This window comes from Prorops nasuta, unplaced genomic scaffold (assembly GCF_024137725.1).
Source record: "Prorops nasuta isolate Cenicafe-Biocafe unplaced genomic scaffold, Cenicafe_Pnas_1.2 PNAS00008, whole genome shotgun sequence".
NCBI lineage: Eukaryota > Metazoa > Arthropoda > Insecta > Hymenoptera > Bethylidae > Prorops > Prorops nasuta.
Window position 1 is genome coordinate 5,927,709 of NW_027116805.1, and position 484,566 is coordinate 6,412,274.

Consider the following 484,566-nt stretch of genomic DNA (forward strand, 5'->3'; position numbering starts at 1 on the left):
AACAATAATTAAATCTTCTGGGAAAACATTTTTTTCATACATTTTTGCATGTGTAATAGAACGTAAGATTTTTTTGTTTTCAATTGATTTAGATATTCTAAGCTACTTCATTTGTGCATTTCGCCACACGCACACACGCGCATCCTCCCTTTCACGCTGGAGCATCGTGTGGCGAATTTTCGTGGTGACGTTAGTGCTAGAGTATGTCCACCATGATGGCCATTAAATTTTTTTTTTACAATTCTTTTTAAATATTATTTCAAGGGGTGGTATAATTCTTCCATTAAAAAATATGTTTTTCGCATCGTTTAGATCTCTTTGAACGCGTATAAAGCACAACACTGAATACACGCAGGAATTAATGGTGTTATGCTTAAAATGGGTGAAAAAAGAGATTCGTATAGCGCATCTCTAAAAGCTACCACATTTATATTTACAAGCTTTTAATAGTGTAGGTAAAAATAAGTTGGAAAAAAGGTAAAAAGGAAGCAGCTGTTGGTTTCAATCTTGTCAGGCAGTATTCCATGGGAAATGAAAAGTCGATGTTTATTCGACTAGGGCTTAGGTTCCTAAAGGATAATGCGGATACTTGGGTAGAAATTTATGCGTTTTGATAATCGACTTATCCCAGCCTTGTATATCTCGCAGCGTTATCGAAGCTACACTAAACATACGTATACAGTATAGGTAAATGCTCCAAAAATCGAATTTGAAACTTGCATATTTTCTGTCAACGAAGGGAGCGACTCAGTTTGTCAAACTTTCAGCTGCTTAATAAGGTTGCTTATTCAAAGTTGTGGTAGTTAGCGAAATTCTTGAAATGAGTATCGATGAACGCGCAGCGAACTTTGCTTCGAAGCACTGCACCCTGCTGGTACAGGATTTTACAATCTTCATGCTAATTATACAATAACTGTAGAACCCCCATAACTTCTTAATTATAGAACTCCTAATTATACTTTATAATCATCCACTAATCATCGCCGAGATTGTTTTCTGTTTGATAAGAATAGCAAAGTTGCATTATCATTAGGCATGATAAATATAGCAAATACTGGTAGATATAAATATATACAGCACACACATACAGCTGTCCATTAATATTATATATATATATATATACATACCGTGTTTTTAGCCCTTAATTTGTCATTCGAGGAGAAAACCTGTTGTTATACATTTCTAACAATTGTTGCAGTGCAAAATTATACGAGTGGTACACGCGATATGCGAATTTCTTTAATAAAAAGATTTCTATCAACCGCGGTCATAATTAATCGACGTTCGTACCACGCGTGACTCGATAGCAATGAATCATTCGCCCTTCTCTATCTATTGTTATAAAAATGTTTAATGCAGCATTATCGAATGTTGACTCTTGCTCGAATTTCCAGCGTGAACCATTGTTTCAACATTTTTTCTCTCGCCTCGCTTTTATATATATCAAATGAGCGAGAATGTAAATTTAATCATTGTTTGCGAAAAGCTAGTAGGGAGAAAGGCTCTAATGCAAAAGAGACTGTGATAAGGGAATGCAGAAAAAAATTTGGCAAAAATTTGCCGATGCGCGTGCGTAGAAAGGAAGATGAAGAGAGGAGAGTACGTGCGATGCAAGAGGCCGCGAAGTTTACCAACAGCAGCGTGTGCTTTCTATTTGGGTCGAAAATAGAGTGCGTGCAGCGGAGCGCAATCCGCTCAGTACGTGCGTTCACCCTTGTTTGTTAGCCAAGAATATCGCACCGCTATACTGGAGGACACTGGGGGAATCTCCGCTGCGCGCGCGAGCCTGCAGAAACCATGCACTGCATTTCCAACTGCCGCTGCTAGATTTAAAGCGCTCCTCGCTTCTAGATGCGAGCCAGCTAAAACCCCCAGAAAAATTATGCCCACTTACGTGTCCTCGCTCTCTCGCCTAAAGGGCTAATGAACTTTCGTTTGCTTCGTAGCGTACGGCACCAACCTTGTCGCGATAAAACGCATGTCGAAGAAGCTTCCTTAAAAAACACATACCCTATTATTCGTAAAGGACAACTATCCAGGGATAAAAATAATTTCACTGTGTTAAAATTTTATTTCTCGGTTATAATTGTAGAGAAGAGACTCAATAATTATTTCGCTCTCCCGAAAGTGAATTCAAAAATAAAGAAACGTTATGGTTTGTAATACAGGCTACTACAGCGGCGTTAAATATGCAGTTCTCGGAACGAAGATATCTCGACCTCGACCCGCGCTCTCACCTACGAAGAACCGCAGCGAGAATGGAGAGGATCACCCATCATTATTCTATAATTGTGCAGTGTTGAAAATGTGAGCCCACGAGAGCGAGTGCCAAAACATTTTGATAAACTTTGGCACGCAAAGGATTCTAGCGCCGTCTTTTCGCCGAAGTACCTAACGAGCCAGCGATTCTTCCACGAAGCACGAGTGTCCGAATCGCGAGGGCGAACAATTGGCGAATCTCGCTATTATTGTTCAAATGAGTGAGAAGAGTGTCAAGTACGGTAGCGTCGAGCACTCGGATCGTTCGTGCATGGACAAAAGTTGAAATTGTGGAATCGCTCGAGTAAATTCTAAAAAGCTATCTCGGCTGTTCTCGGAATAATCCGAGGGAAATATTTAAAACGATTTTACGGTTTAATTATCGAGAGCCGAGTGAGAATTCGTTCTTCGAGGTGTGCCAACTTTTTCCATCTATTTTGATAAAAGCAATATAGCGGGGAAAAAAGTGTCGGCATTGATCGAGTCGAGTGTGCGTGTGTGTGTGTGTAGGAGAGAGTGAAGGGTGGGGGAGGGGGGTAGCTTTGGAGAAAATCAGCGGAACGGTCACGGGTCATCGATGGCGTCGAGTCGTCCGCTGCAGCATTGGTGGAAATAGAGGAGACGTCCCTCGATATATTTCAGACCGGAAAAGAAGTTCAGGTGAAATTCCTGGATTCTTCGGAGGCGCGAGGAGCGACGATCTTGCGACTGAAGGGGGTTGAGGAACGGCGGGGCAAATGTCCAAAATGTTGCGACTCGAGCTACTGGGTCTCTTGTTGTTGGCGTGCACTCAAATTCTCACGGAGCACCGGGATTTTCGTGATTCCCGCAATCAGTACGGGCATCATCATCGTTACCAGGTCCTTCCGGAAAGAGCGACGAGGGAAGTGCGCGTCAAACAGGGACGATTGCGCGGAATGGTCGTTCAACCAACCACCAATCACAACCTTCAGTTGGTCGACATTTTTCTCGGTAAGTTTCCGATAGCCATCTCCTTCTAACCCCCCACCTCCAACCATACCACTGTATACCTTTTCAAACCGTTTTCTACGGATGTCATTGAATTTCACATCGACTCTCAATACTCCCGAAATAGCCAGCTAAATATTACGCGGAAATCCAAAGCTCGACCTGTAAACGTTTCTCTCTTTGTCGAGCGTACACGTGTATATACCTATATATATATATATAGATAGGGAATAGCGATAGACGGGGAGAATCGATCGGTGAAAACGATAATTTCGTAAAGAAGAGAAAATGTAACCACCGTCTCGTCGCTCGTTGCATTTCAAAGAAGAAGCATTTACGTTAAAGAAAAGTATAATCGTACAAGTTTATCGGCGAGCATTGCACAGTGTATCGAGAGATTCGAGAACATTCACGGAATTCGTTTCCATAGCGCTAGGCAGGAATCCTCCATCGGTCCGCCCGTTTGCATAGTTCTTATAATGCCGATGAATATAATGACATTAAAATTGGGAATGCCGGGGCCGCGAGAGTGGCTTGGTGAAAATTCGATTTGGATGGACGAAACAGGATGCTGCGATCGAGTCGATTTGATTAAAACTCCTCGAGGATGGATTAAATTTGACTCTCTGCGCTAGTCGATTCGTGTTCGAGAACTTTGCTCGAGCTTTGTCGTTTGATTCCGTTCGAGCGACTGTCCATTCGTGTGACGTCACTAGTACGAGCCAAGTCCGACCGAACGCTTCCTCGGTCACTCGCTCGTCTTGCACAAATCACCTCTTTCTCTCCTCTCTCTCTCTCTCTCTCTGCTCTCGCGACTCGTCCTTTTCTACTTAGTCACTCGGTAAGCTGCAGGCTTTGAGAATCGCGATACGTCAAAGGCACCAAGCTCCGCGTGGCATATACTATTTCGGGAGTGCGCGCACTCTCTCTCTCTCTCTCTCTCTCTCTCTCTCTCCTACCCCCTCTCCCCTTTAGCGTCTCATCCCGGGAACCGTCTCGTGCCTGCTTCGGTGCTCGTGTGCACTGTGCACGTGCGTGAGTCGAGTGTTTCCCTCCCCCCCCCCCCCTCCCCCACCCTCCAACTAGCTCTTCCTCTCCGCACGCATACATGCACCATCCTTCTAGAACATCTCGCGCCCTTATACTCTCGCTAAAGGCCGGGTCGTCACCCCACTCCAGCTTTATCCTAACCCGCTCGCATTTTCTTGCATTCCTCTAGAGCCTCAGACCTGACATTCCCAAGCATCGACGCTTTCGTCCATCGCTGACGCTCAGCAATGCAGCCAGCTCTTTTTCCTTAAAACTACTCGAGGCACAAATTATTCCCGTAGCGTGGAAATCCCTTTGTCCCGTATTCCAATCTCTTCCCCATTTCTATAACATTCCTTCGATCGATCTTCGCTTTTTTGTGCAACGCGCGCTTATAATTTTGTCTATATATGTACAATCGTTTACCGAAGCAAAGCAGAAAAGCGATTCTGTGTGTGTAGGATGACGAGTCGCTGGCAAAACACCGCAACTGCGCGTTCCGACCACAGAAGTGACCGCGAGCCTCTCGAGGCTGACGACAATCAACGTTCATTAATTTTATAGATTCGCAACCAAGCGACCCAGAGCCCTTTACTACAATTCCTGTCGTAAACACTCCTGTCGCAACGCCAATCGGGCTACACGTGGAATACTTTTGAAAGTCAATACTCTCGAGCCACACAGACACGAATCTCGTTTAATTGCAGCTACATCCGTTATTCGTTACAAATTAATTATTCGACGTTCAATTACTCGCTATTTAATTATAGGAGTAGTTGGCGGAGACAGCTGAGCTAGGATTCACACAAGCGCACACGCGGGGCGCGCGCTGCACTTACTTCGATGATTTTTCATGATTCCGGGGAATGACACTGACGGAATGCCAACGAGTTAATTAAAAACGATAAAACATCGATATATTTGGTCGAGCGAGCGCGGGAGCGTTTTTACGAAACGAGCGACGTTCGATAAAATCTCGCGAATGGTTGCGGCGGTGAATGGGAAAAGGTCGGGGAAATGGGATTTGAAATATTGAATGTTCCGTGTTTCAGGAGTTCCTTACGCGGACCCTCCGATGGGTCCTTTTAGATTCTCACCGCCGAGATCACCGCAGCCGTGGAGAGGTCTTCGCCATTCGCAGGAATTCGCACCGGTCTGTCCGCAAGTGCTACCGAAACTCCGTGACGAGGTGAAGCCAGGACGCTATGAATATTTGGAGAGGCATCTGCCGTACCTGAGGAACCAAAGCGAGGACTGCCTGTATCTCAACATCTACGCTCCGCACCAGCCTGATGGTAAGCGACTGATCCCAATTAATCGGCACCGCGCCACGTCAGGCTATTAAAGTCCCCTCTGCGATCCTCCGACCCTGTAAAATCTCCGAGAACCGTCATTTCACGGCCAGTGGCCATCGACTTCATCGGCCGCTTAAAGTCCTCCGAGCTTTAAAAGATCTTCTCGTCTTTCCACTCCCACGAGGTGATTCCAAGTACTTATAAAGTGCCACGTAAAAAACTCGAGCTGTCTTAACGGAGGATGGTCCTGGCTCTCTCGGCGAAAATAAACCTTCGCTCGCTGCGACGCATGTCCCTACAATGCGCAATCAATGCCGCGGTGCCATTTATTCCCGGCTAAATTGAAGCTGTAGGGGACGAGGAATAAAAAAAATTCAACGCTCCCTCGTGAGCAGCGATGTAATTTTTAGAGAAAATTCTCGAGGTCACGCTGTGGCCAAATAACGTAAAAAATTTAAAGCTGGCTGTACGTCCGGGTTAACAAGGAGAATGCGCGAGTACACGGATATAGGAAACGTGTAAAATTCTCGCGAGGAAATTTATATTAGAAAGGTGTTGTAATTAAAATAATAAGGTGAGCTAAACTGTGTGTGTGTGTGTGTGTGTGTATGTATATATATATGAAGCTGCAGCGATGAAGCTATTCTCGTAAAAGCCCCTGTCTTTCACGACTAATCCGACAACGCGCGAGGTAATGGCGAAGCCATCGGTTTCCCGTTTCAGGATCCAAGATACGATCGTGAAGAGCGCTTTTTCCATTTTACGGTCGCCCGCTATCATGCAAGCAGCACTACTCTCTATTTTCGCAAGGAACCTCTCCTAATCGACCATTCTTATCACTCTCTAATCTAGCATCGACTGCTAATTCCATAAAAGTAAATTATTATTCGAGAAATATACTCCTCCACTCTGCGCAAGAACGAAAGTTCGTCGGAGCGTGAAAAAATCGCGAGTGATTCGCACAGGGAGTCTTTAAAATTCGTGAGATAATCGCACTGACGGAATACTCGAAAAGAAAAAAAAAAATAACGGATCTGCTCCATTATACATGTGCGGCTGCCAAGCCGTAAAGGGAGGCATTATTCCTATCGACAATAATAGCAATGCGTAATCCGGCAACTTGAAAACTATAGCTCCGCAGGAATATATCCTTGTTCGAGCTGAACAGATTTTTTTTTGTCGCGGGCGCCCATTGTAGATGCCAGGAAACGATGGCATTTCGAGGATTCTCATTTTTTTAACGACTCCCAGCTTGCTGGGAATAGTTCTCTCCTTTGACCCCTTTTTCCGCGTAAGCCAGCTAGTCCCAGACTTTTCTCCACGTCATGACAAGTATATTAAATTTCCGAGCCGCAAAAAGCAACGATAAATTCTTGACACTTTCGGCGCTGAGTACTTGCGCAAACACGCGCGCACATTCACATATACATGTGTGTATGTATACGCACCTTCACCGATTATGACGGTGCACTCGGCGGAATGAACGAGTTTTCCGCCCGGTCAACTGTATAAAACGCTCGTCATCGATATTCCCGAGAAAGGCACGGAAACCAAAAATTCATTCTGGCCATTTCATTGTCGCGACAAAACATCAGACTTTCAATGCTTTAATGGCTCGGTGTTTGCTCCCATTGTTGGCCCCAAACTACACGCTAAGCTCCGATCTCCCTCGGATTAACATTTCTTTCCTGATGGCTCGTATACCACACACACACACATAGAGACTGTATATTCGGGCTTCGCGATAAACCATACATCACCCAGGATTGAATTCCGAAAAGTAATGACCAATGATTCTAATGGACCAGAGGAACGTCGGATAATTCGGTCACCCCGAAGAACTTGATTATATTAGATCAACTGTATATATATAGTTGAGAGGAGAGACACAAGAGCGGGCATCCTTTTTCAACTTGTTAAAGCAAGCGACGCGTATATACGTATCGCGTATGTATAAGTGTGTTTCATGCATATTCAGAGTTGCCGCAACATAAATTCACGAGAAATATCGTTAACTGTACTGGTATTTCTCTTTTAACAGAAAAAGCATTAGGGAAATATGGTTGCAGTGCGTATCGATCAATTGTAACGTCATGGAAAAGCGTTCTGCATAGAAATATTCGAAATGCTGCTACATGCAAAATGGGCTTATATCGTCGCATTCGTATTCATATGAATAGCTGTGCAAAACCGCACGCAGTCACTTGCCTGCGTATACTCTTCTATTCCCTCGTTTAAAAGATGACTAAAATAAAATATTGCACTCAATTTTCTACATACGATCCATTTACAGCAGGCTACACTATATATATATATATATATATATATATATATGTATAGATATATCCTTATCGCTCGAAAGCAGCGAATCATTGAAAGTCTCAGCACGAATTTGAAATTATCGAAAATCTAAATCCCCCCCCCCCCTCCCGCGCCCGAGTTTTCCTTTTTAGGCAAAAAAAAATTGCGAGCCAACTAATATCCTTCGGCGTTGCGAGGGCTCGTTAATATTTCTTTTTGCTCCATTTCCATCCCATTCTTCTCCTTCCTCCTGTAGTAGTTTTTTTCAAAGTCCTAATTAAAACTAATTCACCGCACTAGAACGAAGCACTAATTAACCGAGAGAGAAATCACACCGGCAATGTCACTTATCCGTGCAGGTATGGATTACGTGGGATTTTATCTTTTGCTCTTATTTACACACAGCAGGAACAATCGTTCTTGTTTCTTCCGGACCGTTGGTAAGCCTGACTGATTCCAGGACTGACCCTTAATTATCGCATTTCACTGTCTAAGAAAGTGAAAATCGTTCGAGCGAATGAAACATAAATGGTCTAAGAAGGATGATAAATCTTGGGGAAGCCGAGACAGGGAAGAGAGAGAGAGAGAGAGAGAGAGAGAGAAAATATACGTCTTATTAGAGACTTCACTTGGCTTTTTCCTTGTATTTCCCACCATGAAATCTTCTTATAGCAGGAAGCTTCTTTCGCAGGATACAAAGGATCGCTTCCTTTTTACTATCAACCTTAAATTAACGTCTTTGCACGTTTGTAAACAAAAGCTCATGCCTCGGACGAGCATTTGGCGCGCTAACCTACGCTTCGGAAAATATCGAAGGCAGTCGCGATGAAAGATGCGGTTTCGTTGCAAATAAATTGGAAGCGTCCAGTAGCCTCGGTTAAAGGGGCTGTTCTCGGAAAATGTATACCCTCAGCAGTTTCCCTGCAGCAGTTTCAGCATGCTGCAAGCCCTGCTAAATCCCCCACGGTTCTGTAAAATATTGGGAAATTCATTAATGCCCGATCAGCCAGTACCTCTCGCATAAATCATGTTTGTGAAATGAAATTCGCAGCAGATGAGAAATGCGTTAATATGATGACCGCACGAACGATCGAGGCCTCGCGCGCTCTTATTTATTCAGCATTAATTTTTATACTGACCAGTCCCTCGCGATATGCCCCTCTCTTATTGTATATTACTATTATATCTATACTCGCTCGCATTTTCGTCGTACTCTTCAACATGACTATATATGCACACACACACACACACACACACACATTGTGCAAACTTGTGTAAAACGCCCGTTACGGAAAATAATAAAAACGAGATTCATTCCTCGAGCTAGAAACACGTCAATTAATCTTCCTATTATTTCACAGTATCTAATATTCAATTGTTTTCAATAATTGGACTATATCGCTATAACTTATTAGGATAGCGTAATACTTTAGCGGAGAAATTTACATGCTTCTCTTTTCTTTCATTTATAAATTCTTCTCTTTCGCGTAGCACAATAACATATTACGCGGTAGCCATATTCCAATAGAACAATATCTCATCGTCGTTGCACGTCTGTTGGTGGTGGTGTTATACAATGTCAATATCCCGTAACGTAGAGATATTTATTAATGCTCGATTTACGGTGCGTGGTTAAATAAATCTTGAAACAGACAATTTACAGCAATGACCGTTTCGCAATACGGTGCGGTGGGCACGGCACATCCAGGTGAACCACAGTGTGTGTTTCCTTCTTCCGAATCCCACACCCTCTCGCGCAACGCATCCCTTTCCTGTTTTTGCATTCGACAGTACACAGGTATTTTTCGCGTACGCGCTATACCTGTTCTTATCCCCCTTGCGCACCGATAAAAGATACCGCATGAGATTTTTAATAATTTCTTGGCAATAATTCCAAGTGCCGTCAAAGTTTACGGCCCTGGAGAATCATAAAGATTGCGAGCACCAAGTACGATTGCACTGTAGATTGTAGATTCTCAGCACGTGTTTACGTAGTCGCGAATAACGCGAAGCCACCAACTCCGACCTACATGCCGCATTTTTCTCGTTTCGACCCTTCTCCCTTTGCTCCGCTATCCAAAAAAAGAAATTCCTAATTCTGATGAATTATTTATCTCGCTATCCGTCAGCGCAATCCCGTAGTTTAAATTGCAACGTACCAACGGGCAATGCTAATAAGAATAATCCATTTTATAAAAGCCGCCTTTATTGCTTTATGAAAATGATAATAAATCGTGTTCGAAATTTCTTTGGTAATTATTTCGATCTAATGACTGTATAGCTTGCCTAACGAGGTCGGTATAGATGCTGTATAAAAATATCAGCTGAATGAAATCAATTAACGAGAGCTGGTTGCGGTGAGTAAGCTTTTTAAAAACTCACACGATGTTTCGCGTGTATTTTCCAGTGATTTAAACGAGTTAATTTGGACAGAGATAAATTTTTCGTTTTAATAGCGCACGGTTGCATTCAGCGGATACGGATTTGATCCGTTCGTTCTTAAAAAGGTGTATAGATACCTATATACATAAAGAATTTAAGTAAATCCAGCTATGAACGTGTCAGAATTATTTATCCAAACGTAACGGTGTATAATTCCACTGGAATAAGCGACCGATTGAAAACTACCGCCGTGTACCGTTCAGCGCTTTTCCCAACGCCTCGCCATTTGTATCATACATTGCATTTTCTCTACACGCGTCAATCCAGACGTTCGAGGCGGTTGTTTCTCGAGGTGGCAAAGAGCCACGAGCTGGTATACACGGAGAAACGTGGGCGCGCGGTTGCTGCCTGTCACTTTTCCTCCTGCAGCCGGAAGCACACTATATATATATATATATATATATGTATGTATATATAGACCATATAGCTATTATGACTACACAACATACGAACAATTCGGTTCATGGTGGCGGCGTTTTCGATTAAGCGATCGAACGACCATCAATCTTCGAGTGGTGACCGTAAAAGCAAGTCCGTCGACCGTCGTTCGAGTCGTCAGCATTGGCGTCGGCGTCGTTATTACGTCGGAAAAGCACCGGCGTAGAGCCACGGTTCGAATTCCCGAACGAAAACGGTGCGGCTCTCCGGAATGACTATCGTCTTCCTCGTCGAAAGCTAAGCAAGGATAAGAAGGAGCCTTAAGGGTGTTTCGCCGCTCGGGACGATCTCGTTTCCCCGATGCTTCAGCGAGAAAAGGAGAAGAGCGGAGCAGGGTCAAGAAGTTTGAAAGGAAAACGTACGCCGGAGTGGTATACTTAACCAACACGGCCGACGTATGGCGCATATCCTGCTCCCATCCGACAACCTCTTCTCTTCCACCACTTTTTATCCTCTCAGCCTGAATTTCATTTCTCCGCGACCCTTCGCCCGCACTACTCTGCCAACATCCATTTCTAACGCCACTATTGTTTAGCGCATCCCTCTGCTACGAGGACGCGCTTCTTCTTGTCTAAGAAAAACAATACCAATTACCTTCCGCTTCCAAGGATTAAAATTATTTAATGCCTGCAGCTCCGAAACAATTTTCATCCCCCTGATACATGTCCCAAAGCGCGCTCTTCATTTTTTCCACCCCGAACGCTTGCCAGCTCCACTTGGCACGCCGCACCTACTCTCGGAGTGCCATATTTGACCAAACGATTCTTCGAGGTAAATGATCCCAAACAGGAGCATTACGCTCCGATCGAAACACACAGCGGTTATTCTTAATCGTTGTAAGGATATATAGAGTGCTATATGCGTGCATTTGTTATTTATGCGTTAAAAGTTGCAATGAAATTCCTATGAAGAGGTAGAATTTCTTACACGTAAGAGCTATCGATTTAATAAAGAGCACGCTGACAATTGGCCACAAAGAAACTTGAGTTTCGAGTCGAGTATGACTCGAATGGAAAATGTGTGCTCGAGGTGCACTCGAGAAGGCTGGTCGGCCCACCGCAGGTTTTGTACCGCCTTGTCCCTGCGTTATACCTAGCGCGTTTCTTCCACTATATAGGATTTCTCTTATAGGCGCGTAGTAGCTGGTCCTCCACTCTCCCGTAAATTCTATATTCGAGCCACATTCGATGATTTCCATCGGAAAGCAGCACGGATCTAGGATGGAATCTACGGTACATCCAATTTGGCGAGTGTGCGGCACGCGAGTATTTTAATTAATGGACCTTCCAGTGGTAATAATCCAATGAGTTATATTCGAGAAGTTGCTCGATTCACGAGGGAACGAATACACACGCGCGAGACTTCCATTTTGCCAGTGAAACGGTAATTAATACTAAATTAGTAATCTAGAATGGATATATACGTAACGGATGACGTTTTGGCAATACATTTGCGCACGCATCGACGCACATCGGCGTGGCAGGAATAACAGACGTGGCATATGTCGGTCCGATAACGTCGTTATCGGAGCATATGGATTTCAGGCCCCATCTGCGTTTGTCACATTCACCAGCCAGCGCGGAGAATGTCCAAGCACACCCCCCCCCCCCCCCTAGAAAGTCTGAGATTTTCGACAAACAGACGCTCGTCCCGGTATTTAATTTTCAAGGAGAAGCTTCCAGCCTACCCCTCTACCTCCAACACAGACATTCCACGCCCTCTTCAAACTAGCAAAAATATTTGACTTGGATCTCCAACCTTTCGCACCAACACGACTGTAACAGCCGATTACGGTCGATGACACACGATGCCTTTCCCATCCCTTGTGTAACATGACTTATTTCCCATATCATCCTCAATTCCATTTTCAGAAAATTGTGCTTCTCCGCCATAAAACCTCCGTTCCACTCATTCCCACCTCTCGCGATTGTCTTCCTTCATCCCACATATTCGCCAAATCAATTTCAATTCTGATTCTAACCCAATTTGTTCTCCCAGCCTCTCGTACGCTTGCTATATTCCATAATTTTCTTGCGGATGGAGCTTTTTTTCATTCGAGCCCGTCCGCTCCTTTCCATTAATCAGTAGAGTTTTTAAAGAGCGCTGGTATAATTGCGAGTGAACGCGTTGGATTTAATATCTCATGAGGCCAGTGGTATATCCCGTAAAACCAGTACGTATATATAGATATATACGGTATACGGGGATAAAAGGGAAGCAAAAGGTCGGAAACAAAAAATACGAAAACTTTGTGTCAGTCGGTGTCACGAAGAATTTCCGATCGTCAGGAAGTTTGTTCCGTTAGTGGCGTTATGGGGCGCCCAGTGAAATTGGCTTTGTTACGTCAAGCAGAGGAATCGTGTGCACGTCGCGTTATCGAGTTTCGTAGAATACTTGCACGCGTCCCTCAAAGGGAGTGTCTAATGGTTCATGTCGAGAAACTTGTTTTCGTTATGACCTTTTCTTCCATACGACGGAAATTCTCACTCTTGTACTGCACCTACTTTCATATTTATTTAACAACTTTTCATAGCCAAACTTTTCTGCTGCTGGAAAAAATCCAGCGAATTTATCGATTCTTCAAATTCTAACGAACGAGAGCCACATACCTATATATATATATATATTAGGGTAGTGATTAAAAAAAATTTTTTTGGGCGGATCCTTAAAAAACACTAGTATTTGATGAGAAACTACAGTGGTTGAAACCTGTAGCCTGACAAATGATGGAAACACGTGCCTCATTGCGATCAAATACAATTTTCGAAGAATTTTACAGTTTTTCCCAGATAACTCATTAAATATTCGATTCTATGAAAAGATGCATATAACCTTTTCTCTGAAGAATTAAATTCTACATAATAAAGGTTCTATACATTTTTCTTCTAGAATGCATACTAATCGAGATATTGCTGAAAAATCGATCCTCCTTTTCGTTTATACACATTATATTGACATATGCTCATATGAGTAGTTATTCTTATTTCGCTGTAGCTACACATTTTATTTCTCTTAATTTAATAAAATATGTTAATTGTACGGTAAACTAAAAATAATTATTCATATAAACATATCAATATAATGTGAATAAACGAAAAAGAGGATTGATTTTTCAAGAATATCTCGATTAGTGTGCATTCTAGAAGAAAAATGTATAGAATCTTTATTATGTAGAATTTAATTCTTCAGAGAAAAGGTTATATGCATCTTTTCATAGAATCGAATATTTAATGAGTTATCTGCGAAAAACTGTAAAATTCTTCGAAAATTATATTTGATCGCATTGAGGCACGTGTTTCCATCATTTATCAGGCCACAGGTTTCAACCACTGTAGTTTCTCATCAAATACTAGTGGTTTTTGGGGATCCGTCAAAAATTTTTTTTTTAACGACCACCCTAATATATATATATATGAATTTTTAAATTATTCACCATTGACACGGTTTTTCCTTTTAAATAATACATCCGATTATCGCAGCTATACATACAAATGCACGAGGACCGAACTGGATGAAAACTGCTATGTTAAACGCAAACAGCTACTTGCGCAGCATCGAAGAGGCTGCAATAGCAGGAATCGAAGAGACGAGTGAAAAAAATTGCAGCGATACAAGAAAAGACGAATGGTTCTTCTGTCGTTATACTAGAAAATTTGTCTAATGGCCTGGACCGTGCACAATATTTTTCCCCTTCCTCTCTCAAAGCTTTTCTTTCCCAGCAGCAGCTTTCCTTCTTTCCTCTATTTTCAGTGCTGTACCTCCGCTCTTTCGCCCGTCAGCCCCGACCTTTCTTTCCTTTTCCTCTCTTTCTTTCTATCCCTCTCGTGTGCTCCAAGCCTCTCGCACCGCTTCCCTATCGTTCCTTTTTCGCCGAGTGCGGTGGAGAGTTTGAAAGAACTTCTTAAAATAAACGGCGCGCTCGCGATGGCCGCCACCTTTTCTCCCTGTACCGCGGCGTGCTTGGACATTACTTTTTCCTCGCTGTTGTTATTCGCAGTTCGGTGGCTTTATTTCACACGCAACCTTGTATAATACATTCTATTTACTTTTCAATGGCCTCTATACGTATATAATTCCAAAGCTTAACGGACCATTTCGAAGCTGCACGCTGCAATTTTAATCAACCTTACCATATATCACGATATAAATCTATCAAATTAATACGATTTATGGCACCTCTCCTCATACATAGTGTAGATACTTTGCTTCGCTCCGGAGCGTGGACGTGAAACAATTTATTTATCTCGCTCAAACTTTAAGGGATTTATCAATTTTTTGCATAATGCCTCTTCTTATCCAGATAGAAAAGGATTTCAAGAAGATCTCGTGCAGAAAATTGACGTATCTTATATATAGTTATGGAAGTAAATGAACTTTTACGTTCGCGAAGTGGGGCGAATTGAAGTATATACATCCCTTATTATGGCGGCGGATATAAAGGCGATCGAACGAACGAAATCAATCGAGAATGCCCCATTGAGGCTAATGCATATATTGCATTCCAGTTACGGCATGCATGGTGCGAGTCCATTATGACGAATACGTGCGTCTTGAGCGAGATCATTGCTGGGTACAGCACGCACTTGCCTTATCGATACATCTGATGGAGCCTTCGGTCGCATTTGCATATCGTAGCACGTCAATAGTTAATCGTCATTCGGCAAACAATCGTGTCCGCTGTGACCAACCTGCTCCACAGAGATTACTCCCCGTATTTATGGATGCCGAATGGATAACAACCGCAAAAATAACGCACAATCGTTAGAGAAATATTTGCTCGTGGCTGGAAAACATGGTGCGGTTGGAAACACGCAAATTTGAAATAGCTGAAAAGGATTCGCCGTACCGAAATATCTATAATAACAAAAGTATCTCCTACGCATCGACCGAACGGAAGATTTGTATGTTTCATCGTGTATTATCGTTCGTCGTTCGCGTTGCATGGAAAAGCTCGGTCCAGTAAAATGTTTCGGATTGATGGATATCGAAGGAAAATTATGTTTCGCGTTATTTGCTATAATAAAGAAGGATGATTGCGCGTGAAAGGGCGATAACATCAGGCCTGTACAAGAGTGGAGAAAATTTGGTTACAATGGGGATGAATGTGTGTATGGAATTACCTCTCGTCTATAGAAATTTGTCAAGGCACGCTTAATGTTATTAAGGGCCGGAACAGATCGCACAATAGCTTGCCTTAAGAATTAATTCCTTCTGTCAGCCTGATTTGGCCCGGATAAACGCGCGCGCTCCTACATTGAAATATCCTTATTAAAACATGGTCCACGCACGTTTAAGTTTTTCCCTCCGTGGAGTCATATTAATTATTTTTCATCATTTCCACGTTCCTTACTCGATAATAATAGAGACAAGAATTTATTATAACTCGGAGTGCAAAATATAGATATTATTGGTATATTATACATATCCACGGAAACTGAGAAAAAGTCGGATAAACGAGAAAAAGAGCTGAGTCCCTTTTTTGAATTTTCTGATGGAATTCGTTAAATTCGAGTCTGATTGATACCAATAAGTCGAGACGCGTATAACCATCAAGCATCGACTCCTTTACCCCAAGGCCTGAATCGATAGCCTTGAAGGAGCCACGTTCCTCGAGATGTACGTTACGTTATATATCCTGCACCGAGGCCAATTCAGGTTGCCTGATCAAGGAGAGGAAATCTCAGAACGTGCCTGAACCAACTAGAATCACAGTCTGAAAAATATTCCAGTGGCGTTGGCGAATATTAGGGACAATAATAATATAGTAAGGGTTGAGGGGCGTCTGGCAATAGATTTCCGATATTACCGTTGGTCGGTAATCGAGTGGAGACTCTATCTCTCTCTCTCTCTCTCTCTCTCTCTCTCATAGCAAAGTGAGATCTAGTCAGAGAGTGTTGCGGGTTGAATGGGTTGCTGCAGGTAGTCCGAAGGCCTATCGCTTAATATGGAAGGAAAGCAGTGCTCTATGCAGCATGCGGCCATACCCTATCGGACAGTAACATATTGGTCGAGCATGCTATGGATTTCGGCTCATCATTATGTAAGTCTCGCTCGGAGGCAGCCACGAAGAACCCTCCGATGCTCCAGATCTACGCGGATATCCGTCTATTCAGTCAGATATGTTTACACACGACTTCCGTGCCCGTTCCTGATGGCGTCCGGGTATACCAGCGGCAAAAAGCGACTTGCGACGCCAGGAGGATACTAATGAGCATCCCCATCTGATAATTGATGGAAAGCCATCGTTATGCCCTGCTGCGACCTACATGCATAGATCTACGACCTTAGATTGCCGCGCATAAAAAGAGATTGCAGCTCCCGAGCGAGACGGGGTGAAGAGAATCTCCATATTATCGGGAAGAATGAAAAATATCGATTGAATCTGGATTTAAGGGGGCTTTCCAATTGCCTTTCAATAACCCTAAATATTCCATTTAATATAAAAATCATTCTCTTCTTTCTCGCTTTCTTTCATAGCGTATATATATAGTTATATAGAAATCAAAGCCGTGCGCGCAGGGATCGACTTAACAATCGGTGAAGTCAAGTGCGTTAACAGGAACAAGATTCCCTGTGACGAGGTTGCAGTGTTTTCATTAGGACACCTCAGTGCACAGTCCAGCCTCACGAAATTCCAGTTATCCCAAGTGGTAGCTCAACCGTCCCACAGGAATTCGCTATCCGGCGTCTTTGATCGAGTTGAATCGACGCTTCATGAATTTACAGCGAGTTCATGGAAGGATAGAGAGCTACGAAATGGAAGCGAGAGAGGGAGATGGAGAGCATTACATGCAATAGCTATATATATATATATATATGTATATGTATATAGAATATCATCGATTTGTCCACGAGCAAATTCTTCCTTGAGAGCACTCTCTCCAGATCTGGGCTTGAATCGCAAAACGACGAACCTGTTGTCCCGCCAGATTTCGTGGGCGGGATGCGATTTTTCTTCCCTCTCGCGAAATGAATTACGCCGATGGCCCAGTTTAAAGTCCGAGAAAACCAGAGTTCGATCGGTCTCGAGCGGGATAAATAGCGTGATAAACGGTGGTTAACGCCACTTCCGTTCGTCTCAAAAACTCCCTTTCGCTCGGCTGGATTGTACGGGAAAAACAGGAAGCTCCATAATCTCGACAGATTAACGTGTAGCGCAAAAAAGACATTTGGACGTGTCAAAAAACTTATTAATATTTTCCGAATTACGTTGTTTCGCTGATGTTTTTCAATTTTAAGCCGATCCGCACACTCTTCGTTCTTTTAACGTACTGGAAATTATTTCAACGCACGAGTATGAATGAACGGTAGTGTTTTTAAACTTTCTGATATATTTGTAAATATATATATATGCACGTGTGATCGAGGGAATTTTTGTCGAGTTTGGATATTACGCTTCCCGCATGTTAGATATTATTAAGAATAATTGCTTGCACATTAATCGTCGTCTAGCCAGTTTGTTTTACAATTGGCAGGGAAGAACGATAAATCAATTTTTATACACGCTATCATGAATAACCAGTTTTCTATGTTCAGTGACTGACGAGATGCATAAAAAAAGTTGATATTTTATAATCAACGGTGTCTTCTCCAATAACGCCGTAACTGATTACGGCAAAAAGTAGCGTTATCAGTAGCTCGGCTTATTACATTGGAATATTATGTTACATCGAAAGAATAAATTGCACGGTGATAATCATTTCACCTGTAGTATATCTCTTTGAGGAATTGTAAAGTCTTTTGGAAGGGTATATAATATGTAAAAATGCAAATAATGAATTTCCTTTAAAGACAGAATGTAATTACGTCGCGTAAAACGGAGTTAATGACTTGGAAAGTAAATTATTTCCGGGTCATCATAATTTACCGTAAAGACAGAATTATTCAAGTTGAAAATTAAGGAACGATTATAAACAATAGGCAAAAATGTGTTCATCCGGTTGCAGTAGGGATCTGTAATAAGAATGTGGCATGTGAAATGAGTTTTTGATGAGTTTTTTTAACCTCGGGCATATAATCTTGTTTAACCGGTTGGTCGTTTCGGGTATTTTGAAGCGATGCTTTATTTAGCTGTCCTCCGTTTAGTTGTTGCGGCGGAAACGACAGTTTGCCGCGAGCTGGCCAAGATAGGAAAGACCAATGGGCTATACCTTTAGGATTATTGGTGTTGCGTGTGCAACGTGCATATAGTATATGGCGAGCTATAGGTCCGAGAGCTTTAAACCGAATTGAGCTTATACGTAAGCAGTATTCTCTGTTGAAATGGACATACCGATGAAGAAACTTTGCGGAGAAAACCATTTCCGTTTCACGGAATCTCGAGTATGTATACCGAATTGAAGTTTAACTAAGGCGGCTGAAAGTAGAAAATAAAATGAGACAGGCCGGAAAAGAGGGAACAACGAAGAGGGAAAGGTTTGGATCGGTAGAAAAAGTCGGAAAAAACACATTAAGTAGACGGGAAGGAGATGCTCCCAAGGGAAAAGTCATTAAATAAATCTCTTATTGGAAAAGAAGTAAGAAGGATTGAATTCGGAAAAAATAAGCTTTGCTAATCGATGTCTTTTTATTCCGACAAGCGCGGATATACCATTACCCCTCGCGCAGCTCTCCTATCGTCATCCTTTTTCAGACCCACCACTACTTTCTTCCTGATTGTAATCTATGAACGCCAAACTTCACCTTTCACAGAAAGTTTTCAATCTTGTTAGATAGGGCTTTAACAGGGATAGACGTAACAAGTTACAACTGACGTATGACGTAGCAGTTGGTTGAAAGACATGACGTGGACGTAGCGTAAGGAGGAGGAGTGGAATCGGAAGACGTAAGCAGTTTGACGGTTCGGATGGGACGCTGTAATTATCATGGACGGATATAAGAAAATATATGTTACCTCATCTCGAAACTTTTCTCACGAGCTGCCCAGCTTTTACACGTAGGAGCAAAAACAGCATACCTATACACATACCAAAAATGTGGTGTTGTTACAGCGTGTAAAAAGGCTGCAACTTGTACGGATGCGAAAGGGACACTTTCCTGCTACCATAGATACCACCGCCTACGGGAAAATGCCGTTGGTATAAACTCCCATTAAACATTTTCAAGCTGCGAGCGAGAACCAGACTAACTACGCTCCAGCCTTTTCCGACTTCTTACTTTCTAATGAATATAAATATCTCTCTCGCATTTTCTTTCTCGCTCCTTCTTTTGTTTCTCCCCCAACCAGCAGTAATTGTTTCCGAGCAAAACTCTCCCGGACTTTCAGATAAACTTCCCATTATTCTACCAACAGTAGCAGTGCTCATGCTTCTGGGCCTGACTCTCTCACCCCTTTCATATATACCCTATAGCTCCACTCTCAGATTCCAACTCGTCCATGCTGCACGCTCCATCTCCACCAACGCGCACTGTAAACCAAATTCGTATATATATATATATATATATATAAACTATATTCCTGGTGCTTTGAAATATTTCAAGAATAATTTCTATCCAGTGATTTTTTATCTCTCCCAACGCGCCTCTTTTTCGGGATATTTGCCAATGTCCATCGCGCGATACTTCCATATGTACCTGCAGCACATTTTGCGTTACCTTTGATGCCCCTTGCAAATACTCCGGCGTAACAGCTCTTGCTGTGCTATATGTAGTTTTCAAAGTATTATGGCGTTCTTTTTCCGCAGATAGAAAGTTCTGGTGCTCTTTTCAAGCAATATCATAACGATTTCCGTCCCTGTTGTAACTGGTATATTGCACACGCTCACTAGTCCGAATTCTCAAAGGAAACCTACTGGCTGCAACTTGAATACTATGTGGAGCCGTACATTCATCCAAGCGGAGCCCGAGGAAATTTCAGACTTTGGTATATTCAGAGAGGTGTTGAAAGATTCGGAGCAAGAAGTTTCAATTAATTTCCAAGTTCAGCTTCTAATCTTCATCCCCGAGATATCTCTGATTTTGTAGAATATTATAAGCGAGAGATGCGGGTAAGAACGCGCGACGAAGAGATTGATTGGCAGGGCTGACCGAGGATCTACAGGGGTTAAATCAGCTTCTACCTTCAAGGACAGACTGGAAAAATGAATCGGTGCTTTTTCAAACGACACAGCATTGTGTAGATTGCATAAGCAGCCGAAGAGACGATATTTCGTTCCCTCATGAATTTTTACGATGGAGATTAATAGTTACCCGGGAAACCGGGAATCTCGTTTAAAGTTATATTACCATGTCTCACCCCTTCAAGTGCCTTCAAAACGGATCGCGCCCAGTTTTCGCACAGCCACCACCCACTCGCTCTTCCTTCCTTGTCCGTAACACTCTTCTGCAACGCTCGTTCGATACCTGTCGACACTTCGGAGCCCTGTTCAATACTTTTGGTTACACACCGGTCCTTTACCAATACACTCGCTCTTGCATGTATGTATATATATATATATATATCGATGCACGATAGAATTTCCACATGAATTCGACTCTCCATTTCATTATACCGATCAAGCATTAAAACGTGCCAATAAGCTGAAGGCAGGGTCAATTTCCTTTCTCTAATATATTTCAGTCCTAAAATTCTATCATTCGTAACTTTCGTATCAACATATGCGTTAAACATGGGAATCGAGTTTCGAATCAATATTATTATTCCGCACACACTGAGAAAGCTGTCCTTTGATTCATAAATAAATCTTCATTTGAATAATATGATAATTAAATATGTATTTGGTTTTAATAAATAAATAATACTTAAATCGAATATATATCAATTTTAATTCATTTTATTACATTTCATTAGTATCGCGGGTAAATATTTAGCCGTGCTGAGGAATATTCGGAAAAAGAAATTTAATTCAATAAAATAGTGATTTTTTCAATTAGTATATACATATAGAACTATATTAAATTTATCATGTATAGCCATTCAAGCAGTCGTATATAAAATTACCATTACAGACAGACGCGGTTATATGCATTTAATCAACGCGACTGCTCAGATTTTAACCCAGACACTGCCAGCTTAATTGAAAGACAATGTGCGAGAATGTCAGTATATCCGACAGATCGAACTTGTATAAGATTTTACTCTAAAGCCAAAACTTGACTTTTCAAATGCTAAATTCAAATGAATATTTTGCTGTACGCGTCTCTACGTCGGAAGATTTATCGTTCAACCTGCACCATTTCACATTAGTTAATTAAACGATAGTACGACAGGCTGCTGCTTTTGGGTTTTACGCTTCGATTTTCATATAGCACATACTATAATTTCCCTAGTCTCGAATGTCACTCGTAAGTTCAAATTTGGGAATCCGACTGACAGCTTCCCGACATATGCATTTCGCTGAAAAGCCACCTTGATCAAGTGATGGGATCCCGCATAATTAACATAATTATCAGAATCGCTTAGGTAAAGTGGTACAAGTAGCGCGAGCATATATATAGCTGAAGTTTGCGCACTCGAAACGACGGGATAAGCCTGAGACTAATTAATGCGAGCGAGTGAAAAATAGAATGAGACGAATGAGGCGTGCGGAGAATGGTACATTACGATTCAACGAAAGTCTTTATAACAGAGGGTGGGGGGGGGGGGGGGGGTGGCACCGTGCGAAAGAAGACATTATAGAAGAGGAGGAACGATTGGGAATCAGGAATAATAACGCAAGAGGCGTTTTAGCATCCCGAGATTCGATCTGGACGCTTCGGAGCTGTTATCCAGAGTCACGAGAACGTATAGTTGGATGAGTACTTCTCGGGGGAGTTGTTAGCGAGGCTGAAAATGATAGGAGGTTCAACGCGAGAATCGACTAATCGCGTGCCAGGGTGCTTTATAACGTTCCTCCTTAAGGGGGGAAACGTAGAAAGGTGGCGGTTGAGGCACGAAGTGGCTCGTGCGTCGGATGCAGATAAGAGCCGGCCACTTATTGCCGAGAAATATATACGGGAGGCCATTAACTCCACGCCAAGAAGCTAACCTGTCCCGCAACGCGCTCCATGATTTACGCTGGCATGGCCAAGTCCGGTTTAAAACGGAAAAAAACTATGGCTTCCGTTCCGCTGTCGCCGGATGCCATTGCTGGTTGCTACAATGCTCCCTCCACCATTGTTCGACATGATCGTAAAATTACGATTGCGCAATCGCTGCCGTCACTCTTCGTGAAATTGCAGGCAGCCGCGCGGCAACCAATGACGCATGAATATACGCGCCGCGCACGAATATCAAAACCAAATTTGCATCGATTAAATCGCTATGGCGCATTTCCGGGGGAAAAATAAATATTTTAACGAGTCCTAGCTCCGCTCTGCCGTAACCCCGCGCCGCTCCTGATGAAATATGCAGAACGCAGTCCCGTGGCTCTTACACAAAAGAGAAGAATATCGCCCTAAATGACGCGCGCACACCCGCCAACCTCCTTTCGCCACGACAACTCTCCACTCTGCCCGTCCGTAATCGCGTTTTCATATTTAATGGTAGGCGAAATTATCGCCATCCCCCCCCCCTCCCCCCTCCCACTTTACTCCCCCGCTCCTCTCGACGACCCTCGTACTCTTACGTCGCGTCGCCTTCCAACCTTGGAGCAACAAGCGTGCGGTTTAACAACTCGCGTGACTTTTCCATCTTTCCTCCGAGAAATCACACAACTTTCACTACTTGCGACAATGTATTCTTTCGACTAAATTCTATAATCAGAGAGTCATTTCACTCGAGAAAGCGGAATAATGCAATCATCTTGAAATTTCAATCATTTCCAATTAAGCATTATTGCAGAAAATTATTAGCATTTTTATGAAAAAAAAAAATCTTTTCTGTTCTCGGGAAATTGCGTGTTTTCTCATTATTGGCGATTTCTGGAAAATGAGATATATTTAAGGTTTGTAAAGAGCTCTGTTGCTATGTTAAGTGATAGCGCAGCCTGGTATCTGGCAATCCACTTGAATTTCATTTCCATTTCGAAAATTTCTAAAGTCACTTCCGCAAGATTTTACTCGTGGAAATAAGCGAAGCTTGAACGCCTGATTTTCTTGCAGGTTCTGCGGCTGGCGGGGCTCGGAAAATCTTATGCTAACGTCGTGCTCCGAGGCAATCGTCCGAATGGAAAGCTCGTAATTTCGGATGATCGCGTACATTTTCCTTGTTTGTTTGAATATCTTTGTACGCGTTTGTGCTCATCCACAGGACTACCCACATGTGAGCTAAATGCGTACACGTAACTTCCTTTGCGTTTATTTGCGTTTGCTCGTGGGCTCACTTGTGTACCGTTACAACTATATACCTGTGTGTATATTTACGGCATGTTCATAACATAATGTAGATATATGTACGTGTCACAAAATAAGGAAAACACACCTTCGGGGAGCGTGTGTTCTCTGGAACGGCTATGGGTATTTGTGTAAGGGTCCCATAAGGGAAATGCTCATTGGACCGTAAATTCATGTACGTGGCATTATACTATCACCTATGGCTCAATTCGAATCATTCATATGGAAACTAACCTACCCTTTTCAAACAAAATTATACATTTTCTCTCACCAACATTCCAACAACTATTAGCACGGAACGATTGTTATAGATTTTGCGATGATAAAGTATGAAAGAGATACTGTTACTTCTCTACTATAATATACATAACACGAATAAGTTGTAAAATTTGTAGATAAGTTTTATGAAAAAAAGATGAAAGTTGCAGGGAGCTGGGACTGGACTTTGGTGGTGTGGGGAGTCTCGAAGATTCCTTGCATAATAGTTTGCTAAAGGAAAATAAATTGTCGGATAATCTTGAGGTTCATAAGTTGGTGGAGCACTGTTGGAGACAGGCACTCGGCGTTGGATCTACCGAAGACTCGTAAATCTCATTGAAAATTCCGTCATTTTCCAGTCGCGCCGAACAGAGAAGGGTGGGAGTTATTCATTCAAGGTGACTAATTGCCGCACTTCAGAGTCCTCTTATCGGCCTGACAACGGCAATAACGTCATTTCCGTAACCTGGTCAGGGCTCAAATAATACGATAGTGTGACATCGTAACCAACCAACGTGCGATGAATGTTGTATGCGTCCGCCACTCAGCAGATTACACTGTACTAAAGGCCATTGCTGCAAACCGTATATATACGGACACCCAGCATCGTAGGACCTTAGATATATGCGATGTACATCCTAGAATATACTATATACGTGCCGAGGACAGAAATCGTAAAAATTTTACGGCCCAATCTCACCGTACTTCATGAAATAGTTAAATAGACATAATGGAGCGAGCTGGAATTCTGTTCTGAATCGATGATCCGTCCAACCGAATTACTATTAAGAGAGATAAGGACGATCGACTTTTGGCCGATAATGAAACGACCCTCTGTGCGGAAGCTGACGTTGGCAGGCTCATGAAATTTCTCTCAGCTCCACATCCTCCGAACGTATTTCGCAAAATTTCGCCCTTCCAATGCGCGTTACCTATATATATATATATATATATATTTCCTCAAAATTATTTCTCCAAGAATGAATTTTTAACTAGACCCGACGTTTATTCCTATATACCTTTTTTTCCATTATCATCCTCGTTCTCCGCGCTAGAAAATACTTTCCGAATTATTTGGGTCGAACTTTTTCATGCTCCAATGCAAATCTGATTCGTCGGTTGATTTCTGGTGACATTGTTAGCGCGTCCAAAACTACTTCATAATGACAGCTTTAGTGTACCAGTCAAATGGCAGTTGCATATATGCGTTCATGTGCAAAGTGAAATGTGTTCGAAGGTAGATGCACGTAATTACTATGTACCTGCATATGCTGCAGAAAACCATAGTATACTGCACCCACTGGAAATTGATAACGACCATCAAAACGAATGATCATAATTTGAAAGTCTGAAAAACTCGGTTTCTCGTTTGTTCATTAATTACGATAAAAATGATACCTCTGAAATAATAAATATAAAATTAATTTAATATACTTTTATAGAAGGAAGAAATTGATTTCATGCTGTTCGCAGTCGATAATTACTTAATAATAGATTTCAAGCATAGAAACTATATATGATATATTTGATTAATTGCTTTATTAATGCACAACAGATTAATCAATGCGCAAAGAGCCGAAACAACGAACCGCCAAAGTTTTAAAATTTTCGAGCTGGTTATGCCACGAGTTCGACGATAATCGATCTCCTATCCTACGCATATTTGCAGTTAGTGTTGGTTTAATTATTATTAATGCATATACAACCGAATCGACGTTCTCTAATCGAGCGATAGAATAAAGTCCAACTAGAAATGTTTGGCTAGAATTATATACGAGAAGGCTGAATTCTTCATTTATCGTATCTATACTATTAATTTGTGCACCAGTTACAACAATTCGACAAGCATCTAACAAAAAAAAAAAAAAAATAAAAGAAAAAACTCGAACACGATAGATTCCAATTACGATATAAGAGCCTTGTTAAAAAATTACCGTCGAATTAAAAAAGAAAGAATTTTACATTTGGTTTCCAAGGGTCGCGTCATTAAGCAAAGAAAGAAAGAATGGATCTTTGGGGGAAAGTTAAAAATAAGAGAGGAGAGGTTACGATATTCAAGCTTTATAGCAGGTATAAATAAATTGTGAGCAATAAGGCTGGCACGTGGTTCGGTGGAGAGTTTTATCAACCAGCTGAAAGAGCAACGTGTCGGGAAGTTTTATCTGCAGCTTTTCATTGCGGGCTTTTCTCAGGTGACGGCGTGCTCTTCGAGTGACAAATCTTTTCCATTCATTAGCCGCTTTTCAGCGTCACCTATACGCGTGCTTGGGCAAACCCGAGCGGCCCACGTAGAAGGGACTGCATAAGAGCGCTCATTTTGCATCGTGCGAAAATGCTTGCAGTGGGTGGGGAGAAGAGGCAAGAGTTGCGAAGCGCGTTTTTCCTCCGCTAAGCTTTTTAAGCCGTGTTTTAAAGAGGGAAGCACTGGTTATCGTTGAACGCGTAAATAGAGCATGACACACCGAGTCCGTGAGCAGCTATAGAGTCGCAACCCTTGGCCTTCCGGATGTAAGCCGCGTGGAGACGCCTATAGCCAGAGCCACGCGAAGCCTCATGCATTTAAACGGGATCGCTAAAAATGTTATTTCTTTTAATAACCTTCGTCGTACACCGCCTATACCGACACACCACTTCCAGCCTAGCCTAGCATTTTCCTTGATTGGATTCTTGAGATGTCGACGCTTTTCGTTACCTGGCCCCGACAACGCTCCTGTGATTTACCGACCACCAGAGAGGCTAAATTTCCAACTACCAGAAATACACTGGGGGTATCGCGTGTATGACTTATTTCATAAATAAAACGCTACACGTACGTACCGTGGTGTACATTGCGAGAGCAGCTTGCAAGCTAAAAACCAAAATATGTTCGACCATAGAAATATCTGCAATTTTATAATAGGAGCACGCGAATTACATGTATATAAAAGGATAAGCTTTGGTTAATTATTTATTGTACCTTCAGGACACAATGTTCAACAAACAAATGAATTCAGTCGGTGAAAAGCTTTGTAAGGTAAAAATGAAAATTCGTTCGACTGTAAAAGTTTCTGATATTTTGCAAAATGGATATTTTAAATGCTAAAAAACAAAGCCTTCGTTAAATGTTTATTGCGCGGCTTCGAATCATTAAATTCGATAAACATAAATTATTTCACGAATATACATATATGCTCTTTTATTCTCGTTAATACAATATAATATTATAGCCGATTCACATAACGATATTTTTTCTCTTGTAATCTAATTTGAAAATAGACAAGATAATTTTATGGCTTTGATAAAACAATAGACTCGCGTGGAGCTCTAGGGGATCGGGCTGTTGATAGAGATAAACTAAACATCGACATAGAAAACATCTGTTCTGTGTTGTCTCCTCGAGACGCTCGCAATACGCCCATTGGGATACGTGTACCACGGATTGAATAGCATCGTCTAGTATAATGGAAGGCTTTGCTGGCTCATGTACCTACAGAATCATGTTCCCATCGAGCTGTGGAATCTCGTTATTCCACTTCCCATCGCCCAACAGGAATCGGAAGCTGGTTTCAAGCTTTTCCGACGTGTTTTGTTACGGTTAGTGAAAAGCTTACGGTATTCGTTAAGCGAAATTGATAGAGGATTTTCAAGTCCAAAAATCTTATCACAGTATTTATTTTTTGGCGAATAAATTTATGCGATTGTAGTAGAATTTATACGGTTGGAAATAATTGTGTATGTGTGCAGTGTGTAGGGGGTAATAAGGGGATATGGTTGGGTTCATTAAAGTAACGTGCATTGTAGCCAGTTGAGAGCGTATAGGGATACAAGGGGACTCGAAGGGGTTAGGGTAAAAGATTGTTGAAACGGACTGTGCATAGATCGAAAAGGAGCTAGAAAGGGAAGAAGTTATTAAAGAAAGAGGAAAGAGAGCAGGCAGTGGATTCTTTGGCTATCGTCATATCTCAGTCCATACGACATATTTTCTAGTGGAAAGCAATCCTCGGAGGAGGTGTGGCGAGGGAGAGCTGAATCCTCGTAAAAGGCGAGTTTCTTCCCTTTGTGACTTTATATTATATGCAAAAGATCCTAAGATCGATAGTTATATGAGCGTTGCACGTAGCTACATATAAAAGAGTTTCAGATCTCGAGTCAAGAAACAGCGGGTTTTTCAAGAACTTCAAAGTGAATGGCCGAGGCCTGCTCAAAAGGAGCATAATTCTTTGAAATGAAAGTATAAAAGCTGCTGTAATAATCGTACAATGACGAATTCACCAAGTTACAGTCGGTATAATCAAAAAGACTGTAATGCCTTCTTTTTTACCCTTTTAACTCATTTTTTTCAATTGCTGGATAAGTAAACAGAGATTCATACAACCCCGTCGTCACAGTTTTTAGTTTCTTTTGCAGAATTTTATCGTGAGGTTCGTTAGGACCCAGACAGAAGGGAGGGAGGAAGATCTCCCGTGTCGGAGAGACTCGTAATTATTTCGCTGACTATAAAATTAATTAGCGAAGCTGTTGCAACGAGTGGAGAAGCGTTTGCGAAATTGAGTCAGAGAGCCAGGGGACATTTCTGTTCGAGGCAATTTTGTTTTGAAATCAGTAGTGAACGGAACACAGGATTTCGAAGTGGAGTAACCTTTTATAGCCCTCTGAAACTACCAGTAACGGGCAGCAGCTACGAGATTTCCGGTTCTGCCTGCGCAATCGCTTCAGGGCGAATGCGAAATGCGGTATCCGTCCCAGCAGCGCTCCGCGTGCTCTGCGGTCTTGATTCTCGCGACTTGAATAGCTCGTAAAAAGGGAACGACAAGGCTTCGCACTTTACACGCGAAGCTTTCCAAGTCACGGATCCTTACAGAAATATGTGTCAACTGTCTGAGGGATAGAGTTCAATAAAAGAATACTCATAACCGTCACGCTTCTCTGATACCTCGTATAAAATACTCCTTGTAATTAAAATCTCCAAATTATCGTTCCTTCGTCACTTTTCTCGACACCAACGTACGATCAAACTCTATTCGTACTACTTTTTTCTTAAACACTGCTGGATTATACATAATTGCTCGTAGAAAAAATATCCTGCAGCCGAAGAATTTTTTTCTAATCGAAATGGGTAGAGAGGAACAAGCACCGTAAATGTAAAATTGCTCAACGACTTTGAAATGTTTTCTCGCAAAATGCCAAGTATAACTCTGCAACGTTACTCGCGAGAGCCAAGCAAACTTCAATTCCAACTGCGCGAAGCGTCAAAAACAAGTTTAACAGAAGTTTCGCGTCTTCTCCACCACGTCTTAACCACCTCGTCGTTGTAGAGCTGTCTTCCATCTGGGTCTATACCATAATACGCTCTTCATTTTACAATTTTTACAGTCCACGAATTTCATGGTAATTGAAAAAAATAATTACGATAATTCATCGAGCGAATCAGATCGATCGGGCGGCGAGAAAATCGAAATTGATGAGATTTTCGCGAGATAGGCAGACTGTGTTATCGATAAAAATTTAAAGGGTAGAAAAATGCTCGATGTCGCCATCTTCACGAGGGTGGCGCAAGCTCGGAAAGCTGGAAGGTTCGAGGCGTAGCAGTGGGATGGCGCCAGTCTGTGCGGATTCGAAGAGTTTTGGTTCTTTGACCTCCGCGCTGGCAAAAAGATGTTTTCCATTGTCTCGGACAACGCGAGACAGACGAAAGACGAAGAAGATGCCGTGCTTTCATAGTCGTACGATCTTTTGGGAGGAAGCCAAGCTCGCTTCCCCCGTGATTTATGCTACCATTATCTTACGATAGCTTGGTCATTCCCCAGGATATCAGTATACATGCTTACTTCGTGATAACTTCATTATTTATTCTCCATCCTCGACACTCTGACTTGCAGGAGAAAAGTCTACTTTTCAACGTCGGAAGTGGAAGGCACGGAAGAGTCGCGAGTGCACACGTGCACCAGCTTAGGCGCTCGCCTCGCAGGATGTCGATGCCGGTGATCATAAATATTTATTTCGCCTCGCGAGATGCGATACCCACCTATCGGCCGTCTGCCGATAAAATTTATTGCGTCGTGATAAAAGCTGCGAATATATGGCGAGCAAGAAGGCTCGATCGTAAATCGAAAATTGATCCGCTGCGAGCGCGGAGGCCGAGTTCAATGACCTTATCTTTCATATAGAGACTCCGCGCGATCTTCCTATATACGTGCTATGGCTATTCGACTCGTTGGATCCTCCTGCGCTCGCCTCGAATCAAACAGTTGCATTTTTTCAATCACCAATACACTATATATATATATATATATATATATATATATATCCATGCAAATGCCAGAGCCCGATGCATGCCGCTTGCAATTTTTTATATCATCGTCATCCGAACAATCGACCTTCGACGATTGCTCGATTCCCCTTAATCGTAATCATTCGGATTCAAGTGCCTTTTTCCAACAGTTTCTTCCCCGTGATTGAACGGAATTTCAATTTCTAGCATGCCAGGCATACTCTTTGGTGGGAAAATTGTTTGGCAAAGTTCGCGGTGGGCTGATCGGTCATCGGGGGATTATTTCCATATGCGGGAATCTAGAAATTATGAGCGAATAAGGTTTGTGTGGTCTTTTAGGGATGAAGTATTTTTGGTGGAAAGCTGTGCAAATGGCCAACGACGTCCATTCGATGCCTCTTCGTCGCTGCGCATCCTTGGTTCCACCTATCACTTTTATCGCTATACAGATTGCCGGGAAGCTTTTCCCTCCCTCGCTGCGCGTCAGATGAAAATATTCATCGGCATGATTTCCAATGCATCAATTTTACGCGAGATTCTATATCCACGCGTATAAACCTTTCAATTTTCATGGAAATTTCTCAATTTTTAGTACAACTGCGTGGTATTGTCTCCAGCCCGCTAATGCTCTTACTTTCCCTTTCATTTTCGTCATTCCATAACCGGAAAATATCTTATAATCTTTCTGTCTTTCGTGTGTTTACATTTTCCTTCTGCCCTTTCTGTACCCTTTTTTTGTTCTCAAGAACAACAAACGGCAATATAGGGAGGTAAAAAAAAATGCAAGCAGCGACGAGGGAACTATTTCTGGAAAATAACTGATGCTTTTTAGTCTCACTTTGAAACGGTATTCAGGTCGTGGAAATTCCTAAGTTCAAAAGCTCTCGTGGCCTTCCAACGGTGATAGCGAAAGTTTAAAACAGACTAAAATTCTTGAGAGAGGTTGAAAATGAAAAAAAAATTACACGACGGTTACTATATATTTGGAAAGGTTCGGACATTATTTCAAAATGAGGCACTATAAAGCTTCTCATAAGAAGGTTCTAGAAGTTGGGCCAAGTGCTCGAAGTTTCTTCTGAAATTTCAACGGTGAAATTCTCTTTCGCAGAGTTATATCTCGTATCGGAATATTATTTGTATGACTGGAAATCCTTAAAAAGAGGAGCGATGCGTATTTATCGAATCGATAGGTTTATAAATTCAATAGAGAACGAAAACATCTTTTTAAACAAGCATCCGGGGGTACGAAGGCATAAAGCACGAACTAGAGGGAAGAAAAAGGTAATGCCGATTCGATCGTCGAATGTGTTTGTTGAAACGGGAAAATACAGGATACGTTCGCTCTCGGCGTTGGCCGTCCTCGGTGATAATTGAAACCGTTAATTAAATCTTGGGATAAGCTTCCTGGGGGGGTAAATGAGTTTTTAGATCGTTTCCACTCTATGTTGGTCGGATTGAAATCTCGTCTCATCATGCTGCTTCTCTTTTATCCGTCGTACCTCCGAGCTTGTCCTAACTATATAGCTTTGACACGATTCTTCCTAATGCCATATTTTTTCACGCTCGATCAAATTAAAAGGGTACTTTTCTTTCTATTCTGCACACATTTTATTCGAGTCGCGAGAAATATACATATAGATGATAGTCGATATATATATATATATATACGCAATTTTCGCACCGGTGCTTTTAGCCAAGGTGGAAGGATCTGGAAATTTTAAATTGGTTTTCTCAATTTGGGCAAAGTGCTGCTATAGACATAGCCGAGAGTCAAAAGAATCAGTTCGCTCCGGTGTATAACGATCGAATCGATATTCAAATATCAGCAGAAATTTGGACGTGCGATTTGCAAACGATAGCTATCTATTATATTATACGGTGGAAGCTGCAATCGGGTAAAGCAGATTTACCAATAAATCTCAAAGGGGTTTCGGGCTAGTCTAATTTGTGGATCGGTATACCTAAAAGGAAACTACGTTGTCCGCGCGGTGGTAGTGCGGGAGAAGAATTTATAGATAGGCTAATATCGAAAACTCACAGTGAATAGTTGTGGAGAGGGAGGGGAGGGGGGGGGGGGGCGAGGGTGGATCATAAATTCCCGGACTGCTCTACACGCGCAGCACCGCGCGCGGTGGTATCCGCACGCCAACTCGGCGTATAATTTTTCGACTAACGTAAATCAGTCCTGTAAAAAGGCAGGTGCGATGCAAATGTTATAGATATACCATATGGTAGCTGCATGCACATATATATATATATATATATATACATAATATAGAAGAAAAGAAGAAATAAAGTTTCGACACTGGGCGTATAATTGCAGCGCGCAATCTGAAATATCACATCTGAGCAGAATTTTTCTCGCGTGTTTCAGGACACAGGAATTTAAAGAAGTATCCCGTTATGGTTTTTATCCATGGGGAAAGTTTCGAATGGAACAGCGGCAATCCTTACGACGGCACCATAATAGCGGCTTACGGAAACGTCGTATTCGTCACTATCAACTTTCGTCTTGGAATCCTGGGTAAGTTGATTGCAGAGGAATGACTTTGGTGTAGTAAGGTTGGTAACTGCGCATTGCGGCATTATATCCGGGAAATTTCAATGTACCACTCGAAACTTTTGTTCGTCCCCATTACTTCACGGTCACGAATTCGAATGGAGCAGGCGGTTTAGCGCGCTGGCACTAGCCAGCCATTTTGCTCCGAGATCAGAAATTCTGCATCGTCAGTATAGTCGAGATTCCCCCGCTGTGTATCGAGCTTCGACCCCAGAGCCACTTCCGCTTTTTATCTTAGCTCCGCGGCGTCGCTCGCTCGCGTTGCTTCATTTATCGGTTTTTGAAGGAAAACTGCATTGACTGCATAACGCAGCCGCTAGTTGATGGATTTTCATATCGGACCAAAATATTGCTTCGCCACGCCAGAATAAAATTTCACCACTCGATCGCCAACCGGCAGTATAAACATATGAAAAATACACAAACGTCGTTTTTAATACAGCCTTTGGCCATGGAGAGACGCATATGAAAAGCTGCGGGCTAGCTCGAATGAAATTGTTTGTGTACTTTGCGAACAAATATAAACCATTTGCAATTGTAGAAACGTCTAGGTTTTGTCCGAGATGAATTACATGGCACAAATTACGCATTATATATATATATACCCTATCCACCTGCACGGTATACTACTTTATTCCGCAAATGTGTATCCTTTTTCATTTAACGGAAAAAGATAACGCGTGAAACGAGTACACAATGCAAATGGAAAAGGGTCGCGCGCACATTGCCAAGTGTAGCTCGCGCCCGATACACCCGTAACGTCCGGTAAGTGAAGTGGTTAGAAAAAAGCCAGGCGCGAAACCATAATCATAAATTAGGTTAAAGTGCTGGGGAAGCGCTTAGTAACCCCGCTGCGCCGTTCTGCCTTTCCACGGACACGGCAAGACTGTGTTGTACGTGCACGAGGAGCTTGCGAATATAACTTCCCCTTGCAAACCAGGAGAAAAATATGTTTTCGCCTCTGTCGAGTTGCTAAAAAATCTACCAATTGCTCCGAATCGTCAAAGTGCTTTGCATTTACAAATGAAAAGCGCCTGGATTTATCATTCGGATATATACGAGCGTCTTTCTCATCGATTATTCAACCTAGCTTATTATTATTATCATATACTGTTTTCTTGAATAGATTTATTATACAATCGCAAGCAGTTTTCGTGTATGTAACTACTTGTTAGTGGAGATTATGGAAAATATTAGCTATGATGCAAAGAATCTGATTAAAATCTTAGGTTTTCTGAGGCCTGGAATTCGAGATGAGACAGCCAGCAATTTCGGATTATTGGACCAAATAGCGGCCCTTCTGTGGCTTCAACAAAATATCGTCGAGTTTGGTGGAGATCCTAACAGCGTGACCATAGTCGGGCATGGAACTGGCGCCATATTTGCCAATTTATTGTTAATCAGTCCCGTAGCCAACAGTAAAGGTAAGCAATTGGCGGCACAGCCGAGCTTGAAAATATTTCATTCGGAATGGTGAATATCGACAAACGCCGCATCTGTCACTTCATACTAATTTTATCTACTAATTTACGATATTTGGTATTTGAAATTGATTTCTATCTGCTGCAGCTAAAATTCACCAGCGGCATTATTCGTGTACATTGGCTTATATTTAATTGTAAAATATCAAGCTTTTGTTATTGAATCGTTCCAATATATATGTATATACAGTAATCATCAAATATTCAATCATTTTTATGCTCCAGAAATTTGTACACTCTGGGAAAACCGTGGAATATCTGTATATGTGGATACCCGAAACTATAACAAGCATTATTAGCAAATATATATATATATATATATATCGAAGTCCTGTGCAGCTGGAGCGTGCAGTGGCTCGATTTTATTATATAAATACCAAATGGTAGGCACATTATTTCGAAGAATCGTGGAAACACAAGCGTGCGTGCCTTGGCGCGTGTATACTAATACGCGAATGTAAAAAGTTGCAGCATTATTCGAGCATAGTTATAAGCCAGTAATTTTTCGTGCGCAAGAAAAACGTAGTGGACCAAAGTGGAAAGACGGCAGAGATGGAGGAAGAAAGACGCGCGCGCGGACCATTTTTCATAGACCGAGCTTCGGTTGTGCACTGAAATAGGAACTTTTCTCCTTCGCTCGGAAGCTCACAATGCTGCCGCGCGCGTCCGGCCAATAATTATATTACGTGCAATGAAAAATAACTCGAGCTGATATTTTTTTTCCACGTCAAGCCAGGTGCCAAGCAAACCTGCTCTCGGATAGAAGCTGCGAGAGCGAATTATTAATCGTGCTCCTTTTGTGTGTTTGTGCGTGTGTACACAGGTCTCTTCAAGCGAGCCATTCTTATGTCAGGCTCAGCCCTGAGCGCCGACGCCATTGGCAAAGCTCCCCTGCAAATTACAAAACAGGTGAATATCGCTCTATTGATGACGTCATTACTCCCGAAAATCTTCCTCGACTCGACAGCGTTGTTATACTCGCGCGCCAATGACTTAATTTATCGCGCTTCTGCAGTTTATCATTTTTCATTATGGGTCTGGCTGTTTCGCCGTTCATGAAATTCATGGATTGTTTTAGAAAACTCAAGTTTTATCGCGCCCTCTTCGTAATTATATTTATGAATAAACGTCAGACGCGTTCCATAAAAAGAAATTTATACGTCATAGGCCATGATTTGCTCATATTTCAGAGTCAGTTTTAAAGTCACATTTTTGCCACGTATCGCACACTTGCGCCACGTCAAATTTGATTCACGAGATAATAAATTTATTCCATGTCGTCGTGCCTGGCCTGTATCGATCGGGCATCGCGACGAGTCGAGAGTGAAAATCGCGAGATAAGCTCGCCGTAATTTTCAGCCTCCGAGCTTCCCGTCCTCCTATCCTCGCGCGATATACAAGTTCGCGTAAATAATTACACCACTTTCGCATCTCCTTCGTCGCGCGTTTGACGTGCTCCGACAGTTATCGTATTGGCTGCGCCCATATACGTATATGGGTCATCTATATATATATATAGTATACATGCATGTCGCCGCGCGCGCGAGAAATCGAAGCGTTTGGAAGGAAAATTGTTCGACGATGAAGCATCGCGCGGGCGAAAAATCTTATTGGGCGTGGACGCGAATTACGACTTTACCTTGTGGAAAGTCTGCAGCCTTCTGATTAATCGCGCTCGATCGGTTCCCATTCAACGTCGTTGTAACTCCGAGTCCGTATATATATAGCTGGAGGAAACGGGAACTCGGATTGTGATTTCGGATCGACCGAATCTAATGGAGGACGATTCCTCACCGGTTGGCTATACACAGGAGAATCGAAAGAGAAACGGCACGCCTTTATTTCCAGGTTGCTCACGCCCTTAACTGTCCAACCAAAACCGACAGCGATCTGGCGATGTGTCTGCGGAACCAGGACGTCGATGCTCTGCTAAACGTCAAGATACACAAACCCAAATACGTTCCAGCTTTCGCCCCTCTCATCGACAAAGCCGTGATACCTGATAAGCCCGAGAGATTGATGGAAAACGCTCAGCTTTTTGGCAGGTAACATTAAGAATTGTCGATTAATTACGATGGTTCGAGTACTTTTTACACCACTGTAATTCCCTTTAGAAATTACAAATAAAATGTTACTTCGGCTTGTATATATATACGTGTGTGTGTGTGTGTGTGTGTGTATTCGAGAGTTGATTGGGATTAATGAATCTGTTGATGCTGATGGATATAGGCTTTAAAAGGAAACTTTCGACAGGTTCGACTTGATGTATGGTGTGACGGAATCTGAAAAGTTTCACATTTTACCACCGGTGGCCTTGCTACACGGGATGCTCGACGGTCAACGGGACGAGATCCTTCGAGATCACGCCAAGGCAAGTACATAAAGCTGAAACACTTTCAATGGGAAAACATGGCAAAGGCAGAATTACGAGCCACACTGCAATCTTTAATCCGAGACCAGCTAGCACTCTTGCAAGTTCTACAATTTCAAAGTATGTCACGAAGAATTTATCTTCGTCCTTAGGCGACGCACGAATTGGAGCCGGAGCTGGTTCTGTCGAAAGTCCTCGAACACTACGGTGACTTTCGCGCTGGATTTTCCAACGAATACGCAACGAAAAATCGAGACTTGGTGCTGGAAGCGCTCTCCGACAGTGGCACTGCGGCTCCTTTGATAATGACTGCCAATTTACATTCAAAGGCAAATCCACGAAGCTATATGTATGTCTTCTCACATCCAAAAGCCATGCAAGATTATTCAGGAGTAAGTGAAAAAGCACAAGCTTCCAATTAAATTTTCCTGGAAATTGACGAACAGTCTCTCTCTCTCTCTCTCTCTCTCTCTCTCTCTCTGCAGCTCGATAAGCAACACCAATTTCATCAACGATTAATCACGAGAAGAAAACCAGAGCGATATTTTTAATTCTTTGTAAAATCTTACCGAGAGTCCTGAAAACCTTTGAAATTCGGAGAAACAAAGTTTGCTCGTTTTATGTTTTAGAGCTTTTTAACATCGGGATTCCTTGGATAGAAAAGGACTATCGTGTATATTCATTGTAGAGCGTGCGCGAAGAAAAATCTCAGCTACAAACCTATTTGGATTTTAGCCAGTGGTTTTTATCGTTCCGGCATTATCGTGTTCGCGAAGCCATAGCTGCCGGCAGTACAGCTAAATTCAATGTAGAACTGAACGCTTCAACGTATTAATTAACAGGAATATTTGATATTATAACCAATTACGAGTAATGCTCAATTATTAATTCGCTGCTTAATACAAAACGCCAGATCACAGTTAAATCCGTTACCGCGACGAGAATGGGATTAGATAAAATGGAAATGAAACTTGTTTTAATTGATTCGTCCGATTGATTAATTCGTTATCTACCATCCATGCCATTATTTTAATCAATTATTAATAATTAAAAAGCAAAATGCCATTTTCGCAAATCTTTGTACAACGTATAAGATAGTGATTTTTGGTTGATGCTGCGAGAGAGAGAGAGAGAGAAAGAAATTACAATAGACCACACCGCTCGAAATACGAGCGTTGCAGTCTATTTCTAATAAAAGTACAGAGGCTGATATCGCATCGTTATCTTTCAGCAACAACGGCAGCGCACTGTTCACGGTGAAGAACTGCCATATATACTGGGCGTTCCATTGGATGGGAGCAAGTACGACTTGCGTGGTCGCTACAACATCGGCGAGATCCTCTTTTCGGAAGCCATGATGAATTGGTGGAGCAGTTTCGCTTATATCGGGCAAGTAACTTTGGAAAGTCGATGCGGAAACCAGAACTGTATCAGGAAATTAATTGTGGTCATTGATAATCGATTATTTCACCAAATACACAGCGAGCACATGCGAGTATCAGTGTTGCGGAGTTTGTTGTTTAAGACCCGGCCCCCGAATACGGGAACTTATATATAATATGAATTGATTATAGCTTATAAATCTTAATATTGGGAAATTTCGGCTGAGGATGAGGTGGTAGTCGTTTATGAAAAATAATGATCGACGTGCGTAATTGTTATTTGAACAGGAAGCTCTAGGGGGGTGCATATATGTATATTATTTATGTAAGGGACACGAATGCATTTTCAAGAGTTTTCAAAGTATTTTCCTACTTTATCCATAATCGTATTGCGAGGCAACAAAAGTTATCATGTAATATTCATTTATTACTCGAATGTACGCAATCACTAGTTTCGGAAATAGTAAATAGAAATGTTTAAAAGCAATATCTTTTAAGCGTCGGTTTTACAGACTTTTCTGTTTCATTAGCGCCTTATCGGAAGAACGTCTTAATTCGAAGGGCACACCTTTTCTTGTTTCACAAAAGCTTTCAAACTAAAAAAGACAAATTACGATCACTGCATCCAGAAGTTTGCAGAAGCTTCTAGAAGTTTTTGCAGCATTTCACGATACAAATCAATGGGTGCATCCGCAGTCGACACTCAGCGATTTCAAACGCTAAGTAAAATACGCTTATGTTTGGCCAACTTTAACACTGAACAACCATGCAATCATAGGCGTATTTTACTTAGCGGTTGAGACCGCTGAGTGTCGGCTGAATGCATCCATTGATTTGCGACTTTAAAAGTTGTACTACTTAAATGTACCATTACTATCACCATTACTACTTCCGGAGGCCATTATAGTACATAACGATTAAATTTATTCCTTCGATCGATACTGAATTTTTTCACGAACAAAGTATAAAAATAGAAGAGTGACAATATGAAAAGTTGAAAGAAACGAGTGCTATATATGCTCGAAGGCAATATTCCTTCGTGAACGAGAACGTTCGATCCTCCGAATGATGGGAAAGTACACAACGCGTGCAATTTGACGCTTGTTACTTTGACGCCTCGTATCGTTAAATTAACGGTAGAATGAATCGTTCGTTTTAATTTTCCCGGTACAAGCAGATTACCTATAGCTATACAAATTACGTATTACCTTGCCGTTTCATCAACTGGAAAATTGGTCCACGCTTCGTCATTACAAGTTTCGTCCGAAAATACCTCGTTATTGCGACCTATATCGAACTTTCATATACGAATTTGATCATTTTTGAAAATCGATCCATATCCAAATCTAGCTGGAGTTTACATCGATAAATTGAGATATAAGAAGTTTGGAGCAGTTTTCAGTAAAAACGTATAATTATTTTAAGTAATTTATCATTTTTTATACTCGATATTTTCGCATACTTACAACAATATACGCGTAGTATATAAATACTGTGATGATACAAAGTGTCGACGCGTTTTCACCATTTAGCCACGTCTACTACGTTGTCGTGACTTCTGTTTGCCATTAGTATACGAGCAACTGCAGTTGTGAATGCTTATACTACACATTGGAATACGTTGAGGGATCAGTGAGAACTAGGTTAAACCAATTATGTGAAACAAAGCTATTTAGTGCCTGCGCTTGAAGCATATCCTATCACCTTGATGCATAAATGATACGTCCCCTGCGGTACTAACGAGCTGATTAATACTGAATACTAGGAAATATAAAAATGAAGATGTCGAACAGGGCAGATCCTGTACACGATGTGATATATAAGATTTGTACATGAGAAAATTGTAATGTTAACACAGGAATCCGAACGTGGCCAAGCGATATCCGTACCTGACGGATGGATTGAAGGAGTGGGGTCAGTACGACGTGGATTGGCCGGAATACGACCCTGATAACCAAACTTACTTCAATTTGAGTAAGCCAATTTATCAGTATAACGCCAGGGCCCTCTTGCAATTATGTAGAATAAATACGACGATTGCTAATTACTTTTACAGCTATACCGCCTAATTTAGGCTCGCACTATCGAGCGAAGGAGATGCAATTTTGGAACGAAGATCTACCCAATTTACTGAGGTACCCTAATCAAGAGATTCCGGTGGGTAGGATAAAGGGACCGCGCCCTGAGATTCTCAATATTGCGGACGGAATAGGAAAGTATGCAAATGGTACTTCGAACAAGAAGCACGAAACTTACATTGGCAGATACACAACGGAAAGACCATCTGGAGAAGACGAGGCGCCATTTCCATTTCTTGCCACTACCTTCTTTACAACGAGCAACCATCCAGATATCGAGTCTCCCACTGCAGATCCTAACGCTATTAAAAGTTCCTCCGTCATTAATATGGTTATTGGATTCGGCCTGGTTTTTCTTCTCATCAATATCACTGCGTTCTTCTACATGTATCGTAAACGACAGAATTCGAAAAATAAGGAGAGGGCCCTGAAGAGACGTATAAATCAAAAGGAGGAAATCGGCAAAAAGGCTAAAATAGATAAACACGGGAATCATTATGGTGAACTTGGCTATAAAAGCGACAGTAAACCTGATCTCAACGAGGTAATAAAGAACGATAAAGCCTATGATAACAATTCAAATTTTGGAAGGAAATCCAAGTTATCTCGTCAAAATTCTGGCTCGACTATCGACACTCACATTAAAGTCAGGGAATGGATACAGCAAGAAATTGTTCACAGGTCAGTTAAAGCTTACCGCTCGTAAGGTCATCTTTCTAGCGAATTGAACCGTTCGCTGCAGGGTAATCCTCGTAATTAGTGCAATTAGTAATTTCCCGTAATGTCTACTCATTAATTTTACACGCAATTGGAATAAAAAGCTTTCCAAACAACCATATTTACATCGGCTCTTGATTAATTTTATATTTAATCGACTGAAATTTTATTAGTCGCTCGAAAATTACTCTCGGCCAACTTTTAACTGATTTATTATTAATTCGATAAACTTATTATATTAAAGTTTGTGGATTGAGCGGAGCTAACTTTTTTCTAGATGCTCGCCAAGGTTCTTACGCAAGACTCGAGAAACGCTGCAAAAAGAGCACCAGGAAAAGTTGTCAAAGCAACAGCAGGAGGAGAGGAAGAAGCTCGAGCAGGAGAAGGCTCGGATGAAGAAAGAGGAGCCTATCTATGACGAGACTCCGAGAATAATCGTACGGCCGGGGAAAAAATCGAAGCTGCCGAAAGTTTCCGTAGCCGTTGACGCGACACCCGCCACCAGAACGGAATCGATCTTGAATCAAATACCGATCGAGTTAACGAAGAGCCCCGAGCGTCCCGACGACAAATCGGAAGACAGATTTGACTACGTATTACCCGATCCGAGCCAATTCCAGATAGCTCCTCAGGTGGTCGTGATAGAGCACCATCATTCCAGGAGCGATCCTCTGCCGATGGAGAACATTTTAAAAAGCGTTAAACCCAATTGTTCAATGCCGCGTATTTACGAGTCTGATTCGGGAAGTGCCAGCAGTCTCTACGCGAAGATCAATCCGAAGCTGAAATCGCGACTGCCTCGTCTTGGTCTGCCGACGAATTCCGAGGGATCCGTATCGAGCGACTCGAAATGCAAAGAGGAAGCTTCGATACCAGCCGAGGAGGATATCTACGCTAAGACAGGCTCAAAATTCACGACGTTCGGTGCAGTTGGACCTCCGAACGACGTTAACGTAACGTGCAGGGAACCCATCGTCGAAAGAGAATGCATCAGCCCCGAGGAAGCTTTAAGGACGATAAAACGACGAAACTATCCGAAGGTACAGTAAGATTTCTCTCCTTGTAAAATTTCTTCCTTATCGTTTCATTTCTTCTGCATGCTCGATGACGCACGCTATATCCATATCTATATATATATATATATATATATATATATCTTTTTCTGATTTAAGGTTTTACCGGATATAGAGAAGAGACGCTCTCTACCAGTCCCAAGTAGCATGTTCTTGCCAAAACAATATGGAAATTCGTTGAAAGACTATAAGCAGGGCTTCCAGAACTCACCGTTTGGACAGCCACCACTGCCACCCCCGAGAACATTCGGTACATCGAAGAGCTTGGATCTGGCAGAGGAGAACGAGCAGCAAAACGAGAACGAAGCTATCACGACTACTTTGCAAGTTGGTCCACTTCTGAAGAAGCAGGATTGCCCGAAGAATAATTCCGATCCTAGTATCATTGATTCGTGCGAGGGCAATATGAGTCAGCAGTTATCGGGGGGCAGCGCGGACACAATTTATTCAAATCCAAAGTGTCCCGTTCACGGAGCAGCATCCCCCTACTCCTCCCTTTCACCTAGCTTGCAAAGTATGGATAACAATTTCGGGAGTAAGGATCCATTGTTTGGCATGGGTTTGGGTAACCCAAATTGGTACAAGCCATATTCGGAGGAAAAAGGAATCTCATCAGCCATATCAGCTGCCTCTTCCGAGCCACGAATCGTAATCTCAGCCAAAGAGCCGGGACGCCAAGTGCATTTAGGCAGCGCAAACCCCATTTGGGATAGCAGAGGTGCTCTCCTGCCTGAGCCAAAGATTGTGATCACCCCGCGTGTAGGCAATCTCCTTGGTCAAGCTACTCAGCGCTTGAATCAGACCACGCCAAATTTGCTTACGGCCTCGTCAGGTGAGATGGCCGATCCGGAGCCAAGAATCGTCATTGCTCCTAATAAGTTTATCGCTGCTACCTCACCTACCGCGGACCTTGAACGTTCGTCCAATGCCGGATCGATGGATACGGTCGATTCGGTCCGATCGGAATCTGATTTGTACGCTACGTTAAATCCACCTCGTAGCTTCGATGATAGAAACATTAACAAGTCCACGGGAGAGATTAAAGAGATGGAGAGGAAAGAGCCTCGTATCATCATCACCCCGAGGGATCCGAAGCAGACTGGCTCATCCTGCAATATGAAGCAACCAAAGATTATTATCAAACCTACGACGTCGACTCTGCCTAGGAGCAGGGACCAAAGAAATATACCGAAAGTCTCTGCCATACCGTCTCCGGAGCGTCAGAACGTGCAAAATATTGAGAAGGACAAGGAGCAGAGGGGAGCTAGACCTCCCACGGAAAAGCCGCCCTTGAGGGAGAAACCTAAAGTCACTAGAATCCCATCATTCTCAAGGAGAAAAGAAGATTCTTTGGACGGAGCGGAGAAACCTACGCTCGTCTATGAAAAAAGCGAGATCGTGCAAAGAATAGAGGCAGTGCCTAATAAAGCGAGTACCGCGGGAACGATACCCGAGGGCAAATCGAGCATACCAACCTTATTCAAGAAAGAGAATGAGAAATCATCAAGCACAGACTCGTCCAATAGCAATGGTAATTCCAGCAATTCTAACACTGGAACGATTAAGAGGAAACCAGCTGTACCTAAAAAATAAGAATCTTGTATGCATATATATATATATATATATATATAATTCAAACGTAATTTCGAAGACAAGAAATTTGTAGATCTCTGGTAGATAATTTCACGCAAGATCGCCATGTATAAATTAATCACTTTGGATCCACGTTCTTCGATTCTCGTAGTCAGAATTCTACAAACATCTCTCGGCATGTATATATCATTTACTTAAGATCCTTCGACAAGGCGAATCGTTTGGGTTAGTTGATTGTCAAACACCACTAACCAGATTAACTATTTTTCTAAGCCTATAGAAGACTGTATTTAATAGTACCGTATATACATATATGTTACTTAACACTAGCGCATTTATAGTCTCAGTCGTAGTCACACCTAATAATTATTTAAGCGGTTGGTCTCTGCTAGTCGAAGCTTTTATACGATAGCATTAAGATATTTTTTCACATAAAAGCGGCAAGTTGTATTTTTAACGACGATCATCCCGGTAACTTATGTCCATTATCCTTTTGTAAGGCTTTGATCATTACGAAATAAAAACTTTCCTACTTTTGCAGCAGACGGATAGAAATAAAGATAATTCAAAATCTGTCCATAAAACTCCTAGCTCCACTCGCGCATTTATCATCTCAAGGTACCAGACAATTCCTAGCTTTGGCGGACTTTATTGTTAACTAAAACGATCGATATAAGTCATAGCGCGTTGGAGTTGGTTATATACTATATATATATATATATATATATGGCAGCGGCAGGTCGAGTTCAGCAGGAAAGTAAAGTGAGCCGCGAGCGACCGATTTCTCAAGTTCTCATTTGTATTGCAGGGAGGACCAATTGATTTCAAAAGTTCCAAATGGCTAATAGAATTTACCATATCGCGTGTGCTTCGAAATGAAAAGGGCAATTTTCACCTATCGCTATAAGAGAGGCTCGATTCTCGTTTTACGAGTCCTCGAAATATTTCATAAAGAGCCTTGTCAACGATCACCTCGTGACTTCGTTATCAATTTCAACCGCACATTCGCGCGCATGTCTATATATATGTGTGTGTGTATGTATAAAATACGCTAATGATTTTTGGCAGCGCGATTAAAGGTTGCGTTATTTTATTCGTTCCGTCGCGGCGGTCATAATAATAATACCATGCAAATCGGGCCTTAATCGACAAAAACAGAAGGTCCGTAAAAATGCAAGCATTATTACGATCAGCAGGCAGGCAGGCAGGCAGGCAGGCGGGAGAGTCGCAAACGTCAAGGTATAAACCGGAATTTATTGAAACTGCAGACAATGGGCTCTCGTTAGCTTACCGCGAGGCACGCAATGGCAGCCATAATAACGGAATCGGAAACGGAGCTTAATCGCCACGGTCACGAAACACTCGCTTTCCCGGCGCTGCTTGATTTACCTCGTGAATTCGTTCGGTTTTGTTGGCGAAACATCGTAAATGGTGCATACCACCGATGAATATTGGACTGTAAACCATGCGCGAGAGGTATAATTGGATACAAGCGAGTCAATGACGTTTACAGGGCCTTTTGCTGTTCAAAGAGCGCAAATGGCGGTTCTCCATCATGGCCCGTCATATAAGCTAGGAGGATCGTACATTTCCATATATATTGAGAGTACATATCCACGCGAAAAAATAGGTTTATGTTGTGTGCGCGCATCCGTGCGTCTTGCCTCCCTCCCTCCCTCCCCCCCCCCCCCCTCCACCCACTTTCCATCCCTTCAACCCCCATATTCGCCAGCTCTCGCAACGACGACATTTCGCACTCGCTCGACAACACAATACCTGTCTCGTCGTTGGTTATTCGAGTGCCTCTCGCCGCCTGAAATCGATACGCGAATGCTATCACAAAGGAGACATTCCCAGCCAGCAAAATACATTCGGAAGCCTCTAGAATAATTTCATCATGGCGAATTCTGAAAAAACTCCAGCCAATTGTTCGATCATATGGTAATCCTATAGAAACCCTGTCACTGCTGTGGCCCCCCTCATTCCGAAGAAAACTATTGTTGAATCTGAATATGAGAGAAAATCAAGTCATTGAATCCTACACCTTCGTCGTGATAGTGAGAAAATAAAAACTTTATTAGCAAAATGGTCTCGATATTGCTAATACAAAGAGAGACTTGAAATTCAAATGATGCAAATAAGAGCAGCGAGTCTGTGCACCACAGAGAACTGTTTACTTTATACCTTTCACGGTCGATTTATCGTTTTAACGGTTTAACAGCTTCCATTAGATTTTTATGACATTGCCGAAAGTAGAGTCCTTCGCGTAGGCTTGGAATTTCTCCACGAATAACAAACGGTATTTGGATAGAATTGGGCTGTTACGTGGTGGAGTGGACGATGTACGGATGCGGCAATTTTCGAGAACGTGTGAACACACGTTGCAGCTAAATCGACGTCTTACTACCGGACATTCCGGGCTGCTTAATTAAGGGAGCTATACACTACAGTGGGGCCATTTAGCCTGGGACAGCTCGGTCGTGAATAGTCCACGACAACTATTGGCTAAGTACCCTCTTGCTCCCTTCCTTCCAACTGACCCTATTAGCAAAAAACGAGTTCACCGACCAAATCGAAAATGTTTATGGTCTTGTCTCCTCCTCCGAGAGTATTTAATTTCCGCGAGACCTTTTCCCTGGCTGTAAACGCACTATTTAATCATACGAATTCCTCGTATAAACCTAGCTCGATTACCGAAAGAACAATCCGAGAGAATATTCAGAAGAACAAAGCTCCTTTAACGCGAAACAATTACTCCGCGCTTTGAAGAATAATATTCTTGATTAACGGAGTTTACTGTCCGGAAACTTACAGTGATTTAACGCAGTTACGGTCTGAAAGCCATTGTCAACATGATTGCGAGGTGTCTGCGCATCTCTGATGACAACTACTAGATTAGTGGATGCAGATCCGTGTTCGTGCGTCTGTACGTGTAACGACCATCGTCTTACAAAATAGATTTGGACAACACGTTTCAATGTATGTGCTATAATAATGGGTAAGTACGTCGTTCTAATAAACAAAATGCAGCAACGTTACAATTTATTTACATTTTTCTACTATACGTATAAGTACACAGAGAAAAATAATAAAATACACATTGTTCAATTCATTAATATCAGCTTGTCCGAAGCACTTTAACCAAACTTCAGCTGCACAGAAAGTTTTCGCATAATATATGCTTAGCACGGTAACCAGCAGGTCATCAGTCATTTCTTTTTTCTCGCTATCTCGTATATTCTCTGGCATATCTCTAGACAGGTCGCCATATTTTTCCAATTTTTATTTGCGACACGTTAAATCCATCAACATGCGTCAACATTGTGGTGCTTCGTACACTGCTACGGGTAATGCAGTGGTGTGAGTGCGTTACGCGTCGATGCTGTACACTTCGGAAGAGTCGACGCACTCGAATTCCCGAAGACTATAGCTAACGATACGAAAAATAATCAACGCGTGGTTTACCAGGACTAACCGCCCTCTGCTCGGAGGGTATTGTCTTTGCTGCACAACTGTGCTATAAATATTCTACCACTCTTTAACCAACGTAAACACAAGTGAAGTATACATAAATTATTCATACATGGTAAGAATTATTCATGAGAAAATGGCAATGATTTTCTTCTGATACTTGCAGACATTATAGCCGCTTATAGGGTGGCGTGGAAATCAGTCGTGCGTCAGCTTCATTATCCGAGAAATTAAATATCATGCCAGGACGTAGGGTACGTGATTCCGTGATTCTTTAATTACTCTTATCGTTAATTACATCATCCCTGCTTAAACCTGTTGCGAGGAAACCGTTGCTAGACGTATAATCCACAGTCTCCTTGATTTTTACCAATTAATAAATTTGTGTCGGGGCTGCTTGTTCTATGACAGAATTGCCCAGTCCATTCCAGGAGACACCCATTGTTTCCAAGACAATGCTGCTGCTTGGCGCTTAGGTTACATTGTATAGTAGTCCCTGCAGTACACCCAGACGCAAAGCCAGATTAATTAGTTCTCGAAGCAGATGTACCCATATATGGACTCAAATAAGAGACAGGGGAAAATTGAAAAAGCGATCGCTCTCATTTGCCTCTAACCCGACGCAAGGTCAAAGGCCTGAAAATCATTAAAGGCAAATTATTGCACACATAGAATATTATAAAATCTTTATTTCCCCTATAAAGATCCATTAATTTTCCACCGGATGTATAGCACTGAAATTGATTGACAGCAGTGTATTGTGCTGATCCAAGAAAATTAATAACGAAGGCGCGCGATAAGACGTGTCCAGAGTATCATCAATCAGACTCGGGAAAGGAGACAATGGCAGATACTTTGCAGGCATTACCAAAGTGCGAAGCGCTATGTCTCTTGGTCGATCCAGCGAATTGTCTCGTATCCACGACAGGCTTGGCGATGACACAAAGGTCGAAGCCAGGGCAATTGCGCGCAGCATAAATGTTACGCGCCGTATGGCAACTACGCGACTAACGAGCTCGTCCAACAAGCCTGAAGCCCTAGTACGTGTCAGACGAGCGACGACGCGTAATTAGAAGCGAAGTGTGCGACCTTCTATATATACTGACTTGGCCTTTCTTAAACCTGCACCTCCTCGTGCAGCTTCCCTTTGCTGCTTCTCTGCCTGCATCTTCCAACACACACACACACACCCGATTATTTTCTTTGCTCAACTTTCATTCGATACCCCTATAATTATACGCTAAATCTCTCTTCAAACTGCTCCAACTTTTCTTACATTTTTCTCATTCGTTCGTTGTGAAATACTTTTAAACGATAATTCCTATATTATTCCATCGTAATTAGCACATAGCTGGCTCCGTTTTATAAACGTTCGTGTAAATATATAGTAAATTAATATTTTCTCGATAAGCCATTGTTTATTCGTTAATTTATGGTTGGCCAATGCGAATTACAACGAGATAATTCTATTACACCGGAGGCTGCTATTGATAATCGCAATAAACACGAGCACGCGTATACTTTCTTGTTGGTTATATATGTAGCAGAGAGTACTGCGCCGAAAGTCGCTTTTGCTAAACAATCTCTATCAGTCATATTCGCATGTTGCGTTACACCAAATTGTTTATAGTACGGAAACAATTTATTAAAATATATATGAATTATTAATTACGTTTTGTAATCAATGGATTATTTATAATGAATTATAGTAACAGTTTATATATGTAATTATACGACCCACTGGTTAAATTGCAACGTATTTTCTCGCTTCCTTGCTACACGAGAGCTTTAATATCAGCTTTTAACGTAGCAATCAGCTATAGCGATTATGCTCAAACGAATTACGAGCGAAATGTAACAGAATTCGACGGATGCTGTCCTATAAGCGTATGTGCGTTACAAGTTTTATCTGCTTCTCTAACGATATACACGTACAATTGCCGAATAGATTACGCGTGGGATAAATTCGTCCTTATTTGGTAACCACATTCGCATTACGGAACATAACACCTACCGCTGATTTTCTATACAAGTCGAAAAATAAGCTTAATATAATCCAGTTAACAAAATAATAAAATTACCATAATACTGAATATAATACGTATATTTATTGCATTTATTTCAATGTTATTTCAACATGGATCGCGCAATTATATTTTCCAAATTTCACTCGTATACAAATAATCCGATTAAAACTCTCAATAGTTTCAGCAATTCGAAATGTGTTTAAATCGGGTAAATATCTTGCGGCGATCTCGTTATTACTTTTTTTATTCCTAAAAATTCTCTTTCCACTGTACAAACAACCTTATATTTGTCTCAATATTTGCTACTTTTTATGCGCAAATTTTATATAATTCACATCTTTGCGAGTTTTGTTTTTCACGAAAAAGGTAAAATAAAACTTGCCACCAACACAGGGAATATTATACCATAGGTTCTTTTGATATTCTATTCTTCGATTATTTCGACACGAACAGTCAACTCTACATCTTATCATTTTTCCACGTAATGGTCCGACATCTACTTTTCGTGCCATTCCTATCCACAATTTTCGCACTATCGACCAGCATTTCAGAGGCATGTCTATAGGCGAAAATCTGCTCTTCTGATTTCCTTCTGCGAAAGGCAGTAAAGTAAACTCTATGATAAAAATTTAGCAATATTTAACGAATTCCTACATATCGACCACCAAAAAAAGAACAAATACGTATTTGCACAAGGTAATTAAATGATGTCGAAATTAGAATCATGTTCTTCTCGCTGCAAGAGAGTATTTGACTTTAATTAAAAATTCCCCCGATTATTTGTTTAAGCTTATACGCGCATGATCTTCGAGGAAAAGACAAAAAAGAAATAGTTTTATTTCCTGAGGTATTTGATCATTAGCAAGGCAATCGCGAATTATCCAGACGAGGAACGGAAAATAAAAGTACAATAGCCGTACCGTGCAGACTGCAGTGTATTTTGGATCCGAAGAAAATGAAGATATAAATAAGTAAGCGAATCGATTCAAACAATACGTCAAAGCATCAATGCTGGATAAGCTATTATAATAGCTACCGCTTTGTCACGCAAACAGTTTTCACGAATAACATATCGATATATAGAAGCGCGAGTTCATTGGGGCAGCAAGAAAGCCCTGCTAGTTTCAAAGAGCGAAGCCTCTCCAATTATCCTAACTCCCATATCTTCATCCAGAAATCTCGACGAACGCAGCAAACCGGAGGAGATCCGACAGTGACCAATTACCAAGCACCACTCGAAAGTACCCTGTAAAAGGATTCAGCTTAATTCTGGGGGCGTAGACAGTTGGGGAATCCGGAATAAGGAAAAAATCTTGAGGAAAGAAAATATATAGGCCGAAGGATTTCCGAAGAGTTGCCACCAGGCCGGATAATTAATCGTGAGAAGAAAATCCCTTTAAGACGAGGTTATATAGTGGCGCATATAGGGTTGAAAAAAATAGGAGGTACGAATCGAAGCGAGGAGGAAGAAAGGAGACGGAGCGATTTGGTTCTTTGGCGTTGGAAAGGAAACTCCGAGGAATCCGGTTGTACGGTCGTCGCGCATCGTTTATCTATAATGAAATCTCGGGCAATATTTTCATCGCACCGAGATTTCTCGACTACGACGTTGAAACTGGGAGTTTCCCATGCGCCCTAAAATCGCTAAAGCTTCGCTTCTCGCAAGTTCCAGCGAGCTCACCGTTACCTACTGCCCGAGCATTTTTCTTTCTATCCGTTTTCTCCCGTTCGTCGCGGGCTTCCTCATTTTGTCTTACAAAATTGAATTTCGTTGCGCGTTTTCGCTCGTTCCACACACACACTCTCTCTCTCTCTCTCTCTCTCTCTCTCTGCTTTGAGACTCGTGTGGTGCACGTAGAGTCTGTGGGTGTATAGGAGGAGGAGAGGGAGGGAGGGGGGGGGAGAAGGGAAGAAAGAAGCTGCTCAACGACAGAAGTGCATCGGCCAATGCGGCAATAGTCCGAGAAAATAGCAGCTTCCGAGACCGAGTTTGTCGGTGATGGTGGTTGAGGTCGTGCTGGTGGGATGAAAGCGATGGTGTTGGTTGTTCCCGAAGGCAGCTTCCTTCTTTCATCTACCTTGGCTCCGTCTCACCATCAGCGTCGTCTGTAGCGTGTCCTGAGAGACAGCCAACAGGGTGATTCATCTTCCAGAGGGGATTATTGCGGCCTGGCGAGGCCCCGAAGGTAGAGGCACCTTCTTTCCTTGCTGCTACTCTCACGCCCATCTTTCTCCACGGAGAAAAGGGGGGAGGGGGTAAAAGTGAGTGGAGAGAAGAAAAGCGATGGAGAGGGAGAGAGAGAGAGAGAGAGAAAGGTCGCCTTTACCTTTCCTCCTATACACATCCCTCAGGATCTTCGTTAAACCTCGGATCGGTCAAACGGAAAAGCCCGACTTTGGCTCCGAATCGTCCAACTTCTTTTTCTTTCCATCCGACGCTCATCCTCTTTAGCTTTCTCAAATTCCTCGGAGAATTTCCAAGTAGTTATAGCGGCTAATGGCCGTTGATCTAAGAACACCTGTTCTATCAGACGAGTATTGGCTGCTCTCGGTTAATTTCGAAAGACGTGAATTTCTCACGCGTGCTACATTACGCTCCTCCATTGGTTAGCGGGAAATTATAGTGAAATGCCAAAAGGATTGGTGCGATGATACAAAGAGGGTGCGTTAAATTGGAGATGATAATTTGAGGTAGCGATAGAAACATCTCGGTGTCTAGACGCGTATGTACCTAGGATATCAAATCCGAGAGTAATATCTTTAATGCTGTGCATCGCTTCGCAACTACCTCGCCAGTCGAAATATCTCCGCTTCAAAGCGAAGTCAAATAGCAGCTGCTATAATCGCCGGGAAGAGCAGTAATAAAATGAGAAGCGTGTTACCTGCAGCAGACATTCACTCGCGAACAAAATAAAACTTTTAAAGGGGTAAGCGCGAACGAGTAATACTCTTCTTACGAAAACGTTTCCTACTACTTTATTCCATCCGCTTCAATCCTCCATGAAAAGAAAAAAACACTTATTTGAAATCACCGAACACTTCCAATATTAGAGAATCTGCTTATACATCGAACGGGTGAATAGTTATCAATTTTAATTGTGTCAGAGGATTTCACGTTTACCGGCAAATCTCTCATCGTACCAAACCATTAAGACCGATTCTGATACAAATAGCATCGACTATTGGAAAATTAATTCTCGTGGAAGCGCCGTTAATTAAAATCGAAATAAAACTTGGTGGAGAGAGGGGGAGAGGGCACCTACGAAATCCTTTAATACAAATGGACGGATATAATCTTATAATCAGTTTGTGTCAGAAACGGTACGGTTGGCAAGAGGTTAAAGTAATGAGGTTACCGTCCCAGAAAATAAGAGATTTCGTCTGTGTACCGCTTTTCCTCTCGGGGGGTACCTGCTGTCTTATTTAGCGCATTTCGTGATCAGAGTTCGAGTCATTATTTTTCCTAGCTATATATGTACGACTCGGAGAGTTTGGTGCTATATAGGGTGAGTTCTCTCAAATATTCTCCGACCACGCTTATCAGTCAACCAATTATAAGATTTACAGTAGGTGATTGTATTTTCGTATGTACTCTTTTTCCGAGTGCAGAATCAGCGATATATTCGACGAATAAATAACAAATTATTTTTTAAACGAATAAAAGGAACATATTCCAAATATACTATGCGTGAGAATAAAATGGAAATATTTTTGTTGAAGATAAAGATAAAAAGTGAATTCCCGATTGCAGAGCATTATATTCTGCTAGTATATATGGAAAACGAAAGGTAATATAGCTTTGATCGTTTTAATTTTGATATTTGGAGTTTTAACGGAAATTCAATGGATATACGAGTCAACCGAGCGAAAAAGGACAAGATTGACCCGATACTTTTTCAATCAGCCGTCGATTTTTTTTCTAACAGAGTTTACTTCTCCTGTTACGTATAGAGGTTCCAGGTAAATGATGTTAGCCCAGTGGAAAGAATCGTGGGATCTCGTAATTAGAGGATGGCACGGTGAAAGGATAAATCTGCTCTGCAGCTGTTACGACCCGATTTGCCGAGTCCTGCTAGGGTGCTTTAGGGCAGCTTTGGAGTTTCTCGTATCCAACAGGACTGTCGTTAAAAGCTCAAACGTGCGAATGTAACCGTTAGTGAATTCGTTTGCTTGCTATTCTTGAGAACGATGGAATTGCTTTTGTATAATTTGGAAACGAGAGACGTGTCTGTGATATTTCATGGACGTCTATTAAAAATTAACCTTTAATCATACCAGGCGACTCTCGTTCCACGTGTAACTCTATTCCGTGTGTGTTTCCGAGACTGAAAATCCAAGCAGATTATTCGCTAGAACCTACGAACGATATCGCATATTACAGCGAAGAGTGGAAAAATATTAGAGATATGACGCGTCGCATCGTAAATAGGAAAGAAATTTCCAGACAAATATTCCACCGAATTTCAAGCTGGCCAGGTCACAATAGAAACCAGAAAAAGGACGGTCGACAGGAAGCGCAATCCACACGAGTATATCGTCCAGTCTGCTTCGTTTGCTTCGTTTCGGCTCGCTGAATTATAGCGAATGAAGCACTTTGCGAAAGTGCGCGAATCGCTATATTTCTCACGTTGAAAAAGATGCCGGAAAAAACTATATTTTCAATTGGTTATTTTCCATCGGGCTGATCGATCGATCGAGAAGCTGCTCCGTCGAATCAAACATTTTCTTTCGGCAGGCCAAAAACATTCTCCCTCTTGTGCGAAACTCTAAAGACCATATATATATATATATATAGGTATATATAAAATGTTCGGTACGAGGTTCAAAATTTAAATCCAGAAGCATCAATTCCGCTCTGTGAATTTTGCCGGATGCAGCATTGCAATTGTACTGTCGATGCAGCAGCGTAGTCTTTTTTTTTCTAAGCATAATTAACCGCAAGACTGGAGTATAAAGCTCTCGGAAAACATTCAGTGCAATTGGACTACCCAATTAGTGGCCGTGGCTGCCGAGCTACTCTGTAGCCACTTGAATTTGAGAGTATCGCGCGCGAGTTCCGGCAGCGAATTTTCACGTTCTCGGGTGAACTGTTGTCGGAAGTTGGTAAGATGCGGGTAGGTTCATTGGGTTCATTGGTCTCGTTGTGGCATTGGCTGTTGGCATCTCCCTAGATGGAGCTAAAGAGTCCTTCTGTTGGTAGGCCTGAATCAATAGCGACTGTCCTTTTCTTCGCGGTCTCTACGCCTGCGCCAGCATCAACCACCAATGCTCCAGCCTTGTAGACGCTCCAACTGCCAAGGCCACCTTACACTAGATAAGGGCTGTACCGGAGCTTCCTCCCATCTATACATATATATATATATATACACCTCGAGACAACTCCGCAGATCTAACAAAATCCCCATTATAATTTCAACCCGGAAACTATGATCGATTTTCCAGCGCCATCATCCGGTTTTATCGCTCTCTGTATCAAATACCATCCATCATTTCGTTCGCTGGGCGGAAACTCGGTCGGTTTGAAACGAGGCACGAATTTGCGCAAAGATCGACAAAGAATGTCCTTCGCACCGACGCGGTGGAAGACGGTGGGGGAGGGGAAAAATTTTGAGGGAAGAATCGAGGGGAGGAAGGTTGCCGAGGAGGGAATGAAAAATGTTCTCGAAGACATCGAGGTTTGATGAGGAATTTCTAGGTGAAAGAGGGGGAGGGGGGAGATTCTGGATGAGAATCCGAAGCGTGTGCAAATGCGGTCGATGGGCCTGCTGCTGACAATAAAGTCTGGCCAAAGTTCATCGATGGTCCATTGGAGGACGCTGCTGGTACACGCGCGTAGCGAGTGGGAAGCTAGTAGAAAGTGTAAGCCGCAGCATCGACCGTGGCGCGTTAGGGGTGGTGGTGGCGCTAGGAGGGAGGTTAGTATAGCGAGAGTGGAGGCTCTGGCATCGTGAGAGCTTGCAGAGCTTTCCATTCCCGTACCGTAGTCTGCTTCGCGAGCTTCGAGGCGACGTGCGTGCCTCGTTCCTCTCCCGGAACGTACCACATCCGGCGCCCTTCGCGTTCACCGAGTAGCGGATTCCACGAATCACAAGGCAGCTTCGCACCCCCATTACCGTTCGCCAAAATCGACGGATCCGACAGAACTCGATCGTATCGAGCAATTCGGCATTTATCTTCCTTGTCGTCGAAGCTGCAACGATCGGAATTAACGCACGACTGTCGAGAACCGTTGCAAGATGAAACATAGCGATTTTCAGTTTCAGCCTCGTTGCTTGTACCTGGATCACCGATTTAATTATAATTTCGAGTTAACTGGGTAGAGGATAACGCTATTGAGATGCGAGGTCAATGGCCTTGCTCATCGGTGCGAGCAGAATTAATTACGTCTACGGATAAAGGATTTTCCGCATCATCGAGCACTTTCTCAAGGTCACAATTCACTTGGATTATAATGTCAAAAATATCGTAGCCTGGACATGCTTCCCATGGCACTGATCGCTCCGATGAGGCGGCTGCTTCTTACGAAATTGGATCCTGATGAATCGTGAAAATTTTGTCCGGTGCAAATCTCTACTTGTGTGATTCCTCGTTTGACGTTTGGAGAGTGAGCCGGCGCATTCAAAGGGGAATAATTTTTAATTTTTTAACGTAGTTTTTTAGTGTTTGATAAAGTTAGTTTTTTTTTTCAAATTTCGCGAGTGAGACTAGAGAGTTTCGGTGGAGCCGAGTAGAGGAAACTAGTGTTAATTTCGTTGCTGCTCTTCGCTCCCTTCGATCTTCAAAGATCGCACGAATTGACAGTGAGAGAAATTTTGCTAATCCTATACTCCTGTAGAAAAGTGTGCGAGAAGCTCGAGTGTCCTCTCTGTGTGGTATTTTGCACGAGGAAAAGAGTGATTTTATAGTTGATGTAGTGATTCTCGACTCCAGTGGATTCCTCGCTGTTTATCAACGGTGAGTTATGACGACGTTGTATATAGGAATATCGACTCTTTAAGAATTGCAGAAAAAAATTAATAAAGGCTTTGTACGGTAGGACGCGGCTTGGCAAAAACATTTGACATGCGTAGGCATGCGTAAATTATGATTTATAGATGCAACGGAAGAAAATGCCCGAATTTATTGCGGTACTATGTTTAATGCAACAAGACCACTGACAGTGATAGATACGACCTCTGAGGGTCGTTCCGAGTAAAAGTTTCAACGCGTCTGCGTGAAACTGATTTCGCCGTCGATCTAAAGCAACGTAGTCTTCTAATATTACGTTCACGATTATACTTTATCTCTCTCCGTAATTTCGCTCAAATTTTAATCTTCTTCCAAACGTTGTACTCTCTCATATAATCCTGCGAGATACGTGCCACGAGGGAGAAGCGGCTATCGATACGGTCATGCCCGTTTGGCGCTAATTAAATTTTCCTGAAATCGCATAATTTTTAACAAAACTTGGAGCGATTTCATTATAGATAGACACGCCCATGCCTCGTATGCCTCGCTGGAAATATATTAACTCCGATTCTACCAATAATTTGCATAAACTGGCAACAAATTCGACTGGTAGGTACGTATAGCAATGGCAACGTTGTTGCAGGGGCACTATAAGCAAACTTCAAAGTGGATTACAAGTTACTGCCACCCGATTTATGTACCTATTATGCTAGTGCTAAGATCTTAATACCGCATCGTAAATGCGTAGAGCTGCAAGAAGTTTTGAAACATTTAAATGAATAACTCTGGAGCCCAAGCTGTAGGCGAGCAAGCACAAGAATCATTCGATTCGTTGTTATTCCTGTCACGCGAGCAACTCTCTAAACACTCTAAGAATCGTCTCGAATTTACTCCTAAAACTTGATTTTACAAAATTTCGTTAATACATTTCGGGACGCCGAGCAGTTTTGCGGTTTTCACCGCGCTTGCCAAAATCCATCTTCCGTTTCCAGATACAATTAGTCGGACCAATCAGATTTGGCACGATTTAACCGATTGATCGTGTAAACTGTCTAAAGCGATCGAGGGCTCTTCTTCTTTTTTTTTTAATGGCAAACGTGCGATTCCAGCGGTTAATTCCAACCCCGTCAGTCGAGCTCGAGGACGGAATATGAAGTAAAGCAATATGCATGGAATAATATCTGAGAGTAGTGGTTGAATCAGTGAAAGGATAAAGTTGCTGGAACTATGATTATGGAGCGCGGAGAAGATGACTTTATAGTCGGAGGATGAAGTCGAAGGGTCGGCGCGAGGGTTCCTCGCTGCCTCCACTCTACTATACATATACCAGGAGGCCGCGCGATCCAACAGACGTTTCCTAAGGCTTCTTATTCGCTTCTTACCTTTACCATCACTCCCCTGCAGTCAGAATGCATTTCATCAAAAGTTGTGGCTTGCTTGTGAAACGTCTAGCCTTCCTACAGACTTCCAAGCTATTTAGCTTCGTCCTGAATATCGGCCAATTTCCAACACTACACAACGGAATGTTCGCTTCATGGATATCCGCTTCTGCTCATCTGGCTTTGTGATTAAACCGAGCTAACCAGAAAGAAGAAATTTTCATAACATTTTTAAGCTTTGCCAAGGCGATTCTCGAAATTAGGACATTCACCCTGAATTTCCGCAAATGGAGATATAGTATACTCGACTTTCTCAAGGTTTTCGTATATACATATATATATATATATATATATATATATATATATATATATATATAGTACCATTTTCGCGACCTTTTAATTATATCGTGGCTGCAATTATTCAAGAATTTCTAAGCAGACTTTTACGACTATCACGTATATAGAACCCAATCTCCAACTCGATAGACTCTTTATTGCGCTTTCAATGTTTCAGTTGTTCCAATCAACAAATTTTACTTTTTCCACTTAATTTACCAAAGACGCCATATGCCTGAAAAGTACTATTTCGCATGCATTAGCAAACTGGAATTTTCCTGCACCGACTGTATATCTGGACCAATATTCTATTGAATTCATGAATGCCAAATTACGGGAACCAACTAAATTGCCTGGCAAATACATTAGAATGATCAGCATCGATCAATAAGCATGCAATTTTCGTTTGGTTAAAAGCTGTCTTCAATTTTCACATTTGATGCACCATAATGTGTAATCTCGGCCTTCAAGATTATCACGTAGAGTCGACCGATGAACGAATGTACACACACACACACCCATACGCATGAAATATATATACGTACTATCGAATGTTCAAATTTATAAGTTTGTACGTGAAAGTGGTCAATCGCGAAGCAGGGAATTCACGTATCGCCGAAAAACGAATCGGACTGCGTTCAAGCAGTTTGAATAATTTGGTTGAATAGTCAAAGTTAGCCCCTCCCATATGGACCTATTCATCAGCTCTGTTTCATACTCGATAATCCTAATGCGGCCAACTAGTGAATGCATACACTACCATAAATACGACAGACTCTATTAAAGTATTTCAATTTAAATGGATACACATACCATAGATGGTTATGCTTATTAGAGTGCAATGTCATTATATAGGTCCGGGATTATAGAAATATTATACTCAGTATTAAGCAAATGATTCAGCTATGCCAAATTAATCAGATTGGTTAGAATTAGAAGCAATATTGATTATTCTCTACTGGCGCAAATCTTCGTTAATCATTAAACGTTGATTGATATTTTAGATATAATCATTATATCGAATCTAATTGACCGATCGTCAGAATAATACGGAATTGGAGTAACCGAAGGAATAACCTATAGCTTGCATGATAACCTGGTACCGTTAATTAATCCGGCACAAATGAGGGACGATTCTGCTCACGCCGGTGGATTTCAGTAAAATTTTCAATAAATCTCTCCGAGTCGTTTCAGTCTCACGATTTCTTTACACGGCACGTACAAATTGTTACACAGTGAAAAACTTGAAAATGTTGTTCGTTATTGTGTCCTCGGAGGAAAGTTTCTAATCCTTGGGGTTGATCGTTAGTCGAAGTTTATAATGCCTCGGTGCTTACGGTCGATCCGGTAAAATTCTCCAGCTGAACAATAAATTATTATATATATAGCCATGCGCGGGGATTCGCAGGAGCTAGACCAGCTGACTTTTCGGCAACAGTCTCTCCACGATACGTTATTTAAATGGCACAGCCGAAGAATGGAGAATACGGAAGGAGCATTTTTCACTTGACTCGGAAAGTGGCGCGTCATCGTATACACCGCTGCGCATTTGGCGATGTTCCATAGCTGGCGCACTTTTGTTGAACATTTTCCGAGTAATATACGACGCGCTGTTTAAGTTTCTCAGGAAATACATTCCAAGAGAGATAAAACCAATTTCGTTACGAGCTCGCAACTTCTTGTAAACTTTCTGCTAATCAGCTTAGCCCAACATCATTTGTAATCGTAGCGCAAGCGATGTAACAGAATTATGATTGGCACGTATATTTGAAAAAGTTCCGCTCATAATACTGTACCATGTATCTATACACATACATGGGGAAGAAAAATAGGCTAGCCGAGAGACGCGCAAGTTGGATTGGCTATATATATATATATATGTATACAGTGGCCGCGTAATATTTCGATCTGAAATCTGATAAGTTTGATGCAAAATTCAATAAAGTCTCCTTCCATAAGATCGGAATGGATTCGGTTGGTAAGGAGTCTTGACCCGTGGCTTTAGCCCGTGAAAAAGTTTACCGAAAGGGACTTCCCCGAGCTATACTACTGGAAGACTCTGCTGGGTGAAAGTATCGCGCAAGAAAAGCCTCCGCAACAAGCGAACACTGGCTGTGCAAAATAAGGTCGACAGTAGCATGAAGTTTTTCTATAAATCAGCGGTAGAAAATCTTATAAAGAGTCCGCTAAAGTAAAGCAGGTCGTTTAACCACCGATCGCGGCTTCGGCGCGTCGAGAATTGGATATTTCGAAAAAGATAAGGTAAAAAGAAAAACGTTTAGCTGTAACGCTTTCGCCACCCCCCCCCCCCCTCCTCCTCCTCTTTCCATCGACTATCATTAAGAAGCAAAATGGATGCATCCTTAACGGTCTTCTTAAAGCCAGCGCTATATAGCCTAATACGGCTAAAAGGCCGAAAGACTGTGGTAACACTTCCCGAGAGAGCATTAAGCTGTACGAAAATGACAAAAAACTACCTAATGCTCCCTCCCACTCTAAATTTCCTATTATCCATGGATATACTTCCTGTACCTCTTAAATAGCCCTTCTCCCTTTATTCGTCCGTCGACAAATTTCTCTTTTCACTCTCCCTTAAACGTTCTTAAAAATTTATACGCACGCCTCGAGAGTCTTCCCCCTTTTTTTACCTTTTTTATTTATTAGACTCTTCTCCTTTATACATTTAAGAGCAAAGTGCCCGCTGTAATTGGCAATACGCGGGCTAATCGAGTTCCCTATCTGCGTCACGATTAAATTTCTTTACCTACATTTTTTCAATCTCAACATAGCAAAGCTTTGCGCTGTTTGCCGAATGAGTAAGGTTGTTTCTCTCCAATGACAACCTTGCGAAGCACGAATTTATATCGATATAAGTATAATAATAACGCTTTTGCGCAGAAAAGAAGCTAAAGTTTAAAGATGTTGAAGCAAATTCTTGTATATAGCGGTATATGCGCACTTGAAGATAGGGATTTTGTTCTTGAAAACGTTTTCACGAGCAATGCAAGCGAGCTTACGCGCATGAAAACGAGCAGCAGCTTTTGCTGCGACGACTTCGGTTTACTCTAATACAGCGTGTTTAGCTCATATGCGAAACGCGTTACAAAACATATCTATATATATATATATATATATATATACACACAACTCGGTAATGTCCGAAAGAGAGGCGCTTGATATACTACATCCACGTCTGACGTTTCAAGGGAGCAGGTGTCGTATCAGAACATTAGCATCGCTTTCGCAAATGTAGTGATTTTAGCGAGCTTCTGGTAAATGCACCAATCTGATATTCCAAAAACTCCGACATGAATAACTCAAAGTGCTTGCGAGGTAGGAAACTAAATACGTGTTATATAAAGCGGCAAACCAATCATAATAGAAATTAAAGTTCAATATTAGCTTGTTGAATTTCTCGGTTAGCTATTTAATACGGAAGAAAATAAAACTATGCATGCACCAAACAATTAAAATAATTGCACGTTGTTTGTGCCAAACGCATTGACCGAAAGAAGTTTTGCACTGCTGCAGTTTACACTCGAGTTTTCTTACATTGAAAGTAGTATATTAATTTATGAAAAGGGCGTATAGAACAGCTCCGAAACTAGATGCAAAATTTCTCACTCGCGGTTTCCCTTGCTGCAGCTAGAAATATTCATGACAGCCATCGAGAGCGGAAAACAGAAGATTGTCGACCCTCGTTCATTAAAGAGACTCGCCCCTTTACCTATTTTCTTTTCGTATAAGCAACCATCGTATTATACTTTTCGCTTTAGACGAGGAAACGACCAGGGAGTAAGGATGATTGAAGTACGTTGATGGAAAAAAAAGAAAGAGAAAAGCTGCTGGTTTTTCGATCACAAAACATTACGCTCCAAGGAGAAACCTTATAATGCGGGTTGCAGTAAATTTTTAACACTCTAACGAAGTAGAATCGAGATATTTTTCATTTACAAAGACGATAGCATCGCACATGAAAAATTCTATTTGTACGAGCACTCTTGATCAATAAAATCTTGTTTTCTATATATATATATATATATAACAAGTCTGACTTATGCGCCAATATTTCCTAGATATCTGATGCTTGATTCTCTTACGATACATTTTATAGAAGCTTTAAAATTATGTGTAAATATATTCCACGTCAAGCGCAGAAATGAATGTATCGACACAAAAATTTGCCAAAATCAGATAGAGGGTCATAAATCACAAGGAATAGATATGCACTTGGAAAGAAATTTCTTATTCAGATTCTCCAGTTGTTAAGTCAGCGTCTCAATACGCTTTTATTCAAAGTTCGGAGAAAAACTTTTTCTTTGGGTTTGGAATGGGATATGGCGATGGGTGGATAGGAGGAGGAGGAGGAGGGGGGGGATAAGCCCGAGCAAAGAATATATATCTCCTCATAGATGAGTGGCCGTCGTCGCTTTTTATTTTAGAGTTTCCGCTATATAGTTCGAGAGAGATAGAGATAGATAAATGGAGACGGAGGAAGAGAGACAAACAGAAAACTCGAGAGAAAGAAGATAAAAGGGTACTTTGCTGAAGAATATACGGTCTCGTTTCACTTTTACGCATCCGTACACGATCTTGCGGAAGTTAAAGCCGAGGCCCCATTCTGGGCTGCGGCCAGTTCGATCGTTATATGAATTGGCCCAAAGTTCTCCGCCCTCCCTACGTTATAGGCACCTCTGTATTTCCAGACGGACTCCCCAGTCCTGAAAGGAGCTACTCCAAAAGTGTTTCAGTCGAGTTAGCTTTGGAGAAGGAGTATTAACATGGACGCTGCGAACGGTGGGTTTAATCGATCAGAATAACGTTCGATTCTATCGTGGCTAGCTATCGGGCCAAGATTAATGCTCGAGCGATGCCAGACATTGACGTTCACGAAGAAAAAGTCGATGCTTTCGGCGGTAGCTTCTTATCCGAGCCGTCAACGAAGGGACGATCGACACCGATATATCTTTACGTCAGGCCACATGGAACTTTCGCGCGCGCATCACCCTATACCATATATATATAGCTGTGCGTACCATAATACTCCTTCCTTCCTATATACCTTCTGCGCTCCTTGGATCCTTGCCAAATCCTTCCAGCATTTCTCCATACCGTGTCTATTTATAGAATTTCCGTACGATAAAAAGCCTTGGAAGCGAACGCGATCGGTAATAAATAAGACAATTAACGCTTCTGCGATAATTGGACGCTAATTTTTCCAGAAATGTATAGTAGATCTCCTGGATTGTCCATGCGACGCAGTCTCGAGATAACTTTTCTGCTCACTCTTCGTAATTCATCAGCAAAAATGAAGGATCTATGCGCCGTGCTCGATCCATATCCAATTATCGCTAATCTCATTGGCGAATCATATTAAAGCTCTGATGCGTAAATTGAAGTAGTTGTTGGATACATATAAAGTAGATCGATGTACATAACTAGGCAATTTACGCAGTTAGTGTTTTCCATATTACGTAGGACATACTCCGGCAGAAATTCAATTTAGGGGATAAACTTGCGAGAGTTTCAAAGATTAAAGAGGCGAGTGTGGAGGAGTGGCAGAGTCATATATTGTATAGCGTTTAATTCTTCGCGTCTATCGAAAAATCGTTGGTGGAGAAAGGAATGCGATGCTTATGATTAGAGAATTATTGAGGATTAAAAATTCGTTGGGGGGAAACTTTCAGTTGGAGTGTATAGCATAGGTATAGAACAATTCTGTAACCTTGTCTTATTGTCTAGGAATGGCTTTAATAAAAAAGTTTTATTACAATTTTCTCTTCAAAACCCCTTTCCGTATCTATATGCATTCAATAAAAATGAAGGTTACGGGGGATACTATAAACAGAAATTATTATGCAAATCCTGTCATTTCTCTTGCTAACCTGAAATACTGGATGTAAAAGTGACGTCTAAAAAATTTAACATTCCTGCACCGGAGTAAGACTTTTTACGTCCAAGTCTTCGTACGCCTTTTAACATATAAACTTAAGAGTTCTGCCTCGAAAGTATCAAGATTCTACGAAAAGGGTAATTTCTATAAAGCTAACAAATTGTGTGATTTTTTTTTTTTTCTTTTAGACCGCACGCTGCCTTATATCAGTTTCGGTCATAAAACTCTACCTGGCGAGTTTATTAGGCGCTGAGAAAAGTTCCACGCATAGTTTTCATACTGGATAGGCAATCAAAAAGTTATTAGAATATATTCGAAGCCCTTGGCGAATACTTTGCCCTCTATTACCGATTATGATCGAACAATAAACCGACACGACGTTCCGAACCTTATAAACTTTCCCGTTTAGTTTGCAGGGAAACATTTCACTTAACTCTTAATAGGTAATTTCTAGCCGCTTTCCGCATGACAGAAATTCTTGCATCGACAACTTTATAAAATATGTATTTCACTTTTCAAACTATAAGTAATACATTATAATGTCCAATTCGATTGGTTTGCGTGGAAAACCCTTGCGATACGATCATTTTAAAAAAATTCTGAAATTCAAGTAAATTATTAATTGGTCGCGGAGTTACAGTACGGCCGATACAAAGAATTAATTCTCTATGAAAGTTTGAGAGCTCAGGCTGAAGACTCGTGATATCGTTCTTAATCGACTGCAACAACGTGGTCTTTGCACTGATATTACAGTGGGTTAATCGTAGTTTAGCCATAATACGGACCATCAGAGTTTACATATCGACCTATATATCCCATGTCCCCGGCGAGATTATTTATGATGTGGGAAAGATGGGAGGGTGGGCTACTCCTGTGGGAAAATAATTCGTCCCTGAGGCGAGCGAATTTGTTCGGAGGGTCGCGCGTTCGCTGCACGGTCGGCGTGTTAGGTCGACAAAGAAACTTACATGCCAGTCGGACCCCCGAAAAGAGGATGTCGTTTTGCGGGAAATTCACTATTATTCCCTTCTCGTCACCGGAATGAACCTGTTATCCCGCAAGGAGTATCAAGGAACTTTGAGAAAGACTTACATTTTTTATTTATATACCCTCCTTCGCACATAGCTTATCGCTTCGGTGAGTCTCCTTGTAGAAAGTTGAAAGGAAAGAAAGAGTGAAATGAGGTACGTGCGATTCAAGAAGAAAAAGTAACAATATTCAGAGACAGTGGCAGATATTCGAATAACGTTCAAAGGAAACTGCGAGAGGCAGCGAAGTCAGATTTACACAGAACTTGGCGAAATGTACGTTTTTATTGGAATAATAGAGATATGGATTTCAAAGCACTGGGCGAGGAAAAATTCATTAAAAAATCCCTTTGACGTTCTAACGAGATTCATAAGCCAATTAACACATTCGCCCTTTCATATAGTATTTAATATCATGAATAAAAAGTCGAAGAGCATGGAAAGAAAGAGCGATGGAACGAGCCACAGAGCCAGAGGGAACAGGGTTTAATTTCTAATTCAAATTCTCACACGCTGATCTAAGCTTGTAAGGCAAATAAAGCACTTTGGATAGAGGGTTAGAGTTACGTGGGACCAGAGAGGAGAAAGAGACGCTGGCGGGGAGGACACAGAGGGTGTACCACTACCAGTTGCAAGTATGACATTCATCAAATTAAAGCATCGTTCAGTGAATTTTGAATTAGCGGAGAGTTTCGAGCAAGTTCCTCGGGGCTTTTACCTTGGAAGATAGGTTGGGTGATGGTGGTAAGAAGAGGGAAATCAAATCGGGGAGAAAATAGACAGGCCAATACGTTGGGAGAATGTTGGATCAGGGAAGGCTTCGTCTTGGACGACGGTGCAGTACCCACGGAGACTCCAACACCCCGACGTGCTCGACGATCCGTAGATTATGATGATAATGCGATCGAGACGATTCCCCTTATCAGTGCCGTGTGCGGCATCGGCGCTCGCTCGTTCGATTTGCGTCTGGCTCCTATTGGGGATGGAATCTCCGAGCCATTCGATCGAAACGTTATAATAGTCAAATTAGAGTTTCTGTGCCGTCACATCCCCTGCAGTGGCACGTATGTGTGCGCGCGGCTGTTTACGTGAATACATCCGCACACTGTGCAATGTTTGCCTGCCGAGGCTGCGTATATACCGGAGGCTCAAATTGCCAATTTGCCAGAGATTCTCCTAGCAACGTGCATCGAGTTAAAGGAGACTCGTCGGATGAAGGGACAGAAGGGGTGAGAATAGGGGAGGGGATAAATCTTCACAAAGCACACGGGACTTTGCTCCGACTAAACGAATTCGACCTGGACATGTTGCTGGAACGAGCATAATGCGCGTATATATACACGGCCCGTATGGAAATGTCGAGCCATGCAATTCGATATACGGCATTGGATATAATTTTGGATGAACGATCATGCTACATATATACGTGTGTGTGTGTGTGTGTATAGCTGTGGAGAAGAGAAACCTTATGGAAAGCACGCGGCTTTTAAATTGGATACGGTATATTTGTACACGCGTAAAATCTACTGTGACATGGCGCGAGAGACTGGCGGAAAAGCCGACGCGAAATAAAATTCTATGAGGGGAGAGAAGAGAACCGGAGCTCCTGAAAAGGCTGCAGCGGAGCCTGAAAGAGACGAGAACGATAAACTCGGAGAATTATCATGCCAATGTGGATAAGACTGGACAGTCTCCAAGCCGAGGGCTTTGCACGGACTCTGTCCGTCCGTCTGCTGGCCGATGTAACTGCGCAAAGTCACTCTAGCGCTGCACACATGCCGAAAATGGACTGGCGTATTCAACGGGACGTGAAATCAGGCATTTGCATAGAAAGTTATAGTATGGACGAGATACCCTCGGGTCAGAAGCGATGTCCCTTTTGCCATCAGTCTGATTAACGCATACATTTCTACAATTGTCCCGCAACTATCTCGCACAACTTTTGCACAAATACTCCTATTATTACCGCGCTTTCGAGGACTCTGAGCGTTGAAAACTTGATTTATCACTCGATTCGTCCATAAATATTCCGGGCCTTACTCGAATTTTGACAAAAGACAAGACAGCCTGCAAGGAGCGTTTAAAGATCAAATGGTGCGAATGTGCGGCGGAGCCTCGGGAAATCGGTACTTAATGCTGGCTGACATCTTTATTAAGATTTACGCGATTGCGGTTACAGCGAGGTCGCAAGATGAAGACCTTTCCTCTCGGTGTGCCCTTAAGCTTCACCTTGCACGACCATCCTTTGTGGCGGGCCGCTTAAATTGATTAGACGTACTCGAGCAAGCCTAACCAAATATTCTGTACCTTCGTAGCTATATATATTATTTGAATATTGAGTAAACGATTTTCCAGTCGAACAATTCCTCCAATTTCAAAAACATGTGCTTTTATAGAGATTCGATAGATTGATTTAATTCCTGCACCGATAGGCCCGAAAACATCGTGCATATACATTTAGCGAAATGTATCCGAATATAATCAAACTGATTAGTGGCATGGGAGCGAGCAAGCATTCCTTTCCAGATATTGGGCATGATGAATGGGAAATTGTGATCCCTCGAACCAGTCGGACATGCATGACGCTGCTTAATAAATCCAGGAGACGCAATGGCTACAACACAGTTCATGGCCTCGCTGGACACGTATAATCTAGCTTAACATAGGTATCCGCTCAATTTTCTCTCATGCTTCTTGTTTATTCGCTTCTCTCCGAGGTGCGTCAAGAGATACACACAATGTATTCGGCCATTGATCAACAATAAGGCGAATCTTGGTAGATACGTCGAGCTAAATAAACCCAAACGTCAGATAAGCCACTCGTGTCAAAGATATTCCCTGAAATCAGCGTTGGCCAATTCATGTAAGGGTCTCTAATTAATTTTATCAGTGGCCGTTTCAGGAGGACGAGCGGTAATTTTCAAAGTTAATCCTTGAAAATTCAAAATGGCGAAACGCTTTAAAACTACCGACAGGGCAAAATGGCACCGACGAAAGGGATTTCTCTGGCGGAGTCTGGATCCATAAACTTGCGGAATTTCCAACCGGAGAATTCTTCTTTACCACCATTAAACGAGCATGATTCGAAGGTCTTTCAAATAAGGTCGTAGCAGCATAGTTTTCGATTAACAATTTTATGTGGAAAAGTACCGGACTCGATTTGCAATTACCCGTTGCGGAAAGTGAATAATTTTACCCAAAGTAGAGAAGGTACAAGCGTAGTTCGACAAAGCCGATAAGCCATGCAATGTGACGTTTGCTTTAAGCCTGGGGACTCACCGAGACTCTAGTGACGTAGACTTTTCAGCTTTTCAACTTTTCTTCGCTCTCTTTTAGTTTTAACCTGCTGCTATCCCGCGCATCTTTTAGTTTACTGATTTTTATTCCACTGCTACCGATACGCCATTTGCCAACCAATTTTTCACCGTCACTGTCAGCTGCCAAATTGTTATTGAGTTTTGAAATATCGCAAGAAGCTTTTATAACATGTAGCCATGCATAGGATGTATAACTTTTTTTCGTCGGAGCTCCGGAATTTCCCAAATTTTACCATTTTTAAGTTGCGTTTAATATAAATCAGAATATAGTTTAAAAAATAAAAGTATCCATAAAGACCCTAGGTAAAATGCTTCTTGCGATTCTGGTTATTGAAGTCTGACCTATAAACTCTTATGAATATCCTATTAACGAATCCCTTTGTACGGTGGCAGTCAATTGTAAAAAGGGACAAAGGTTTACGTCGCTCTTACGTGTTTAATAGTGCATTTAACGTTGATTCCATAATGCCGACAATGCGCATGTATGGGTAAACAATGACAGATCCATGGACAAAGGGATCGTCTACAAAACGTTCAATGTAGCGTCATCCATTACACGATTAGAAATGTGACAGATGACATTGTAGCTATAAGTGATTTTTAACGGGCGAAAAGTCAACTAGAAACGACTTTAACATAATTCCGTTAAAAGCAGAGATAAAGCGACGACTTGATCTTTAATGGCAGGAATAAACTACTCCGCGAAGCGTGTACCATCGAAAATTTAATGTTTATACCGGTACACATCGAGTTAAGATTTCTGAATAAAATATCACTGTCATTCCGCGGCGCACCTCATACATTTTAAGTCCGATGGTTTTATGTAATTTACCAGCAAGAAATAGTATATCTGGCAATGTTATCTTTATATCGCTATGTAAATGATACGGAGGTACTAAAAGCCACCGAATGATGTCTCGTAAAATTTCCCGAGTCCGATGTAAATAGGAAAAGCATTATTAAACATAAATTCCGTTACAGCGAAGCTTCCCCGTCGGTACATATAGATTGAAAATGAATATTGGCTATCGTTTTCATTTGAGAATATTCCGCAAGACTCTCGATTCTTTGGAGACGTTTGAAAAATGACCGCGGTTGGTGGGAGAAGAGGCATGCAGCAGGGGTTGACTCGCCGAGACTCGAATCAGTGGAAGAGGAACGGTATTAAAGCTACGGAGGGAGGCGTTGGTTCTCGAAGGGTCGCGCGAGGCCAACGCGCGACTTCGCAGTTCCCATGTGCAAGGCCGCTGCATCACGCTTGGTTCTCGTCGCTGTAAATCTAAGCGTTATTGGAACGACCTTAAAACTTGCAAAAGGTATATATATAGTCTCTTATTGACTCGTACCGATGAGGTAGCTTGATTACACTCGAAGGTACGTCGTGCTTTTTCGTTTTATTCTCGTTCCGCCTCGAGTCCTTTCATTTCCACCGAATTCTCGATTCGTCATCCCCTGCAGAACTTCCCGCCGCGTTGACTTATACAATCGATCCCTCCGCGGGTCTCGGGTCTAAGCAGAATATGAATTTTTTATTTATACAGTTGTGTTTCGTTTTGATTCGTGCCAGTCAAATGGCACGTGGACGGTAACTCGAAAGCTCGCAAATATCCGTTTGGTATTCCGAAACGCGATCCAATTTCCGGCAGCTTCTTCTCGAGGGTTGCGGGAGAAATCAGAACGAGAGAGAAGCCGGCCGTACAAAAGGCAATGGCGCGAATCTAATTTGCGATAGCTGACCCGTGACGACGCGGAGTCCACGCGCGCGCGTCTGCAGCTCGACAGCCGTACGTTTTTGACAGAGCTCCTGGGCAATTACGAGCCACGACCTCCTATATTGAGATTCGCGCCGACCGGAAGAAGCCGAGCCAGTGCTCCACTCCGAAAACAGTTTCCGACTGCACTTGTCTCTTATGCGTCCTAGCCGGAAGTTCTCCAACGACCTCGGCAACGCGCACCACTCGCTTCTCGATGGAAACGCGTTTAAATTCAAATTGCAACCCACTTTCCAAAACTCTCCCCGAATTTCACTGCAGACGCTCTATGAAAGCAAAACTATATAGTATATGCGAAACTTGCTACGAATTTTTCAAAGCTTATTATTCTTAATCAGCTGTGGCTCTACCGTTCGAGGATATACGTCTGCAGGGTTTTTGGAATGCTAAATATATTATATCGATATATGTATATGAGAGACGACGACCAATCGACGAAATTAAAGCTCTTTACAACAAGAATGATACTATATATATATATAGAGTAGAGATGGGTTATAATTGGGAAATATTAGTCCATGCAGTGGTGTTTAAAAAGTGTCCATTACAGTTCCGAAAGACTATTTGTTATACGTAAAAAGTTAATGCAACGTTGAGGAAATGGACGAATCGGGAGCAATCAGAGTCATCGAGGAAGCAAATGAAGTTTGCAAAGGTAATCCCCGCGGAAAACAGATTACAAGCTAGCAATAATTTAATTTTGCACGTTCCTAGAACTTTTATCCCTTGATAGTACTTGGAGATTATAACACTGGATAAGCCGGCGTGTTTCGTCCAGTGCAACTGGACCAGTTGGAAAGCATTCCGACCTCGATAAACACGGCGTAATTTTGCGAGTTGGCAACTTTAGCCGTATTCGTATAGGAAGCGTGCATGTGTGGTAAGGTATAACTGTTAAGAAATATGTTTGCTAATGGGTATATCGAGAGAGAGAGAGAGAGAGAGAGAGAGAGAGAGAGAGTTGGGGCGCGCACGGATAATAAATTTCAATGGACGATTAATCGGGAGCGTTCGTGCATGGGAGTGACATCGCTCATTCAATAGCAATTGATCCAGAAAGAAGGTAGCGTAGAGGCAGAAACGTTCCAGTGACGGATTCGCCAAGAGTTCGAGTTCAATTTTCCAATTTCCCAAGCTGTCACTCTCCCCTTCGTAGTCAGTCATTCGGAATATTTCTGGATTCCACGACACCGCCGGCAGATTTCTCTACTACCGACACCCCTCCCCCCTCCCTCCACCCCCACCTCTTCGCTCCCACCCACCTCATCTATCCAGAGGTTATTTAAGATTGCCGCGAGCGTTCCGTCTTCTGTTTTAAAAATCACTTCGGCCGCTTAGTATGCCGAGGCGACTCGCGCTAGTCGACTGTGATATTGCCTTAGCGTTATTCTTACCTTATTCCAACCTACTCCGAGACCCTCCTCCACTTCAGCCACTGTGTCGATCAACGCGCACCGTCCTCTCCACCCCCTTTCCCCTCCAGCCACTCCACGTACCTTCCGTCAGCCACTTTTCTCATTTGATCTCACATTCCAGACTTTTATAGATTTTGCCAAGGATGCCTGCTGAATTGTCATGAGATTGTTCTCCAACTTTTCTATTCTCCCCCCTCCCCCTCCCTCGACCCCCTTTCGCTCACCTAGCTCGCGCTATTACATATACCGAACCAATTTTCTCTACAGATATCGCGAGCAGAGAGTTCGATTATTTTCTTACTCCACGGCGGGGCCCGCTGCATGCGAAGCCAGCAGGATCTCGCGAGCTCGTTCCTGAGAAAAGATTACTCGTATAGTTTACGCAAAAAATAATTCACGAGGCAAAACTGAATGGTAGTCTGCTTTTATCGGAGCACAGCAGTGCTACCTATTTGAAATTCAATGATGCAGCCGAGGCCCCCGTCGTATCTTAATGGCCGCAGAGCCCCCCCCCCTCCCCCCCACCAGCAGCAGCATCTGCTTCATCTGACACGGGAATAAAGTAATTTCGTTCATGCTAAAAGTTTCTCCCAAAGTCAATGCAATCTCCGGCGATAAATAATTATACCTCGTTATATAATATATTCTATATTAATTCTCGTCCGGTTCTGCCAGATATTCTTACATCCTATATATATATATACATAGTTATCCCTCCAAGTAACAGCGATGTATGGTCGAGGGGATATTACCGAATACCAGCAGCAGCAACGCTATACGCATAAACGCGAAGGATATCGCGTGTATATATGTATATATATAGCACACGGTGCTCGAAGCTACTTTATAAACCGTCCGGAGAAAGAAACTAATTGCGAGACAGAGAAGACGTACGCGCGGAAATCCATCCAGCTCCTTTTTCTCGGTAGCTCCAGTGACTAAAACATATAGGAAAGTTTTCTCACTTTAATTGGGCATGGGCGATCTGGAAGTTTCCAGCACCCAATGGGTTTAGCCCGCTTGCAGCAGCACAGCCCCAGCCAGCCCCGAGTCTCCTTTCGAACTCCTTGCTGACGCGAGCTCTGACGAAACGTGACCGGGTAAAATCCAATTAACGATAATTAAGGCTTCCTCGCGCGGTTTCAACCCGAGATGGCCGGCTCTCCCTCGGCGCCTCGAGCATGTAACTTGTACGAAACCCTTTGGGGATGGAAGTACGACAAAAAGTATTACCGCATCTCAAACTCGAGAATCGCTGACGATTAACTCCTACGGTGATCTTCCTACAATCTTAACAGTAATCAAGTGTAATTATACAGAGAAAGTTCGACCGTAATTCTAAAACCTTAGGATTTTCATTAAACCAACGGACTATGGAATACGAACGAGGTAATGTATACGGGTGCGAGTACCAGTCCCCTGTAATAACTTAGCTTATAAATAATTTAGGTCTTACCCCCCCCCCCCCCACACCCTCTCTCTCTCTCTCTCTCTCTCTCTCTCTCTCTATGAGAATTAAGTGCGGTAAGTATCGCGATGCGAATTTACGCGAAACTTTCTTAATCGTAATTACCGTATTTCACCTTTAATACAAAAACCGACAAAGTTTGCTCTCGCGAGCTTTTCGCGCGTCTCTGCAAATATACACGCGTCACTAGCAACCCACGCATACACATACACGCAGCAATCGATATCGATTACTCTTCTAAAAAGCCTATACGCTTCTGAATAATTTGTTATCAATCGCTATATGGTTCTGTTTCCATTTCGATGTGAGAGAATATTCTATGGTTAGCTGGAAAGCTTTATATATGCGCATGTGTTATATCTAGTATAAATAAATGACGTATTTAATAAAGAGCATTGTAAAATCCAAGTGAAAAACGTTTCGAGTTATGGCAGAAATCTCGTCGAAGCTTTTTGGAACAACACGATTTTCTTGGCCAGCCACCAAACTAAAAATAAAATCTTGAATTTAAGAAGATCTCCCTAGAGAGAGAGAGAGAGCGGCGCTGATATTACTGCGAGAAGCTATACAGGCAAGATTTCAAGGGAAAACGGACAATTCCGTTGCTCGAGGGTGGAGAGCCTTTACAGGCATTCGATTGGTTCCAGTTGTAAATCGAGTACGCCTCGAATTCTCCATTATTTCTGCCAAATTAAAGCTCGCTTTTTTCTTTAACAAACACGATTGAAATAAATACAAGGGATTAATAAAAATATGAAATTTGGCTCGTCTTTGATCAATCGAACTCTTCGATGGGTTTATTAATGACGATGATCGTGTTAACTGGAGAAGACGCAGCTTCTAGATAAAAGTAGAATAAAACGCGACAGCATCGACAGTACAGAAAATTATTGTCTCCTGGGACAATCAACTCGTCGTTAAATTCTCCTCACGTACCAACCAATAGAGAGGTCCTTTTATTAACCAACTTTCAAATGGCTGTGCTGCTCCCCCCTGCCATGTCCTTCCAGCCCCAGCCCCGTTATCGAGAAACTATTTATAATCTATTAAGCAACGTTCGTTACACTCTTCGACTGCTTCGAGACTAGTGAATTCAGTGTATCCTGAATTTTTAAACCTTTCAATAATGCCAAGGTCCCCGTGATAATTGGAGCGCAAACATCGTCTATTAAAGTATTTCCCCAACCGCCATGCATTCATCCGGTTGGCTGAATTTAGGCTAAGGTTTAACCTTTGAACTGACAAGAACTTACTGCACTTTTTGATAAATGCTTTGACGCAGCTTTTTAAATAATTCACTGACAGAAACACGTAATAATACATTTGTTATACGATATTTACGCTCGATTCACCCACAAACTCTCCGTCACAGAGCATACGAGATATATCCCATGCACTTTCTTCTTAAACGAACGATAGTCCACAGCAATAAGCAATCCCTTACCCTGACCCTCTTTTTTATCGTTTTTAATTTTTATAGCCCCTTCGTCATATCGAAATCTTTTGTTTGAAGTTTCCAGTTCAAATCATACATTACTTTTGAGTTATTCGCTCGCCCTCTGCAGAAGATTCGACGGCGATCTAGCGGAAAGGGCACAGGGTGATGCATCGGAGTGGGAAACTTTTTCCCCGGGCCGGAAAACGGCCGTATGTCGGAACTTTGGCTTGTTTGAATATTTATGGAACGGGCGGGCTGTCGGGGGATGGTGTTAAATTGGAGAAAAAAATTAGGAAATACAGGGACAAATCGCTGGACGCTGTAAGAGCGCGCAAGTGTTAAAGCAACGCCGTTGAATGCATCATTTTTCGCTTTTTTTGCAGGCCCGCCAGTCGAGCACGGATCTGAATAAAATTTATCGGCTTGAACTTGTTTGTTGCACCGAGGCTCGACAATGGGCCCGCGTCCCGGCTCGTTGCTGCTTTTCCTTTACGCGTGCACTACATCGACCAATGTTACACGACGACAATGGACGTTTTTCGCGCATTGGATTGTTCCTGCCATTCCGTGCAGTCAAAAAGAGCTTTTGCCGCACGTCACCGTTAACAGTGACGAGCACGAAACGTCGCGTGTCCGATCCAGCGAAGCCCGACGTCGTTATCCAACTTATACTGATAATTGGTACAGCAAAATCATAAAGGAAATTAATTTGTACGTATATATATACGTACATAGCAAAAGCGCCATTTCAAATCACCATTATTCCATTGCAATAAAAAGCCAGAAACGATTTATCCCAATCGAAAGAACCCCTCTTTCATGCTATTGTACCGTGCTTTCCATTTAACCGCTTTAATTTTGTTGCTGGAAATATCGCGTGTTTAAGTGTGAGTGCGTATGTGCGTCTAAATTTAAAAAATCAGCTAGAAATAAATTTCCCTTGTCTGATGCAAATGTTACATTGGGGGTTTTTTTTTGTTGCGGGAATACTGTACAAGGCTGGCTACGGGTAAAATGTTATTCAATTATACGACAGTTGCGATGTTCGTTTTCTACTCTGAAGCAGGGGAGTTGCCTTCCCCTCTCATCGATCGAGTTCGTTACAAGACCGCATGGGATTACGAACACGAGTTCAAGCGAATGTCGTTGGGGTACGATTGTACTTTAAGTTCGATTCTTTGACTAACTCTGAGCCCAACTAGAACGACTGTGTAAACAAGGACATTCGCTATATACCAGCAGGACTAATCTTTTTGATTTTCCCAGACGAGCCTTATACTCTAATAGGCTTTCAAACTTCAAAGAAACGCTATAGAGACGGATTAATTGGCTCTACGTAAGCTTAAGAATAGTCTTTGCCAAGAAATTTTGCGAACCACGATCCAAAGTCTAATTCTTTACTGCAAAATCAAATTCCATCTCCAGCGATAATGTCCAGAATTTTTACGTAAGCTAGTAGTCACGATTACACAGTCTGTTTGACAAGATCGAGTACAGTGGGACTTGCATGAAAATTATTTATTTGGGAAAAGGTACTGAAAAAAATATGCAAATGCTACGCGATATTAGCGTCGATTTTTTATCATATATGGATAAGTGATTTATTTACTTTTACTCTTTCAATAATTGCCTTAAATTTTTGGGTGATACTTTCTACTGTAATTTGTCGAGAAAGACCTCCATATGAGTCAAATCTGTGAGTATATATATATATATAATTACTTAACGTTTCAAACATTTTTCCTTCGGAGCTTCTACTTGAAGAGTATGATAGAAGATTTTTCAAAGAAATTCGCATCTTGCAATTTCGACGACCATTCTATTACACCAACGTCTTTTCCTCGTATCCAGGCAGTAGTAAAAGTGATAGTTTTTTTTCAATTTGTTTTTTGGACAGTAGCGCAACGCTTTATTCACTGTACTCTTCAATATTTTAAATTATAACCTTACGTATAGAATGCATCTTGAGCGAAAAATCTCGCTATCTGCTCACATTGAAATATACCTCGTAACAATTTTCAGGAAAATCTTTCGTCATACGAGCTTTTGTCAAACAGACTATAATTCCCAATTTTGCTGCGAGTATTACGTTTGAAAATAGATCTAACGAACGAGGGAATCGATCGAATATCACATAAACCATGTAATATACCAATCGAGAAGTGCTTTGAAAGTCAAAGTCGTTCCTGCGATTGAATAGTCGCTACGATCACTATTTAATGGACCATCGACCTCACTCTTTTCGTTCAGACACACCACGACTTCCACGGTGCATCCAAAGCATCGATCCAACTTTTTCGCGAACTTGTCTTTTCAGACGAGACAGAGTGCTCGAACCTCTCCGACCGAGCACCGATACAGGAGAATAATCGGTACTTGGCCGAGAGGTGCACAGAGTCATCTCCCTCGTTAATTTCCTGAAGAAAAAAGGTAAAGCTCACGCGTAAAACCCAAATGCATTATAAACTGCGTAATAAACGAAGCTGTTTGAAACGCAGTGAATCCTTTTAGAATTCGCTGGGAGCTCTTGCTTGGGGCAGGGATAAACGAGGAGTTGCTAGAAGCACGAGCATATGTATATATATATATATATATAGCTGTAGGAGGTAGAGCGTAGGTTTTTAGGTGAAATTCGGCGAGGGTTCGGGATGATGCGAGGCACGGGTCAAACAAAGAGCACAAAGAGCTTTCCGCGAGAATTGGTTATAGGTTTGGGGTGTGCTTTGATATAACAGGCTGGGCATAAACGTCATTGGTGTCGTCACGGAAGCCGCGTATTTGGTCGTGCGTGGAAATTTCGCGCGTGGCCAGCGGTCGGTAGGGTCTCGTATCGTTTGATGGTCGTTTAACGCTGATTGATCGATGTGGCCAGGCGTTCAAACGGTGTTACATGGCTGCACGACGGGACTCCGATTCTAGGTAGGTGCCCGCTGCGGGCGCAGCTGCATTATCTACAGTTCCACCGGAACGACCAATGAATGGTTTATGGAACTGCCAGGCTTGTGTTTCTATTCTACCGAGCGCTACAGCCGTCGGCAGAACGCTCGCCCACGTCGCAAAGGTCGCATAATTCATCAGCAACCAACGTCAAACGCGTTCGCGCGCGCGGTCTTCGCGAGTCCCTGTCCCTGCGTATTCCGATCCCTAGCGATTAGTGCGACGCTATAGCTTCGTCGATCCCTCGAGCGGTCCGCACTGTACAAACTGTATGCGCATGTGTACACTCTTCATTTTCCAGCTTTTCATTGTTGTTCTCTAGCTCCTTTACCCTCTCCCCCCCCCCCCCCCTACCTGTTTTTTATTTCTATACCTCTCGCTCTATATACGCAACCTCCATTACAATTTGTATCTCGTTATTCGCCAAGCTTTCCATTTTATCGATGTAAATTTCACTGGACGAATATCACTCTTTTTTCTCTATGCTGTACGAATTTCGTGGAATATCGAGCTCTTTTGTGGATTTAGCTGTTCGAAGATCCGTTACGTTGCATACATAATTATATGGTACACACATATTACACTGACGGATTGCTTCGCAATCTCAACTGGCTGAACATTAATATTATGCGGTAATCGATCAAGTTTCTTGAATATTCCATGCATAATCTCGAAACACATGAAATACGTCATAGAAAAAAATTTAAATTATTTGCGAAATTATACGATTTATCAGTCCGACGACAATGCTTTATTAATGCTCGATCATCCGTAATTGACGGCATTTATTCTATCAGTCGTAGGTGGTATATATATATATATATATTTGATAATTAAATAAAAGTGCCTTATCGTGCTCGACTCGAAAACTTTTGCCAGGCAAAGCTTGAAAATTGTCATTTAAAGGAAATATGAATTCCGTAAGCATTTGCGAGGCTGAGTAGCTTTTCGTGTAGTTATAGGTATACAGTAGAAAAGGAAAATTGTACACATTTCAAGCAGCTACTTATTCACGAAACGTTCCGCCTATTTCATTATTCAAGAAAGGAATGAAATTTCTTACATAGCCGTACAACTTGAGTTTATAGCGTATGGAGGTATGATGGGATTTTCAAAGATACCCTTGGTTAAAGATCACACGCGTATCTATAGTATATTTGAGAGATATGACTTGCCGCCACCAGTTTTCTCATGATGTACACCTATACTAACTTGGCAGGAGCGTAAAAGTGGCCTACTTCCGGTAAAAATATCCCTCTCACGATAGCGCAAAGTTATAGACCGTGATCTAAACGATATCACTTTGTCCGCTCCAGTGTCGCACTCGTATAAGCACGTTCAGAAATAAATTCGTGAAAGGTCCTCTCGAAGCAGCGGAATTTTTACAGCGCTACTGTAGTGCTAGATTATTGTTGTTAAAAACAGATTAAGCTCCTGTACAAAACCGATTGACGCTGACACAACGTAACGATAGTATATATTCAATTTAATCTGCTTTCTCGCGCAATAGTCGAATGCATAACCTGATACGAAGCTTTCAGGGCTATTGTTGGTTTTAACGATTGCTTCATCAATTGATTACCCAATGCTTATATGCTGTATTATATATTTTGTTATGAAAGCCGAGCATTGGCAGTCCGCAAAGTTTGACAGCATACCAATTTGCAGTTAAACCTCGCAAAGTTTGCGTGTTACATTACAGAAATGAGAATGCAACGTTGCAGGTAGGCGAGTATTGAAGTTGAACGTTATACCTTGTCTTACATGAGGCGTAGTATGGAAAGTTGCATCGGCGGCGACATCATTAAAATCGTTAAAGGAGCCTCGTGCAGCTATGTATTCCCAAGTGCACGCTTCCTCGATGGGAATTACGCCAGCAAGCCTGAAGCAAGTCTCGAGCAAACCCTGAAGCCGATTATCAATAATTTCAGTAATCCTCTGGGAAAATGATGTTACGCGGAAACGCTGAGCTGGACGATCTCTTAAATGAATTGATTTGCAATATAGTGATGCTAAGATCCGATTCGTGCTATACATATCCTATGTATGCAAATTGCTAAGCCATCCCTAAGTCGAATATATACTAAATATATACGGTATATGTTTAAGTAAAATGTGCTTCTGACTTTATATATGCAAATGTTACATTTTTGTAAAATTTCATATAGATTTTTAGCTAGGATAAATAATAAAATATATATAGGAAGATTCTTGTAAAATATTTCGCTGTATATGTTCTTTCTCGTTATATATGTGATCTCAACGACAAGCTACTGATCTGTTAAAAAGCCCACTGTCTATATCTCCTCTTGTTCCTCCGTCATGTACTCCTATAATAACTACTAGAGTCATTAAAAATTTTGCACGTCTCACAGATGTAATGTTACGGATAGTAATCTAGGTTACTCGAAACTAATTAAACCGGTCTAAATATTTACAAGGCTGTGTGTGTGTGTGTATGTTATTGTATGTATGTATACAAGAAAGTTAACATGGCTACCATAAGTACAGAGGTATATAGACGTACCTACATTTTTGTAAGAGCAAATTTTGTAAACGAACTGGCTCTGAAGAGAATTAAAACAAGCAGCAAAAAAGAAGCTTGGATAGCATACGTACTTTATACCATATAGAGCAAGTTGCTTTTAAAGGAGATCGCTCAGCATTAAAGCTCACATCTCAAAACCTCGCGTTTCATCCATCAGTCGACAGAGCAGTCTCGTAATTTCTCAAAATTGCCATCAGAATTTAAAATCATGCCCCAACAGTTTTTGAAAAACTTCGAATCGACTGAGAAACGAAATCTTGGTGAAAGAAACTAAAAAGTCTATCGATGGGTATCAAAGTGACCCCCTGAAAGCGAGATTAGGGAGGGGGAAAGGAGCGAGTTCTTAAAGAATCGGCCACTTTTGAAACCTTAACGCCTTGAGAGAAACTTCATTAAGTTTCGAAGTGGAACGTTTGTGAAAGAAGTTGACACTAACTCCGTTTTCTTTGGGCCACACGGTCTTCGCGTTCGTTTAATTAACGCTCTGTGACACCTTCGCTCCCCATTGAATAACTCGTGAAAATATTTTGAGGCGAAAGGCCCAACACTTTATCCGCGACTTATGAATTATAAACGGGTGCCTCGTTTATTCGGAATAATAGACTTCAAAAGCTACGACAACTACCAATGCCTCTTGTACGTGTCCTTCGGTGGTAGTAGCATTTACAGGTAATTTTATTTCCGAAATGCGCACAGCTCATCGTGCATCTCCCCTGTCAAATTCAATCTCCAAATTAAGAATTGTTCCAGCGTGCATATACCGATTAATTTGTATTGTAAAAAGCATAAGCAATATTGAAAACTCGGAATATTTTTTATTCGTTTACTCAGGATTTAGCGTCGTTGAGTACACACTGCTCATTGTTATTATATCCAGCGGGTAAAACTTAATTTACTCTTTTAGTTTCTCGCTATTTATTTAAAAAATTTATTGTGTTTTCGATATAATATTTACTTAGGTCATATCGTTATTTTAACGTTAACCGCATCATGCAGCTCTGATTTTTGTCGGTATAATCAATGTTAAATATTTAAAAGAATAATTGAAGCTTCGATCACGACAGAAGGAATCGAATAGGAGGCCTTCGACCTCAGAAATAATACCAGATTCAAGCTACCGCCCATAGAATTCCATACCGGAAACTTTCATAATTACCAAGTTTGACTTCGCTGCTAGCCGACATCTTCCTGTACATCTATACGATAACTCCCTCCTCTTGGAAATGCGGGGAACCTCCTTTTTGCTTAATATAGATAAACGAGTTAACCTCATTGAATATTTTCATAAAAAGTTTCTTAATTGCATTATTTAAAATGATAATCCTCTTTCTATATTTTAATAAAATAAAGCCTTCGGTTTTTTTTGTTATAAGAAGTTTTGAAGAAAATTATCAAAGTACATTGAAATTTACATGTCAAATAGAATGGCATAAGCTCCCGCTAAAGAAGAATTTGTTAACTGTATAGCGAAGCTTAAAAGTTAAAACAAATGTTGTTACTCTGTCTGGGATCAAAGCTTTCAACAGCCAACCTAGATGGATCTTATTTTCGTTTCATCAGCCCTTCCATCTTGGCGCATTTTACATGACAGGGAACATAATTTTGTGCACATGTTAACAGATGCAATATTTTTTTAAGTAGTCTCTATAACTCTCTACTCTTAAATATGTAAATAATATTCACATCGTTTTTTACGTAAGCGTCGAGGTTAAGAATGAGATGAAATAATGAAAATTTAAATGTAGAATTTAATTTTACTGAAGTACGTAAATTGCATACCTAATAAAACGGCTCGCTCTAATTAGTACTTAGTATTTGCCATTTCTCGTTAGTTAAAACAAATCTCCCTAGCCCTCTGACACGATTGTACCGTTTCAGAAATATACCGCAACGTTTAGCTTTTTGTAACACAACAGACAAAAAGTTTCTTCGCTAGCGTTGAAAACTACTTTGATATTTACGCCTCGTTTTATTCCATTCTGACCAAACTAGATCGAACTCTTGTAACGTATATATATATATATATATATATATATGTAAATATATATAGAGAGAGAGAGAGAGCTAGTGTTTGCTGTGCGAATCTGTAGAAATGTGCGTCATTCGTGACGTGAATTTAAAGGTAGGTGCAAACGTCCTTGCTTTTTACAATGCAATAGGATTTTTGCGAAGAATAGTTGTTAGCAAGGATCAGCTTTTGGAGAGGGCTACTGTCCTCAAGGAAAAACTCACACTAACGACCAACCGCCTAATGATTCTCTTTTCTTGCACGCTCCTCTGGCGATACTCAGTGGCGGAAGTGGAACGTTTCGCCCTCCTTCCTACCTCTCACCCTAACTATTCCTGAAAGCTCTGGGGCCGTGCTAAAAATTTCGATTTCTCCTGCAGTGTACTCAACTTTAATGGTATTTGACAATGAATATAGTACACACTGTGCCATTCACCATCGTTAAAATTGGCCAACAAATAACGAGTCTGCTCTCCCCATCAGCTTTCCTTTTTGTTTGGCAAAAACACTGCACAATTGCTCAGAGGATTGATAAAGAATGAAACTTTGAACATCATTCAATTTTAAAGAAAGAGAGTTGTTTCGTTTAATCGAGCGAGAAACTAATGTTTCTGCTGGAGCTTTTCATTATAAGTTCCAGAGCTGCGCATTTAACGAATCTGCTAATCCTTCTTATGAGCTTTAACGCGTCGGTGTTTATATACACACGTTTGCGTATATATACCTCTGCTTGTACGTGTGTGTGTGTATCGCATTTAGGAAGCTCCAGATGCCTTCTGTCGTTTCACACAGACGTCAGTTTGGCAGAGACTTTCGTGTATATATCAAAGTAAATTACTAAATCGCGCTGGTACGATAAGATCCCCATTTAGATGCCCGATAGCCAGAACTGTTTCAACTTCAACGTCGATATACTGATGGCTACGATTTCACCGATTTATTCATCTGGTATATACGCAGACCTTTACGATGATCGATCGTCGACTATATAGCACGGAGGCCCAGGATCATACATGAATTATTACGTTTTTTAGCCTCAAATACCAAGGAGCGAAGGTATTCGCAGCTAACTCGATTGAGAAACACACCCCAAGAGATCCCTAATGACATCACACACAGCAGCAAATTTCATCAATATTTCCAATAGCTTTTCTTCTCGATAAAGTACAGGCTGTATCGTAATTTAATAAATCTGAGAGAGAGGGAAGCTAGCGAGAAGTGTACGAGCAAATGTCCCGAGTAAAATTATCTTTGAGTATGATTAACATGGTGGTTTCCCGAGAGAGCCAGCTGAACTGGCAATTATCCGATATTGAAGAGCAGATCCACTGGCAAAGCAGATATTCGCAACAAAAATTCGCTTAGACTGTGCGAGAGGAACGGACGGAAAGGAATGAGAGAGACACGAGTCGAACTTCCATCCGGCGAGAATGTAATTTATTTATCTTATCACTGTTACTCATTTGCAATTCCAGAGATCTATCCACGGCCTCCATCTGCATGCTCGCTGAATAAATCTTGATAATTTCGAGCCTCGCCTCTCACTCTCTCTTGCCGGAAAAATACCACTGCAATTCACTGATCAACTACACGTACCTGCTTATTTTATCGCAGAAGCAATAATAATTCCATTGCCAGCTGATTAATTCAAACTTTTCTAATGAAATTATTCGATCCGCTAATTAAGGTAAACGTCGGCTCTTTTATACCGCGATTTCAATAGGACATAATTAATTCATCGTACACACTTATATCACAAAGCGGAATGATACAAAAAGAAACAATTCCCAACTTAATTTTTAACCCCACGCAAGCAGTCGTGGAAAGTAATGCAACAATGCTGCACAATGTTGTTTCCTGTTAAGGGTATTAGTGACAAAGTTGAATCACGTCCTCCAGACGTGTGAATTTCTGTGGTTTCACACATTGCGTAAAGGAACGATCCGCAGTTGGGCGCGGCGTATCGACTTTCAAAGCTTTGCCAAGCGAACACGCTACTTACACCAACGGCTGCGTTACAATTAATGGACCTGACTGAATGTTGAAGGATGTTAAGGCAGAGATGAAGCTCCGTGTGTGTGTGTGTGTGTGTGTGTAAAGAGAGCGAGGAGCAAGCGAGGAGAAAGAGAAATTGAGAGCGGTGCAAAGAAGGGCGGAGAAGTGTCTGCTGGGGGAGGGTGGGTGTACGTGTGCATGTGTGAGAGTAAATATGCGCACGTTTGTCACGCTAGAGACAAAGTCGTCGGATACATACGTCGTTATCGATTAGTCCGACAAACCAGCAGCTATACACGAATATGTGTGTTTGTGTAGGTTCGCAGTATGATCAGCCTTCTTGGACACCCCGAACCCTCTCCACGTTCCGGAAGCTGCACCGAGCTTGATCGAACGACGGACGTTACTGCTGACGCGCACGCGAACCCTCAGGTAGATTGATTAAATTGCAAACTCGCGTAACTTTACGACAGCGACCTATGTTACTTTCGAAATTATCGATACGCCACCCTAGTTCGTGTTAACGTCTTCGCATGCGACGCTCCGCAATTATTACACCGAAAGAAATTATTAATCGCACCACATTGAAGGTCCTTAAAATGTTTAATAGTATTATCGCAAATTTTTTATACACATGATATATTTTCCCCTTGTTTTTTATCAATGAGAAAGAACCATGGCGATCATCGTTATTATTTCGCAGGTACATTTCATGGCGAATAAATCATTCGAAGTATTTACCTCCCGAAATTAAAATTTCTGGTGCAATTGACATTTTGCATGGAAGCGAGCGAGTCTGCAGCGACGTACTACGTCAGCAATGTTGATTGTGTAGCAATGGCATTCATGATGCTGTCTGTGACGTGTTTACCAGGGAAATTATCGTCGAGCGAATGATCAAATAAGTGCTCCACTTGGAAAAGATAAAACCTACAAACGTCAACACACTCGAAAACATTTCTACAATTCTGCTTGCAAAACTTTTATTGTACGGCAGCTATACTGTACTTAGCAAATTGCAAATATTTTCATAGCAAATCCGCGTGTGTGTGTATGTGTGTGTGTGTGTGTGCTCGTGCAACAATTATGAAACGATAGATTTTCTTGCGAGCAAACATGTTGCGCGAGGCTCGTTTGCTTCTTATCGCGTCTGTCGACTCTTCGGTGTACAAGTATAGAAAAGGAGGATGAAAGAGAGACGCGACTCGGAGACGTTTCGAAGCAACGGAATTTATTATTTGCGACTTAAATGAAATTGAGGTTTTTTTCTCACTCGACATTTACGAGGGGAAAATCAACGGAAGACCGACTCATAAAGCTCGCTCGTTCGAGAATCTTCTCGATCTAACGATTCTCCCTCGTCCTCCTCGTCGTCTTGAAAATGGAGGAACGATAAATTTCGGGACGATTCCGTAACTCTGAGAGTTCTCGGCTGATTTCCACGCTCGCGAACGCTTTATAACCGTCTCCATCCCACGTATCCCGCTCGTGTGTGTTGGCCCCTTCAACTTTGTCCCCGTAAATTCGTTTGTGTATCATTGTTGCCACTATCGCCTCGTGGAAAAGTCAGCACAGCTCTCGCGTCGAACTTGCCCTCTCCACTCGTAAATCACGCGGTTTGTGGTCCGTAATTGATTTCTCGCGTAGGATTCATGGCTCGATACGGCTGGCCGCCACACGAGGGATGATCGACCGTCGACATCTTCGCTGGAATTTCAACGAAAATCCCACTCGACGCGCCGATCATCACTCGCGTAAACATTCCTATATATATATATATATGGGAGCACAACGATACGTCGCGTCACGCCTCATCATCATCCGCATCGGCGTTCCTGCAAAATTATATTTCTCGCGCTCGCCTCTTCCCTCCTCCACGCCACGCACCCTCCCCAAAATGTTTTCCATCCAGTCGCGCATTTATATTCCCGAGGAAGCAATGAATCGCGTAAAATTTTACGAGCCCACCTAATTGTATAATTCCGGGAAGAAGTTACGTTGATTTCATAACAGTGATACCTATCTTTATAGACTTCCAAAGAAAGTTTTCGAGGTAATCGTCAAAGTTGGTGGCTGAGAGAGAGAGAGAGAGAGAGAGAGAGAGAGAACAGCAGCGGAGAGGGCAGATTTGGAGCGATTCGTGAAATTGAGCATTGAAAATCGTGCCGTGTTCCAGAAAATTAGCCGGGCGATATCCAAAGACCGGAAGCCGCTGGGAGCATTATCGCGTAATGGATCTGCGCGGGTTCTGAATGGTTTTTGTGTGTGTGTGAAGCGCGTGCAGCGTGTGCGTGGGAAATTCAGCCGTGACTCGCGCAAAAACCGCACGGCCCCGCATGCTGCTCGCGCCGGATTTCAGACGAGACCTGATTTTTCTCACCGTCAGCTGCGGTCGTAATTGACGAAGCACGCGACGAGTGACATTCGGTTCGCCAACGAGCCGCTCTGCCAATATAGAGGCCACGGCCATCTGTTTCTGCCGAATTCACTTGAAACGAGCACGCGAAAAGCCATTTTCCTCTTCTCACTCGAGGCTACTGATCCGATGTTTAACTAACGCTGTACACTACTGACCGATACTTCCTGTGACGTTCCAACGGTTCGATATTTCCAACAACCGTCGCGTCACTCGCGATCGCTCCAAACACTGACATGTGCACTAGCGAAATATATATTATTTTCATTTTCGAGCGCAACGACACTAAAGTTGCTGACACGGTTATATTAATATATTCCGTGGGATATATTTAAAAAGATTTATAGAAAAAATAAGGAGAAAAATATAGAAAATACGCTCAAGCATAATTTAATAGAGGTTTTTTACATCGATGTAACAATACACGTGGTCAGCCACGAAGAATTGATCGGAGCGAGTCGATGATCCGGCCTGCTTACGCCGCGTGCTAAATTCGCGAGGAAAAAGTGTACAAAGGCTGCTCCTCGCAATATTGATCAGTGCCAGAGCGTACGACATAATTGTGAAGTATTCGGAAGAGCTTAATAGATGTATGTAACACGTTTTAGGGGTGTCGGCCCTAATCTCGAGCTTCGCGATTCTCTTTTTTCACTCATCGCAGTAGCATTTTTTTTACGAAAGAAACGACTCCGAGTGAAAAACCGATTAAGTGGCCGCGTGGTCAGGGATATTCGCAAAGTATGCGCGAAAGTGCAACTGCACCAGAATGTGCACTTAAAGCTGACACGAAAGAGCGCAAAAACAGGGAGGGGGGGGGGGAGCTCTTAGCGCAAAAAGCGGGCTAAATTAGAGCAGCTGCCAAGAGAATCACGCGTGGTGCACATTCTATTGGCAACCGCACCACTCACTGGTCTTCCCTTTTACACCCCCTCCCTATTATCAAATCATTTTTTCGTTCTAACCGTGCATGCATAAGCCCACACACTCTTACACATAGATCCTGCGTAACTTTTCCCGTTTAATCCTTGCAACTACAGTAAATTTAGATCGAGCAATATAATTGCTTCGACCAATCGTAATAGCTCGCATTCAAAATACAACACAGCACTGTCGAGTAAAATAAACACTCTGCTGCATTCGTGTATTTATTTATTAAAAACGAAACGTTTATGACGTATTATTAAGCATCGAAAGCTGCTCCGAGTTTACACAGCTGCTGCGTTTGCCTATGTTCATTTATGATTATTTGACGAGACGCCCCTATTCCATAATCCTTATCCTGACATGTAGCTATATATTTTCTTCGTACTGAAGAGCGTTGTATATGTATGTATATACCATAGAGAAGAAAGTTTGAAGTTTCGGCAGTGTGTCTGAGTAACAGAAGCCGAGACGTTTGCACGTGTTGCAGTACTCTTTAAACACTGCTTGATAATCGAGAAACTAACATGGATTTTCCATTTGCGTACGGCGCACATCCAGGAGGTGGTCGGGCAGGAACTTTCGATTAACACGGTTTATCCGTTAATTCCGTGAAAATTCATGCGAACGTTGACGCAAAGTCAACATAATTATGAAGGCTGACGGAGGAGACGCGATACGCAGATTTCGCAGTCGTACACGTAGAAACTGAATAATTCAGGAAGGTGTGTGATGCCGGTGGTAACTGATAATCGTATTAATAATATGGCGTCAAAGCCGGAGTTGTATACGTATATGCTTCCTAGAGTGGCACCGCTCGAAAGCAGCGCGGCGATTTAAATACTTAACATGTAAATCCCAGAGTGCTCGCGCTATTTCAGGCAGCGTTAATATTTGACCGCGATATTACCTGGACAAAACGCTAACTCAATCTGTTCGCGGCTACGGACACGCCGTATGTTTCACTGGATATAAATTATTCTCATTTACGACGGCCCATTACCACTCCCAGTCCTGTATTACCATCTTGGTCAGCAATTGCAATTGCGTCTAGCCCCTGCTATCGAAATATTGCACGTGTATTAATCTCCTCGCACTCTCAACCTCTACAAAACGCTCGCCCTTCGCACGTTCAACGTGCAATTTGCAAAAACACGGACGAATATAAACGGCGGTATACACACTTTTCATAAAAACAATCTACTTATATATATATATATATATATTATCACGTAAAAAGAAAAATAATGAGAGAACGAGGAATAATAAAATCATAGATTTCACGAATTACGCAAATATTGGCTCGAGTGTATAAAAGCTTCTCGTGGGACCGAGCTCCGAGTTACGTTGTTCCGATCGATGTTTGCAAAGGAGAAACTCAAGTTACAGATGCGAATTATAAATTCCGGCTGAGAGAGGGTTTTACTGTTGGTTTAGCATTTGCGAGTGCAGTGACGCGGAGCAATGGAATAAGTGATCGGATAGGATATAATGAATCGAACAAACGAGTACTACGGGATGTGTGCATGTATATACGGGACGCGCGATCGCGTTGTGCATCGGAACTTTCGCGAGTCAGGCAATGAAAAAATACATTTCAGCGTAGGAATAATAATACGATGTATATATGTGTACGGATATAATTTATCCGTGTCATTCTCCGTATATATAACGATAACTGTAATAATGCGTTTGTTACGGTAGACTGAACACTTTGAAGCGCATCCTTGCGCTTGCGTATCATTTCGCTTTGACATATTAAAGCCATTATGTAGCATGTACAGTATATATATACGGATGCATGTTAGCGTTGCTGCACTGTTACCGCGTCGGATAAATCGGATTTTAAATTGCTCAGCAGTGCGCTGCGCGCATTTTTCTTCACGTCGGATGCGATATTCGTCATGTCGCGAGAAAATTCGAGCCACTGGCAAAATAAAGCCACCCCCGAGGTCTGGCGAAGAAAGCGCGTTGACAATTATCCTAATTAATGGTGTGCAGGCCCATGGGGAGGAGGGTGAAAATAATATTGAAAATGAAACGCGAGGACGGATATCGTCTCGAGTTTCACTGCAGCTTCTCTCCCATTGATAAAGTATTGAACGTCGGTGGAGGAAATAAGGGACTGTATCCGCTTTCGTTTCGGACGCTAACGAAATCTAATGCCCCCCGGTATAAAATTTCTTTCCGACGGCCGGGAGACTGCTGGCTAATAAATTTATCTCTGGGAGAAGATTTTTCGTCCTGAAAACTCTTCAACCGATCTGGTCATGGAAATAACTTTCGACGTATTTTCGATAAACCGGATGGAAAAATCCAACTATACGCGATTTACATAAAGCATGTGCTCCGCGAATATTTATCAATGCTCAATCGACTCGGTAAAGCGTTTTCCTTGTACCCACTACTTATATCTTATCGTGTAATATTGAGGAATCGATATTATACCGGCACACAACATTACCGAGGAGGACCAGAAGAAGTATTTTACATGAGAAGCGCATTTCAAGTTGCGACCCTTCCAGCTAGTTAATAATGCCTCGTAAAAAGAGTAACAGGCTTGATAAAATCAATGCCCGAGACCAGGTATAATGCTACATATGCATACATAAATTTATAAATAGGTATAACGTAATATTATACTATATACACGGTCCACTATCTACATCTATATATATAAGAATCCAAATACGGAGAGAATTTTTTTACAAAGTTAATCCAAAATAAAGAGGGTATTGTAATTTTTCAATTAACTCGTACCGGTGGATGTCAAACAATTTGATCGTCTCTTGGTAATATCTTAGCATCGGCTTTTTAATACACGTCAGATCCAGCGGGAGAAGATGAAAGGGACGGAGAGTCAATGGGGGATAGAGGAGGTTGGGGCTTGTTCCGTAAATCTCCCAGCTAAAATCAGGATACAAACACTACACGAGGGGGAGATATGCAAAGTGGATGTGCTTTATGCGGAAGATCTTCTGCCACCAATTCACTTTCCTGCGAGGTTATCACTCCACCGTTACGCTAACGCGAGCGCGCAACTTTCACGCGATAACCTCGTTATTTATTTTACGAGGAACAACTGATGAAGATACGATTACGCGAAACAATCGCTCCCACAGCGCTTCCTATTTCCACTAATCGTTTGATGCTTTTCCAATCCCGTGAACAATCGCCTGGCTAAGGTTCCTTTGCCTATATATATATATATATATATATATATATATATATATACATATATACGCGCAGCGCCACACCCGATATTCGCTTCCTCAAGGATAAACGGTTACTCGAAGACTTTGCGTCTGGAATCTCGTTGGCCAAAGCTCGAATTTATTAAGCCCTTCTTCTCTCTCTCTCTAGACGCTGCAGTCCAAGCAAATACCGCCTCGTTATATTGTAAAATACTTTGCTTTATCGAACGGTCCAGTGACCTCTTTTTGCGGAAATATTTTATCCCAAGAAACTTATTAGCTGTATCACAACACTATTGTTTTTGCAGGCGGTGCGAGTCAGCCAAGCGAAAGCGAGAACATTTATAGCAACAAGAACTTAATTAAATTCGCCGGCAGAATGTAACCCGATTGGGATTAGCTGGACCAACAGTGCCCAGTGTGCACTGTACGCGCAAGATCATTATTAATTATTACGTTTTGTACGTACGCGTTCGTGGCCCTCGGCACACAACGTGTACAAACTGTACTACGTATGTGTGTGTATGTGTAATGTGTACATAACGTGCGTATGTTAACGTTACTATTATAATATTACTACTAAATTTGCCACATATATCTCCAAGGCTAACATATTGTATATATAATATTTTTCGTTATTTCCCTCGAAATCTTTTAAGGCGTAATCCATGCTGAATGGTGAGGCACTTTTTCAAACAAGGGAAGAATTTTTTAAACTTTTCTATCGAACGGATACAATTTTATTTTTAAAGTTAAAAATCGCCCCACGTAACAAAGAATTTAAGGATTCATTCCGACTGGTTTTGCAGAACGAAAATCCTGTGTGCTTAATTCCTTTTAGAGATGTAATGTTTTTTTGACAGGGATTTTCGTAGCCAGTTCATTTGAATGAGCAGCGTAGTACCGTATGAAAACTGGAGATATAAGTGTACCAGAAGCAGCGATCTGTAAACGTTCAACCGCGCAATATTTGATCCGATGTCCGTGTGTACTCTCTATATACATATATCACAATTGCAGAATCTAACAGTACCTCGTACGAGATAATAGCTGACAGTAGCACGCTGCATATCGACCTCAGGAATACAAGCTGCTGCCCAAAGCGTACATAACTCTAATATATGCGTCCATGAGCAACGAAACCCTTTATTTATTGCATTCCAAATAAATAAACACTTTGAAATCTCAGCACATTTGTTCCTTTCATCCCACTTGTTTACAAATACGTGAACAAATAACCTATATATATATATATATATATTTAGAAATTCTTAAAATCTAACAAAAATAAGGTTAAATTGGCAGAATGAAGTATCTTATGGTGAAAAGTTTAATTCGTAAATCTGCACTCTTCGTGGTCGCATGGAGTCGTAGAATAAATATGTCGGAAGAAACGAACGAAGGCAGGTACACACCAAACATGTCTGGATACTTTATATTTTCCGAGTAACAAGCTGTAGGTCGTTGAATTTAGAAAATTCTCCGTGGCTCATTAGGTGAAATATAAGCGTGTTCGCACGTCGCTAAGAGTCTTTTCCCTCGACAAAGAAGCTTCGCGAAACGGAACTTTGAGTCACGTACATCACGGAAGAGGAGCTGTGGAAAACAAGGAGTCCTCGGGGATGCGCAGCCAAAGTGCACGACACGTACGAACTTTTCCACGTCAGATGCACGATGACCGAACGCTGGAAGACGCTCGCCTCCATATGTGGTCGATGGCCAATGGATAAATATTTTCTTCCGATGCGAATTCCAGCTTCCACTTAAAATTTTCATCATTCTCGCAATTTTTATTAAAAGGGTAAACGTTAAATTAATAAGAAATAGATCGTTATATATATCTATACACGTGTGTATTATACTGATCGATAAAACAATAACGATCATATATAATATGTGTGTGTGTGTAGGTGCATCGGGGATACGTAATGAAAGGAGATTCTTTCGAAACAATGGAAATCGAACTGCTCGATAAATCATGTTTCGTTCGAATTGTGAAGTGTAGCGCAAACAAATCGGCACCTAAGAAAAGACTTTTCAGAGTTTGTTCAGCAGCTTTAATGAAAACAGCTAATTTTACGATCCGAGAGACGAAATCGATTTACAATGTCGAAGCAGGATTCGTCTTACCAATTTTCCTCGAGCGAGTCTTTGGATCGTATTTAAATTAAACGTAGGGCTTCCGTTCCTTTGAAATCGTCTTCTCAAAGACTGTTTCTGTGTCTTCCGCTTAACACGAAGCTGCAGAATATTATACATTTTCTATTTATTCGCGCTGGGTTCTCAGTGGTAGAAATCTCCACTAAAACAATTTGTGGAAAATTCTCGGCTAGTTTCGTTAAGCCGTACGCCACTTATTTAAAAGTATCGATTACGAATTCTGCTACATTGTGGCTTTGCCGCGTTAGAGAGAGAGAGAGAGAGAGAGAGGAAGGCAAAACAAAAAATCAAGAATAAATTGCAATCTTTCATCGAACAAGAGTTTCAAAGGGCTTGAAACTTTTCCGCGAATCAAAGAATGCAACTCTATCAAGAACAAAGTAATATTTCATTGCTGTTTTTGCTAACCAGTTCTGTGCAAGTAAAATTAAACACGATTGCTTACACGAGAGGCGTTTGAACGATTTAACTCGTAATTAAATTAAGTTTTGTAGAAATTGCATTATATATCCCACACAGTTTACTTTGTTGCGGTACTTATTTGTACCTACCAAGTGAAATGGATTGAAAAAATCCTCGTATCAAGGTGGTAACTGCGCGTGGATTCTTTATTCATCGTAATATTGCACGCAGCCACGATTTTATTCCCCGTCGTCGTAGACGCAAATAACGAGAGTATAGGTACCGCGAGGTCTGAAAAGAAGAGGGGTAGAGTGCGATTAGGGATTTCCGTAATAAGGAAGGGTCGTCAGAAAGAAAAAACAGGTTTTGCAGAAGCAAAATGCAAGTCAATTAATCATATATACGATTTATAACTTTTTTCTAGTCTCTTTTCATTTCAGCAAATTAACGGTCCGAGCTTTTGTTCGAAACAAAGCGGTTACTCTGTCTTTGTCCTTAGCCACTAACATTTTTTCCTTGCCACAGAAAGAGTTACATTGAAATAAATTAGATGCTTTTTCTACCCCATAGTACACATTTTATTCTGCTTACTTCGTTTAGGAAGTAAAGCTGCGAGTAAATAAGTGCTGCAGCAGAGCGTAAAGAAATTTTTCAGTAAAATAATACAAAGTTAACGGGTACTCCAATTATCACCTCTAATCCGGGGATATGTAGTTTTGGCAAAGTTAGTATCAGCGGTGATCGCAGCCGCATTTCGAGGGACCGATGGTGGTCGATCGCGTATACGCTTCAGGAGTTTTGCAGCGATTGTTCCGAAATCCACAGTAGCCTAGCGTTCTCCGGAGACCAACTAAATAAACGGCTTTGGCAAATCCCTTCCGATTCGTATCCCCATCAATACCCAAGGAGGATTCGGCAGTATGTGTTTCGAGTGCCAGCCTTCTGCGATCCAAAGTATATATCTGCAAGCAAGTAGCATTGTTACTCGCTACTCGATAGCTTTTGCGTCCACCCTGATCGGCCAATAATCCTCATCGCTACGTCAACTTTCTGGACAGCGACGGGACGTATGCAGTCGATCCTGCGTCGAGCGATCCTCCACCAGATCGATATCCTTGTACGTACCATGCATGCAATCCTGCACGTGCGAAGCATCCAGTTCATTTTAACGATCGAGCAACGAATATTCAATCCTATTTCATCATCGTCCCACGCGACAAATTTTCATTGGCTCGTTCTCCGGAAGCAGCTGACTCCTCGATCCTCCAATTGGCATTTGGGTCAGCAGCCCCACTGTTTTATCCTCCCTTTTATATGGAGAAAGGAATTTTCGGATAATCCTTTTACGGCTCGCAGGAGCGTTAAAGAAATGGCGGTGGTGGTCATAGAGCTCTAACAGCTGGAATAAAGAACATTTAGGTAGGATCCGAAGAATCAAATTAAATGTCTGAGTGAGCAGCGAGTGTTGTTGGCCAAGCGGAAGTGGCGCGGACTAAATGAGTCTCGAGATTTTCACAAGTATCTCTCGCGAGCCCACTGAATTCAATTCGCGGAACACAATAACGACAAAAGTTAGTCACTTTGTAGGTACCCATTCGACTTCCGCTTTTCACGAAACGCAGCACCAAATGGATACTGCCTGCGCGCTCGTGTTATAGTCCGAGTGAGAACGTTATCTTCCACCGTTGCGTGGCTATCAGCTCGCATTTGCTTTCTCCTTTCATGCCAACCCAAACCAATTCGATTGTTGCTCGCGAATGCCTTTATTTCGCGTTTAACCGTCCGAATCGTTCCATTTATTTTCGCTGGCCACCTAATTTTATAGCCCGCTCGAGCAGTCCCATATGATAAATTATATACACGGATGATATATATCCGTTGGGCAATCTCTGTCAACAGCTATCACACACCATACAAAAAACTCTGTGTGATTTCAACATAATTCATTCCCTTGTCCAGATGCACGCGCTCGGTGATCGTATTTAGAACGTTCTCGATTAAAACGTTTCGCGATATGAATCTGCCACCTGTTTGTATCTTTGTTTGCCAAAATATTTCCTCTTTACGAGCATCGTTATAGACATTATCTTCCTAAAAAAAGAAGCTTTCATGCCAAATTAAATAGTTTTTATTGTAAACGGAGGCACGAGTTATATCGCGTTTATGAAATAAAGTATGAGATAAAAATACGATATGTCGATGGATACAGAGGGAGAGTGCAACTTTCTGCCTTCATATTTGAATGGCGACTAGACGAATCTCTTGAAATCGCAATAGCAGTCAATGTCGATAGATAATTCAGGAAACCGGAGGGCCGCTGTACATGGAACTAATATTTCTACCCGATTAAATAAGTCTGCCATGTACCACACTGTATTGCGTCTGGCCAAAACTGTGCTACTCTACTGCATCCAATATCTATACACATTGAAACTCGAATGCGGATTAAAACAAAGCTTTTTGCTCCATTCGGTTGTAAATATAATAGCCTCTTTTGTGGAGAGAAAAGTTGAAAAAAATTTAGATTTTTTTCAACGTCGATTGGTATTATATCGCATTGACGCTTAGCCACGTGTTGTAAGGATTTCGAGGCTCCAGGGAACTTGGAAGTTTCCTCCCCGCTCATTTATCAGGTTACATATACTAATAGAGTTAAGGGAGTTATGGCTTATAGCTCAGATAAACGTATATCCAGTTATTTTATAAGGAACGTTTTCCCTGTATCATGGAAGAGCGTTATTCAGATCAGTCTATAATAAAGCCGATACTATAATGTATCTGGTGTAACGTGTAGAATACAGTAATGTACACTGCTGAATCAATTAATTTTTCAACATTTTGTTAATTTACTAGATATAAAAGAGCTCGTTAATGATCGAAACAGACTGAAATAATGCGAGGAAGCAAATCATTTCAAAAATAGCCTTTGACGTTTTGGTATTTCAGTGGCAAAGCTAAGGGAAACTTTAATACCAGGCGTGCGTATAAATTTATGTTGTAATTAAATGATTGTAGCGAGAGGACGAAATTAAAAGATAAATATTGAAATGAGCTTATACCGTGAATTTCGTTTGAAGGGTGGTGCAATTTATTTAACGAGGCAAAGTCTGGCTGCTGCATATGGGAGTGATTAGAAAAGTTACTAATTTAACGAAAACACATATCCCTAATATAATGCACGTGTACGAAATAGTCGAAGTGTCCCTGATGGTAGAGGCATTGATTAACTATATTGTCCCTGCAGCGGAGTCGGTAGTCAATCCTGTATTTTGGGGTTGTCGAATATCGCATCGCGCCTATGGTCGTTGTATTCCAATCTAGTTTCACCAGCCTCTATATAGCTATCAAAGTAGCAAATTATGGTTCTACTTATATTAAAAGCTGACTATTCAACCTTTGAATTAAATCGAATAACCACTCCCTCGTAACTTATTGTATTAAAAAATTATTTATTCAATAAACAAAAACCCTGATTAAATTTTACTAAAATATAAATTTCAATAATCGTCCAAAATAATTTATTCGCTGTATTTTCACTATATTAACGCCGATGGACTACGCGCTCTACCACTTCTATTCTCTTTCACGATCAAGTATATTAGTATTATTTCAAGTTATGCGATAACTATAGTATTATAGGGATCAGGTTATCGACTGGCCACGAGGAATGTGTCAAGGTTAGTTACGGTGTTTAGGCTGAAGTTGTTGCAAGAAGCCTGTGTGGCGACAATGTCCTTGATAGTAACGAGCTCGTAGCATTACCTAGCGATAGGGTGATAAGAGTGGTCGTTGGATAAAAACGGGTCATCATACATCTGTTCGCAGAAGCAATTTTTTACACTACGTTTCTTTTAAATCAGATACGAACGTTATTTACTTTGTTGATGACTGAATGTTTGATAAAGCGTAAACGTATATTTTTAATAATATTAATGAAGTATATATATAATTAACATAGATAAAACTTGTTGGACCAATGTTGAAACTCGGTCATTTTGATGAATTATGCTAAATATCACGTACAAACGAATATAATTGGTATCTTAAAGGAGATACTTGCTGCTTTTCACTGGAATGTCAGACCGATCCTCGTTACAAGTGAAAACGATTTAACGCTACATTATAATCGCGTGCCACACAATGCAACGATTACCCACGCTAGCTATCCTATCCCAGAGATTTCCTACCGCGCTTTCGTGCTGTGCCCGACGCTTTGAATAATCAAATAAGGTTATTAAAACTAAACGATGGCTCTATCTTGGCTTCCATCGTTATCGTAATAAAGCTAGGGCAAAAATCTATGACGCAACTCGAAGCTGTACATCGCGAGTGAAAATATGTTTCAATCTTATTGCGATACGAGGGCAGGAAGCTCTTTGATCGTCAGCATGTAGATGTTGGTGATCAAGAGACCGAATTACCGAGGGGTAATCCAGGCAGTTGTAGCTGGGATCAGGCTGGAATTAGTTCCGTTCGGATGTAATTACTATTTTGAGCCCTAGGATTCAGTTGACCGATTTTTGCAATGACCCGGATTATTCGTAGCGTAAATTCCCCGTGGTTTGCGGCTATCGAAACTTTTTTCATTAAATTCCTGTACGAGATTATATTCTATAACACGTACCACTCTGCGGTAAATAAATAAATAAACGGAAAATCGTCGATTGCGCAATCGCTTAGAAAGGAGGAAACTTTTTATTTCGAACAAAGTAATTATTTTCTTGGATACTTTTTGCCTTCATTGTATTCCTCTAATAGGACTCTCTCTTTGACGCTTCTCAAAGGTTAGAATCAGTCGGGTATTTTTTTATCTTTTTTCCTTTTTTTTCGGGGAATGCATTAGTGAAATGGAATCCTCCAAAGAAGCTAAGAGGTGAGCTTGAATAGGCACTGGCTGAAAGATACTGTTCTAGAAACTGATTGATATAAGGACTAAGCAAATATCGATTCGGTCATGGTAGAATCCTCTCGGTCACTGCGACAAAGGAAATAAAAAAAAACGCTAACTTGATCGACAAAGATGAGCAAGCCTTTTGTTCGCTTCATCATTACTGCTAGCTACAACCAATTCGTCCCTCGACTCCCAGCTATCGTAACATCTATATATATATATATATATATATATATATACGTCTTCCAGACCATTTTCCGACTCTCTTCGTTATCGACAAGATATATCTTTAATATCATTATGCCGTTACGTCGAGATCATTCGAAGCAGCCATAATAAACGTCGAAGCCTCGTTCATGTCGAAAATCAAATATCCAGTGCCCATTTTTTCATTCCGATGCAATTATTTAAACACACGTTGCTAATTAATATTATCGTTCCATATCATGATCAGAATCGAGACTACTGCTGTATTTCAATTGTGTAATATTGTCAATTAACACTGGCGATGTGGTAATTAACAGGGACCGTTGTAGAAAATACGGATTTCGATGTTTCGAACGCACACAGCTACTTTATTATTAACGCACCGTTGACGTCACAATATAATTGCACCGACTAGGCATGAAATCTATATTACACGCTATTCTGACGATGGACCCATTACGCGTGTGGCAATTTCAGAAGTAATGACCCTATCGAGTTGTATCGGTATGTGTCTAGTGCTATATCAATATATCGATTCGCTTCGGTGAAAATATTCACAGATGAGTTTCTTGCCTGATCTCGGTCTGTCTATCCGCAGTGGTGAAATCGACATGAAGAGGGAGAGAGAGAGAGAGAGAGAGAGAGAGAGAGAGAGAGAGAGAGAGACTCGTCGCAGGCACGGAGAGAGCTTGAATGAAAAAGCCCTTCACACCGAACTGAATTTTTCGATGTTGTCACTGGATTTTGACGCCTCGCTACAATGCGTGCTGTAGTTGCCAGGAAAATTGAAATCGCGTATGTACGTGTGTGAAGGAATAACTTTCTATACACGTATATACAATATAAGAAATGAATAATAGTAGTGGTTGGCAAAACACAGTGAGATCAACATTCAAATAGCAGAAAATTTACAAAACCCACTCGTCGAATCAGATATTCTAATCAAATGGAGAAAAACACTTAGTTTGAGTAAAAAATCGCAAATATAATTAATTCTTACGTCCCCTCCCTACATAGTCCAGATATGCAAATTGTGGGAAATTATAAAATCAATAAAAAAAATATAGCGGTGTTTTACACAGGTGGATTAGTTTCGAGTGAAGAGAGGACTTAACGTCACAGGCTGATATAAATCGACACTGGAATGGAATTGATGAAATTGAAAAAGAGAATGGATATACAGAAGCGAGAGAAATATCGTTGACCCTGCGTGCGTTGATACAAAGTCAGTGTTTCTTGGATATGTATATATGTGCGAATCGCAGTCACAGGATTGGCATATGGAACTTGTCAGTTTATGCATACAGGAAGAGATGTATCTCGACGATATCTCGCACAATGGAAAGAAAAGAAGTCTGTCTGGCGTAGTGTTAAGGGGCTCGGGGACTTCCGTGCCCGTTCTAGTTCCGATCGATTTCAGCGTCGATGCGCGCACAACACACGCATACTTAGGCAAGCACACAGCTGCATTTTTTCGCGTAAAAGACGTTGCCGCTTTATCGAAATTCGATCGACGTCCTGGCACGTCAGGAGAAGCTCCGGCAGTCCAATAATTTGTGGCCTAGTTCGCAATTTCTTTCACACCGTATATATATATATATATATATATATATATGGTGACGGCTTATCAAAACTTTCAGCGCGGATCGCAGCATCGTCTAAATGACTCGTACTTTGTAATTACACGCGACCCTCGCGTATATCCCTTAATGGAACATGCTTCAACGTGGCTTCTTCCTTTTATTTTCAAATTGTGTATTTCTATAGAGACAACTCAAGCTATACGTGCTTAACGAAATGTAACCTTGTTTGAGAATTAGGGTGAAAAAATTGCGAATAAAATTTGGTATCCGATTTGCTTTATAACGCAACGTTCAAAATATGTAGTTAAATTAGAAATTGTAGTTAAAAATTAACTAATCATTTTAGCGCAGGAAATATTATAAAGCTGGCGGTGCAATAAGACGTCTCTGTAAGGTAAATTAGAGGATACATTGTTAAAACCCTATTAAACAAAACCGGTATTAGTAAATACTGTAACATCCATCACACGGAATTAGGGATTTTAAGCTGTATCCTGAACACAGTGCTCAAAGGGCTGCACAGCTAATTCGTGCTTCGAGGATAACTTTATTATAACGAGATACGTGGATAGGAATACTTTATTAATTAATGAGTTTTTAGGAAATAGCGAATGCACTGATAAACCTCTATATTTTATTAATTTCCATAAAGTCTAGCAGCAAAAACAATTGGACTCTGCATTAGTCGAGTATATTGGCACTGAATGGAAAGTTGAATGAGTGATTTGGGGACAATCCGAGCAAAACTAAATTGGAGATGTATGGTTCGTCGTAGAAAGGAGTAAGAGAACTTGAATGTGCGTATATACATGGTCGTTAGAATTTGTGTGGATTAGCGCAATGCCGCTTGAATTCTAGTGGACAGTACGGAACAATTATTGCTACTTGGCGAAGTGAAACAGTTGCTGTGGATTTCGTGCACGACCAAGTTTAGCCTTGGTCGGCATGTGCGGGCGAAATATCTACGGGTCTATAAACATCATAACGTATGCTGGCAGTGCGCTGTGCATGAAGTCGTTTAGCTAACGGCATGTCGACTGCCGAGTGCCGACCAGCAACGCATTTACCGTCTAATTCGCCAAGTCTTTGGTCAGTTTGATAGGTCCCATAACACCAAAGTCGCAGAGTCGCTTGTTTATTAGTGAACTATCGCCTATAATCGGCTATACGTAGACACATTACCATTAGATACATTGATTAACATATATCTGTGAGCTGTCTGTATATATCGAATCCATGTTACGGATAATCCCACTTGGGAATACGGTTACTTTGAACGGGAACTGAAACAAAACCTTGGCCATTCCGTGTAGAAATATGCTATGTCATGGAATTCTCACTTGGAAGATTGGACTCCTTTTCATACACGTGAAAGATTCATTCTTAACCTCGTATACTTTTCTGTACACTCATCTGTGGTTACCTCGAAAAATATTACATCGCATGTACAAGCTTGATAGGTAACTAATACAAAATTAGTGTATCGAATTGTTCAGACACTGCCTATAAGTAATAGTTGTGTTAAAAACTAAAGAAAAAATATAGATTTGTGCCTAAGTATCCCGCAATCACTTTGATGATAAAAATAATGACGTTAGGAAGGGCATAAAAAAACAGATAATTTAAAAGATGACACAGTTCTTCATATGAAATAAATAAAAAAATGTCTTGCACGTAGAAACGCAGAATAATATGAATATCATTCTCGATTAGCTTTAAAACAGAGTGAACGTTTACTGACAAATATAAAATGTATTGTGAGTGAAAGCACAAGGACCTCGTGCAAACAGAGAATTCCTCTGAAACGCAATATCTACTTTGAAAAATGAGTCGAATTTTTCAAATACCTGTGCGTATATCGTCTATTTTCTACGATATAGAAAAATTTTCCAAGCATAGGCAGAACACTGATGGAAATAGATCCACATGGGCGAGTCCTGAAAAATATCCAGCTTTCAACGGAAGCGAAGATGCTACAGTGTTGGTCGTTTACGTAGTGTGGCTACAGTTAGGAAATCTCTCTACGTGTGTATATATATATATATTATCCAATATCTCTCTAGAGGAAGTGCCAGGTATTCGAATAGGCACTTGACCGATCTCGCACTCTACCCGATCGTCCGTCCCCTCCTGACTAAGCTTTTTATCTCAATTGGCTTATAAAGCGAGCTCGATTCAATCCGCCCCTTGGCCCCATCCACTTCACTATCTACCTTTTGTTACATCGTCCCATCAGCGCTACTCTTTTTTCAACATGGGTGCTTGTAAAACGATCAAGTTTCTTCTATCGTTCAATCTCCCTCACCATTAGTACGCCCTTCTCCCTCCCTCTTTCTCTCCAACACACACACACACACACACACACACACACACACTTTTTCTTAGTCCTAGCAGAAATCTGGCAAAAGGCTATTTTTCCAAGGCCTCGATTAGCGACACGAAAATTAATTACCATTTGGTTTCTTTGTGTTTCAGGAGCGGTAGGCGGAGGTGCCGGGTGCAAGGATTTCTTTGTGTCGATGAGGGAGAGCAACGGGTGTCACAGTGACATCCTGTCGAAGGCAAAAAAGGCAGTAGCGAGGCCAGGTTATTTGAATCGAAGCGACGCGAGCGAGCGACCAGTGTGGGATGGGACCTAGAGGCGATTAAAAAGTTGGCAAAGGGGCGAGTTTAGCAAAAGGAGGAGGCACGCGTTAATCGAGGAAACTGCTGATAGCGAGCCTAATTAAACGTATAAATGAGAGTGGGGAGGGGCGCGTACCGATGCTTTTGCGATCCACAGCCTCCTCGAGTACACGATGAGAACTGTGCATCTCCACGATAATGAAGAGCAATACTAGAAAATGAGTCTGGGTAACTAATTAGCACCAGTAATCTGAAGCTCTGAGAAAAAGCCTACAGACATCTCTAACTCTTTCAAAGATGCTCTAGATCTTCTTCTACCGAGTTTCTTAGACCCTCCGGATACTCAGCAAAGTCCGTCACAAAATTCCAGAAAGAACTTAATTAAACTCGATGATCGACTTCATAGGTAAGTTTTGCCAGCCTTTGTTCGCTTCTATATATATAGACAGAGTTTGAAAAATATTCATCGAAACTTTAGCTTTTATTGAAATTGGATAGTACCAAAATAGTAGGAGAAGAATTACTGGAGAATCTGTCGTTGTTCTTGCAACGTACAATTTTTATGGTGAAAGGAGGAAAATGGTAAACTTATATCGCTATTTACGTTTTCTTGTAATCTCTGAAATGAAAAGAAAGACAATTGCTCATAGTCGTGATTGTATAGCTTCGGTGTGTTTTTCAAAGTAAATAAAGCACGAGTGTAGTCGTCGGCCAAAAGGATCATGTTTGCACGAGAAGAATTTGCCACGCAATGTTATCAGAAAGCGAGCATTGAAGTGCACATTCACCGAGAGATATGTAAGAAAGCGAGCGTGGAGTGAAACCTCGTTGATAAGGAAGAGAAATTATCCAGTAAAGTGACGGCCTCGAAACATCTTATCTTCCGTCTTTCGGCCTTCCCGCTTGGATGACGAGAAGAACGTGATCCCGTTACGGGAAGCTGAATTTCTCTCCCTTCCAAGTCGATAAGTACTGATTTCCATAATGGCTCCACGTACGAGTGCACTCACTTATGCCTGGCCTCTCTCCTTCACCCTCTCTCTCTCTCTCTCTCTCTCTCTCTCTTTCTCCCTCGCCAACCAACCAACACCCCACCTCCCCCACACCCACCCCCGCCCCGCCCGACTGCACAGTATACTTTCGTGCGATGCAGCTTTTATCGCAGCGTGACTTTTGCTTTTCAAGCTCGGTCATTATACAAAGCTGTAATTACTATATCTTTATAGCTGCTATTCGTGCGATAATGAATAAATATTTTCACAATAGCCACCCAACTAGCTTTATTATTACGACTTCCAAGAAAATTCTATATACCGACTTTCGTTTCATGCTGGCTTTCCGATTATTTCCATTGATAGCTGAGATATGAATATTCTCCGCAGTCAAAGAGACCATTTATTCGTATGGCAGAAATTAATAATGAAGAAAAATCATTGTTCGTTCTTCATTTATATATTTTGTTATAAAAAATAATCACTCTTTACGTTAATAATATCGATATAGCGAACGAAGCTTTTGAGACCCAAGTTTTGTCAATTTAATTTAATTACGAAACTCTGTCTATATCGTAATACCATGGCAAGTATAATCTTATGGTATTAAAGTAGCTCCCTAAACCTCAATCTTCGAATCTACCGTAATAAAACTAGCTTGATTAAAAGTGGCAAGAAGATCAATGTAATTAAGAAGACTTTGCTATTTTACAGCGAGGGTAAAGAGGGTGTGTCGAGGTGATGCATCGATACATGCGACAGAAATTAGGAAGGCCTAAATGTCGGAGTGCGGAGGGACGCGGTGATAGAGCCGGAGTTTGATCGGCAGGATCCAAAGGGGTGTGAGAGAAAAGGGGATCGTAACTCGCGGTGTCGGGGAGCAAAATGGAAGTCCTGCTGATCCTCGTTTGTCTGATAGCTCCACCGACCTTCTCGCTCCAAGTCAAAAATAAGCTGAACCCACGAATCGTACCAACGCGTTACGGTGATGTGAAAGGACTCATCAGGACGTTCGAGAACACCAAGTTCCTGAAGCCGATCGACGTTTACCTCGGCATACCGTACGCCACTCCACCCATTGGCAACAACAGATTTTCACCCACCAAAGCACCCAGTCCGTGGGATGGAGTAAGGTTAGTGAAATTCTCCCTTTACATTTCAGACTTTGCCCTCCCCATCTCCTTTATTTGCATTTCGTACAATAGCGCTCGATGTGTCTTGCCAAATACCTACTGCAAATAAGTTTCCTTTCTTTTATTTATTTATTTATTTTTTTTGCAAAACTAAGCAGCACTAAGTCGACCTATTAAGGAAATACAATTATAAACATAGAGGTATATAGGAAATTATTTAAGTAAAGAGATGTGTGCAAAGGGATTAAGGAGGATTGAAAAATAATTGAATTGTTAAAGTACGGTAGGAGCAGCAAGGATTTTCCTAGAGCAATTAAAGCTTAGTCGTAGTACGGTAGCTTTATTTGATTCGAAATGCACGATACGTTTGGATATTCCACGTATGAATGATACAAAGTGAATTGTGCTTTGCAGATTATCGGATTCGGTTGGTCCGGTTTGCCCTCAAAAGCTTCCAAACATCTCAAACGAACAGGCGGCACTAGAGCGTATGCCGAAAGGAAGACTCGAGTACTTAAAAAGGTTATTGCCTCATCTGCAAAATCAAAGCGAGGATTGCCTGTACCTGAATATTTATGCACCTGCCATGGGTAAGTTTCAATCAGTTTTCATTATACCTCGACTGATTTTAAATGATAGAAAATTAAAGTAGCGAAGAAGAAACGTACATATGTATATGTATGTATATGGTAGAGGGGAAAGCTGCAGTAAAAGGTACACCGTGGTCTGGTTAATTGCAACGTTCAGTGCTAATAGCGTAATTACAATTTACCGAATACTTTAACACGAGTCATCCTGGATCTTTCGTGTTTTTGCGGTCGCGTTACGACCGCATAAGCCAACTATACAGACTTTCGTATGTTGCACAGAGAACTGCGTTTTTATTCCAACCACACGTGCGCATGATCGGAACATTTTCACGGTTCATTCTCCTCCTCGTTAGACCGCAAACTAATTTTAGGAGTCACTTTCGCTCGGCGTGCCATCGATTGCTGAATTACTAAACAGGTGTGGTAACTGAATAACCCATGAAAATACTCTTATTTTTCTCTTTCCACGATCGATATGGCGTAATGGTTATGATACAGCTTATTATAAATTTTAATAAAAGTTCTGGTAAATTATAATAGCTTCATTTATTACACGCCTCTATAATTATGTTTCCTTTTTTTTTTTTTTTTTTTAATGAAAAAATTAAAACTGCATGAAAGGCCGCAAAAGTTGAGTTTAGAAAATTCAATGGGTTACCGAATATTGGCTTTTAGTTGTTTTTGTCGAGCATAACGCGAGAGAAGTATAAGAAAGTAGTAATGGAAGGGCCGATAAATGACAGAGGTAGTTGATGACAGGGGAAATATGGTGGTAAATGTGACACGTAGCTGAGGATACGACAAGGACTGACGCAAAGGCGCCGAACGCTGTACATGCGCACACAATATATCTCTCCCTCGTGGCTCTATTCCTGTACAGGCGACACCCTCGCTTCTCACGTCCTGCTCCCCCAACCGAGAGATTCAGCTGCTTTTATTTCCTTCGCGGCACGTATGTTGAACAGGGAATAGTTTCAATAATCGTACATCATTGCATTTTCCCCGCGAAATAGAAAATTTTGCTTTTCCACGCCAGGATCCTATATGAACCTTTCACTGCTTTTCTTCCCATTCCTTCCAACCCCTCTCTCACCCTCCTTTGCCCACATCTTCCTTTTCGGGAGCCTTTCGATCTTCCTCCTCCTGCACGCCAGAAATTGAATGGCAGAGACGAGAAGAAGCATTTTTCGCTGGTAAGTGGCCAGCCCTCCGCGAGCGTATAGATTCCTCTGGCGAATAGAAAATTACCGAATGGCGTGCGGAGTAAACAAAATATTAACATCACCAATAGAAATCTATCGAGTTGCCGAATTTCTTTTAAAATTAGCCATTTGCATTCTCCTCTTTTCTTCCCTACAATTATGTCTCCCACAATAATCTTCGTGCTGCGATACTCGTTTAGTGTCGATTAATCAGAAATCGAATGTTATATTATATGCATTTTATCATTGAGACGTTCGATAGGATTTTCCTTGATTAAATCATCCCGATAGTCCCGGTTATTCCGAGAATGTTTGTTCATCCTCCTTTTTTCCGGATGCTGGAAACACCCTTTCGACGTTTAATTCGTACAATTAAAAGCAAAGTTTGGCGTTAAACGAAACTCCGAAGTGGTAATACGGGGGATTGTTAAAGTGGTTGGAGGAAAAAAATCGATAGCCGAGTTTTTTCTGGGAGGTTGGTGAGTGCTATGGAGCCCACTTTGGGCGAAGACGGAGCTAACGAAACGGTCGACACTTAACACTAGGGTTCTTTAACGACTACGCGAAACGAGAGATGGCCTGGAACAACGCCGTTTATAGGTAGGAAAACATTCGCCCTTTTCCACCGGCATCTGGGTCAGACCATTTTCATCTCTTTGTATCGCGTATGCACGTTCGCATTTCAACAATGAAACATCTCGACGTACATGTAAGCCGGAACCGGAAACCAGAACGCACACCCGACCGGTGCCGTCGCCTCGGCAAGTGTCCAGAATACAAAACTACTCTCTTATAGATGCAAACTCAACGAATTCTCCCTCTCATCCTACAACTTTTCTTCTTTTTTTTCTCTATCCACCGCGTTCCCCCTCCCCCTCCTTCCCCGGGTATCTGGGATCTTCTTAAAAATGTTTACGCCTTTCCTTTAGCCGTCCATCTTCCCTGCCTCCTCCTAACTCGTGATGGGAATTTACAGTCGCGACGATCTATCCTCTTCTCTCCTCGAAAGCTTTCGAATTCGATTATTAGTGTTCGATAGTGCCCCAAATATTTCCAATAATCCGCTAGAATAATACAAAAATCAAATCCCAACATTTCCTCGCGTAGTAAGTATACACATTATAAATTTGAGTATTTACCAAATACTTGTAAAGCACGACGCTGTTTGCAGTATATCAAAGTAGATGAGCGTTTCTTTGATTATGAATGTAGTTGCAGTACATGTCCTGGATGTAAATAGAAAATTCCGTTTTGCATGAAGGTACATATAACGTAAAGCGGCAAACGCCGAAGGTATTGGAAACGCCTTGTAATACTATATTGAAGAAAAAAAAACAACGAACCTTCGGTTAAATATTGACTATGGGACTTGTGATAGATCGTATTTGGTTTCCACGCATCATTGATGATACACTCGACATATGTATATTGAAACTATAATATCCTAGTTTGGGTCTGCGCGTTCCAACGGCGGGAGTGTAACAAGGATATAGCTGCTGCTGTATATATGCACGTAAATGCAGTCTCTTGTGAAATTTCGCATTTGAGTACACGTCCCAGTCGCTGTCCTCCACTGGGTCATCTGGTTGCCGTATGCCATTTGAAATTTGCCGACAAAGACGAGGCTTGCGAATTTCTGGGACTTGCGGAAGTTTCGGGAAACTATAAAGGCTGAGCAAGGTGGAGGAAGTCGAAGGTCGAAACACCGTCTATTTGAATAGTCACGAAACATACTAAAGTGTTGCAACCCTCGGAGAGCAGCCGAGTTGCAATTCTACACCGGTGTCATAAACCCAAAAGTATTGCGTTGCACGGAGTACATATATATATATATAGCACATGAGATGTAGCATGGGAGAGTAAATATAGCCATCAATTTGAAGGTCGTTCTTTATAAAAGGACCTATCGAGTCACACAATGGGAGTGATTAAGATAATGACAATAAAAATGAGTGTGTAAACGAAGAACTACGGTGCACACAGCACAGTAAAGTAAATAATTTGAGATAAAAGCGTCAAGGTATTTCTCGTCACGTTTTCAAAGCAATTGACTGTCAAATTGAACGTCGCGTCGCGTCGGTGTTAAGGATCGAGGGGGAAGACAAGTGTATGTGGGAAATACAAAGTGCCCTACCGTTGTGCCCTGATGCGAGACGGAGGATTTCTGTGAGTGCAGCAACAGCAGCACCTGCACCACCACCCGGCAGACACTGCACTGTGTCTGTTGCACCATGCCTAAATATCAGTCTTAGCGTATTACCCCTTGATAACGTTAAATCAGCTCAGGCACGCTCTCGACTGTCTATTTCGAGCAGTTAGTTGGCCTCAGAATTTAACGTAATCCCTTTCCGGATCAATCGAGATAAAAGCGGAGATTCGTCCAAGTCCTCGAAGCAAAGGAGGAGATTCATCTTGAAATTCTCACTGTTCCTCAATATTGTCGTAATTTCCGTATAAAGGCGAGCTACGCGCTTCTTCGGTTAATAGTCATTAATCAATTAACTTGGAATATCCAAGACGCCAATTAACGAGAGACAGCCGGAAACAAAGAGAAATCCAGAGTCTCGGAAAGCTTCGCATGTACTACGTGCAGTATATATGTATATAAAAGTCAAGAGAATCGGGAGAGCTCCTGCATTTTTTAAAGGACCTTTTACACTTTTCCCTGGACGCGCTTTTCCTTCTTTCGCTTACTTAAGATCTTTCCATCGAACGAATATCTCTGGAAAAAGCAAAATTTCATGACTTTGTCAAAAGCGCGTCTAGAGATAGGTATATACTCGCCCACCTAGCCTCCTTTCGTATATATACCTACCATCGATCTAATTCCAAACTATTGGGGCAAATTTATCAAATTCTACATGACAGCAATATGATGCAGATCGATGCGAAAGCTGACGAGAAGAAGCAGCTGCTTCGCGTGGAAAATACAACAATAGCTTCAAAATATTATTAAGCCTGCAACGCGCAGTTTGCCACAAAAGCTTTTAAACGATTAACGCTGATTAATTATGGGCTTTTACGTGCTTCGCTATACTCCAAGCAGTATATCCATACAAAACGTGCATTAGAAAAAGACGATTAGCTTTTATAATAGAAATGTTAAATAACTCGTTGGAATTAACGAATAATGCAGGAATATCTTGGTTGAGAAAATTAAGTTTTGAAAATTACTGTACGTGGCACACGCGCGTATAATTTAGAAAGTAAATAACTATTGGAAGATACTCTACTCTGTTTTTAGTGGATAATAAAGGTGGGAGCAGCAATTACACCGCGAGAGAAGTGGAAAGTGTGTGCGCACGCTCGATTTCCAGGTCGACGAGGCATTACTAATGTCTCTTGCCATCTCAAAATGACTAATAGCATTGGCGCAGTAGTTCGTTTAATCATTTTATTAATTATAAAGGATAACACGATAGTCGGTCCATTTGGGCAAAGGGTTTGCTTTGAATTATCCATAGTGCCGCTGCAACTATTCCCCCGCACGAACTGATTGAAAAAGAAAGTAAAGAGGCAGCAGGATACATCATCCTTGGACCAAAATTAATCAACGCAAGAATCCACTCAGACTAGCTCGCGGCGCTATACGGAAAGTAAGCCCCGACAAGCCGGCGATCGCCACTGCCCTCCTCATCCATCTGCGTCTGCAGACACTCGTTTCTCGTCTCTCCCCCCTTTTTTACAGCCCTCTCCCAGTCTTCCGCCCTTTCATTTACTCGCACTCTTTTTCCTTTAACCCTCAAGACCCTAGATTCATCGCTTCCAGCTATACAATCTTGCCCCTTTCCTTGTTTACAACTCCACATTTTTCCATTTTAATAATTAAATCCCACTAACTTGTACTTCTCATAAACTCATTTTATTAATTATAATTCGCGAACCTTCGTTTCAAGGAGAAGCTTAAGTTCATCCTGCTTGGGGAAATGACTTTTGTTCCGAGGTTATTGTTTATGGCGGTTCTTATTGAAAAAAGGAAGGGGAATTTTCAGAGAGAGAGAGAGAGAGAGAGAGAGAGAGAGAGGGCATCGATAGCGAGGCAGGTATAATTTTAGTGCATCTGCGCCAAAGACGCTAAATATGCCTCAACTTGTAATTAAGGTCGGCCAGATGTGCCGCCATCGTGGCTGCAGGGTGGCAATATCGCTCCGCGGAGCTAAAATGCAGCGCGGTTAATTGAGACCTGACACCTTGTTAACCTTATCCAGTTTATGTTCGGTACTCTCGTTTCTATCCTCGTCGGTTACCGATCAACCATCGACGATTTATCACACCGACTTTGCCATGATTTAATAAATAACGTTCGTTATTCCCTGCGACTCCCAAGAAATACAATTAATAACAATTAAGCGTTCTAGCCACGATAAATTCACGCTTCGCAACTCGCTACTCTAATTAAATCTGTTGAGACGCTCGACGGCTTATTGTTTTCTGTCGTCCTCGGCAAAGATACCACGCGCGGAAAGAAACCAAAAATAGAGGCGTCGAACGAAACGAGCTAAAAACCTCCTATCGCTCCGAGTACCGGCTTGCTTAATTATAATAAAAAGGAGCAGCCGATCTGCAACGTAATTTATTCGAAGAGTTGAAAAAAAGAAAAAGATTAGATAAACGCACTACCTACCGTCTTTCCTCGTTTAATACAACAGCCCATCCTCGTCCATCTTTCCCAAGCCACTGTTTTTCCATTCGTCCCCTCGAACCAATGCCAACCTATCCGCTTCTTTAATCCACGCTTTTATACTATATACCACCACTCTTATTCCATAACACTCGAACCGCGAATCGAGGAAAGAACGAAGAAGCGAGGGAAAATTCGTTGAAACGTGGATCGAGCTGAAATTCGCATTGATCGGGGAGAAATTTTAGTTGCAGAAATTAGATGCGAGCGAGGAAGACTGAGTTGCCTCGCGAATCGATGGAGGACAAAAAATGGTGGTTTATCGCGAAGCTGGCGAAAGGACAATACTTTTGCCGGGGAATACAAGCGCGTCTCTCGTCTGTCGATGGTTCGAGGGGGTTGAGGCGAGCGAGGGGATGGTTTGGGGAGGGTAGCCGAGAGTGGAAAAGGACCCATCCAAGTATGCCAGAAGCTGAAACAAATTCTGCAAAGTTGAGGATTCGATTATTAGTTCGCGCCTTGAAAACTCCTTCTTCCACTCTCAAACGTTCGACCCGGGCTTTTACCTATCGTCGTCGTCGTCGTCGTTGGGACGCGGTGAGTGCAGACGGCCGTGTGATTGCGAGTCTCTGGGGTTCCAGAACTTCTCAAGCAGTGCAAAAGTACAGCAAGAGCGATGTATTTCCACATTACTCGAAATTGGACTTTAGCTGAAAATTTGCTCTTGTATCGATAGCATCCTCGCGCGCGATTCTTTTTTTCTATTTCTTTCATTTTTTTCGAAAATTCCAGGGAAGCACGAATTAGGATCCGGCCGTAACTTTCAAACAATAATTCCGTCGCGCGTGCAAATTTCTCGTTTACGAGAGCTGATTCCTCTTGTTAATTATTTATTTTAAAGTGTTAGTTACGAGCAACCGGCGAGGAAAATTGAGAGTGACGTATACACGCGAAAAACATATCTCGTGAAACAGACGAATGGAAAAAAAACGCACTAATTTGGGATGTGCAACATCTCTCAGATACCAGTGTCACCCTCTCGTTGAAAAAAAATCAAGAGAATCTTGCTAATTGGACGATTAAAAGCAAAAATTGTGAAAAATAAATTTGGCGGTTTTAACGATTCTTTTTATATTTGTTGTTTGTTGAACGTGAGCAGTCAGGCATTTTTCCATAAAAATGTTTGATGGGAAAAAAATTCTCGCAGTATCTGTTTTTAAAAGTTAAGCTTGTCGGGGTCGAGCTTATCGACGATAACGGGGCGAGAATAATGGTCATTGGCTTTATTAAATAGAATAATATGTATTATCGAATATTATTGCTATGCTCCGAGTTATATTTTTAAAAAAAGCTCTAGCGTTCGGCACTTATTGGCACGAGGGTAGCATTTTCTCCCTTCTTGGGCTTACCGCATCAAACAATTCTTCGTTATTCGAAGCCGCAGAGATCGCCGTCACAATTCACACTTATTATCGAACATATATAGGAAAATATCTGCGAGCAAACCTATAAATATTTTTTCCAAGCTAAGCATAAATTGATAAATCGCTCTGTATAGCGAGCATTGTAAAAAAGAAGTAGGCAGTAAAAAAGGTAAAGTGGACTTGGTACATCCGTAAAGCAAACTCACATCCACGCGGCTATCTTTACGGAACGTGTAACGTTGGTGTGACGGATATATCGATACTAGTACGTTACGCTCGCAGGACACCAGGCGGACAGTAAAATTTCCCACCTTACGGGCAAGAAATAGGGAAAACCAGAATATCCGCTTGGCAAACTGGACGTTTTGCTCGCTACACGCTGCTCCGATTAAAAAACGATTTTAAAGATGATTTACTGTCGACCCAAATTGAATCGCTAATCTAAGTTTGAAAACTTTCCGTGGGAGCCGAGAGGTTCGTGAATTATGGCCACCGGAAATAAATGTCATCGACCCCGACGTGGAAACTCTCCAGTGCCTAAAAGCAAACTTTCTAGGGACCATACAAAGTTGTTACCATCGATAGCTGCATTTAGTTTGAACAATACCTTGAGGGAATCGATGCTTTGACCAAACTTCTGCCGAATCTCGAACGAAGCGGCTATCGGACAATTAATGTTTTAAAATGATCAGCTCTTAACGCAAATCCATATATCTATGTGTATATAAATAGTTATGTATAATATTATATAGATGAGAGGATAGCGTCTGTACTTCTCGTGCCGGATCAAGCCTCGTATTTTTTTCTATTTGCCTTTGGTAACAGTTCTGTTTCTGGATCTGGCTTTTCTCCCTCTGGACCTTTCACAATCCCATTTTAATTGACCCTGTTTCAGAAATCGGTCGAAGAATAGATGTTTGCCATACGAGCCACTAGCGACGCTAAAATAATCCATTTGTCCAGGAAAATCGTGCCGCGACTCTCAACTAGTTGTATTAATCAGTGATCCTGAACGCGCACGCGGCATATCACGTGAAATTGTTTTCTGGATCGTGTACGGACTCTCTCTCTCTCTCTCTCTCTCTCTCTCTCTCTCTCTCTTTCTATATATATATATTGCGCAAGAATCAACGTTGACACAAACGAATTGGCAACTTTTGAACAAAATGCCGATCTAAATTGGATTCCCAAGCTACCCTGTGCGAAAGAGAAATTCCAGACTGGTAAAACTTTTACTCCCGCAACTAAATTTGTCCGATAAGCTAATTCTTCTTATGACAGTTTGTGAAACTAAATTTTTAATATCCTATATAAACTTATGATTAGCTTTTTATAAAAAATTATTCCACAGAATTAAATATAAGGTGTCAGCACAGACAAAACTTAACCTTCGCCAAGAAAACTGCTTTGCTTTGGCAAAGATTCGTTTTTCCTAGGGTTTTCAGTAACGTGGAAAATTGAACAAACGCTTATCTCTCGGTGCAAAGCTCGTCGGATATGATTAAAATGTTTTTAGAAAATTTCAATTCTATTCCTAAGAAAAACTTGAAAATATTTCTAAAGCACTTTTTCCCCCGATATGGTCATAGAGAAGCATTTCCGCTTGATTTCCTTACGGACCACCAGAAAACCAGGTAATTCACGGCTTTTCCACGGATTAATTAAAAATAATTAAATGTGATCCGCGCGCAGCGATGGTTTGGTGTCTGAGATGGGGGCCCAGCTGCGTAGGAAAATTAATTTAGAGTTTTACAAACTCTTCTCACTCCGCGGTTACCTCAAGTACATAAAGGGTTTCAGCTTTTTCCACTTTACTCGGATATTCTTTTTTGGCGGTTTCTTGGTACCATGGAAAAATAATTGCTGAAGATCTTTCTCCTTTTAAGTATAACACCTTTGTCCTTCTTTTTTCCAACCTAAACTTTGTTGGATAATTTTCATCAAACTCTGTTTCCTTCGAGCTATATTTTTTCACAGGCGATCGAAAAAAATCTTTAATCCGTTAAAGATACGATCGAGTTACTAAAAGCGTCAGACAGTATTTTTCTATAAAACCGATGTCGAGTTTTTCGAAGAAGAGAAACTTCATCGCCAGCTGCCACGGTAAAGTTAAAAATTCATTAGTGGAAACCAGCTTACTTCGCTTCTTTACCGGGCGTTTATACATCTCAGAGCTACTATTTTATCATTATCCCGAGCCTCATTAGTAGGTAGTGTCAATCTAGTAAAATGGTTCCTGGATAGGGAAGTAGCAGAAACTTTGGAGTCAACTGCTGCTTCAGTGAATCCCTCTCTGATCTGTAAGTACGCAGTTTACAAAGTGTTCCTACTGGGCGCTCATCTTCATGCTTAATATTAAGAACAAAAAGAAACTTAACTCAGCCACGTTACGTAAGCATTATTTTTCAATGGGAGCTGCTGAATAAACGAGTTGGATCGATCGCTTAGTTTTCCGCGAGCTGTTCAATTTCTCATATCACAGTGAACCAACTATAAATGTGTACAACAGTGCGATTTCTTAGCGCCAAGAGTTAACTTTCGATATAGAAAATCAGTTCAATGACCTCGTCGAACATTTTCAATTTTATATGTTTATGTGTGTAGAAAAGAGTATATAATAAAATTTTGCTCGATGGGACTTTAAAATCCAATATCAAATCTAATTAATTTACAATAGGCAGTCGTATTTCAGGTATAGCTATATAAATTAAGCATAAACCTCGTTATTCCTTGCTAATAATTGGTCATCCCACCACTATATAGCTATAATCGACCAAGTAACGCTAATTTTTAGTTACTATCGGAATGTTGAAGCATAAATAGATTAAATAGCAATATAAGGGATTTTGTGTGCATAACTGTAATCCTTGCAAGAAACCTTATGACGTCGACTTAATGTTGATATTCCCAGCGATAGAGCATCTTCCTTAACCACCTACGGTTGTTATCTGCGGTTAAGTACTATTATTCGCTTAATGGGTACTCTCAGTGGCCAATTACAGATTAACTATATCAGATACGACTTAATAGTTATATATACGTTATATGCCCCTACGTGACATCTTACTTCCAAATTATGCCGTCATCTTTCAAGACTTCGTGATACATGACAATGTATCATAAGCGCAGCCGTTGCTCCCATATACAGCCCCTTATCACTACAAAGTTATGGCTCGTCCACGCTTCAGCTATGCTAATACATATAGCATAGCCAAGGTATAAGAATTCCCATAGGACTATTTTTTATTTTATTAGTTCACACCGTCGCGTGGAGCGATATTATCATCGTCTTGTATGATAAAGCCCCGCAATAACCGTGGTTTGTGATTAGCCAAAGTTACCCTAATCCTATTTAAACCCTTATCACTAATATATGGGCTACGGATACAGTAATCGTATTTACTACACAAATGCTAAAGCCCACGTTCTATGGATATATCGATATTTTCATGGATTTTGCATGATTCAGTGGTGGAGAGAGTAGTGTTAGTCAGACTTCATTCTAGCATTTGAGCTGCGATATAAATTTCGGTAGGGTCAGTCGACCGAGATAGTCAAGGCAAATCGATTTTCCGCGGTCGCCGGAGGCGGTTGAGGGAATGTGTCAATTTTCAGGGCGTTGGTGATTTCTTTGCGAAATTACGGGAATGCTCGGTCAATGATGGGGCCAGCAACCGCCGCCGGGTGCGGCACGACGAACGTAAGGTCAACCGAACGATATTCCGCGTCCCTTTGGTCAGCTCGCTTCTATTCTAATGGCACTTAGTCTCCCGACCTCGGAGCCAGCGTTTATTTGACGTCCCTGGAGAATGCAAATCTCTACGTGCGGCTGAAAGCGCCGCGTGCATAAAACAATTGCACCAGAGATTGCATTGGCTAAAAAAGAAAAGCTCGTCCCAGATGGAAACCACTTGTACCGCTACCACAAAACGAATTCGCTGCGCAGAAAATGTGGCTTAATGCGTATGTCCCGCGATAACAATGCAGAGTGTACACTTTAATAAGCGTACAATACGGGAAATGTAAGGGAAAATAATTTTTCCATTGCAAACATTTCTCTAATGGCATACGTGGAACTTGTTTACGATCTTACGAATGTGTTAGTCGTAATACAATTTTTTTTTCTCCATAATTTAGAGGGGAAAATGCCAAATGTCGTAATTTTTCTTGCGCACACTGCTCGATTCGCGTTATAGAAATTCTATGTAGTGTATATATATATATAGGTAATCCAGTAGTATTATATACGAGAGATGCTACTGGAAAAAAAGTGCAGTACTAGACTCTATGCGGGAATATTCATTTGACCTAAAAAAGAGGCTCTATACGAGTGGTCCTACTTTCTTTTGAAATAAATGAATGCATTTTATACGAATCTACGCGTGCTTACGCGAAACTCTCATACCACTTATATCAGAAACAATGAGAAATGTGGGAGAAAGCGAAATTAAACTCGAGTAGAAATTCAACTGCGCGAGAAGCAGTTTTGCACCAGAGTACTTAGCTAAGAAAATATGGCTGCTCGAAGGGACCAAAAATAATATATATATATATATATATATACAAGCGTTACATCCAGCAATGCATCTTGTTTTTTTACCTACCTTTCACTCTAGTCCGATACAGTTGAATAATGTCCAATGTTTTAATTTCTGAACAGTAATTAACAGTGCAGCATGGGAAAATAAGAATGAATAAAAGTTTTACGAAATGGGAAGTAGACACGTGTGTTTAATCTAGCGTTTAATAATCAGCAGAGTATAATAAGAGGTTGTGGGGGTGGGTGTGTATTGTGGATGTAGGAATGCTTAGACAGAAGAGGAGGGGAGGGGTGGTGCGTTTGCAAGCGACAGGTCGACGGACACGCTCTAGAGGATCGTTGTCGTAGAGAAAAGCTGGCACGCTAAGACCCGCGCGAAAATTGAAAAAAGAAGTGCGACGAGGCTGACGTGCAAAAGTGGTGGTGGTGGCAGTGGAAAACAGGGAGTGGGTGGAAGGTTGAACGCGTTTGCTAGTAGCCAGAGGAATGTGAAAATGCAAGAAAGACTCTCGCCAGCCTCGGGTTAGATATGCTCTTGCCGCCAGAATATCGTCCTGAACCGCCGGCTGCTGCTTTTTGGCTCCGAGTCCTTTGTTGTCGACGGAGAAATTATGTCCACGGCTTATACACAGCTTGTAGCTACTCTGCTACCGCTTCTCTACTGCCTCTACTAGCGGGTGCGTCGACCACGCACACGTCTACCTCGCTTGACTCAACCGTCGAGAATATTTTACCCTCCATCAGGCAACTTAATAAACAGACAAAGGCTAAGCGATTCTCCGGGAATACTATACGAAAGATAAAATAAGCATACCATACTCGCGCGAAATTCACTCCCGTATTCTCTCGAAGATCCTAAAGTTTACTAAAATTATCAAATTTAATTAATGAACGTATATAAATTACAAAAAATAATAGGTGGAGTTTATAATCGTTTTAATTTGCTGCTGTAGAATTTTGTTGGACCACCCTGACTGGATGTACTCATTATTCGCGATAAATGGGAGAGATATCGAAGACACGAGAGCTGTGAATATAGGGTTTGGAAATAGGTTGAGCCCGGAGATGGAGTATTTCTTATCGCTTATGGTAGACAGATGGTTATGCAAATAAATTCTCGTTTGACGACTTAAAGCAAAAATTTTCCCGCAAAAGCTCGATTGAAGGAACGCATCAAGTCCCATTCGCAAAGTATTCCCAGTGCGATTTATCGCACGGCTCCACATTGTATCGACGGAGACGAGGGCGATCGATCACGCGATGTTATATGTATTTGCGACGGTTGCGCATCTTCTTCTCAATCAATCAGACCAGAATCGCTCGGATGGATGTCGTTAGACGTCTCAAGGATTTCTCCAGATGGAACTTGAATTTCTTGTTCTTCGTCGTCTCGCTCATCAAGCCAATAGGCAATGTGCGGGTCTTGAAAGCAGAATTACTTCAACGACGATGGGAAATTCAAATTTAACCTTAATTTTGTATCATTTCATCGATCAGTGATTCGCGAGGGGATATAAGAGGATGCTTTTCTGCCCCGCAGTTATAAGTTGGCAGAAACGTCGTGGAAATCAAGCTCGATTTACGCGTGTTGCAAAGCTGTAAAGTTCATTAGTGGATCCGTTACTGAAGCAATGGGCATATCGCATGCACCACTTTCATCGAGGAATTTCTTGATGGGTATTTGCTACGAGTACAGAGAACTCCCCTCTACTCGGCTGGAAATCCGAGTAGACTGAAAGTTCCGTTATATCCCTTGGACTTCCTTGGACGAGCATCTCGTGAGGTTTCTCACTCCACCATGAAGGGATCGAAGCTATAATGCCGATATTTATTTACCGACTATACTCTGGCACAAAGAAGTCCCTCCCTGACCATGATCAACGGAAGTGGAAGCTCTTTATATGGGGTGCAACGCATGGTAACATCTCCTCCGGCTTCGCTGCCTCGCATCAACCGACCCATGAAAGCTGCAACATTTTGCCATCGAGTGACCTCAAGATGACCCTTACTCAACCCCATCCCTGTATCTCGTTCGACACTCCGAATGACACAAGAAGTTGCTCAACGATAAAATGAAGCTTGCATCTCCGTTAATGTGTTTTCATTCTTGTGCTACACGAAACTCCACTGGGCACGAAATATTGCGCGGACATTACATCTTTTTAGACTGGTTAACGTAGTTTAATTTTAATTTATTTAATTGTACTGCTGTTACATTCAAATGTATGTGTAAGAGACATTTTGAATATTACTTCATATGCAGCAACTGTAAATAACTGCAGCTCGTGCAACAGATTTTATGAGAGATTTTCTCTCCCGTTGTAGATATTTATAGTAATGGCTGAGAGAAGCTTCTTTAAAATTTACAACATTTTTTAAGATTAACGCGAAATAATCACGATTGCACAGGAGGAAAAAGGAAAGAGTGGAATGCTCTTCGGACACAAGGATTTATTACTTCGGAATTTTGATAATATTACGAAGAAAATTCCATCGGAGGGATGTTGATAAAATAGTAAATTTTGCAAGCTCCATTTGGACGATGTTTCTTTGGCATAGTCAATCGGTTCTTCTTGGCGTTTATCCAGAGCTTACATTAGAATCGTAAAAACTGCAAAAGTTTTGAAAACATGCATTATACCTTTTCATGTTATGTGTAGCTCGTGGCCGCACATATCGAGAAGTGTATTGGAATTGCTGAGAGCCCAAGGCTGGCCCAAAGTAGCACGAGACAAAGCTCCTACGAGTGTTGAATGATAGAGTATACAAGGTGTCCGGTTAGCTCGTGTCGAATCTATAAATTCATATAAAATGAATAATACGTTAGGAATGAGATACCTATAGGAAACCGGACACATTGTACATATCGGATTGATATCGAAGCTGTTATATCCATCAATAACCTACGATACAAGAGGTATTTATCACTGTGGAAAAAATGATACAACATTGTCCCTATGACAATTCAATTTGGCTAACTGATTGTAACGTGTTGAAAAAAAAATATTGCCAACAGAACACATCGTTGAAATTCGTCGAGTATCCAAACAGTTCGATCGAGACGCATGGGGGAGGGACAGCTGTTCCCGAAGGAATTGCGTGATATACGAGTGAATACGTGAGGCCCTGTAATTCAGGCTGATTCTGCGTCACTATTGAGATAATAGTACATTTTGGTCCGGATGGGGAGACGATCTTTAGATTTATACGAACGTTTGTCGAGGTGACGATAGGAGGACCATCGATTGATGAGTATAGCGATCCTTTATTGGTGACGACTTAGCATTATATATGAGAGGGAAGGGTGGAGAACAGGCTATTCTAGGACGATCGAGGTAAGGTGGGCAACAGGACGTTTTCATCAGGACACAAATTTGCACCGATATATATATATATAAAAACGCCCCCTTTTCCTAACGTTTATATCTGTATCTAGCTCTCCACCCTGTCTGGCCCTGCTCTCCTATGCTTTCTTCTCTTTCTGCACTCGTATCTCGCAAAATGTGCCATCGCGCTGTAGATCAGTCCAACCTGAGATGGTTTCGGCACTGGCCGACATCGCCCTACCTTGCTCTTGGCAACTGTTTCGAGCACTTAAGCAAGTAGAGCAAAAGTTTGGTCTCCCATTCCCATTTATCCACCACATCTCAGACCAAGCATTTCTTTGCTATACTATATTAAATATATACCATTTGGCGAACAATATTTCCCGAAGTTCAATAGGTAATTGAATCGATATGGTCCAAAGGTATAGGTGTGTTTTTCCGAGGAATCTTGGAGTTGCATCCAGAGTCCTGTGTGAAAGAGAACTATCGGTTGCTTGATTATCGAGACGTTTGGCAGGACCGAGTATAAAACATTAATTTCTATAGACAGTCTTTTGTCGAAAACTGTCAGTAAAGTGGATAGTCGAGTGGGCAAAAGTTCGATATATGCCGAAGGGACAATAGTTGTTCGTTGTGTAAGGAGGTGTGGCTGCTGCCCGTATTTCAGAGTCAGACGCAGGAGCAAGGAGAACAAGGCAGAGGCAGAGGCAGTGTCTGGCATTCGTACTCACCGAATCCTGGCGTGACCGCGTGCAACTCGATGGGGAAAGGGAAGAGGGGGGCGAGTGCGAGGTCAGACTGCTTGCCTAGACTCCTATGGGAACTGCTAATCCCCGGCGAGATCTGTCCAGGGGAAGAGTATGGGTCCGACCACGGGAGCAAAGCTTTCACCCGAATTTATCAAGTTATCGAAGCCCCGAGTCAAATGACTGTGATTCGAATTTTTGATGAATCGGCTCGACTCCCTGTCCCTGCAAACTTGTTTTACGCCTCTCATCGATCCCATTCCCCATCGAAATGTCCCCTTTATTATATGCAGAGCCCCGCTGCTTCCTTCGATATTCATTCAAACTGTGTAAAGCAATAAAAAAATTCTACTAATTAATCTTTAGCCGAGGGAGGATTTCGCTGGAGTGCAATTTGATCCTGAAAACTGAAGTAAAAAAAAAAAAGAGGGATTTGAAATACGTGTCTTATGATTTGCTTAGCAAGAAATAAAAGGTGAGCTTGCTGCGAGGAAATAAACGGATTATTTCGAGCAGCGCAATTAACACGGATCGATAGTATTATATATATATCGATATAGTATTCCATTGAGCGTTCATTAACGTTCGAAGGTAATCCCAAGCTCGAGGGAATCAAATGTATCCTTTACAACTGAGTGCCTACGGTTCCTTTTACCTTAGTCACAGAAAGTGTATTTGTAAAGGAGAAATAAAACGAAGCGCATTCTCTTAGGGATTAATACAAAACTACGATTTTCAGTTTAATCGCATGTTTTTTCATTGACATAACAGGCTTGATTCTCTCTTATTTCTCATGCTTTAATTGAAATATTTTGATATCAATTGTGGAATGATTGCAATAAGCTTTGTCACTTTTTTATTTTATATTTTTTGTACGGAATTAATTTATTCTTTATTAATTACCTTGTAGATGAGATTTAGAGATTTTATATGAAAAGTAGAGCAACAAAGTGAATGCACAATTAGATCAATTTTGGAAATTGCACGAAGACTAGCTTATCGATAAACACTATGCTGCTGAACTTATTTCCATAGATGGCTGTCATAATGGAAACGCTTCGTGCTCAGTGCATTATTTTAGGTTGATTCATCTTTAATTAAACAGTGCCTCTGTACACTCGAGTAAAGTGTTTGTCATGCCTCTTAGCAAAGGAATCCAATCCCACTATACCATGCAAAGTAAATTCAATAACCGAGTTGAATTTGTACGCCAAATATGAAATTAGCAGTATAATTTTATTTAATAAAGAAAATCAACATTTCCTCGTATTATCAAAGACATTCTGGCGTCTGTAAACAAAGGCTAGAAATTAAGCGGAAGTTAGATAGAAACTAGAAATTTACATACAAAAATACGTTCAAACAATTAGCACATGAAATGATTAAAATAACATATTACAAAAGACGTGTCTCTTCAACAACTGAATTAAATTCAATTTGTTAAACTAAAATTTTTACTTTGAGGGGAATTCAATGTTAAAAAAAATCGAATCAGTAAGTAATACGAAATTGTGACAAATCTTCAGTTGAAGTTTGTATGCGTCCTACGTAATTGTAAAAAATGCAGATAAATCGTAAAATTTTGAAAGAGTAATTCAATCGTTGTAAATATCTACATCTTTTTGAGATTAATTAACTGTAGATTACAGGGAAAAGAAGGATCTCTAGCAAATATTGGACCACACACACTATTCGTACGTTCGATAATTATAATTTAGAGGAAACAAAATAAGAACCAACATTACGATTCGTACATCTATATTAGTCTTAACATAAAAAATAACTATATCGATTTGAATGAAGCGAGAAGAAACTGTCCAAGTATTTCTAGAATGCGCAGGTATGCTATAACCTTAGTGAGTACAGATTGACGTTGGAAGGGTTAAAGACGAGTAGGGGTGGAGTTAAGAAAGACAATGCTGTTGTTTCAAGAAGGAAAAGAAAAGGAAAGGGTGGAAGAGGGAAACAGAGAGCTCTCCGGTGAGCAATACAGGATTTAAAGCCACCGTGTGCACATAGCGTCTCTCCTAACGATAGAGTATCGCAACTAATTTAAGTAGCAAGAATATTTCGAGTATACGATGGCGTAACAAGATGATACGATTCAGGAAAAAAAGGAGGAAAGAGCAAAAGTCACGCCGTGAATCTCCCTTGGGACCACAGGTGAGAGCAGGACAGTCTGAGCAAAGTCATGATTTTATTTCATGAAAGTGCTCGCAATATTGCCAACTTTATGTTTCCTATTTATATATACTCCTTCCACGCATCGAAGCATATTTTTCCCGTTGTACCGCCAACGCACACGAGCCACCTCGTATAGGTGCACTCATCACAGTAAGGATTTTACAGGATAACAATATATTTCGCTTCCCTACACGAAAAAGTCACAGGATACATTCTATATTCTCTCGGCATTTTACAACTTCTTACACACCAGGAATCATCTGCTTATCTGGCCACTAATCTGCATCCGGCTTAGCGTTTGATAAAGAGCTATCCAGTAAGCATAAAAAAGGGTATCCACATTCGAGGCGAATAAACGACGGGGTCAGCTGCTCTGTATAGATCCTTTGAAACTTGCCATTTTTTCAACACTTTGTTTTTCACCACTCCATCGCCTATACTCAGGAATGTTTATCTTCTCTCCTCCTAAGATGATATCCCTGGCGTCCTCTTACCCGCAATGTCTTTTTCTCCATCCTCGCGGACAGTCGACGATATTTATTTCTCACCCACTCCTTCCCTATCTCAACAGGCTCGTTTTTAACACTGCGGAGTTCCGGATATTTGACTCTCCGCAGCTCTTTCCCCAATTCTCGTGTTTTCTCACCATTTCGATACCTCGTATAAGACCCCCTCTTGATCTACGTTTAGTATTATTCCATTCGTTTCAATTATTCACTCGAGTGTGATAACCCCTTGGAGAGTTGATCCTCCGATATAAAGTCTCGAAGCCCTTTCTGCACGGCCTACGCTAAGAACTTAACAACCAATAAGCTATAAAAAATCACTACTCGAAGAAAAGTTTTTAAACATTTTTCTAGAAACTTTCACGCGGCGAATTTCAATCCAGGATCTTATTGACTGCCATTCGGTCTCCACGGTTACTTAAGTTTTTACTTTATGACGGGGATGAGGGTGAGAATCAGGCAAGGATTAAGGGTAAGTAGCCTAGTGGAAACAGAAGAACAAGTTTTTATCCCTTAAGCTATAAAGTCCATTATTTGAGCACTATAGCTTCCTTGAAGAAAAAAGCCTCATACTCGAACAAGCGAAGTGAGATGATTTGTGAAAAGGGATAAAATTAGAAACTCAATCGTGATTAAGGAGAATAAAGTATAGGAGAGTGTTGAGATCTCAGTGAGTGAGTAAGCAAAGCAATTATAATCGCGCGATAGATGAGCCTTTGCAAAATTGTTCGTTTAAAAATGATTGTCAAAGCATTTTAATTTAATGGCGTGAGAAAGTGACCACCGGTCGCTAACTTAATTCAGGAGTAACGCTAACAGCATTATTTGCAAAAATTTCCGGCCATTTATCCACCCCATACTATAGGGGCGCTAATGCTCCTCTCTCTCTCTCTCTCTCTCTTCAGGAACCTGAAACTTCCATCGAAAGGCGTGTCGGCAGGGTACGTACGTGCTCGCTTTTTTATTGCGCATGCATGGTAATTTACTTAAGATACCCTTAGTGAGATTAACGCTTCCATAAAATATTAAATAGTTCCGAAATAGGGATTTATTGTGAAATAAATATAAATAACGGGCTCGCGTGCCAGCAGGACAACGTAACTTATGCTCGGCAATAAAAACGAATGAAATTTCTAAGGAAAAATATAGGAGGGACTTGTTTTACATTTGTAAGCTCCTGGGCTAACTCAAAATTCTTTGCCGAGCATAAGTATGACAAATGTTACGGTGAGGTTGACGAAGAATGTCTAATCCGTTTGAATCTTCCAAGATAACGACGTTGGCGTCGAATCTTGCGAGACCTCGCCCTAACACCACAACGATATAATTCATTTTCATCTTTGTTCAAATACCTGTCAAATGTATAGTAATGAGAATGAATATTTTTTTCGTGATGTATGTGCTTCTCCTGAGAACGATATATCGAGATCTTTAGGGGAAAAATGGCAGTGCTATTATATTTATTTATATTTGGCAAATTCCTAAGGGTTTGCGTTATTTTTGTGGGATGCGTCGACGCGGCAGCTTAATAAGAGAAAAACGGGAAGACTTGCGGTGAATTTCCTAATGAAATTTCAAGGGAGGGGGCATAACACCCTAAGGAGGCCCGCAGTGTCGTTTCCGAGACATAACTGTCTTGAGCAGGTGCTCTGATTTTCCAGTACGTTGCGCGTAAAAGAAAAAAGGAAGTTAAAGAGTAGGAAAAAGTGCTCAACAAAGTGGCTGGTTCTGATTAACGGGTTAAAGGACTTTTGGAGGATAGTGAAAAGAAGAAGGATGCTGACTAATTGAGAGGAATATTTTAGCTCTGAGATAAAAGAATCTTTATTAATGAATAAAATAATGTACATATATATATATATATATATATATATAGACTTACGACCAGGCAATTGTACTTATTCTGACGGAATCTATTAAAATTATAAATCTTGCACCGCGAGTTTAAATATGAACGTGTTATGCAATATAGTGTATATAGTAACAAGTTATAAAGGTCCAAACAATTTGATGTTTTATCGCGAGCGAAAAAATGATTCAAAAATGAATAATGGAAATTGATGCATAGAACGAGCTGGATGTATAACTGCGAAACATTGAACGCTGTATAATATTTACCAATAGTGATAAATACGAGTTGCATGCAGAATAATAGAACAGAAGGAAAGGAAAATGATAGAGAAAGTTTGCATAATTCTAATTTCAAGGAATGATATACGTGCACTGTTTGGAGAAAAACTAATCGGACAGTTCGTTAGTCGGAATGCAATAATACCAGGAGCACTTGTTCCGCTATTTTGCTCATTTAACACTCAATCTGGCTTTTGAAATTAAATTCGGTACGAGGGGCTTCACGCACGGATAGCAATTTACGATCTGCTTAGGAAACTACTTTCCAACTGTTCAAATTACATTTGCAGCGAAAGCACAATAAAGTCCTTGCACACATTTCTAAATTAACAAAAGTATCCCAATGACCTTTAAATAACTATATAAGCCTGCTTAGCGAACGAATCCTCAATTTCCTCGTGGAGAGCTAAAAACTTTGAGAGAAGCGCGTCTCCGCAATATGCATGGTAAATAAATTTCGTAGATTGCAATTAATATGGTGAAAAAATGGTAAACAATCGAGTGAAACGTGGGAAGGGCCCGAGCACACACACGCCACACTTTGCTATTTAAATCAAGGAGAGTTTGATTGAAAAATCTATTTGCGGATCGTGGCAGTAGCTTTGGCGAAGGCGACAGGATCCACAGGGGGAGACACTTCCTATCCAAGAAAGTGACTTTCTGCGTCGGATAACGAGGTTATTCTCGAGGGAGTCGATTACAAGAGCGCGCGTGTAAATCCGTAGCGGTATATTTCTGTCTCGCAATTCCAGTGCCAGGCAGCAGCAGACCCGGCCAGAAGTACATCCTCCAAGTTCTGACGGGCTCATGGCCCTTGGGTACTCGATGCTGGCCCGATGCTCGGATACGTAGAGTTGGTCGTCGTTGCATGCATATACCCGCTGGTAGAGTCAGCGAGTCACACAAATGCAACTGCACTAAACATGGATTATGCTCGTATACAAAGTACCTCCTTCGTGGCTTGCATCCTGGTCGTTTGATATAACACACATCGATGTTGTTCCCCGGAAAAACATGCTATATATATATATATACAGGGTACACTGCACCCTCTGCAGGAACGGGCAACCCCGGTACCGAGGCAAACCACCTCGCGAGATGAGATTCTAACTAGGCAACCCGATTAAGGCGACAGCTTAATGAAAATGAGAAATGGCTCCATCTAATAATTCGGCTGGGACGAACATTTTGCTTAACGAACGATTCATCGGAGTTAACAAAGTCGCATTTACCATTTTACCTGGGCACTCGGTATTTCCTTACGGATGTTACGCACACCGACTCTCGGAATACGAAACACACACATATATATACGTGTGTCGACTACTTCCGCGTCCCGGACGACCGAATGTTGCCTGAATTGCAGGCGAGGTGAACCCCATTGAAAGGCACACCCGCGTATCCTCCCATCTGCTCTTTATTTTCCAGATGTTCCCACGTGCCAGTACGCCCTGTCACGTCTTCGCGTGGTACGTATCGTTCGAGAAATTCCTTGCTAAACGCATGGAACCAACCCAACAGCAAATGGAGGAAAAGCTTTTGCCAAGAAAATGGCATAACCACCAATTTCTTTCGCTATCACTCGCATCTTTTTTCTTTTTATCAAATTCAGCTTATTTTCCTGCACTCTATGGAAATTAAGAGAAAACTGCCATGTTTTTCCACGACCTCTTCAAGTATGCTTTAACCATTATACCAGGGGGATTTCGTACGCCAAAAGTGATTAGAAGTTTTCGTGCCAATTAGCGGCCAATAGGGCTACCTCAACGTATATAAATTGACGCTAAGCAATGCTTCTACAAAATACTTGAGCTTTGATGCAATCTGCTTTGATCACCGGTGTCTCCAACGCGATTAAGCACTTCGCATCGATCCAACCGAGGATAAGCCAATAATGATTCGCTATACTTATTGTACTATATATATGACCAGGGAGAAATTCGAACAGTGCAAAACGAAAGAATTAATAGTATACAGGGTCTTGCTAAAAGAATTAATTAAGGGAGAAAATTTAATCAAGCTTTCGTACGATGCTTGATACTCGGTTAACATCCGTTTTAACTAGTAGTTTCAGTGTGATTAAATGGTCTCTGTGCACTTAGAGAAAGATAAGCCACCAGTTGGTTACTGCAGCTATTACTATTGTTCTCGCGCTCGAATTAGCCACCCAACTTGCGCGCAGTGCAGGAGGCCTTCCAAATTTCATATGCACAATTCCATTTATTATCCTAAATTTATACCTTAATTTCGATCTTTGATTCCCACAATGAAAAAGATAGCTTTGCCGATCGCTCCTCTGCACGGAGATAAAATTACACTGAAATCTACCGGTGTATTCAAAGCTCTGCGAGTGTAGTTAAATGTTTATACATTTAGGCAAAAATGATGGTAGAATTACAGAAATATATAGTTATTCTGCATGGGAATGTGTAAATTATGTAACAACAGAACTGTGCAAATACATATATTAAATTTTACTGTCACACTGTTAGAATTCATCACTGTTCACTGGGATTCTTTTGCATCGGTCGACGTGGAGAGAAAAGTGAAAGTGCTTATATTGTTCGAAGATTGTATTTTGATAATATATAGACAATTTGGCGAAGAGAAAAAATATTCTAAAAATTTCAGCACGCGCATCGAAGGATCGACAGGATCTCAGCGTATTATTCCAGTTGTATTTTCAAGAAGTACCAATGTACCGCAAGAATTTTTATCCGTACCATTTACTTTACGTTCCATTAAATTTTCTTCTATATAGCGGTCGACCTTCGAAATGCAGTGTCATATAGACGATAAGGTGTCTCGCTAGACTCCGGCGAACCTGATAAAGCCGGATCACGCCAGCATACTGCACCTGACTGGCATTACCTTTCCTGCGACGAGTATAATAGTAAAATTATAGTTTTGTTCTCGACGCTGGAATCGACTGTATAATTTCGCAATAAACGGTCAAATGCAGAAGCCCATCGTAGATCCGAACTGCCGCGAATGTCCCTTCCGCCATATCGGATTGAGAGTTTATCCTTATTTCCATGCATATTTCGCCACACCCAAATAACGAAGCTCCGCTCCAACTGGATTACACAATCCTGGCAAAAGATTTACGATCGGAATATCTACAAATCTCTTTAGCTTCATTCGAGACTTTAATTCCACCATTAATTTCAAGGGCTTATATATAGATACATCGTTATAATAAATAATTTAAAGAAAAACAGCATATTGCACTACGTTGCGCGAATTTTGTAAAATTTCTTTAACGAGTTTATAAACCCGTGGTGCCTCGCATGGCTCATGCGAAATCGAGTCATTTTAAAAAGTGAGTGATTTGAGGATGAAATCGGAAGGCGATAACCATTCGGGAGCAATGTCGTTTGCTCTTATCGGTCAGGCCAGTCAATCGAGCAGATTTTGATATCTCTATTTAAGGCTTCCCGAGTCATGCTGATCACTGGCTGTAACGCATTGTGGATGGAACCATTCTAGGGTATCCTTTGTCCAGGTTGGAACTTTTGGACCTTTCAATGGCAGAGCTCAGTAACGACTTTCCTTACGACTCCCAAGCATTCTATGAAATTCGACCAATTTAAATTTTATCTGTGCAGATGCGTGTGTACGTGTGTTTTTCTAAAATCCTGATATCTTAGTTGGAGAATAATATACAATATACGTATATATAGGTATATAATGTAGAGAGAGAGAGAGAGAGAGAGAGAGAGAGAGAGAGAGAGAGAGAGAGAGAGAGAGAGAGAGGAAAGCTTTTATCAAAAGGCTAAATGTTCCTGGGTCAGGATTGCAACGCTGACCGAATGTAGGATATGTTAGATCATGAAGGTTTACACCGATCCGTGCAGCAACAGCACCCAGCTAATGCGAGTTTGTTCAATGGTCCGATCGAGATTGTAGTACCTCCGTTTTTCATCGCTCTCTTTCATAGATCGTTCGGGGTTTGCTTGGGATTTATTGTACGTATACGAAACGCTCGAATACCGCCAATATAATAAATTGATCGTTCTGAAATATTCAGGTCAGCCCGCGATGTGCCAACTTTTTCCTTCCTATCAAATTACTTAATTACCGAGACAAATTCTGTTTGGAAAAGCTAGAACAAACTCCCTTTTATAAATTTTATCTTCAACATCCATGGGCGAGCGTCTCTCGTTAATAATTATAATTAATAAAAGTTTTATGCTGCCAGGGAGGGGCAGTAAAAAGGCCATAAATGGCAATGCGCTGTAAATGAGAAGCCGAGGTAATTGATAACGAACGTGCTTAGGTATAATTTGGCTTTATCGATAAGCGCGAGATGCTCGTGAGAACGGTATTATGCCAATAGGTGGTAGCATAGTCCGGCTGCAGTTTATTGGCCATTTAGTCTCGTGCTAGTAAATCCCTAGCAAAGTTAGACACTTGTAGTCGTCGAGTCTCTGACCTCGCAAGTGCGCTTGGCGTAACGTCGCTGGATATACCATAAATTTTCTTAGAATTTACGGGACGCCAACGAGTCCGGCTTACCACTGTCTCGCTAGAGCTTTCTTCTCTCCGCGGCGACACCGTTGCATTTCTCGACACTTCGGTGTGCCATTGAGAATTAACACTGGCTTCGCAACATTCGAGATTATGGAGAACAATAATATATATATAGTACATTGGCGAGTATAATCCAATAAAGCATCTCGAATCTTTGCCAAAATCAATAAACTCTCCAACGTTCGATTGTATTTTATACTTGGATAAATAACAATTCTATATATATATATATATCGATCTGAATATTGGTGCAACGTTTAATAAGCTCTCGCGCTCGAGTTTATTTTTTAACGATACACACAGAGTTAAAAGAGTCTTATAGCACAACTAAGCCAATTACCCACGTTCGGTTATTTCTTGTCCCTGCACTCTGGCAAGGCAAATTCAGCAGACACTTATACACATCTGCGAATTTAGCCAAAGGCTGGCTTCAAAGGCGCACGGCTTTTGCCGCGTAGTAGTCAGACATTAGTAGAATCGTTAACTTGTGTTACACGAACAATGGAATACCGTGGTAAAGCCAGTGCATTCTAGCGTGGAGACTAGCGCCAGTAGTAATGCTTGGCATATCGTGCCTTTTGAAACAATCGATTTCGTACTTGGTCCCTGACACCCAAACGCGCATATACCAACATTTTCCATGTTTTCGCAAGGAGGTGACTCGTGGGAATATCGAGTCGCTCCGGAAAGAGCGGCAAGGAAGAAAGGGGCTAACTCTGCAGACTATATACATCGAACTGCGCAATGACTCGGGATAAATTTAGCAATCCGTATGCATGTCCAAGAGACGAGTCGCTGTTTAAGAGCGAGCCAACGGGAAATGCAAACACGGATTACCCCGCCTGTTATTCGGTTTGCTTTAAATTGAATGGTGGCACGAAACGTCTAGTCACCCCCCGGGAATCAGGTTAATCCGGGCGAACCGTTGAATACATTTTTATCATTTCAACGAAGATCGGCTTCTTTGCGAACGCTATCGCTAACGCTGAGAAGAGAATTACAGAATTCGAACGTACTTTCGACGAGTGCGAGTACTATACTTCTATTCAGTCTACCCACCCCCCTCTAAATCCGGATAGACTACAAACGAAATCACAAAGACCTCATAATCTTCCAACTTTTTTCCCCAGCTCACCTTGCCACTCGTTATTCCTCCATTCAATCTGTTTTTATATATCCTCGGAATATTCTCCCTCCTAAAATGTTTATTTTTAAGGATATCGAGACAATGGGGATTATCGATTGCGCAACGATTTTGCCTTTATTTTCGTCACGGTTCAAAGCTTTCGTTGGGCGTGATAGATAGAAGGTCAGTATTGAGAAAATAAAGTAGGCCAGCTATGAACGCTGTGTTTCTCTCAGCCCGTGTCGCGTTAATCACACGCCAGCTACACAGTATATATATATATATATACACGTAGAGTGTATCCTATATATACGAGCAGGGTGAGAGAGCGAGAAGGGGCTCGTCGTGAAAATTGACGCAATAAAATCCAAACGAATGCGCGCTACAGCCACGGACGCGCCCCTGAAATCCATTTTACTCGCGCAGACTTATCGATTAACGTTGCGAGTGGCCATCGCACACCTCTGGACCAACGAAAACCTCCCTCCGCATAACGCTCCAAGCTTTTCCACCGCATCGTCTCCAAACCTTTTCATCTCGAAATATTTTCATATCACTGTATAGATATATGTATCATTTTGCTTATACAACCCATCTACCCTTTGCATCTATATAGTTATGGTTGTAAAAGAGTACCAAACTCGTGTACAACGAAGATTCTCATCGAGCAATCGCTTAACTGCGACAGAGCATTGTAGGGAAAAATTATGCAGCGAATTAAAATAATTGTCAATTTATCACACACACACGGATATACCTGAGACGAAGGGCGAAGGTGAGCCGGTACGCGAAGAGGAAAAATATAGACCAAATTTCCCTCCTCTTTCCGCTGGCCTTGCATTTTTTGACGGCTGCCAAAGTTGGCGTCGCTTAGACCCAGACCGGCTGTTTCCAGTGACGTACTTGGGGGAGGAGGAAACAGCAGTCTCTCGACTACAGTCGCGACGAGGGTCCGAGATTTTTCGTAGGTATCGAACGACGAGGCGAGCCATCGATGTTTTCACGAGCGATTTTACCTCAACTTTCCATATTTATTCCGATATTTCACGATGGCAAACTCGAACGCGCTGTCGAGCTTTCAACAGCACGCGATAAGCTGTAGAGTTAATTTCGCGATCGCTGTCCAACCGATTTGAAAATCCCTTTGCTGATATTTATATCATTAAAATGTCACCATTTCACGAGGGATGAATAGCAGAAGAGCGAGGATCAGGGATTAATCCAACGCGTGATAAGGTTAAAGCGAGTGAGAAAGGAGGAAGGAGTCGTAGAGCTATGGATGAGCACCTCGTCTTACGCGGTCGTTGGCAATCAGTAATATTCCAGTCGTATACTAATTTCGAGCAATTTCTTACGTCGTGCAGGAGCGAAGTAATGTCATAGCGAGGGCATAAAAAAATGTTATTCTGTGGGGAAGACCGCGCGCGAGGAGGAGGAAGAGTCCCATAAACGCTGCGTGATGTTCTATTCGTTGGTTGAGGTGTGGGACAAACGCCAGCCACACCCGCAATGCATACGTCGTCTTCTAGTACGCTAGCTCAAGGCGTAATTTTTCTTCCAAGCAAGGATCATCCAGACATTTTTCATACTGGGCTTTTCTCCTTCCCTCTCTCTACATATTCACCGAAACCCTTCTTTTTACCATATTCTACCCCACCAACTTTGCACGCATTATTAAGTTTCCGCACCTCTCCAAATTGAAGAAAATGGAATCTCAAACGAAGAGAAGAATGCATCCAAAGCGAACGAGAAAAGTTAGCTACTCGTCTCTTCGCTCAATTTTCCGTTTAGAATATTTTTGTCGTAAATTATTCGCTCTTCTCCATTTTGCCTCGCCAATTATTATTCCACGATAGCTGCGTTATTTTTCTGATATCCCGAGGAAAGGGCAATACCATTTTTGGATTAACAGAGTCTTTTGTTAACGTCCCGTTGAAATTCAGCGGAACAGCGATATAGCTCCAAGACTCTCTTAATGCACAATTGCATTTGGCACTGCATCCAGCAAAATCCGTTATATATATCCGTATAGCAACGATTTTCTTCCTTTTCGCAACGTCTCGCTTCTCCACGCAAATTTAAATTCATTGGCTATGAGAATTTCAGAAGTAGAAAATTTCATGCTCTCCTAATATTCCGCGGGATGGAATATTCGGTGACATGGAACGCTAAAAGCAGTTAGAATCTGCACGGAGCTCCGCGCCGGGTCTCGATAAGGAGCAGATATCTTTTTTTATCGATCCGTAGAGACGATAAAAGTTCTCTCTCTCTCTCTCTCTCTCTCTCTCTCTCTCTCTCGTACATTGAAAGCGCCATCTCTCGAGAAAAAAGAATAAATGAAAAATTAAATGCTTAATTAACCGTGAGAAGCTCTATCGATACAAAAGATGCTTTTAATAAAGCAGTATTAATTTTCTGGATTGACGCAGTCCTCGCTACCGTTCAGCAGCTTCGGTCTAATTTCCAGTCTCCCGATCATTATCCAAGTCACTTTAAATATTCCCCTTCCCCGCGTGCTGCAGTGTCAAGTTATTTCCAAGCGATGAGACGCGTGGTAAAAAAAGGGTTCTAGCTGTTGGAAGGATGTAGAAAGAAATGGAAAAGGAAAGCTAGGCTACAGAAATCTTTACGAAAAAGCCCGTTTCAGTCTCCCACGCTCGACTATTATGTGCCATTATCTCGATCCAGCTCACACTCTCGTACCGTACGGCATACATGCAGAGTGGTATGGGTGGTATATACATGTACAAAACGTAGGCACCACGCACACACGGAGCAGCGATATATACGAGGCTGTGGGGGCTGCGGGATACCGTCAAGTGGCGACTGTCCGTTGTGAAAAGCCTTATAGTCACGAAGGAGAAGGAAAACGGATAAGAAAGGAGAAAGGGAAAAATAGAGATATAAAGCGCGACATTGAGAGAGAGAGAGAGAGAGAAACAGCTGCACCCGCGACACTCTCGACTCTTCCGCACACCTTCCTCCCCCTCCCAACTTCATCCCCCATCTCCTCTAGCTCCGACAGGATGCACCAGAAGGAGTAAAAGGGGAAATAAAACGGCAAATGAAAAAAGGTGAACGGCTGGATCCGAGCTACCGTAGAAAATTACCTCCGCCCGTTTGTCCGTCTTCCCCATCCGATCTTACGTATCTCTCCCAACTTTCTTCTTTTCTTACCGTCATATGACTCTTCCCAGGATTCTTGCAGATTGCTACTTTCTTATCATATAAATAATCGCATCGTATATATATATATATATATATATATGTATAATCATCGTAACTTTTGCGCAAAATTATACTTTGAAATACCGTGTAGACTCTTGTGTACCGGTAAAGCAGGGAATTTAACGAGATTTTTGTTTGGTCAAATTTTAAGGTGTATAATTAAAAGGTATAATTAAGGAGGATTCTCAGACATTGTTTGATTCGAGACTTTTCATGGATTCAATGTAACTCGAAGAATACGCTCCACTAACCACTGTTTAACTGATCGTCGAAACTATAAAGTTTATAAGAGCTTTCTTCTCGTTGTGAAACCTTACTTTTCCCATCCGAAGATATTGATCATGAATCGGACTAACGTTTAATTGTTCGGACGTAATATTTTGTTGGAACAAGTTCGAGCGACAAAAGTACGGGATCTATAGGCTGCATAGGAGTAATCGAAATGATTTTGAAAGGTATGATTGGACGAAATTGTGGAAATCTCCGGGGCACACGCATCCTGTGTGACGCGTGCATTGGCGAGTAAAAAGCTGCGGGCTACACACCGTCGATTTATAAAGCGAAATCTGGTTCGGTTTAACCATTTGTTCTCACGCGTCGTCTATTCCAAGTAGAATTGAGTTTTCCCGTACGAAATAGCGGCGATGTTCGCTGGTGTAAATGACAGAATACTATTTCGATCGGTCTATTGACGATATTGGTCCGTCGCGTTTTCTGATGCTGCTTGCTGCCTCAGCCTTTCTATCCGAATGACTTTCTGCTAAACCAAGCGATCATCGTGACATATCGATCGGTGATTATTGCTCTTTTAAGAATCAATGCAATTTTTGTCACCGATAAAAGGATACGTGTGAAAAACTGTACACTGCATCAGTCCACGTACTTACACCCTGTGTGTCTATAAATGCGACAAAAAAATAATACACGCTACTATAAAGCAAGCTTCGAGTCACAAAATCATTCGACTGGCTACAGTAAAGCTTTTATCACTCACAATTTCTCTCTCTCTCTTCCTTTTCTCTCCCTTTTATAGATGGAACAAAAAAGATATAACCGACCGAGGCATAAAACGCCATGGAATATTTTGTACGCGCGTTAATCTACCTGAACCGTTAGCCGATTTCGATTATTATTTCATTCGGGCGAAAAATCGAGCTTTAAGCTTTTTCGCTCGATTGAAAAATCATTCCTACTCGTTTTCGAGATGTCCCATTGACCAAGCTGTTACGGGTAAAAATGGCGCATGGCTCGGCAAATGGGCAGTAGAGTGAAATAAAAAAAACTTTGGTGATTCATGAGTTCGCGTGATTCACGCTGGTGAGTTCAAGTTAGATCCGCATAAGCGAGTCTATGGCCAAGGTGTCCGTATAAAAAAAGGAAAGGAAAAAATACCCAGTACTTCGGTTTACGATGCGAAGCCAGGTACGTACGACGAAAGACACTTTGGGAAAAGCCCTCATTCCAAATGCAACTGTCTTTAGCCATCACCTAGAAGACGCCACTTCAGCCCTTATGGAGCATCGTAAATTCGTCGGATTATTTTCCTGATCGACCTAAACATGAAACTGCTTAAAGCAAGATCCTTCCTGCTGATTGTAGAGTAGCTAAACCGTCTAGGCAAACATAGATAGGACCGTATAGTTAAGAGGAAAGGGAGATCGAGAGATGAAAAAGCAATAATGATTATGAGATGGATATGTTCGTAGGAAAATCAAATGAACAAGGAGGGGGGGGGGTGGGGGGAGAAAAGAATATATACATTGTGCTTGATATTAATCAGTCGAGCTCCAAGAATTGCTTTTACTTGTACCGGATTGGGAGGCTTCTTTGTAACGAGAGATCTCTTATGCACTTTCTTCGTGTATTCATCCACGATTGGAATCAGCGATACCCATCAATTTTATAGTGATTCTCATTTTCTCTTTTGAAATCAAGATCTTCTCCTAGAATTGTTTAAGTTATATCGTTATTATATTGCAGTAATAAAATAATTACCATTCGTGCAATGAATTTATTATATTATGATACGATCAAAGTTTTTTAATAAACCTATTACGTATATTTTCCTTTCGTGTTATCGTAACACAACTAATTTATCTCACATTATATTCCATAAATCGTGAAAAAAAAATTAAAATTTTCTCTTTGTTCTCCTGTATCCTTTTCATATTAAAATTTACATTTTTCCCACGTTAATGATGTGTTAATAAGTTTCGTCATAAACCACATAATAGGATTTTACGCTGCAGATGTATATGCTTCCTAAATCCTAATGATAGATCCAGAGCAAGCTTTTTTCATGAACGTTTATACCATTTATTCGCAAACTTGAGACATCGTTCCATTCACGTGCCTTCGCCAAAACACTGATCCGCACCTTGCAACACTCAACTCCAACATCAAGGTTATTACAGCAGCTATGCAAGATTATGACAGACAGTTACGAAGTCCGAACTTCTCAATTATCCAACTTTCGCGATAAAAATATCAAGCACCACCAGAAGCACGCAACTTTTTCTTCCGCTGTTCCGTACGTACGGTCTTCTCTCAACTTATACTCCTTACAGAAATAAATAGAATTTATATTGCAAGGGGGAATTGGAATCTGATACGGAAACGTAAAACTCATCGGAAATTCTACCGAGTTATTATATAGTGTATTCGGGAAATAATTTCGTTTTTATTCCGAAACGGAAGAAGGAAATTCTCGGTTATTCGGTCGTCACTTTTCCGCGTCTATGCTTTTTCCTCTTACACACACACACACACACACACACACCTATTTCATACTATATAGTTATAACGGAAACGCGCGTGTGCTCGCAAGTGATTTACGAGTGTCTTTTGTCGAGTATATTGATCGAAATGATATATATATATATATATAGGAGCAAGACGTTCGATCAAATCCAAAATATATATATTCCCCACCGTTGTTTCTAATTGTTCAGCGATGCGAAGGGAATAGTCGTCTCATTGAGAATTGTCTGCACGAACCTACGCGGATTAGCCGATCTAATTACTGCAAATTTTAGATCGAACGGGGAAGCCTTGATTCGATCAGGATGAAAACGGGAGGAACTTCCGTTACCACGTCAAATAAGCGAAATGACGTTAACGACTCACCGAGCGCTCAACTCCGAAATGATTTTTCCAACTCGGAGTAGGGCTTTAATAAATATGACAGATTGGCCATTTGGACATTTTTATGAAAATTCCAAATAGGGTGGTTCGCCCCAAAAGCTATTTCTCTCTGGTAAATTTGAAAAGGCATTCGGAGAGAGCGAGGAATAATTATTTCCGGGCAAAATGCTGCTCGTACTGCTGTGCGCATTGTTAAATTATTTTTAATTTTAAGCGAGCAACTTCAACGGGCCTGTTGACACAGGGCTTTATTAGACACAAGAGCTTGAACGCATCCCACGGGTGTATCGTTAACGCTAATGGCACTTGCCTATCGGAACAGCGTATATACATTGTTATGCTCTCTTGGTGCCTCTGCAATGTGGTTGAATAAATGCGTGAGAGGCAAAAGACTAAAAAACACTTCTTCTCTCTCTCTCTCTCTCTCTCTTTATTTCCACAACCTGCCCTATATATCTTATTCCTGCGTCTCTGCGACTTTTAAACCTCGTTGAGAGAGCTAACGAAGGACTTTGACGTCAGAACATGGGGTGATTCATCCGATGAATTTCTGCCATGAGAATGTAGGAGGGGGGAGAGAGAGGGAGAAGCCATTCGCGAAATTGGCCAAAAATCAAATTGAGATATCGAGCTTTCTGGCAGCGGAGGGCTTCCGCAGAGCGAGGAGGTGCGGTGAAGAAATAAACTCCGCTAACGGGAAGCAATTATAGGCAAAACGTTCAGCGGTTCTTCATCTAAGCCACTAACAGCAGGATAAATCCACAGATTAGAAAGTTTTCGCTCGGCGAATAAAAGGTTCAACAGGATTCGTTCGGAGCACGAAGAAAACATACTGGGATGCTTCACGGATCCAATTAGGTAAATGAAGCTGGGCCTTGTACCCCGTTACTGTGACGAACCATCGATCCCCCTACTTTATTCGTTTCCATTAAACTAATTGGATTTCGGCTTGCGCGCTGCGCGCCTAGTTAATTTGAAACAATATTGAGAACTCGACTTCGTGCTCCAAATGCCTCCGCGCTAATCATCACTCGAGATTAAATATCACCGTGCGTCGCATTTCCTCTTGAATATTTAGTACCGGAGATGACGGAGATGGGGAGAGAATTCAGGAAGCTAATAAAAAATGGCACATCTTCGATGATTACTATTCCACGTTCTTCAAACGTTAAATTCAATTTAGCAAACTCGATGTCTATCCCAATAATCTTTGTAGATTTCTGATTGTTCGATAAGAAATCTTTCAACGACTATCTTTGTATAATGCTAATGAATCTCGTTGATAAAAAAGTTCTTTGAAGCTGCAGTTTTAGCAGATAAGCTTATTCTTTCGAACTTTGTTCATACGGATGCTGATAGTTGTGTTAATGATGCTATATCGAGAGTTGACTGGGATATGAATTTTCTCCAAGATGGTCGATCGCTCTAAATTGCACGAGTCTATGACTCTTAAAATTTATGATTGCATTCTTTGCCTCTCCTACATTGATCGGGCATAAAGAAACAGATCGTTTCTTTGGAAAATTCAAAGACGTGCTAAGCCAAATAATTAGTGTTAAAGTAGTTTTTCGAGTAGATGAAATGAAACTAATGTATATGCTGTACAATACCTTGGTAACTCTGGTTTAAGCCCTGGGTGTGCTGGTGGGAATAGTGAAAGCCAACTAAAATGTTTGACCAGCCAATGGATAAACGTTTCACTAATTGCCAAGCCCTAACTAAGCTTCTTCAATTCAATTTACTTGGCTCGTGCAAGTCTCATCAGTAACACCATTATTTAGATCGGTCTATACTTGTCTTTGACCTTCGAGCGATTCTCTTTACTGAAATTCTAGCACGTCGTTAAAGATGCTTAATAAACTTGGATAAAAAAATAAATACCGATAAACATGTATCTATAGACATAATACACGATCAAACGTAAATTTTCAATGTTACACTACTACAGACTTGAACTTACAAAGATGTATGGACAACTACATAAGAGATTCCCTTGTGCATTTAAAATGAGAGAAAACGATTTTCAGCAAATTACCATGGGAGTCATTTGAAGTGAATGATCTCGGTAGTCAGAAAGAAATGCAAGCTCCTCTAGTAGAATTATATTCGTAAGCAGAGGAAGGATGTTACTTTTCAAGATGCTTTGGTTAATGAGACTCCTTTGTAGGATTTTCAATGTTTCTTGAAGGATCAGTCATCTCGTGTTCTGCTTTGTCTGCTCTTATTTTTCCCTTACTAAAGAGAATATCTTGCTACGAACTGTGCCAGTTCTTTGATGAACGTATAAATAAAATTAGCATGAATTATAAAGAGAAAACTATTCGCATAAAACTCTGTTGAATATAACCCAGCAGAATATTCGCGTGCAAAATGATAATACCCGGTTTGGCTAACTCGCTATCATAAAAATAATCCAAGCTGGGGACTGAATCCGTTCTTATAGATGATACTCGATGACAGGAGTCTGTTGAATGACATCCGCTCAAACCCCAGCTACGTAACAAGAGGGGCGTCGAGAAGAGCAAGGGGATGCAGTCTCCTCCACAGTGTACCAAAGCCAGCATTGCCAGTTCCTGACAAGTCCCTAAACAAGTTTCCCACAGACAAGGAGACGCGAGAGCCGATGGGGGAGCTTTTCAAGAGGAATTTTGAGACATCGTCGCGCACCCCCTTAAATTTATAAACCGAGTAAATCACGATATAGCACTGAGAAAGCCTGACCGGCGACCTCTTTCGGGATAATCCTTCGAGAATGCGAGGGGAGGTTATTACGAAGTCTCGAGGAGGGTCTGTTCAACCTCATTAACGCATCATTCATCAAACAGCGGATCAACAACGAAACTGTAAACCCGTGTCTTTCTCAACAACCATTCTCTCTCTCTCTCTCTCTCTCTCTCTCTCTCTCTCCTGTATACCATTGACTTAGAAGAAAATTCACAGACGAGCTACAGGGTCGTGGCAAGGTTTTCGCAGCAAAAAACCAATCAATGTTGTTTAAAACAGGGATAATCGCGTAGGGAAAAAAACGGCGACATTGAGTAAGGAGGGTGCGGGAGATTTCGCGTGGTAGACGGGAAAAGAAAGTAACCTATACTATATATATATATCCACGGGGTAGCTCCAAGGTAAAGCCCTGTTTATTTGACAAGGCCCTGACGTTCCACCGACGCAGGGTCAAACGAGATGTTTCAGGGAGGATTCGAGTCGACACGTACATCAACTTTCAGCCAGCCTTATCTTCCCAGCCACGTATACGAAGGAAATTAAGACCAATCAGCGTTGATGTGTGATTTACGATGTGGCCGGTATCGCTGGACCTGGAACGAACGATTCCTCTCGGCCGAGGGGCTATACCCCTTTTGAGTCACGAACCCAACCCTCCAGTCAAACACGCTTACTACGATTCTTCGAAATTCATGCCATGACCGTCCACACACTATGTCTCTATTACGAATCGCATCCTGTAAATCCTCAAGATTTCCAGGACTCTGCCTGTCTGCACGTTTTCCGGTACCGTCAGCCACCAAAGCTTCCTTTCCTACATCCCTCGCTTCCTCCCCTAAGTAGACGACATAACACGGGTGTTTACGAGAGAGATCCGAGACGCCATTAATGTTGCTGCGGAAGAAGGATAGAGTCTCCTGGCGTTTCAGCTTCGCGGTTTCCAATCGTCTCGCGCTAATTGCTAACCACGAGAATCCCCAATTCTATATATATATATATATATATGGCTGTAATTAACTTTTTGCTCGTTCGATGCACTTTGCTGCAAACGGCAATAGTCATTAATTATGTATGTTGGGAGGTGAGGGGGGGGGGGGAGGGGTGTATTTCTTTCGAGGGTACGTATACCCATCGAGAATAGGTGCGCTCGCACGCGGAAGATTATTTTTGCCAAGTGAAACGATGATGGATGTGGAAGGCTGATCGTTGTGTTTCGAGCGAGGTGGTGGATCGGCAGGATGGCAGAGACGCGTGGCTCAATTAGCAGAAAATAACGAGCATAATGTCAGCCTCGCGGAATAGCTTGTCAAGGCTTTGCGTGGCACGGCAGAAAGCTAAACAACGAGACATTAGTGCGTCACTCTCGTCAACATCCGGTCCTTTTGATGGTGAAACACCCATTTGCGACGACCGGTCGAGCAATTAGTCTCCATCGCAAAGCTTGATCAGCGGCTATAATACGCATTTACGCTTCTACGTTCTAGTTTCTACGTGGACAATCAACCTTTGAGTCTCGCTCATATTTAAGCGACCGTTATGGGACAGTGTGTGTGTGTGTGTGCGTGCTTCGTGACGCAGGATGAACGACGGGCAGGTACCTGAATGCTGGACAGGACTTTGGCGTTGGACGTTCTTCGCTTGTGGTACGCGCGATGGTGTTGGTAATGCCAGACACATTGGTTAATAGTATTGTAAGTGAGCGGAGAGTTGGGATAATGCTCTTCTCCAGCTCTGGGGCTGTACAGGCAAACTCTATATATACCGATACCGATGGAGGGATGATAAAATTTTATTGCGACTCAAAACGTTAAACTGTACGTAATACGGATCCTGTTTCATTAACCTAATGCGGCCTCGTCGTCTTCCATCGATTCCACCGCAAACGATGCAACTTCCACTTGACAAGGAATTTTCCAATCGACTAATCGGTGACTCTCAAATTTGTTCTTCGACAAATTCCTCGAAACCCAGGCAATTGCGTATACATAATTTTGAAGAATCTCGCGGTTTATTTTCAATGCACGAGGCATTTTGTGGTCGATATAAACTGAATTTATTGTTAATTGGCAATGCTGTTTTATAAGCGGCTTTAAACGAGTGCTCGCTCGTGACGAAATACCATAAAAGCTGGGAATTATTGATTTTAGAGAAACAATTGTGAGAAGTCGAATAAGCTTAGCGTGACGTTAAAAGAATTTGATTTCTTGAACATACTTGTTGAAATTGAAGCACGCAGGCGTGGAGAGAGACGAGTATAAAACTGATAATCCTGTGGAAAGTCGAAAAAGCTGTAACACGCATCGAGAAGCATTTTTCCAGGATTTTTTTATTCGACGCCTGGAGGTAAAGCGTAAAATTGCAAATTGTTTTATTAAATCATAATTTGAATACATATAGGTAGTATTTCAGCAGATAAATAGACGATTTTATTAAAAGGGGAAAAAGTTAGGCGAGCATTCCAACAAAATGAAATTGCCAGCTGGCGAATAAACGTAAATATACTCTCCTACCTTGCGCCCTGGAAGAGGGTCCTTCTCGAGCTCGATACGGTTTTCTCGCTACCACTCGAGATCGGTCAACACTAAGAACAAGCAAGCTCCGGCACTTCCAGACAGGAAGCAGCAGGAGGGTTTTGCTTTTCAACCGTTCAATCGTAAACTCGCTCCCATCTCCGTCATCATATATTTGTCACGTGGTCTCTGTTTGTATTTTAATAACATCCCAGCCGCGCAGGGGAGAAAATTCACGTGGGTGCAGCACACACGAGTATGTGCAAAGGGAATAGAGGAACTCTGCGGAAGAAGAAGAGGTTAACAGAAAATAGAAAGAAAAGGGTCCGCCCTAACGATGTTAATTCTTGATTCTAATTGAATTTTACGTTCAGTTACGATCCCAAAGAGTTTCTCATTCAACTATATATATATATATATATATATTCAAGGTTCTTTTATTTTTCTTGTATTTAAGTTGGAAAGTAGTAGTCGGGATGGTCTGGGTGGGCGTGGGACAAGGTTGTCTTCTGGGTCTTCTCAATGGTGTACGCTCGGCTCCATGGTGGCGCTGTATTTGCGGAGTTGTCTATTTGCCCGACGCGACGTCACGCTGCTGTAGGTTTCGCGCGAGGTAACGTCGCGCCAGCCACACAATTCCTTTCGTTATGGGCGCCGAAAATCGATTGGTGCGCGTGCTCCTCGTCGGGAACCGCAGATTTAGAGCTCTACCCACTCCAGCGAACGTATCACGGATCGTAAAAAGTCAGCGTATAAAAATCTCCAGCCGATAAGAGGAAAGAAGAGGGGAGCAAGCGTGCTTTTGCCCGACTTATCAGGTGATATCGGGCCAGGAGAAATCGCATAGCTCAGTCTAACAAACGGGTGGAGCTCGATTCTCTTGTCGATATCACCGCTCTGGGCCGTCGGTTTAGCTAAGAAGCCAAATCTCTTCATGGAAATCATTTCTCAAACTATTCGACGAGCTGCCTCCCCACACCTACACTATATGTATACCTATACCGATACGCAATCTGCCCTCGCTCTACTATATTATATATCTATATTACACTCGTTCCAAGCTTCTTATCTCTCCTCCTGTACTAAATTAGTGCATTAGTTGTACTCTCGTTGCATTTTATACTCCACCCTCTCCTATCTTTCGAGCTTTGAGTGTAAACAACTGGCGGAAATGCCCCATTCCTTCTTCAACTTTTCAAAGACATTCCGATGTACGTAACAAACTTGCAACTAAAAACTTTTCGACAAAATATATCGCTTTATTCGTATATAGTACAGCGATAAAAATAATTTCTTGCTAATAGAACAAAATAACGATGTAATTGTTTGAATAATTATATCAACAAACGTTATTATATTTTTCAATTACAAGCTGATATATTTACGTGTTTTATATATCTGTAGAATGTAAGTATATTTTATGTAGACGTCAGTCGAGATTCATAGTGAAAGTTGTTATAAACAAGTATCTATATAGTCTGCTCTTTTTTTCTCCATGCAACGAAGAAGCACGCACGTATCCCTCCCACTGGCAATCGACAGAGATATGGCCTCCGCAAACTGTCGAAAAAGTAGCCCACGGAGCGGCCACGTTGGTCCATACATCCGCGTCTCAGTTTTGGACATAAAACTGCAGGATAAGAGTACATTAATCGCACGCGAATCACGGAAGGCACCATTAAAACTTTCGACGCGATAAATGTTGCAGCTTCGAAACAATTAGCGTCTACTCGAGACAAGCGACATCATCCCCTAGTTAAATTGAGAGACGAATTGCAGATGCGGACGGAGACTATTAAGGATAGTCGCGCGGACAAACTTTCGGCTAAATACGAAGCTCTATTTTCTTCCTCTATATATAGATCGATCATCTCGAAACGAACGGTTCAAGTGCAGTGACCATATTTTTCTCCACCATTTTGGCATTTCCCAAAAAATCTCTCTCGCGTACCTCTATTTTTCCTAATGATAATTACGAGCCTTTGCGATTTTTATCGAATACATGAAAAATTTGGCACACTCGAGTGAATATAATATATTTGCAGAAATTTACGAGCGTTTCGAAGCTTGCTCGTAGCATCAGCAGCAAGCAGAATAGTCGTGTGTCGAAATTGTGCATAGTAGTGTATATATATATATATATATATATATTGGACAGTGAGAGAAGCGGATGGGTTGAGCTTATGCATGTCAGTGAAGTGTACGACGTAGTAGGAGATATGGAGGGGTAGCAAGGAGGAGGTTCGAGAAAAGCTTAGAGCTTAGAGCAAGCAGTTTCCGGCCTTGTTAAGTGTAGCAGGTGCAGCTCCAGGTAGAATTGCGAAGAGATGACGAGAGAGTAGCAAGGAGTACAGTGTTGCGAGATAGTGGGTAGTCGTGGAGTAGAAAGAGACGCGTGCAGGTGTGCGGGGGGAGGAACGGAGAGCCGGAAAACGGGACTCCAACAGACATGCATAAGCAATACGTGGTGGTAGAGGAAAAGCGACGACGCGAGCATAGATTCGCAGTCGAAATTCGAGGATGACAGCCGCCATAATTTTGCACGCTGTCACTCGGCTTCCGGCAGCAGCCCTATGACCCATTCGTCATACCGAGCTCCAGGCCGTACAAATATCCCAACGATACTTTCTTCCACGATCGCCAACCATAAACTTGCGATCCCTTACTCGAATGAGCAATTTCAAAGTTACGCCGCTCTAAAAAGAAATTTCTACAATTTTTATGAAGCACCATCATTCCTATTCAAACCTCTCCCCTTACTGTTATTTTATCTTCGTTCATTGTGAGCAATATTCAATCGTATTCCAGTAAAACTTGAGACGAGATCCTGGGATTCAAGTGCAAATTGTGTCGCTTTATTAGTCTGATATTTTTGTTAATTAATGTTTAGAGGCTTTCGCAAAATTAGAAGGAATTGAGATAGATAATCGAGGGGGATTTTTATGTTTGTGAGATATATGTATATATATATATATGTGGTTGTTGAAGAAAAACTGTGTTTTTAAAAATAAAAAAGAAAAATATTCGCTGATGGATCAAACTTCTCGGTGTAGCTCTATCTGTTGAAGGAGCAAATTACAAAGGCTCGCGTCTGTCGATAATTGTTCCACCAAGCGAAATCTTCGAGGAAGCTTTTCCTTCTAAAATCCATAATTCAACAAGCGCTGAACATCTCGAAGGTCCATTGCAGTTAGTAAGTAGACAATTAGTAATGATAGCAGTGGTATACCACCATTCAAGAAAATTCAATTATTCATCAGTGTATCGAATTGCTTCTGAATACACTCGAGTTATTGTATAAGAGTACGCTGTGTGTACTGTATATATTTAAAACATTTATTTCTGATTTTGACAAAAACTGAGTAATTATACTACTCGCGGTTTAATAGCAGTTTCGTCACGTTAAAATCGGCTGATAATCCAATTTAAAACATGAAAACCACTTTAAAAATTAACGTTAAACTGAAACTGGCAAACTCTTTTGTAAATATTTGATCGGAGCTTTTAAAATTGAAATGGAAATGGAAATGGAAATGTAAAAGTTGCAATATGATGGTGGTGTTAGTGATAAATCGTGGAAAGCATGGTGTGGGTGAGTGGAAGTTAAATAAGACAAGCTACCATTGCAATAAATTGCAAGATAGTGGTCAAGCCCTCTCTGGGGACCCATGGATCGTCCGCCTTCTTCACAGTGTTGCTCTTTATAATGTGCCGCTAGCTTTCGCGTGTGGCTACAGATTTCCACTCTTATCTCCCCAATCGTCTCACAGAAGCTACAGGACAAATTGTGCCTTTCACCTTTCGCTCCCTTCCTCCATTTTTCTTGCCATTGGAAATCCCACAGGCTGGCAGGGACCAATTTTTAAAATATACGAGAAAATTAGCATTAAAAGGTTGGATTTAAATTGTTACGCTTGGATCACCCAAATGTATATATATACGAGCACCAAGCATTTCATTTTTCATTTCACAAAATATGCAAAATGGCAAAAAAATATAACCATTAAAAATTCCCAAGTTTGATCGAGAGAACCCCGGCTAGATTATTGACAATGACGTTAAATAATGCTGCAACATTTTACCTGAAAATTTTTAGCTCCCCTCGTTAAGCTTCGCAATTAAGTAGAGATATAATTCGTATAGATTAAGTTATTATCACAGAGAGCGATCGAAATTTCCAATCGACTCGAAGCACCAAAATTGCGTCTGCGTCCGTGCTATAACGCGAAGTAGTACATTTCGGTTTTTACGAGACTTGCAAATGAGCCGGCATCATGGAATAAGGAAGCGCAAATTTCACTTAGATAGTCGTAACTGCTAACTATATCTACCAATTAGCACGCGCTAGGCAGGCCCACGTAAGACTACTTCCGCAGCAAAGAGGCTACCGTGTCACAGCATACATCGTTAAGACAAGTTCAACCGCACGAAACTTGTTCGAATAATTGTTACAGCACTTTTGTTTCTATTCACGACAAGACAAAACATAATTGAAGACACGACACGGTGCAGAGCGGTACCAGGGGAGATTCTGCAGCAATTGTCAGTGAAGAGTTTACAAATTTTATCCGAGAAAAAGGACCAACCTTATCCAATTCACATTGTAATTCTATAAATTAAAATAATACACGATCGTTATTAAATAATTCGACTGCTGCATTGGCGAAAGGAATTGATAAATTTGAGGGTAAAAAGATTAACGCGAGTTTGTAAAACGAGTAGTTACAGCCATTAGGGGGAAATTTGGTGATTAAAGCGATTAAAACTGCTGAAGAAAGATATCAAGATTGCTGCTGTGGCCTATGATATTTATTATTAATCAAATGACTCGCAAATAACTTGTTAAGTTTGGTTCTTAAAAAGTTTTATCCCGGCGCAAACATTGTGGAATTAAGGCTGATTCCTTTCGAAAACAGATCCGTAAGTTTAAAGTACCGCGATGCAAGGTCTTAGAAGTAAAGCTAATCGTTGATGCAGAGTCGTGGCTGCTGCGCGCAGCAGGAACGTTTTAACAGGCGGCCGTCTCCGGCGAAGTTTCTGCCCACCGATGAGACTTAAATTAGTTCGATGTTGAGATGCCGAGAAAAGGCAACTGTAAAGCCAAAGTTAAATTTCCTTGCTGTTCATGCACGGGCTAAAATGCTGCAATCCTCAAAAAGCTATTTTCCTAACACGCATTAAACTTGCTTATATTTATGAATCTTTCTAGCAACGTTGGCTGGATAGCCATTTGCGAGGGAGAAGATGAGAACAATCAAGTACGAATAAAGATAAATATTTGCAGTGCGTTACTTAAATATGAAGGCTAATGGAAATAATGGAAAACTGCCAAGGCAGAGATAGAGAGAGAGAGAGAGAGAGAGAGAGAGAGAGGATCGGTAAATAACTGAGAAGGGTACACAGTTGATTTCTTGAAACAGCAGGCAATAATATGTCCTGTTAATGATCCAATCCTCGATTTATCAATTTAGCCCAACACTCGGAGAAAAACGAGGTCTTCTCTGTTTGCCAGTGTCTCGTCCCTCACTTGGTTTATAGTTTCTCTAGGACGATTCGAGAGTGGTCCAGAATGGAGACAAAATATTGGTAGACGAGAATTAGGATGGGAAAATTTCGCGCAAATATTTGTGAAACTTAGCAACGTGTTAGATAAGCGAGCTCGTGTAACGATATACACACATACAAATGCCTCCTCTTGCAAACGCGCACTCACGTAAATATACGCATATATACGCATGCAAAGGGATAGAATCGAGCATAAATAGCAGTTTGGGTGTGCGTTAATCCAAAATTCTCTTCTCTCCTTTCCTGATACACCGTGTTAAAAATAACAAGTAAAATGAGTTTCCGAGCGATAGCTCCCATCAATTTATTCCGTAATTAATAATCGAAACGATATTTTCTCTACGGATTTTAAAATGAATATCCTACCATCGGAAATGGCGAAATGGATACCGCTGCACTCTCTTCCTATACCCAGATCCTTTCGCTCGTTTATCCGTTTAGTTTTACATCGTTAAGCAAATAAACGCGAAAAACATTCCTTTATTATTTTTCAAATTGTTTTCGATTAATATACATTGAAAGCTTGAGTGAACGTAAAAGGCTCCTGGGAACATCACTACACCGTGGATCGCTGATACCAGCTACGCGTTTAAGTATCCATTAGCGATTTCAATTCGGCTGATTCGAATAACTGCTGCTTTTTGGATTTGCTTTTTTTTCCATTAAATTTCGGAAACCTATTTCTCTTTGATACTCAATTTAATCCGTCTATGTAATTATATTAAACATAGCCAAAGATCTATAAAGAGAGGATTATAATCAAATTCATGTTATTTACAACATTCATTGTTCGTTAATGTATAATAATAATCATATTTACCTAAATAAAGTACAAAGACTATAATGATTACCAAATAATTCAAATATTAATCGAAGCATCGAATCACAACTGCGGTGTTGAGTAGAAAGACAAATATCGCTGGCTCGTTCCACAGATATACGTGCTACCACAAACGAATGAGATCGCAGTAGTATAACTGTAAAAATGATCAGACGTACACTGCACAGAGATTGTCAATGGACTATCGATAGTTCGCTTAGCCGAGTCGATTGCAATTATGACGTATGGCAAGAAAGATAAGGCGGTCAACAGTTTCATTACGCGGTACTGAGTGGTCGTTGGTGTCTCCTTACCAATTACGCAGCTAGCTTGAGATAAGTGGTGGTTACAGTTACAGCCGGGGGTAACCGTTACTCCTTACGTCACGCAAACTGCTTCCTCGCGTTACTCGGCCGCGTCCGCTCTGCCAGACTCCGCTGAGTTAACGCCGGTTCTCTCGCTGCTATAATTACCGAGGATATATTACGCTTAACTACCCCTTGCAACTGAGATCACGCGGCTGCTAGTTACCAAAGCTCCGATAACCATCCACGCACGGCTTCGGCTTATCAAATTGTAGGTAACACGTCGCGAAATCGACCTTGTCCACCCTGGCTCCCATACGTTATTTGCATATAACTAGAAAAAAACCAACAAACACCTATATACATTTCACCCCGAGCAAACGGCATCGAGTGCACGCGGTGCCGCAATAATTATCTAACCAGCCTCATTATCGACGAGCGTTCTGTCAATATTCATATTTCAAAATGACGCACAATCTTAGAAATTAATCGAGCCGGAATTGCCCGTTAGACGCAGATTCGTTTGAAATGAAATTGGTTACGTGTCAATACCATATCTCATAACTTGATTAAATTCATAATATTAATTCGAGCGTATAATAGCTCTGGCTGGATAGAAAGAGGGGGAATATTTGGAATATTGACGACGTAGCTTTATTTCAGAGTAATTGTAATTAAAGGATTAAATGCGGTAATTGGATAAAATATAAGCTTTGAAAAATAAAGTGGAAAGAGTCGCGGAGCTTTCACGATTAATTATACGAGAGAGGTGGGCAGCTATTAGCCGTACGCTTCTGCTCCTCAGGCTTTGCGGAAAGGTTCCTTGAGAAATAGAGGGCAATGAATTGCCGGAAATGATCGATATCCGAATGGCTTGTTAAATGACAGTTTAAGCACAATCACCGGGGCATTATGGGCATTGCCGCGGAAACCGGCAGTGCCTCGTCCCTAGAAATTAGAGCTCAATCGGCGTACGCACTATTGATCACGGGGACAGCGGCACGGGAATCGCAGCTAGCAGGGACGTCGATTAAGGCACAGCTATATATATATATATCGCTTGCTGGTTAATGGCTGCACTCTGCAGGTGATCGTCAGTTGTGCTCTTCGAGTACTCGGACGTCCATTATCGCCAAGCTGGGATAACTCAAAAAGAGACCGAGCAATAACCACTCGTCATCCTCCTGTCTCTTGAGACTCGACCGATAAGACAACAGATTTGCCTGTAATGGGGCCAGAGTTTCCATCCAACGTTGGATCAGCGGAGCAAAATACGCTCGCTTGCCCGCAATTCCGGATGCTCTTGGATCGCTTTTACCACACTGTGGTTCGAGTCTCGTCCCAACGGCCAGCTTTTCACGTTCTCCAACTTTCTCTCGCTTTCGGCAGTCCCGTGGCACGTCCCCCAAGACCTTAAGTGGCAGTCGTTCTTAAGACGGGGTGGTGGTCCCTTAAAATAAAATGAGTTGGACGCTCTCCTATGGAACACTACCCCCACCCCCTGCTACTCCTCGTGGTGCTTTTCTATGACGGCAGCCCCGCTATCTCGAATGACGGCATATCTCTTTAACTAAATAAATGAAGCCTGCGAGGTACGTGCTCTGCCTTGGAATCTGGTCTTAAGCCTTGGCCCGCGGCTGATTCGCCGTCGAAACCATAGCCACAGGCACGCCGAGAAACGTTAAGGCCGTTATCCGACTAAAGCCCGAATCTCCTCTACTTCGTTGTATATATATATATATATATATATATAGAGAGAGAGAGAGAGAGAGAGAGAGAGAAGACTTTCTGGCACAGCAGAGAGAAACTTGTTCTCTCTCTCTCTCCTCTCTCTTCTCCATTCTTTTTTGTCTCGCTACCTCCAAGGCGATAGCGAGTATTTCACTTTCTCGTTCTCCTAATCGGAAGCACTCTGCCGTAGCACGATTGCATTAGCATCAGCATTGCTTCATCCGAATCGCCACAGTCTTTGATAGGCTCTTGATGGAAATAAAAGAGGAAAGTGAATTTTCCCTGTGTCTATCACCCCTCCGCCAGCCCTCCCCTCGTTCTTCCCGTTTAATTATCCCACATTCTTCAAAGCAATCTCAAGATTCGCCCCCTTAACCTTGCAGTAGCTATATTTGCCGCCATGGTATAATTATACCTGCTTCGGAGAAACTTCCAAATTACTATTAAAGTAATTAGTAAGCGCAGGGATGGCTCTAACACGCGAGACGTGCATATTCGAATCCAAGATATTTAGGTGTTTGCGCCAGTGTACGTGTGTATTTATGCGTCTTCTCGGCCCGTACATGCGCTATACAGCCAATGGTGAATGGAGCAATCGAGTTAATTCCCCATGTCATGCCCTTTGATGTGCTATTTCATTACATTGCATCACATTACACGCTGTGCGTGTGTTAACTAGATTCGCTCTCATTATTAAGATGAAATCTGTTATGCAGTATAGTACTACGCGAGAAGAGGCCACTCAGGCCAGAATATTATTATGGTCTACTAGACTTCTGTAAACTTATCAAGCCTGGAGAATCTTCGAGGAAATAATCTTGCAATTTTCAACTTTTCTTTAACAACACTCTGCATATTATTATTATCTCATCCACACCTGTGAATATAATAATAATAATATATATATAAACACGAGCAACGGCTCGAGAATAGTGGTATACATTTGATATATGTTGCTTAAAGTCACATAGTGGAGCACGTACGCAGGAAACCCTCTATAAGCTTGACAGGAGGAAATTCGTGGGTGCAGTTTGAAGAAAGTATAATTAATTAGCGCGTCGTCCAATTGCAGCGACCAGTAAGTTGAGAACAGGTTGCAGTGTGGTTGTTCACCGCTGCAAAGCGTCCGATATCACCGCGATAAACCGCGAAACAGTTGTACAACTGCGGAGTTTCCTTGCAATTCTCGGAGGTTACTCGTGAGTTGCAAAGCGTTGCTGTGCAGTTGTAGAGGAACTGCGGCGCAACAGCAACGGGGGAGTTTCCCGTTCGCCTCGTCGCCTTCGCAAGACGTGTATAGGTGCATGGGTACCTCGAAGCGAGGAGAACGAGAAAGCAACGCGCAGCTCCACCCTCAGCCCCTGCACCAAAGCCCCACAATTTAAGGCTTTTGTAAAACCTGCGACTATTTATATATAACCCAGCTACCTGTACCACTTTATCGATAGCCAGGCGTGAATAATTAAGCGATTCCCGAATACATATTCTTTGCTTAACAAAGTTCATCCTACGACGCGACTGGAAAGTAGACTCGGGAATATTTAACGACAATATGAAGTGCCCCTATTTTATTCAGCAACGAGTCAGAAGTGTTTCGGTTTAGCTTTCGGTAATACGGAGTAAATAATGCGTAAAGCAAAAGTGGAAGTGAAAAGTTTCAGCATGCTGCTAAATAACATTGCTCGTTCTTCACACGTGTATATAAGGCACGTAAAATTTTTAGGAAGCCTTATACGTCGTCATTTACATTTCCCTTGTAGTATTTAAAGCTCGCCCCGGGTAGTAAACAGACTGTTATCGCGAGAAAGCCTGGTGTTAACGCAACTTGGATGAATATCAATGCACGGTATAGCCAAGGGGCTTCCGTCTATGTATATATACATATATATATAGTATAGTAAAATTTACTTCTATATATATAGGGGTGGTTTAAACGTGCATCTATTAAGCAAAGGGCTTTAGCTGCATTGGTACTTCTCGAAATCGACTCGAAATAGACGTCTCGTATTACTAGACGAGTTTCCACGGTTTGTAATATGCATTTTGTGGCACGTGAGCAAATCTTCGATGATGATGCTGCAGTGCAATACGGCTTCAACTCCCCCCCCCCCCCCCTCTCCCTCGTCGATGAGTACAACCGTCCTGTTTGCTTCCCTATAAGCCCTGGACGATGTTGAACGCGGGTCGCTTTAACTTGATCAAAGTTCTACGATGTAACACTGAACACCGATAATCCATAGTTGACGAGAGAGATTAGTTTTACATGATAAATAAAGCCAATGTACTATATAACTCTAAAGAGAAAAAGTGTTTTATTCTCATTGTCGTTTCTTTCGTGATACGATAAATTGACCGAGGATTTTTCTCTCTCTCTCTCTCTCTCTCTCTCTATATATATATATATATATATATATGTGTGTGTGTGTGCTTGGAGAAATAGCTCCCATTATGCGAAAATATTAGATTAGGAAAGTGTGGGATATCAGGGTATAACGTAAGTCGAAAGAATGGGAGAATATGGGAAACTGGTATATAGAAAAGGGAATAAAACACAAGGTTATAGTAACGAAGAAGGGTCGAAGGTATAGGAAGTCGGGGGAGAGGCGATCTCCTGCAAAACTTGATATTCGATTAACTCGGCACGACTTTTATAGTATTCGACTGTTGTTACTCGAAGCAGCGTAGCAGCACAGTTTGAGATCCGGAAATCAAAATTCAAACGAGGCTGCTTCGCAGTAGGAATATTTCGTAAAAGCTTCGCTTGCGAATCTCTAGAATAAGCACACGCATAAGTGCAACATTTCGATACGTGCAGCACTGGAGTATATCACTGAGTACAATTTCTCTCCACAGCCAACACCCTTAAAATAATATCAGTTTTCCTTGCCGCGTCCTTGTTAGCTCGTCAATTTATCATCGAGCAAATGAAAGGTTCGACAAAAGAATGCTATACAATTCAATTTACAATTTATAGGAAATATCTGGATAGAATTTGATAATTTTTCTACAAATCCTCTCTCTATTGATAAAAATCGTAATGGAGTTGGTTCGGAGAATAAGAGAGATACTATATTTTGAAATAAAATAAAGGATTGAATTTGAGGTAGTGGCATTGTGTGTATGGCAAGGAGAGAGACCCTACGTTGGGCCGTACATAAGGTCGGTTCGATTAAGCATTCTTCGCTCGTCTTTTAAAAAAGTCTAGCCGTGCATTGCCTTTTGTAGTATTCGTATGGTTGTTCGTTTCTTCTCGTTCGAACGTATATCCTTTGCTCGAGCATGATCGGAATCGAGACACATGCCAGTTGCATACGTGTGCATTACACAACGGTGCACCAACACGCACGCGAATGCCTATACGGTACAACAAAGTGGAACCTTTTGCGTGCCCAACCAAGATATGCTATTTCCTTTTTACTCTATGCTTTGCATTTCACGCGTTGCTACACGCGTGCGCTTACTCACGCTCTACGTCTATACTGACAACGTTTCGATAAAGAACGCCACATACTCCGATATAATACTATAGTATATGAATAAAACTCGCTTACAACGTCCCCCGCAAATATCAACGATACGCTAAAAATATTTGTAAATATTCACGCGAGAATTTCACGATTATGTATAATGTACATGAGTGTGTGCTTGTGTGAGTAAAGAAAAATTCAATAAATATGTGTACCTATCTCATCTCCTGAATTTTAAGCTTTCATATAAATATACAGCCTAGCCAAATAGGATAAAAATGATCTTGAATAAATTTTTATAACGACAACGATCACTATTATACTTTTTGTACAATTCATTACCCGATTGGTTATTGTCCTCGTCAAATTTTCTTATAGACGGTTCGCAAGACAGTCTTCGTAGTGAGAAAAGCAAGAGATTAAGTACGATAGTTTCAGGAACTGGAAATGTCCGTACAATAGATTATCCGGAATATTTAGCAAGACTTTGCCAAGATAGAGCGGCTGTGCAAACACGAAGCAGCCGCGTTAACTGTAACAAACTTGACAAGTCTTGTCAAAACCGACGCCCCAGCTCGGGTTGTGGTAGTTTCACGGTTTATCGTGGTCGCTTAATAGGAATCCCTAATGCAAGTCGTAACACGACCTTTCTTGAAACTTCGGAGGATGGCCTTCGCTCTGCCCTAAAAGGAGGACACAAAACTTTTACATAACATACAGACACAGCGAATCTTTGGAAAAAGAGGAATCGTCGAGAGTTGCTCAAAACTTTTAGTAATCGAGAATCACTTTCCACTGTCATCCAGATTTGCCTAAACGCGACGTTCAGCAAAATTGTCAAGCTCTTCAACTACTTACAATCGTCCGCATTCGCGAAATCCGTTTCGAAACGACCATGCGTCCAACGTTAACTGATTTGTACTAGACGTCTTTAGACTCGGTTTATAGTCCCCGTATACAGCCTGAAGAAGAAGAGAACTTTAAGCATTTCCCAAAGCAATAGCAATCTTATATATTTTGCAAATACTTTTCTTTAACTGTCCAGCTAACTTTATGGTTAATGGCTTCGAAACGCAGCACTACAGCACTGGTAATAAGTGTAGTTAATAAAATGAGAAAACTCTTCTTGAAGATAACTGCACCGTATTTTTCTTTGTAATGTTTTTTCTTTTTGTAATTTTACCTTATTTAAGTATTATTTATCTGCTTTAGTAGATTCGTTGAAACAAAAAAAAAAAATGGAGAGAAAATTAGAAGTATTCAGTGAGCCATTGTCGAGGTCCATTTGCATTTTATCGTAACGATGATTCAGTACGTTGTCGTTACTCTCTTCCTGTTGTATCGTTAAAAAGAATATATGTATGTAACACGTGTTTAGAACACCACTATCAATGTACAAAGCGAAGCAAGCACGCACATTTCACAGGAACCATTCTAAAGAGTCAACGTTTCATGATTCGTAGAATAAATCCACCCCTGCGGGTTCCAAGATTCATATATTCATTTTATACATTACACGCCTGCCTTAACGGTAAATCAGAATTCTTCCAGCAGATAATTCACGAATCTTATTATACTATCGGCAGGTAAGATTTACATAAAATGTAGTTGGTGGTAGAATATAAAGTAAGAGCGTATTAAGTTAAAAGATGTAACGATAGAAGCTACGTCGTAAGGGAAGCTCTGTGAAAAGTATTCAGACATTGAAAGCCAACCGGATAAATTTCCGAAGCGGTTCGAAATAAACGACTCCCGTAGGTACCGTTGCGCAACGTTTATTTGTCCGAAAAAAAGTTATTGTTTTAGCTCGACCCGACGATTTTTCTACTTCTTCGGATACGGTCCCCGGCGGCTCGGCCGGGCTCGTCGCTGTTCGGTTCACTGTGGACCAATTGGCTCGATTGGCAGATTTTTTAGGCACGCTCGTTTCCTACAAGTCATTTCTCCACGCGAATAAGTTAACCTCCAACGTTACAGAGCTGCCACCGTTCCCGATAGTCTCGTACATACAACGATGCTCGAGCCAGGCTTTAAAAGTGTTTGGGAAAAATTGTGCCGTAGGCTCGCAGTAGTAAACGTCACAAATATATCCGACGAATAACGTACAACGATTTAATTCGTTCTTCGACGTTCCAATTAGTGTAACATTTAAATTTTAGCATTCTTGAATGTTTTAATAAAAATTTCAACGGGAATCTAGTAGCGAGCTAAAAATATACAACGAAGGTAATAAACAATATCGATAAGTTATTTCAGTAATGAAAAATGTTTGCATTTATTTTATTCTAACGGATACTCCGATGGCCTCACTTATATATTACAGCGGAAATTTCTAAATCTGGGCAATTTAAAATATCGAATTAATTTTCCGATCGTTGATACGCTTTTAAAAGTGTAATTATACAATTTATGAATTTTCTAGCGTTCGAATGAAAAATTAACCAGAAATTCGAACGGTGGCAAAAAGAGTAACAAGCGAAAGGTTGTTTCGGTGTAATTAAAATCCCCTTTGACTCTTTTTTACAGTATCATGAAGAATGAGAATATTTCTATTCTGGCTGCAAAAAAAATATCACGATTTTTGCATAAAGAATTTAATAGAAATAGAGGCTTTGAAACAAAAATATGACTCTGTGCGTTTACCTGGGTTTTCAGTGTATTTTACATCAAAGATGGAAAATTCGAAATGACAAAGAGAAAGTAGTCGAAGAAGGTCTATTTTAGAGATAGCTACTTGTACGCCTACTGTTTTACATATTTTACTTACTGGGCCAGCTCGGTAAATCCTTAACCGCGGCGGATAGAGCTTTAAATATGAATGGCCCTTAAGTGGGAATAAAAGGTATCCGGAGTAGAAAAGGTGAGGAAACGAGGAGGGCAGCAGAACTGAAGAGAGGAAGCGCGATGCAGAAAAGGGACTGAGCTGGGTTGGGTTGGGCTTTGCTGGTCTGGGGGAAGGGGTCAACCAGAATGCACCGAATGGGAGATGGGACGAGTGTTGAACAGTAAAATAAAATCCAGTTGCCGGAGCAACCACACCGACTATATCACTCAGTCGTACTTTTGTTAAGTTCGGAATTTGCATGTGAAAGGGCTGGACCCCCCCCCCCCCCCCCACCCCCCAACACGCTCGATTTATGATTTTTTTTTCTCTTACCAACCTACCAACTTTTTCCCACCTGTCCTTATTCTTTCTCGTTTCGTTGCCTACCTTTTCTATCCTGCTATCCGTAGCGACTGTGCCTCGGCTCATTTTCGTTTCCCGGCAACGACTCTGCACGAGTGCGCGTCCCGAAGCGACCTCGAAGACAGAGAAATTGAAAACAGCAGCCATCAGTATCGCGTCTCGCGTACTTTTTTGCTAGACTCTCTTACGCGAAAAGGAACCTCGACGCCTTTTGCTTGTGTGTACACCCCCCCCCCGCCTCCGCTTTCCCCTGTTGCCGCGTCTCTCATTTAAATCGCCTTTTCACCCGGTGTAATTACGACTTCGTGCTCCGAATAAAACGGAATTTATAAAGGAAATGCTGCTACATATCTATGAGCCGCGATGCTCTCATATTATCAAGCTGTCATGTGCTCTACAGTATATTCGTAAAAAAAGGAGAAAAGGAAAATGGAAAAAAGTAGATCCAGTTTCTTCATGAATTTCATTGCTGCTATCTTTTCAGACACACACAGTAATCTCCTATGTGCTCGATAATCTTTCCTTCAAAGCGATAAATTTTATTTTCTATTTTTCTAGCTCGCAGCTGTTATTAAAATATTCAGGAATTTCTGCACGCGACACGTCAGCGAAGAGACGTAAAGCAGAATCAACTTGTACGTTAGAGACTGAAAATGCTATAGAGTGACACAACGCCTTTTTCCACCTAATGTAATTTTCACGTGAAAAATTACGAAAACATCGTGTTCCGCATCCTCTTCCTCGCCTCCCCCGCGCCCGCGCGTCTTCTCTTTCTTAGCCTATACCTACCCTTCCTGCACATTTTCCATATTCTCCCCGACGTACGTACGCCCTCAGCCTACTGTATATTCGAGATGCGCGCTGCACTTTTAAGAAGAAATTTCAAGAAAAATGCATTTCTCCCATTCCATTATTCGTAGCAACACGGTTTGGAAAATGCATTCGAGCGAATTGTGAGGGGATCGCGATAAAAATTCTACGAGACGAAGGCTCGTCAGTTTTTGCCTTGTTCAAAGTTCTGCCTGCTTGGAGAACTATTAGCAGGCCAACTCCAATGAGATTGCGAGGCCTTATCGTTGTTGTGTGCTAAGGCGATACGTATAACAGCGACGATAACTGTGAAAAATTACGCCAGCGACGTAGTGGCGCTGGGTAGATTTTTTTTGGACGGCAAATAGCGGTCAAGATTAATTACCCGTCTGGCCGTGCCAGTTGGCCATTTTCCGTGCCTCTTACCTTATTTGCCAACACTTAAGCGACGTTACGGCAGATATTCCGGGCCGGTGTCCACTCGCTCCCGGTGTCCCGGAGCGTCGACTATACACTCGCCGTGGAAATCGATAGTTTTCCCGAGAGGGAGAGAGAAGGAAAATCCAAGGAGAATGGGTGCGAAAAATGATCAGCGTATTTCCTGGTTAAATCGGCGAACCCCCGTGTGCGAGCAATGGCTACCTCGCGCCACTTGTCAGAAAATGTCGGACGCTGTATAGTCTTACACGAAGCTGCAGAACTACGGGAAAACTCACTATATACACCTATGTATCCCTCGTCTTGCGTCCGCCTCGCACCCCACCAAGCCATGATCCGCTAGAGTTTAATCTGAAAATAGAAAAATCCCGGATAATGAAGAAAAGTATACGATAAGACCGCTACGTTCACCTGGGATTATTCGAAAAACCTTTCACTCCGCATCATCTTTCCTCCCTGACAGCACTTATTTCATCCGGGGCTTTCCAATCCACCAGCTTTTCCTTATCGAAAATTTATCAAATAAAATTTCTCTGTTATCGATCAACCGCTAATTGTAGCGGCGCACGTTGGATAATTTCACGGGTAGCACAAATGAAAATATCGAAAATGGATTAAAGCTCGCGCAAATAGAGAATCGACAGGCTCCGAAAATTAATCATCGGATATGGAAGCGAGCGTCGATCACTTAGGAATATCCAAAACCGCCCCCTACTCAGACAAAGTTTCTGTAGGAAGCCGGTGGACGTGGGTAGTTCATCAATATGAAGCACTTGGAATCATTAATCATTCGCATGGAACGCCTGGAAAATTACTTGGGGAATCCGCCAGCTCTCGGACACCTCTTATTCATTAAATGCTCCACGCGTTAACGCGCGGGGGATTCGAAAGGAACGATTGTTCCAATGGACGAGTCTCGTGTAGTGTTATCTTATCGTGATATATATATATATATATATATATAGAAACGATACCAACAATGACGAGAGTGAAAAAATCATTATAGGAATAAGAGAGCCTAGGAAAATTAAAAAAATACCAACGAGTGTAAGAGATGTCTGATAAATGAGGGAGTGTATCACTGAATATTTTTTCCAACTCTTTCCACATTTTCCTGAGCCAATAATAAATAATAAAGCGAGAAGTCTGTGCGAGGGATGCTCACTCGAGGAGGAACCAAATGCTAAACACTTTGTGGATTATTAAGGAGGCCGCGCATCGTTGATTCTTTCATTTTTCTCACGAGCGGGCACGCGATAAGCGACGAGGACGAGGAGTCTGTGCGTTTTGACGTAGTTTTAATTAAAACTGCAGCAAAGGCGAGAAATAAAGATAGCGGAGAGTAGACGGGACGAGGCGCGAGTTTCGTGCTTCACTGTTCACTATATATATATATATAGGCGTCAGCTGAACGCGCAAAGAACTCGGCCAAGGAGTTTCATGCCCCCGCGACTCTTGGCATAAACTGCGTAGAACGTATAACCTACGGCGTCCTACCCTTCTGTTTTATTTATAATTAAGTAGTAATTAGACGCTTGACTCCACCCTCTCTGCAACGACTGCATGCATTTTCGTAATTCATCCTGCTCTCGTCGTCGTGTAGTGTGCATTCTTGCCTCCTCCCCCCCCCCCTCCCCCTCCCCTTCTGCACAAAAACCCATTTCGTTTCTGGCAGTATAGTAAACACGGCTTAATTCTAATGAAGATACCTCGTGCAAATGTAGCGGAATATTTACTTTCCAAATATCGATATATAGGCTTTCGTAGAGGAGAGACTGGTACCCTGGTTAAATTATTAGACGATGTAATCCACGAAAGGTAAAGGCGAGCGACACGGTGATAACGGGGAAATATGAATGGTTGTCCTCTTTTTGTAGCGAAGAGAACTTTGAGACGCCATCAGCTGGAAAACTTGTATGCTCCGAGTCCCATGACAAGAGGCGGACGCATCCAAACTCGGGCCCATTGTGCTCGGGATTGAGGCGGACAAATAAAAGATTCTCTTTCGTTTGGAAACCATTAATCTTCGTCCACGTCACGAAATCTTGCCCAATAGTAAGTGCTGTAAGAAATTGAACCTTGGAAAATTGCTGTCGGCCTTGAAAAACGAAGGAGGCTGAATATTGGAAGGGTGGAGGAATTTTCTGTTTAATATACTACACCTGCTATATATACATAAAAAATTGAAGAAATCGGATATGCAAATGTTATGAAAAAATGTGGCACGCGTAACGCGACTCTCCGCTTTCTCGTCTTTAATACACTTTTCAAGGGACATCGAGATATATATATATATACTATATAGCTACAGCTCCTCATCCCAATGAAAACTTAACGAAGGGACGATGTGCCAGAGATGCTTGGCTTCGCTCGTAAAATGGAAGGAACAAGAGTAACGTCTTTGCTAAAGTCAATATTGGGTAAAACGTGAACAATGGAGAGGTAGATGTGGGAATAAGTTTACAATAAAAACTAAGCTCCCCCGCTATATCAAGTAATGTGCAGGTTAAGTGCATTCTTAAGCGACTCATTCCACCAGCGATCCATGCAAATTTTCGCCAACTTTCGGGTCAGAGCCGATCATCAAAGCGCAAGTGGATACTTGCTTAAAAAAGAGATTCATCATTTGAGTGGCACTCCGAAGAATCTTATCGGCCGGGATACGATCGATTCGTCTCTTCGTGAAAAAGAAAAAGATGAGAAAAGTACAAACAGCGGGAGGGTATAAAAAGGACTAAAGGAGAATAGCTAACTTTATCGGGAAACATGGTAAAAACGAAAAACTGGTAAAACCAATTGAACTTTATAACGTCATAACCTCTTGGAATATTTCTCATACTCTTTGCGCACGTTTCCTCGCACTCTTTTTTCTCAACCCCGTGTTCCTTTCTCGAAACTAATTAAAACATGGATGCCGATACGTATATGAAAGGGATACATAGAAAACGGAGGTTTTAAAAATTCAACAGTCTTTTTTTGTTTCACGTTAAAACGTATTGAATGGTGCTTGCACGGCGAAGCTAAAGTTTATCCAATATGCATATACAGAGAAAAGACCAAGCTGACCAATTTGCAAAGTAAGTTTAGTTTCAAAGCTACAAGTTACGTTTAGCATCTGCTTCTATACACCCCGCCAAGTCAATACGCAGATTTCGACCAAAGTTAGCAGACAGTGTTTGGAAATTATGCGGGTAACTGAAATTCCGCGAAGTATGACAGAATCGCTGAGATATATGTATATTTATCAGTTTGAGGGAAATACGAACCGTTCCATGTTAAAGTCACAGTACAAGGAACAGAATGACACGATTACCAAGATGCATATAGGGAACTAACACCCATTGCAATTACGATGGATGTCTGCAAATCGATTCTCAACATTGTAACAGCGTGGACTGGTAACGGACTCCCACCGAGTATAACTACGAACCACCCCCTATCTCACGCAATATCTAACGTAGACCATGCAGTATGTACGTGCATGCATACACTTATATACGTGTATTACATGAGAAAAGAAACATTGTCAACTGCCTGCCCTATCAGCTTGAAATATAACGATATATTCCAAGACTTACAAGATATAGTAAAACTAATTAGTCCAACTAATTAATTAATTAATCAAAAGTATTAATTAGTGTACAACGAGTAAGCTCCCATGAAATTCATTTGCATGTCAATGCTATATTGGCGCTGCGAGTGATATAGAAATTTACCCATGGCGTATTTCTTGTAAAATTCGGGCAAATTTTCGAGTGCGTCGTAATATATTCGAATTTGAATATTTATATATATATATATATACGTCGCGCGGAATCGAGTGAAATGGAGTGTGTAGAAATTACTTGGCCGCTCGCCAAAACTGTCACTTGATTTTCATTAAGCAATTGCACGATAAACGCTGTAAACTCTTAGTTGAATTGTGCAAAATTCAGATTCGTCCAGCGCGCTGAGTATTTTTCCTGTACGCTTGTTGGAAATTGTGTTAAATATAGTTTTCCGTATTCAGAGGTTAATTCGGTAAAATTCGAGTTAGAGAGAGTGGAACTTCTTTAAGCTCGAAACTTTCATAATTATACATGTGCCAATTTTGTCAAGCTAGCAGAGATTGCTTTATTTCGTTACAGTTGTCTCAACAATATGCGCGCCTGTAGCAAAGAAATTTTTGTGTCTCGATCACCCTAATTATACTATATATATATATATATATATATAATGCAAAACAATATCCTTTGGCATCACGCGGGATCCCTTGATTCCCATTGTCTTGCGAAAACTCTGCCTACGCGTACCACGAAAACACACTCCTACATACGTAATGGTACGCCTGCTAAAGTTTGCTTAATGGAAAATAGTCAAGTATCATGGAACGGGGCGTTGGTTGGCGCTACGTCAAAATATACGGAAAACGCAATTACTTTTCGCCACGAAATTGCAAGGCAACGAAAAACAATGAAATTAATAGCGATAGTCGCGAGCACATGTACACCACACCTCTCTCTATCAAACATTTACACAGTGTGCTTCATCCCCATATTTTTCTCTCTCCCAAGCAGTCATTGCGAAAGATTGCACACGATCCGAATTTGCGAAAATCCACGGAAAGTTTGCAATTGTGACTACAGCTTCAATGAAATTATTAATTCCTTACAAATCGCTTCGCTGCATTCCATCTGTGCAATGCGCGTCGCGTATCGAACCGAATCCGAGTGGAGCTACCAGGAACGAGGAGATGGGACGGAAAATTGAAAATCCCAACATTGCGGGAAAAATGAATTTGGTCGATGAGAGAATGCAGTTTAAAAGTGAGTAATTAATGGACCTTGGTGAAACTATGCCGCGTGTGCACATTTATAATATATGATATAATAATTTATAAGATAAGCATAACACGGCGGATCGAGTTATGGTTATTGGTTGGAAGTTGAGGCCCGAGTTGAACAGTTGAAATAATATACGATGCAATTGGGGAGGAAACTTGGCTGCCGTCGTTAAGTGGACATTCGATGATAGTGGTTTTTGGACTAATAACCAACGTTTGTCGACGTGTTTGCCAGTTTGCCGGTGGAACAGGGAGCCATGCATCAAGCCTTGGAGAAATTTCGAAAGTGGAGAGAAATTCGCATTGTATAATGGCATATACGAGGACTACTACCGTCCCCGTAACCCAAGTTTCTGCAGAGCAATTACGCGTAAAGGCTGTATAATTAACGAACGTCCAAAAGAGAGCCGGAGTGGGGCGAAATGGCAAAAGAGTAATAATCGAATAGAGTCGCAAGTGGAATGCGATAAAAGAAAAGGACGGGCTGGGGGGTTGGTACGTCCTCTCATAATTCTTTAAAAGCTTCGCTGAAATCGATCCGGTAATCGAATATTTTTAATATTAATCTAGTTTCGACTCCTTCCGAGTATCACAGTGCCCAGTTGTTGGAATACTGCAGCGAACACTCTTTCCATGTCCCGCAATCATATCGTCCTTTAACAGGCGTATTTATCGATTTTTCAATTTACGCCTCGCCATAAAAAATAAGTACCCGAGCAGTAAGAAAATTAATTTATCCGGCTTCCTACTACGGGCTCGCTCGCAGCTAGCATGCATCGATGGATAAACTTGTGAGTTATCGCTACGACCAGCTTCGACCAGGTCTGATAACAGCGATGATATTTTTTGCGGAGGAGTATCCGAAATAGCCACGAAAACGACGTAGGACCGCGAAACACGATTCTCGACAATGCCTCTCACAATATTTATTACGCATTCCGGCTTTTCTCGCAATATCACCGCTATTGGCCTGTCGCTTAATATTCCGCCGAATCGTTCGGCGCGGCTCAAAACCACATATACGACTACGTGACAGTACAGCTGACCCGCGGTTTACAAGCACGTTCAATCGCGAACCATTTTTATCGTCACCATGAAATTTCTCAAAACCCACTAAACTCCACGCGCCGGCTGTAAAATTAAGCGGTCCATCCTTTCCTAATAAAACCTACGATTTGAGAATAATAAAGGGGGTGCGGAAAGCAAAGAGCGCTGGAAATCCTAGCGAATAGTTAATAAATAATAAAAATGGCTTTGAATGGCAGCATATGGAATAATAGGCTAAGGATGAGGGTAATGAATTATAGACGCCACGTAAAATGCGTTATTATACAAAGCGTTCCTGCATGGACAAATATATATATATATATATATATATATATAATAAAGTACAATAAAAGAGGGAATAATAGAGCAGGATTCTGGGAAGAGCGGGAGGGGGCGAGTTGCTGCAGGATACAGGCTGATTTAAAAGCACTAAACACTGATTCCGACTTAACGCTGAGATACAACGAAAGAAGTAATGCAGGGCATGTGCTTTGTGGCTGAGAAGGCGTATGTATGTATGTACGTTGACGATTTAGGTAACTCCCAGAGCCCACCCTCGCGCGCACTATATATAGCTCCACGTGTGTATATGGTGAAACTTTTTATTAGTCTGGCTAAGAACTCCTAAGGAATTCTTCCTTTTTCGCACCATCTCCCTCGATTCCCTCTTCCCCATCTCACTACTCTCAAGCCTAACGCTTTATCACGGTTAAACCGTCACCGTAAAATACGACCCTGACCGCTCTAAAAATATACGGCTACCTAAGTAACACATTTCTTTGGAAACACGACGGCGAAGACGACAACGACAACGACGACGACGACGACGACCACGACGACTACTACTCCCATCCTGATGGAAGTACTCCTCGCCAAGAGTCAACGCCACTTTTCAAAACTTTTCTCTTTCATCCATCTAATTTAATGCAACACCGTTGATTTGTAGTTCGCTCTGCCAGCATGGCATACGGTGTGCCTTTTAAGACAGGAACAATGGGAGCTTGCGTTAATTAAAAAATTCAATTGTTCCGACGTCATCTCCAACATTTGGAAATGCTAATTAGCATGGTCCAGCTGCACGCTTGCGTGTTATATGCGGGGAATGTTATTATTATTATTATATTTTAAAGGATGGAGATTTGAAAAGAGTAGGAAGGAATATGTATGTATCAGTCGGGATAGATCGATATCATATTCGTGCGTAACACGTAGTAATTAACGAGTCGTAACGAATATAGAGCAACTTGCCACGCAGTCTTATTCAACTTCCGAGTTTGCAACGACACGCGATACGGATGGATTAATAATGGATTATAACGAAGCTTGTAATTTTGACGAGGGGAGCTTAGAAGAGTACGGTATAAGAAAAGGGGAGGGCGAGGGGAGGAAAGGTTATAGAATTTGTAGGAACAGAAGAAAACCGAGAGAGAGAGAGAGAGAGGGTTTAAGAAGATTTCCGTCAATAAGGAAGTGACCGAGCTGAAGAGAAGAGGAACGGAGGTAGCATTGTGTTCTCCTCTTCTTTGCCCCTGGAATATAATTTGATATTCCAAAGTCTGACAAGTAACACGTACTCTTCCTCTCGTGCTCTCTTTTGGTCTGGAAAACGGACAGAGACGGTGCAACAGTCTGAAACGGCTATGGAAGTAGATCAACGAGCGTTTCAACGTCCGCAGGTGTGGTAGAAGAGATTTGTTGCCTCGTAAATCGGATCAACGTAGGGCTAACGATTCTGCCGATACCCAAAGAGCATTTCGTAGTTCAGCGGCCGGGCACATCGGCTGCCTTGATCGAGATTTAGGTTTGTAACAAGTACAATACCACATTTTCCCAACAGAACATTTGCCTCATTCCATCACGCTTGAAAACGCTTTGAAAATATTTCGTTGAGGCTGGCACAGCTCGATTATAATATATATGTATACAGCTGGAAAATATAGCGTCCAATCGCACACAAGCAACTATATACATATATATGTATATATATACTTGTAAAATTAATCGTTAACAAAATGCATAGCCCTACTCCTGAAAGGATTAAGTAAGCATTTGTAAATGGTTATGACTGCTAAAAGTTAGTGCTTTCGTATTAAAAAAGTAATCGTGCCACGATTTTACCGGTTACACTTTATAACCACATCCTGCAGGCTTTTACGATTTAAATCGCGTCTTTCTTTACGACACTTTTCACTACCTCCATACTTCTAGCGGTATAGCTAAAATGCCTTCTTTTGACGGAAACTTTATGCTTCTGCGTAACATCCGAATTTTTGATAGCCACTTTTTTTTCTGTCTGTGACTCTCAACGCAATCTGCTGAGAACCTAGCTCCCACTGTCCACCGGCCCTCTCCCTTATTCTTCCTTTCCTAAAATCCTCTCGCACAACTAAAATCTCGAACGAAGATTTTACACAGCAATTTACCATTACTAATTAAAACTAAGCTTTTAAAATTTAATACAGTTTCTTTGACTACATTAAGAAGTTTCTAAAATACTTAAGTAGTAGCGCAGGAGTGAAGTTTAATCAGCAGCTTAAGAAATAAATGGTCTGATGCAGAAATGGTGTAAATCTGCGAAAGCGAAGTGTACGTCAGATTTGTTGTTTTATTCCGTTTAAGCGAGCAACGACGCGACGCGGGGGACGCAGCACTGCCGCAGGGCTAGATCAAAGTCCCTCTCCCTCTTATGTGCATGCGCTCGACCAAAGGGAAACGCCCAAAAAAATTAATATCGCAGCGGGCGGCCGGTGGTGCATCGGTGACCCGGCCGGATAACGGGTAAAATTTAAATTTCCATCCCTGCATAGCTGGCAGGCCAGGTGTTGGCACAAGAGAGGTGAAAGGTGGAGAAGACTGTGGGAGGAGGCCGAGCGGGAAGTTTTATGCGCGCTCAAAATGGTTTTATGGAAATTAAAAGTTGTTCCCGAAGTGAGTTATACATCGAGAGGATTCGCAGTATAATCTAACCCGTAGGTACCACTCCCATGCACGTTGCCTAGTATAAAAATATAACTCGAATCGTCAGGAAACAGCCAGCATCAATCTTCGGAAGATCATCTTCATAAAAGTCTGCAGAAATAGCTACTCAGTTTTACAAACCTGTTTCATATAAGTCCGTCGTACGGCAAATCTCATTTTACATTTCAGTCTGTCCCCCCACATATATACATTTATATATATATATATATATATATATATATATATATATATTAATGCTGCGCAAGGATAAGATATTGAAAATTTACGAGAGAAACGCCATCTTTTTGCGTAACTTGTACATTTCCATAAGTTGAAACAATTTTCCACACCAGACGCAGATTCCATCGAGATGATAATTGAATCCGAGGGGAAATTACGTAACGGAGCTTTGTTCCAACCCCATGACCATTTAATGCTTCGATTACGGAGCACTCCCTGCTGCTCAATTGCCCTCGAGACGATCAACGCGGTTGAAATTATTTTAACCGAAATTAAGTAATTTAGCTACTTAAAAGTTTGTTTTCCTGCTACCTCTCGCGTCTCTCAAGATCCCTTAACTCGGTAACCTTTTAATCTCGAATAGTTTGAAAAGCAACGAACAACTCCGTCAAGCATACAGCTGTAGTAGTGCGGTGCGTGAAATTCAGCGTGAGAAGTAGAAATGTTGTCTGGTATCAATCTCCATTAGCATCTATCTCAATAGGTTTACGAGTGTCGTAATTTTGCCCTGCATACATTAATGCTATGGGAAAACAGGATAACGGCGGAGGGAACGAGACCGATATATACATATAGTTAGCGAGTATTAGATTAATTAATGATACATGGTATAGAGTTTGGAGCAGTGGAAGAGGGGCGAGTATTGGTAGCTCGACTAACTTTTCTGTGGTATTTGTCCTGGGCAGCATGGTGGTGCTGGCCAAGCATCGGACAGCTATAGGTATATATATATATATGGATAAGCAGAAAAGCAAGGCGTTGCTATTGCACGCTTATCCGAGTGTATAGCCGTGCCTGTGTTTTGCATTTCCGGCACTAGGAAACGCTTCATTGTGCGCAGGGCACGTGCAAGGTATGCGGAATGCATCGGAAAAACATCAAAACTGGCAGAAATAACGAGGAAATAAAAATGGCTGGGTACAAGCGAAGAAGCCACACTATGAATTACACGTACCACGTGACAATAGATCTTTTTTTCACTTTTCCAAAGCTCCCAGGCTTTACGACGAATAGCGTCCAATTTTTCTCCATTCAGCTCCTAACAATTGCCGGAAAAGCCAATGGAATTCTGTCGTCAGCCTGGGTCTCGGCATACATAACGATCCGGCTTTATAGACGGTCACATCTACACGTTTGTCCCTCCCGCATCCCCGTCCACCCTCTATGTGCCATCCTCACCGTCTCCCCCCTCTACTCATTCTGCACTTTGGTCACTCGACCATTCTCCTCGGCACCAAAATATTGCATATAATTCTGACCCCTGCTACTGTGCACGTTAGAAGCCCGGGAACCTCATGCGCAAACGCCGATTGTCCGTACAACGAGAAACCTCCATCGAGCGGACCCCACTGTACACTCTTTTACCAATATCAACACTCGCACCACTCACATAGATTGACTCAATAATTTGAAAAGCTACAAATATCGTCGTACCGTGTTTATACAGCATCAGAAAATTCTCTACCTCGTCAACAAAATTCATTTATAACGGAGCAGCAAGCAAGAGTCTTCGGCATAATATCCAATATCTTATCGAAATTATAAGTTTCGCTGAAAGTTGAGGAGGAACGTCGGGTCTCCTCCTACGATATTACCAACTCTCCTCGAAAAAAGACAGTTTGCCAGTTTTCATATCTGAAATGGCCTCGGAGATTCGGAGAGCCGTGAAGTCACGGTATAAATGCGACAAAAGTTAAAATCCGAAGAAGTTGACAAGCTCCCTGCCGAATTGAAAATAAGAGCTGCGAGGATGAAGATTAGGGAGTATACGGCTGGGATGAAAGACGACTCGGAGGATTTCTGCCATGTGCGAGGGAGGGAGAGATTCGGGGTGAAAATTTGCGATCGTTCAACTGACGAGGAGGACGACACTGGCAACAGTTGGAAGCCTTGCTAAATCTTGCATAAAATCTATATAGTTCTTTCGAACAGTTCGCATCGACCCATTCAACAAATCATTGAAATTCCTCGATAAAAACCTAAAAATCCTACTAGATGGTTCAAACCCAGCGTAATGTAGCTGACCTCTGGAAAAATTAAAAGATCTTGAACTTCCACTCTAATAATTATACATTCAAAATGGTTCTCGAAATATACACGCAGCTTCCATAGACACAAAGAGATTTCAAATACAAATGCTCGGTTTATCTCTTCAGCAAAGCCGAACAGAAAATATTTCCAATGAGTTTAATTAATGGTCGAAAGTTTGGAGTAATTAAAACGTCGGAGTTGGATAATTGTTTAGGTAGTTTTTGTGTATAAATAAAGAAGGAAGGATTTAATAAAGTACGTAGCGTTCGTTAATGGAGGCAGAGTGTTGACAGAATTTGAAATAAATAATCAGGTAGGCTATACTAGTCCAAGCACACATATATACGAAGATACGAGGGGATGACGCGAAGAGGAAGAGGTCTTAGGTCGTGCGGTCGTGTAAGGCTGGATTATTCAAAGTTATACACGGTTTTGAATTGGGCCGGGGTAAAGCGAGTCGATTACATACTTGAATGTCGTGGCGGAGATTATGACGGTAATGCGGGATAGGTAGTCCAGTTGGTGGCTGGCGGTTGCATTTGGGAGCGCTCGCGCTTATGGAAAACTACCGCATTGCCCGCAGTTTCGGCGCTTCTGCTCGGTTTGCGCGACGAAAACTGTTGATTACCGAATTGCGCATGCAGCGCCGATACACACACACACACGAGCCAAAGTTAACTGACTCAAAGCCTTACTTACGGCACCCGGATAAACCGTGCCCTACCCTTCAAACTCGAAACTTCGGTAATTAAGTACTTGCTGCATTTGCCGTTAACCAGGACGAGCTCCACGCGAAATAAAGGCCGGAAGTGAGTTGATGAACACTCCTACATTTAGATTAAATAGGTGCAGTGGCATATGATACCGCTCTACCACCCCCTCCCCCCTCCCCCCCCTCCCCCTTTCTATTCATTTTCATTTTACCACTCCGACTGGCAACACAAAGATCACTTCGCTACTCTCTTCGATCCAATAATTAAGAGATTGGGCAAAGCCTCGTACTTGCACAGCCTTCCTATCGCTCACCGACGTTTCGGTTTGCCTGCTCATTAATTAATTGAAATAATATTTAATCTTTTCTGCACTTGGACAAACTAATTAATAAAGAAGTTTCCTCGAGAGTGCTTATTAAATCAGTAGCAATGAAGAATAAGGAAGTGGCCTGGTGAGACGGACAAAGGTTTACCTTTTGGCAAACATATTATTATTATTATTATTCTAATCCCTTGCTGCAGGGAGAAAGAGAAAATTATACGTACGGATATTTAGAATCGATTATGTATCTACTTATCTGGAAAGTAAATTAGCGCGAGAATCACACGCGTGCATGTGTATTTATGTGCATTGCTATAATGATAAACGCTAAATGGAGTCATAAATGAATTTAGATTGCTAGTCTCGATACGGGATAAGCTGCGTGACAGCATGGATGGATCTCCCGAGATTTAAGAACCTTCCACCGTTGCTCGACTGTTAATTAAGCTTCGTACGTATTTTGTTCCAAAGCTATAGTGTTATTTAACGCGCACACGTATGCGTAATATTATTTATTCACGTTGGAGAAAATACACTGCGTAACGAAGTTAATTAGTTAGTCAAATATGCAGCACATTAAGCACAGCATACGTGCGGGCTGATACCCGCAAACGTTTGCAGTTCCGTTTAAAGTAATAATAGTGGAAGACTCGAGGGTTTTTTCGCAATATACCAGCACACACTTTGAGCTTCCTTTGTAATTGTCCTGCTAATTAGATCTTTGAATCAAAAGCCTCGTTCACATTTTTACACATAGCTCTGCACATAAGCTTGATATAACATTTCCCTTTTAGCCTTATTGCTTTTTTCAAAATCAAACTCGAAGATTTACATTTGCCAAATTTATGAGGTCGCCTTATAAATATATAAGTGAATTTTTCGTCGCGAGCTCGCGTGTAATTGATTTTTATAAATAGCAGGTAGTAAGAATTGAGTGGTTCCGAGAGTATTTTAATAAAAATAAACTCGACGCAATAAACTAATGAAATTCGAGTGCAACGAATTGGATAAAGCGTGGCCGAGCGTTCGAGGAGAGTGGAAAGAAAAGTTTGAATGGCGAGGTGACGGAAGAAGCTTGATAGCTTCCTGTTGAATATTCCATGCCTTGGAGCTCACAGTTATATTCGCGACTCTTTCCAAGGAATCCACTGATTTATCATCACCATACAACGGATTAATCGGCTCTCTTCCGATCAACTCGAACGTACTTTTCTCAGCTTAATTCAAATTATTTATTATAGCACGTTTTTGCACTCTTACAAGTCAATGTACGTTTCATCGTTTCTATTCTAACATATTATTCCAAGTTGTACGAGCTAAGTTCAACGCTCTCTATTCTACACATATATCCTCGATAATGTCGTCGTGAATATTCAGGTGGTGAGAACTGGAAATCGTTACGGGCACTTTTTCCTTAAAATCTCGATAAATTGATCAGCCGAACGAAAGCTCTATACAACGTACGTGGAAAGTCGAGGTATATATATATATATATATATATATATATTTCTCAAGAGTTTCGGGTCGAAGCGAGTTGAATTTGCATTGGAAAATATTGAAACTATAATCTCTGAGAGAAACTTGGCGTACAATGCGAACCAGCGATAAGGTATCAAAGAGCAGTCTTCTCTTCTCGAGTCGTTGAAATTAACACTCGGCGCACGCTACAAGTTTGTCTCCCAGGCTGATATTTTCATAAACCACGAAACAATTTTGTGGAATAATATAGGAATTGGTGTAAAAATCGTTTATTCGAAGACTATTAGCAAAGGAAAGCTCGGCTTCCTCGAGACTTGGAAATCGCGAGTCGAAGTCGGTCCAGAGGTGCCACTCGAAAGCTCCGTCGACTCTCGGCGTAAAAGAAACGCTAAAAAGAAATATTCAGAGCCGGCTGAAGAAAGATGGATTCTCGAATTGCTCGATAAATAATTCAGTAATCAATTTACACAAGTTTCCGTAAAGCAAGCAACCGTGTGCTTTCGCGTTCTCGCTCTATTTGCATTTGGCAGCCCACCTTCCGCCCGCGAGCACTCTGATTTTATTTCGCCACGCGTTCGCTCAATCTTTTCCTTTATACCCCTATCCACCCCTCTTCCATAAAACCGACCAAACGCTCCTCGCCCAAAAAGCTATGTCCTTGCAAATTAGCATCGACCAAACCAATTGGATCTCTCTCTCTCTCTCTCTCTATATATATATATATATATTCTTCTCGCCGAGGAATGGCACGTTTTTGCGAATAATAATTTTTGGGGAATATATTTTGCAAAAAGCGTGTGGGAGGCGAACCACAAGTTGTTAGGACGCTTTGCCATTTTGCGTCTGTATTGGCAAACACAGGGTTTGAGGGAGCGAGCAAAAAATCAGATGGAATAATCAAGGGAAAAATGGAGAGGAATTGAGAAAGTGTACTCAGTCGGGTGTTTTTTGCATATTGATCGCATACAAACTATACGTTCTCCTGGTATATCTTTATCGTCGGAGTGACGAATCTCTGGTGAAACGCGGAGAAAGGTTCACTGTGTACGAGAGCTAAAATCTGCTTTCGGCTCTCCCTGGCTGGTCTCTCGTATTCGAACCACACACGGCTAATGAGACTCGTACGTTCTCGCACGTGCGAACAAATTTCTCCATCTCTCTCTAGCTTTCTTTTTACCCCCCTATATATATATATATATATATATATATACCGCATTTGTTTCATTTCGAGTACACTATACCACTCGGCTTTCGAAGCTCGTGGACGCAGCAATTTTAATACCACTGCAACGACCACTTTTACTTGCTCTTTTTCACTTATATTTCAAGCGTATTTATCGCACGAAATTATCGGCAAGAATTCGATAATCAATGAATCCAGCGCGCCTGGCTATTTCTCATTTTGTACGAGTAACAGCGTTTTAATAAAGCTTTATAATTGCTTCAATTATTTGTATAATGGAGACAAACTCTGAAGGATTTTAGAGAGAGAGAGAGAAAAAAAGCGATTGCATTAATCTTCGAGGCCGTTGTACTCCCTTTAACCTTTGTTTCAGGAGGAATCCTATTTTGCCGGTACGCAACTCTTAAAACTTACGAGAATTCATTATATCTTTATTTACAGGTTTGAAAATTGTTCAATCTAAAGTTTCCCGAGCTTCTCTCTCTCTCAGGCTGCTTAGTGCGGTCTACTTAGCGAGTTAATTGAAAAACTGCACCGGAGTATTTTATGAAGATCAACTAAAAGTCCAGCCAGGCCACTTTGATATTATGAAATGCTTCCTAGCTCTTGTTCAAAAAGAAGCTTCCCATCGGACCTGATCGTCTTAGGCGTGCCTACTGCATACCCCATGCAGCACAGAGCTTTCCTTTCAAAATTAATGAAATATCCCTCGTGGTGATGTCGATTCCACAGTATATACGTCCTATATATATATATATATATACACCAACAGCAGGAATGACAAATTCCATGCGAAAATAATGAACGCTGCGATGAAGTTCTAACTGACTGCAGCTGCTCGTCACTTTACATGTGCTACATTTAAATGTGCCATAGATTATCCATGTGAACAGTTTGCAGTTTATTTTCCACGCGTAATTCCGCAGAGTCACAGGCAACGTATAAAGGTGCCGTGTGTGCAGCATTCACTTTCGGAAAACCAAAATGCATCGGGCTTGTCCATAGAATAATCATTACTAGCTGGAATTCCTTTTTATTTCACCCAGCAGACCTTCGATAAAACCTGACAGCTGTATATGGCAGTAATGCAGAATAAATATATATAGGACCTGTGCGACATCCCGTTAAACTTTATTCTCATTCGCAGCTACGCTCCCGAAAAAAGGATTCAGCCGCAATATAAACAAGCACGTCATTGCGAAACATGAATATTTTTGCAAGATACACGAATCGATTTACGTGTCATTTTTAATTATGACAAATTGTCAGTCTCTGTAATTAAAAGCGTATGTAACGTGAATTTTATTCGGAAAAAATCCGTAACGGTGGAAAATATATAGCGAGGAAAGGTTCGAGGGGTGGGGGTATTCTAGCTATAGAAGTATAACAATATATATATTTACGATGGTTGAGTAAAATATACGAGGCTCGCACATATGTATATATATATATGCACATATACACAGTGTACATACGTATACTCCATAATATAGAAACGCAAGCAAAGAGAGAAGCGGGTCGTGAAAGACCACGGTGCCTCACAGCTGTAAAAAGATGTTATATACGTATACATCCCGTGCGTATATATGTAGATATATATAGCTCATACACTATTTTTGCGTTTAGTCTATCCACCCTACGACCGCGATCTCCCAGAACACTACCGAGACTTTTACGATACCATTTCGGGCAAATTCTATTACGTTTGCGGTCTATCCTGGGAGCCCGTGTGTGGTAAACGCTTATACTAACCTTAACTGTACAATTTTAGCTAAATTTCATTAAACAGCCTTATGCACAGTGAATAAAAAGCAAATGAGGCTTGGAGCCAGCAATATATAAATCATGTTCTCGAATATAACTCGGTAGAAACACCTCTAAAAATGGCATTGATTTCTTGAAAAAAGTTCAAAGTTCCCACTGAAAATTGTTACGCACCTGATGGTCGAGCTTGTGCAAAATGTTTGTTCTTCGAATTATGACTAATTTGGCGAATTACGGAAAAAAAACACAGAGCCCCGAATGTAAAGTATTAGAGTGATTTAAAGCGAGTTTTAATCAAGTTGTAAAGTTTAATTATAGCTAAGACCGCAATACGCGAACCAGAGGATTACCTCTCTGTTTTATCGGAAAATTCTGCTACGGCGCGTATATAGCATTCCAGTTGTAACGTGAGATTAGCGTTTAATCCTTTTCTATGCGTCATTAAAATACTCCTACTACTGCTGCTTTACAAGTAGTATCTGATAAATGTGCAATTAACGCTTCCACGCGAGCGTCATTTGGCAGTAACCGACTTAATCTTCGAGGATAGTGCGATGCTTCGGGGGAGATCGCATCGAGACTAAAAAATATTATGATTCACGACACTCTAAAGGAAATTCAAGTGGTTATGGGACAAATTTGTCAGACCGATCAATCGTAATTTTGAAAAGACGTTTCTCTGTGCTGTGTATAGAGAACAATTGTCATATATATTTTTGTAATCTGTGAAATTATACCGAAGAAAGCCGAGTTATCGCGTAACAACGAGTCCCGATGAATATTACGAATATATTAAGCAAATCAAGAGGCGAGTAAGAGGAACTCCGTAAATAAGGGAAGGGTCCTTCTTTCCTCTTGTTTCTATAATAATAGGAAACCTTGGCTTCGTAAAAGTTTGCGACGTCGTATATCCGAAAGACGAGACGAGTTCAATCCTCGAAATGTAAAAGGATAAAGTCTCTGGGCTCCTTCGATCGCAGTTTATCGCACGCGCGTCATACGGAATACAAAAGGCACCGCACTGAGAAAAGGGACTCGGAATGGACCTGTCGACTGTCGACTCGTGCACTGGTATATACCACTGAATTCGCATGGGTGCTAGACGCTCTCTGCGCGGTTTCCAAAAGGAATCTCCGGCTCGATACCTCGGGAGAGATCCAACCGACCATTTTGCTACTCGTGAAATTATATTATCATTTTCTTCTCTCGTATCGTATCTGGGAGATACTCTGTTTTCTTCATCATTTATTTATTCGATAAAAATCTGTAACTCGCGAGGGAGATAAATTCAGAAAAATCTTTATGTGGATTCCAGAATGAAATACTTGAATGGTTTTATGAAAAAACAGAATGTCTTTGAGCATGTGAAATGGAATGCTTAATAAAATCGTTCGAGCGTTGCTCGAACTTTATTACGATGCTCGGGATAAAATTGCTGCAGCTCTTCAATTCCATTTAATTCAAAGGGGATAAATATTAAGTTAGTTGGAATTGAAAAGTACGCACAGTTCCTTGGGGGACATTTACCTGCGATTTAGGTATACACAGTGCTACGTAGCATATCGCAACGGGCCTGTACATTGCGCGATATTGATGAGACGTTCCCGAAAGAGTTGTAAGGTTATTAGCCAGAAATTTAACGACCAGCCATTTGGCGAAGCGCTGCGGTGACTTTGCACGTATCGTATATACATGTGCATACCACTATCCGCATTATCGAAGTTTCCGTATATGTATACTCTCGACTCTGATCTTTCTCCGCTCTAATTGCGAATAACGTTCCCAGCAGCCATTACACGCAGCACCGTTGCGATATCAAACGGGAAAATAGATAAACGAGCTCAAATATATATATAATATCACTATCATACGTATATAAAATAATCTCAAATCACGCGTGGTGCGATTTACGAAAGAGGAGACGTTTATTGGGGAGCAGGTATTTTTTGGTGATTCTTTTATATATACGTAAAGTCAATCCCAGCAAGGCCGATGGCTAGAAAGGAAGATGCCTGGCTGGAAGGTTTGCGAAACGGAGTGAGTCCTTTTTCCTAAATCTCTCTCCCAGGACTGCGCGAGCTGGAAAAGAGGCCGGGAATTCTTAGGTACGGGACGCTCGCGTACCCGCGCAACGAGTGATTTACCGAAATTGCTCAGACTTTCAAAGTGAATTATGGCCAAGTCCAGGTTTCCGAATAGTTTAGGTACATTTCCTTGGTTGGTCGGTGCTCGAGCGAGCGCAAACTTACGGCCTCGAGTCTTACCTTGCTTAGAAATATTCGGCCAAACGGAGCTGAAGAAGCTACGGATGCTGGGACTCTTCTCCCCTGCGAGCCATTCACCAGCGATGAACCTCTTTCGTATAATGGGAAACATAGCAGAGCAGGGTGAACCGACCAGAGACTTATCCTAATTTCCGGCGGACAAAAAAAATTCCTATTAGCACGATACGCGACCAAACTACCTTTAATATACTCCTGTCCATTTACGTCCTTCTGGATAATCCTCCCCCTTTATACATGTATATTATATCTATTTTAAACGCACGTGTATTGGTATAAATGCGGAGAAGTACCAACGCGAAAGAGTCTGGCTATATCGTATTCCCTCCACTATACCTATATATATTGCCTCTTTTTTATTTTAACAAGAAGCAATAGAATTATTTTCTCCGCACGGTTAAAACGTCGAGCTAAAAATGAACAAAAAACACGAGAGAAAGAATTAATTTTCAAGGGAGTTGCTGTGCGATTTTTCTGTTGAGGTGAAATTAATAATTTTTCTTGTAACGACAAACTTGTTCTGCTCAACTCCCTGCGACCATGTTTCTGGGTTTAAGCCATCTACCATATCCGCGCTCTCTCTCTCTCTCTCTCTCTCTCTCTCTCTCTCTCTCTCGAATTCCCTGTCGGGGAAAGAATTTCAACCTGTACAGTGTGGAACGCCGGCTAATTGACTTAACCTTAATTACATTACCGGCGCTGTGTAGATGAAGGGAGGAGGGTGGATGGCGGTGGCCGGCTGGAATGGTCGAATCGAATAAAAACGTTTACATGCTTATCGAACGACACACAAAACCGAAGCCATCAAGTATCAACTACTATTTACAATGCAGACACGGATAAAGCCAATCGACGCTGATAAATACTGACGTGCTAATTCGTCACGTGGTACGTTCGAAATTAATTCCGGATAATGACAATTGCCAAGCATTTTTACATGAAATTTTTCAAGCGTCGAAATGATGACTCTGACTAAAAAAAGTTCTACCTGGAAGCGTTTTAAATGATTGACAAATACCAAGAGTGTATTATTCTCGTGCACCTTGCAGATATTTCACTATACTTTAAAAAAGTTCCAGAGTAAAAAAAATTAAATTTATAGATCAACGCGATGCTTTCAACTTACGATAACAGAGTTTCGTAACGAAACATAGCTTGCATGATACACATATAGCCAAGGTGGTAATTGTATATCGGCAGGAATGAGATATACACGAGTACCTGAAGAAACAGTCTAATCTATCAATATCCTATATCACTCTGCGATAAGTGATATTCCATCAGGTACTAAAATCTCCAAAAAGAAGTCCTCTCGATTATACACATACAAATATGCGAGGTTGACTTAAATTCGACGTAAATTCTGTTTATTTGCGAGATAAACCTCGTGTCGCGCGATAAGAAGGACGAGTCAAGGAATGGGATTAAGAAAGAAAGAAGAGGTTGCAGGAATTTTTAGGAGACGTAGGAGCAACGAGGTAGAGACGAAAGTCCTCTTATTCCAGCGTTACACCCATGAGATATGCTTTAGATTCTCGGAAAGTTGTAACGAAGCCTGCGAATCGCGAGAGGGCTTCGCGTCTCATACGCTTACGTTGGAGCGTGATGCGAATTTAAAGCATGCATGCTCTGTTGCCGGCCTTACGCTTCACTTGGGGGCATTTAACCCGGAGTTTCATTATACAAACGCGGAAGTTGCAACAGCGGCTTCAACAGCCCCTGAAAACAGACAGGGTTTGCCTGTGTTGGCTGGCCTGGCTAGATTTAGATTTAGCCAGCTGTGGTCTTCCACGCGTAAGCTTCGGCCGACCCTGAGGTTTGCCACTCCAAACGAGGCCTGCCAATTTACAATGGAAACAGTCCATCCAACCAGTCACCAAAATTCTCACGCGTTCACCCTGAAATTCTTCTCTTCCTCTTCGTACGTCATATCAGCAGATGCAGAAAAGTGTAATTTATTCGAATCTCGATGCATATATACATTTTTAACAACACTGTAATAATATATACTTGGTAGAGTCACGAATAAAGAACCTGATGGGTAAGGATAATCCAACGATGCAACTGCGAAAAATTCACCGAATGAGAATATAATATATATATATATATATATAAGATGGTCTGTTTCATGGATCGAGTCCCGAGGGTAAATCGTTATTTAGAAGCGACTGCGCGTGCTTTATTTGCCTCGCGATTCACTTTCTTCCGTTGCAGGCACTCTTCGGGATAGCCGACGACTAATGGGGGAGCGTTTCGTTCTCGCGAATCGTTTGGATATAAATATAGCATATATATGCAGCTATCAAGTGAAAAATAAATCCCGCGTTGACCCGGGGCAGGTCGAGTGGGTATATATATTCGCGTACGGCGAGCTGAAATAATTATGAGTATCTCCTCGATGATTTCCATTTGGCGGTCTCCGCTTTTATAATCGCCTTACCCCGCACTGTAGGCATAATCCTGACGAACGCAGGCTGCCTTGCTGAACGCATCGAGCTAATTCTTCTTTAATGCGCCAAACCGCGTCTCGACTTTTGTAGTTTTACGGACCACGTAGGAATTCAACGGGAATAAGCCGAGAAATTTTTATGCGGGTAACCCGAGCTTAACACTTTTATCTCAGAACAGCCGCAACTATATATATATATATATATACATATATAGAAAGGTCTGGAGAACACAACGGCGTCCATTTTGAAAAATTATCTGCTTCTCCAACTTTTAGTGTATGCTATATATATATATATATACAAAGTGTACATAACTCTTGGAGCAATAAGTCGAGGTCCATCGTCCACGGAACAAGAAGATATAAGATGGAAAAGCCATTTGCGTGGATCTCGGGATCGAATGATTTTTCAAGGATTTTTCTATACAGGATGATCGAGTAAACTATGGCGACGATTGTTCGTCGATCGATAGTTCCATTTTCCTCGAGACGAGCATCGCCATAGCTGTGTTCCGCTCGTGAGAATTAAACGTCGAGGCGGAAGTGGCTTGGAAAGAATGCGCGGCTCCTCTTTTTATACTCCGCCATCCATATATATGTATATGTGCTTTTTATAGCCGTACGTGAGTCTTGCATATATATATATATATATATATATATATATATATACGTACATTCCTCGCACAGAGAGGCAAAGCGCAAATTACGATAGAAATTTGACAGGTTCGACTTAAATTACGCGAGGCCAATTAAGTCGAATCGTGCTTAGCTCGTTGCCAATTCTCGCTCGAAACTATAATCTCGTCTCTTCCTTCTTACCGAAAGAACGATTCGTTAAGCTGATGTTATTTGCGAGGCGTGGCCAGGCCGTTTGGTGAACGAGATCGCTTAACGGTCTCTACCATCCGGTCCAATCTCACCCTGTTTTTCCGTCGACAACCAAAACACACCGAGTTATCCGGTTTCGGCGAGAAATTCATCATTATATGCACATAAACAAGCCAGTATCTTACACTCCAACTTCCGAGCGCGGCGCCAGACTTCCTGCTGGCCGACAGCATCGCATCAAACTTTCAACCTCCGCTCCTTCTTTTTTCACAATCCGATTATAGCCCCTTCTTATTTCTCCCCCATGCATATATATATGCTCTTGCGATATACATATACACGGATCAGTTATTCAGTCAGGATCTTAATAAACATCTGCGTGAATCACGAGTCTCTGTACAAAAAGCTCCTATATATATATATATATATATATATATATCCCGATGGGGACGATTGAAAGATCGTTGGATAAAGCTTGCAAGCAGGCTACCTCAAAGAGCCATATACATGGATTTCGATTAGCCGAGCAAGAATCGTGATGCGAATGCGGTGCTGTTATGTGCGAGGAAAGAAAATGAAACGAGGCGTCGTCCTTGGACCAAAAGCTCGGAACACGGTTATGTATATCTGTATATATAGGAGACTAGCGTAGAGAGTCGGTTAAATCGCCAGGAGGTCGAAGGATAAAGGGGACATCGATTGGGTCGAGTGTCCAATCAACGATAAAGACATTCGTAATAAGCAGTTTGCTCCTGTATACACGCGACGTACAAATGGAAGCTTTCCAGGTGAATGAACGGAGGGAGCAGCAGAGTACACACACACACGCGCACATATACATAGCGGAAGAGAGAGAGCAGGCAGCAGCAACAAGTAGGCACGTAATTTTCGTCCGGGCCATTGTCTCCAAATCTCTCACTGGCGATATCATCGTAATGGATCGATAATTTTGGCCGTGAGCGAGCAGGAATCTTGGAATCTCGGAGCTCCCGAAAGCCACTTGGCACGAACTCGCTTTCCTCGCGATGTACCGACCGATGTACTCTCTCTTACCTGCGAGCTGTGTAGGTTAGGTTGGCTCCGCCAGTGGTGGGGGGAGCGGGAGATCTTTGCGGGCTATACGTGATCGAGAGCAGTTTTAGTAAGACGAATAGAAACGCGACGCGCCGTACGCTTAAGTGCACCCCCAGTGAGTAAACGCCCGAGTCCCCGTACATCACTGTTCCCGCCTTTATCCCGCATACTTCGGTCTTCCCTTCGCAAGCCCTTTCCCACCCGACCCAACCCACGAACCCTCTGGAAACCCCTCAGCAACTTCCATCTCTCCAGCGGTGTTAACCGTGTACAGCGTGAAACAGGCATAACGTATATCCGTGCGTTTACTATGCTAATACCTGGAAACTTGCCGGTTGAAAGGATGCCGAGAAACAGTCATCAAATATGCAAGCCTATACTTCCGGCTTCGGCTTTAAAGCTCGGCTCCCGCAGTTGTATATACGTGTGTGCGTGGGTGGAGCTTTCTTGGCGCGAATGAAAAATTCTGACGAAGCGACCCGCGCGCTTTCTCACCGACCAATTAAATCTCTCCGGCCCGTGCATCTGGCCTGCAGCGAAGGATCGTCCAATATTTTAGAGCGAGAAACATCGGGCTTTATATATATATATATATATATATATGTGTAGACTTTTGTTCGAAAATGAGAAATGGATAAAAAAAGCTATCGGTAAATTTTATTCCACGCTACATATATGTATTTTTTTTAGTCGCTAAGCGAATGGAGACGCGTCGAAAAAGCATAAAGGGCTCGCTATGCGGAAAGTACGCGCAATGGACGTTGGGAAAATTGTTCTTGCCGGTGGATCGATTGTCAATTATGAAAACAATGCGTTGGTGCGTGTACGCCGGTAAGTATGATGCGAGCGCGATCATGTCCATTATGGGAGAGCGCCCTCGAATGTCGGGATTATCTACGTTATCCGCGATATTACTTACGCCACCTGACAATGCAGAGCTATGACATGCACAACACTCGAAACACGAGGCGCGTATCGTGACGTATGCTCGATAACGCCAAAAGACACGTTAATAAATTCCGATTATCGAATCGGCTAGAATTTAGAGCGTAGCCGAGCAAGGGGAGTATTCGTGCTGGGCTGTATAGTAGCTTTCTAAACATATATATATATAGAAGGCTGGAGTGCTTTACTCGTCATCGTAAAAGCAAAATCTGCGTGAAAAACACTGGGCGAACGCGTCGTCGCAGATATTTACAACTAGGCCACCTTTTATACAGCTCTCGTAGCGATTTATTTGGCTATTCTGCCTAAATAGAAGCTTGAGCAATTACACGCTCGGCTATTGTCGCTTTTATCGACTGCTTAATATAGGGGGACGGAAATTGAGCGGCCTCGCGGACATATACGCGAGCGAAGCGAGCTGTTAAATAAATGAAAAACAGAATTCACGAGTTTCCTGAGAGAGAGAGAGAGAGAGAGGAGAGACGTACGCGCGTGCGGATTTACTCGCAGAATCAAAATTGGATAGCATCGTCGCATTACTCAGTCTAGCTGCTTCGAGTCAGCGCAGTATCCATAAATAATGTTGCGCGCGTTTGTAGCGCGGGGGTTAAACGCGCAACCCTACGGGACTACTCCGTCGGCCCAAAACTCACCCCCCCCCCCCCCTCCTCTCTCCTCTTCCTCTCATCGCACCGCGGTGGTTTACAATATACAAGCGTTCCGCATTAACGCGGATGCTTCCGTGTTATGCGCCGCGTACTACAATAAAATCAATAAACCAACCGACATCCTGCTCAGTTTCATTAAAAATCAACGCGAAAGCGGCGAATTCTTTGCCTGGTCCTGATCAGCCAGCTATGCCAAATTAATATTGATACTACTGGCATTTATAATACCTATGCCTTATATATAGAGTGTATTTTCACAGGGCCTAGTGAAAACACGCGTACAGAGCGCGCGTGATTAATTCATCTTTCGACCATTGCCAAACGCACGCTTCGACAAAGAGAAACGAGCCTAATTCCTGTTTGCAAATCATTCTAGTTACTTTCCTGCCGGCGAATAATATATACACGAGTGACAGTAAACTTTAATGGCCCGGCTTTTCAAACCGATTTATCGCTTAACGAACCATCGTCAGTTTCAATTATTCTAGTTATATATGTATAATTGAGAGACGTTTCAATTTCGGTTAATGTTTAATTGCTCCCACCGCGTCCTTTTCCACTTTCCCGTTGCGTATGTACGGTGAATATCGTTTGGATCGTCGAAAAGCTCGGATGCGCAGTTTTTCGTTGGTCTTTTCGACCAACGTTTTCGTCTTATTGCGATAACGATGAATCAATTATAATGGAATCGGGATGCTCACTCTCGATGAAAGCTTCGGGACGTCGGGATTGACAAGAGGAATGATTAAAAGCTGTGGGGGAGGAGGAGGGGGGAGGGCGATAAAACGCGTTGATCATGTTTATAGAAAATTTAGATTGAAAAACCGCCGATATAATCGGAGACCCGTCCATTCTCTTTTTCCACGGGAAACATCGGAAGGCTATATTTTCACAATTTTATAATCCAAGCCCCGTGAAATTTCAAACACGGCCGGCTCGGTACGTGCGTAAAGCTTCGCATTGTCGTTGGATTAAAGCATTACCGGCACGTTTGTGTACGTGCTATCACCTGACTGCCTCGCCCAGCTTGGTGCAATATCCACACAGCCACCCACCAAACCTATATACACGCCTCTCTGTGTGTTAGCCTGTAAACTATGGCAGCGGAATCGCGTATATACTTACCGCCATACCTGAACACCACGATCGCGCGTGAACACGTATAGATATTAGGTTGCTTCTACTCGTTTTTCTCTATTTTATAAACGCACACGGCCAATTCGGTAAATAAATATCTAGCAAATTGAAAAATAAACAAAAGAAATGACAGGAAAGAACGAGCTGCGCGAAAAACGATACTTCCGCTCGGAAAATATGTTCCCGGCCGGAATGCTCGGATTTTTATCCACTTTGCTTGCCATGTGTCCGCGAATAATCCCCCCTGGATTTAATAATAACGAATTAGAGCTACGCGCAAAAACGTCTGCGAAAGGCTTTGATAATTATTTTTGCGTACTGCCTGCTTGATTCTATCGAGGTACAGTTCGGTGGGTGTAGGGACGAAGAAAAGGACGACGAAATTAACATACGTATATATATATACCTATATACAGAGCAAAAGTGTATTTTGTTCTTGAATTGTCGTAAATTCAATGTGTATCAGCTCGGTGTGCATACATCAGGAAATAGCCGAAGAGACGAAGCTCGAAAGGAACGTTATCAACATGATAAATGACTTTGCTTCAGAATGCTTGGATTTACCTGATGACGATAATCGCAGGATAATCTTGAAAGAGGAGGAAATGGGCCAACTGGGCATACAAACGGAAAACAACGCGGAGAATGATACCGGGGAGGAAAGATGTCGTAAAATAACTTTGCTCGAGCTTTTAATCCTTAATTATTCTGATACGACGAGACTCGAAGCAAGACTGGGTATATGGTAACCTGTAAAAGAAAGAATAATTGCGAGAAAAGCGTTAAAAGAGATTCCGTTGAGCTTCTTCTCTAATCAGATAGCGAAAAGAGTGAATTGTTTGATCGACAGGGGATAAACTGCACTGTTATATATATATATATATATATATATATATTCTCTCGGGAAAGATAAGAAATGGCGTTGGAGCTTCCAAAGTTGAAGAGATTAATTTTACAAAGCCAATACAGAATACAGAAAACGATTTACACGAAAGTTGGTTGGACAGCGCATAGACAATCACGTATACTGCGGTACACATGTCGCGCGGTACGATATCCTGCGGTTGCTTCATTATTTCCCGACAGGATATACCAAACGCAAACCGAACAAGCATTCGCAGAACGTTATCGCGGTCGTTACGAATGCATAAGCTAATTTCCGAGATTCCGTTGCCAAAGTTTCCGAAACGCGGAAAATAATTCGGCCACACCGTAACTGCTTTTCAAATTGCCCTTTCACGCATATTCGCACTTTCATAACGTACTCGTAAAAAATTTAATCCCCTCCCCTTTTCCTTCTTCGACCCGACTGTGACGTGTTTCCGTATCGCTGGAGTCGGTGGAAAATTCTTGTCCAGGATCGACCACCGTCACTCGTTACATATATATCATCAATAATCGAAATAATGCTCGATATAACGTTATACAAACTGCATTCTGTGAATGGCGAGATTCACCATCGAGTAAATATTTCAGTTAAGTTTAAATGTAGCGGTGTAGTATCGAAATTGAGTAGAATATTGATGGATTTATAACGCGAGGTTATATTAACAAAGGAAGGTTTTAAATAGCTTCGATCGTTATATATACCATTGTTCGAGTTATATCCAGATTCCTCGATTGGCGAACAGACATTTATACGTTTATCGATTTAAATCGGTGCATAATTGTACACAAGGATAAGCGAATAAGCTGCGCCGAGCTATATACTTTTGTGCGCAACAAGTCTGTCGAATCGAAACATTTTGTTTGTATTAAAGTAAATGTAATACCGAATGATAAGGTTGGGGATCCATATTTACGTTTCTATAGGGATACGGACGAGACTAATGATGACTATATGTATGGCATGTACCTGACGTGTGATTTTCGGTTGATATTTTGACGTTTGTTTTGCTCACGTATGGCCCATTAGTGTAGCAACTAATCCCTCGTAATGCACGGAAGTTGGAAGGAAATGGAAGGGACGGATAGGCTAAAACAAGAAGCAGTTATAGGGGGCGGGGGGTGGTTCGAGAGAGAAAGAGATGTTTTCCACGAAACGTATATATAATATAGCCTTTACGAATTAAACTTGTCAGAAAAGTAATTTTCTGATAATTATGTCCAGCACGTATCAACGTTTAAACAAGTTTGACCTATAACTTTCGGAAAGCTATGCGGAATATCATTGCTACACTCGAAATATTCTATTAAACGTTAAAACTCTATAATTAATAAATGAACCTCGGGAAAACGACAGAATTGAAGAGGCGAGATTACGCGAAATAATAATGTGCTTTCGTACATTATTTCAGCAGCAAATTGACATGACGAAACACTTGACGCGACTTAATAAAATTTATTTTCTAATTTGTTCAGCATATAGAATTTGGTTCCGGACGAGAAGCAATCTAGAAACAGATCGTATCAATGTTTTAGCCTCGGATGAAAATATAATCTGCATCTAAACAAAATTAGTTTTTCTCCAGTAACCGCATTAGCCATTTGCTACGAAGCACGCAACCGTGAAATTAAGATAACGTATAATAAGAAAATCATGAAATTGCATTCCTTGTACGGGCAAACCGACGCACGTTCAGTTCGGAAAGTGTGCCCTGCAGGATAAATTTCAATTATTCCCCAAACCTCCTCTTTGCGAATCGAATACAGAAATTAATCAGCAGAAATAACTCCCTCAATTGTATGCATCTACTTATATGTATAACAACAACAAAAATTGATCTTCGACAGTTTCAATCAGTAGAGACCTAATCGTCGCGAGTTTGGTTGATGACATAGAATCCGAAGCCTGTTAAAACCGATTTCTAGAGATTCCACAATTGGAGAGCCTTCTCTCCCTCTCTCCATTTTTTTCTCAGTCTCTCACAGGTTCACTAGCGACGATCTATGGAAGCTTTTAAGCCGAAGGTTTCGCCCGCTGATCCGATAAAATATATCGTTGCAGCCTGAGAGGTGCAGAGAGTGTAGAAAAGAAAGCTGAGGACTTGGACTCTGTTGGACAAAGAGAGAGAGAGAGAGAAGGAAACAATCGATGCGCGAATGTTGAAAAGAAGGAAAGAGTGCAGAGGCGAGGCTCGAGCCGTCATTGGTCCAGTTAAAGATGACGAAATAATGCCTTGGGAAAACGGTGGAAAAGTTTCCGAGCTGAAAAAGCTGACAGTATCCAAGAGGAAAAAGCTGCTAGCTGCCTGTCGCGGCTATTGACTGGTCGAACAAAACTGCACTGATTCCCCTCGCGCATCGCACGGATTGATCGATTACGCCGATTCGATAAAATCGCTTGTGAAAAATGCTTGAACGTAATATGGAAAAATATTCGAGGATAACGCTTGGAAGCGTGCTGGCTGACTGCAGCTCGAACCGGCCTTTCCCATCGTCCGGCGTTTTTGTATTTGCCCCGAGAGTAATGTTCCCATACATGTGCCATTCGGGCCAATGTATATTTGATCGGATAAAAACGGCTCGATCCTCTCGACTCTTCCCAAAACTTATTTATATAATTTGGGAACGTTCGGGGAGAAGGTTTCGTTGCGCGAGACTCGCGTTCGAGTCGCGTATATAAGTGCGACCGAGCACCAAATTGTTCGGAGCCGATCTTCATCGAGTTATAACGATCGAAGATTGATCGGGACCGGCTAATTTGGCACGTTTAATCCTGCTGCAGGACCGTGTGAACTTTGAAGGCTGCAGGTGTTATTGTTCGCCGAAGGTAATTATCGAAAGCACGTCGGTGGCTAGTGGCCAACGGTCGATGAAACTTCCAAAGCGTCTATCTCATAATCCGGAAATCGAAGGTAAATGTTATTACCCATCGATATGAGGCAACGGCTGACCCCGTCATTTCACGATCTTGTTATTCATCCATTCCGATAACTTGGTTATTTTTCCTTCCTTCGTTTCGACTATGAAACGTCACGCTTAATCATTTCGAATATTAATCTACACGTGCAAACGCTTCCAATTTCCACCAAGTCCAAATTTATCTAATAATTACCGTACCACCGCGCGAATGTCAAAACAGTAACAGGATTCCCCTTTGTAAATTTCGCGTCGACGTTTCATTTTCAATTCGTCCGCAGCCGCGTCGAAATTGTATACATTAAGGTTTAATGTTTAATAGATGTTTCGATTTTTAGCAGCGCAATAAATCTCGCACGAAGCGCGGATATATGCTGGAAAATTCGCCATAAATAAATGGCGGCTGAAAAGATGCATATATATGTGTGTGTATACATATATTCCGTCGCTAATAAGCGTATATATATACCGAAGGGGTGGCGTATGTATAATTTTCTTGGGAAAGCCCATATTTATCATTGTTATTTTCGTTATGCAGCTACAGGGAAACATTCGCCGAAGGCTGAAAAGCACTTTGGGGACATTTTACCAGTTTAACGTCGCTCCGAGTAAAAATAAAGGTCGAACAACAGTCGTTCCATGGGAAAGTAAATAAATGGCATATAGCGTACTCACACTATCGAGTAACCAACTCAAAAGACAGGTTTTACCGTAGAGAAAAGAGTTCTTGTCTCCTCTCTCCCGGCTGCTGCATAAAAGACGACCAGAAGAACAAAACTGGAGCACCAAGAAAATCAACAAGAAATCAATAGCCAATTATTCGTAGCGCTAATGACATTTGACGTTTTCCTGCTTTCCTGATAGATAAACCTAATAAATCCTCTTTTCATCCGTCTCGCTATCCATTAGTTCGCTGGATTTCTTTTATACGTCCAGCAGCAATTCAACCTGGATCAGTAATTCGTGGTAAAAGAAAGTTAATTCAATTTCAAAGAGTGCAGCTGATTAACGTAGAGCTACAACGAGCTCCACTGTGTTATCGGCTGTAACCAGTTAAATTATATCTCCGTGATAACACTGTTATGTCTCTACAATAAAGCGAAGAGTCTCGGGCAAACGAGTTATTGTTATTTCGTTTGCAGCTTCGAAGAGCGAGTAGCAGATTCTTGGTGAAAGAAAAAGAAAGAAAATTACACGATTTACCAATTTCCATTATTATACAAAGTGCTGTTAATTGATCCGATGAAAAACTTGGTTAGCAAAAGAGGGGAACGAGCTGGGCCATTTTCCGGATCTCGTGAAATTGAAAAGAGGTCCCCTCTGACGAGCCAGTTAAAGAGGCTCGGGTTATTCAGTGAAGTGAAACTGGAACTGTATGACACGGCATGCCATGCCACCGTCCCTATTGCTTTTTGAAGCACGGACTCGAGGTCGAACACCCCACCCACGCCAGGCTTGAGACCGACTCTCCTCAGCATCCAGCAACTTTTCTATAGGGCTAGACACACGGTCAACATCGTTCTTTGTCTCCAGAAGGGCTCTCCTTTCCTCCGTCTCCCAGTCGTACCTTTATTGTCCCCCTCCCCCTCTCTTCTCCCATCCTTCAAAATCCCTATACACGTACACCCCCTAATGATGCCAATGCAACGCGAGTAACCACCGAGTGTCCCTATTTCGAGGTGACGAACCTACAAGTAGCTCATTCGTTAGTGGTCTAAATAAATCTACCCCCGCTACTTGTGCGTTAAAAAGCATCCATACACCTATACACCCCCATTATACGTAATACACTGACCATCCGGAGTCACTCGAAAATAAATTGCCGCAATTACTGCTACTTAGCGCTCGTCTTCCCTTTAAAATTTATATAATTGATGCGGGACAAGGTAGTCGCTGACGTTTCATAAATTCCATCCTCATCCAGAAAGATTATACACATACATATATACATTTTACACTTTATCATCTCCCACGGCTCATTAATTTATCTCGTAATCACGAATACGTTAAGTCGATGTATAGCGAGAAGTTGGTACAGTTTGACGAGCGAGAGTGAGTCGTTTAGAGTGTGATGGTAGTAGTCGGGTGGTGGAGGGGGGGGGGTGTTAAACAAGAGGAACACGGCGGGTGTTTGACGGGTCCGAGAGAGGATGCGGAGGACTCGGACAAAGAGGACTCGACAAAGAAGTGGAGAAGAGAGCTGGCGCGTGTGTCAAGTTCGAAGATGAAGAAGAGGCGAGCGAGCGAGCAGGGACTGAATGAGAGGCTTTTGTGCTTACAGGAATGGCGGAGAGCGGCAGACGACATCCGGTGCTGCTGTACATTCACGGCGAGAGCTACGACTGGGGCAGCGGAAATCCCTACGACGGTAGCGTCCTGGCCAGCTACACGGAGCAAGTGATCGTGACGATGAACTACCGGTTGGGCGTGCTGGGTTTCCTCAACGCCAACGTGGCGCCCCGTACGAAGGCGAGGGTCGCGAATTACGGCCTCATGGATCAGATCGCGGCGCTTCACTGGGTCCAGCAGAACATCGTTCTCTTCGGCGGGGATCCTGAAAACGTGACGCTCATGGGTCAAGGGACCGGAGCAGCCTGCGTCCACTTCTTAGCCATCAGTCCGACAGTCATGCGCGGTAAGCACCTCGTAAATTCATCCAAGATAAATTTCTCTTCCGCTAAATTAACCTCTCCTGCTCTACACCACATCCTCCCCACCCCTCCCACTCCTATTCGTCGTTAGTTCGCTATAATTTATGACCCACCGTGGCGCAAAACGCCGCTTCTTTATTGTTCTTACTGGATTATTTTTCATCTACTGATTTATACACGTTTATTACTCTCTTCCTCTCTCTCTCTCTCTCTCTCTCTCTCAGCTTTTATATCGAGTCTCTGCAAGGTTATACAGCATTACCTCGATTACACGCGTGCATTTATTTAGACGCCATTGGATTTTTCAGTGCGTACATAGCACAGCGATTGCGGCGGGTTAGATTCGTTCGTGACAATGGGGTATCGGCAAATAGGAATGTTAACGAGGCTCTCGAGGAAAATCGAGTTCGAGACGAGCTTATGGCAGGGGGGATGTAGGTGGAGAGCGAGAGTTGTGCATGGATTGCTGGAGAGTTTCGCCGATACGAGCTCGCTTCGAAGCAGCCATGAAGAGAAGATTTCTGTGATCCGCGTGATCGTCTTGGTTAGGGAGGGGGGGGGGGGGGGGGGGAGAGTAGGATGCGGGGGAGAAAAAGTGGAAAAAGTAGAGGATTGGGGGGGGGGGGGGGGGCAAAAGGAGAGGACGTCGCGCGCCAGGCAGGCCGAGCCAGAGTCTCAGGCATCTTCTCCCGTGGGAGAGTTCTCGCGTGTTTGGATCGATCAAGGATTTTTGGCCCACGGGACCGATCTAGATACATCGCGGAAACTGCTACACGCTCCACTGGATAAGACGATCAAGCCGCATTTCCCGGAAAGACCTTGTCCTCGATATCGATGCTCTACTCCGAATCACGAATAGAATCTGTAACGAGAAGCTCGAAAGAAATGGGATGGAACAGGGTGATATCGGGAAGATCTGTCGATAATATTTCCCCCCTCTCTTCCACATCTCTCTATAACGTCTCTCGCTTCCTCCTTGGCGTAATAAGCCGAGAAAGAAGACATTTCTCTCTTCTCGCATATATATATACATGCAGGACCCGTGTCTCTCGTATCGAATATATGCAAAAGTTGGAGAAAGATTAGACCCCAGGGACCAATACCTCAAAGTTTGCAGTTTGCAGTATTAGCCGAATATTTCCTCTACATTTTTGATAAATCGAAGGTGACTCGAACGAAACGCGTTTCGCGATACAGCTATATATATATATATATATATATATATATATAGATATACGGATCATTGGTCCAGCGTGGCCCATGGCCACTGCTCGCACAGGCAGGTTCATAGAAAAGAGGAGCTGCGGCGGGAATATTGGTTGGAGATTTCTGGCTCGATCGGGAAAGACCGATATCCAATGACGTCGTGCCTCTCTCTCTCTCTCTCTCTCTCTCTCTCTCTCGCTCGCTCTTTCCACTCTCGCGATATCCCGAAGAAGGTGAAGCACGTGCGCGGCGAGCTACGGTGGTCGACTCGTTGCGTCTCTGGTAACACATTGCCGCAGATATTGCCTGTCTCCCTTTGTATCTTCATCTTCAACGTCGAAATCCCTTCTCCCCTCCCCCCCCCCCCCCTCCCACCCCGGCCACTTCCACTTCATCCTACTTTCATCGCTCTCCCTCGAAGCTTTGCGATCACCGACCCAGCTAGCTCGCGCTGCAGATTCCACGGATTACCCCATTACGCTCCGGTAATTTGATCGATGCCATTATAATTTTACTCTTTTTCCCCGTTCTCTCGACCCGTCGCTCGTTTCCTCTCCGTAAAAAATCACTTCTTGGTCAATATTATCGCCACTGGCTATATATTCCATACGATATAATAGATATATAGGAGTATATATTTATTAGAGAATCCATCGCAAATTACCGTAGAGTCAAACGATATTGAATTTGATCCAACGAGGGAGAAATACTGCGCGTTATATATAGGTTTCCGAGGTAGCGGTAGGCTCTGAGACCCTTTGTATCTTGGACGAGTATATGTGTGTGTAATATTTAGGTAATCGCGGTAAAGGGCAAAAAGCCGCAAGGAACCTCGTGGCGAGCCAATGTGGTCGGAAGAATGGATGGAAACGAGGGTAAAAGTGTAAGACGTTTGGCTCACCTTATTATTATCGGTGTAGGTGTGCGGGAGGATGGATGAGTGCGTGTGTTGGTGCGAGTGTGAAATATTGGCTTTTCGACCTTTCCACCAGTTGGCCGGCAACCCTCGCGTTATTGGAAAATACTTTGGTAGGTAATGCTGGGACGGTTGCACGCACAGCAGAGCAGAGCAGCCAGCGCGCGGCCGGCCCATTTCTTCCTTTTCTACTGCCAATGGCCCCTCGCCAGTTTTGCCACGGATTTGTCGATTTTCTTGACGCGAGGCTATATCTTCCCTTTTATCTTTCTCAGCCCTTCTATTCCTGCAATCCGGATAAACGCTGTTCGCTCGCTGGTCTCTGAAATCTGATAGTCTATATATGCATGATAAAGGATTTAATACATCAGGATATACGCCTTATCGAGTAGAGAATTTTTATTCTAAACAATTTTATTCGACAATTCCCTCGCGATATATATATATATAATCAATCCTACGCGAAAGAGCTGCACCGTTCTACTGCAAGAATTGATTACACATTCATTATTGTCTCTCCGTCGTATTATAAAGCTACCGGTAATTTACTATCCTCCCAACTATTAATAACTATCTTTTGGGTTAATTGCCGGAGCACTTTATAAACGCACCGATAAATCTGCTGAGAGTAGCGCGGGAGTTTGGCCCTAATAAAGTAATGGAGCTAAAACCCTGATCCAGTAAAAAAGGTTGTTGCGCAAACAAAAGTAATTACACAAAAGTAGAACAAGTTGGTCGGACGATTTGATGCCAGTGAGTATCCCCGCTGCACCGGAGAAACATTGCGCGCTCGGAGTTTCTCGAGAAAAACGCGTATCTCCAGCCAACCACGAATCCCCTTTAGTACTTTTAGAAACAGGAAACGTGCAAGAAAAGCCGCACCGTTTGCCTCGACGCGCCCGTTAGACTCTGGTGCTGCTGCTACGACCGTTTCGCGCAGAAGGACCGCAGTTTTACCCTCTTTAAACCAAATGTAACTTCCGCCACGCGTCGCCGTCCTCGTAATAACTTTCAAAAATCAAATTCACTCGTTTCTTTTTTCAAATTATAATTCTCTTTCGCCTCCTGATGAAACATTCCATTTATGCATGTATATATAGAAGACTCTATTATTCTTCTGGTATATATTCCAGACGGGTGTACACTACACACACACATGTACATATATAGAGAGAGAACACGGTGATTCGTTGGATTAATGTTGCTTCTGCATTGAAATTTGTTTTCTTCTCGCTGAGCGGATTAGGATCAGTAGGTATACGAAGAGCCGCGCGGCACCGAAATTGTCGTGACTCGAGAGAGGAGAAATTAGATTGCATGGATTATTATTCTTGAAAGCGTAATCCTGGCGGGTGCTCGGTGCAAGGGGAGGATTTGAATGTGCGAAATAATGTTTGCGAAGTCGAGTTAAAGTTGTAAAAACATGTTTGCCAAGCAAGCTGGGCGATGAGGCGCGCCAGTAGTGGCCCGCGTGCTCGCAAGCACCAGTGGAGGAGCGTCGCTGATACCCCGCGCGTATATATATATATATGTATAGCGAGAGATAAAGAGGGAAAGAAGAGGGGAATTCTGCTCTTTTCCGCATTTTCGAAGATATAAAGACGGACAAAGGCAGGAGGAGAGCGGTTCCTTTCATTTTTCTCCACGGGGACGCTTCTTCCTACGCTCGTGCAGCGCGCGCTCCGAGACAAAAACTAAAGCCTTTTATTTCTACGCGGCTCTCGGCAAGAACGCCATTCTTCCAGCCAGCGCGATTCTTTACTTTCTCGCCAGCCACTTCGAAACTGCTTTTATTAAAAAATTTCATTCGCGCGTAACAGGCATTTTTACGACAAACCGGCGGCGTCGTCGCGGGCTTCCTTAATCACACTCCCACATGCCTGGTATTCCCATTAAAATACTCGCTTTCGACAATTTTCGATATTTATTTATTTTTTATTTCACCATTAAATCTCTTCTCCTCTTCGTCGCAGGTTTGTTCAAGAGAGCGATACTACTATCGGGCAGCGCGCTCTCGTCCTGGGCAGTCGTCGACGATCCAGTCTCGTATGCTCTCAAGTTGGCGAGATCCGCCAACTGTACGATCCCGGAGGACCTACTGAAGGATAACGAGTTGATAGTTGACTGCCTCAGGCAAGGTAGCCTCGACGAGCTGATGCAGATTGACGTCCAACCACCGACTTTCCTAAGCGCTTTCGGTCCCAGTGTCGACGGTGTGGTCATCAAGCCGGATTTCCAAAAGGATCTACTCTCCTATCTCGGCCCGGAATTCCAAGAGTACGGGTAAGCACCTCCACACACCACCTTGCTCCATTTTCCCTTTCCTCTCGTTCGACCCACTAGAAACTTGCAACGTCCTCGCGAGCACAGACGGATCCGAGCTTGTATCGGGGGAGGAACACACCCTTGCGAGCCTTCCTCTGCATTGAGTCAACGTACCCTCAATTGCCATTGTAAACGTCTTTGAAAATTTCAATGAACCTAACAATATTTTCCCCTTTAAGCCCTCTGTGTTAACCCACCTAATTATGCTGTATATATACGTAACCTCGCGTTATACAGTTATACGTCAAACTTTTCAAGTCTCGTAAACAATTTATTGCGATACCATATTTTCGCTTTACTCATTGTACAGGCTATTTCAGTAACGCTATATCATATTTTAATGGGTCGTAAAAGAATTAACTGAGAAAAGAACAAGTTTTTGTTATAACTTAACTTTTTTCTCCAACCAATGATAATCAGAGTTGTATTATATATAGAGAAGAGGAATGGAAATAAAAATGATACGAGTCCTTCGAGGTTGAGGATAGTGCTGCATATAAAGAAGGTTTTACCACTGTGTTGCTGTACTTCAAAGGTTTATTGATAAATATTCTTTCTTTCGATACCTTTTGCAGTAGCCCTTTCAAATTTATCGGCTCGCACTGTCACAGAAACACACCTTGTACACGCACACGGTAGACCGGATCTTTGTGCCATTGACGCTTCGCTCGTTTTGAAGATAAAACGATATTCCTGTGTACAGGTGCGATACGCGCTAATTCGTACAGGGTGATCGAGAAATAAATCTTGCTCGTTCACCTCGCTTAAGCTATATATATATATATATATATATATATACATCTGTCCGTAATATGCACGGGTAATTATTACGTCAGACTGAAAGTGGAAGATTTTCGGATTTGCGAGTTTTCTCGTTACGAGGGAGAAACGGTACCAAAACGAGTCAGCTATACACACCACGGGCATTAGCGCGTGGTTCATTAACACGATTGCAGCGATTCCAGTTTACCCTATACACCGCGTCATTAGAATATATCCACGCCGGACCATCTCTCGCTCCGAGAAAATACGCTTAATTATAACGTGTGCATATACCATATTCCTAAGCAAAAATATGCTGGATTTCTAGACACACTTATCACCGTACACACACCACTCTCTGAAGTCTGCAATTAATTTAGTAAAATTTGCCGTTTCCAGACCACTGCCGAAAAAAGCTGAGCATGGAGCACCTATTACTAGTAATAACAAGTACGATCTACTCTTCGGGGTGACTACCAGCGAAGCACTGTGGAAATTTTCCGAGAAGGACGTTCAGCAGGGATTCGAGGGTGACAGGAGGGATAGGATAATTAGAACTTACGTTAGGAACGCCTACGTGTATCATCTGACAGAAATATTTTATACGGTATATATAATATATTTATATACAATCCCAATCCCTTGTCAGTAGTGACTTTCTTTATTGAGCAAGCCGATCGTTGATTGCAAAAAGCGATAGGAGAAACTCGATCAGTGCTTTCTGTTTTTTCATCGTAACGATACAAATAGCACAATCGTATCGACTGCAATATCGACATTTAACTTCAATGATGCATAGCCCAGGGTCTCTTGACTGTAATAAATATACGTAGCGTTATCTCTCCACGCATTCGTTTAACAGTCTATTTCGACAAACGCATCAAACGCGACAAATAAATAAAAACTTCAGACGCAATCATATTTTGGTTATTAAACAAAAAAAAAAGGTTAAATATTTGCATAGCGTGATTTCTCGTTCAACGATAAATCATTCCATCGTATAAAATCGTGCGATTTCCGATGGAAAATCTTGCTCCTATGTGTTTATTAATATATATATATATATATATATATATATAAATCGTTGGTTTCTTCCTCAGGTGGTAAACGAATACACGGACTGGGAAAGAACAGTTCAGCATCCGATAAACACGAAGGACGCATGTGTTCAGGCACTGAGCGATGCACAATTCGTGGCGCCATTGGTGCAGACGGGTGACCTTTTCACCCTGAGGCACAAGCGGAAGCCCAACGATCCTCCTGATCCCGAAGCCGAGAAAGAGCCGATGCCCAAGACGTACTTTTATGTCTTTGATTACCAGTCGAAGGACAGTGACTATCCTCAGGTAAGCGAAACAAAATCTCTACGCAATATTTTACAAGAATGGACCATCCACGTTTGCTCGAACAAAAGTCAAAAATACCTGGACCAATCGTCCAGTGCTGTGTAAGCTATACATATATATATTAGGGTGGTCGTTAAAAAAAAAAATTTGTTGACTGATCCCCAAAAACCACTAGTATTTGATGAGAAACTACAGTGGTTGAAACCTGTGGCTTGATAAATGATGGAAACACGTGCCTCATTGCGATCAAATATAATTTTCGAAGAATTTTACAGTTTTTCGCAGATAACTCATTAAATATTCGATTCTATGAAAAGATGCATATAACCTTTTCTCTGCAGAATTAAATTCTACATAATAAAGGTTCTATACATTTTTCTTCTAGAATGCATACTAATCGAGATATTCCTGAAAAATCGATCCTCTTGTTCGTTTATACACATTATATTGATATGTTTATATGAATAATTATTTTTAGTTTACCGTACAATTAACATATTTTATTAAATTAAGAGAAATAAAATGTGTAGCTACAGCGAAATAAGAATAACTACTCATTTGAGCATATGTCAATATAATGTGTATAAACGAAAAAGAGGATCGATTTTTCAGCAATATCTCCATTAGTATGCATTCTAGAAGAAAAATGTATAGAACCTTTATTATGTAGAATTTAATTCTGCAGAGAAAAGGTTATATGCATCTTTTCCTAGAATCGAATATTTAATGAGTTATCTGCGAAAAACTGTAAAATTCTTCGAAAATTATATTTGATCGCAATGAGGTACGTGTTTCCATTATTTGTCAAGCCACAGGTTTCAACCACTGTAGTTTCTCATCAAATACTAGTGGTTTTTGGGGATCCGTCAAAACTTTTTTTTTTAACGACCACCCTAATATATATATATATATATATATATATAACCATAATAATAATGCACGTAAGACCAGACAAGAAAATTGTTATTTTAATTAGAATCGCGTAACAGCTTCGTCCATCAGCGCTGATACCAATGCTTTGTGACGAGAAAATGCAAGATACGCAAACAAGTTTAGCGAATTCTAGCAACAACTTCAAGGCATGTAAATTATAAACTCTCTGTAGGAATTCGCTGTACTCGCCTACAGAGGGAGACAAGTTGAAGTATCTTCGCGCCGTTGGGAAACAATTTGGATAAACGCACAGGAGCTTTGGCGCGTGCAATGCGAAAATAATCTCGATAAAACATTGAAATTAGGTAAACTTCAATGCTCGAGTTGAACTCCTCGCGCTCGCTTGCCGTTGCTTCATTTGCATTTCGTAATGAAGATTCAACGTTCGTGTATAGAGTCGGTGAGCGTATTTTTGGGATTTGCTCTGAGAAATTCCGATTCTTTTGCTTAAAATGCGTTACACGATGGTGGTGTACAGTAGGGAGGGGGGGGGGGGGATCTTTATACGAGAGTATAAGACGGTCGTTACACGGGACCAAGGCAGCCAACTTGGCAGATATTGATTCCAGCTTCTGACGTGGTTGGTTGGTCGACTCCGTACAATAACCTGACCTCGCTCCGTTATAACATAATTTGTACATAATTGAACGTAAACACGCCGATAATTGGGAGTGATGTACCAAGAAGAGACAATGAGCTGGATAAGAGAGGAGAATGGCGTTGCGGGCTTGCCGGGAGTGCTGGGACTGCCTGGAGACGCCGTGCTGCTGCGACCATGCCATGTACAAAGATATAGCGTCGCTTACGCGAAACTGGACCTTCACGGCTAAAGCGTAATTGCCCGTCTAGCTAAACCCACACGCGGAACCTACTCGTTTCATCCTACGTTGGTATCCGCTGAAACTCGACTCTTCGCAACCACCCATTAACCCAGCTCAAACTTTCAACCACGAAAAGAACTTTCGTTCAGCGTTTATTTGCAAAGAGCTGCAAGCCTCTTTCATCTTGTGCCACGCCGCGATCAAATTCGCACTGTATATGTATGTATATCAGGATGTTGGACGTGGAGACCCCGACGTCTGAAAATTGTCCCGCGAGATCCAATTGCCGTGCATTTATTAATTTGTATATCTCATATATGTATGTATATAGGAATTTTAACGATTGCTGCGGATGACGATTAATTGATGCGATTTTAATTCGCTGTAGGTACTTCGGATCTGGATATGAAAAACAATAGACTGTGGCTCGGTGCAACGATAATACTGTATAACAACGAGGTGAACAGAAATTACATGATTTACGACGTTCTATTGGTCGCTTAATGACCCGATGCGTCTGTAGAATTCGAGCGCTCATCGGTGGTGAACAATAATTGAAATGTCGGACAAGCTATAAATCTACGTAGAATATATCATGCTCGGGCATTATTAGATGCAGCTTGATATCACACTGATTCCGAAATAGTGCGAAGAAATGTCCAAATGTTTTGTTACGATGAAAATAAAATACTGTGCATGTGTATACATATGTATATGTGTAGTGTAGAAGAGTCGAAACAGATAAAATACACAGCATATATACGGTATGTTAAAACGAAACGCGTAATATCGAGCGAATTATTGACAGTGGGTCGCGATAGGCATTCTCGCGTTAAGTGGAAGAACCATTGCAATGGCTCGGCGGCCAACTCGCCAAATACTGGGACGAATCGTGAGATTGGCCCATTTTTGTCATCGATAAGTTTCCCTCGCGTATGATTTACCGAGCTGCACGTAAACGCGTAGAAACGATGCCCTAGGAGCGAAGTTTCAAACGAGTTTAAAACTTTGAATTGCAACAAGAATGGGAGGAGCAGCGATCGTTATTTCTACTGGCCGGGTAGTGAACGTCAAGAAACTGGATGCGTAATTCTATAACTTATCCAGCCAGAGTTATACTACTACTAATTTATGCATGGCTTCTTACTTCATTTACGCCCCGTGAAAATAAACATTGGTTTCCGAGAAAGTGTGTGTGCGAGATAGCAGCGAATTGCTCGAAACGAGATTTTCAATCGTTAATTTAGCAACTGTATAAACTATTATATAGGCGTAAGCAGTGCTCTGGCAGCGTTAGAACGAAACGAAGCAATTGTTTCTGCTGGTGCCAGCAGCGCGATGCATAATAATTTATCCCGGGCTGTGAATGAATATTTCTATGTAAATGGATATAAATATATTTATCGTAATGCATTGTTATACGTATATATTAGTGCATAGCTGGCCTTGGAGGAGCGCCGAAGCAATCCCATCCGAAAGGTTGTGCAAAGTTTGATAGCTTTGGTAATAAAATCGTGGAAAGAGAGGGAAGAAGAGAAATGGGAAGGATTCCTTTCCTCAATTTATTCGAGCAGTGATTATTTGGATAAATTGAAAAATAAATTCGAATAAGCCGGTAAATTTGAGTCGGAGAAGATAGGGGCAGGGAAGTTGGCAAGTGGATTTGTGTATGCGCGTTCCACACAGCCATTGGAATTTTCATTCAAGTAGCGTGAATCTTGGTATCCGCGTTGTTTGCCTTCCCATCCCGTCCACTCGAGCTCTCTTTCTGCGCAGCCGATCAATTTCCCAATTATACGAAGACGTCATCGTCGTCCTCGTCTTCGACTTGGTCGTCGTTGCCTCGGAAAAGACAAGTACAGCTTCGAGGTAAAGCCGACTGCGAGGCCGAGAACAGAAAAAAGGAATAAACGATGACTTAAGAAGAAGGAGAATGGGACGTGGCGTTATCAGAAACGCGGAAACCCGATGAGAGCGGGCAAAAACGCGATCGCATCCACGGAACAATTTAGTGCAAATTGGAATTCGAATGGAGTCCTAATGAGCGACCTGGACTTGCTTGGAAATACCATCGAGAGCACAGCCCCATTGCTTTAATTCGTATTATTGTTTCTGCATGACGAGTGTATAGCTGCAGTACCGACACTCGATCGCTCTCTGTGAAAAAATATTCAAACTTTGTCCAATTTTCAAATTATCTGCCACCATGCAGCGTGCGGTAAAAGTCCACCTATTAAAAATGATGAAACCGCGTCATGCCGAGAATTCGACCGTCGAGAGATTCGTAAGATGAATATAGTTGGAGAAACTCGTCCAATTTCTTTTTCTTATTTTTTCATAAAACTTTATTTGCGGGACAAAGAAGATGCGAGAAGTGGGAGAGAGTGGGGGGGGGGGGGGAGGGTGGAAAATTCTATCACAGATTCCGTTGACTGATTATGAAAATCTTCGTAAAAAGTACAGGAAAAGTACTTTTGTACACAGTTTTGCAGAGTTGCTGAAGGCAAACGCGCATTAATTCTTAATGCCGTTGCGGGACGAGAGACCTAAATTTACATGGCGATAACTTCAGCGCACCTGATGTATGAAACGCGTATTATAGCGACTAATCGCGAACGCTATTATCTCACGTTTGTTTATTTCCAAGCAAAAGTTATTAGTATGCCTCGCGAGCAGAATTATGCATGTCGGTATCACGCGTGACGAGCAAAGCAAAAAGGGTCACGTTCGTTCGTTTCCTTGGCAACGCACAGCTTTTATTTTATTATCACTGCTATATATACAGTGTCAGTGGAGCACGCTACAAATTTTCACTTTAAGATTCATAAAATATATATATATATATATATATATATATACACCACGCGTCGATTTAGTAACTCGAGCCAATATATTCAAACATCAGCGGCTAATGCCTCTCAGCCACCTCATAATTCCACCGATGAATTTAAAGCACCGCGGCTATCCTTACAGATTTTTCACGCCAACTCATCAAACTTGGAACAAGAAGACACCGAGCAAACGAAAAATTACAAAGTCCCGTAAAGTTTTCTTCATCCGTGAGCCAACCGAAAGATTTGCTCGTTCTAAAAAAGGGGAGGAAACTTTAAACTGTTTTCTGCAAATTAAATTAGCCACGATCTTCCACCACAACAGACAAAAGAAAAGGAGAAGGAAAAAAGAATAAGGAGGAGAAGAGAAAAAACAGCTACATAACTCTTGCTGCGTATAATCCAGGAAACGAGTCAGTCGGGAGGAACAGTTTCTGTCTGTAAGAAAATTTTTTCATACATTTTCCACGAGAAAATAAGTCCGGTGCAATAAATCAAAGACAGGCGGTTACGAGAAGTGTAAACAAAAGATCGTGCTTTCAAGATATATACCATGGCAGGGATAAAAATAGAAATTAATTTAAAATGCCCCCTTTAAAAATAGAGACCGAGAGTTTCGGTGTAAATTATGCTTTTCATCGGGAAATGATTAATGGGGGAATGCCCTGAGCGACGCGAGCTTTGAGCAAGCTGGAAAAAAATGATGGAGGTGAGCTGGCTGGAAAAATAGTTGGTTGCGAAAATGCTAAGGAAAATCCATTTGTAAGTAAACAGGAAGGAGCATTGTTGCACTTATGGGGAGCGTGACGAGACTGGGGAGCTCTTTCAACGTACCTTCGGGATCTTGTTCAACGTCTTGTACATTCTCATACATGCTCCCCGATACCCTAAGTATGTGTGACTAGATGAATCGCACGCTAAAATCGATGCGTACGAACAAATATATGCAAGGTCTTGGGTGAAAAGCTGCAATGTACACAAATACATGTATAGGGAGCCGAAGCCTCGAGTACAGCGATGCTGAGCTGCAATGGAGAAACTTGGTAACATATCTATATGTATATATATGGTATATTGCCTTATCTCCCGAATATACTACAATTTGCACACACACACACACACGTATATCTCAGCATAAAGGGAGGAGCGCAGGACGAGACTCGTCGCGAAGGAATTTTTTTCAAAGAACCTCAATCTCTTCGACGACCGAGACTCAATTTTTGGGAGACCGAGAAACTTAATTGTACGACGTTACACGAGATACTTTTGAAAAGGGAAGCAAAAAACCTGAGTGGATCCGCAGGTTTAGTTGTGCGCGGAGCGATAGCGATCTGGACAGTGGATGGGGTAGGAAAATACTGAGCTAGGAGAGGAGGGGGGGGGGGTGATTTGGAGCGAAGGGATAAACAAGGTCTGGAATTCGTCGAGTCTCGGAGTATCTCTGTCGAATCGAAGGACGTAAAAAAAGCTTTTAAAAAGTCCATGTATATATAGTAAGAGAGCCCGAGTTCAGTCGTTTTGGGTCGCTTTCCCGAAATGGACGAGGAGACATCAAACAGTGCGACCGCTGATAGATTCCGGACGTCGATTCGCAAATCCTGGTGGAATCGATGCTCCGGATACTTGGCAAATCCTTCAGCGCGATCTTCGAGACGAATTTCGTTCGGGTTGTAGGATCGATGAGAGCCGCCGCAATGTCCGTTTTCACTTTGGCGAAAGATTACAAGCAGCTTTTCCTAGCCCGGAAAGCTTTTCGTGAACCCGCTACGAGTCCCCCCCCCCCCCCACTCCACAACGTTCCACTCGCTTGGGAATTGCTACGGAAAATGCTTTTCCGTTTTCTCAATGGCGATTACGGGCCAGACGCGAGATAGAACGCGCGTGAACGTGATGGGAGTGCCGGACGAGTAAAATAATTCGCGCGATATAATTCCGAATCCTCTTCCGCGCCAAAGCGAGACAATTTTTCCGAGCAAACGCTCGTATACCCTCCATGCTGCAAAAATCGACCCATTAGGAGCTTAATTCAGCGTGGAGCGAATCATTATTCGTTCCAAGGACGCGCAAGGTGAAACTTTTCTTAATTAGTGGACACGGGAAATGCCTTCGACAGGATGAAAAAGTCGGGCACGGTTAATTGTCACGAAGAACTTGGGACGAAGCCGATTTCACGAATATGTATGTGTGTGTGTGTGTGTGTGTGACGAAGGACAAAACGATTGCCAGACCTTCCAAACTAAACATTTGACGAAACTGTGTACAATTTACATAGTTCCTTGGAGCACGTTGCAACTTTAGACAATGCGGAATGTCAGCGTTCCGCTTGACGTAAGCAGCCACCGCCCAAGGAGTACACAACTGATCTCGCTTGAAATTCTCTTTGGCAAGTTTCAATTTGATTGCGCACATTTATCGATCCATCAGCTTTTTCCTCGTCGAATAGCGAGGACACAATATCGTTCTGCATGATAATTATTACAATTAATGCTCGCTGATGGGACTGTTTATTCGCGTCGACTATCGAATTTTATGAGATTTCAGGGATAGATATATCCAAGAGTCTCCACTGTGCAAATTTCCTCGCGTGGAATCGCGTGGGAAAGTGAAACTAGACGAGGAAAAAATTGAGTTTCGTGGGGATAATGATAGTGGCGTAATTACAGGGTGTAATTTAATCGTGGAGAGCAGGGAACGGGGGTGGTGGGAGTTGGGTCCGTCGCTATACTGTAGAGGCGAGGCGGGAAAGGTGAAAGAAAATAAGGAATTCGGTTGCACATTTGCGAGGAACGGAGTTGAGTGGGGTATTGCCAAGTATAGCGCAGGAATGAGCGTTACTACCGCGCCACTCGGCGTGATTGCTATTTCTCCATTTGGGTCTGGGAATACGAGAAAACTTGTGCTGGGAAAGGGGAGCTGTGTTCGCGTACGACTCGTCCTCGTTCCCCGGAAGAGACAGTGGGTGGCCAAATAGAAACCGGAAGGCGAATTTTCACTCCAAAGGAAATCAGTCGTCGTGCTACTACACTTTTCAAGGGGATCCGTCTAGTCCCATCCAGCCGTATTTCGCTTTTAGCAAATCGGAAAATAAGGAAGACGAATAACAAGAGCCCCGCCTATATACACCTCTTCCCTCGATCTCCTGTACATTCATATATGTACATATATGTATGTGGCTGTCTTTTTTAACACTAGATTGCCCCAAGAAGTCATTTTGGCTGCTTTTTAATTTCTGTCAGAGAAAAATATCTATATAATAATAGAATTTCTTAGGATTTTAAGACTTTATACAAGCTTATGTATAAGAAGTCTTAATATTCTAAGAAATTCTATTATTATAAACACTTTTTTTCCAACTGAAATTAAAAAGCACAGTCAAAATGACTTTACTTCTTCGGGCAATCTAGCGTTAAAGAAACATTAGCATTGATATTTTAAAAGTATATTAATTTCAGACATTCTTAAATTACTTTAATCCTCTCGTATTACTCTAATATATAATTTCCAATATTCTCCAATTTACCCGAGAGCCAACGCGTGATATGCCTTTCCGATGAATTTTTTTCCCTCCACCACCATATCTCCTCGACGTTCGTTATCGTTATTAGCGCGAGGGAATTTTATTATCGTTATTATTCTTGCCGGTTTACGATTATTTATCTTAAAGAAAAGGTGGAGAGACGGACTTTCAGGGGAAAGGAATTCACATGGCAAAGCGTTGCTTTTTGCGAGAGGTCCCGCAACACTTCTCGTCGCTAAATCGCTGAGTAAGGAAGGTAGAAAACGAGAGCCCCAACCTCCAGCTACAAAGCTGTCCGTGCGAGACCATCTACGTCACACACTGGCCTCTCTTTATTTTTCCCTCTTCCGATAATCCACCTCCCGACTAAACTTACCATTTCGCTCAAATTTATTTGTCCACGTTGAACGCGAGTCGAAGAATCGTTCGAAACCAAATTTTTAGCACTATGCATAATCCACGATCCGTCCACTTTGGTTTTTCATTATAAAAATTGCACTTGATTCGCGATATTCGCGAGGATCGAATTTTGAGTATACGATGTATAAAAATGGCGAATTGGACGAGAGAGCGGGAAACAGTAGTTTTCTTGCGAATGATATTGTTATCGCTGTATATGTATAGTTATTGGCTCTTGGAATGTTATTGGTCAGTTAACGATCGTTGACAATAATGGCGAGGGAACTGTCAGTGGACTCGTAAACGTTATTGACTCGATAACTACTTTTTACAATCTGTTACAAGGCAATCGGCCGCGCGTTCGAACCACGTAAAAAAGCGCGGTGAGAAAAATTCGCCAAGTTGGGCAAAAATCCCTTTGGAGCTGGCTGAAATTTTAAAAAGAAAAATCGCAAGAAACTTATACAGCTGCGTGCATATGGACGTCGTTAGCATGTCAGCACTGGCAATAACGTACGTCATTCACCACGCGTTACTCCTATATTCGGACAGTAGTGCCACTCGTTACGTACTATTGGCAGTCGTATACAGTGTTGCCATTGTTCTGCTTAAACCTCACATTTTTTCTAATTTTTCTTCAGTTTTTCCACGAGCGCAAGAAGCGAGTTCACAATGTGTCTCGTCGGTTTACTGAAATTTTCCACCGAAACGAGACCCCGTTAAATAAACGAGGGAGCCATGCATGGTAAATTGTCAAAATACCACGTATGAACGCAATTAAAACGCGTATATAGGTACATATATACACAGTGCTGTTGAAAAAGGACTCTAGGCCTTGCTCGAGTCCCCGAAACAATGGCCATAACAATCGCAGATTTGTATATATATACATATAGGTATATACCTTACAGAATGAGAGAGACAAATAGACCGCAATCAAGGTAAAAGGTTCGTGGCCCATTCTTCCAGTCCGTGAAAATTTTGTAAATCGTGGTCTTAAGCTTTCGCCCCTTGAAAGGTATCACTGGAAAAAGCGATTGCTCAATCAATCGCTCCCCGGCAAAGTGGACCGATTCTAAAAGTTCCCTAATTTATCAAGCTAACAAAGTATATAGCCGAGCGGAGTAGCGTTATATGTGACAAAATCAGGTTAGCCGCTGGCAAAAAGGGAGCCTAAAGTAGTTTGAAGCACCTATTACGACCCTTGTTTTCGACAATATGATCGGGCCTGTCAACTGATCTGGCGTCTGGCCAAAATCTCAGCGTCGACTCAAGAATAACTCTCCGATAGAATTCCTCCTGATCCTCCGAATCCTCTCGGTAACAACCTCCGCAGCTTCACTCAAACTTAAAAATACCATTCGAGTGTCTCTGGCAACGCCAATTATCCTGCACCAATTCATTACGAATCTGACAATAAACTTTGCATTTCTCGCGTGTTCGACGACCCCCCCCCCCCCCCTCCCACTTTCTCCGCTCATTAAATTGGATTCCATCCAATTAGAGCTTCTCGCGAAATGGCGTGTACCGCTTTTATTTCCGCTAGTTTACATCGCGGATTACATCTTCGATTGGCCAAGGTTTATCCAATTATCGCGCAGATCCGGACAAAGTTTGCCGATTTCAAAGGCAGCTGCGCGAGGCGGCGAATCGCTTTTATTTAGCCGCGAGCATGCTTTGTCCATCGGAGGAGATTGAGGAATTTGCTGGAATGCTCGCTCGGCTATGGTTTGCGTCTCGCTATCGTCGTGTTCTTCGGGTTTGTATATGCATATATATATATATATATATATATAGGGATGTTCCTTGGCGAAGCGTGCACTTGGAGAACGGGAAATTTTGCTGAGCTGTGTATGACGACGGAAGTAATAGGCAATGGAGACAATTCCGCACAGTGACCTCGGGCATTGTTCCCGAGGGACCCGTGAGTAGATCCGAGTGCATTTCCGCTACCGGGAATCGGACCCATTTCGCGTCCAGTGGACGAAAAAGCGAGCACGGTTAGCCGAGCCGCGAACCTTTTCCATTTAAATTTAAATCCACGTCTGTGTATGCATCAGGCGTCACGCGTACTGATTCTCCGGCAAAAATAGAGAAATAAAAAAATGGCAAGGGAGGAAAAAAAGGGAGAAATCAAGATCGCCATTGGTGAAGCGTGAAAGCTCCTAGGAAACTCGTTACTTCGCTGTCGTTGGCTCATCGTCGATCCGGCCTCGTCGCGCAACGCCATTGTCAAAAAATACACGTGCGCCATATAACGTCGCTTATACTTTATCGCCATTCCAGCAGGGAACAAAAACACCAATAAAGACTGCGAAATTTACATTAATGGCGAAAGTGGCGAACGACGTTAAAGCGCGAATGATTAAATATCTGCGAGATGTATGGAATACTCTCTATTATTATACTCTCTACTATATATATATATATATATATATATATATATATATATATATTAATCAAAATGGCGACTCGAACGGATCGTCAGATTAGCATTCTGGACCAATAAAAATCGTGCGGTTGCAAATTTTAAGGACGAGCGGTGTCATCGAGTAGAATAATCCGGTTGTTCTCCAGGCTATATATATATATATATATATATAGATCCTGAGAGTCCATCAGGGCAACGCGAAACTCGCTGTAAATTTGAGCGAGATAAGGAAAGTTGGCGATTAAAAAAGTGGGGAATCGTGATAGGGGCGATGATTAAAAGCATTTATCGGCACCCATTGATTTTCAAGCTCCCAGTGCGGAGGCTGATGGTCGCTCGAGGGCTAAAAAAAACAACTTGATTATGCTATCCCGGGAACCGTTGGTTCCCTCGCGCGCGCTCGCGCGGGCACTAGAATTTTTGCGCTGAATAATAATTCCACGGATTAAAGTTATCATTAAAAACAAGCATTATAGCCGTTAGCCCCGAGCGATTTTCAGGCTTCTAATTGGTAAGCGAGAGGGGCGCGGAGCGTAGAGCCGAGGGTAGTTTTGCTGAAAGTAGAAAAAGATTTCACGTCGGCCAAGAATCCCCGGGGTAGTTTAAAGCTGCTTTCGTCGCGTAATAAAAGGGACGGGGTTTGAAAGGAAAGGAGGGGAAAGTGCGAGAGTAACTGAGATGTCTGAGGGGTAGGAGGGAAGGGGGTGAGGTTAGGAAAGGGTGGAAAAACGGGTGTGCGCGGGGGTTGGCGGGATTCGTCGGACGGTAAAGCGAACGTGTTTACTGACCTAACACGGTTAAGGGCGGAAAACGGAGTGTCTATTGCTAGGGCGCGGCGAAATAATAGCGAATAAAACAGACCCTGGGATTGCTTTAGCTTTTCGAGCTGGCAGACCTCAACGAGCTTCTGTCGGAAATCCAGATGGCACATAACTGCGGAAGATTCTTCCTTTTCCCTCTTCAACAACAGTCGCCTCTTTTTATCTCACTTTATACGTCCATTCTTCCATCCACGCTATTCCTCTGTTTTCTATGTTCGCCTCCTCACCCCCACCCCCCCCCCCCCCACACTCCCCATATCTCCACCAACTCACCTGCGAGCTTTGGCAAACCTTCCAACGGCACTGGCTACGAGCTAAAGCGAAAGTAAATTGGCTCCACGGAATCCTCTTCAGCTAACTTCACCCTCTGACTAATCGCCCCCAAAGAAGTGCTTATTTACTGTCGAGGAAATATACACCTAAAAATCCAGAAATTAATTAAAAGTTCGCTCGATGCTCGACTATCTCTTTTCGTCAAAGTTACTACGTTTCGAGTTTTTCGTGCAAATTTCTTATTCAGAGATTTCTCTCGCGAATATTCCTGGAGGATTTGTTTATTTATTTGCCGTTGTAGCTCAGTGTGGATTGATCTATTTTAAGGGCGAATAGTGATTTTTGACTCTATCAGAGAAAATTTCTTCCTTCAAGTTTTATCATATTCTGTCAGATGGTGCAATGGAGTAGAGGATGTGGGAGTCGGCGAATAGAGGACACGTGGTAAGGGCACGTACACACTGTCGGGAATCACGAAGGAAAGAGTTTTGCGTTGATTGATCTCGGCCGAAAAAAGGAAGGATCGTGAAAAGTATTGGAGAAAATCTGGCGAATCCTGAAGGGAGGACCGGCAGAACCTTTTTTCTCTGTTTTTCTTTTGTTCCTTCGTTTCCTTTTTGTTTTCACTTTAGTCTATCTCGTTTGGACTTTTGGGGTCAACCGTGAAAAAGTTGACGGGTGCAACTTACGAGTGGGTCTTCCACATCTCCACCCCCCCCCCCCCACCCCCTCCCACGCAGTACTCGTCGACGGTGAACAAGTTTTTTTGCATGCACATCCTGAAAGACACCGCGTCGATATTCGAAAATTGCTTCGGAACTTTTTCAATTGGAAAACTCGAGAGTTTTCCTTGCTTATCGGCTTAATTAATTAGTACTCGTTTGATTAATTCCAATGGAACGCATTAACAGCATTGGTTCAACAGGCATCCGTTGCTTCAGTGATGATAAAAGTGGCGATAAAAAATGTACAGCGTTCTCCTCCAAATATGAATGATCGAATCCAAGGACGAGCAAGGTGGCTGAATGGTTGACATAGTAGAAATTAAAAAAAAAATAGAAATTGGATAAATTATGATTAGCTCGTCCCATGCAGCATCGGACCCAAGGTGAAGGCATAGGGATGGTTCGTAGTTGGATTGCCGAGCGCCGCGATTTGCGTTCAGGGCAACCCCTCTCCATATACATACATATATATGTGTACAATTTGCCAAAGGAAGTTTGCGAATCCGTGCGCGCACGCCGTGTATAGCGAACGCCGGAGGTGACGACACCGTCACACAAGCCGTTAAAGTCGTCGCTCTGATGGTAATGACTACGTAATATACCTGCAGGCCCTCCACTTCATCCTAGTCTGATATTAACTGCGCATTTCTTGCCAGTCTACTAACTTGAGCGATTAGAGCAACTTTTGCCTACGATTCGACCGACCGAAACTTTCGCCATGCACTTGACGTATCACTCAACACGGAAAATACCTAATTAACCACGGCTAATTATGAGCCCGATAGATGATATAATTCTCGTCGAAGGAGCAAAGACAAATAATTCCTCCGATTTGCCAATAACAATTTGCTCGCATCGAGGGGAAGCCTCGATCAATTTTATCGAAATATTCAAACGGTGTTTCTTTTCCCCGACCAAATGCACATCCAGAGTCATTGTATTCGTCTCTCGTATACATACATATACATATATATATATACCGTTGTCTGAGACACGATCCAAATTGTACATAATTGCCGAGTGTTGGATTTACAGAAGCAAGTAATTACATCCGATTCGCAACGGAGAATCGTCCTATCATAAAGCATTTGATCGTGGTTTCGCATTCTGCCAAGTTTACCGATTAAATTTCAAATTCACCTATTATTACAGCGTTACATTTGTTGCCTTTGCAATCTCCCTGAAACGTCTGACTTTTATTCGACGCTTGCTTCAATGTTTTCACTGGTGAAAAAAAAAATAAACATTCCTTCGGTGTGGAAAAAGCTCGGTGAAATTTTAAGAACAATATATTATATCACATTAAAGCAGTATTTGCTTTTAGTTAAAAGCAAAGTGCTGTTCGCATAAAAACCTTACTTTTTCAACTTTAAAAATTAACAACAGCACCGGAGGTACACTATCGCATTTGAATAAAACTTTTTCCCTCTCCCGCTGACGTCTTAAAAGTAAAACTCGAACCAAAGCCTATTCTCCATTTTCCTCGTAGTTTATTAAATTTGTTAAAATCTTGCTCCAATTGTTTTCGCTTATACTCACGAGATTTCCCCTAATGAAATATTTTATACGCCATAAAAGAAAATGAAAAAGAGGCTATATCTGGCATAAGCCACGAAATTAGTCTTACGCCGGCTTAATTGTAGCACGTGTTCGTTAATACTACTCTATCTGGGGAAGCTTCGCGAGCTCGGAAGATTTAATGAGGTCCCTTGCGAGCCCACTCTCCCTCTCTCTCTCTCTCTCTCTCTCTCTCTCTCTTCCACGGCAATGGTATAATGTGCCGCGAAACACCTGAATACATACATCTGTCCGCAACTACTCGTCATTATTCTCAACGCAAATCCAGAGCGAGCCGCAAACTTCAGCAGACGCAATTACACCACGCGACCGTGTTAATAAGCGAAATGATTTTGCCGCAAAGTGAAGGGGAAAAAGGAGGAGGTAATGGTAATTTGCCTCTCGAGTGGCATGAATGAAGGGGAGTGCCGTGGTACAGTCTCGCCATTCGTCAAGCAATCTGTGTGTGTGTGTGTAGCAAAGTCGATTAAAAGAGTTAAGACTCTTTTCCCGAAACCGTATCTATATATATATATGTGTACGTGTGATGGGAAACTGCTCTTATCACCCCATCCCGCAACTATATATATTCACACACACACACACACGGCGCGCAGAGGGAAAAGTTGGCAAAACGCAGGGAGGTTGTCGAACACGAAGAGAAAACTACGCTCGTTCCAATGGGACAATGAGAGAAATGTTGGAAAGCAAATCCAAAACGAGAGCTGCCGGGGCAAGCTCGTGTCGGTTATTCGTCACTGTCCGGACGCCCCGCGGTGGTTTATCCAAGTTGTTTCGCCAACTGGATTTCGTCATTGTCGAGAAGGTAGAGAACGGCCCTTTTGGATGTACGAGCACCACTGCCATTAATTTCATTACGGAGCGAGCCTCGATCCGGAAATTGGAGCGATCCACGCCGTGGTGATCGATGTCCTCGAATCTTCCAAGGTGCGCCACTCTCGCTTAGCCCCTTGCCCCTCTCTCCTTTCTCTCTCTCTCTCTCTCTCTCTCTCTCTATATATATATATATATATATATATGTGTATGGGAGGAATCGAACCGATCGCTGCCTGTTCCTTCTACAGTAATACACACACACACACACACACAGGTACAACTTTCCAACCCTCCTCCTTCCAACAAACCTTTTGCCTTTAAATTAGATACAGATGCGAAACACTTTCTGCACCAATCATCCCCCCTCCTTTCCAAACACTTTATTCACAATTCCATAGATGAACCTCGTAAAATATCGCTCTGGGAGCATATAGATATATAGTTATATAATTTCCCATCGAGACGTGGCAAATATTCTAGCTGTGTGTGTGTGTGTATTATAGAAATTATTGTTTATATATATATATAGCGTACGATTAGGAAAGGAAGCCGAAGAAAATGTGATTGCGTGAACGAGTCGGGTGAATCCCTGAAGCCCCAATCAGAAGCGTGTCCTTACCGGACGTAGTCGCGAGGGAACCATTTCCGAAGAGTCCCGCAGATACACGGTCTTCCTTTCTGCACTGTAGGAAGGGAACACGACCAAGGTGATAAACACGTTCCAATCAAAGAGCGGGCTCTTAATGAAAAGACCAGGATCTTTCTCTTTTCTTCTTTCCTCGACGTTATCTGTCTTCGTCAGTATCCTTATACACGGATAAACCGTATACGTTTATATCAGAAATCCCCCAATAATGGTACCGCTTACCTGTAACCATTGAACATTTATCGAAGCAGGGATAAAACGAAACTCTCTCTACTTATATGTTGTGTATATATATATATATATAGCCCTCTTCCCTTTTCTCCTGTAGCAATTGGGATAACGCATGACGTAACGTATAAAGCTAATTCCGCCGGCGTGCACCGAAAAGGGACTGGAAGAATTTTCTCGTTTTGCGCGCAAAAAAAAGAAACCTAACGTATATATATATATATAAAGAAAAAAGAAGATCGCTAAAGGTTGAAACGAGCAGTAAAAAAACGGTAATGCTGACGGAGGTCGAGCGCCTTTGTGAAACAGCCATAAAGGCTGCTATGACGTAAGCTCGCAGGATTTGCTGAGATTTCACGTGGCGACGTATCGTGCGCAGCTTTGCTCATTTTTAAGACGAGTACCCGTGTATGTATATATATATATATATATATATATATATGACTAGGAGGCAAAGCTTTTCGCGATCAAAGCTCGATTCTGACAGTTTCGCAGCATTTCCCTCATTTCGATCCAATTTGCATATCCATTAGAGCGAGAGGCTCTCGATGAAAGAGTGAAATTCATCCTTCGCACTAGTTTGCTGTGCTCGTTACAGTATATGGTAATGGGGGGGGGGTTCATAGAACGACTCGCCATTTCGCATTCGAACGTACAGAACTGCACCCGCAGTGATATAAGTAGCTTAAGGGAAGGTTTAGTTGGGTGATGCACGACGGAGACGATGCAGACGCGCGAACAACAGGTGCGTAAAAGGCTGCTGAGCTACGCGCTTCGTTACGGCATCGCGAGGATTAGGGGAAGATGACGTGAGAGAACAAGCGGCGCCAGACGCAGTTACGGAGCGTCGCCCGCTTCGTTTTCGAGCTTCGCGCCAACGCGGACGTAATAATTCCCAGCAAAGGACTTACGCATCAGCTATTGAAACGCGCGAGCTCGCCTCTAACGTGTCCACAATAACTCATCTCTCTCTCTCTCTCTCTCTCTCGACGACTGAATCCACCGCGATACCCACCGCACCCGTCGACCGGGATTCTTAGGATTTATAACGCGGAGACTGAGCACCCTTACCAAACACCAGCCCTTTCTACTTAAACTCTGTTAGAGCGAGCAATCAATGAAACACCTGCGAGAAGTCCCGCTATTCAACGATAATTACCCGAATTGCCATGAGAAAGCTCCTGTAGTCTCCGTGAATTCTAAACAGACGCGATTCTATGTTGCAGAAAGCTGGATCCGTGCATGGCGAAGAGCTGCCTTATGTATTTGGTGCTCCGTTGGTGGATGGCTTTGGCCACTTTTCTAGAAACTACACGAAAGCGGAGGTCGGCCTCTCGGAGAGCATCATTCAGTATTTTGCTAACTTTGTTAGGACGGGGTAAGTATAGTTTTGTGAGTTTTTCTTGTAGAGTGCAGTGTATATGTATATATATGATTTGAATTTTGCGTTGATGGAGAGTTTATGTGGTCGATCGATTTACCACGCGGCGGCAAATTAAGCAGGCAATTGCTTTACCGAGCGAATGCAGATTCGTTTCATTTTTCGGGCGAGACGAAGCCAATTGGCGCTGGAAGAATCGGCGAAAATGTTCGTTTTTTGCACTCTTTTAGCAATAAGCCGCAGCAGGCAGGGTCTCGCGTGCCGTACTGCCGCACCACTTGCGTGGAACCAATTTGCGAACTGGCGCAAAAAAAGTCCAGTGCGCGGAAAGGTCTAATTTTCCATATTCATGAAGAAGTGGCAAGGGGGAGGGTGCGCTGATGCTGCTGGAGCCACACCGAATAGGGACAACCGAGCACTGGCGAACCTCGCCGCGACTAGATTAGAGAAAAAATATTTTTCGAATTGCCTATACCACCTGCCACATCCATTTTTTACCAGCAATTCTCGATAGAACATGCCAGATCAAACTCGAATTCACTCGCGCGACCTACCGAGTCTCGTGATTCTTCCAACCCTGCAATGGCGGACCATCGAATTCGTTTGAAAAATTAAGACGCGAGTTTGGCAGAGGATCCATATAAGCTGTATATATATATATATATGTATATGTATGGATATATAGACACCGCGTGATTTTCTTTCTTTCAATTGGCCTCCTTTCTTCTCGCTCATCTCGTATTTAATGGCATGCTACTGCTTTAAAGTTGGCATTTTTGAATTTTTAATTGGCATGCAAATTCTCGTTTTAATGACAGGCCACTGGCATAGAAGTAATTATAAGCGCGAAAAGAAAAAACAAAACGTGCGAAGTGGCATCTTTCCTTGCCAGACTTTTGTTTTTCATCTAGTGTGTAATTAGCTGCACTGGATAATTTCTCGCATCCTTGCCTGCAGGAACGATCGATCCCACCTCCTGTCCCACGATTTTTCAAATTAAATTATTTCTCTCCTTGATAAAAATTTTCACCTCTCAAAGGGCTAGCTTCTTAATATATTTCTCTGTACGTGGAAATCGAGGAGGGAAAGATAAATAAGAATGTAATACGAGAGAAAATTAACGTTCTACAAATTTCCAATTGCTTTCGGAAATATTTAATATCGATAAATATTTGGTCCGAATAAACAGCTATCGGAGCGTAAATTTATAATAAAAACTAATGCGTTACGAATAAATGCTTCGATAAATATTCAAAAGGCCTTTGCCAAATATTCATGAACGTATAAATACACAGATTCGTGTGATAAAAGTACATTAGTAGACGGGAAAGTTTTAATCATTAAACTCCTATTCGTATTCCGGAGTGCAACCTCGTTTATTGGCTTGTCAATTATTCGCATCAATTATATTGTGTAATTAAGCTTTAGTTCTTTAACAATCACCCAAATACATTGATCAATATTAAAAGTTTCTCCGATAATATCGCACATCGTTCTATTCGTGGCAGCTGTACGAGTACGGAATCATAATTAAGAGAGTGGCGAGGAAAAAAGAATCCAGCAGATCAGAGAGAACCGTTAATCCCGCAAGATGTACCTGTATCGAATAATGAAAAAATAACACAAATAATAAATTAAATAACCATCGAAACGTGGCAAGAGCCAGGCGTAAGTTAATTGACAAAAAACCGAAGAGTTTTTAGAGTTTTTGAAGGTAAAGCAGGAAACCGCTAATCTTGGATTACAAGAGAGAGGAGATAGGGTGATTTCCGCTATTCGGCGGATGCCACCATGCTTGGATGTCTATTAGCCGTAAACACTGCAGTGGCTAACGCGGAGAACGAGCTGCGCTATCCAAATGCCCGTGCCGTGTGGCATTATCCCCTCGCTGCTACACGACCATACTTGTCCATGCGACTCACTCGCACGGAGCTTCGTAATGGTCGTCCAAAATGAGGCCAGAGACTGGAATTTCGAGGGAGAAGGAAAAAGAATTGTGAGCAGGAACGATCAAGCTCTTGTACATAAAAAAAGCTGTAAAATATACTCGTTTGCATGGAATAATATATTCCACCGCGGAGGTCGTGTTTAAATGATACAACGACTGGCAAAATTAACCAGTTGATGTATATAATTAACGTTATAACGCTCGATAACAATGGGAGACTAAGTTTAGTGTGATTGAAGCAATTAGGTATCCAGTGATGGAATTTGCAAAACTAATAGTTCTCTGGTACAGCTGTATATGTATATATATATAAGGACGAAGATGGGAGTTGTTGGCGTTATTACCCAAGTGAGAGATAGGCGAAGTTCGATTGAGGATGTTGGCGATATCGGGCATGTCCGTGTCTGTCGCGTACATAAGCGCACGTGACCGGGAGAGGACTAAGCCACGTGTACAGCATCGGACCTCTCCGCGAAACTACAAAGTTATTGGCGACATATGCGAAAGCTGGCACATGAATATGCAGCAGCTACTCCGCAACGATATTCCGCTGGATCCTCTGCCTGGAGGGATGCGAAATTTGCCTCGTCGATAACCGTCACGATGCCCACCTTGTACCTTCCCTCGGAGCAGGCTCCCTTCACCGAACCCTGAAGAGGAGAGAAAATAAAGGCAGGAAATATAAAACCTGCGAGTGCTCTATTCCCTCCACAAATCGATAAATAAAGGTCCGCGAAAACGAAAGCTCTAGCTGCTTGTTTTGATATAAAAAAATAGCAGGAACAAAAGCTGATCCTTCTTGGCTTAATCCTGAAAAATCCTAACGACCATGGAGTAGCATCTGTGTTACGTAACTCCTTTTTTTCCCTCAAGAAAGGAAGATAAATATTTGAAATTTGAGGAATTAAGATAGAGGGAGAAAGAGAGAGAAGCTGGATGGTAAAATAAGGGCATTTTACGTGTACCAAACTAATGCTGGTAGATGAGTAGTGTACGATAACACGAGCAAGTCGGTGAGGACAGGGCTTGAAAGGATGTTCGAGTTACGAGGTGAATCTTTGAAAATGAAAATTTCAAGAGTCCTTAATGAAGGACGTTTTTGCTGTTTATAAGAGGAGAGGAAACGTTGAAGAATGATAGGGAAGGTGGAGAAAAATAAAAAAGGTGAAATTATCAGATGCGTGGAGCTCTCCGGTAGATTTGTAGCCTGGAAAAATGAAGAAGGGAAAGAGCAAGTTGAAGGACGTTCTCGGAGACTCGTGAGATTCAAGGAGAAGAGGGGTCGAGTGACGTGAGGTTGCCCCTGGGAAGAGAGGCTTTGCAGGACTATGAGAAAATTGAAGGAGTCTGTCTCTCCCTCTCTTCAGGATCGCCTTGGAATATGGTTCTTATAAAAGGACACGACTTGACCGTGCCAACGAGCTGCATCCGAACAGCTTCGAATGCCTTTTTTCTCCTTCGAGTGTACAAACACACACACACACACACACACACACGCAAACGCACACAGCCACGGAGACGTGCAAATCCCACGTGACTCTCGAAATCTTAAATGGAATATCGATGAAGGCAGGGTGAAAATGTGTCAGGGTTGAGAAGGGCATCCTCAACATCTATTTCCGTTTGGTAAAAGTGCACTTGCACCACCAACGAAAAGCGCTGAATGTAGTGATTAATTCGTCGGGCTGATTATACGCGCGATTAGTATGCAGCGCGTTTCCAGCAACATGATAATGATTGTGAATATTTCACGATAATTATAACCTCAGCGTGATATTGAAAGCAAATTCCATTCCCGAGAATTCAATGGCTCATACATAGTACTCTCTTTTCTCTTCGCAATCTCCTCGCCTATTTATTCAAAGCCACCTCCCCCCCCCCCCCCCCCCACCCTACTCAGCCCTCATCTTAATTACAGGCATTTATCGTTAATTTTTATTTGCTTTCTTATCCCTGATAGCGAGAATCGAGCCACGCAATCCCTTCGACTCTTTTCCCTTGAATTCTAGCACATCTAATTTATTGCTCTAATATAACAATTAATTCGTAAGAATATTTTTAGTTTTTTTAATGTATTTGCAGAAAAATTATAGTCCCATAAACTCACCCACGTGTATGTACAGTGAATACTCTGCTTGATCAATACGCACTGCGATGAAGCAGAAGAACGTCTGTCGAAGGAGAATTTCTGAATCGCCTGCCTTAATATTCTCCAGTCGTTAAAATATTATACCTCTTCTCAATTCGTACAATTGTCGATCAAAAGGAAAATAATTTCCATATTGTAACTCGCGTAGAAATTTAACTTCTATACGTCATACGAAGCAGCTGTAATTTTACATAGATGATATTTCATAAAAGTAATAAATAATCCTGGTATAGAGAGTTACTCAGCAGATGAATAATGAAAATGTTCAATGTAGCTTCAGCATTTTTTATTTTATTCATGAAGTTGAATGAATGATAAGCGTTATTCTATATCGTGTTTATACGAGCCTCTCTCTTTCTCCCGCATACACTCGTTATTGTAAATTTTAATAAATCACACTATGGTCTCCATAAATATGTTTGTCGATCGGTAAAGCGAAAGCTCGAATGAATGAAATATAAGTTAATTTGAAAAATAAAATAATGCTTAAAACGTTTAATTCGATCTTCGCGTATTTACACAGCTATCGCGATAATTGAGCTGCAGTTGATTAAAAAATTGCGCAAGTTCAAATAAATTGAATAAATTAGGATGCGGAAGTTAATTTACGAATTACGAATGGAGCGAAAAATAATTAATGAAATTAGTGTGTGACCGAAAATCGGTTCATCTCGCAATTAGCAAGCTAGCTGCAATAGCTCACGACTAACGGGCGGAGTTCAACTGCAGCGATTGTCAATATACCGTGAATGTTGTTGCGCAACGTATAATCCGATGATCTCGCGTCGTCCTGGAGCATCTGCCATTTCGAATAGCAGGACCATTTCAGTTTTGCACGCAGCAATATTCGGGCTCGGTATTATTAACAAAATTTGCATTTGTCGCGTGGAAGTCTTCAATCCATACCTCCTGTCCATTCATTAAAGCGCTTCACTAATAACTACGAATCAATTTACCATATGGATGAGCAGTATGAACAGCTGTACAACCGCTTCGCATTATTCTAGATACCAAAGCTCGTCGAGTGTGGCGATATAACGCCATTGTTCGACGAACGCGAAAAAAGAACAGTTGTATAATTTCAACAAATTTCCAAGGTTACCTGTCTCGTTTCGCAATTTCACCCCCTAAAAAATTTACACATTGCGAACCAAACAAGAAAAACCCAGGAAATTGTTGCAAAATTAAACATGCAACGGTATACAGCCATCTTGTTGAATTCTGCATACAATAATGATAATAATAATACTGAGAGAGAAAGCTTATATTATTCGCCAAGGAAATAGATTCGCATTGGGACATTGGCGATATAGGGAAAAAAGTATAAAGATCCGCTTTGAGATAAACCGTTTACGGGAAGTAAGGATTTTTACGAGGACTTTGAAAGCTGACAAGAAGTTCGCGATGTCTAACATGCGACGTCTTATACTACTTGGAGGGCCAACTTAAGCGAGTTCTCGTTTCGCCTATAGCATCTTGTTTTCCGCGAGTCGATTCGACTTGAACAGCCGGAACAGACGCTCGTAAACTCTCTCGAGGTAAGAATCGGTCACGTGTGACCGTAAGTAACTTCATCGTTCATCCCTTGAACCAATAAAATTTATCGAAAACCTGTCCTCCCGTAACCGATTGGGATTGTAAATTATTATCGCCATCTCTTATCCCCTCATTTTTTGGGTCCCATATATATATATATATATACGAGACATGGTGGTGCTCACCAACATTACCGCAACTACCCAGAGAGAGAAACATCGCTAAACCTTTCATTAAAATCATTCATTTTATCGAGTCTCACGTGTGTGCCACGCCACACTTTCACCCAGCCTCGATTGAATTTTATCAAGTTTTATATACGTTATTGCTGAAATATCATTTCCATCCTCCTCGCTCGAAAATTCCATATAAAATTGAATACATGGCCACTTTTACTCTCGATTCCACCGAAAAGTTTCTTACATAACTGGTTGACTTTTCGCCACGGAGCCGGAAGGATATTTCTTTGGAGCAAGAACAGCGTGTCGTAACCTTGAGAATGGTCTAATTTGGCAAGCGGGACGAGCCTCGCTCGCCGAAGAAGAAGGCACGCAGTCGAGTCGAAAGGAAAAGAAGTCCAAGTTGTGTGGAAAAGCCGACTTTTTGGGACGAGAGAGCAATCACCGCACGGTGCAATCTCTGCTTCAATGCACTCTCCATTTCCATTATCGGGAAGGAGTTTGCTCTCGCATACAGTGATAAAACGACTGTCGTACCTGCTATCGGACGTTTCTCCTCTATACATACACACATGCCTGTGCCAATCACGATATGCTCGCAGCTGGATACCTGCCGAGCCTTCCCACCACTCGCTCGAACCTCTTATACATATAAAATCAAAATATATATCCCCTCGCCAATAATAAACACATAGAGCTGCACCGGATCATTGCAAAAATCACTGGAAAATATTTTTTTCACCTAATTTCACACGATTTCTCAATCGCATCGCTGCCAATTTTCAAACATTCTCTCTCAAGTTTTTTGCAAGCCAACCCTCGACTCTGTACTGAAAAGTTTAAGTGCGAATCCGGTAGATGAAACCCACCGCGGTTCGCAAAGTCGACTGTGAATGGAATAATAAATTAATGATAAACTTGAAATTCGCACGATGAGTCGTGAATAGCAGCGTGGCGGTTTTGAGCATAGGCGGAGGCAAAAGGGCTCTAATCCCAGGGAGTTAGCGTCAGTCAAGCTTGAATTACGACGTGCGACGGTACGACGCGTCCTATTTATCGTAAATTATGATAAACTACATAACGCTTGATAATAAACGTCGTCCGATATTACACCGATCCCCTTGCCATTACCCTGTAGACACACCGTGCTAAGTAATTCCAAAATGCTAATATACCTAATAACTAATCGTTTTATCGAATCAATCTAACCAAAACTAACCTTATTATACAAATGTATATATACTATATATATATATTAAAGTGGAATTCGACTGAGCAACACCCTAGCTGCTACCCGAAAATTCTAACAAGTGTATCGTTTCCTCCCCCTCACCCCTCCCCGAAGCAATCTTCCCAAGAGCCAGATACACTATTTAATCACGTATTTCAAAATCTGTTTAATCATGTATTTAATCACGCGTTTAATCATGATTACTGTGGATTACGAGCATATAAATTTTCGATTTGCTCTCCACAATGCACGCTCGTATTTCCTCGATATATCCCGATAGGTCACGGATATGTAAATGTTAGCTGGGATAAATTAGTTTTAATAAGTAAGGAGTATTAGATTCGCCAATTGGCCAAATATTAGCTATATATAATTGAAGAACCTAGTCGTCGCAAGGCTTTGATCCAGGAACAAAATTAATCTTACGTGTAACGTTAGCCTGTTTTGTCTGCCAAGTGTGTTTATTGGTACGATCCTGTAAAGATAATTCCAAGAAATTATCATGGAATTGAGACCATGGGATTGGCGTTGGAAAATTCGCAGAGGGAGCAAAGGAGCAATTCTCTCTCTCTCTCTATATATATATATATATATATATATATATATATATATATATAATCGAGGTAGGAGAATCGGTTGCAGCAGGTTTCGACGGGTCGTTGCTACACGCGTCCGCATTTACGCTGTTTGTATGGGAATTACGACACTAAAGTACGGTGTTGCATGGTTTGCGTAGGTCTCCTCAAGTCCGATGTTTGCGATTGCGCCGGGCTCATGGTTATTGGACTAGCACCAACGATTATGCTGAATTACTGTTTACCAGACTCCATTTCTATTTGTCTAATATCGACCAGCTATTGTATATACACAGCTCCAACGCCTCCTAACCGAGAAGCTTATATCGCTGTGCGATATGCTGACCCCGCTTCGACCTCCTCCCAAAAGCATCCGTAAACGAGGCCGTGGCACATTCTACCTGCGAAACCTTTCGTGAAAAATGCCAAGGTAGAACCGTGAGAGTCTAGTCGCAATTTTAATTAAAAACTGGATACGCCAGGGATGCGAAATTAATTATCCCCGTTGAATGCATCATTTCGTTTGATGCTCCAGCTCGACGTCCAGTAACCCGAGTCTGACCCCAGGAATGTTTCGCCAGCTTTTCCCCGCTCGCACAGCGCATGCGTCCTTTATTTTGCCCAAATCTAAGTGGAAAAAGACGCATCGAGCTAAATCCTGTAGCCACGCGAATTCTTGGAACTCGAGGATGCACAGGTGCAAATTAACGAGACTCTCGCCACGTGGGGGAAGGAAGGAAGGACGGAGAAGACACACGCGTTGGTTCTCAATCAAGGTCATCGCTTTCTTTGTTTCCGGGTGGGACGGCAACGGAGGAGCGACGAGACGAGGTCCCTTTATCGATTCGCCACTCTCCCCATTTTGACCCTCGTTATCCATTATGCATGTCGCGCGAGGGAGGGAGTGGCGAGTACCGGCTTACCTGTTGCGAGTCTGCGGCAGCCAAGATCAGTCGAGTTCCTCAAAGGAGCCTGCAGGAGCTTGGCTCGCGGACCAATCGGTTCTTCCTCCCCCCTCCCTCCACAGATTCCATCCAACAAAACCTCCAGGAAGCTTCTTTTACCGTCTAAACGCCTATGGCCCCACTCGAGCGGAAATTATTTGTCGTCAGCATTCCATTTCCCTTTATTCTCGTGGAAATCCCCAGCCATCCGCACCCTCGATCGATTCACGCGTGATCTCAGCCCCCCTCGACCGGAAGTCCAAGGAAGACGCGCGATTGATCGTTAGCTCGTGCACTCCTCACGCAATTTATAATCGTATTATCCACGTTGATGTTGTACTATACCGATCATATGCTACAGTTGCGTCACGTTGCATTCCTGAATCGAGCGAAACGCTTGTCTCGGTTATCAGCTAGCGCAGTGTATATACATGTACGAGTAAGCGAGCACATTTGTGGCTCGCATTATGACCGCTTCGCGTTAACGCAATTTACCGTGTTTACATTACAATCTGCTTCTCTCTCGTGCAACAACGTTTCTCAGAACGCATCGCGATACTAGCACGCGGATATTCACGGCTTAAAGAGACTCTGGAAATTCAATTATCGAACGAGCTTCGCGTGTCCTGACAGACTATATATATATATATATATATATTAGGGTGGTCGTTAAAAAAAAAATTTTTTTGACGGATCCCCAAAAACAACTAGTATTTGATGAGAAACTACAGTGGTTGAAACCTGTGGCCTGATAAATGATGGAAACACGTGCCTCAATGCGATCAAATACAATTTTCGAAGAATTTTACAGTTTTTTGCAGATAACTCATTAAATATTCGATTCTATGAAAAGATGCATATAACCTTTTCTCTGAAGAATTAAATTCTACATAATAAAGGTTCTATACATTTTTCTTCTAGAATGCATACTAATCGAGATATTGCTGAAAAAACGATCCTCTTGTTCGTTTATACACATTATATTGATATGTTTATATGAATAATTATTTTTAGTTTACCGTACAATTAACATATTTTATTAAATTAAGAGAAATAAAATGTGTAGCTACAGCGAAATAAGAATAACTACTCATTTGAGCATATGTCAATATAATGTGTATAAACGAAAAAGAGGATCGATTTTTCAGCAATATCTCCATTAGTATGCATTCTAGAAGAAAAATGTATAGAACCTTTATTATGTAGAATTTAATTCTGCAGAGAAAAGGTTATATGCATCTTTTCCTAGAATCGAATATTTAATGAGTTATCTGCGAAAAACTGTAAAATTCTTCGAAAATTATATTTGATCGCAATGAGGCACGTGTCTCCATCATTTATCAGGCCACAGGTTTCAACCACTGTAGTTTCTCATCAAATACTAGTGGTTTTTGGGGATCCGCCAACATTTTTTTTTTTAACGACCACCCTAATATATATATGTATATAGATCACATTAGGCCCCGAACAAAATTTAACAAGCTCCCGAAGCAACGAAAAAGTTTTGAAATATAAAATTTTGCTCGTCATTGGAAAAGCCTGGAGGATAATTTTCCGTGACGGATCGCAGCATCGTTTCGACCCCGTTGGATTTTATTAAATCAGCTCGCAGGCTGGCATGTGACCGAACCTGCACAATTGGCGAATTGAGACGAATGTGGGTGGTAATCAAAGCACGATCGCTCAAAGTGTCCTCGTTCTACGTAACTCACGGCGTTCTTTTCTTCGAGGCGAGAGAACGGAGCAAGATTAATGTCCATCCATGATCGTCTCGCCACGTAGACGTCGTCGGTGAATCTACCGACCACCATCGTAACATCAACCGATAAGAAAGTACCAGCTCGTCTGCGATGTTCGAGTGACGGCTTAACGTGATACAAATGTACCTTCGCTAATCACAACTTTATACTCGTTTCCTCCAGCAAATCTTTCATACCCCCTCCACTCTACAATCACACACACGCACATGTGTATATGTGTAATACCTAACAAAGGTCTGAATTTCGTGGAAAAAACAGCAAGTTTGCATGGGGAAAGTTTTTTCATCCCTCGACGCTTACTCCGCTCATTGGAATTATACACACACACACACACACATAGGTAGGTATGTATTAGGAATAATTGTGTGGAAGAGACGAGGAACGATCTCGGATCATCAATGGCATATTGGCAAAGTTACGCGAGAGAATATAGAAATTTGAATTGAAAATTCCCCGGAGAAATCATGCAACAACTACGTTTTACCAAGCACGTATTCTTATAGTTATCGCGGAAATGGCATCTCGGCTCGGGCGCGAATGGCTCCGAAGCCGCTTGTACAATGCCGATTTAAGGTATTATAACGGTATCTCGCAACTTATTACGTGCTCCGGCGTCGTTATACTCGACGCTTAAACTGCAAATCCTGTTAAAACGAAGGACAAACTTCCAACGGACTCTATCAACAACTTTGCGGAATTTAAATGCCGCTAATTACCCCCTCCGCTTATCACCCCTGGCAAAAGCAAAACTTTTAATGTTGATTCGACGCAAGACGACCGATCGACCGTTCCTCGCGCGAGGACTATAAAGTCGTTTCGCTCCATTGCCGATTTCGTTGCACGAACAAAGCCCTAATTACGGCACTTTGTTAACGAGCCTGCGTCCAATGAGAATCGTGCAAGATAAAACCAATTGATGCAAACTCGATCTTTCCATGTCGAGACTGCGAATTAGCGTATAGTGTATGTAGAAGAGCTGCGTGCTCGAGTAAATAAAGTCTCGCGTTGATCGTCCATCGAGGTTTCTCTCTTGAGAACGAAGCTACGACGAGACAAGGAAAAGAAGAAAAAAAATTAGAAACGAAAGAGGAGGAGCAAGAAAAATGGCCACTGGCCGCAACTGAAATTGGCCAACTTCATTATTCATAAGGTTCGCTCGCTCCAAACTTCGTTATGCTATTTTCCACCTTATTATTATTGGGATACGAAAACGCCGTAGGGTATCGAGTTGAATAAAATTATCTTCCCGCTCTTATTTTTGCGCCTTGCAAGAATTTCGCGGATAATCGCATTATTTCCCTGGCTTTGTTTACTCTCGCAATCTCCCATATACAAAAGCACCCGTATCTGTGTTATATATATTTATTATAGAGGAACCGCTGCCATTACAGATTCCGCCGCGCCTTTTATAGCAATCGTGAAAAACTCGTTGCGTGCTTGTTAGTCGCGTTTCAGCCGTTAAAAATGCATATGAGGAGATCCCTCTCGATATATACGATTCCCCTCTTCTTTCTTTACGAATCATGCTAATTTTATCCCCCGTGAGCAAAATACCCAACTACCCAGGGCATCATCTCCAATTAAGCTAATCTGCGCCGGGAATAGGCGTATCTTTACGAGAACGAAGCTACGGGAAAACGAATTAAAGCGCGAGGCTCGATTCTGCAAAAGTTCTGCCTCCGCGCGAAACTTCGATGCTGCACTATTATATAGTCCCGCGGAAAATTGAAAAGTACGTGTACCATATATATGTATATATATACGCGAGTCGGACTGCTGTTCGCATCAATTTCCCTAACCTTATACCTATACTTACCCCGCTTACAGGCTTTTCCCGAAGCTACGTCTTCCTATCGGTAATCGAAATTCTCCAGCCTTTCGCTTCCGGGATCCGTGGTTTCTCACCGTGAATTATACATCTTTTGGCGGGAAAAAACTTGGCCAGAAATCTTGTAGATCCTCAGAGAAATATTGCACGCGAAAGATTTCGGTTTACACAGCACAGGTACATAATACCTTGCAGTGTATACATCTCGCCAACTCTGCGAGCTTTAAACAGCGACTAATCCGAAAATTCAGAATTATATCTTTGCCTGGCTGTAAAGAGTTCTCGACTCAAGGGTGCAGTCTTTTATATATTCTTTTAAATGAGTAAATCTAAAAAACAAGAACAATGTACGACTCGTTGGTGTATTTATGGCAAAAGAGAAGAAATACATGGCTCGAGTAGCAAATACACGAACGAGGAGCACAGCTGTACGTGTGGTAAAACGTGTCTCACTGTAGACAAATTGTTCGTAATGGAATATAGGAGACTGAAAAGAGCATGAGAGGTAGCGTGTAGCGGAAAGAGTATGATAGCTAGGAAAAGGTTTGAGATACAAAGCGATGATTGATAATGCGGATGGCGTTTGTGATGATCCCAGGGGTCGGATTGAACATTTTTAATACCGATGGAGAGAGAGAGACCGAGTCTCTCGCTCCTCTTACCCCACACCTCGAGGAGACCGCATCGTCACAGGGCCAGAGCGGACAGGGGCAATACATCAGCGGTTAATGAGCAAACTTTAATATTCCTACGGTCTAAAACCCCCACCCCCTCCCCCCCCCACGCATTTTCACGCCAACCAGTTACTCGCTCGCTCGACGACCAGCGCGCGTCTCCGAAGCGAACCGCCGGTGCAATCATTGACTTAGCTACTTGAAGAACCAACCTCTATAACCACAAATATAGAAATAAATCCAGTGATAAGACGGTTCGTTGCGAACGAGGTCCAAAGTTTTGCGTAATGGAAGAGGAAAAACCTCGTTTGACGAGAAAAGTATATATACCGGGTGGGGGGAAAAAAAGGAGCAGTCGCTGGAGGAAGATAATGAAGATGGAGAGAGGGTGGGGCGAGCGAGTGTCCATATAATAGTGAAAAGCGGTGGAAAGGCATTCGGCTGCTGTAATTACAACGGCCACTATATCATCCCTATAACGCACCCCCCCCCCCCCTCTAGTTGCCGCTTACCTATATATTCCACCCCTTTCTCTTTCTCTCTTTCGCTTTTCCTATACGTCGTTAACACATTCTTGGCTACCGCAGTGCTGAATTTCCTGCTGATACGAGCGAAAAAGCTTCATATTCGGGCTTAACGCTCCTTTTACGGTGGCAGGGCAGAGAATCTCACCCTCTACCAATTCCAGCGGTACCGCCGGCTCGTGTGCGCCGCGTCTCGAAAGTGCAAGAGGTGCAAGCCGCCATTTTGCCATTCGTTCGCAAACGAGCTCGCACATTCGACAGCCGACGCTGAAAATACATTAATATCGTGAAAAGCTATAGAAGAGAGACCAGCATGGCAGGGAACGCTCGATATACCATCGATAGACCAGCACCCTATTGTCTAGCCACGTTAGTTGCATTCACCGATATCAAATATACACATCAATGGAAAACTTCCGTTCCTCGACTCCATTCTCCCTCGCGATATTAATTCTGCAATACGAACCGTGGACAAGCATATCTTCTACATAAAGAGATTCGATAGACGAGACGATTATTTCGACCGCATTGCAGAGATTCCTGCTAAATTCTGCCTCCCAAAATAAATCCGCCCTATCGAATCAGCCAAGTTGGTAGAAATAATGCAAGCTTCGTTTTATCGTTGTTGACCACGAGGTTTTCTTTGGTGCAGCAGCCAGGGTCGAAGAGAGTCGGGGTAATGTTGCGTATTTATGAGATATTCTTCCTTGCAAGGTGCACGGTTTCGCGATATTAATGTTGGAGGATGTATATTTACAATTCGTAGGCGCCAGCGGGTCGCGCCCGAATCGGATCGCTGACAGGGTCGAAGCGAACCTCGCTTATTTTCTCTGCTGCAGCTCCTCGCAAACTGCTGTCTGCCTGCTGCCTGCCTGCTGACGTCGCTCTCTAATTAGCTCCGAGCGGCCGACTTAACTCCTCCCCCCCCCCCCCCCTCACCCCCCACCACCATCATTTCTCCAACACTCCACATCGTCTTTTTCCAACGCTCCTCTCTCTCTCTCTTCGTAATAAAGTCTGATACTGTTCTGGAGCATCGTCTAGTTTACATCCTGTGCTGTCATTACCATTCCTCCACTTGAATTAAATTCCACACGAAAAACTCGTTAACGAAATTATCCAACGAGATTCAATTTACCGAACCTCGTTCGTAATTATGATACACTACAATGGCATTCGCCAGTGCAAATCCCTTTTCCACTGTGGAATTTATACTTATATCGTTGAATCTGTATCCTTCGTAATTTGTTTTCATCATTACGCGTTTCGCTGGTGTAAAGGAACACGTGTACTGTATATAAGCCACAAATTTCTCGTTAATTAATTAATTGCGGAAAAATTTAATCGCGCAGTATATGTACAGCTCGGTGTACGGTAAATCAGTGTGCAGGATTCGTTACGTTAATAAAGGGTGATGGCTTAATGTAGGGAAGGGGGGGGGGGGGCTTGGATTTTAATGAGTGGCAGATGTTCGATAATTGAAAGTGTATTACAGCGCTTGGTGGCGCAAAGTTCGATGAAAAGGAAGTCCGTTAACCGTGCGAAAAGATGATCGAGCCAATTAAGAGGAGTCGAGTTGATCTCCACGAGCCAGTCGATCGGTAATGCCAATGACACTAGGCTTTTGCAAGCATCATCGAGCATCTAAGCGAAACCAAATCGATATAGCTCCACGACCATCCAGTTTTAAAGCTCAATTTCACTTTAATCTCCGCACGAGGAGAAAAGTGTTGAGCGGTAGCTTAGCTAACAGTTCCACTAAGCCAAAGCCATCCTTCGTCCCGCGCAGATCAATCTCCTTGCTTTTTAAATTAACTTGCCGATTAACTAGATCGAAAGGTATATATACTCATGGACGATCTATAAAAGCTATTTATTGCACCAATAGCAGCGAATGAAATCCATAATATATATTCGTCCAATGACTTATAATCCAATTTTGAATATCTATGTTGGCCGGGACGTGATGCGCGAGTAAAGCGACGAGATATCGAAGGAGGAATCCCGAAGAAGAATAAGAAATTTATGTAAATCGAGCGTCCTTGGAAGGACGAAGGGTGAGGCGTGCAACGATCGCACCGCTGTGTTTGCTCGTCGAACCTTTGTGTATGTAGCGCTGTATCAAAGCTGGCCATTCTCCGTCCATATCCAGTCCGCTCGCGCGAGTTATCGCACAGACTCTTCCCGAAGCTGAAGACTTTGAATGCTTGCCAGATTCCTCGCCGTTCTTCTCGAAAGCCTCTCCACACCCTCTGGCCCAACCTGCGAATTTCTTTATCCGCAAACAATACGTCTGCGTCATCAATCCACCCCTTTACATCGATCTACCATCATTATCCTTTCGTACCTCGATAAGAACATTGTTCCTCTGCTCCATCTCGCTCTCCCTGATAAGGTACGTAACGAAAAATTATCCATTCAGCGATAAATCGCGTTATGAGAGTTTAAATCATTTCTGCCAATTTTTATTCATCGTCGAAATTACCTGCGAGTTTTCTAAATTGCTCTCTCTCTCAAAAAGATATTTCAAATTTCTCTCGTACGAAATTCTACATTCTCCAAGCGTATCATATAGCGTTCAAGGTATAGCTATCACGATAGTGCACGAACTTGAGAAACTAATATATATATAAGGGACAAGGCTACCACTGATGGGAAAGAATGAAGATGCGACAAAGAAAGTTGTAAGAGAGCGACTATTTTTAAGACGCGCGAACCAGGTATTTTTATGTCTGTAAAACCCTTTCTCTATTTTTCCTTCGCGTCGTTTTTACAACTCTGACACGTCGCGGGCCAACCTGCGGGATTTTTCCTATTTATCTTAGCTTATTAAAGTGGACTAGTATTTTTTAAAAGAATCTTTTAGCTTTGATAATTTATCTCCACCATCTTGCGAATCTACGTGCTATTTGGAGTTTCCTATCGATTTCGTCGATTCTGAATTGACAGTTTCGTCAGGTTTTTTCAAGCAAGTATATATATATATACGAAACGACGATTCGCGAGGAAGAAGGAAGTTAAAATGATCCGCATGGCTGAGCAGAGCAGTGCGAGTAGAAAATGTTTTCCTTAATCGACATGGGAATCTCAGCTCGAATGTAGAATTACGTTAGTGCAGGAAACTGTGTCTCTTCATTGAGAATTCATCCTTAGCAGGGCTGTGGGGCCGCTTATAGTGTCTCATCGAGTCAGAGTGACTGAAGCACATAGACGCTCTAGGTGGTTTCTATGCATTATAGATTATTCTCACACCTTCGTAATTATACATTCTACATAGCAGTATATTATTCGCTTCTCTCGTGTCTCCCTTTAATGTACTAAATCAAATCTTCACCTCTGCGTCTGCCTAAATACCATATCTCCAAATTTCTCTCTTGAATATCCCTACTTAATTATAACGATATAATATATATTTCGTGAGTGCATTACTCCGAGCAATTGTTTCTTCATTTTCGTCGTGTAACGAATTAACACGTAGAACTTGATATGTGCTTTGGCGAATATAAACAGGCCCAATAAGCACAATATATATATATATATATAGGACGAAGATTCCTATATATATATATATACTCGCATTATCTCTCTGTTAACCGAAATGTTTATTAGTGTGAACAAAGCAACAATAACGTAGGTTTGTGATGTTTACTATAATTGGTGTGTTCATATTTCGAACACAAATTCTCTCGCGAATGTTTATTATCGTGCGATAATTATAATAAATGTTTCATCCCTCTGGTACAATCAGCCGCACGAAGCACAGTAGTGGAGAATTTCTAGCAAACATTCCACCTACGATAAATCACAAGAATATTTTGGAAGCAACGCTCGAAAGCTCTATCAGTCAAATCATCAAATTTAGTATACATCCGCTGTTCGGCTATTTATCTTACAGCTGGGCCGACGAGTAATTCACACAATCCATCTGACGTATTATTATCGCCCGGTATATCTGCGGGAGCGATAGATATGATAGCTAGTATTGTAAATCACTACCGGTTGCTATTCGTCAATTAAAATGCCACGCGGAACAGATAGAATCAATCAAACTGGCTAAAATCGAAAATATCTTTCTCTTTCTGGAAATCATCGTTGAAACACGAGCCATCGGTATTTAATCTTAAACTCTCGCAAGGATATCTAACCCCCCCCCCCCCCCTCTTCCACCACCACCACCACAAACTATATTTTTATCCCTGAAATTTCTCGGTTTGTTCTCGGCATTATTGCGTTAAGGACCACGAAGATTACGCGGTATAATCAAAGTTTTATTACTTTTTCCTCCTAGGCAGCGCGAGTATAACGCACCGTCAAGATTGCGCCCAAATACCCAGCCAGGAATAAGTCTCCGTTAACGAAGGAAAATTACAAAGAGACCGCTCAGCCGTATAACTTGCAATTAAATCCAAATTTAAATAATCCGTGCAACATTATTTTATCTCATAAGCAAATAAAAAGTTTCAAGTTGGAAAATGAGAAAAGTGCGCAATACCATCTGTACAAATGAAAAGTTTCTTTGCGCGTCGTCCGATGCTACTTCCGGGGTTTCCGCTGAATTTCATGAGATGAAAAATTGCATGAAAAAATGCATGAAAAATCGAGGCATTCGATTAAGCGTGTGTATATATATATATATATAGATATAGCAAAGGATCATGTGGATTGGAGGATGATTGATTGATCACAGGTTTGATAAGAGTGAGAGAGAGGGTTGAAATATCGATAGATGACAAACGAGGCACATTTGAACAAGGCGAGTGTCTTCTGGTTGGGAGGATCGCAACCTGAAGAGAGAGAGAGAGAGAGAGAGGAGAATTGCCAAGGTCCATGAGAAGGTGGCTATGTCGGACATGTGCTCAAAGGATGTTCGAGGTGTACTGTACGGCTAATGTAAACATAGGTAGATCGCGTGTTACTTCCGGAACGAGGTAGCCGCCGCCGGGCAAAGTAACTATGGAACAACCGATAGGGACCAGTGTCTAGCGTGCCAAGTCAGTTTGCCATTCTCGCCCCAACCTTTGCACCACCAATGCAAACTATCAAACGACCAAACTTCCTATCTGTATATCTGCTTCGATAGTGAATTATTGCCAGCTCGTGACCCGAATCGGTGCCACGTACCCCTCATGCAAAATAGACCTGCTGCACTCACCTTACACTCTCAACTTTCTTTCACCGATGCATTTTCACCTGTGACAAACCGAACTTACCTGACACTTGCGAACCTGTTGCGCTTTATTATATATATGTGTGCATGTGTACAAATGGATGGCATAAAAGATTTAAATATTTTTATTTCAGGAATCCAAACCTGGCGGAACATCACGGCAGGGAGTCGATTTCGCAAGCAAGTAGAGACAAAAATAGGCCACGTAGTCCCACGTGGGACCAGTACGACCCGGGTCATCAGAAGTATCTGGAAATTGGTGAGTAAAAAATTTCATTCTGTAATTTTCGGGAAAGTTTTGGTATTCGTGATTCGTCGTAATGATTCGGGATGTTCAACGGGGTGTGTAATGAGACAACTGATGCTTGGGATTAAAAATCATTTGTTGGATGAAAAGAGGAATCGAACGACGTTAATGATAGATATAAGCGTACTATAGAGATTTGACAATCGATTTCCCAGGATTCCACTCTGCTGGACAAGACTGGCGGTTGATCCTTAACTCCGGCTATTCCAGAATTAATCAACGAGGATCAACGGAAATTCCCGATACTTCCCGCTTTCATGGGAAAAGAAAAGCACGCGAAATAAAATAGCACGATGGGAAAAGCACTTTCTTCTTCAACCACACTATCTTATATACGTTGGAGAAAAATCCGATGCTACAGATTTTTTTTTTCTTATTTTTACCAATATTCCTCTATCACAGAAACCTTTTGTATTTTGTAACAATTGCTATTTCGATCCATCAATTTTCGATGGAAGACACTGAACTATTTTCTTAGAACGTGCTATACTTGCGGGAAATTCGACTAAAGAGAAAGAGAGCAGCTTTACTTTTATATTAAGAAGTCTGAAGAGCCGGAGGGCGGAAGTAACGCAATTCTTCGAGATCCGCCTGCAGTCTTTGGAAAGAGATTTCTTTAAGTAGCATATCATTGTGATCAACCGAATCGTAAATCCTGGAGCACGGTGAGCTCGACTACGCTTTTCGTGCATTTTACACACGACGGGGGAGCGAGGAAATGGTCCGAACGTGAAAGACAGACGTGCCTTCCGTGCAGCCACTCACTACTTCCGTAATTCATCGCGGTTGAAAGACTCGGGTCGCATGCACGACCATTACAATTCTATTCGCTCGATATGTCCTTGAGAAAATCATCTCGGCTAAGGCTCACCGGGAATAACGTCCCGAGGATAAACCCTTGGAGCAGCTGTGAACAGTTAAAGGGATCTTTGTCGATAATTTTCCACGAAGAATTGCGCAAAAATGTTTGGTCGATATGATGAAGAGGGAGAGGGGGGAGAGGGGGGAGGGGGGGGAGCTAGTAATTGGATTCGTAGCTGCATAGATAATTGAAGGTAAATCCCTCGACACTTGAAGGGCTTACAGTGGTGTGTGGCTTTCCTAATAGAACTTGCATCCTCCAAACATAGACAGGGTACATTGTGTATATACATATGTGTGTCTCTCTCTCTCTCTCTCTCTACATCTGCAACTCGATGCTCGCCAGAGTCCTAACGTACATTCGCAGGTAGTAGTTGCTCAGATGTCACGTCAAGTACCGAACATTATGGTAGTTAAGGTCAAACCAGCACACGTAGCTCGATCAACATTTCCCTTTGAGTTGACCCGGAACAAACAAGTTTCAAGATGAACTTGGCTCCTTTTCCCACCGACTCTAATTAGGAGAGAATTAACGCTTCAACCTTATCGCGGTATCTCGCAAAAAGACCAAGTTTTTCTCTAATAACCTTCTTTACCTTGTAATCCTCGCGACTGCCTCATAATTGATTCTCTATATATATATATGTATATATATATATATAAGGTTCCGATGAAAAGCCGTAAGAGTGATAAAATTTATAGAAGGAATGGTCCATAAAACTTTGCAGTCTGATTAATTTTTTCACCACATTTGTTTCTCTTATCTCTGTTGGCACGGTGCTTCTAGCAGTGTTAGTTTCACACTAGAACAGAGCTGAGCAATGAAATTCGGCAAAGGATGGGAAGAGCGTATGTAGGTGGTGGAGTATCGTGCCTTTCAATCTAGATCACGAGTAACGTTTGAAACATTCAACCGACCAGGGAGTTTTCCTTCGGGCTTTTCCGAAACTACTTGCATTTTCCTCGCTACAGCACGTGGCCAACAGCCGAGACTCAAAATTCAATAACTTCGTATATACACCGACGAAAACTACTTCACTTTTATTGACTCCTACACCAGCTGTTATTTCCAGCAGCTAAGATATTAACAAACCACGATATTGATGTTTCTCCCTTTTTAATTAAGCTCTTGTGAAACGCGACAAGTTATTACGAGCGAAAGCAAAGGTCTATAACACTACATTCAGTGCACCGAGCAGGGCTTTAAGGGTAAATCTTACTTCATCCACCATTACCTCCTCCACATTCACTTGCACAAAATGCAATTTAACCACGCTTCACCCTCACCGAGCTGTTATTTTGCAAAATCATCAACTACCGAAGTATTCGCGTGATTGCAACGTAATTTTGCTGCAAAACAATAAATTGTTTATCGCACAGTGGATCTCAGTACGATCACTCGTATTATTATTATGTTCCCTGTAGGTTACTCGTGTTGCGAAAAAGACGCGAGGATTTTTACAATTTAGCAACTATATATGCATGGTATTTGCTAATAGTGTAACGATGATTTAAATTAACGTAGCGCAACATTTTCACGACTACCTACGTATATATATATACACATTGCAGGTTGTGCAAAATTCACGGTCGGACAGCACGTGGTACACAGTAGCTTGTACAACGCTCGTAAGCTTTTACGAAATAGCCGCTTACAGGCATAATCACGAGCTGCTACAAAGCAGAGGCGACGACTAACTTTTGCTGCTGTTGCGTGGACTTGGAATGAAAAAGCCTGTTAAGCGATGGGTATAAAAAAATACACTCCCTTTGTTGCGCTACGTATATATAGTTCGAGAAAGGAAAAAACATTTGACCTCCTTGCCCATGCTTAAGATTGACAGAGCTTATATTTCGGTAGACGAATAAATAAAGCATTCTTTAATTAGCAAGGGTCGCTCGGAATAATAACGAAGGGATGGAGATGAAAGTGTATAAGAAGAAATTGAAACAGAAGGGAAAGAGAATTTTGTTTTCCCAAGGGAGTAGAGAGAGAAATTGGGGGAAGAAAATATTAATGTTTGAAATTAAGGTGAAACCGAGTTTATAATCGCGAGCTAAAACGGATTTCGTGTTAAGATCAGAGATGTTCGTGTCGTGTCGTGAATCTAATTCCGTGAACCTCCGAGACTGGCGTAACGAGAGTGGCGAAGATGAGTCTATCGCCATGTTGGACCAGGAGGGTTCCAGTGTTCCGCGATAATGGCAAACTGAGGTGGATCGTAACGATGTGTACTCTCTGTGAATCAAAGCGAGAATAAACTTGCTCGAGCCAAACACAATACGCCCGTGCACGTGAAGAACGATAACGCGCCAGTTGCCATTACGCTGAGTGGTTGCAGCCACGAAAACAAGCTTAAAAATGTTATCTGATCATATTTTTCCTTCTCTCAAACGTATTCCCTTTAATCCCCCCCCCCTCCCTCTCCTCCCTCTCTTCCTTTCCTCAGGCTCCGCTTGAATTTTTTATCGTAAATAAAACAGGAATTTCTCTCGTGCTACGTCATTAAAACACGATGTTTGTTGCGGTTAAAATGCTTAAAAATTAACAGAATTTAATTTCCCACAAATCTTCTCGGTGCACATGATTTCTTTTTATCCATCGTGACGAACGTCTCATATATATATATATATATATATACGAGGGCTGTTTCACCATGTCCACTAGTTTTATCCGACAAAAAGTATCGATTCACGCGAATTCACTCTCCATCCCATATGTCATATGCAAAATGTTTTAAAGACAAAAAATGCAATATCCTATCTGTATTTGGGAACAGTCTTTCTTTCGTCCAATAGTAATTCTATTAGTAAAATATATTGATTCGTATTTAATCCAATTATTCCACTTTTCTTCCATTTAGCAAAATGATTCGTTTAAACGCAGAGCCTACAAGTAGTACAGCTGTTAAATTGACGAAACGTTTATGGACGACCAAAAATAATCGAGCGAGCTATTTTATAAGGGATTAGATAATATTTTCACCGGTGTTGAGAGAATCTGTCTCAGCAGTTGATAACGTTAGTATTAATTGAGCAAAGTCTTAGGGGGAGAATCGAATGAGAGCAGGTTACCGGTAAGATAAACTAGAAACGCGAAGGAGGGAAAGGACAGGTAATAAGGAGGATAAGAAGACTTGGCTTTTTAGGCTGTTTCTTATCCCGAGATTAAAGGCGGAGGCATAGAGCAGCACGCGCTAGGAGACTATCGTCGAGGCATAACGCGCTAAACAGCAAGTTCTTGCAAACTTTCGTAGCTCCGGGACTTTGCTCTTACCGAGATTAGTCGACTCGGGCCGAAAAGCCGCTCGGCAAACTTCGTAATTTATTACAAAATATTGAAGGTGACGGTACGCTGAACTTTCTTACCGTTATATGGAAACGCTTTTTATCCTACCTTTTTTTTCTAACCGCACTCGATAAGTGCTTTATACACATGTACATATATAATGTATGCCCATGAAGAGAACCTTCAATGTACTCGTAAATCCATTGTCTTAACCGAGGAATAGGATTTGTGTCAAACTCTTCTGCGACCACTGTATATATGTAGTAGTAAACTTCATGACGATAAAAAATGATTAAGAATAAATAAAACTATGGGGCAATACAATCGCGATAAAAATTTATTTAGTTTCATTTTTGGATAGGAAATTTATGAAATTTTCTTCAACAGGGATACGTTGTAAGAAAAGTGTGTATTGGACGAAACAGTGTAAACCAGCGTGTGGAAAAGGAGTGCGAATTTTGTTCATCGAACAAGTTTGTCCGACAATCTAATACTTAGATATGAACCATACGCACGGCTCTACAACAAACTTAACCCATTCCAAAAGTGTCCTATTCTGTTTCCACACGCCCTCTGCTAATACTTCTCCCATAGAACCGACTATATTATTTACTGGAAAAACTTTACGTCTTCTCCATCATCGTTGCCTTGGCCAAACATAAGTATCCTGTCCGACCAATGCTTTACCGCTTCCACTTAAGATCGATTATGAATATATAAGAGTCGATTAATTCGACGTTTCAATAATAACTTTTTGCTCGGTAATTTAATATTCTCGTAGCAGATGGTCGTGCGGTGAAAAAAGCTATTCTGGATGAATCGAGCAGAACTGCTAAGCATTAGGGGGGGGGGGGGGGATGAGAAAAAGAGAGAAGCAATATCGATAGTATCAGAGGAATTCCTGGCAGTCTGCATTAAATGGGCTGACACGCTTACCATTCTGTCGTTCGATGAAACGGACCGTGAAGGAAGAAAGGAAGGAAGTGGAATCCACTGGAAGAAAAGGGATATAAAGAGCATTGCCGGACAAAATTTGCTCGTGTAGTGATTTTGCACCTGCTCACGTAGGCAAAGTACACCCATTGCCAGATGTCACATACGTGTACGTAGAGACATAAATCGTCACGTAATATCACTTAGCCAAAGCACACGTGCACCTGAGAATTACTACGTGCATCCACCGAGCTTTATTCCGCGTATCTCACCTTCTCCCCCCCCCCCCCCCCCCTCCTCCACCCCTTCTTCCACTTTTCCGTCTCACACTCGCGACTTTCCGGCAGTTCGCAGCTTGATTCCCGACCAACTTCTCGCATTCTCTATGTATTCCAAGCCGTACTTCAAACTAGACCAACTATAACTACATTCTGCAGTATTTGCTCACAAATCGAACATGAACGGTGAACCCTTCAAAGTTCCGGAGGCGTGTGGCTAAATTACTGCTCCTCTCGCACGAACCGGAGAAAAACCTGTACTCTCCGCAAAAGATCCTGGAATTGCTTTTTCCTCGCTTCAACATCATACATATATATATATAGCTTTCTCCATTGGTGCATTCGTTAAAAACCACGAGCTAAGCGATCGTTGAGGAATATATACACGAATCCTAAAACAGATCGGTCGCGTTTTATACGAGAGAATTGCGGATTTGTGGTAGAGTTTTTTTTTATCATACGAGTATATAAGTGTAACTAATATATATATATATACATCAGTCTCTTAAGAATTTGACCCAGCAATGTTGGTATTCGGGTTCGAAGCAGCTGTCGTTGGTGGAGTCTGCATGGTGGATGTTGGCTGCGGTGGACTCTGAAAACTTAAAAGCGAAGTTGCGAGTTGCAGCTCGGGACCGATACGTTTTTCTCTCCCCCCCCCCCCCCCCCCCCCTCCTCCTTTTTCCCCGTCGCGGAAGAGGCGAGATACGAGCGGGCTCGGTCCAGGTTTACCTTTATTTTTATGTACGAAAGTTGAGAGTGCCGTAGTTTCGCCGGGCCCGTTAAACCTCGCGCACACCGTGCGAAACTCGAAAATAAAGCATCCCGAGCGGTAAAGGATGCAGCGGAGAGACCAAAGGTCCGTCCAACCAGAAGGGCTCGCGCGCTGGAAACTAAGGGAAAAATAGCGTGCTCCGGAGTTTCTCGTTAATTCGGACGCTTTTTCTTTTCTCGCAAACGTATCACGACATGTTTGCTTACCTGCTCGTCCTCTCCTCTCTTCTTTTCTTCCACTCCCACACTCTGCGATTAGCAGCAACTTTCTCCAGTACCAGTGCAACGTGTGTTATATATACATGTACGCAGGGACCACGATGTATCAACCGTAGCAAAAAAAGACCGAGGACGAAAGGAAGCAAAAAACCCCCACCGTCTCTACGACCAAATCCGCGATAACGAGAAGCGTATATGCTCTTCCTGCGAAAATTTCGATCCCCGATTTCCGGTCTCGCTAAATCCTCGCGTAAATTCACCAAATTATTGCCTATATTTTCAAACCATCAATTCATTTCCGCCTTTCGCCGTTTACCAATGGCGACTCCCCAATGATTTTATGGACCGTGAAATGTTTGCCGTTCGACGTGATTCGTTCAGTGGTGCACACGTGTGACGAATGAACAATTTTTTCGTATTTTGACATTTAACCGATTAAAAACTTTTAGCAAATTGGATCGTTTGTTAGCGAGGATCGGGTTCGCACGAGATACTTTATCGGTGGATTTATAATAGACGGTATTTTAAGGGCGGGGAGAGGGAGTGAGGGGTTGTTATCTCGCAGGGAAATTCAATCGTCTTGGGTCGAATCGCAGGGATATAGCTGGAGACTGCGTGCATGGTCAAAGCTGGTGTTAAACGTACGTGCAATTGTCACGCGTGTACACAGACTCGTACTCTCCGATCCACGTGTATGCGTGCACACATACACGCATACATATTCAAGTAAATGGTAACACAGACACACCGAAGTGGACGTACAGTTAATTTATGCCCGGTCTATATGAACGTGCACAAGCTGAATACGGAAGCAACGTGCATTCCATAAATTCGAAATACGTCGCAGCAGGATAAATGCACACACACACACATGCATACACGTATATATGGACTCTGATAGAACTCTATTCCACTCATCAATGCTCCGCCATAATCATCGACGTAACCGATTCTCTCTTAACGCATTTTCATCGTTTATCCAATCAAAACGCTACGAGTCGTATTTTACTACGGATCGTTATGGATCACGCATTATGATCGTGCAATCGCGCGCATCGATACAAAATACATAAAATTTCGCATATTCTACCGCACACACACACACACACATACGCACCAACTCGAAAAGAGTACCATGCTACTTCTCCAGATTCCGTCATCCAACGAAATGACGAATATCCAAGCGTCGCATCGCGAACTTTGACCCCCGCTCCTTCGTTAAAGAAAAACTTGACACTACTATAAAAAAGTTTAATTAATTATTACGATGAAAATCGCTTTTATCAAGACAGTAAATAAGCGATAAATCGATTTGTTCGAAGGTTTTTACGAATGCCACCGTTCGGAGCTAAAGTTTCCTTTATGCACGATCGAATGGGGTGAAAAAGTTGGAAATCACAATTGATTTACCGGAGTCGAGATTATTCCTTTTATTCCAAGTAATCGCACCTCGCGGAGCGAACGGTGTTTCGATGTTGTACGCGCAGCGCGACGCGTTAAGTCGGTCTCGAATCAGCCAGCTTCAGCAACGCTATACCGAACGAACAAATTTGTCTTGTTCGCTTTTACGATGCGGCTTTGGCCGCAGCAACAGAGGCGAGCTACGCTTCTCGGATAACTGCACGGTGCACCGATCCGAAACGCGTCGATCCGTGCGCAAATTGATTTTTCACCCTCTTGTAAAGAATCACGCACTACATTTGCCCCCGCGGTGCGGCGGCGTTGCTTCGATCGACTTTGCATCCGAGGGATGAGCCATCAAACGCCCATCAGTCGGAAATCAGTGGATCCTCCGCTGCTCCACGCGGATGATTAATTATAATATTTCATTAGGATTCTCCCCTCTGATCGACTTATGCACCAACTCTAATAACGCCGCGTCACTCCACACACTTTTCAGCCTAACTGCCAAGTAATAGCTTTTTCCCAAGTGACACTTCCGACAGATTGCCAAGCTATCGTTTCCTCATTACAAATTTTCTAAGCTTCCCTCGAAAACCTCCTCTCTCCTTCTTCTCCCGTCTCTCACGAAAATCTATCAAAAAAAACAACAACTTGCCACGCTCTCGTTCCACTGCGAGCGCCTCTCGCAGCTCTCACCTCTGATAAGTTTCCAGCCTTTTCGAGCAGTGTTTTCTTTCGTGCATGGGTGGAATATGCTGAAAGGATTAATTACTCCGAGAGAATGTGGAAGACCACGCACAGTGGCCCTCGACTTTCGTCGCGATGCACCAAAACCTCGCGAAAGTTTGTGTTCTAGCCCAGTCGAGTTTTTCGAGCACGAGATGGTACACAGTTAGATATATATGTGTGTGTTTGTGTATAGAGCAGAGAGAGTTATTATTGCTCCGAAAACTGAAATTTGGCAAATATTTGCGCAAAACAAATATATCCTGGTTGAAAAATGATCACTTTTTAACCAAGTCAACTCTCCGGAGTTTATTCTTATTTTTCGGTGAAAAGCAGTATTGAGCGAGAGAGCCTCGAAATTGAGTCGACGTTTTTGATGGAAATATATAGTATAAAGGAGCTCTCGTTCTCCACTATAGGATTTTAATAAAATCAATGGAGCATGTGCGCTCTCGCTAAATATTTCAGTTCAAAGAAAAGGCCGCGTTTTCGGTTTACCAGGGAATACCGACAGCAATGACAGAAATCCGCGAGGCTCGTATTCCAAAGCGTGCACTTTATCGTGAAACATGAATCGTTTTGATTTGAAGACAGCTGCAGTATCTGAACTTTGGATCCCATGATGCTGGCGCCAGGGGGTGCAGCATGACACCGTTGTGCACCTCCCTCTACATAGATATAATGCATATACAGAGTGTTTACTAAATACGCATGAAAAATTTACAGTGCCACTCTTCATCTTCTCATTTGTTTTACTTAAATACAGATTACTCTATACCTTAACATTAATTTCGAAAAGGTGCTTTTCTTCAAATATTCAATATAAAAGAATAAAGATTTTCCAGAAAAGTCTCATCAATCTTATATCACTACCTTAATACGTATAAATATTGTATATTCATAAAAAAAACCTTGAATCGCATGTATTTTTCTTAAATACTAAAGGAATAAAAAAATGTAATTTAATCCAAGAACAATATTCGTATAAATTTTTATCGCGTATTTAGTAAACACCCTGTGTATATATACATAAACTCCGCCGAGAAGCCGCTTCTCGAACCCTTTGACGACCGACGGAATAGATCTCTAGACGCGATATGCTTGAAAATTTATTTGGAAATTTCCAAGTATCAAAGAGGGTAAATTTTTGGAAAAATTTCTAGCAGCAAATTATTCCATGCGAGAGAGAGAGAGAGAGAGAGAGATGAAGTTTAGCGTTAAGTAATTTCACGCGAGTATATACCTAGCATGGAACGGGATATAGGTGCGGTAGTCGGGGTATCGAGCTCGAAGCATCATCCAAATTGACGGAGGCAAACACGTTGGGAGTCACCTTGGTCTCTAAGCCCCGCCCGCCGTGGACGCATTAATTCTTAACGCCAAATTAGCATCGCATTAGCTGCACTCTGTCAAGCTAATACCCTGATTAACTGCGACGAGCAGGCAGAGCCGATTCGCTCGTAATGAAAATAACGCCGTGTAATACAGTTAGCATGCGGCATACAAAAGGGACCGTTAATACGAATTCATCATATTCCGATAGGATTCTCCTCCCTTTTGTAAACAAGTTCCAACCGAGGCCGATGTTGCACAGCTGCGAGCCACTGTCCATTTTCGCGATACGTTTACTCACGCTCGACCAACTTCCGACAAGCCCTCATTTTTGCCCACGTCGACAACCTTCCTATTTTTCGACCGGGATACACCACCGAACCACGCGCGACCTATCGCCACAGGATAATCACGAGCCTACATATATATAGGCACTGTAAAACAGTTGAAAAAAACCTATAAACATATATAGCATACCGCACTGGATCCAATCCATAAATACAGGCTTATTTCTGCGGCGAGCAATAAATTGCCACGCGATGGATACACATATACATATATATATATATATATATAATAAATACTAGACCGAGTAGCTAGAGAGTATCGAGGCGAATAAAAGCTGAAACGAATGCAGCGAGAAAATGAGGTTTTTCCAGTCGGTAATTTCCATGTATTTGGTGGAGAGGCAATTTGTCCAAAAGGATTATTAGATTTGGTTGAGAGATGGTGTTGGAAAAGTTAGGATGGAGAGAGAGAGAGATGGTCGATCGGCTTTATTTGAACGGTTAAGAAGGGTTTGAATATATAGGTACAGGGAGGGTGGAGTGGGGGGGGGGGGGGGTGGAGTAGCGATACTCGCACGCGGTTGATGCTCTCCCGCTGCATCGGATATTAATGCCAGGTTTCGTAATAGGGTCGGATCGGACTGGACCGGAACGTTCTTCGCCAGAAATAACCATAACTTACGATGCGCAACGTGTCCGTCGATATTACGATATAGTTAAAGGCACGAGATGGCGCGTAATGCTGCGCTGCTTGCGGCCCCGCAACCTCCTTCAGCCTTTGTGGCCAGCCTCGAGGGATGCGAACTTAAGAGGTTGCCAGAGTCCAAAGGCAAACCTTCGTCCGACCTTCCGCTGTGCTATACCACTGGCGTCTTACGCCTCGCGAGCGTTATTAACGTATCACGCGAATAACGCGAGGCGCGGCGCCGGAAACGACGCCTCCCAAATTTCCCAACTCGAGCTCACCCAACGGCTCTAAATCTATCCACCCCCCCCCCCCCTCGTCTAGTTTTCATCCTAACGCGCGCACCTCGCCGGCTTAATTGATTTAATGAGCGCCACGCCACGCTACGTCGCCCGTTCAACCTACACCCCGACGACCATTTCTCGCCTGCCAAATTAATTACTTGGATGCAATCAATTTTTTTTCTCCCTCCAACGTGCGAATTTCGTCCAAATACACTCGTGATACGAACTCTTTCGACTAATCGATATATTATCGGTCCTTCAATTTTATATATATATGTATATGGTGATTGGAAAATAATTTGTATCCTGCTCCTACGAGTGATTGCACGGTTTAAGCCAGTCCACTGTGATCGACGCAAAGCATATGTACATGGGAGAACAATAATACCGCACAATGGTTTCGAAAAGCAGAGACAATGGAAATTTTATATAGGAACGACACCCAGCGATATTTCACAATTATGCGCGCGCGAGGTGTATTTATTTTTAGCCAGTTGCGCATATGATGCGTGTACGTATCACGTATTCCCATAAACTATATAATGAATACAATGATATGAAAATTTAAACACGCGTTCGATTCAAATGGAATTCGGTTATTAATCCATCGATACGCGCACAGTATTTGAAGTACTGCGTGAAAACGGCTATGATTTCAATGTGTCCTGGTAAATTAGCTCGATATTTATGCTCGCCATTGTACCTATCACTCCGATATATCGCTTTCTACATTTATATATTTGAACGAGAATCTCGACGCAGTTACACGCGAGGGAAACGAACGAGGAATAACGTCATATATATAAAGCAAATAATATTTTTGCACATTTTTTTATTTAGGCAATTTTGAGGTTTATTTCAGGGCGAGAGCGAGAGAGAGAGAGAGAGAGAGAGAGAGAACGCACACACATTAAAGTGGAGAGAGCGATGAATCAATGAAGAGGAGTGGAGGCTCGTGGTGACTTTTGCCACAAAAGGCCGGAGGAAAAAAGATCGACTCTGGGGAAAGACTCGGCGTGGTAGTCGCAAACGTAATTCTAACTCCTGCCGGTGATACTTTCTGCTTATCTCAGTCCCAGTGTCCTTACGGAAGCCGCACTTGAATGCTGACAGCGAACGACCAACGTTAAAAATACGATTTCACTGTTCCGCGTTTATAACAAACGACTATTGCCATCCTCCACCCCCTTGGGACTCCGCAGCTACGCGCACGTCCCGCCCCACACCACCCACACCCTTACCCCTCGCGCCTACGCCATCTCCGCCAAACTCCAGAAATTCCATTCAATTATTACCAACAAGAAAATATCATTTTATGGAAGAGCGTAAAACGCTGGAGAACGGAATAAGCTACGCGCGTGTGTGGCAATTGTCAAAGGTCCTCGTGCATCCAGAAGCTAAGAAGGTTATTATTATGAAATGAGGGAATAATTAGAGATAGCGTGGCTTTCGCGGGGAATGAAATTAGAGGATGTCGAAATGTGAGGAATTTCAGAGTCAACGTTCCATCGACCTTGCGGCATGGTTTCCAAGGGTTTAATGCGTTTGTCGAAGAATACCATGGGCGAGTATCTAGGAATTTCAGTAGGGGGGGGGGGGGGAGTGGCAAGAGTCAAGCGATACCTTCGGTGTAGTCCTTGCGGATTCCGGCAAACTTGCCTATGGTCTACGGAGGACTTTGGTGGTTGTCACGGTCATAGCGAGCGATTCCGGGACGTTTCGCGAACATGCAAATTAACTGGACAACTGGACTGAGTGGACTGTGGAGTACCCGGCCAGCAGCACAGGCCCAACTGCCCGAGCCGACACACGTAACCACACGAGTCCTCGCGTTGTTGCCTCGTGCGAATACAAAGTACAAGCTTGACAAGCAGGAAACCTCGTGCCAGACGGGACCCAGCCAAACCAAACTGATTGCACAAGCACCCCCCCCCCTCCCTCTTTCCTCCTACACTACCTGCTTGCGCTTCAGCCTCTCGCTTATGTTTTCGCAACATGCGCTATATATTCACTCGACACCATACAAACTCCGTTCGACGTCCTATACCATGTCAATTTACGAAGCATTCTGAGCTGAACGTTATAAAATCACTCTTTTTGTATTCTTTTATATATATATAGTATACCGTGTGGTTTCTTTTTTCCGTTTTGTGATTTTGACCATTGTTTTTCTTCTTTTATTTATGAGCGAAGGACGAAGCATTTTTCGTGTTCCAATGAGAGATAAATCAGTCGAAATTCAAGCTGAGCTTGTTTGACAAATATTAGAAACTTTGGATCAAGGTTAAAATAAAGATCGTAGTAATATTGGAAATGGATTTACAGCAATGATATCGGTAAAAATAGATATATTTCTTGCGAGGTATTTTTAGTGATTGTAAAATTACAACGATTTGTCTTTGTTGCACATATTGCAAACATTCGTGTAAGCTGTGCACATGTTGCTGCAGCTGCACTGCTACGGAAAATCCAGACAGAAATACAGGAGAGTATATCGTCTTTTTTGCACGTTTTCACGTCTACCAAAGACAACTCGACCCCCGCAATGCGCAACTCTATTCTTTTCCAAAGAGTCCTGGTCAGTCAGTGTAAATCTTGAAATATTTCATTTCGCCTCTTCTCTCTCTCTCTCTCTCTCTCTCTCCTGCAGCAAGGACGAATTTGTCCGGATATTAAAAAACTCTGATTCATTTAGTTGATGACGACAAAAGTGGGTGGGGATGTCTGACGTTTCACTCGTGCAATTTCTCGAGCGAGCTAATAGGGCACCGAGTGGCTTGCACGTCGAACGTAATTTAAAGCAACGAATTTCTCGCAACGATCCTTGCGAGCCTCGCAGGAAGAATAAACACTCGTGTGGAGAGACACTGCGCCTTCGTATCAAAAGATATGATGAAAACACGTGTCTGGAACGAAGAAAGAACGCGACGCATCGAAATTCGAGTCGTAAATCCGAAGTTTGACGCTTGTTAAATAGAAATAGGCGAGTGCGTCTGGTTTGCGCCTGACACGTACCGCAGCCGAAGAGTTTTGCGGCTTTCGCGAGAGTTTCCGCGGCGAAAAAGCGTTGGCTTGATTTGTATGCGAGTCGACACATGGCAAAACCACTAGGCGATTATTACGCGAGAATCGAGTCTCCGAAGCAGAGTAATTTGCAATAGGAATCGGGCGGATCTCCGGCTACAGACTAATTGCTGTCGAGAATAGAAGCACCGAGGAGCTGGCGTTGCGCGTAAATCCACGCCGGGATTTACCCTGAAGAAACCGCCGGTCGCGAGATTTCCGATCGCTCCGCGCTTCGATTGCCGGATCCACGCCAAGTCTTTATCATTCTTACACATGACAATAGAGAAAATTACGGGAGACTCGACATTTTTCTCAATTTTCACTCTCCGCTGCATGCTGGAAGAACATCGCAGGGGCTATTAAGAATCGATCGGGAGGTAATCCGTTCGAGGGTCGAGCTTAAGCTAAAATTTATATTCCGAAGATTTGCGATGTAATTTCATGCTCCCGTTACGATGTACATCGGTTCGATACGCGGAGGAAGAGAGTCGGGCTCCCCCTTTTAAAGTGCCACCATCCTTCTTGGAATCGACGCTTAGACACACGCGACAAGCCCCGGCTTAAACCACTAACTTGACACTCTCGCGAATGGCCTGGATACGAAATATCTCACCGAATTTCTTTATCGCTCTCAAACACGCCAGTCTGTCGCGCGGGGTCCTCTTTCCGAGAGTTCCTTCTTAAAATCTCTCTTGTATCGCGTCGTGCATGCTCTCGCTCTCGGAGAGATGCAGCGAATAACGCGATCGAGGAAACAACCCTCTCGGTATCCGAGCTTTGGCTCACAGATTTTTTTTCCCCCTTAAAACCACCCCTCCCCTTTTTATCCTTCACCCCACATGCTCTTCCCAATATCTCGTACCTCCTATCCCATATTCGCGCGTATCAACTTTTTTCCACGTCCTTATATCCCCCCTCTTCCACCATGCCATCCAGCAGGATACGAAGTTGCTTAAAGTATCGCGCGATAAAACTACCCTTAATGGCCGATTGCATCCCGTCCTGACCCTACTTTCGTCATGCCCCTTTTTCCCGGCTTCCTGTATTCGCCAAACTCGATACTCTGCTGCGAAAGCAATTTTCGTTTCTTTTACCGATCACTCGACTCTTCCAGCTGTCTATATATATGTATATATATATATATAGACATAGAGGGTACGTCACTCAAAACGCCCCAGAGCGTAGATGGAAAAAAAACGTGTATCTATATGCGTAATTGCGAGAGATACCAAAATTTTTGACAAGACTATTCCGAATGCAGTGCATGGTAAAAACAGGCTTCGACGTGGTCTTGTGCAAAAATTAAATATCTCTTATAATTACGGAAATATGTGTGTATATACATACGTCTTTTTCCATTTATGCAATCTGAAACATTTTCATGACGGACTCGTATATATTTTATATCAATGTACCAAAAGCTTAATAATTCGCTCGGTAAATCCATGGTAAAACGTACGTTCGAAAGATTATATCCAGCAGTATATCGTGTAATACGTTACTTCTGGTTTCGTAATTAAAGCAATAGAGGGGCGAAAGGAATTATAATTATCTGTACACGATGAGTCGAAATTGAAATTAAAGAGTGCTGAATGCGATAAAGTCTTACGATTGGATATAACGTCCGATATCGAGACGCTTATGATTGAGCTAAATGCACTGTGGTACGCGTCGTAAAGAGCCGTCATTGGAAAACACTTTGGCAGAGTCGACAGATGCCATCCTTGGAGGTAAAAAAAAAGTCGCTGCTGGCTGGTACATCGATTCGCCGTCCAGCCACTTAAACTTCGAGTTAAAACTACAACTTTTTTAAGGCAAAAGTAAAACTCGAATCATCCCGCAGTCCGCGAATCTTCCGGATCATCGCAAGCTGCGCGACGTTAGCCACATTTCACCACAAGATCAGTAGTACGAGTCAAGGACTCTTTTTGCATGTTCGACGAATGAAAGGAATAAAACTCCAAGGCGTAAAATATACTTCAATCGAGTCCATAAACTTTGGACGCTAACTAATTTATTGCTGACGATGCGATATAAATCGATGATTCGATTAATGCTACTCGAAGCAACCGGCAGTAAATTAGAACGAATAATGAATTCGCAAATGATACGCTGTACGAAATAGAGTTATTTCGGGAATATAAATGCGAAAATATTCAAGCGCCATAAATCTTATCGCGAGGAAAACATTTGTAGTAGAATATAAACGTGACAATTCATTTGCTGCAAAACGATCCAATACGATATTAATCAGAACCGATTTATTATATTCTTCCGCACGATTTGTATACGACTATTTTCTAGCCATATACCTCATCGCTTCTCGCGTGTTTATTGGCTAAATAAATCATATCGATACTAACGAGTCGGACAGAATTTCAATAGCCGTTAATCTCTCGATATCAGCGCAAAAAATTAGCGATATCTTTTACGTGTCGGAGTCCTATCAGCTCGACGGGTGGACCGATACGAAGAAAAACATGCCAGAGGAAAAAGAATCGCTGGGAGAGAGGTCGATCCGTGTACGTATTTATACCTGTACAATCGTATCGGAAAAGGTGGCAAATGTAGACACGATGGAAAATAATTATAAACGCATCGCGAATTATAAAAACAGTCGATTTATCTTCAAGGAATAATTATCCACCCACGTAGCTGCGCTAGCTCGATATGAATGAAGCGTGGCTCGAATCCAGAGAGAAAATAAGCGCTCGCATGGTTGCGCCGACGCATCATTTCCGATTGTTTCGAATTTTTGCTTCTCATGCACCGTAATTAATTATAACGAAATCGAACGAGGGCTTTCTCAATTATGTTCCATGAATCGGAGAAGACAGTGTGGCAATGGAATATACATGCTGGTGGTTTGTGAGGGAGACAAAAGGGATGCTATATATATATATATATATATACAGCAGATGGATGCCTATATCGGTATGCAATTAACCGAGGAAAACCAGGCGCGCGTGGTGCACCCGAACTCGTGGAATTTTTGGTGGGTCAACCAAGTCGAGATTCGATCGATCGAGCAATCGAAAATTTACGCGCATGCGCGTGAGCTAGCAGAGATTGTAACGGATCCCAGCCATGTAGCAGCAGCGGGAGTCTATTTCAATTTCCAATCTAATAAGAAATTCTTTCGCGACTATTCCTCAACTCGCTACTTCGGAAGCTTCCACGAGTAAATTTGTCTTGCGATCTTTTTTGTCCTCGTCGCGTAGCCTGCAGACGGTTCTCTCGCAGCGGGCTTTCTCCATTCTTTCCCGGTCTCCTTGCCCCTCCTCCAGGTCTGCGCTGAGAGAGAGAGAGAGAGAGAGAGAGAGAGAGAGGGAAGATCCGTGTCACCCGGCTTTTGAAAATCGGCATCTCTCCGCTATTTTCCTCTCGAGCACGCGCTATCGCTTACCTCGGCGTATCGTCATTTCCCCTTTACCCCCCCCCCCCCCTTCACTCGCTATCTCAGAACTCGCTGATGCCCTCATCCACCTTACGTACTTACCGCCACCTCGCAAACCCTCAAAGACTCGCCCCCCCCCCCTCCTACCCACCTCCTCGTTTCTTCGACAAAGTTTCTACGGAAGCAAGACGATATCTACGCCAGACATAAACGATTACCCTGGCTGATGATTATTTTCTGATCGAGAAAGCAAACCGTTCCGTGTTTCAGCTTCTAGCGAAGTTTCGGTAAACAAACAGATGCATACGAAAACTTGCCAACTCTTCACCCCCCCCCCCCCTTTCAACCTCGTTCTTACACAGTTCTTACTCTTACCATTCTATCCTTCCTCCTTCCTTCGCGTCCCATAAAGATATATCCTTTGAGAAGTTTTCGCCTTCTCGCCTTTGCAAAAATATCCGCAGCGGTATTCTCGTTCTCTTCTAATTCCTTTTCAACCACCACACAACCCCTCCCCTACCACACCGCACGCAGCTGATACAGATTTAATCAAAGTTTTGTGGCCTTTTGAAATTCTCCAGCTATAGCTTCTCTCACGATTTTCCTCATTGCTTCTTCAAAATTTTACGAAATACACGACCGAACGAGTAAGCGGCAAAAAAGTTTGCCAAGAAGAGATTGTAAAATAAAAATAGAACGAGCTAACCGGGAGCAGCATTCGACTATCAAATCTCCTAGAAACTCTCATTCCGTTCTCTGATCGTTCTATAGTATATGTATATTTATGTAGTTATGATGCAAAGTGTTCTTTTGTTTCTTTAATTAATATCGTATATAGACAGCCTTGCACGTTCTTTGTGAAATAACAATAAATTTATATATTGCACGTTTGTGTTAGTTGTAATTAAAAACGTTAATAGCCGCATGGATATGGGAACGAGTTTATGAATGAAAAATGAAAAATGAAGACTGAAGGAGGAAAGAGTGTAAGAGCAATATCGAAGTATCGAACAGCCTATACAAAAGGCCATCTCACTCACGGTGATCCGAGTGCCATTAGACACCCAGCGAGTCCTCCTCCCTTTCCCATAATACCCTTTGTCTCCTTACCTTCTCTTACCAGACCGCTTTTTCTTCGCCGTACAATACCGACCAAGTTCTTTGTGACTCCGCAGACAAAATATATCGAACTCCAAATGATGGAACCCGATCTTTCATCGCAACCCGAAAAACTGCCCAAAAACTGTAGCTTCTCAGCCAATTTTTCTTAATCGAGCAAATTTAACGAAACTCTTTCAGACTTTCATTCAAGCTTACGTTAGATTTATAAACCTTCGGTTTTCCGTTTCAAGGCTACGCGCGAAGGATAACTGTTTTACTGCTCCTCGTAAAATTCTTCGAATCAAAAATGTAATACTTTCCACTTTTCTGAAAATCCTTTATATATATATATATATATATATATATATATAGTTAAATCTTCATATTGGTCGAGTTATATTCCGTACAACCATCACGTGCCTGTTGCGGACAAGGAATACCACTTACTACGCAGAAAGTGCTTGATCCGAAGTTAAGAGAAATCCCTTGATTTCCGATTCTTTTTTCCTCAATCGGGAAATTTTGCACGCGGAAGCGTTGGAAAGTGCTCGAGATCAGCTTGACGCGAGTGTCAGGTATCAGACCGGAAATTAATCTAATCCAACGGCAACCTCTTCTTTGGTACAGTAGACGCGCCATCATTTATCAAGCATCGTCCTTTTACCGGAAGAGCTTTTTCTTGAAAATTCATATATATATATAGGTACACTCGAATTACATCGGTCTCTGATTTACAGACCTAACCACTCCGATACCAATTACATTTGTCGGTAACACCGTGTAACCGACCTATATATATATATATATATATACGCTGAGTTTTTCATTGTCATCGAGAAAATACTTTCGTATCGCATCATTGTTTTTCTCTCACGCCATTCGGCGAGTTTCGGACCATTTTCCAGCTCGTCCTTGAATCACCCTTTCCTCTACTTGTTATTTCTTCTAGCTCCTATAGCCCTTTTTTTAATTCACTTTTAAGACGCTTTTAGCGTTATCGACTGGACACCGCTATCAAAGTGCAGTTATTTTTTACGTTCTCGTTTCCTTGGCATGCTATTTCCCGTTATGGTGGAACACGCTGTTTAACGAAAGTTCTCGCATGCTTTCGCAATTGAGGCCTTTTAGAGGATACATTTGCCGCGTTCCTCGGCAGCTGCGCGTTGCACCGACCAACCTTGAGGATAGAATTGCCCCCCCCCCCCCCCCCCCACCTTTCCGTCTTTTAGAAACGGATATGAAGAGGAAATTCGAATAATATGTTTACAGTCCATCCGGTAATACTGATGGCTTATATCGATGCGAGTACAGCAGCGCGCACCACCTCTGCGAAATCTTCAACGTCGCCTTCGAGACGATGTTGTCTTCCTACCCGCAACGAATTCTTTGTTTTTCCACCAAATCTACTCGGATCTCCTGGGGGAGGATCGACTTCCGTTCATCCTCTTCTCCGCACATTTATATACCTTCCTTTGCACCATTTTTATTCTCGCCTGGACACATATAACTTTCTAACTTTTACATCGAGGTATATTTTTTATTCTCGAAAATAATGTTAACGAAGGAAAGTCTTCATTACGATTGTCGAGGAACCGCCGTAGCACGAGTCTGCAAGAAACGCAACGCACCGTATAATTTTTACACGATTGTAAAAACTGACAGCTTTCAATCTCTGCTTTTAATACGCGGCGACCTTTCAACGGATTAAACTTGCCAACATTTATTTTTTAATGCGGACCATTCCGGAAAAGCAGGCTTTTTGTTGCAATTTAACTAGACGGAATTTAGTACTCTTTTCAATAGTTACTTTTTGCTCGTTGCAAACGAAATCTTTCCAACACTGCCCTTAACAAAGAAATAAAAAAGCTGCGAAACGTGCGGCGAAGCTCTATTGAAAATTGAACGAAAATATTAATATTTTTCGTTGGCTTTTCTTTTCGGGCTTACGTGCTTCGTGCATTTGCCGGATTTTCTTTGCCTCGCCGGCGCGTCGTGTCTCCAGCAATGAGCGAAGAGGCGCAATGGGTCACACGAAGATTTATATATATATATATATATATATATATCTGCGAAGACCTGCGGCTCTCTCGCTGGAGACAAGTGGACTCCCAATTAGAAAAGTGTCGAGTCGAGTTCGCCCTAAAAACTGCAAATTAGTGCTCCCCGGGCGAGTGGAGTCGCGCGAAAAGTCAGCTAGCGTTTCTTTCTTTACCCGGAGAAACTTTGGCCTCCGCGCGATGAAAACTGCGCGAGGAAATTTAATCGAAACGACAGGAGTCCGGATAAAATCTACAAAAACTCTCGGAAAGAATCAACATCCCTGGAATACTCTAGCTGTAAAAAAACGATTTTAATTTGATAAACTCTCCTTTGCAATTTGGCTTTATGTTTTCAACCACGTCCAAATATAATAAGTTTTTTCCTCGCTCCACAATTTATTTAAGAATATAAAATGTTTTACAACTGAATTTATTGCACTTTAGAGTCGACCTACGTTCTTATCGAAATCTGATATCCTCCCGAAGAGATTTTACATGCGAGCGTGAGGCCGAATGGTGGGAAACGATTAGTTCCGGTTCCGGCCAATCGTATATAAATCCCAGTCGACAAGAGCGCGTGTATCGAGAGGAGATAGTTGGATTTCCGAGGTTAGAAAAAACGCCAAGATTGGCCCTTTTGACATAACAGGAGAGAGAGAGAGAGAGAGATTCGTGATCTTGATCGGTTGGACAATTATCAGAAACTCGAACGGCAATTTAGTACGTGACGCAATGGCTTTCGTGACTTTACCTTCGAAATCCCTGATCCGCCAAAGACGGATGGTGCGAGAATCGCTAGGTGAAAGTTAAAATGACTTTTCGACATTATGACCGGAAACGTTCGTCGACTATTTAACATTCAACATTTTTAAATTAAAAATCACAATTTTCCTCACCTCCATTCAACAATTATATGCCTAATAACCCATACACAGTTTCATCGATCTTCGTATTTCCATCGTGTGTTTCAAACTGAAATTTCTTCCAACTCCAGGGTTATTCTCTTATTTGCACTCGTTGGAAAATTTAGAATTTTTTTGTGGTTTTTCAGAAAAAAAAACTTGCACGTTGGTTTTAGACGCGAGTGAAAACAGTTTACAGGTGAATGAAAAAACGAAGGTCCTTGGGATTGGAGAGCAAGAGCATAAGAGGATAGTCGTCCGACTGCCATGCATGTTTGCACGGTATTAGGGAGCGAGATTCTCTCGTTAAAAGCAAACTGTACAATAATTTCAGCAAACCCGCGTGGCTTAAGGCTCCGCGAGGAATGCAGGGAGGCGAGGGAGGAGGGTTAGAGTGGGACGGAGGAGCTTTAGCAGGCATTGGTGGTTGCTGTATACAAACCAGAAGGAAAAGCCTCGTTACTACGGTTTCATATAGGACTCGCACAGTTGTATACAAGCCTCGCATCCCCCCACTTCCTACATGCTCTTGCCTTCGTGTATATATATATATACATATACGTATGCAATGCACGGTGCGTGACACATCTCCCGCGTAATAGTTCCACCGCGGATCTATCGTCAAAGGGACTCCCCAACAAATTAGATTGCTCTGGCGCCAACCTAAACGTAATCCCCAATCCCCACCCAGACGTCCTTCGACCAATCACACTCATATCCAACGAAATTTCATCCTCCACCCCCATTTTCAATCCACCAAATGTCCCTCGGTTAACTTATTCTTTAAAATCTAAATCGATCCCTCTAATCCAACCGTTTAATCCATCAAAACCCAATTTCAAGCTCGTTCATTCTCCAACGTTTTCATGTTTAATCTGTTTCCTTTGTATACACAAAGACCCGGCAAAAAATGATCAATTTCGCTCGACGAGGATCTGCACTGTTCCAGTGCATTAAGGGGAAACAGTTATATATATATGGTGGGATTTGCATTCTTTTTTTTTTTAAGCATTTGTAGGCGATTGGACGGTGAAAGTCGGTGGAAAAGAGAGTAGCTTCTAAATTAGATTGACTCTGTAGCGTTGTGAAACAGAAACGAGGACGGCGAGCGTTCCCAAGTGGGCAGCGTTGCGACCCTCGAATTTTAGTCGACGCCACTTCGTAAGCCGACCCAAGGGATGGTCGATCGTCGACGATTCCGGATTTCGTTAAGATCCGATTCGATCGAGGTCGATCTCACCGAGATTGCGTTCTTCCAACTGAAATTAGGTTCGGCCACATCCAACGAGATTTTTCCTCTGAATAATGAAAATGTATGAGCGCATTTCGCACAAACTTCTTCAACATTGACCAAGAGCTTACAAACTTTTCGAGTATGGGCTATACCTATATATGTATAAATAGCAGCACGGTAAATTCTCCTCCACATGCAAATTTAATCATGGACAACCTCTGAGAAACAACTTTCGCATTTTTTGCACCCCCACCCTATTAATCGAAAGAATACCGAGATCCAATCTGGAGTTTTCTCCAAAGGTGGAGTGTATGGAACTGTGTTATTTCATTATATAGTACTTTGTTCTCGTTATGCATTATTATACCTGATAACATTTTTGAAGTAATTACTTTCAACGCTCGTTAAAAATTTCATTTTTGCTCAATTAATCTCGCTCACTGCGCTTAATACTTGAATCCAACGAAATATCATAACTTTGCTTGATGGTCAATGGTAGGTACTGTGAATTAGTCATCGGATAACGAATTTCTTTATTAGCCTCCGTCAGAAGAAGACCTTGATAAAAGACACGATGCATGTATATGCTAGATATACCAAAAGAAAACAATCGAACGCAACGAGAGATAAAAACAATATACGTCTACCCAAAAATCAAAACCAAAAGTTCGCCGATTCATGAATTTCGCGAATTGCGAAATAATTATTGTTTAAAAGCAGAAAAGGGGAATAAATGAAGTATGGACACTGTTCCGTGCTTTTTCGATTTTTAATACCGCCACGGGTTACATGGAAGGAAATTTGATTTCTGGTAAGATTACTTTACTGTTGAAAAGACATTTTTTTTAGAGATTTGCGCAATTACAGCAAACCGGAGCATGGATTTCGAATAATACGACGGACTATAAAGCTTCGATTAAAATGAAAATAAAATAAAAAGATAGAAAATCCTCTTACTTGATTTTCAGTATCAAAAAGACCGTGCTGACCGAGCGACACAACTGTCCTGTATCTCATTTATTTTTTACAAAATTTTCGTACAAAGCTACCGCATTTTCCGGTGCGTGAAATAAGTTTATTACACACACACATATATATATAGGTGCATGCGCAGGAGTTAACGAACAAGAAACGTCCCAAGTAACTCGTCGTGCTGTAAGTACACTATACTTTGTAGGTTGGTAATATGGACCTGCGGAACAACTGCATTATAAATTATCGCATGCATTATGGAGCCTTTGTATGTACTCGCGGAAGAACTACTCGCTTATTGGGGGTAATGCTCGAAAATCCTCGCATGTTTCCTGAATCGAATACTGTCAGCAGTTGAAAGACGGAATACCGAACGAGCAGCGTACGCTCAAAGGCTATGAAAAAGTGAGCGCAACGCGAAGGGGCACACAATAGGTAGAAGAAAACCTGGAAAGAAAGCGAAGAAGAGGTGACTGAAGAAGTCCCAGCGTTATAGCATACTGAAAGAGGCAATCGCGATGCGATCGATCCAAGCCGGAAACGAAAGAAATTTGCTCGTTCAGTCAAAGTAAGCATTTTACAATGTTGATACAAATCTCAATAATCGATAAATAATTTCAAAGGTAATAGCTCTTCCTTATATAACTGTGTCGAGTGAGGGGGGGGGGGGAGGGGGGAAGGAGTTTGATCAAAAAATGTACAATAGTTCTTTAATAAACCATTCGCTCGGCGAATGTTTATCTCACAGTATCTCTTTCGATACGTTCTATACAATAATCTAGTCATCCCTCTCTCTCTCTCTCTCTCCCTGCATATATATATATATATATATGTAAACTGGAGGAAGAATTCAAGAATATCAAAAGTGCGGAAAGTTTGAAGGAGAGCTGCTGGATATTCGACGAGGAAAGAAAGATTCGCAGTGTGACAAGCGGAATACAAAAGAGTCGAAGAGAATATACTGCGAGATGCAGCATCATATTCCTCACGTTTTTGCGACGAATTATCCAAGAAACTCAAGTTTTTCGCTTTAACTTGGCTCAGCCAACTCGCCACTTTGAGTGCCGCGGGCTCTCCATAAAAAAGCTTATTAACGTTTACAATCTGCAACCCCGAACGCCGTGAATAAAGAAATATAAGAAAGAAATCAAGGAGTCTCCCCCCCCCCTTCTTCTGCTTCTTCTTCTTCGTCTTCTTTGAAGAGAAGCAGCACTCTTACATATATATATAGTCATTATAAAGTAGTGCGCGTAATATGGTATGTATAATATAATAACGGAGTAACGAACAATTAACAGGGGAATGAGGAATGTGGAAAAAGAGTCCAGCGAGAAGAATTGCGAGAGTGATGAATTTAAAAGTACGATGATTCTTCCGAGTAGAAATAGCCAGCGTTTCCTTAATTGCAAGCGTGTTTGTTGCATCGGACTTTGTCATAATATAACGCAAGGGGACAAAGAAACTCTGAGACAAATTTCTTTCAGAAGGTACCCGCCACAAGCGGTGTACGTGCCCGAGGAAGTGTGCTTCTTTATAGAGCGTTTATTTGTTTACTCTACTATTCCACTGATTTTACTTTTTGCCAGCAAGAAACGCGAAATGCTCGAGTGTCGTCGTCGGCTGCTCCGCGTCTGCCTTGAGCGACGTACACCGTGCCGTGCCGTGCACTCCCGAGAGTTTCACTTTGATTCACAGCTTTTGTACTTTTGACCCCCCCCCCCCCCCCCTAAAAGGAAGAATTTAATCACGAATAGAATAAAAGTGGATATATATGCGTACATCGATTTACTCAATTATAACTTGTTAAAATTCGCGTTTCAAATTGAAGACGATCGACCTTTTTAAAACGAGACTGCCACTTACATGCGTTTGACGCTCTCCACGTGGATTTTGTCAGAAATCATTTTATCACTGTACATCTTACGGTTCTTCCAATACTCCCCCAGTGTCCAACCGATGAATTATTAAGCTCGGTGTCAATAACCCTTCGATTGCTCATCCACGATAGTGACGTTGAATCTTTTAGTTTTATTCTATATATATATGTATACTACTGTCTTTTTTAGCTAAATCCTCGCTTGTCTATACTATCTCTGTGGACGATATAAATATGCATCTTTATATTTCCTAAATTCAGTTTATTATTGTAATATTTAAAGGGAGATTTGCAGGTTGGTAGGGAAGGGATTAATATTTCTCTTCGTAGAGTGAAAAATAAAAGTAAATTCAGCATTTGGAGACTGCAGCTCGACGCTTAACCAGAGCAGCTGATTGGAGGTAAATCTGAAAAGAGGAGCGTAGCTTGGTGACAAATGATATTTCGAGAATTTCAGTAAGGATGGCACGGGCAACATTCGATTTCCCATAGTAGGAAAAGCCACTAACCAAACCACCTCGCACCGAACGCGACGCTGCGGCAGTCGGGACTTTGGTCAGGAGTTACGGAATAGCGAAGCCGAAGCGGGAGGCCATTTCCGGTCGCAAGGAATCGGCTTCCGGTGCGCGACCCGACCTTAATCAGATCTAGTACCTGCAGCAACTGAAAAATGCTTTCTCGCTACCAGAGCACACACGCTCTTATCGTACCCACAATGCCTCGCGCATTCGCTTTCTCTCGCAAAATCTCCGCCAAACAACCCCCCCCCCTCCTCCTATTCTATCCCATCCCCAGCCGCTCCCTCTATATATTTCTATTTATCCGCTATCAGCCCAACAAAAAGCGACTCTTTACTTCCTTATTCCAATAGTCGAAAAAAAGCCATTGCTTCCTCGACGAAAAACCATTTTCCATTCTTCGAAAAATTAAAGGAAAACGAACAATGCCAAAGTTTCACGTGACCATTGACGCGGTATTGGATGCAACGTTTTTTCCGTCGTCATTTGTCAAAACGAAGTCTGCGACCTCGTGCATAGCGATCATAAAGCAAAGAGGGCTGGCTGGCGTCATTAAATTGGCGTACTGTTTCGCATGGAACTCTTTGACTTGGATTCCAATCAATTCGGCAGCTCACCAAAATCGACGATACACAATCCCCCTTGCGATATATTGTACAGTATATAGTATATAGTATATATACGTAGTTGTGTGTGTGTGTGTGTGTGTGTATATATATAATATGATTGGCAACGGAAAAAAACGTCGAGCACATCACAGAAATGGCTTTTATTGGACAGCAGTGGGTTCTTCGCGAGTAAATAAAAGCTGACAACGAGGCTAGCTGCTGCTGTAAAACAAGAAAAAGAATTTACCATCGTTACGAAATTTCAATATTTGTTATGTTGCCTGCACGATAAATGTAGAAAGCACAAAAGCCAACAGAGAAATATTCTCTAGTATTACCTACTTTTATTCTCCATTTAGTCTAGCTTTTTACTCGTGCAACAGATGTATGACTTTTTAATCGTCGACTAACAATCATCTTTTAATTCTTTCCATTTTTCGAGTGTCTCGATGCTGCAGTGTTTTCATTAGAAAATTAAATCTTTATAAAATAAAAGTGGAAAAAAGCTTTATACAAATGCATTGTCATTTCATTGAAGTAAAAGCGACTAGGGTCAATCTGCGAGGCTAACAATATTTACCTGTTAAATGGAAAATGTTGATTGAGTTTGAAAGAAGGAGCGATAAGCTTTGGTGGTGTTTTTAATTAAATTGGATGAAGCAAGCTACCTGCTAGAGTATTCTGTTTGTTTAAACAAACTAAAGTCTCTGGAATCACAGCTGTTGATTTAAGAAATATGGAAATAAAAGCAAAAAGGAGACGAGAGAGAGAGAGAGAGAGAAAGACGCTCGCGAAGATATAGTTACTTAAGGATAGAATAAAATTTAGGTGTGGGAGAAGTATTCCATGGAATCGCGAATATAATTTTATTTATTTTCATCTCACTGCACTGTGTGGCAGTAGCATTTGTCACTCGCTCACCGGGGTGTCCTACCTTTCTTTCGCGTGTCACAGTGCTCGAATTGAAGGTGGAACATATATGTGTATAGTACAAAGGGAGAAGGGTGTGAGATGGAAGGTAAGATCGATCATTATTGGAAGTCGCCCAGTTGCTTGACAATGGGGACGAATTGAAAATGCAAAGTGTCGCTTCCCGATCTTCCCTCGCCTCGCCTCACCTCGCCTCGCTTCTTCAGAGGCTCCATCCTCCCCTTTTTACATCCCGCGTCTCTTCACCTGCCCTTCTCTCTTACCATTTTTTTCTCCACGGTACCAATCGACCAGCTTCCACAGCAGCACCGCCAAGCTGGTTGCTCGGAAATCGACAGAGGAAGAAGTCGCTTAAATTGGCCGCATATTTTCAGGATCATTTTTCTTGAATCTCTACAACCTCTCCACCCTCCTACCAACTATACTATATACATTCATCCAAGAGAAAGCTCTCCCTACCGAGGTCGAGACCCGTCTCCAGAGAATTTTCACAATACACAACTTACACGCTCGCGAACAACTCTCTCGTCCTGGTATTTGCTCAACTTTGCAGTTTGCGCCAGTGCCAGTGTTTCCGCGAAGAGGAATTTTCTCGTGTTCCAGTGGAAGAACCAGAGTTTGGTCGGACGCTGCCCAAAAACTCTACCTTGCGTTATATATAATATATATATGTATAGCTATAAATTCAAGCAAATTGGTGGATGATTATAAAGGAATTTTTTTCTTGTACACTCCGGTCGTATCAAATATGCCATGTGCTTAACACTGAGAGATGCGAGGAATATTGAATAGGCATGGACATTACGGAATGCTTAGCAAGCGAACCTTAATAATATTTGGCAACGTCGGGACTTCGGCATGCCCGACCGCATCCTAATAAGGTCATCCGCAGACGTGCAGCTGCAGCTGTTTCATCGTTTGCATTCGGTCCCGTTCGGACATGAACCGACAGCCAAGATTCAAAAACGTCCATGTAAACATTTTCACCCATTAAGCAATTTAGCATTTCGCAAAATGCTCGTTTTCTTCCCTCGTCGAATTATACACGAACCTCCAATTTTTTTAAGAATTCAAAATAACTACCTTGCAAGGACTAAAGGAAAAATTGTCTACTATGGTGCTTCGTGTACTTATATATAATATATGTAGGCTGACCATTATTTAATTAGCACGTATATCTAGCTACTACACTTTGCATGACGAGAAAATCCTAAAGCACTCTAAAAGGTTTAATGGATCGCGCGCTTTGAGAGCAAAGCATCCTAAATATGTTGGGTCTGGGATGAATTGTGTTAGCCGATAATAATATATCGGATAAATGGCAAAGTGCCCAACTCTCCCATCGTGCTTCATCTTCAAGGGCTTATATATATATATATATATATACTATATTAGATATTAGAATGTTTACCCTTCGAGTCCGAGATGAAAGCTTACCATTTCTTGTCCATCAGGTATAAAACCAAAGGTGAAGAATCATTATCGAGCACATCAGCTGTCAGTGTGGCTTAGACTGGTACCAGAACTGCATCGGGCAGGAATGGAGGATGTGGATTCCAAGCACAATCTGTTTCGGGGTCACACTGATCCCAGTCTCTACGATGGCTCCGTCAGAGCTGATCCTCTCAATAGAATCACCGAAGAGTTCAGGAGAAGAAACTTTACTACCGAGCCACCGACGACAACCGATTATACCATCACAACCTGCGTCAGCATAATACAAAGCACCAATCTCCAAAACGTGCACAACGCCAGTACGGATACTCTTGCCAGTCTGGATGCAGTCGGGTAATTATATAGTCCAGCTTCTTTCGTGCCACAAGACATTAAATAGAAAAGAGAGTTTGGTGAACTCTTTACGATAAATTGCTAAATTTTTATTTCCCTTTACAGGTACGGAGCATATTCGACAGCATTGAGTGTAACGATAGCCCTTGGCTGCAGCTTGCTCATCTTAAACGTGCTGATTTTCGCGGGCGTTTATTATCAGAGGGACAAAACAAGGCTGGAGGTGAAGAGTCTCCAACAACAACAGATGATGAACCAACAATGTGGTCCACGAGGCTTTACCGAGCTGAAACAACCGCCACCACCCCATACTCACTTCACCGGAGGTGCAGGACAGGTCATCGTTGACGTGGAAAACGAAATGATGAGAAGGTGATTGTTTCTCTTTAGCGATCAGTGATATCCTGTTCGTGTATTCAGTGTCAACGAGGATCTTGCTTCATTGATCGTTTGATTTTTTCTTGGTAGAAACGTGATAAAGGGTGGATCCAATGATCCCAATACCATTCTTCAGCAAGGAGGCCAGGGAACTCATACCTTGCCTCATCAGCATCATTATCAGAAACAACAGCACGCGCAGCATGCAACTCTTCCGCGGGCATCTGTTATTCAAGACATGAATACGCAAACTCAAGTAAAACATTAGTTGACTAAGAATAATATACAGCGAATGTTCTAAAACTTTCTGCTCTCTCTCTCTCTTAAAAAATTTAAAAATCAAATGTTTTCCTAGAGAAAATATTTTAAACAAAAGTTTTAATACTTAGGTAAATGTATTTATCGAATCCAGTAGTTTGGTCTTGAAATACATCCCGATGATTACGTCAAGGTCAACTTGAGTTTTTTAAATGGAACAGTCTATATAATATTACGTATTCTCGTAACTGGTATCAAAGAATTATGTAAAACCTTCTTTTTGTCTTTTCATCTCATCTAGAAATTATTTTGAAGTTATTGGATAAAAAGAGAGAGAGAGAGCCTAGACTTTTAGAAAACTCGCTGTATATATTAATTCGCACAAGAACTGTTTCTTCCTTTTTGTTGTTTCCTTTCTTAAAATTATGAAAAGTCACACACCCGACACACTATATAGTTCGTCGTGTCATTGAATTGGGAAAGTTAAGTGTTAAATGTAGCTAGAGTTAAAAGTTTAATCCACAATCCAGTTAAGGAACTTTGGAAGCACTATAGGATCCCAGGATGAAATATCGTCTGCACTGGATAAAAACATTCTTGCACGGTCATTAGCGTGAATGTAGCAGCTTTTATTTTATATTATACAATGCTTATGATCCGATACTTTCAAAATTAAACTTTAATCTTCCATTAGAATGTATTTATAACGTGCTTAATTAGTATTGCGAGTGTCTGATCAAAATTGGCGGACGAAACTCGGTATTTTGGAATAAGAATAGAATTGAGATATATATATATATATATATATATATATATATGTTGAAAGACTCGAAATGACCTTGTATTGTTTTCAGGGTCCACCGAACGGATCCATCCACTTGACAGTGCCTAGAGCGCCACCGCCTCCGAGGGCAAAAAGTCCTCCAGAAAACCAACCACTGCTGCAAAGCGCAACAGTTTCGAGCCGCGTGTCTCAAGTAACTATGAGCGAGATGAGAGTGTGATGCTTGGACCCCCCTCCGAAACCAGTCGTCCCGGATGTCCTGACGGCGTCGACCTTGCTCTAAAATTTCCATCCTAGAGAGCTTGAAAAGAGTCGCTGGTACAAAAGGCATTTAACGCCGCGCGCAGCAGCCGCTATATACTCGTCGATGATACTGCACCGAAGATTTTCTAAACAAAAGCATCGTGCAGAGATATCGTGGAGCCAACTGCTCGCCCTGGAAACTCGACATTTCGAGAATATCACAAACAAGTACCAGCCGCGGACCAATAAGTAGGAGGGAGGGGGGTTTATGGAGTATCAGTTCCAGACTGAAGAATCTCTAAGAGTTACATAGTCTAGGAGGTCTAGATTTGCCTATCGTTAAATGATTGAGAGTGCGAGAGAGAGAGAGAGAGAGAGAGAGAGATAAGATACCTGAAGATGTATAGAAATTGATAAGAAGCCAACTTAGAATTATCATTCCAGATCTGAATTTATTGCCAAAGGAAGAAAAGTAGCTGAGCATATAGAAAGTAAGGAAATGATGAGAAAAGGAATTACGATTAACAATATTCTACTAAAAATTGTATAAAGAGAAGAATCAAACGCATCGAATGGGGCAAACGTGTGATTTCAATCAAATCTTCCAGGCATCGGTCAAAAATGTACTTTCGATTAAGTAGTTTGTAAAGGGATAAAATTTAAGGGTTACTGATTGAGAAACCAGCTCAAAACAATAACTATGATCCTGATTTGTGTGTAAAAAAATTTCTCCATAGCGATGTTAGATGTTCCTTGTACATAGCATTGATCGATATACTATATAGGGTGTTTCACACTTAATTTCATCCATTGCGAGCATGGACTCGAGAATCCATTTATTTTCGTAAATATAAGAGGTAGCAATTTTTTCATACGACCTTTTCGAAAGTACTTTTTATTGAGATCCAAAAAGGTTCTATGCGGAAAATTTATATCTTTTATAGTTATACAGAGAGAGATAAATGAATTTTTATGTCCACGCTTTGGGGCGAATTAAATGTGACACACCCTGTATAAGACAAAGTTTACTACTTTGTAGAAGACTTTGATTTATTGATTATTCCAGCTGATTTCTGTTCGTTATTCTGTAAGATTCATTTAAATGGCGAAAATGTTATTGAAAGGCGCGAATGAATCGAATAAATAAATTCTTTTAATAATTAAAATTGTTTGTATAAATTATATTGTACATGGTGAATAAAGTGTAGTCACTGCCTTGATACATAAACATACAGTGGTGTTTGTCACCGCTTCATCGCGATGTTTCATTTATCAAAGTACAATCATGTGTTTGTCCTAGAACCTATGTTATTATAATTTGTGCGCTCGGTCATTCATTCTCATGATAAATATTGTCAAGTGCATGATCCATTAAGTACATATATGTAATGCACTGTTTATTGTAAATAAGTTTTTATCCGATATAGCATAACATACAAAAGAGCAAACGCAAAATAACGCAATTTCTAATCAAATGTTCCCCTCCCTCCCTCCCCATCTCCAAATATCACTTGAGTGGCTAGGCTAGTGAATGTATGTAATGTATGTATTGTACATGAACGCGAAAAAATCAGCTTCAAATTACAATTAGAGTGAAACATCGACAGCTCCAGTGCAATTTGAGAATGGCAAAAAAACTAAAGGAAATAAAATAATCTATACCGGAAAAACTAGGGCTTTAAGTCAATCGTTCAGCTCACACCGTACTCGCTATGCGTGACTTTTTTATAATGATATATATGTATACATATAGATGTAATATAAAAACTTACTTGAATCTGTTATGCGTAATTCACTGCCACAAAACTCTTAAACTTGAGAATAAGAGGAGCGAAAAATAAGTAAGAGGGGAGAGAACTGATATAATATATATATATATATATATATATATATATATATATTACGACTTAGAAAAGCCGGGATAAACTGGATAAGAATAAGAATGTTTTTTCTAAATAAAAAATCAAAAAGTTGTGTACATAATGAGTAGTTATGCGAGAACCAGTAAAAACTATTTGTTACATTGTCCACAAGAGCTGAAAAGCATATATGATATTCACGCGGGCGAAAATTGCTGAGACATTTTTTTGATCGTGTTATAGTGTGTAATTGCTATGAACGATAAATGGGAGAAGCGAGATGTAAATCATAAAAATCAATCGCTCAGCTTGCCGAGTACTCCCTACTTTTTTCGTTCATGAGAAATATATACAATATCATCAAATACGGACAATCCGAATATACTAAAAGTTGAAACATGAATTATTATACTAATCGATGTAAGAACAGCACATTGGTCAAAAGTATTGAACAGCTACAAAAGCTATTACAAATTCAAATAATATATGTGTATATATATACATATATACACACTACGGGATTGTAATAAATTTATTATAATAGATATAATTATCTATATAATTTCTAACTGGCCTCGAGCTCTATTAAAAAGGTATTTCTTTTTATTCTGCACGAGAGTCGATCGAGGTAACATGTTAACTTGTGTTTATAATTTCTGTTGTCAAATTGTAAATATATAATGAAATATATGGAAGTATTATTAATTGTATAATGTACATTTTAATACTTAATTCTAGACATGTTCTTCATAACTATCAATACTGTATACATGTAAGACCTTTTAACTTTTTTTTATAAGATTTTTCCTAATTTAAATGATTCATAGGTTGTTGTATTACATTATATTTTTCTTTACAAAAATTATTTCAGCTTATTATATGTATTAAACTGATTACCAGAGGCTTGCGGGAAAATAAAACTACAATATTTCAAACAGCCATGCTCACTTTGTCTAGAGTTTGGCAGATCATGTTGTCCCTACAAACAAAACATATCAAGTATAATTGTTCGCACGATAATCTGTAATACATCAGCAAAATAATTTTGATTAATTGTTATTGTAAATTGGATTTGATATTAATGTAATGATATTTTTTTTACTTTGTAAATCTTTGTTTTTCACCTGAAGTATTGCAGCATATCTTATTGTCACAAATCTCTCCTCACATGGGGTTAAGCATATTTCCTTATATATTTTAAGTTAGTCATTCTCCATAATGTTGCCTAATTCTCTTTGTTCTCTGAGATGAAATGCTAACCTTACTTTTTGGAGTTGCAATTCATTTCTACGATTCAGTTCTTCACGTTTACGTTTTCGTTCTTCTGCTTTTAGCCATTCTAATTGATCATAACACGTTTTAGTAGATTCATGAATATTATTTGGCAATTCCATTTCTAAAAGAAAATATAATACAGTGAAATGCAAACAGCACTCAGGCAGCACTGGGCAGCACTGGGCAGCACTCAGTAGTGACAGTAGTATGTTACATGGCACTACGCAGCACCACGCAGCACCACCGACAGGCGACAGCACCAGCAGAAAGATTTTAAAATTTCAAAATGGCTGAAGAATAACAACACAAGCTGTCAAAATTGAGTAGAAATTCATCAATTTCTAGAAATTAAGAAAGAAAATGTCTCATATACAATATGTGGACGAATTAGTTAAAGAGTATTTACTATTTCGAGGTTTCAGTCAAACGTTAAAGGCGTTTGATAATGACTTAAAAGCTGAAAAGGAAAAAGGTTTCAGGGTAAGGTTAAAGAATACATTTAGTATTTCAAAACAAAACTGTATTTTACATCATCTAGTACTTTAGTTTGATAATATAATCATAATTTCTTTTTTAAATAATTTGTTATAATTAATTTAAACATTTTCAACATTTCAAGAAAAAAATTTTCATTTTTTACATTGTATTTATTTGAGCAGTAGCCATTTGTAAAGGCCATTAGTATTTTATTAAAATAAGTTTTTTTTATTATTTATAATAAGATACAAAGCATACAGATACTTTCATTTACCTGCTTTGATAACTAGTCTTAACATATATATTTTTTAGGTTGACAAAATCATAGATCAGCTAATGCAGTATATTTACAATTATGACTTAACATCGCTTAGGGAACTTTGGGGTCATTTGGATCTCAAATTATTTAGTAGGCTGGAAAATTATTTTTCACCTGCTATAAGGAAACTTGAAAATGCAGTACTAAAATTATATTTAGTTAATGCTACAATTAATAATAAACAAGATAGGGTACAAGAATTTTTTATTAAAATGGCTCCAGAGCTACAGGGACATTCTGAATGGAAAGAATGGTTTGGTATGTACATCAAACTAAGAATTATTATGAGAATATTATCATTTATTTAATTATGATAATATTACAGCATTACCATTTATTAAAAATCCTGAAGACAACCCTACTTATTCTGTACATTTCAGTCGACAATGGCAAGAGACTCTGTTGGTTTCTCTTCACAATTTTTTAGCCACAATCTTTCAGGTATTGCTCTGTACCAAAATTTAATAATTACTTTAATAATTTAATTTTTTGGTTTAATAAATATTGTAGTGTATGCCTCAACCAACATTATTAATGATAGATGAAGATACACATAAATTAAAACGTTTACAAGAAGAAAATGAAATGCTACGTCAAAGACTGAATGAGTCAATTAAAATAGAATCAGTTTCGGATATCAATCCAGGCTTAACACCTCAGCAACCACCTATCATGGATGATTTTTATATAATTGCACAGTAAGTATAATTTGACATAGTTTTAGGAAATAGTAATATTAATGCTTATGTCAATCTTATATTTAATTAGAGAATCTCCCCTAATTGAAAATCCAAAAAGTTTAAGAAGTTTAATACGAAATATTGGAGGTGGGTCCAGTCCAGTATTAAGCAGGAAATCTACAGCCAGTACAAAAAAAGCAGTAGAATCAGAAGCTGCTTCTACCAAGAGAACAAATACAAAAACAAAATTTAACTGTATTAACAAAACTGAAACAATTACGAAAAGAAGTATAAGCTGTGATTCGAGATTAAGTAATTCTAGGAAACGAGACTCGTCTATCGATACCAGTGTTGATCGGAAAGCTAAGGAAAAGAATGATCCAAGCTACATTCTTCTCAGTCAGGTAAAAATTAATAATTTACATAGTATCAATAATTATATTAAAAGTGAACAACAAACTTTTATCAGGAAGAATATACAGAACACAAATCGTCCATAATTCAATGTAAAAGCAATGCCAGTGGATCATATGTAGCAACTGGAGATGCTGATGGTGTAGTGAAAGTTTGGACACCAATTCCATCACCAAAGTAATATATTTTATGGTAATATTTGTTTAATATTAAATTCTAATTTTAATAAATTTTTATTTGTAGAACTGTAGCAACATTTATCACAAGTACAGCAAATACTAACAAAGCTGTAACAGCTTTAGACTGGATATCAAAAAATGAACGTTATTTTTTACATGGTGATAACAGTGGTATAATTCAGTTACACGATACACGAGATGGCAAAACGCTTTGGGAAATGCAGGTTGACTCTTCACCTATTGTTACTTTACTTTGCAATCCTATGGAATCCACTTTTGTTTGTTCAGTAATGAACTCCAACAAAAGTAAACTATTGTTATACGATATAAAAACAAAGAAACTTAAAAGGACACTTCCAATGGATACAACTTCAGTTGAGTCTAGTGTAGCATTGTGCTCTACATTTAATCATAATGGTCAACTTCTAATAACAGGCTTATCCAATGGAAACGTTATAATTCACGACTTAAGACGAAATGAAATAATTGATATCATAAACCTTCATGATCAATCCAGCCCTCTTATTGACGTTGAATTAATTAATGACTATACAGATATATGTGCTGTAACTGAGGAAGGTGAATTGTGTCAACAAAGTTTAAACCGTGGTAACAAAATTATATGGGAGACCAATTTTAAATTTGAGAAAAACTCCATTCATGGGAAACTATTTACATTTGATCAAAGTGGTAGCCATATGTTAATTTGTACTGAGACTGGTGGAAATATATTGAAAGTAAGAAAATTCATCATTTTTGTAAAATTACATTTAATTTGTTAACGATTATAAAATAACCTTATTACTTAAGCTAAAATTAGTATTAAATTTACTATGAAAAATATCACACAAATTTGTAAATATTTATCATAATCAATTTAATTAACAGTTATTATTTTTCAGATGCAACCTGATGGAGAGACTAATATGCTTGAATTAGGTGGCCACAAAGGTACTTTATGCTGTGACTGGTCAACTGCCAATCAATCAGGAGCTTGTATAACTGGTGGTGCAGAAGGAAAAGCATGGGTATCAACTTTACTTTCACCATGATACAAATATGAAAATAGCATATGCATAAACTCATAAAATATTTTAATCATGATCATATTCTGATCATAATAATACAAACGTATTAATAATTGTTAGACACTTTAGAAACATCTTGTTTAACAAATATTTTATAATATAGTTTTAAAAACATGGAAAATATTTTTAGAATAAACAGTAAAAAGTACAATGAAAGTCAATGCATCACAGCATAATTAATCACTATTCATTAAACATGTCCTGATATGTATTTGTATAAAATGTATTAAAAGAACAACTATTATTTACATATAAATAAGCGTAAGTCAATTATTTGTATCATCTATTAAAATTGTAGACAAATTGTTTATTTTTACTGCATAAATCTTTGCATCAGTTTGCATTGCTGTAACTATCTTAAAATGTATGAAACACAAACATAGATTAAATAAGTATTCACCATAGTTTTACATATTATATAAAATAAATACAGAAATAAAAACTTTAAATTAAACTAATTCTTACCATTCAACTAATTAGCAAGCAAATAGCTTTAAATGATTAGGTCTTGTAGACCATCGTTGAAATGGTCCAGTCATATTCAATTGTGGTGACCAATATCGTCTTATGGCTTCAGTTATTTCTGAAGGAGTCAATGGCTCAACAATGGTACCCTAAATAATATTAAAATTTTACTAAATTTTTCAAGAGATATATAACTAATACTTATTTAAGTGTAACTATGAAATGCACCTTATTGCATTGAAATGTTTTCAATGTACAAGAATTCATGTGACTAAGCCTTAATCTGTCTATAGCATCCCCGTGTATTTTACTTTGATCTTGTCTTACTAAAAAAGCTAAATCTACAATCTGTGCCACAGTCTCATATGCTAAATATCCTAAAATTATATACCCTTCTTTTGATATAGTTATATCACCTATAATAATCAAAATAGTTTTAGTTCAAAGTGAAATATTATTAGTACTTTAAAAAGAAAAATTACCTCCTGTACTTATCCAATCACAAAATTTATGACGATTTTTATTGGCAAAGGATATACTACGTGCTTTGCTGTATTCAATATAATGTATAGAATCCATTTTTTGTGTCATCATTTCTGCACGTATACATCTGTTTTGTTTTACATAGTCGATAACAGACCTATTTTCTAGGAGCTCACCAGTAGTATCAAGCTCTTCAAGAAAACTATTATATGGTCTTGCCAATTTCTGAGAATTATCGAAAATGTCTGCATTGGGAGTATTTTCATTTTGTTCTGCTTCTAATATCTTATACATAGATGCTTTGAATTGCTTTAATTCTAAAATGAAATATTAATACATAAATGTTTATTATAATTATAAATATCTACTTATATTATTTATAGTATGCTCACCTAAATATTTTAGTAGGCGCTGCAGTTTGACCTTATCTTTACGTAGTAGGAAAATAAAGTCTTTAGCATTGACTGCAGAAGCTCCTTTCATGTCAGCCACATCACATGCTTTTTTTACAATTATTCTCATTTGCTGCAATACCACTTCTTCTATTATTTTTGCAGATTCCACAAGAGGTTCATTACTGTCCCCAAATCCATACATCATTTTTTGGATTTCTTAAGGTAAAAACCAAATTAATATTATTAAATCATCAATGAAATATTATGCAATTGCTAAAAAGCAATTTCTCAAAAATATCTATAAAAGTAGAAATGTTTTATTGAAGAATCGTCTTTATACATTTTAAATTTTACTAGAAATAATATTCCATTATAAAATCATATAAATATTACATTATTATTAAAATTTCCACAGCTTACTAATATTAAGAGAAAGCAATTATAGATGTAACCACAAAAAGTTGAGCATACCGGTAATATAATTAATCGATTCATTTCTAAAATCCTGTATATCATTTGATGTTTTAGAAAATGATATTTCACCCATCATTAATAGAAAAATAAAAATAAACAATGTCAAAAGTTAATTATTTCGTTAAAATATAGAAACCGCAAAACAGAGTAAACGTCAACTTAATATCGATTTATATCGATATGTGAAATATTTAACGATCGATATTCCAGGGCGAACCGTACGTATATCGAGTATCGACATTATAGAGCGACATGCAATACATATATATACATATATACATATATATATATATATGTATATATATCTGCAGTTTATAATTTTCTGCATTTAAAATACTGAAAACCGACCATCCCTTCCGCCCCTTCCGCTTCTTTCGCCCAAATTACCCAATATAATGACAGCCATTATAATAAATGCATAAAACATACTTATTACTCATGTATTAAGTTTAAATCCCTGAACATACTGTAACACGAACTAGAATAACATTTTAATTCTATCATTATTTACCATAATACCATAATCAGAGGAATTTATTATTGTTAGTCTGTTTTAATGATAATGACTTAATTGATATAAATTATTTATTTCGCACATCAGGGGCTTCAACACGATAACATACTTATATCTTGTATTTATTTCTGTTCAACAATATTCCATAAATAATTTTTTAACTATCTAAATCATCAATTGTTGATTGTTTTTTTAGAAGCAATCGTGTTGGCCTTTGTTGTTCTTGAACGTTCATTTTCTTCTTGCGATTTGTCACGCCATCATCCATGTCCATTATTCGCAAAATTTGAATCTGATCCGAGCAGTCAACAGGAGCCACAGAAATATCCCTCACTGCTCTAAACTTTCCGCAATTATTCAAGTGTTCATTCTCCAATCGGAAAAAATTCCATACAAAACGCCTGTTTATAATAAAAAAAATTAGAATAATTATTTACTTAAACAAATAGAATTAAAAAGTTGCTTCATTGGTAAATACATCTTATTCTTGTATGTATTGTGTATGATTATTAAAAGCAATAAAACTATGATGAATCAATGAACGCAAGCAAATAAATTGATAAATTTGCAGGCAAGACATGGGGCATTAAAAAAAGAATACAAACAGTTATAGAATATCATAATTAACAGCAGTGATAATTTACTTAAAAAATGCAAGCCGCGGTAAAAGTGGAAAATTTAACCACTGATTGGTCCTCATCGATCTCAGTCTTACAGCCCATGGAGTAAATTGCTTTTTCAAGCTCGCCTCATCTTTTTTTGCTAAGTCCTTATAGAAATATCTCAGACTGCACAAACTTTGCTTATGTTGTACAAGTGCTCATTTTATCCAGCCGGTATAGTTCCGTATGTTTTGATAAAATTAATAAGGAAAAAAAAGAATCTAAAACAGCAAATAAAAATATACTATATGTGTAGAGTAAGCATCAACGTAAGCGTTACTTAAATTAAAAATAAATGTTTTTTAACAAGCTCTTTTAAATGTAGTGCATTACGGTTGCATTCCGAGTCACGCATAAATACGTATAAAGTACTTAAACTCTGTAACAAGTGTGACAGAGACCTAGTATGTAATTACCCTATGCGATAACTGCGCGGCTCAGAGCACAGCCTAAATACAGGATGGTCCATAATGCTGAACAATTTTTAATATAGTTTCCTAAGAAAAACTGTGAGTTTAAGTGTATTTTTCTTCAGTTTACATTACAGTACACATTTTGAAGCATTATTCTTTAAACCCTTAACTTAGAATGTAGTGTCAGAAGCATAATATGCTGAAAGGAGCAAACGTCAACAAGACGTTTTGGAGACGTTACATAGTTGATCGAGCTAAACAAATGATTCGTTTAGTTTTCTCTACCACATTCGAAAAAGAAGATTTATGTTTAAGAATAATTGTAAATATATCCGTACCACACACATATGCATATATACAAATTAAATAGTATATCTGCGATTTGTACAGATTCAAACACTTAGTTAAAACGTAAATAACTCGACGTAATGATCTTTTTGTTGCTTACATACGTGCAATTGGAAATTAAATCGTATAAAGCAAAGGATAAAAACAACTTTATCAACGTCCACACTGTCATTTCCAAAACATGTACTTTGATATAAACTAAAATGAAAATTTATTTACAGTAGAATATTTCTTCTTAAAAGACTATCAAAATTATTCAACTTTATGTCCTTTCCTGTATGTTACAATATTCAAAAAAATTAATGCTTGAAGCAAAATACAAATTAGATATCATCATGCTTCATCTATCAAATTCATTAAGCACAAATTTATACACTATAATGCTACAAGTGTTAACAAAAAATTTCTTATTATCATATAATTAGTGACACGAATACTTGAAATTTAAAATCGATCTAAAAACATATCATAAATACCTAAAGACCTCAAGAGGAGCTACAATGGAAACCATCAAATCTGCATGAACATATCCCATTTCTGTTAAAGATAATGAAAATGCCCAACCGAATCGTAATATGAAATCTTCTATGATAGCAAAATAGTAGTAATACTGAAATAGTTAAATAATATTCTTAATTATTGGTAAATCTTATAGTAATCATTATAAATAAAAATTAATATACTCACAGGAGAAGAATATACTATTTCTTCTCGCAGAAATTTGTTCTCGCCAGCACTTTTGTCAAAAAGGCCCCAATCTAATTTTATGTCCCACGTGTAAGCGAAGCATGAACTTACTATACTTACGATAAGCCATAGATAAAAATACGGATTTTCAGTTGATAGTGCATAGTGATCTAAGTGGAATAAATAATTTTTTTTAAAGATAATTGATTTTAAATCTTTTATTTGTACTTACTTGCATTAATCAGGTGTAAATACGAGAAGACCACAACGAAAAAGCTTGTTGCATATTTTCCAGCATTTACCAAATGAGGAAAGGCTTCTTTTGTATCTCTGTAACGCCTTAAACATTGTGCTAAACGAAACCAGGCTGGGAGACAGGCTACTAAGGGTCTCATTGACAGTTCACGCGTTATACATGTTTCCGCATCTACAATCATACCGTTAACTTTTCTTCATCTATTATAGATTTAAGTAAGCGTTAAAACAAATTTTACAAACCTGTAACGTTTGTCCATGAAGAGTTTTGTATGTAAAAGCACACGAAATATTGAAAGTCTAAAAAGACTGTATGTAGTGAATTTAATTGATCCGCAAGCCAAAAATCAGCGAACCCTACGTAAAAAAGTGGAGCACAAAATATTCTACCTAAAACTCTTAATACCCAAAACCTGGCTTCATGTTTCAAAGTTTTTGTTGGGTTAAATAAAAACAATGCTAATAGCATATACAGTAAAATCTGAAAGTATTTTATATTTTAAAATTACATTAAATCTAATGGGAGACGTTTCTTTTTGTCAAACTAATATTATTCCTTACTGGTTGTACAAATGGTGGAACTCCCAATGTGTCACTATACAGAAATCCCAGAACAGACAAGGACCAAACAACTCCAAAAATACTTGCCATTTCAATTATTTGCTAAAATGGACACATATTGTAGCAAATAATCATACTTTTAAGTATTAAATTCTTCTTTATACCTGTTCTGATAAATGCTTTCTTGGATCTAATTCAAAAATGAGGACATGATTTACACCTGAAGATCTCCAGCCATAAACATTGATACCCATTAAAAATAAAAACTGTATCATTAGAAGAGGTCCCCGATATAATCTACATAATACTCTCCAGTTGTTTCTATTTTTATGGCAAAATCCTGTATTAAATAGGTTTTTATTACTTTTTATATTTGGCTGCCAAATAGAATACATTTTTAACTTTACCAGAGAGTATAACAGCAATTAATAAGATGACAAATGCACCAGAATAAAAGCCAACTTTGAATGTAATCCATGGGGATAGTTGTCCTCCAAGTGGAGGTACTCTAAGACGTTTCATAGCTTTTTGCCTATCTCCTGACTCTAAGTCCTTTGTAACTAGTGCTTCAGTTTCAGCTATGAGTCTATCTATATCTTTCTGCGTGTGAAATAATGCTACATCCACATGTTCTGCTTTCCATTTTGCTCCAATATCAACATTCAAAAGCTGTTATAATATATACCATTATTTCTATCTAATTAGTAAAAAGGATACACTAATATTGTATATTTAAACAGACCTTATCATGTTTTTTCAAAATTTTTCTAAACCCAGTAAAATTTAAATCCTGATAATTTTGTAATAAAATAAGAAAAAGATAAAACTCTGAAAAAGCCAGCTTCATTTCCTGTAGTTTCCTAGCAGAGACAGGTCTCTTATTAAGAATTCGACCTCTATTATAGAATTTACTTCTGGTTGGTCCATCCTCAGAGGTTATTAACAATTCACTGAGCTCATTATTTAAGTTAGCAAATCTTCGTGTAGCTTCTGCTAACTTTTCTGAATAGAATGTATTAATTTTAGCTAATTCCTTGTCACAATAGTGAAAAAATTTTTCATCAAACTTATTAAAATATCTCTCTAAATCATGGGCTTCTGTAACATCTGTTGAAGGGGCTTGCTCCACAGCAGCGTACAATAAAGCTTTCATTTCCTAAAATTAATATTAATTCAATTTTATTTTAAATATTACTTTATTTCAATAAAGTAGAAAGTATACACTAAACAATATTACTATTACCTCGTAATTTATATACTGTTTTCTCCATTCTGGCGTTATGTGAGCACTTAAATGCTCTGCAAATTTCATTTTTTAGCGTTAATGGAATAATGACAGTTCTCTAATTTATTATTATCTGATAATACAAAAGTATACAATTTTAAAATGATATTTGATATATAGAAAATATCATGGTTTATTTCAAAATACTTTAAAAATAAAGAGCAAGCTGTCACTTTTTATATAGTATGCATTTTCAAGGTTATGCAAGATTTTATTTACAATTATTACGGAAGTGGCATGGGCACTAACACTAAGGCGGAGTAGTAGCAGACTATTCTTAAAATTTCTGCATTATCAGCTGATCTGAGAACTAGACTCGAATACACCAGAATACACAATAGCTATGTCATGTCGTAATGTGTGATTGGTAAATTTAGTAGCTAGGCATTTCGAATTTGGACTAGTTGGTGGTGATTGGTGGTGATTGTATTATTCCTGTTATTTGTATTGAAATTTGTAGGTTAAAAGCAGACATGCTTGTAAAAATGTATTCTACAAATTTAAATAAAACTACAAAAAATACAAAATAAATTTAATACTTCATTAATATATATATATTTATATATATATATAAATTATTTGACCATGTCTCGATTAGGGTTATCTTTAATTATTAAGGCCAGAAACGTGAGTAAATTTAAATTAACATAATAGCTGTGTTTTATTTAGCTACACTTTTAACACTTTCCGTATTTCTGTCTTTGTCCATTGTATAAGTTGACACCTTACAAAGTGCACAAAGTGTAAAAAGTGTAGCAACTTTTTGCTAAATAAAACACAGCTAATGTTGGATTTTCATTCTATAAAAGGTTCAATATGATTTCTATTATTTTTACAGTATTCTTTTTTTTAGTTTGCAACAAAAGTCAAAGTTCATTTGGATAGCGAAATATGTGCATCATTCGATAAAGAGGAATTCAAATATAGGAAACATCCAGGAATTGTAAGGCCTAAAAGTGTTTTCCTACCAAAATGGGTTTTACAAGCTATTAAAGACGTTTTTCAAAGTGTGATAATTATTATAAATTGTTCAATATTAAACAAATAACAGTAGTTTTTAAAATATTCTTAATTTTAGATGTCCATGATAAGAAAAAGGTTATCGAAGATGCAAAAACTTTATCAAATATTCTTAATTACCGAAAACCACCACCTGATAATGAAGAGATAGAACAAAAAGTAACAAAAGTGGAAAAAATTTTAAAAACAAAGTATGGATTAACTGAGGTTGATATAGAAAATCATAAAAAGGGTAAACTGCTTTTGAAACAAAATCTTTATAATTGGAAACCACTTAATTATGACGATCATTTAAGCTTGGTATATTTAATTGCTCGGGCTACAGAAAATTACACAGTCACTTATAAAGTATTTCAAGAAATCAATGCTATTAATCCAAACTTTAAACCTAAGTCAATTTTTGATTTTGGATCTGGAATTGGTACAGTTTCATGGTAAATAAAACTTTACTATTGTTAAAAATTATCATAGAAATATTTATGGTTTATATAATATTTTTACCATTTTTATAGGGCAGCATCACAAATGTGGTCAAGCTCATTAAAAGAATATCTTTGTGTTGATACTTCTGCTGAAATGAATGAATTATTTTTAAAACTTATTAAACATGCAGAACCACAAATAAGAACAGTTTATCTGAGACAGTTTTTTCCTGCTTCTCCTATAGTAAATATTGGAAAAATTCCTCTAAAAACTGTAGTTAATTTATGAAAAATATGTTTATATATATATAATTTTACAGCCCAAATTTGACATTGTCGTAAGTGCATTTTCATTGATGGAACTACCTGATATTAATGCACGTCTTGATGTTATTTTAAGACTTTGGAGAAAAACGGAACACTATTTAGTTATTATAGAGAAAGGGAGTTTTTCAGGATATAAGGTAAATATTAAATATTCAAGTTTAAGCCTACTTATTTTTTGTTAGGTAATTAATCAGTGAAATTTCCAAATGCTCTGAACACCTAATTCGGCAAAAATGTAATTATTTTTAAGTAGATTCTATAAGCTATGGCCAATAACTTAGAAGATGTTCAAAGTGCTAAACACATTTAACTCTATATTATCAATAAGAATATTGCTTGTTAGGGTATTGAGTCACTATTTGACTTACAATGTTTTATTACTTTTCTGAAAACAGTAATAAGAAGCACATGGAACATTTAGAATTTTCAATTTTCATTCATATCTCTGTATGTTACATCTAATTGGCTGCTTTATTTAATAGTTAGTAAATGAGGCTAGAGATTTTGTGTTAAACAATGTTAACTCCAGAAACGAACGAGATCCTTCACCTGCATACGTTTTAGCACCAGTGAGTAGTATATATTTCTTTTAGAAACCTATATATTAATAATCATATACAATTAATAATATATACGTGATTTAGTGTCCGCACGACTTAGATTGTCCAGTGTATGAAACTCGGAATTTTCCCTGTTCTTTTCAAATTTACTACCAAAGTTTACCGAAAAAATCTGACGGAGTGTCAAAGGGAAGATATGAAAAATTTTCTTATGTTGTGCTAGCAAAAGGTATATATATGATAATATTATAATATTTTTAAATATAAATCATTCAATCGTTTTTATTGATTGTAGTATAAAAAAACATTGCAGGTGAAAGGCCAGTAGATGATAAGCAATGGCCACGAATTATTCGTCCAGTTTTAAAAAGGTCTAAACATGTGATTTGTCGTATGTGTACAGCTTCAGGAGAATTCCAGGAGTCTATAATATCGAAAAAGCCATACAAAGGGTAAAATGATCAATAATTTCTATTTTCTAGTTTTGAGTTGTTTTTGAAGGAATTTATTAAAAACCTACTACATATTTTAGGCATGTATATCGTTGCGCTAAGGTAAGCGAATGGGGAGATCGTATACCAATGAATTTTGAAAAAATTGAGGTGGACGAGAGAAATAAAGTTAAGATGAATGAAGAAAATTTAATAGACTTATGTACTGAAGAAATTTATGAAGATGAAAAAGAACTAAACGAGATGGATGAAAGATATGAAACTGATTGTCTTAAAAATACGAAGGAAGATTAACCCAAATATATGTAACAAGTTGTTGTTTTTATTTTATAAATAAACAAACAATTTTATTAATAGCGGTGTAAATATCAGTTTCCGTATATCATAAAATCCTAAGATGAAACCATCTATATAAAAATTAAGTTTACTTATAAAATATTACTATAATAGAAATATACAATAAAAAGTTCAAATAATAAATGCGAAAAGGTTAAATGGTTACATATTAGGGTAGATTTATTCAAATGAATTTTGCTGAGAAGCGACAGAAATTTGACTTTTCGAAAGTTCATTTTCTTTTCTCGTTTTGGGTAAAAGCTTGCTATACTCATATTTACGCATATATATATATAATTGTGCGTTATATTAAATTGTGCTTTATATATGTACTCGTGTGCATGGTGCGTGGTGCATCGCACGTTCAACCGCGTCCTACCAAGTCCTGCTTGGAAGACAGAAGAGGGGCATTTAAAAGGGGCTTGAACACCGGTTAACGTCCAGTTCAGCTTATACAACGGACAAGAAAATTTCTCCTGGTAAAAGGTAAGATAAACATAAGAATCTGATAACGTGAGACTGGACAATTCGAAGATATTTTTTTTTCTACGATACGTTTATATTTCGTAATTTTACAAAGACATGTTATTTATATATAATTAACATTATAAAGTTGATAAGTCTTGACTATTTTAATTAGATACCGTGGACACATTACCCTGTTACTTGATATTTTTAAGTCTGCTGAATTTACTCTACTCAGGGTTAATTATAAAATAGTCAAGATTTAACGTTAAATAATAGTATATACGTATTACGTAGTAAATGACAAAAAACAAAAGTATTTAATGAAAATTAAAACAACTTGCTGTGTTATTATAAATAATAATTAATTTTTTTAATTTAAGAATTAACAATAGATACACTATGAAGTTCAATTTCAATTGAGCGTTAAAATAAAAATTAAACAAATGCATAAAAAGTTTGGGCGATGCTCAGGATATTTAAAATAAATACTTATAAATTAATTGGTGGTGTCTGGAGGCTTAAAAACAATTATTCCACCTGAAATTTTAATAATAGTCTCAGTAATGGTAAAGAAAGTATAAATAAGATAAACAACCCCAGAAGTAAAATTGGCTATTTTAACATCATTGGTACCAATTTTGGCATCGAGGAAGCTTTTCTAAGACTTTTGAATAAAACTATTACAATTGTTTGAAGTAAGAGTAATTTGCAAAAATGAGATATTCTGAACAATTATTCAGGATACTTGCAAGATGAATGGTAGACAAACTTGCAAAGTTGAACTTGAAATATAGGAGTTAATGATATAGTTTGAAATTGAGCTTGGACTCTGAATATATAACATTGAATTATTATTATTATTATACGAGTTATAATATGAACTTGAGGCAAATGCTAGTTTGACAAGATCAACTTTCGTGTATACACGATATAACAAATTCACGGGTAAATTCGAAAGTTTCGGGGAAAATTCGTGGCATTCGTATAGGTATACTGTATACTGTGTTAATTTTACCCGGAAATTACAACGTACGTGAAAATTACATCAACCAATCAACCAATTATTCTTGCATCAATAGCAAACTTTCTTACCAATAAACAATAATAATTTTTCACTGAAACGATATTCTCACCTTCTTTACTAGAAAAATACTTTCACATAATAAGTTCTCAGGATAAAAAATATTTTATAGCAATTAATTTTTATTAAAAATTAAAAATAATGAATCTGTCGAGATAATGTCATTCGATACAGTGTCTAAATTGCAAGTAGATGACAATTGTAAGATTTATGCTAGCAAGAACTTTTCAGAGAAAATACTATAAAATGGTATCTGCCTGAAGAATAAGATTTAGCTTGAAAATTATCTAAGTAAAGGATTTTGGCATAAAAACGATAATTGACTGACTTACGTTTATAAAATTAAATATACACTATAGATTAATAGCATAGTCATGGTTAATTAACAAGAAAAAACTTTCACGTTCGTAAGAAATCTGTCTTGTAAGAAAATACCAAGAAAAACAGTATTTAATTAATCAAGCGTTCTCTTATGGACACAATTAGAATGATACAATTGAAAAAAAGTAGAAAAATGATTCATCGAAGACAGGGTGTTGAATAAAATAGATTTTCGCTTTTACAAAAGAAAAAAGGTTCGCTTGAAAATTGCATAGAAGAAACTGCTGACATTGTCCAAGGGTTACCGGATTATTTGCAATAATGATATTTGTTTAGGCCTCGATGATTTTTTCTTGAAAATGTACATCGGTTACGTAAGCCGTTATGGGATAATGGAAGTGACAGTACATCTGCGAGTAATGCCTTGGTTCTTCCGTATGCAACTTTCTCTCATGAGAAGTTGAATGTTTCACTTTCTTCGAGAACGCGCAGGATTCTCCATGCACCGGCGAGTCCAGCTTAATAATTGCTTGTGAAATTTTTGCTCGGACAACTTTCGGACTGGCGAAAACGGCCTGATCCACTTTTATCCCCGAATCTTCGCGATCCACCGAGTACCAATTTGTCGTCGATTAAGTTCAGAGAAAAGTTCCTTAGAGCCTCGTGAGCTCGTTTTTTGGTACTCACGCCGAAAACTCTCCAATTTTTATCGATCCAGTCAGGGAAAAAGTTTTAAATTCAATTGCACGATGCATAACAATTCAAGAGAAAATTGGTACAGAAATATGATTAATCTTTCTTGATCATACCTCCTCGTTACTCCAATTTTTTCTTAAATTCTTGAAAAATTATGTTAAATGATGCAATACATTATAAAATTGTCAATAATAAGCACCTTGAAAGTTTTAAGTTTTCAAAAATAAAAATACTAGATAAAACTTGATTGGCTTACATTTATAATAATTATTGCTGTTATATGTTATGCCTTATAATAATATGTACTCACTGATAATAGGTAACTTTCTTTTTTTTTTAATTGAAAAAATTGGAATATGTGGATCATTGCAAAGAACAAGGTTGAGCAAAGGAAATTTGATTGGTTTGGAAAAAAGGACCAAGGCCTAATTGCCAGCCGCTAGTGCCTTATCTCTGATTCCCCTTTAATTAGATTAGAAGCCTAAAAGTGTATTATAAATATATTACTCAATCGATTTCCGGCATTTGTATTTAGAGAAGATTTATAATCGTGAAAGTCAACGCGCTTTCACATGAACTCGTGAAAATCTTATCTGTCATTGTACGAAAATCGCACTGTAATTGTTATATAAATATTTGCATGCAGTTGCAAAGCGAAATGCTTATATAATTTCACCAAGACTGAAGACATATGAGGTCATATAATGTTTCTTTAATGTTTGATATATAAAAAAGTGTATTAAAAAAATTAACCAGGTCACGTGAAGAAAATCAGTTTCATTAAAAAAAATCCTGCATATTTAACTATGAAAAATGATTCGTAGACAAAGCTGTATCATCAATTGTGAATTTTCTTCGTTAAATGCATTTTGTTCAGATTTCTCACCCATAACTATACTTAGCCTTTACTCCTTTGCACAAAATTACTTTAATTCTGTTTTGCTCAAATAAAAACTGTTCGTGTATTATTCTATATTATAAAAAAATGTTTATCCTATCAAATTATATTTACTAAATCATTTTTATTTATTAATATTGGTCTGGCAAATTTTTCTTCATCAATACTTACTTTTATATCAAAATCGTCTCTTACAATATCTTAAAAATAATTATCGGATAATTTCTCCCTTGATTGAAATTTTTCACTGAATCAGTTCTCTCTTGAAATAACATTAGCTACTTTGGATTATTACATCTAATTAAACCAAAACTTTATATCGAATTTATTTCCATACTTTATTAACATGTATACGTATCTTATGCAAGTGTTTTCCCTGAGTTTTTTAGCCTTCTTACCTAAATCACTTCCTACGGTTCTCATATAGATTTCCTGTTTGTGTACCTTTTGCGAGACTTCGTCTACAGTTTTTTGTATCAGGTGTTTTTCTACCTTCTTGAAAATAAATTTACTCTCGGTACGATAATACTATTATTCGCAGGGAAGATAGTAATATCTGCTTAATTGTGCTCCCCGGTAAGAATAAGAACTTTCAAGAATAGGTGTCTACGTCTCATCTAAAGAAATATATATATATATATATATACTATTTTTATTCTCTTATCAAGTCATTTTACATATGAAAAAAGAATACGCTTTTGTTTTAAATGTTGCTTGTATCGTTGTACGAATTTTCCCATATAGCAAGCACAGCATTAAAAGTACCCCTAAAACGATCGAAAGAATCAAATTAAGTTCAGGAACATGTTAGGAACGTTTCTGACACTATGCGTGCACTGTCGACTTTGATATTGTTTCACAGATCATTTAATATTATTTATTTTTTTTCAGAATGCTCTCCACATCGATATTGTTTATCACATTGGTATTATTGTTACTTTATCTGGGATCCAGAAAACCGAAAAGATATCCTCCAGGTAAAACATAAAAATTGATTCTTTAGGTCAATAATATTCACTTTTACATTAAAATAACCATTAAAAAATGACTTGTCAAATAATTATTACATAATATATTGTGCAATATAAAACGATTTTATAATTAAAGTGCATGCATGTAGAACTATATCATTGCACGAAGCATAAAAGAATATTAAAAGAGATTAGTAGTGTCGACACACTGTTGGTTTATTATCTTTTTAGGACCAAAATGGTGGCCGGTAATCGGTTCGGCGTTGGAAGTGGCGCGTCTTCGACGAGAAACGGGTTATCTGTTCAAGTCGTGCAGCGAATTGTGTAAAAAATATGGGCCCGTGGTGGGCCTGAAGATCGGGGCTGACCGACTTGTTATCTTGAACAGCTACGAGAGCATCAAAAGCATGGTAGCCAACGAAGATTGCGATGGAAGACCAATTGGTCCCATATATGAAGCCAGAACCTGGGGTAAAAGAAGAGGTAACAGCGAGATACGATTACTCGAGTCTCACTGAATATAAAAAATTAGTATAACATAATTAACATCGACATTCTTGGATCTGTTGCATTACGACATAATTTTTAACAAGGCATGCCACGATAGCTGAAGAAAAAATTATTAAATTTAATTAATGTTAAATTAATATTGATCAGGTCTGTTAGTGGTTGATGGCAAATTGTGGGTGGAGCAGCGTCGATTCGTGTTGAGACATCTGCGTGAATTTGGATTTGGGCGAACCAGTATGGCGACCATCATCGAGGAGGAAGTTTATATTCTTGTACAGAGGTTCAAGAGTCTCTTGCAGAATGGCTACAACGACAAAATCAGCATCTCTGAAAAGAAGGGCGTGAGTTATATGGATAATAATAATATTAGTGATGGTCAAATCTACAAATTGGAAAAGGACAGCCTGAAGAATAAGAAGAACAGTACGAAGACCAAGTTTAGCCTGTCCAGTGATGAGTTTGAAGATTTCCAAAAGGCTGAGAAGCCTCTTAAACCAGCCGACATGTATGTGAAGGCTGAGGATTACGCAGAAGTTAGGAAAGTTTCCCAAACTGCTGGCATGATAATCTCGATGCACGATGCCTTTGGTGTCTCTGTTCTCAACACCCTCTGGAAGATGATGGCTGGAAAAAGGTATTCTTTTCCGGGTTCTTCCATCTTTCTATTTATTTTTACACTACATCTCACCTCTTTAGTTGACTTGTAATTAAAAAGTTAAGAAGAACAACCTCTAATTCCGAAGTAAAATTATTTTGTTACGCCCTGTATACTGCAAATTTACATAATCTTATAGCATTTAAAAGTCCAGAATTTTAAGCATTGGCAAAAACTTTAAAGCTCGTTATACTTTATACTTTATTACAGGTATAATACAGAGGACAAGGAATTAAATTACCTACAGAGAATACTTACAAAGCTGCTGTACGAAATTGACATGATAGGTGCTCCATTTAGTCATTTTCCTATATTAAAGTATCTTGCTCCAGAATTGTCAGGATATAAACCGTTTGTAGAGATGCATCAGCAATTGTGGAAATTCTTATGGGTAAGCAATTATGTCAGATTTTCTTTTATTCCTGTTTTAAACAAAATTTTTGTTTTCTGCTCTTAGGATGAGTTGGAGAGCCACAAGAAAAATTTAAACCCGAATGCTCCTAAGGATTTGATGGATGCTTATTTAATAGCCATCAGTGAGGAAGGCAAACACAGTACTTTCTCAGGTTAGTATTTTATATTAGAGAACACATTTTCTTCTTATTAATTATTTAATATATTTAAAAATATAATTGTTTTTTTTACGGTAGATTCTCAGCTATTAGCGATTTGCGTTGATCTATTTATGGCTGGTTCTGAGACGACAGCCAAAACCCTCGGATTTTGCATGATGTATTTGATCCTGGACCCAAGCATACAAATAAAAGCACACGAAGAGATTGATCGAGTAATCGGACGCGATAGATTTCCTACTTTAAACGATAGACCAAGGTGAATAATTCCATAATCGATTTCTAAAGATTTAACGAAACTTTTTTGTTTCCAATTATAGATAAGTTGATTATTTAAAGACAAAAATAATGCGCTCCTTCTGTTTTCACTAAATATTTTTTGTACTCTTAAGGATGTCTTTTCCTTTTGGTGGTTGTAAAATACTATATTTATAAGTACGTACAATAGTACAAGGGATCAGTGATGGGAATCATATATACTGAAACGAATGCAAACGTAATTTTCAGGAAGTTTTAGCATAATATTTAATAAAAATACTAAACTTTCGTAGAATGCCTTACGTAAATGCAATAGCCATGGAATCCTTGAGGATGTTTATGGGACGGACTCTGAACATTCCACATAGAGCAGTGAAAGACACTTCGATTTTGGGCTACAATATACCAAAAGTAATAAAACTGTTTTACAATATTATTATTATTAATTAGTGATAAATTCATTGATTTTTTAACTTTCTTTAAAGAATGCGTTAATTAATAAATTATTTATAACTTATACTGTATATAGAAACGTAAAGGTTCGGTTACAAGTGTGCACGCACCCTAATATATCATGCAAAGTGAATCTGGCGAATTTGCAGTCTAGTAAAAAGCGTTGAAAATTAATTGATTTGACAAAAATTTTAATAAATAAATTGTCTTTAGAAAAAATGAATCTACAGGTAGGTTAATTAATATTTATTGAATAAAAAGAGAAAAAAATTTACAGGACACAATGATCGTAGTGAATTTCAATCGAGTTTTAATGGATGATTCTTGGGGTGATCCTGAGGAATTCCGTCCTGAAAGATTTTTGGATGAAAATGGTAAACTCAGTGTGCCAGATCAATTTTGTCCTTTCAGTTTAGGTAAAGATTTTTAAAGATTCAAGAAAAATATAATTATTTTTTTGTATCTTTCAATTTCATGTAAAATATTTCTGCTTGAATAGGGAGACATCGCTGCATGGGAGAAGTTTTAGCCAAAAGCAATGTGTTTTTGATGATAGCAGCAATGTTGCAAAGTTTTAACTTCGCTTGTGTGCCGGGGGAAAAGAAGCCATCTAAATCAGACTTTGTGGACGGTGTGACTGCTGGGCCAAAGCCTTTCAAGGCATTAGTGTCCTTGAGGACTTGAAGTCAGCCGGAAAACTCATTAAAATTAGGTAATTAATTTATATAACTTTTTATAACTAACGTTACATTATTTCATTCTTGTAATCCGGAAATTTATAAATTTGTAATTCCAAGTACTATGATTTAAAAAATTAAAAAGCAATTAATTAATTTCAATTAAGGCAAACGATATTAAAATACACTAATGGGATGATAATAAAAAATTGTTAACGATGATATTCGAAATATCAATCACTGTAACTATAACTCTAAGAAGTCTATAAAAATATATAAACCAATTTGAAAAAATTATACAACATTTTTTGTTCTTAACAGGATTTGCGACAATCGACAGGTGAACAAGATGTTGTCAAGGAGACAATTCCTGTTTACGAGGTTCGGCCGCGTATAATGATAGGTGGCTACAGAATGAAGATTCTCAACGACTCAAATTTCAAATTCTATTGGTCCTCAAATTGCCATAATAGTAGTGCCAGTAATCGTTTCGAGATGGCAGATACATTATAGAGTTTGGTAATAACACGCGAATACCGGTAGCAGGCTTCACTTCTTCAGCACTTAAAGATTATTATTTTTAAGTCCGTTGCAACAACGCGCGAGGACACAATTTTTCCTTTCCTGTTCTTGCAAGCCCCTTCAAATTTTTCAACCTTTTTATCTATTCGAATTTCAAGAATATAGCTTAAAACTAGCATCTTCAGCCTAAAAGCTGGTAATTCACGTTGAAAGCACGAGTTTCTGCCTTCTATACTATATAAAACTGAGTGAAAACCACTTAAGCTTAAACTTTATATTATGTTATTCAGCTCTGTACTATGGTCGTCCTTCAAATATTCAGGTATTAGAAACGATGGACTCGTTTTTCTCTAATACGTCCAATACATGGTCGTAATAGTCAGTTTGCATTAAATCATACATAAACAAGCTCCTGAACGATTTCAGTTGAAATTGCATTCACTTGGGGCTTTTTTATAGAATCACGATGAAAGACTACGAGAGCACTGAAATATTGCACTATAATTTGGCGATAGGGGAGATTCTTGTATCTTAGATTCCTTTTTTTTTTTTAATGCGTTGCAATATACAAACAATAACTGTATCAGGTTATTTTGTGTATACGAAGAGTGAAAATTCCAGACGTTCGAGCCCTGATTACTTAAAAAAGTGATTATCTCTTAATTACATTCTATGTGCCATGGCCAATAGCCCTGAAAACGTTCAAAGCGATAAACTGGTATAAACGTGGTTTAGTGGTATTCCTAACAGACGATAAAGTTTTCGAATTTCCCTTTAACCTGCACAGTTTTATTGCTTCCTCAAAAAAAGTAGCAAAAGGCAGATAGAACGTTCGGAATCTCACACATTTTATTATTATCCTTCCTGATCAAATATGGAATTAGTATAAACTGTACTAATCCAACATAAACAATCTCCTCAAGACTGTCCTAAAAGTACAAGTTTTGACATGTCCCAAGGTACAAATTGCTAGATTAAAATAAAGATTACCATAAAAATGTACGTTTCATTTTTGAGTAAAAACAATGGTAAATTTTTAACGAAACAACAAAATTTATAAAGCATTGTCTGAGTAATGTAAGCACTTATGATTTGAATAACGGAGTACCTTTACAAAGGATAATTTTATATTCATTTTTAAGGTGCATCCAAATGACTTTTCAATTCGCATGAGCTTGACGAGCATACTAATACTTTCTTTTACGTATAGGTATTTTATAAAAGGAATACCAGAGTATTAGTGCACCTCTCCCCCACTCAGTTCATGTTGAGTGAAATATTTTAGTCTGGATCGAACCCTGTACTTCAATTTTTTTCTATTAGCAGTTTACAAACATTCTGTTTGCCATATTTCTAATTCGATACAAAAACTAAGTTTAATATTAAATTCTAACTACTTTCAATGCCACTCTGGTCTAAGTCATTTCCATATAGACAAAACTACCGCATATGCTACCTATGTCAGTGATATAAAATTAAGGATATTTGGAATCCTCGCTAAGCTCGCATTAGATTTGCCAGAAATGGGAAATTTCCCTCAGTTATCATGCCTCTCATTTCCTATATGTAACACAAGGAATAAGAACCATAGTGGAGAACGATCCAAGGTCTTGCAACATTGCTAATTGCTCTGCTAAATTTGATCAATATATTTTACTCTTTTGCCTTCAAAATTTTAATGACTACTCCTCCTGCAGTAGGCTCCCTTTTCATTTTTCTCACAGGCTTCTGAATTAGATAATAATGAAATTAGACTTCAGGTGGTGGGTCAACGTTAATAACGGTTCTTACATTCGCTCTTAATTTGTTTAATAAAATAAGTAATATAGTAATAATAACACTTAATATTTCTATTGAACAAAGTGTAAGTATTGAGTGAAATCTATAGCATTGAAAAAGAAATTTGAAAGCATATGCCACAAAATATTTTGTATTGTTTTTTAAAAAAGATTGTTTGACTTTTTAATTTATATTTAATACCTAAAATTATTTATATTAACTTATTCAGAAGCTAGATGTGTTGCAAGGATCGTCTTTAAAGTAAAACTCCAATCAGGTCTTTGTTACCTAATTTTTTAATGCGAGTAATATACAATGTTTTTACATTCGTCTTTAACTGATGTCTTTTTTAAGATTTAGAGACAATAACGTAGTACGATTAAAAAAATATGTGGGAGCCAATTGTATTTATCAAAAATCAGTACAAATAATTTACAAGGCTTATATGATGAAACAATAACTAGCATATTTATCATTGGAAGTAAGTGCAATTTGTTTTACTAGCACAGTTACAAAAAACGATGCTTATAAATATATACGCTGTGTTAATTACAAATGCAACAATTATTACCAAAACAGCGAATTTTTGTAAAGTACTTGTGCCTATGTAATTGTTTACATAATCATTTAGTAAATGTTTAAAATAGTATGAAGAAATATAAAATTTAGTAGCAATAAAGGAGATATTACATTTACAACATTTGTTTAGAAATTGAACGTTAAACATTATCATTGTTTTAGTCAGCAAGTTTATACGCCAAGTTTATTCATTAATAAATATTAGCCTAGTTAGCTTGACATTAAATCAGTTAAGACTTGGGTTCCTAAGGGGGACTATACATATACATACCTTTAACTTTATTTTTTATTCAAAATATTCTATATGCTTTCCAATAGAGTACATAGTATCCGTATTCTAAATAATATTTAGTTGATGGAATCCTTTTAAACCTATACGTAATATTCACCAACGTTCAAAGAGGGAATAAGTCCATAAGATTCGTCACAGAGCAACATTGTCCGAGGCAAATATGTAGCAGAATAAATTACGTAAGCTATAGATTTGTGATTGATCGTATTGAGTTTTTCTCTATAATTATAAAGTTATTTTTATGAAGAATTCCTCACTAGCATGTATCTGAAACTCACAGCAATAAGAACAAAACTCGGCGTATAATCTAATTAAAAACACTATAAACATTTCTTTGTAACTTTGCAAAATTGATTATAATTAATATATATATATATATATATATATATATCATTACTCGTTTTAAATGAAATTTTTGTTAACTTCATTATTTGGTCTCTGCATTAACCTTTAGACTACCGAGCGCCAGTTAAATGTTGCACCCTTCACATAATATATGTTGCGTTAATAGTCAAAATGGTTATAAGTCAGAATTAAGAATTCTTTGGAAAAATGGATCGTTAGTCCAAAGGTTAATAACCTTCGTTACAAAGTGTGGAAGAACTGCTCACCCACAAGCGCTTTGTAAGAAGTAGCGTTTCTGCCTGGTGCTCCACAGGGGGGTGGATAACATTAATGACTCTCAGTGTACACAATTTAGTACCAATACTTCAAAAGAATTAAAATACTCATCGATTAAATAATTACTAAACTAATTACATTTAATTTTTAACTTAAGATCTAGTACCAATAACTGTAAAACTTATATTTTATCTTCGGTTATTTTGATCAGTTTAATTATCCATTTAGTTAAAACTGATTATGTACAGAGTCATTAATTCCAATTTTCTTTAATATTAATTTTCGTCGTCAGATGTTCAACATTAAACGTACCAGTGATTTTGTATGTTTTGTTTACATTTGAAAATGGTCGCTTGAGATCCCCGAATGGTAGGTTTAATATTAAAGGAGGGCTTAACATGTACAAGTATTAACTAATATGTTTAAGTTAAAACTAGTTCATCACTGTATGAGAAGTTCAAAAACATGATTATAATTAATCAGCCTTTAATCATTCTCGTAAATTATGGAAAATAACCGAAGGTGTATTACCAGCTTAAGATAGAAATCAAGATTATCGTAATAACAAAATACTCAAATACTTACCTAATAAAGATACAATGCAAACGGATGTACTTATAGTAACCATAATTGTTGTAAACATTTTTATTGATGAACGATTTTTGAAATAGATATTAAATTAAAAAAGTGTCTATTGCGCGTCATTCTCAATAAAACACAAAGGACCTTTTACAATTAAACAACTTAGCCTATTAATCGTAAACAAATAAATCATTACAAAGCTAATGTAATTTGTTTATAAATTATCTAATGTAAGTTTATTACAAATTTTTCTCGCACAAAGATCTCCAGTTAACATATCACTCAAATAAATTAAAGCTTGCATATACGAATGATTCCATTTATCTTATCATAACCACTAAATATATAACGAAAAAACTAATAAGAAGAAAATATAGTTAACAAGGCACCTTCCTAAAAATGTCGTTTGCATGAGCAATTACGGAACGTTGTATATACAATGTTCTTTAAAGCATAATCTGCACAATAACGTTTTTCAGTCATTCATTTTAAGGTATTTGATTAGACAAATCTTCTACAATTTTAGCAAAAGATTTGACTTTAAGCTTCCCTATATTACTATTAGAGCCTTCATTAATTTGAATGATTTCTACTTCGTTTTTATCACTCTCCGTTTCATCGATGGTCGTTACTTGTTTATCCTGGGTAATATTTGTAAGACTACCGTTGCTAGAACCAGGCAAACTTATTACATTCAAATTTCCTCCAACATCTTCCTCAAGGCCCCCCACGGTCTTATCGATTTGAGTCATTGGCGTTTCAGGCTGTTCGATATACAGTGGATCTTCTTCTTTATTTTCAGGCTGATTGCATAAATATGGTATCTCTCCATTGAGAAGACTGGGATTTGAAGCGACATCCTCTAATCTAAGATTGCTCGCAGCGGATGAAACAGTCTCAACAGGTACGTTCTTAATTAATCTACAGTCTTTGGCGATGAAAATAGTTGCGCTCGTGGCGATACCGTGGCAATGGCTGATGTGAGACCGGGTTTCTCTGTACGACCGGAATGAATCTTTACAAAGCAAACACGTCCATCCAAATTCGTTGCTCGTAGAAAAGTGTCTGTTCAGATGATTCATGTAGGCTGCTTCCAAGGTGAAATTTTCCTTACAGAGCGTACAGTGGTAGCTCCCTACATTTTTATAACGATTCTTATGCCGATCTAGACTCGATTGACGACAGAAGTGTATTTTGCACACATCGCATTCGTATCTTACTTTAACTGGCTGTTGAGAAGTTATCGGTTCTGTCGAATTTATTAGTGGATCGTTTGACACTTTGTGGCTCGATCCAGCTGCTGTTACGGTATTCGTTTCAATAGATTTTTTGCCAAATGGTATCACAGCACTATTCAAATTCTTCTCCTGCGTAACAACCAACGTATGATTCTGAACACTTTTCAGACTCTTCTCTTGGGTTACAACCAACGTATGATTCTGAACACTATTCAGATTTTTCTCTTGCGTTACAACCAACGTATGATTCTCAACACTATTCAGATTCTCCTCTTGCGTTACAACCAACGTATGATTCTCAACACTATTCAGATTCTTCTCCTGCGTAACAACCAACGTATGATTCTGAACACTTTTCAGATTCTTCTCTTGCGTTACAACCAACGTATGATTCTCAACACTATTCAGATTCTTCTCTTGCGTTACAACCAACGTATGATTCTGGGCACTATTCAGATTCTTCTCCTGCGTAACAACCAACGTATGATTCTGAACACTTTTCAGATTCTTCTCTTGCGTTACAACCAACGTATGATTCTCAACACTATTCAGATTCTTCTCTTGCGTTACAACCAACGTATGATTCTGGGCACTATTCAGATTCTTCTCCTTCGTAACAACCAACGTATGATTCTGAACACTTTTCAGATTCTTCTCCTGCGTTACAACCAACGTATGATTCTGGTCCATATTTTGCTGCACATTTTCAATACCAGTAGGACCATGTAAATGAAGCGAATGGCACGAGAGATCAACAATATCATTGAAGCTCTCCTTACAAATGCAGCAGAGGAATTTCGAGAACTTTTTGCGGAAACTATGTTTCTCCATGTGCTTTTTGAAGAAGCTCACCTCGTCGAAACGGCGATTACAGGTTGCGCAAAAAAAATCGCCCTTGTTGTTGTATTCCTTTTGATGTCGAATGTGTTCGCGGACGTTGTTGAATCTCTTTCCACATACGATGCATACAAACACACCGTTCTTTTTACCTTTAAGCGCATTAGCGTTCAGCAATGTCGCCATGTCGATAGGTCTGATGCGGAAAGCGTTAGGTATCACCGAAGTTTTCTTCAAGGAACTTTTATCTTGAGGTTGATCGGTCGCAGAATCATTGCTCGAAGGTGTACATCGAGCATTATGAAAGTGATTTATATGACACTGTAAAATCGTCGTGGTCAAAAATCGTTCATTGCAAACGTTACATATTGGCGAGTTATTTGTCACTTGATGGTTTATCAGATCGTGATCCTGCAGCCTGTGATATGTTCGGAACCTTCGTGAACATTTTTTACAACGATAGTCCCCGAAATCCGAGAAATTTTGTTGATGACTCGTTAATTCCCGAATGTTTTCAAACTCTATGTCGCACAGATCGCAATTGTAAATTGGAAGTAGCTCGATAGCCTGACATCCTGTGAACGATAATTGAGGTATCTCTTTATAGGCTGCATTTTGCTCTTCGAATGTTGGGCCTCTTTTCGGTAGATTATGCAAAGTTGACACCGATCCTGGCTTGTCGATGACTTCGGTCGATGGGTTTTTGTTTTCTTGAACGTTTCGGGCTTTCGCCACATCTATCGGCTCTCCTGTTCTTTTGGTCTCAGCTAAGGCTCCTAGATCCTTTGGTGCCAAATTCAGTCTCTCAGCATTTGACTGGAAGCTCGGATTCGTTGTTAACTTTTCTGGACCGTTTTCTTGATTACTATCATACATGTAAATAAGAACATCTGGGGTGTGACCATCAATATCGATCGGTAACTCCTGTTGCGTCTGCTCTGGGTTAGATTCATTCGATAATTGTAGAATATTGCCGTGAATAATTTGACTTGGGACAACAGCTTTTGGGGCTCCATGAACGTGTACTTGATGCGAATAGAAATGCATTTGGTTCTTAAATCCTTCATGGCAAATCACACATTTATAAACAAATGACTGCTTTACTTCTTCAGGGCAATGGTATTTTTTAATATGACGATGATAGTGGAACATACCATAGTAAGCTTGACCACAAAACTTACAAATGAAACGATTAGCATCATAGTAGTATAACTTATGATCCTTGAAATTTTCAAAGTTATTGAAAAAAGCATTGCACGTTATACATATAAACTTTTCATCTGGTGCTGGTTGGTTCTGGGCTGCAGGATTAAAAACACGTTCTTTTTGGTGGAGGTGCATCTCGTGCTCGAAATGCGTAGGTAGCTGTTTAAATCCTTCGTTGCAATATCGACAGTGTTTTATGTAGCCACCTATTGTCGAGGTTGAATGAGTCTTTTTTATATGTCTTTCCAATTGCCTTTTCCTAGCGAAGTGTGTACCACAAATTTCACACAATACCTTCGAACAACGAATGTACGAATTAGTGTGTGCGAGCAAACTTTCTTTAGTTTTATACTTCCTATCGCACAAACCGCACATATATGAGCTATCACTCTCAGATATTTCGACATAATTCGAGGCTTCTTTCGTATCCGATTGAGCGTTAGAACTTTTATTCTTGTTCATAGCTTTTTTAATCTTGTCAATATTAACGCTTTTGTTAAATATACTACTACTTTGTGTAGCTGCACTATTCGATGGAACAAAATATTTATCATTTTCATAAACATGATTATTCGAAATAAAATCTGGCACTACAGTGAGCATTTCAATATTGTTCGAATTAGGAAAAGTTACACCATTTGTAATATCATCCGTTTTATCTGAACTGATAGATATTGTGTCGCTTAATTCTATCACCTGGATACAACCAGCAGATGGTACCTGGTTTGGTTGCGAATTTCTATTTTTTTTTGGAGATAGCTCATGATTTACATCACCTGCAGTGACAGAGTCGGTCGACATTGCCTTGTCCTCTTCTACTGCTTCTATAAAATTATTAGATGTTTCACCATTTGAGTGAACACTTTCAGTCAAATTAGCAGTTACATTACTATTCGGTTTTAGTGTATTATTTGAATCAGTGGACGTCTCGTTATATGGTTCCATTGTGCTACTCAAATTAGTAGTAGGTGTTTCAAGATGCAGCTTCATTGATTGACTCGAATTTGAAGATGTTTGATCAGTTTGTTCTGCAGAATCATAAGAGTTTATAGATGTTTCATCATTTTGTTCTGCAGGATCGTATGAGTTAGTAGACTTTTCATTGTTTGGCTCCATTAAATTGCTCGAACTAGCAGACTGTTCCTTGCATGATTCTATTGGTCCACAAGAATCAGCCGATATTTTATTCTTTGATTCCGTTGATTTAATAGGACTAGTAGGCGTTTTATTATCTATCTCCTTTGCTTTAGATCCAGCTTCCATCATATCTGTCCAGACTTTACACACCTTTCGATGCTGCTCGAAGCTATATAATAAACGAAACTTTTTATTACAAGCTACACACTCGTATTTTTTCGTAACGTATTCACATCTAGTTTCATCGTTAAGAGTCATGGATTCTGTGTTTGTTACAGTGTACTTTAAGCAGTGTAATAATAGATGACGTTTTAAACTCGAAGAATCGTTTGTGATTTCATTACAAACACAACATTCGAGACTATTACTTGGAGTATGTATCCGGTAAAAATGCTCCATCAACTTACTTTTCATTGTGAAACGTGCTTGGCATATACTGGACATATAAGCAGTATGGAGTAAAGACGTATGGTATTTTCGCGTTTCTTTGGTATCAAATTCCTCATTGCAAACTTTGCATACATAAAATTTTGCTGTATTTAACGTTTCTTTTTCAGCCTCGCCAGAATCTGATTTTGATTCATTCATATTTAATCTAACAAGAGAAACATTGAAATTTCTTAATTTTATGTCACTTACAATTTTAATAGGTGATTCTGAAACTGTGGATGTTGATTCATCTATCTTATCTAACGAAATAGAGAAATCTTGAAAAGGTGAATCAGAAACAGTATCACTGATACGAAGTGAAATATCAGTTTCATTTTCTGATTGTTTCTCCTCTTTAATATCAATCTCTTCGAAGCTAGTAGATGTATCTATATTCTCTTTCTCTTCCTTGTCTTGGTTGACTGTTATTTGATCCTTTTCTTGGTTGATTATTGTTTGATCCTTTTCTTGGTTCATCATTGTTTGATCCTTTACTAGATTTTTCTCATCACATCTTCTTAACACTATACTTAATTGTTTTATATTGTAAATGTTGCATAATTCAGTATCAGATAATGGTAATGAACTTCGTAATCGACGGCTATGTCGGGAACCGGAACGGTTATTTAATATACTTAAAGGTGTTGATGGAGTGTTATAATTAGAATTTTTCATTGAATTGATATGAGGTCCACAAAATGAAGTAGACAAGTTAATATTTTTATGAGAGCTCATGGATCTTAAATTACGATCTGATGACATCTTTGCATCATTTATACAAGAGGCTTCGTTAACATTACCTTTATCCCCTATAAGATCTATGAGTTCCTTGTGCTTCACAAAAATTTTTACAAATGGTTTATTATTTTGGACTGCAATTGGTGAAGGAGTGCTGGATGATAATGCATGCTTTTCAGTAGGAAAATTCATGTTGAGTTTAGGTTCTTCAGAGCTGTAAGGGGATTTAATCACATTTGATGGCGATTCAGTTGACTTGTCACTGTCATTTCCATTACTCAACTTAACACCTTGAGATCTAGTTCTTGGAGAGTTTAAAACATATCTTTTATTCATCTTCACAGTAGCACAATCAGTACTGGATTTAGGCATTTTGAAAGTATGAGGAGTCCTAGTAATTTTTAATAGTGTTTCAGGTAAATTGCTAGCAGAATTATCAGCTTTAAAATTAGAATCTAAACTTTCCTTTGAAATTGAAGTAAGACAATTATCATTGGGTTTTGACTTATTACTTAAAAATTCCATCAATGTTGTCTGTCTTAGTTTTTTTGAAGGTGAAGGCTGACTGCTTGAACTATCATTATTTTGTCTTTTCATTTGTATTTTCGAAGACTGTTCATCTTCTGTAACAGGATTTCTGTTGGTAGTAGAGCTTGCATCAGCTGTTTGTGCCTCAAGGTTATTCTTATTTTCTTTGTCCAATGTGCCTTTTGGTGTTACTTTCAGCTTTGATTTAATAGCTTCATCAGACAGTGATGTTACACTTGGCTTTAGTATATCTTGACCATGATAATGAAACAAATGACATTGCAGTGTCTTTTTGGAACTAAATAACTGAGAGCAAAAATTACAATAAACAAATTTTGAATTTTTAACATCCTGTATATTGTGTTTATGGGCATATACAGTATGCCACTGCCATCTCAATTTTGTATTAAAACCCATATTGCATATTTTACAAAATATACTTGGATTTGTAATGTTATAAGCGCTTTCATGTAGTTCATATTGACGAATGGATTTAATTTCTATAAAACAAACAGGACAATATTTACCCTCCAAAAGTATTTTATCCAACTCCAATCTAGGTTTTTTTCTAGTATTCCTTACATAAACCTTTGTTTTTTTTTTCTCTTCTACAAGCTCCTTAGTCAGATTTATTTTAAAATTATTCAAGCTTAAACTCTTACTTCTAGTTAACCTATACCCATCATTTTTTAAATGACAGTTGGTACTGTCAGAAGCATTATCTAAGGAACTACTCAAAAAATCATTTTTATCTTCTCTGGTTCTCTTAATGGCTTGTTGAGTCAATACATTTGATGTTTCTGTTTTGGCAGTAGTTACTGATAGTTCTTTATAACTGTTATCCAGGGGCTCTTCTTTAATTTTAACAAGTAGTTTACTCTATAAATATTTATAAGTTTAAAAACATTTATCCCTCTTATGTCTATTCATAATAGATATAGGTATACAGGGCTTATCCATAACATTAGTATATAGAAGATTTTGTAATATTTGACTATAAAATGTAGCATTTTTACATTTAATTTAATTTAGTATGAAATGTAATGAGTAAGATTGGAAAAAAGTACTTATAATGAACAGTAAAAATTCTTTAATTATAAAAACAATGGAAAATATGCATTTTAATATCTAATTAAACGTGATAACATAATAAACTCTATAATCAACACATACTCTATATGTTACCATTAGAGATAAACTCTGTATAAATATTATACATAAATATACTTACAGTGTTATCACTTCTTGTTACTTCTGCAACAAAATCTAACGATCGTTGAAATATGGATGCCCTAGCCATTCTTTAGAAGATAAAAGGCTACTGTCGACTACAAAAACACATTAGCTAGGGTTGCCATCCGTCCTCTTTTCCCCGGACACTGACCTCTTTTATTAACCTTACGGGAACGTCCGGGGGATTTTTTAAATTTATCTGTGATTTTCAAATCGTTTGAAAAAGTTATTTTTTTCTTATTCGTTATTACCCGTAAAAGACTGCCCAATAAATATTATTGGAAATTGGAGATGTTTCGTGGTGAGCGGTCTGGGACTGGCTTCAGAGCCTTCAGGGTTCAGGCTTGACGGGCTTAACAGTTAACTCTCGGGCACTCTCGGGCACTCTCGGGCAGTCTCGGTCTCGGATGCTTTCGGGTGGGCCACGGGGACGGGGCACGCGGCCGTTACGCTCCGGCGCTCTCTCCGGCTGCGTTCATTATTAACGGGATCTGACGGGATCCCTCAAGCCCTCTGTAGCCAATATTACGGAACGAAAAACGAGAGAGAATTGTCCAGCGCTATTTTTCAAACCATTTCAATGTTTTTGGGCTTGTTGGAATTGTTTGGACTCGCACTTTGCCATAAATAAAGCCGTATTTTTCAAAAAACGTAAAAAAATAGAATTGTTTAAAAATTCGCATTAATATTATTTAAACGCAAAACTAATCGAAAAATCGGGCTTCTTTGTGACGAGGTGCCAGACCTAACGATTCCAACAAGCCCAAAAACATTGAAATCGGTTGAGAAATAGAGCCGTACCATTGTCCCGCGTTTTTGAGGTGGACGAAAAGCAAAAATTTTTAGGAAGAAAGCTAGGCTTCCACCCCTCTCGCGGCTCACGCTAACGTGTTCCCCCACTCCAGCATCGAAACTTACTGCGAAGCTTTCCTCATATTTACGCTATTCCCCTATCTGTAGCTATACACATATAAATACCGCTAAAATAATGTTGAGAACATTTCATTTCACCGATATAATGAAATTGCTGAAAATGCAATTATCATTTTGAAATAAAACTGTAGAAAAGGAGATTTCGTAATGCTTGAAATATAGGGCATACGGCGAAACGCGGGACAATGGTACAGTCGTATTTTTCAACAGAATTTGATGAGACTAGTAATAATTAAAGCCATTCTTCATGTAGATTGTCCCAAAGAGCTCGCATTTTCGATAAAGCCTATAGTTTTCCAGTTATGAACGATTGGAGATGGACGTGCGCAACAGCTGATCTACGCGAGAGAAGAAATATGTATTTGTGTGCCGTGCAACTTCAAACGTTCATAGCTGAAAAACTATAAGCTTTATCGAAAATGCGAGCTCTTTAGGGCAATCTACATGAAGAATGGCTTTAATTATTACTAGTCTCATCAAATTCTGTTGAAGAATACGACTATACCATTGTCCCGCGTTTCGCCGTATGCCCTATATTTCAAGCATTACGAAATCTCCTTTTCTACAGTTTTATTACAAAATGATAATTGCATTTTCAGCAATTTCATTATATCGGTGAAATGAAATGTTCTCAACATTATTTTAGCGGTATTTATATGTGTATAGCTACAGATAGGGGAATAGCGTAAATATGAGGAAAGCTTCGCAGTAAGTTTCGATGCTGGAGTGGGGGAACACGTTAGCGTGAGCTGCGAGAGGGGTGGAAGCCTAGCTTTCTTCCTAAAAATTTTTGCTTTTCGTCCACCTCAAAAACACGGGACAATGGTACGGCTCTATGTCTCAACCGATTTCAATGTTTTTGGGCTTGTTGGAATCGTTAGGTCTGGCACCTCGTCATAAAGAAGCCCGATTTTTCGATTTGTTTTGCGTTTAAATATTATTAATGCGAATTTTTAAACAATTTTATTTTCTTTACGTCATTTGGAAAATGTGGCTTTATTTATGACAAAGTGCGAGTCCTAACGATTCCAACAAGCCCAAAAACATTGAAATCGGTTGAAAAATAGCGCTGGACATTTCTCCCTCGTTTTTCGTTCCGTAATATTGGCTACAGAGGGCTTAACGGGATCCCTCACGCCTACTTTATCGACAGTTCAAGTCAATAAACAATTAGTTTAATAAAATTCAAATGCGAAGCAAATTGAACAATCGTGCCTTTGTAGGACAATGTGCCAGTCCTAACGAGTCAATCGAGCTTAAAAAAACTCAAATCGGATGAAGAATAACGCTGTACCACTGTCCCGCGTTCTTGAAGTGGAAATAACCAAAAGTAACCTCTCTTCAAGAACACGGCACAATGCTACAGCGTTATTTTTCAACTAATTTGAGTGTTTTTAAGTTCGTTTGACTCGTTAAGACTGGCACATTGTCCAACAAACGCCCGATTGTTCAATTTGCTTCGCTTTTGACTTTTATTAAACGAATTGTTTATTGACTTGTACTGTCGGTAAAGTACGCGTGAGGGATCCCGTTAAAGTATCGATTGTCCTTTTTCACCTAACAGTAATAGAAAAAGATAACCTATGCTTAAGTCGGTCTTAAATATACATAAGTAACGACTATGTATGTACACCGGTCTACATAAACGAACGTAGCCTTTCTCCGACTCCTTTCTTCACTTCTACCGTACCGCCTCATCTCTGTAAATATATAGTTCATGTTGTTCATGCAGTCAGTGGCAATTGGTGGCAATAGTGGGCACAACTATGGGAGGGGAAAGAGTGGAGAGAGCATAAGCTTTATGGCACACGGGTTTCCTGGTAAATGGTGAGGGAGGGGGGGGGGGAAGACTGTGGTTGCCATGATGCCATCTCCTGTAATTCACCCACACTCCCCACTTTAGCACAACGCCGCCAGATGGCCACCTTGATCCAGCGCACTCGCCAGTCGCGCCACTCTCTGTCATTTCCCACTTTAATATAACGCCGCCAGATGGCTGGCTCGCGGAACGTTCCTCGCTAGTCAAATATTGCTCGAAATGTATTTAAGCAGTTAAGCTTGCAAGCCGCTTCAGTCAGGGCTGGTCAGGGGAGGGGCAGGGCCGCCTGCCGCCGCCTGGCAGGGTCTCTAGGTATAGCTAAGTGTGGCTTTCGACATTATTCAAAATCAGGAGTCAGGACCCTGTTCCTTTAAATTTTACAATAACCAATAACCCATCCACGTATTTCCAGTTTCCACTTTGGATGCGTAGTGTTCTTCCAATCCTTTTTTCCTGATTCCCATTTTACTTTGAATTTACATTTTATTTCAACCAGGATCATACCGAGTAAAATCTCTCACAGTATTATAATGATTTCAATTTAATTAATATATTTCATACATAATATACTCAAGTATAATAATCACCTCAATATAATATACATAATTATATATGTATAATATATATTACAGGGCAAAGATATTACCAGTGCTCCTGGTAGATAAAAACCATAAAGCAGTTATCGAGATGGGGGCTTTCCCAGCAAAGATAGTCCAATAGGGAATGGGAAATATTCCCGCTAAAACACAATTCGAATGTACGTACGCTGCGGGAAATGCGGGAAATTGATTCGTTTACTTTTTGGCTAACCACTGTAAATTCTATGCTAAACTTCTATACCACACTATAGCACGAAGACGACAATATATTCAATTTCCTACTATTTATCTTCATGTTAATGTATTGAAAGTTAAACTAAATAAAAATTGGGAGGATCAAACTTGCTGTATAAGTTACACGGTAGTGCACGACGTTATATACTTGCCTTCGATACACTACTGTATTTCTTGATTAAGCTTGAATAAGTTAAGCGTGCAATAATGTCCCTTTTCTCATGTGCATCAGAATATATATATATCTTTATTATATTCATCCATATTATTAGTAGACTCAATATCCATGTCATTATTTTTAAAGCAAATATTGTATAGAAAGCAGCACGTTATTATAACTTTTGGTACCATATCTGTATTAAATATGTGTATAGATATTATAACATCGTGAAATGCCCTTTCAGCATCTGAAACGCTCATTCAATACACATACGTGCTTTAGATAGTTTAGTATTAAAGTGTCTTTGTACATTATTTAAGTGCCCGTTATCTCGATATGGTACTAATAAATATTAATTGTAACAACGGATAAATCAAATCACGAACTAAATGCACATTTTCAGGAAAATATCTGCCAATGCTATTATCATGCAATAAGACCCTTAAGGTCACTTAAATATCTAACTCTGGCATCATGCATACTTCCACATTAACCAGCAAAAACAGAGGAATTTCAAGTTATAATCACAAATGCCTTGTAATATTATGGAATGATAAACATTAAAGAGATATTTAAAGGACAAAAGCTATATTTTTGCTGTCATATATAATTATAATATAGGAACTGGGAGTAATCACTTAGGTTCCGACTTATACTCTTTTTCCTTTGACAATGATATACTTAAATGTCGACTAAGTCGATATATTTTATCGGCTTAATAAAGCTGAAAATCCTTAACCTATTAAGATCTGCTAACATCCACTGACCTGGGCACGTATCCCATGTCGAGTTATACATATGTGTTCTTCATGCAGAAAATTAACATAATCTTTTTGATCATAATTTTACGGATTTATTGCACAACTATTAAAATATTTTCTCTCGGTCTATTATTTTGCTCTTTTAGAACGGAAACGTATATTACCGTGACCTCCATATATAGGTAGAGCGAAGAAGAGAAGCATCCCATTCTCTACAGCACATTGTCTTCATTTTGAAAGGTCACTGATGTATTTATTCTTTAAAGAAGTCTATAGCTATCGTGTCGTCTACGATTTGACAGATTAATTTCTTTGACTTTATGTTTTCATGTATGAACTTTTGCTTTTCATGTTCTAAATGCTACGAGAACTTTTTAAATGCTTCATATTTTTAATAAATAGTAAATTCTATGTATTAATAAAGTCGACGATCCACAATCACTCCATCCTTAAATGTTAATACATTTATCAAACCGATTTAGTTTAATACTTCATGTCTTATGTACTTACACAATAAAATTTACTAGTATATAACAAAATTCCTACTAATTCCGTAAAATCTATAGTGATATACTAGAACATCTTCAAAATCTTTAAACTTTAAAGTATAGTCAGATACATATAATTCTCAGTATTGGTCTTTTCTTCTAAGCCAAATCAATTGCTGTTTTCAAACGTTCGCGCAATATTTGCACTATGACACTAAATGGATATTGACAGATTTTAGACATGCATAATATTTGAATAAGATTGCTAAAAAAAAATGGTAAGATCTATACGTACGTCATAATTATCAGAAATACTCTTTTTCATGTTATGTCAGTCAAGCCTACTTGGTAGTGTTAAACTTTAAAATCTATACCATAAAATATAATATTTTTAGAGATTCTAATTCTATCACAGTTTTCTATTGATTCGTTAGATTAATTATTTAATTCTCCACAAGTTTTTTTAAAGAATTGCCAATTTCAGTTAACTAAACTCGTTCGATATTTACTACACACAGAATAGCTGCTGCATCTTTTTCACGAACTAAGAATCCTAATGCTCAGTACTTGGAAGCTATTTCTCCAAATACTAATAGTTGTTGCAATTCCTAGTTTATATCTTCTGCTCATTTGTCCGAGAAACTGCAATAGAACGAAGAGTTCCAAACTAATATGAAATCTAGTTACTACTTTAATAAATGTACTCTCTTTAGTAGAATTTGGTAATTACAGTTTACGGAGTTAACTATATATCAATAAATGAACCGAACAAAAATAATTATAATAATTACACGATAAAAAGTATTCTACGAATCTCTTACTCACTTTCTTAGTCATTCCATTTTTACTCAAAAGATTGTGACTAAAGGGTACGGAATTCTTGGATGTGAAATAGCATAGTTTGATCTGACTTTTTTTAAAGTGGATTCAGAGGATATGGGAAAGATAAGCGTGATAGCCGTTTAATATTTTACATTGACGCTCGGCGAGAGGGACGGATATCAGGAAATACAAAAAAGGAGAGAAGAAGAAGAAGAAGTACGTATACAATGTATGACAAGGGCGTGAACTGTGTAAGCTGTCTTTCCTGTTATCGTGGTATCGGCGTTATCAGAACGCAAAAAAGTAACCGCCGCGCGGCACACCTAGTTCTGCCAAGACCAGCGTGAAAGAGAAGCGCTCAAAATCCGATCTCCACAGTGTACTTCTTTCAATTCGTTTTTATGCGCTGCTTCTGCCGTTTTACAATGAAGCGCTTTTTCTTTTTGGTATATTTTTGCTTTTTCGTTTCTATCCACGCAGATAGTAACAATAAATGTGAGTACAATATTTTATCTACTTAAACGATTGAGCGAATCATTATCAAACCATCATTCATATATTATTGCGATCACTGATGTAATCACTATTCAGCTAACTGAAATACATTGCATTTTTTACAATTATGTAAATATTGCTTGTTCGTTAGATTTGCGAGTTTGATTTTTTTAATGTAACAATAGATTTCTTCCTCGATCATATAGAGTATAATTTTATATTTTGTATATTGCAAGAAGAACAAATTATATAATAACGAAAATTCTGGATTTTATTAATTAAACAATTCTTCGTAAATGTGATATATCATCAAATATTAATAAATCGACGGCAACTTTGCGATAAATCTTATCTGATAACTGCGGTATGATAAGATTTACCAGATCAAGATGGAGAATCTAAATTTATAATTTTAATTAGTTTTTTATTACTTGCGCAATCCACATGTTAAAACTGCAGATTTTTTCTAAAATCAGTGATAAATTCTGTGAATGGTTTAAAATTCCGCAGTTGCGGAAATATTTGGCAAACGTTTCATTTTAATCAAGCGTTTAGTAATGAACAATATAGTGCTCAATTACGTTCAATTTACAGTTTACTATAATTAACTATTTATTGAAATACCCATTTTTCCGCGAAAAAGGTTTATTTTCTAGAAATTGTTTGTGAAACCTATATATAGAAAGATTTAATTTTTTATGTGATACAGATACTAAAAAGTATAATTATTTTAATTAATATATTTTATCGAAAAATAACATTTTCAAGACATTCTATGTATAAAACTTGAACAAAGTTTTCTACTCAGAACTGGCCTTGCTATCGAGAGTTTCCGAGATGGCATTGACTTATAAGATACCCTGCTTATACACATTTTATTTGATAAATGAATTAATTTTTGTTCTCCTACCGCAAACAATACATACGCTTTAATACACTTAATAATAAAGTAATGAAAATAACATATAGTATCAAATAAATATTAGTCTGAAGAGTAAAATAACCTGAAATGGTATGGAAAATTTTTAGATGGATTTTGTGCTCCTAAATCGATCTACACTGAATATGATTGCAATGCTTTGGCAAAGCGTGGTTCCCCAGTACACTGTGTACCCGTCATCGATCTTACTGAATGTGCAATAAAACTAGCAAGGGGTGAAGTAGACTTTGGCATTTTTACTGCAGAAGAATTATTATTAGCTCACCAAATTTATCCTACTGAATTAATGCCAGTTTTTCAATTAAAGCATAAAGATCGAATTGCAGGTATAATCAATTGGTCGTAATAATATTTAATATTTTTTTGCTTGATAATATAATAATTTTATTTCATTCGAACATATAATATATCGGCATTTTTAGAAATGTTTGAATTCGAGACCGTAGCTGTAGTCCAGAGAACTTTGAACAGTTCTTCGCAGGATACTTTCAAAAATTTACGAGGTGCAGGATTATGCCATCCAGGATTTAATAAACAGCATGGCTGGACTGATTATGTTCACAAATATTTTGAGAGAAAAGTAACTGAGAAAGAATTCTCGTGTCAAGATAATCTTACGATATCAGAGAACGAGGTGAGAAATCTGAAGAACTTCTTTGGTCAAGCCTGTAGGCCTGGTTCTTGGAACTCTGACGAGGCTTACTCAAATAATTTAAGTAAGTGGTATGATTGATTAATTTTTTTTATTATCAATTTAAGTCGATTTTTTAGGCAAAATGTTTGATAATAGCAAATCAGTCGATTAAAGCAATAATTATTTTTGTGAAGTGGATATGAATAAAAATTAGATTTAGTTGTAGAAGAATATATATTTTTCGTACATGCTAAATCTGATATTTAAAAAATATAAAGCCTATTTATAAATTTTATTCATTTGAGAAATAAGAAGTTCTGTAATTTTTTATAATTATATTGTATCCCCTTCAGATACTGACACAAGGTGGCAAGATTGCTTTCATTTAAGAGGTTCTAATTCATCTTGGTCTCATTTATTTCATTTTCAATCATTTTTACAATAAACGTTAACGCAACTAAAACAATGTTATTTCACTTATAATTTAGGTTTGCTATATGGATTTTTTTAAGAGGAGCTGAGGAGTCTCAACTCTTTCAGACTCAAGTTAGATATCGAACAAAATTTTATTAAAAGTTTAATATAATCAATTTTTTTCTAATTAGCTTATACATACATCAAGGCATAAACTTAAATTTAAGATCCATTCAATATCCACAGTATTATGATCTTTTAAATAGGTGACTAATGGAATAGACGTTGTCACTGAAAATTTTAAGCTTATTACATTCAAATAACGAATAAATTCTACTGAAATCAATTAATTTTTTTAGAAAGAAAATATCCTGAACTTTGTTCCCTATGCAGCAATCCCACCGCTTGCACATATAATAATGAATTCGAATATGGACATGCTGGGGCGTTCGAATGTCTAAAATCAGGACGTGGAAAAGTGGCCTATTTATCTCTCGCTTACGTTAAAAAATACTTAAACGTAAATTTCTCATTTATACATTGAATAATTTAAATATTACCATCCATTTTTAGATTGAATTTATAAAATAATTTTGTAATTCTTATTATTGTTCTAGTTAGATGACAGCTTCCTATATCTTTGTCCTGATAAGACACTGCAAATTGTAGCAGGTACAGATCGTCCATGTACCTGGATCAGACAGCCTTGGAACTCAATTGTTGTGAGAAGGTAATAATAAACAATTATTTAAATATTCTTCCATATGCAATATCGCACAACAGGACGAGATACTACTACATTATTATTTGTTTCATTTATAGCAAGGATTATCAGACTATCATAAAAGATCTTACAGAATGGTTAAATATATCAAAGCCAATCTACAGCAGTGACTCTTCTTGGATGCACAGTCTACAACAAATGATTTTAAAAGAAAAAATTGGAGTGGAATTAAAGTCATTCGTGTTCTATCGAACATTGGATGTTGAAAATAAATGTAGTAAGCCAATTCGTTGGTGCACTACTTCTACTTTGGAGCAAAATAAATGCACATGGTTAGCAGCAGAATCCTCTCTTTTGGGGGTGGAACCAAGTATTACGTGTCACCAATCAGATTCGACATTCCAATGCCTTCGAGATATACAAGAAAATCAAGCTGATATAATTACCATTGATTCGAATTATGGTCATTTAGCCAGGCAGTAAGCGTCAATCGATTGATAATTAATTAGAATTACGAAAAAAGGGTCAGATTTAAATATTAATTTTCCTACACAGGGTATATGGTCTTTCAACTGTACTCTACAGTGAAACTGATAATGACAGAAATAGCGTGATTGTAGCAGTGGTGCGCGAACCGGAAACAAAGGACGAGTCTTTCGCAGTTTCGAGTCTTTACAATCTTAAAGGGAAGAAAGCATGTTTTCCTGAATATGCTGGACTTGCTTGGCTGAGCTTTGTACATGTTGCTCGTACGGAGAACATTTTCTCGTCGAAATCTTGCGATTATCCAAAGCATGTTTCCCAATTGTTTTCTGGAGCATGCACGCCTGGTATTCATGATCGAGATCACTCGCATTCTCGGTCATCCGAAGATATTATTTCTCGACTCTGTTCCCTGTGTCCTCAAGGAAATAATACCGAGCGTTGCTCTGCTAATATCAAGAATCCTTACTACGGCGACGCCGGAGCTCTCCAATGTTTGGCTGACAAAGCTGCTGATATTGCTTTCGTGGAGCTTAAAAATTTAAACCGTAAGTTTTATAAATATGGACTGAGGATTGTATACAGGGTAGTCATTTTCGATTGGCTTTGAGACGTTCGTGATCGAACTTTAATTTTACAGAGTTAGTTTTTGGCTAAGAGGGGTTTTATACTGTAAATATTTTAATAAGGTTGGAGCAGCCATTTTTGCGAAATTTAAAAATTAGAAACTGTTTTTTTTTTTATTAAATTTAATCCCTCTTAATAAATAACGACACAGGACTATCGGTTTCCAAGCTGGCCAAAACTTTCCAACCACCTTGTATACTCTACCATAGATTATAATATAGTATTAATTTTCTTAATAATCTGATTTATTTAGAAACCATTCTTGGATCAACGAAATACCGTATTCTTTGTAAGAATAGCAGCTTAGCTCTGACTCCAGGATTTAAAGTTGACGATTTATGTCCTTTGTCTATAACTATTGACAGTGAGGTATGTTATTTTTTATTTAAAAATTTGATATACATTGTTTCAACTTCATGGTTCATCCTTGGTTCTGAATAATCTGGAATCAGCCTAATATATATTATGTAGAACTCAGATTTTATAGAATAACTCATATTATCATTACATATTCTCGTGAATACTCCTAGAAACTTGGTAATTATAAAATTAAGACGTAATTTGATAAATGGTCATTGCATAATTTTTTATTTAGTCCAAAGATCAATATCCCCTTTCCCCTACCACCAGAAAAATGGGCAAGGTTATTGTAACATTCCAAACAGAATGAGATAAACACAGAACTCAGCAAGTATTTTCAGTTGTAATTTATTTGCAGGTGGTGAGTCGTCGAGATAACTCAAAGATTGGTTCATTCGATATTTCGTCCGCCTTATTGAAATTGGATAATTGGTTAGGCTATGAAGTAGGCATTTCCAGGCCACTTCACATCTATGATCAATTTGACGGAGTGTCAGATCTTCTATTTAAGGATTCAACTCAAGGTTTGGTCGATAAGGATTCAAATCTGGAGTACGTGAAAGCTTATAAGGACATTTTCAGTCACGTTGATACTTGTTCAGCGGCAGTACCATCTGTTATTATCAGTGCTTCATTTATTTTATTGATCTCATCACTGCCATTCTTGTTCAAATAATTATTAGATATAACGAGTATTTTTTTATTTACAAATATAATGTCATCACTATTGTTTTTTTTTATTTAATTGTGTTAGTTTATAAGAATGTGCTTCATTTAAAAAAAACTAGAGTTTTTCGCAAACAAAATTATTGACGTTAAGTTTTGTATAATAAAAGTTATAAGACTCGTAGGAAATATATATAGCAACCTCATACTTCCTTATCACAAGATGTATCCATATCTGAGATGATTGCTTACAATTTGCTACGATTATTATACTCACAGATGCTAGAAGCCAGGTGAAATACTTCGTCTTTATAGGCCCAAGATAACTGAGCTATTATAGCAAATGTAAATTCAATATTTTTAAATGTTTAATTATTCAAAAGGATTTATATTAAAAAGAACTGCATGATGAATACATCTTTAACTTTATGTACATCGTAATTATCAGAAACACTCTTTTTGATTTTATGTGAATGAAACTTGTGCTTGCTAATATTTCAATTTAAAATAAAAAATTCAATATTTTTTAAGTTTTAATTCCCATCGTGATTCTTCTTCAATTTTTGGGATTAATTATATAATAGTCTGTACATTGTCATTAGTTTTCTGTATAAGCGATCGGTAAAGTTTTGTGTTTTACTAAATCTCAACCGTAAACTTAAATCGACATTCACTAAAAAGTGCACCTGCTTTGTGTCATTCATAAATTAGAGTCTCAGCATCAATAGGTGGTGGATATTGTTCTGCTTTAATGTTGCTCATGCTTAACTGTCGCTCTAGTTAGTTTTTACTATTTCCTACTTGAACGATATTTCGCAAATTATACTTAAGCATTGCAGCCTCTGTGTTTTATTCTTTAGCTAATACAATCATTTTAATTACAATTTGATAATATTAATTATTGTATCTAATCTTACAGAATAAATATTAAAAAGCAGATAAACTGAAACATAATTTACATTATATAGAATAGGAGAAACACGATGGTGTATATCTATACTTTTGTCCAGATCGACGTGAGATAGAAATTATAAATATTACTCATCACGAGAGATGAATCTATCTCCTTTTGTTTTTAAACACTGAATTTGCATTTTACCATGAAACATGTTCTGGTTATAATAAATTTTTACTTTCTATCCACGAAGAATATCTAAAAAAATAACGTTTATAACACATGCATACCGAGAAAGAGAGAGAAGGCAATTTTAGCAACTGTCGAGGCTGAGAAAAATAATCATTTTATATATATAGTTGTTGGCAAACCTTTGATGAAAGTGTCATCATTTTACTTCGTCAATATTATTGCTTGTGGAATTTTTCATGTGGAAAAAAGAGTATTGTGAAACTCAGAGTGGCAAACACTGCTTGCGAGATTTTCATTAATAAATCACCAATTGTTAGATTGTATTAATAATGCCTGTTATTAATTTTGTTCCGAATTATTGGCCCCCGTATAATTTGACGTTTAGTATTCAACATAAAATCTGTTCGTTTCTCGGCTTCACTGGTATATGTATATGTTACAATATAAATTGTTGTAAGCTTACTGACATTCTAAAATTTTGTAATGTAAAAATAGGCTTTCAATAGTAGTAGCAAAAAATATTGTTTATGTATAAGTGGGGTCTAGAATTTATTGCTGTCTTTTTGTTACACGTAAAGCTTTTTGGGGTCAACAATAATCGACCAACGAGAGTTGAAGTTTGGTGCTAATTACTACACTAAGCAATTGCAGCATTTATGATTATTTAACAGTTAAAATGTTAAAATAGAATTCCATAAACTGTTGATATTGTAATATAACTTTCAGGGCTAATACTGCGTTTACAACTTCCGGACATGGTTGATCCAATAAGAATCAGAACCATCCATGTTGCAACTCTTAAAAATTTAACTATAATTGTATAAATTTTCTAAAAAGAATTATTTTCTTTATTTCTTCTATATTAAAATATATATCGTGAAACGAGTAAAGTGTTACGAAGTAATAAAATGGTAAGTGGAGAAAATACCAAAGAAAGTGAAAAAATATAAAAATAATTTTATGACGTTTTAAATTACTTTTGTGTTGAAAATAAAATTCTTTTATTTCAAATACAATGTTTTATTCCAATGTTATTTGTGCAGCTCATTGAATTCGTCTTCTCATCGTCTACTATATGTAAATGCCTGACTCTGTTGAAAAAATCTAAGGTAACCTTGACGCAGCTTTGATGCAATCAACTAATAAGATGGTACCATTTGATAGAGTCCCACAAGCTGCACAATCTTTACCTAGGACTTTGTTTGATATTTATTATTACTCTTCGTCACTTTATTTATCCCACCATGAATATGTTTAAGGCAAATGCAATAAAACCATTGTGTTTCCTTTTCTGGATGTTGTTCCGTATTAAAATATTCTTTTAAAAATACCATTGAATTTAATAATTTAAACAAAATTATTTCATTAGTTTTTAATTGTAATTTTATTAATTATTTTATTATGTTACAAAATTAAATAGTTAATAACAATATTAAGTTTCCTATGTAGAAATTTAATCTTTTCTGCAAGTCAACTCTTTCGCTTAACACAATAAACTATTGTATCCGTTTAATTACTCAACATTATTCTGCATTACAAAGTTATATTTTTAATACAAAAAATAGAAAAGAAATCGCTATAGAAACTACTAATAATTCAACAAATTAATCGTACACGTATGTAAAACGGAGCAATAGAATCGTATGCACAATGATCGAAGTACGATGATCTTAATTAAAAGAATAATTAATATTTAATTTCACTTTCAGCTTTTACCCAATATAATAAGCTATTATAATCGCAATATGAAAACATACGGTGCCTTGAATTTGAAACAAATGCTAGATAGATTCGTTGCAAAGAGATAATCAGCACTTGCCATCCACAATACTCTTGAAGCCTCCCCTCTTCTAAAGAAATATTTCTATGTACACCATGTATATAACCAGTGAAAGTGGTTGTCAGCTCTCCACACCAGCGTGAAGTCCGATAGCTTCAGGATCTTTGCTACGTATCTTACAGTTAAGTTTAACTAACGCTGCTGGTAACGTGTACCGTGCACCTTACGTCGAAAGAATACGTTTGATGCGCTCTAAAAGGTGAATAATACGCAACAAAGCAGTTACTCTGCACAGTTATCCTCTTCTTTTCTTCATCGGAATATTTTAACGGGACTAGTTAAGATGAAGTGGAAAATGGAACTCATAAACATTTTTACATTAGTACTGTTTATTGAAACTATTTTTGGATACCCATCACAGAAACAATATAACCCAGGTCAGTGATATTGTTGACTCGTATTTCAGTTTAATGAACTTAGTACTATTAAAATTTAATATTTATGCAATTGCATAAATAGTCTGTTACGTTGCTTTAAACATTTTATAGGAATCCTTGTAAAATTAAAGATATTACGTCTGCATTAGATTTAATAATTAATTCAATGCATTAAACTTAAGTTAATCAAATTAATTAACTTGACCAGGAAACTATTGTATATACATTGGATATTTTCTGGAATATCACGTATGGTTATATATTTGTTAAAAGGAAATTTTGATTATGAAATAATAGAATCATTTAACACAAGATTTTCTTGCGTATAATGTTAATATATGTGTGATAATAAAATTAGCAGTAAATGTAAAATTTATAAAGTAAGAATAAATCCATAAAAATCTTCGGATTAAAAGAAAAAATTAACTAAAAATCTATCTACAGAATACAACTGAATTAAAAAATTATTCTGATCAATAAAAAACGCGAATAAAATCAATTTTGAAAGTAAACTCTTTAGGAGAATACCCTTAAGTGGGTCATGCATACCGACATTGCAGATCGCCAAAATGCGTAACAAGAAAAAATGGCAGTATTATACAAGGCACAAATAAAAATTTTATAAAATAGTATAAAAATAACGATTATAAAATAAATTAAGCTTCTGCCATAGATGAATTCATGAGGAATCAAATAAGTCTAGAGACAAAAATCCGACATAAAATTTAGTCGTATTATTCAGGCCTGTAATTAATAAATAATAACAGTGAACATAAACACGAAAATAATTCCGATTGTTGCCAGTGAGCGCGCAACGGTCGAGAAACTGTCAGTGCAAGAGAGTGAAATAGAGAGAGAGAGAGAGGAAGAAGGAGAGATAGAGAGATTTCTTCCAGTATCATATTATACATAGATACCAACTTATATAGATATGAAAAAATAGTTTTTATATATAATTTTATTATGTCAATTTTTTGATAATTAAAATTGTTACTAATAATTTAACTTTTATATAATAAAATATTTTTTAATCGAAACAATACAATATGCTATTTTGAAGATCTTAAAGTCAGATTATTTATAAATGATATAGGGTATATTAAACTAAATTTCCTGTTCAGAGCTTAAAATTGTTCAAATATACTTATCATTTATGCATTTGTAGTCTGCAATATCCCTTTATATAGTTTTGTTTCACTTAAATTAAAGAAAAGATGAAACTGAATTATGTGGGACATCTTCTCTTAAATGTTGGCCTTAAATATATGTATTGAAATATAAAATTTTTAGATTTACACCGTATAGACCACACACGTGACAAAATTTATTTGGTGATTTTTTTTTGTTACACTAGTAGTGTTCTATCTGCTAGTGTATATTAATTAAGCTGTTCGTAGTGCAAAGGCATAATTTCATATACGAAGATAATATGTAACTTTAAAATGATGGATTATCCACTTAACTTTAATAACATAGATACCACTAATAAGAAAAACTGCGCGACTCACCTAATAGTTATTACTACTTACTCTTCTTAAATTAAAATACTATAATAGTTTATTTATTTTGAATTAGATGCTCTATTGAATTTTAGTTTATTCTACCCTATTTTTATTGTACATTATGGATTTTTCAAGGATGTATGACAACAATAATCATATCATTACATTCATCATCTTTTGAATTTGAAACAATTTAATAATGATTTAAGAGTAATATTAAACAAGAATGTTGTAACAAAAATTATTAGAAATTGTTCTGCACTTTGTGAAAAATCATAAAAGCAGTAAGAAAGACCAACAGGATTAATGTTAAAGATTTATTTGATACTTTTGACCATTTTTTTAAATGGCTATGTATGTGTTATTTTTTCGAGTGTGGCGGCACTGCATTACACGTCATCCATAAAGAGTGACGTAGGCGCATCATGTACGTCACACATTTCGCAACTTACGAATCTGAATAACTAAAAATTTACGAATTTGGCTGCAAAGTGGCAATTGAATATTTTTCTTAGAGTAGGTTGAGGAAAATGTTCCCTTACTCTGACACGAGAAATAATACAATTAATCGATTTTGTAATTACCTAAGTGCACAATATTGCGATGTCGCTCAACATTATTAACTAATCAAACAAGTTAGCTGCTGACATACCAAACAACGTATAAATAAGTGAAAACGTACTTTTTGCCATTAATGACTTCATTGTACCATTCACTTTTTTTACTATTTTGCTACTCAATTCAGACAGTCTATTCTTTCATTTTAATTTAATCAATTATTCAATTTCCATCTATATATAAGCACACAATATATTTACATAATATATTTAAATGTGGCTACCAGCAGTAACATTTATAGCTTTATATGATATACTACACAAAGCTCAATTTCATCAGATATTGCATGTATTATATTTAATTTTAAAGTAAGCAAAATAAAATATATAAGGGTTGTGATGGGATTGTTATATAATAAAAAAAGAAGAATTGCTTTATATATAAAATATAACGTTAGATGTTTATCGAAACAATCGACTTGAAATGCGTAACCTTATATTTCAGGATTGTTTGAAACGGTTTACCCAATTCTTGGTCATATTTATAGAAATTGAGACTTGGATTATTTTTATTGTTTTATATCAAAGTTCCAAGTATATCAATCGTTTCTTAAGAAATACATAAAGCAAGCAGGCCCTGATTTAACCTGGCGTAACAATAGGTAGTAATTTGCAATTACTTTTCATCGGGGATACCGCCATGCTTCTTGATTTGAGTCAAACGTGTCATTTTTTTATAACATGTATTAGACTTGAGGCTTTTGTTAGATTGCAGTATTTTATCATTATTACTTTCATTATGTTGCATAAAACTTTTACTGGATTACTATCATCTATTAATTTTAATCGCAAATATATTTGAAAAATAACAAAATTAAAAGAGCGTTGTTTTTTTTTCAGATGCGGAACCAAAATTTAAAGACAAAGCTGAATACAATGTAAGAAAACAAAATTAATAATTTTTCATCGTTATTTTTTCAGTTGAAGGAAGAAATGTATATATTAAGTTTGTATATTATAGTATGGGTTTCCACATGAAAATGTACGGTTAAAAAACATTTAAAAAAGGTTCCGCTTTAAAAATATGTAAAACTTATATTAAAATACTTTTGACATTCACAGAAATTTGATTTTTTCACTACCAAAAAAAACAGTCTTTCCACATTTATAATAAGCTCAAAGAATTTAAATAGATAACAATTACATTTCAACTTGATGCAAAAATTATATTTTGCTCTTCCATTCGTTGCTATATGGAGAAACTGTAGCTAAAACAGGATGCAATTTAATTAGCTTGAAGGGTGAAATTTCACTATCGTTTCCTTATAGTATAATACCTTTTTTATAGTGATTTCTCCAGGAGGTTTAGTCCACTCTCATTATTTAATGTAGCTGCTCAAAGTGTGTCCCTCTTTCACGTACGCAGATTTCTGGCCTCCACATGACATTCCACGTTGGTCGATGCACCATATGCAAGGCGTGATGGTATCGAAGACAAAGATTCTTGCATTGCAAATCTTATCTACTGTACCATCATGCTTAGGCTCCACTAGATCTTAACTCGATGTGCTTTCTTATTATTATTCCTCCTCCAGGGAATTGTTTATGAATCTTTGTTAAACATCTTCTTTATCATTACATAGCATTTCAGGTATTGCACAAAAACTTGCATTAAGCCAACGTGGGAATCATAGAGTATTGCATTTTCATGCATTTTTTTTTTTAAATTACTAATTAATCACAAGTAGAAACACTCATCGAAATACACATGCCTGGCTCACTTTATTATGATGCTCTGACATAAACATAATAAAAATTCTTCTTTCCCCACACAATATTCTCATTTGGTTTCATTATTCTATAATAGTTCCTATACAAAACCTCCATTGAGAAATTTCTTTTTGTATTTCAATTCTTTTCAAAGTGAAAGTTTATTTTCACCAGGAAACCCTATATAAACAAATTCTTATTAATAATATACTACACACACTTTATAATATATGTAAAATCTCTTTTAATTTTTGCAAATAAGCATTTGATTGAAGAAACGGGGAACGAATACAGCTCTCTTCTGTTTTACAACGTGCTTTTTCTAAAAACTCCACACCTTCTGTCTTCATTGCTACGATGATATAAATTTGCACCTATCAACGTTAATTTAATGATTCAGTAATGAGAAACCAGTTTTAACGACTGTTTCAGGATTTAGTGGCTGCAGCTTCGGGTGAAAAAAAAGAATATAACATTACCAACGATTCAGAAATTTTAATGGAACCAACAGAAGTCATAAAAACAGAGCAAGAGACAACAGCTGGACTATCCTTATCCGAGGATCAAGAATTAATTAATAGCGATACCGTTCTTACGAGTGGAGAGCAAGAAGCTGAAGTTAGAAACGCGGAAACGGAAAGTCAAACTTTGTTTCCATCTTTCGCGGAACTTTTCTCCAAGCATCGTCTTTCCTTTTTGGAGCAGCAGCAACAAAGATATCGTCCTAATAGGTTCTTAGGCTATTTTCAACGTGATCGAAATGCCTATCAAACGGTAGCAACGTACACGACTAAAGACGTTCAACCATCGCTACTGGGATCCGGAAACTTTGGTGTTATTCGAGGTGGCACTTATTATCCGGAGGAGAAAGAGGAGGATGGATACACAGCTAACGAAAGTTTGTTCAATCCTTATTATAACAACGACAAACGTAATCGTCAAAACTATTATGGAAATCCGAAACCCCAACCGGTTCGAAGCGGAGACTTCTTCGCAAATTTCCGCGATTTCGCAGATATAACCTCGCCACCTAAATCTAGTTTTTCCCATTTGTCAGTGGTTTATACGAATAGAAATGGCAGTGTTGCAGAAAAGGTCACTGAACCCAGAAATATTTTTGAAACTCTAAGGATGTTGGAGCAGGACGAATTAAATATTCCAGTATTAGTTACAACTGAAATTCCTATGAAAAAAATTAGTAAGGGTAAACGAAAGCTAATTAAATTAAGGGAATACGAAGAGAAAAAGACTCGAAAGTCTCGCTTAGCTGTCGAGCCTCTCTTGGCACTTAGTTGAGCATGTTACTGCATTATGCTTGAATGTAAACTATATAACTTCACACGCGATTCCTGTTTAACGAACAAAGTCAAACTCTCTTTTAGGTTGAATAAAAAATGGATCATTCGTGGTCTATATTTATATATATATATATATATATATTACTTAAAACAGGAATTAGCAGAAATAATGATTCAATTACCGATTTTTTCAATTTTTTACATCTAAAATTTGAACAATAAATAAAATAGGAACGAATCATCTGCTGCGCTAATAATCATTTAGCGTGAAAAATATGAAGAATATAAAGATTGTTTTTTTTAAACTATTTTTTCTGCACTTTTTGCAAGGTTAATCTAGGTTGAAAGAATAAAAATCAGTATATTGAAATTGCAGAAAGTACAGTTGAGGCAAATAAACCTATAAAAATACGATACCGCGTCAATAGGTTTTCTACGTTTGATATCGATTTCCTAGGAGGACCGGTAAGAAAATATCTTCTCTATATATCTGTTGATTCGTGAAAAACTCTATTTCACAAATTTTAATATATATTTATATACTTTTTTAAAGTAATATATTATAGGGTGAAATTTTATTATGCATATGTAAATTAATATTTTACCAGTGATATATTTTTTATCATCGGTGCTAAGAGTTTGCAAGGAAAGTGTAATATTGTACTTGAGGAAAAGTGGAAGTATGATAGAGAGATAAATGCTAGATTTGTGTGAATTTTGTGCTATTATAGGACTGAAAGTTAACTTAATTTGTTAAAGAGGATCCATCACTCATAAATCTAAATTTCAATAGAATATTTAATTGTAAATAAAAATTAGTCAGAATTTAATATTTGCTATCAATATCTATCGTTATATTCTTAAACCAATATTTATGTTACTTCCAAATACGAGTAAAATCTGTGGTATAAAAATGATTAAAAAATTAATCGTAGGCAAAATATTGGAAATGGACATGTTAAATATTCACCCTGTATATATGCTTTGTTAGTATACCCTTTATACTTGTCCTCATGGAATTAGAAATACGTAGCACAAGGCACGGTAACCATTAAGCAAAGACGCGAGGTGAATGCAGCTACTTAAGAACACTTTGATTGTTAGACTTCTATTCTACTATAGCCATCTTCGTCTTTCTTAAGAGGTACTATATTTTCTTATTTTTATTTAGTTTCCTTAGAGGCAGAAGGATTAAACGTATAGGGTGAGCCATTTTAATCGTCGCGTGTATAAAGAACGAAGAATTTAAAAATATATATTTTAACAAAATATCTTGTTTTAATTAGGGTCACATGAAATAGTAAGACATTCAATTTTGTTTAAATTCAATTTAAATTTTTATTATTATATTGTATGAAGCATATCTTAAAATACACAACAAGAATAACGTGGAGTTATTGTGTAGCAACGATTACGACTGTAAATTTTGACGTTTCACTTTTCTTACTTTAGCCAACGTCTCAGCGTTACGGTTATGAGCATCAGGCGTGAATTTCTGAAAGAAAGTATTATTGGTCAATTGAAAACCTTCGCAGTTTCAAAACTGCATGATAAAATTTAAAAATTCCAAAAGATCATATTTTCTTATGTTTCCAAAGGTAATCAGCAACCAAACTATACAACGATTCGAGGGCTCCTACGTTTAAAATCTATATTTTTAGATAATCTTTCAATATTTTTGGTGCTATACCAGTGTGAAAAAAGTTACTTGAATCGCAATTGCGTGATATTTGATGCATTATTGAAGTAATGACTGAAAATTTTGACATTTAATTTTTCAAATTAAAACATATGGCAAACACTATGAAATTTTTCTAATATTCATAAAATGTAGTATTTTAACATTTTTAGGCTCACTGAACCTAATGTTTTTTTCTTTTTAATCAGATATTTAAATGCATTATTTTCTTTCCGTCGTAAACTATTAGAAAAGGCTCCTGAGTTGAGTAAAATCTCCCTTGCGTTTTAGATTCCTATATCCCTGACCAGAAGAAAATATCTCGCGTTGCATTCCATGTATGCATTTTTACACTCATATTTGTTAAATATCATTTAAAAAATATATACCTCTATACAATGGTGATAAAGTCGTGAGACTAAAATCGATCCATCGTACTTATATTGGAAATAAAAGAGAGAAGCTATTTAATGACGTAATTATAAATGGTTAGAAAATCCTCAAGAAAAGATTCCTTTAAAATTTTACGGTAAATTAAACCCTGTATACATAAGTTTCCAAAAATATAGAAAAAAGTATTATCGATGAAAGGAGGGAAAAGTTAATTTACATTTAAATTTTAATTTTTAAAATTTTCATATTTTCTCGACTGTTGAGGAGTTTAGGAAAACTATTACTTCATTAGGAATGAGCTAATTTTTATTTATTCAACGAATCTGATCGAAAAGAAAAGTCAACTAGATTTAGAAAGAGAGAGGCAACTCAGAGAACATAGCTCTCGCTTTCTAATGTGACGTCACAAACCATCGTAGTAAGTTTACTTGGTAAGCAGCTATGATCTATACAAACTTATCTCCTATCCTCTCTCTCTCTCTCTCTCTCTCTCTCTCTCTCTCTCTCCCTCCCTCCCTCCCTCCTCTCCATAGACAGATTCGTTGAATGTAAACTTATAGTACATCCTTCTAGTGAACAGAAAAATGCTGTGCTCAGTATTACTAGCAAAAGTTTAATTTCAAAAAACTTACTTAAAAATTCTTTCAAATGCAAGAATTGCCCATATTAATAATACAAAATTTGATTGCTTTAATTTAATGATTACACATTTTTGTGCAGATTGCTAGATTCTAGTAATTAATCATTTTCCTAAACCTATAATAAAAATTTCATTTTCCTACTTATCTTTTAGTCAAGTTTGTATAATTGTTAGTTTGTTGTTTCTAAATTTGTTAAACATATATGTGACTTAAAACACGTCATTTCTCGTTGCATATTTCACAATTTAAAAATCTTTGTAACTAAATTAATACTCACTTGACTATTCGCTATCTGCACACCTACACATTGGTAGTCAGGTAAGAATGTGTAGTGATGCATATGCATAATATCAGCGCTGACTGTCGGTAAATTTTGTCATTTTTGCCGGACTTTTTTTGTTTATGTATATTGCTACACATTCTTACCTGACTGCCAACGTGTAGGTGTGCACATAGCGAATAAAATAATAAAAGGATGATAATTTTAAAATATGTTCAGGATAACATCCCTAAACTGAAGAGTGTGAATATTATAATAACCTGTATTTTAGATATAGTATATCACACAAAATATATATTTTCAATTAAGTTATAGCATTTAATTAAAGTAATATTATTCTGCACAAAATTAATCTATGATATTCTTTAAAGAAATTTATTTTTATATAGTTCAAATAATCTAAAAAAAAGTCTTAGTTAGCTTTTAAATAAGAAAAATGTTCCATGAAATTTGACAAGAGATTTTATTTGGAATTTAGTAAGATCAAAGTTTATAACTATTTCGATTTTACTGCAATAATCTCAAGGATAAAAAATGCAAAGTTTACTAAAAATATTAGTAAGAGGGTTTTAATATTTTAGTGAAAAAAGTAAATTATATATTCTTCTGACCAAGATTACTTATTGTATACATTACAGAAATATATTTTTATAGTGAACATTAGAGAACCGTTTGCTAGATGATGATTGAACAAATATTCAGTTAGCGCGGTACAATCGTTAATGATTTGTTATAGAGCTATCTTTAATTTTTGGCGATTCTTCCCTATTATATTACTTTACAAAAATTATCAGCATACAGTATTTTCGCAAAAAATAAAGATGGCACTTGAACAAAATACGGCTCTTTTGTGCCCATTTCCTCCTATTACGTTTGAAAAACTTTTAACTCGCACTCTCTACACCAAATTAGGATAATATCTTTCTATTTTCACACACTCACGCAACCTACACCAATATAAAATATAAAAAAATTAATTTTATCATAACAACACGTTATTTCTTAGTTAATGAAAAGTTTTATTTTCTTACATTTATTTAAACATAAAATATTAAATATGCATTTAAAAAACAAAAGGAAGTATTATAAATGTACATATAAAGTATGAAAAATAGTACGAATAGAATAAATAATATCTTTAAACAGAATTTTTTAATTTATAAAAAAAAGAATTATTATAGAGAGCATATTGCAAAGAAGTTTTCTTTAAATAATAAAAAAATTAATTTTCTGTCCAACTAACTCAAGTGGTCGTTTCACCTTTGACAAATGATTGTTTATTATATACATTTTTGAAGTAATCAAATACTAACTGATACAGTAACACAATGGGATGCTTATGGGAAAGGCCGCGGAACTTGAATGAAATTCTTTCATGGTAGTCATTTGAATATAAGACTGAAATTTATTAAGGTTCAATGACCTTAAAAGTTCAATATGGCCAGTAGTAATTCTAATGTACACTACCGAAACTCTTCGTGCTAAATCTTCAATTCTTATTCCCTAATACCAAAATAAATAAAAATGTAATTGTAATATGATTGCAAAAACATTTAAATTATTACAATCTAAAATAGAAAAAAAAATAAAATTACAATTACATTATGCCCAAAGTTACCTTATACACATTTAGTGAAAAAAACAATTAACCCATTATTAATCTTCTCGAAAGAGAGATTAAACCAAATTACTGAATAGGTTAAAGAATTTGTTCCCAGTGGTAAATGGAAGGAAATGTTACGAAGATGTTGCTTAAGGAGTGTTAGCAACGAAGGTGTAGTAATAACATGTTCGAAAATGTCAATGAAAACGTGCTAGAATCCCTTACGAATTAATACTACGTATCAGATTGGACCTATAGAAAAGGTACAGAAAATTCAGTATTCGTGTGAATATAATATATAGACTTCTTATTTTTTATGCGAGGATAAAGTGTTGTAAATCATAAATAAATAATATAATTGTTGTAACGCTAGATCAACTACAATACAAAGTTGCACTAGCTAAAGTTTTGAACACTTTAAAAGAATCAAAGTGCATGATACAATAGGGTCCCACTTTATCTTGTCATTGACCTGACGTCACACCAATTATCCAACTATTTAACGCAATATCCTTAGTAACATGAGCGGCCCTGCCTATGCCTGCCTTTTAGAATTTACTGCCAATACTGAACAACTGTTTTGCAGTAATAAACAGGCGAAAAGTGTCCCCATTTTAAATTTTAAAAATATAACGAGGCTTGGATTGAGAATTCAGAAAACTTCTATTTTGCCCCTTGCAGAAAGAATAATTTGTTTTTTCTTGAAAACAAATAAATAATTGTTTAAAATTTTCAAAGTTGATTTTAACGAAATTATTGCTCAGAGTGAATCGATGCGTAGTCAAACTTCTTGTGCAATGTCGTGCTAAAAACATCTCCCAAACTATATACAACCGAGCTATTATTCATTAAATTCCATTAAGCTTCTTTTAATGTTTAAAAATAGTGCAGCACGAGTTTTAAAAAATATAAATTTTCGAAACAGCTGGTTTATATCAAACGTACTAAAATGCTGGTCTGATTTATATTTATGAGTAACAGTGATCATTGTTATAATATTCAAGAGATAAGATATAAATTCTCTGTACTCTGAAATAGTTAAAATGTTCATCTGATTATATTGTTAGATTCGTTGTTTTTATTGAGATTTTTATATGACAATTCTATAACTAGTTTTAAGTATATCCTTGCAACTACATACCTTACCCTTGACCCTTGATTACTTACTGCATCCATTGAATAAATTCAGAAGTCACGAATGAATTGAATTAGATTGGTATATAACATTAACGATTGATAATATAAGGTAAATTATTTTTACATTATACTATCAATCAAGTGAATAGTATTACATAAAGTTCTATTGTATAATTATGAGTAATTATCCACAATATTGATATACCAGCTTTATTCGTGTTTATCTTGAGAATACATACAATTAATGAATAATAATTATTCATTTTTATAATGAAAAAATTGTCAAAGTTAAAATTTTAGGTATCGGGTTATTTTGACGTGTTCATGCATCACTGGTTATTATTACGTGGCCTACAGTTATAGTTTTATTGCTTGGTGTATGGCTACTATATCAGTAATTAGCACAACCCACCGATTTTTATTTTAATGAAATTTGGTTTAAAAAAATAACTAAATTAATGAACTACTTTACAGATGACATGCTAATTTTAATATAGATTAATGAAACTTACACCCCTAATTATACTTCTTAAACCTTTGAGGTATATATTTTTCCGAAAACATCGTCGTATTTAAACTTTTTTCGTTTACAACTTTCTACAATAAATATTTATGTTCTTTCGACTGTTTTTATGTATGTTCAGTTATCATTGGAGTAGAAGAAAAGAGCGAAAAACATTATTTAAAGGTTTAAATTAAGTAGCTTTATCGTCTATTGTCTAGGATTTATAGGTGCTAAAATGGAGCGTCACACAAAAATTGGTATAAATTTCTTTAAAGAAAGTATAATAATTAATAATTTTAAATTTGCTAGTGAATAATTAAATTTGTCATAAGTTTATTCGATTTGCTACATAATATAATCAAGAAAATATATAAAATCGAGCTATTCAAATTACTTTTATAATTTAAATAGAGCTTAATATGGCTATTGTCTTTATTATGAATTACTTTAAGAATTTTAAATTAATTCTTCGAATTCAAAATTTAAAGTTCGTCAATCTTCCTCTTATAGTACGATATAAAGAAACTGCTTTAATTTTATTTCAAAGATATGATCGGTAACTCGATTCCTACTTTTTTTAGCAGATATAAGTATCTAATATTTCAAACTACACCGTCTGCACGTTATTTAACACGTTCGCGACTTTGTGACCCACCGGTGGGTCACCCTTGTTATTGCTTTATGGACTTGCGCGCCCACCAGTGTGGGTCACGAATCCAAATATTAAAAAAAAAGCGAAACAATATAATATAGCGTTTGTTCATTTTTAATCAGTTAAGCGCGCGTTGGTCATGTATACGTGTGAACGCTTGATTTTATTCCGTACACTTTGTGAAGGGTTTTTAAACCTAAATTCGTCGACGTCGCGAACGTATTAAAAAATTAAATGTTATTTTGAAATTTTAGTTTGATAATAGAAGTACCTTAAGACCGAAATGTAAAAAAGGTCTATGTAAATTAAAATGATATGAATTTTTCGACATTTTAGTTTTTTAAAACCTTAAATTTTATGTACTTAGAATACAATATATGTACAATTTCATTTTTATTGTCCGAAATTATCATATTATCACAAGATGTAACTAAACGAGAGCATATTGGAGAAACCGTTTCCGGAATTGTCTGATATTTTTAACATATAAATATGCACATTTTAATTAGTCTTGTAGATACTGAGATAAAGCTTGATAAAAATTAGCATTTTGACTAATACTCAAATATGAAAAATAGGTACTGCATCAATATTAATTACTTTTAAATCGCACATTATACAGATAAATTATGCGAACGGTCTTCTTTTAAATTGTAAATTCTTTTTGTTACATCCTGTTAAACATTGAAATCTTAAAATTATATTATTTAAGAATTTATAATTCGCTACTTTATACCGAACTCAATCCTACGTTAAATGATTCAGTGTAAACTTTAGCACATTGTTATATTATTTGTTGTTGATTTTTGTAACTTAGTGGATAAGTCTTTGAACTATAATAAAAAATATATTTTTGAAATTGTAGTTTTCTTTAATATTACTATTATAGAAAGAAAAAAACAAATGAATACTTTGATTAAACGAATTTTCAATGTTCATTTAGATTACATAGAAATTAAAATCAAGAAAATTTTAAAGAATAAAGAATGATAGTGGGTGATCATTCTGCTTAGGAGCCAAGGAAACATCGGATTTGGTATTAATATTAAAAGAGTTGCAGAGACAAATAATACAAATAAATTACTCTCCTAAATAAGCGATATAAATTTCAAGACTAATATTATTTTTATAAGTTTCAATAGTTTGAAAAAAATTAAATATGAAATTCAATGCGATTTAATAGCTATTAAAATATATTTATTTAGTATAAGGCACAACAGTTTAGAAATACATAATTTAAGTGACGTAAACAATTAATTAACGATTGTTCATGCCTATCAATCAGATAATGAAAGAACAAACATCATGAAAATTACATACTTATAGTATGTGCTTAACAAATGAAAATGTATTTATTTTCATTTTTCAGATAATTTTCCTACTACTGTAAGTTCTTTTTGAAGGCTCAGATAGCTATATATGTAGCATATAAATAGTACAATTTTTTCAACATTTATATAAAATATTATAAACCTTTTTAATTCGAGTAGTATTAACAGTGAAGGATCAAGTCTGTAAACCTAGATCTTTTGTCTCTAAACAAAAACACCAATTTATTGTCCAAATATTAATTTTGGAGTTTTAGTGTGAAACGAAAAATTAGACTTTTTTAAACTGCTCTAATAACTTTAAAAATTTCTAAGAATTCACAAAGAATTTAAGAGAAAACTCATTTTTAATTTCATAAAATGAGACTCCAAAACTTGTATAAAAATATTGTTTGTGCTAGCTTTGGATAACTTCCTGCCAAGTAACTTCATTTATTGAACAAAAATTATATCAAATAATTCTTTCATTATTTTAAGATCTGCATATGAAAACGGTTTGGAGCAACGAATCTTTTTAGTTTATTGAGAGTGAAAATGATCGGGCCATAACAAAATCCATGCTTACACACGGAAGGCACTGAAAAACATTCATATAAAAACTGTTAAAACCGTAAATACGTGCCGTTGGAATATTCGAATATAGAAGAATCCACAAATAAAACATATTTTTTAAAAGGTAAAAATCAAACTGCGCAAGTAAAAAAATGGTTTATTTAAGTTAATTATAAAATTTTTATAAAATATATCAAAAATACTATTTACATTATTACAAATGTAGTTCTTTACAAATTGCCAGTTTACTAAATAATCGTCTGCTCAATGTAGAGCATTTATATTCAAAAAAGCTGGATAAAAATTAAAAATTTCATAATTTTATAAAATTTATGAATTATAGAAAACTTAGATTGAAATATTGCACAGAACTTTGTTTTAGATTTTAAACCAACTTGCTTTTTTACTTACAGAAAGTGCAGTTCATTATTTAATTATGTTATTTTTACCCACGGCATCAGCAACAGAATTGTAACCCTCTTTTTTTAATAAATCATTTAATTCTGTTTTTATCTTTGACACTATTGGTGGGCCATAATACGTATATGAGGTATATAGTTGTACTAATGATGCACCAGCTTTAATTTTTGCTAATGCATCTTCTCCAGAAAAGACTCCACCAACCCCAATTATAGGAATAGTACCTTTGGTCCTTTTATACATATCAGAAATCATTGTTGTAGAAATATAATTCAATGGGGCACCACTAAGACCACCTGTTTCATTCTCATAATTAGTATTTATCAAATTTGGTCTATTAATAGTGGTATTACAAAGGATTAGTCCATCAACTTTAGTCTTATTATTTTGGATAACATCAGCTATATCTTGTCTTTCTTGACTAGACAGATCAGGGGCTAGCTTTAAAAATAATGGTGTCTTAATGTTAGAACTTTCTCTTATTTTATTTATTGCAGCAAGTAAGTCTTCTAATTTTTGTTTTCTTTGTAAAGTTCGTAAGTTTGGTGTGTTTGGGCTAGAAACATTGATAACAAAATAATCAGCTACATCAGAAAATGTTTTGATTCCATTCACATAGTCTTCTGCAGCATCTTCTGTATTTTTATTTTTTCCTAAATTTACTCCTATAATTATATCAGATTCTTTTGCTTCCCTAAGTTTTTTTAGCCGAGACCATACAATACTATATCCTTCACTGTTAAAGCCATATCTATTAATAGTTGCTTTATCCTCTGGAAGTCTAAAAACTCTGGGCTTTGGATTACCTTCCTGTGGCTCAGGTGTTACAGATCCTGTAAAAAGAACAAGTTTAAAATACTTTAATGTTTCATTTTTAAACTACCAAACACCATTTAAGCAGCATAAGATCTTTGTTATGACTTTCATTATTAAATATATTGCTATTAGTCAAAATGGTCATAAGAAAGATTTAAAAATATATTCACTCAGAAAATGTACCATCCGTTTAAAGATTTTAAAAATAAATAAAATCAATGTACCTATTTCTACAAAACCAAAACCACAATTGGACAGGCCTTGAACAGCTTCTGCATGCTTGTCAAATCCAGCAGCCATCCCTATTGGGTTTCTAAATTTCATTCGTAATAATGTAGTCTCAAGCAACTTTGAATCTGTGGTATTTCCTTTGGGTACCAAGCCCCATTTCAATAGTTTTATACCCAATTTGTGTGCTGTTTCAGGATCTAAGAGATGAATAATTGGCATTGCTACTTTTTTATAAAACTTTTCGTTTTTATTATATATAGATACTCCAACAAACATAGTCACAGCACAACCAGTGACAGCTAATAAAGATTTAAATTTTTCCATATTGTTTAACCATGAAGCCATTATAAGTATTGGGTTTTATAGTAAAAAAATCAACCTTTTGTCACTTATAATTAACGTTTTATTCACACTGTAAACTCTTTTTCTCGTTCTAATCGACACTTACTAACCTCACACTGACACTTGTCGACGCTCTTCACGCTAGCCGCTAGTTTCGCCTAGTTTCGCCAAATACAATTCAGGGTCACCAACGCATCAGGATTCAGGGATGCCAAGTGCGTACACTGCGTACATACCCGTACTACTACCCGTCAACCATCAACTGATAAGGGCGGCCGAGGTGGAAGAACGACTACTGAATACGACCGCCACAGTTTAAAAAGGCTAGAGATTTGTTTGCGTTCAAATCAGAATACGGGAAAATTTTGACTTGTTTATCCCACATCCTGTCCCGCATCACCTAAATTATCGGTTGATCAGTTCCTGCAACATGTTTAGCGCTTGTAAGCCATACTTTCTGGAACAGAATTTATCTGATTATCCTTTGGACACTGCAACACATTAATCGACATAAAATTTTTAAAATTAAAGTTTCAATGACCAGAAAAAATTCATAGCGTAGAAAATAATGACTTGTGAGAGCCAATGAAAAATCACTACGTGTCAAAATTTTGCTTTTTTCTCAACTTAGGTATACGCTGCCCTTTATCACGGACACTCAATTGTCAAAATCACGTCGGATTCGCTAAGCTCATCATTACCGATTCCAATATCCCACGAATGGCGTGCCTAAAAACCAGCCTAAACTGCCTACAATAATAGTAATAGCCCCTCATTAAACCATTTGCTCCAATCCGTGGTCCGCACTCCGCAGTCCGCACCTCTGACAATCTTGACGATCTTGACAATCGCCATTCGCCAATATACGCTGGGTGCTGACTGCTGGCCGCTGGCTGCTGGCGCTGCTGGCTGCAAGCTGAATGATATAGTATACTACCAATTGGCAGTGAGTGTTGACCCTAAGGAAAGATAAAAACCCGCGACGACGAAGGAAATGCTTATGCCTGTAGGTAATCACTAATCAGGTAATCAGTAATCACAGCACTCACGTTTTGAACCTGTAAAACTTGTTATAAGAATTATGAGCTGATGAGATTGAACAGAAAAGTTTAATTATTACAGTCACTGTTGCGCCCTCTGAGCATTATAATTATTTTGTTAGAATCGATACTCGCTTCTACAATAATCGATTTATACAGGATTGAAATGGACTCGTGCTTAGTTAGATGCAATATGTGAAAGTTATAGTTAGGTGAGTCAATGAACGATAGGAGATCCGAGCGCTCAGGGTCCAGCACAATCTTTGGATTCTCACAGCTGGTACATTGATTTGTGGCATATCAGTAAATAGATTTGTTATTACGATCATCGCTAGTTGCCTATGTGACGTGACATTCTTCCCAAAATTGCTCTTTCACGTTTTACGTTATATAATTTTAAGAATTTCTCACCATTTCTCACTTGCGCACATACGCCTTTTCCAATCTGTATACCATTCATGTCTTTTACTTTAACTTTCATTTATTTTCTTGGTTGAATAATGTTTATTTAATTGGGTAGGATAGCTTTTTCAGTTTTCAATTGTACTAACTTATAACTTATCTCCAAAAGTGTTTCGTTGAGAAAAGCATTTGGGAAAGAGCATTTATAATCAGTGATGGATATGTCATTTTTCTTTTACTTTGGCACTTTATTTTATGACGATTCTTTGCTTGCTTATGCTTTTATAAGATATTTGATACTATACAAAGCGTAAGAAAAAGCATTATTTTGTTTTGCTTTTTAATATTTCAAAGGTATCTCTTATATTATATATGGCTAGATAGTGAAATGTAGTAGTATTATGTAGGAAATAAAAATATTTATGCTAGAAACAAAATGGATAAATAAAAAAAGCTCTTATTTTCTTTACAGAAATTGATTAAATATTTATTAAAATACAGAGAAACTTTTGAGTGAGATAATATTATGAGTGTAAGTAAATTTGATAAATATTTGTGTATTTGATGATAATCAGAACTTAATAAAGATCAGTAATATTTCAAATATTTTAGAATCCTTATCGTGCAAGTCGTGGGAGAATACGAGGTGATCATTCAACAGGTTTAGGATATGGCACTCATAATCAGAATTCTTGGAACTCCATACATACAGATCAACCTAATATCAACACTTCTAACTTAAACGAAGCATGGGATAATAATGCATGGAACTGGGGTACAGACACCAATAATGGCTCTACAGCTGCAGGTGGTAGCAGAAACAATGTTAATGATTCATGGAATTGGAATGTTGATCAACAAGCGGATATTCAGCAGCAGCAGAATTTTGTACCTACATACCCTAATCAAGGACAAACTAGCAATGAACAATATTATAAAAATATCAATGGCAACAATAAATCAGAAATGTCAGTACCTCATGCAACGTTGGGTGCCAATATTCCATTGATGAATGCTAATAGTGAATCGAACCCTAATTATTCAGACCCTTATGCTTCTTATGGAAATTATGTTCAAACTCAACAATCACCTCCACCTCCCAGACCTAGCTCTGTTAAATCTACATCATCGGGATTAGCTGAACAAACAAATTGGAGTAATGAGCAGCAGTCACAACATTTTTATTACATGCAGCAGAGGCCTCCTTTAAATCAAGTTGAACAGTCTTTAAAATCTTCTGTACCAACACCAAATTGTATATGGACCAAATCCGATCAACAGAGTGATTTACAACCAACAAAATGGAAGTCATACAGTAATCAACAAACTGATGAAACTAGCAATGAATGGTCACATCAATCGGCTCATTCTCAGATACCACAAATACCATGTCCTCCTAAGGATTCTATCAATAAAGATCATTCTTTGTCTGTAAATCAAATTAAGCAACACGCGCAGGTTCCTCTGTCACCACAGCCCTATATGTGGAATAAGGCTGACCAGCAAAGTGCCTTGCAACAATCAAAGTGGAAATCTTACAGTAATCAACAAATTAATGAAGCTGGTAATGAAGTTCAGCATCAGTCTAACCAATCTCAGATGCCTCAAAAGTTTTGTCCTCCCAAAAAGACTTTTAATGAAGAACACTCTTCAGAATGGACTCAAGAAAATCAGCCTAACGAAGGGGTATATTGGCAGCATCAAGAACAAAATGTACAAAATCAATGGAGCAAAAATAATCATGAAAATAAATCAGCTGGTCAAATACCATCTTTGGCACAAGTTAATAAATCACATAGCGAAGTAAATTTATGGCAACAACAATCGGCAAATGTATCTAAGGATTTACAACAGAAAAATTCGCTAGTCGATCCTACTCAATGGCAACAGCAATTAAGAAGAGATAGCAATTTTTCAGATGAAAATACTGGTGGTAGGCAGCCACAGAACGCTACTGGCTTTCATTACTCGTTGCCTAGCGAAGCTCCAAAGTCAGAATCAAACACAAGTTTAGTTGGGTCTACAGAACAACATATTGAAGCCAAGCATGATAATAGTAATCTGCCCTATACCGATTCAACTAAATTAAGTGAATTATCGCAAGCGCACGATCATCATGACTGGACTCCCAAGCCTGAAACTGTATTGGCTACTAGAGGTGCAGAGAGTAAAGTCATTCAAGATGACAACTATGACTTTAATATTGAAACTGAGAGGCATTTGACTGGAGTAAGTGAAATAGCTACTGAAATTTCGCAAATAAGTCTTGAAAATACATCGAGCAAGGAGATTGCAAATCAATCCATAGAGCCACGTGCACTAGGATCCATAGAAGGACGTAACCAACACGGAGCTTCCAATTTTCATGCGCAAACTGTAAACACTTCAAGCAATGTTAATCTAAAATCATCAGATAATGTGTCAGGTACAGACCCCTCCCATTCCATTGAAAACAAGATCCCGAATCAAGAACCTGTAATTTCCAACATATACCAACATATTACAACTGCATCTGTAGATAATGCGTCAGGATACGACCAGTGGTATAATCGTAATGCGTTACCAATACAACAGGAAGGTGCATGGTATTCACAGGACAGAGCACAACCAGCTAAACAGTTGACTCCGGAACAGAACGTAGAAAATTATGAAATTATTCAACAAACATCGGATTTTGTTAATCTAGAAGTGGTTGCTCCGACTTTACAGGAGCGCGATGTTTACGGATCCCGAGATTCTATTAATAAAGAAACGTTAGGTAATGATCCTAAACCTTCGATTAATTCAAAAGAAGCAGTACGAGATTACAAGCAGGAAGCAAGTAATGTCGAAGTACCCAGTCTTCAACAATTAAATTTGCGTGCACAACCACCTCTTTTGTCAGAACAGGTAAATTTGAATTTTCTGGCTTTAATACCTAGAAGCTTTTTTAAACAATAAAATTCAGTTTTAGCTTAATAAATAAAAACTGGATATGAATGTTCTATTTTTTAATGAATATCTTTGAATTACAGATGCCTGATAATTATGAGTTTGCATCAAACGACAGAAATACATTCCTTGAGACTGGAGAGCTTACGGATTCACATCAGGATCACGAATCCATTCCACCAAGCCAGGACGACGAAAACGACGAAGTCCCCAACGACATTCCTTTCTTGCGAGAGGTACCAGGACAATCAAGCTCGATGGTTCCTCGCAGAAACGACCCAACGGGTCAAGAGCAGTATATTCAGGGTACTCAGAGACTTCCAGATCCCAGAAGAAACGATCCATCGGGCCAGGAGCACGGTCCTCAAATAAGAAGTCTACCGGAAAGAGCGGAGAGACGGGATGTTCCTTCTGGACAAGAAAGAAACCTTTCGCTTGCACCACGTGGAGATTCCGAAAACGTAGAACGTAGGAACGATCCTTCAGGAAGAGAACGGTCGCTACCTCCGCAACAATCTCGCAATGATCCTTCAGGAGAAGAAAGGATCGGCCTTCAATCGCAAATAATGCTAGATTCCAGCGACACTCGTGAGGTTCCAGGAAGAGGTTACGAGATTCAAGAACCCATTGCACAAGCTGACGGAAATCTAAGGCGGGTTCCTCGTGGCGTTTCGCCTAGTGATATCCTACAGCCTTTGGATGACAGGAGTACGAATCGAGTAGTCACTGGATCCCAGGAAATGTCGTCGGTAGCTTCGATGGCGATGCAAGAACAATTAAGCGATGGGATGAATAAAAGGGAGGAGGCTGTTGGTGCTTCAATGGGCGAGCCCCAAGGACTCCCTGGACTTCCAGCTCGTGACTCGTACGAAAACGAGGATGACGATAGATCCGCTATTAGTAGGGATGACAGCAGGGAGAGACACAGGGATTCCAGTTCCGAAAGGAGAAGATATGAATATGATAGAAAGGGGTCCTACTATGATCGGGAGAGGGAATACGATGACGATTACTATTATTATCGTCGTAGGGGTGATACTGAACGATCTTATCCACGCGATGATTACGATAGGAGAGATTTGTCATCTTATCGTGAAGATGATAGAAAGCATCACAGCCGAGATGACTTGGATAGGCATAGCAGGGATGATTTGGATAGAAGAAGCAGGGGTAAGGACGAGGCTGATGAGAGGGATGCAAGAAGAAGACCAGATGATCGTAAAAGAGAAAGAGTCGATGATAGACGCAGGGAGAGAGACCCCAGAGATACTAGAGAATACGATCCACGTTATCCTAGGGATCACAGAGACCCCAGAGATTATCTAGATCGTGATAGAAGGAGAGAAGATAGGCGATTGAGAAAATTTGATGACTATGAACGAGACTCTTATAGGAGGGAATATTATGATGATCCTTACAGCAAAAGGTGAACTTTTCCTTTCTATTATTTGTCTTATAACATTAAATTTTAAATCTTTCTTTTAGTTCTCGGCCTTCTAGCAGATCTTCTTACAACGATAGAGATCGGGAATATTATATGAGATCCAGGGATCCATATTATGGATACAATGGTGATAATTCATTTTACAGATTTTAATATTTATTGTTTTGTTTGTATTTTTTTATATTACTGTAATTTTTAATTCTGCAGGTTATAATAGCTATGATTATGCACATTACGGTAATAATTATTACGCCTATCTTGAAAATCTTAGACGAACTAATCCTGCTGCTTATTCCGAGTGGTATCATAAATATTATGCGCCTCAACATCAGCAACAGCATGTTGCTAGACCTGTTGGTAATTATCCGGAGGATAGAGCTAGCGTACACTCGGGAAGAAGCTCTTGTGATGACAGGTATCTTCTATTTTAGACTTTTTACTTTCTTATGTAAAAACTATTATCTCTGTACTAGTTAAAAATAAGTATACATTATTGGCAAATGTAGTAACCGTTGATATATGTTAGATCGTTAATGAACCCAAGCCCATGCTTCCATTCAACAAACCAGGCATTGTATGTATCTTATTTTGGGTACTCCAGAAGCTTTAAGAATGATTTAAGGAGAAATAGTTCGATTTGTCGCAATTTATTTGGGTGAATTAAATATATTGATAAAAAATTATAGTAGGCTAGTTATATCGAAAAAATATTTTTGCAAATACTTATATTTTTTCAGTAAAAAATTGCTATTTTCAAACAACTTCGCCTACCGCTTATGTATACCAACATAGAACGCTATTGCTTTGTTAGACAAATTCCTGTAGGCTATATGTATATTGATTTACTTTTCACTTTAATAATTTTTTATACGTTATTGCTAATATATTCTACCATTAAATGCTGTATTTTTTTTGCAGAACAACGAGTGATAAACGAGCCTTAGGAGATTTATCACTTAACGAAGATTCCACGATAGCCTCAGCTCGGATGACTCCGACTAAATTTTCTACTTCACATGCATTTGGTATGTATGGTTGATTATTTTTAATGGTTTAACTGATTTTTAATTTCTATCTCTTTAAAAATATTCTATGAGGTTTGTGATAATGTTTTCTGCTTTTAGGCTGTTTCTCAATTGGCTCATTATTACATGTACATCCCTCTTATCCTGCTGATGGTGAAAGAGCTAAAGTAGATATTTTCAGAATAGATACCTTACTAGGAAACGATTCTATTGCAAAAGAGCTCCGTGCTTATCCAGGACCACTTATCAAGCAAGTGTAATTAATATAAGAATAATCTAAGCATGTGTATTTTTCTTGTTTCATATTTCACAAAATTATTTCTATGTAGTTAATACATTATAATTTCTTTTTCATTTATACGCATGGTTAGAAAGATGATTAGTTTTATTACAGATTAAATGATCAGTTTACATATAATTGCATTGTTTGTTTTTTTAAGCAGAGGTGTAACGCATAAGAAAACAATAATTGAATATTGTGAAAACAAAATTAAGAAGGCAGCTTTAAATGAAGAAATTACCGAACGAGCATCATACATACTTTTATACGAATTAATGATAATGTTGATTCAACAAAATGGAGTAGGTTGCTTCTTATTATATAATACAGAGACGATTAAATTTTAAATAAAAAATATTTCATTACAGAATGTCGTTGGTGTAGATATAGCAACTTTGTTACTGAGGAACAAAGAAGCTTATCCTTTTGGGCAGAATAAATCGAAACTGTCACAATCCGAAAGAAGAGAGTCTGTAATTTCGCAAAGGTCCAGTGCAGCTGGCAGCGAAGGAAATGGTCACGAAACAACTCCGCCAACTGAAAAAATCGAAGCTACTAAGCAGAAAAAATCTGTCGAGGAACTAACTAATGAATTCAGAAACACTCTTCTTTATGGACTAGTTCAAGAAGCTTTAGGTATTAATAATATTTATAATTATTTCATCATTAAAGAAGTGATTAGAACGCACCTATCTTTTCATCGTCACTCCTATTTTAATGAATATGCTTCTGGATTCTTACAGAATATGCCATGAATGAAGGTTTGTGGGGACACGCTCTTTTCTTGGCTAGTAAACTGGAGAAACGAACCCATGCTTCGGTTATGGCTCGCTTTGCAAATAGTTTATCCCTTCACGATCCTTTACAAACTCTATACCAGTTGCATTCTGGTCGTATTCCTGCTATAGTTTCGGTAAGAGTTTTGTATTTCATAGATCGTTTGATATCGGAATAAAATAATATGCTTATGATATTCAATGTTATGAATATTTGGTTTATTTTTAGAACGTCAAAGATCCAGCTTCTGATGATTGGAGGCCACATTTGGCAATGATTATTTCAAATACCTCTTCTAATCCAGAAATTAATCGAAGATCCATAATGACTTTAGGAGATACGCTTTACGCAAAAGGAGATATTTATGCTGCGCATTTCTGTTACATTCTAGCACAGCTTGATTTTGGCAAATTTGGTGATAATGGAGTAAAACTGGTACTTATCGGCTCCAATCATCATAAGCCTTACTCTGAATTTTTCACGACTGAAGCTGTAATGCTAACTGAGATCTACGAATATGCGCGAAATCTGAGTGAGCCAGGCTTTACTTTAGTCGATTTGCAAAGCTTTAAATTTGACTTGGCGTTGCGTATGATAGATTATGGCCTGGTTGAGAAGGCATTATTGTACATAGAGCAAATAGCCATCAATATTGTTAACGAACCATCAAAGTACAAAAGACCATTTATCAACGCAGTATATGTTATGGGAGATAGAATTAAATATCACGATCCAGTGTGCAAAGATGCAGTCGAGGACGTTGGAAACCTCATTTGGCTTAATAATCTAGCAGAAATAGTGGATAAGTGTCAGGTAAATATTGGTTAATTAGTTTACACTTTCAGGGTAAAGTCAAGGTTATTGCAATATTTCAATAAAAATATCTACTTTAATTATAGACTGGAGAAATTTTCGAAGATGAAGCTTGTAATTCTCAGGTAATTTTGGCGGAACAGCAAAATTATATTAACAAACAGCAGACACAACAGGAACCGTGGAATATTCATCAGCCAGAATATAGAAATGAACCAACTTCAATGTTGGAAGTGCCATCAACAGATATGCAAACAGAATGGCAGCCTCTATCATTACCTACAAATATCCAAGAAACACACGACCAGAGCTCTCAGTATATTAGGAATGATGAGACAACGCAATATTCACAAGCACAACAGGATTATTGGAGTCAACAATCGTATTATCAACCTAACTATGGAAATACATCTAATTGGCAACAACAATCCATACAAGCACAAGTAGAGCAAACTGATGTTGATGGGTCTCAGCAACAAGAGAAATGGAACTATGAGGTATACTAATTATTATTTATTAACATTACTAGCCCTTTTTTTCCTGCTTGGCGCAAGGATTTTTTTAAAAACTCTTTTGTCAGAGCTCTATCGATCCGTTGAATCAAATATCTAAATTGATTAGAATAATTTTGGAATATTTACTTAACATTGTTACGTTCCTTGAAAAGCCTTGACGCTATTAATTTGTTTGTTTATTTGTTGTTTTTTTTTTATATTTTTTAAATTAATGCTTTCACTTGTTAATGCTCACATCTGGACAGTCTGAAAAGGAGGAAGAAACGGCTACTTCCGAAGTAAGTAATTGCAAGAATTATGCAGATAAAACTTTCAATTCTGGAATTGGTAATAACTCTTTGCGACGGCGTCATGTTGCAAAAAAAAGTCCCGTTAGTAATAATTTATTCGTTAGAGATAATGATGAAGTCAAACTAACACATGAAATATCATCAAATTCAAATGTAGAAGGCGAATTAAAAAATGAGGAAAGAAGTGGAAGGTCACCGAAATTAATTAAATATCCCAGAATTACGATGCCTTATCCAAGTATAATTAAAAATAAGAATATTACAAGGAAAATACAAAAAATAGATCCTAGATATGTGAAGCCACCAACCTCTGCAACTCCAATTTTTTTGAAATGCAAAGTTAAAGAAAAAATTAAAGAATCGGGCACGACAGAGCAAATAGATTCTGAGATAGAAAGAAATTCACGCTCGTTACAGACTTCTGATTTAGATATACAACTTGGTCAGTTTGACTTAGAAACGAATATCACGCCGCAACTTTATTTGGATAGCGAAGATAGATCGATCGTAACTTGTGAAGAAAATCAAACTTTGAAAGATTATTGCAATTTTGACGAGAAGAAACGTTGGAGAGTAGCTCCGCAGCTGCGAAGAAAGGATGTCATTTATGATTCTGTGGATTCTTGGTCCAATCCGTCTAAGAGGAAACTAAACTTTACTTATAAGCCAGTTATATTCGGTGGAACGTTTCCAATAGATTTACCTGTTAGAGATATTCAGTCGAATAATTTTCTTGACAATGTAGCTGCGCAAAGAAACAAAAAAATATCGAGAACTTTCGATATTGATTATCCAATTGATGACAAGTGATCACTGTGTGAGAGAAAAATGCTTTTATATTCTGATTTGTGTATGTTTTCATCATTATATATTTTCTGATAATAATTTAACAGACTATTAACTGTAAAACATGCTGTGCGGTCAAGTCAATCTTATGAATAATACAATAATTTAGTGTGCATTATTTTACTTGTGATTTGTATATCCAGTGTAAAGGTATTTTATTATGTTTGGTAGATAAATGCATACATAGAGTAGGGAAAAAGATTTGAATTCATAGAAAAGAATATATTTCATTTATGGTTTTTTGTACTAATTAAAAGTAAAAGCATATAAAAAAAGTAGCAGTAATACAAGAAAATAGAAGTAGGCTTGTTGTTATTATTGAATAATAATAATGTATTGAAACTATTTTTAATTATAATATTTTTTAATATATATATATATATATATATATATATATATATATATATAATTTAATAATTTTCGTTATTGATTTCTATACTTAATAATATATATTTGCGGTCTAATATTTAAATATATTAGATGTATAAGTAAACATATGTGAGACTGAAAATATCATATGTAAAATAAACTATCTATGATGTTGTTTATACAAGTGTGTTAAAACTTTTAGACTATTATAACATTAAAGGGACGATAAATTTTTATTTTATTGCCTGTTTAGTCTCAAAAGCTGCTAATTATTATTCCAATATTTCGCAAATATCGAAATCGTAAGGTTTTAATCCTTTATTGAAGGTTTTCAGTGAGTCAATGAACTAATTATATGCATGGATTTTTGTGTGAATAAACAAAATATACAGACCGTTTATTGAATAATAGTGTTGCACTAGAAAAGCAGAAACTTTGCAAGAGCCAATTTGCGCGATGATGAATTATATATTTGATTTTAGCAAATGCAGCCAACGATATCTATGACACCGTCCCTCGGTAAGCAATATGATCCACTTGAGGAGTTGGATGCGCTTGAAACATCGAAAACGCCAAAACCCGCATCAGAGGCTAAAAAGACACCGGACAAAACGACTGAAAATAAGTTATCCAACAGTGGAAGTTCCTGGTTTGGAGGATTATTCAGTAAACTTGCTCTGAAGCCTAAAAATCAGATGATACTGCCAGACGATAGCAATCCTGCGGTAAGAACATTAACAAATAAGCTCCTCTATACTTCAGATGAAGAAATTTTTAAACGTGCTTGAACATCTCCTGTCGTTAAGGGCTCGCGTGGATACTTGTGGTAGTTGGTCGCCAGTTTTAAGGTAGAAGCTACATACAGGCCAGTATATGCAACGTTTGAGATAGTATTAATTCAACTAACATGTTTTTAGTATTCTATAAATCACTATTAACATAAATGACCAAATAACACAAACGTTGCTCGAGCCCTTGGTAAAAACTTGGTAAAATGTTGTTTTGATTTTGAAGATTGAGTTAAATTTTTTTTCTAGTCTTCATGATTATAATTATTTTGTTGGGTATATTGCAGATTGTATGGGATCCAGTGGCGAAAAAGTGGATGAACAAGGATGAGGATGGGGATAATGCTTCTGGATCTTTGGCACCACCGCCAAAAGCAACCGATATGGCATACAGAAGCAGCTCTATCGAGCAACTTCCATCGATGCATCAACAGATGGTCCAAGGAAGCACGCCTTACGAGGATACTGCTGCTTCGATAAATAGTACAAAAATAGTAACAGGCAGCAACATGTTTAAGCTACAGAAGGGAAGAAGTATGCGTGCAAATTATGTAGATGTAATGAAGACAAATGGTGTAACGAATAGCGTAACTACAACGGCTCTTACAACTATTCCAACTCCTGCAACTTCTCCTGCGTTACCTATGGCTACCTCGTCACCACAACTATTCGTTCCAGCTCCAGGTAAATTTATTAAGGATTTAACTTGGATCCTACCGAATAAATACTTTCGGATATATGATTTTCCAAATTTTTTTTTTTTTCGACAATTTGTCACTTGAATGTATTTTAATCAAATTTTTGCTTCTTACAGTTAATGACCCGAGTGCTCCTTTAGACTTCTTAACACTGGGCCCGACCTCTGCTCCTGTAGATTCTGAAAATCAAGGGGTAAGTTTACTACGATAAAGTATATTACATTTCTGATGTTCGGTACCCTCTTTTAGTCTTTATGATCGTGACATACACGCAACATTATTAGCGATACAGTTTCATATCAATGTACAACTTAATACAAGTTCCATACTCAGTGTTCTTACTTTTATTTTGTTGTGGCTGCAAAGATGCTGTTCTGCAGCTTTTACTGCTGCCTCTTGACAAGTGTTTTTTCCTCTCCTCTCTTTTGTTTTGAAACTGTACTCTAATGTTTAGGCATAGCTTCTTTGTTAGGCATTACAGTAATTGTTAAAATTTGTGTTTCTTGTCTTACCCCTAGTATTGTGTCTCTTGTTCACCGACAAAATTTATAATTTCCCCTCTTAATACAAACTTTTGTTAACTTGCAACCTCAATATAATTAATCTATCAAAAGTTAAATGTATATCTTTGCAAGAAAATGGATAATTGGAAATTATTTACAACAAAACTCGAAGCACTATTAAATTACTAGCTTGTTAATTAATAAAATTAATGTAGTAGCTTTTATTTATTCTATTATCTATACTTAATTTTGTGTGGAACTAATCAATTTATTATCTTACTGATATTGATCGATTAAAATAATTTACTCTGATATTAAGAGTTTTGTATATATCTCTATTAGAAATTTCTATTTAATCAAGCTGTCTCTTTATTTTCTTTCACAAGCAGTCGGGGAAGCAGATAGATGTAGCCAAATAATAATATTTGCCAATAGTAAGGAACAATCTTTAATTATTCAATGTATAAATTTGGTATGCATGCTTTTTTGTATTTTGCTTTCTGTTCAATGTGCTTTATGTATACCGTTTTTAATCGATTTTTATGCTAACCCGTTATATTCCATCAACATGCATTATGCAAAACAAGCTAAATGATTTAATAAATTTAATAAATAAACATTAAAGAAAACGACTCCATATTTGTATATAATAACAACATATCGGTCGTCTATGAAAATCTAGATTCAACATGTACACTGCTGAATATATATTTTCAAAGACTGCCACAGTTCTTCTGCTTTCCACTTTTATAAACTATTTCTATCGCTTTGTGCTTAATTTGCTTAGCATCATTTAATAATCCTAACATGCGTCAGGGTTCATTAGAAAACATTGAAAATGATTATTTATAGAAATTACATTCTGTAATAATTACAGCATGATCGTTTATTTATATTTATTATATTTGTAGATCCACTCTGCAATACCGATATGCTAACAAACCAAAAAATAAACTATTTTGGCATTCTGTCAATAGTTACAAATCTCTCCTAAATTTCGTATAGAATGAGATTTGGTATTTATTATTATAGAGCTTAATTTTTTATTACATAAAAATTTGTCGGAAATCAATATTATTATTTTTACAACATTATTGTCAAATTGGTATTGCATTTTTTCCAATGTACGTGTATTCTTAAATTTATAGACGTACATTTTAAATAATAATAATAGGGACTATCGGTTAGTGAGACAATTGTATATTACGTATAGTTTTCTCGATGGAGCTCAACCAGCTCGTTATCGCGAGAAGTGCAGAGCTACACTATGAGGGATCAGTGTCTCCTTCAACGAAACAAGGTAAAAAGATAAATCACATTTTCTTTCAAAAGAAATCTCCATTTGATTCTATAAAATACTTTAATTATCAGATATCTACAATTTTATTAATCATTTACATTGTTAGCCTCTCTTTAGAGTCTGAAACTTCACAATTCATTATTCTTGCTTTTCATTGATGATGCAGCTTAAATCTGATTTCATTCTTATTTTGCATTTGGCATAAGGGAAGAATCAAGGCAAAGCTTGGTGTTGGATATTTTTATTATTCTTTCGTTATATCACTGCTTTTCTTACTACTTTATTGAACGCCAATAGAGATAGATCGAAAGCCAATTTATGATTATAATAATGACAAAATTGATTTTGTTTGTGCGAGGCAGTGTGAAAGCTATTATATCTTTGAAATAATTAAATAATAGTCGTAAGGAGTTCAGTGGGCCCCCTTTTCATAAAAAATAAACTAAAAAATTGCTGATCTCATGGAGTCCAGATGTATTCTGGCGACACAAGTTAGCGATTGAGAATGGTCTGTTGAAAACGTTTATTCGAGAAGCTAAGGAGGGCTCTTCTGGACCCTGAGTGACCATTATCGTTTAATCTTGCTACATTTAATATTTCAGATGCCATTACTAATATATTTATATGTTCTACAGGGACCAATGGTGTTCAATCCTGCTGACGTAAAAAATCGTCCAAGAAATTTGTCACATAATAAATATCCTCCACGATAAACTTCAAAGGCATGTTGGAGATGATCAATTGTACAGAAATCATTGTAAAAAATATTACATTAAGAATATGGCCCAAGATGTAAAAGCCGTATCAGCGAGACGATTTAAAAATGAAATCTTCGTAGGGATGCTAGAGCGATGGAGCTAACTCTTTTTCTGCATATGAGCATGATTACCTTATAATTTAAGTGATTAGGTAAACAAAATACAAAATATTTCGTTTTTAAAGATTCTTTTAAATCAGAACATGTAGACAACAGTAAAACTATTTATAAAATAGCTCAGTACAAGAATTTATTCCTGTTAACATGTATTCACATGATTTATTTGTACAAACTTTGCTTACACGCAGTGCTTTAATTGGTGTAAACTTGCGCATTTGTTTCACCTATTTAATTAGAGTAAATCAAATATTTTTTATTTCGTTCAAAAATATTATATAATAATTAGGAGCTCCATAACTAGTAATTGAAAATAGACTCAAGTACCAATTTACCTAACAATAATTTTTTAAATAATTGTGTGTAGTTAGGAAAATATCGAAATTCTTTCGACTAAAGACGTGGCTAAGACGAACGTTTTAAATTGCATCAACATTATCGAATATTAAAATTTTGATTGCGTTCAGGTTATACGCGTGAGAACCTGTGCGCAGTTTATCAGTGAAATATTCTAAGATTACTTAGTTTTAGTGATTTGCTGTTAGTATCGTACAGTAAGCTTTGTAATTGAAAGAATTTATTAATAAGTGGTCCCCCTCGGTGTGTGCTGCTACTTAAAGTCTGATTTTATATACTGGCAAGGGATATCAGAAAAATCCGTGAATAAGCTAGGTATGTTAGAGATATGAAAATTTTATGGACCTTGTTGATAATTTTGTTAAGGAATATTATAATAAGTGCAGAGATACTGTTATTACCAAATTGGTTTATTACTATAAGCCAATCAATGCAATTTAACTGCCAATATAAATGATTATTAGGGAAGATATTTTTAAACCATGTTTACTGATTCTACCTACTAGGCTTATTTCAATATCTATTCGTAAATTATCACTGAAATATGTTCTGTAAAATATTTTATCTTAATTTGTCAAATTCCCATTTAATTATCCAACTTGCTTCGTATTTCATCGAGGCTATATTAGCAGAATCACATCTAAATTGTTTATGTTATTAGAGAGGGCACTATTGAATTTAAAAATTATTAATTTAGGATTGTTTTTGTAAGAGTGTATTATTTCACATCAATCAACAGCTTGATAATTCTATAGAATTCCACTGATAGATATTAATAAGTAATTGTGTTTGCTATTTTTCCTCTTTCTAACGATAATAAAAGAATATATATATATATATATATATATATATTTCTTTTCAGAGATATTTGAATTTATGTAAATTAATCAAGCGTGTTCTCATTGAGTTTGTACTTTGAGGGTTACTGGGAGCGCTAAATTATATCTCATTTATTTTACCGAATATGTAAAGTTAGAACTTTGATTAAAGTAAATATTTTTAGTGATTATATTTAAAGTTGGAGCGAAGCAGGTTATTTCTCTGGTAAAAAGTATGGAGATATTTTATGCTTAGAGACAGATTGTATATTGTAAAGTGTACAAAAACGGGGTCATACTTAATTTGTCAATAATTCGCGAAGGCCTAATGTCATTTGCCGCAAACTTTATTATGATTGTTGTGCAAAATTTCTAATTGCACTGTTAATTTTATAACTGACTTTCTATCGTTTCTTTATAATTTATGTCGTTATCAGTGTTAATAATATTTATTGAATATCAGTTTCTTGTTTTTGGTTTAAATGTATTTGTACGTTTAGAGTAATCATTATTTCAGAACATTTGATATATCCTCTCATTGAAAACTATTATGAATTTGTTATTTTTTGAAGACATCGTATCGGTGTTGTAATGGAATTGTGTTAATGGCAAATGACATTTGGAAATACTGGTAATAATAATGCGTGCAATTCAAACTTCCCTACGCACTTAATTTGTGCTCCAGTTATTTCTATTGATTATAAATATATCCATGTACTACGTTATATGGATGGATATAAACAAGTGGCATTTGGTACATGTAAACCAGCTAATGCAAACTTTGTCTTCTGATTGATCGAGACTTCGGGCGGAAATAGGTGCAATTTACGAATCAATGTCTCTGAGTTATTGGTACGACTCGTCACAAACATCTAAAGCTAACTTGTAGGTAGCTAGTTAGTTTACAGGCGCTCTATTTTTCTTCTGATTTTGGTGCAAACAAGGTCCGTCCGAAAACTCGAGTGATAAGCGTATATCGTATCCTGGAATGGAAGTGAAATGATAAGCGAAAAAAAAGAATGAAAAAAATATACGTAATAAGACTAGTGTCGAAGCTGAATAGAAGTATTATGCGAATTGTACGTTTTGTATGTATAGAATGGTTTATAAGCGATGCGTTTTGGCTTGATGTAACATATTACTATTTACACTTATACATAAGATTCTCGATTCGGAATTCAGTAATTACGTTTATGGGAAATGTGGAACATAAGAAATGATAAATGTAAGCTGTATATTATCAATATTATAACTATTGTCATCAACATTATTGCTATGGTAATAAAGAAGAATAAAACTAAATTGTTAGTCCAATTAAATCAATATTGTTGTTTTTATCCTCAATTTTCTTGATAATATTCTTGGTGAATATAAATTACTGCAAGATAAACAATTGTGGAATTTTCAGCAATAAAATTATTATACCAGCATATATTTATTACTGAACAGAGTATACAAGAAATAATGGTTAACTTTACAAAAATTTATTGAATTATTGAAGATATTCTAAAATTTATTCTTTCTCCCGAATGAGCACTATTTAATTCGTTGGGGAATCACTGGACGATTTCGATTTGATAGTGAAAATGGATTCTTTTTCTTGCTTATCATCTTCCAGCATTTTCTTCTCCGACCTCGGGGAGTCGTCTCCTTTTTTCCGCTTGCCGTATCTAACTTGATCTTTCATTATTTCTAAATCTCCGTCTGTGGCAAAAATCGATAATAACAATAACAAAGGTTTTGGAATAATAAAACTATGATATAAAATAAATTAGGAGACCTCTGGTAGATGACGATAAATTAGAGATCAAAGTCTGGTGATGTTCGTTAGTGGAAAAATGGAGGGTCGTCGGCATATTGGTAATTGGTCGTTGAGAAAAATTGGATGGAGGTACTCTCTGTTTGTTTGCTTTCGATAACTTTCTCTTTATTTTCAAATTGTGGTTGTAAACCTTCTCGACTAGTTTTCCAACATAGAGCTCAGCGACGGATGAAAAATAATCGAAGGAGTGATCACTGACAGTTGATAAACAATCCACAATGTCGAGAAGGGTTTTTCTAACTTGTTCATAAACAGCCTGGTTTCTATGGTTATCCCGACGATCCTGACTCATCGATTCCTCACTTATCACATCTTCTAAATTCTTAGCATATAAATTACAAGCTTCTGTTGGTTCCCTGTTCTCATGGTATTTCTCGTTAGTGGGTGTTTCAACGTGTGGTTCATGAGGTGTTTCATGATCGTTGGTGGTACTTATGACGACACTGTCAGGAATTTTTTCGAGCGACGAATGCTCAGAGAAATATTGTTTCTCGTCAGAAAATGCAAATCGGTCCAACGAACTTATTTTCATAGCGCTACTGCCAGATGATTTCGACGAATCATCAGCCTGCTGAGAATTGCAGCAGGGCGATGGCAAGAGAGATGTAGTTCCACGGCTGCTGCTGGGTGATAAATCATCGTCGAACGCGACGTACTTCCGGAGGGAGAATCCTGGCTCGGCGTCTTTCCAATTGTCATGATCGATCTGCAAGAGACTGGTGTCCGTTCTGAAAGTGGTATTTTGGAAAGAGGCAATTATCAATTCTTGGGGAACTTCCTCCCAGGATGCGATGAGAGCACCGAGAACGTCATTTCCGGCCCATTGGAGTCTCTCTTCCTTCTCAACTGCTAGAAACCTGAAGCGTAAAAAGCACAAGTGACTGACTGTTCGCTGTTGTACAGACAGCAGACAGGTTGAATTTTTTAGTGTATCGATTCGATCTAACTTAATCTAACGCAGTATGCGCGCGTGTTTACTTTTTTCTGTAAGCCATTTCGAAAAAGCGACAGATGTCGCCCTTTAAAGGCCTTAGGAGTGGGGGGAAATCTCTCGGAAAGTAAAGGCAGCTGATATTTGTACAGATATTCGCGTCGTTGAAGATACCGATTCTATCCCTCTGCAGCAGTAGGAGAATTCGTCTGTTGCGCTGGATCAATTCCTCATTAAATTTCATGATCCAGGCTTTAAATAGGTGATCGGGAAGGCGAGAAACATTATCAGGCCCAAGGGACGTGCGGTATATGAGGTGTTCGCCATTTTGGTCAATTGCAATTAGGTTAGATTTGGCATCTTTATGAACGATATCATAAGTACTGGAAGGCTCACATACAAGAAGGGGACGCTTTTCATCACCCGAGGAATTACAGCATAGTAAAATTCCTATTTTCTTGAATTCCTCTGCTTCCGTGGAGTCCTCGGGCGACGCGTTCCAGTACATTGTTAGTTCCTCCAGCTGATAGAAATCACGATGTTTGTAATTTGTTATTCGAGACCTCATTATCTCTATCCATTTGTGGTAATCGGAAAATATGGGTCCGTCGCAAGTTTTCAGTGTTGTACTAAAACCGTTCTTCTTAAGAAAGCTTGTTATCCAGTTATCGGAACACTTAAAGCCTGTCAAGACGGAGATCTGATTTAGGTTAAAAGAAACAACTTTTTATCGAAGATTTATTTAGAACCACTTTAATATACTATATTGTATTACCTTTAATTCGATACTGTTTGGTCACTTCCAACGCTTTTTCTTTCAAAATTTGCCTGTTGAGTAAATCATTACTGGCGTGCCTCTCGCAAATCCACTTCAAAAGATCTTCTTGTATCCTACTCCTCTTTTTCTCCCTCGATAAACTCGGCTTGCGTGGTGGCATTTTCTCTAGTAACCCTTAATTTTTCAATAATGCGATCAGTTGTATAGCAATATAGCAATTAATGAGTTCGGGACAATTCACCATCTTTTTTATTTACCTAGTTGCACTTGGACAATTATCGATCCGCCTCACTGCCTCATAACTCGCTCGACTGCTGCTTGACAATTTTATTATTATGCTAAACGCACACATATATAAATATAGTATATGTATATTCCAAGATCCAAGTATTCACTTTCCCTCTTTGAAGAAAGAAATAAACCTCGCACCCCCACTACTATATTTCGTACTTGGCGAATTTCACGTTTTATTAAAATTCCTTAGAAATTTTAATATATCTGGTGTGGCAAGAAAAATTTTCAAACGGCAAACTAGTCGAGTTTACTTTTAAAATCCGCGTAAATAATTATAATATATCTTTTAGCCAGTATTGTTTTTTTTTTCTTTTAATGTGAATATTTTATCCAAACCTTTGAGGCGGGGCGTGGGGGCAGTTTAAGAAAGAAAAAGAAAATAATTATACCTACGAAGTAAATATGCCAATTTCTTTGCGGCTTTATCGATCGTTTATTTGAAAATGATGGACTAGATTTTGTAAAAAGTGTTTTTGTGTCATTTATTGTTATGATAAAAATGGCACGGAAATGCAAAAGAGTCGACTAAAAAATAATTTAACAGATCTTCTGAACGATGCGTATGGCGTGCGACGTGAACTGTGTCAACAACTTTTCGTTTGAATAATACATGAATTTACCACAATAGATAGATATCGTCCCCGTCCTGAGCTGTCACTCGAAACGTTCGCGAATTATCAGTGAAAATCAAGAACAGCGAAATGTTGTCAAAACAGCATAATTAAGAAAAATATAACCTGCACATTTGATTACAAAACAATTCCAAATTTTCGTTAATATATCTTCCAAGAAACTATATATTTATCAAACAGAATTAATTATAGTCGTGTAGAGTAATCGTTTGTTTAAAAGAATCTTGCAGTATTTTATCGAGTGTACGATGATTCATAGCGTCCTGACATGGAAAAATATTAAAAATATACTATCGTCCTCTGCTCTGGGTGCTGCCACTGCTTGCCAGCCAATAGGTTCCCAGTTGCCACTTGCCACTGTTGCCTTACTACATGTAACGAGCGTCTACCGCACTAATAGACAGTCAACGTTGAACGTACTATACCAACCACGATTTACATCGCGCGAATTCGAATATCTATCTACCTGCACTAGTGTGCACTGAGTATATTTCTATCTTCTGTTTTCACACTAATAATAAAAGGATACAAATACACTCAGTACACACTAGTACATATAGCCTCCGAATTCACGAACGACACAAGTCACGAGCTGAACTGAACTGCCTTTGCTGCCGCAGGCATGCACCGAGCAAAGATTCCACTTTGAACGGCCGTATTTATATATTTGCACGACTTTCAATGAAAAAAATATTTAATGTAGTAGCGTGAGAGAAAATTATAAGAAAAAGTAAGTGTATCTTATTTGCTCGATCCTACTCGTTACGGTGTGTTCTTGTTTATATTAATTGAATTGCAGAATAATAAGAGGGAATTGTTCCGGATGGATCTGGAAAAACTTTTCAATGTGGAGGATACATTTGCCACGGCGACGAGGGTTAAAAAAAAGCGTTTGAAAAGGCTTCGAGGCCCTGACTCGCCTCTCTGCACGACGCTTTACCCAATGATATGTATGATGAGAATTTTTGGCCTTGCTCCTTATGGCTATTGCGAGGACCGATTGGTCCCTTACAATTATTATCTCAGCTTCTCGTTGATAAGCGCATCCCTCTATACCTATATTATATATGTGGTTTACGTTAGATTTAACGGATTAACACGTGATAAGCCTCTATTGGGTAGCACGGAGACCGTAAAGGTAGTCAGGGAAGCCGTGAGTAATGGCCAGTTTCTACGTCTGTTTGTCTAAAGTCAGTTGCATAAATGTTACAACGCTGTGTCGCTGCTTTATGTTCATAAATTTTGTTGATTGGTGTCGCACCGAAATTATGTCAAACTTGCCATTACGTATAGCTGTAGCATGCAATTAATCGTGACGAAACTAAACATAGTTCCTCTGTTTATACTCACAAAGTCATAATATTTATGCAGGTATTCTCGAATTATTTTGTGGCCTTGTTCGATATCATCCATACCATAACGTATCGACAGAGGTTCGTTAGGATCTGGAATATTCTGCAGGACTTTGACGAAAATGTGAGGCAACTTGGTTATCCAGGCAGTGAAAAGAATACGAAAATATGGGCCTGGGCCATCGTGGCATTTCATACTTTGATCTGGACACTGGTCAACCGAATGGGAATGTATGCCTTTGGGGAAAAATGGATCTATAATTTTTCCTATATGCTTATTTATCTGGCCACATTTGTTTCTGTCTACAAATTCGTTGGGATGGTGCTACTACTTGGACAGAGATTTAAACATTTGAATAGTATTGCCGAACGAAACATTCCACCTAGAATCGTTGACAATGAAGCCGCGTCGATTCTCGGCATCAAGGTTTTATAGTTTAATCGTATTTCCACATAGTATATCTATAGTAATTACATTGTATTGCAGACAATTGAAAATTTGCATAATGATTTGATGATTGCTGGGGAGGAATTGGCTTTGCTGTATTCCTGGTGCCTAATTTTTTGGTTAGGCAACCTCAGTATTCACACAGTTAGTAATATTTTCTTCATCATTGATTGGCTAATGCCCCAAGCATGGGAGAACGTCACTTGGTCACTGATATTTTGCCTGAACATTTGGCTAGTTGCTTTTGTCTCCCAACTTATCGCGTTAAATTTCTCGTGTGACTATGCCTCGACCGCGGTAAGTCCATTGTTCAATAGCTTATAATCAACTCAATATATAGTACATACATATAGGTATGTAAGGTGGCCGGACAACCGACATCGATGCTGTTCCCTGCCCTGACAGTCCTGGCACGTAGGTAAACATAGGCAAACAGCTCTTTCTCGAAGCCTCCACCATAAGTAGCCTGCATGCAGCACTCAACAGTTTCAGGCTCAGTACATGAATGTAAGAATGAAGGGTACAGGGAAGGGATAGGGATGAGGTATAATTAGTGATGGAGGAATATTAAGGTCTCTGGGAATGGAGAATAAAAGCAATCTTTCTTGTAAACCTACTTGAGGAAAGAAAAGGAAGAAATACTGTTATTTTACGAATTTATGATGTCGATGCCGGACACCTTACCTACCACCCTATTGTGTATACTACAAATACATATATAAACAACGTTATTTATCTATACACAGGCAAATGCCATACGTCCTATTATGATGGAATGGCAATTGCAACTCAGCAGACATAACAAGGATGTATGTACGCGCGTAATTCTTTTCTAATATTTACTTATACTTGTGAGAGAAATAACAACAAATTTCTTATTTTTTCCTTGGTCTTTCAAACAGATCAGCCCAAAGACTACTTTGCATTTTATCAATCGTACTTTGCAGTTTTCAGCAGCTGGCTGTTTCTCTGTAGATTTGCCTTTATTACGTTCGGTGAGTATCTTATTAGGTATCACTTAACAAGAAAAATTTGAGACATTTGATTTCAGATAGCTGCTCTTCTATCAACGTATTTAGTAATATTATTACAGTTTCCTGCGCAATGATTATACTAATTTTATCGATTGTCACAAACAAATATTTGATATTAAAATTTGCTTTATTGATAAAAAGAATACATGATCACATTTGTCACAAAATTTTGTGTTTATATTATACTATAGGTATAGGCGCATCTTATACTATGATTACGAATTTATGCTAATGATAAACAATTTCTACGTAGTTGAGCTCTTACTTTATATTTTATTGCAAAATACGCAAGACTCGAATTGACATCACAAAAGAATTGTTATAATTCTTAATTATTTACAATAGTTCTTTTATTTCATATAAAAGCCTTTGTTCGTGCAGTCCTTTCCACCAGCCTTTGCCTTCTATTTTCGTAAAAAATTTAAGCCAGACTGAATCTTTAAAAATTGATCCCTTATACGTTCGTCAATTTCCTTTATTTTAACTACTAAACCACTCGTCGCCTTCTACTTTCCTACAAAATGCGAGGTCAATGTAATTATTTCCATATGAGAAATAAACAAGATCAGTATCACAAACAATTCCTGTTTAAGAGTAAAGCACTGAATGTTTCCTAAGGAAACAAGCGTGACTCTGTCAGATTTTGTGACAAAACTTCTTCACGCGGTATGTAAAATTCTAGAACGAATAGTATCAGTATATAATTAACTTTTAACTATCGTTTAAAATCACCTACTACTCTATTCTAATTGTGAATATTGTGGCATTAGTATTGTATTATCTTTTTTAAACGATTCGGTACTATTGTTATTATTAATTTTCTAATATTAATAATAATCAGCATGTAATAACGCTTATGTCCTAATTTTAATATTTAAAGATAATTATTTGTTAATCACACCTTAATCTAATCAATACTGATAATGGAACTAGCTAGTACTTATGTGGCACTTGCATTTATACTCGAATCTAAAATTCTATCATCTCTAATAAGTTATTAGCTAATTGCCGTGTCAAAATTATACTATTTTAATCTGGAATAAATGTATTCCTTACGATTCAAACAAGTATTCTCATGACCCTTTAATTTAAGCGAACTATAAATATATCAAAGAAATTAATTTAAATCTTTTAAAATATATATACAACTTCATATAGAATCAGCTTTAAAAAAAACGCAGTTACTTCAAAATGTGTCGATAAGAAAGTTTTGGAGAGAATGCTTGAAACAGTTATAAAATTTAGCTTAAAAGTTGAAAAACAATAATTAAAAAATTATACTAAGATGATTTTGATTTAAACTTCTCGATTGAGATAAGCCCTTCTGTATCTTGGTTTAACAGTAGCGTAGTGAGGTTCTTCATTAAAGTTGTCGTCATCAACATCATCAGGGGGAAGAGCATAAAAATCTGGCATGGAGCTTACGGTAAACGTAGCGGTTCTCCTTCTCAAGGACCAAGAGTCTTCGAAGTTACTGGATTTTGGCCTGCTGGGAATTCCCGGTTTTGGAACGTCGTAGATTGGCTCGTGGAATTTATTATCAAACGAGCCGCAAATCTTGGGTAATCCAGGCTCGGACTTAGATAGAAATTTCCGTGGTACGTCGTACATGCTTTCAAAGGAGTAATCTCCTGCAGATATCTTGGACGAAGTAATCGAGAGATCATTGCAGCTCCGATGAAACTCAACCTCGTACATCTTGTTCCTGATTCTGACGACGGTATCACCATCGTCGGTCTTCTTCTTACCTTTGATCGAGGATAATTTTGGCAATTTTGAAAGTTTTGGCTGTTTCGGTATAGTGGTTATGATAGGAGGATTCGACGCAGCTTTTGTTCCCTGCCTCGGGGGATTTGCAGAAGCTACTGGCTTGCGGTCCAATGACATTGTTATAACGTGCAGTGGCGTAGGGTAGCAGGGACCAAGATCGACCTTCAAACTTTCCCGTGGCACCTCGGTCAGTAATAGCTTCTTCTTGTCTTTCTGTTGACGATGCTGCTGCTATCGATGGAGAAAAGTATTATTCCTACTACGGTCAAATACAAAAATAGCAAAAAAAAAGAAAAAACTTACCTGTACAGTCGGGAATTTGTCGTGATTTGGCGAAAAGCTGGTGAGATAGGTAGCTCTCCTTGCAGGTACAACGTAACTGGTTTCCTGTTGCAGCAAGGCGTCACTGATGGAGATTAAAGAAGTCAAGGACGAAGAGGACGATGATTTCTCGTCGTATCCGGAATCTTGGAGTTCCCGTGTTTCCTCTTTTGACATATGTTTTATCGAAGATTCGGTCTTACTTGTTTTTCTCCCAGTCAGGGAGGACAGCAGTTTCTTAAGAGACCTCTTCCTGGGTAGTTTCTTACCGGTGATGGGAATCCAGTCCACAGCCGTTTCCTCGATCTCGATAGGGTTCTTCAGGAACGCCCCAACGATCTTTGGCGACTGCTTCTCGATGTTGATCGGCATGGTGGAATATTCCTCTAGGTCCTCGTTGTCGAGGAGCTTTAGAGTTTCATCGAGCTCGTCGTCGTCGTCGTCGTCGTCGCCGTTGTCATCGTCATCGTCATCGTCATCGTCATTGTTGTCGTCGTAAGAAGTCACACTAAGGTCAATGCTGACGATGCTTTTCGTTTCATCCGTGGTAGATTTGAATGGACTAGAGAATCTGTCCGACCTTCTGCGTAACTTAGATTCCGGCCCAGGGTCATTCGGCGTCGAATAAATGACACTTTTGTTATTGTCATTTTCATCTTTCATTCTCTCCTTCTTGAGTTTGGGAGTGAAAATGTGATCCTTCCGCGAGAACGAAATTTTGCGTGGCAGGTTCTTCGTCTTTAGTTTACTTAGCTTCCGCTCGAAAGGGCTGCTGCTGCCAAGAAGACTCGACAATCCTCCGCTAGATGGACTTTTAGGCTTCTCGTGCGTTGCTTGGTTGGCTGCGTCAGCTGCTGCCGCTGCAACTGCAGCTTCCTCTTCGGCTCTCAATTCATCGTAAGCTTTGTACTTCACCTCGTAAGCCGCAACAATCTTTTTCACAAAACTACCCGGCACATTGTCTCCATCCACTTGGTTAACCTTCCTCGGCGACATGAAACCTGTCTCGAACTCTCGAATCAGCGTCTCAAGGTCAGGCATCTCGACGGTCTTCAGGATTTTCTTGTTGATCTCAGGTGCTTTCAACGTCGGTCTATCGTACTTTTTTGGGGAAACCCCCAATCTTCTTATCCAAGCAGGCCTTATCGTAGCTGGCGGACTCACTTGCTGCTTCTTTTCCGATTTATTCGTTTTAATACTGTCACCGTCACTGTCACTCGTCTTCAAAAAACAATTATAATTTTAGTCATTTGAATCACTCGATATTTTATTTATAACTTACCTCTTCATCGCTCTTCTTTAACATCTTTTGCAAGAAAACGTTCATCCTCGTAGAATAGCTCATTTTGCGGCTCTATCGTTGACTCGATTTTCTCCCGATACGACCAATGAAGTTTCTCCGTGGTGCAGTGATGGCGGGATAGGCAGAACTGGCGGGGCGTACTTTTGTTTATAAACAACGGTGCGAGTGCCTGGAGTCTGGAGCAGTGGAACAGGGAGCTGCTACTCCTACTTGTTGAAATTTGAACCGAAGCAAAAAATCACAACACGCTGCTTCTAATATAACCACTGCTTCTCTGATTCTTGAAAATTATTCAAGAGATAATTTCACACTGTCTGTTCCCCTGTTCGTGTCGAGCATAACTGGGCTATTGGAGTAATGGACACTCTTTCTTAAACACGATGGATGCTTACTGTAGTTTTTGCAATTTACCTGCATGGTAATCCCAATTACCTATTCCTCTAGGAAACCTTCCCCTTAATTCGCTTATTGTCACAATACCCCTGCAAATGATTCCAATTCTCGAGGATTCATCCAGGTAATAACAGTAAAAGTAGCGGCATCCCTTAACCAGAGAATTCACAGAATTTTCACCTTTGGCAATTTCAACCGGTTATAGGACAATGAAACCATACTTGCTGGCAACCTTTAATAGTACGGATTAACTTAAAAGGTAGAGAGCTATATTTAAGTTTCCGTATGTCGACTGCAGTGGTTTATGGTGTATAACAATGCAAGTCTTTTTGGAATAAGCGAGAATTTAAAGCGAAATATCTCGTACACTTTAAACTATTATAAACAATTTCATTCTAAACCATTTACAAGCATAACTATGAAATTACGAAATAAAAATACAAAGAAATATCTAAGAAATTTTTAATTCTTTATTTTTTTAAAATCGTGTTAGAATAATTAAATTAAAAAAAAATTGTTGGTCCAGTGGACTTACCCTACCTCTATTTGTCATCATGTTTCTCTTACCATTTTCTTCCTCTCTCACCATCCTCTTTTGAATCAATCAAATCAGGAAGATTGTAATCCTTTTAATAGTAGACCAGGGGGTAAGTGGGAACCGGGAAATTTTCGTTTCGTTTGATATCGTCTCCCTTCGCCGCTCCCCCCTTTGCTCCAACAATCCACCTTATTGCCTTACCTATCCCAACCTTACACGGCTTACGTACGACTACACTGGCTGGATTTCACCAACACTGACCAACACAAGCTTTCTAAACTCTAACCTAACCCCTCCAACCTCTCCACTCCTCATGTAACTTCACTGACAATGCTTGAGAATATATAATTCATGTAAATTGATTTTTTTTATTGTCATAAGATATAAATTAGCAAAATGTTTTCACGAATTCCAGCAAATGTTTATCACAGAATCTTACCTAAATTGAGCGTTCAGGTATTGCATTAAACTATGTTGATAAAAAGTATATGTTAGGTTATATTTTCAGTTGATCTAAAGCTCTGTTATATTGTTTTAAAATTTTCCATTGTTATAATAATTTAGAACGCTGCAACATCTAGGTATATACATTTATATTCAAAAACTTCCTGGAAAACAAAAACTGGAAGTAATTATGGTACTATAGCTACATCATTTGTTCGTTATAATAGTACAATACCAGAAATCCCAGGTTAGCAGCTGTAATTATTTTTATTACTATTTTTGGAGGCAGTGCGATTTATTAAAAATAAAAATAATAAAAGTTTCATCTTATGTATATTAGAGACTCCGTTGTCTCATATTCAATATCATACAAATGGAGAGGCTACATTTGAAAGCCTTGGCCTTGGTGGCAACAGCCCAATTGGTATTATACAAAATCTTTTTGAATGGCTACACATTGGATGGGATTTGCCATGGTGGTCATGTATGTTAATAGGTAATGTCTCAGCGGGTTTTAAAATGATTGTTTAAATTTTGTTAATTTTAAACATGTTACTAATAATATTTTATTTAAGCGACTACTTGTATCAGGATATGTATTTTTCCAATAACAATAAAGATGCAAAGGCATGCGGCAAATATGCAAGTCCATATGCCACAGCTAATGCACCTTCAAAACAATTTGAAAGCAGCAAAACTGTCTTCAAATCCCGCAGATGGTTTTGTACAATTATTTATTTTAAGCTACATATTTGACATTTACAGCTATTTAATATATTTATTTATTTTAGGTATTAAAGCTGCAAACGAATTAAGTAAATTTATGATGCAGACAAATTTTTCAATGTCTAGTATATTTCTTCCTATATTCGTCCAAGTAAGTCTTTAATTTTTAAATAAAATCAATGGTATCAAAATGCTCTATAAATATAAAATTAATATTGATTATAGTTGCCATTGTTTATATCATTTTATTGGGGAATAAAGGGAATGGTAGATGTCCCTGTTGAGAGCCTTAAAGAAGGTGGATTGTGGTGGTTTACGGACTTTACACAGAGTGATCCATTGTACATCTTACCTTTAACTACTTGCAGTTTAATTTTGCTTATTATAGAACTTGGAGTGGATAGTGCTGGAGCACCAATTGCAAGCAAATTTCAAAAGATTCTACTCCGAATCATACCAATAGTTTCTTTCACTTTTCTTTATAGTATGCCTTCTGTAAGCAGCAAACATACATTTTTTCAAAATGTTTATCAACACATTTATTTGATTTCTTTAAGCAAACTTAAATTTATTCTGCTTTCAGGCTATATGCTTTTACTGGACTTACTCGAACATAATCTCTTTGGCACAACATGGGCTCCTCAAGATTCCCCGTATAAGAACTTTCTTCAATCTTCCATTAAAAGCACCACTTAAGGTTCAAAAAACTGAAGATGTTAAACAGGGCTTTGTAAAAGGCTTCAAAGAATGTTAGTATATAGATTGATGTTAACTCATTTTGTATTCTAGTCAATGTCACTTTTTGCATTTTTTGGTTATTTTCAGCTTGGGAAAATATTAAAATAAGTACAAAAGTAAATGAGATACAAAACTTGAATCGATCCAGAGTTATGAATGCTGGTAGAGGTCCAATGCCAAGAACAAGAAGAAATTATCCTACTAAAGAAGAAATAGAGAATGCTAAAAAGCGATTGTAAAATGAATGAGAATTTGATAAAATTACATTAGATACATAGTAAACAAATTCTTAATCTATATTAACAAGTTAAAATTATCTTATTGGTATTTTCAAACAACTCCAAACCCGTAATTTCAGAGAATCGTTAATGGCAAACAATGGGAAGATTGTTTGAAGTCGTCTAAGAAAACTGGTCGCCAGTATCATTTGATAGAGTCAGTAACACGTTATCGGGCTTTCCCAAGTTTGATTTTAAAAGTCGTGGAATAAGACAACCGCTTGGGAGCTAACTGTCTTCAATGCAAAACCAAAACAAAATTCAAAACTATTTTAGTTAAAGTCGACGTTTATCATAAGGTCCAGCTGCAAAATAAGTTATAAATTGTCCCAAACAGTTGTTTAAACCATTGGTCGTTCAATTAATAAAAAAAAAAAAAAGTTCTTAGAGCACTTATATTTCATAAGTCAAATTAAGGCCTTTGCAGTACGATAATTTAATTCAATGCAGCAAGATGCAGAATATAGTGACAATAGAAATATTGATTATTATTTATGAATGGCATCTTTATTTAATTCAATAAAATTTTATTTTATTTTTTTTTTATAGTAAAGTAATTTACGCGTAAAAATAATATGTTGTTTCTTTATTAAAGCAAGTAAATTGAGAGAAAGACTATTGGACGGGACACCTGCGATGATAATTTTTATTGATGTTTCAAGATGTGTATTGTAATTAGTGGTGAATAAACGATAAACTAGAGAATGAAAAATACAAGAAATGAAAATAATACCGGATTTACACCGATTTAAGTATTAATTAATCAAATTTAAAATAAAGATTTTAAACAATTGTAATTTTAATTGGCAAAATAGTAGATAATTTTCACTTTAATTTTATCATCCTAATGTTATATTTATTTGGATACGAGTTGTAAAACTCCAAAGAGAAAAGGCTTTGCAACAAAGAGCAACTTGAACTGTATAAATATGTATATCTTATTTTCATCAAGCACTCGATACTTGGCTGAAGAATAAATTAATTTGAAGCGCTTATATCAAACGGAAATTTGGAACTAGTTGAAAAAGTTTCTGTACCTTGTCGAGAGCACAAAGGGCGGAACTGTTGTACGATCTTATTAAAAAAACTTTGCCTTTAACGCTGGAAGTCTGAAAGGCTGAAGGCCCATTTAGCAGGTACATCTTGCATCAAATAGTGTGTTGACAAACGATAAAAATTTGTACAATTGAGTATTTTATAGAAGGAATTTCTAGCTAGGCAGCATTTCTCATCTTTGCAAAGAGATCAGATTCGAAGAAAAAGTGGATAAGGGGTTCTCGACGGACGAATACTGGCGAGTAACTTTTTGAATTGGGTAAGCCACCGGGAGTTGAAAAGCGTTTCTTTTCATTCCTATAAGGGCTATACTAGCTCAGAAACATCAAGTTTCTCCCTTAAGGATTTACTTTTCCCACTCCTCTTTCAAACATAATTTTTTTCCTCTCTGCTACCCTCTCTCTCTCTCTCTTTCTCTCATTCGTCTCATAGTCACTCATCTTTTCTCCCACTCCCATCCTCACTCATACATCTTATCGTCCTGGATATTTCATACCAAGTTCTGGATCAGAAAACTTTCAAAAAATATTGTCCATACATGAAAGTGTATCAGTGTCAAATAATTAACTTAATTTATTTGAATGATTTTGAAGTAAATTACATAAATTTAATGAGATGGCAGTCAAAATCACACCAGTCTATATGATTCATTAAATAAAACCGATCTTGTAGTTACGGCGGCCAAATTTACTGTATAAGGGAGTAGTGTCTCTTGATGTAATTTTTAAATTATAATAGCAAAAATTTATTATAAACTTTGGACAGAGTACCTTTGCTAGTACTTATATATGTACATTAGGGTGGTCGTTAAAAAAAAAAAATTTGGCGGATCCCCAAAAACCACTAGTATTTGATGAGATACTACAGTGGTTGAAACCTGTGGCTTGACAAATAATGGAAACACGTACCTCATTGCGATCAAATATAATTTTCGAAGAATTTTACAGTTTATCGCAGATAACTCATTAAATATTCGATTCTATGAAAAGATGTATATAACCTTTTCTCTGAAGAATTAAATTCTACATAATAAAGGTTCTATACATTTTTCTTCTAGAATGCATACTAATCGAGATATTCCTGAAAAATCGATCCCCATTTTCGTTTATACACATTATATTGATATGTTTATATGAATAATTATTTTTAGTTTACCGTACAATTAACATATTTTATTAAATTAAGAGAAATAAAATGTGTAGCTAGAGCGAAATAAGAATAACTATTCATATGAGCATATGTCAATATAATGTGTATAAACGAAAAAGAGGATCGATTTTTCAGGAATATCTCGATTAGTATGCATTCTAGAAGAAAAATGTATAGAACCTTTATTATGTAGAATTTAATTCTTCAGAGAAAAGGTTATATGCATCTTTTCATAGAATCGAATATTTAATGAGTTATCTGCGAAAAACTGTAAAATTCTTCGAAAATTGTATTTGATCGCAATGAGGCATGTGTTTCCATCATTTGTCAGGCTACAGGTTTTAACCACTGTAGTTTCTCATCAAATACTAATGTTTTTTAAGGATCCGCCAAAAATTTTTTTTTTAATGACCACCCTAATGTACATATATTAATTATAATATATTATATAAAGAATCGCGATATCTCGACCATGAAATCTCTCTGTTAGCCTCTTGTAACGCTGATCAGTTATCACCGACGAAGAAAAATTAGCAGTCGAATCCAGCCTAAAGAAAGATTTCTTGAAAAGTTGCGAAGACCAAGGACTGCAAACCCCTCTGTAAATTTATCCACTCGAATCAGCCTCTTATCACTAATCTACCAACCGATAAGACGAATAAGAAGCCAAACCACAAATCGGATCCATCCTGTGAAAATGTCTTAAAAAGTTTTAAATCGAAGAAAAGTAAATCAACCTGGAAATAATGATAGATAATATACATATATAGTCCTGAGGTATCTGCTCTCGAGCCTGATCTAATCGAGGTTGACCATCGGACGAAAGAGACGTTGAAAATGCTACAATTCAACAAAATTCATGCTTTGCACAGATTACTCATTCCGCAGCTGCCAATATCAAAAGCCCTTTATCAAAAACTTAAAAATATAAAATATAAATAATATCTTTTTCTTATAAAATTCTAAACTTATCTTGCTTAAATTAAATTACCTGTAATATATTATTTCTGCAACCTCGAATATTGAAAATTTTCTTTAAAACAATTGTAATAATGTTGATCAAGTTAATTGCTAAACAAAGGAAGATGGGGGAATTATGCTTAATTACTTTAGTTTTCACTTGTTCAAGATTCAATAATATTAGCTGATGTTGCAAGGATGTCAGAGACAGCAATATAGTTAGATAAGCCAGAGTTAACTAGATTGATAGTCCAATCTTTTGAAGCAGAAAGGAAATAAACGTCAATTACTATTATTCTAAAATTATGTAATTAAGGTTGAAGCTATTAATTAACTTCTTCCTCTGAAATCTTCAAGGAATTCATATTTGTATCTTAAATTATTTTATTTCAATGACTCGAAGGTATAGTATTGAAATTTTAACAGGGCACAGGTATAATAAAATATAGAAATGTATTATATTTTAGAGGGAGCTGTGTCTTCATGGGATTTGTGCAGTTTGCCACAGTGTTCGAAGAAATTCATACCTGGGATTTGCAGAAAGGTCTTGGCAGTCCAAGTTGGCTCGCTATATGGAACCATAACCACGAGCCATTTCTATGAATAAAGGACCCCTAATTACAGTTCTCACCTTTCGTTAATCCGTCGCGAGGATTCCAATCGTATCGATTTTCAGTATATATAATTGAGTTGGACGATATAATAAGATTTCCTGCAATTTTGATCATATTTATTAGACATATATCGTTATAAGAAGGATAATTAAATCCAACGAAGATGCAAAGTGGGTAAAAGCTGGGAAACTTCTTAAGCTTTTATCATGCTCGTAATTTTCGTGGTTATTGCGATATAACGAGTGATAAATTGACGTAAGAAAGATATATATATATATGTAGAGAGAGAAAGTGTATAAATCTATAGCAAGATAGCAATCTTGATTTTTTTCTTATACAGTCCAGATAAACCTTTGAATGGTATATAAATTTGCACGTTTCAAAGTTATAATTAATCACTGTCAGACAGTTCTCTCATTAATTGTTCGTCCAATCTTCCAATTCTAAAAAGTTATTCTCTTTCAAATTGTAATTACCACACATGTCTTATTCGTGTCTAAAACGTATCTAAAACATTTCAAAACCTATTCAATTAATGGGCTAGGGATAGCCAAAATATTTAAGTGGTACCTTTAAAGAAATATTTACGAAAGTTTAATTTTAATTTGATCAAAAATGACCAAATTTAGTGTAAGTCAATAGTAAATATTCTGAATTTATATTTAATTGATACTGGCAACTTTAAACGTGTTTTTCTCGAAATAGCATTATTCATGTTCGTGATCAAGATTTTCTAAAAACGGACTAATGTATATAGTATTCGAAAAATGGATCGTAAAGATCGAGTGCAGGATAAACATATCGTTGTCGCAGCTCGAATTCGCCTCATTTATTCCCGGCACAACAGACTACAGCGTGGAATACAGAAACCTGAATTGAGATACCTATCGAATATCAAGCAGAAACAGAAATATCGGCGTCTATTTTTCATCATGGATATGATTGTTAAATCGATTAATATTTCCTTGTATTCTACCTATTTGAGTGGTCAAATTACCAAACTATTTTCAATTTAAATGAAATAAAGAAAAAAAAATTTTTTTTGGGTAATCCGAAACTTTTATCTTTGATTTATATATGGACAAAGGACATTTTTGTTAAACTCGATATATTTTGTTGAAAAAACTCCAATTATTAAATTTTTATACAGTGAGATCCATCATTAAACTCTAAAAGCATTTACATCGCCTCTCGAGGGAAGATGCAGCTTGTTTCTCATTGAATTTCCCACCTAGTATCGTGTAATCGATGAACATTTCCTTCAACAGATAAATATATATATATAGCATGTATACCTACTTTAATTTGCTCCAGGGTGTGAACGTAAAAATCCAATACTATATCCACAACTATTATACAAAAGTAGGTATCAATTTTCCCCTAGAAATTTTTTACGTCTAAAAGAAAAAAAAAGCTACTAAAAATACGTGTAAAAAAATTGTTATTTCTCACACTGAACAAGATAAATGAATTTTTCTTTGTGACGAATAGAAGTATACACCTTGTATAAACTAAATTAATTATTTTCTATCACATAAGAAAGAAATAAGTAGCAAAAATCATATAATATAATTTAGTTAATACGAAACTGAAATTTTTATTATTATTCTGCATTGATTTATTTTATCTGGAAAAATTCATCGGAGTATATTTAACTCTTTCTCGTTCTCGCGTTAAATTGAATGTAATAGTGCAGTCGAGAAGGAATAGAGGTTAATCGAAAGGTTTATGATGGTTTATATCGAGAACGTTTAGAGACCGTCGTCTCCGGGGAAGATGCGGCTTGTTTCCCATTGAATCTCCCATAATCTATATAAATATATATAGATATAGAATAGCCTTCAAGATTTACGGGGGATTTACCGTTTTACGGAATTTATTTGATCCAATCAAGCAACACTACCGTCATTCAGCCTCTCTCTATCCTCTCGGTCTCTAATAAAAAGATCCATATTATTCGCTTTATATACTCTTATTGGTTCTCGCCGCGCAGGTCAATGACCTTTACTTAATTTAGAGATTACACACTTTCCTACTTTATAAATTAATGAACGCTGTTATTTTTATCGGTAAAATTCGTTTATCGTGCTGAACACAGCAGCTTGCATAAGAATGAGAGTTGTATGTATATATAGGGTGAGTCGAGAAGAATTTGCCAAACTCTCTTATATAGGAATCTATCGGATACGTGTTACAAAATTTTAAGAATCTCTGTCCACCTCAAATAATTTCGTTATTTATAAAATTTTAAACAATTTTTTACTCAATACAGTTTTTAAATCTCTATGCCTCTATCCATTTGAACGTTATTGTTCGTACGACGATACGTTTCCCTTTTTATCGTGTAACTTTCTTATATATAATAATATTGTTTCATATTTTTAAAAATGACGAAAACACTACGAGTGGATAAAACGATTGGCCACCCTGTATATGGTAGCTCGCATAAAGAGACTTGAAAGTATCTGACCCGATATCATCACAGAGAGGACTCGCTCCTTATCCTGATAAGCCAAAACTTCATCAGCTCTTGCGCCACTTCACTTTTTCCTCAGACTCGTGCAGAAATTTCCTTTAAAAAGCTACACTATTTTATACTTGTATTTCATTATTTTATGTGAAACGAGAAATTCTTTTTTGGAAAAATGGGATTTTTAAATTATATAGCCAACTAGCAAGAGAGATATATGGAGATTAAGGCGAATATACATGTTAATGGAATACTTAAAAATTATATTACTATAATATATTACACATATTTGGCTCTTCTTTAAATGGATAAAGCTCATTAAAAAGTGGCTTTCTCGAGCAAAGGATACTCGATATCTCGCTCGTGTGAAAAATGACATTACGGTTCGTATATTTATATGTACATACAGGGTCTTTCGTTTAAATCGATGCACGTAACTTATAATGCTTTAAAACTGTAAAAAAAGACATAAATCTTTCGAGCAAGAATAGTTTATACTCGAGATAAACGTAAGATAGAGACATCGGTGTGACCTTGAAATTACATTTCAGGGTCGTTATAAATTCTTTAAAAGCAAGTCTCTATTTTTTATCGCATATGCTCGTCGTAGCTTATCTTAAGAGTTTTCCTAAACATTCGATGAATTTATCATTTCGTGCTAAAACGCTGCAGAGCATAGATGTAAGAAGATTCGTGTTCTCGTAAGCATTATAGGGTTATCAAAATTTTACGTGGAGATTTTCTCAGTAGAATGAATATTAAAGCGTTTCGAAAATATCTTTCTCATAAGTTTAATGTCCTTTAAAGTTACGAAGATACTTGTCTCTTAATAGAAACTGTGCTCTCTGAGGCCTTTAAACTGGCGAACTCTGTAGTCTCTGTATATATTGATTAAAATGCTCCAAAGCATAGATGTAAGAAGACTCTATTTTCATAAGCATTATAGGGCTATCAAAATTTTATTTGGGGCTTTTCTCAATGAAATGAATAGTAAAACGTTCCGAAAATGTCTTTTTCATAACTTTAATCTCCTTTAAAGTTGGGAAGATACTTGTCTTTTATAATAGAAACTGTACTCTCAGGCCTTTTAGCTGGCTCGAACCCAGTAATCCCTATATATATATATATATATATGTATATATATAACAGTTCGTATATGAATTTGACTACAGTAACGTTCGCCACTGCTATGCAGATATACACATGCACATGTAGTCTCTCTCACCTACTTAATATTTAATATCGAATTATCTATAGCGAAGAATCAAATGAAATAATTATAAATTAATCAAACACTTTCTAATGAATTATTTTAGCATCATCATTATGAGAAACCGAGGGACCAGTTTTTGTCACATCTGACATATTTTCTCAAACTTTTTTCTAGAAAATTTTTGTTTTGGAAACTTGTCGAAGGCTCTTCTCGATACGCGCTTAAATTATCTTCAGCGTTTGACACGAAGTAGAGGAGTCGATTAATCATCGCTTGTCACTCGTTTCCTGATCCTGCATCCACTTAACAAACTAAAATTGCATGATCCTATATATATACATATACATATCTCCTTTCCATTTTTAGCGCTTTTTTCAGCATAGCAATAACCGAATATGCTGACTCGACACCTCGTTTCCACCTTTTAAATTTTTTATCGGTGTAAATGTACTTTAATTCATAAGTTTTTTTTCGTTTTATGTGTTTCAACGAGAATTTACTCAGTCTTATCTTGTCTTGGAAATTTGTCACTTTCTGTCGGGATAAAAGTCAATGGCAAAGGCCAGAATCCAAAGCTATATAGTTTATGGATGAAGGGAGAAGAATCACCAATCTAATTTAAAACGAACAGTGCTGTAAAAAATATGACTTATCTTTCGATATTCCTCATCCCTTATTTAATTATACATATATATTTATAGCTCAATAGAGCTTGAAATTTCAATTTAATTAAAATTTTAGTGTTTTGCATGCAGTTGTAACTGCAAGGAGATCTTGCCAGTCTTTTTTTTCTCAGCATTTTTGTTGTCTTCTGTCAGGACGAAAGTCATTGGTAATAGCATTTACAGTAGTAGACTAGTCTAACATTTCAGTTTAATTAAAATCTTAGTGTTCCTGCATGCAGTTGCAATTACATCAAGAATTTGTCAGTATTCCTTCGACTTGAGAATTTTTTCTTTCCTGTCAGGATGACAGTCAGTGGCACGACTACCTTTTATCCTTTATTATTCATTATTACTTTTTTAATTTGATGTGTACAACTTATTGGAGCTTACGATTTCAGTTTAATTAAAATTGTAGTGTTCTGTGTGCAACCCAAATGAGATCTTGTCTGTCCTGTCTCAGTTTGTCTTAAGAATTTTTCCTTCTTTGTCAGAACGAGAGTGAATGGCAGAAATATTTTGGTTCTTAAATATTCCTCAGCTATTATTTAATTTTATACATGCAGCTTTAATGCTTGAAAATTTAGTTAAATAAAAAATGTACTGTTTCACATTTAGCTGCAATTACATCAAAATCTCTTCAGTTTTATTTGTCTTAAGAATTTTTCGTTTTCTAACAAGACGAAAGTTAATCACTAAACTATTTACAGTTGTAGAACTTAAAATTTCAGTTTAATTAAAATTGTAGTGTTTTGTATAAAACTGCAACTTTGTCAAGATCTTTTCAGTTTTTGCCTTTCTATCAGGACGAGAGTCAGTGATAAAACTGTTATTTGTCCTTAAATATTCGTAATTCTTTTTTAAATTTTAGATTTACAACTTTAAAGCTTAAGAATTTAGTCTAAATAAAAGTTCACTGTTCCACATACAACTACAACTGTATCAGTGCCTTAAAAATCTTATTTGTCTTAAGAATTGTTTGTTTCCTACTAGAACACAAGTCACTGGTAAAACTATTTACAATCATAGAACTTAAAATTTCAGTCGAATTAAAACTTAAGTTTCCTGCATGCGACTGCAATGAGACCTCTCGTCGGTCTTATATTTTTTTTAGAATTCTGTTTTCTGTCAGAACGGAAGTCAATGGCAAGGAGCAGAATGGAAGCTTTTTACGGATGAAGGGAAAAAGAAGGATCCTCGATCTACAGTTTAACGCACCGTGCTAAAGTCAACTATTTTTCTTCTTCGATATTCCTTATCCCTCCCTTAGCCTTTTATAAAGCTTTAAAGCTTAAAATTTCAGTCTAATTAAAAGTTTACTGTCCCGCATGTACCTGAGGCGATTCACTCAAGGAATTCCAATTTTCTCGTCTCAGTAATCACTTCCTATCCTACAGCTTCCTAGAAATTAGCTGCCACTGTAAAAAAGAACTGAATCGATGAGAATGATTGAAACTTCAAATATCAATTGAATAATCTTTCTATAAAATCTAGAATATATCCATATTTATATATGAAAGCGTGTGTAGCAGTTGCACAATTATCAATTAAACTGTGAAAAAAGACTGTACATAAATTGACAAATTTTTTTACAAATTTCAAGATTACATTTTCTTATTCAATTTTATTAAATAATAAGCTATTCTGTATAGTTAATTTAATATATTTAAACAAATTAATCAATAAAATTTACTGAGATACGATTAATGAAAGTATTTAATTATGCTTGAAAACTCCTCAATTTATGCAAGCTATTATTTATTTACAGCTATCACTAAATGCTTTTATAAATAAATATTTCTGTTGTATATATAGAGAATAATAAAAAGTTCCTACAGCTTCATCAATTCATAAAACAATTTTCTTTTCCTGTGTGCATTTTCAACGATTCTCTTGAAGAAACTTATCCCCTTTATCGTCACAACTGACGCCTGCACGCCTCCCACATTTTTATAAATTTCTTGCACCATTTATTTCTCCAGCTATTTCTGTCTGTCACTTCCATCAAAACTATCCCCTATCTTTTTTAGCCATAAACTAACATATTCCACATACATCTTATATAGCTCTGCATTTTCAATGATTCTTCAAGAACTTGCCCTTTATCGACACACAACTGACGCCTCTACACTTCCCATATTTATATACATTTCCTCTGCACCATTTATTTTTCTCCCACCTATTTCTGTCTGTCACTTCCAACAAAACCATCAAAATCGTTCCCTACCTCTCTTCTTTAGCTATAAACAAAATGTCCTTCTATATATTATAAATGAACCCTGGATGAAATTCGAATTTAATTACCATTCACGTATTATTATTCTTTTTTCATATTGCATGTAGAGGAGCTACAGAGAGTCTTGGAATTTCTGGTAGCTCAGCTTTATTGAGAAAAGATTACCATGCTGATGTCTTCAGGCAACTGTAAAGACTGTAAGCTCCAATAAACTTTAATTTAAGCGTTTGCTAAATTTCACAATAAGAGTTGTTACGCTATATATTTATGCGTACTACGTCATTTGCTATATACACATGGATTATTTAATTTCATTAATCTTTATCATTGATTTATCAGTATATATATATATATATATATATATATATATATATATTAATAATTATTTATTAGGATAGTAAATCCAGACAATTACTCAATTTGATATTATTACTACGTCGACTGAATCGACAAGAGGAAATAAAAGGACATGTTGAGGAAATACAATTGTAAACTTTAGGAAAATTGATAATTCTAACATTTTTGTTAAACTTACTTAGGGTAAACAATTCAGGTAAGGGTTGCTCTGGACTATAGTTATATATAAGATAGTTGTGGTTTGTGCCCCATACGCTATCTAAAGCGTCATTAATTAAAATTGTTAATTATCGGTACATAGAGAAACTAATAATTAGATTGCCATGTTACAAAAAAAAGAAATAGTAAATCTCATAATATAGTTTACAGACACTAAGTTATGTTGATGTTATTAATTAATAGACAACACAGTGATTTAGTGAATTGCATTGAATAATTTAAAGCTAGATGTGATAGTTTAATTAAATATTATTATTATTATTTCCAATTGAATATACACATCAAGGAAAGAAAAAGTCATGAGACTTTGGTAGATTTTAATTTCAACATTAATTAATCTTACCTAGGATAAACAATTCTAGTAAGGATCATTGGACTATTTTTATGCTAGTTTGTTTGCCTTATAAATTATTTAATGTCATTAATCTTAATTATTAATTTATCAGTACTTATAGAAATTAATATAATTCTATTATGTCATTAGAGAAAGAAATTCTAGAATATTTCAATAGTTTCCAAGCAGCAGGGAATATCGAGGTTATCCAATAGAGTTATTTAACGAATTACGTCCAAGAGAAAATCCAGACGATTACTTCATTTAATATTATCATTTCGTTCGAATGAACAAGGGAGAGAAAAACAAGTAATAAATTGTGCATGAATCGTGTGTTTTTCTATCGGATTTTTCCATGTAATATATTAACTGTCTAGAATGTAAATGTTAACTCAAGAATTCGAAATAAAGACGAAAATTTTATGAAAAATTATATTATTTTAAATTTGTATATTTACTATTTGACAAAAAGTTTACTAAAGATTAAACAATTTTCATCCTATACTTTTTATTGGCCGAAATATTAAACTGGACACCCTGTATATTTTAATAAGCTCGAAACGTCTCTCGTGATTTTCACGTGATTGTCGAGACAGAAGAAAGGAGACTGATATTTCGTTTTTTCTACTTATATTCCTTCTCTCTCTCTCTCTCTCTCTCTCTCTCCCAGTGTCCCTTTTTTTCAAGTCACTCCAAGCTTACGTTTCGCTTCTTGTCATCCATGCGATAGCAACGTAGCTGCTGGTTAGATTTTGAGAGAGGGAGAGGCGCGTGGGTATATCACACCGAGCCTTATCTCGTATTACACGAGAGAAAAGTTCACCCTTGTTTACCTCTCTCGCCCCATCCATCCCTTCCTCATAAATTTCATGGAAGAGGCTCAGCCACGAAAGCCAGCTGGAAATGCCTGACTTATGAACCAATTGGTATTATGCTATTGTTATTACATTTGTTATGAAATTAACCAGTCAAAATATATGCTAATGAATGAAAAATCGAAAGCTTAAAACTCTCTGCTACCCTCGACAAAAATCTACCATTTCAAAATTACGTTACATTGGTATGTATAAAAAACTGAATTTTATTTGACAAACTGTTTCCATTCAACGTCAGTTTTATTGGAAAAAAATCACATTTCATGCTTAGAGGGAAATGCCTGACTGGTGAACCAATTGAAATAACGTCATTGTTATTACGCTCTTATAAAAATTAACAAGTAAAAATATGTAAATAATGCTTAAAAAATTGGAAGTTTAAAATTCTGTACCTCTCATGAAAAGTATATCATTTAAAAGTTACATCAGTATACATATATATACAAAAGTAAATTTTAACTGAGAATCCATGTCCACTCAACATCACTTGCATAAATAAAAATTAATATTTCATAGTCGGCTGGAAATGCCTGACACTTGAACCAATTGGTTTTATGTCATTGTCATTATACTTGTTACGAAATTAACGAGGTAAATTGTGGAAAGCTTCTGTCACTCAGTTTTGCAAAGTTTGTAGATAAGACTGGACTTTAGCTGAGAAACTGCTGCAACCCCAATGGAATGATCCTGGTCCCTCAAGGATAAGCTTCCATTCAGCACCACTTGCGTTAATCCAAAATCACATTTCAAAGCTACCCTCGTACAACCTTTCGTGCCAGCCCCAACGGCCCCTTAGTGTACTTACTAGTAGAAAACCTTATTATATAACAGCTACCATTATTTGTATTCTGAAACTCATCCAAGCAACGAATCATTTGATCAAATTATTATTATTTATGATAATTATAATCGATATACTATTATTAAAAGTGTATCCTACAAATTTTCTACCCAAAAGAGTAGCTCGAACTGAAATGTCCTGATGGTACAGTAGATAAATTCGATTTTGGTCAGACGGGCGTGGAAAGCGGGAATCAAGTTGCGAGTGTATTTCCCTCTAAAGAGAATTTCCATGATTGAAAGTTAGAATTGAATAAATCTGAGTCTGACCATAAACGTGTGTTTACTACTTTCTGCTGTTTTATATGAGAAAGCTCGTCTCATTCATATTCGCGTTGGTGCTTTTTAGTAAACAACTTATCGTCTTTAGGTTTGAGACGTCATAATAACACAGTAGATTGATTCGTTTTTAGTCCGACGAACGTGCGAGAATAAAATTACCATGGAAAACCGATAAATTTATGGAAGTCGAGTCTAACCATAAACGACATTTACTATTCTCTGTTATAGTGCGAGATTAAAGGAAATTTATATTTCACATTCGATCGTTAGTACTTTATACTAAAAAACTGATTGGAAATTTATATTTTATATTCGTTCGTTAGTATTTTATATCAAACAGCTGATTGTCCTTGGGTTTGAAGCGTCATTATGACACAGTAGAAAATTTCGTTTTTGGTCATACCAATGTACGAGAATCAAGTTGCACGATTGTAAGAGTTGAAATTTATTAAGACTGATTCTGACACGAAATTCGTTTTACTACTTTACTTTATGCAAGATGAAAGTGTCTCTCTATATAAAGACACTCTTCTTGCTTTTTTTGGAATAAACGGCTGGCCATTTCTAGGCCAAGACGTAACAAGTACAGGGTAAATAAATTCTTTCTTGGTCAGACGAAACACAGGAGAATCATGTTGTTCCACAATTGAATGTCGTAATTTAATAAAGCTAAGTCGGGCCATAAACGTTGTTCTTCTACTTTCCATCGTGCTGTACGAGATTACTTATTTAAAGATAATTCGTGCGTCTCATACAACTCTCATTGGTATATATATATATATATATATATATTTGGGGTAAACATCTGATCGTCCCTAAGATTGAGCTGAGATGTCACAGTGACGCACTAGATAAATTCGGTTTTGGTCAGACATACAAGAAAATCAAGTTTCGAGCGGTAGTTGAAATTTAATAAAGCTGAGTCTGGCCATGAACGTCCTTTTACTACTTATCTCTACTACAGAAGATTAGTTTTTAAAGATAATTCGTATGTCTCGTGCTTTCGTTGGTATTTTTTTTTTTGTCGTAGTATATGGAAAGCTGATCGTCCCTAGGTAATTTTAATTTTAATGAAGTTTAGTTTTAAGTAGAGTAATCAAAAGCGGGGTAAGAGATGCGTAAAAAATTGGAAGAGTCTCGAGGGACAGATGCTGCAGCTAGCTTAACTTTCAATTGAGTTTTAGTAGTGATTGCAAGCTGTTGGAACCACCAGAAGAGCTTAGATTCTGCCATGCAGGGGCGAAATATCGAAAGTTTGCTAATCGTGGATAACGACGCGTGTTACGCATCGCCTCCTGACGTCAATTTAAAGGTGCATGGACTCACACATGCAGCAGAGCAATGAGACGCATTAACCTTGTCATCTTTAGAGCGGCACTATATGTATTTATATATTGCTTAGAATGAAAAGTTGGGTCCAAACACGAGGCAGAAAAACATTATTCCAGGAAAAGTGTTAGCATTGCGTCAATATTGGACCAATATTGCTGCATATTGGCCCAAGCATTAAAATCATAATAACAGTTTATTATTTGCAAGCTTGGACCAATATTGCTGAACATTGCTAAGATTGGATCTAAAAGTTCAGAAGCTTACACCACTAGGAAAGTGGGACCAGACATGTGAGGGATGGAATAGGATTCCGTTATGACGGAGGAGGAGAAGCTGAAGAGTAGGTCCAAACATGCAACACACGAGCGTAAAGTAATGTTATCGCGTTGAGTCACGTATTAAGCTTTTTATTATCATTATATTACGTATATGTACATAGTGCCCTCTCGAATAAACTCGATACGTGATAAAATTACGTTAAGCTTTAGGCTCTTCTGTCGGTTAACTGATACGCAGCTCATTTCTTGCCTGCATTATTCCTCCGCTCTTCTGCATGGGAATTTGAAAATTTCTAGCCAACGGCACAATGTATACCGTTTAACAAAGACATATCTTAATTAACGGACAGCCAGAATGGTGTGTTCGCAACACGATCCCTTAATTAACGCAGTGACAATTTAGCGTGACCTACTTAAGGTCAATCATGGAATCAGTTCTTATCTTATACCGCAATATTTTATTGTCTTATTTCGAATAGCTGCGAATTTTATCGACTACAATGACTCTCTTGTCGAACTATCCAATCATTCTCGTCCCTCGCTCGACTTAATTGGATAGTTTAGTTCGAAGATGAAATTTCTATTCGCAAGATTTACTATATACATATATTTGCATCTCGATGCGCACATGAACCTCCCGCTGTGACTCGTCTCCCCATGACATGTCCGAAATTCAATTTCAGAAGAAAATGCGAAAATTGTTAAAGCTTTGTAAATATTCTCATCAATCCTCGAATCAATATAGACTTATTTTATAAGAGTATTTTCATGGGGATTTTAATATTTTTATTGACTAAAATCAATTTTCTTGCCAAACTATCGAATCATTGTTGTCCCTTGTTCGATTTGATTGGATATTTAAGTCCGAGGATTAAATTTCTATTGGTAGGGTATAGGGGAGAGCCAGTGGCTAGTTGTAACAGGGATAACTTATAACGCGTTTATTATACGCAATGCTTTTGGAAAGTTTGTTTTATATCTTTTATTCAACTTTTTTAATATGTCTAGCCTTATAATTACATAAACATGCACAATCAGTTTAATACATAGATATGGTTGCATCTCGATACACACACACTTCCTAGTGTGACTCCTCTCTCTATAATATAATTAAAATGTATTTTACAAAAACTTATATAGAAATAAATATATCATAAATTATTAAATTCATTCTAAATCTTTTTAAATATTCAAGCTTTAAGATCAATCGTGGTGACGCTATATACATTTTATATTACATTATTTCAGTATGTATGAACGAATTTTCTTGACTAGAAGCAATTTTCTTGCCAAACTATCAAATCATTCTCGTTCTAACTCGATTTAATTGGATGGTTTAGTTGGAAGATTAAATTTCTATTCGTACTATACATATATTTGCTTGTCGATGCACATACACTTCCCGCTGTGATTCGTTTCCCCCTGACACGTTTAAAGTCCAATTACAAAGTTTAAAAAAAAGTTAGAAATTTCCGGAATCATTTGAAATATTCTCAAATACCGAGAGGCTTGATGCTTATTTTTATTAAACTAATATATAGTAAAATTTTTGTCATGCAAGCCGATTGATCTTTTAGGGCTGTCACATGGAGACGTAAATCAAGCAGCAATCTTGACCCTTCGGGGAATCCTGTACGTTATACATACGTCGTACATTCAGTAGGGGAACTTGGAAAAGGATGAACGATCCCTTTTATCATGAGAATTTGAAATAAAAACAATAGGCAAAATTGATAGCAGAAATAAAGTCGAGTAAAGTTTCTACACTTTCGATCCTCATTCTGATGCATCAGCTTTAAAATGAAAATTTGAATAGAATGACAAATTTAAAACCGAAAGTAACAAGTGGAAAATGAAGCAAACGTGCTAAATCTTGTTGTGACAATACACTCTCGATTTAGAGAGTTCTCCAAAGTTCTTTTTTTTTATTATTATAAAAACTATCTTTAATTCAGTTTATTTACTGTCTTTTAAATTTAACTTTTCAACTCTAATAAAAACTTGGCAAGATTTCCATGCAAATATTCTATCGATTATAACACATCAGCTTTAAAATGAAAATTTGTATAGGGTGAAATATTTGAAAGCTAAAGTAACCTAAGTGAATTGTCACACGAGAATACACTTTAATTTTAGAAATGTTAAAAGTTTTTCATTTTTATTATAGAGGCCATCTTTAATTCAATTTATTCATTGTTTATTTAAGATCACTTTACAACTTGATAATGGAAACAATACTCGAGTGAAACTTGGAAAGATTTCCATGTAAATGTTATTTAAATTACCACATATCAACTTTAAAATAAAAGTTTGTATAGGATGAAAAATTTGAAAACTAAGGTAAGGTAAGTAAATTATAACTTAAGGAGTACTCTCTTGTTTTAGAAATGTTAAATGTTTTGAGAGGTAGGGTCTCTAATTGAGTTTATATCCAATGTTTTCCACTTTAACCCAAAATCTTCATAATAGCAACAAATTTTATAAGAGTTTTGCAAGATTTTCATTTGAATATTATTTCTATTATCATATATCAGCTTTAACATGAAAACTCGTATAGAATGGTGACGACATGCTATGTTAACTAAAGACTTGGGAAGAAGACAAGTATGTCAAATTCTCCAAGAGCGATGATTTCCTTAATTAAATTTATATGCAATGTTTTTCATTTATAAATTCAAAATATCTACGATAGTAACAATTCTGATAAGAGAACTTTGCAAGATTTCCATGCAAATAATATCTATATATTCACTTTGCGTATATTCACGTGCGCTATATATATATATATATATATTCATCTATGATTTCCCTACTGATTCGACCTTTTCACTTACGTTGGGCGTTCCCGTTTAACTCGTGTGCCTGCCAAGATTTCTTTATTGCTCTTTATCACTGTGATTAACTACTATATATTATTATTATTATTATATTAAGCGAACGAATTATATAAATTGCAGGAATATCGAGATAAAGGTGTATTCGTTTGGAGATACGATCGTTTAAGAATTGATTGGATCGAGGGAAGGCAGAGGTCGTAATAGAAGGATTAGGCGAGATAATGTTGGGAAAAGTGGCGTTTCGTTCAGTAATAGGGGCTTATTGTCTCCCATCAGAAACTCGACACCCTTTCCTCGAGGAAAAAGCTATGCTGTAAGAGTTTTCTGCAGGAATAATTATCACAAATCACGGACGATATAACATTGATTGTTCAACTATCCCTTTCTATGACCTCATCCTCATTTTCTCAGAGATTCACTCTGCTTCGTGTAAAAACTCTAATAAAAACTAATCCAACCATTTTGATAATTCTCAAATAACAATGACTCTCTCTTACCAGATAAATATCATGATTCATGTCTTCCATTGTGATAAATCACTCATAATAACATTGATTCTTCGACTATCCCTCTTTCTATGATTTAATTCTCATCTTGGCACAGATTCCCTCTGCTTTATATAAAGACAGTAAGAAAATATTAATCCAATCAATTTTATATTCCTGTGATAAATAGTAATTAATTTCTTTTATTTATTAAATGATGTTGGGGTTTGTTGAGTATTCTGATAAATATTTAGAAGCTATGAATTATACACCTGTTAATGGTCTAAAAACTGGACAATGTATTTTTTTTTTATAAATAATTCGAATATGAGTCAATTGACAGAGAAGAAACGTGCATGATCATAGCGAATCAGCGATAAAACGTTGAAATTTATTTTTGAGGAAACTCGAGACTCGACAGTGTTAATAAAAGCTTGAAAGAAAACTACTGCTCAAAGTCTCACTTTAAAGTTTAAATTACATTTGGACGCGTCCAACTTGGACCACGAATTTAATAAGTTATTCCCCGAGAATTTAGACGCGACACTACGATTCTACTTGCAACGCTTTTAATTAAATTTCAAGCGCTCGAGTATTTCCGAAATAACTCTAATTATATATCTAAGTTTCTTTTAAGGCAACTTTTATGTCTGAACACATATTTATATTAAATATAAAATTTATTATTTATAATTATTGTCCATCAAATCTGTTAATGTATATATATATGTATATATATATATTATTTATCAATTATCATTGTATTCTATATTACATTGTAAATGCGTTCGCATATTTAAATTCGTATTAGGAACGGATATCAATAATTTAAGAGACGCACGTATGATAGTGGCTCAATGGCAACTACGTAATACATACACACACACACATGCACATTATTTATTAAAACAATAAATGTTCATTCACACACATGGAATAAATAAGCTTACTCTGTAATTTATTAAAATCATCCATTCATCTTGAAATAACTCGACTGTGATTATAAATATAGTTTATTGTGTGTGCGCGCTGGCTTATCATCTGATTGGTTCCGCGTGAAAAAACTCGGGCTGAATTATCAGCTACCGTCAAAAATTCAATTTCCCTCTTTTTATTTATGTTTTTATATTTTATTATATTGCGTGGGCTTATAATTTAACTTGAAATAATTAAATATTGAAAACTTGTACATTTCGATGGATTTCTAAAAACATGAATTTTTTTTACGTTTTTCATTTTAATATATTGCTTGGACGTAGGTGTCTAATAGAACCTAATTTAATTATTGAAAAATTTGCCATTTCTTCGGTATTCGTAAAAGCACGAATTCAGGAATTCAGGAAGATAGTGGACACGAAATATATGTATATATATATATATATATGTTCCACCACAGTTTTATATAGAGAAACTGTCGAAGCCTCTCGTGCATTTACTTTCATGAATTTCAATCGTTTCGATCTACCGCAAACTGAATTCCAGTGGAAAGCTTTGCAAAGCTATTTTCACTGTAGCTACGGAAATTGCAGCACCGATCGAGATTCGGGCAAAAACTTTCTCGACGACAAATTTTAATTTCATCATAAATAGACTTCTTCGCAGCTCGGAATAGAATTTCTTCAATTGGAAAATTGAAGGTGTCCGGTTAACGCACACCAAACCGATAAATTCACATATGCATATATAAATTCTATACACAATGCTTATACCTTAATTTGCCTCAGGGTGTGGATGTAATAACTATAAAAGATGTCAATTTTTTGCCAGCATGGGACCTTTTTCACACACACAATCTCCCTTTCATTTAGATTTAAAAAGGGTCTATGCAAAAATTGATATCTTTTATAGTTACCGAGATAAATGAATTTTTACTTTCTTTAGACCGACCCAAAGTTATATTTTGTACAGATCGATTAATCATAAGAATAAAGTTATTATAATATTCATTTTATATAAGCTTTAATCAAAACATTGAAATTTCTTTGAATCGAAACTTGTAATTGACGGAACCTATATCTGGTGGTGACCTTCTCTCATTGGTCAGGCTTCGTTAAGGGCTGATCCTGCTTTATAAAACTTTCTAGAAAAAAGTTCTTTCAGAGGATGGTTCTGGGAGGGAGGAAATAATTAAACCAGTGAATTTTTAAGTATATTTCCTTGTGTGTATTTATAGCGTAAAAATATTTTTTTTAAATACAGTTATTATAATAAGTTGCAGGGCGGTGTATGAGTCCTACCCGTGAGTGTCTTGCCACCGTAGTTTCTAAGTAGAAAAAAATCGATTTAGGAACTCTTATCAGAAATAAATAAGAACAAGAAAATGTCTAATTATCACAAAATTTTCCTTTTTATTGCAAACTAGGAAAGCTCTTAAAGAAGTATTTATAAATAACTTTTTTATGTTGACTTTCTGGTAAAAAATATAAAACACACATTTTTTTAAAACTTGAAAAAAGTAGTAATTTAATAAAAATTTTAGCAATTTATTAGTTTATCTGCAAGAAAGATAAACATGATAATAGGGAATTTTCTTATTCATTTTGTTTCAGACCATAATTAGGAAGTATACGTTTCCCGCCAATTGGAAGCTGCAGTGCAGACAAGACGTTTAAGAAAAGGTTCATTTCTTTACAGTTCATTATTGTGTCTACTTCAGAGAATTTATTTCTACACTATAATTACATAAGAAGATATATGCCGAAGTTTGCAGGACTAAGCTGTTTTTTCCTTAAAAAAGAATCCTTGGAGATAGCTCCTTCAAGGTTTTCTAGAGCAAGACTAGTAGTTCTTAAAAGAATCAGTAGACTAATAGAAATAAAAAATTTTTACTTTATACGATAAATTTTAAAAGAAGAGTTGGACAAAAAAATGTTATAAGAACTTTAATCTTAAAGTCATTCGTTCTTTAATTGATCAATTTGTCTTGAAATTTGTCTGGAATGAATAGCCGGAAGTCTTGCATAAAAGATCTTAAAAAGTTTTTAGATAATATTGATCGAAATTTAGAAAAAAAATTCTATTCACCGAAACTTAATTATAGATTTCTTTGTTGCTGAGGGCAGCATCCATTGAATTGACCAGCTATACACACACACACACACACACACACACATATATATATATATATAATCTTGGGCAGCTATTAGATAAGATTCGAAAGATATAAAAGATATACGACGCGCGTAAGCGAATTATTGTATCGAGGATCAGGAGGATGATCCCGCGGGTAACATCCACTTTCGATAGGTCGAATAAAACTGAGATTGAAGGTAGAAACGACGCGTGTGTTGTTTGAGAAAAATAGTGAAATGCAGGATGGCAACGTGAAAGCGCGTTTCTAAATAATGCTAAATCGATACTGACAGCAGTACTCATTTTCTCATCGATATTGCAGTAAAAAAATCATGCTAAGAAAGCTAGGGGATTTTATCTAAAGGAAATATTGCTTTTAAATGGAAAAATCGATATAGTAAATAATTGCAACTCGCTATCTCGAATCGATAGTAATAAGCACTCGCGCGCCTCACAGCGTTTTTACGATCTCGAGAGCAGCAGGCATTTTCCAGTTGGTGGTTGGCAAGCGTAAAAAGTAAATGAGGATGAGAGAGAGAGTAAATGGATCGCTGGTATGTCTAAATTGAGAGAGAGAGAGAGAGAGAGAGAGAGAGAGAGAGAGAGAATGAAGGATAAGAATGACAAATGGAAATGGAGTAGTGGTGCTGGGAGGGCGCAGGCGGCTGCCAATACTGGCATAGCAGTCATTCGTCCTCGAGACTCGGAGACTCGGTCTCGCTAAACTCGGCTAAACTCGTACGCAGACAGACTCGCGCCACGACACCGGCCACGTTGTCATAGCGCCGAGTCTAGAGCGTTTAAAGATCTCGCGCGCGCGCGTTCCCTTGAATGACGAAAGAGAGAAAATTAAGGGTCAAGATGAGAAATAGAAATGTGGTAGTGGGGTGTAAACAGTCTTCTACGAGTGTCGTCGTATCGTGGGATTTTTCTTCCCCTACTGCATCTTCTAATCCCTATTCTTGTAAGCTTATGAGAAACGCAGTGGGAGGCGAAAAATCCCACGATATCGCAACACAGCTACTAATCCTCGAGTTTCGGAATTTTGGTCTCGCTAAACTTGGTTAAACTGATCGAAACTCGAAACTCTCTTTTAACGGTTAACCACTACGATATTACGGTATCGCAGTAACAGCAAAAGGCTTCTAGCACTCGACAAATTCGTGTAGTTTCGCAAAGAAAGAAGGGAATGAAATAAAAGGTAAAGAAAAATGAGAAATTGAAGTATTGGAAGTAGTAGAGTAAAGAGACTGGGGCGCAGGCGGCTGACACAGCACGCACCACACTCACTCGCCGTCTCCGGTCTCCGGTCTCGTCTCTGGTCTGGTCTCGTCTGTTCTCGTCCTCGAGACTCGAAGACTCGACTCGGTCTCGCTACTCGTCACGCTACTCGCTGCCTCACTGGGGCTAAACTAAGCTCGGCTGTCTCGCGGCTGCTGCTAAACTCGTACTCGTCCAGACTCCCTCTTCTCTTCTATCGGTTACCAGTTACCACCACACTATCGGACAATCTGTGTGTGTGTGTTGTACGAAAGTGGGAATTCGGGGCCCCCACCCCATGAATCTCGTTCCCTTTAAGCTGGTACGAGCACCAAGCGCAAGGGAGAGTCAGAGTGGGGGTCCTGAATTCCCGCTTTCTTGCAACACTCAACACAGTCAACAACACTGCCACACATGCATAGTGGAACAGATTGAAGAGAACAGTGCGTCTGGAGCGCTCAACGAGTGCGCGTCGCTCTACGCGAGTCGTAGGACAAAGTGATTCGGTTCTGCAAGCATCGTTAAAATTGTGTAATTTTTTTTTTTCAAGAGTGAAAGTGTTTATGGTATTGTGGTTATTATATTTATATAAATATAGTGTTTATAGTATGGTTATTATATATAAATGTATAGTGATTACAGTATAGTTATTACATTTACAGTGTTTTGGTAAAAAGAAGCTGGGGCACTTTGGAAATTTTGCGGCAATGGCCAATAAAAATCATATGACATTGGTTATACTATACACTGCACGTGGGTAAGTCTAATTTTTCAGACTTTTTTTTAAATGGAAATTCGCGAGACTAAAAAATTTAATCTCGTTCTCGTTTTCTACCCTAATTAACTTGCTTAGTCGTTTTTATCTGTGTTCAAACTGCAAAACAACCTTGCAATTAAAAGTAGGAAACGTTTGATAGGAAGAAGCCTTATAAGTTGTTAGACAACTTGTCAAAGAGTTGACGTTTTTGCCATTTATCGCAATTTTAATTTTCAGTTTAATTATATATATACTTATATATATTATGGAATATATATATTATAACTCGATCTTCCTTCTTTCGGTTCAAACCCTTTTCACGTTAGATAATTATTATATTTAAAAAAAAAATGTAAAATTGCCAAAAACAGTCATGGACTACTTGGTAACTCGTAATTTTCGTTGTTTTATATTGGACTGTAAAAAAACAACTTGATAGTAATTACTAGGGAGAATATTTGCAATTTTACAAAAGAAAAATTGGGACCTATTTAACTATAAATATTTATATACCAATTTCTTTTCACGGTTCAAATCCTTTTTATTTTAGAAAAATGCTCAATTTCTTTTAAAATTACAACGAGAGTCATGAACCACTTGCGATGTACGACTATCGCTGTGAATTTACCTTGAAATGCGAAAGAATAAGTTAATAGTTATTACTACGCGATTGCTGTAAATTTAATAATGTAATTTTACAAGGACAATAGTCGGTTGGAAAGCTTCCTGTAGCTACAGTTATCACATAAAAAAAAATATTTGCTACATATTTGACTAAAAAATATTTGATACATTTCCTGATATTTCTTTCGGTTAAAATCCTTATTATATTAAAAAATTACTACACTGTTAAATTTTATTTCAAATTTGTAACAATATTCATGAGCCATTTTGTAACTCACGTTGTAAATTTAAATCGAACTGCAACACACAGACAATCTCAATAGTAATTACTATAAAATTGTTGTAATATAAGAATTTTTTAAATTTACAATCACAGTGTGTTACAAGATTTAAGCCTACGAATGTCGTTGTAAGCTCATACAAAATATATAGCTTATTCACCACAACAATGTTTACAACATATCGATCTTTCATCTTTCTTAAATCCATTTCACTTTTTAAAGTTATCATATATTACATGGAGATATTAATAAATAAATTTTTTATTTCTTTGTTTTGCAGATCCTTTTGACGTTAGAGAATTACTTTGTAATATATAAAAAATGTACAGATCAATCTTTCTTATTTTTCGGATTCGAACCGTTTTCACCTCAGACTACAATCACTATTTAACATAGAAATCGTTGCTGGAATAGTATATCCAGCTGGATGGGCAAGACTATTTGTCCTTGAATGCTTTGGAGACTTTTGGCATCGGGACTACTCGTAACTACTCGTGGTAGCGTTGCATATGGCTTTTTGCCAAAAAAGTTTGCGAAAAACTGGCGAGAAGCTCCTTTCTCGCGTCCTTTTATTACGCCCAGTTGTAACGTTAGAAAAGGAACAGAGAAAAAAAAATCCTTTCACACACGTCACACGAAAACTCCGCTACTTTGCGCATGCTCCTCTCTGCCAAGGGTGAAAACACATTCTTCGTGCAACTTGCAACTTCTCCTCACGCGATTCTTCTCGCGGATGATAGATAATTGCGCTAATTCTCGTGATAAATGAAAAATTTGCAAAAACAAGCTCAGCTTCCAACGATTTATAATAATTTAATAATAAAGAAACGAGACATTTTACAAGTAGTGTGATTAAAGCACAAAATTTTGTACAGGGGGTAATAAAGTATATTATATACGCGAATTATCGTGATTTCACGTCAGTCTTTCGTTATCTCAAAGAGAATTAATACATGCTGAAGTTTGACTCGCTTTCGTGAGTGAAAAGTCACTGTAAAATATTGCATCAGCTGTAGTATAATAATTAAACTTGGTATAGTATAATTGTTTATTAAAATTGCTTTAATTCATTGATAATTATCACTGGCAAAATATTAATTTGAACGAGCTGGGTTGAAGGATTTTTAATAACGTAAGGATATTAAAGAAAAAACAAATTTGAGAAGTATTAGGAGCCTGTACATCATTTAAAGTAAAATCAATGAGAAACTATTATATTTATATTTTAGTTGAAATACTTTCCTTACTGCGGTAACATATTTTGCCTATTTTTAGTTCATTTATTTATGCCATATCAGCATTGATAGAAAATGACTTTAAAAAGTATCAAACAAGAGCTTTAAATAATATGTAACCTTGTAACAGTAAAAGTAAAGAATATAATTAATGTAAAGGGTAACAGGGTATTATGGATTATACAACATGATTTTACGTAGATCATTCATTACGTCACAAGTCGAATACATATTGCTTGCCTTGCTTCTCGATCAATGAAGAGTGGTTGGAAAAATATTGCATTGTTATAATAATTGAATTTTAAATAGTATGAAGTCATAATAAAATTAGTTTAATTGATAATTGCAATTGGTAAAAAACGAAAAATTAGCATGAAAAAGATTGTTTACGAATGAGTTATAGTAATTTAATAATAAAGGAAAAATTTATATAAAGGGTATAGAATATTTTGAATTATCATGATTTTACGTCAGTCATTCGTTATCTCACAGGGTGAGGATGTGTTGCTTAACGTGAAAAATAACTGCAAAAATATTGTAGTTGTAGTATAATGATCAAATTTGAAATATTATAATGTAGTATGGTGAAATAACTTAAATTAATAAATGAAATTAGTCAAAAAAATATTACATTAACGTGAAAGAGCTTATTCGAATGATTTATAATAATTAAATAATAAAGAAAAAAGGATTTTGACAAGTAGTGTGATTAAAGCATAAAATTCGATACAAAGGATAATAGAGTATTGTGAATTATCGTGATTTCATGTCAGTCATTTGTTATCTCATAGGGTGAATACGTGTTGCTTGACTTGCTTCGATCGGTGAAAAGTGATTGCGAGAATAATGCAGCTGTGCAATAATCGAATTTGAAATAGTGCTATAATAATTTTATAATAAAATTGCTTTATTTTGATAGATGCAATTCGTGAAAAAAGCAAAATTATCATGAACAAGTGAACAAACTTTTTCAAACGATTTATAATAATTTTATTGTAAAAAAGAAGAAATTTAGTAAATAATAGGATTAAAACATCAAATTTGACACAAAAGGTAATAAAGGATTATAAATTATCGTGATTTTTCAATTTCATTCATTCGTTATCTCACAGAGTTAATACAAGTTGCTTGACATGCTTTGATCAGTGAAAGAATGATTGCAAAAACACTGCTTGATTCTTGCCAATCCGAAAGATAAAAAAGGAAGGGGATTTTAAAAAATATAATTCTATTCTATTGTAATAATTATCGAATTATAAATAGTCTTTGTTGTCAAGTTTAGTGAATTTTATTTTATTATTGATTACTGTTAATAAAAATTTGTAAAATTAGTGTGAGCGAGTTTGCTTGAATAATTTATAATAAGGTAATAATAATAATAATCCAAGGAGAGAAGAAAATTGACAAGTAGTATGATTAAAGCACAGAATTTGACACAAAAGGTGATAGACTATTATGAATTATCGTGATTTTACGTCAGTCATTCCTTATCTCGCAGGATGAATACAAGCTGCTTGAAATGTCTTCATCAGTGAAAATTGACTGTAAAAAATCTGCAGTTGCATAAAATTTGAATTTGAAATAATACGAATGCGTGATAAATTTGGTTAAATTAATAAATGATAATTAATGAATAATAGAAAAAATCAATGTGAAAAAACTCTTGCTCGAACGATTTATAATAAATTGATAACAAAAAAATAAATAAGAAATTCTCGACAAGTAGTATTAAACCATGTAGAATTTGACATAAAATATGCTCTATCATCAGAAATATGAATTATCGTTATTTCACGCCAATCATTCGTTATCTCCCAGGATGAATACAAGTTGCTTAACGTGAAAATTTTCAAAGTGACTGCAAAAATACTGCAACGTAGGTAAATGTACAACGGTGTCATTGTGACCCTGGGCTAAATTGTATAGAGTGATAGATAAGAGTCATAATTTTAAAAATTGCCTAAAAAAGAGACCTTAAGAATTTTAAAAAACATAAAGGAAAAAATGACAGAAATTTAACCAGAGTTTAGTGATTAAAGTGTAGAAAATTTGGCAAAAAAAAGTGATAATAGACTAATATGAAATATCGTGCTTCCACACGACAGTCATTTATAACCTTACAGGATGAATAGAAGCTGCTCGACGCGGAAAACGACAGGAAAAATAGTGCAATATTTTGGAGCTACGTGTGTATAATGATCGAATTTGAAATAGTATAAATGTATGGTGAAATAGCTTTGTATATGCAGTACTTCCAAATACGAGCAGAAGCGTGTCCTCACTGTATTGTTAAAGTCAAATCAACTTGAATTATTCAATGTGTAAGGAAGCAGCGGGGCAAGGGGGAAACCTCTGCTGACGACCCGTATAATATACCGGGTGGCACAGAAAGTTAATTATGACCAAACATAAAAATTAGGATAATACGAACAATTCTAAAAAAAGAATATTCCCTACAATTTGTATATAAATCTAAAAATTAAAATTGTTTAATTTCAAGTTTCTTTCTTATATCATGGTCTCAGGAGCATTCTGGCAAAGTCTGAGCAAAGGAAGGGATCCCCAAATTGCTCCACCTATATATACGAAGCCTCGAATTAAGCAATTTTTCATCTTTCGTAACTTCGTAATTAAAGGCTAAATTAAAAAATTGTACAAGTTTCTTTGTTTTATAGCCAAGGGAAGGTGAATCATAATGGTGTATGGGGCAATAAATGGTTCAAGTTTATTCGACCTTGATCATTTTCCCAGTAGCCAAAATAGTGCCAATAATGTCCAAATAACCGAATCCGTGTGCTCGTAATTACGTAAAAATGAGCAATTTTTCTACAAGGGTTGTTGTTGCTATAGAGCTATAATTTGCAATTGAATTTTAACGATAATTCAATAATAATAATCTAAAATTCCTACTGAAATGATTAAAAAATCACATATTAATAACAAGTTCCTTTTAATTCAAATTTATTTGCAAATTCAATGACTCTAATCTACTCTGTATTATGTTATTACTTTTAACATTTATATAGATTTGATTTTATTTACTGGGTCACCCGGTATGTGTATGTAAATGACAGTGAGAAACTGTGCAGTATGCTAGAAATAATTGTCAAATTGTGTGGAATTATTGAATAAATAAAGAATTTCAAGAGCAGGTGAGAGAATTAGGCAAAAGCCAAGTGTAAACAGGATAATAATAATAATAAAATTAACGATACACATGGCTTTGCATATTAGCATGATTTAGGCTACGTACACACATACCATTACCTCTGCTGCTTCCTGCTAAATTCAAATCATCTTGAATTAAGCTCCAATTGAATTATGCCATTGGTTTCTCTCGCTCTGCTTTAGAGAAATAAGTGTTTCAGGGACGATTTAAACAGCAAGTGAACGTCTTTTCATTTTCTTACTTATGTATTTCGATAATATTACAAACGTTATTTAATATTTTTTTTACGTTAGAGAATCTTTATATTTTTTTTGTCATTATAACTACGTTTAATTTCAACGAGAAAAATACCTTATATAAACTGATTATTCGTTTTTTAAATAATATTTATATATTTAATCCAAAAAGCGATATATAATTGCTATATCGCCTTTACGATAGTGAATCGTTAAAAAATATGATACTATCCAAGCAATTGGACACTATAGTTTGTTGACAGTATAACTTATTTGAATTAGGTTCCAATTCAATTACCCCATTAGTGTCTCTTAAAGCAGATGATATAGAAACAAGCGTTTCAGGGAAAATTCAAGTATCAATTATGTAAAATTTTCTTCATTTTGCTATATATTGATTTTAACAAAAAGTTCTGTTAATAGTATGCTTTATTTTAATTGGGCTCAAATTGAAATATGTCTTTCCCTTGCCTGACCATAAATTCAAAAAATTTCTTTCAGAGACAAATCAAATATTCATTAAAATGTCTTTTCCATTTGCTCAATAGCTTTTTCAATAATAAATAATCATTTTAATAGTATACACTTTATTCGAATAAAGCTCTAATTGAATTATGCTTTTAGTTTCTTTCACACCACATGAAGAAATAAGAGCTTCAAGGGGGATATATTCAAGTGTCCATTAAAACTCTTTTCATTCTTTTATATATGAGAAAGCACTTATTATGCCTCAAAGCTAGAACCTAAAAATTTCGTAAATTTCTAAATATAAGAGATTTCATTTTTTTTGTAAAATCTCTCCTTGTCGATGTGGATAGGAAGAAGTTGGATGAAAATTCTGTGCAAAAAATTAACATCTCTTACACGGTTAACGAGACAACATTTTTTTCAGTCTATGCATTTTAGTCTGTGTATATGTTAACTGTTGCATCCTGTATATTTATTTAAATAATAACGTACGCTTCGTTTAATAATTATTCTAATAAATTTCCATACGTCTTTCTCCGGCAAAGTGTCCTGGAAAAGCTTGAAAATATATGCTGGAACATACAACCATCGATAAAAAGCCCCCAGACAACACGTATCGAGTTGGTGAGAGGAAACATCTGTGCTCCGTGCATTCTTTACGAGCATTCATTTTGAAAGAAAACAAAGAAAAACTATATAGAGATTTCGTGAAAAAAGTCAAACTCCGTTTATTCGAACGTTCATTTCAAGCAGAAAAATTTAGTTATTAGATTTGTCCAGTACACACCTTTCTTTTCACAGAAAATTCCATTTTCTATATAGCTTCTTCCTCTGTTTCCAGTAAAACATGGAAAATTTCCAATTTTTAGCTTCGTTGGACTTGCATGATTTTTTACAAAGGGAGAGACCATAATAATCAATTAATCGTTTGATTGAAAATAGCAGAGTTCGTATTTTATCATAAATTTAAATTTTAATGAGAAAAATGATTGAAAATGCTTGTAAACTTGTATCATAAGTGGGATTCACTCGCGGGTGCATTTTCTTTGAAGGGATTCAAATGTAATACGTCGTAAATAATGTTCTACCTTACTTTTAACATCTCTTTAATATCCCACTTTTCTCTCTCTCTCTCTCTCTCTCTCTCTCTCTCTCTCTCTCTCTCTCTCTCTCTCTCTAGAGTCGCTATTCTCATTAATACTAACCATAAATAACTCTCTTTACTGCAAATTATGATTATGCGAAATATTAGCAATAATTATTTTTATAGCGAAAGCTTGATTCCACCTTTAGTTTACAATGTATTTTAATAAACTTTTATTGGAATTTGCATAGACTGCTGCATGAATACGCATAAACAATGTTGTATCTATCAATTTTGTACTAATTTTAAAATAAACTTGCACTCTTTGTTTAAAATTATGGTTATCAAAAATTATTACAGCAGAAACATTAACAACAGTTTTTTGAAAATAAAAAAAGCTTATTTATAGATCATCGTCCTTTGCTATTAAAATTTATATTTTCATATTAAATTTCTTTAAGCTCGCTTTTAAATTTAAGGTCGAAATCGAAAATTCTAATATTACACAAAACTCGTTTTTATTAGGTGTCGCAATTTTCCTTGCAATTTTCATTGAAACAAGCATAAACAACCTACTTTAATTTACGATTGCTATGGACACCGCAACTTTATGCAAAATATAGAATTCCATTTTTTTCTTTATTTTAATTAGCCTAACTATTTATCATATTTCTATAATAAGCTGATGCAACTAAAGAAAAAAATGTGATATACTAAAATTTTATAGTTAAATTCTGCAGCTTAACAATTATACAAACTATTAGCAATAATTCACTTATGAAATAAATTTCGATTCAGCTTATTTATAGCATATATTTTAATCACCTTCTACTAGGAATTTCATAGATAACTTTGATATGCATAAGTAAACTTAAATTTTTATTGCACGAATGAAAATAAACTTACACGTGCATCTTCGTAGAAGGGATTGAAATGTAACTCATCGTAAGAAATGTTCTCATTTAAACTTGCACAAATATCTCAGTAACGTTGATAAAATATTCCAGAATGGCAGATCCCCACCCCCTGTCTCTCTCTCTCTCTCTCTCTCTCTCTCTCTCTCTCTCTCCCCGTGTCTCAGCAATATTCCAAATACATCACTTCAAGTTTGAGCTGAAATATATCACTTCTCTGAGGACGTGGCTTTCATTAATACGATCCATAAATAATCCTCTTTACTCCAAATTATGATTACACTAAATAATTGCTAAAAGAAAAATTATAACATTTTTTTATACAAGGTGCGCGATTCACCGTGATCCAGAATTCACTGTCAGTAGTGCAAACGCTGAGACTTGTACATTTTATGTTACATATCTTATATAGGAATGACAACACTGATAGTTACTGTCAGTTATTTCTGGAGCATAGCCATTATTTATGGCTAAGCAGAAATATTTTAATCAGCAATAACAAACATTCTTGTGCAATTTTTTAATATTGTTAATATTTAGCAAATTGCTGAACAACAAGAATAAGCTAACGAAGATTTTACATAAAATAATATTATAAAATTGTTTAATAAGTTTTGTATTATTGCAAATCATACAATATCGAAACTCTGTTTTGTGGTTAGCAATTGATAATCATACATCCTATACATAGGAAAAACTTTGATCCAGCTATGTTTACAATGCATTATAATAAATTTTTATTGGGATTTCTATAGATTGCACGGACACGGAAAAATAAGCTTATATTTTTCTTGCCAGAAAAATAAACATGTGTGTGCTTCTTACTCCAAATTATGTTTGCACAAAATTTACCAAAGCAGAATTATTAGCAATGATTGTGTTTATAGTATAAACGTTTTTCTCCTTATATATATATACATATACTTGCAATATATTCTTATAAAGTCTTATTATAGGATTTCTATATAGATATCGTGGATGTTACATAAATAAACCTGTATGTATCTTGTGGCAAAAAGTTGAAAGTTTTGCGAGCATTTTTGTCGAACGAGTTCAAATATTACGCGTGGTAAACAATGTTTCTACTTATCTGAGAGGAGGTAGTTTCATTAATACAAATTATAGACAATTCTCTTTCCTCTAAATCATATTAGGTAAAAATTGATAATGCAGAAATGTTAGCAACAATATCCCTGGTAGCAAAATTGATCTGAGTGACGTCAAAATATTTTTTTGCATTTCTTGTCATAATCTCGTCAAGATAACCATTTTTGTTGTCTATTTTTTTATGATCTTCGGCTTAGCTATATTTACAATATATTATAATAAAATCTTATTGGAATTTCTATAGATTTCATACATATGCATATAAGCAACTTTTTATTTTTCTTAGTGTAAAAAGTAAAAACTTTTGCCTGTATTCTCGTCGAAGGGATTCTAATATGCTGCATGGTTAATAGAGTTTTCAAATAACCTTTTTCGTCCCAAATTATATGATTACATAAAATTATTAAAACAGAAATATTAGCATCAATTGTTTATATAGGAAAAACTTTTATCTACCCAGCTATATTTACAATGTACTGTAATAAAATTTCATTAGGATTTCTACAAATTTCGTGAATACACACACACACACACACACACACAAGGAAACTTGTATTTTTCTTGCAGTAACTAAAAGTAAACTTGTGCTTTTTGTTCTAATATTATAATTATACGAATAAATTATTAAAGCAGAAAAAATATTAGCAACGATTATTTTTATAGTGAATAATTTTAATCTAGTTATATTTACAGTATATTTTTATCGAGTTTTCTATAAATAGATTGCCTGGACATGCATAAGCAAACTTGTATATTTCTCGCGGTAAAAGTAAGAAAGCTTTTGAGGAGAATGGTGGTCACATTTCTTACAACCTTAGACCCATACGAGAGCATCTCTTATGAGTATTTACGTGACAGTTGGTGTACGGACCAATTTCCTTTATCTCAGTTTTACGTTAGAAAAATCCTCATCTGCGGGATAAAGCTGGATCAAACTTTCCGCAAGTTTTCTCTCTTCGGTGCTAAAATTCTTATTCGCGAGTATATATAAGAAATATCTCACCTCGACTGTAACTTGGAATTTCTAAAGATTCTATAGGAATTTTTAGAACATTAAATAGTATATTTGAGAAATATTTCGATTTAAAAATATATGTGTAGGTTAGCAGCTGGGCGTGTGTAGGTATAGCGGTTTACGTACACTACTTGAGCTAAATCCACGTGCTACTATATATATAATTTCAGATCGATATATCTCGTAAACGAACGTTCTTAACTATAAACTTACCGAAGATTTTTCGTACAAGTGTGTTTAAATTTATAAAAGGTCATTGACCTCCAAATGGTAGTTTAGTGTTAATGAAAAAATGATCACCGAGCTGTTTCCGAAAGTTTTTGAGATAAAAAATAAAGATATGCAATGCATAAAGGGGGACTTTTATAAAATTAATTTTTATTGTATATTAGAATATCTATAGCATATATAATCCAAGTGCGAATCTTAGAACATTAAACAAGCAGTTCTATCCTATATTCGACATAATTTGTTTCGCACGATAAATATTCAGTAGAAGCTTGACAGTTTAATCAGACGCGTGAATATACGTATCCGAAAACAAGGCGGAAATATAATTTTAGGATTTAAGTGATTTATGTGGTTGATGCAGGGTATTACAATAGAAAATATAAATGGTTCAATTGCAAATCATTGTTGTACTACGAGTGATTAGTTGAGTTCATGGGGGAAGAGAGTGGAATTGAGAGATGGTGACACACAATGTATATATAGCATTTACATAAAATAATAATATACTTGGTTTGAAATTAATTCTTGTCAGCCTTTGATAAATTAAGAAGAGAGAGCAATTTAGAAAATAAAACAAAAATGATATGTCATTTTTTATTACAGCCTTTTAAAAAAATCATTAAATTCGAGGTATCTTCTTGGTCGAATATTCCATTTAATCTGCTCTATTATTCAATTACTGCTAGGATACAATTGTTAACTGATCTAATCTTTGGAATTTGAGGATTTTTAATCCTGAATAATATTTTAATTAAAAATTTTACAAAAGCTTTCTTTTACAAATTTTCCCTCTTCTAGATTTTTCGGGTTGGCACAGATTAATCTTGAAATCCAGCAAAATATAATGGAAGAGTGGATAAAGAATAAAAAGCTTTGTGTTTTCTAGCAAGACAGTCTGCCTTTCTCTCACTAATTCTTTTTTTTTATATTTTAAATATTTTTTTTCTTATACCCAACAATGCGCTTTGTCAATGTTACAATAATAAGAAGAGCAGTGTTGTTTTAAACGTCAAGAAGGGGTAATAGAATTTGTAAAAAGGAAAAAGAGTGAAGAAATTCGTGAATAAAATTTAATATGCAAAACGAGATTTAAATTAAAAAGCCACTGAATTTCTTTTTATTTTAAATGCGATAGCAGAATAGCTTTGCTCTTGTTTCGATAAACTTTATTTTCTCGTTTTATCATAATAAAACGATATTATTTCTTGACCAATTATTTCACAACTAAAAACGTTTGCCTAATGAAATTCTTCTCCCACAATGAATTTAAATTAATCTCATTGGAGTTCAATAATTGAAACCTAGTTAAAAAGAGCAAAGTAATTTGAAGGATAATTAATCGAAGCAGGGTAAAGAAAAAATCGTCTTGTTTTTCTTACGTGATAAATGGAGAGATTGGAGCTTTTCACTCGTCGCATTTTTTCCTACTAATAGAAAATTTTCGTTTCACTAAATTTGCATCTTGCTAACAAGCTCAGGGGAATTTAAAATAATTAAACGTAACTATTTGCTCCAATAATTTACTATATTGACGTTTAACGTTAGCTTCAATGAAAAACTCTGCAAAGAGATAATTTATATTCGTATAGACAATTGAATTGCATTGATTTTATCGTGGCAAATATAATCCGGTGAAATGACAAACGACTTTCTGTTTTTATTTTTCTCTCTTTTCTTTTTTATCATAAACTGCCAAAATCTGTGTAATTTTTTATGTCGAATAACAACTTAATTATACACACATGTAACGAGAAACTTTTTTAACAGGAAAATTTATCTTTTAATAAGATTTATTTCTGCTTAAAATTCAGGTGTTTAAATGTTGTTATAAAGTAAAGGTAACATATTTTATGTTGATTTTTATGAGGAAGAAGGAAATGTGGATATATGCCTGTAGTTTGGATTTAGCAAATGGCAATAAACATATCCATATTTAGAGAACGTGTGATGTATGTTTATAAACACTAGAATTAATCAATATTTCTCCGTAGCCACAAATATAAAATTGGCTTAGAAACAATAATGTTTTAATATTTACAGTTTATCTATAAGTAAGAGAGAGGAAGAGGGACACACAGATGAAAGAGATTTTCTCTTAAAGAAAAATATAAAATAGTTTATTACAGAAATAGTTTTCCTAAACATAATAAAACAAGAATTCTATTGCTTTTATTATTTTTTATTACTGTATATATATATATATATATATATATATTAAGGTTTACAAGTTTATTTACAGTAAAGAGTTTATAATAATATGACAAATTTAACTATAAACAATAAATATTGATTTTATTTGTACTTGTTACATCTTTCAAAGAAGAAAGAAATGTAGACACACGTTTTTGATAAGTTTTTCTAATGAACATATCCATATATAAAAAAAGTCTGACATATTTATCAAACAGCTGAATTAATAAATATTTTCCAGTAGAAAAAAATGTAAAACTGCGTGGTGTAACAAAAATGTCTTTTTCATTTTGTAAAAATGAATCGCAAAGCGAGTGAGATAAAAGAGATTATTTTACAAACTGAAATAAAATTGTTTATTGCAAGAGTATATAATTGTCTGTACATAAAACGAGAATTCCAAGTAGTACAAACTTTGGTTCTGTTCATAGCAAGTCTGCAGATACGGTTTTCTTTACGATTCTACTGATCCTGGTAGTTGTTTCAGTCAGGATAGCTCTCTAGAAAATGAAAAACAGTCGATAGACCGTAGCTATAACTAAGCCTTTTCTCGTGCTTTCATGAATTTAAGTGTTCATGTTAAAGCCAATAAGTCCAGAAAGTAGTACAGGTCAACGATGAAATTATAATTTTATTACAAGTTTTATCTTACGTGCAGTTTTAAGAGTCGATAATAAAAGGAGGCTTTCTTCTCTACATTAAAGAGATTTTTTTGAAGAATATAAAAATGGCTGACGAGGGTCGACAGCAAATCAATGAAACGTTTCTTTCAATATTCTATCGTCATCTTTCTGAAACTTGATAAAAAATTTCATTTTCTTCGGTCGAATGCTTTTCGAATCGAAATCGATCCTTAAAAGTGTTTTAAGCTTGCCATAAGCGCAGACTAATTGATAATAATTTCAATCAAGTTGATTAATAATCAGTTGAGCCTCAAATAAATGAATCGTTTTCTTCAGAACTTTCGGTGCTTGTGACCTACTCGTGTCTGTGTAGGTAAAATGCACGAGTACGTCTTGGGTCCTGAATACGTTAATATTACATCGTTGCCCTTTCATAAAACTTTTTATATTGCCAAAAACCTTTCTAAAATGTTCCAATGCGTCAAATCCAACTGAGAAACGTTCCAGGAAGGTTTCTGGCATTTAAGGATTGATAATAAAATTTCATCTTGGTCGAATGCTTCTCAAATCAAAGTCGATTCATAAAACTATTTCGAGCTTGCATAAACTGTTAATTGATTATTGATAGTCTATAGGAGAACTTAATCAGAACTCGAACCAATGAAATATTTCTTGCAGCGATATTCCCCCCACCTTGAGCATTCTAAAAGTTGAAAATACAGAAATTGATCTGCCTCGAAAAGTTGAATGCTTTCCGAAACGAAGTGTCGACCCTTAAAGCTGTTGGAAGCTCGCGAGAAGGGCAAACTAATTAACGATAATTTATGAGAGGTCGATTAAAGCTGCTAATTTGCAACGACAGCTTTATACGTGTAAGTTTGTTCATAGAGTTTACGTCCACTCGAGATTTTCTGCAGCAGCTGTTGGTCTCAAAGAGAGAGAGACAGTAATCTAAAAATATGTACATACAACTCCCCCTTCTCGCCACAACCTGACTCAGCTATAGAAACTCTTTAGCTAATTTTACATGTCCACCGTGTCCAAGTCGTGCAAATTTACGAAAGTGCTTAGCTTGGCTTGGCCTTGAGGACTGCAGCAGTTAGATAAACCTGAGCTGCGATCGATATAGAAAATAATTTAATTACTTTGGAAAGAATAAAAGAGTCAATGATTCTAATAACATATTTAATTATATTGATCTTTGAGACGTGAGTTAATTCGACAGTGGAGCATGACTAATTCGATATTAATTATATTCGTTATTTACAGTGGAATTTAATTGTGTTGCTGCAACACCTTGAAGAATGCTTTGAATACAGATAAACTTGACCTTTGCGATCGATATGGAAAATAAATTAATTTGTTTAGAAGGAACAAAAGTGAATTTTTCTAATATATTTAATTATCCTGGTCTTTGAGAGATACTCCCTTATTGTTTTACTTATTTACAGTATAATTAATTATTTTGCTGCAGCACTTTGACCCACGTGATTAACATGGAAAATAAATTAATTAGTTTATGGAAGGAAAAAGGTGAATTTTTTTCATATACAACGTGTCAATTTGAATACTTACTTCCCTCGACATTTCGGTCCTTCCCATTTCAGATTGAAGTGGGTATTTCCACCCCCGCAATATAGAGGGTTCGTGCGATTTAATAAAAAACCATCTTAAAAAACGTTCCTCTTGAAAATAAAATCAACGCGTGTTTTTGCAAATTTCCATATTTTCTATATGGACTGAAATATCGAGGGTGGTAGGTTTGTGTCAAACTAGCACGCTGTATAAATATCTAGGTCTTTGAGACGCAACCTGTCACTTAAGCATAACTCATTCCTTTTGGTTTCTCTCTCGCTTCCTAATTGTTCCTGGTGAGATAAAATTAAAATAATAAAATTGTCACGCTGCAACATCTTGACAAATGCTATCATTAAGGATAAGCTTGACCCCTGCGATCAAGAGTACATGGAGAATAAATTAATTAGTTTTGAAGGAAAAAAAGATAAATTTTTTATATAGTGTACATATAATTATATTTGCGACGAGACTTTACCTGACTTTAACAGTTGAAACTTGCAAAGTTAGTCGGTTTGACGTAATTAAATCAGAAATTCTGTCATTTTAACGTCACGAGGACCAATTTTGCTACTGTGGCTGTCACTGAGCTATAAATGATTCCTTTGGTTTCTCTCGCTCATTTCTTGTTCCAAATGCAATTAATTGTCTCGTAGAAACACTTTGAGAAATATATTGGTTAGATAAATTTGACTTGCGATCAGCATTATAAATAAATTGATTAATTTTTTGAGGATGCAAAGTATTTATATATATATATATAAGTATAGGTCTTTAAGACTTTATAGCATCTCCGATGGCACGAACATTCTGTGTTGAGATATATCTAGGATATCCTTTCTAGGGGAGTGTTTGAGAATGAATAGCAAACTGTTACAGAGCCACAACTGATTCCTTCGGATTCTCTTGCCTATTCCTTATTGTTCTCACTATTCCCACTGCAATTAATCGTCTTGCAGTTACACATTGACGGAAACAACAGTTGAATATATCTGATGTTGGATACAAATTAGAAAGAAATTAATTAATTTTGTTTAAGATGAATATTTATTGATATTTTTTAGAAGAAGCAGAGTCTTTAAGACTGTAGCATACTTTCAGTGAGCCACGACTGATTCCTTCAGTCTCTCTTACTTATTCTTTCTTCCCAGCACAATTAATTGTCTTGCAGTGAAACCTTGACGAAAACAACGGTTAAATAACATTTGAATGCATCTGATCTTGAATACAAATTAGAAAGAAATTAATTAATTTTGTTTAAGATGAATATTTATTGATATTTTTTATAACAAGCAGAGTCTTTAAGACTGTAGCATACTTTAAGTGAGCCACGACTGATTCCTTTAGTCTCTCTTACTTATTCCTCTTGTTCCCGCAGTAGAATTAATTGTCTCGCGGCGAAATGGATGTTGCGTAATGCAAGACGAAGCTGCGGAGAATCAGGAGACACCGAAAATAATCGCCATTGCCATTTCGGTACATTGTCCGCTCGCACTAAATTCAACGCAACATTGTGTATTTCTATAATTATATAATTAAGAGTTGTTTACACACCAATCTATAGCAAGAGTATACTTATTTCCGAAAGAGAGAATCTATACAGTTTTAAATCTCTACAGCTGAAGTAATATATATATATATATATATATATAAAATATGTTACAAATACCTAGAATATCGATTTTTCGAAAATTGAACCATGTCCGGAACACCCTAACCCCTTAAGTAGTGTTTGAGGATCGAAAGATTTACCTCTACTACTGCCGGCTATAAGTTTAAAATTCAATTTCCCTGCGTAATGCTAGATGCAGATATATAGCTTACTTTAATTATATACGTATATAGTATAATATAAAAAGAAGTGTTTGCGAAAAGTAATTTGATTTGAAAAATGCTGCTTCGATGCACTCGAAGCACTTTGATCGATTGCTTTAAACAATGCTGTTTTAACGTACTCTTCTTATTGGTTCTAGGTGAGATCCTGCTGAGGAAAGGATTGATAAAAGATTTGGTATTTCAAAAAGAGAGAAAGAAAGAGAGAGAGAGAGAGAGAGAGAGAGAGAGAGAGGGAGAGACTTGAATTAAGCAATAAACGCGAAATGGGATGAAGAGGGAAAAGAAGAAAAAAAGGAAGAAATCAAGAAGAGATGAACGCGAGCAATCTGCTTGGTTTGAACTTGAGTTCGTTGGATGACGATGAGGGTGAACCGTTCGAGTGCCACGAGAAGGTCAAAGATAACGCCCTATTGGTCTTCATCACCTGTGGCATCCTCATAAATCTCGTCGGGGTTTTTGGTATTTTCGGCAACTGCATTTCCATCGTTATCCTCTCAAGGCCACAGATGAAGTCCTCCATAAATTATCTGCTCATAGGATTGGCCACTAGTGACACGATGCTTATCATCGTCGCGGTATAAATTTTTCTTCCATTCCAGGCACGAGTGAGCAGGCTGTCGCGTCAAGTTTTTTCCTAAAAAAATTTTTGCAACGCGCATTTCTTATAAATAAATTCTTCGGTGCACTGAGAACGTTTTTTCAGCTGTTGTAACAGTGAACAAATTTAATTGATATAACGAATAATTTATTAAATAATTAATCATTAATTATATCGATAAAATGTTCCTTTTTTTTTAATTAATTTTGTTCACTGCAATGACAAAAGCTTTACATTGGTTGAAAAAATTTTGTCTCAGTGTATATTTCTTTAAATCATTTTATAGAGACGTATGGGCAAACCACTTTTTAAAAAATACCTCCGTTTTCTTTCCACGTATCCTGTGGTGAGTTTCAAATGAGCCAAACCTTTCACGTCTTGCACGTGCATAGTCTAATAAATTACAAAGCGAGGATATAAATCTTCCGAAACAATAAAAATGCAAAATTATCCATCCTTGTCCACCCGTGCCCTTTTAACGATGTAACGAGAATTTAATTGATGAGAAAGGAATAATAATAATAATCTTCTCTCGATTTGGCTTGTTTAGGTTCTGTTATATGGTCTTCCAGGGATATACGCGCATACAGGATTGCTGTTCGATTACAGATTCACGGTTTATCCGAAGATCGTGCGGTTCCTTTATCCACTATCCTGCATGGCTCAGATAGTCACGGTCTACCTCACCCTGACCGTCACCATAGAGAGATATATAGCGGTTTGTCACCCTCTTAAGGCAAAGTCCTTTTGCACTTATGGCCGTGCCAGATTAGCCGTACTGGGTATCACTATTTTTGCCTTTATCTACAATCTCCCCAAGTAAGTTTTTAATGCCCTTCTGTACATATATCTATCTCTTTGCTAATAAATTTTTATATTTTATATTATATATATATATATGTGTGTGTGTGTGTGTATGTGTGTAGATTCTGGGAAGTCGATTTTCATCCTGAACTCCACTGGAAATATAAATTGATCGTTTACTGCATACATCCAGCAGACTTAAGGCAAAACCAGCTCTACGTCAAAGTCTACGTCCACTGGATGTACTTTTTCGTCTATTATTTCTTACCATTCTTAGCCCTCGTGATATTCAACGTGGCCATTTATCGAAGGGTAAGCAAATCCGTGTGTCAGTGTTTTCTCATTGGTGACCTTTGACCCTTATAAGTGCAGGATGCATAAATCTTGCACCTAAAGGGGAATTGGCCAGTTTTGCAATGTACCAATTATACATATAATAGATCTATTAGGGAACGTAGGAAGAAGCTACCCGGTTGCAAAAATTATCCGGAGCAAGTCTGGCAAATATTTTGCACGATATATCGCATAGTTTTTGATAAAACGTCACAATAACGCTCGAATGGATGATATGACGTTTTGTGATTGTCAGATTTTTGCCAAATTTAGCAATGTTTACACATTTTTTTCAAGGTCACTTTATTTATAAGTAGAAAACGTCGTGTTGCTTGGATAAAAGTCTTGCAAAAATATTGCAATGGACGATACATAAATTATTACTTGATAAATATTTACCATCAAATTTTTGCAATACATTTGCTAACTGATTCATTTTTTTCCCACATAAGTCTATCATCGATAAACCTTAATTATAATTATTGAGGGTGCACAAACGTTGACCCTTGCAAAGATGGCTTTTCACAATGCAAAAATTACACGCCAGGGATTAATTTAAATTTAAGAATACAACGTGATAATTTGAAAACATACCGTCCTGCCCATTCCTGTCTTTCTCATTTAAGATTTTAGTATCCATTTCCACCCTCGCTAGAGAGTTTATGCAATTTAATAGAAAACCAACTTCAAAAATATCCCAATGAAAAGTAAAATCAAAGGATTTTTGTAAATCTGCATATTTTCTCCAAGGACTGAAATATGGTGGGTGGCGTTTTTGGAGGCGTTTTAGTATCATCGGATTAGGATTCTCTTTATTTATCTGAAACTCAATGAAATGTCTTTGTTTGTAACAATTTATTCGATCTGGTGATTCATTCGAAGGGTAAGCAAATATAAATCTGTCGTTCGTGGCATCGAGTCAATAAAAATGAGTCTGATCATTGTTGAACCTCAGGGAAACATAAATTTTATCTCCTCTCTTCGAAAGGTGATTTTTCACAATGGACTATAATTATCACCTCGAGGATTAAACCGAATTCAGTATTCTTCGTGTTAAAACTCTCATTATTTTGGCTAAAATTTCAAATACATCACAAAAATTCGCAACGAGCAGCTTGATAATTTTTTCTGCTTGCTATACATATTTTATAGATATAAAAATTCCTCGGAATCTCATTTCTTTAAATTTTCCTGCTTATCGGAAATAAAGCTGGCAGATTCACGCAAAGCCTCGTAAGGCAAAGGAATGTTATTAAAGAAGAACTGCGGGAGGTTGAAATTATAAAAAAGAGAAATTTTTATAAAAATTCTTTATTAGCTTGAGAAGAAATTTTAGTCAACTAGGATTTATTCTTGTTAATTTTCTGACAAAATAACTGAGAAATTTTTCTGCGATGATAACTAATAGCAAGAAAACAATCCAAAGTTTTTTGCAAAGATAGCTCATACAGGGTTGAGTAAATTTAAATCGTGAAAAATTCTTAATCCAGTCTTCTTAAATGCGATGAAAATTATAGAAGAAAAGGAGGAAATTTGAATTATTAGACAAAAATGTAATAAACTAGGATTTGTTGTTATTAAACGTTCGTTAGAACGAGCGAGGGTTTAGTGTTTTTTTGCAAGAAAAACTCGCATAGGTCTTGGTGTAGACTTTTAATCGAATTTCCAAACTCTAAAGAAAATTTTAATTATGACAAAAAAAATTAATGAAGTAATATTTATTATTGCTAAGCGTCCAAGAGAACAATCGAGGATTTTTTGCAAGGAGAGCTCATACAGGGTTGGGTAGGTTTAAACGGGCTAGATTCTTAATCCAGTCTTCTTAATGCTTCCGAGAAGTTTGCATTTTCTGCTATCGTGGCTAAATTATTCATGATATTCATCCAGCGGCAATCACGCTTTGTGTTCCACGCGAAATCTCCCAGTATAATAACGCAATTAATACACATCTGACAGTCCTAAAATACACGTGCGCGCGCGCGCGCACTCTCCATAAAATCACTAGATACAGCTCTAAATACTCTCTGTTATGTTAATCCCTGAGAGTTAATGGAGCTTTGTGTGAAAATTCTCTTAGGCCAGCCTAAAACGTCACGTCAGACTGGGCTACTGCTAAATTTGTACTGGGAGCAAGTCAAAAACAATGAAACTTTTATCTTGCTCCAATTGTCTTTCTCTCTCTCTCACTCTCTCTCTCTCTCTCTCTCTCTCTCTCTCTCTCTCTCTCTCTCTCTTTATTATACAACTGGATTTATTTTATTACCAATTAATCCCTTTTACCTGTTTCGCTGGACCTTTATGACCCAATGCAAGCCTTTCATTTACCACCGACCACGAAACCTTTTCTACTAGCACGAGAGTGTTATAAATATTAACAGGTCATAGCACTGTTCCAGCTAATTTTAAGAAGAAAACATTTTTCTCTCGGTTCACTGCTCCCATTCATTCTTCCAACAATTTTCCTGAAATAAATTTGTAACCATTTTTAACTCTAAGAAGCAACGATTTCTCGACACAATATCTTGTTATTGTTTATATAAATGAAAAAAAAAACAAAATTGAATTTGTAGTTGTAGTTTTTTGCCAATTGTAAAATTTAATAAATTATAATTATTTATTTGTCAATTTTTTTTTTGTAAACAGTAAAACTGTTAATAATAAAATTTTATTAATAAATATTCTCTGAATTGATTACAAAACTCTTCTTAAAATAACCAAAAAACTCTGTTAAAAATTCCAAAAAGAAATTATTTAAATTCTTATAGTAATCTCATTTTTGTTCATAGGTGAGAAAGGCGAACAGGGATTTGCAGCAGCTCTCTCGTCACCAAAGGCGAGAAATTGGTTTGGCAACAATGTTGCTTTGCGTTGTGGTAGTTTTTATAATTTGCAATATCCTGCCATTAGCTTCGAACATCCAAGAAACGTTCATCTCCGATCCCCCAACATGGCTGATCAAAGTTGGGGATCTTCTGGTGACCATAAACAGTAGCATAAACTTCATCATTTACGTGATATTCGGTCGAAAGTTTAAGAGGATCTTCCTGCGACTGTTCTGCAGTTCAAGATTCTTTGGCCCAGGCAGGGACAGTCCAGAATTCCAAACCTACGACGAATCAGTCATCACGAACATGACCAACATAGAGATGAGGAATTCGATCAGACATTATCATTTGAACAGATCAAACACAATGACAAATAGAAACAACAACGTTCAAGTGTCCAATGGTAACACTGGGCAAAGCATCAAAATGCTTAATAGGCCTGCCAGCCCTGGTCCCTGTGTCTATTATCCTGCCAGAAGTCCTGTAAGGAGCCCCAGTCAAATGTCCAGGGCTTCCAGCCAGAATGGATGGAGTAAAAAGGATGCTGTCGATCCTCCTCTTTAGCAAAACTCTTATATCGACTGTGAAATAAACAAAGCACACACTTTAATCCGATTAAACTCGATATACCAGTGACTTGTCCAAATAAAATGGTAAACCTCGATTGACTACCTTGTTAGATCGATTGACCTTGATTCTGCAGTTTATTGACCCACAAAGCAATCCTCCAAGGAGTCCTAATTATATGTCAAATTCATTAAGAATAGAAACAATGACAGAGGCGTGTGTATAATGATGGAACTATGGACAAAGCATCGAGATGCCTAATAGACACGTCAGTCCTCTGGTCCCTGTGTCTATTATCCTGCCAGAAGTCTTGTAAGGAGCCCCGGTCAAATGTCCAGAGCCTTCGATCAGAAAGGACGTTGGAGTGAAGAGGATCCTGTCGAGACTCCTCTTAATATGCGTATATAGTTAAATTCTTATAGTGACTGTGAGATAAAAAAGAATTACTTTAATTCGACTAAATCTAATGTATAAGTGATTTGTTTAAACAAACTAGTAAAATTCAAACAAATAAATTTATGGAGCCGTTTTAGAAAATTGTATCCTGCCCAGGATCTTCCAAAGAGTCTTATAAGTCATATGTGCAAAGACAGCGAACAAAGGTGATTTTAAAATGGATCCTATCGACTCTGCTCTTTAGTTACAGAGCCCTATTGTGATTATGTGAATCATATGTGAAATAACAAAAAATACACAGTTTTTTAGTTTGACCAAAGCTGATACAAGTGATTTGTGTAAACAATATGGTAAAATTCAAACAAGTAATTTCGTAGATCCATTTTAATAAACAGTATCCTGCCCTGGGTCCTACGAGGATCTTGGTCAAATGTTCAAGGACTTCAAGTTAAAAAGTGAATGTAAACTGATTCTCTGGATCCTCTTCTTTAACCAGGTTCTTATGCAGTCGCTGTGAAATAATTACAAAACGAACAAACGCGATTAATGTGTGCTCATACAAGTAATTGTTCCTGTATTTTTTCTGTACAAAATGGTAAAACTCAACCAAGTACCTTGACAGGCTTGCTCTAGTTTTTCGATCTTTTAGTTTAATTGATATCCTGACGAGATATACTGTAAAAAGGCCCTATCCAAAGACGTCCTCCAGCCTATGCTTTTGATGCCAGATAGCGGGCGCTCAAGCCCCCTACTACAGCCTTCGAGTCCATTTTATAGTATAGGCTTAGGGGATATAGTGGAGGATCTGAATACCCGCAACCTGGCGTCAAATGCACAAAAAGCCTCCAGTTACACAGACAAATGGAGTAAAAATAATCGTGCCAATTCTCCTCTTTATAGCTAAATATTACCAATGACTGTGAGATACAATTAATATATTTTTTAATTAAACTAAAACTGATATCAGTAGTTTATGTAAACAATATGGTAAAACACATCTAGTAGCTAATAGTTCCTTTCAACAGATCCTTTGAGAAGCTCTAGTCAGAGATCCTCCAGTCATAACATATAGATTAAAAATAATCTTGTCAGGAAAAGAAACAATGATACTTTAATTCGAGTGAAACTGATATCAGAGATTTTTGTAAAGAAAATAATCAAAGACGAGCAGTATCTTGGTAATTGCTTCCAAAGATCCTTTAAAAGATTCTAGTTGGATGTTGTCCAGTCATACAGGATGTAAATGTTAAGATGCACCAGAACAACAATGTAAAAACTGGTTTATCTTCAAAAATATAACAGATATCAATTTTTTGCAAAGGACATTTCAGAATGCAAATAAATAGAGGTTTGGAAATATCTTGCGATAAAAATTGAAATCTTATATTATTACAGAGATAATTTCGAGCTCTGGCAATCTCAAATTATTCTGGTGAACTTTCATTGGTACACCCTGTAGATTAGAAAGGATCCTTTCGACTGTATTCCTATGTGGTTGAATTATTATATAATAACTACGTGAAATAAGAGAGAGAACAAAACAAGAAACTTTAATTTGACTAAAATTAATTTATTGTTAATAATTGCTAAGTTTTCTGTACAAAAAATAGTAAAATTCAACCAACTCCTTGATATAGATCCTCCAATCTTGATCCTTCCGTCTATTATCCTGCCAAGGATCCTTTAAGGAGACTTAATCAAACTTTCAGGATATTCTCCTTCAACCAAATAACACAATAAATGTAAAAGTTACGTTGTAGCTTATTAGTTCCTTCCACGATAATATTAAGTCACTGATAAACCAACGATAAAATATCTTCCAAAGTATTACAATTATTACAAAGCATCGGGTTAAGTGCATCACTAAAATGAATAAAAAATTATATAAAGCGTACTTTCTAAAAAAAAAAATCAACAGAAAGTGTACATTTGTATAATTGCTTATTGCCTGGAGCCATTTTTATTGTTATACTATGAACGAAAAATATACAATTTACGATAAGCTGGAGAATGTAAATTGAAAATTATCGCTCGTCGATATTATATTATTTATTTATTGATATCTTCGGTAACAAGTTAATATTAAGTATAATTTATTGAACAATTTATTGAGCTGATCTTTTGTACAAATTATTGCAAATAAGTAAATAATAAACTAATTGATAAATTATTCTATTTTTTTAGACATAAACATACAAAACAATATGGTATTTTCGTCACTATAATATAATATATGTTAAATTAGAAATGACTGTGCACGTACCCTAATTGGCAAAAAGGTAAGAGAAAAATGCTTAATATTTATGCCATATACACATACAATCAATGAATAGTCAATCAATAATATACTCAAATTTCTTATATTTATTAATAACCAATCCTTTCAAATATACAATTAATGATAAAAGGAAGAAAATATAAATGAGTAGTATATGTTAAAACCTTGTAAAAAAAAATTAAATTTTGCTTTCGCTAATTACTTGCAGTGGCTTCATCGTGTTTTATCTATTGTACTAGTCAGACGTGTAAATATAAAAAAACGAAGATTCGGCATAAATAATTGAATAAATAATGCTGAAACAGAAAATTATATGCCACAACTTTGTTTATTTCATATTTAGAACATATCTGACTAGTACAGTGGATGCAGTAGGTGTTACGGAGTCACTTTATTGTAAGAAGAGGAAGCAGCGACCAAATCAATTTTCTTATCAATCGTAAACGACCGAATAATCTACCCAACTGATACGAACGTTTTTTCACATGCTAATATTATTATTTGAAACTAAGTTTTAATTAATAACTATTCATACAAAGATTCATATTGTACATAAAATAAGTATCTACATATACTAATATTTCATCTACCATTAAATAGTATTTATCTGCTATTAAAAAAATATTTCATTAAAAGATAATTAACATATAATCTTTAAATTATTTTATTATTTTGGAAATAAATTTTTATTGCGAAAATTATTAGCTATGAGATTATTCGAATGTATATGATTATTTAAACCAATTTTCAAAAACCGTTATTATGTTGTTCTATCTTATTGGTTTGATTTGATTGTTAAATGCAGCCAGTAATTTTACACACTGGAAACAACATATTTCACGTTCATCAATGTCTACAAACACATGTAACGCCGTTATTACGCCAAAATTCCTTAATGTTTTACGCGGCCCAAATATAAACAAGGCTTGTGTGCAGTCTAAGGATTAAAATATAAACAAATTTTAATCTAAATAAATTAGTAAAAGTAACAACAACTATATATATATACGTAGCAGGAAAAAACAGTATTTTGTTTAATGTTATCCTGTCTTGATCATATTGACTCGTTAATGAAAGCCATCCTCAGACCTCAGCTATTACACTAAGATGTAGCAAGTGAGGTATAATTCTTTGAAGAGTACACGCTAAATCCATCTGCTTTAAGTCATTTCATATGAATTTTTATCTTAAAAAGATTATAGCTCGCAGTTTAATTTCATAAAAATATAATTTTTAAAGTTTCGTAGCTATACATAAATACTAACAAAGATTTATCTATATGAATGTTGAGAATTTAATAAAACAATAAGTAGGTAAAGAAAAATAAGAGACTGTGCAGTTATAAGCTTAAATATATCGTTAAAAATTAAATACCATTTTAAATCTAATGTTTAATACCAAAAGAAGAAAGAATATGTAATTTATTTCAAGTATATGCAAGATAAACAAATTATTTTATCGAAAATAATAAGGAAAGTATTTTCAATAAAATCAAATCTGAGTTAAAGAAAAGCACGCGTCTAGCACCAAATATAAGTGCTATAAATTTGCATCGACATATTACTTAAACATTGTGTAATGAAAATAAAGCGATAAAAAATATTTATTACTATTTTGAGAATTATGTAAATATATCTATATCATAAACTTTTCTGTCGCTTATAGAGAGATGAATTACATTATAGTTAAATATTAAATAATTTATAAGCACACTTTTATTTGAAATGAAATAATAATATAACAATCACTGTCTGTGTGATTGTAATTTTTCAAAACATTATTATAAATATATATATATATATATATATTAGGGTGGTCATTAAAAAAAAATTTTTTTGCGAATCCTTAAAAAACACTAGTATTTGATGAGAAACTACAGTGGTTGAAACCTGTGGCCTGACAAATGATAGAAACACGTGTCTCAATGCGATCAAATATAATTTTCGAAGAATTTTACAGTTTTTCGCAGATAACTCATTAAATATTCGATTCTATGAAAAGATGCATATAATCTTTTCTCTGAAGAATTAAATTCTACATAATAAAGGTTCTATACATTTTTTTTCTAGAATGCATACTAATCAAGATATTCCTGAAAAATCGATCCTCTTTTTCGTTTATACACATTATATTGATATGTTTATATGAATAATTATTTTTAGTTTACCGTACAATTAACATATTTTATTAAATTAAGAGAAATAAAATGTGTAACTACAGCGAAATAAGAATAACTACTCATATGAGCATATGTCAATATAATGTGTATAAACAAAAAAGAGGATCGATTTTTCAAGAATATCTCGATTAGTATGCATTCTAGAAGAAAAATGTATAGAACCTTTATTATGTAGAATTTAATTCTTCAGAGAAAAGGTTATATGCATCTTTTCATAGAATCGAATATTTAATGAGTTATCTGCGAAAAACTAAAATTCTTCGAAAATTATATTTGATCGCATTGAGGCACGTGTTTCCATCATTTATCAAGCCACAGGTTTCAACCACTGTAGTTTCTCATCAAATACTAGTGGTTTTTGGGGATCCGTCAAAATTTTTTTTTTTAACGACCACCCTAATATATATATATATATATATATATGAGATGTACACATTTTCATTTATCATTTTCGTTCTACTTGGACTTTTAATGGTAACCTTCATTCTTTTAGTAAATAATTTGTATGATTTATATTTGAAGAAAATTCTATATTCCCCTCTTAATGTGATACATGATTTCTTCTAGATCTAGAAAAATACTAAAATATATAAATACTTTATATGAATCTTCAATAAAAAGGCTAATCTATTTATCATTATTATACCTGAAAAGTGTAACAGTTTCACTCTTATTAAAATTTATATTATTACTAAATTATAGAATTAAGAAGAGGGAAAAGAAACGCTCTACATAGCTATAAATCACAACAAAAATTATTCTATTTGTGAGATTGCTATCAAGATTTATAATATATATATATATATATATATGAATTCAGACGGTTCGTATTTATAGAAACTATAAATCAAAATATATACAAATTTACTGTATATTTACTTATTAGTTATGTTTTGTATATTAATTTTTAAATCTTCAAATATACAGGGTGAGGCACTTAAGCCGCCCCAGAATACGAATGCCGAAAGAGGTGTATCTCTTTAACTATAACAGATATTCAATTTTTCCATAGGACATTTTCGAAGCCTCTTGTTATTTGCTTTCAGAAAGGTTCTATGCAAAAATTGAATATCTTTTATAGGTGAAGAGATACGCGCCTTTCTGCATCCATATTCTGGGGCGGCTTAAGTGCCTCACCCTGTATATAATTTTCTATTCTATAAACTTTACATGTGTATTAATATAGTTTTATGTTTAAAGCACTCTTTATAAAAATTTATTCAATGCCTATAAAAATAATTAAATAAATAAAGCAAACCATTTTTTAACATTTTCAATTCTCTTTCTCTCTCTCTAAGATGAATCAGGAATCAGCTTGTGTACATAGTATAAGAGGAGTATTTATTTTAAGAATAAAAGAAAATAGGATATATAAACACACCCTTTTTTATTTGTATGAGCTCAACTTATTCTATATCTAGATCTTATACAAATAGCATTTTTGCGACATTTACATTTGCTAAATAATAAAGTTTTTAAAAATACTGTAAACATATATACCATTATCAGTAGAGTGCGAAAGGCTGCAATAATTATATTCCATGTCTATTTAAATCAGTATAATCATATTTTTATTAAATTTTAAAATGAATTTTATAATATAGCTATTATGTAAGCGATATCCATGTCTACTCTTTTCTTTTACATAAATTGACTCTCTATGTTTTAGGCTTCGGTTTCGGTTTTAAATAAAAATATGCTCCTATCAAAGCAAGGGCAGCATAAGTCGCCTTAGCAACCTGAAAAACAAATCATTTAAACATTTCTTCCCAAAACTCGGTCATAAACGAGAAACGTCTCAATCTTCTCAGATTATTATATGACTTTTGAGGTTATACTTACGTTAGCACGACCACGATTGGTTATACTATTAAAATGTTTAGACAATCCTGTAAGTTTTGCAACCTCTTCGGGATTATCTTCTTCGTGAGACATTTTTACTACAAATTTAAAAAAACCAAACTTTATGCTAAAATCGTTGTTAATTTGTTGATTCGAACAAAAATTTTTACGTATTTGTCTGCTACCCTGCTACTATCACACTACCCACTTACCACTCTTACCACTACTTACCTACCAATAGTACCAGTCCTGGTGCTATTTAGTGAATTCTAGTGTAGGTTTTGCTTTTGCTTATTATTTTACTGATCATGGCCGTGTTCCGTTGTTGACTGTGAGTACTAGTAATCTATAGTTTGCGTGACATAAACTATAGATTTTCAGTACTCACAGTCAATAACGGAACACGGCCCATGTAGTATTGTAGTAACTATTCCCCAACTAAAATTCCTCTAGTAACGTCAAAACCAATACATATAAAATCATCCACCTCCGGTCCGGCCTCCGCCCGCTTGGAGGAAGTATGTACTCTGTACTAAGTAGATCAAGTAGATCAGATCAAATTTTAAATTCACCAAACGAGAAAGACAGAGAAGAGAGCGCGATATTCAAAATTAACATTGGATAAAGGTGGAAATATCGTCGTTTACGGTGAAATTGATCATTCGCATGCCGGATTTATCACTTTGTATGAATATTTATTATTATTATATTCTAATATTTTTATATTAACAAACATTTAAGATGTATAACTTAACATGGCAAAATGATTTATCAAATATTTCAGCTTATATGTTTAAATAAGCCACTTTTCTTTATATGATCAATATTACACCTGAAGAGAGCTTAATTCCACCTCGTACGAAAATACAATGCATCTCATGTTACACAAAAAGCCCTTTAAATGTTAATCGAGTAATCTTTAAACCTTGACGAAGTAGAGCTAAAATATGAGGTCAATGCGGAAACCAATAAGATAATATTACGAAAACTTCAGATTTAAAAAAACCCGTTTACCGTATTTTTTTTATCAAAATTAAACTATTTAGAATTAAAAAAAAAATTTCTTTAATACATATCGTTCTGGATTTACATTATTAATTTATACATTATTTTGCAATAAATTTTAACAGCAGTATTTAAATATATCTTAACGTTTTCTTGTACTCAATATTTTTATATTATTTTATATAACATAGAAAAAAGATATTATAATATTTCTTAGAATAGTGCCAATTAGTTTCATTATTTTTTGTTGTTCGCAGAGGATGGTAAACAGAAATAAAAAATGTAAGTAGATAATGACTTATTTAAAACAAATAAGGGACCAGACTGTGTTTACTAGTTTTAATTAATTAGCAATACCTTTGTAAGCAGTTAAAAGTATCTGAAACAAAACAAAACCCATAAGACAAAATGTTTAGTTTTTAAAGTATATATACAAAAAATTAGTTTAAACTACTACTAACTTTATATTGATACAGTATTGAATTATTATCGAGTTTTTTACTTGTGGCAACTTCTTTTAGTTCTTCAAAGCTTATTATTTTCAATACACGAAGAATTGTTATAACACTCTTCAAAGGTGTAAAATGTATAGTGATTATTTTATTCAAGCTATTTCTTGTTGCTTTTAATGGGGTACTGCATAAATAAAGAAATTATAATTGTTAGTAACAGCTATTACTATTGTAGCACATTTACAATTACCATGTTTAGCACATGTATTTATTTACTCACTCGTCCAGTTCTGAAAAAATCATTGGACAATCAGATCTATTTATTTTTTTGAAATTAATTTGCTGATTGTGAGCATCGAGTACATCCAGCATTTCGACAGTCGATGTAAAACTTGTGAAATTTTGAACAAGTTCGTCAGTTGACATCCATCCGTCATTTTCGTATTGAAAGATAAATATAACTTTGTTCATTATTTCTGGAAAAAGAAAAACATTGAAATGTTTACATTACGTAGCTTATTAAATGAATTATTAAAAATCTATGCTATTAAACATACCAACTGACTGATAAATAATTTTAAAGTTCATTTCAGTATTCTTGTCCTCCAATTCTAAGTTACCATTGAAAGTAGGTATTTGAATATTATTATTAATATTTAATGTTGCCCATGTCGTTTTACTTTTTAAAAAGTCGTATATGTTGGAGCCTTCGTCACACGGATTATTTGGTTTTTCACAAACAGTCTCTTTATAAGAGTCTATATTTTCAAAAGGATTTAAATTATTGGTCGATCGTCTTAAAAAGTAATCATTACTTTCTTTGATTAAGCCATTACATAACTGTGGCGCGGCATTATCCATTTTCTCAGACGTATTTGACAAACTCTCAGAATTAATAGTATTATTATTCATAGAACAGTTGTCAAATAACTGTTTTGTAGGAGCAAATGGCGAATTGCTATTGTGCTGCATATTTTTGTGCGCTAATAATTCGGTATCGTTACCTCCGTCGTTCACGTTGTAAAATTCACTAAGCTTTTTAGGGAATGGACTAGTGTTTGGCTTATTATTTTCAGTTTCAGTTTCTTTGATCCATATATTTTGTCCACTTTGTTGAGTAGGCTGTTTATGTTGACTAGTCCAAAAGCTTTCTGAGATTTCTCCATTTTTATCACGATCACCATTCAGATCAAATTTTACATTGCGCTGCTGCATTTCTGCTTTGAATGGATTGTTTGTAATATTTATACCGCTTAAACTTTCATCTTTACATAAAATATCGCTTTTCGTGAAATCGGGCATAGCATTGGCAAACATTTCAGAGCTTTGATTCGAATTTTCCTCTTTGGCATTAGTTTGATTTCCTATACTACCGTCGAAAGTTTTAAAATATTTTTCGAAGTTAGTACCGCTTCTTTTTTGTACGGTATCTAACAGTATATTCTTTAGCATATACAAAACTTGATTCATATCAGTCTCAGCTGTTGATGTTTTAGGATAACTTGATATATTTTGACATTTATTTTCTAAGCTTAATATTGACGCATAAATTTTGAGCCAAATGTCATTTAATTGCTTCCGCAAAACAATATTGTCATGCATGATTTCTTTCACCGCATCGCTAGGAAAATCCGGAAAGCCATTGATTGTACTTTCATTGTACACAAAGGGGTTTGAACTAGGCTCAAACTGTGTTTTACGCAGTTTATTTAAAGAAAACCCAGGTGGTGGCTTTGTAGACGGCTCCTCCAACATTGTGCTCTGAGGTGATATTAATGGTAGATCACACGAATTTTTAATAGTTGGTTTGTTATCATCAGTATTTTCTTGCTGTGAGAAAATTTCATCCAGATAGTTCATTATATTTTCCGTATCAGGCATATTATCCTACAAGGGCAAAACATAAAAAAGAAACTTTTAAATTATTTTGTATTTTTAAGATATTATACTTTGGTTAAAGCAATCAATATATATTAGAAAATATATACAAGGAAAAAGACAAAGTGTAAAATGCTAACTTCTGCATTTACTAATTTGTAAAACATTAACATTCTAATTTTACACCTAGAGAAGTTAATTTCTATTCCGTATTTATGCGCTGGCATCAATATATATTTTGGGAAAAATTATTTGTGTATAAAATTAGATTTTTCTCACTCAATGAATTTACGATATTTAAAAAATTTACAATAAAGTTTGTGAGTAGCAAAGTAATATACGCAATCTCTTTGAATTTATAATACTTTATTAATCCTTGTACATAGATTTAAAAATAAGCTGAAATTTTTCCCAAAAATAATTTTCATACAGTCCGATCACATTAACATCTTAAATTTAAATAAAAATAAAAAGCATTTCACAAAAGTGTAATACAATAAATCTTATAGACATATAACTAGCATCTCATGAAGCAAAGCACATTGCAACTGTAATTTTCAATTAAAACTTAAAAGCATTTCATATATAAATATATAAACAAATATAAATTTTGTCAAAAATAAAAAAATCATTGATCATTTCTCATTAATATTTGATGTTTGGCATTGTAAATTTATATCGCCAGTTTCACATAACACGCCGGCTCTAGCCAACAAGTCATCCAGGGCTTTCAGATTATCCGTAAAGCCTACGCAGTCCCACTTATCCAAATCACCATCAAAATTTACATCATTTATGGAGTCTACATTACAAATTACGTTATCACTACCTGTCTCTAAGGAATTTTCATTTTCACCAGACCAATTTTTTGAATCTACGGATAATTTACTTTCTTTTTCTGAAGAAATATTGTAATTTTCGGATCGACCACTAATTACATTGTAATTATTTAAATTTCCCTGCATTTCTTTAACTTCACATTCGCTAAAAGTATCCCCTTTTAGACCTTCATCGTAAACCTTATTTACAGTTATTAGGTCGTGGGTACTTATTTCTGAATTACTTATTACATTAATTTTTGAAACATCTGATAACAAAGAAATATTATCAGAATTAATAATCTCAGACTTAAGTTCTTTATTGCTCGTTAAAGATTCGTTTAAGACACTACAAATATTTTCTTTTGAAACTTTATGCTCGTTAGTATCGTAATTTTCGGTAATTAGAGAAGAAGTAAATTTTACTTGCTGATTGATTTTTTCAGGTTTCAATATATTGCAATTATTTTCCATAAACAAATTAGAATTTGCATCTAATGGCTTATCAAGTAAAGAAAATTCGGTTGATATTAAATCATAATTTGATTCTAAAGAAGCAAATGGATCTATAGGTTTGAATTTATTCTGCTCTATTAATGGTTTCTCTTTATTTTCATTCGTTAGACTTATATCGTTATCGAGTTTTAAGAGTGGCTCACTATCAAGTGCGGTACTTTTAGTATTAATATCTATTGGTGAATCCATACAAAAATCTATCAATAGTTCGTCAACTGATCTTAATGGTGATTTATTATCCAATTTTGTAACTGGCTCATCATCAAATCTAATAAGTGGTTCTTCTATTGAAAAGTTTATCAAATCTTCAAAATTTATATCATCAATATTTTCCTTCTCACCTAAAAATTCAAGTAATTCTTTGCATTCATAGATATTTGATGTACTCTTATTATTTTTACATTTTTTTATATTACCAGCTGTACTCCAATTATAAGAATTGTAGTTAGGATTACTATTTACAACATGTAAAAAAGTTTCATTAACTATCTTAACCTTATTTTGATCTATTGGTAGCCAATTTAATCTTGGATTAGAATCATTTTTTTCTTTTTCTTTTTTAACAACATTCTGCTTAACACCATTATTTTCTGATGCGGACAAAGCTGACCAATCAATCACATCTATTCTTTTATTCAAACCAAAGCTACTAAAAAAATCTTCAGGAAGTTCTGTTTTATTATTTTCATAATTTAATAAATGTAAACAAATACCATTTTGAGCTGCTACTGATAAATTTTTTGAACTTTGATGACTACTCAAAACACTGTCTGCTTTTAATATCTCTGATACTTCTGATCTGACCAAACTCGATTTTTTACTAAGGCATTTTACTTCCTTTAAAGACAAAATTTTCTCTAATAGATTTTCAGATTTAGAAGTAGTTTCAGATTCCACTTTTGCCATGCTATGTATGAAAGGTGAACAAGAAACAAAGTTGACATGCTCTGATGTTTGCTTCATGAGATGTTGTTCACTAAAGTTCTTATTAGTTTTACATGTTTTGTCAGAAGTGTCATCTGTATTTTGTAAATTTTTACACTTCACATAATGAAGAAATGCAAAATTTTTAGGCCAAATACGAACCATTCTCCCATATTCTGCCAACTTTTCTTTAACCAACCAATCATTTATATGAACATCCTCTTCACCAAATGTATCAGTCAGTGTAACAAGCATGGAATTATTCTAAAAAAAAAAAGAAGTGAAAAAAAAAATATTTGTATTAATTCATACTAAAATAAGGGATTACAGTTTGCAATCAATCACATAAGGTAGCTATTTAAAAACAAATTACCCTCTCTGGTTTACCTTTTCATTCCTACTGCTTATAATGGCAATTAAAGGATTTCTTGAAGTTCTTTCTGCAAATTTATAAACTACTGATCTAGACCAACTATTTCCACTTATCGGTTTTACATTAACCAATCCACAAGGTACAGCTTGTGCTGGTAGTGAAGAGAACTTTCTATGTAAATAATACACAGAAGCTGCATCATACGTACAAATTGTACCATAATCATAAAACATTACCTATAAGAAATATTATATTACTGGTAGATAATAAAAAAATTGATAATTTTAGTTTAATGTTAGTTTCTTACAGTTACTCTGTGATCTGGAGATACAGATTTAATAATGCCTCTATGCCAAATACCATTATACTGGCATGCACAATTTAGACATGGATTTAAAACAATAGGGGGAATAGCATATCGCGTATGTTCCACTGAATAAAATTTTCTATAAAAGCATTGTATTAATATTTAATATTGAATTAATTTTGATACAGCAAACAGTGAAAATTAAGGAAATAAAACTCACGCCAGGTCTTCCATAAATGCCTTAAATTTCTGTTGTTTTTTTCTCAATTGAATCCAAAAGAAGGATGGATGAAATACCTCAACTACGGAGACTTCAAAAAATGACTCAGGTTCTAGATAAGTTACATTTATGAAACCAACGCTTTCTTCATAGGTCATCACATTATCTGGAATAAGTTTCTGACACGTATCTTTTGACTAAAAAGTTTAAAACATTAATTACTGCTTATCAATAATTCTTCATTATAAGACTAGATAAATCTTAAGTTTTAATTACTAAATTTGGGGGAACTGCTAATGTATCCTCTTCCATATAAATATCATGCAGTTGGGCAAGATTCATTTTACTGTCACTTTGTGAAGAAATATCTTGAGAATCCAATTTCTTAGCGTAATACAGCTTAAAGTCTCCAAAAGGCACCGGTTGCTGACAGTGAAAAATTTCAGGTAACTGCATAGCATACTCCCGCATACTGTTAAATCCTAATTCAGCGTAATTCAGGGATATTTTATAAGTCTCTTCATATTTTCTTGGCAACTCTTTACACCAAATGCCATCAGGGTATTGCTCAATTAATTTTTCTAAACGTATTTTTGTTCTCTCACTTATAAGCATACTTGCATTAACTGCTACATTATCAGGAGAGCCTTCATCTGGTTCTGGAATATCTTTTAACGAGTAAGGCTCTGATACATTTTCTATTTCTTTTACTGGTGATTCCAGTTTCTTTGATTTATGTACTGCTTCTTGAATGAAACTAGATGCAGGCATTTTATTTCCAGATTTTACATTATATGGACTTTCAACTGCAATATCAGCTTCATAATTCTCTGGTTCTTCTCCACTAAACATTATATTCGTTGATGGAACTTCAAAATAACTTTGATTTGTTTGAATGTTTTGTTTCACAGGATATACTACTCCATTATCTATATATACTTCATGAGGAACTTCTCTTAACTGGTCTACTACATCTGAATATACTAATTGTATATTTGGTATTTTACCTTTAACAATTTGAATGATATCTCTAATATCCACACCATTTACATTCTTCTTAATGATTTCAATAACATAACGAAAAGTACTAAAAGGAATAGAAATTTTTGCTGGCAAAGTTTGTGGAAAATAGCGACTGGGTGGCACTTTTCTTCTTGCACGAATGCTTCTTCCTGAAGGCTTTTGTCCTTCAACTAATTGACTAATATGCCTTGTTTGATCATTGCTTTTTCCTTTGCAATAAAAAACATTGTTAATTTTCTGAACAGTCAAAGTCTGAGGTATACTGCGTAGAAACTCTAATAATGTTGCATAGCCAAGCTCTTTGAAGGGAATACTCTTCCCTTCTTGAGCTTTATAGTCTGCATCTAGATCATGTATAGTGGTAGAGCCTTTTCTAGATACTAAAAATGCCAATAACAACTGCTCAACCTCCTCGCGTTTACTATGAAATGTTGACATTGTACAAGTCTTATTTTACCTAAAAAAAAATGAGAAAAGGATACAAAAATTGATGAAAATCACCGCACAAATATTCATCATAATAAATGACTGTAATCACAAAATACAGTTTCAGAATAAAGGTTAAACAAAAACTTTCAACTTACTCCTCTAGTCAAAATTAATGGAAAAGAAATATTACAACAAAAAATTGCTGTTTATAAAACCCATATTTTTTCACGTTCATAAATTGTACCACAAATAAAACTTACAAGTTCACGTTTATATTGTGCCGATGAGATTATTTAAGAATGCATAACCGGGCTTCCCTCAACTTCATTCACGTTGTTTATGTATTTTATATACGAACTGTTATATACATAAAAAATGTATACACAGTTATAAGAAAATCCCCCAATTACACAAAAAAAATCGCTTTTAGTATTGTTGAAAACAAAGACTAGAAAAGCTGTTCAAACTTCAAATCAGACCTTGGAACATTTATTTAATTACCAAACTATTCTATAAACATACCTAACTTATAATAATCTTCTTATAAATTGTATAACTAACAAGAGATCTTACTTTTAGATTTGAATTAGATCAAGTCAAGTTTTCGTCGTAGGGGGGATCAAATTTCAAACTTATAAAGTTCATAATTTCTCTCACAAGAGTAACAAGTAATCAACAATTGGTTTATAAAGACAGAACAGGACCTATAGATACAGAGGGCTGCCAACTATTGCGTTTCATTGGTCCGTTCTGTTGCTTGGCTGGGTGGCTGGTCTTGGCTGGTCTGGACGGCTTGTGCAGAAATCTGAACAAAAGTCCAAAGGAAATCACCAATTACAACTGAGAATTGGATTACCATACATTGATTCGTTGAAATTGCACTGACCAATTAGGTTAGCCTGTTGGAACAAATCTAACCGGATGAGATCAAACATCAAACGGCTTTATAAATATATATATGCTATTGGTTAGATTTAATTTTTGTAATAATAAAACTTTTATTCTCCTCCCTCCCCCCGCTTATCACGCCTTATCAGTAGACCTGTAGCTTACCCACAGTCTTCGCGTCTTCGCTAAAGTGCAAGCTGTAGGGGCTGTAGCCGCTGTAGGTGTAGGTAGGTAGGCAATACCGTACTTGATAAAAATGGTAGCAACGTGTAACAATTGCATAAAGATTTCCGCTTATAGATATATTGTATGTGTAGTTAAATTTGCTGATTTGTAAACGAGCCAATTATTCAAATACGAAGTTTAACAAAGATTTCTAACTAAAAGTTTAAGTGCCCTTTTCAGTAAAAAATAATTATTTATTATAGCTATTTTTTTAACCCTGACGTTACAGTGCTTGCTATTTGTGATTATGCGAATTAAAGGGTACAGTAATAATATTAAATGTAATTAAAATTTCTAAAACTAAATATATATCCTTAAAGACACATCATCTAAAAAAATAAATTACTGATGTCTGCAAAGATTAAAAATCGGTATTATTCTGATTAACAGTTAAAATCGCTAGAACAGGAAGAGTCGGGAGAACGCACAATACGCACACACAAATGCGCGTTTTCCAATTTGTACGTGCATAAAATTGTATATATAAATATATATATACTTAAGATAATAGTTCAAATGCAAGATCAGACTGGACAGGTGATAACAAACTATTTTATCTTATCAAATAAATATTAGCTGACACACACACATTGCTGATAATCAATTCGATAAAAGAAACCTAGTATGTAAATATTTATTACTTGATGCTGGACGAAGAGGAGATTTTTATCCCGCAGAGGGATTTGAATATTGAAGAACTGTATGAAATGTAAAGACGAAAGGGGGTGAATGTACTTACACTTTTATTTAGAGTAGTTAAAAGAAACTGTTGTTAAAATTGTAAAATAAAGCTGCTATTACCTCCACCCACAGTACCAATTATTACAATCCACCCTGGTGGTCGATTTCACAGTTATATATACTTATCTCGTCTCTTATTGGTTCGCAACTGCTTTTGGGGGGTGAAAATTATTTTAATAAGATGGCACCTTCCTGCTTCGAGGTCGTCCTCGTTGCTTTTATTTTAATTTTACCGTTTTTATATGAGACCAGTCGCACCTTTCGATATTATTTCAAGTTCCTCGTATATTATGGAATCGTTATGTGCAACGCTGTCCTCCTCATTCCACTTATGGCTTTTCGCCCTGGCAATGTGAAGAATCTAATGTAAGTTTTCCTTATACTTTTATATCCCATTAATTCCAAGCATGTTTTCCTTTTATGTTTTCTATTGATAATAATTATTTTTAATAATCATAGCACTCTCACTCTTTAACACTATATTTATTTTTATTTTATAATATATCGATTCTTTCTATTTAATTAATACTTTTTTATTAATACCAGTTGTTCTTAATTTTTACTGTCCTTAAAATTGCGCTCTTTTTTTGGCACTTCAACGTGATAAATTTGTCGTTAACTACTTCGTGTGCTTCAGAAAATATACATCTAATAATTTTGTTGATGTGTACATCTTACAACTATGGACATACTCTTGTTGCATTTTTGTTTTTTTTGCTTAATATTACATTTATTTTCATTAATTTTTTATGATTTTTGTTTTATTTCTTTAAGCCCCTTTTTGAATTTGTAAAGTGTTTCATCCTTTTACTTGATTTTAATTTCTTTTCAATATTCTCTCATATCTATTACTAAGATTAAAAACACATATTCAGTAAATTGTATATAATTGTTTGTGTTCAGACTGGCATCTTCTTTATGTCATCATATAAGTACTTTACTTGGACTACGATGGGAGTTAAGAGGAAGAGAACATTTGGAAAAAGATGAAGCTTGTATTATAGTTGCCAATCATCAGAGCTCATTAGACATATTAGGAATGTTTGATATTTGGCCAGTTATGGATAAGTGTACTGTAGTTGCCAAAAAAGAAGTATTCTATGCATGGCCATTTGGTCTTGCTGCTTGGCTCTGTGGTTTAATATTCATAGACAGAATGAACTCTGAGAAAGCACGCTCAATTATTAATAGTGCAACAGAACATATTAAAAAAGAAAAGGTAAAATAAAAGGGATAAACTTTTATTTGAAGAAAACATTAAAGAGAAGTTTTAAGCTTCTTCTTAACAATATTAAATCCTTCATTTTATTACTTTTGCTTCTATCTTTTTTTTTTAGATTAAATTATGGATATTTCCTGAAGGAACAAGAAGAAATACAGGAGAAATTCATCCATATAAAAAAGGAGCTTTTCATGTTGCCATTAGTTCACAGTTACCAATTTTACCAGTTGTATTTTCATCTTATTATTTTTTATCCAAAGAGGAAAAGAGATTAGATTCAGGTAAATAGTTACATCAGTTTCATCTTATTTAATTAGAAACCTGATTAAAAATTTCATTATTTTAGGACGGGTTGTGATTACAACATTACCACCTATATCAACCAAAGGTTTAAACATAAGTGACTTAGAAGCACTTATGGATAAAACAAGAAATATCATGGCTGAGGTATATCATTCTACTAGTCGAGAAATTCATCAATCACTTTCTTCTACTAAGTCTTATGTAAAATAATCAGTTCTTGCAACTTTTATTCTAATCATTCCATTTCCTGTGAACCAAAGACTTATTTACTCCATTAGTTAATAATATTAGTTTATATATATATATATATTTATTTACAAGACATTGTATTTCTTTTTAAAAATGATTTACATCATTCAATACTCAGTATTTTTTACTTTATAAATCAATGCTTTTCTGATTTAAAGTAAAATTAATATACTAACAAAAACAGTGCAATTGCTGGTGATAAGAGTTTCAGTATATCTCAGAAACACTAAGTTTTAGGAAACAGTGATAGTCAAAACAATAGCCAGCAGTGATATTTGTGGAAGTCTGAGCTGCTTTATTCTTATTCTTTATTCTAAAGAAAGCTATTATATTCTAAGAGAGTTTGATATTTATTATTTTGCTTCCATTCCAAATATTTCAAGAAAAATAAAATATTCAGAATTATAAAATATTTACATATTGATGTTTATCGGAATGAACAAATAATATTGTTCAAATAGTAAGAAAGATTTTAATATACACCTTATACTAATGGTGTATTGTTAGCAGTCACTTATGTATTTTTCATAAAATGATCTTTAGATAGATTATCAGTTCTAGACAATCGATAAATACCCTTTATTTATTCAGGACAATAATCTATTTAGCTAAATACACCTGGTATTATAGTAGTGATTCATAATTTAGCCTCCTATAAATTACTTTTTAAAATTAAGCAAAGTATTCTCACAGGAATGAATGGGATTTTGTAAAGTACAATTCAGATATTCATTTCTTTGGATAAACAGATATAGTTGCTTTACCAAGTAGATTGTGAGTTTTTTTCTAATCATCTTTGTTATTTAAATACTTTTGTTGTTATTATTACTGTTAAATAAATAGTTTTTATTACCATTTTAGGCATAATTATAAATTAATGTATGTGCTTGTGCACATAATTATATATAATTACTAGTTAATAATGGTATTTTAAATATAATCAAAAGATTGAAATATATTATAATATACAAAACTGTTTTTATAAAGTAAAAGCTATACCATGCATCTCTAAGGCTTTCTATTGCAAATAGTGGTACAATAATTTTTATGGCATAACAAATTTTTACAACTGTAAAAACGTAATAAAGACCAAATGATTTTATTTCTGTGCAGTTATTTAGGAATTATAATAAAGGTGAAATGTCATATATTTCTTATCTTTAAATTTATTTATTTAGCATAAAAATAATATCATTACATACTTTAAATGATGCTTATACTACTCAGTAGGTTTTTACATTGTTTTAAAAGAAGAATAAAAAAATATTAAAGTATGTTTAAACTGAAGGAAAGTCAGGTAAGCCTGCACTATTTTTCTGTTGACTTTCCGTCCACGCTTTTGCAATTGTTTTTTTAATCTCATCATCTCCATCCTGGTACATCTTTTTCATTAAATTCATTAAACTTGCTCCAGGATCACTATCTTCTAACATATCAGACGTTGAAGGAGTTTTTGATTCTTTAATTCGTTTCTCAACTACCGTAATGTGAGACCATAGTTTAGCAGCTTTCTTTACCAGAAATATTACTATCATATCTGTCTTTACTTTGAAATGGGATTTCTCAGGGTTAATTTCTTCACACAGGTTATTGATTTGGAATTTGTAATTTTTACAGTCCAAATTTAAAATATACAAATTTACAGACTTTTCAGTAAAATTGCAATTAATAGATTCTTTTTGAAGTTGATGTACATTATTTAAAGTTACATAAAGCTTTACAGTTGTATTTGTTTCATCCCATCCATAATTAGTTAGCTGTACCTCATAAATTTTTGGAGTTGTTTTTACTGTTGAGGTGATTACTTGTTTATCAATATCCATTTTAGATGCATCTATTAATTCTGAAAATTCTGTTTGCAATTTCTTGATTTCTAAAGACAATAAATCCTTAGTCTTTTGCCTCACAGCACTTTGCAGCAATATAGTGAGTTCTTGAATATCCAGTTTGAGCTATTTTACATTCATTAATAAGATATTGTTAATGTAACATAATTTATAAAATATTTAATATTTATAGCACAAAGATATACTATAAAGATACAAATATTTAAGATAGATACTTATATAAAAAATTTAATTTACCTCTTCTGTTTTTGTTGCCATTTCTACTTAATTATGGAGTCAGTTCTATTAGAGAGGGAATCGGACTAACTGGAGGCACTGGAGCTTGCAAAAGATTTTGTTTAAATTTTTGTTTAACTTTAGACTTTTCACTCTTTTATTGTATTTGTTTTGTACCTTGTGGGTTTAATGATACTTTTGTTAACGTTGTATATCGTACTTATGATCACCACGTACAATATTACTGTATCAATTATTGATTTAAGCCAACTAGAAAACGTGAACTTTATGTATTAAGGCTAATATATCTCATACTCTCGCATACATCAATAATCATTCGAGTATTTCGAGGCAGAATTTCGAGTTTACGTGATACAGTGTGATAGAATCTTCGTTTGTATGTAGTACAGTAAATTTCGGTTGGTACAATTGGTATTACAAAACCAACATGACCACAAAAGACATGTAGTATGTATGTATTGTAAATTAACATCGTATGGCAAATGTGCGCGGGCGCGGCTGCGCGCTTACAGTTTCACCCGCGCGCCGCGTTGTTCTCTCATCATTCATTCATTCATGATTTACTTCAATTTACAATAGTTGAGTCGAGTCCGTATTTATTTTTTACCTTTTGTATCAAATCTTAATGATCTGACATTTGACTTAAATTGTAAACATAATGAAGAATATTCGAAACGAATTTTTTGTCTTATTGGTATTCTACGTATCTTTAAGTAAGTTGATCAAATTTAAATAAAACAATTGACAGTTTCACTCTGATTACTTATGAAAACCCTTAGGCCACGCCCTGGAGTGTTACGTTTGTAAGAATCAAGAAGGTAATAAAGAGAAATGTTTAAATACAATTCAGACGTGCGAGCAAGGAGAGGATGTATGTCTAACAGAAATAAAATGGGGAAGTAAGTTTGGTTAAATATAAAATCTGTTTTACATTTTGAGGTTATCCCAATATTTATCTTTTGCATTTAAGTAGTTTCATACAATTTTTCTTTCTAACAGGTACACCTTACTGGCAACAAGGTGCGAAGAAACAATTTTACATTTCCAAGAAATGCTCTACTGAAAGAGAATGTGAGAGGATACGTAAAAACAATATGCCTGACTGTACACACATTTGGTACCAAGATTGGAAATGTTCAGAATGTTGCCTAGGAGACAGATGCAATTATTATATCATTGTAATTATTTATATATTAATTATTTAAACACAAATTTATTTTTAAATGCCTTCTAAGAAACAGTTCTTTCTTCTTTTAGTCTGGGTCGGATCAAAAACCTTCGCAAAATGGAATCATGCTACTGACAGTTCTCAGTGCCTTACTGTATAGTTGGAGGATGTAATGATAGAAGCTATTGGCTAAACTAATTAAATTTTAGTTGATTGTTCAATCGGCTAAGCACAAATCTCCAAAAAATATAATGATATTTGAACAATTTTATCCATGCATATCTGCTATATATTACTGATAGACAGAAGAGGAAAACATTGCTGTGTAATGCAGTATTAATTAATCAATTATTTTTTAATTGAATTTGTTTTTGACAGAATATTATATGTTTACAGTCATTACTGTTAAAATATTAATTTCTAATTAGTCTCCAATTTCTGATCAGTTTAGCGAATAAGTCATTTTTTTATATTTATAGTACTACAATTATATATATATTAGGACAGTTTAAAAAAGAATTTCGTTGCTTTTAATTGGTCAAGAATATAGAAAGTACATTTCCTATTTTTGTTTTGTTTTTTTCAGAATTTATTATTAAAGTGTGGCCTCTGAACTGATCATAAATTTGTTCTGTGATTGTTATTCCATAATTGTTTTAATTCTTTCGATGTAATATTGAGTGTAATGTGAAAATTTGTCTTAACTGATCAGAGATTAATGCCTTGACAGTAATTTAAATAAGAAACCTGAAGATGCAAATGTTATAACGAAGCCGTCCATTTTAACATATTGGTTTGTTTTATATGTAAGTACAAAATGTATGTATGATCTTTTATACAATTTTAAGATGTAAATTACATTCTTTTATTTAGAATGTAAAATAAACAACAGGATTAGGTAATAAGTGTACTTTACTTTTAAAATAAAATCCGTCCATTTTCAATTTTAAGTGTGAAAAATGTATAAAGTTTTGCAAATATTTTATAAATAAGAAAATAGCTTACAAGCAACTAAAATACATTTTTTCTTTGTTCTTATATTTATTATTTTATACAAAAAAATAAAGCATTGAAAATTTGACATGTGTCACTGATACACCTTGTATATGTATTTGCTAAGATATGATAATTTGATTTACGCTTTTTACACTTAAAAAATTTTAAAACCCATCTTAAATACGGAAAATTATATACTCCATTTTCTAAAAAACAAGCTGAGAGCTCTAATAAAAAAATCATAAATAAAAAATCGAAAGCCTATTTTTTAAATAGTTTGACTACATAATGCAATCAGTAGAAATAAACTACACAATTTTCTGTCCCCTACACAATTATGCAGAAGATTTGACACTTCAACTATAAATTTCTTGAAATTCTGACGTAATGAAGCGATTTTGGTGAGGTAAATGTGTATTCAACGTAACTAGTTCCAATGGAAGTCCTTTCAAGTGCTTCTGTGATAAAATACTAAAATTTGTAGTTTGAAGACCTGTGTCGTTGATCATATATCATTTCTGACAAATAAGTGGATAATTGATATCTGTGTACAGATAAAGAAATTGAAAGAATATATCGAGAAAAGTGTGGAGTATATATTAGTTGTAGCTGGAGTTCACGGTGCACAGTGTTAGCGCACATTTCAACGTTATCCGTCCAAATTATTGCATGCAAGTACATAATATTTATAATTAAACGAAAAAAACAAAATTAATAAAGAAGTAACTTAGTTGACGCTAAAACAGAATCGAGTTGAAATCACACAATGGTAAGCAATTTGCAAAATAAATACAGATCGACAAACAATTTCACTCCACAGTGCTTATACTACTTAGCATTCGTTCCAAGTCTTATATATATGTACAGAAAACTCTTAAATTCTATAAAAAATACGTAACATAATAATTTATATGCTCTGAGCACTTTGTATGAAACTCGCAACACAGCCGTATAGTTTTCTTGTTTACACAAAACTTTAAAGTAACTGTTTTAATGAATCTTTACACAGCCTGTCAATGGTACTTAATAATACAAAAATTTGTAGATATGTGTACATCATAGATGAAACTGTTGGCCCGAACAATGGATATTAATTGCATGTAGAACGCATTTCAATCAGCTCGTTAAAAAATAATCAATAAACTCTTAAAATATTTCGTTTGAAACAACAATTCGCGATAACGGAAACTGATCTGTATTAACAACAACGGAAAAACAATATCAAGCTGTGGAGGAGATACTGAAGAAACAACAATTAATGAATATCTTTATCTGCTTTTATCTAACTGGTAGCTTATCAAATAAGAAATCTGTGTCGGCCAAGAACTTTCAAGGTATTAATTTTAAGTCCGATAACACTAAATGACCATTTTTTGCTATTTATTAAATCTACGGTATCGTTTCTGACGTAATTTAGTTCGCTGAATCCACATCCATTGGCGGAAATCAGCTATCACGATAGAAATTTAAGAAAGTTAATCCTAAATCTGAAAAAATTGTCACTTATGAGTGCTTTAATTTGAATAGCTTATGAAACAAAGGTACTAGAAAAGTTACGTTAAAGATTTTAAATTCTATATATAGCATAGAAGCTGCTGAAATTAGCTATAAGATTTCGAAACAAGCATGTGTACCCATATTCTTAAAATAATTATAATATCACCATTGAAAAATCAAATTATGATCTTGTTCCTTCACTTGGTAAATTCGGCTGATGGAGACCCGGTGTTGTAACATGGTTCAACCTACTATTCTTATACTATCTATGCTAATAGATTACTATAATAATAGAATAAATATTTTGAAGATTTCTTTTTAAGATCTTCCAACTGATTTCTGCAAATTTTATTTTACAATACTCAAGTCTTGTTTAACAAAATTTGTCTATTACCTTAAAATTCCTGAGATATTCGAATTCAAAAATCACAATTTTTTCTCTTTTATAGTATTACATTTCTCAAAGTCCTGATGCGATATCAATTTCAGCCAACAAATTGGGACTCAGCGGATCAGATTGTGTCAGAGATGATAACGCATCTTATAACAAATTTTAAATATCACACCTATTTATAAAATTCGTGTGCACTGCAATTTTTTCATTTTGTTACTTACTGCCAGCCTTACTTTATTATTAAAAATTCAGTGATATTAATTAACAATTATCTTCCTTACAATTCGGTTATATCAATTTGTATCGTGACTAAACGCTTTGTTCAAAGTTATGAATTTCCTTTGATCGATAGTGACTAAAGACGATACAGATCATACAGGGATCTGAATGTCAGTTAAAATTATTTGAGTATAGATAATTAAACATTTCTGTTAGTTGAAGTACCACTTAATTTGACCAATTGGAAATGTCGTGGCTACTCAACACCGATGGTGCCGCAACGTCTGAAGTTTTTAATTAACTCGAGTTAGTCTGGTATCAGCCGTCACACTGGTCGGTCAAATATTTTTCTGTTAAAACAAATCAGTAGCTATCTAGCTGAAAAATGGATTATCATCTGAACAGATTTCTCAGGGTAAATGGTCACTGGAAAATATCCCCACTTTTCTTGAATTTGAATAAAAATTTGTTAAAAGATAAAAATATGCTGTAATTTGATTCGTAAAAGGATGAAAAGAAATTTGGCTATTTTTCCCCAGACAAAAACGATGAAATCGTTGAGTTTCAAGGTCATATACAGGACGCTTAGTAGGAAGAAGGAAGCGACCCTTTCCGGAGGTGAAAAATTGACCCGATTCCTGTCCACGTTGGATCTGACCGCCCTTGGAATAGGATCGACCCTTGGTGTTGGAGTATACGTCCTAGCAGGATCTGTCTCAAAGGACACCGCTGGTCCAGCTGTCATAATTTCCTTTGCTATTGCTGCCATCGCTTCGATGTTTGCAGGTTTTCCATCATTCTCGTATATTTTCCATTCACTCGTTTCCTAATTAAAAGATAAAATTATAATTAACACTGACAAGAATAACGTTAAAATAGGACTTTGCTATGCTGAATTTGGAGCAAGGGTTCCACGTGCAGGATCAGCTTACGTGTACAGTTACGTGACAATGGGCGAGTTCATAGCTTTCCTGATCGGTTGGACGTTGATCCTGGAGTACGTGATTGGAACTGCTAGCGTTGTGCGAGGACTAAGCGTCTACGTAGACGCGCTTTTTAACAATAGCATGCAAAAAGCCTTCAAATCAGCTGTCCACATAGAACTGAATCATTTCTCCTCTTATCCAGACTTTTTCGCTTTCGGCATCACCATGATTTTCTCAGGTAAACCATTTCTTCATTCTTCCTTTTTTCCCTAATTATCGTCATTTTGTTGAATCAGCTGCTCTGGCTTTCGGAGCAAAGGAATCATCTCTAGCCAACAACGTTTTCACTTTGGTCAACTTGTCCGTCGTTCTTTTCGTCATAATAGCTGGCTCTTTGCGAGGTAAGATTTAAGAAGTTGCTCTCTGGTGGAACTTGTGCTGGCTTGCTGGAAAAAATAAAAGAATTTTAACTCTGTGAAGTAAACGTGGATAACTGGAAGACGACGCCAGTGTGTACACCGACAAATTGCAAGAATGGTCAAGGAGGATTCGCCCCATTTGGTATATCCGGCATAATAAAAGGAGCGGCTACGTGTTTTTACGGATTTATTGGATTCGATTGTGTAGCAACAACCGGAGAGGAAGCGAGGAATCCTCAACGTGCGATCCCAATCGCCATCGTTGCTTCGTTGACTGTGGTTTTCCTTGCCTATGTTGGAGTGTCAACAGTACTCACCATGGTTCTCCCTTATTATTTGCAAAACGAGAAGGCTCCCTTCCCACACCTTTTTGAATTTATCGGATGGGAATGGGCTAAATGGGTCGTCACCATTGGAGCCATTTGTGGCTTGTGTGCAAGGTAAAAACTCTTCTTTTCAACATAATTGTCAGGTCTTCCAAAAATTAATTTGCTTTACCTCAGCTTGTTGGGGGCAATGTTCCCATTGCCAAGGATCATCTACGCCATGGCGTCCGATGGTCTAATCTTCAAATGGATGGGAAAAATTAGTTCCCGATTCCATACTCCTTTACTTGGAACTCTCTTTTCTGGCACGTTAACAGGTAAATTTTTCCTTTGTAAAAAGTACTCCATTCATATATGTAGATTAGAGTTTCTTTTCTCTTAACGTGTAAAGTTGATCGCAAGGTTTTCCTTAAAGATGATGCAAACAAAATTCTTACAGGCGTTTTAGCAGCGGTATTCGAATTGGATCAATTAATACATATGATGAGTATCGGAACTTTACTGGCTTATTCCATAGTTGCAGCTTGCGTTTTAATCTTAAGGTACGGCTATTAAAAAAAATAAAAAATTATAATTTATTTGTATTAAATTATAAAAGAATTAATTTTATGAGGAAATATTTTGGTCATAGATACGAGGAGAGCGAGGCTCAGGAGAAGAAGGGAATTCGTGATCCAAGGAGTTTCATAATTATTGCTAAACAGTTCTTTAATGCAAACAATCTTAAGCATTCCACTAAACTCACTGCGCAAATAGTTACTATTCTAGTTTTTGCCTATTGTAAGTACATCTTATATCTATATGTTTTAAATACTTTATCCTCTCACACTTTTTGCATTTTTTTACAGTTTTATTATGCATATTCTTAACATCTCTGATTGTGAATTTTTCTGGGGAAATAATGAAGGGAACAAGCTGGTGCATAGCCCTTATTTTTCTATTGGTCATTGCTCTTTCATTAACATTATTTTTTATCTATCTTCAACCAGTTTCTGGAAGAAAACTGTCATTTTCGGTAAAATTATAGAGATGTCTCTTGGCAAGTTTGTCTCTTTTTGATGATTGGTAAATTTTCAAACCATTGTTATTTGACAGGTGCCATTAGTACCATTCTTGCCAGCACTCAGTATTCTTTTCAACATTTATCTAATGATGATGCTCGATATAATGACATGGATTCGATTTATGGTCTGGATGGGATTAGGTGAGCATTTAAATAATGCCTAAGGTACACCCTTTATTAACAAATTATATATTATCTTTTATCTCGCAGGTCTTATCATTTACTTTGGTTACGGTATCTCGCACAGTACAAATAAAGAAAAAAAATGCAGCACGAAAACTTCCCAAAGCAACACAAACGGATATACAACCTATAATACAAACGATTCTCCTTCATTTATGTGAAGCCCTTTAACATTAAGTTTTTAAGTTAAATTAATAAAAAATAAAAAAAAGGAAATAAAAGCATTTTTAATTACCGATGGTTTTCCAATAGTCTCCATTGGCATTTGTTATCAGTCAAAATGAAAACTCCTAACATGATATTCTTAATTACATTAAAAAATCTAATGTTTTAAAAATTTTAGTTTCACTTAAATGATGTAAAAGGAAAATTTACTCATAATAAATAGTTTATTTTTCATGATACGCTAAGATTTGGATTATTATACACATTAATTTTGCCACAGTCTCAAGACTTTATCTTTCCCACCAGAAGCGACTCGTAAGCCATCGGGAGACCAATCAACTGCATAAATTTCATCAGCATGGCCTGGCAAATCTTGACAGAGCTTTTTTGTTTTCATACTCCACACTTAAAGATTAAAGAAATAAATTAAAGAAACAAGAAATGATAATACTTAGAAAGTAATATATTACCTTTTATTGTTGAGTCTGCACTTCCACTAACAAGTAGTCGAGAATCCGCACTCCAGGCAATTGAATAGATTGCCTGAACATGACCTCTTAAAGATGTAATATACTTTCCGGTGTTACCCTCCCATAATTTAACTGATTTATCAAAAGAAGCAGATGCGATAATTCTTCCATCAGGGGAAAATTTGACATCATTAATTAGTTGCTGATGGCCAGTCATTCTTGCTAAAAATAAAAAAATTACTTTCTTTGACAGAATCATTATAGACAAAAAATCTTTCAAGTACCAATTGGCTTTTTCTCCTTTTCTGGACTCCACAGAAATAAAGTAAAATCATCTGAGCCTGACACAAGTTTTTCGGGACCAACAGATTTATATTGTTTATCTGCTTTCTCTAAAGCATCTTTTATTTCGTTCTCTGAATTTCCAAGATGAAATGGTCCAGTTCTGAGCACATAATCTACATTTAAAGCCAATGTATTAACCCAATGAGCATGACCTTCCAAAGTTCTGCACAAAATTCCCTGCAAATAAAAATTATTACTATCATCTCTATTTCTTTTAGTTTCTTTCTTGTACTTACATCCTCAGCCCTCCAAACTTTAATGGTTCTGTCCTGAGAGGCTGAATATATAAGGCCACTACCTCCCCACTTCACACAAGTTACACTTTTTGTGTGTCCAGAGAGTACTCTGGTTGTTTGCCCAATTTTTGTATCCCAAATTCTTAAATCACCATCTTTTGAAGCACTAACTAATAACCTACATTCAGGGTTTTTGTGATAGGGCTCCCAGGATAAAAAGGTTACCCACATTTTGTGACCCTTCATTGCTTTGCCTACAAAAGATTAATTTAAAAAAAAATTATAATAAAGTATTGAAACTATTATACCAATTTGTTTGCCAGTCTTGGGGTCCCATTCAAGAATTGTGCCATTTTTGCATGCTGAAACCAATTTAGTACCACAAGGAGCCCAACTTATACATAATACCCAATGTTTATGGCCTTCACATGTCATGTATGGAGTTTGGGTGTGAATATCCCAAAATCTAACTGTTGTATCTCCAGAACCACTGGCTAAATGTTTCCCATCTGGAGAAAATGCTACTGATATTACAGCCTCTTTATGACCTAAAAATTTAATAGAAAAAATTAAATTAGTATGAATAAACAAACTTAAACACACACAACAGCATCTACAAACCCTCTAAAGTTCCAGTACACCTAGTAACAGCTTTTACTTTGAATACTGCTTGTGGCTGGTAAATAATTTCTACAATGTTCTCACTAAAACTAAAATCTTTCTGCAAATTATTTTCCAAGCTATCAGTTATTTCTTTGTCGTTAACAAAAAATGCAAATGGTATTGGGTCTTCTTCCTGGAGTAGAGCATTAACAATAGCCTGTAACTTGTTAACTGTAATGTTTATTGGTAAATCCAGCAAACCACCGGGTAAAATTTCTCCAGTATCTGATTTAAATTTGGATAACACTCTTTTAACTTCTACTTCTACTTCGGCTAGGGTTGCCATTTGTCCTCTTTTATTAACCTTAGGGAAACGTCCGGGGGGATCTTTAAATTTATCTGGGATTTTCAAATTGTTCGAAAAAGTTATTTTTGTCTAATTCGTTATTACCGGTAAAAAACTGATCAATAAATATTGTTGAAAATCGGAGATATGTCGTGGTGAGCGGTCCTAGACTGGCTTTAGGCTTGACTCGCTTGACTCTCGGGTGGCGAGCACGGCGAGCACGTGGCCGTGTCCCTCCGGACTCCGGAGTCCGGAGTCCGGCGCACTCTCCGCCACTCTCCGGCTGCGTTCGTTTATTAGCTGCGAGTACTAAAACTCTACAATGTATGTCACGTAAAATATAAGTTTTCAGCACTGGCAGTATGCACATTGCACACACCATACCATGACTTTGCCATTGCCAAGTTGCCAACCTTTGGTTCTCATCACGCATGCGTGTTATCGATGGTGTTATCAGGTGTTATACTAATCAAATGACAGTACCCAAATACCCAACACAATAAATGATAAATATTGCAACGATGAAAAAAGTAGTTTAATTACACAAAAATAAAATGACAACTGCTATGGAAAATATAGATAATCGAGAACACGAAAGCCCGATACGTTGCATATTTTTCTCCGAATTTCATCATATAGCGGGGCCAAAAATCACTTGTCAGGTTAGCAGTATGATTTGTTTATTTTTTCGTATACGTACCTTTTATTTACTGTTTAAAATTGTTCTGTTTATCACATTTTAATTACAGCAAAGTGACGGTCATTTAATTTTAATTGTTTGTCTAGGTACCTGAAAATTTTATATCCAAAGATATTTTTGATAATGTGAGTGTTTATATTATTCCTAAGGCTCAATTACAACGCAGCACAATCACAGTGTAGGTATTTATAACTTAATTTTAATTAGTTTTCTGTCTCTTGTTCTCATGTTCTCTAAATTATTTCTTTTTCTTTTAGTACTCTAAAAGACTATAAAATCTTGGGTTTTCCTGTTAAAATAGATGATAAGAAATATGCTAGAAATGCATTTTATTTCAATCTTTGTTTCGTTTGTGATGCACAACCTAGAACTGTACAGTATGAATCTGTAGTCAAGAAGATGTCTGATTTCTTGGTAATTCTAATCTTATCCTTAAAGATAATATAAATTTTAATATTAATACTTATAATTTGTTAGATGGCTTTGGAAATTGAGAACTGCTTTTTATCAGCTTCAGAAAATAAAGCAAGGCTTGCAGAGATGTTGGGCCAAGTAAAAGATGATTTAAATTTGCACAAAATGTGTATTTTAACTGGTAATGAACTTTCATAGTTTACTGTTCAACAAATTTTATTTGTGAAGTGTTTCAGAAGGAACAATGACCTCTCATTTGAAAGTGGTTCGTTTGGCAAAAGAACCAAAACCAGTACTAGATCACCAGGTTCCAATTTTTTTAGAAGGTCGTGAAGCATTTCGTAGTGAACAATGGGATCTAACTACACAGCAAGTCTTACCTTATATAGATGGATTCAATCACGTCGCTCGGATTGCAGCAGAAGCTGATGTTGAAAACAATTTAGTCAAGAGCTGTGTACAAAATTTAGCGTAAGACCAGTACTACTTGTTTCTGCATCAAGATACAAGAGATAAAAATTTGGGTAATAATTTTCAGATACTATGGAGTAATCACGTTGATTCCAATATTCCAGTACAGTAATGTCTATGCTGCTACTCCTAAATTAAAAGAACTTGCCAAAGATCCGCGTTTACAGGAGAGATGCGTATTATACACTTCGAAAACATGTAAATACTGGTACTTTAATTTGATAAAAGTTTTCAAATCTACAGAATAAATTTAAAATTTCTAAATTATAGCAAGACATCCTGCTCATTTGAGAGATATTTATCGAATGTATGCAAGTATGACGCATGGAAGCAGTATGAGGGATTTGTGTCAGCGTTTAAATCCCCAAAATTTAAGGATTAATGAGAGAAGACTTGTGCAATTTGGTCTTATTGAGGAACTCATCAGAAGAGTTTACAAAGTATTCATTCCAATTAATCAGTTTGTTTTTCCAGACTTATAATTGTATGCGCAGCAGTATACAAGCCTCAAGTCTTCTTTGAAATCTAATTTTATGTATAATATATATTGTAAATTACAAGTGCGATTTCAGGCTCGTGTACCGGTGTACATACAAATCTAACTTTTATTCAATCAATTTTATGTTTTGTTACAGTACCCCATACTTTTACCCGGATCTTACAACGAGGAGACAAAAAATATTCCAATTTATAAGTATTTTACAGGACTTTATAGTCTGGATGAAATTTGCTGTAGTACTGGACAACCTGCAGCTCAAATTGAGGATATAGTTGAGAGAGATCCAAACATTGTCATGTTATGGAAATAATTGTCTTACAATGTAGATGAAACATCATGGACTTGTACAAATTGTGTAAATAGACACTTTTTACTCATTTCGTATTTTCGTCAAAATTCATTGGATGCTCTCTATCATTCGTTTGACTTCATTAATGTATATTTCAGGCACTTTGTTCTCCTTCATTTCCTGACATTTTTTCTCCATAGCTTGACATAATTTTTTCTTTCTGATTTCGGCCGCAGCACGAATAGCCATTCCTTCCTCAATGAATCTTTGTCTCTGTTCACTCTTGTCTTGTTCTCGCATGTTCACTTGTTTTTTAATTTCCACTTTGTACGCCTGGACCTTTTTCTGTTTTCTCTCAAGCTCTTCTTTTTCTTTGGCGAAAGCTTCCTTTTGTATTCCAAGAATTCTGTCAAATTCCATTTTATCCCTTTCAATCTCGATTGCCTGCATGATTCTTTTATTGTCGATCTGTTGCTCACGCTGAGCCTTTAATAATCTTTGTAACTCTATTTTTTTCAGAGCCTCTTCCTTTTCTCTCTGCCTCCATTCCCTCTCAACTTCCTCCTGAATACGAGCTGCGTTAATCTCATCAATTTGGGCCTTAAAATTAATTAGAGAATTATATTTTCTTTTGTTTGTATTAAAAACCTTGATTAAATCTTGGAATTTAATATACCTGCATTTCATAAGCTTGCAAGGTTTGAGCAGCTACCAAAGTTCTCTCACGATCCTTTCTTTGCTTTGCCAATTTCTTTTCTTCTTCAATCTTTGCATCCCTTTCAGCTTTCTTCATTTGATATTCCTTTATCCTGAAATTAAAGATATATCAAATGAAAAATTCATTAATTCAAAAAACAGACAAAAACAGAGATTAGTAGAAACCTTTCATCAATAATTCTATTTTCTTCTCTTTCCAAGGCTTTAAACCTCTTCAGCTGTTCATTCCCCTCGTTTAAGTCTTTTCGAACTTTTTTATTTTCCTCCTCCTTCATTTTCATTCTGGCTATTTCATCCTTCTTCCATTCATCATTGCTCAAATTAATCAATTTGCTTTCTTCCTGTTTCTTCTCAAATTCCATAATTCTCTGCTCCTCATTTTTCACTATCTGACTCTTCAATAATTCTGCATATTTTTGCTTTTTGGCAATTTCTTCCTGTTCCTTTTTCAAGTCCTCTTTAATTCCCCATCTTCTCTCGTTTTCCATCATTTCGTTCAATCGCTTTTCCTCCTCAGCTAACTCGCGTTTTATCAATTTTTTCTCTGCCAGCTAAATAAAAGGCGCAATAATATTAATCAAATTTTTAATTTCTCTGTAAAAAATTAGATACCACAAAAAATTACCTGAGCGTCTCTGATCGCACGGCATTTAGTTTCCAAAATAATTCTATTGCATTTTTTTATCTCATCTTCTTGCTCCAATTTTAAATTATAAGCTCTATCTAAAAGGTGCATTGCTCTCTTTCTGGCCTCGTCTTCTATTTCGCTCAATTTCGAATCCTGTTTTCGACTTTTCTCCATGTCGATTTTACGGAAAACCTCTTTTCTTTGCATACTCTCCTTCACCTGTCTTTCTCTTTCCTTCTGGAGTTTGTCCATAGCCGCATCTCTCTCCTTTTTCGCCACATTTTCCGCCAATTTTTTTAATTCCTCAAACTCGCTCTTCTTAATTACTTTGCTTTTTATGGATTTTGAATCCATGGAAACTTTCCTGCCATTCCCACTTCCCTAATTTGGAAATAAAAGTTTTATTATATAAAAAGTTCTTTAAACTAAGCATTCCAAATAAGTGTATTTATGTACCTCTTTGGAAAAACAAGCACTTTGACTTTCCAATTTTCTTACCAAATTTCTGTCCTTGCCATTGCGAGATTCCTGGAAAAAGCTTCTCGATCTTACAGAAGCGGTTTTCGCATCCCGAGCTTTCACGTTAGAAGTTGTATTGACAGTGAAAATCGACGGTGACATTTCAAAGAAGGAAAAACTCAAAATCCTTCCAAGTTATAATTTTGAAATTACAGAGTATCTCAAATTACAGAGACGTTGAACTGACATAGCTGAATCAGTGTGAAAAACGACACTGAATATCACTGCAGTTGCTTTCCTGTATTGTTTGTTCAATATTCTTTGCCGTTTCCAAATTTCCCCTGCCAGGCCCATGCAGATAATGAAAATGCTTGTATTGCGCGTGTTACTTCTTTCGATCAGGATATTTATAATAGGCCTGGCTAGGCTCTGTCTTCATGTTTTGAATTCACAAAAGGAAAATGAACGACTCTGAGATTGGTTCGTAGTTCGCCGTTCATTTATTCAATTTGATATTGATCCGATAAATTGTTTATGCTTTTGCCCCCCTCCATCAAATCGACTGTAACAACAGTAAACAGCTTGATCTCTTCAAAAGGCAATTCGATCCACATTGGGGAATGAGAAGCAAATGCTAAAATGTCATTGGCAAAGTACAACATATATTGAGTTAGATTTTTAGAGGTTGTTTTATTGACTTTATGAGGTTTTTTTCTTATAACTAATCGTGAATCGTAATATGAGAATGGTAGAGGGAACACTTGAGGTAACTTGGTGGCTAGTGCACCCTGTGCACCGCCCCCACCCTGCAAATATCTGCTATCAATAACAATCGGGCTCTCTCTTTCTCTCTTGACTCTCTTCAGTTTGTAGTATACTACAGAGTAAAGACCTTTGACCACCACGTGGCGCTGCCCTTGCAGGGCAAACACATTTGCTCGTCGCGCGCTGGCTCAAACACATCGTAAAACCTTACTTCTTTTTTTACTGACATCATGAAGTAATTATTATTATCCTTATAAAGTTAATCAAATGATTTCGTGGAATTTCGAATCATCAATATCAAATTAATGAATGAAAATATTGAACTTTTGTGAGTGAAAGGACATTTTTGGAGTATGGGGAATTCCCAAAATTTTCGTCCAATCAGAATTCACGCGCTAAATTTTTTAGCCAATCGTGGATCCAAAGTGAAGGACCAATGACACTCCTCAAGTTTTAAATCGCACACTCTCCGAAAATTTCAGCCTATCGGATACTGGAATTTTCCCGCAAAAATGGATGGTGAGGGTGAGGTTGAAAATAAGAAGAGTGTAACTGAAATAGTTTATTTACCAATAAGTTCTTCGACTTTGACTTTGTTTGTGGTAAATATGAATAATGAGGCTATCATGTGTGATGAAGGTTTTCATAACATACTGCAACTAATCTGGTAAATATAGCTGTATTCTGTTTAATAATTATAATTAAAGTTTTTAGCTAAAATTTGTATGTTTTGTTTTATAAGAATATTATAGAATTTTTACAATTGCTCTCTAGCTTAAGTATCTTTTAGTTATTCATCTTTAATTTTCATAGTTGTATGTAACAATTTACCAAGTAGTGCAATGTTCAACAATATATTCAATTGTTTCCAAGCATCTCGTCTTCAACAGCAATAAACTTTACCATACCAGCCAACTTAGGGCACCGATTAAGTGATTAGTAATAAACAGTAAATATGGACAAAGGACTATACACTTGAATTTATTAGTTGATTTGAAGAATGTATATTCTCATAAGCAGTGCAACATTTTCATTGTCCTAAAATTATCCTATTGAATAAAGAAAAATCAATTACAACACCCATAAGCAAGACCGACTAGACTGTCTATACTTTATAAGACAGTATACATTATTTTATTATATACATTGATTACAAGATTACTACCCAACTGGAAAGTACTACTGCCTAGATAGAAATTAAAAAATCTTATGATTTTATTATCTTCTTTTTGTTTTTGGTAAGCAAAAAAAAGTCTACAAATTTCAAAACCATTAAAATAATTGAGTTTTTCATTAATAAAAATATTTAATTTTTATCACAAATTATTTGATTGTTTTTAAAGGTTCTCCCTGAGAGGAATGAAATTGGATTTGATCGAATTTTTTCAAAGGAAATATAGAAGAGAATGAAAGAAAAGAAAAGGGAATTAACGTGAGACAGACGGTTCTTTACTGGGGTAAAACGGTGGCGTGACAACTCTGTGTCGTTCCCTATGAGATACTAAATTAATAGCAGCTGGTAGGGAGGCGGGAAAGTTGGCAATGAAAGTTCCATGCATTACATATGCTATTGAAAATGGGATTGTATCCCCTTTTAAATTCAATATCAATGTTATTCACGGAAAAACCTGAATCGTGACGCGACAAAGAAATAAACGAACGTCTAACCTAGAAAATAGATAATATATCGAAGGGGTGGGAATTACCGGGAGTCCCCGAATTCTCAATAGCTTTGAGCTTTGATCGATATTTCGGACGAGTCGGCGACCTTTTGCTGGACGTTTATTACAGGTCATAACATCCTATACGTGAATAATCAGGTGCATGAAGCTGTACATTTTGACATCACTGAACTTATAAATTATGATTCAATAACTTACTGTGTACTGGAATATTTTTAAGATTTTAAAATTAGTTCATATGGAATTATTGTGTATTTCCTATATACATTATAAAGCTTATATCGGTGAATATAATTAAGTGTAGAACTTTTATACGCGTTTACTGTCTGTTTTATAGGCTCATAAGCGTACACAGTACAAGCCCCATCAACCTATCAGCTTCGCGACTACTTTTTCATTGATTGATGCTATATCCGACTGTTCGAAAACCATTATTCAAACTTTTCAACTGCTAACTAAATACGTGGAAGCCCTGCAGTACTTTTAGCACCAAATTTTTTCGCATTGAACTTTTCCGCTATTTACCAGATTCATGACGGCTCGTCAATAATCTCCTAAATAAGCAATCCAGCTTTATTCGCGTCCATATTAAATTATTAAAATTAGTATTTTTTGTGAAAATATTCTAGACTGACTGAAAATTTACTATGTTATATTAGAGACACGTGAAGGGTGAATAATATATTACGTAGGCGTTTGATGTCTACGTGGAGTCCTTTCTGATGGATGTGTATTGCAAATAATAGTTTATTTTGGGTAAACGCAAACGTGGCTTTATTGCAAGGCAAGTTTGTCATTTGCATTATTACCGGATATCTGCAATCTGCCACGCCATTCCGCACCGCCCATTACAAGCCTTTTCACGGTAAGCTAACCGCGATAAGTTTTTACCTAAAATAATAATTAATTTTCAAAATAAATTAGGAAACATTTTTTTCCTCCATACATCGTTCATCATTGATCAAATTTGAAAGAAATTATTTTATGAATAAATTTATGTTGTATGTTGCAGAGAAAGTATATAAATTCTCCTCTTAAGTATTTCAGTGGATTAATTTTCAAAGAAATCGAAATGGAAGATTTCGCTCGCTGGAAGTAAATTGATCGGGCGAGGAGGCGAACTGGCTAAATATATGGAATAATTTTAACACAATGTTGGGTATTAGGACTATATGTAAGTGTATGGGGAGCCACGTGTTCTGATGCACGAAGGACTATCGTCGAAAGGGGTAATTTTCTCGGGAGGGACCTGCCTCTAACTTATTCACTCCGGCTATTACCTAGAGCATTCTAAAAAAAATCAACCAGCTCTCAATTAAAACACAAAGAGAAGAATTAATTTCACCCGAGCATGGAACTTTTATCGTTGCTGCATCTAAGAATCAATTTCTCAATTTAAAGAAATTCTAATTTTAGAAAAAAAAATTGTTTTCTTTTCTTCAGTGGAGAATTATTTTTAAACAAAATTATATGACTGAAACTGAAAAATGGACTGCAAGGGAAGTTCCAGCAATTGCACACCAAGGATACTGAGGGGGAAGGAAAAATGAAGAAAGTTTATTATGGAACTTGAAAAATTGATGGATTGCGCGCGATGGAAGTTTCTGCACTTACCTACCGGAGGAACTGGAGGGGGAAAAAAACAAGCCTATTATGGTGGAACTCTCGAAACATGGATAAAGTGCAGTTGAAGTTTCTGTACACGTCCGTGTTGAAAAGCGAGAGGGAGCGAAAGAAGAGGACGAATAGTAAAGAGAAGCTCATGGTGAAAATGAGAAAATTGATGGAGTGCTGCAATGGAAGTTTCTCGGCTTATTTATTGAAGTGCATGGATATAAGGGAAAAAGAGTGCTGCTGATACCAGGACTGCTCGGATCGCGTGCTCAACTTTCCCGTTCTTTTTTCTCGCTCCGAGGCATCTTAGGCAGCATTTCTTTTGCTTTCACCCTCGATAAGGCCGAGCTAACGAAGATTTCCGCTCCCCCTGTTGCGCTACGATCGTCCATGCTGATTCTCTTTGGTAGGCTCTCGGATCGATAGGATCTCTCGAACGTGAAATAAGAGGCACGGACTTTTCTCTTTTTTTTCCTTCTAAAGCCACCCCTTCTAAAGTCTCCAGAGCAGAACAGTTCTGCGACACTGTAGACCCCCCTCCCTAACCATCGTTTACCCTTGAGAGGTATCCCCATGCTTGCGGGGATGCCTCAGTTGCCGGTTGGTTCTCGTGGAAGTCGCACGCCTCGGCGATGATCCGCGAAAATCTTCCTGTGCTCTCGAAGGTGGTCCGGAGTCGGTGAACCCGGAAATCGGTCTCCTTCGGCTATTTTGTAGCTTGACCTTGAACGAAGCTATCGAAAGCGTCAGGATTACCCTCGCCAACCATAGTTTGGCCTTGGATGATGCGACTATCGGACGAGCAGCACCTGAGAAACGACTCTGGTACTTCCAAGGCCATTCTTCGATTTTTCTCGAAGCTTTACTGCCCCAAGGTCATGATAGCTCGCGATCGTCATCTGGAGAACCGAGTGGAGGAGAGCTGCCATCACCTTGGTTTCACCAAGGCGGAGATCTACGACTCGAGGTCCAGAGCGGGCGATCGTCCGAAGCTTCCTCAAGGGAGTACCACCCAACACGATCCTGGAGAACTTCGGATACCAACGGGTTTTTCTGCGAATAGCTCCGATGATCCTCTCCTCAACTTTCCCGAGGCCAGCGCTAAGTCGGAACCATGTGGGAATTGCGATAACGAGATCCGTGGTCCTGTTACCAAGTTTGAATTTAATGAAGATAGACTCAAGGTCGAGGCTAAAACACCGTGCACGGTATGCAGTTGCGTGTCTAGCTCGTCCAGTCTCAGCACCGATGACCCTGAAGTCATCTGCACGACGTGCGAGGATTGTCTAAGTTACCTACTGAAAGAGAGGTCCTCTCTAGCGGGGATCCCCAAATTCGAGGACTTTTGTGACCTTGAAACTGACCGTGGAAGGTCGAAGTGCAGGAAAAACGTCAAGTTCGACTTGAACGACGAGTGTTCGACAGTAGTTGACCTTACCTGTGAGGATAAGAACATTCTCGAGATCACTGTGAAACCCGTCGAAGACTTCAGAGGTGTTTCTCTTAACTATACTAGATAACACAAATAAAATACATATTTTAATATGTAGATGTTATCGATGGAAAAATTTTATTGCACACGTTAAAAAAACGAAACCGCCCTTTAAAGTTTAAAAAAAATTGTTGAACATTTAAATCGTATTATTTTTCGTAACAGGAATTCAAATTCACTTACATATATTTTCAGAGCCCAGGATCATGATAGCAGACAGCTCCAGCAGACTTTATACGAGTAGCATGAGCGGAAACGGAAGTTTGGCAACTGCCCTCAAGGACCGAAGCTCGTGCGTGATTCCCATCCAGCCAAATCGAACTTTACCTATCCCTCCACCACCCCCTGCGCCAATTCGTCGACCCCAGACTTTTAAGACTTTCCGGAAACTCGACGTTGTCGAACTGGAATCCCCAACAGGAGTGACTTTGAGGTCAAAACCGTCAACTTTAGATGATAGAAGATGGAAAGAGACAGAGAGAGAAAAGGTATGTAAAGTTGTACATATAGATATTTTATCGTGTATTGATTGTCTTTAAAAAAATATTTATAGATTGGTCTGGAAAGTGACCTTGAAGCTCCGGATTTCGCCAAAGTTATGCAGGTAGCCCCCATGAAAAGAAAATCTGTAGTTGAGCCCGAGGAGAAACTGGAAATGTCAAAGGAGCCGAAAAAAAAGAGAAAGTGTAGCGAAGCTGATTCCAACCAGACCAAAGAAAGAGTGGAGAGTATTTTAATGGAGTTTTCCAAAAGCTCTTCAGGGTCGTTCGATAAGTGCGTGATGATATCACACCAGGACACTTGGACAGAGACAGGGTTCAGTGAATCTTCCATGGTTTCTACGACTGAAAGAAACCTTGAAAGAGAAGCTGTTAACAAAGTGCCTCCATTGAGGCTGAAGAAAATTATACGAGAAGGTATTATTTAAAAGCACAAATTATCTTATTTAAAAAAAATGTAAAACTTATACTGTTAATTTTTGCCTCAAAGGTGCCAAAAATCGTTGCAAGAACGCACAGGTGGAATCTGACGGTCCAAATGAACCAAATTATAGAATTGTTACAGGAGCCACACCCAGGCCACCCTTAATGTCCGAAACAGATTCTCCAATTCAGACATCTTGGACGCACATGTCCTTCGAACAGAATCGTACCTGGAAGACACCGAAAAGTGACGGTTTTAAGTTGAAGCACAGAAGAAGTAGGTTAAAGGAAAAACTAAAGGATTTGCATGCAAAATCTTTGGAAGTAGAACGCGAAATGAGTGCTGTCGAATCTTTAACACCTGAAAGGAGTACAAAATTTCGTCAGTTGATGAATCGCTATGAAAAACAAATAGAAAATGTCTCCAAATTGCTTACTAAGGTTCGTGAATAACAACAAACTTAAAATTGTACTATAACAATCCAAAATGAATTTTAATGAGGCTTATATTCTTTTCTACTTAGCTGTCTGCGGGTACTTCATTATTAGATGCTGTGGAAGCGGAAGTAAATTTATTGGATGTTGGTTCAAAAAGTTCCGAGGATAAAATTACAGAATTTGCAAGCAATGATTTGGATAATATGGAATCCTTTCAAAGTTCATCTATTCCATCCTCACCAGAACCACCAAAATTATCACCAAGTTCTCCAACAAATTACGAAGAAAAATTGCCTAGTGAGTTGCGAAACAGCCCACCGATTCTACCCAGAGTTTGTCTGACAATGCCGCCAAATTTAGTTAACCCAAAAGTTAACCAGGACCTTGAATCCTCAGTCATTGATGAATCCTGGAATCACTTAAAACTCGATAATAAAAGCCACAAGGACTTAGAAAATTATTCCACTGGCATCAAATTTAACGAATCCACCTCAATTAGTCAGGAAAACAAAGAAATTAAAACTCTCAACACGAATAGCATGTCCCCTACTTTAGAAGATTCTCTCTCGAGTTACGAAAGGAAGGATCACGAAGAGTCCTCAATTTTTACATCTGTGAATAAATTGATTATTGACGAGAGTCCACGCACATCTAGTTATGAATCAAAAAGAGTTCATTTTCCAGACAATATTTCGGATCTTGCAAACTCCTCTATATCTGAAGAGTCCGATAATATGTATAGTCCACGAATTTCCACGAGTATTGAAAATCAAGATAGTCCAGTTACGAATGTTTTGCAGCTGCAATCTAACTTGTACGATGCATCCAATACAACTAGCAGTACTATCAACGTAAACGAGCAGAGAAAAATTGAAAAGGTAAAAAAATAATATAAGATAAAATGTAATCAAACAGATCTAACATAAGAATTTACTCGTCATAGGTTACCTCCAGTTCTCATCAAAACTTAATATCAGAGTGTTCAGTTTCCACAATTTCCTATGATCAGCCAAAGTCTGTCATGGATAAAGTCAACGAACAGGCTTCGCAAATATCTAGTCATTTGAGCGAAGGGAATAGAATAATGTCTGAACAATTTCCAACGCTCGGGAATTGGGTACAAGCAAAAATGTCGAAAAAAATAAATTCAAAACAAAAATTTAAAGTGCCATTAGCCACTACTATTCCGGCAGTTTCAACGGAAGAATTTAATCAAGTAAAAAGACTACCAGTATATGTTACAAATTCTCAGTTATTAAGTAAAATAATTTTACAGAAATTTTTTCTAACAGTTCCAGCAGACACCAATGAATGAAATGCAGAAGTTAAGTAGTACAAATTCAGATATAAGAAACAACGTACTAAATGTAGCCCCGCGTTGGAACACAGAAAAACGGCAAAGACAAAATCTGCAACAACGACAACAACAGAGGTTATTGCAGCGAGCAACAACACCTACTATACCATCTCAACTAAATTCATCAATTGCTCAACCTCATTCAGGAATTTGTCCACCAGTTTCAATGACTCAGTTCTATCCAAACGATTATCCAGTAAGATTTCAAAATTGAATTTTAAATCAGTTAATAACAAAATAATTTAATTTTCAGATGGATCCTTACGCCAGAGCTTTTGCTTATCATGCAGCAGTTTGTCCATATGGATATCAATGCCATAATGGGTTGCAGTGCTCAACGCCAAGTGTGGGAAGCTATCCATTTCCCATACAGGAGACCTTGACAAATCTGCGTCCAATACAGCAGATAGATAAAAGATCGTCATCTCTTCATGATCCAGCTAGACAATTTACACCCGATTTAATAAAGTATCCAGGATCCTTAACTACTTTTCAACATTCGGGCAACATAAACGTAGACCGTTATGGGTCAGTGAATGGTCAGAATAGTCTACTTCTGCCCCAAATTCCACAGACGTCTACAGTACAGCAGAGTTTCTCGCGAAGTACATTATCTGGGAGCTACCCAGCTACCAATAGCCACTTTAGCAGAACCAGAATAATTCCTGACATGGTAGCAGCAGCAGCTGCTGCTGCGGTAGTTGCCGCAGCTTCTTTTGGTAGGCAAAGGGCTCCCTTATCTTCTTATACGAGGCCCGAATGCGAAACTGGACCATTACCTGCTGTTTCAGAACCTAGACTCAACAAAAATAATCTTATTAATTCTGGTACCAGAAGTGCTGTCAATCAACCAGCTGCTTCTCTAAGAAATTCTGAGTCTATGTTTGGTGGAGGATATCAAATGCCAAATATAATCATGGATGGACTGTCTGGACCTAATGGATACGGCCAGAATTTTTCCGTTAATTCTCAAGCATCGAATGTAGATCAATCTGTGATACCCTCCTCATCTTATCAATTTCCCTCCGTTGCTAATCCTCAGATTTCAAATTTGGAACAGACTGAATGCAGGGATACGCGAACATGTGAGACTCCGCATTTGGGTAAAGTTACTTTAAGTCCGAACAATGTCACCAGTCTCTGTTGCTCTAATTGCGGACTTCCTGGTTCATTGTTCAAGTGTCTTGGTTGCGAAACTGCTTTTTACTGCAATGAAACTTGTCAGACCAGACACTGGAACATTCATGTAGAGATATGTCCCAAAAAAATGCCCAGACTAAAAAAAGTAGCTTAAAACTCGCGATAGTCGTAAAATGTTTTCTTTTTAATGTCTTTTTTTTATAACATGTGATAATAGCACTTTGAGCATTTAGCAACTAACAAAATCTAGTCAAAATCTGCAATAGAGTATTCTGATTAACTGCCCACTCTTGAAAGGGAGTTTATTTTTTTAAACTATGTACTAATGCTGATTTTATATGGAAGCATTAACGATTGTAAATATTTGACGTTCTTTTTCAAGTAACAGCAATCGCTGTTAATAATCACACCAAAGAAATAAGTATATTTATATGTTGCGTAATAAGGATCAAATTTTGTGCAGTGTTTTAAGTGTCATGTACAAAGAGAAGTTGTAGTCTGAATCGAGTTCCTTTGGAATTTCGATGGTTTCATATAATTTAATAATTATATGAAACTTATTGTGTCGTGGCTATTAATAGCTGACTGTGCACAAGCAAAAAAGGAATAATTTATTCCACTTAATACATTTCTATCTGTATTCATTCAATCTGTATTAAGCGTTATTGGCGTGTAGATGTTTAAGCCTTTGAAAAGGCAAATGATAATACCGTCCAAGCTTGTTTTTAAATTCAGATTAATATCTCGTCGTTAATTATGGAATTTATTGTACAATTTGTAAACAAGACAATAGAAAATTCTTTTATTAACGAAAAATGATTAATTTTTTTTGTTAAAGAGACATACAAATTTGAATATATTTAAGATGCTTAAAAGCAAATATAAGAAATAACAAACAGTTTTGATTTTTTAAACTTATCAAATATGATTATATAGTTTTCTTCAAATTTCTACTTTTCTAATGTTCTTGGAAATCGAGTACAAAAATTGGCAAGCAAGTATTAGAGATTTTTTTTATGGTTAATTATAGCTAGAGCCTGCTCAGGGTTTGTGGAATTTGACCTTGATTTTTATTTGCAATTAAATTAAGTATTTTGTGAGCTTCGTCATAATAGGGATTCGTTTCTATTTGAACCCTTTCCATCCAGGCTGTTAAACGCGGTCTGCCCGTTCTAGGCTCAAAGCCTGCCATTCCTACGAACAATTACGTTATTACTCTAAAAATAGGGGATTTGTTTAATTTACTTACTTGGCTGTTCAATTTCACAAGCTGCTACCAAATCAGCTACACTGATTTGATCACCAATTAAAAATGGTCTTTCTTTTAGCCAAATATTTTCTATTTGGTCTAGGCAATCACTCATTCTATTTTCAAATTGTGCCAACTTTTCTGCTTTAGGTGGTTTGCCACTTAATTTTGGAGTAAGGAACTAATACACACAAATAATTTTAACGTTAACCTAGTTAAAGTAATTATTGTTTGCTGTTCATTGATTACCTTCACAATGAAGTAAGAAGCACAGTGAAGTCTGGTATTCAAATGTTGCCATTCAAGATATTCATCAACTCTAGCCTGTGCCTCTGATAGTTTTGGATACCAATGCTCTTGAACATCAAATTCCCTGCATAGGTATCTCAATATTGCAATGCTAAAAGGATATGTTCTTATTACCATTATTTCATATCTCTTTGGTTCTTTTTTTGTTTTTATTTTTAACTGAAAAAATCAGCATACCTCTCAGTAAGTTTAAATCCATTATTATCAATAACAGGAACTTTTTGAAATGGATTTATGGCCTCAAATTCCGGAGTTCTATGAGCTAAGGCTTTTAAGTCCACTGGCTTCTTTTCAAATGGAATGTTTGTAACTTTTAGAAAAATGTATAAAGCCCTAGATGGCTGTGACATCAAGTCATAGTAAAGTTTTAAACTCATTTTTAGTTTGTTATTTTAAATATAGAATCCTGAAAAAAAAATTAATTTAATATTAAACATTTCTTTTATAAGAAATTAATTGTTTAATTAATTTTGAAATGTTATAGAGAATAGCTATTTTTACAGTGTTCTCCTCAAATTAATCTTATTGATTATAAAAAATTTAATAAACACAAAATTTTACAGATGAGTATGAAATATGTAAGATAATTTTTTATTTTCCACCAGTGATTAGATGAAATTAGTTATTCCTAGAAACTGCACTGTACAAGCATTATTTCCGCTTGTAGTGCATGATCACTTTTTACTTCACAATTATGAAAAGTTTACAGTTCAAAGTCTCATTATTATCACTACTAATGAATTGTGCAAAAACAATTGTGATAAAATTCTGGTATATGTATCTACATAATATCTGCATATCATCTTTCATGACAAAATGTTTTCTACTGTAAAATTAAAAATATTAAATTACAAAAAGATGGTATCAATTGCAACAAATATTACTTTTTAACAAATTTATTTTAAATATGAAGTTAAATTATAAGAATATCTTGGAGCTGCAAAACACTTGTACTACAAAATAAACAAGGCATTTATGCAACGTTTCGTAGTATATCTCGAAAAAAAAAAATATCTTAAAATAGAGAGACTTTAAGTAAAACATTTTGACATAAATCAATTTATTAAAAATTACTTTGTAAATTCTAATAATTACGGTAAGAGCCAGTAAAAGGATTTTCGTTAGATCTTACAGTTGAGATAGAAAATTATTGTTTACGGGATAAATAAATGTTTAAAAAAGCAAGTCTGATTTTGTGGTGTTAAAACAAACAGTATTACCTTGATTGTTAATAAAGTGTTCTCTAAATAAAATGGAGGTTGTCAATTGTTCAACTAAGGTGTAAACACTGTAAACTTGTGTTTGAAGAGAAGACTAAAAGACTAGAAGTTGGAGCACTTGATCGGATGAGATTTGTTTTGTGACTGTGTAATTGTAGGTTAGAATAAGAATGGGGAGGGGCGCCTGATAAAATGAGGTAAGGGTAGGCAGGCACAGATGGGAAGGTGTGGTGTGTGGGAATTATTAGGATAGGTGGGTTTGGGTTGTGTACGGTTGATGGATAAAAAATGGCGGACTGCGAAAAAGAGGAGGCGCACAATCTCGTAAGTTATTTACTTTTGCCTAATGTTTATCTAATCATTTATACGACCTCCTTTGCCTTACCTAGATAATAAGCCTTATCTATCATCCAACTAATTGAGACAATTCCACATCAATGAACAATTTTGAGGTTATGTCAAACCTATTCGTTTTTTTCAATATTTCTCCTGTCACTGTCATTCATATATCCTGTTACCAAATAATATACTAGTTTTTTTTGCTATCTTCTATTTCCTTTTTTCCATTTTTCTCTCCGATAATTTTCTGATTTATTGATTCTTGTGTTGATTAAGAGTCTTGTAACATATTATTATTTTTCAGCAAATGGAGTTTGAATGGGTTTTGCAGAAGGAGGTTCACTCCTCCCTGTCCCAATTGCGAAACATTTTAATGGTAAGCTTTTCACTCCTTATGATACTATGAAAAATAAATATATTCATGCTCTGCAGGAGTGCGCACAGAGATTCCCACTGGCTTTGTTTGGTAATGACCAGCATAACAAAACAGATAGATTTGTGTTTGCTGCACCACATGATCAAGTAAAGTGTGTAGCTGTTCTTACTGGTGATAGTATTACAAATGCAGTAAATATAAATAATTTTTTTCTTAGCATTAAAGATACTTAGTATATAATGTTTCATACATGTTGCATGATTGTAGGAAGTAAACTTTAAAGTACAGCGACAACAAAACATAAGTATGAGGACAAGTATTCAAAATGAGCATCCTTGGAAATTACAACAGATTCAAGATGCTGCTAATCATTTGCAACAAGCTATAGCACACATAGACAATGTTGATCGGCATTACTGTTTTAAGACATCCGATGAAGTGATGCATATACTTGGAAATATTTTGGGATGCCTGCAGCGCAGTAGGACCAGTCTAATTGTTCCCAGAAAGAAAACTATTGACGACCTTATAAAAAGTCGAAATATGGTATTCAAAATTCATTTCAAATTATAGTCATGAATCTACCTATGAATAATCAGTCATATTATTTATTTGCAGAAATCATTAAACCCTAATCTACCAGAAACGTTTGCTATTAGTTTTTATATTCAAAGCTATAAATTGGTACTAGCAGTTTACCAGCTAGAGAATGCACATGGCAGTGTAAAGTATGAAACACAACAGGCAGAATGCAGTGTTCCATGGCTAAATGATGCATTGGTATTGCTTACTATAGCATTACAGCTTTGCCAACGTTTAAAAGACAAGGTAGAAATTAGTAAAAATATCATCATATTATAAATTTGATTAAAAACATTTTCTTCTACAGATCTGTGTCTTTTCTCAATACAAGGATTTCACTGTTGACTCTGGTACTACTTGGTAATTTCTTGGAAAAAGAAAGAGAATAGTAGAACCAAATAGCTGATAAATAAAATGCTCTAGCTATTACTAGAATTCATTTATAGCAAAGACCTGGCTCGTATACTCGGTTAGCATACGAGAAACAAAAATTTTACATTTAAATCCTAAAGGAGAATTCACATAATCGTTGATTATTTCATGCACGAGAGCGTTTAGATATTTATCAGGTAATATTTTATAACTAATAAATAAACTAGAGATAGAATTATCGAAAAAACATCGTAATTTAAACACGCCAGAAATTTTTTAGCAATGAGAATAATCTCTTAAATAATCCAAAACAAAGAATGGACTATGAGTATTTTAGTTGATTATCTGAACGCCTACACAATTAAGTTTTATTATGAATCCTTTCCTTCTTTGTTGTGTATTTATATTATTTTAGATAGAAATCAGTTTTAAACTTACGCATAATTTCTTAGCACCAATTCAGTTACTTTTCCTTTTCTTTTTAAGCCAATTTTTATTAACCAATGAATGCATTTGCAATTTTATTCTGTGATTTTAACTGTACATACAATGCATTTGGTTAATCAAACAATACTTTTGAATTATTAATTTATTGCCTTTTTTAGGCTTTATTCTTTTTTAGTTCAGGAAGTGAAACTAGAAAAGAAAAAAATCATTGCTATTATGTAACAATAGATATATATAGTTTAAAATAAAATATTCAATTAGATAAGATTTGCTACAAATTAATTGTTTTATCTTGTTATAAAAGTAATGACATGGCAATATATATGTATATATGTATACATATTAAATATATAATCAGGAACAAACTCTTCAGGGTAAAAGAAATGTGAGAATCATTGGTGGAACATTTACCAGCACACATGGAAAAGATTAAAATTGTAAAATTGCGAAGAGAACTCCGCATCTAAAAGTTTTTATAGTCAATATTGAAATTTGAATGAATCATTGTATGCAATTAATTTATTAGAAATTTTATAAAAGTAAATCTTTTTAGTCAGGTTCATTTGAAAAGCATTGCCAGCTTCACATGAATATCACTATTATATTATATTTCAAGTATTTTATTGCTGATAGAATTTTGTTGATTATCCTGTAAAGTTTGTCCTATGGGAATTGAGATTCCTGTGTGATTATTTTATAAAATGCGAGAAAAAAAAATTGCGAGTGTACGATCGCTAATGAAACTAATAAACACAGAGATCTTTAATGTTTTTATGATATAATCGAAATATGTAAATAGTAACTTATTATTAGAAAATCAATGAGTTCTTAATTGTGTTTAACTAAAGTATTTTAATACCAGACTGAAGTAACCATCTTTGCACCAATTTCGCTTAACTTGGAAATTCATACAGATTGCCGATTTTAGCTATTCAGCTACTATTTTTAATCACTCTTTTCAAATGAGTGTATATTTTTCTGTTTTATTTAGTTCATGTGTATTATATGCATGTAAGTAGGAAATATTTTATATATGTATATCTCTTGTTATTTGTTAATCTTACGAATCGATGAAAAGAGAAAATATTTTATTCGTAATTAAGCCTGTAATGTTTTTAAAACAATTTTCGTCCGGATCTATATCATGTACTTATATGTATATTTATCAAAAAAGCTTATTTGCCGAGTTAATTTGATGTTTATTTTTACCAGCGTTTGTTCATGTCTGATATAAATTATGATTACACATCGAATCATGGATGCTTTAGATTTAAAAACATGCAAAATGAATAGACAATAAAGTATGTGTTACAAACATTTGACTTAGCAACTTTTTTCAAATTTGTTGCATACGACTATTGTATACAAAAATGATAATAAATACCCCCTGTTGCTGAAAATTTATTTATTGGCTTACATAACTTTTGTACCATGTAACTTTTAATCTAATTAACTTACATGTACAATTTAATAGTTCGGTAACTCCATGTTAAGTATTTAAGTTATTTAGAAAAAAAGTGAATACATTCTTCTCCGAACAACATTATAATCTGGGCAATTTTCAATTCTCCCTAGCGCAATAACTGTCGGACACTGATCATAAAGATAATCTCTTGCAATTTCTCGCACAGTATCAGCAGAGATGCTCTAAAAAAATATTTATAAATTAGTCAATTTACTTCCTATTATTATCTTATTTTTTTTAAAGCTTTTTACATTATAAATTCGCAGCCGTTCTTCCATAGGAACATAGCGACCATGACGATGAATATAATTAACGAGATCGTGGAAACGAGCAACAGGATCATTGAATTTCATTAGTTCTGAAAATTTGCACTGATTCGTAGCACGTCTTACTACTTTTTCAATCACATCTATGCTGAGTTTTCGCCATTCTGTTTGTATAAGATTTGACATGTACTAAAATTGGTAACAATTAAAAAATAGATCAAGTAATTTATTAATAAAATAATAATTAAAGGGAATAAAGAGTTTTAACTTCTAATTTCATTTTGGTGCAAACAAAATAGCATCCCCAGATACTAGCATCTTCCCAATCGAGAATAAACGATTTATAAGACTCACAAATATCTGTATTAAATGCTAAGTGGGCAATGTAAGGTGCATTGTGATTAGCTCCGGCTGAAAAGCATTTTATTATTATTAAGCGAAATTTACTCTAAATATTTTTCTTTTAGTAAGTACCAAAAGATTTATCCCAAGAGCCTATTATTCTTTTGGCAATTTCCATTGTGAATCTGTCATATAAATCTGTAAAGCTTGGACCTTCGACTCCTATACCGACATATCCAAGTTCGTGGTCGTCGTCTCTTATTCTCAAATCAGCACCTGCGATTATAAAATGATTAACTAATTTAATCAAAAAGATCTGTTTAAGGATACCTGTGTATCTGTAACATTTCTGGGGCATGGACTCAGCTTTGCTGGCTCCAGCTATTGATACATAATCTGTTCCAACATCTGGAAAATATTGGCAAATTAAATTCTGTAATTCATTCAATGAAATAGGGCCAATGCTGATCATAGTCATGCAGCAAATTTTGAAATGTTTTTCTTTGAAGCAATTCAATTCTGATGAGCACATCCCACTATGTATATTGAATAAATAAAGGATTAAAGACAAATAAATTAATACTGTTGACTGAAATTATAATTATTTGAAAGCTACCGTATTTTATCAGTTTCAGGATGCACTCCTTGAGCAAGTTTTGTATCTTGATATGCAATCATTGGAAAATATTCCATAATCACTTTCTCTGGATTACTTTCAGTCTTATCGACTTCTCTAAAAATTTGTGGTTTCACCCCAGCCACATCTTCTTCACCTAAAATGTAACAAACAGGTTAGAAATTAATACTTAAATGATTTATGTATAATATACAAATTAATCCATTCAGAATGATATCTGCCAATATTTCAATCATTTCTCTCGTATTTTTACGCCAGACTATTCCATAAAATAGAAACGTATCTCTTAAGGCAAAAGCAAACAGTTTTCCTCCAATATTTATTAACTCCTTCTCTATATCTTCCTGTGATCTATTCATGGTTCTCTGTTAATATTAAAATAGTATTATTCAAATTTTAGTTAAAATTAAATTAATTAATATGTGCCTTAAACAATAAATGCTCCATAAATAACGAGCCACCACGATCTTCGCATGATTCAACCATAGATCCAGCAGGAACCATAAATCCTACGGTCGTTGTGAGGGAGTCCCTTGTTTCACAAATCAGTTGCATTCCATTACTTAAAAAACATGACTCAATGTTCTCTTCAGCTGTATTGCATGGGAAACTGTTTGAGCATCTCGGAATTTTTTGTGTATAACCCTAAATAATGGAAAAATGTATTAAATTTTATAAATTAAAAAAAACATACGAAACTTAATTTAGCGTTGATGCTTACCCTTATATGGCTATTAAAAACAATTCTTGATCTATTAAAAAAATTTCGAAATGCTATCATTTTTTTGCTTAAATTCACAATATACGAGCAATTGATATAACAAATATTGTACGATGTTGCGGGGCACGATTATTTTAAATTATATACGCCGACGACAGCGACGACCAATACGATTCATTCTATAGCGGCTATATTGCTTTATAAAAGCAATCATTTAAATGCAACAGCCAATCGGATAATTCTTAATCTTTTATTGGTGGAAACAGTAGGCGCCAAACTCGATCACTGGATTTTTATGAAGTATAATTAAAAAGGCGAGTAGAGTTTTTGTTTGTACAGATCTAAATTCTAAAATCTAAATTGTAAAACGTATTTAATAAATTCCAGAACATTTGCAGATATCTTCACTTGTTTGAATCCTACCTCCAGTCCAGTGGCAGTGGCACCAGTACCACCCTGTCTTTTTTTTATCACTTTCTCTCATTACTTTGCTACTCCATCGCTCTTACGCAGTAACTCTTTCTCCTCCTATCGAATTCAATTTCTTTAATATATATTAATTTGAATAATTTAATATCAAACAGGCGGCCGAGAGCAGCTCATTCTCAGTTTTTATATAACCCAGCGTAAGGTTACGATTTTAACTTTTGTCTTTTTAAATTATACACTATTTAAGTCTCTGTATTGCTGTAGACTGGAGGTCTGGAGGAGGAGTGAGAGAGAACCTTGTTGAATTTTTCTACATTTTTATGATAATGGAGAAATGCTTTGCTGTTGCTACATGCTACATTTAAATTAAGCGAACATAATTTTAAATAAACAAAATTTACTGAATTTGCCTTGCTTCGACTTAGTAGTATGTCAGGCAGATGGCACTGATAGCCAATTCTAGACCATTTGCAGATAACTTCAATTGTATTCGATCCTGCCTCTTCTGTCATCATATCGATAGACTGCTGGGAGTGGGACGCCTGGGACTGCGTAGACTGGGTATGCATGCATGTACTCAGTACTGCTGTAGATTATAGATATGGCTATATACATACATTGGCTACAGGGCTACAGACAGCTCATCGCTACAGGCGCTACTACCCTACTACTACAGCGCGAACAAAGTAGTGTATGTGGTTAGTGTCATTGTGAAAGTGTCAAAGTGTGATGGTGTATGTCTCACTTTCACATAAGCTTTCGACTGGCTTAGTATTTACTACTTTGTATACAGAAGTCATGAACAAATGACAGGTCAGTCTGGTAACTGGAACTGAATGGATAGTGAGCAGAAACGTGTGAAACGCAGTTACAAAACGTCTCAATGCCGGAAGTGACCGTGAGTCATCTGGAAATCTGTAGATCTGGCTAACGAAGACGAGAAATTTACTGGTAACCTTATTCAGTAGAAAAATGGCTATCGAAGTTTTGGACCCCAGCGTTTCCAAAGATGATCAGCCTTTGTGCATCAACGACTCTTTGAAAAAAGGTCAGACATTAAGAAATTTCTCAATAAAGAATTAGGATTCCGTTTGTTATACAAATGCAATTAATCATTTTCATTGTGTCTGATAACTCTTGTTAGAAATGCTCCAAACTTAATAAATTTTTTCATTGTTAATCAGTTTCCTTTTCTTTTATTAGAAACTTTATCATCTTTGTTTCGCAACAATAAGGTTGGAATCACAGTTTTCTTTAGGTTTCAAGTGTTTTAGTTCTAATTGTTGACAGTTCCTTAGCAGTGTTTAATGACCAAAGTAGGTAACACAGCTTATAATCTGCCGTATTTTAATAAAAATCATAGAAATTTTATTTCTTACAATTTGTCTACTGCAAAAGCATTTTTATTCTAGGAAATATTGCTATTAATGACTAGTATGTACAATTTAGAATTATAAAATTTTTACAAATGAAGAATTTTAATTAAAGTACTTGCAATTTATAAATTATTTTATTGATCGTGCTTAATTTTTTCTTCAGCAGATGAAGAGGATTTACCTAGTGATACAAGATCATGCATAAAAGCCAGGTATACTTTAGGGTTTCTGGGCTTCCTAGGATTTGCTCTGGTTTATGCTATGAGAGTAAATTTGTCAGTGGCTATTGTATCTATGGTCAATCAAACAGCAGTTCCCAGATATGATAATGATACTACAAATAATGTTTGTAAATATATTCCTGACAATACTACATTTATCAATACTACATTCCCACCTGTGAGTATTATATTTTTACCAAATAAAAATTAATGATATAAAGGCAATAAGAAGTCTGATGATTATGTTTAACTTTATGCCAGTAAATTAATTATTTTGATAAAGAACATTTATTGATATGCTCCATGTGCCACATTAGCTGAGTTGTTAAGTAAAACTGATTATATAATCTCATATGTTATTCATAAAAATTTGTCATACCGTATGTGATAATTACTTATATGCCTTTGTTCTTGTTTGTTGTATCTGCAACCATAGTTTAAAGAAATTTTATCTTCCAGTATAAAATTTATTACTTTTGATTGTGATGTGCTTTTATAAAATATATTATAAAAAATAGAATTCTAAAAAAGCAAGAGTACATCAAATCGAATAAACTGTGTACAAATTATATATATTTATATTTGTTATTATTATAAATTCTAGAGTCCTGGAGAATTTGATTGGGATGAAAAAACACAAGGGATAATTTTGGGTGCTTTTTTTGTTGGATATGTGATGACAAATGTGCCAGGTGGAAGGCTGGCAGAGAAAGTTGGAGGAAAACTAGTTTATGGGCTTGGAGTTTTTTTAACAGCTATACTGACAGTAATTAGCCCATTTGCTGCTTATCAAGGATTGATTCCATTTTTAATAGTTCGAGCTGCTGAAGGATTTACAGAGGTGATTAAAAGCTTAAAGGAACATGTTAATAATGTTGAAAAAATTTCACTGAAATTTTTCTCTATATTTTCAGGGTGTAACTTTTCCTGCTATGCACAGTATGCTGGCCCTTTGGGTACCCCCTTTGGAAAGAAGTAAATTTGCAGCAATAGTTTATGCTGGTAGTTAAACTTAAAATATAATTTTTTCATATTTCTTATAAATTGTCAGCAAAAAACATATTTTAATTGTCTTAACAGGATCTAACTTTGGAACAGTGATATCACTTCCAGTAAGTGGGTATTTGTGTTCATTGGAATTCTGGGGTGGCTGGCCCCTGGCATTTTATTTATTTGGTAGCTTAGGGATAATTTGGTATGTTTTCTGGATATTTTTCATCTATGACACTCCAGCTGAACATAGGACCATTGACCCTCAGGAAAGGGCATATATAGAGGCTAACATAGAAGAAAAAGATGTTAGTTCTTTGAAATAACAAAAGAGGTAGACTTTTGGGAATTTGTATAACTTACTAAATCTGTTTCTGATTAATAGGGTGAAGACAATGGAGTACCTTGGGGACCCATATTCAAATCCTTACCAATGTGGGCTATAACAATAACCCAATGTGGTCAAGCTTGGGCTTTCTACACTTTATTGACAGAATTACCAACTTACATGGACAAAATTTTACATTTTGATATGGAACAGAATGCAATATTATCAGCATTACCTTATCTCAGTGCTTGGATAGTTGGTCTAGCAATTTCTAGTTTTGCTGATGCTCTTCTATCACGTGGAGTGATATCCACCTTAAATTCATTTAAATTATGGAACACCATAGCTGCAGTTGGTCCAAGTCTAAGCTTCATTGGTGTTAGCTGGGCTGGCTGTGACAGAATGACCGTAATGATGATGCTGATTGTTCTGGGTTCACTTCAAGGTGCACAGTATGCTGGAAATCAAATGAATCATATTGCACTTGCTCCAAAATATGCTGGTACTCTTTATGGAATTGCAAATGCTACTTCAAATGCCTGTGGATTCCTTGCTCCTTACATTACTGGCTTGATTGTTAATGGGCATGTGAGTCATTAATCCAATTTCACCATGAAATTAAACCTATTTTGTCAAGCAGATATGCTCAATTCTTGACAATTTTATTCTTACAGGAGACATTGGCTCGTTGGCATACAGTATTTTTACTTGCTGCAGGGATTAATATAATCTCCAATTGCTTTTATTTGATTTTTGCTTCTGCTGACGAACAACCCTGGAGTAGAAGCCCACGAACGGGAAATATACAATATAATTTATAGGAGATATAATCAATTATTACTTAGATTAATTTATATATATATATATATATATATATTTTAAGCTCATCGTTGATAACGCTAGCGAAAAGTGTTATCCCAGTTGATATCAGTATCAGTATTCTAGCTTGTTGAAAGAGTGTTTCGCACTGGAAATATTTAATATATTATATAGGGTATATTAATGACACATCTTAGAACTTTAAAGAGTTGTAGAAATGGTAACTTTGAGCAACGTTTTTTATTGAATGATGGATCGCTAGGCTATCAAAAGCTTTAAATAAGAAATTTAAAAATCCTACAATTTTCCATGCGAAAGACTCATTGTTGGAGATCCGAGATGTGTCGGTGTGAACGGTCCGACTCTCGAACCTTCTCGCTCTGGCGCGTTCTCCGTTTCCTTTCCTCACTCTCAACTTCAGCACAACGCCGCCAGATAGTCGTCTCGCAGAGCGTTCTCGCTCATGAGATGTCGCCCGCACAGTACTCAAGTGCGCCAGCTGCATCAGGTCTCTGTATCGAAATTGCTCAATTCCAGAACCCTGTGCCTCCCATTATTTTTGCGTTAATCCATCTGCGATTCCATTTGGAAGCCAATGGAAGCGTAATCTTTTCTATCTCATCCCTACTTCCCTTTTCAATTTTTACCGAAACCATACAGGGTTAATTCTCCCACACCCATAATTACCACCATACACGTACAAGCGTCTGTATCTCCCAAATCAAGTAACAATTAAATTTTCTGTACATGTGTGATGTTATTTAAAGCCCATTACGCTGTAAACACAGAATTTAAAAATTTTGATTAAAAATTATTAGTAGCCGTGGCCCATGGTTCATTAAAAAAAGTTTCTAAAAATCAGCTCCTCTACAGTCTCTTAAAGTTTTTACGTGTTACTGATAAACTTTATATATATTTACGAAATATTAATATATTATAGAAAAATAGAATAATATATTATAAAACCGAATAAATATGATAGATCTATATTCAATACAATAGGAAAACTCGTATTTTATAAATCTATTGGGCTATAGTTAATATAAATTCTTTCTAATGTGTATAGTTGTTGCAAAGAAAAGAATAAGTTATATAAGTATAGAGTAAAATATGTGAAGAAGCGCTTAAAGCAATATGTACGTATTATACTGTTTTTACGCACAGTGGTTCAAAACATGGACATGACTATGATTTATTACAATTGTATCATAGACTCTTGTATATTAAAGTACAAAAGTATTATTAGAGTAACTTTGTACTAGCATATAAGAATTTAACCTTCAGGAGGTTTAATGTAAATTACCAGAAGCTAATTTACTGCATGTGGTAAATAAAGAACAATCATAGTTAATGCTTTGTATAATTTTCGTATGTAGGTCTTAATTAGTATATTTTCTTTTATTATTTACAGTAATTACATATTATAAATACGATTTTTTTCATTAAGAAAGCTCGTCTTTCTTTTTTGCAGTGATCTGGAAAATCATATCTCTCATTCTGCTTAAGTCGCTAACTTCTTCATTCATTTTTATTATTTCGGCATCTTTGGATGCTAATGTATCTTCATATGTCTTCACCGTTTTTGTCAACTTTTCAATTTCCTGTTTACAGTCTAGCAGCTCTTTCATTTTCTCCTCCATTATCTGAAAATGGAAAAATATATTAATTTTATAAGATAAACAGCAATTCTTTTGCTTAAACAGATGATAAAGTTAACCTGCTCCTTTTTGGTAAAGGCCTCTTGGAGTTTTTCTAAAAGCTTTGTCATTTCCTGAACTCTGCTAGTGGATTCTGCTAATTGCGTTTCAGTATTTAAATAAGTAACTTTCAAAGCTTCAAAATCTTCTAGCTTCGTGAACAGAGTTTCATTCTCTTTGGTGCATGCTTCCAATTTAGTTGTTTTATCTACAAGTATTATTTTTAGTTCTTCAATTTCCTGCAATAAAAATTTATGAATTTCAATACCTCTTTGGAATTTGATATCACGGATATTTACCTTTAGGCGTATCTCATTGTTTTTATTACTTTCAGATCTTGTTTCTTGCAACTGATTTTTCAAGGCGTCTTTTTCAGACTGCATGTTTTTCAAAGATTGTTGCGTACACTCCAAACGTTGCTGCATATCGAAACGTGCTTTACGTAGCCAGCTCGACTCTGCTACCATCTGTGCAAGTCGATGCTTTAAGCTTGTTTCATGGCTGCTTGCTGCCTCCAAACTAGATCGCATTGCTCTCTCCGTGTGCTTCATAGCCGCTAGCTTAAAAACAAATGATCATTTATTACAAAAGCTAAGAGTGTTTAATAATGAAAAACAACAAGTAAACCTTAAATTCGTATATCTCCATAATATCAGAAGTACTAATATTTCCAATTTCATCAGATTGTAACGAATTATCTAGCTTTTCTATAAGAATATCCAAGCTCTTCTCTTGTGCAAAAGGATATAATGATGTTCTTTCATAGCCTGAACAATTGTTAGATTTTCTTTCAACTTCGGTTACGATTTGCTTGCAACTCTGCAAAAGTAAGATCGCCTCTAATTCTCGCATGCACTGAGCTACTGCAATATTACTGAAAAAAAGGATGAATTTTAGTTTTAATTATTCTTTTATTATTCTTTATCAAAAGACACGGTAGTAGCTCGACGGCGAGTACATTCATCGAGCATTACCGTGTAGTTTACACAGCAACTTTGGCCGCTATGACCCTAAAATAAATTTCCACTTCATTTATCTGTAGATATTTAAATATTGTAACAAATTTTACCACTCATAGGAATATCCAGTAGATAAGTTTAATTGGAGGACCTTTTGCTTAGTTTCCACATCTCCAGTAAATAAACCTAATGCTATTACCATTTGTACTTGTTTTTTATCTAGCAATTCTGTATACAAAGTCAGCCAGCTAGAATTTTTTGCTGCTAAATTTGCTGTTAGGGCTAAGGCGTGAATATAAAAACTTGTTGATGTGTCCTTAACAAATAGGAATGATAATTAGGTCATGCAAGATATGTAAAAGCTAATAAAGAACTACTTACACAAATTAAATTACTAGGCCAGCATTCTTTAGATGTTTCAAAGCTTAAAAGTGGTCTAAATATTTCTTTCATAAGGTGCTCACTAAAAATTTCTATAATCTTTATTCTTATTGAGTTAGACTTCACCATTTCTTGAAGTAGTTGCATCAGCTCTGAAAATTTTTCTGGGTCAACATTTGGTTTACTTCTTTTTTCAACATCTTTCATGTCCTTAATTATAATTGGCATAAAAACAGAAGGATCCAAATCAGCTAAAATTTCTGAAGAAATTTCGGGTTGTGTAGAGTCTATTATTATAGTTCTTATCAATGCTAGGGCTTTGGAGCAGGCCTGAAATAAACTCTTTGTTAGTAATGTAAATTATAGAAAGATAAGGACTCTTTTACATCATACTTACTTGTTCTATCGATACTTTGATCATTGCAAATTTTATGCAGCTGGAATAAAGATTTATCAGGCTGGGCAATCTTAATTTTACCAAAATTATCAGGAATTCAAAAACAAGAGCTATGTATCCTGGATCACAATCATCCTCAAATTGGATTAATATTTTTGATACACTCTTACCATAACTAAAATATTTTGATAAAGCATAATAATTTAAATTAATAAAACCAGCAGTTTTGGAAAAATCAGAGGATTAAAAATTAAGGAAAGCTAATTACTTTGGATAAGTTATGAGAATAGATCGAGAATATTCATTCTGCCCTACATCATTAAAAAAATCAATGATGTGCCTCAATAACAAAACATCTTTGTTTTTCAGAGCTGCCAGAAAAGTTTCAAAAGTTACAGAAACAAAGTCAAGTATATATTTTTCAGGGATACTTTTGTTAGGCTGCTCCAAAATTATTAAAAGTTTGCTGCACTGAACTCTGATATTTATATTGCAGCACTGAATTCTTATTAAGTGTCTTATAAAGAGCTTTGTGTTTATTGTACGCATAAGAGAATAAACAGCTATAAGATTTTTATAACACACATTTACTAGTATACCCAAGGAAAATATAATAATATCTTCATCTTTATTTTGCATCACCCACTGAGTTAATGTTTGAATCAAATTAGGTAAGTATGTCTCTTCCCATGAAATGCGTATGCCATAGGTTAAATCCTGGAGTAGCCTCAAAACCTTTTTTCTTTTCTCTGTTGTTAAGTTTTCCTAATAAACAAATTAGAAATAATAATAGGTCAGAGAAAGAAAGAGAGAATAATGATATATTTACTTCTAGCAATCTGGTTAAAGTAGGAGTAAACTTATAAGTATGAATTAAAGCCTGTTTTGCTGCAACATTTCTACAGACACTCTGGAGTGCGTTAAGAGCACTCCACATTAATGCACTGTTTGAGTCTAAAGAGTTCATTAATTCATTTAAACTAATATAGAATTCCAGTGCAATAAACTTTTCAGGATCAAAAATATGTAAGTCTGGCAGTCCGCTTATCGCCTTGAAAATAAAATCGTAAATGCTAAATATACAGAAAATAAAAGTAAACATAAACTTCAAATCACCGTTAAAGCCCTTTGTAGATCAGAGGACGTTTTTTCATTGTGACGTTTAGTAAATTCTGCAAATGCAGAAATAAAATTTTTTAATTCTTGGTGCTGCTCCATTTTGTTAGAAACGATTGTGAAATAAATTATAACAATGCCTTAACCAGTTAACCTAAAACTATCATTTGGCAGTCAAATAACCCTTTTCAAATTTAAACACAACCACGTTCGGGGAGATGCTATCAAGACTGCGTTCATTTATTAACTGCGAGTACTAAAACTCTACAATGTATGTCACGTAAAATATAGGTTTTTAGTACTGGCAGTACATAAAGTAGTCATAAACGAACGCAGCCCAAGTATAATTGGGTGCATTCCAAATCACGCATGAAGCGCATAGAATGTACAGTTTATGTTACATTTATTATAGGATTTAAGTGCTTACTGCGCGCATATGCGTGACTCGGAACGCACCCAACGGCGTGTCGGGCGCGTGTATACGGTGTATAGGGTGTATATATACCGTCACCGTGCATACATTTCAGGTATTTTTTTATACGCAGTAGTGCCAAAAGCACACCCCGAACGCACATCATAGCGCATGCTCTACCGGATATGAATTAGATTCTACATGTCTCCGCAGCGTCTTCCGGCGCGCCTTCCCGCAGGAAAAAAATATAACTGGGAGTAGGGCGAGTGCCGAGACTGCCGAGACACCGAGTAGACACACTAGACACTAGACTGAAGGAAAAGGAAAGGAGCGAAGTTAGCAAATTTCAGTTTGGGTATGGCGGTCACCAATCTCACATGAAGTATAATTAAAAATGGCGGACTTTGCAACGCTGCCTGTTAAACCTGGCGGTAAGCCTTTCTTTGTAGGCTATGACAAATATTACAGACAACGTGTATCATTAATTTGTACAAAATTAAGAATTAATTTCGCAATATAGAGAGCGTTCACCCAAAGAGACTTTTTTTACGTCTGCTGCTGAGTTAGATAAAGGACAAACTTTATGAACATGGTCTTTTAGGTTATCTTTCAATATATCAATTTTTTTTTTTTAGCAATTATTAGAGACTATTGTTCACTTTTAAATAAATTATACCTAAAGTTAACATTGTTTGCCGAGAAAAATATATTAGCAACATTTTTAGTAGAAAAATGTATATTTCATCATAATTTAAAATATTTTATTATCATTAAAAAGCTACTGTAATTTCAAATAATACTGTATCTAATTTAGTAAAGGTTGGCTCATACCTCCACAATCTTTATCACATTTTAAATCGGTATGTTGATATGCGTATTTTCTCCTTAATCGAGCAATTACACAAGCTGTGATACAACAGATTAGCAACAAAGTGATAAACACAGCTATTAATGGTACAAATACAGTGGAATGAATCCCTAATCCTGTTGCATATTTCTTTGTTAGTTCAGTAGAGGTCTGATTTCCAAAATAATTAGTTACATTCGAAGCCACTTGATTTGCAATTTGGATGTGAGCTGTAGTATCCTCCATGTAAAATACTTCGTTTGGAGTTGTCCCCATAGTTGTTAACATTGTTTCAGCAGTAGCATCCTATGTCCAATTTACATATTACTTCACAAGTTATAGTTTCTAGTATATCTTATTAAATTTATGATCTTTACCCCAATTACCATATCTGTAGTACCAAATTCATGCAATATTTCAGTCGCATCATCAAAAGGTACATTATTTAAATGATTAGGATTAGCTTCCCTAATTCCATGCATTATATTGTCTGGATAATATTCATAATTCTTATGCTATAGAATAGTTCTCGATTTAAAGCTATCACACTATTCAGGTTACAATAGATCTTTTTTATATTATACCTGCCATTCGTTAAATACACTTAAATAGACCATTTTTTATCCTAATGTGTGATATAATTACGAGTTAACACACAATGAAAATAGGATCTGCTAATTGCAGAAGTATAGAGTTTTAGCAGCTGTTGTTTTTTCCAAGATGTACAAAATGATTTAAAAACAAGGTATTTTTTTTCTTCTGTTTTTAAAGAAAATCATCCAAATATTTCTTTATCTGCAAATAAACCTTTCTCATTTCACGATAATTAAATTATCCGAGAGTACCGCGAGCGTGATAAAGTAATAAAGTTTTGGCGTGACCATACGACTTTGACATTTGTGACTTCCTTCATGTGTTACTAGAAAACAAAATACTTTTCGTGATTCGATTCAATTAATGAATTTGAAAGCATTTTTTCTTAATGTTTTTATTGTTACAGGTTTTAGTACACCAGCTTTTGGATTCAGCACTCCTGCAACTTCAACGCCCAGTCTCTTTAAAACACCATCGGCCCAGGTAACTGGATTTGGTACCGCAGCTACTCCTGCATTCGGAACACCCGCAGCATCGGGATTTGGCTCCACATCGGCAACTGGCTTTGGGACTACCCCAGCATTCGGCAATACAACAGCCACATCGACTACAGGAAATTTTGGTACTTTAGGGACACCTGCTACAACTTCATCGTTAAATTTTGGTGGCTTTGGTGGATTTGGAACTAACGCTGCTACCACATCAGCGCCTACATTATTCGGTGGGTTTGGCACAGCAAACACCAGTCAACCAGCGTTTGGAACTAGCACGGGATTTGGAAGTTTCGGTGCAAAGCCTGCTACTTCCACTACAGGTTTTGGAGCTTTTGGCACAGGTACGATAAAGTACTGATTCCATCAAAAGCATATTCACTATATTATAGACATACATCATATACCAACTATATATCATTAAAATTAATTTTGACCTGTAAAATTTCAGGGACTGGATTCGGTACTTTCGGAGCCGGTTTAACCACTGATACAAAGCAACAGCAGCAGCAACAATCAAATACTATTTCAGAGGCACTTTATAATGCAGTATTTAACTGTCAATTGTTTAATGATGAACGCGACAATACTATTGCTCGTTGGAACCTCATCCAGGCTTTATGGGGCACTGGAAAAGCTTATTATTCTGCAAATGCACCACCCATCGAATTGAACCAAGAGAATCCTTTGTGCCGATTCAAAGCTATAGGTTACAGCCGAATGCCTGATGCGGATAACAACGATGGGTTAGTAGTACTGTGTTACAATAAAAAGGAGCAGGAGCTTAAGAATGAAAAGCAGCAGTTAGTTAATCACCTTAGCGGTGTTTTGGGCAATAAACCAAACTTGACCGTCACCGTGGATAACGTGAAATCTATGGGAGATAATAAGAGTCAAGTAATTATTTTGGTTTCCGAGAAAGGAATTACCGGCTCGTCTAGAAAGATTCCCGCCAATGAGTTGGTAGCTTTCTTGTCGCAAGCTAAACAGCAGTTACCGGGCGTTGAAAATATTTTTCCTCAAGTAAAACTAGACCCGAAACAGCTCAAGGAGTATTTGGATAATCCTCCTTGCTCCATTGATCCGAGACTGTGGAAGCAGGCGCAATTGGACAATCCAAATCCAGAATTGTATATTCCAGTGCCAATGATTGGTTTCCAGCAAGTGAAGCACAGGCTAAAGTGCCAAGAAGAGGAAACTGCTAGGCATAGGGCATTTTTGGATTTGGCTGCAGAGAGAATTCAGGGTTTGCAAAGACAGCATACAGCCACGCAAGCCAGATTAAAAGAGCACAGAAGGACTTTACTGGAGCTTCAACATCGCGTTCTACAAGTATTTTAAAAATCTTTACTATTACCGGATAATAGTTGAATAACAAGATTATTTTTACACAATTGGGTTTATCCTCGCAGGTATTGGTTCGTCAAGAAATTTCGCGCAAGGTTGGGCTATCTATGCAACCGGAAGAGGAAGTTCTAACGCGCAGATTCGAAGCCATGCACTCTCAGATAAGCGCCCCGACACAGTTTAAGGGAAGGATAAGCGAAATGCTATCTCAATTGCGAATGAGGAGGCAAACGGATGCGCAGAATCAAGAAAGATACGTAATGGACCCATTGGCTCAAGATGATATAAAAACGGTATGTGCATCGTTATTAGTGATTTATATGCTTGTAACATTGTAGCTGGAGTGATTGATATAATATCGTTCGTTATTCATTTATTTTTTACAGTATTTGAGTATGGAGCAACAAAGTATGGCACAGCTGATTTCTACGATACATAACGACCACGAATGTTTGAAAATTATAAAAGATGGAATGTCAATTACCTCTGCTAAGGAATTAAGTTTTGTTACAATAATATAAAATAAGCTGATTTTGCATAAATAAAGTATTTTTTTATTGAATAGTTTCAAGAAGTTTCAAATCCTTGCCATCTCAAGAGGCCTTGCCGCGTTTCCAGTTTTATTGGATTTTTGTCACTTATTTAACATATATTTATATATATACAAATATTACATATATGCTCTGTGTAACAAGATGGATGCAATTATGATGTTGATTCTTATCCTTTTTTAGAGCACTTCTACACGCCTGAAACAATGTTTGGTGTGCTCAAAATCCCTCTATAAATAATCCAATAAGAGCGACAAATAATACATTTCGTCAAACATTATACATTGGTGAAGATATAAAAAAAAAAGAAAACGCGCGATATAAACTATCGAGGTAATTGTTTAAGGCACTGTCTGACAGATCTATTGTTAAGACTTGAGCAAGTATATTAAGATTTCAAACTGCACTTGCTTTAAGTTTTTCGCATACGCAATATCATAATAAACAGTATATTTGGTTTTGCAGTCTGATCGGAATTATTAAACTTGTATTTTGTTTAAACGACTATCGAAATTCACGTTGAATTTTAATAATCTATTCTACCAGTTTTATTTCATAATCCGTGGTAAATGTACAAATTCTTCATAGCATTTTGAAGTGGCATACTCTACAATCAGACACCGAAGCTACTTAATAAATACTGTACATATGTTTTAAGTAGCTTCGGTGTTATTTTAAAACGAAGACATAATCTGTACGCGTATGTAAATATTTTGATTTTTCTCGCTAGTGGGCCGCAAATACAAATACGCGTATCGCAGAGTTTAATCGAATATAAACGATGATTTGCACGGAAAAGTACTGGTCCCAGATAGAGCTTGATGAAAGCACGACTGGTAGTTGGATCCAGTTTGTCGATTGAACAAATAATAACCTGAGAGAATTCTGCACGTGAATTATTTGCTGATTGTAAGATCTAAAGGCAGATCCTGCTCCATCTCAGTGACATTTTCGTTCTTAACTCTGAGATCTTGGGCGCAGGTGTTGCTATTATCTGTGGTGGCATTGGTCCACATGTTCTGCAAGTTGTACTGCAGATCTACCGAATTGAGAAGATGTCGGAAGAGAGGATTCTGTGTCTTGAGTATGAGATCCGACAAGATTTTAGTCTTCTCGAAAAGATTGTCAGTGCTGTGAGCGCAACACTTGTGACGACAGCAGCACTCCGTCGAAGTCTTTTCGATGCTGTCCTCGTCGATCGTTTTCTGTTCGATCTGCTCGACTACCTCCATTTTGAGATCCTCGGCTCGTTTTATCACAGAATTTCTCACCGGGTCGCACTTGATTGCTTCCTTCTTCGAAGGCATGCCACTGACGATAGACTCGATATTTCTGTAATCGACGGTAGTTTTATTAGGACATTCAGTAGGAAGATGGTATTCAGATTTGATGGGTGTTGACTGCATGCCGATACGTGGAGCTGTATCCATACTGTGACTTGGACTAGTCTGAGGTGATGGTAAGGGGGAGGGTCTTCTCTCCTTCACTGTGATATTATCGGGCAAGGAGGACGCGTACATGGGATTCACCTGTATCCTGCCGGGAAGCATATAATTCTCATCATAAATTCTCGGATATGCATTGATTTTGTTTATGGCAAGCGATTCCTGCTGACTACGTTGTTCCTGGAGGTTATACATGTTGTTCCACTCGACGAAGCTCCTCTGCTCCTCAAAACTGTTACTTCCTTTCGGACTAGAGGAAGAGATACTCTCGATACTCGAATCCTTCTTATCCGATTCCGAATGCGATAGGGCGCTGCTGCTACTGCTGCCACTTTGCTTCTCCGGCGAGGTACTATCTTGCTGCTGTTGCTGTTGTAATCTTCCTTTTGCCCGAGTGGCGGCGCTACCATCGTCGTAGCAGCTTTTCTCCTGTAGCAGCTTGTCGTTGTTATTGTTGGCGTAGTGTCTATAGGTCTTGACATGTTTTCGCAGGGACGAAGGGTCCGTGTACCTTTTGGGGCAATCAGGAACTTTGCAACAGTAAGGTTTGTCCACCGCGTGAGTCCTCGTATGCTTGAAACGATCCGACGAGTTTGAATAGGCCTTGTTACATCCTTCTACGGGGCATACGTAAGGTCGTTCCCCCGTATGAGAACGCGCGTGAATCTTTAGGTTTTCCGCTCTGCTGAAACTCTTGTCGCACTGGAAACAGTGGTGAGGCTTCTCATTCGTGTGTGTTCTCACGTGAACCAGCATCTTGTACCTGCCGATGAAATCTTATCATTCCTATTCTGATAATGGCTAATGACGCATACACTTGTATATACTGTTATCGTCCGACAAACCTTGCATTGAAGCCACGTTCACCTCTCGCGCATCCTTCCCAGCCGCAGTAGAATAGACCACGTGGTCCTGGGGCAGCATGGAGTCGAGCCACGTGACCTGCCAATTGTTCCAAAGAGGCAAACCATCTCCCGCAATTCTGCCACCTGCAAATGCGAGTGAATTAGTTTCATTGTAACGCTATTATATGGTCTTTTGAAAGTATTGTGTACTGCAGGTTGTCGAGGGTAGGGGAAGGGTGGAATGAAGGGGGGGGGGAGTCCTATACCAACCTGCATCTCAACTGAGCATTCTCGCCTCGTCTGATGGATCCGAGTTCGAGGCTGGAGCTCGAGGCATCGGAGTCGCTGTGAGCCGGGCTGGGTGGATTAGCCAGAGGTCCTCCGGAGACACCGATGCTCGGCGACTCTTCCTCTGCCGGCATCCTTTGGGACCAAAGTGGTACTGGTGGCGGTGGTGGTGGTGGCGGTAGGGTTTCTGGTGCTGGCAGTTGTACCGATGCTGGTGCAGGCTGCAAACTCCCGTAGTAGCTGAAGCCGCTCGAATAGACGGAAACTGGACTATAAAAACTCTGGACTCCTCGTAACAGTGTGCTCGGATAACGAGCAACGCCGTAGGGACCAACGTGGGTTGGCATTCTGCCAGGAACGTAAACGATCATTTTCTTGGGCCCTTCCTATATTCTTCTCGTTGGACACGCAAATCTCGCTCAATCGGAAATACTTATGATTATATTAATATATCGCTCGCTGATTCGTTACTCGTGGCTCGATTATACACCGACTTGATAATTTAATAGATTGAAATGAGTTGTAATCTGGAATTTTGTTACACATAAGCAAGACTTTCCAGGTCTTGACAAATTTTTCAGCCGGATAATTTCTGAGCACCGTAAATCCACAAATCGGAGAGGCACTGCAAACACAATCCTGCGCGCGCGCGCACGTACACTTTTAACACTCTTGTTTATTCCGAGTCCGTATCGTCAGATGTATTTGAACCGGTTGGACTTGAGTATACGGTAACTCAAAAACTGCTTGCTGTACTCGATGGAGAACATAACTAGGCTGGTCCTGTACCAAAGATGATACGTACGAAATACTCGTGGCCCTCGATGCCTCTTTTCTTAACTGTGCTTTAATCTTACACTTTTTTTCTTATTGCAGTCGCTGTAAGAGGGAGCCTAGCTGTTACCCTATTGCCTTCACGAGCATATTGATTATATATATATATATATATATATATATATGTATATATATATATAATACAACGGAGACGAAATATAATAAGGCGCAGCACTGTCGATCACTCTCCAACTGATTGTCTATTATACTTTCAGCGGCTATCAGTGGCTGACGCACATTTTTGCAAACAGCTGCAGGGAACACTGCGCGTTATCACTCAAGAGATAAGACCCAAGACAAGAGAAGAAGAAGAAGATGGAGAATAAGCACGAGACGATCGCCAGCCAACTGAGAGAGTGTTTTACTAGCGAGCTTCCCGAACGTGGTGTGGCTTATATACTACAAGCATGCTATCTCCTCGAATGCCCCTCCATTACAAGTGGAAGAAAGAGAGAGAGAGAGAGAGAGAGTCCAGTGATAACCACTTGTACTACTTTATACAGATATATATGTATATATTTAGCCAGATGTGACCATCCATTACCAATAGATTGACCGAAGCTTCGTTGCTGCGAATTATTCCCCTCAAACGTCACAGATTTTCGTCACCAATACACGATAAGCCCGTGTGATAGTAGAGAGATAGACTCTCGTTAGACATATTTTGCACTGGTGGTTGTGGCAGTAGACTCGAGAGAGGAGAATTTTCAAGGAAGAAGCGGAGCACGAGGAGGAAGAAATTGACTTTCAAGGTCAGTGCAGCAGCGATGCATCTGCTCAAAGGTCGTCGAGGGAGACGAAGAGACAAGATGAGCCATGAGCCGAGCCGAGCCATCGACAGTTGATATTTATTTGTGCGTGTCGCTGACGCGTAGAAAAACCATGAAATCTCGATGACCCGAGTGAAAAAAATATCGGGAGCCAAGAGATGGCTGATATGGTCTATCCTCGGCTATACCCCCCACAAGGAATCGACGATCGCGACTCACTACCGAATCCAGGAGTCTCGTCAACCAATCCCAGCAGGGAACAAAGTCCCTCGTATCTCTTTCCTATATACATATGCGTGACTCTGTGTATAGTATTATCGTTACGTCGCTTTCGTTTCAATAATCGTTGCCCACCGCGTGTATACCTCTCAACGGTGCCAGACTGAGTCAATAAAGAGTTCATCGCTATAATAGTAATCCTCTTCTTGATCAAAATTATTATCAAATATACTTCATTTTTCCTTGTTCATTACTGAACCCCTAATTTCACGTAGCTATCAATAATTCCCTCTCCACAAAGTATAGTATGTCTCGCAATTAGGATAAATGTCCACAGGACATCCCTAGAAAGCTTCGAGGATATCCATGGGTCCAGTGTACATATCGAGAACGTCCGTTGAATATCGTGTGTTATCAGTGTATATATATAGAAAAACACACAGATTCGCACGTGTTTAACGAGATTCAATTTTTGTTCTACCGTGTGTCAGGAGTAACGAGCGTAATCGATATATCTAATTGTAAATTGCTAATAAAGAACCCTAAAACATAGACGCTCAACAGATGTTATAACATAGGGAGAAGAGAAAGAGAAGAAGCTGGATATGGCTCGTTAAGGTTTTCCTAGGCGTCGAATGGCATAGCACGTCCGTCCCGTCCCATAGCGTCAGACCCTCTTGGAGTCGCGCGCGACCGCGGGAACAAAAACCGGGAAACCCTTGGATGCTCTCTCGAGGGCCGTCGCTTCGAGTGAGAAAGCCCATTAATGACCCGTGAGAAATTCTTCCATTGCCTCGCTCGCTCTGACCAGTCAGCTCTTGCCACCGATTACTCTCTCTCTCTCTTTCTCTGGGAAGCGTGAATTTGGGAAACAACTCAAGTGGCAATTTTTTTACAGCCAATAAACTTGAATAATACGAAAAAAATCGTGCAAACTCGTTAAAGACAATCTATAAAATCGACGATAAATAAGATAGTGGAGCAGACACCTGTTTCTCTCACGGGATCTCGAGACGAATCACTCGGTGAATTCGTGCAAGCGAAAAGAGAGGCTTATTGTCATGACTCTTCGATAACGGATAAGGTAATCTCGTGTCAGCAGCGGGGGGTCAGTCGCGTATTATATATATTTGATTAACGACCCACTCTTCCTCTCTCTCTTCAATGCTCTTTTTATATTCCTCTTACACAATTGTAAATATAGGCTATGTTTTTTTCTCGTGTTCTCTCCAAGGTCGAAAATCACAGATTGTTTTCTGTAACGGAACGGGCGACACGACAGATGCCAGACGGTAGATATACGTTAAAAAGTGTCTGTCCCCTGAACCGAGGAAGAATCGCGATGAGCGCCATTGTCTCAAGATCTTAACTCTGTAGAGATTCGTCGAATATTTGAGCGATCCGCGTATAGACTCGAGTCAGCGTTCTTCTATATGTATAAATTGATCGATGCTATGCTTAAAAGTTAATGAATATGGCACTATACTCCCCCCCCCCCCCCTTCAGCGTTCATCTCGCATGACACCCCACGGCCACCGCGTCGGCACCCTTTGATCTGGGTGCGCGGGTCGCAACAGGTATAGAGAGGAGCCGGAGCCCGGAGCCAGAGCTCTAAACCCCAGAAAATATGTTCGGACTTTTTAGATTATACGAATCCGTGGCTTGTCGCGGAACGGCATCCCCTGTACCCCGCATGCGACTATCTGAATTTTTCCATTGGAAAAAAAGCCCTTATTAATCCTTTATCCGTGCACGTACTACTAACGCCAAGTGGACTTGATTGGAGGCCGTGAAACACGGTTAAAGGGGAGAGGCTGAAAGAGAGAATTAAATCCCCCGTTGTGGTCGGAGCACGCTGGATGAATCTGAAGAAAAGAAAAACAAAGGAGAGAAAAAAGACTCTCGCCGTCCGTCCGTCCGTCCGGTTTTCGTACATTCCCTTCACAGGGGAGCGAGCGGGGAGTATAAACGTATATATATATATATATATATATACCCGACACACACATACATATACATATAGATCGCGTGGCACTTTGCGTGCGGTTGCCTCCCTTCGCTTCGCAGCGGGGGTTCAAATTCCCTCGCTATCGGGATTCGAGTGCCGTGAGAGTGGAACGCTACGCCAGGCCAGATGCTGCTTACGAGTAGCAGTGGTATATACGCTATAGTGCTGATAGCGCTCGATTTCTCCACTTTCAGCACTGCTGGGAAAAAACTTGCGATTCTTTCAGACGCATTGTACCTCCTTGTTTTTGTAAGCGTGTTTACGAGTGGAGGCATTCGCTCGTACCTATTACAAAACGCGCGCGTATGTGTGTGTGTGTGCATGGAGAAAATCTAGACAAAGCATGCAACGACGATCATCAGGGATCAGCTGGTTTATCATTAATATCGCGTGGGTAGCTGCTATATACGTGCATAATGCGCGTATTACGAACGGGACAGAGGATGGCTACCGGTCCCAGCGGGAGAGCGCGCCGGGGGTCCCCCATACTACGGCTTCGACTCCGCCGGCTCCGACGCTGCTCTCTGGAGCCGCGCGGAGCGTCCTCACTGCGCAGGCGCGCGCGCGCGCGGATTCGACAAGTTTGCTATTAGTAGCTCTATAGGAAAGAGATTCGGTAATGAGGCTGCGCGCGGTGGTCAGGTAGAACAGAACCACTACACCCAGTGTAGAAGGGAGAACGGGTTTTAATGTTCAATTCCGAAAATCAACGTAACGCATTCCACCCCGAGGGCCACCGCGCGTAACCTGTAATTCCAACGCGAGGGAGCGAGCGAGCGAGCCAACGAATACTAAGTCCGTGGTAATACGCTATAACGTCTAATTTCCATAATTCCTTCTTTAAAAGCACCATTTTTAATAGAGTACTGGCGCCAGCACCGCCCGTGCCGCTCCGTCAAACTAGCTCGGCCACTCGTACATTTTTCACCCATTTTTCCCGTAAACTCGTCCTCGGGGGGTCTACGTGCACGGCGCAGCATGCCATGCCACACACAACGCGCAAGAGAGCGAGCGAGCGACACCTTGGAGACTACGGGAGGACCACACACGAAGGATTCTCTCCTTCACCCCCCCCCCCCCTATCCTCTTTCTCTCTCGGCTCATTTTCTGCCCCTCCTTGCGGACCGAGCTGTGTGTGTGCACGGACACGAGTCTCTACCAGGATTTATTTCGTTTAATTCGCTCTCTATCGAGAATACCGTATATATATATAAGCATAATTATACCGTGTATAGACTCTTCCTCCTCTCGTGTTTATTTACGTATAGGTATTCACTGTTTTGGCAATTGGTCGCAAGAACGATGGCGAGGACCTCGAAATATGTCGAAATACACGGAGTGTCCTGGTGGTCCATTGTCCTTTGCGGGCCTTGCGGTCGTCCAGTACCTCGACGCAGCAACGAAAACATTCTTTGTTCGGTTTATAGTCTGTTTTCGTCGGCGCTGCAACCGTTTTTCCTTTGACGAACGTTGGCGCGCCGCCGCCACTGGATTCTCACGTGGGACACTCGGAAGCAGGATATCGGCCGAAAATATGCAAATCTCAAGGTGCAGGTTTCCGGCGCGCTGGTCCCTCTCGTAGGCTTGCTCACTTGCGCGATTAGCATACGCGCCCATAAGTGAAACCTGTCTTTTCTATCCGTGACAACAATGGGAACTGGCTCATACTTATGCACGTGCTCGCTGCTCGATGCGTCGTGTCAGTTTTCTACTCTCCGTGTCCATTGATGGGGAGGCTCCCATGGAGGGAGCCAAGGGAGAGAGAGAGAGAGAGAGAGAGAGAGAGAGTATCGCGCCAACGGTCCTGCGACAGGATACCGGTTCTCTCCTCTCCGTCTCCCGTATTCCACCACGGGACGTTTCGTCCTGCCAACGGGATCCACTCGGAACGCGCGAGCCAGCAAACCCGGTGCTTTTGTCTACGCGAGATAAGACCAGATCTATTATGCTATAACGGTTGTCCAACGGACGACTCTCCTCGATGCATGGGGAGAGGAAGAGAACTCTACTCTGAATTTTATTCTCGCCCACATGCCTCGTCCAATCGACACTCTCGCAATACGCAATATTATTCTTCATCGGGAATATCCTGTTCTCTCGCTACCTGACCTGAGATAATCCCGTCCTGGGACCATCCTCGTGCATTATACCCCCTACGAGGGTCCCACCGTGCGACCACCCCATATTTTCTCTCCTTTTTCCCTCTCACACACACACACACACACACACATACATTGCCTATTCCTGTCACAGATGAAACGCTTTGTGCGAGATTCTTTCCTATATATATGTATAATAATGGTATATATACCTATACAGCACAGTGTCGTCTTTTCTAAAACGCGTGCTTAGAACGAACGAGCGGCGAATCCGAGCGAACATGCAAAAACTTGGATGAAAATAATTCCGATGTAGCATTCTGATCTGCACGTCCTTTGGGAAACTGGTTTCGGAAGGAGAGAGAGATCCTTCGGAGCTGTCGGACTTTGGGAAGAAAAAAGGAAGGTCAGACCCGAAGGATCTCTCGAGAGTCAGTGATAAATATTAAAAGTCGTTGGACACCTACCAATGAGAGATCAGTCGGTCGAGGCCTCATCGATCACACACCACGTGGTAAGTATTGAGATGCTGGCCGAGTCGCGAGCTCGTGCTACTCTGATCGATGATCGATTGTACACCTTGGAGGATAATGTTTGATCTTCGAGGATGTGTCCTTTTTCTCTTGAGTTTAAGAGAGAGAAAGAGAGACACACACAGAGAAAAAATATCACTGCGATGAGTGTTCGATGCGAACGTAGCAGAGGTGAAAATGGGAAGCGCGCCACCTCACCGCGCCGCGCCGCTTTCCAAGGACTGACTGACTGAGAGCCAACGAAGGAACAACTGAGAAGTCCCTGTTGGCTGGCTCTTCGGCCGAGCCTCTCCGTCCTGGCTTTTCGGTACGTTTTTCCCTTTTTACTCTCTCCATCTCTCTCCCTCTCCTTCCCTCTCTATACGTATTCTGCGTCTCGTCTCAGCCAGGCAGGGCCGACCCGAAGCGCTAGCAGCGCCGACTCCCCGGGGCCCCGGGAGGTGCTCCTGCTCCGCAAAGGAGTGGGGGCAAGAGGGCCCCCGCTAACCTAACATAACCCGCACCGGACCCCCACCACCCAGTCCTCCGTCCTTTGGGAGTATCGGGAGCCGAACGACTCGCAACTCGCGCTCGCTCCCGAATACCCCCGATTAGTCCCGATCGCCTACCCACCTCGCGATCCCCTCTCTCTCTCTCTCTCTCATCTCCAAGAAAAAAGATAGATTTCATTTTCGACACTATTTCTCAATAAACATTTGCGTCCTTCGAGTTTCTTCTCACATTGCCACTTTTTCCTCTCATAAATATTCATTGAAAACACATATTTACAGTATATAGTTTATAGTATAGTATAAAGATCGAGGCTGGGACCGATAAAAGCATCGAGTCGAGGAACTCTAATGGAGGAGATTGTATCTCGGCGTGGGACAAGCCGACCAAAGGCGACCATCAGGGAACGGAGGCTGCGTGCTCTGCTGGGGGCGGCTCGCTCAACATCTCCCCCTCCCCCTTCTCTTCACACACACACACACACACACACACACACACAACAGGTGGATGCTGCGAAGCTATCTCGCTTTAACGAATTTTTGCAGTTGGAGTTTTCCCCGGAGATGCATAAACCATGTATGTAACTCAATAAATATAGTATACGCGTATACTACACACATATATATATATATATATAGATCCAAATTGAACTGTGTGGTATAACGCTTCCTATTGACGGAGGCTGCGATCTTGTATAGGGGACCCCAAGGGCGCCTACGTAATCCCGGGCCCGCGCCTTTGTCGAGACGCCAGCAACCAGTTCTCCGACCAATCTGAAAAATACTCGAAGAAATTGTGCCGTGGAGGTTTTTCCAGCGCGCGAGTTGATCCTAGCAAACGCTATAATACATTGTATACCGTAGTACGCATGGCTCCAGCGATCAGGCGGCTGCTATCAAAGGCTCTCCGAGCCCTTTACGAGTCACGCTAAAGACGGGAGCCATCGGAGATCGTATCGTATATCCTTTTACTTGGCAGAGTGCCACTGGCCGGCGACCCCCCCCCCCCCCTCCTCCCACCTTCTCTCTCTCTCTCTCTCTCTCTCCCTTGCCAAGCTTTCTCTCTTTCTGACCGCATTATTTCATCCCCCGCTTTCGCGTCAATAACGTCGATAGTAGAAGAAGAAGAGGAAGAAGAAGAAGAAACTTGGTCTTAAACATAAAGACGTTTACGTTTGCATCGCAAGGTGTCCGTTGCCGAGTCTCGACTTGTGCAACGTTCAAATCGTCCAATTAATGGGCCATCTGTTCGGGGCTGTACTGGCTGGCGGCTCCTTAAGGAACTCGATGTTTAGGAAGCAGTTCATGGGAACGACTCGCGCAAGGAAGTAGCCGAGGAGAAGTTACTCGAGTGGAAAGCATTCAACAGGTTCCGTGCATTGATTCGCCCTCTCTTTGCTAATTTTACATACTTTTAGTATATATATATATATATATATATATATATATAATGATATATAGCGAGTAATATGCACAACGAAAGAGGAGATGGATGAAAAATAAACACTTTCTTCAGAGGCTTAACTCTTGCTTGGTAACAATAACGTCGTCTGCTTCTTCTTCGTCTTGTTGTTGTTCTTCTTCTTAGCGACTGGCACACTCGTTACATTCACCTGCTGCCATTGGAAGATATCAGCTGCCCTAACCGCCACCTTGGTAGCACCTTGCCCTGCCTACTTGGACTCGAACGAGAAGAAATTCGTTATAGGTCGACCAACACTATATATATATATATAGTAATGAGAAATTTATGAAAAGTTCAATTTTTTATTTGCCAGAGTGCAAAGTTTACCCTTTGTCCACTCATCCCGCACAGTATCGAAAGACAGAGAGAGAGAGAGAGAGAGAGAGAGAGAGAGAGAGATTATAAACCGATCCATTAGGCGACAAGAGAAGCGAAACTGGTTCCAGGTTGGATCGTCGGTCCTTTTATAATTGCTCTCGGGCGCTACCGAAATTCTTTGGAAATGAGCGCGAGAACCGGATTCTTCGAAGAGTCCTACGCTAGATGGAGGAAAATCTATGATATTATGTCGCTGGGTTGCGACAAGACAGGCCGATGGGTTGCGGAGAGCGTCCTGGATGGAACAACGAGGAGAATCACCTGCGCAGAGTGTGCGCGGCGTGCACCTGCTGTGCAGGGGGCTCCTTGCGCCACCTCCCGTCCGTCTCTCCGCTTCTTCTTTCTTTCTCAAAACTCTCTTCTACCACCCTCCCCCCTCCCCTCCCACTGTGTATAACTCATCATTCCACGCTGCCAGTGTTTCACAGCACAAACATCTCATCCCCCAAAAAAATATTCCAGCGCGATCTACTGGATAATAATAATAACAATAATGAGACATTAGAAAAGAACCTGTTGCACTCGTGTACGTATATATACGTGTATACCTACGAGTGTAGAAGTGGTTTGGGCGGGTGGCAACGGCCAACAGGTGTATAGCAGGTGCATAGCCCGCACAGAGTCTTCGCTCGGAGTCGGCGAAGAGCTAAAAAGTTTCAACCGTCGCGTCCAAGACCGGAGGGAGCGAGTCCGAGCTACGCGGGCAAGAAATTCTCCTTTTTCTAATTTCACTCCTCCGATATGCGTGCGGAATACTCTGGAGCCGAACGCGCATGCGCGCAGCTTTCGGAGGAATAGCCAGGGAAATTTTCTCCGAGCCAGCTGCAGGCGCTGCAGCTACGCCACCACCCGTACAGCGCGAGGAGCTTCTCTTATCGAGTTTGGATCGATCGATCGATCGGGGTGTGTAGTGTAGCTGCCGCGAGCTGGGTGGTTGTGGAAGGGACGGCAGGCCAAGACGAGGCAACACGGACAGGAAGGACCGTTGGAAAGTCATCGTGTCAGGTGCTGCTTCCTGGACGGCAAGTGTCTTGCCACCATCACCACCACCACCACCCTAACCCTCGTCTCTTCTCGCTTTGCCTCGCCTTGGCCCGAGTTCTGACGCGTAACGCAAGCTGTGGTCGACTCCTTCTTCCTTCCTCCCCCCCCTCCCTCCTTTCCTTTCTTTCAATCCACTGAGAAAATACGTTACGACCAACCAATTCTCCCGCGGACCTGTTATCATTGAGAAAGTTTCGATCGATTAATCAATTTATCGCGACGCAATAAAACCTTTTGCCATCTGTCCCTCTTCTGGCCAAGGCATATGTCCTGCCTAGCTCCACTGGATCGCTATCCGTCTGTTCGAGATCACCTGTTCTCGCCACGCTCTTCCTAGAAATTAAAATCAGAATCGCACTCGTTCTTAAGTCGCTGGAAAAGATTCGTTTATCGACAAGGGCAATCGGAAATATTGCTGCTCTGGGAAACTCTTCGTGTGACCCTTCCGCTTGTCATTTCCGGTTTGCAAATTATCGTACACTCTCGTGGGCAGTTTTATATTCTATGCTTCATCATTATGGACGAAATCTCGGATATATTATGTATATGTGTGTGTGTGTGTGTGCATTTGTTTGTATATACTGTTCTATAAACGGGTGGGTCGCTTACGTGCTTCGTTGGCCGTGAAATCACTTCGGCCCGGTTCTCACTACAGAGTTTCAACGTAAACAAGCTCTTGCGAGAAAACAACAATCGAATTAGGAATAACGGGCACGGTCCCCTACACCGAACCGACTCCACACGGGAAGTTGTCAAAAGAGAGGACACGGAGGACGCTGTACCGTAAACAACAAAAACTTCTCGTCAACGCGTTGCGTCATTAAAATTCTAACGATCATCGACCGAGTACTTTTTTTTAGATAACCTCTCGCTAACCTGCTGCATCCTTTCTCTTTCCAAGAATTCCATTCTTTTCTTTTTTCCTCTATTTTTCTATTATTCTCTCACAAACAATTTGCTAAATAAAGGCACAATAAGCTGCAGCTATATTCTAATGATTCAGATAAACTGCAGATACAAAGATCAAACTTATATAGTTTGCACTTTCTGCTCTCCTACCGCTTGCATTACATGGCAAATGTAACATACAAGTGCATTTATCCACACTACGAGCAGCAACAAGCCAACCAAAATAAACTAATCAGAAATTATGTAAGCGCACTTATATGTACAGTGAATCATGAAACTTTGCTCATTAGCTTCAAATATTATTGATAACGTCTTATTAAAATATATTCGTCTTTATACTATCTGCTTTCTCTTCATTCTTGCTTTCTATTCTTTTCCCCCTCCTCGATGAATTTAGTACAAGACTACAATAGAATTCACGAGCTCTTGGCTCTATTTAAACATTTTAACAAGTGCGAGGTTTTTATGGAGAGCTTTCAAAGCTCAAAGGCTACGCTGATAATGTGCTCTTTGACATTTCTACTTAAGAGATATCAATACTCTGTTTATTTATGTGTACATGTTCGCTGTACCCTTACGTGTCTCGCGCTGCTCTATACTCATGTTTCTTATATATCTTACTTCCTTCTTTGGAAAAAGTGAAAATCTCATTGTTCTACTAAAGAAAATTTCCGAAAATAATCTATTCTTTATATCACCTTGACCGCCAATTAAAACGCCTCAAGAGTATAGATGTATAAGAAAAGGCGTACCTGCGTAGCTATAAAAGTTATCACATTTTTCATAAGGTCTTTCTAAATGCAAATAATAGAGCGCTTTGAAAAGATCTTATACAATATTTTTATGTTTCTTATAGCTATGAAAACACACATCTTTTTGAATCTAACTCTATCTAAAGCGTTTAAACTAGCGGATTCTGTATATACGTACTATCGTATAATTCAAA

At 38.0% G+C, this 484,566-nt stretch overlaps 32 protein-coding genes and 1 long non-coding RNA gene across 90 annotated transcripts; 18 read left to right on the plus strand and 15 right to left on the minus strand.

The window, feature by feature from the left end:
* Nucleotides 1–2,835: 2,835 nt before the first annotated feature.
* LOC136775334 (uncharacterized) lies at nt 2,836–44,270 on the plus strand. Its single transcript, XM_066730018.1, has 13 exons — nt 2,836–3,231; nt 5,310–5,552; nt 32,867–33,016; nt 34,282–34,476; nt 35,357–35,442; nt 36,382–36,578; nt 36,787–36,904; nt 37,057–37,296; nt 38,136–38,293; nt 40,145–40,260; nt 40,343–41,045; nt 41,359–42,121; nt 42,254–44,270. The coding sequence occupies exons 1-13, from the start codon at nt 2,997–2,999 to the stop codon at nt 43,745–43,747; spliced, it is 4,698 nt and encodes a 1,565-aa protein (XP_066586115.1). The 5' UTR covers nt 2,836–2,996; the 3' UTR covers nt 43,748–44,270.
* Nucleotides 44,271–55,294: 11,024 nt separating this feature from the next.
* Nucleotides 55,295–267,160, plus strand: LOC136775336 (neuroligin-4, X-linked-like). Its single transcript, XM_066730019.1, has 14 exons — nt 55,295–56,199; nt 101,977–102,532; nt 103,833–104,251; nt 104,666–104,841; nt 191,133–191,486; nt 195,598–195,907; nt 197,111–197,318; nt 197,812–198,057; nt 215,303–215,454; nt 234,107–234,231; nt 263,449–263,782; nt 263,888–264,154; nt 264,251–264,416; nt 265,273–267,160. Exons 3-14 carry the CDS (start codon nt 104,004–104,006, stop codon nt 265,420–265,422), a joined length of 2,736 nt encoding a protein of 911 aa, XP_066586116.1. The 5' UTR covers nt 55,295–56,199; nt 101,977–102,532; nt 103,833–104,003; the 3' UTR covers nt 265,423–267,160.
* An 840-nt stretch (nt 267,161–268,000) lies between these two features.
* LOC136775337 (uncharacterized) lies at nt 268,001–268,755 on the minus strand. The gene is made up of 2 exons (XR_010822921.1): nt 268,429–268,755; nt 268,001–268,283 (listed from the first exon to the last, which is right to left on the minus strand). It is a non-coding gene; the product is annotated as an uncharacterized lncRNA (long non-coding RNA).
* A 97-nt stretch (nt 268,756–268,852) lies between these two features.
* On the plus strand, nt 268,853–271,707 carry LOC136775366 (WD repeat-containing protein 91). The gene is made up of 8 exons (XM_066730075.1): nt 268,853–269,059; nt 269,369–269,633; nt 269,701–269,816; nt 269,886–270,073; nt 270,144–270,459; nt 270,525–270,646; nt 270,713–271,385; nt 271,551–271,707. Exons 1-8 carry the CDS (start codon nt 268,940–268,942, stop codon nt 271,698–271,700), a joined length of 1,950 nt encoding a protein of 649 aa, XP_066586172.1. The 5' UTR covers nt 268,853–268,939; the 3' UTR covers nt 271,701–271,707.
* Nucleotides 271,708–272,199: 492 nt separating this feature from the next.
* Nucleotides 272,200–273,716, minus strand: Spt3 (Transcription initiation protein Spt3). 4 transcript variants are annotated; one of them, XM_066730076.1, is made up of 5 exons: nt 273,551–273,716; nt 273,077–273,295; nt 272,684–273,001; nt 272,430–272,617; nt 272,200–272,350 (listed from the first exon to the last, which is right to left on the minus strand). In XM_066730076.1, the coding sequence occupies exons 1-5, from the start codon at nt 273,627–273,629 to the stop codon at nt 272,213–272,215; spliced, it is 942 nt and encodes a 313-aa protein (XP_066586173.1). In that variant the 5' UTR covers nt 273,630–273,716; the 3' UTR covers nt 272,200–272,212. The 4 variants fall into 4 exon arrangements, with proteins under 4 accessions (XP_066586173.1, XP_066586175.1, XP_066586174.1 ...); XM_066730078.1 differs by having other exon boundaries at nt 273,077–273,377; nt 273,551–273,690; XM_066730077.1 differs by having other exon boundaries at nt 273,077–273,377; nt 273,473–273,606.
* Nucleotides 273,717–274,124: 408 nt separating this feature from the next.
* On the minus strand, nt 274,125–278,521 carry LOC136775282 (solute carrier family 53 member 1-like). Of its 3 annotated transcripts, none has more exons than XM_066729919.1 (10): nt 278,237–278,521; nt 277,736–278,149; nt 277,401–277,662; nt 277,158–277,333; nt 276,994–277,095; nt 276,823–276,913; nt 276,410–276,604; nt 276,178–276,347; nt 275,967–276,100; nt 274,125–274,468 (listed from the first exon to the last, which is right to left on the minus strand). In XM_066729919.1, exons 1-10 carry the CDS (start codon nt 278,303–278,305, stop codon nt 274,225–274,227), a joined length of 1,857 nt encoding a protein of 618 aa, XP_066586016.1. In that variant the 5' UTR covers nt 278,306–278,521; the 3' UTR covers nt 274,125–274,224. The 3 variants fall into 3 exon arrangements, with proteins under 3 accessions (XP_066586016.1, XP_066586015.1, XP_066586017.1); XM_066729918.1 differs by having other exon boundaries at nt 276,676–276,913; XM_066729920.1 differs by lacking the exon at nt 274,125–274,468 and adding an exon at nt 274,759–274,950 and having other exon boundaries at nt 276,676–276,913.
* A 177-nt stretch (nt 278,522–278,698) lies between these two features.
* Nucleotides 278,699–281,413, plus strand: LOC136775283 (ribosome assembly protein METTL17, mitochondrial). The gene is made up of 9 exons (XM_066729921.1): nt 278,699–278,905; nt 279,132–279,285; nt 279,357–279,732; nt 279,811–279,964; nt 280,041–280,184; nt 280,530–280,616; nt 280,692–280,836; nt 280,921–281,059; nt 281,140–281,413. Exons 1-9 carry the CDS (start codon nt 278,864–278,866, stop codon nt 281,351–281,353), a joined length of 1,455 nt encoding a protein of 484 aa, XP_066586018.1. The 5' UTR covers nt 278,699–278,863; the 3' UTR covers nt 281,354–281,413.
* A 4,338-nt stretch (nt 281,414–285,751) lies between these two features.
* Nucleotides 285,752–289,292, plus strand: Cyp303a1 (Probable cytochrome P450 303a1). The gene is made up of 10 exons (XM_066729960.1): nt 285,752–285,836; nt 286,062–286,313; nt 286,488–286,974; nt 287,206–287,386; nt 287,453–287,561; nt 287,646–287,826; nt 288,119–288,236; nt 288,556–288,694; nt 288,778–288,990; nt 289,277–289,292. Exons 1-9 carry the CDS (start codon nt 285,752–285,754, stop codon nt 288,960–288,962), a joined length of 1,737 nt encoding a protein of 578 aa, XP_066586057.1. The 3' UTR covers nt 288,963–288,990; nt 289,277–289,292.
* Nucleotides 289,293–291,534: 2,242 nt separating this feature from the next.
* Nucleotides 291,535–300,983, minus strand: LOC136775579 (uncharacterized). Its single transcript, XM_066730491.1, has 2 exons — nt 300,675–300,983; nt 291,535–300,322 (listed from the first exon to the last, which is right to left on the minus strand). The coding sequence occupies exons 1-2, from the start codon at nt 300,741–300,743 to the stop codon at nt 293,819–293,821; spliced, it is 6,573 nt and encodes a 2,190-aa protein (XP_066586588.1). The 5' UTR covers nt 300,744–300,983; the 3' UTR covers nt 291,535–293,818.
* A 5,822-nt stretch (nt 300,984–306,805) lies between these two features.
* LOC136775331 (transferrin-like) lies at nt 306,806–312,365 on the plus strand. The gene is made up of 9 exons (XM_066730013.1): nt 306,806–306,987; nt 308,017–308,253; nt 308,350–308,643; nt 309,335–309,495; nt 309,593–309,705; nt 309,798–310,178; nt 310,255–310,730; nt 311,063–311,178; nt 311,528–312,365. The coding sequence occupies exons 1-9, from the start codon at nt 306,894–306,896 to the stop codon at nt 311,843–311,845; spliced, it is 2,190 nt and encodes a 729-aa protein (XP_066586110.1). The 5' UTR covers nt 306,806–306,893; the 3' UTR covers nt 311,846–312,365.
* Nucleotides 312,366–314,854: 2,489 nt separating this feature from the next.
* On the plus strand, nt 314,855–320,888 carry LOC136775787 (uncharacterized). The gene is made up of 3 exons (XM_066730861.1): nt 314,855–315,139; nt 318,099–318,136; nt 319,401–320,888. Exons 1-3 carry the CDS (start codon nt 315,046–315,048, stop codon nt 320,262–320,264), a joined length of 996 nt encoding a protein of 331 aa, XP_066586958.1. The 5' UTR covers nt 314,855–315,045; the 3' UTR covers nt 320,265–320,888.
* Nucleotides 320,889–328,335: 7,447 nt separating this feature from the next.
* Dhod (dihydroorotate dehydrogenase 2) lies at nt 328,336–331,094 on the minus strand. Of its 3 annotated transcripts, none has more exons than XM_066729858.1 (3): nt 330,955–331,094; nt 330,496–330,699; nt 328,336–330,288 (listed from the first exon to the last, which is right to left on the minus strand). In XM_066729858.1, the coding sequence occupies exons 2-3, from the start codon at nt 330,593–330,595 to the stop codon at nt 329,462–329,464; spliced, it is 927 nt and encodes a 308-aa protein (XP_066585955.1). In that variant the 5' UTR covers nt 330,596–330,699; nt 330,955–331,094; the 3' UTR covers nt 328,336–329,461. The 3 variants fall into 3 exon arrangements, with proteins under 3 accessions (XP_066585955.1, XP_066585956.1, XP_066585954.1); XM_066729859.1 differs by lacking the exon at nt 330,955–331,094 and adding an exon at nt 330,777–330,918; XM_066729857.1 differs by lacking the exon at nt 330,955–331,094 and having other exon boundaries at nt 330,496–330,866.
* A 634-nt stretch (nt 331,095–331,728) lies between these two features.
* LOC136775258 (uncharacterized) lies at nt 331,729–348,233 on the plus strand. 12 transcript variants are annotated; one of them, XR_010822914.1, is made up of 20 exons: nt 332,056–332,164; nt 332,759–332,818; nt 332,899–335,175; nt 335,301–336,643; nt 336,703–336,788; nt 336,869–337,076; nt 337,580–337,686; nt 337,786–337,942; nt 338,130–338,268; nt 338,335–338,602; nt 338,710–338,879; nt 338,972–339,556; nt 339,643–340,053; nt 340,317–340,349; nt 342,059–342,301; nt 342,652–343,048; nt 343,179–343,255; nt 343,952–343,999; nt 344,779–344,865; nt 345,501–345,555. XR_010822914.1 is itself a non-coding variant. In XM_066729850.1 (19 exons), exons 2-19 carry the CDS (start codon nt 332,813–332,815, stop codon nt 345,576–345,578), a joined length of 6,672 nt encoding a protein of 2,223 aa, XP_066585947.1. In that variant the 5' UTR covers nt 331,729–331,850; nt 332,759–332,812; the 3' UTR covers nt 345,579–348,233. The 12 variants fall into 12 exon arrangements, 10 of the variants coding, with proteins under 10 accessions (XP_066585947.1, XP_066585944.1, XP_066585951.1 ...); XR_010822915.1 differs by having other exon boundaries at nt 343,955–343,999; XM_066729850.1 differs by lacking the exons at nt 332,056–332,164; nt 343,952–343,999 and adding an exon at nt 331,729–331,850 and having other exon boundaries at nt 345,501–348,233.
* Nucleotides 348,234–348,330: 97 nt separating this feature from the next.
* Nucleotides 348,331–351,787, minus strand: LOC136775701 (tigger transposable element-derived protein 4-like). 2 transcript variants are annotated; one of them, XM_066730699.1, is made up of 6 exons: nt 351,663–351,787; nt 350,703–350,783; nt 350,443–350,619; nt 349,715–350,351; nt 348,695–349,593; nt 348,331–348,618 (listed from the first exon to the last, which is right to left on the minus strand). In XM_066730699.1, the coding sequence occupies exons 3-6, from the start codon at nt 350,603–350,605 to the stop codon at nt 348,455–348,457; spliced, it is 1,863 nt and encodes a 620-aa protein (XP_066586796.1). In that variant the 5' UTR covers nt 350,606–350,619; nt 350,703–350,783; nt 351,663–351,787; the 3' UTR covers nt 348,331–348,454. The 2 variants fall into 2 exon arrangements, with proteins under 2 accessions (XP_066586796.1, XP_066586797.1); XM_066730700.1 differs by lacking the exons at nt 350,703–350,783; nt 351,663–351,787 and having other exon boundaries at nt 349,715–350,367; nt 350,443–350,578.
* A 223-nt stretch (nt 351,788–352,010) lies between these two features.
* On the plus strand, nt 352,011–354,359 carry LOC136775702 (putative gustatory receptor 2a). Of its 4 annotated transcripts, none has more exons than XM_066730702.1 (7): nt 352,011–352,101; nt 352,171–352,524; nt 352,743–353,150; nt 353,211–353,468; nt 353,918–353,980; nt 354,074–354,166; nt 354,223–354,359. In XM_066730702.1, the coding sequence occupies exons 2-7, from the start codon at nt 352,195–352,197 to the stop codon at nt 354,277–354,279; spliced, it is 1,209 nt and encodes a 402-aa protein (XP_066586799.1). In that variant the 5' UTR covers nt 352,011–352,101; nt 352,171–352,194; the 3' UTR covers nt 354,280–354,359. The 4 variants fall into 4 exon arrangements, with proteins under 4 accessions (XP_066586799.1, XP_066586800.1, XP_066586802.1 ...); XM_066730703.1 differs by having other exon boundaries at nt 352,171–352,509; XM_066730705.1 differs by lacking the exons at nt 353,918–353,980; nt 354,074–354,166; nt 354,223–354,359 and adding an exon at nt 353,512–353,912.
* A 1,142-nt stretch (nt 354,360–355,501) lies between these two features.
* LOC136775699 (uncharacterized) lies at nt 355,502–357,719 on the minus strand. 2 transcript variants are annotated; one of them, XM_066730698.1, is made up of 3 exons: nt 357,579–357,719; nt 356,279–357,517; nt 355,502–356,203 (listed from the first exon to the last, which is right to left on the minus strand). In XM_066730698.1, exons 1-3 carry the CDS (start codon nt 357,639–357,641, stop codon nt 355,502–355,504), a joined length of 2,004 nt encoding a protein of 667 aa, XP_066586795.1. In that variant the 5' UTR covers nt 357,642–357,719. The 2 variants fall into 2 exon arrangements, with proteins under 2 accessions (XP_066586795.1, XP_066586794.1); XM_066730697.1 differs by having other exon boundaries at nt 355,502–356,206.
* Nucleotides 357,720–358,797: 1,078 nt separating this feature from the next.
* LOC136775493 (mitochondrial inner membrane protein OXA1L-like) lies at nt 358,798–361,632 on the plus strand. 2 transcript variants are annotated; one of them, XM_066730328.1, is made up of 9 exons: nt 358,798–358,986; nt 359,095–359,221; nt 359,315–359,470; nt 359,550–359,693; nt 359,766–359,851; nt 359,926–360,195; nt 360,284–360,449; nt 360,526–360,715; nt 360,797–361,632. In XM_066730328.1, the coding sequence occupies exons 1-8, from the start codon at nt 358,927–358,929 to the stop codon at nt 360,675–360,677; spliced, it is 1,161 nt and encodes a 386-aa protein (XP_066586425.1). In that variant the 5' UTR covers nt 358,798–358,926; the 3' UTR covers nt 360,678–360,715; nt 360,797–361,632. The 2 variants fall into 2 exon arrangements, with proteins under 2 accessions (XP_066586425.1, XP_066586424.1); XM_066730327.1 differs by having other exon boundaries at nt 360,526–361,632.
* A 22,082-nt stretch (nt 361,633–383,714) lies between these two features.
* Nucleotides 383,715–410,353, plus strand: FMRFaR (FMRFamide Receptor). Of its 3 annotated transcripts, none has more exons than XM_066730762.1 (6): nt 383,715–383,813; nt 383,910–384,004; nt 400,730–401,167; nt 401,741–402,009; nt 402,117–402,306; nt 405,114–410,353. In XM_066730762.1, exons 3-6 carry the CDS (start codon nt 400,904–400,906, stop codon nt 405,714–405,716), a joined length of 1,326 nt encoding a protein of 441 aa, XP_066586859.1. In that variant the 5' UTR covers nt 383,715–383,813; nt 383,910–384,004; nt 400,730–400,903; the 3' UTR covers nt 405,717–410,353. The 3 variants fall into 3 exon arrangements, with proteins under 3 accessions (XP_066586859.1, XP_066586860.1, XP_066586861.1); XM_066730764.1 differs by having other exon boundaries at nt 383,732–383,821; XM_066730763.1 differs by having other exon boundaries at nt 383,724–384,004.
* Nucleotides 410,354–413,498: 3,145 nt separating this feature from the next.
* Nucleotides 413,499–422,310, minus strand: LOC136775850 (tudor domain-containing protein 5-like). Of its 11 annotated transcripts, XM_066730982.1 has the most exons (10): nt 420,515–421,175; nt 419,184–420,387; nt 418,908–419,104; nt 418,688–418,826; nt 418,395–418,616; nt 418,170–418,271; nt 414,429–415,758; nt 414,152–414,347; nt 413,881–414,055; nt 413,499–413,798 (listed from the first exon to the last, which is right to left on the minus strand). In XM_066730982.1, exons 2-10 carry the CDS (start codon nt 420,366–420,368, stop codon nt 413,763–413,765), a joined length of 3,582 nt encoding a protein of 1,193 aa, XP_066587079.1. In that variant the 5' UTR covers nt 420,369–420,387; nt 420,515–421,175; the 3' UTR covers nt 413,499–413,762. The 11 variants fall into 11 exon arrangements, with proteins under 11 accessions (XP_066587079.1, XP_066587077.1, XP_066587078.1 ...); XM_066730980.1 differs by lacking the exons at nt 413,499–413,798; nt 413,881–414,055; nt 414,152–414,347; nt 414,429–415,758 and adding an exon at nt 422,212–422,310 and having other exon boundaries at nt 415,871–418,271; nt 421,064–421,164; XM_066730981.1 differs by lacking the exons at nt 413,499–413,798; nt 413,881–414,055; nt 414,152–414,347; nt 414,429–415,758 and adding an exon at nt 421,246–421,350 and having other exon boundaries at nt 415,871–418,271; nt 421,064–421,164.
* A 68-nt stretch (nt 422,311–422,378) lies between these two features.
* Agpat1 (1-Acylglycerol-3-phosphate O-acyltransferase 1) lies at nt 422,379–425,014 on the plus strand. The gene is made up of 4 exons (XM_066730991.1): nt 422,379–422,579; nt 423,117–423,432; nt 423,551–423,716; nt 423,782–425,014. Exons 1-4 carry the CDS (start codon nt 422,395–422,397, stop codon nt 423,946–423,948), a joined length of 834 nt encoding a protein of 277 aa, XP_066587088.1. The 5' UTR covers nt 422,379–422,394; the 3' UTR covers nt 423,949–425,014.
* Nucleotides 425,015–425,141: 127 nt separating this feature from the next.
* Nucleotides 425,142–426,422, minus strand: LOC136775856 (calcyclin-binding protein). Of its 2 annotated transcripts, none has more exons than XM_066730993.1 (3): nt 426,228–426,422; nt 426,072–426,149; nt 425,142–425,939 (listed from the first exon to the last, which is right to left on the minus strand). In XM_066730993.1, exons 2-3 carry the CDS (start codon nt 426,090–426,092, stop codon nt 425,265–425,267), a joined length of 696 nt encoding a protein of 231 aa, XP_066587090.1. In that variant the 5' UTR covers nt 426,093–426,149; nt 426,228–426,422; the 3' UTR covers nt 425,142–425,264. The 2 variants fall into 2 exon arrangements, with proteins under 2 accessions (XP_066587090.1, XP_066587089.1); XM_066730992.1 differs by having other exon boundaries at nt 426,072–426,155.
* Nucleotides 426,423–426,595: 173 nt separating this feature from the next.
* LOC136775852 (cationic amino acid transporter 2-like) lies at nt 426,596–433,436 on the plus strand. Of its 6 annotated transcripts, XM_066730984.1 has the most exons (13): nt 426,596–426,784; nt 426,851–426,970; nt 427,071–427,249; nt 430,885–431,131; nt 431,225–431,509; nt 431,568–431,672; nt 431,752–432,130; nt 432,194–432,333; nt 432,456–432,558; nt 432,648–432,796; nt 432,865–433,031; nt 433,112–433,220; nt 433,290–433,436. In XM_066730984.1, exons 1-13 carry the CDS (start codon nt 426,730–426,732, stop codon nt 433,421–433,423), a joined length of 2,172 nt encoding a protein of 723 aa, XP_066587081.1. In that variant the 5' UTR covers nt 426,596–426,729; the 3' UTR covers nt 433,424–433,436. The 6 variants fall into 6 exon arrangements, with proteins under 6 accessions (XP_066587081.1, XP_066587085.1, XP_066587083.1 ...); XM_066730988.1 differs by lacking the exons at nt 426,596–426,784; nt 426,851–426,970; nt 427,071–427,249 and adding exons at nt 428,360–429,004; nt 429,529–429,569; XM_066730987.1 differs by lacking the exons at nt 426,596–426,784; nt 426,851–426,970; nt 427,071–427,249 and adding exons at nt 428,361–429,004; nt 429,281–429,569.
* A 248-nt stretch (nt 433,437–433,684) lies between these two features.
* On the minus strand, nt 433,685–435,677 carry Nle (notchless). The gene is made up of 6 exons (XM_066730990.1): nt 435,100–435,677; nt 434,787–435,026; nt 434,479–434,732; nt 434,182–434,419; nt 433,898–434,119; nt 433,685–433,832 (listed from the first exon to the last, which is right to left on the minus strand). The coding sequence occupies exons 1-6, from the start codon at nt 435,425–435,427 to the stop codon at nt 433,693–433,695; spliced, it is 1,422 nt and encodes a 473-aa protein (XP_066587087.1). The 5' UTR covers nt 435,428–435,677; the 3' UTR covers nt 433,685–433,692.
* A 215-nt stretch (nt 435,678–435,892) lies between these two features.
* Nprl2 (Nitrogen permease regulator-like 2) lies at nt 435,893–437,821 on the plus strand. The gene is made up of 8 exons (XM_066731012.1): nt 435,893–436,089; nt 436,214–436,305; nt 436,385–436,541; nt 436,605–436,722; nt 436,778–437,012; nt 437,080–437,210; nt 437,283–437,452; nt 437,648–437,821. The coding sequence occupies exons 1-8, from the start codon at nt 435,982–435,984 to the stop codon at nt 437,819–437,821; spliced, it is 1,185 nt and encodes a 394-aa protein (XP_066587109.1). The 5' UTR covers nt 435,893–435,981.
* An 87-nt stretch (nt 437,822–437,908) lies between these two features.
* Nucleotides 437,909–439,781, minus strand: LOC136775859 (cilia- and flagella-associated protein 45-like). Of its 2 annotated transcripts, none has more exons than XM_066731009.1 (5): nt 439,644–439,781; nt 439,143–439,526; nt 438,683–439,068; nt 438,477–438,609; nt 437,909–438,400 (listed from the first exon to the last, which is right to left on the minus strand). In XM_066731009.1, the coding sequence occupies exons 1-5, from the start codon at nt 439,764–439,766 to the stop codon at nt 437,909–437,911; spliced, it is 1,518 nt and encodes a 505-aa protein (XP_066587106.1). In that variant the 5' UTR covers nt 439,767–439,781. The 2 variants fall into 2 exon arrangements, with proteins under 2 accessions (XP_066587106.1, XP_066587105.1); XM_066731008.1 differs by having other exon boundaries at nt 439,602–439,781.
* An 853-nt stretch (nt 439,782–440,634) lies between these two features.
* LOC136775858 (uncharacterized) lies at nt 440,635–449,658 on the plus strand. Of its 6 annotated transcripts, none has more exons than XM_066731004.1 (10): nt 440,635–440,697; nt 440,778–441,607; nt 441,713–445,159; nt 445,353–445,645; nt 445,711–446,074; nt 446,148–446,521; nt 446,605–447,396; nt 447,462–447,734; nt 447,811–448,071; nt 448,129–449,658. In XM_066731004.1, the coding sequence occupies exons 3-10, from the start codon at nt 444,448–444,450 to the stop codon at nt 449,167–449,169; spliced, it is 4,110 nt and encodes a 1,369-aa protein (XP_066587101.1). In that variant the 5' UTR covers nt 440,635–440,697; nt 440,778–441,607; nt 441,713–444,447; the 3' UTR covers nt 449,170–449,658. The 6 variants fall into 6 exon arrangements, with proteins under 6 accessions (XP_066587101.1, XP_066587100.1, XP_066587103.1 ...); XM_066731003.1 differs by lacking the exon at nt 440,635–440,697 and having other exon boundaries at nt 440,951–441,036; nt 441,527–441,607; XM_066731006.1 differs by lacking the exon at nt 440,635–440,697 and having other exon boundaries at nt 441,529–441,607; nt 448,129–448,594; nt 448,667–449,658.
* Nucleotides 449,659–449,789: 131 nt separating this feature from the next.
* Nucleotides 449,790–451,945, minus strand: GstT3 (Glutathione S transferase T3). The gene is made up of 5 exons (XM_066731015.1): nt 451,794–451,945; nt 450,751–450,979; nt 450,514–450,664; nt 450,265–450,445; nt 449,790–450,209 (listed from the first exon to the last, which is right to left on the minus strand). Exons 2-5 carry the CDS (start codon nt 450,948–450,950, stop codon nt 450,046–450,048), a joined length of 696 nt encoding a protein of 231 aa, XP_066587112.1. The 5' UTR covers nt 450,951–450,979; nt 451,794–451,945; the 3' UTR covers nt 449,790–450,045.
* Nucleotides 451,946–452,013: 68 nt separating this feature from the next.
* On the plus strand, nt 452,014–455,313 carry rogdi (rogdi atypical leucine zipper). 2 transcript variants are annotated; one of them, XM_066731013.1, is made up of 6 exons: nt 452,014–452,117; nt 452,437–452,508; nt 452,565–452,699; nt 452,776–453,054; nt 453,127–453,336; nt 453,398–455,313. In XM_066731013.1, exons 1-6 carry the CDS (start codon nt 452,082–452,084, stop codon nt 453,452–453,454), a joined length of 789 nt encoding a protein of 262 aa, XP_066587110.1. In that variant the 5' UTR covers nt 452,014–452,081; the 3' UTR covers nt 453,455–455,313. The 2 variants fall into 2 exon arrangements, with proteins under 2 accessions (XP_066587110.1, XP_066587111.1); XM_066731014.1 differs by lacking the exon at nt 452,014–452,117 and adding an exon at nt 452,197–452,245.
* Nucleotides 455,314–455,382: 69 nt separating this feature from the next.
* LOC136775860 (mitochondrial-processing peptidase subunit beta-like) lies at nt 455,383–457,914 on the minus strand. 2 transcript variants are annotated; one of them, XM_066731011.1, is made up of 10 exons: nt 457,764–457,914; nt 457,341–457,695; nt 457,046–457,264; nt 456,813–456,984; nt 456,599–456,755; nt 456,313–456,518; nt 456,115–456,258; nt 455,909–456,051; nt 455,626–455,829; nt 455,383–455,556 (listed from the first exon to the last, which is right to left on the minus strand). In XM_066731011.1, exons 2-10 carry the CDS (start codon nt 457,398–457,400, stop codon nt 455,416–455,418), a joined length of 1,446 nt encoding a protein of 481 aa, XP_066587108.1. In that variant the 5' UTR covers nt 457,401–457,695; nt 457,764–457,914; the 3' UTR covers nt 455,383–455,415. The 2 variants fall into 2 exon arrangements, with proteins under 2 accessions (XP_066587108.1, XP_066587107.1); XM_066731010.1 differs by having other exon boundaries at nt 456,115–456,518.
* A 411-nt stretch (nt 457,915–458,325) lies between these two features.
* On the plus strand, nt 458,326–462,854 carry MFS10 (major facilitator superfamily transporter 10). Of its 6 annotated transcripts, XM_066730481.1 has the most exons (10): nt 458,327–458,667; nt 458,735–458,817; nt 458,973–459,085; nt 459,182–459,203; nt 459,309–459,544; nt 459,971–460,207; nt 460,281–460,368; nt 460,447–460,664; nt 460,742–461,272; nt 461,359–462,854. In XM_066730481.1, exons 3-10 carry the CDS (start codon nt 459,077–459,079, stop codon nt 461,503–461,505), a joined length of 1,488 nt encoding a protein of 495 aa, XP_066586578.1. In that variant the 5' UTR covers nt 458,327–458,667; nt 458,735–458,817; nt 458,973–459,076; the 3' UTR covers nt 461,506–462,854. The 6 variants fall into 6 exon arrangements, with proteins under 6 accessions (XP_066586576.1, XP_066586578.1, XP_066586577.1 ...); XM_066730480.1 differs by having other exon boundaries at nt 458,327–458,817; XM_066730482.1 differs by having other exon boundaries at nt 458,327–458,817; nt 459,312–459,544.
* Nucleotides 462,855–462,928: 74 nt separating this feature from the next.
* Nucleotides 462,929–466,260, minus strand: LOC136775574 (protein CIP2A homolog L). The gene is made up of 10 exons (XM_066730475.1): nt 466,054–466,260; nt 465,767–465,988; nt 465,206–465,702; nt 464,938–465,112; nt 464,541–464,870; nt 464,270–464,475; nt 463,828–464,074; nt 463,500–463,760; nt 463,221–463,439; nt 462,929–463,146 (listed from the first exon to the last, which is right to left on the minus strand). Exons 1-10 carry the CDS (start codon nt 466,153–466,155, stop codon nt 462,946–462,948), a joined length of 2,460 nt encoding a protein of 819 aa, XP_066586572.1. The 5' UTR covers nt 466,156–466,260; the 3' UTR covers nt 462,929–462,945.
* Nucleotides 466,261–466,740: 480 nt separating this feature from the next.
* On the plus strand, nt 466,741–470,308 carry Nup54 (nuclear pore complex protein Nup54). The gene is made up of 5 exons (XM_066730626.1): nt 466,741–466,896; nt 468,313–468,741; nt 468,849–469,729; nt 469,810–470,037; nt 470,131–470,308. Exons 1-5 carry the CDS (start codon nt 466,860–466,862, stop codon nt 470,263–470,265), a joined length of 1,710 nt encoding a protein of 569 aa, XP_066586723.1. The 5' UTR covers nt 466,741–466,859; the 3' UTR covers nt 470,266–470,308.
* LOC136775648 (uncharacterized) lies at nt 470,276–479,567 on the minus strand. 3 transcript variants are annotated; one of them, XM_066730624.1, is made up of 4 exons: nt 479,271–479,567; nt 472,856–473,221; nt 472,586–472,729; nt 470,276–472,503 (listed from the first exon to the last, which is right to left on the minus strand). In XM_066730624.1, the coding sequence occupies exons 2-4, from the start codon at nt 473,218–473,220 to the stop codon at nt 471,192–471,194; spliced, it is 1,821 nt and encodes a 606-aa protein (XP_066586721.1). In that variant the 5' UTR covers nt 473,221; nt 479,271–479,567; the 3' UTR covers nt 470,276–471,191. The 3 variants fall into 3 exon arrangements, with proteins under 3 accessions (XP_066586721.1, XP_066586722.1, XP_066586720.1); XM_066730625.1 differs by lacking the exon at nt 479,271–479,567 and adding an exon at nt 477,555–477,582; XM_066730623.1 differs by lacking the exon at nt 479,271–479,567 and having other exon boundaries at nt 472,856–474,120.
* Between the last annotated feature and the right edge of the window lie 4,999 nt (nt 479,568–484,566).

What these genes read in the sequence shown, in the direction of transcription:
- LOC136775856 (XM_066730993.1), bottom strand. Translation starts at nt 426,092, where the DNA reads ATGGCAACAAAAACAGAAGAG. An exon ending in TGGCAACAAAAACAGAAGAG is followed by an intron (nt 425,940 to 426,071) that starts GTAAATTAAATT and finishes AATGTAAAATAG; the next exon opens with CTCAAACTGGATATTCAAGA.
- Cyp303a1 (XM_066729960.1), top strand. Translation starts at nt 285,752, where the DNA reads ATGCTCTCCACATCGATATTGTTTATCACATTGGTATTATTGTTACTT. An exon ending in TGGGCTACAATATACCAAAA is followed by an intron (nt 288,237 to 288,555) that starts GTAATAAAACTG and finishes AAAAATTTACAG; the next exon opens with GACACAATGATCGTAGTGAA. An exon ending in ATTTTGTCCTTTCAGTTTAG is followed by an intron (nt 288,695 to 288,777) that starts GTAAAGATTTTT and finishes CTGCTTGAATAG; the next exon opens with GGAGACATCGCTGCATGGGA.
- LOC136775859 (XM_066731008.1), bottom strand. Translation starts at nt 439,766, where the DNA reads ATGTCACCGTCGATTTTCACTGTCAATACAACTTCTAACGTGAAAGCT. An exon ending in AATAGAATTATTGATGAAAG is followed by an intron (nt 438,610 to 438,682) that starts GTTTCTACTAAT and finishes CTTTAATTTCAG; the next exon opens with GATAAAGGAATATCAAATGA. An exon ending in TGCAAGCTTATGAAATGCAG is followed by an intron (nt 438,401 to 438,476) that starts GTATATTAAATT and finishes ATTAATTTTAAG; the next exon opens with GCCCAAATTGATGAGATTAA.
- Nprl2 (XM_066731012.1), top strand. Translation starts at nt 435,982, where the DNA reads ATGACAACTGCTATGGAAAATATAGATAATCGAGAACACGAAAGCCCG. An exon ending in AGAAGATGTCTGATTTCTTG is followed by an intron (nt 436,542 to 436,604) that starts GTAATTCTAATC and finishes ATAATTTGTTAG; the next exon opens with ATGGCTTTGGAAATTGAGAA. An exon ending in ATTATACACTTCGAAAACAT is followed by an intron (nt 437,211 to 437,282) that starts GTAAATACTGGT and finishes TCTAAATTATAG; the next exon opens with CAAGACATCCTGCTCATTTG.
- LOC136775334 (XM_066730018.1), top strand. Translation starts at nt 2,997, where the DNA reads ATGTCCAAAATGTTGCGACTCGAGCTACTGGGTCTCTTGTTGTTGGCG. An exon ending in AACGCTCAGCTTTTTGGCAG is followed by an intron (nt 36,579 to 36,786) that starts GTAACATTAAGA and finishes AACTTTCGACAG; the next exon opens with GTTCGACTTGATGTATGGTG. An exon ending in AGCAGTTTCGCTTATATCGG is followed by an intron (nt 38,294 to 40,144) that starts GCAAGTAACTTT and finishes ATGTTAACACAG; the next exon opens with GAATCCGAACGTGGCCAAGC.
- LOC136775258 (XM_066729850.1), top strand. An exon ending in TCCATATTATGGATACAATG is followed by an intron (nt 336,789 to 336,868) that starts GTGATAATTCAT and finishes TTAATTCTGCAG; the next exon opens with GTTATAATAGCTATGATTAT. An exon ending in AAGAAACGGCTACTTCCGAA is followed by an intron (nt 340,350 to 342,058) that starts GTAAGTAATTGC and finishes ATTTGATTTTAG; the next exon opens with CAAATGCAGCCAACGATATC.
- Dhod (XM_066729857.1), bottom strand. Translation starts at nt 330,847, where the DNA reads ATGGCTTCATGGTTAAACAATATGGAAAAATTTAAATCTTTATTAGCT. An exon ending in TTTTGGTTTTGTAGAAATAG is followed by an intron (nt 330,289 to 330,495) that starts GTACATTGATTT and finishes TTCTTTTTACAG; the next exon opens with GATCTGTAACACCTGAGCCA.
- GstT3 (XM_066731015.1), bottom strand. Translation starts at nt 450,950, where the DNA reads ATGAGTTTAAAACTTTACTATGACTTGATGTCACAGCCATCTAGGGCT. An exon ending in GGATTTAAACTTACTGAGAG is followed by an intron (nt 450,665 to 450,750) that starts GTATGCTGATTT and finishes ATATCCTTTTAG; the next exon opens with CATTGCAATATTGAGATACC. An exon ending in TTGTGAAATTGAACAGCCAA is followed by an intron (nt 450,210 to 450,264) that starts GTAAGTAAATTA and finishes AATTGTTCGTAG; the next exon opens with GAATGGCAGGCTTTGAGCCT.
- Spt3 (XM_066730076.1), bottom strand. Translation starts at nt 273,629, where the DNA reads ATGATGGGTGAAATATCATTTTCTAAAACATCAAATGATATACAGGAT. An exon ending in TGATTGGATAAGTACAGGAG is followed by an intron (nt 272,618 to 272,683) that starts GTAATTTTTCTT and finishes TGATTATTATAG; the next exon opens with GTGATATAACTATATCAAAA. An exon ending in AAACATTTCAATGCAATAAG is followed by an intron (nt 272,351 to 272,429) that starts GTGCATTTCATA and finishes AATATTATTTAG; the next exon opens with GGTACCATTGTTGAGCCATT.
- LOC136775493 (XM_066730327.1), top strand. Translation starts at nt 358,927, where the DNA reads ATGTTTTCACGAATTCCAGCAAATGTTTATCACAGAATCTTACCTAAA. An exon ending in GTGGTCATGTATGTTAATAG is followed by an intron (nt 359,471 to 359,549) that starts GTAATGTCTCAG and finishes ATTTTATTTAAG; the next exon opens with CGACTACTTGTATCAGGATA. An exon ending in TTCTTCCTATATTCGTCCAA is followed by an intron (nt 359,852 to 359,925) that starts GTAAGTCTTTAA and finishes TATTGATTATAG; the next exon opens with TTGCCATTGTTTATATCATT.
- LOC136775701 (XM_066730699.1), bottom strand. Translation starts at nt 350,605, where the DNA reads ATGCCACCACGCAAGCCGAGTTTATCGAGGGAGAAAAAGAGGAGTAGG. An exon ending in GAAATGGCTTACAGAAAAAA is followed by an intron (nt 349,594 to 349,714) that starts GTAAACACGCGC and finishes TTTACGCTTCAG; the next exon opens with GTTTCTAGCAGTTGAGAAGG. An exon ending in TTTATCGTCATCTACCAGAG is followed by an intron (nt 348,619 to 348,694) that starts GTCTCCTAATTT and finishes TTTTTGCCACAG; the next exon opens with ACGGAGATTTAGAAATAATG.
- LOC136775648 (XM_066730623.1), bottom strand. Translation starts at nt 473,244, where the DNA reads ATGATCGTTTACGTTCCTGGCAGAATGCCAACCCACGTTGGTCCCTAC. An exon ending in AATGCTCAGTTGAGATGCAG is followed by an intron (nt 472,730 to 472,855) that starts GTTGGTATAGGA and finishes TCGCATTTGCAG; the next exon opens with GTGGCAGAATTGCGGGAGAT. An exon ending in GAACGTGGCTTCAATGCAAG is followed by an intron (nt 472,504 to 472,585) that starts GTTTGTCGGACG and finishes TTTCATCGGCAG; the next exon opens with GTACAAGATGCTGGTTCACG.
- LOC136775850 (XM_066730980.1), bottom strand. Translation starts at nt 420,368, where the DNA reads ATGTCAACATTTCATAGTAAACGCGAGGAGGTTGAGCAGTTGTTATTG. An exon ending in GCATTTATGGAAGACCTGGC is followed by an intron (nt 418,827 to 418,907) that starts GTGAGTTTTATT and finishes ATGCTTTTATAG; the next exon opens with AAAATTTTATTCAGTGGAAC. An exon ending in CTCCAGATCACAGAGTAACT is followed by an intron (nt 418,617 to 418,687) that starts GTAAGAAACTAA and finishes TATTTCTTATAG; the next exon opens with GTAATGTTTTATGATTATGG.
- Nle (XM_066730990.1), bottom strand. Translation starts at nt 435,427, where the DNA reads ATGGCAACCCTAGCCGAAGTAGAAGTAGAAGTTAAAAGAGTGTTATCC. An exon ending in GTGTACTGGAACTTTAGAGG is followed by an intron (nt 435,027 to 435,099) that starts GTTTGTAGATGC and finishes TTAAATTTTTAG; the next exon opens with GTCATAAAGAGGCTGTAATA. An exon ending in AAAGGAGAAAAAGCCAATTG is followed by an intron (nt 434,120 to 434,181) that starts GTACTTGAAAGA and finishes TTTTATTTTTAG; the next exon opens with CAAGAATGACTGGCCATCAG.
- LOC136775282 (XM_066729918.1), bottom strand. Translation starts at nt 278,305, where the DNA reads ATGAAATTTGCAGAGCATTTAAGTGCTCACATAACGCCAGAATGGAGA. An exon ending in TTTTGAAAAAACATGATAAG is followed by an intron (nt 277,663 to 277,735) that starts GTCTGTTTAAAT and finishes ATATTATAACAG; the next exon opens with CTTTTGAATGTTGATATTGG. An exon ending in GAAAGCATTTATCAGAACAG is followed by an intron (nt 277,096 to 277,157) that starts GTATAAAGAAGA and finishes TGTCCATTTTAG; the next exon opens with CAAATAATTGAAATGGCAAG.
- Agpat1 (XM_066730991.1), top strand. Translation starts at nt 422,395, where the DNA reads ATGGCACCTTCCTGCTTCGAGGTCGTCCTCGTTGCTTTTATTTTAATT. An exon ending in GGCAATGTGAAGAATCTAAT is followed by an intron (nt 422,580 to 423,116) that starts GTAAGTTTTCCT and finishes GTTTGTGTTCAG; the next exon opens with ACTGGCATCTTCTTTATGTC. An exon ending in GGAAAAGAGATTAGATTCAG is followed by an intron (nt 423,717 to 423,781) that starts GTAAATAGTTAC and finishes TCATTATTTTAG; the next exon opens with GACGGGTTGTGATTACAACA.
- LOC136775860 (XM_066731010.1), bottom strand. Translation starts at nt 457,400, where the DNA reads ATGATAGCATTTCGAAATTTTTTTAATAGATCAAGAATTGTTTTTAAT. An exon ending in CCTGAAACTGATAAAATACG is followed by an intron (nt 456,519 to 456,598) that starts GTAGCTTTCAAA and finishes CAATATACATAG; the next exon opens with TGGGATGTGCTCATCAGAAT. An exon ending in GCACCAAAATGAAATTAGAA is followed by an intron (nt 455,830 to 455,908) that starts GTTAAAACTCTT and finishes TACCAATTTTAG; the next exon opens with TACATGTCAAATCTTATACA.
- LOC136775283 (XM_066729921.1), top strand. Translation starts at nt 278,864, where the DNA reads ATGTCTCGATTAGGGTTATCTTTAATTATTAAGGCCAGAAAC. An exon ending in TTTTTCCTGCTTCTCCTATA is followed by an intron (nt 279,965 to 280,040) that starts GTAAATATTGGA and finishes ATAATTTTACAG; the next exon opens with CCCAAATTTGACATTGTCGT. An exon ending in TCGAAAAAGCCATACAAAGG is followed by an intron (nt 281,060 to 281,139) that starts GTAAAATGATCA and finishes TACATATTTTAG; the next exon opens with GCATGTATATCGTTGCGCTA.
- LOC136775579 (XM_066730491.1), bottom strand. Translation starts at nt 300,743, where the DNA reads ATGGCTAGGGCATCCATATTTCAACGATCGTTAGATTTTGTTGCAGAA. An exon ending in TAACAAGAAGTGATAACACT is followed by an intron (nt 300,323 to 300,674) that starts GTAAGTATATTT and finishes AAATATTTATAG; the next exon opens with AGTAAACTACTTGTTAAAAT.
- LOC136775331 (XM_066730013.1), top strand. Translation starts at nt 306,894, where the DNA reads ATGCGCTGCTTCTGCCGTTTTACAATGAAGCGCTTTTTCTTTTTGGTA. An exon ending in GGCTTACTCAAATAATTTAA is followed by an intron (nt 308,644 to 309,334) that starts GTAAGTGGTATG and finishes TAATTTTTTTAG; the next exon opens with AAAGAAAATATCCTGAACTT. An exon ending in CTATAACTATTGACAGTGAG is followed by an intron (nt 311,179 to 311,527) that starts GTATGTTATTTT and finishes ATTTATTTGCAG; the next exon opens with GTGGTGAGTCGTCGAGATAA.
- LOC136775574 (XM_066730475.1), bottom strand. Translation starts at nt 466,155, where the DNA reads ATGGAGCAGCACCAAGAATTAAAAAATTTTATTTCTGCATTTGCAGAA. An exon ending in TGGAGATATACGAATTTAAG is followed by an intron (nt 463,761 to 463,827) that starts GTTTACTTGTTG and finishes TTTGTTTTTAAG; the next exon opens with CTAGCGGCTATGAAGCACAC. An exon ending in ACAATGAGATACGCCTAAAG is followed by an intron (nt 463,440 to 463,499) that starts GTAAATATCCGT and finishes TTTTTATTGCAG; the next exon opens with GAAATTGAAGAACTAAAAAT.
- LOC136775699 (XM_066730697.1), bottom strand. Translation starts at nt 357,641, where the DNA reads ATGAGCTATTCTACGAGGATGAACGTTTTCTTGCAAAAGATGTTAAAG. An exon ending in TAAAGAAGAGCGATGAAGAG is followed by an intron (nt 357,518 to 357,578) that starts GTAAGTTATAAA and finishes TGTTTTTTGAAG; the next exon opens with ACGAGTGACAGTGACGGTGA. An exon ending in ACAAATTCCCGACTGTACAG is followed by an intron (nt 356,207 to 356,278) that starts GTAAGTTTTTTC and finishes CTCCATCGATAG; the next exon opens with CAGCAGCATCGTCAACAGAA.
- LOC136775852 (XM_066730984.1), top strand. Translation starts at nt 426,730, where the DNA reads ATGAAGAATATTCGAAACGAATTTTTTGTCTTATTGGTATTCTACGTA. An exon ending in AATAGCTGGCTCTTTGCGAG is followed by an intron (nt 431,673 to 431,751) that starts GTAAGATTTAAG and finishes AACTCTGTGAAG; the next exon opens with TAAACGTGGATAACTGGAAG. An exon ending in TATGGTCTGGATGGGATTAG is followed by an intron (nt 433,221 to 433,289) that starts GTGAGCATTTAA and finishes TTTATCTCGCAG; the next exon opens with GTCTTATCATTTACTTTGGT.
- LOC136775336 (XM_066730019.1), top strand. Translation starts at nt 104,004, where the DNA reads ATGGAAGTCCTGCTGATCCTCGTTTGTCTGATAGCTCCACCGACCTTC. An exon ending in GAAAACGAAATGATGAGAAG is followed by an intron (nt 264,155 to 264,250) that starts GTGATTGTTTCT and finishes TTTTCTTGGTAG; the next exon opens with AAACGTGATAAAGGGTGGAT. An exon ending in ACATGAATACGCAAACTCAA is followed by an intron (nt 264,417 to 265,272) that starts GTAAAACATTAG and finishes TATTGTTTTCAG; the next exon opens with GGTCCACCGAACGGATCCAT.
- rogdi (XM_066731013.1), top strand. Translation starts at nt 452,082, where the DNA reads ATGGCGGACTGCGAAAAAGAGGAGGCGCACAATCTC. An exon ending in AATTGCGAAACATTTTAATG is followed by an intron (nt 452,509 to 452,564) that starts GTAAGCTTTTCA and finishes CATGCTCTGCAG; the next exon opens with GAGTGCGCACAGAGATTCCC. An exon ending in GTGATAGTATTACAAATGCA is followed by an intron (nt 452,700 to 452,775) that starts GTAAATATAAAT and finishes GCATGATTGTAG; the next exon opens with GAAGTAAACTTTAAAGTACA.
- Nup54 (XM_066730626.1), top strand. Translation starts at nt 466,860, where the DNA reads ATGGCGGACTTTGCAACGCTGCCTGTTAAACCTGGCG. An exon ending in GCTGCCTGTTAAACCTGGCG is followed by an intron (nt 466,897 to 468,312) that starts GTAAGCCTTTCT and finishes TTATTGTTACAG; the next exon opens with GTTTTAGTACACCAGCTTTT. An exon ending in TTCAACATCGCGTTCTACAA is followed by an intron (nt 469,730 to 469,809) that starts GTATTTTAAAAA and finishes TTATCCTCGCAG; the next exon opens with GTATTGGTTCGTCAAGAAAT.
- LOC136775858 (XM_066731004.1), top strand. Translation starts at nt 444,448, where the DNA reads ATGATGCGACTATCGGACGAGCAGCACCTGAGAAACGACTCTGGTACT. An exon ending in ACCCGTCGAAGACTTCAGAG is followed by an intron (nt 445,160 to 445,352) that starts GTGTTTCTCTTA and finishes ATATATTTTCAG; the next exon opens with AGCCCAGGATCATGATAGCA. An exon ending in CAACGGAAGAATTTAATCAA is followed by an intron (nt 447,735 to 447,810) that starts GTAAAAAGACTA and finishes TTTTTCTAACAG; the next exon opens with TTCCAGCAGACACCAATGAA.
- MFS10 (XM_066730477.1), top strand. Translation starts at nt 458,742, where the DNA reads ATGGCTATCGAAGTTTTGGACCCCAGCGTTTCCAAAGATGATCAGCCT. An exon ending in TCAATACTACATTCCCACCT is followed by an intron (nt 459,545 to 459,970) that starts GTGAGTATTATA and finishes TATAAATTCTAG; the next exon opens with AGTCCTGGAGAATTTGATTG. An exon ending in GCTTGATTGTTAATGGGCAT is followed by an intron (nt 461,273 to 461,358) that starts GTGAGTCATTAA and finishes TTATTCTTACAG; the next exon opens with GAGACATTGGCTCGTTGGCA.
- LOC136775702 (XM_066730702.1), top strand. Translation starts at nt 352,195, where the DNA reads ATGGATCTGGAAAAACTTTTCAATGTGGAGGATACATTTGCCACGGCG. An exon ending in TAAAGGTAGTCAGGGAAGCC is followed by an intron (nt 352,525 to 352,742) that starts GTGAGTAATGGC and finishes ATATTTATGCAG; the next exon opens with GTATTCTCGAATTATTTTGT. An exon ending in GTGACTATGCCTCGACCGCG is followed by an intron (nt 353,469 to 353,917) that starts GTAAGTCCATTG and finishes ATCTATACACAG; the next exon opens with GCAAATGCCATACGTCCTAT.
- LOC136775787 (XM_066730861.1), top strand. Translation starts at nt 315,046, where the DNA reads ATGAAGTGGAAAATGGAACTCATAAACATTTTTACATTAGTACTGTTT. An exon ending in ACAGAAACAATATAACCCAG is followed by an intron (nt 315,140 to 318,098) that starts GTCAGTGATATT and finishes TTTTTTTTTCAG; the next exon opens with ATGCGGAACCAAAATTTAAA. An exon ending in AAGACAAAGCTGAATACAAT is followed by an intron (nt 318,137 to 319,400) that starts GTAAGAAAACAA and finishes CGACTGTTTCAG; the next exon opens with GATTTAGTGGCTGCAGCTTC.
- LOC136775366 (XM_066730075.1), top strand. Translation starts at nt 268,940, where the DNA reads ATGTCTCATATACAATATGTGGACGAATTAGTTAAAGAGTATTTACTA. An exon ending in TGAATGGAAAGAATGGTTTG is followed by an intron (nt 269,634 to 269,700) that starts GTATGTACATCA and finishes ATAATATTACAG; the next exon opens with CATTACCATTTATTAAAAAT. An exon ending in TTTTAGCCACAATCTTTCAG is followed by an intron (nt 269,817 to 269,885) that starts GTATTGCTCTGT and finishes TAAATATTGTAG; the next exon opens with TGTATGCCTCAACCAACATT.
- FMRFaR (XM_066730762.1), top strand. Translation starts at nt 400,904, where the DNA reads ATGAACGCGAGCAATCTGCTTGGTTTGAACTTGAGTTCGTTGGATGAC. An exon ending in CGATGCTTATCATCGTCGCG is followed by an intron (nt 401,168 to 401,740) that starts GTATAAATTTTT and finishes TGGCTTGTTTAG; the next exon opens with GTTCTGTTATATGGTCTTCC. An exon ending in TTTATCTACAATCTCCCCAA is followed by an intron (nt 402,010 to 402,116) that starts GTAAGTTTTTAA and finishes GTATGTGTGTAG; the next exon opens with ATTCTGGGAAGTCGATTTTC.